Source organism: Peromyscus leucopus, chromosome 4, assembly GCF_004664715.2.
Source record: "Peromyscus leucopus breed LL Stock chromosome 4, UCI_PerLeu_2.1, whole genome shotgun sequence".
Classification (NCBI taxonomy): domain Eukaryota; kingdom Metazoa; phylum Chordata; class Mammalia; order Rodentia; family Cricetidae; genus Peromyscus; species Peromyscus leucopus.
This window is the reverse complement of record NC_051066.1, coordinates 119,754,223-120,330,938: the sequence shown is the minus strand read 5'-3', so window position 1 is coordinate 120,330,938 and position 576,716 is coordinate 119,754,223. Positions and strand designations below refer to the sequence as shown.

The window sequence follows — 576,716 nt, the reverse complement described above, 5'->3', positions numbered from 1 at the left end:
TTTCCTTTGGTATCCCAGATAGGAGCTGGTGTGAGGGGGAAGGGTTATACAGAGCATCTTGGCATCATCGGGATGAGTAGGTTTGGGGCTAGATACAATGGCAAATTGTCTCCTTGTCGATATCCCTTTGTTGTAAATGTTAGAACTCCAATTCAAACACACAGGAAATATGTTGGCTTCAGTGACGAGACTGCAAAGAGATTCAATTGGCGTAGAGCCGGCTCTAGCAGCCCTGATGAGGCACGTACCCATGCTCTGTGCTCCTTCCCTTTGCTCTGTTTCTTCCCACCTCCCTTTCTCATTCTCCGTTTTCTCTTTCTCATGTGCATAGACACACATACCTCATCTCACCTTATTTCTATTTACATTTATTCTGCTCTATTCCCATGCCATGCAAAATGGCAGCCACGCTCCTGGTTGTTTTCAAGTTTTCTTTATAGCCTTTCCCAGACCTTCTATTGGCTTCCCTGAGTCAATCACAGTGCCCAAGAGGATAGAAGATTCTGATTGGTTGCCATGGGCCAATGCCTGCAGCAGAGGATGAGCATGAGAAAGAGCTTAGGAAGGAACCATGAATGGAGGAGCTTACGGAGCAGCCAGCAGAAGGAAGATAGGGATGCATGCTGGACTGACTGACACGTGGTGTGGCTGCTGCCGCCACCGCCGCCGCCGCCGCCTGCTGCCACCACCGCCACGGTTTGAATCTCACACTCACAGCTACACATTGCAGTCAGAAGTCCCTCTGCCAAAGCAACCAGCAAGTTTAATCCTCTGACCCCTCTGTGACGTTGAGGAAAGGGACAGACATGCTCAAAAGTGATCTGGGTTGAGACTATCTCTGAGACGAGGACTGTGCACAAGCTCTTTGAGAGACACACCCAGGGCATGGGGGTGAATACATGAAACAGGGAGTGAAGGAACAGATAAAAGGGGGCGTGTTAATGAAACCAGGAAATAGGACTCAGATGCCCTTCCCCCAGACCTGAGAAGTGATACCAAGTGTTACATTCTAAACCGGGTGTGGGAGTGCACACCTGTAATTTCAAAACTCAGGGGCTGAGGCAGAAGCAGCAGGAGTTCATGGCCAACTTGGGTGGCTTGGGGGTTATCCCAGGAGCCATTTGTAGCCCATCTGGCTTGTGGCGCGCGTGTGGAGGGGTGCACAGCGAGACTATTCTCGAACAGAAAGATAGGGAGGCAGCTGTGGGTGAAGCCTGGACTGGCCTCTGAAGTTATAAAGGACCCCAGAGCCGGCTTGGGGTTCATGGCCTTCTGCAGCTACCTGTTAATTGCGACCTCTGCATTTGGCCCAACACTTACCCAGTGAGGCACACTGCAGCCCCAAAGGCTTCAGGGCTCTCACTACATGGCCTGGATTGATTGATACATTAACAAAAAAGATTTTGTTTCCAGAACTGTGGATTCTAAATGTTTCATCTGAAACTCCCACCTGAATCCTGCTGAGAATTTCTTGCTACAGTTGCTTATTTACTGGTCCTAATAAAAGAGCCTGGCAGTTATCCGGGATAGTTAAAACTTTTAGGCTCTTCAGAAATAGAGAGACGGGGGTGGGGGGTGAAGGGTGGGGGTGTGGGGGGGCTGGGAGGGTTGTAAGCCAGAGTCTGACGCACTGGAATGTTCTATGTGCCTGAGATCAGCTTTCACCTGTGGAACTCATGCTCGAGAAGCAGTTCCTGGTATAAAGGGGAGCCTGGCGGTGATGGGGCCACTTCCCAGCCCCCAGCAAATAGCAAACCACCTCCCCACAAGCCAGCTCCTTCACTTTTCAGATGTCAGAGGCAGACACTTTTCACAGGCACGAATGCTTCTAAACATCAGTTCTTGCGAATCAAGAGCTGGCGAGGGCTCTGGCGTCTTTGCTGTCAAGGCGGCAGAGCAGAAACCTTGGTACCGCCTGGCTAGGCCAACTGGTTGAGCGTCCATGTGTACTGATGAGGCAAAAAGACAAATGCAGCTTCCCACCTGCTTCGGAGGTGTCCCTGACACAGTGTGTGGTCGTGGGCAATAAACCCTCTCTGGGATGCAGCTGTTTGCTCAGAATGTGAGGGTTAGTCCAGTGGTTGACTTGAGTGAGGTCCTGATGCTGCCCCGGTCCTTTCTATGGTCAACTACACAGGGTGTTCTTCAGTGATGGCACCTTCCCTGGAATCCTTCTTAACACAGCCATCCAGGAAGTCACTTGGGGAGCAGTCTGAGTTGGCAAGAGAATTGAAATCTATGTATCGTCCTTCCACCTTAAATCGTCTTCTGTGGACATGTAAACCACAAGGCTACAAACTATTTGACCCACAAGTCAAATCGGGTCCCCTGCCTGTTCGTATCTAATAAAGTTTTATCAGAATAGTCAGATCACATGTCCATGATGCATTTAATGCTAGTTTTGAACTGTGGCGGCAGAGGTGGTTAGTGGTTGGTGGTGGAGACCCTTCTTTTTGGCCTGGAGGGGCTGGATACTCACTGCCAGATCCTTTATAAGGAAAGTTTGCCACCCTGGATATAAATCTGTCTCCTTGGCTCCAGCCTTTCCTTCAGGCCACAATGAGACTCTTCTTTGTGCCTGAGATCCTTGGAGCTGAGCAATGCCCCAGGGGCTTATGGGCTGTTGGCATTCTTGAGTTGAGAGGAGGGGAAGAGAAATGCCAGGAGAGAAAATACGAGGAATGAAAATGTTGTTGGAAAAGGGTGGGAAGAAGATGGTGGGGGGTGGGGCCTCCTCTGTGTTGCATCTGCAGGGGCATGCCAGTGTTTAGAGATCCGTTCAGCCTGGCCTGATGCCCAGGCTGGGACTCAGCCACCTTCCTCAGCTCTGTGCTCCAAGAGGCACCCATTGGCTACCACAGAACTTCGATATGGGAAGTACGGGCTCAAGCCCTTGTATTTTTTTTCCTGATGAAAATAACAGCCTTTTCCTGGCCTCTAGACAATTACAAACCCCAACACTAGCAGGTGGGTGCCTTTTCTGGCATCTGGCTGATGCTCCTGCAGCTGTTTGCCGGGAGGGGGTTATATCTGGGTTATTGCCTGTGGGGTCGAGCTCATTGTCCAAGTGAATACCAAACACCCACATCCTCTAATCCCTTTTTTTCCAGGGCCATCAGCATCCTTTCCTAAGATCTGTGTGCTCTGCTGCTAATGGCTCATACCCAGGACTTGCTGGGTCCCTGGGGCACCTGGGTAGTCCATATTCAATGACTCATGTGCAGGAGGGCAGAAGCCAGTTACCATTGTCTTAGGATGCCATCCTGCCTTGAAGGAGCACAGGCGGGGGACTTTGTCAAGTTTAGATACATACTGTGCAGAGCATCACTAAGACCTTGTCTGACTCAGATGATAGGAATTCCTTTTTTGGCTTGAGGTGGTGTGGTGCTTTGGATGAGAGTGGCCCCCATAGGCTCATAGATTTGGGTGTTTGGTTCCCAGTTGGTGGACCGTTTAGGAAGAACCAGGGGGTGTGGCCATGTTGAAGGAGCTGTGTCACTAGGGGTGGGCATTGACGTTTCAAAAGGCAACACGGAGCCCAGCTTTGTTCTCTCTGCCTGCTGCCTGCAGATCAAGAAGGAAGCTCTTAGCCACTGCTCCATTGCCACGTCTGCCTGCCTGCCTGCCGCCACGCTCCCCACCATGGTGGCGGTGGAGTAACCCTCTGAAACTGTGAGCAAGTCCCCCAGGGAAATGCTTCTTTTATAAGTTGCCTTGGTCATGGTGTGTCTTCCCAGAAACAGAATAAGACTTTTGTTTCTTTGGTTTTAGACAGACTCATTCTGTAGTTCAGGCTAGTTTCAAACATACCATCCTCCTGTCTCAGTCTTTTGAGTGCTGACATCACAGCCCTGTAACACCATTCCTGACTGGTCAGTTTTAAATGAAGACAATGTTATGGTTTGAATGTCCTGTTCTAAATTCAAGCTGAAATTAAGTTGCCCTGTAGCAATACTGACAGGTGGGACCCTAAGAAGTGATAAATTATTCATTACTGTGGAAGTAAGGTCCTGATTTAAAAAAAAAAAATCCAGTTCCCTTCTGCCCTGTTCCAATCCAATGTAGAGACCCACATCAGATGGCAGAGCCCTAGGACTTCCCAGCCTCCAGAAGCATGAGCCAAAGGAGCTGTTGTTTATAAATTCCAAAGCTGTTAGTGTTCCGTCACACCAGCAGAGCCTGGACTCGGAATCTGGGGCTGACAGGGAGTGAGAAGACAGTTAGGTCAAAGGTGCCAGCTCCCAGGTCCTGGTCCCCCACACAAGCCAAGCCAGGCACCCTGCCACGGAGGAGCCCTTCCTGAAGTGTGGCGGAGTGAAGGCAGGGTAGGAAAGCTCTGAGGACTAGCTCATGACTCATTCCCAGGGTGTCCCAGAGGTGAGGGGGGTGGGGTGAAGGCTGGAGGTTCCCGAAGTAGTCCACGGTGTGTTCAGTTCCTATTGATCACCTGACTAAAGATCCGGGAGGTGTGGCCTCTGTGCAGAAGTCCGGGGTGGGGTTCTCCAGACAGGAGTCAGGTGGATGCAGGCTGCAGTCACTCTGAAGGGTCCAGGGAGAGTTTACCTTCTAGTCTCCCCAGGCTCCCGGAGGCCAGATGAACTCCTCCTCAGGGCCCCAGGCACGGCTCAGTCATTGCATCCCTTAGCCTCTGCCTCTGCATCTGGCTACGGTCTCTGTTTCTGCTCCTCCCCTCCCTGACACACAGCCTTCAGATGACCTTGGCCAAGCCTCCATAATCCTGGATCATCGCCCCATCTGGGAGCCTCCATTTATGCACATCTGCCAGGTCCCTTTCCCCACATAAGCTGACTTAGTCACAGGTCCCAGAGATCAGGACGCAGACATGTGTGGGAGGGAGGTGTGACTCTGCCCACACATCCAGCAGAGCTGTGGATCAGACTTGGGCCTCTTTGGGTCCATGCAGATGGCCGAGGCACTGGGGGCACAGCCATTTCTAGACCGACAGCTGAAACTGTTCCCTCTCTGCCCCCTCTTCTCTGCCCAGCTTCCCCCCTGCTCTGATCCATTGCTCCCGGCACCCTGCCTCGCTAAATCTTTTGCACCAAATAGTAGGGAACATCCCCCAGGATAACGTTCTCCCCAGCCTCTTAGTACCTCAGCGCTCTTGTCTATTCCTTACCTGGAATAACAGACTGGGACTGTGGACTCTTCAGGGGAGGCTGGCTACTACCTGTGGCGGTTTATATAAGGCTGACTGTCGGGCAGGGAAGGTTGGGTAGGAGCTTTGTAGCTCCCTGAGTAGAATCACCCTAGGAGCCCTGAGACCAGCACGGCCAGAGAGCCCAGAGTCTCCTGGCTACGAGGCTGCCTTAGCACTTGCCGCATGCTTAGCTTCTGGCCCAAAGCAGAGAAGGGGAGCATGCATGTCGGCCTGCTTTTGTGGCACCAAAAAACATGCCCTGAATATGGAGGCCTCCTGTCCACTGCAGAAGGGTTTTACGATTGGGTGCAGAATTTGAACTCTTTTGCTGATGGGCTTGGAAATTCCTGGGAAGATTTCAGCCAGGAGTGACATGATCCCGTGATCTTTGGAACAGTCTTTCTGGCTGCTCTGGGAAGCACAGTGGAGGGTCTGAGGAGGCCAGGAGCCTACGGGATGGGGGTGGGGTGCAAGATTATTCCTAGTAGAGAGGGTGATGGCTGTCTGGCCCTACTCCTGCCCTCTTAAAGAATGTTCCTGGTGAACAGAGCAGGAGACCCGGGCTCGACTTCTTGCCTCACAGCCCCAAAGCTGGATACCTCACCTCTGGTAGTTAGATGTTGTGGAGTTTGCCTCTTGTGGCCCCATCACAGACTCTCCCAGCCACTCTATCTTAGAGGGTATCCTCCCCCGCCTAGGAACAGCCCCCTCTCTCCCCAGTCCCTGCTCATCCTTGAGTTTCAGAGCTTTTTCCTAGAAGAGCACGTTGACCCTGTTCTGGAGACACTCTGGCACCTCTGGGTAAAAGCGCCAGCCCAGAGCCTCCTGTGGCCCCAGTGACTCAGAAGCTTGCCTGCAGAAGGGGATCTGGATGTGGGCCCAGGTTTGATAAGCCCTGCTGTATACACATTGGTGTCACCTGGATAACTCGTTCAAAATCCCACGGTGCTTGGGGCCCCGGCCTGCACACCCGAGTAATCCAGTCAGGGTCTTTGGGTAGGACTGTTTTGCTGCCCCCTTTTAGTTTCTCAGGTCGTTCCAGTGTGCAGCCAAGACTGAAGCTATTCATGCTGGGGACGGGGCACTGTGTGTGACCGGGCACGTGACTCATTCCACTGCTCACGGAGTCCTTGCACCGTTCACATGACATTTGTGGGGCCACGAGACGCAGAGCCTGCGGTGCTTGTGGGTGACAGCAGGCAGGCTGTGCTCTCTGGGTTCCCGGGTGTGGAGGGAGGCTGCGTGCAGAAAACAAACTCTGGATAAGTTTTCAAGACAAGCCATTAGTTGAAGCTGCAGCTTCTGACCAGCGAGCATGGCCCGCCAGCCTGACCCTGGGGTTGGCGATAGCCCAGATGTGCTGGCTCCCCGAATCACCACCTACCGTCCAGCTGTCCCCTGGCCCTTGGCAGATCCAACAGCCTGAAAATGGGCAGCCTTCAAAGAGTGCTGGGGCAGGGTTGGAAGCTGGCCAGGTCTCTGGGACACACGGCCCCTCCCACGACCGGAAGTGGGGGGAGAAAGCGGGAGAAGGGGAGCGCGGTGGTGGGCACTAGGCCACCCCTGCCTCCAGGCCAAAAGAGGGTGCTGTGGGACTTTCCCAATTTCTAGAGAGGAAGTCAGTCTCCGAGCCAAGCCCGGCTGCCAGGGAAGTTCATGCTTATCTAGGAAAAAACGTGAGCCCATGAAAGCTGGGAGCAGAAACGAAGCACACTCCTTGTGCTTGCTGTCTCCCAGTCCCTTCCTGGGGACTCCCTCTCTACTGGGAGAATCCTGGTTACCAGAGCCATGATTTCATGGGGGAAGCTTAGTCAAATCTTATCTATAGAAGAAACTTAAAGAGCTTGGATAAAGGAATCAAACAAACATTTCTCCACGGAAGAAATAGAAATGGCCACCAAGCGCGTGGCGAGACATTCAGCATCAGGAACCACAAAAGAAGTGCAAGGGACAATGAGGAAGTCCCTGACACCAACCAGAGTGACTGGCATTTAAAAAAGAAGAAAGCTCAAGCCGGGCCCGGTGGTGGCGCACGCCTTTAATCCCAGCACTCGTAGGCAGAGGCAGGAGATCTCTGTGAGTTTGAGGCCAGCCTGGCCTGCAGAGCGAGATCCAGGAAAGGCGCAAAGCTACACAGAGAAACCCAGTCTCAAAAAACAAAAAAACAAAACAAAACAAAAAAAAAAAAAAAGAAAAAGAAAGAAAGAAGAAGAAAGCTGGTGTTCGAAAGAAAGACTTGGAGGGGGAGTGCTTGCCTAGCACGCATGAGGTCCCGGGTTCAACGTCCAGCACCAGAGGAAGAAGAAAGCTAAACAAAGATCACTGAGGACCCAGTGATGCACTGCCAGGTTGCACTCAAGCCATCTGGAACTGGTCGTTGGATGTGCAGCCCTGCTCAGGGCAGTTCCATGCACAGTGGCTGAAGCGGGAAACACAAATGTCTTTGGAAGGGGCTCTAACAGGCATGAGCATGGCAAACACTGCAGACACATTTTGTCTTTTCATCCCTTTCCTTTTCCCTTGCTAAAAACCCTTACATTCCTAAAGCTAGCCCCCAAGGTCTAGTCCCTTATTTGGACACCAACTCGCTCCTGAGACAAAACACCAAGGTCCAACAATCAAAATTCATTATTTGGCTTCACTGGCTAACCTGTCCAATGCAGATTTTACCAACTCACCTAGCACAGAATCCCTCTTTCCCCCCTAAGAACCCACACCTGCAGAAACACCTCTTGCATCCCTCACTTGCTTGCTGCACTTGCTTGCCGGGGTTGCCTTTGCAGTCCCCACCTCAGCCCTGCCCCCACTTGCCCTTCCTGGGTGATCAATCTCCTTTGTGCTGAGAATTTGGTGTCTGGGTGTGTCCTGCACCAATTCTGGGGCTGCAGACCTCCCTTTCATCTTCCAATGGATAAACGCAAATTGTGGCCCACCCATAGATGAAATAAAACTTGTGCAAATGAATGAGATGCTGATGCATGCTGATGGAGATGAGCCTTGAAAATGTCCAGTGGAAGAAAGCAGACACCAAAGGATGAATGTCACGTGATTTCGTTTATACAAAGTACTCAGAACAGGTAAATCCATGGAGAACATCCCGAATGAAGGTTTCAAGGCCTGGACGAGGGAGTAATTAATTGGGTGTCACGGCAGAGGATTCCAACAAGCCTGGACTCGAATAGAAGACAGGTGGGATTGCGTGTGCCCGAGGTTTGTGAGTTTCGAAGGTTAAGGAGGTGGTTCTGGAGCAGGTGGCTTTCAGAACTTAGAGCCTCAGATGGGGCGGGGGGGGACCACCACCTGCCAGGCTGGCATCACCAAGAGGAAAAGTGGCAGTGTCAGCACCTCAACGCCTCTGCGTTTTCCAGGGAGCAAGGATAGCAGAAGCTAGCAAGCAACTTTCACATTGGGTCTCTAGGGCATAAAAGATGCATTCCACAATGTACACCAGTGGGGTTTTCATGGGGAAGGGGAGAGGAACTATGCATATGTTCTTAAGCTTCTGCTGCATACTAGATACCACGTTAACCACAGTCACTGACGGTGTGTTGACTCCTGTCTTCCAGAAGTTGCTTAGGAGAGAAGGAAAGACTAACGAGAGGTATTTGGTACAGGGTGGGGTCAAGGTAAGAACACTGGATATAGAAGGAGATGGGCAAGCAGGCAGTTTACAGCAGGAGGGACGGGTGGTCCAGGGAGCCTCGGGAGGGTGGGATGTGTGGGGAGGTTACCACACGGGCAGGAGAGGCCCCCAGCCAGCTGCCACGGTGGCTGTATCTCGTGGATACTTTGGTATCTCCCGTGTCTTCTCCTGACCCCCTGACTGCAGCCACCATACAGATGGTCGCTATGCTTGGGGATGGCTTCCCACATCAAGCAACTCTGCGCTGCCGCTGCCGTGATTTATGCTCCAGGAGTTAATGCTCCTGGGAGGTGGCCCTCTGTGAACGGGAGGTGACATCATGGATGAGAAAAGTGACTTAAGGAAGGAGTTCTAGTGTCATTTCTGCTGCTGTGATAAAATATCCCGATGAAAGGCAACACGTAGGGAAAGAGTTTGTTCACCTAATCACTCCAGACTGCACTCCATCCCTGAGCGCATGTCAAGGCAGGAACTCCAGCAGCTCTTCATCCCAGAGTGCAGAGCAGACCGAAACTAGATGCATGACTGCTCGCTTGTTTTCTCCTTTCTTACACTTTCCAGCACCCCTTTGCCTAGGGAATGCTGCCCTACATCAATTAACCAAGACAATCTCCCACACACAAGCCCACAGGTCAGTTTGATCTAAATTACTCCTCAACTGAAGCTCTCAGGTGATTTTTGAGGTTGTGTCAAGTGGGCAGTTAAAACTTACCCTCAGGGGCTGGAGAGATGGCTCAGAGGTTAAGAGCACCAACTGCTCTTCCAGAGGTCCTGAGTTCAATTCCCAGCAACCACATGGTGGCTCACAACCATCTGTAATGAGATCTGGCGCCCTCCTATGTATACATAATAAATAAGTAAATCTTTTTTTTAAAAAAAAAAAAACTTACCCTCACAGAAAGGTTTTTGTTTGTTTGTTTGTTTGTTTTGTCTTTGCTTTTTCCAGACAGGGTTTCTCTGTGTAGCCTTAGCTGTTGTAGAACTCGCTTTGTAGACCAGGCTGGTCTTGAACTCACAGAGATCCGCCTGCCTCTGCCTCTTGAGTGCTGGGATTAAAGGTGTGTGCCACCACTGCTGGGCAAAAGGTTTGTTTTGACTCAGTTTGGGAATACAATCCTTCGTGTCAGGAAAACCATTGTGGTAGGAATGTGAGGCAGCTGGTTACATGCATACCCAGTCAAGAAGCAAAGAAATTAATGCCGGTGCCTAACTCACTTTCTCTGCTTTACTCAGGTTTGGACCCCAACTTATTCTACAGTTCCTCAGAAGGTCCCCGAAGTAACAAGGCCCAGGACCCCTAGCAGTACCCAGCCCAGTCACACACTTTTCCTGGATTCCGCTTTCCCTGTCTCTCACCTCTGTTTGGATCTGCTTCCATGTAAGACGCCTGCGTGCAAGCTCTTGCCTTAGGTGAACCCAAACCAAGACTGCGGCGGAAGTAGAGAGTTTGAAGCCAAAGGAAGTGGAGGTAGCCCCAAACAGGATAAGCAGATGGTGTGGTAGCCTTGAAAAGCAGTCCCTGGATTTATCAATGCTGAGCCTGCCGATGTCATGGCATATGGAATATTGCTGGAATGGAAGGGTCACGATGGCTGAGGGCTAAGGGTCGGGCAGAATGAGGTATTACTATACTATGAGCAAGCGCTGCTTTGGAGAAATCAGGAGAAGCCAGGACAGGGTCCCCTCAACTTTCAGACTCTCCCCTTCTCCATACTCGGATTCTGGTTGTATTCTGCCTCCTGTCTTCCACAAAGATCTCTGGGATCCTCTGGGAAGTGGTGTTGTTTTCTAAATTTTCTTCTGGAATTTTTCCAGAAGATGAATGTTCTAACACACAAGGGACTGTCACCCTTCAGAAGCTGGATCTGTCCTTCTCAGTGTGACAGCCCTTGTACCCGGGCTGTGCTTTCAAGTACTGTTGGCTGCTTGTAAGCTGGCCTTCCACATCCACCCAGCCGTCCTTAGCAGTGAGGTAAGCAGCAGCCAGTGGCAGGAAAGGAGACACAGACATAGCACAGGCCTGTGTCCCCAGTCAGACAGGAAGTCCACGGTGGCCCAAGTCTGGGACATAGAAATCAGATCTCCAGATGAAGCCTCGGGGGGACAAGCTAAGCTACATGCTTCCAGAAGAGAAGGAACAAAGGAATTCCTCTCTTCTGTCTCCTGGACCCATAGCTACTGGAAACACCCAGGGGCAGTAAGGAGCCAGATGCTGTCATATGAAGTAGGAAATGTCCTGTGCTTGGCCTGGGCTCCACTGCCTCAGGGCCTCTCAAAGCAGCTGAGCGTTGGCCACCCCATGCCTATCCTAGTTCCAAGGCAGGGGGCCATGGGTTAGAAGGGGTAAGAGGCAAGGGAGGAGAGAGTGGATGGGGAGGCTTTCCCTCTGCAGGGACTGAGGATACTAACCCTGTCTACAGGATACCGGGGAACGGAGGAAAAGGGGTGTGTGTGTGTGTGTGTGTGTGTGTGTGTGTGTGTGTGATATGAAGGCATAAAAGGCCCTTCAGAATCAACAACATACATCATCTTCGTGAAGCTAGGACAATACAACTGTAAATTTTTTTTTATTAAAATTTAAAGTGTGAATAAACAGGAAGCAGATCCATACATACTGATTGTAAATTTAAAAGTACAGCCAGTGCTTTTGCTGTTGCTACTTTTTAAAAGGTAGCCTAGGCAGGCCTAGAACTCATTGTGTAGCCCAGGCTGGCCTCAAACTCATGTCAGTCCTCCTACCTCAGCCTCCCAAGGTGGGAGCCACCACGCCTATCCTAGGCGCCTTCAATATTGTTATAACCATTATTTATTTATGGAGGTGTGAGCACATGCCCCTGCATGAATGTGGGAGTCGGAGGACAATGTTTGGGAGTCTGTTCTCTCCTTCCTCCACGTGGGCCCTGGGGATCAAACTCAGGTCATCAGTGTTAGTGGCAAGTACCTTTACCCACAGTGTCACCTCACTGGTCCCCGAGAAGTGCTTCAAAACTTTTTTCTTTCAAAATTATTTTAATCACATGTATGAGGTGCGTCTGAGCACATGGGTGTAGGTCCCATGGAGGCCAGAGGGGTCGGATCCCTCTGCAGCTGGAGTTACAGATGATTGCTAACTGCCTGACGTGGGTGCTAGGAACTCAAGCCAGGTCCTCTGTGAGAGCAGCAGGTGCTCTTAACCACTGAGCCATCTCGCCAGCCCCGATAGATGCTTTTAAGGACAATTCTAAGATGCTCAGGTCTAGGCCTCTAAGGGTTTGTACAAACTTTTCCCCGACACAGGAAACTTCAGCAGAAGAATGTGTGAATCAGTTCAGGCCAGTGACATGTTGGTAAGCACTAAACTAGCTCTCAAAGGAAAAGAAGTCATCCGTAGTGTTTTCCCCTGCTTGGCCAACATCCATCACCCCATGGGACACTGTTGAATCCAGGGTATTAGGAAGAGATGCTCACAACCTGCCCTCCCAGGCCAGTGTGAGCCACAAGGATCCCTCTAATGCCAGCCCAATTCCTTCCTATACCAAGAAGGACAGAGGCCCACATAGAAAAAACCGCCCACAGCCGGGCGGTGGTGGCGCACGCCTTTAATCCCAGCACTCGGGAGGCAGAGGCAGATGGATCTCTGTGAGTTCGAGGCCAGCCTGGGCTACCAAGTGAGTTCCAGGAAAGGCGCAAAGCTACACAAGAGAAACCCTGTCTCAAAAAAAAAAAAAAAAAAAAAAAAAAAAAAAAAAAGACCGCCCACGGTGACAGAGCTGAGCCCCTGACAGAACTCTCTGTTCTTTGTCCCATACTGATGCTTATTGTCACTTGCCCTGCTCAAGAATAAGGGAAGTTTATGTTAACCCGGAACCTTCCTTTTATATTTTAAAGTTATGTATGTGTGTGCATATACATGCATGTGTGTGAATGTGTATGTATATGTGTGCATGTATGTGCATACATATGTACCTATGTGTGCATGCATGTGCGTGCATGTACTCACAGCCTGTGGCGCTTTCCTTTGGCATTCCTCTGTGAAGAACACACATCTTACCTGCCCCAAACTGGCACCTTTATCAAGTTCAGTCTCAGTTCAGATGTCACCTCTTCAGAGGGCCTCCTTGTCTTTTGCACATACAGCCTTCCCTCACAGAGCCCTGCTCATTTTCTTCCCGAAACCTCCTCATTATTAGCTTATTGTGGTCTCCTCTGTAAAGAGTGATCACTGCTGATACACCAGCTTCTGGAATGAGCCTGGGAGCTGTGCCTCCACCTGCCCGGTGGATTTTTGAGCACCTACTTTGTGCCCGGTATAACTTTAGCACCTGGCATCCAGAGAAGAGCTGACTCCTGTTGCTCTAGGGTGGGATGCATGGAGTTTCCTCCAGTAGGCTGTGTGTGAAGGCTCCCCACTGCCTAAGCCAGGAGCAAGGCAGAACAAAGAGAGGCAGCTGGTCCAGAGCACAGTGAGCAGACACAGACTGCGGCCATTGCCTCAGGCTCTGTTCCCAGCGTTCTCATTATCTGTTACTGTGTAGCAAATTATTCCTCAAACTAGAGGCTCAAGACACAAGGTTTCATTATCTTATTTTTAATAGCATCTCTTGCGGTTCTGGAAACCACGACCTGGTGGAGTTTCTGGTCCTCCACTGAAGTCTAGTGAGAACTGTCTGAGTGGAAACTAGGGGGCTAGAAAAGGAGTCAAAGTCACTACCGCTGGCCCTGTGTGCAGAATGGGCGGAGTGACATCCTCTTCTCGCTCTTCACACCCGGGGCAGTTGTCTTTTGTTTCCTTTTGTCACAGCTCATAGTGACCTCAGAATGAAAGATGATTACTCAAGCAGCATCTACAAGCGTCTGGGGGAGTGGGAGGTCAAATTTATGGAGCATCCCGGGTAGGCTCAGTGGGCAGCATGGACAACAGTTCCTTTTGCAGTTGCTGGCAGCCTGCATCTGTTTTCTGTCTCCATACATTTGTTCTTTCTAGAACGTTATAGGACTGAAACCAGAATGCAGCCATTTGGGTCTGGCTTCTTAACATTTAGCACAGGGCATTCGACCTCATTTGTACCGTTGCCTGGTAGGCTCTTTATCTTGCACGGAATAGCTGTCCTGCCGTTCACCCCAGGCCTTTTTCCCAGCTCTGGAATTCTTTAGATGAAATTCAGCTAGAGCCTCAAGAGACGAAGCTGATGAGAACTGAGATCTAACAATCTGCCTGGGAATGGAGAAGGTGGTTGAAGCTGTGTCATGGCCTTGGAAGCTCCTCTGTACAGTCTAGAGGATTCTTTGGAACACAGCTCGAAGTCTGGTCTTGATGCTTAGAGACAGGCCTGTCTCCATTTCATCATCCCTTTTGTTATGTCTTGGGTTTCCTACTGTCATACCCAGGCTGTTCCCTATGCCTGGGACACTTGGCTCTGAGACATCCACGAGACTCACCCCCTCCATTCCCACATCTCTGCAGAGGCCTCAGTTTTCCTGAGGCTCCCGCCGCCTCTGTTCAATACTCCAAACTGAGCCCAGGCTCACTCACCCTTCCCTCCCCTGTTCAGTCTTCCTTCATAGCCTCTAACTCTGTCTAGCCTGCTAAGCAACGGGAACAGGATTACTCATTAGGCCGCCTCCCTGCGGGAAGGTAAACTCCTGTGGTAGGGATCTTTGCTTTCCTTTCTTTTCCTGTTGCTGTGGTAAAACACCCTGACAAGAAACAACTTCAAGAGAGAAAGGGCTTATCCGTCTTAGAATTCGGGGTTATCATCCATCATTGTGTGGAAATCAAGGCAGGAACTTGAAGCAGGCAGTCACACCCACAGTCGAGAGCAAAGAGAGCTGATGCACGTGAGCTACAACTCAGCTCACCTTCTCGTTTGTACAGTCCTGGATGCAAATCCAGAAAAGGTGTCACACCCTTTTAAGATAGCTGGGTCCTCCCACGTGAATTAATGTAATCAAGTCAGTTCCCCTAGACGCGCCCGCAGGCTAACCTGAGCTAGACAGTCCCACACAGAGACTCTTCCCAGGTGATTTGACGATGTGTCAAGCTGACATTTAAAACTAACCACCTCATTCCTCTATCTTAAATGCCCAGAGAGTGCCTGGGAAATTGCAGATCAATAACCCTGAGTGAGCTAATGACAATGAGACCTGAAGATCAGGCCTGACCCTTGTGCTGACTGCCACCTTTGTTACTTTTCCATTAACTGCCCAGACTCTCTGACCCTGGTCACCACCCACCCCACCACCCACCCCCGAAAATAGTAACAACAACAAGCTACTCCACAAAGCCCTGGTAGCTACATGAAAATAAGTATTATTGCAGGCTATAAAAATAAGGCTATATTGTATTCATGTCCTAGGAGGCTGTAACCATTACCACAACCTAGGTAGCTTTGGAAAGCAGAAATGGACCACACAGTTCCGGAGGCACAGCTTCAAATCATGATGTCAGTGAAGCCCACTCTGTCTGGTCCTTGCAGTGAGGATCCTTCCTCACCTCTTCCAGTATCTATTACACATGGGCAACCATTGGCTCTCTTGGTTTGTTAGTCAGCTTTCCATTGCTAAGTCTAACCTCAATTCCTTCTCCTTCTCCTTCTCCTTCTCCTTCTCCTCCTCCTCCTCCTCCTCCTCTTCTTCTTCTTCTTCTTCTATTTATTTATTTATTTATTTTGCTTGCTTCATACTTTCCTTTGATCCTGAAATCCTGGCTGTTTCTCTATCTGATAGGCACAACACTCTTTTTCCCTCTCTGGACTCTGTACTTAGTGATATTACCCTGTGGATTCTACAGAGAACATTCTAGTAAGTTTGGTCCAAATTCAGTTTTCTGACAGCCACTCAACCTCTTGGAAGACAGAGCCCAGGAAGTGGTCCTTTTGGCAAGGACCCAGGGGTAAGTCATTTAATTGGGAGATGACCCCAGAAGATATAGATAGAAGGTGGGAGAGGGAGACACACAGAGGGGTCCTTGGGAAGGTGTCTTGGGAAGCAGCCCATGACTACAGCCATAGCTCCATCTCAGGGGAATCGGGGAAGAGGTGTGGTTCTGCCCTCAGGATAAATCTGGAGGGAGAGAGGAAGATGGGCATCCTCCTGGGTGCCCTTCCTGGTGCCCTGTCTATGGGCTTCAGGGGAAAGTTTTACAGATGTAGAAGCAGAGGAGTGGGTGGATTTTGTGAAATGCAAGAACACGGGAGGACATCAATGTTTTAGAACAAAGGGGCACGCCATTCCATTGACGCATGCTGTGGGGTATCTCCCGATCACGTGCTGGGACCGAAGCCATGATGCTGGGCAAGACAGACCCAGCCCCTGCCCCCTGGGGTGTGGTCTGGTAGGAGAGAAGGGTACTTAAATGAGCTGTTGCTTGGCAGTGCGGTGAACACTCCCAGGGCGTTTGGAGGAGGAGAGGAAGCAGGAAGTACCAGGCCGTTGCAAAGGTTAATCCCTGTGTAGAAAAACACGGCTTTGTAGGGGGCGTGTGGAAAAGAGTGCTCATGCCTCGAGGGGCCCTGAATGGGAGTAGGCTGGGGAAATGGGGAGGGAGGGAAGCTGTAAATGTCATGTGGAGGACAAAGAAGAGATTCTCAAGTGTCCAGCATGGGCATGGCCAAAGCAGATATGTGGTAGGAAAAGCTTTATCTAGTGGCTGTGTTGACAGTGGGCTGGAAGGGGTGTGTACAAGAACGGCAGTCGGGGTCTCCCCGCTCTTATGATCCCACTGTCAACTTGGTGACTTATTTGTGTGTGTGTGTGTGTGTGTGTGTGTGTGTGTACGTATTTGTGCACGTACATGTTCCTGTGCGTGTATTTATAGGGGTATATATGGAGGCTAAAAGTCAGCATCGGGCATCTTCCTTTTTAGCTGTCTGCCTTATTTTTTTGAGACAAGGTCTGTCACTGAACCTGGAGCTCACCGGCACAGCTAGATTGGCTGGTGAGTGGACTCTAGGCGTCCATCTGTCTCTGCCCTGCTAGTGCTGGGATTGCAGACCCAGAGCGCCACACCCAGCTTTTGCTGGAGACGGGATTCATGCTTGTGTGGTGAGCACTCAATAGACCAAGGCTTCTCCCCAACCCCTCTGTCTTCTCTTTTGCTTTGCACCACTGTATGAGTGCGTTATTTATATATCCTCCCTTGGATGGGTACTTGGGCTTCATCCAGTTTGGGATCTTATGAACAGTGTTGCTGTGAATATTCTCGCAGGCGTCTTAGGAGGCTCATCTACAACACCGGCACCCCTTTCTGCTAGGCACTTGGTGACCACAAGCAGGGTTTTTCAGGAGTCAGTTTTCAGAGGTCTTCCAGTTTCTCCCCCACTCTTAGGCGAAAGGAAACAGTGTGGTGGCTTCCTTACACTAAATACATGCTCTGGGAAGCTTAGTGTTAATTGTCCATTGGACAGAAGCACCTGGGAAAGGGGCCTCTGGGCATGCCTGTGGGTGATTGTCTTGGTTGTGTGGAGGTGGGATGGCCTCCCTCTGTGGGTGTGACATTCCCTACATTGTGTAAGCAGAGGGATGGAGCTGAGCAGCTGCAGGTATTCACCTCCCTCTTTGTTCCTGACTGTGGATGTGATGTGACCAGCTCCTTTAAGTTCCTGCCTCCTTGACAGACAGTATTTTGGAACTATGAGCCAGAATAAACCCTGTTGTGGAATATTAGTTTAAGATGTGTTACATTTGTTTATGCTGTGGAATATTTGTTTAATGACGCAAAGATGTGTTGCATTCTTTTATGTTGCATTTGTTTAACTCTGTGAAGCTGTTTTAGTGTGCCTGCCTAAAACACCTAATTGGTCTAATAAAGAGCTGAATGGCCAATAGTGAGGCAGGAGAGAAAAGTAGAGGGGGTTGGTGGGCAGAGAGAATGAACAGAAGGAGAAAAAGAGAGGAAGGGGAAGCAAAAAAGGAGAAAGAGAGATTATGCCAGGGGCTAGCCACCCAGCCACCCAGCCACACAGCCATCCAGCCACACAGCCACCCAGCCACACAGCCACCCAGCCACCCAGTCACACAGCCACCCAGCCACCCAGCCACCCAGTCACACAGCCACCCAGCCACCCAGGCACCCAGCCACCCAGTCACACAGCCACACAGCCACACAGCCACCCAGTCACACAGCCACATAGCCAGCCACGAAGTAAGAAGGAAAGAAAGGCTGTAGAACAGAGAAAGATAAAAGGTAGACGAGATAATTAAAGTTAGAAAAGCTGGCTAGAAACAAGCCAAGCTAAGGCCAGGCATTCATAAGAAAGAATAAGTCTCCATGTTTTTATTTGGGAGCTGGGTGGTGGGCCCCAAAGAGGATAAGAGTTAAAAAAAAACTGGGCTGGAGAGATGGCTCAGAGGTTAAGAGCAGTGGCTGTTCTTCCAAAGGTCCTGAGTTCAATTCCCAGCAACCACATGGTGGCTGAAAACCATCTGTAATGCGATCTGGTTCCCTCTTTGGGCCTGCAGGGATACATGCAGGCAGAACACGGTATACATAATAAATAAACAAATCTTTAAAAAAAAAAAAAAAACACAAAACCTACAAAGCCCTTTCTTCTTTAAATTGCTTTTGGCAGAATATTTTACAATGGTAATAGGTAAAGAAACTAAGACATTCCCCATAGCTGCCTACCTCAGGGAAAGGATATGTCCCTTGTCTACATGCCTGCTCATCACTTCATCACTTGCAGATACACACATCCATCACCCTCAAGTGGAAACAGCCCTCTGTTCTTTAGGGTTCTAGTCCCCCCCCCCCGTGTGTGTGTGTGTGTGTGTGTGTGTGTGTGTGTGTGTGTAATGTGAACACGAGTGTGTGTACATGTGCATAATGGTCTTGACATAGACTCTTACCAGGAAAATAACAGAGAGCAACAGCAACAACTTGCTGGGATTCATAAGATAAATTCCCCAAGAATGATTCTACTGAATCCTCAAGAGGGTCCACAGACACGTGTGTCCAGCATATTAGCAACAGCAGCCTTTCTCAGGGGACTTTGGGAAACACCCAGTCGAGCAGGGGCAGGTACGTTTGCTCTCGGAGGCCTTCTAGGACCTCTGGTGAAGCTCTGAGGTGTCCCCTTAAGCCCCCTTCTCTCTGTGGAGCATTTTGCAGGTGGAGTGCTCTGAAGGCATGCAAGGCAAGTTTCCATACAGAGGTAGGCAGTCTTCACACAGGGGCAGTTAGTTGCTATAAAGGGGTAGTTAGTCTCCACACAGGAGTAGCTAGTCTCCATACAGGGGTAGTTAGTCTCCACACAAGGGTAGTTAGTCTCCATACAAGGGTAGTTAGTCTCAATACAGGCTTAGCTAGTCTCCATACAGGGGTAGTTAGGAGGCAGAACTCTTGGAACATTTATTTTTTGTGTTGGTTCCTCAGGCCTAGTTCCTCCAAATCTGAATCTGAGGTTGGAGCAAGGTCCATGGGGGCTTCTATGTCTTCGGACTGCCTTGGTGAGTAACTGGACCTGGTCTCTGGTTTGGGGCTCCACTTGGCTCATGGAATGGAGCTGACTCACTTGAGTTCATAGAAAACCAGGTTCTGGGGAGTTCCCAGGCTCCCAATCCCTTTTAAATGCACCCAGTGTGTGTAGTAGGGGGGAGGAGGTCTATCCCTGTGAAGTGGACCCTCTGGAGCCTCAGAGAGCTTGGCACCTGTGCAAACCCTGCCTTTATCTCCAGGTATTTTGCCTCCTTAGGACTTGCATGCCCACCTTAAAATGGAAGTCTATTCCCCCACCCTCCTGTTTGTGCTTCCTGCTGTGTATCCCTGTGACTATCCGTCTCAACTTACCACAATGTCAGCTGGTTAACTTATCTTCTTTCCTTCTTTCCTTCCCAACCCAGGGCAAGTCTTGAGAGGCCAGGGATTTTTCTCTGAACCCAGAGCTTCACACACACCAGGCAAACGCTCCACCACTGAGCTAATCCCCATCAAGGGCATTTTTTTTTTTTTAAAGGATCTTGCTGTTGACCCCCAGAGCTGAGAGTGTTGTGAGGCACATTCTAAATACTCAGCAAATGTTATCATTTGTCACTTAAAGGTGGGGCACAGGCCTGGGAGATGGCTAAGAGTGCTTGCTCTATAAATCTTTAGCATCTGCATCAAAAGCCAGGCAAGGTTATGGGTAACCTGCGACCTTAGAATTGAGGTTCCTGAGAGCTTGCCGGCCAGCACTGAATAAGTGGGTGTCTGCTTCAGTGAGATTCTCTGTATCAAAGCACTATTACAGACAGCAATAAAGACGTCTGATGTACATAAACCACACGTATGAGGGACCTGTACTCCGAGAAAGCATCTTCAGATATTGTAGCTTATGAGCATCATAAAATGTTCTTTCATGGTCTAGATGATGTGGATCAGCCATTTGTGATGCAATTGAGAGACGTGTAAAATGGGAAATGTCTGAGGCTGGCAAGGCAGCACACTCCCAGGGCGAACAGGATTTTTTTATACATAGAAATACACTCTAACCTACCAATGAAATACAGAACAGTGAATATGTAAATCAGTTCTGTGACATTGTTAGTGTTAATGGTCAACTTGACGGCATGAAGATCACCCCAGAGAATGGCCTCTGGGTGTACTTGTGGGGGGTTGTTGGGATTACACTAATTGATGTTGAACAATCCGTCTTAATCGTAGGTAGATAGGACTATTCTCTGGGTAGGGAATTCTGGATTGAAAAAAAACTGAGAAAAGGAGCTAAGCAATAGTTCGCATTCGTCATTTTGTTTCTTTTTACAAATACTTACTTATTGGATTTTATGTGTATGTGTGTGTGCTTAAGTTTACTATGTGCACCACATGCATGGAGTGCCTGAAGAAGAGACCAGAAGAGGACCTTTGATTCCTTGGACCTGGAGTTACAGACAGTTGTGAGCCACTGTGTGCGTTCTGGGAATCAAACTCCGGTCCTCTGCAGAAGGCAGCGAGTGCCCTTAACCACGGAGCCACCGTTACAGCCCCACTCCCTGTTCCCTGAGCATGGAAGCGATGTGACCTGCTACCTCAAGGTCCTACCACACTGACTTCTCTGCTGTGGTACACTGTACTTTGAACTATGAGCTAAGATAAACCCTTTCTCCTTTAAGTTGCTTTGGTCAGAGAGTTTTATCACAGCAACAGGGAAAGAGGCTAAGACAGTCACAGCCACATGGTTCTCTTTCCCCCTCCAAGACAGGGGTTTCTCTGTGTAGCCTTTGCTGTCCTGAAAACTAGCTCTGTAGACCAGGCTGTCCTCAAACTCACAGAGATCCCCTGCCTCTGCCTCCCGATTGCTGGGATTAAAGGTATGTGCCTCCACCACCCAGCTAGCCACATGGTTCTTAATTGGCCGTTATTGGGTGTTATATACCATATATAATTGTCTGTGCTGTAGACAGTACAAATAGGTCTGTTTGTACAGGACCACTGCAAACAGACATTGTGCTGGGGCATCTCATGTTCCAGTCAGGACGTCACTAGGCCACAGTAAACTTTCAGCTCTACTGTAATTCTATGTGACCAAAGTCACACGTGCAGTTAGTTGTGACCAAAGTGTCTCTCTACAGAGTGTGGAAGTGAGGCTCCGATGCTATTCTGACACATGGTGTTCCATTCTCCTCCAGCCCTTTCCTTTATTCTCCCTTGACCTCTCCTCCTTCTCCCCCTCCCCTCTCCCTTCTCTCTCTGTCTTGCTATGTGGCCTAGTGTAGCTTCCAATGCCTGGGCTCAGTGTCCTGGGTAACTGGTACCTGCCACTCCTCCTCCCAATCTCTTGGAATAACTTTTTGTTTCTATTGCTGTTTCTGCCCCAAGGAGGTAGGCTTGGCAGTCTGTTTTTGAAAAGGTGCAGGCTACACTCAACTTATTTAGGAGCAGTGTGTCTGTGTGTGCTCTGAACCAAGCCTGGGTGGGGAGACACACAGACTTTAAATCCTCCCGTACAAATGCACACAATGGTGAGTGCATTCATACCAGAAAATAGGTCTTGCTTTCTTTTTAGTTTTGGCACGTGTATGTGTCTGTGGTGTGCAAATGTGTTCATGCGTGTTTGTCTTAGTTAGGGTTTCTGTTACTGTGATAAAGACCATGACGAAAAGCAACTTGGGGAGGAAAGGATTATTTCATCTTACACTTCTAGTGAACAGTCCATCACTGAGGGGAAGTCATTGTCCTTGGGAACGCAATGCAGGAACCTGGAGGCAGGAACTGAAGCAGAAGCCATGGAGGAAGGTTGTTTACTGTTTGCTCAGCCTGCTTTCTTATACCTGTCCAGGGGTGGCACCATCCCGGAGAATTGGAGCCTCCCATATCAATCATTAATGAAGAAAATGCCCTACAGACTTGCCTATAGGCAATCTGATGGAGGCATTTTCTCAACTCAGGTTCCTCTTTTCAAATGACTCTAGATTGTGTCAAGTTGACAGAAGTCCAACCAGGACAGTGTTTGCATGTACTCAGGCACACATATGTACATGAGTGGAGGCCAAAGGCTGATGTCGGTGTCCTCCTCAATCACTCTTCTCCTTAAATTTTGAGGTAGGGTCTCTCTCCTGAATCCAGAGCTCACTGGTCCCACTAGTCTAGCTAGCCAGCTTCCCTCCAGGACTACCCAAGTGGTGGGATCATGGGTGGGCTGCCACACCCACCTGGCATCTGTAGGGATGTTGGGGATCTGAATTTGGCTTGCTTTGACCTCTGAACTATCTCCCCCTCCCCACCCCCAGGTCCATTTACTTTCTTTTTATCAGTGTGTATGCATCCTGTGATACATCCACATCCAGTGAACCAAGCACCCCAAACACAGTTCCCTTCTCACTGTGGGTCCCTATGCTCCACTTCCCTTCCCTGCAGGCAGACTCTGCTAAGATTCTTGTTTAAGCTTCAGACATACTCTGTGCATGTCTAACATTTTCCTGATCTCACAAGCGATGATAACACACCGCACACTCTCTTCAGCATGTTGCTTTCTTCACTTAATATGTCTCAGAGGCACTTCCATCCCAGAGCATAAAGAACAGCTTTTAAATGGTTACAGAGTGTTCCATAGGTGGGTCTAATGGACTTCACCCGCCTACATCCATCCATGGACATAGATGGCGAGTCCAGTCTCTGCCCATCACAAGCAATGATACACTTTTTTCAGAGGGGATGGGAGGGAGAGAAAGAAGAGAGAAGCAGGGAGGGGGGAGGGAAGGGAGAGAGGTTGAGTAATCCACGAATATGGGTTTGGGGTCTGACAGACATTTATTGGGCACATGTTTTGAGAAGCGGGAGTGTTGTTAAATTCCGCAGAGTTCTGGCCCCTGAAGCCAGCCTAACAATGACTCTCAAAGGTCTGTGGCTTTCCCTGCTCTGTGGGAATTCCTTGTGGCTTCTATACCAGGGCAGGGAGAAGGGAAAAGCAGAGGCAGGGCTATATGGCTTTCAATGGTGCACCAGGCAGGCGGGGCTTTATGTGAAAGCACTCATCTGCGAACACGGTGGCACCCCTCGCGCATAGGCATTCGGGCAGCCTAGGGTTATGAGTTTGCCATGATATATTTAGAAGGAGCCCTTGAGTGGTGCCCGGAGCCAGAGCGTAAATAGCTGCTTACACGGTCATTTAAACTGAACACAGAAAGCGGCTGTAATTGCAGAGCTCAGGAAATGCTGTACTTGAGAGCCATTCTGAAATGACATGCTATGTGACCCAATATTTTTCCCGAATGCAGAGGCTTCTTTGATCTCTGAGGCAAACCGCCCTTGCACAATGGTTCACAGCAGCTCTCCAGACAGACATGCCCATCGTGGAGGGGTGGGGGTTGATGGCAGGACAACCTGAGCTCAGCACCCCTAGCTTGGCGTTCTGCCTGGGTTCTCCCTAAAGATAGACATGAATGGAGTTCGTGTAGATCTCTTGGAAGGTGATTCCTGTAGGGACTGGGGGCTGGAGAGGGGAGACAAGGAAGCCTGTGTTGATAGGCAGTGTGGTAAATGGAGAATCTTTCAGAACTCCCCACCAAAAAAACATTTACTACACCAACATCTGTCCACCCATCACTGACTGGCGGCTCCTTGGGAGAGAATCATGATGGAGCCTGCAGTCTGCCTTGCCTGGTACTTTAAAGGGAAGTTGCTGATTTGGCTCTGTGGGAATTTGGTGGAACTTCCTGCCTTAGTCAGTGTTCTATTGCTGTGAAGAGACACCACGATCACAAGAACTATTACAAAGGACAGCATTGAATTGGGTTTTGCTTACAGTTTTGGAGGTCTGGTTCATTTTCATCACTGTGGGGAGCATGGTGGTACACAGGCAGACATGGTGCTGGAGCGGTAGCTGAGAGTTCTACATCTGGATCCTCAGGCAGCGGGAAGACAGAGCCACTGAGACCGGCTTGGGCTTTTGAAACCTCAAAGCCCACCCCCAGGGACACACTTCCTTCAACAAGGCCACACCTACCCCAACAAGACCACACCTCCTAATCCTTCTCAAGTAGTGCCACTCCCTGGTGACCAAGCATTCAAATATATGAGCCGATGGGGCCATTCTTATTCACACCACCACACCCCCTGACTGGTAAACTCTGGCAAATGATCCCGAAGTCTCTACTACTGCAAGAGCCAAACAGGAGAAGATGAACACCTGGACGCAGCTATGGACTTATGGTTTGCCCGTGTTGGGAAGAGTACAAGCCCCACCGTCCTGCCATCAAGGGTTGCCTCTTATGTATCTAGGTTGGGAGGAGACCCTTGGACCCAAAGTGGAATGAAGAACCTGAGAACTCTGAGTGACTACAGGTTTGTATAAAGTTCTAAGATACCCTGGAGTTTGAACCCTTCCCCCAATAAAAGGCATAACCAATGAATTTGAACTACAGCAGATGGCCCCGGACTTAACAGTGGTTCTACTTGATGATTTTTCGGCTCTCTGATGGAGTGAAGACAGAAGAAACTGTACTTTGGGTCTTCATGTTTTCTAGGTGATTGATGTGGTGTGATTCTCTCTGGTAATGCTGCCAGTGACAGAGAGACTCACAGTCACAAGGGAATACCACCAATAACTTCAGTGTGTTGGTGGCAGAGCCGGGATATTCAGTAGGTTAGGCCAAATGGTACATTTGCTTCTTACAATGGGTTTGTTGGGGTTTGGCTTTACTGTAGAGCAAGGCATTTGGAACTGGAGAGATGGGAACAAAATCAGAGCATTCTTTGAATGGGACTCAAGTATCTTTGTTCTTGCTGAAGACAATAACAGGGTTGGTTGGTGGAGAAAGTAACGGTAGTTGATAACACGTTGTGAAAGAGGCTGTATTAGCCAACTTTGACACTCTCACCTCCATCCCCAAGATGTCAGTCTCCATCTCCAAGAAACCTCACCTCAAGTAAGATGCCTCACTTCCACATACAATCTGCTTCCCTCCACCCCAAGATGCCTCGCTTCCCTGCTTTCCACTAGGGAAGTGGTGCCCCAAATGCTGCCATTGCCCTGTTCCTCAGCTTAAGACTTAATTAAGATTCCACTGAGCTAGAGAGAGCTGGCAGTTTAGACATCTTCAGTTGCTTACACCTTGGTTTAAATGAATTTTTCAGATGAAAAGAATATCATTTAAAAACAAAAACAAAAACAAAACCTTGACAGATGAAATGACTGATGGTTGGAATTGTTAGAGGATAGAGGCAATAAGACTGGCCATGAATTGATAATAATAGAATTTGGACAGGGTGATCATTTGCTGTTTGTTCAGATGTTTGACTTTCTGAGTAATGAAAATTTGGGGAAAACATTAAAAGTTACGGATTTTGTTAATGAATGGGTTTTTAAAAAAATGGGAACACAAAAAGAAACAGGACCAACAACCATGAATTAAAACTTCCAAAATTGCTGTGAGTCAAAATTAATGTTCCTCCCTTGCCCTCCCCCAGTGCTGAGAATCAAACAGTCTAGGGCTGCATACAGCCACAGGCAAGCATCTGCTGCTGGCTGAGCTGTATCCTCCACACCTTTTCTCTTTTTAAGTCGCTTTATTCCAGGTATTTGTTACAACAGCAGAAAACAGAGTCACACAAATGTTCCATTCCACGTCATTTAGCTACTCTGGTGGAGGAAATGAGACACTTTGAGGGCTACCCTTCCCTGAGAGGCTTTGAGGACCTGCTGGACCTGCTGGATCTGTCACACCTTCCCAAGACCCCTCACTCCTCCCAAAGGCCAAATGTCCAGTCATTAGTTAAGATGGCTGCGTTTTGCCTAGTAGACATGGAAAGAGATGGGTTTCCTATTATTGTAAAACAGTTTGACAATATCTCAGAAGCAGGATGTGTGGGGTGATGAGTACCCGGATCAAGAACCACTATGGTGCCAGAGGCCACCTCAGCCTCCAGCCTGTGCCTGCTGTGGCAGGCACCATCACCTCAAAGCAGATATGTGCTCCTCTTTTCAGCTTCACATCCACATGGAACCAACTGGCACATGCTCTTAGAGCAGGGCGTCCTTTGCCAACAAGGGTTCTCTGTATACAACTTTGAATAGTTTACTCTCCTTGCGCTGGCTTGTGTTTGTTCACTTATCCACTCGATATTATTGTCCGTTGTGTTTACACTGTTACTGATGGTGGGTTTTGTAAGAAATAATTATCATGGTCCATTTTCAATATGAGGTGTGTTCAGAGTTTGTCAGAGTTACGGAATCACCAGCCCCGGTCTTCCCTCTTTGGTGGTGCCCGTGTGTCTTAGGACTTTGAGAGATCAAAAGCTATCCTTGGTCTGCTGAGTGACTGAGTCTAGGATTGGGGCGGGCGGGGCGGGGGTGGGTGGGTCACTTACAAGCCCCAAATTGCTCATTGGATGAGGCTTTGTGTCCTAAGCCAATGAGATAGAGTGAGCCCTGGCCTATAGAGAAGAGGCCAGGGACTTCTCTTTTTTGTGATTTTTACGTCACTGTCTTGCGCCACACCACAATCGGCTGTTTGTGCTTCAGTTCTATGCGGGTGTGTGTGTGTGTGTGGGAGCTTTCTGCAGGGTTGTACATTAAAAGTTGCTTCATTTTCACTGGACTCTTGAATTTGTTATCTTATCTCCAGAAGTTTTGGGGTGCTTTCTAACTTGCCGTGGTCATGAGTGGCGCCCCTGAGAACCTCCCTAAATGTGTCTTTTGGCCTGAAGGGTTCCTCTCTCTGAAGCTGTGCCCAGGAGGCAGCTGAGGGTTTGGGGTGAAAGCTGTTGTTTGCTGCTCCGAGGACACACAAGCAGTCTGTTTGCTTTAGGGGAGAGATTTTGCTATCCTAAGGTTTGGGGTCCTCCTCTTTTGAGGTGCAGTGAGCTGTTTTAGGAAACACGTTGTTTGTTTTAAAGGAAGTCACCCCCTCTGATGACCTCCAACAAAGAGCCTGGGTCCTGTGGGACCACATTCCTTCTTCCCAACACCTGATGCTCCCTGAGCCACCAACACCTCCCCTGGTGCTGGAGGGCAGATGGAATCCTGATGACCTGGGGAAGGAGTGCAGGGTAGAGGCCCAGGTCCTGCTGGGCTCCCGTTTATGTCCATCTGTTATCGGGAGCATTGAGAATGTCAGCCACCCAGACCTGCTGCACCCGTGCGTGACAAAGACAGAGGGATGAGGATCAGGAGTGAGGAGATGTAATGGGGAAGGGAAGAGAGAGACAAGGGTAAGAAACAATGGCTGACAGAAACTAGACGGCGTCAAGGCAAGGTGAGGAGAGAGGAGAGGGATCTGAAGTGAGCAAAGTGGAAGGAATGGAGCCTTGGGGCACCCACACGAGACCACATAGTTCTGAGAGAAAATCTGTATCTTCAAATAGGTGACAGTTGTGTTTTGCTACCAAAGTGTTGTGAGAGGTGACTTCAGTTTGAAAGTCTCACAGGACTCAATTCAAATGGCTCCAGAGAAATGAGATAAGGAAGCCAAACCAACCGGAGATAGCAGAGGCCCCCCTCATGGCTTTAAGGTCCCACCCAGGGACAAATCAAAGCAGTGGTTCTCAACCTTCCTAATGCTGTGACCCTTTAATGCAGTTCCTCATGTTGTGGTGACCCCCAACATAAAATTATTTTTGTTGTTACTTCACAACTGTAATTTTGTAATGTCAGAATCTCCCCCCCGCCCCGCCATGGTCTTAGGCAACCCGTGTGAAAAACTCGTTTGACCCCCCCAAAGGGGTCACGCCCCACAGGTTGAGAACCAGTGAACTAGAGTCTCTCCACTTGCTGTGCAGTCTCTAAGTCCCCCCCAACCCCCCAGGGGCCGAGGGAAGTCTCTGGATGGCTCTTCTTCAGGACAAAGACAAAGGTGACAGGTTTCCCTGGAGCCCCCAGGCCAGCCCCTGCTATAGGCACCTGTCCTGGACCTGCAGCCCAGCCCCCCTGCTGCTAGAACTGTGCACATCCCCAGACACCAGGCTGTCAGAGAATGCGTGAGAGAAACTGAGGCTGGCTGCTGGTGAGGGAGATCTGAGGCCCAGAGAAGCCGGGCGAGGCGAGAGAGGCAAACGGCATACTGGCTGTAGGTGCCACGAACTTAGTAATCAAGGATCTAACACTCGGACCTCACTTCTGGGGGTGCAGGCACTGAACCCAGGATCGTGAGTATGGCAATCAGCTGCTCTACCGCTGAGCAACATCCTCAGCCCCTGATGTAATAGTTTACAAATAAACATGAATACAGACATCCCGCGATAAACCAAATGCTTAAACACAGATGGGATCCAATACCGTGCTGCCCAACCTTATCTCCTTTTGTCTACTTTGGTTCCTGACCTGGTTCCAACTAACCCTGTGTGATAAGAGGGTAGCTTGAAGGCTATAACTTGTAAACTTGGTTTCTCCCAAACTTGAGTAAGGCCTACCATTGTCGTTCACGAACCCATAGGCTTTCTGGGTCTTGCTTAGATGTAGCCAGAGACAGGACTCCGGTGTCTTACATCTTGATACTAGCAGTCAGGAAAACAGGACAATGAGGTACTTGTCTGTGGGTGACTGCAGAGGTAAGAGGAGGGTGACATAACAGTTAGCCTACGAAAGCATATGTTCCTTCTTGCACTGTGTCATGATTGGAATGTGTTTCCCCAAACTTGAAAACTTAACCCCCCCCCAAAGCATGTTATATGTTTAAGGCATTCTGATGTATGACCTTTGGGAGGCAATTAGGGTTGGAGATGATGGGGGTGGAGGCTCCGTGGTAGCATTAGTGACTTTATAAGAGGATAGAAGAAACCAGAGTTCGTATGATTGCCTGTGATATCAGCCATAGTGTGTATGGTGCAGCAGGAAGACCTCCCCCTCCCAGCTCCCAAGTGAATGTGTGTGCCTTGTTCTTTGATTTTTTTTCCAGCCTCCAGATAGATTACTCTTTATAACATACTCTTTATAAAGTTTCAAGTACTGTGGTATAGAAAAATAAACAGACTAAGACGTGATCAGATGTTGTGCCCAGGAGGTAACTGTCCATCAGAAACTACATATCCCAGTACCCTTTGCGTCTTGATTGGCAGGGAATATGACTCCAACAATGGAATGTGAATAGAAATGAAGTGGTTAAGAAAGGGTGTGCCATCTCCACTTTCTTCTCCATCTTTTTGACTTAATGCAAAGGACTCAGAGGCAGGGACAGGCAAGGCCAGAGGACTATAAGAGATTTAAAATTTTTGAATTAACATGTAGAAAGCATGCTTGTGCATTCACGTGCACATGTGAGCTTGTCTGAGCACTTTGGAAGTGTGCATGAACAAAGGAAGAATGTGAGTTTTGTGTGTCCTTAATGGCCTCATAGAAACCCTCAAGGTCACCAGTAAACTTAGGCCATCAGTGGCTAGGTCTTCATAGCTTGTCCACTTCCACTACCTTGATGTTGATGAACTATCCAAAATGGTGCTGTGGACCTAGGCCACAACTCAGCAAAGCATTGCCTTGTCTTAAGACTTGACATACTAAGTGCCAGACCCACTCTTTCTGGGTGACTCTGGGTCTTTTGACCAGGTCTCCTACATTGTAGACATTGGACAGAGACAGAATTGAGAGTCAAAAAGAGAGTCGTCACAGTGCTGGCCATAGAGGCCAGTTTCCTGAGACCCGGGCTCAACCCTTTCTTTCTCACATTAATTTGTGATCTCTCTCTCTTTTTTTTTTTTTTTTTTTTTTTTTTTTCGAGACAGTGTTTCTCTGAGTAGCTTTGCGCCTTTCCTGGAACTCACTTGGTAGTCCAGGCTGGCCTCGAACTCACCTGGCTCTGCCTCCCGAGTGCTGGGATTAAAGCCACCCCCCCACCCACCCCCCACCCCCGCTTGTGATATCTCATAAATGTTTCCTTTCAACTACTTGCCTTTCTGGTCCAGTAACTTTCTGGTCAGTGCTAACTGAATTTTTGTCCTGTGCACACCTAGAATTCCAGTTAATACTAGATATTTATGTGTATCACAGTGAAGTCAGCATTTTGGCACTTTGAGAGGGGCTGTGGGAAAGGATGCTCTGGGAAGATCTTGAAGAGACGAGGTTCTATAAGCTGGGTTAAGAGCCTCTGCTCACCCATTGGAAAGGCAGGACAGTGACAGTTCTGATTGTCAACCTGACTGGATTATGAAATCCACAGGGTGGTAAAGCACACGCCTGGGTATGTCTGTGACGGTGTTTTTCATCTGGAAGATCTGCAGGGCTCTGACTTAATTGGAGGTCTAATCCCTTGATGGATTCCTAATACCATGGCATTATTGAGGGTGGTGAAAGGCAGGAGGCAGGAGAGAGCTGGCTCGGTCTCTGGAGGGGTGTCTTTGGGCCACAGCTCTCCCTGGCTCCTTCCTGTGTCCTCTTTTTTTTTCCTCTGCTTTCTTGTCACCATCCTGTGAACCCCTCTCTGCCTCCTAGCCTTCCCACTAGGATGAACTGACACCTCTAAACTCACGAACCCAAATTAGTCTCCCTCTTCCCTAAAATTGTTTGTGTCGGGTGTTTTCATCACAACAACAACAAACAAACACGAAGATTATGGCAGAAATTAAGAGAGAAAACAAGTGACTGCTCTCTCCAGCCCTATTTAAAGAATCTGCCTGTCGTCTGCTCTCTTTCTGGCCATCATCACCCACGGACCACGGTCGTTTCCTGAACCCTGCAGCAGTGATGCTTGACCTGGCATCCTGTTGGTAGATGTGGCTCTTGCAAATGGGAAGCCTTGCAGGGAAACAGCTATCAGAATTACCTGGGTAGTTTCACTTTTCAAAAGAGGCAGCTCAGAAATGAACAGATTTAACCAAAGAGGGTTTACAGATGGCAAAGAAGTGCATGAGAAGATGCTCGCTGGCTCCAGCCACTGGGGAAATGCAAATAAAAGCTATGATGAGAGAGCATCACACACCTATCAGGGTGGCTGAGACGGAATGCCAGGGATGCTGGAGAGAAACTGGATCGCTCATCTGTGGTTAGTGGGACATATGGTGGTACAGCTACTCTGAAAAATGGCGTGGAAGTTTCTTTTAAAAGCTAAGCTACCATACAACTGGAGATTGTAGTCCTATACCCTTAACCTTTCTAATGCCGTGACCCTTTAATACATACAGTTCCTCATGTTGTGGTGACCCCCAACCATAAAATTATTTCGTTGATACTTCCTAACTGTAATTTTGCTGCTGTTATGAATCGTAATGTAATATCTGCAATATGTGAAAGGGTCAGTCAAGCCCCCAAAGCGGCCTCGACCCGCAGGTTGGAATGCCCTAAAGAAGTGAAAACATATTCGTGCAGAAGCTGCAGCCAAACATTCACTGCAGCTTTGGCGTCATGGCTGTAAGTCTCGATAAGTCCAGGTGGTCTTCAATGTCTACCTCCATGCTGAGCGACAGAGGAATGAACGGTTGTTACAGGCAACTTGAACGAGTCTCTACGAAACTAAGCTGTAAGAACATCAAGCTCCCAAATGTTTACTATATAATCCTGATTAGATGTCTCTCCTCCTTTTCTCTTCTTCATCTTCTTCTTTCTTCAAAATTTATTTTTATTGTTTTTAATAAACCTTAAAAATTTATTTATTATTATGTCTATATATGACGTGCATTTTTAATTACATGTATGTGTGTGCATGAGGACATGAGTGCAGGTGCCCACAGAGTCCAGAGGTGATGGATTCCCTGGAGCTAAAGGCTGGAGCTGAAGTCATAGGTTGGTTCTTATCCCAGCTACCTATTGTAGATGAGTTGCTAAATGGTCTTATTAAATAAAAAATATGGAGCTAGATACAGGGGTGAAAACCTGAGAGATCAGGGAAATAGGAAAAACCACAAGCTAACCTCACCTCACTGACACCTCAGTCTCCAAAGAGAGAGCTACTTCCTCCTATACCCACACCTATATGTCTTTTTGTTCTGTTCTCTCATTGGCTCTCTCAGCCCAGCTACATCAATTCCTATTCCTGCCCAGCTCTATCACTTCCTGTCTGTCTGTACAGAACTCCAGACGTCTATGGTTAGTGCTGGGATTAAAGGCGTGTGTCAGCATGTCTGGCTTTGTGGTTCCCAGTGTGACCTTGAACTCACAGAGATCCAGACAGATCCCTGCCTCCCAAGTGATAGGATTAAAGGCGTGTGCTACCATGGCCTGACTTCTATATAGTGGCTGGCTTTTTTCTCTGATCCTCAGATAAGTTTTATTGGGGGACACAGTATATTGGGGGGACACAATATATCACCGCAACCTATTCTGCATAGGGGCCTTTCTAAACACAGAGACATACCAAAACAACCATTGTATTTTGCCCACAGATACAGATGGCATAGAAGGGCTATGTGATGGCTTTTAGTGGCGCTCTTACCCTACGAGGAAAAGTCACAAAACACGACAGAATCCACTAACAAGAGTTTTATTAAAGAAAGGAGAAGGGATAGATGTAATCAGGCCTGCTGAAGGACATGTGAGGGAAGAAGGGCGGGGAGATATGGGGCCCCACTTTTTTAAGGACCACCCCACACATGCACACACAGGCCCATGTGGCTACTCCACGCAAGTGCATAGATCATGTGGTCATACCGTGTTCGATTTATGTGACCATGCAGCACATGGGTTATATAGGATGCATGATCCAGAAATGACTAGGCAGAAATGACTAAGTGTCCTGCCGGGGCATGTGTGACCATGAGGACATGACTGGAATTCCTATCACTGTGTTGCTATTTTGCCATGCCTAGGGATCTGTGATATCTGGGAAGATCGGACTAGCTGGGGGTGGCTCAAAGGGCTGGAGCTGAATCAGATGTGGCTGAGGGATCCACTCCTAAGAATGTTCCTCATCCAAAGGTCTGGGGCCTGAGCTGGCAAGGTCGGAAGGCTGGGGTCAGCTGGGAATGTTATCTGAACCTACCAGTTGGTCTCCTAACCTGGTCCTGGCTCACCATATCCCTGAGATTATGGCCTTGCCTGTCCATGAAGTCTCGGTCACAAAGGTTGGCAGCCACAGTTGCAAGAGAATAGGAAAGAATTCGTGGCTGAGGTTGGAAATGTAGCACCCACCAAGCCTTGGGGTCCATCCCTGTCCTAAGCGAAAAAAGTCAACAGCAATTCTCAACCGAAGTTCGTTGCAAAAATGAATGACTGTAGATCTATATCAGGCTATCTGGAGGCCATTGGTCTCAAATAGCGGCTACCAAGGGTCAATTCTAGGGACTCCCTGTAGATGTAAGGCCTCAATGTATTTTCTTTTCACGTAGTAGGGGGCCCTTCCTGTTGTCTTCCCTGCTTCTTGAACTTTGGCCTGTAGGGACAAACAAGTGAATGAGGACATGAGTCACTGTGTTGAATGTTCTATCCCACCCCCACCCCGTCTCTGTCCTAGGCCTTTGTAACAGCTGCAGTACTAGAAAAAACGGTGAAGAATGTGGCAGCTTCTACGTAAATTACCCATGTTGGTATAGCAGAGCCCAGGACAGAGCGCAGCATTGGCCTGCGGCTCCTATCAATTGGGTCACAGTGGTTATCTGTGGACACAGGTCGCTTAGACCACTTCGTGGGAAGTGGGAAGCTGAAAGATAAAGACCCTGCCTAGGCCCTCACCTCCCAGGAGGGTTTAAAGTCATCCTCTGACCCTAAAGGAGAATGCAATCAGGTTAAGTGTGAACACGCCCTATGAATCCTTGTGAGCCTGAGCGGATGATAAGAGAAAGAGAGACACATGCTCTCAGACTAGGGCAGGGTGGAGGCAGGTGTGGACAGAGCAATCACACACACTCATGATAGAGACCTAAGAGAGATGGCTCAGCAGATAAGACACTTCTTACCTTGCGATCGTAAGGACTAGAATGAAGAGTACTGGAACCTACCTACAAGCTGGACATACGTGTTGGTGGCAGCCTGAGATCTCAAAACTTGTGGGGGCAGGGACAGAGGATTCCTAGAGCAAGCTGGCTAGCCAAGCTTTAGAGGAAGCTCTTGCCTGAGATAAAGTGGAGATAATTGAAGAAGACACCTTTGGACTTCCATACACTTACACACACACACACACACACACACACACACACACACACACACACACGCATTAACACCACACCCACACAAACACACAAATACTCATGACTTACGTGGTGCTGTACCACAGGCCAAGAGGGCCTTGAGACAGGAACCTATCAAGACCCTGTGTGAGACTGCCATGGCCAGGAAACCCCCTGGCTCTGGTTCCTGCCTCTTTCAATCGTTAGGATATTGGACCACAGCCTCGTGACTGGTGGAGGCTCCCTGAAGCCGTCTCCAGGCCCACTAAGTCATGTTGTTCTGTGTACTGAGCTCCACTGGCCACAGCTAACCTGTCTACACCCTTACTGGGTTTTTTTTTTCCCTCCTCTCCTTTCAATCCTCCCCTTCCTAGGTCCCTAGATGCACCTCTAAAAAAATAAAAATTATAAAAATAAAAACCTACCGGAACCCACACGTCAGCTGAGGGTCTGGTTTGAGAGGGGACCACACTGCAGCCCTGGGAAGCAGCTGCTGTCACGTAGCCTGGAGTGAGAGGACCGTGGTCAGCTGGGCATGGGCATGCCTGCAAAGGTGGTAGCTGCCACTCAGCTTCCAGATGCTGGTTGCCATGGCACCCTCTCCTTCATTTTTTTTTTTTTTCAAGAATTGCTGGAGAGCTAGAATTTCACACGATGTCTCCAAAGTTTTGAATGCTGTAACAAATAAAGGAGGAGGAGGAGAGGAAACTGTACAGGTCACTGAAGCATGTCAGAGGCCGTAATCTGACAGACTGCAAATTAGAGGCTCACGGTGAGCTAAAGGCAGCAGAGGACAGAGGGAAGTGTTTAGAGAAGGTGATAGCCAGGAGATGGAGGAGGGGTGACAGAAGGGAGCGCCCTCACAGGACAGGAACCTGTGGTCAGGCTGTGGAGAGCAAAGACAGGGCCCTGAGCTTTGGGGTTGGGGTGTATCAAGGTGGAGGGTGACATCAGATCTCTTGTCCCTGACAAGTAGACATCTTCAGCCTTTACTATCATGGCTTCCCTGATTTCTGGGTCCTGGAGAACTCCTATCCAGGCCCTGTCTTCAGATCCCCATGACAACGCCAATGTGAGTGTCTGTTTCACACCTCACACACCAAGAGTTTTAAAATGAAGACAGCTGAAATGAAATGTCTAGTGTAAATGAAAACTGGGATCTATACTGCTAGGCCTCTCCCAGAATGAGTGAAACTAAAAAGACCAACCCACCAAGAATCACTGAAGACAAAGACATCCAAGATTTCTGACATGGCTGTTGAGAGGTCAACCATGTTAGGGGGTCTGTCTGGGTATCCAGTAAAGCTGAGCACACATGTGTCCTGTCACCCAGCAATCCCCCTCCAAGTACACCCAAGGGACACAAGTGTACCAAGAGACACAAAAGAATGTTCCGACTAGAGAGCTGCTGCAATGGGGTTACAGTAAGGGTGTCAATCTGTTCCCAAAGTGCAATTCTGCACAGCCACAGCAAAGGAAGAACTCGTGCGACCACGGTAACATGTTGTCTCTCAAATACATCACTGAAAGAAGCCAGGCCCAGGAGAGGGAGCCCATAAGCCTGAAGTTCAAGAGGAACCTAGCCAGCCTCAGCTGCCAGTTGTAAGCAGAGTGCAGGTGGGGACCCTAAATTGTCTCAGAAGAGTCTATGGGGAACCTGGGTGGCCAGGGATATTCTGTTGATCTGCATAGTGCTTACCTGGGTGTGCTACCTCTGGGTAGCTACACAGGGAGTGTTTGTTTGTTTCCAGAAACTCGAAACTGTTTGCTGGTGATTCCCATGCTTGCTGTGTGAATAGTATGAGTGAATGGGGTTTTACAAAGACCGTATTGCATAGCTCAGCCCCCACACACTTATCTTCAGAAACGATTCAGACAACAATTTGGGACTCTTGCAGCCATGCCCCGCCCCCCCCCTTCGACAAATAAAGAAATAAAAAGAATTCCAGAATGTTCCAGTCGGAAGTCAGGGACCTGGGTCTCTGAGGTCAGTCTCAGAGGGCACCATGCCTATGGGGCTCACGGAAAGGGTAAGGCTCTGCTGTGTGGCGGCCTGCTCCCTTCTGAGAGGAGTGTGGAGTGAGTTTGTGATTCAGTGAGCTCTGAGTTTGTCTCCTTTGGTGCAGGTTTGACCCTGAGACCATTAATTGTGGGACTCTGTTCATTGACTTGTGGGCACTTTAAAAACAAGACCATATTGGGTTTGGGAATTTCACTCCTTAGCTACAGCAAAAAGCCCAGAAGCTTGGCCGGAAGTGCGGCACAATGGGGGAGGCTCCACAGGGACTCCCTGCGCGGCCTGGCGGGCCAGGGAAGGGATTTCCCGGCTTCTGGTGGGACCTGCCTTTCCGGTCCCAGCTCCGTGTTTGCAGCACACTCTCTCAGAGGTTACTGCTTTCCAAGGACTGTGGGTGGCAGTCCTTGTCTGGCAGGAGGAGCCAGCACCTGGGAGGTCTTGGGAAGGCGGGGTGCCCTGGTGGGCACTGCTCCCTGGGATCCCCGGAAGCATTTGCACTCCTTCCAGAAACAGACCTTTGTTCTCCCGGGTGACAGGCTGGTTTATCTGACGGGGTCAGCCTAATCCAGCAGGACAATCAAGTCCGAAGGAAGCTGCCTCCCTCCTAGTGCACTCAGAGCTGAGTCAAGAGAAAAAAAAAAAGAGCTGGTCGGGAGCTGATAGAAGACAGAGCCACTCACTGTGGACGTGGGTGGCAGGGTGGGCCCCAGTTTTTAAGAGAAGCATTTAGTGCCCGCAGTGGATTAGATTCAACACTTATTTCCTGTGTGCCTACTCATGCCAGGCTCAGAGCCAGGCTCTAATGATTAATTGTCGTGGGCCAGAATAATAAAATAAGTTAAGTAAACGGTGTGGTTGATTAGAAGGTGATAAATGCTAAGGAGAAAAAGGTAGCAGCGCAGCTGCAGAGGGAGGAGATAAGGCTGGAGGTTTTTATCTGAGGGCCGCGGCAGAGGTGGGCAGAGGTGAGCGCGCAGGGCAGAGGCTGGGGAGGGCAGAGGCTGGGGAGGGCAGAGGCTGGGGAGGGGTGTTCAAGGCACAGGGAACAGCCTGTGAGGCTGGCCGGCAGGTTCAGCACCAACATCGGGTCTGGGGTGTTGAGGACAAGGAGGACCATTCTGGGCTGAAGCAGGGGTGGTGAGGAGAAAGGACCCATCCCAGGTGGTGCCAGGCCTTCCAGCCATCTAATAAATGAGGCTTTACTGTAGTGAGTGGCTCGAGGATACTGGGTCAGAACTTTCTGGAAAAAGAATCGCAGTCAGAATCAAGAACTTTACATTCCATTCTCTCTGTCTCCCCGACACGCACTCCCCGACACGCAGTCTGTTTCTAGGCGTCTTCCTAACGGAAGAACAGGGGCAGGCTACCAAAATCAACGTGAGTAGCTGCTTGTCAAAGCTTTGCTTATAATGGCACCCCCCCCCCTCCCAAAAAAAACCCTATCGGTAAGCATGGAGGGTGTGTGTCAGACCTGGAGGGTGTGAGTCAATATGGTGTGGCCGTTGTACAGTTGGCTCTCCGTGTCCACGGGTTCTGTGTGCAGAGGTTCACACACCACAGATCAAAAGCATTGCCTTCCCGATGGCATCTGGATGGAACATGGGAGACTTTTCTCTGCCCGCATTCTTCCTCTCAGGGCAGCATGGGGGCACAGCGTCTCCTTGATGGTACTGCCACTGCTGTGCCGGCTGGAGAGGATCTGGTGTGCACAGGAGGGGTGTATCCGTGTGTGCAAACACTAAAACATCTCACACAGGGCCAGGAGTGCTCGGGCTCCATCCACGGAGAGGCCCTAGAACCGATTCTCCTTGGAAACCAAGACACTAACGCACAGAACTATTAAAACTTTTCATTTCCCTCTGCCTTCTTCTTCTACTGGGGCTTGAACCTACGGCCGGGTGCGTGCCAGGCAAGGTCTTTAACCTCTTTTTCACTTTTTAATTTCTCTTAGATTTATTTACTTATTTGTATGTGGGTGTACTATGTCATGCTTGGGAAGTCAGGGGACAGTTTATGGGCAGTTAGTTGGTTCTCTATTTCCATCACGTGGGTTTTGAGGCTGGAACTCAGGGTGTCAGGTTTGGTGGCAAGTGCCCTTAGCAGAAATCCATCTCACCAGCCCCCAATTTTTATTTTTTGAGACAGGGTCTCACTCTATTGATCAGGCTGTGTTGGTTAAGCGGCAGATGTGGCCGTGGTGGAAAAATCACGAGCTATGGTTACCTTTTTAGAGCTTTATTAGGAGAGAGGGAGAGAGAGAGAGAGAGAGGGAGAGGAGAGGAGAGAGAGGAGAGAGAAAGAGACCACGCAGAGTGGGGAGAATACGGAAGGAGAGCGTACAGAAAGGGGGCACAGAGAGGGCACGTCCGCTTTTTAGGCTGGGACACCGTCGCAGGCTGGTGATGTAATGAAGGACATAATCCTTACAGGCTGGCCTTGAATGACCTCTATATCTCAGGCTGGCCTTGAACTTGTGATTCTCCTGCCTCAGCCTCCCTAGAAGCTGGGGTTTACAGGTCTGTGCCAGGCTTCATTTATTACTTTTCAAAGATTTAATGATGAAAGGAAAATGTTTAAAATATGTAAATGTTCAAAACAAGATGACACTTGCTTACTATAATCACAACTTGTTTTGTAAAAGGCACATACTCACACGCTCCAACCCAGATGGTTCTCGGAAACAGAATGCTTAGTAGAAGGAGCCAGAAGGCAGAGGCCACATAACACACGACTCCATGCATATGAAGTCTCTAGAACAGACAAGTCTATGGAGAGGGAAAGCAGATGAGTGGTTTCTGGGGGGACAGGCTGTGGGGAGGGAGTGACTATTGACAGCCTTGCTGCTGAGGTGATTAGAACATTCTGAAATCAGATCGCAGTGAAACCTGTGTGGCTCTCGGCATATATACTAACAGCACAGAGCTGCGCACCTTCAGGTGGTGACTTTAATGGTACATGAATCTTCTTCTAATAAAACCGTCCTTGAAAATGCCTAAGGTGACCAAGATGGCACAGTACATAAAGGTACTTGCTGCCAAGCCTAGCAATCAGAGTTCAATACCAGGACCCACAGAGTGGAAGGAGACAGCCATTTCCCACAGGCTGTCCTCGGACCTCCATACACATGCTGTGGCAAGCTTGTGTGACATCCCCAAATACATAAATAAGTGCAATTTAATTTTTTAAAAATGCATTTGGAAAACGTGTGGAAAGAAACATAAGCTATGTGAAGACAGGAGTGTTTTAAATTATTGATCTTTAGTGTACCCTACTTTCTAGTTTCTCCAATGAGAATGCTGTTTTTTTTTCCTTGTGCCTACATACATGCTTCCAGAATGGCATAAATCATGGCAAACACATAAAAGACTAAAGGGGCAAGTATTGTATGAAACAAAACCTTCTCATGCATGTTCTGTGACTCCTGCCCTGGCCCCCCGAGATGGAGTCATGTGGTAGTGATTTGTCACGACTATACCCCAATGCCAGAGGCGAGCAGCTTATAAAGAGAGAACATTCATTCCCACTGTTTAGAGGCTGCTAGCCCATTCTTATTGGGTGGATAACTTTTGGCCTGGGGTACGCTGGCACATCGTAGCAAGTGCATGGTGGAACTAAACTGCTCACTTGGAAGCCAGGAAGCAAAGAAAGTGGAAGAGACCAGTCAGTCCCCCTTGTAATCACACTCGCAGTAACCCAAGGGTCTTCTCTCAGGCTCCACCCCCCCACACAGTGATGCTTTGAGGCCAAGTCTTTGACACATGGAATTGTGCGGGACACTCAAGACCCAAGGGACAGAAGGACCCTTGCCTCGGTTGTCCTCACTCCCTTTCCCTTTGGGGATGGGTGAGGCCTCGTCATTAGTCTTCACATGATTTGTTAGCGATTGTGATGGGACACTTCTGAGGCAGGGCATTCAACCACCAGTGCAAACCCCCAGAGCTTTCTTCCTACCGCACCATCTGTGAATACTCAGACGGGGCCTGCTGTGTCAGCTTCATCCTAGAAGGAGAGCAGAGGGACAGACAGGATGGTCATGCAGTAGGACTAAGGGACAAAGCTTTACTGTTTTAAGACACTGGGTTCTTGGGGTTGTTGCGCAAACTTTTCCTATGAGGAAGAAACCTGTCTACTCCCCCAGATAAGGCACCAATGACAGACCAAAGTAACGCTCCCACCGGAGTTCAGCTTGATTAGCCAATGAGTCCATTGAGCTGACTTCCAGAAGTATGGGTGAAGGGTTGCTTATAGGAGTGTAGGGGACATGAATGATGACTTCCCCATAGCTGCAAAGATGGACTCCCTGCTTCTATTAACCGTCAACACTCCAGGTACTCTCATACTTCCCAAGACCTTATGTGCTGAGACAGAATAACATAAAGCTGGAGGACAGGTGCAGGAGATTATGGCTGGAATCTCAGGTGAGGGGCTGATGGCCCTCCCCACCCCAGACCAGGCCTTGTTGCAGGTCTCCATGGGTAATCCAGCTTCTCTGATTAAGATGGCGAGGCCTGTTACTGAGGAATGAAGCACCTTTCAATGGGAGTCTCTGGTGGTGGTTGTTACTACAGCAAACCCAGCCTATACTAACTAATGCCAGCAAACAGATTTGAGGAGATGCACTCCATCAGCTGGCACCTGCCATCCCCATCCCCCACAACACAAAATATCAAGAAAAAAGTACACATCTCATTGCTGTAGGGCACAGCATCTCCTTTGCTATTTAAAATGCCTTTATGTCTATTTTTGGAGCTGTCTTCAAACAGAGCCAGGAGACAGCCCAGGAAACAAATGCAGACATCTGAAATGACTTGTCCATGGTGCTGGCCCTGCTTAGTGGCATTATGTGCCACTTCCCTGTCTGGTGGCAGAGGCCTTCAGTCTGGTCCACACCAATCCAGGCACGAGGCCAGGCCCACAGCACAGCAGCCTGGTTCCTTCAGTGAGAGTTGTCCTTAAAATAAGGCAGACTTGGCAGGGAGGAAAACAGATGTAGAGCCATGAAAATCTGGTGGAAATGGAGAGAAGGAATGAGTCTGAAGAGACCACCACCCTCTTCTGTTTCTCTAAAGTGACCTTGGCCTTGGGAAAGGAAAAGCACTAGAGACCGGGGAGTGAAAAGAGATCCCCAAGTCTACAGCCCAGAGAAGGCAAGAGGAGCTTCATCTCCACTCAGAAAGGCAGAGCGGATGGTGGGGGCAGCCACATGAGGCTTCTCAGAGCAGCTGTTTGTCTAAGGACCCTGTTCATCACAGTCCTAGAACTCAAAGGCTTTGTGTCTCAAAGATGGGAATGTCTTCTATTGTCTTTTTTTCTGAGTTACACAATAACACTGTAAAAATACCCAAATGATGCAGTATTTGATATAGTACAGAAAGTAAATGTGCCTTTTAGTTCCCCCAAATAACAATTGTTGACAATTGTCTCCTTCCCCATTTTTTGTGCAAGTATCTGTCATGAGCTATCGAGAGTACACTTGACCCATCTGTAATCTGTCTGTCTGTCTGTCTATCCATCCATCTACCTTCTACATTATTTGTGCTAATGAATCTTCCTCTAGCGCCTGCCCACCCATTGTCCTTCACAGCCAGCTGGCATTATCTTTGCTTCCCTGATTCATTCCCACAGACTGAGAAAACAGGGATGATCAGATGAGAAATCCTCCTGTCCTCAGCATTACGACCTGCCCTGTCTTCCCTCCTCTGGTCTGCTATGGGTGTCCTCCAATTTCCAGGCCAGTCTCTCCTGCTGGTGCCTGGTCCCATGCTTGCTAGCTACTCAAGGGCGTGGTACCAGAGTCACACACACACACACACACACACACACACACACACACACACACATTCTCTCACATCACCAGTGTTTTCTTGGATTCCCAGGGTATGGCCCACACAGCTGCTTCCCTGGGCTCTTAAAGCTCATGCTGCGAGTTCATCTAACCTGCTGGTTGCTCTGCCTTCTCAGCAGGACCGTGACCCTCTTGCCCTTTAATCCACCTAGGAGCTCAGCCTTAAACATCCAAAATCATCTATTTCATCAGTCTGTTACGACATCCTGCTCCCCACCCTATAATCTTTCCCAGGGTCACTGAAATTTCTCACCTTTGTCCTACAGACTGTCAACACCACAGAGTGGTCCTTCTAAGACACATCAAATCATGTGACCCTCCAAGTAGATTTCTGTCGCAACCAGAGCGAAAGCCAAAGTCCCATCAATGAACAACCTGGCCCTACACAGTCTGCTTCTAATTTTCCTCCCTGCCTTGCTCATTCCTTTCCTTGGACTCACCGGCTGCGCTCTCACCCCAGGGCCTTTCCACAAGCTCTTCCCTCTGTTATAAATTGTTTTCCCCAGTTAAATGACACTCTCAGCCTCATTAGCACACTGTAGACCTCCTCATCCCTTCAAATTTCTGTCTGTTCCCATGAGTGCCACCCTAGTGTCCCTGAGAGCATCTCTAGGTCACCAAAGAAGTCCCCACCACAGAGGGGGCTTTCCAGGCAGCAGACACAGCTTTGGCATTAGGAATACTTGGAGTGAATCCGCTGGGTTGTGTTTTTGCTCCCCCTCTATTCCCACTCTGCCCCTACCCTTTTTCTTTCCCCTTTTCCCTCCCCTTCTCCCTTCCTCATCCTCAGCTTACTCAAGGGGGACCTCCCTTTTAATGCTAAGCTCAAATGTCACTTCCTTTGAGTGACAAGACACAGTGCTGTACATTGTAATATTTCGGCTGCCAGGGCCACTGTGAATAGCGCTTTGACCAGGTCCCAGGAGTCCCCATCTTCCTAGACACATTCATACCATTTTGCACCCACCCAGCCGGCCAAGGGGAGGCTTCACGAAGATAATTTGACTTGTGGCAAGGGATAGATTCTGTTTCAAAGTTAAGTAAGCCTCATTGTCTTTATAACATACCCCAGGCAGAAGCTTCAGGTGCCTCTGTGTTCCCCACTCATTTCCTGGTGGCCACCCACTGGGTTTCTTTGTCTTTCCAGTGAGGTGCATTTCCCTAGCGAGCATCTGATTCCTGGGATCAGCCACCACCAGTAACTGGTGATTGTGTGTGGCTATCCCAGGGTTGGGTCATGTTACCTGCTGCTCTCTGCTGGAATTGCCCCCTCAGAGTAAGCTTTCCCTGCTCACACTGATAAATAGTGGTACCCCCCACCCCCAGTGCGCTATTGGCTGCCTTCCCTTGTGGTTATGTTCCTGCCCTAATCTCCATTTCCTGGGGTACCCTTCATATCTACACCTCCCCACGGGACTCTTGCCTTAGGATTACTTCTGGGGCGAGGGCTCAAGTGAAACCCTTGTTGGGTTTCCCGCCTGTTTCTCATTCATCCCCTCATTGCTATATAGCTCCCCAAAACCAGAAATTCTGACCTCAGCACTTAACTATGCGTTGAACCTTGGATACTTGATAAATTCTAACCAAAATCATTGACTCCTGGCCAAACCCACGTTCAAGACCCAGGGCCAAAGCTCTCCATCTCGCAGACATCTTACTGTGGCTTCAGATGCTGGTCACAGCTCTCAGAAAACACTCTTCCCTAATCATGGACTCGCCACCCAGCCAAGAGACCCCGTTGGCTGGGTAAGGACCTGCAGGTAAGCAAGCCACTTCTGGTGTGCCCTTTAAAACTCTTTGGGGACGGGGGTGGGGGACGGGGGACGGGGGGGGGGGGGGGGGGGGGGGGACGGGGGTGGGGGACGGGGGTTATGCGACTCCACAAGTTACAGTTAAAATCTGAATATAGTTCAGACGTTCGTCTGCCGTCCTTTCTTCCGAAACATTAAAGAATGTGCATGGCCTAAGGATCATGTGATGTCCAGGGCTTAGAGGCTGGAGAAGACCTGGCCTGGAGCAAATAAACTGCTCTCTGGGCTCTCTACTAGCACACAGCTGTTCATTCTTTCCTGAGGGCCAAGAGAGAAGCAGGCTCTTAGGAGACCAGAGCTCCAAGGAGACCAGAGACAGTAATGTCTTTTATTTTATTCTTACTGCACCATGTAATTTACATATGCTATTTGCATTGATCCACTGTGTGAGGCAGCAGCAATATTAACCTTACTGTCTTGCCCTTGGCTTATGGAGGAGGAACCTGAGGCTCAGTGAGATTGAGTAGCTCTTCCCCGGGGTGCGGTGGTGGTCAGCAGAGGCAGAGCTCACAACCCTATCTGACTAGCTCTGAGAACAATATTCTTTCACCTGCCCCAGGCTCTTCAGGTAAAGGTGTGTTTGGACTTTGGCAGGGTAGAGTCAATCGTTCTGGACTAGAAGGAAGGTGTCAGTTGGATATTGCTGCAGAGCAAACTGCCCCCAAACATCAGTGGCTGTAAATTGCAAGCTTGATTCTTGTAACTCCATCCGTGAGTCAGTGGAGAGTTGGCTGGTCCCCAAAGGGCTACATGGGTAGCTGCTGCAGCCTGGCTGGTCTTTGGTCCTTGCTTACAGTTAGGGTAAGCTCAGACACACCTGAGATTCATTCTGGGGCCCAGGACAGAGAAGCAATGCTTATTTAAGGCAGTAGCTCTTCTCTGGGTGTCTGTAGGGGCACAAAAGAGTGGACATCCATGTGGGAGAATCCTCAGGCAGCCCCATATCATTGGCCAAGGCAAGTCACACAGTCAGGTGAGTAAGTCAACAGGATGGGAATCACTTTCTGCCTCTAGACCGAGGGATTGCAAGATCATGTGACAAAAGGCAGGCTTCCAATGGAACTGAAGACTGGATGGTCAGACCTGCCCACTGTGGGTGTCACAGTTCCCTGGCTGGGATCCCAGATTGTTTAAGTGGAAAAAGAAAGCTGCATGCATACATTGCTCTCTCCTTGATTTGTGAGTACAATGTAACCAGCTCAAGCTCCTGCTGCTGGTTACATTGCAAACCATCCAGATAGACTGTCACCTGGACCTGTGAGCCAAAGAAATCCTTTCTCTCTTAAGTTGCATTTTCTCAAGATACTGTATCACAGCAACCAGAAAGAACACTAAGACTGGAGGGATCCCAGGAATCACTCACTGGCAGGGGTGTGAGGTAGGGAGAGAAGGGTGTAGACACAGGGCATTAAAGAGAAAATGGCTACTTTGGATAAGTGAGGGTTTGGCCCTCCTGGGGTGCCTTCTTAGAGCTGTCCTGTCCAGATGACAAGGTGCTGTTTTCCCACCGACTTCACCCATCTACCGGCCTCCTGGTTGTTGACTGCATGGTTTCTGCTCCTACCTCTGCAGGCTGCTCCTGCTCCTGTAGCCAGAGGGACCCTCAGTGGAGGGCATCCTACGTCCTGGGAGAAACTGTTGAAACTTTCCTGGAGAGTGAATGCGAGCAGGAAAAGGCATCAACAGCACTGAGGAAAATCTTTCGGAGTTTAAAAAGCCCATGTAGTAGATTAGCATCAGCTGAATTATGCTAAATTTAAAAAGCCAATCTCAAAAGGCTACATACTGTGTTATTCCATTTGTGTGGATCTCTAGAAAAGGCAAAACTTTGACAGAAAATCATCTTGTAGCTGCCAGGAGCTGGGAGTGGGGGAGGGGATGGCTAGGAAGAGAAGCTTCACTGTGTGCAGTTGTACCTGAAAACCCCAACAGTGGTGGCCTTAAAAACATGTCTGCATTCTTTGCTGTTTGGAGGAAGAGGGACTTGTTCCCAGGATACTGAATGACTTGCTTCTAAAATCTAGACTATGGAATCAGGCAGAAGGGATGGAGCAGGACTAGGTCACAGGAAGCAGCATGGTATTTTCTCTCTCTCTGTCTCTGTGTTCTCTGTCTCTCTTCTCTCTTCACATGCTGTGCCATGAGCAGCCCTGTGGAAGTCCCAGTGATGAGGAACAGAGAGCCAACAGCCACGCAAAGGAGCCTCCTTAGAAGTGGACCCTCCACCCTAGTCCTAGAGGAAGCTACTACCCAGCTAACAGTCTATGACCTCACGAGACAGCGAGGTAAAACCAGCTGAGTTACCTTCTGAGTCTTATCCCTTAGGACCTTGTACACAGGCTGAGAAGTCCTAATCCAGAATACTTAGACCAGAGGTATTTCCAATTTTAGAGTTCAGATTTAAGACGGCTTGCATATTCTTAATTCAAAACCCCTAAATCTGAAATGTTCCAGAATGAGAAATCCAAGTTGGAAGCATTTCAGACTTTTAAAATTGGTATTGTTATATTACTGTGTGTGGTGCGTGTGTGCCTCAGCGAGCATGCCAGGTCAACTTTGGGGGATTGTTTGCCTCCTTCCACTGTTATGGGGGCTCTGGGGGCTCAAATGTTTCTAGACTTGCACAGTACAGTTGTGCCATCCTTCCACCCCATTCCAGATGCTGATCGCCAGGTCACTCACTCTACCTGTAGCAGACTTCTTTTTCAGTTCGTTTGTTTTAAGCTGTTGTGTATAGGGGTAATTTGCTATATAGCAATCAGTGACTAAGGCACTGGAACTTTAATGCTCATTTAAGAAAAACTAAGCCTAGTATCACATAAGTTTTGGAGAGTTCGATTTGGCATTATATCATCTAAAGAGAGTGATGGTGGTTTCTGGGTGTGTTTCAAGGTGAGTTTGGGTTTTCTTACATTCATAAACCCTTAAGATGCTCATGCATCATTAAGGAAAAGCCACACATGGTGGCTCATGCCTGTAATCACAACTTGGAAGTTTGAGGCCAGCTAAGGTTACATAGTGAGTTCCAATCCAGCCTGAGTTAGAAAAGAAAACTCTTGTCTCAACAAACAAACAAACAAATTAAACTGTGTGTGTGTGTGTGTCTGTGTGTGTGTGTAAAAATTGGGGAGATGGTTCAGTCAGTAAAGTATTTGTCACATGTAGTGGTTGAATAAAAATGGCCCCCATAATCCCATAGGGAGTAGCTCTATTAGGAGCTGTGGCTTTGCTGGAGGAAGTGTGTCAATGGAGGCTAGCTTTCAGGTCTCAGATGCTCAAGTCATGCCCAGTGTGACATTCTCTTCCTGATGCCTGCTGATCCAGATGTTGAACTCTCAGCTTCTTCTTTAGCACCATGCCTGCCTGTGTGCCGCCATACTTCACCATGATGATAATGGACTAAACCTCTGAAATTATAAGCCAATCCCAACTCAATATTTTCCTTTATAAAAGTTGCCATGGTCATAGTGTCTCTTCAATAGAAACCTTAACTAAGATACCACACAAATAGGAGGACCTGAATTTGGATCCCTTGCACCCACATCAAATGAAATCTGGTATGGTGGTATGTGTCTAGAGACAGGAGGATTCCTGATACTTGATGGCCAGCTAGTCTTGCCCAATTAGTGAGCTCCAAGTTCAGTGAGAGACCTTGTCTAAAAAAGGATAGCTGTGCCAACTTCTGGTGTCAATCAGCACTCCCCCCAACAGGTACACTAGTATATCACACACACACACACACACACACACACACACACACTCACACATACACACACACACACACACACACACACTCACACACTCACACATATACACACACAGACACACTCATGCACACAGACACTTAATACATAAATGATAATAAAATTAGAAACACTAGCAACAGCTGGAGCCTGGGTGTAGATGGTGATGGTATCATTTATCTGGGGTAGAGCAGCCAGGCCAGGGTGTTTACAGGAAGCAGGCACACCACTCCTTCAGGCAGGTGGAGCTCTGGCGGGCTTCGTACTCCGTGGCACCACAACAGCAGATCATCCACCTCTGGAATTCTGCCTCATTCTTGTGCATCAGAAGGAACTGTCCCAGCAGGATGTAGGCCTGCGAAGAGGGTCAGGAGGGAGGAAGACAGGGTTACCAGAATCCCACTCTGATGTGCCTGGCCTCTTCCTGCCATCAGTACTCAGCTGTCAATCAAAGGTTGGGGTGTGGGTCAGACGGGAAGAATCCCTTGTCAGGTCAACTCCTGACAAGCCCTGGGGAAAGGTGAGGTCAAGTTAATCACATGCTTCTCTTAGGCCTGGTCTAGGGACTGTCATCCTGCAGTGACAACTAGGCCTTTCCTTAAACTTGAAAAAATTCTCTGGGATCTTATAAAAGAGAAGTTTCTGACTCAGTATCTAAAACAAGGGCGGGATCCCAGAATCTCCATTTCTAATGGGCTCCCAGATGAGGTTGGGCCATGACAGTGTCTTGGGGGGATAGGGCGTAGGTGGTGAGCATACCTCTGAACTCCTTTTAGGCTGGTCATTTAATCTTTTCTCTGGTGGTGGTGGGGGGGTGGTGGTGGTGGTGATGTGTGTGTGTATGTGCACACGGTGGACTAAATCCAGGCCTTGCAATGTGCTAGGCAAGTACTCAACTACTGAGCTACTTCTGCCATCCGAGTAGTTCCTTCTTCAAAACACATCCAAAGCCGGAGCTAGAGTGTGACTCCTTAGCCCACTGCTTTCTCGACGGCCGGAATATAGGGCGCTTCAACCGCAGCGCTCCCTCCTAGCACGCTGGATGATTCTACACTGTGGGGACTGTCCTGTGGACTGCGGGACCTTTAACAGCATCTGCCACCCCCAGGTCCCAAGACAGAAGACATCATAAGGATTTCCAGATATTGCTGGAGAAATCTTTCTCGCTTGAGAACTGCAGGTGTGGCTGGTGGGGGAAGGGCACGGTAGCATGCATTTGGCCCGGCAAACTACCTGTGTGATCGTGGTATCTCAGCGGGAAAGGAGAGTCACAGAATCTGAGGCCCAGCACTGCTCTGCCCTGCCTGAGAGTGTGTCAAATGGGAAGGCAAGGGAAGACACATGCTGAGGAGAGTCATCCCCGAGGGAACAGCACAGGCGGCAAAATCATGCTTAACCTTGACCCTCTTTTTCAAGCCTCAGACTGGAGCTGTATCACTAGCCTCTCTCTCTCTTTTCTCTCTCTCTCTCTGAATGAGCTTTTCTGCTTCACAGACTGAGCGACAAGCTACCAATTTCCCTGTCTCTCCAGTCTGTGGACAGACAAGGCAGAGGCTCCAATTGTGCGAAAATAAATAATAAACAAATCTCCTCTAATAATTATATATAATCTCCTGGTCCTGTTTCTCTGGGAGCTCCTGATAATGTAATTCCCGAGAATGTCTGTGGATAAAAAAACACATGAGCAGAGTATAATGGCACAGATATATGAAAATGCCACCGCAGGAGCGGTTACTTGGAATGTTAACTCCAAAACTTAATTTAAAAAATTAGAGACTGGGGAAATGGCCAGTGAATAAGAACATTTTCTGTGCAAGCCTGAGGCCCCGAGTTCAAGTCCTGAATGCCCACATAAAAAGCTGGCTGTGGTCACACACGGACCTCGAACCCTAGCACTGTGGGGTCAGAGTTTGCTGGGGCTTGCTGGCCAGCTGCCTGGCTACAGATTCAGTGAAGACCCTCTTTCAAGAAAGTAAGACAGAGTAGAACAGGACAGCTGACGTCCTGCCCCAGCCTCTGCATGTACACCCATGTGCATGTAATACACACACACCCCAGAACAAAAAGGGAAATGTAAAACACATAGAAGGTATAGATATTAAGTGCACCCTGATTCCTGGTTCTACAGCAATTTTGTAGTCACGAGTTTTCTGCCTGCTTGCCCCCCACAGCTCTCACATCTTCACCAGACTGTTATTACCAAGGAGCAAGACAGTAGAGCCCTGGATGAGATAGCTACTACACAGCAGAGGCTAGATTTCAGGTCGCACTATCTACCCATCGCTGGGGCCTGGTTTAAAGGCTCTCTCTCTAGCTAGGAATGAAGGAGATTCAGCTTCCATCCATACCTTCAAGTTCCAAGTCCTTCCTAGGAAAACCTGCCGTTGGCTCTGTGTTGACTTTCCATTACATAAAACAAAGCAAATTTCATCTTAATCAAAGGGGCTATATAAATGTGTGTGTGTGTGTTGTGTGTGTGTGTGTGTGTGCATGAAATCGAATAAAAGCTGAATCCTAGTCACAAAAGGTGCTCGAACATTAGAGTTTGTAGGTTTTATTTTACTTTTTTGCAGTGGAGCTGGGATAAACCCAGGGCTTTGCACACACTCGACAAGTACTCTACCACTGAGCTCCCTGCTGCCCTTCAGGGCTTAATTTTAGATATTGCTCAGTTGTTGAAAAGAGAAAGGAGCCATGGACTTGCAGTGATTTTAAGGCACAACTTTATTTAAAAAAAAAAAATACAAAACCAAACCCAGTGTCTTAGCACAATCTCCTTTTTTATCAGCGTCCTCCTATTTTTGCTGAGATGGTTTTAAATCGTGATGTCGCAGCCCTGGAGCTCACTAAGTGGTCACCGAGGCCTGTGCTGCGGTTGTAGAAGTGCCTGGGTGGTACAACAGGGTATACACGGAGCTCCCCAGGAGAAGAACTGTCAGTGAGATTTGTAACAACACGCTGCAGGGCTTAGGGATTTAGTCAGTAGTAGAATTCTTCCCTCGAAGGCACAAGGTCCTCAGCACCAGGAGGAAAAAAAAAATTGACAAATAGCAAGTGATACTTTTGAGCCCTTTGGCGGGTCACCCGATGCTGGAGACCCCGACACGTATTAAATCAATCCGTTTGATTCTCATGGGTGTTCTGCCCACCCATTCTTTAGATGGTGTCCCTTGTTGAGAGGTTGAGACTCCCTCCTCTGCCCACCCTCTTCTTCCATATTCCAGCCATCTGTAGTCCAGTCTGGAGACGAAGGCATCCTCTGCCTGTTTCTGAGGCTGGCCACGGCTTCAGCTGGTGTGGTAATCAGAGCCTCTGTAGCCTGCAGCGCTCAGCGGCCAGGAAGCCCAGGAATGTGTGGCAGGCGGGACCCAGGCAAGCTTTCCAGGAACGTGGCAGGGAGAAGGGTCTCTGAGCCAAGTTGCAATCTGAGACTCCATCCTTCTGGGCTTTCCCTGGAGTCCCACGCTGGCACCTTCCAGAGAGCCCAGAGATGGAGTGCCTTCTTGCTTTATCCTTGAGGGTGTCACAAGAGTCTAGGACTCTGGTCTTGACCAACCAATGCCTTTTTGGTTCCCCTACTACCTCTAGAAAATGAACCCCTGACCAGAAACCCTGAGGCAAGGAGGGTGGTACAGAAACACAGACCCCCAGGCAGGACTTTCTACTTTCTGTCACCCTGGCCAGTGGCCATGCCACAGCCTGGGACATACATTTCTTCCTGCAGTGACAGATGGCGGCTCAAGGGCGGACTTGCTCTCAACTCCAAGTCCACCCAGGGAAACTCTGCCGGGGTCTTCCCCCAAGTTGTGTGAACTGGTCTCTTACGGCTAGAGTCCTTGTTAAACTGCAGCGATTTGAATCTGCCCAGAGGCTGATCCCTGTAGCTGCCTGGGACCCTGCACACAGAACGTTTGTCCGTAGACTCCTTTTAATGCTATGCTGTCTTGATACATTTACACTTGAGTTCTGCCCAAGGACTGGGAAGTGATAAGCCTTGATACATTTAAAAAGATCTCATCTTGTCATTCTGCATTGGGCTCTGCAAAACCAGGTAGCTGGCCCTAGTCTGCCCTCATTAAAATGCTGACCCTTCGTCATGGCACCTGGCCTTGTCAGACTGAGATGAGCTGTCGTGGCTTCTCTTATTATCAAGCTTCTAGCACATTCCCTTGCCCTTGATCAACAGTTCCCAAGCCCCCATACAGAGTGTACCTCCCATTGTTGCAAGACACTGCTGTCTGTGATTGTGTACTCTTCTGGTTTCCTTTCAACAAACATGCACGCTTTGGTCTTCAGTAGACGTATCCAGGGGTGCCCTTGCAACCCAGTGTTTCTGAGTCACTCCAAGCTTAAAGCACTGAGTCTTCAGTGTGAGCGCTCAATCCATCCAGGTTCTGGCCCTCTTGCCTCTTCTCTGTGCTCCTCAGACGTGTTCATATTATTACATTATTCATTTATTTTTACAAATTCAACTTCCACTGGATCCCTTGTATTTTATCTCACCACACTACACAGAGTAGCCTCCAAGCTTAAGTAACTGGTTCCTCGCAAGGTTCATATGTCAGGGTTAGGGTCCAATGCCAGCAGAGGACAGGAGAAACTGGATTCCTCAGCAGTTCAGCCTTTAAACCTGGGGACATGAGGAAGGCAACAACTGGCAGTCCTGGGGCCTCCTGGTCCTGAGCTCAGCCTTCTGGCCTCTCTTCACATTACAACAGAGGGACTTTGGGATGAGACTGGCCGCCGCCGCCAGGGTCCCCCTTCAAGGACCCCGGGTTGGAAGAGGGTGGGTCCACAGATGCTCATGCTTGCAGTCTGACTTTATGTGTGTGAGGCAGTGGGTAGGGAGACAGAGCTCCAGCCTGGCTGTGGCAGCTCTGACACCATGTGCATGATGGATTTTTCCGCTCACATTATCCCTTCCCACCCAGCAGCTCTCCCGCCACTGTTAAATCTTGACCACTGCTGTCCAGGAGAAACAGTAAATGAGCCAGCCACATAGGTAATTTTAATCTTCTAGAGGCCACAGAAGGAATAAGGGGGAAGGAAAAAGACGAAATCCATTCTGACGATAGACTTTATTTTCTTCCATATTTTCAAAATATTATTTCAGTATGTAATCGATAAAAAAAATGTTATGAGATGTTTCACATTCTTTTTTAGGGGAAGGCTTTAGCATCAAAGAGCATGTTTGATGTTTTTAGCCCATCTCCATGCAGACAAGGGTTTAGCAGACATAGAGCCAGTGGCTACCATTTTGCATTTAGGTCCTCAGGCAAGAGTTGATTGCCCCAGTGAACTGCAAGTGCTGAGTAACTAGCCAGACCTGTCACATGTTTTGGCCTCTGAGCCCCTGAAGAGGTTCAGGTGAGTCAATAGTTAATGTTTCCTTCTTTAAAAAATATCTTGTGTGTGAGAGAAAGGAGGAAGAGAGAGCAAGCAAGTGTAGAGGGCATGTGCATGGGCACTTATGTGCTACAGCAGCACACATATGTAGAGGTCAAAGGGCAACCTCAGGTGTCAATCATTGCCTTCCAGTTTGAGACAGTCTTGTTTGCCACTATGTGAGACAGAAGCCTCTTGTTTCTGCCTCCCAACTTGCTGTGTGCATATATGACAGACATATGCTACCACATCACGCTTTGCATGAGTTCAGGGGATCATGCTCAGGCATGGCAAATAATTTACCCCTTCAGCCATCTCCCCGGCCCATGTTTTCTTTTTGAAGCCGGGCTTCGCTGTGTTGTCCAGGCTGGTCTGGAATTTATAGGCTGAAATAACTCTCTTGTCTCAATCTCCCGGGTCACTGAGCCTACAGGCATACACTCCTGTACCCTGTGAATAATCAATAGTTTTAAAGATCATGGTTTAACCATGAGGGGTAGACCAGTAGTCTGCCTGCTGTAGTCAAGGCTCTGGGGGTAGAGGAGGAGACACACGTCCCGTTTCTTCATGCCAGCCATCTGCTGAAGCGAAGGAAGCTCAGCACAGGGGCAGGGGAGAAGGTGCTAGAAGGTCTGGTGAGTGTTAGGGAAGATGTCTGCTCAATTCAGGCCACACCCCTAGAGAGGCGATAGATGTGTGGGGGCATCCTTGCTGGCTAATTAATGATTTCTTGTTCCCTGTGCATTCAGCAGCCTGGTGGCTCTGGAGAGAGCTGGTGCCCTAGTACAGAGCCCAGGCAAGCAGGTGTGAGGGCAGCCCATGGAGCTGCATCCCGCTAGCCATTTAGCAAGGGCACAAAAGGAGCTGAGAGAGCCACTGCCCCTGGGAAAATGCCAAGAATGTTTTGCAAACAAGTGTGACCCCTGAGGCAATATTTGTTCAGGGCAAAGACGAGAACTCAGCCTGGGGAGAGAAGAGGAAGAAAATGATGGCCACACTTCAACAGAGGCTGGTAAAGACAGAGGTTGGAATGAGGCCCTGAAAGACCTCCTCCCTGTAGGTCCCCCATGGGCAGAAAATGAGTACCCCTTGGGCTGCATTTTCATTGACTAGCCCCGAGATTCCTGCCTTATGGAACCTTCTTAGATCGGATCTGTCATTCTGGCCGTGCCCACAGATCCATCAGCATCCTGATGCATTTGTTCACCTTGTAGGTGACACACCTGAGCATCCTCCTGGGTACTCTTATGGGCTCAGTCAGGGTCTGATGGGTCCCAGGTGCTGATGTAGAATATAACTATCAAATCTTTTTTTTTTTTTTTTTTTATAACTGCCAAATCTTAATCTAAGTCCCTTCCTGTTGGATATAAGTGCATGAATCTTGTGTTGTTTATGACAGTACAACCTGTGGCCATTCTCATTCCCACTGGGGATCTCACAGAGCCAACTCCCAAAGCCTCTGCACTGCATTTTTATTTTACTGGACTTTATTACTTTGTGTTGTGTTATATCTTAATGTGGTATTGGATGAGGACCCCAGATCCTCTCAGGTGCTGGGCAAGCACTACCACTGGGTCACACTGGTCATGCCTCCATTTGCACTGACCTTTAAAGGTTGAGAAACTCAAATCAAAGGACAACAATTACCAGCCCCCATCAGTGTCAGGAGTCAGTAGCTCTGGGAATGCTCAGGGCCCTGAGCGGAATGCTGGATACCGTGCTGGCCAGTTGGTCATAAGCATAAAGAGAGTTCTTGTCCATGTACTAAGACACCCCTAGGAATTCCCTAAAGTCCTGTGTATGCCAGAGTCAGGAACCTGAAACATGTCTATTTATTCACTCATTCTGTTATCTCTACCACATCTGTCTCTCTACTTATAGTCCTTACTTAGAGCAGAGTTCAGCAGGAGAAGGCAAGACTATACCACAAAACAAAGCGAAAGTTGGCAGGGAAAGAGGATGTTGTTTCACAGGGAACGACTGCAGAGTTGGGGCTGCTCTTTGTCTTGGGTAATGGCTACCTGACCATGCATTTGTAGAAAGTCATAGAACTGCTGTGTGTAGTGGCATATGTCTGTAACATACAGGACAATCAGGTAGAAGAAGCGCAAGTTTGAAGCTAGCCTAGGCTACACAATGGTGAGCAAGCCAGCCTGAATCCCCAAACCCTATCTCAAAAGAATAAACAGACAAAAGTCATAGTTCTAAGTGATTTAAAAGGGATAAAATCATTGCACACAATTATACATCGATAAGAATATTTTTTAAATGTTGAGCATAAAGGAACAACCCAATTACGGAAACATGGTAGATAATAGAACAATGGGCACCTTTGGGGATGGGATGTGCTCTGCTTGGGAGGAGGTATTGGAGGCCATCTGGAAGGAAGTTGGGAGGTATCCAGTCCCTGGACCTAGGTGGTAGGTACATGGGTATATCTATCTATGTAAAAAATGTACTGGGCCCTACACTTCACACTGTGTGTACTATACACAGTAGAGGAATGTGTTGCTTAATCTTCATTGTCAACATGTCTGGATTTGGAATCCCCTAGGAGACACACCTCTAAGCTTATCTGTAAAGTTGCTTTAAAAAAGAATGAACTGAATGCAGGACTATCCACCCTGAACATGAGTTGCATCACCCTATGGATGGAGGGTAAAGGAGGAAGCCAGATGAGCATGGGCATTCTCCTTCCTCTGCTTCCTGGTGACATTGCAGACCATGCCTTCCCTACCATAAGGATTGTATGACTTTGAACTATGAGACAAAACAAGCTTTCCTTTCTGTTAGGTATTTGGTCACAACCAGGAGAAAAATAACTATTGTAAAAAAAATAATAATAATAAAAGGAAAAGAATGATCACCTCTTTAAAGAAAAAGCTATGTAATTTAAAAATTCTCCCTTAGTCAGAATGGCCTCCTTCATTCAGCTGCTTGGGAATGGTCCTCCCCATTTATCAGAGAAGAAAGCATCAAGTCCCCTCAGCCATGTAGCTCACTCTGACAGTACCACGAAGTGGATATTCACTTGGCTGAGTAAGGGCGGTGAGATTCACAACACATAATAACAGGTACAGTGCAGCATGCCAGTCAGAAACCATGGGCCCAGATGTTAAGAGTTGGGTACAAAACAAGTATAATGTCAGTCACATATACACATGCAACAGTTCTGGGCCTTTAAATGTTTTTGTTATATTAGTGGAGGATAACTTGGTCATTAATGGCATTGCCCTTGGAAGGGAACAATATAGCTCTCATAGGACCTTGATTAGTTCTTAAGAGAGCAATTTGTATAAAAGGGGCATGAATGGGGCCTTGGGGATATAGCTTATGGCGGAGGACATGCTTAGCAAATGCTAAATTCAATACAAAGCACCAAAACAAAGGAATAAACAGAGCAGAATGGTCCTTTTGCACCCTCTGGCTTTCTATTTCACCCTATGATCTCCTTACACCAGCTCCTGCCCATGATACCATGCTGTGATGTGGCTGGGAGGGTCCTCACCAGAGGCCAAACACATAATGCCACCCAATATCAGACTTTTAACCTCCAAAACTATGAGCTAAGTAGAAATCCTTTCTTTATAAAGTCCCCAGAGTCAAGTATTTTGTTATAGCAATGGAAAGTAGACTAATTCATTCCAATCCCAATGGCTATCCCTGAGGCCATTCTCAGGCTAGGAACGAATCTTAGAATAACTCTTACCTCCTCACCTAGGTGGAGCTCCCAGACTGCTGGCTCTCAACATGCCATTGTCATGCTGGTGCCCGGACAGAGACAGGCAAGAAGACCCTGCCCTGGAAGTGGGGAGTGCACCCATGTCATCCATCCTGACAGCTCTGTCCCAGGTTTCTGTAGCAGGCCTGGCTCTGTCAAGTCCTGGGTGTTTGAGTACTGAGCTGACCCTGTCAGCCTTGGCTGCTCTGCACAGAAGCAATTCTATTTGCCATCATCTACAAGCCTTGGAGACTCCTAAGCACATGAGGTCAGTGGCGTGAAGTCCGTGGCATCCTGCCAAGAGGCAGCTTTTTTCTCTGATGGCCACTCACTGAGGCACACGGCAGGGGCTGCCATCTGGCTAGAGGAAGGCAGCTTAGAAAGAAGAGTTAGGGAAGAAAAAACAATGTACCTTGTTGAAACCTTTGGTGACCAAATTGATGGCAAGCTCCCGACTGACTCCGTCCACCCAGGCCACATCCTTCTCCCCAATGGGTTCAGAGAGGAAGGCTCTCAGCCTAGGAGACATGTGGTCCATCTGCTGCAACAGATACGGAAGGAGAAAGGGTTAGATGTCTGATTGCTCATACTACAGTGGACATTGGGGAGGTCCCTCTGTCTAAGTGACGGAGGGCAACAGATGGCAGGCTGGAGCCTATCATTCCACATTTCCTGGGGACTTTGAAATGCCAGGTGTGCTGTCCTGTGCTGGAGGCCTTTACACTTCCCTTCCTACCTGGATGGAGGAGAAGTGTGCTGATGGCTGTGGATGAGTTAGATCAGTGCAACTCCATGACAAGTGAAGTGAAGGCGAGCTAAACGCTAAGAACTCTAAGCTCCTTTCCATCTCTTTCACCCAACACACTCACAGAAACAATTGTTAGGCTGGTAAGAGGACTCTGGGTAAAGGCACTGGCCACCAGCCTGATGACCTGAGTTTAATCTTCTAAACCAGTGTGTAGTGGTTAAGTTTTAAAGATCAACTTGCCACAATTAGGAGTCACCTGGGAAGAGAGTCTGGATGAGGGATTGCCTAGATCAGGCTAGCCCATGGGCATGTATGTCTAGAGGGGAATGTATCGTTCATTGACGTAGGAGGACCTGGCCCACTGTGGGTGGCTCTGTTCCCTAGGCAAAGGCTGCTGACTGGTGTAAAACAGAAGGAAGCTAGCTGAGCAGGCAGGTAGCTTGAGTGCTGTCTTTTCTCTCTGCTCTGCTCTTGACTGTGGGCGAGGTGTGACTAGCTGCTGAGTTCCTTCCTTGACATCCCCTCATGATGGCAACCTGGAATTGTAAGCTGAAATAAATCTTTTCCTCCCCAGGTTGCTTTTTGTCCATGATTTGCCACAGTAACAGAAATGAAGTAGTCTTCCGACTTCCTTATGCCTACCGTAGCACATGTACCCACCACCACACCAATGATACATGTAAAGAAAAATGTAAAGAAAATGTCATAAGGTAACACATTTTTTTTTAAAGAACTGCTTTCGTTGGCTAACTAACCTGTCCTCTCTCTTAGCCACCTGATTTTTTTTGTCAGCCTTGTGTTTTAGCTTTTATCAAACTCTGTGATGGTTGGCAGATAAGGCATCATAAAGAGCCAAAGTCCAGGCTGAGGTTGGATGTGGTACAATCGAGGCAATCCCACTTCTTTATCAAGACTGCTGTCACAGCCCTTATCCTGAGCCCCTCCTGTGAGATGTCCACACAGGGGCTGGGAGTGGCACTCAGCGGTAAGACACTTGCCTGGTGGCCATGAGGCCCTGGGAGAGATCTCCAAACTAAAGCAAACATTCGAAACCACCCACCAGCAAACAAACAAAAAAACAACTCCTCATGCTCTGGACTCTGTCACAGTTTGAAATGTCCCCCCACCAGCTCATATTTTGAACGAATGGTCCCCAGCTTGGGGTACTATTTTGAAGGCCGTGGAGCCGTTAGGAGGAAGGGCTTTGGCTGAAGAAACTAGGTCACAAGGGGTGGGGGCCTTTGAAGGTCAGACCCTCCACTGCTTCGGGCGTGTGTTCTCAGCTTTTCAGTCTGCTACAATGTGAGGAGTCCTTGCCAGGCACTCCCACTACCAAGAGCGGCTCCCATCATGCTTTTCCGGCCTCAATGGACTGAAGTGTTTCTGAAACTGTGTCAGATATTGTTACACTCGCTCAAGAAGAGGAGAGTTACCTATGCCCCTGACTTCCTTCCCACCCAGCTTTATTCGACCCCAGCCATCAGCCAATTGAACGGGATCACCTGTATTCAGGTCAGCCCCGTCCCTGTCCTTGCCTATGTGTCCATCTTCTCCGATAACACCCCACGGACACCAGTTCTGGACACCTTCTAATCTAGTCAGATTAACACACATGATAGAACACCTTGCCTGGCATTCACAACACCCTGGGTTAAACCCTCAAAGCTAGGGAATTTGGGGAATATGCATTGCCTCCTATCACGGCTCTGTCAGCACAAGGTCTAATGTCTCAGCACAGCCAGTTTTCCAGTTGAGCAAAGATCACCACCTTCCTTGCTGCGCTGGGATGAACATCTCTTCTCAACCGATCCCACATTTGAGGCTTGTTCATTGCAGAATCCTTTTCTCGATGTCAATTTCTGTTTCAGTTTGTGATGTGAGGGGGGAAAAACCAGTTTTAAATGGCTCATACACGCTATCAAAAAGTCTAAAAGTGGTCAGACATGTTTGGATCAACATAGCTCTCTTGACTCAGCCTTTGTTCATCAGCTCAAGTCTTAGCTTAAATTCTCCTCAGAGATAAGCTGGTTGCACTAGAGCCCACCATGACTTTTGCAAGCAGGACCCCCTTCCAAAAAGAAAACAGAGTTATTTTTCCCTACAAAGCCTTAACAAATGGTTTCTGTAGTCCATATTGTCATACCCGAGGCCCTATAATAGAAGTTCTGGCCTGACGTGCATGTACTTCCTCTAGGATTGCGAAGCTCTTGAGCTGCCTGGGTCTGGGGTGCTGGGTCAAAACCTGGGATGTTTACCATGTTGCTAGGGATGATTACCCAGCATCAGAACAGGGCAAGAGAACATCTACCACAGAAATCCTCAGTAGATCATGAGGACCCAAGGGCTGCTGTTGCCTCCTCATGGCCTTCTCTCCCCACCGCAGCCTGGTGCTTAGGGTACCTTGACTGACACATGGTAGACTCTTGACAACATAAACGTGTGATCAGATACATCCAGCCTCTCCATTCCCGTCTCCACCCTCCTGACCTTTGTGCCAAGCAGTTCTCCTCTTGTAAGCCTCCTTGTCCTCCGGTTCGTTTTGGAACACCTTAAAGTTGAAAGCAAACTCTACAAGAAAAGATGGATCCGGAAGGCTCTAATTTTAGAGGGCTCTGTGTGTCAGTAGACCCTAGGAAGGAGAGAAGACAGGAGAGGCTGTGGAGGGTCATCTCACACTGCTACTCAGATCTGTAGACGCCTGAACCCTAACCATGACGCGGAGGGCTTCAACCTCTTTTTATCTGTGTGTTGTTTCCTAATACAAAAGACTGCTTAGGGCCAGCATTAGCAGATGAACTCCTCAGCACCCTTGGATCTACAAGCTAATGGTTGGAATTAGTGGTCTGCTCCGGCGCAGGCCAGGCTCAGGATTTCTGAATGAGGAATAGCTTGGAAGTCCCATGGGCCATGCTAACTTTGCTGAGGGAAAATTCCACCTACTATCCACCTTAGCCATCTGGTAAGATAAACCTCCCCCACCATACCTAACAACAAATGGAAACTACAACAATGTTATCAGTGTGCCAGCCCCATCAAAGACCCGAACAATTTCTGTGTTTGTTTTTCCCACAGCTGAACCCACTCAGCGCCTTGAAATACCTCCAAACACCTCTAAGGAGATGGCAGGAGCGTGTCTCCTCTCTAGGCCCACAGCAGGGATGGCAGTGAAAGGTCTTGGTGTTCTTTAGGGTAACTTCAGTGGATCTTGCTCAGGTGAATTGGCTCCACAGAAGTAATTCTTTTTTGTGTGCTTGTTTGTTTTAAATGCCAGTGTAAAGCAGAGGTTTTATTTTATTTTATCAATTATTTATTTATTTAATGTGCATTGGTGTTTTGCCATGGGTGTCAGATTGTCTGGAGCTGGAATTAAAGAGAGTTGTGAGCTGCCATGTGGGAGCTGGGAATTGAACCTGGGTCCTCTGGAAGAGCGGTCAGTGCTCTATAACCACTTGAGCCATCGCTCCAGCCCCCCACAGGAGTAATTCTTTTTTTTTTTTTTTTTTTTTTTGGCGACTCTGGTGGGACTTGAACCCGCAAAGGAGTAATTCTTGATTGTCAAAATGGGAGGCCAGTGGGTAGGGGGACACTACTGGCATCTAATGGGCGAGTCCACAAACACTAGAAAACTTGCTCAGGACAGTCCCCACAATCTAGAATTATCTGGGATAGTGGTGAAAGCACAGACAGATGAAGAACCAATGGTAGGTGAGAGGAAGGCAGGCTGGGGTAGACTCGGGAGATGGGGTACTGGAAGAGAGAGGAGCTGTTTGGAAAGAGGAGACTCCAGTGGCTAGGGGGTTCTTTCAGAGATTTTAGGGTACCCCAGTCAATTCTCATATGGGTACTTTCCCTTTATAAGCATGAACCTGGCCTTTAGGGGAGGAGAGAGGGAGAGAGGGAGAGAGGGAGAGAGGAGAGAGGAGAGAGAGAGAGCGCCCAGGTTCAAGTGTTACTCTACAGACCACCACACACATTTTACTTGAAGATGTAGATGAGAGTTGTTACTGGTTTGGACAAGTACTTGATTCTCCTATTACATAATGTAAAAGAGTCTGAAGGAACTACAGAAAACGAGGTGGGACCACGCTAAAAGGGCTAGAATTCTGCTACAAAGTATCTACTAGAAGCTGTAAGGACTAGAGCTGCTGTAGGAAAGGCAGCTCAACTGTTTAGAACTGGGAGAACAGTTCTAAGCCATTCCTCCCTATTACTTTAATGACCTTTATATTATTACCAGGGGACAATAAATACTGTGAGATGGTTCTGTTATTACTAATAATGATAATTGTTTGGTCCTAAGCCACTACACACGATTTGATTGGGAATGTAATCAACCCAATCACTATGAAAGTGGTTGTTTGGAAATTCCTCAAAAAATAAAAACAGAATTACCACATGACCCAAATATATCTACCACTCCTGGACAGAGACCTGAGGGAATCTAAGTCAGCAGGCCACAGAGACACCTGCTCACCCATGCTTACTCTAGCGCTATTCACAACAGCCAGGATACGGAACCAGCTTAGATGCTTACCAACAGATGAATACATAAAAAATGAGGTCTGTATACACAATGGGGTTTTGTTCAGTCATTACGTCATTTGCTGTGGGAAAATAGACACAACTGGGGATCATCCTGTTAAACAAAAAACCCAGATGCAGACAAATATTGCATGCATTCTCTCATGTGCAGTGTCAGATTGAAAAAAAAAGTAGAGGGGGGACTATGTGAGAAAAAGAAGGGAACAGGAGGAGGGGGAGGAGGTGTCAGGGAGAATGTGATCAAAGTATGTTATATACATGTGTGAAAATGTCATAATGAAACACTGCTTTGTACATATTTTAAAAACGCATTGCTTTTAAAAAGGAAGTCTTCGGCCCTAAATGTCAATAGTGATGAGGTTAGAGACCCCAGGCTATAAATAATAGAAAATATGGATTCAAACACTCTTAGACAGTAGATCCACTCCCAATCTCACATAACCAAAAAAGCTTCTGATGACAGAGATTTGGGATTTTGTCAATTGGTGTCTTAATAGTCTCATCAGGACCAGGTTTTCTGTCCTCTGGGTTCAAGATGCTGACAGAATTTTCTCTGATCCCTTCTGCCCAAAGGAAGGTGGCTCCATTTCTCCTTGAGTGTTCCTAAAGGGACATCACCTTCTCTTAGTTTCAAGACCTAGAATCAGACAATATGGCCACCTCCCTCCCCACCATGCCATTGGCCTAGAAAGAGATCATCACAGGGTGATGAGCTCAGTCTCCCTGAAGCTCAGCCAACGGCAGCTTCCTGATAGGAAGGGCAGAAGAGAAGAGCAGATGTTGAGAGTCAAACATCATCTTCTAATAGTCCAGCACAGACAGGCTTCTTTCAAAGTCTGCGCAGGGACAACCTGGAGCCTTGTTGAAAACACCACAGGCATGGGATGGACCTTGGGGTCTGTGTTTGCAACAGGCTCCACAAGGGACTAGGATTGCTGGTCTACAGGTCACACATTGAGCAAATCACCACATAATGTTACACATTCCTTTTATGCTATGTATTACATAAAACTGCTGTCTTGGCCTGATGAGATGGTTCAAAGGGGGTAAAGGCAGTTGCCACAAAGCCTGATGACCTGAGTTCTTTCTACATGGGAAGAGGAAAGAACTGACTCTCATAAATTATCCTCTGGCCTCCACATGTGTTTTCGTGACATGTATGCCCCAATCCCAATGAATGTAATAAAAAGTGTTTTTAAAATTGTCATTTAACCCTCTTTACATGTGTAGTTCAGAAGTGGTGAGTGTTTCCACGTTGATGTGCAACCCATCTCTGAACCTCTTCATTCTACAAACAGAGCCTCCATATCCATGAACAAAGACTCCCCCATCCTCCCTTGCCTACACCCTGGCCTTCAATTGTTTGCTTTCCATTCCTATGATCTAGACACCGTATATACATGGAATCTCACAGCATCCTTTTGTGAAGTTTTACTCAGCATAATGTCTTCAGGGTTCACCTATACCTGTGGCTTGTACTAGAGGGGCCATCATTTTTAAGGATGGAAAATATTTGACCTCTGTGAGGATTGCTGGCATGAACATGAGAACGTAAGTGTGCCTATGAAGTCCTGAATCTAGCTCTTTGGGGTACAGATCCAGAAGCAGAAACGCTGTATTACATAGTGACCCAATTTCATTTTTTTTTTTTTTTTTTTTTTTTGGTTTTTCGAGACAGGGTTTCTCTGTGTAGCTTTGTGCCTTTCCTAGAACTTGCTTTGGAGACCAGGCTGGCCTTGAACTCACAAGATCCACCTGCCTCTGCCTCCCGAGTGCTGGGATTAAAGGCGCGCGCTTTTGCATTAAACTTGACCGCACATTATACTCATGTGAAGATTTTTACAAATGACTTCTGTTTGATTTCCCTGCTAGGGAAGACCCTCCGATTACAGGTGTTCTCTCAGTGGCTGCATTCTGAACCACAAAGGACTGCTCGGGGAGGACACACTGGCAAGGAATGACCTCAGTCAATTCTGGTTTGAGACACTCAGCCAGTCCCCTGCTTAAATAATAAAGGAGTCAGTGGGATTTAATCACAATTCCCAAAGGAACTACCTCCCCTCGCAAACTCCATACTATTTAAAGGTCATTTTCAAAGGCTACATAATAGATTTTAAAGAAGAGACCATCACAAGCACACACCCTGATAAGTAGAGTGAGATGAGGAGACTTCAGGAATGCCATGGAAATGCTTATCTGGGGTTTGGGCTGCAAGCTCCAGTTGGGACATTCTAGCAGGTGTGTCCACTCCTTGGCCCACAGGGCCACATGTACTGAGGACAGCTATCAGTGTGGCTCAGGACCAAATTGCAGAATTACTGAAAGCAATATGAGCTATTCTTTTGTAATTTTTTTTTTCGGGGGACGGGGGGGGGGGGGAGGTGAAGGACTCATTGTATGGTTTTGAGCATGAACTTTGTGACAACATGTATCACAAGGTCAAAAGGTTGGACCTGATGTAATAGGAATTCAAGATGGAACATCTCCCAGGAACTAGAAACAAAGTTTATATTCTCTGAGAATTGTATCAGATGACACAGAACTGTCACCCATTAGAACACAATTATTGTTTTCTTAAAATGTGAATTGGCGAAGAACAGTATTTCAAAGTACTTTATATAACCTATGATTTTAAGTGCATCTAATTACATTATGAAACCAAGCAGTATATATAAAACCATCTTGTCTACGTCCCTAAAAGTTTATATATCCAAATGGCTAAAAAATCATCCTCAAGAGGACTTACTTTTCAAAAGAGTGAGAGATTATTTTATTTTCATGTTTATTATTAGGCCCCCATGGTATTACCTAAATCGGGGACTGAGATATTAAATTTTAAACTTCCTCTTTGGCCTTGTGAGAGGGCAAGAGGAAGAGTTACAAGAAATATTATGGGGTTGTGGGTCCTGAAAGCATTAGGGATGCTAGAAGTTAGCTCAGTGGCAGTGGCAGAGTGTTTGACCAGTATGCAGGTAGTCCTGGGTTCAAGTCCCCTGTAGTGACCAAAAAAGAAAGAATATTACTATAAATATTTTGTCCTATTAAATACTGTGGAGGGCTGGAGAGTTGGCTCAGTGGTTTAGAGTACTTGTTGGTCTTCCAGAGGACCTGGGCTCAATTCCTAGCACCCACACGGCAGCTGACAACTATCTGTAACTCTAATCTCAGGAGATCTGGTGCCCTCTTCTGACCTCCACAAGCACCAGGCATGAATATGGTGCATGTACATACAAGCAAAACACTCATACACATGAAATAAACATATCTAAATTTTTTTTTTTTTAATGCTGTGCATTGTCGAGGCTGGGCCATCAACACTCCATCATGAGAGGGGAATGCATAAGATCCTGCCCTCCCTGAGGAGCCGCAGACAAGTTCATGGTTGCTGCGGGGAGGGGAGGTCATATTCCTCAGAGGTATAGCCACTAGTATGTTGCTCTTACTGAAGTAAACAGTTCCCCCATCTTGCTCATGCAAGCAATGCCAATAAAATGCAGTGTGGGGGAAATAAGAAGAAATGCCAGGGGATTTGTGAGGAAGAATAATGGCTTGGGTGGGAGGGAGCAGAGCAGTGGGGAATTAAACAGTCTTACTGGGAGAATATGATCAAAATACTTTGTATATATGCTTTAAACTGTGAAGGAATAATGCAGAAATACCACAGAGTATACAAAGTATTTCTTTTTTTTTTTTTTTTTTTTTTTTTTTTGGCTTTTTCGAGACAGGGTTTCTCTGTGTAGCTTTGCACCTTTCCTGGAACTCGCTTTGGAGACCAGGCTGGCCTCGAACTCACAGAGATCCACCTGCCTCTGCCTCCCGAGTGCTGGGATTAAAGGCGTGTGCCACCACCGCCCGGCTACAAAGTATTTCTTATGGAGTTTAATGCCAAGAAAAAGTGTACCTTTCTAAGTAGGTGTATTCCATCCATGTTTATGACAAAAAGAATTTGCAAGTGCTCTGTTTCCTTTTTCATATAGGCCACTAGGAATTGGAGATCAGCCTGGTGACTGGGTACTGAAGGTAGCCCCGGTTAGCACCCCTCAACCCCTCACCCTAGTGTTCTATTTGCATTTTTTTTTTTTTTGGTTCAATGACTTCATTTTCCATCCTCCTTCTTGTAATTTAAAATTTCAAATCCACAAATCCACCTATTCAGAGCACTCATGCTCACCTCTCCCTCTTCCCTTTTCCTTTTCCCTCCTCTTCTGTTTCTTGAGACTTTCCATACTAAACAGCCTGGGCTGACATCAGACTCTCCATCCTCCAGCCTGGGCTGACATCAAACTCTCCATCCTCCAGCCTGGGCTGACATCAGACTCTCCATCCTCCAGCCTTAGTCTCTGAGTGCTGGGGTCACAGCTATGCATTGCCATGCCCAGCTACATCTTTACTGAATGCAGTGTTACTATACCGCGGGTCTCAAAGATTCAGGGCCTGATAGCTCAAGCCTGTCCATCCCAGCTACTCTGAAGACTGAGGCAGGGGATAAAAAATTCGAGGCCCACAGAGCAGCTTAATAAGGTTTTTTTATCTCAAAATAAAAAGGAGCTGGGAATGTAAGTCATAGAGTTCTTGCCTGCCTAGCTTACATGAGGCTCTGAGTTTACTCTCCAGAGAAGAGGGAGGGAGGAAGGGAGGAGGGAGGGGGGAGGAGGGGGAGGGAGAGAGAGAAAGAAAGAGAGAGAGAGCTCGAAGATGTGAAGAATACGAAACCCTCCTAGGCAAGCATATTAGGGACAACCAATATCCAGCCTATATGCACAGAACAGTGCAGGGCTTCTAGCCCCCAAGAAGAAGAGCATGGGAATGAGAGCCACAGATTGCCCCTTGCACGGGTTTGCAGTGCGACAACAACAGGTAGATTGTACTGATGCAGGTGACCTGGACGGGGTGGACACACTCCCACATCCACTGTGCCGGTCACTGCTGCTCTCCGGAGCTCTATGTCCTTCTCACCACTCCTCAGTCTATGTCCTCTTCCTTCAAGTGGCGGGTCTCTCATGAAGGAAGGATAAAAAGGGTGGTGTTTTGTTTCCTTTTGTCGCTGTGACAAAACACTCTGACCTAGAGTCACTTGGGGAAGGAAAGGGCTCCTTCGGCTGCCACTCCCAGGTCACACAGTGCACCATTGAAAGAAGTCAGAGCAGAAACTTAAGCAAGAACTCGAAAAAGAAACCACAGAGGGATGCTGCTTTCTGGCTTGTCGGCTGCCAGCTTTCTTAGGCAGCCCAGGACCATCTTGCCCAGGAAAGTGGTTCCTCACACAGCTGGCTGGGACCTGTTAGTCAATTAAAAGCAAGTCAATTAAAAATAACAATAGCCGGGCGGTGGTGGTGCACGCCTTTAATCCCAGCACACGGGAGGCAGAGCCAGGCAGATCTCTGTGAGTTCGACGCCAGCCTGGGCTACCAAGTGAGCTCCAGGAAAGGCACAAAGCTACGCAGAGAAACCCTGTCTCGAAAAAACCAAATAATAATAATAATGATAATAATAATAATAATAATAATAGTCAATTAAAAATAAGCAAGACAATTCCACACAGACATGCCCTCAGACCAACCTGATAAAGCCAGAAACTCCTTTTAAGTGATCCTAGGTTGTGCCAGTGAGCACAGGCTATGTACTGTTTCCTTGACGCTGGGGTCGGGGTCTGACTCTGAGGTGTTCAAAGTTGCAGGAGCCACGGCAAGGCTGCCCTCATACAACGGAAGGGAGCATCACGCTCACGGCCTTGGAGAGCTTCCAAAGGGCTGCGTTTTGTACAGTCAGCTCAGGAAGCATCTCCAAGGTACACACAGCTCACCTCAGTGTCCCGAGGCTGGCTACTCAGGTCCCTCTCTCTGTGGGGTTTGCTTGGCTGGAGGATGTGAGCTTGCCAGCCACTAGTGGAGGCCCCACATGACAAGGAAAGCAGCCCTGAGAGGAGGAAAAGGACAGACCCCCTAGTACTGACTGGCGTGCTGGGTTTAGCCAGGCCTGAAGGTGTCTACCCTTGGACTTCTCAATTATCTTAGGGAAAATCCAAGTGCCACCCACTTTATTTTAGTGGGGATGGCATTAGTTATAACAAAGGACCCTAAATAGTAGACCTTCGAAGTTCACTTACTAGCTCACTCATTCAATAGAGACCTGGGATGGGCATCACCAAGCCTTGGGAGCAGAGAAAGTCATTGTCAAAAACAAAGGTCATTTTTCCTGTCCTTACCCTTAGTTCCCAGTCCACAATGGAAAGCAAAATCTTTTATTTCCTCTGCTATTTTCTGGCTTGCATGTGATTCTTCTACTATAGATCTTTCTCTTGACCAGTCTGCATGTGATGACCAAGTGAACTCAATGATCCCCAGGGGTTCAGTGAGCATCATCCATACCCAAGAACTTGAATCTTTGAAAGACAAGGCCTCCAGCAGAGGCTTCTCCACAGGCCCACAGTAGGACACAGTGATCTAGGGGTAAGGATGACGTCACCAAGGCCAAGGAAGGGCTCCCATCCTTGGGGAACTGGAAAGGGAACATGAGTGAGGGTCATGAACTTCAAACTCTGCTGTAAGGTATCTGTGTCTGAAGGAGGACATGAGTGAGGTTCATGAACTTCGGACTCTGCTGTAAGGTATCTGTGTCTGAAGGTGACTGCTAACTCCTGCTGGAGTGGCCTGGCTGAAGAGAGGAGTCCTGAGTTTGGTTCAAGCTCTGCCCATAGCCAGTTCACTAAGTGTGAGCCAATCATCTGTGCTTCATCAAACCAGAATGCTAGGCGTATTGGAACTCTGCACGCTGGATCCTTGCCACGGTATGCCTCTCTGTTCATTTACAGTCTTCAGATGGCACAAAGCTCAAACAGGCTCTGTCCTACCAGTTCTAAGTCCAAATAGCTCTGAAAACCAGAGTGGTTTTTTTTTTTCTCCTTTTTTTTAATTTTTTTTTCATTTTTTGGCAAGGAGTATATACTTAGGAGCCAAACCTGGCTTGAATGGACATGAGGCTATTTATAGTCCTTATTATCCCATTTGGTGTGAGTATTTATACATTTCATCATGAGAATATTAATGGGTTTGTTTACAGGGTGCTAGGCCAGACTCCACTGGGAATGTCTGGGAGACACAGAATAGTCACCATATTATATTGCCTTCCTAATATTAAAAATGTCTGAACTCTTTAAAACTTCTACCCACCTCTCCAATGTTGAATAAGGTTCAACGAATCTCCACCAAGGCCAGTGTGTAGCCCAGACAACTGCCAAGGTTCTCAGGACACATTAATGGTCCCCAAAGCTTGTCCACACCCCATCTCATCCCATGACTAGAAGTCTCTCAGCACTTTCAGAACATCAGGTTGTACAGTTATGTACTAGATCAGCTCACTTTAGTCAACAGTGGACATTATGTATGAACAGGACCCAGGTGTAGGAGTACAATGCAGCTGAAACTCCCTGTGGCCTAGAGATGTCATAGTCGTCCTATCACTGGGCACAATGTTTGCAGCATAAACCAACACACTGATGACTGTGTAGCACATGACTCAGGTGGTAAAGAGTATGCCATGCGTGCTCAAAGACTGGGTTTGGATGCCCAGCACCTGTGTGAAGAGGTCAGGTGTGGCGACACATAATTACGACGCCATCACTGGGAAGGCTGGAACAAGAAGTTCACTGGGTCCTCACTGGCCACCCACGATAGCCAATCAGTAAGCTCCAGGTTCAGGGAGAGACCTGTGTGGCAGATGTTTTTCTTACTACTGTGATAAAATACTTGAAAAGAAACTACCTTAGAAAAGAAGGGTTAGTTTTGGCTCACGGTTCAAGAGTGAAGTCTACCATGGTGACAGGCGCTTAAGGCAGCTGGTCACACTGTACCAGTGGGCAAGAAGCAGAGAGTGATGAATGTCCCCTGCTTGGTGGGCTCCCTTGTTCCTTCCTATTCAGTCTGAGATTCCAGCCCATGGAGTCATGTTACCCATATTTAGGGTGGGTCTCCTACCTCAGTTAGCCCAGTGTAGAAAAATCTCTTGTGGATATACCCAGAGGTTTGTTTCCCCGGTGATTATAAATCTCATCAAGTTGGCAGTGTAGATTAATCATCACATTCTGCCTCAAAATTAAAGTGGAGAGCCAGAAAGATGGCTCAGCAGGTAAAGACCTGATGGCATGAGCTTGGCGATCTGGATTTGATTCCCAGAACCACATAAAGATAGAATGAGAGGATCAGCCCCAAAAGCTGCCCTCTGACCTCTACATGCATGCCATTTCTCTCTCTCTCTCTCTCACACACACACACACACACACACACACACACACACACACACACACACACATATGCATGCCCTACTCATACACACCCAAAGCTCAGCATGTACAATTAATTATCACTTATGTGTAGTGCACAGGACTTGATAACGACAATAAGCCCCTGTTACTAGCCTTTGTATTTATGATATTGTACTTTTTATCATTATTTTTGCTTACAAAAATTTAGTGTGAAAAAGTATGCCATGTACTACAGCTTGGGTGTGATTTGAGTGTCTCCCCAGGGACTGTAAGGACTGCTAGCTCCCTTCTCAGGAGGTGGCCTAATGGGTCACTGGCATATGCCCTCAGAAACTAGTTCTGACAGGACTTCTTGGTAGTTCTCTGGGAGTCTTGCTCTAAAAGTGTGAGTTTGGCTTCACCCAGATCTTTCTTCTTGGATTATCTGATGATATTCCTTCCTGTGCCCTCCATTGTGTGCCATGCACAGGGGCACCACACTAAACCAAGGGCACTGTGATTTTTGGACTTTTCAGTTTCCAAATCTGTGAGCTTCTTTTCTTTTCTTTTTTTTTTTGTGGGGAGGGGGATCCCGAGACAGGGTTTCTCCATGTAGTTTTGGTGCCTGTCCTGGATCTCGCTCTGTAGACCAGGCTGGCCTTGAACTCACAGAGATCCGCCTGGTTCTGCCTTCCGAGTGCTGGGATTAAAGGCTGTACCACTGTTACCTGGCTGTGAACTTCACAAAACCCCTTCTTCTACCAACTTAGCTGCCTCAGGCATTTTGTGGCAGTAATTCAAAGGTTCACAGCTAACCTGAAAGTCTTACACAGCCATTCTCTGGATGGCGTAGGAGGCCATGTCATGTGACTGACGAGACCTCTTAGGTGTGTCTAAGTATGCTCTCTGATGTTCACGCAGCCATGGACTCACCTCTTTCTCGGCACACCTCCCTAGCCTTAAGCAACCCATGTCTGTTACTTTTCAGCTTCTGTAAAATCCTGCCTAGGCTACAGTCCCTTTATTCTAGCTGTGACTGGTCCCAGTCATATTTTTCCTTCCTGAAAATATTCTCTTCCTTCTGGGGCCCCGTGCTCTACAAAGATTGATTGATAGATAGATAGATAGATAGATAGATAGATAGATGGATGGATGGATGGATGGATGGATGGATGGATGGATAGATAGGTAGATAGGATAGATAGAGAGATAGATAGATAGGAGCAGATTTCCTGAAGGCCGTGTGGAGAACAGATGAGGGTGGAGATGCATTCAGCACAGAGCGCCCGTCTAACGTCCAGTGTCATAAACTGTGGATTGTGACCCCATGTGAGATCACATCACTTGACGTAGTGGTCGTGCAAAATGTGGCAAGGAGCCCAAATCAAGCGTACCGCCAACCCGAGGTGCTCCTGCCAGTGTGCACTTCTGTTGCATCCCATGGTTCCTTGCAGCCGTGGATCTAAATACTCAGCACACACGGTGTGAGTGCACATGCCGACAACATGTGACACCAGCAAACACTGCCTGAAACAACATGGCTCAGGCTCGGGACTCCTGTGAGCTGTGAATTCCAGTCTCCCTACTGTGTGCATGAAAACGTTGCTGCTCTGGTGTTTAATTGTGGAAACAAAGGCTTAATTTGTTCCTAGTCCTTCCTCAGCATGTAAGCACTACATTAATACGTACTTGGATTGTACTGTAAGAGGATACTTTTTACTTCAATTTTTTTTTTTATATTTTTAAATTTAATTTTAAAATTTTTAGTTTTGAGCTGGGTAGTGGTGGCACATGGCTTTAATCTCAGCACTTGGAAGGCAGAGAGGCAGGTGGATCTCTGTGAATTCAAGGCCAGCCTGGTCTACACAGCTAGTTCCAGGACGGTCAGGGCTACACAGAGAAACCCTGTCTTAGAAATTTTGTTTTGTTTTGTTTTGTTTTTGAGAATTTCATACACATGAGTATAATATTTACGTAACTTCTGTGCTTCTTGTATGTAGTACTAACTGTGTTTAGAGCTGTCCACTTGGGAATGGATAACCTATCAGGGGCTTGTCCTTAGAGAAAGCAGATTCTTCGTCTCTTAGCAGCCAGTGATTGCTTAGAAGTAGCTCTTCATGTAGGAACTGGCCCTTGTAAGGTTTCCTCCATCCGCATTGGTATACCGCCTGGCGTTGTTAACACACGGCCTGGTTTGGGTGACTGTAGTATTGAGATGTCAAGGATGCAGCCTCCCTGTCATACATAGAAGACTGTCTCCAGCATGTGCCCTGGTCCTCTGGCTCTTACAAACTTCCTTCCCCCTTGTCCTCCATCTCCCCTGATTTTCAGGTGTAGGTCATTGGTGTGGTAGTTGTGAATCTCTGTATTAGTCTCCATTGGTTCCATAAAGAAGCTTCTTTGGTGAGGGATGAGAGCTGCACTTATCTGGGTAGAAGGGTAAGCAGAACACAGCTGGAAATTACGTTAGTTTAGGAAAATGGCAGAGCAGATTTTCCTCAGGGGCCTACGGCCTCCCTAGCTATGGGTAGTTGGCTGGGTTCACAGTGGTAGGCATGAATTCCCTCCTACTGAGAGAGCTTCAAGTCCAACTGGGCAACTGTTGGTTACCCCAGGATAGAAGTGCCACTGTTGCCCTGTTGGGGTGATTGTGCCCGGCTGGTCATTGTTGTGGTTCACAGGCTTACAGCTTTTCTCTCTTGGCAGCTTACACAGCACCTTCTGATACTATGAGAGCCAGTCCTTACGGAGGAGACCACCAGGTCAGTTCCAACCGGATTTCTCCAAGACCTGTGTCCATAGTGTGTAATAGCTTCAGGAATAGGATCTCACTTTCAAGTTCTGGAAGGTAGCCAAAGGTGATGGCAATAGTCTATACTGTTCGGAAGGGGTTATTGTTCCACCCTGGCCAATAGTTCCTGCTGGCACTGGGGTTTTTGGTAGGTAGTCTGTGGTTCTTGGGGGAAGCATTACCATCCCATATGATGCAACTCTGTATAGGAATATTTTAAGAATTGCTGTTTGAGTTGCTGAATTAACGTTCATACACATAAAACATTGGTCAATAAATTGTAGCTTGGGATTAGGACAGAATTTCCAACAATTTCTGAAATGGTCCTAAGCATACTTCTGCCATTTTATACTACATATTTATGTGAAGTGGTTGTCTTAGACTTGGTAATTATAATTAATATATAAAATCAAAATATGGGTCAACTTCGAAAAATGTTGATGTTCTACATCCTGCAGAGTCAAATCCAATTAAGACTCGATTCATTCTTTCTTTCGCCTTGGGGTGTGTGTGTGTACATGAATGTGATTTGTATGCATGCATGTGTATACATCTATGTGTTTGCGTGAGTATCTCTGTGAACATACCACAGCACACATACGGAGGTCAGAGGAAAATCTGTAATGCCAATTCTCACTTTCCCCCTCTAGACAGGGTCTCTTGTTTTATCAGACCCCCCAACCTATTTTGCTACAAGAGTGATAGCATCATACATGCCAGTACACATGCATGTTACTGTGAGCAGCTTTTACTTGGTTTTTGGGATCTGTACTCAGGGCCTCAGGCTTGCTGGAAAAGGTCTTTCCCACTAAACCACCTCTTCAGCTAAGACTTAATATAAAAATAAATGAGCACACCCAGCTTATTTGTATGCAAATTTGCTTTTTGTCTTTAATTGTAAAATTATATGGCTACAAAAGAATTGTTTTGAGATGAATTTATGATTCATTTTCGGCAAATGTTTGGTTTGCATACTTATTTTACATACTTACATATGTGCAGTCACATAAAAATTTCTTAAGCAGAAAGGGGTCAGGAGTGGAATGAGTTTAAGCCCTCCCTAGCATGCACAGGACCCTGGGTTTCATTCCCTGATGGCAAAACAAACCAGCAACAGTATTACTCCACTGTCTGTCACACAGCATCTACATTTGTACAAATGCACACTTTAATTCATTGTTCAATTTTTTTTTTGCTGCAATTTAATTCTACTGTCTCAATGCTTGCCTACTCCGGAAATATCATAAGTTGGTGGGAACAGGAAGGCTGAGGAGGAGATGCCAGCCTGCCGTCCAGGGAGCAGCATGTAAAGGCAACAGGTAAAGCCACAGAACACGTGGTGACATATAGATTAACAGAAATGGGCTGAGTTTAAATGTAAGAGTTAGTTAGTGGTAGGCCTGAGCTAATGGCTGAGCAGTTTAATTAATATGAGCTTCTGAGTGATTATTTTATAAGTGGTTGCGGGGTCTGTGGGGCTGGGCAGGACTAGAGAAAACTTCAGCTACAATAAATAGAATCATACAGTATTTGATTTTTTGTGTTTATTTCATTTAGTATAGTGTCATTAATGTTCATCCATGCTATCATATATGACAAAGATTTCTTTCCTTTTTGAGTCTGACTACTATTTCTCTATATGGATACACAATAGTACAACAGCCCCTTGGTTCAAGGCATCCTCCACCTCCATGATGATGCAACCTACAGATACTCAAGTCTCCTCGATTCCTGGCTGTAGGATTTGCTTATGACCAATGTACAGTTTCCTGTATGCTTAGTTTAAGTAACCTCTAAGTAACTTATGGTACCTAAGAAAAAGGAATGCCATGTAATTGGTGTAGTGCAATATTGTTTAAGGAGCAATGACAGCAAAAATGTCCATATATGTTTAGTACACATGCAGTTTTTCTAAGGACGATTTCCTGATTTGAGGTTGACTGGACTTTGGGATATGGAAGCACTGGTATGGAGGGCTGAACATACTTTGTTGACCAGTTCATGCATCACTGGACACTGTAGCCTCTTGGCTACTGTGAATAATGCTGCTGTGAGCGTAGGTGTACCAGAATAGGTGAGTTTTAAACCTCTTGATTTGTGGTTCCTTATGAGCTGATTCCTCCTTCCTCTGCCTTCAGTGCCAGAGAAGAGGAGGCAGTACTAGACAGGAAGGAAGACTAGGGACTGAGGAAGCAGGTCATGCTCAGGGGCTTGGCTTTCTCTTTCTAGCACAAATCAGGAAGTAGCAGGCATGAAGTTCCCAGAGGGGTAGGTCTGGTTGTCGGGTGAGCTTGAGAACTATGCATGGAGTTAGGGACTGCCTCCATGGGCTTATGGGGGAAACGACCAGAGCAGAGCCATTTCCCAAGTGTTTGGGATGGTAGTACAGCAGGAACAGTGTCTAGGTAGAGAGTCTGTGGAGTCGCAGCAAACAGCCCGCATGTCCAGGATAGGACCTAGTGAGTGTGCTTCAAGGGCTGATAAATAAGCTGAAGCCCGGTGTCAGGGTGAAGGGGACTCCTGGGGGAGAAACATACACTAAGGGTAAGTGACCAAGCCACAAGCAGCAGCCATGAGTACATCAAGATGTCTCTAGAGACTGGACGAGGTCAGACACCACAAGCCAGGACAGTGACAGTGACAAGGATCAGGTCATCATCCTGCAGACCTCACAGGTGTCCACTCTCTCTCCACTGCCATCAGAGAACTAGCACCTGTTCCCATCTATGCCCTGACAGCCATATTGCTTTAGGACCACCAAGGGGAGCAGAGTTGTCTCCAAGGACATCAAATCTCCCAGTAGACTGGATAGAAGCAGACTTCGTATTCACATGCAAGGACAAAGAAACTCAGGCACAGTGGTAAGTGCTTCTGGGGCTGTGCCCGGGTCCCCTACCCAGCCAGCAAACCATCTGAGGCTGCAGGTTCACAGCAAACCTCTCTGCTGTGGGAGGAGCGTTGCCTAGGAGACAAAGTCATCACACCTGGAGTCAGCTGGAAGGTTCCGAGGCCCAGCCCCCTGCCTTTGTGGCCTCTAGATAGATATAGAAGTGCAATGGCCCAGTCTCCCCTGGTCAAGATTGCGCTCTGGCATGCACCATGGGGCCAGGCAGGAGCTGACTGCTCTGACATTAGACCACCAGTTCCTCTCTCATCCCTTCACTGACCTCAGTGAGTGGAACCCCGATCCCCACTGCTCTGCTTCTAGGAAAGCCACCCAAGATGTAAAAGCTTCAAGGCCTAGGCTGTGTCTCCCTGGACCCACAGGGTGGAGACATCTAAGAAACAGCACAAGTAACCAGAAGAGAGTGACGATCTATCCCCTGGAGCCGAGGTCCAGGCAGTTGTAAACTGCCCCCAAGTAGGTGCTAGGAACCAACTCAGGTTCTCTGCAAGAGCAGCAAGTGCGCTTGACTGCCAAGTCATCCCGCCAGCCCCATAACTGGGCATCTTGTGCCTTTTAAAATACATTTTTAAAATTAAAACAAAACTATATCCCTCTAAGTCCTCCATGTCCCCTCCATTAGCCCCCCCCCCAATGCCTTTGCATGGCTACCCTACTTCAGTCGCCATCAGATGGATGACCTCTCGTTTCTTTGACTGTTGTAGCTCTGCTTCTCTTGCAGCCCTCCCACACAGCGTGACTCTCAGAAGCCCCTAGATCTGCCTCCGTTTTTGACTAAGTCAGCCAGGCTGCAGACCTCAGAAACCTCCCTCTGGGATTTTGCTCCTAGTCTGACCGTGAGTCTTCCTCCTCCCTCTTCTTCCTCTCCACAGACCAAGGAAGCTCGAAGTCCAAATCTTCTGGGGAATCTGGATGAAGGGTACACAGCTAAAGAGACCACGGAGGCAGAACAAGGTATGTCGCAAGTCGTCTGGGAGGCAAGCACTGTTTGGCTGTCAGCAAGTCCCTGCTCATCTGGAAAGGAGGCCTGGTGCCAGCTGGGCTCACTCCGGGAATAGAAACAGAGTAAAGACTGTGGGCAAGTGAGAGATGAGGAACCAAGTTGCACTGGCAAGTTCTGGGACCTACATGGATTGAGCAATCAAGGCATGTCTGCCTCTTCACAGCCTCTGCCACAACTGATTGATTGATTGATTGATTGATTGATTGATGATTGATTGATTGATTTAGAATAATGGAGGCCCAGAGCAGCAAGAGGGTGTCCTGTTCGCAAAAAGAGGTAAGCTAAAAGTTCAGGGCTAGGGGAGCCCCAGAGACAGGTCTGGTCTCCAAGGCAGGGACTCAGAACCAGGGCAACCTTAGCAGATGCTGCCCAGTCCTGTTTCTCATCCTCTAGGACTCAAGAGTTCCCACAAAAGCCAATGCCTGTGGCTCTTTGGCCTGTGTCTGGGAGTATTACCCAGCCAGGGAGGAATGCCAGTGGCTAACAACTCCCATCCTCTCAGGTGGGACAACTCCCATCTCCCAAATGTCCACAGGTAGCACACTGCTCAGGGAAATAGCCTGCTTTGTAAGCACCCAATCCGTCCTGTCTCCCTTTCCCACTCTCCTATTGTGTGTCATGGATCCCATCCCAAATCAACTTCTCAGCTTAGGAGAATGCACTTGATATGACTAGCTCACTGGACATCACAGCCAGTTCTTACCAAATGTGCATCACACCATCACAAAGTTGGAAACCATCCAGCCGAACCAATTGAGGTCAGGAACTGCCTGTGCTTGCACTTAGGTTAGAGTCTCAAGGGTCCGGAAGCCTAAGAAAACAGCAAATGCCTCTGCAGGTTTGATGCAAAGACCCATCCAAGATCCCTTCCTGGGTCACCAAAGCAGAAAATGAAGACCCCACCACCCCCACCGAAATAAATATCAGGAGGCTAGTTGGGTCTGGCTTCAGAAGGGGAGCCAGCATGAGAACTCTATTTTTGAAATTTGAATGGAATTCAGGGAAGTTCTCAATGATACACAGAAAAGGATTCCCCAAAGACTGGTATCACATTCTCATTGATGGCATTATCATTGGAGCTCTTTTGCAAACTGTAGGAAGCCGTGAAGTCATTTCTGGACATCTGCAGGGTTTGTAGCCATTCAGTAGGGAACATAACCTCAGAAGCTGTCACTGGTTCAAAACCAGCCTGGGCAACTTGGTTAGACCATGTCTCAAAATGAAACAAACAAACAAACAAAATCAAAAAACCTTAAAAGGAAGCTGTGGATATATCTCAGTGATTAAAATATTTGCCTAACATATGTAAGACCCTGGATTTAGTTCTTAGGGTTTAGTTTTTTAAATGTTAAAGAAGCCTGCTCATCCATGTGTTAATACACCACTTGAGAGGAAGTGAACCTGCCTTTCCTGCCCTAGGCAGAGAATATTCTGTCCCTTCCAAGTGTCAGCCTAGACTGTCAAGACTAGATTGTTAAGAGGTGGAGACTAGAAGAAGTCTTCGTCCCACGACCCTTTTGAAATGAGGAGCCTGTAAAACACCTATTAAGTGCTCAGATCAGGGGTAAGTGACAAATGCAAAAACCAGAAGGAATTGGCAAGAGAAGAGAATAAACCTGGGAGGAAAAACAGTGCAGGGGCAATGGTAAGTGGGGGCTGGAATTGCGTCTGAGAGAGAGGTCACTAAAGAGATGTAGACTCTGGCTAAACTGGGTCCCACATTCCATCTAAGGGTCATCTTCTCTCTGGAAAGTTGGTCACGCATGACCAGATTAGGGAAGGTTTTTGCCAAGGAGTCCAAAATGTTAAATTTAGATTTTATGCACAACTTTCCTTTTTATTTGTTTGTTCTTTTGTTTACTTGAGACAAAGTCTTGATATGTAGCCCAGGCTGGTTCCAAACTTCCCCAAGTCTCCCTGCCTCAGCCTTCCAAGTACCAGGATTACAAGGTACAACTATGCCTGCCTCCATTTTTTGGAGGATAAGGGGTATTTATTTTGCTTTGCTTTGAGACATGGTCTCATGTAGCCCAGGTTGGCCTCACTTGAACTTCCTATGTAGCTAAGGATGAACTTGAGTTCCTGGTCTTCTACCTCTATTTCCAAAGTGCTAGAATTACAGAATGTGTCATCACATTGCAGAACAGTAATTTTTTTTCCCCAGACAAGATCTTGTTATACAGCCACAGCTTGCCTTGAGCTGGCCTCATACTGGCAATGATCCTCTGCTTTAGTAGTCTGAGTGCTGGAATTATAGATATGTGCCACCATGCCTGCCTCAAGTTGCTAAATTTTATATGTTGGGAAAGAGCTCACATATTTGTAACACAGACCCAACAAAACAATCTAAGCCACCAGTTTTCTTCTGTTACCACAGACTTTGCTTCCATAATAAATAATGCCATTTGTACATATGAATACAATTTGATGTCATACAGTCAGGTACTGTAGGTCAGGGGCTGCAGGGTAAGAGTTCTTTCAAGCAAGTCCCATCTCTTAGGAAAGCTACACTTTGGGTCTGGTGCTTGGTTTCCTCTTAAACTTTGAGCAATGCTCCTTTGGGCTATTTCTGCCCTTCTCCATGAAGCTGTCTACAAACGGGTGGCTGCCATTCTCACCTCTCCCCCCCCCCCCCCCAGTCAGATGCTCATCTCAGTGGGCATGCCCTGAAGATGGCTGAATTTTCACACCTGACAACCTGGCTTAATATGCCTCGTTCAGGTTCCAGCTCTTTTAGAGTCCTGTGAGTTCTGGTATTATCTGGATGTCTTTTCAAGTCCCCATTGGGGCAAGAGTGCACACCTTCCCCTGCTCAGGTCTGATTCTTCTCTGCGCTGACTTTGGGTAGAGTCACTTTGGAGTGACTGAGGACACACGTATGGTACCTGTACTCCTGTGTAGGGAGGAACTGAGAGAGCCCTTTGCATGTCCCCGTGCCTCTAGGCATCTCATCTGCACCCTGAATGCTGCTCGCTTCACTCTGAGCAACAATGTGAGATGGGGGAGCCATGCAAAGACACAGACAGACATGTGACAACCCTGGTTTACTACTCACTGGCTGCGTACATATCTGCAATCTCCACTCTGGCCACCGCTGAAGAAGCCCTTATTCTACAAGGGCTAGGACTGTTGCTATTTCAGAATTAGCTTAACACCCCCATCACGAGTGCCTTCTAGCCAGCTTGGTAGATAAGGGAGTAGAGCTAAAGAGTTTAATAACATACTTAAGGTCGTGTACGTGATCAGGAGAAGTCACAGCTTGATTTCTGTGTGTTCAGAAAATTACCTGTGACTTGAGCCAACCAAACAATGACTGTTTTTCTCTTCTCTGTGGTCCACACCAAGCTTATGCCAGGTCACTGAATAGCCTGTTGGAAGGGCCCAGGCTCAGGAGGGTCTCAAAGCACCATTATCAAAACTGCCCGTATCAGCACACCACACACTGATGCCCAAGCTCTCTGGTAGAAAGCAGGAAGTGCTGTGCCCTGGAAGCACTGACCCCCACTGCCCTCCTGCCTGGCGTATTCTGTGGCCCATGGCACTGACTTGCAGCTTTGGCTAAGCGCGAGCTTGTTTAACTTCACCGTGCGTCATCTTGATGGTTGGGTGGTTGTGTTTTCATAAGACCAGACCCATGGAGCCTTCCACTTTTCACCCACTTCCTCTGGCTTGCAGTGGTGGTGGTGGGGGCGGCGAGGGGGGTTCCAGGCTAGGCTAAGGTTCTCTGAGTGCCCACTGCCCTTCACAGGGCCGGACATTGGAGCTTGTAGGCAGATCCACAAGGAAAGGTGTGAGAAAGAACAGCAGGCACTCTCCACATAGAAGAAACACATGGGGAAGGGGGGGGGGGCAGGGAGCTTCCTGATAGTACAAGGAGATGACTCTACAAAGCATGAGGCATGTCCCCCTCACAGTTCACAGGCACAATCTCAGACACAGCTCGTTACGTGACCTGGCCAAGTCACTTGCCCTCTTTTCCTTGGCCTTGCTTTCTCCATCTGTAAGATGGATAGCACACGGAGGTATTCTAACATATTCTCAGTTCTGTCCATGCTCCTGGCTTACAGCTTCTCCAAAGCGGATCCATGGAAAGTATCATCTTCTCTACCTTTACCTGTTCAAAATGATATTCTCCAGCCCACCTCCTCTGACAGCAGGGTGTAAGCCTTCCTCATTCCAGTGGTCTCTGCCCATCCCTCAAGGAAGGAATGCTGCTGAGAGAGGCCTTGGGGGATCTGAAGAGATTCTTTACTGGGTTCTTTGCCCACCCCATTAGTGTTGAGTCCGATCCTTTTTTCTCAGTCACCTCTGCACATGGTTGTGCATGCTTCAATTGTGCCCGTGTAGTGACGGCTCCAGAAGAATGCAAAACCAAAACAATATCTGGATAGGCTTCGGGATGATTCCAGACAGTTCCGCAATGGCGATTCCCAGAGGGTGGAGCTTTAGAGAGGGACAGAGACTGGGCATCCCTCACCTGCTCCAGCAGCATAACAAGCAGAGGACTTGTTTTCCTGGGTGTTCAGGGCCTCTTGGGGCTGAGCTTTAACAGGGGATGGCATTCTACTGGGTAAGCCACATCAGCAGTACCGTGGATTAGACCCCCGGTTGCTGTCCTCCGCTTCAACATTGACAGCTGTCTTGAGAAACCCTCCCACTTTTTTGGGTCATAGGTGTCTTTCTATGCTGGTTGCATTGTGAGAGCAGAGGAAAAGCAGGCAATTTGCTGAGACAGAGTTAGATGAGTAATTTTTCAACTGCCCGCCTACCTTCCCTCAACCCTTTAGGATTCAGGCTATTCCTGCTTTGTCTAAGGCTCTGATATGTCCTGTAGAACAAAAGAACTGCTGCTGAGTTGGTCTCATCCATCACCCCCTAGACTTTCTCAACAGCCTTCGAAGGAACACCAATTAACATTCCTTGAACCAATACTCTGAGTGAAGCATGCCTTGGCTAATTTTTAGTTTTCTTCTCACAACAGAGTTTAATTTAATGGTCTCTCTGAGGCTGTCCCTCAGAGAGGTTTTGGAGGTCTGGTGTGTTGTGGGCTCTCTGGAACTTACAAGGACCCTGCCTGACCTCTGATGTTTCAGCCAACACAAGACAGCCATACCAGCGCTCATAACTAACTGGGTGGATTTTTCTTTTGTTTACTTTTCAGTAACTCTCCTTCCTGTCTGGTGAGAAGAAGAGACCCTTTTCTGATTCCATTTCAGGTAGCTTGGAAGGGACCAACCCCACCATTTGGGTCCAGAGATTCACAGTGATCCAGGCTGGTCACAAGACAGCAAGCACATCCTCTTCCCCACAGTAACTGCTATACATGGATGCGTGGCTCCAGCTGGGCCAACCAGAGAACCCTGGCACCTTCGCTGCAAAGTCTGGGAGAGGAAGTGCACCCCTTTCCTACTGGGCTGGCTTAGTGCCCAGGAGCAGGGGATCTCTTCTCTGGGGTAGATCCTACCAGAGAGATCCTTGGCGGACAAAGAACTGAGGGTGTTTAACTGGTAGCCTCTTTGATATCAATACTTGAGGGTCTCTATATAGCCAGTACCAATGCCTAGTGTGCTCCAGTCAACAACCACCCCCTTCAGCACTGAGGATTGAATGCAGGGCCTCACACATGCCAGACAAACACTGTACCACTGAACTATATTCCTACCCCTTTCAGTTTTTTATTTTGAGTCAGAGTCTAAGTTGCCCAGGTTGACCTCTAACTACTCATATAGTCCAGACAGGCTTGGAATTTATGATCTTCCTGTCTCAGCCTCCCAAGCAGCTGGAGTTGCAGGACTGTATCACAACATTCAGAAAATTCTATTCTTTTAAACTACACATGATCCCTGACTTATGTGTTTACATTCTGATAAACACACTGTAAATTGAAATTGCATTTAATAACCTGACCTGCTGAATATGACACCTTAGTCTATCTTAATCATGCCCAAACATTAGCATACAGTTGGGCCAAACTAAAAGAAAATTTTCAGTAAAATGTGGAATATCTCAACTATACTATTGAGTGCAGAATCCTGTGCAATCTCTGATTTAATCTCGCGACTACATGTGAACAGATGGCTGACTGACAGCTAAAGTTCACAACCCTTGACTAGCACTCCAAGAAATGATTGGATCTCATGTTATCAGCCTAGGGGGAAAATAATCGTAATTCAAAATTCTAGGTACAGTTTCTACTGAAAGTACATTGTTTTCACATCATCATCAAGATTCACATATTAGGACTGGACAGATGGCTCCGCAGTTAAAAGCACTTGTGGCTCATGCAGAGGACCCCAGTTTGCATCCCAGCACCCACATGGTGTCTCAAGTCAGCTGTAACCCCAGTTCCAGTGGATCTGGTGCTTTCTTCTGGTCTCTGTGGGTTACCAGGCATGCGTGTGGTACACATATGTACAGGCAGGCAAAATACTTATAAAAAAAAATTTAAGTGTTTAAAAATGATTGAAATATCGTACATCAAACTGTCATATGTCAGAGACTATGTGCAGTTTGAATTTGGTTTCAAATCCTGTAACCGTGAAAGCCTTACCCACCAATTTTACAAGGGGAGCATGATGAGAACCAAATGTTGAAGGAAAGAAGGAATGTATGGCAGTATTTGGGACGTAGGATTGTGTTTCTAACAGTCCTGAGAAGACGTGAACAAAGATGTATTTACCTCAGATTGGGCACCAACAACCGAAGAAGCCATTCCACCAAAGATCAGCATGATGACCCAGTGAGTTCAGCTGATTACTTGCCAGGGCATGGGCAACTTAGAGGACGTTACACTACTACACTCTGTTTACCACCAGCCCATCCCTCGGCAAGCATAACTCCTTAAACGTCATCTCGGAGGAGCAGAGAAAGGCCCCTCATTCCTGAGGCATCTCCCTGGAGTCTCATGTGCAGCCTCATGAACTGCTCCTAGCCCTGCTTGTGAGCGGCCTTTCGAGAACCTTGTGAGTCATTCTTGCCTTCCAAGAAAAAAATGTTAGTGGGTTTAAACTTGTGAGGGTTTAAACCTGTGAAGATAATCACAGCTGCTGACCTCCAAACATCAGTGGCCACATCACACCTGGAGGATGGAATTCCACAAAAGGTAGTCATTTCGTGATATTGTGTGGGCACCTGTGCCAGTGACAGAGAAGGGCCTAACAGAGGAGGATAATGCTTACCTCAAGGGAAGGATGCCCATTGGTGGGACTGGGGACGAATCTAAGTGTAAAGTCAGCCCTGATGGGCTGTGATCGAAGAGCACCCATTGACCTGCCGTCAAGGTCTCTCTTGGAGCTGGCTAAGAATGAAGCTTTAGCTTTACCCAGACCTAGAAGATCTGGATTTAAGCTGTTCCCAAAGGTTGGAGGACAAGGGGGACTCTGCCTGTCTGTAGTAACCATGGTTGTCTGCAAAGGTGGCCGCTGTGGATTCTTTCCTCCTTCTATGTACTTTCTGCCTACTCAAGCCAAGAACTTCCCCTCCCTTTTTATCTCAGTTTGTTCCATGGTTTGGCCTGATCAACGTATGTGATAAAAACAGACTGGCATCTTCTACTTGCTCTCTCAGAAGCTACTTGTCACATAAAAAGTGAGGTCCCTGAGATAACCGTGATGCAACAAAACTCAAGTTACCTGCATGGGGAATGTTCCCTGGAGGGACTGGAAGCCCCACATGTGAGCGAGGCCTTCACGGGCCACCTAGTTGAGCTTTTGCTCAGAGCTGAATGCAGCTGAGTGAGTGATCCTCACCGACGTCACACCAAAGGTATCAAGTGACCCTCACTGATGTCAACGCCAAGTTTCTGAGCGATAGAATTGAGAGAAATAAGGTAACCTTTGCTGCACCAAGCTACTCTGCTGGGGTTATCCAGCAAGGGTGCCGAAGCCCCCGACCATCTATCTCTCTTCACTACACTGCCTGCAGCATATCCATTGGCTTAGATAAGAGGCTGGCTGAGCACCTGTCCTGTCAGGCACTGTCCCAGGCATGAGGTGGCGGGTGAGAAGACAGCACCCACGCTCTGGGGGAACTGAAACTCTAGGAGATGCCAATAAACGAGGCAAAACAGAGATGATGATTTCAGAAAGATGAGGGATGATTTGTAGTGGGGATGGGGACAATCTAACTAGAGCCTTCCTTCTGAGGAGAGACTGGATCCGAAATCCTCAGCAGTACCAGCAGGGGAAACAACACATGAGACTCTCCAGGGAAGACAGCCTGGGGAGCGGATGCAGCTAAGAGAGAGCTGGAGAGGAGGGCTGAGGCCAGAGATGACATCACAGGGTGGGCAGGAGTTAGAGCGACCCTGTCCAGCTCATTAGTTAGTTGCAGCCAAGAACGGCAATGTGATCTAACTTAAAAATTTAAATGCGGTTCTTCAGCCCCACTAGCCACATTGAAAAGGCTCCGTGGCCTCACAGGACCTAGCAGCTGCCCTCCTGGTTGGCCCAAGAACAGCCCCATCTGATGAGAGTTCTGATGACCGGTGCTGGCTATAGGACACATCAGACATAAACTCAGATTTGGGCTCAAGAGGTCAGATCACATGCTATGGGGCTCGGTCCTTCATGAATTTCCTGGAGGTTCCATTTTTCCTTGAGTTCAATGAGGCTCTTCTCGCTCAACAGTGGGCAACAGTTAAGTCTACCAACAGTCAAATGCACCAACAGTGGCCCTGAGTGCCACACACTGAACGGGCTGGAGCCTTCCTCTGGATTAGTGGCACCAGAGGTCTGTGCACGGACTCCTCTGCAGCCTCATTTCAGCTACCAATTTGGGGCTCCCTGATGTGGAAAAAAAAAAAAAAAGCCACAGGGCATGGCTACTATTTCAGGGCAACACACAGAAGGGAGATTGCCACAATTAGACAAGGCTCATTTCCATTAGCAGAGTTTCTTCCTCAGCACTGAACATCTGTGGGTGTGGAAATACTGGCTCTGCCTTGTCCCGTCAGAGGGAAATGTCCAGGCACTGAAGACTCCATCTGGGACAGAGGCTGCAAGGGCTCAAATTGTGGAATCAGGCAAGACATGGAAACTGGTCTTTGAAACAAAGGGAAGATTAAGAAAGATTAGCCTGGCATTGTGTCACTGTGATCCCAGTCTTAGGGAGTAGAGGCAGGGGAAATCACTACATTTTCTGGACTACATAAGATCCTGACTTAAAAAAAAAAAGATTAGGAAACGCTATTTGTGCAGGCTAGGAGGTAGTTGCAAGTGGAGATGTAGTGTCTCCTCGCCATTTACAAGACCCGAATGCTTGTGACAAGTACCTTAACTTTGGGCCAGCTACATAACCACCACACATCTGTGAAATGGGGACACTGGTACTCTTGACTGCAAAGCCAGCCTTAGTCACAATCTTCTGTGTCTTTTGAGACAAGGTCTCACGTAGCCCAGGCTGACCTGGAACTCTATGTTAGCTGAGGCTGACTCTGAACTCCTGATCCTCTCGCCTCTATCACTTGAGTGCTGGGCTCACAGGCATGCTCCGTTATGCCTGACAGCATAATTTAATTGGTAGTAATTTTGTAAGAAAAATGGGAGAGCTTGGGTGTTGCCCAGGGCCAGTTCTGCTCTACATGTGTTAAACCCGTATTGGTCCTGTGGCTTTGGATAACCTGGGTAGCTAGCTCATGCTGCTGTTACCACTGGGGGCCCAGCAGGTAGGTACAATCCGATCTCTAATTTTCCTTCCAGCTCTGCCCAACTAACACAGACCCCACCGCTGTCATGGAAGGCCTAGCTTGCCTGGGCTCATACAAGCAAGCTATGGGACTCAGAATTCTGCCATGTGGGATCTAGAAATGGTCTTTAAGATCTTTCAGTCTAACACTCTACTGATGTTGAGACTCCCCATCCCCAGCCATGCTGACAGAAGGCCAGCCTTGCCTATGTGTTCTCACTTCTATTTCCAGAGCAATCTTGTTGGGGACAGCCAGTACAGAACTCGTATACATTTCAGGTTACTCTCTCCCCTCAAGTGCATACCCACTACAGAACACAGTCCTCAGCAGCTCCTTGGTTCATCTGTGAGGAGTGTTGAGAATAATAACCTACTTCTCCGATCGCTGCTAGGAATGAAGAGCTGTAATGGAAGCTAATGGTCTGGCATGCTCTGGGCACCATGCTTGCCCCCTCCTTCCTCTCCATCCTTCACAAGTCCCTCCTGCTTGGTAGCCCAAAGCTACATGTGGGACAAGCGTGCTCAGCAAAGAGCTGCTTATGACCTTGGTGAGGGCTGGGGAATACACTCCAGAGGACTTGCCATCTGCAGACCTGCCACAGGGATCCCTCAAGAGCACGGTGACCTTTACCTAGGAAACAGGTGCTGGGTTGAGCCCTGCCTCCTCCAGGTGGTTAACCTGCAGGAAAAGGCTCAGAAGGAGGCAGGCAGGGCAGAGCTTTGTCAACGTTTCCGAGACGAGTCTGGGCTCATTTGTGCATATTCCTGGCTACCAGTTTGGCTCATCCTGTCCCAGTGGGACAAGGGGACTCCAAGGCATTACGCTTGCAGCTGTCGGCTGTATCCTGGCCCTGGGGGCTAGGGACAAGGTATCAGTACTCACCAGGTGCACCTGGTCAGGCAGTAGCAGGGCAGCAGGTGGTCTGTCACTGTGGATCTGGAACTGCAGGTGACTTCAACGTGGACAGTAATCAAGTGTCTTGGGCCCTTGGGATAAATCAGTCCCAAGACCCTGAGTGGGTCACATTGTGATGTCACGTTGCTGAGGTAGCCCTGCTGTGGCTTCTGGATGTCAGGCGACAGGGTGTGAGAGGAGGGCCTGAGAAGTAAGGAGATCTCTCTACACTGTGGAGAACACCAGCCTGGGGGACCAGGTATGACACCACATCTGCCACTTGCTGCTCCAACCCCTGCCCATCTTCTCCTGGGCCAACTCAACAAAACTACCCCCATCTTTGTTAAGGTGGTCCCCACGAACTGACTGACGTGTACACCCAACTTTGTCACACTTTCTGTGATTTATTTAAAAATTCCAGGGCAGCTTTTTCCTTTTTACTGACGCCCCTCCCCCAGCTCTTGCTGCCCCCACCCCCAGCCCACCCCCGCCCCCACACTGCAGTATCTCAGACTTCCCCTTTCCTGTCCACCTGGTGTGGCCTCAAAACAAGCAAAACAATTTAAATATTAGCTTAGGAAATGGACACAAATCCGCCCCGCGTCCATGGAATCCAGCACAGATGTCCTTTAGGTTATCTTCTGCTGTGGTGTCTGGCTTTGTTCCATGGGTGGCAATCAATAATTAGGAATACTTTTAATAGTAGGACTAAAAAGCAAAGAGTTCTTCAAAGGGAACGAAACGAAAGGTTTCCTGAGATCTCAACCCTCTTTTTCTGCTGGTGCTTAGGGATTCTATCCTGGGGAGCAATTCAAAACGGACTCACCAACTGACATGGGGCAAGTGCTCGTTGCTGAGCTCATAACCTGAGTTCGATTCCCTGAGTCCACATGATGAAAGGAGAGAACGAGTTTTTGCAAGTTGCCCTCTGACCTCCACATGTGCTCCATCCTCACAAATAGATATTTAAAAATGCTTCATTTTGGAAAGGGTTGGTTATTCCCAGTTTTAGAATTGAACGGTGGGTCTCCAGTGCAGTTTCCACACGAGGCGTCTTGATTCAGTCGGTCTGGGGTGGAACCCACAAAGGTACATTTCTAGCGAGTGGGCAGACAAAGCTGGCACCGTGGGTCTAGGAACTACAATGTGCTTTGAGGGCAAGCGAGGAGTGCTGGTCTCCTGGGCTTGATCTTAAAATACTCCGGCGATTGATGGTAGTGTTTTGAGCTTTCTCCAGAACAAGCAGGAGCTGTGCCTTTGAGGCCAAAGCTAACAAGGCCTATATTTTGTTGAAGATCTGTTCACTGGCCAGCCTAAGCCCTGACGGGGGCCTCCCTACTGGTGTTACGGGCCCTGCCCACAGTCTCTTGGCTGTTCCACCTCAGCAAGAAGGCAGCCTGACTTCCAGCTGCCATGCTGGATCTCTGTTCCAGAGCCTCCTACGGTAGCCCATCCCACCCACAGCAGCCAGTTGACCAATGTCACGAGCTGTCAGTCATTCCAGTGGAACACCCTCAACCAGTGGGGAACACTTAATGGAACCAGCAGAGGACCACATGGGACTGAACCCTTGTTACCCACAGCAGGAGTGACTTCATAACTCATATCTTGCTTCCTTCCTCTATCTCTGCTCGGCCAGCTCTGCCCAGTATCCCCCTAGGAACAAACCCCAGACTACTGCTCCCTAAGTCCTCATCTCAGGGGAAATCAACTAATTCACCTAAGACATGAATAAGAAAGGCTGTATGTTCTTGAGAGAGTCATAATTATTTTACTGTTGTTTTTTTTTTGAGGGTCTCATGTAATCTACTTTGGCCTTGAACTTACTTTGTAGCAGAGGATGACCTTGAACTCCTGATCCTCCTGTCTCTTCCTCCTGGGAGTGTTGGGATTATAGGTATGTACCACCACACCTGGCACAGCCCCTACCTTTGCCAGGCTTTTGTAAGTGCTGAGGAATGGAACCCAGGGTCTTACACATGCTAGGCAAATTCTACACTGACCTACATTGCAAGCCCCAAGAAGGGCACCATTAGAAAGAGAAACAGGAGTTGTCCTAGAATAACATGGAAGGTCTGGGAATAGCAGGCAAGAGTGAGGTCCCTGGGCAGATGGAGGCATTCTCCTGGTTGCCTTTTGGAGTTCAGTTAAGGTTACCTTGAGGAAACATACAGTGGGTTTGCTCAGGGGGAGGCCTGGAAACCTGGCCCAAAGGCCTTTTCTCCCACGTGGGGAGGCTTCTCGGGCTGCCCACAGGAGTTGATGATGGATTCCACACATTTCCACTGTGTTCACCTTCCCCTCTTGAAACAAGGATGTGGAGGTGGGGCTCAGCAGATGTGGCAAAGCTCTTACTCAAATGTTTGAGGAGTGTTGGAAGCTTCTTGGAGAGTGGTGGAGAAGGGCTGTTCTGGTGGACAGAATCAATATGTTCTCCTGGGTACCCTGCACAATGCTGAGTTTGTCCAGCCTTCCATGTGCATCATAATAGGATCAACCCAATTCTCCCACTGCCTTTGCAGTGGACCTCAGTTCCCATCCAAGCTCTCCCACGGTGTTCTCTCTCATTGGAGCCCCCCAAATCCATACACAACCCAACAGAAATGTGTATGGCAAGAAAATATGCCTCGAACTCCATTTCCTCCAACCAGATACTTCATATGTGGGAATTCTAGAAGTACTACTGCTGGTCACCTTTGGTGGGTCATTTTTAAGATACAAAGCTCTCCAGAGTTCCTCTTCTTCCCCATTTTCTCTTGGCTCAAGACAGCATGACACCTATGGAAGCACTATGCTGGGAGCATTGTCAACCCTTCCCCCAAAGCCAGGAATCAAAAGGAAATCAGCAGAAGTGTATGTGGTCATAGGTCTGTAACCTATGCATTCAGGAAACTGAGGCAAAAGGCTAGTAGGTTCAAGGCCAGTCTGAGAAACACAGAAGACTCTGTTGGGGTGGGGGGTGGGAGAGAGAGAGAGAGACAGAGAGAGAGAGAGAGAAGATGAAGCATGATTTTTTTTCTTTTGTGGTGTGGCAAACAGCTCCAAGACCGTATATGTGTTAGGTAAATAGTCTATCCCCCAGCTACATTCCAGCTCATGAAAATGCTTACAGCAGCAGATCATTTCATGTCTATGATTAATTTGGAGAAAATAATCCAAAGTATGAAAAACATACATATATTAGATATTTGAACACATAAATCTAAAACATAGAGGGAAGTTTATGACTAAAATGTTAACATTAGTGCTATTTAGAATTGTGAGAAATTGGAAATAATTTAAATTTTAATAGAATGGTAATTAAGTAAATTGCAAAGAATTCTCTTGTTAGACTATTAGGAGTCATTAATATAGTGATTATGAAGACTGTGGGTAACAGAAGAACACAAAGAACAGGCAAAACTGGCTTGAGGCTACAGAAATGAGTTCAGTGGTCACCTGGAATAGGGGGCTAGCCTGGAATACAGGGATGGGGAGGGTAGGTTAAAGGGTACAAGGCAAGCTTATGGATGAAAGGAATATTTTAGATCTTTTTCTGGTAATTACTTACCCAAATACATAGGTTTGTACCTTTTTTAAGGAGGGACACTGGGAATTGAATCCACACCAGAGAACTACTCTACCAAATGAGCTACACCCACAACCCTGACTTGCGCTTTCAAGACGCATGAAGTTTGTGTCAGTGAGATGGCTCAGCAGCTAAAAGCAACCACTTGCCTCTGGACCTGGTAAACTCAGTTCCATCCCTAGGATCCAGGTGGAGAAGGTTGTCCCCTGACCTCTGATTGCACAGTACGTGTGTGCACACATACACAGAAATTTTAAGAATACTACAAAAAGTTTAGTACATGAATTTAAAGCATATAATTTATACACCAAGAAGGTAAACACATATGAATAATTGTGTGCTTGTGTGTATGCAATGATGTATAATATATATATATATACATACATGATGCTTGTCTAGAGGACAATAAAAATAAATATACCCCAAATATGATAGAAATTGTGTTTCATGATAATATTTTAGGTGTTTCTTTTCTTCTTTTTTGATTTACCAAGATTCTCTCTTTTTTTTCTATGGTGTAATAAAGCACTCCCATTTTTAAACTGCAAGTTACTGGGGGCAAGCACTTAGAATGGTCTATAATACACTAGATTTTTAGTATGAGGAAATCTAGAGACCCTTTTCTTTGTGTATCTATCCCTATATATTCTCCAATCCCTCAGTGTCCTTGATTAAAAACAAATACATTATTTATTTATATCATTTACCATCTTTCTATATGCATTGTTTCTTTTATTTCTTCAGACATAATCTTATGTGACCCACACTGGCCTCTAACTCTATGTAGTAGAGGCTGGCTTTGAACTCTTGACCCTTCTGCCTGTATCCCTCAAGTGTTGGGATTACAGAAGTATCCCACCACACCCAGCTACACTATCCCTTTTTTAACTATAACATTTCATATGCTCACCAAGGAATAGGATACTCTCTATCTTTATCACCTAATACTTCCCTGCCTAACCACCCCACCTACCAGGCTGGGGCCTACTGAGCTATAATTCCAGCCCAGGGACAAATCCTTGTTCTTTACATTCCCATCAGCCCTTAACATAGGGGAAAAAAACCCACATAAATACAAAGAAAACATTTCTAAGACAGCCCAGAGCCACTAGGTCTGGGGGTCTAGGCTGTTCATTGCCTAGCCTCCAAGCCTGGATACAAACAGGCCCTCCTTTGATAACGTGAGTGGTACCCTCCAGAGTTACGCCAACAGTTCTTGACCAATGTCCTTGTCCCACTACATCCTAGCTTTGTGATCTCGGAAAAAAAAACAAACTCTCTTAAGCTTATTTCTTTATCTGTTTAATGGGATTGTTGGGATTATTAAGTTGAGATAGTGTATGTTTGAAACCCTCTATAAATTATTAAACATGCTATAGTAATAGATGAGTTATTCATATGCTAATCTAGAGCTTGACTTCCTTTATTTTTTATTTTTATTTGTGTGCATGCATCTGTGTGTACATGCCAACATGTGTGACGGTGCCTTCGGAGTCCAGAAGAGGATATCAAATCCCATGGAGCTGGACTAACAGGTAATTGGAAGCCTTCTGGCATGGATGCTGGGACCCAAACTTGGGTCCTCTGGAAGAGCAGGGAGCACTCTTAACTGCTGAGCTGTCTCTCCCGCCCCCAACTTTCTTTGTCTCTCTTTGACCCACTCCTTTTTTTTTTATTTTCTAAATGTGTTTATTTGAAACAAGAGCTGCACTGAGCAAGACCTTAGCTTCCCCACTGCGAGGCCAAACAGCATGACACGGCAAATACGTTTGGTAGCATAGTGCCAGTGTGCGGACATTATCCTACTCACCGTTTGGGGGTAATTTTATTCATGAAGTTCTTACACAAAATAATACCCCTGGATTAGTAAGTGTCACACACAAGGAAGTGGTCTTCATTCTGTGTAGGGCAGTATTTCCTATAAGTGCCTGCATGGTGGGAGAAGCACAAACATAACCCATTCTTTAAAAAAAAAAAAAAACTAATCCAAAGTAGAGTGTTCAACTTCCCATCTCCTGGAATAAAAAGTGGTGCCGGGATCTGTGGCTAAGATTTGGTTTCTATCCTGATCATTTACAAAGGGTTTCCCATAGACTTGCATCAGTAGGGTTGCTGAATAAGAAGAGATCATTTGCTCTGAAGAGAAGCCTGTCTACTCCTTCCTCCGCTTCTTGCCTTCATCTCATGTTCCTCAGGGCGACTGCTATCAGAGGGTCTTTTAGAACCACCATGCTGTTTGGCTTCTTCAGAAAAATTTGTCCAAACCAAAAGGATCTTCCTCAAACTCAACTGGTCCCTCTCGACCTCTCTGTTTACCGCCTGAACCAGAAAACTCCTTATCAGGAACAAATCTGTTGGTCTTTATCCTGGCCTCTAGGTCATCACCATACATATCCTTGTCCAGATTTTTACTTGGCCTGTAGATACTTTGAGCCATATCTTTACCGCCTCTCCAGGCCTGATCATATACTTTATAAATTTCACCTTCTCCGTCTGCACATCCAGTGTCCATACCTTGGATTGGCTGAAGAGCCTTTGGTCACACTGAACTTCATTGGAAGATCCAGGACTGGGCACACCAAGAGCAATGACTTCACTGATATCTCGATTTTCATTTCTCTGCAGTTTTGACCTCTTCTCAGGAACTGCCCTGGAAAGATTCCAGTCTTGCTGTCTCTCTTTCCGCCTGTCATGATGAATTTCATCCCTTTCATGTGCTTCTCCATCCCAGAAGATGGGATTTGATCCCAGCTCTCCTCTCTCTGGCTTTCCGGGCCATTTCTCTAGGGTTCTCTTCATGTTTTCTCTTTTTCTTTTTGAGCCACCTTTCTCTCCACTTGGGCTCGCACTTCCACAGCTTCATGAGTCTTTCAATCAGCAATGTATAGAGCTTCAGCCAGTTTGGCAAAATTTTCGCTGATGTGTACGGTCTGAAGTCCTCTTCCATCCGCAGCCAGCCATTTATCCAGAGGAATTATGTAACCCTTTGTGTTCTTCTGGTTGGGAATACAAGGGGCGGGGGTGTCTCCCACTCTCGCTGTTCCTTCACAGTCGTCTTCCGACTAGGAGAATGCATTACGGGTGCAGGAGGGGATGGTGGCCCCCGGGGAATTTTCTCATTAATCTTGAATCTTGGCAGCTCCATTGGATCATTCTGCATTTCTACCACCCGAATAACTCCCTGCTTAGCTCCAGCATTGAATGCTACTCCTTGCTGAGATGGTGTGTAGACAATATTCTGAGCAGGAGCCAGCTTGTCAGCTGCACGAACTGGCCTGGCCGCAGCAACCTTCTATGACCCAGGCTTCTCCAAGGCTACTCTTGTCTTCTCTGTTATCTCTTTAATAGCCTCTTCATCAGGCCTTTGCAGGTCTGGGTCATCTGCATTCATAACCTTTGGAACCAGGTCAGTATATTTGCTGTGAATGACCTTGTCTTTGGACTGCCTCTGTCGAGTAATTGCATCGTATTTAATTTTCCCTTCAGGATCCACCCGAATGGCCAGTGCATTCGACATTTTTTTCTTTCACCCCATATCCAGTGGATTCTGGGCCACGTGGATTTCTGGGAAAGCACCTCCATCTCCAAAATCTTCTAACAAGTGTGGAATCCAGCCTTTCCGGTATCCGTATGGGGGAGGCTCCCTTTGAGAGGAGACCAGCAAGGTCTGCCACGATCTCTGAGATCTTTCTCTTTCTTCAGCTTCAAGTTGGTCCTGAGATAGCTGAGTAGGCGCAGGTAAAAAGCATAGCATGGCCAAAGTGTTGGCCAAACCCTGGAGTTGACACATATGTTGAAGTCTAATAGTTGAAATGACCCACCTATGGGCAAGGGGGGATCAATAAGATTTGGCGTTTCATTCCTGCAGGTAGGAAGAGTATGCATATGCTCTTGAAGGAAAGAAAGTAGGAAGATGACTCCACTTTTCACATGTGAGAGCTGATGAGGCTTCCATGCTCCAAACAAAAACACCAAAGTAGAATAAAAGCTCAAGTTTTAAAACAGAAACTTTGGATAGCAAATTCAGGAAAGGTTTGCAATGGTTTCAAGGCTGTGCGACACATTCTTTTATTTGCTGTATATTTCAACTGCTCCTGATGCCATTATTTAGTTCACATTAAAGTATAGTTAAAGACGTTACAAGGTTTCTTTGAAAGGTTTCAGAGGTTCAGTCCATCATGATCATGAAGGGGAGCACGGCAGTGTGCGGGCCGATGTGGTGCTGAGCTGAGAGTGCTGCATCTTGCAGGCAACAGGAAGTCCACTGACTGTCACACTCTTACTTCTTTTACCACAGTTTCACTCAGTTCCCTGAAATTGTCGAGTATCTTCCAACCCTCGGGCCTTTGCACAAACCATGTCCTGCCTTTTACTGTACCTGTTTCTTCAGATGGCTTAGGTTCCATCTCTCATGGCACTCGAGGCTTTACCCTTAAATAGCCTCTTCCCCCACTGCCTCTTTCTGTCCCTTTAATCTGCTCTATTACCAGAGAGTTCTGCTGTATCTGGGGGAGTATGTCTCAGTTCTGAATAACAGAGACACTCCCATGTGTTACACCCAGGGATCTCCTCTTCATCACTGCTCTGGTGCTCTGGGCTGTGATTAAGTAAAGTGAGTGTTGTCTGAACACAAGCAGTACAGTACTGAGCCCAGACCCCCACTTCCCGAAGCGACTAAGTACCTAATGGGCAGATAGCATATTCGGTACAGATATGCTGGATGAAGAGGTGGTTCCTATGTGTGAGAATTCATCCTGCAACGCAGATTGGCATGTACATTAAAACTTACCTGTTGTCAATTTTTTTTTTTTTTACTCTTTCTACTCTTTGCTCTTTGGGGGCCCACCACCCAGCTCCTAAATAATCACATGAAGACTTATTGTTACTTATAAATGCCCGGCCTTAAATTGGCTTATTTCTAGCCAGCTTGTCTTAACTTAAATGATCCCATCCACTTTTTGCCTCTGGGCTTTTATCTTTCTCTATTTCTGTGTATCTTTTCTTCTTATTCCTTGTCTGGCTGTGTGGCTGTGTGGCTGGCCCCTGGTTCCTCTTCTTCTCCTTTTCTTGCTCCTCCCTTTCTCATTCTTCTTCTAGTTATTCTTTCTGCCTGGCAGCCCCGCCTATCCCTCTCTCCTGCCTAGCTATTGGCCATTCAGCTCCTTATTAGACTAGTCAGGTATTTTAGACAGGCAAAGTAACACAGCTTCACAGAGTTAAACAAATGCAACATAAAGGAATGCAACACATCTTTGCATCATTAAACGAATGTTCCACAGCATAAAGACATATAGCACATCTTAAATGAATATTCCACAACACTTACGGATGATTTATTTCTGAAAATTTTCATCACAAAGCTTTGGACCCCGGTGGAGGCGATAGAGAGGAACCTGCAGGTCAGAGGCAGCCACTGTTAGAGAAAGCCCTTACTGCCTCAGTGCTGATTCTCTTTGAGCAGAGGGCTCGTGTCTGGTAGGCTCACTGCTTCAGCCTTAGCCCTGGAGCACAGCAGATGTTCAAAAGTCACACACCGAGCCGGACACGGTGGTGCATGCTGCCAGCACTCGGGTGCACGATGCAGGAAGAGACTGAGTTTGAGGCCTGCGTGGGCTACATAGTGACCTGCTGCCTCAGCAAACAAACAAAAGTCACGCCCTGAATGAAGAAGCAAATTATTTACTGACGCTGGGCTGCACACTGTATGTATTCTGTTCTGTTTTCCAACTGCTCCTGCCTAAGGAGACTCTGAGACAAGTACTACTTGTTTCCACCCATAGCTGAAGGAGTCTGCCCGAGATGTGTCTGTCTGTCGGCCTCAGGTCTAAATGTTTGCCATGCCAACAAGGCTGGCTCCGCATTGGCGAGTGAGCAGTGAGGACTGGGGAATAAGAAGGGCATTGTCTGGCCTGCGGGGATGGCTGTGCTCTAAGAGGAGCTGGGGAAGTCCCTCCTGGGTGGACATCTCTGCCAGCCAGGTATGGAGCTGGAGGGCTCTGCCCTACCTGTGTCCTCAGACCTGTCAGACTGAGGACACAAGGCCCTGATGTGGGCACAAGTCTTGTCAAAACCATAGTGGAGTTTTCTAAAACACACCAAAGAACGACCTCATTCATTTTCACTTCTGAAGGAAAGCCAGCAAGCGCTTCTTCAGGAGCTGGTGTTTGCTTTGCTGAAGGAGTGCCAGGAAGCCCAGGTTTGTGGGTGGGTCATTCTAGAAAATGCCAGCTCACTGCCACGTGTGCTGCTCACAGTGACAGCCACCAACACTGTCTGAAGTGACTTGGGCAGAGCAGGAAGGCGCCTCCTCCAGTGACCACCCAGTACATTTCCAGAACACTCTTTGTCCCTGCCTGTTCCCTCCTTTTCTGAACCCCCAGGTTTCTGGAGGGGCTGCCCTCAAACTTCTGCTTTTCCAACTGGAAGACAGTTTGGGTCAGTTCCCTAGGCCTTGACCGATGCAAACCCAGTGTATCACATTGTGTATCAGAATCATCAGCAGAGCACATCTTTTCACAACAGTTAGGAGCATAATCTTTTCAAAACACACATTGTGTATTTAGACAAATTAGAGTCTTCATACAAAGAAAATAGTGTAGAAGGAAAAGATTAAAACATCTCACCAGAAGGTTGGATCTCATGTGTTTTTCTTTGTGTTCATGTGTATGTGTAGTTATGTATGTATATCGGTTTACTTATGTGCAAGTGTACACACACACACACACACACACACACACACACACACACACACACACGCATGTATGTGAAGGCCAGAAGTCAGCTTCAGGTGTCATTTTGTTTTAGATGCCATCATTTTTTGAGACAGGTTCTCTCAATGGAACCTGAGGCTTCAAATTAATCTGGGCTGCTTGGCCAGCAATCCCCAGGAACCCTCCTGTCTCTGTCTTCTCAGCATTGGGATTACAAGCATGTGCCTTCATGCCCAGCTTTTTACCTGGGTGCTGGGCATCGAACCCATGTCCTTGTGCTTGCCAGGTAAGAACCCACTCCTTGAGCCATCTCTCTGACTCCCTTTTGTATTTTTCTTGGTAGTTCTCCCTCTGTGGTGGTATTGTGTTCCCCAAAATATTGTGTACCCTAATAAACTTATCTGGGGTCAGAGAACAGAAAAGCCACTAGATACTTAGGCTAGAAAATGGTGGCACTTTAATCCTAGCATTCCAGAGGCAGAAATCCATCTGGGATCTCTGTGAGTTCAAGGCCACATTGGAAATAGCCAAGCATGGTGACTCACGCCTTTAATCCCAGAAAGCGAGCCTTTAATCCCAGGGAGTGGTGGTAGAAGGCAGAAAGATATCTAAGGCGTGAGGACCAGGAACTAGAAGCATTTGGCTGGTTAAGCATTTGGCCTGGTTAAGCATTTGGCCTGGTTAAGCTTTCAGGCTTTTGAGCAACAGTTCAGCTGAGATTCATTCTGGATGAGGACTCAGAGGCCTCCAGTCTGAGGAAACAAGACCAGCTGAGGATCTGGCGAGGTGAGGTGGCTGTGGCTCGTTCTGGTTCTCTGATCTTCCAGTTCACCCTAATACCTGGCTCAGGTTTGATTTTATTAATAAGAACTTTTAAGATTCATGCTACATCCCGTACTGTCTGCACTCACACGTATCAATTCTATATTAATCAAATCGAAATAAAATGGGCTGGGGAGATGGCTCGGTGGGCAAGGGAGCTTGCTGCACAGGCGTGAGGACCCCAGTGTCAACACCAGCCCTCAGGCAGAAAGTCAGACACGGCTTTGCATTCCTGCAACCCCGGCGCTATGCAGGGTGGAGACAGGAGGCTTACTGGCCATCAGCTTAGTGCCAGGCCCAGTGAGAGATCCTGCCTCAAAGGAATAACATGGAGAGTGACAAGCAGAATGCCTGACGTCCTCCTCTAGCCCCTACACACCTGCCCAGGTACAGTACCACACTCATACACGTGTGTCCAGGAGCAGCATCACACCCATACATGTGTGTCCAGGTACAGCAGCACACCCACACATGTGTGTCTAAGCACAGCATCATATCTATACTCACATACGTATAAAGTTGAAATAAAAGCTCAAGTTACAGTAAACTTTTCCAATTTGACAGTACTTGAAAGGACTTCCTGGATGTGTTTTGGAGAACCCAGAAATCACATGGGTCTTTGTGATGGTCAATAGTCATTGTCGACTGTATTCAGAGTCACCTGGGATTGAGGCACAGACAGCTCCTAGGCATGTCTGTGGGGGCGTTTCAGAGGTGGCCGACTGGGAGGGGAAACCCATCCGGAATGTAGGTGGCACTATCCCAAGGCGGGAAAAATAAAAATAAAAAGGAGAAAGTAAGTTGAATGTCAGCATTCTTTCTTCCCTGTTTCCGTCCACTGTGTCGAGCTCCACAGCCACATCGTGGGTCACTTTGCCCCCACTGCGCCTTCTGATCCTCCCTCCTCAGCCTCTTCAGTACTAGAATCACAGGCATGCACCATGCCCGGCTTTCACATCCTCCTGAAAAGGATAACTTAATGACCCAAGCCCCCCCAACCCCAGCGTTCACCTTCACTTGCCATTGGAGATATTTGGGCAAAAAATATGTGAAAGGTATTGCATAACAAGCCCCTGAAACTTCAGTATAAATGAGTCTGTCATCTTCTCCCCTTCACCCGTCACACCCATACAAAGACACACATCTGCAGACCTGCCCCCCACACCTCCCTCACCCCCGAGCTCCAGGGGGATCATAAGGAAATGGCACAAGAAGGAGGAATGAAATCTGCCTACGTGAAAGCCACTTCACCAAGTTCTGCCCAGACCTGGAGCTCTCTGATGAGAGTGACCATCAGCAGTATGAACAAGAGGGCTGAGCTGGGTGGCGGTGGCGCACGCCTTTAATCCCAGCACTCAGGAGGCAGAGCCAGGCAGATCTCTGTGAGTTCAAGGCCAGCCTGGGCTACAGAGCGAGATCCAGGACAGGTACCAAAACAACACAGAGAAACCCTGTCTCAAAAACAAAACAAAACAAAAAAACCACCACCACCACCACCACCACCAACAACAACAACAACAAAAAAAAAAAAAAAAAAAAAAAAAGAGGGCTGCTCGTGATGCAGGCTAAGCTCCCTCCCTTCCCAATCCGACTTCTCCAGTTGCAATTGCAATGGGTTGTGGGAAGGGTTGTGCTGAGCTGGGATGGGGCTGTTGTATCAGCTGGTGGTAGGGCCTGTCAGCCTGACACTCAGATGGAGCTTGGTTGCCCTGCTGGGCCCTTTTAGAATTTATTTTACTTTTTTCCCCCCTTGCTTCTGGCATAAGGATCATCTTCAAAACTCTCACTGATGATTAAAAAAAACAAAATAAGGACCGAAAAAGCTGATTAGCAGAGTTTGAGGAGAGCCACGCAGTGATGAAGTGGGGAAGAGGGGCTGAGGAGCTGCAGGTTTTAAGTCTGGAAGGATGAACCTGGAAGAGGAGATGGAATAATAAGGTTTAAGTGCCAGCCACTTATTAATCAACCACTGTCCACATCATGATCCCCTAGCCGAGGCCCAGCACTGAGCAGAGGCCTCGGCTCTGCCATAAAGCCACAAAGAACAAGATTGGAAGAAATAGGCACACAGCCAGGACAGAGTGGTTTAAGATAGACATAAGAAAGGACTTCCTGGAGGTTAAAGTGGCTTATCGCGGAACTAAAATCACAGGGAATTCAGGAGGAAAAAAGAACAAGTCCAGCCTTTTAAGTATTAAGTATTACTGCTGCTGAACCGTGGCTTCCTAGACATAGAGTCTCCAGGTTATACTCTGTGTGGCAGCCTTCAGGGGAACCAGGGCAAGGGGAAAGTATTTAGCAGTGTGTGGAAGAAAGGTCTTCATGGGCTTCTTAAGGACAGAGCACAACCCAGTTCAAATAAATGTTTCATACCTATGACAAGAGGGTGCTTGGAAAACTTAGCCATAGTTACACAGTAAATGGCCGAAGGCAGGGCTTGAAAGATGAGAAGATGGGGGTGACCTTGGAGGGGGTGGGGTGGGGGCGTCTGTGTGAGACCCTAGGCGTGCACAGGAGGGAGGATGTGGAACCTGATGGGTGGAGGTAGGCCTACAAAAGTCAGGCAAGAAACTGGCCATGGTGAGGACCATGCTAAGCTGCTGCAGGTGGGGCTAAACGAGCTGGGAGTGGAGGTTTCATGGGTCAAGTTTGCAGAAGGATGCACTGGAAAGAGAAAAGGGATGGAAACCAGCTCCACCCTTCATGGTTCCTGCGCATCTCTTGTTCTGTGCACTAACAGTGGAGGGTATCCCACAGTTGAAATTTAGTCTATTACATAAACCCATTGCTGCCGCCGCCTGCCACTAAGACTGAGCATGCTCTGTTGAAATCTTAGCAACCGGTTGAAGTCTTAGCAACTGGTAGAGACCAGTGAATTTAGGGCTCCTTACTTTTTTTTTTTTTTTTTTTTTTTGAGTGAACAAATAAGTTAATGAGCAGTGAAAGTTGGAATTATAGGACTACAGCTCTTCACTTCTGGCAACCGTGTGTGTGTGTGTGTGTGTGTGTGTGTGTGTGTGTGTATGTGTGTGTGTGTGTGTGTGTGTTGCAGAGGATTGACTCAGGACACTTGTGCATGCTAGACAAGCTTTTTACCATTGGGCCAAATCTCTTCTTCTGGTAAAATTAAAGAAGAGGTAAGATGTCTGCCTAGCTAGGCTGCTTAAGGATGCTGTCTGCTTGGGGATAGAACAATGAAGGCCCATTGTGCCTTCCAAACTGATGGCCCTTGGGTTTTGTCCATAATGTCCAGTGTGTGGCATCTACCAAGCCGGGCTGACATCAGGACCGTTATTTCTCTGGATTGGTGCTTCCCCTTATCTGAGAATACTGGTATGACTCTTCAGATCCTAGGAGATCATGGCTAAATAGCACAACTGGACAGGGTCTTTGATTCAGCTAAACTTTTTTGAGACAGGATCTCATTATGTAGCTCAGGCTTGTCTCAAACTTGGGGTCCTTCCATCTCAACTTCCTAAATTCTGGAATTACAGGTATGTGCCATCACACTCACCTTCAATTAAAACACCTTTGACAGCTTACCTCCTCCTCATTAGTATCCAAAGAATGGTCTGGAGCCTGAAAGAGATGGTAGAAATGAGAAAGGTTTCATTAGCTAATGAAGGGTCTATTATAACTGTTCCATTCTCCATTGGCAGATCCACAGAGTGGGTGGAGAGATGTACCTTGGAAACATGCTAGTTGAGAGTCTTCAAAGCTTACTTTGTCATTTGTAAGTGGGAAGGCCCAGACAAGCCATTGCACTTCCCTGAGACTGAGCTCCTTGTCTCTAAACTGAAGATAACAGTCAGGACACTTTCCTGTCATGACTGGTGAAAGATCATTTGCAAAGCATTTTAGAAACCACCAAGTACATGTTGATATGATTCACCTATTGTTTTGTTTTCTTCTGTTTACTTGGAGGACTTAGAGCCAGCCTTTGGACCAAGTATTGCCATTTACAAAAGTCTTCTTAGCTCACTTCCAGTTCTACCCACACAACAAACCAAACATTCTGACCTAAGTTACCTTTCAATACCACTAACACCACATATGTTGGTAAACTGGTTCAACTTACTATCTACTTTATGTTGCTTTATCTTTCTTTAGAAACTATAGTCTAGAGATTTTTGCCTTCTGTGTATAATATTACTCTGGTTCTGAAGAGGACAGCTGCAGAATTTAAATTATCTAAGAGATCGCACAAGTTCTCTCCTCTAGGTCTTGCAAGAGTGCAGGAGGCATGTGCTGACTGGGGAATAGAAGGATTCTCGTGTTTTGAAGCTTTTATATTCTAAATTTAGGTATAAAAGGCCCTGATTTCATTCATTGTTTGTAGTTCATTCACAAGCTGTTGGTGAGTTATGAAGCAGACCCTGCCGGTGTCCTGCCCACAGCTCCTGTGCCCATTATTACAAACACAGGCTACCTTCCTCCATAACTTTAAACAAGATGATTAACACAAGCATGCAACTGCAAACATTTAAAATGCTACTCTGAAAATAGCCCGGCCACTCCCCCCTCCCCAATACCTTACCTCCCAGAAACTAAGTGCTTTCTTTGGTATGTGGTCTGGAAATACCAGTGAGTTAGTGCTGACTGGTATAGTTTTCAACCAGGGATGGACAGACATTGGAGAATAAGGATTTCCCTCCTGGGTTGGTGAGACACCTCAGCAAGTTAAGGTACTTGGTGCCAAGCCTGAGGACTTGCAATTAATCTCAGGATTCACATGGTGGAGGAAATGACCAAATCTCAGAATGTCCTTTGACTTCCACACGTGTGCACACATATGTGTGTGGGCATACACACTAAGTAAATTTAAATTAAATTAAAAAAAAAAAACTTCACTCCTTGCATCTCAGTTTGCCTCCTCCTGAGGCACATCCCACACCACCTCTGGGGCTCCTCAGTGGGATTCTGCCTTAGCGGTCCGCGGTAGTTTCTCCGGTGCACTCTGTACTGGCTTCTCCCCGTCTCCTGTCCTGCTCTCCCCTGGATATTCCCGTTGTATACCTTCTTGTATTTATGTCTTTCTGTAGGGTCTCTTTCTAGGGGAATCTGATCTGTAGCAGTTTCTTACCAGAATCAAGGTATTGCCTGGGTCTGGGCAATGATGCATCGCATAGAGACACACTGACCTCAGTGGGTCTGGAAATGTCAACCCCCACATGCATGATATTTCATTTTTCCTCTTTTCTATATAGATTTTTTTTTTGAGATAGGGTTTCACTCTGTAGTCCATGATATCGTGGAATTCACCAAGTATTCCAGGCTGGCTTTAAATGTACAGCAACATCCTTTCTCAGCCTACTGACTACTGGAATTACAGGAATAAGCAGCAGGCTTTGCTTCATTATTTTTCTGTATTATATTTTCAGGGGAGGATTAAGGTAGTGTCTCTGTATGTCCCCTAGATGGTTACAAAGTCACAATGCCACTACCTAAGACTCCTGAGGTGGAGATTGTAGGTGTATGCTACTGCACCTGATTTAGTATTTCATTGTTTTTAATATTTTAAAACCCTGCTCCCATTCACCACACACACACACACACACACACACACACACACACACACACATTCATTCAAACCCACACTGTAGTCAGAAGTTTTCCTGTGTCTCGCCTGGCCTGTGGTCAGGACAAATCTCTTCCATTTGAGTCCCGAAGCTGCTTAGTCCCAAGTAAACACAAGAGGCTTACATTATTTACAAACTGGATAGCCTATGGCTCAAGCTTCTTGCTAGCTAGCTCTTATAACTTAACCCATTTCTATTTATCTTAAGTTGCCACATGGCTTCATGGCTTACTGGTACCTTCATACCTTGCTTCTCTTGATGGTGGTCGCAGCATCTCCTCCATCTCCCCTCTCCCTTTCTTCCCTCTCCAGTTGGAATGTACCACCTAACCCTATTCTGCCTCACCATTGGCCAAACAGCTTTATTTATCAACCAATCAGAGCAACACATATTCACAGAATACAGAAAGACATCCCACAGCACCACATAATCACATACATTCATACACACACACACACACACACACACACACACACACACACACACACACACTTGCACTCATACTCACACATACACACACTCACACATTTACACTTTCACATGTACATCCTACTGTGGTCTGGATGACTACTATGCTCAGTTGCTAAGTGATGTAATGGAATTAGCTCACTTATGAGAACTGACTGCTACATTTGGAAGAATTTTTTGAGGCATTTATTAAACACAAACATCATTAAAAATTAAATCATCTAAAACTTGCCATGTGGTAGACTTTAAAAACAAAGATAATAAATACTAAATATCATTGTTTTACTCATGTCTACATAGTCTAGATAGTTTACAGTGGCATATGACTACAGAATTCTCCCTATCTTTGACTTGAACACAAAGGGATCTGAAGCGAGTATTTACACCACAGGAATTGGCAAATGCTATAAACAAGGGAGGCCTCACCTATGAAAGCCAATGGTTAAATATTTACCAACACAACATCAACAATACCTTGCCTGGAATCTTGCCCCAGCTCCCCATGTTTCCTATCCTCGGTTACACCATACAATCTATTCTGCCTATTGCAGCATTTATAATGTGACCATTTATAATGCAGATCAGATTGCCTTCCCTTGGGTAAAGCTCCCCTGGGTCCTTCATCCCATCATACCCCTAGGCATCTCCCCCATACCTATCTACCCTGTCTTCCTTTCTTCCCTAAGCCTTAGCCAAGTGGCCAGCCTTCCTTCTGTTCCCTGAACCACTGGTTGAGCTTCCCTCTGCCCCAGGGTTTCTGTACCCCTTCTTCTCCATTCTGAGACAAGATCTATGTTTTATGCAGTCTCAACCAAACCCCTCACCTCTGATAATCTTTACACCCATAGCACTCCAATTTCCAAATCCTCACCCTTCTTTGTCCCAGGAGCCTATGGTCTTTCCTTGTGACTCATTGTTCCACTTGGACTCATCTTGTGTGTTCACGGCCTAACTTCTCTGTGGTCCCTCTCCCTACCGTACTGTGCCGATGCTCATGGAAGGGAGCCCTTTACCTTACTCAAGGCTGTGTCCCCAGAACCCAGAGAGTGATGGATACACAGTGGTACTCATGGGATACATCTGTGGCATGAAGGAATGCTCGTGGCTTCTCTGTTTATTCCTCAGCCCTCCTCAGTCTGGAGCTTGCTTCACCAGCCACCCTCTTCACTGGAACTGTTTCCCCCCTGACTGCCGAGTTGCTACAATTACTGCCTATCCCAGTCTCCCTTCTGTTGGGCTTCCAGGTTACACTGAACACTGATCATTCCTCCCCACCCCTTGAAACCTCCAGCTCTGTAAGCCCACTCTCTCCAGACTTAACAGTTCCCCTCACTGTTATAGACTATTTGTTTACACTGTTATAGAATATTTGTTTACACTGTGTGTCTTTGCCAAGGCGCCTTCTGATTGGTTTTTATAAAGAGCTAAATGGCCAATAGCTAGGCAGGAAGAGATTAGGTGGGACTTCTGAGGACAGAGAGGACTCTGGAAAGAGGAAAAGGTGGAGTTGCTAGCCAGACTTGGAGGAAGTAGGATTGGGAGTTTGAGCCTCGTGGAAGAACATTGATTAAAACTTATGGGTTGATCTAAGTTAAAAGAACTAGTTAGGAACAAGTCTAAACTAAGACTGAGCTTTTATCATTAATAATAAGTCTCTGTGAGCTGATGGCCCAAAGAAAAGTCTGACTACATCCTACCCCTTCATGGACTCAGCTGTGCATGGTGTCTGTAGTGCCAACCATTCATCTCTGCCTGTTCCTCCCTTCTCCTTGGATCCAGGCTCACTTACATGACATGATTTGGCCAAAAGAATGAGGTAGAAGCAACAGAGTTTTGAGCCTCATCTCCAGGAGACCTTGTGTATTTCCGCTTGTTTTCTTTTGCTTACATCACTAACACAATGGCAATGTTTCCTTGGCCTCACTGATCCTTGGAAGAGGGAGTGAGCCAAGAGCTTCAGAGTAAGCCTCTAGTACGTACACTCTAGTCAAGCTCAGGCTAGAGTGTGGCCAAGCCACTCAGAGACCTGTGAACAAGCCAACAAACCTCAGCCAGGCCTTAGTTAACCCACAGAAGCCAAAACTATGTAATGTAAAATTAGACTTGTTCTAAGTCTTTGGCTTTTGGAGTGTTTTGTTATGTGGCAAGAGCTGACTGATACATTCTTTTGTGGGATTTTTGCTCTTTGCTCAGGACTTTGACACTAGATTTCTCCTGTCCCCAAGTACCCACAGCTCTGTACTCTGTGTATGGCCATTGCTGTCCTTCTCAAGATCATTGACTCTCCATTTGCATGTTTAGGCTTCCAAACTCTGTCATGGACCCTGAACTTCAGCACCACAGAAACAATAGTTCAATTGGTACATATCCAATATGGTCCTGTAAAATTGTATGACCTAATGATGTTGTAGCTAAGTTTGTGCGGTACATTTTAAGCTGTTTGTGGGATAACATCATCTACATACATGTTGTATGTCTCAGGATGTGTGCTGGAGAGTAAGTGAGGTACTGCCTGCTGTATCTCGCTCAGGACTTCCTTTAGATGCCTGTAATTTCACATGATGTGTGTGTAAAGTGCATTTCCCTCAATTCCCTTCTCCAGCTACGTATCCTGTCTCAGAAGTGACACCACCATGGCCCTGTCACTCAGGCTAGAAACGCCAGCTCACAGGTGACTCCTGTCTCTCCCTGACCTGGGTTCACCCAGCTCATTTGCATCCCTTCTAAACACACTCCTACCTCCCCATCCTGCCCCTTTCAAGCTTTCACGTTACTTCTTAGTTGAATTATTGTGAGGGGTCATCTCCCAACCCATTGGGTCTCCAACCTCGCTGGGTCTCAGTTACTCTAAGAGCATGATGAAGGAATGATCCTAGATGTCATGGTCACAAACCCTTTGTTGAGTTAGCTCTAACCGCCTCTGTTCTTCCCAGAGACACAGGACACCTTCCAACATGCAGTTTTTATATGTATGGGCTCTGCAGCCAGTCACTCCTCCTCTGACTGGCCTTGGGACAGTCGGCAGGTTGCTCACCCGGCAGAGCCTCAGTTTCCTCATCTTTGAAATGCAGATAGTTACGGAACCTCCCTTATGGGCCCATTCTGAAGGTTAGATAACTTTACACATCTGCAGGGTGTTTAAAACAATGCCTGGCTCATGATAAGCCCTAAAAATGCTATATATTTTACCCTGACTTTTCTTGAATTTTAAAAAAGATTTATTTATTTTCTGTGTATGAGTGTTTTCCCCGGTGTGTATGTATGTGCACCATGTGCATGCCTGGTGCCTGCAGAGGTCAGGAGAAGGGTGCTGGGTCTCCTGGGACTGGAATTACAGATGGTTGTGAGCCACCTGTGGGTGCTGGGAACTGAACTCAGGTCCTTTGCAAGAGCAACAAGTGCTCTTAACCTCTGAGCCATCTCTCCAGTACTGTGTGTGTGTGTGTGTGTGTGTGTGTGTGTGAAATTTCATTTGTCATTCTTCTATAATTGTTGACAAAGCAAAGCCACCTTTAAAACTGTACTGTATCTTTATTTTTCTGCCTACTTTTTAAAAATAATACCCACAATTTAGTAATTGAAATCAAAGCATTATCATGATTAATAGACTATGCTTGGTAATTAATCTTATGTGTTTTATTTTTCCCTAATAAGAATGCTTCAGTTGCTTTAAATATGCAACTAAAACCTAATGTGTCTCTTTTTTGGAGTCTGGTTGACTTAAGTATATTTGCTTACAAACCAAGTTTTAGCCTTTTGAAGAGTGTAGCATTTGATGAATTTTACTACAGTCATGTAACCATCATTCTATCAAGACATGGATCACTCCTGTTCTCCTGTGACCAGCTTTGGAAACAATTTCTCCCTCCCTTTTCTCTCCCTGGTCAGTCTTGCCAGATCTCTGCCCTGGGCATCCCAGTCTCTCATCACCTAGTCTTTGACCATATTGTTCTTTGCCAGCTGCATACCTTTTGGCCTGGGTCCCTTGGACACTTCCTTCAAGCTTCTGCTCACCTCTTCTCTGTATCTGGGTTAATTCCCCATCTGGGGTCTCCTGACTACCCTTTCTGACGATACTGCCCACTTTGCGTTGAAATTTCCTATCCACACCTGAATGCTACATGTGTGGACAGCAGGACCTGTTTCCTAGGCTTCAGCCTGGAGCCTGCCACTGAGCAGATAGCACCCAGAGGCTGGACAGTGACATGGGATCGTCCTCATAAGGCCGGGGAATATGTGATTTAGCTGACTGGGGCCCATGTTGGAAGTCCTTAGCCCCAGAGTGCCTGTCACCCCCTCAAAGGCATCTTCTAGTCATTGATTCGGAGGTGACTGTTTCTCCAGCTACTCCTTGGGAGCGCTGAAGAGGCCAAGCCTGGCAAAGGGGAGCTGGGCATGGGAGTCTGCATAGCACAGCTGGAGGGTGACAGAGGATGAAGGCGCAGGGGCAGAAGGAAGGCGGAGCTCACACCGTGCCACACTATTCATCCTGAAATGAATATTGTGAGAGCGTGAGCCAAATATTGAAACAGGGGAAGGAACAGATAGAGAGCCCTTTTTGTAAACACTCCTCACTTCTGGGGACTCTGGGGTCCTATTGCCCAATGGATAATATTTACAGAACCTACATTTGCCAGGCCCTCCTCTCTCTGTGCAGGCCCTGGGCCAGGGCCAGGTCCCCAGGTAGAAGGTATAATAGGGGCCCCTGCCACACCCTCTGGCACTCCCAAGTCCACCAAGGGCTTCTGTGCTTTCTGTACTGATGGACGTGTGGGGTGAGCTAATTCTCCCCCTGCTGCAGAACCTTCTAGCCAACAAGTACTAAAACAGGTAATGAACGGCCATGTCTTCATCCCTCTCGAGGAGGCTCTGTGGGGTGTGTTCCATAGGGCTGTTCTGCATCCCCAGGGACACAAGCCTTGGCTGTTCCCACATCACAGCAGCTGCTTGCTTGATACCAGGTTTCCTCTGTTGGTTCTTTCCCTTTCCAATTCTCCATCAGTGTTTCCCAGCTCGTCTTCCAAACGGATTTCCATCGGCCCTTCCACTCACAGCTCTCTAGGCACAGGTTTAACCCACAGAGGATCAAAACTCTTTGGGAAACACTTGTCTGTATCGAGCACATGCAGATTTTTCTCCCTTGTCATGACTCTCTAAACAATACAGTATCACAACACTTCATGTAGCATTGCCTGGCCGTCAGGCATCCAGAGAGGATTTAAAGCAACTGGGAAGGTGTGCAGAGGCTATATGCAAATCCTTTTGTATGAGACTCGCCCATCCCCAGACACTGCAACCTGGTAAAGGGGGTCCTGGAACTAATCTCTATCAGATGTCGAAGAACTACTACATTTGAACCAATTCCTCCTGCCGGGGTCTGCTTCTGGGAAAATTTTTTATTTTTTATTTTTTTGTTTTTTGAGACAGGGTTTCTCTCTGTAGCTTTGCACCTTTCCTGGAACTCACTTGGTAGCCCAGGCTGGCCTCGAACTCACAGAGATCCGCCTGCCTCTGCCTCCCGAGTGCTGGGATTAAAGGCGTGCGCCACCACCGCCCGGCGCTTCTGGGACAATTTAAAGACATGCAGTGAAGAAGATAAAGGGCAACCTGCCATGGACAAGTCTTTGGGCCCTTGGTGGATCTGTGTATCGCTTTGGGCTGCATGCTCAACCTTTAGTTGCCCCAGGCACTAGTGAATGAATTCGTGAATGAATGTGCTTACTTACCCCAGAAGAGAGAGTGACCGTCTTAAAGTCCATTTATGCTCAGAGAGGTAAATGCCTTGCCCATCGTCCAGCCAGACTAGTTGGTAGCAACTGCTGGCCAGAAACTGGAATCCTTGAATTTCATTTCAAGTGAGTCTCGGTGCTGGAAAATGATTGAGTGTGGGAAGGTAATCCATGTTAATTCCTGCTGATTAATCATTAATTTGCTAAGGAACTATTGAGATTAAAACTAGAAATGAACGCTTTAGTTTCAGCCTAACCCCTGTGCATTCTCTCCCTAAAGTTTTACTTTTTACCAACAGCTTTTGGACAGTAGTGATGACCAACGGCTTGGACAGACACAGAGGCTGGGACAGTCATAGTCCTTTTGGTCTCTTAGAAAACGACATTTTAGAGGCTGGGGAGATGGCTCAGCGGTAAAGTGCTCTCTGTGAAAGCATGAAGGGCTTGCGTTCAATTCCCAGAATGAATTCAAAAAATGCAGGCGCCACCTGTAATCCAAGCACTGTGGAGATGGAGGACTTTCTGGTCGGCCAGTGTAGCCAGAGCAGTGAACTCAGGGCCAGACACAGTGTCTCAAAGAATGAGGTCCAGAGCAATAGAGGAAGATGTCTGACTGATATCAAACTCTGGCCTCTGATGGGACACACAGAGACACACACAGGGACAGAGAGACAGAGAGAGACAGACAGAGAGACAGACAGAGACAGAGAGACAGAGACAGAGAGAGAGAAACTTCATTTCAAAGAGGCTGGCTCTGGGGAAAGATGGCACTGACTGCTCTTTCAGAGGACCCGGGTCTTTTCCCAGCACCTACATGGCAGCTCACAACTGTCAGTTACTTCAGTTCCAGAGGATCTGATACCTTCACACCAAAGCACATCAAATAAAATCAAATAAATTAAAAAAAAAAGAGAGAGAGACTGGTCTTGGTGTAGGCTCAAAGGGATATATTTTTTTTTTTTTTTTTTTTGGAGATAGAGTTTTTCTGTGTAGCTTTGGAGCCTAACCTGGAACTCACTCTGTAGACCAGGCTGGCCTTGAACTCACAGAGATCCACTTTCCTCTGCCTCCTGAGTGCTGGGACTAAAGGCATGTACCACCACTGCCTGGTTCAAAGGGATAATTTTAAGAGATACTGTTAAAATGGTTATAACCCAAATTTATGCTGGCAAGGTGGTTCCTGCCTTTAATCCCAGCACTCAGAAGGCTGAAGTAGGCAGATTTCTGTGAGTTCAAGGCCAGCCTGTTATACATAAAATTTTTTTTTTTTTTTTTTTTTTTTTTTCCGAGACAGGGTTTTTTTATGTAGTTTTGCGCCTTTCCTGGAACTCACTTGGTAATCCAGGCTGGCCTCGAACTCACAGAGATCCACCTGGCTCTGCCTCCCGAGTGCTGGGATTAAAGGTGTGTGCCACCACCGCCCAGTTATACATAACAATTTATAGGACAGCTACATAGTGAGACTCTTACAAAACAAACAAACAAACAAACAAACAGCACCAAAACTTAAAATTATTTCAATTTAAGTGGGTATTGACACAGCTCAGGGTAAGAGTGTTTGCTCTGCAAGTCTGACTACCTGAGTCTGATCTCTGGAATCCACTGCGGATGGGGAGAACCACCTCTTCTGAGTGGCTGCATATGCATATGGTGGCGTATGCATCCATCCTCTAAATAGGTTTTAAATAGTTTTTTTTTTTTTTTTTTTTTAAGAGAGAATGTGTTGAAGCTAATATTTGGAATACCACTGGATCAATTTCCTGGATTGCCAGCAGATTTTCTCTCATGGTCCCCATCACTTGGAATGAAATGTCACGGGATGTAGTATGTAACTCTTTTTTTTTTTTTTTTTTTTTGAGACAGGATTTCTCTTTGTAGTTTTGATGCCTGTCCTGGATCTTGCTCTGTAGACCAGGCTGGCCTTGAACTCACAGAGACCCACCTGGCTCTGCCTCCGGAGTGCTGGGCTTAAAGGCGTGCCACCTCCCGCCACTGCCGGCTGTCCCGCTGTAACTCTCGCTGTGTGATTTGTACAAGATCTTCCCTAACGAAATGATACGCAGTCCACCTCAATTTCCTTTGTTCTTTCTGCATCTTCCACCTCAGTTCTTTCATTTATTCAAGAAAATCCCATCTAGAAAAGAATGTTTGCAGATAAAGCCCTATTCTTCCTGCTCTCACCCTTGGAGAACTTGTCTTTAGATCCAGGGGCTGGTGCTTTGTGTCAAGTTACTTGGGTTTAAATAAAGCATTTCCCCTGTTATTCACGGGTTATGCAATCCTCGGGGTTACACCCATCGCCACACACGCCCGGCAGTGTCGGGAAGAGCAGCCCGCGGCCATGGGGATTCGAACCACAATCCATCTACCTAGGCGGAGCCGACTCGAAAAAGCGGTGGCCTGGAGAGCCGCGGCCCTGAGTGGGCGGGGCCGGCAGACGACCTCCCTAGATGGGCGGGGCGTTAGAGACCCGCCCCCCGCGCAGAGCTAAGAGCTGCGCTGCGCGGCTCCGCCCCTCTTCGACCCCGCCCCCCGCGGCTCCCCGCAGCTCCTCCCCTCTCCCATTGGCTGAGACGTAGACCCTCCTTTTTACCCAATGGCCGCCGCCGCGGAGCGGCAGTCCGCGACCTGATTGGACAGCTGCCAGTAGAGTGGCGGCTAGTGGACCAATGGGAAGAGGCAGCTCGATGAATGGCTGGTCCGGGTGGGGAAGGCAGGAGGCGGCGATCCCGGCGGAGGGGGCCGTTCGCCAGCTCCGAGGCAGAAAGTGCCACGACTCCACACGCGCGCACGCAGCCAGCGAGCGGCCGGAGCGGACGGCGGACGGGGCGGACGGCACCGGGGTCGCGGTGTGTGCAGCTGCTCAGGGGCGGCTTCTCGGCGGAGGCTCGGCCGGCTCCTCTCTCGCGGTTCCGCGGCGGCGGCGGCGGCGGCGGCTGCTCTTGCCCTCTCGCTCTCCTCTCGCGTCTCCCGCTGCAGGTAAGAAACTTGGCCGGGCCCTGCAGCGGCGGCGGCGGTGGAGGCGCGCGGGCTGGGCCGTCGGTGCGCCGGGCCGGTCGCGCCGCGCCGCGAGTGACACGTCTCCTCGGCGGCCCCTCCCCCGGCGGCGCCGGCCCGCCCGCCCTGGCGGTGGCCGCGGCCCCTCGGGTGGGACGGAGCTGCGTGTGCCAGGCCGAGCCCGTGCAGAGGCGTCGGCCGAGCGCGCCCCTCGGGGTGGACCCCCCCTGGCCGGTCGGCCGGCCAGGAGCTGCGGCGGCCCCGCGGCGCGACGTGGCGACCCCTCCCTCCTGGCCCGGCCGTCGGGCCGGCCCGCGCGCTCCGAAGTTGGGCTAAGAAAGTTGGCGGCGGGGCGGGGCGGCACACAGCTGGCGGAGGAAGGGGTTAAGTTTCGGGAAGCCACCGGATGACGTTGCCGGGCCGGAGTCCGGGCCGGAGGGGGTGGGGGGGTGGCGGAAGGCGGTGGGCAGGCCTGGGACGAGGGCTGAGACTGGATGGGCGACGCGGGACCCAGAGCCCGGGGCTGCGGGCCGCGGCCACCGGACACGTCGGCGGCCCCGACGGGGCGGGCGGGGGCCACGGGGTTCGCCGCGGGTGCAGTCCGGGACTGGCCTTAGCAACTTCCCGGAGTGCGGGATGAGGCTCCCTGCTCCCCCTGGCGGCGGGGCCGCAGCACCGTTTCCCGGCGGGGCCGCGAGGAGCCCGGGCGCGAGGGTGTCAGACCCGGCCAGAGTTGGGGCCACCCTGGGTCCTGCCTGGCCTCTCCCTCCCGCAGCCACGATGAATGGACCGGTGGTGCCAGGCCCAGGCGGAAGCAGACACCTCCGGCCCGGCCGGCCAAGCACGCTGGCACTGGGCCCGTCGTCTGTCCCGGCCCGCCAGGCTTCCCGGCTGTGCCCAGGGCAGGCAGGCCAGCCGGCCCGCGCTTCCAGCGGTACGGGATGCTTCAGGGGCTTCTTCCCGTACTGTAAGCCTCCAGCTGTAGTTCTGTTAGTGTTACTCTTCGTGGACCGTAGTTAACCAGGTGGTTTCGCTCAGAGGTTTACCATTTCCCCATCTGAAAAAACAGGGTTCCTGCTTGTCTGTTTGAGAGACAGCGGTGGAGACCTAGCACATGTAGGGAGTAGCCAGCTAGTATTGATTGTTCTTGTGGGATGTGTGTTTAGGGACGTGGGAGAACCAGAGAACAAGGAGGAGCCTGGCTCACACTGTGGACCATGCAGGGCTGCAGAAGTCACACACCTGGATTCCACCCCCTTGAACACCTGAGGCTCATGTCTCCTGACCTCTGAACCTGGGTTTCCTTATCTCTGGCCTGGAGATAGTACCACCCACTCACCACTGGGGTCGGGGAACAGGGCAGGAAGTGTGGGATCTTGTGTAAAACAGAGCAGTTTGGCAATAGCTCTTGAGGTCAGAGTTCAGGACGGGGAAACACCAAGGAAATGAAACTTTGGAGGATCCTGGAGCCTCCCACATCTGTATTTGCTAAGCTAGTCGTTCATTTGCTTAAAGCCTTCTGGTGGGGGTGGCGGCCCCGGGTGGAATTTTGAGTAGAGCCTCACATTGTAGGCCGAAGAACTTCGCAGTGGACATAGACCTTTAGTGTCGACTCTTCTCTCACCATTCACCGCACTTCCTTAACATTTTCCCCAACTTTTCTTGCTTGTCTTAACTTCTTGCTCCCGGAGAAATTTCTGTGATCCAGGCACTGGGCTTCCTGACTGATAGCTGTCTTAATGTGTTAATGAACTTTGCAAGGTCAGCCCACTTTGGTCTGCCAGCTTGTTTCTCTTGAGGAGAAGCAGCTTCCTGTTCTGAGGGCCTGAGATGCCACTTCCCTTCTGTTGAAGTGCAGGAGAGGTCAGGGCAGACCTTAGGAAGTTTTCCATTTAGAGGCCAGGGCAAGCTTGGATTGCCTGGCTCCTGGACTAGTTGAGGCCTAGAGAAGGCCAAGATTGGGGGATGAAGGCAAGAAGGGATCTTGAGGGTTGGAAGCAGCAGGTTTACGTGAAGTTGTGGCATGTTATAACAGAACTCTTCAATTTCATATTTAGGACTTGAACTCTGACCATCTACTTGTTCTAAGGAGTTAGAGTGGTATTATAATGTATGGATGTTTTTTGTTGACGGAAACATTTTTCTTTCTTTCTTCCTTCCCCTTCCCTCCCCTTTTCTTCCCTTTCCTCTTCTCCTTCCTCCCATCCTTCCTCCTTCCTTCTTTCCTTCCTTCCTTTTTGCAGTGTTCAGGACAGAGTCTTAGTCCTGACTGCCGTCTGTGTAGCTTAGACTGACCTTGAACTCCTGCTCCTCTTGTCTCTACCTCCCAAATGCAGAGATTATAGGTGCGTACCCCAACACCCAGCTTGATGGGAGAGTTTTAAATAAATCCTGAATCGAGTCACATTTGAGCAATTATGCTCTTTGCTGAAATGAGCCTTAACTCTACATGCTACAATAATTATATAGCACCAAACTCAGTTGAAATGGTTGCATGCAAATGATTTAATTGGAATATTGGATTATTGTGTAGCAGGGATACCTTTTAAAAGCACAGGAGCCCAGCTCCTTACTTGGCTTTTTATCCCCAAGGCTGTAACTAATAGACACATGACAAAGGGATCGAGCCAACAGTATTTGTGATTTTCCTTGCCCAAATCTTGTTTCCAGAAGGGAAAATTTCCCTTGTGTTATCCCTTTATACATCCCAGGTCTGCAGTGGTGAAGGCCTTGTAAGTCCCTTTCCAGTTAGGAAGTAGTACAAACATGGCTCTCTGGCTCCTGGAGGCAGCCAAGATTGGGACTCATAGGTTTTGAAGCCCAGGGTTCCTATAGTTCATACTGATTAGAGAGACTACCATCTCATGGAATAAAAGTATCTGGATCCAACTTAACTTCAAAAGGCTTGCAATTTAGAATCAGATACCGCACTGCTGTGGTTTTAGACATCACAATACACCCATGTTTAGGTAGGGTAGGTGTGGTTATCACCCATTCAATAGATGAGAACCTGGAAGCCCAACGGATAAGAAGGCTTTGGGACCTGTTCCTGTTGCCAACTGCTAGGTGACATCATTCCAGCTTTCTGAACAGGCTGTGGGGCCACATATTCCATCCTGCTGGGACACTAATTACCCAAGGGAGGACACAGAACTAGAAAATTAAAATGAGTGTCAGTGGCAAGGTGTAGAGTCAGTGAGAATTTGGCAGTGCGGGAAGACACTTGGCATTTCATTCCTTTGTGAAATGTCTCTGCTCTGCGTTTTCAAACTCCATACATACAAATGCGTGACACATGAATTTGTGTGAAAAAGCTGTTATCCACAACAGCATTGTCCATACCATGTACAGCTGTGGCCACGCACAGCTATGTAAGTTTAAAGTATGTCAGTTAAAATGCAATAGCATTTTAACATTCCAGTTCTTAGCAAAGTTGCAAGTGCTGAGTAGTTGCACATAGAGTTACATCATTCCTTCTTGGCAAGTTTGAGCAGACAGCAGCAGGCCAGGCTAGCTGTTCTCTAAAGGTTCAAGTCCCTGTTCCTCCTGATCACATGGAAACAGAATAATGTTGAACCAGGTGAAGTGTCCATTTTGTCTGCCAAAATAGACTGCTGATAGCAGTTTGCATACTTAGCTCATTAAACTGTCACCTTTAGGAAACATTAGTCTTGGGGGCTGGAGAGTTGGCTCGGTGGTTTAGAGCTTTTGCTGTTACTACTAAGGACTCAGATTTGGTTCCCAGCATCAACATGGTGAATCATAATTGCTTGTTTCTCCAGCTCCAGGGGATCTGACATCTAATTCTGGTCTCTGTGGACACTAGACATGTACACGATGCACATACATACATGCAGGCACTCATACATAAAGTAAAAATAAATCTTAAAACAGAAAACCCAGTCTTAACTGTGCATATGAGGAAAAAGGGGAAGGGCAGGGAGAAAGGCACTTTACCCAAAACTAACAGCATGAAGATGGCCAAATGTACCAAACACAGAAGAAATAAGAAGGCAGTAGATGGAAAGTATGCAGCTTGTAAGGAAAGTAAATATTTAATTCTAAGTGAGAAAGCCTGGGCGATGGAGGCTGCTTAGCATTATAGAATATTAACTCGGGGACTTCCTAGGAGATTGTTTTTTTAGGCAGACGATTCTGAATGAGGCTCCTAAAACAGGCAAGCACACACCCCAGTTTAAAACCAGGCTCGCCTTCTGCTTTTCCTTTAGATGTTGGTAATACATATCTCTGAACTTTTCAAAATGAAAAGCAACTTTAAAGGATGCTATATAAATGATATGTTTCCTGGTTGTTTAGGCAAGACTGGGATACCCTCCTGGTCCCCAGCACCTTCACTTTCCAGGGTGCCAGGGTTTTCCTCCCTGGCTGGTGGAAGTTATTTCCTGAGCGCTGCAGGGACTGCTGGCAGGTCCTGTCATACTCTGTGTGGCTTTGAAAGCTCACTGGGACTTGAGAAGACTTTTTGAATTCTTGGTTGTTCTCTTGTCAGTGCTCAGTAGACTGACGGAAAGCCCAAATTTAAAGGAAACCTCCAATGATGAGCAACTAGTGGTTCTCTTGCTGGTTAGAGAGGGTCCACTGAGATGATGCCGGAAGTCATCAGCTGTTTATAGTGACAGGGAGCATCATCAGAAGTTGGATTAAACAACTGTCTTGAACCCAAACCTTTAATTCCGTACCCTAAGCCTGTGCAGCCTGGGAGCACAGAAGGCCCGTGTTAGTGTCTCCAAACTCTTAAGCCAGTGTGGATCTAGAACTTAGAACAAAAATGACATTTATTTGGCCAACCCCAGGTTACTAAACAACAAAACCAATCTTTTAATAATGGAGGGTTTTTTTTTCTCATTAAAATTTAGGTTTTTAAGTCTTTCACAAGGAAAGTGAGAATTTAGTTTGATTCTTCAGTGTTTTTGTTTGTTTGGTTTGGTTGGTTGGTTGGTTTTTCCGAGAATGGTGTTTGTGAGCCTGTGCCTGCCTTCAGCGGCAGTTCTGCCCTGGCATATGCGGTGTGCTTGGCAGTCCTTGAGGGTCTGCGGAGCTGCATAGGGCTGTACTGCAACTTAGGGTGCTATGAGCAGCTTGGGGGGGGGAGCAGCTCGTTTTAATCCCAGGGACAAGGAGCATGACCTCTTTTCCTTGGGCCTCAGTGTTCCTTTCCTGTAAAATGAAAGCAGACCAGGCGTCTCCATATCTCAGGCCATGAGCCTTGCTTTATCTTTAATCCTTGCTCTCTCATACTTGCAAATCCCACCAGCTCTGCTTTCTAAGTGGGAGTCCGAGTTGGCTCTTCTTTCTCACCATCTCTGCAGGTTCCATTCTGTCCTCCGGTCACTTTTCCTCCAGCCTGTTTGATTTCGTCTTTGGAGCGGATTCCTAGCTCTGCCTTCACCTCTGCCTTCTAGACTGTTGCTCCAGATGATAGTGTCACTGCTCTGTCCTGTCCTTGTCTGTCTGACCAGGGGTCTCCTGGGCCCACTTAGACTTGACTTCACTCCTCTGCCTGCCTGCCTGCCTTCTTCTTCTTCAGCTACACTGGCCACCTCTTCAGTCCTCAGGCTGTGTCTGCTGGAGGGCTTTGGCATGTGTCTCTTCTACCTGGGGAGCTTTTCCCAGATGCACAGTCACCCCTCCACTCGCCTCAGATCTGTTGATCATCTTGTTTAAAGTGACACACACCTTCCCATCCTGTCCAAGCTGCGCACAGCTTTCTCCTCATTCCTACCACCTGATATGTCCTGTGTTTGACCTGCCTGTCATCTCCACTGGAGGACAAGCTCTGTCAACACAGGAGAATTATCTGCTTCCTCTTCCTAGGGGATCCCAGGATCTAGAACATTGATGGCACCTGGTAGATGTCCGTGCTCACTGGGATGATGGAGAGGCTTTTCTAGTGCAAGTCTATAATCATTTAACTCAAAGTAGGCTGGATTGCTGGAGCATCAAATGTAAACGCAAACCATCCTAGGACCAATGGGAGTGAGTTTTGGATTACCCCCAGCCTGGCTGCAGTTAGAAGTTGACAAGAAGGTTGAGTAGTGCTGTCAAACTTCACCAGCCCCTTGCTGCCCTCAGAGGCCAGAGGTGTAAATGAGCCTTGGGGCAGGGGCTTGGGCTTGGATGCTGCCTCTGTCCTGGGCTCTCGGTCTGCAGGACAGTTTCATGACTCTGAACTGAGCATGTGTCTTCACTGCTGCTCTGGTCCCAGGAGGAGTATTAGCGGGAATCACCCACATTTCCCAGGGTACAGAAGGTCCTGGGTCAGGCTTGCCGAGGAACTAGTCTTTCTAGGAAACAAAACATTATTTTTGGTTCAAACAATGTGGTGGCTTTTTCTAAAAAGAGTTGAATTTTGTGCTTGGAGAATAAAAGTGTGCCATAGTGGTAGGAGGGAGAATTATTGTCTTGTAGTTGGCATGGGGTTTTCCTTTCTCTCAGTCAGACTTTTGTCAGGCTAAGGAGTGAGAGGAAGCTTTGCTTTCCCTCATGGCAGTGTCTCTGAGGAGGTTTGCATGGAGAGTAGCTGAGGTGGAGGAAACTTGGCTGAGGTCTGCTGGGTAAGATCATATTCCAGACCCTTTCCTTCATTTCTCTCCCACTTTGCTCCTTTAGACAAAGAAATGGCAGGTGCGTCCTGGAGTTTCAGTCGTTTGTGCTGAGTGAGACATGTGAATGAATTCTCTTCTGTAGAAGGGTAAAGACCCTTGTCCATATATATCTAAGTGGTATGTCTTCTGGAAGTTCTCATTCGGTGCTTAAAATTACCGTTCAACTGTATTAAAACCAGTGTTGTTTTCCATGAAGACTGTTCCTGAGTAGGAATCAGATGTAGCTTTACTTCTGTTGGCTATATTATTTCCTGTAGTTGATGTTTGTTTGTAGTTAGAAAGTCACTTCATAGTAATCACAGTGATTGAGAAAAGGAAGGAGACGAGGAGTAAATGAATTATTAAAACCCTTAATGAAAAGTCTTATTAGGGACATGTCAAGGGACTTCTCAGAGGCCCACTTTAGTTGTGGCTCTGAAGCCCAGCTACTCCTCCTCATTATAGGTCACTTCCCAGATAAGTTGGATGATCTGGGGCCGCCTGTTGTACTGTTTTCATTTTTTAAAGACAGTGAAGCAAGGTTAATGAAAAGCCCTGGCCACTCCAGGACGGGGACACCCTCCTTGGCTGAGGTCCCATTAATTTCTTTCTGGAGAGAGCAGTGTCCTATATGCTTGTTAGAAGGTAGCTGTAGTAACAGCACTCCATGACAATCCTTAAAGGTGTCCTCTTCTTCAGGGTACAAGGTGTGTGTATTTTTAATTCTTTACTGCAAAGAATGTGTATGTACTCGAGCCACGGTGAAATACACTTATTTAAACTGCACACCCTTGTGTAACTAGTTCTTTTGTGTTCCTGTGTCCCCTTAGAGCCTTTCTTCAAGGATACCTGCTTTCCTGTTTATAGCATCACAGTCTCTTTGCTGTTGTGTGAACATAATGGAAGCGGATCACGTGACATATGCTCATTTGTCTTTCCCTTGGTGTGTGTGTAAGATTCATCCATGTGGTTGAGATAGCTGTGGTCCGCTCATTTGTTCTCGTTTCGTCCAGTGTATGACTGTATCACAGTATCTGGCTAGCTTCCAGGGAGGAGCTGTTGTGGATAAATAACGCTGGCATAATTGGTCTCGCCCTGACTTTTGGTTAGCATGAGCACATATTTCTATTGGGTCTGATATCTAAATCTGGAATTGTGGGCCATAAAGAGGCATATGCTCAGCTATAGAGAAAAGTGCCAGGCTTTTCTTTCAAAGTGCATGTAGTAATTTATACTCTCACTGCAGTATTTGAGAGCTTGAGGTGTATTATAAAATGGCTGGCTTAAAAAACAAAAAACAAAAAAACTAAAGTGAGGTTTGAATCACCATTGATAATAAAAAGAGTTAATTCCCAAATGCTAGAAGTTCTGTGTTGGGGGTGGGACTGTTGGGCCAGTAGGGTTTGTTGGTGAAGGTGGGCCTTTGCAGAGGGCTGTGGAGAGAGGGCCAGAGCGCTGACATTCTTCACAGCCAAGCCAAGTGGGAAGTGAAGGCAGAAGCTGAGCAGTCCATTGTGAAAAAGCCCTCTACCTGTGGGTTTTATAAAAACAGACATTTCTAGTCAGAATGTTGATCTGTCTCCAGGGGTTGGTGCTAGGGGGCTATCTCTACAGGATTTCCTACTCCCTCACCCCCTAACCTGCTGGGGAGTATAGTGTTCGTCCATCTGTGAGGGATATTTATTTCTCTAGATTCCCATTAGATGCCTAAAACTGCAGATAATGCTGAACCCTATATATACACTTCGTTTTTTTGCCTTTAGATACTTACGATAATGTTGAATTTACAAATTAGGTAGGCACTTGTGTGAAATTAAGAAAAACAGAGTTAAAGAGTTGTAACAGTATACAGTAATAAGTTATCTGACGTCCTGCGTAACTCGCAGTCCACTGAGCTAGGTGACTAGGAAGTGAGGTCAGCCATGCCTACGTGGTGGTGAGTCAGATGGCTGTAAAGGGGTTACTGAATCCTCCAAAAGTAAAGCGTGGGTAAAGAGCCCTGGCTTGGGAGCTTGTTTCCCTGGCCCAGCTGGCCTTCTTGTCATGTAGCAGTCGTCCTTCTTTTCAATGTAAGATACAGTGAGCTGTGATTTGGCTTGGCTGTGATTAGCAGCAGTGGCAGATACCATGGAGGGGCACTGGGTTTCTGGTGGTAGAGGTTGTCTTGACCAGTCTTCTGATTTGGAAAAATTCTGAATAAAAGATTTTAAAAATGCCTCTTGAAAAGCATAGGGTGGCTCAGAAGATTCCAAGGAGCTGGTAAATAGGGTATCCAGGAGGCCAAACTGTAGTATTCCCAGGGTCAAAGGGCAGAGGTCAGTGTGGGCAACATGCTAGGAAGTGATCCTCCTAAGAGCTGGTACTACTGAGGGCGATGGAACCTCCAGGGGGAAGACAGAGTGGCATTAAATACTTCTGTGGCCAGAGTGTAGTCGAATGGTTGGTTCCTGCTTAGCATTGAGCAGGCCCTGGATTCCAGCCTCAGCCCTGCAGAAAAGAAACCAAAACAAAAACAGAGAACATTTTTTTCCTACTGTAGAGCTGCTAGGGTAGGGGGAACACAGCCTGAAAGTGAGTGTCAGAAGTTGTCCCTCATGAAGGTCATATGACAGACATGCTAGAAGTTCAAACTCATTTAAGACTCTGTGCTTGAGAGGTGACTGGACAGCACTTTGGGCCAGTCCTTCAGTATTTGAAGGACCACACCTATTTCCTGGACTTGGAGCACCCTACGGCATGATTATAACAGGAACATGGACAGTGGATGGTTATGAAACACATGGAACTAAACACAAGGTTGAAAGTGCTGTGGACGAAGAAGACCAGTAGGAACAGCTCTATGGACACGAGGTTTAAATGCTACCACTTGCTGTGCTGAAAGTAACAGGAAAGGTTTAAAGTATCTACAAGTGGTAGAAATTATAGAATGATCTAGCACATTTGGATTGGGGCAAGTACACCTTAGAGGTATGGAAAGTCCAATAATTGTAACAAAACACAACAGGTGGATCCAGTAGCAGCTTTGTTAGACAGGACTGATGAGAAGCACTGAACTGTAAGGTAGAGCAGAAGAAATACCCAGAATTCACCGTGGAGAACCACAGATAGGGGGTTTGTGGGAGCAATGGAGAATCAAGGGGGCAGGCTGAGAAGTGTGTTGAGTTTCAATTCTAGAGGAGGGGAGAAACAACCAGAGCTTAGCAGATCCTCTTACAGAATGGATGAGATACCCGTCTTTTCAAAGATCCCAAAACAACCCAAACAGAATAAAAAGAAGTCTACATGATATAACTAGAGAAGAATTCAGCATTGGGGGAGATCATTTTTTATACACTTTTATTTTATCTTTATTTTATGTACATTGGTGTTTTGCCTACATGTATGTCTGTATGAGGGTAGGGTGTTGGATCCCCTGGAACTGCAGTTATAGACTGTAATGAGCTGCCATCTGGGTGCTTGGGAATTAAACCCGGGTCCTCTGGAAGAGCAGCCAGTGCTCTTAACTACTGAGCCATTTCTCCAGCGCCCCCCCCCTTTGTGTGTGTGTGTGTGTGTGTGTGTGTGTGTGTGTGTGAGAGAGAGAGAGTGAGTGTGCGCGTGCGCATGTGTGTGGGAAGCGGGGTATTTTAAGGCAGAAGCAAGACTTACTAGTAGATCATCAGGAAACTCTAGGGTGTTCCTGGAAGGAAAGTAAGGCCAGGAGGAAAAGAATGAAAAGTGAAGAAGGTGGTTAATATTTGGACAGTTCTTAATAAATGCCCTGATGTTGGGGAGACTGAAAAACTAGAAGGTCAAACACATAAAAACAATAGTTAGGGAGAGTAAAGGAATTAGTAGGACAGAATAAAAAATTTGCTTGACTTTTATGACTGCTGAATGTTGATCTCCCCCGCCCCCCAAAGGTTACTACTAAAGAATTAAAGAGTGGGTTACTTCTGTAATACTAGAAGGGGAAACACAACATTCAAAAGCAATCAAGAAGGATAAAGACAAAAACCTGCCCAGGACAGATGGGAGACTAATGTTAGAGAAAACACAGATTCCAACCCAGTGTATTAGCATTTATATTAAATGCCAATTACCTAAATACTCCAGTTAAAGCAAAAAGACACTGCTTGTGCTGAATTTTAAAAGTACAGTTATTGCACTGTCATAGATAGGATGGAAGAATATAGCTATAGAAATATCACTAAGAGAAAGCCAGTTCACACGTGCTGGTGCTGTATGCTAGCCCAGTAGCCTGGGCTATGTAGAAAGACCTCCATCTTAAAAGAACGGAAAGGAAACCGATGTGTCATTGTTATGGGAATAGACTTTAAGGCAGAGAAAAAGCACATTGTGATCACTTAGCAGCTTTTTGGCTGTGATCAAGTGTAAAAGCAGTATAGAGGGAGGTGAATTCAACAGTTGGAGCATTTTAACTTAAAAAAGTGTGTGTGTGTGTGTGTGTGTGTGTGTGTGTGTGTGTACACAACATGGTCAGAGGACAGTGCTCTCTTCCTACTATGGTTCCAGGGATCACACTTAGGTTGTCAGCTTGTGTAGCAAGCACTTTTACCTACTGGCCCTTTCATTGGCCCCATTTTAACTTTTGAGTTAACATAGTCTCAATATATAAAGTGGAAATGGTCAGAATTTTTATGAAATGGTCTAATTCATAACCACAGTAGAGAAATTTTAGTGATCCTATAACTAATCAACAACTTACGATAAAACAGTAAAGAATATAGTCTGTATGTGACTATATATATAAAAAACCCACAGCCACCTCACACACACTTCACAGTATTCAGATGGCTGTGTCAAGGGCAAAAAGCAGTCCAGGATAGGTAGAAGACTAATGTTATACAAAATACTGATTTAAACCCAATTCAGGTAAATTAGAAATATGAATAAAAAATAATAGAAAAATCACTGTGTATTTGGAAATTTAAAAATACTTCTAATGTTTGTAGGTCATAAAGTAGAGAAATATAAAATGATTTGACAGCAATAAAGAAAATGGTACATATTAAATTTGTAGTGTGTAGCTGAAACCTTTTTTGACAGATTAATAACTTTAAACACATTGAAAAAGGGAAAAAGAAAATTATTGAGCAAAGCATCTATCTTGATGCAGTTTATGCTAACTGGGATAAAAAGCAATTTCTTTAACGTGATAAAAGTCAGAGTGAGCTCAGGTCGGCCATGAAGTTGGGGAAGGAAGAACAAAGGAGACAAAACAGCAGAGCTGAGCCACGGGGCCTCCGTAGAAGAGGTGGTGGGCACTGGAGGTCCCAAGCACAGCACAAACAAGGGACAGAGGAGCAACATGAAGTACATAGATCGGGACCTCCCTACAGACGCAGACGCAGACGCTGAAAAGACAAGTGGGGTTGGTGCAGAGCTCATGCTCAATCAGTTTTTAAAAATTAATACACCACTGGCGCGTACCTACCAGCCAGGTGCAGCGGCACACGGCTGCGTCCTGAGCACTCTGCAGGCTGAAGGGGGGGTCTCGAGGCCAGTCTAGCTAGTAGCTAGGCCAGTAGCTAGGCAGTTTTAAAAAAAATAGCAGAAAGAGGGGGAGAAAGATGTATCACTTATAATACGTAGCTTGTTTTTCACAGGTTAACATGACAAAACTTTTGCAAGTTGGGACAACCCTGATGCATTTCTAGAAAATCGAACTTAACCAGTACTAAACTTAGGGGAGAGAGAAAACTGCATGTTCCTGTAATCATAAGGAAATGGATCCATGAGTAAGCTTTACAAAGAAAATACCAGGCCAAATGCTTTCACAGGTTTGCCCTACCAGGCATGTAAAGAATACACATTCTAGTTCTTCTCAAACTTAGAAGAGAGAGAGAAAGATAAGGACATTCTGTATCTACTCATTCTAATGTCTGCTGACCTTATTCCATAGGAATAGTAGGAATGAAACACCAGTCATCTCATACCTAGGAATAAAAGCCAAACTCAGCAGCACATATAATGACAAAGTGATGTTTGTCCTAGGAATGCAAACTTCCATTAGTGTTGAAAACTAAGTGTACATTACGTTCATCTGCCGTACTGACAGGTTACGAGAGTAGAATGATATAATTATCTTATCAGATATAGAGAAAATATGTGATAAAACTTACATGCATACTATGGGTAAAAAGCAACTTCTTTAACCTGAGAAAGATGTCTACAGAAAGTCAGCAAGCATCACGGTGCAACTAGGCACTTGCATTGTCCCCTTTGATGTGAGGACAGACTGCCTGCTGTCCTTCTCTTTAGCATTGTATCAGAGGTCCTACTCAGCAAAAACCCAGGAAAAATAAAACAGGTCAAGATTGGGAAAAAAGGAACAAGCTGATTTATATGCTGACAGATACTGGAAAGTTAAAAACAAAACAAACAACAACAACAAAAAACTAAAGGCGTATGGCTAGAATTAGGCAGAGTTGCTCAGGAAAACAGTAACCACATGAGGATCACTCACTCCTTTGCATGCCAGCAACAGACAACAGAACCTTAGTGACCATTTGCAAGAGTAGAAAACTGAAGAACCAAGAAAGGCCTCTCCTCTCCAGCAACACACAAAACATTTTTCTCCATCCAGATCCTGTGGTTTTCTCTTTGGATTTATTCCTATGAGTGCCGGTTATCAAGCACTCTGATAGAATATTTAGTGGTCCGATCACAGCCAGTACCTACTGAGAACTGATGTTTGGTTGGATGCCGTGCCGACTGGCCTCTGCTTTCTGGGGATGAATATCTATTACAGTAAGAAAGCTTTGTGGACCAGTTGTCTGTTTTGAGGATCCTTTATCATGCCATATAGGCCTGTCTTCTTTAATAAAGTGGAAACTGGTGGCTTCTTGTAACCCCCCAGAGGGTTTAGTTCTATTCAGATACCTACTTTTTCAGACTTTATTTTTTTTTTTTAAAGGAAACAAAAGCTTGTTAATTCTCTACTTTTTTCCTCAGGCGTAGAAAATTGAATCTGAAATGGCTGATGATTAAGCAAGGCTTATAATAGAATATATTTCTATTTTTAGTGTCTCAACTCTTTAAAATGAATGGCATTGTTTCTTTAAAGTCGGAAGTTACTTTTAAACACATGAAATAAATTATTTCAAAATCCTACATTTAGTTGCCACATTGTCTTCAGTTACTCTGTTTTCAAAAAATGAGTTACGTTTAAAGCCTTAGAGGAGAGGCTCTGGTGCGGCTCTGGAAATATTAGTTAATGTTGGTAAGCATTGGGCTTCATAGGAAACAGAGAGGTTGCCAGAGGAAAGTGGGGGAGTGACAGGCCCAGTCTGAGCTGACTTTGGGATACTGTTGGGTGGGTGTGGGCAGCTGATGTCATCTTGGGCCTTAATGTTGAGGTGGAACAGGAATTTGAGATAGGAAGTGGGCACTAACACCTAGTATGTCCCGAACTTTTGAAGGGCTGCACCCTCCATGAAAGGGCAGGCAGGTTCCTAGTTAGTAGCAAGAAGAGACGACAGGGGACAGCTGAACCATCGGGGCGAAAGCTGGAGTTTTTCCGTCATAGGTCCCTGCCACATATAACAGTCAGCCTCTTCAAGGCCTGATTGAAGCAAAGGTAAAATGATTTTTAGGGGAAAGTCTCTAGAGAATTGCCACCAATAAAGCCTAACAGAAATGCAGTAGAAAAATTACAATTGCAGATAGAACAGAAGGCAAGGAAAGAACTGGAAAAGGGGTAAGAAGGTACCACGAAAGAAGGCAGGCAGACTTGAACAGGACAGAACAGCTCGAAGAATTCATTAAGAAGCCGTTTGGATTCAGCCTAAGAGAGAGTGGTCGAGTGGATCTTACATCTGAAGTCTTCCCTAATGGCGGCACAAAGAGAATTATTAAGGTCTAAGTAGAGGTGACACCTTGAAGGAACATGAGGAGTGAGACAATTGTCAAAGGAATTCAGTGATGAAGAGTTTTCCAGAATTGAAGTCGGTGTGATGACTCCTCAAACTTGGAAAACACAATAAAGCTAAATAAGGTTAAATCCACATATGTATTCCGTGGACTCCTCAGAACCCTGAACATAGAACTTGACAGTGATGAGAAGGGCCGGGGAGAGCACAAGGTCCTGTGTGCGGACGCTATACAAAGGTCCACCTGTAACCCTAGCGTTCAGGAGGCAGAGGCAGGATCGATGTCTGGGGCAAGCTGGCTAGCTAGACTAGCTCATCAGTAAGCTCTAGGTTCAATTGAGAGACCCTGCCTCAACAAAGTACTCAAGAATGATAGAGGAAGACACTTAAGTCAACCTGGGGCCCATCTCTGCATGTTCATTCACACCTGACATTCCACTCATGTGCACACCACACACACACACACACACACACACACACACACACACACACACACGTATGTAAAAGATGGTGAGAGATAAAAAGATAAAGGGGTTACAGTAGGTTAGCAGCATGTTTTCAGTAATAATCTTTCTACCACCAAAGAAAAGCCAGGAGATAAAAATCAAATCTTTAAGAAAGAAAGCTTTTGTATGGATTCTGTATAGTTAATTCATTCATGAAGAATGAAGGTAAAATAAAAGTCTTTTCAGAGAGTGAGGACTGTAAAAGTGGATCAGGAAGCTATACTTGGTCAGAGAACTGACCAACAGAGTTTTTGGCAAGACCCTAATGGGATGAAAGACAAGTAGCAATGATAAACAAAGGACAGACTTCCGAGTAATTAAACAAATGAGTATGAGCTGTCTGTCAGAGCAACAGTGATTGGGCAAGATGGGGCAGGGCTCCTGTCGGATGGAAGGCAACAGACTTAAAGCCTTTTAGGTTCTCCTGTTGGAACGGGGGATGGAGGAGTGAAACGGAGTCAGGTTTGTACGTTAGGAAAATGTGGGGTGAACATTACAGCTAAAAAATGTAAAGGAGCTGGGCATGCTAGTGCATCCCTCCCTTTTGTCCCAGTAGTCATGAGGCAGATTGAGTTTGAAGGCAGCTCGGTCTGCCTAGAGTGTTCCAGGACAGCCAGGGATGCATAGTAAGACAAACAAACAGACAAACATTCAAGGGGATTCATTTTCAAGGAAGTACAGTGTTTAGCACCCAAGCTATACAGCAAGAAAGTGCTTGACTAGTCAGACATTGCAAGTGAAGAGATGCCGTCATCAGTAGGCACCCCAGAATCAAGAGGATGGATGAGTGGGTTTACAGAAAAAAAATCATAGTATGTGTTGGGGGACTAAACCTAAGACAGATCGCCCCTGGGGTTAAAATAAAATCCAGCTATATGCTATTTTTAGAGTAACACTTAAAACACAAATGCAGAAAGGTTGAAAAAGAAAAAAAGCCAGGTGGTGGTGGCGCACGCCTTTAATCCCAGCACTTGGGAGGCAGAGCCAGGCAGATCTCTGAGTTTGAGGCCAACCTGATCTACAGAACGAGTTCCAGGACAGGCTCCAAAACTACACAGAGAAACCCTGTCTTGAAAAACAAAACAAAACAAAAAAACAAAACAAAACAGAAAAACAAAAAGAAAGAAAAACATTCTAATCTAATACTAATTTCACAAGAGTTGGAGAAGCTTTGAAAATAATCAGACAAGCTAGAATTTAATGGAAAAAAATCATTATTGAAGAGGGTCATTCTCAAATGGGAAGAGAAATAGCAGGTACTTAACCAGGAAGATCTATTAATTGTGATTTTATATTCTAACAAGATGGTCTCAAATAAAACACATCGATAGATTCCAAAAAAGCAAAGTATGTGAAAAGTACATGCAGGTAGCGGAAAGGTGAGAGCTTTCAATAACTGTTGGATCAGACAAAAAGGTAAGAGAGACGGGGAGGGAGTAATTGATTTTTAGATCATAGTTCAAAATATGGAAATTTATAATGCAGTTAAAAGTAGAATTTATTTGTGATAATTCAGTCCCTTCTGTATGTTAGGAAAGTTATTACATCACCATACCACAAGTCAAAGAAGAAAGACATGGGGATTTGGAAATTGAACAATAATGGAAATGTTCATTATAGCTTTAGGATGAAGCAATAGGAGTTTTTAGAGGAAATTTATTGCCTTAAGTATTTGCTACCAGGAGAAGACCAAAAATTAACATGCATTCATGCCCAAGAAGTTGGAAAACAGTGTAAACCCATGGAAGACGGAGGGATAGTGAGACTTAATCGGCTCACCAACCCAGAAGTTGGATGTACAGTCATCATCAGTGGTTAATTAAGTCAGTGCTCCCGTTACCTTCTCTCCCAAAGGAGAGGTCTCAGGCTGCCTCCTTTGACAGCTCATCTCATCCTAGAACAAGGGTCCCCGTGAACTGGAGTGAAGGGCTGATCTGAAGCCCATTCCATGAGTCTAGTGGTTCTGCCACCCGGGTGAGGACAGCGAGAGTGACCTGATTTCTCTCACTTTGAAGACAAAGGCCACCAAAAATAAATAAATAAATTAAAAAAAAAAAGGACATCAAATCTAGAGATGTTATTTAAAAAGAATTTCTGTCAAATGTTTCTGTTTCAGTTACCCACAGTTAACCATGGTCTAAAAATATTAAGTGGAAAATTCCAGAAATAATGAGTCACTTTCACATTTTCTGTCATTCTCCTACTAGAAAGTCATCCCAGGACATGAACTGTCCTGTTACACGGTGCATCCACATTGAATATACTACCTGCCCACTAGTCTGGGTTATCAGATGGAATTATATGACTAATCTTTATTTAATTGTGGCCCTTAAACAGGACAGTAGTAATGCTGTCAGTGGTATTATTATAATTGTTTTATTTGATTGTTGTTGTTTTGCCTTTTACTGTGCCTAGTTTATACCCTAAACTTTATCATAGGTATGTATATAGAGGAGACAACATAGTGTATACACACAGAGTTCAGTACTATGTGTCAGGATTCCCTTTAATCCTGAAATTTAGCCCCAGCAGATAAAAGGGAGCTACTGTATTATAATTCAATATATTTCACATTAAAGGAGAAAATGTCAGATGATGTGAAAAACAGTTGCTCACTCAGTGCTCATTTATTTATTTTGTACGGTAACCAAGAAGATAGAAGATAGTATACACTATTTAACCTGTGGAAAGGGTTCTACCAAAAATGGATATTGATTCTCTATGTGATAGTGAACCTGAGCTGTGGGAATGCAGCAACCCAGCAAGGAGGCTCCTGCTACCAGTTCTGCTCAGAAATGAGGTAATAAAGCCCAGAGAGCAAGAACCAGGACTTTCTCTTTCCCACACGGATAGTTTTTTTTTTTTTTTTTTTTTTTTTAATACCAAGAAAATCAAAGCAAATCTGTAAATGCTGCAGTTTGACAAGAGTTTAGCATAATAAAAGCTGAATGAATGATCCATATATAAACATCATGGCTTGACTGGCTGTATGTAGCTGAGAGAATAGGAAAAATAATTTACAAAATATGCTTTTTCTGTAGGACTTTACAAAAAGCAATAATCTAGGACAACATCACAAAGACATGGAAGGCTTTCACGGAGAAAAATCATGAGAATTTCTAGATGCTTGAAAGAAAACATTGACGTCAGTGTAGTGCTAGGACATAGTTGCTCGTTGAAGGGGTCCCTGTAGTCACAGTGTTGGTTCTGCCTATGCTTGTCTGTGAATTCAGCATGATTCAAATTAAAAGCTCAGTAGAAATTCTGAAGGGGATGGTAATAGGCTAAAAACCCGAAATTGATACAGGGCTTAAATAAAGACTCCAGTGGAGCAGAGTATAGAATCCATCAGAAAGAAGGGGAGGCCAGGCAGGGTGTGTGCATGACTGTTGTCTGTCACCTGCCAAAGGGAGCGCTCAGCGACCGAACCTACCTTATTGCAAAAAGCATATCTGAAGTTCGCCAGTGAGTGCGTCTGGACTCCCGGGCAGCTGAGTGTATTAACTCTGAGCTCTGCCTCTAGCTCTTGTACTAAAGTTGGTACAGGAAGGTAGCTGAACAGTGACTGTGTCACAGTGGTTACCTCTAGGAACTGACTTTGAATGGCAGGAGTCGGGAGCATGAAAGAGGTCCTTTACTCTGGTAAAGGTGTCCCTCAGTTCTGTGGGAGTAGCATAGAATTTAAAACATGTACATAAAGAGTATGGCTGTTAGCAGATCATAGGAGTTAAGGAATTAGCCAAAGCTATTTGGATCTGTATGAGTTTCAAAATTGTCAGATGTCACCCAGAATAATGCCCTTTACATAGCAGTTACAGCGTTGGCCTTTCTGGAAGAGATGTACACACACACACACACACACACACACACACACACACACACACACACACACACACAGTATCTGAAGTTAGTGTGGAAAATGTTAGTATTTGACATACCTATATGTCAAATATATGTGGTTGGGAAATAATCATACTTCTCAAACTCTGTATCTGAACAATACAATTAATACAAATAAAATAATACAAATTTACTGTTCCTTTTCCAAAGTGCTAAGACAGGAAATGTCCCAGATTTGGGGTTTTGTTTTTGACTTTGGTATGGATCTGTGAGATATTTTAGGGATGAACCCAAATCTAAACACTAACTTCATTCCTGTATCCTGTGTACATTATGTACTCTAGTAAATTTATGTAGCTTAATTTACTTTAAAAAAATCATTATATTATCATTAGTTTTATGTGTGTATGTGTGTCCCTGTATGAATTTACGTGTACTATGTGCATACAGGAGCTCATGAATGTGAGAAAAAGGTGTCACATACTCTAAAACTGAAGTTGCTGTTTTGAGTCACTGTGTACCCCTATGTGCTGGAAACTAAACCTTGGTCCTCTGTAAGCATTGGCACAGAGTCTGCTCTCCAGCTTCCAATTTTAACCACCGAACCATCTCTCTAGCCCCCAATTTTACATATTTTTAATGTGCCTGATTTTTAAAAAAGGTTTGTGTGGTTTTTTTGCTTTTGTTTTTATTTTTGTTTTTGAGATATGGTCTTGTTCTGTAGCTCAAGCTGGCCTTGAACTCAAAATCCTCCTATATGGGCCTTCTAAGTGCCCTGGGACTATGGGCATGTGTTCCCGCACCTGGCCTGTGCCAGTGTTTTGACTGAAACCATCACATAGGTTTGATAGAGACTTTTCCATCTGTATACCATCTCTTGCTCCCTTACTTTAAAAAACAGGTGAATTTCAGATTTTTGGATTGGGAGTACTCAGTCTTTATTTTAAAATATTAGGAGATGCCTATCTTGATGTGATTATAGCTATTGTTGCCTTTATTTTTTTGCTATCCACTACCTTTTTGGCAAGTCACCTTGGCTCAGGAACAGGTCTGGAGGCTAGTTATCTTTGACCATCCTCTACAAGATGGCTTCGCTGAGTGCCAGGTGTTGTCCACTGTAGAACAGCTAGCTAGTAATAAAACAAACTCCACGTTGTTGTTGAAGGTCCCTTCCTAAAATCGACCTAAATCTCAATTGCTGAATGGGACTGAACTGGCTTTATCATGCCAGTTGAGTTAGTAGATGCGGTCCACATTTGAAGAGTCGAGAGCCCCCATTTCATGTTCCCCAAATCTTAAGACCAGAAGAAGCAGCATTCTCTTGGGCCTTAAAGATGGTAGTGAATTCTAGTCAGCCAAACCTGGGAGTGGTCATGGCCTTGGTTTCCGTCCCTCCTAGGGCTTTCATCAGCTAGTCTTTAATGAGTATTTTACAATAATAGGTACGGAAAAATACTTACTTCACTGAAGTTTCTGGAGAAGACAGAATAGAGATTGCTGTCGTGAGATAGTCAAGAGTATGGGTGGGCACACATCTGGCCCGAATCTTAGCCCATGTAGGCATGGCCCAGGGGAAAGCCCTTGAAGAGATGAACTCTGTGGTCTTGGAACAGTGAGGAAGCTGCAGGCACGAGGTAGAGGCTCCTGCAAGCATAGGAGAGGGAGAGAGAGAGAGCGAGAGCGCGCGCCTCCTTCCTGCCTTTATTAGTCAGTGGATCGAGAGTCTCCCAGGATGTGTTTGTGTCTTCACCTAAATTCTCTTGGGGGGGGGACAGTATTTCAGCTTACAGTTATGGTTCATCATGAAGGTAAACTCACTTTGAAAGCAGAAGGTCATTTTTTTTTTTTTTTCATCTCTTTGCTGCTTGCAAAGATAAACTGCCTTAGCTTTAAATGTTTCAGTGTATTACTAAAGACTGGGCTTTTCATTTTCCTGTGAAAGCTTTCTTAAAAAAAAAAAAATTCTACCTCAGGAATTAATGGTAGGGATGTAATTTCTTTTTAAAGCAGCTTGTTCTGCAAAAGTTGGGAAGACACATTTAAGCTGTTATAAACATACTTTGTGTGTGCTGCAGGGAGAAAATAATCACCCAAGTTTGCTTACCTTGATTCTGAACTCCCCACAGAGAATGTAGTTTGTGTTTGCCTATGTGGAGTCAGATTAAAGGCTGCTTTTCCAGCCGTGGCTTTTCTGTCTAAGCTGAGCAGTTGGAAGGCACGAAGCTGCACAGAGCTCCACAGTCCTCAGCTGTGAACAGGCCTTGCTTTGTTGATAGCCCTTCACTGTGTCAGGGGCTGCTGACTGGTGCCAACTACAGCTCTCCGAGAGGCAACCCCTTGAGTGCATAGATGTCTGGAGGCCACTTGGTGTTTATGGAGCCGTGGCCAGGCTGAGCCAGGCCTCATGTGGGTCGACCTCTGGAAAAGGTGATGCTCTGAGAGGTTTTGTCATCTGACTAGACAGCTGATTGCACTGTAATTTGTGACATACCTGAGCATGTCTCTGTTAGCAGAGTCTGTGAGGCTCTCTCTGTAGGAGTTTCACTTGGGGGACTCCAGGGGTAGGGGTGATCAGCTGCATCACACACTTTGTCCCTGCCCTCCTGCACACAGACTAGAGCCAGGAGTGGGTAGGTGCAAGGAGTATGTTCCTGGAAAGGCTTATTTTAATAGCCTTCTTTGACTGTCACATGTGAGAGAACTCGGCCTTGGTTTGGATCAGATGCTGCTAGTGGTCCATAGCTAGAAGTCAGAATCCATTTGGAATATAAAGGCTGCCTTGCCCAGGCTTCAAAGGCTTGTGTGGGTTGGCCTCAGCCTTTTTCTGCTGCAGAAGCGATGGCAGGGATGGAGTGTTGGGCCTTGGTCATGCACAGCTCCAGATGACAGTCTCTCGAAGAGTGAGAGTCACAGCAGCCACAGTGGGAAGTAATCACCATAGAGAGTATGCTAGCAAAGGCTGTCACAAGCATTTCAGTCCTTCCTCAAGGGTGTTATTAGATGATGCAGAGAAAGGGGTGTGCACTCTGAGGAGACTGAGTGTCCCAGAATGTGATGCTGAGGTGTTTAAACAATGCCCCATCTTTTAGCTGTCCTAAGATCTCTGTTTGGAGTCCATCATTACTTTTGAATATTTCATTCCTAATCGGTTTCCTTACTTTTTCCTTGTGGAAGAGGAGCGTAGACCTCACTGCCCACGCAACCACAGTGTCTAGAGAGCCTGGCTACAGTGTCCTTGTCTTTCTCACCTTTTCCCTCTTGTCATCCCCCCTCCTCGCCTTTCCCCTCTGCACTGGAGTTCTGCGTGTTCGTTCTTTGCTAATCCTTTCAGAGGGAGTCACTGTTTCTCCTCTCTAGCTCAGGGGACTGGGAGCTGATGATGGCGTTGCATTGACAGCAGCAGTTAAAAGCTTGCTGAAGTGGAACTGAGCCTGGGCTATCAGCCAGGAAGGGCTGAGCCCAGTTGGCTCTGATCCTTTGGACTTGGGTCTGTAAGCAACAAGAATGGTGTGCTTCTTCGTCCTGTTGGTTTGGGGTATGTTGTCTGACGAAGAGCTAGTGACAGTGCCCGCTTCTCCTGTGGAGTATGCAGAAGTGAAATTCCAAGTCTAGAATCTGTTGGGCTTCGCAAGACTTACTTCTATTTCCCAGTGTGGAAATTGTAGGCTCCGTGACTGAGGTGGTGTTGCTACAGAAGGGGTGCTGTCCTAAACCAAGTTCTTGATTACTCTAGGATTACAGTACCAAGGTGTCTGTCTGTGACCCCTGAGGTTTTGTTTAGGGCACTGGCAACGAAGCAGAGTATGGTGTGCCAGGGGCCTGCTGGGAAAGCCTTCAGTTGTGTTAGGGTTGACTGGGTTTTTTGTTGGTTTGTTTAACTAAACAGCCAATTTTACATTGAAGAAAAATATAAAAAATAAACATTTCAACCCAATGTGAAAAGTGAAAGGCCCTCAGATTACTCAGAATCCCATCTTGTGTATGTGGCGCATGCAACCAACCATACTTGGCTTTGGCATCCTGGTCACATCTCCACTGACCCTGCTGTTGTTGCACTTCTAAACAGCACTTGTGTTCATGAGTGGTTTGAATCCTGTAGTTGGGAGGACTCAAGAGGTCACCTTGAACTTGGGTTGTGGCCATGGGCTTTAGAGGCCACAGTACAAACTCTGGCTGTCCCCCTGTTCTCTGCCATTTGTCTGTCTGTATCTCTGGGCACTAGAAGAACTCTTCAGACTCTAGGTAAACATTACCCCTTTCTGAAGAAGGGATGAAAGAACATGGGTTTGCTTCTTCTACTCTCAGTTAGTCTGAAGAAGCAGTAAGAAAGCTTAAGTTTGGGGAGAGGGGATGGAAATTGTCCAGTTCCTCAGTTTCTCCAGAAAGTAATCTACTTGTATGTGTTGGCAGGTGGAAAACAAGCCAGCCAAGATGGATATCTACGACACTCAGACCTTGGGGGTTGTGGTCTTTGGCGGGTTTATGGTTGTTTCTGCCATCGGCATCTTCCTGGTGTCAACCTTCTCCATGAAGGAGACGTCATATGAAGAAGCCCTTGCCAACCAGCGCAAGGAGATGGCAAAAACTCACCACCAGAAAGGAGAGAAGAAAAAGAAGGAGAAAACCGTGGAGAAGAAAGGAAAGACCAAGAAAAAGGAAGAGAAACCGAATGGGAAGATACCTGACCATGACCTGGATCCCAACGTGACCATCATCCTCAAGGAACCAGTGCGCATACCTGCAATGGCTGTGGCTCCAACTTCAGTCCATTCCTCTACGATCCATACCCCTGTAGCCACAGTCCCAGCCATGCCTCAGGAAAAGCTGGCTTCCTCCCCCAAGGACAGAAAGAAGAAGGAGAAAAAAGTAGCAAAGGTGGAGCCAGCAGTCAGTTCTATTGTGAATTCCATCCAGGTCCTTGCTTCAAAGTCTGCCATCTTGGAAGCCACACCCAAGGAGGTGCCTATGGTTGCTGTGCCCCCAGTGGGCTCTAAGACCACCAGCAGTCAGGGCAAGAAGGGAGAAGGAGCCCAGAACCAGGCCAAGAAGGGGGATGGGACCCAGAGCCAAGCTAAGAAGGGAGAGGGGGCCCAGAACCAAGCCAAGAAGGGGGACGGGGCCCAGAACCAAACTAAGAAGGGGGAGGGGGCCCAGAACCAGGCCAAGAAGGGGGAGGGGGCCCAGAACCAGGCCAAGAAGGGAGAGGGGGCCCAGAACCAAGCCAAGAAGGGGGAGGGGGCCCAGAACCAGCCAAGAAGGGAGAGGGGGCCAGAACCAAGCCAAGAAGGGGGAGGGGCCAGCCAGAAGGGGGAGGGGGCCCAGAACCAGGCCAAGAAGGGGGAGGGGGCCCAGAACCAAACTAAGAAGGGGGAGGGCGCCCAGAACCAGGCCAAGAAGGGGGGAGAAGGGGCCCAAAATCAGGGCAAAAAGGGGGAAACAAACCAAAACCAGGCCAAGAAGGGGGGAGAAGGGGCCCAAAATCAGGGCAAAAAGGGGGAAACAAACCAAAACCAGGCCAAGAAGGGGGAAGGGGCTCAGAACCAGACCAAGAAGGGGGAAGGAGCCCAGAACCAGGGCAAAAAAATGGAAGGAGTCCAGAACCAAGGCAAGAAGACAGATGGAACCCCAAACCAAGGCAAGAAAGGAGAAGGGGCCCAAAACCAGGCCAAAAAGTTAGAAGGTTCTTCTAACCAAGGAAAAAAAGCAGAGGGGGGCCAGAACCAGGGCAAGAAAGGGGAGGGGGCCCAGAACCAGGGTAAGAATGGAGAGGGGGCCCAGAACCAGGGCAAGAAAGGGGACGGGGCCCAGAACCAGGGCAAGAAAGGAGATGTGGCCCAGAACCAGGGCAAGAAAGGGGACGGAGCCCAGAACCAGGGTAAGAAGGGAGATGTGGCCCAGAACCAGGGCAAGAAGGGAGACGGAGCCCAGAACCAGGGTAAGAAGGGAGATGGAGCCCAGAACCAGGGCAAGAAAGGGGAAGGGTCTCCCAACCAGAGCACAAAAGCTGAGGGTATACAAAACCAGGGCAAAAAAGCAGAAGGAACCCCAAACCAAGGCAAGAAGATGGAGGGGGCCCAGAACCAGGGTAAAAAGGGGGAAGGGGCCCAGAATCAGACCAAGAAGGGGGAAGGGGCCCAGAACCAGGGCAAGAAAGGGGAGGGGACCCAGAATCAGGGCAAAAAGGGGGATGGAAATCCTAACCAAGGCAAGAAAGGGGAAGGGACTCCCAATCAGAATAGAAAGACAGATGCAGTTGCTAATCAAGGCACAAAGACAGAAGGTGTCTCAAGCCAGGGGAAAAAGACAGAGGGGTCCCCCAATCAGGGCAAAAAGGCAGAAGGAGCCCCAAACCAAGGCAAAAAGGTAGAAGAGTCCCCCAACCAGGGCAAAAAGGTAGACATCGGCTGCCAATCAGGGTAAAAAGTCAGAATCAGCTCCTGCCCAGGGTAAAAATACAGGAATGGTCCAGAGCCAGGAGGCACCAAAGCAAGAGGCGCCTGCAAAGAAGAAGTCTGGTTCAAAGAGAAAAGGCGAGCCTGGTGAGTGCCCTGACTGCTTTGTGAGCTTGGGGGAAGCTGTTTCTCTGAGACTGGTGGGTGTCCTTAGTGTTGTGTGTTCACTTTTCCTGGTCGCCCCAGGTTGGGAACTGGTGACAGACCAGAGAAACAGGTCCACCCAAGTCCAGCTTGATGAACCACTGAGCTTTTGGGTTTTTATACAGGAGCCAGGGGTGAGGGTTTACTTACAAGAGCATGGATGAGTCTCAGACAGCTGTATCACCATCAAAAAGCCCACCCCAGCCTGGCTGATGGTTCAGGAAAGCTGCATTCCTGGAGCTCCCTGCCCCTGCTCCACTTGGAGGCAGCTCCACTAAAGAGTCCTTTCTTACCCAGGCATTGTACTATGTCACCTTGAGGAGGGGCCTGTGAGTCTTGGGACTTCCTAAGCTTCCTGAGTTCTATGAGCCTCGACCCTCTGCAGTAGGCAATGTTTTAGTTTGGAGGGTGTAGCTACAAAACTGGGTGCCATCTGTGTCAGTCAGCTGCTACTGTAGCAAGGCTGTGTAACAAGCACCCCAGGTTTATTGCCTTACAGCAGAAGTTCTCTGTCTTTGCTCCTGTGTCTGGCTAAGGTTGGCTGATGTAGGTCTTATCTGCTGGGAGGCTCTGCCTTAACTGGGTTGGCTCAGGGAATGCATGAGTTCATCTGGGGGCCTGGCCTGAAGTGCCTGTGTCTCTAGGGCAGAGGCCCTCTCAGGCTTACAACAGAGGCATAAGTCATTTGGAGCAGGCACATTCAAGCAAGCTGCATCTCCTTCTTCAGGGCAAGTCATGTGAATGGGCCTGAGTCAAGGTACAGGGCACCCACTATGTCTCCACTGAGGGACTGCACAGGGAGGTGTGAGAACAGTCTAGACAGGATAGTCTTGGCAAATTTTCTCAAAGGTCCGGCTGTGTCTTTATCAATCTGTTTTGTGCTCATACCTCACCTAATGTTAGCTTTATTCATTTAGTGTTCTTCATATTGCTCCATCCCCTCTTCCCTAGTCATTTAATGAAGCATTATAGAACATTAATGTAGATTCCATATTATATAAACAGGAGATAATACAGAACACTGATTTGCCTTGGTATTTTTAGTGGGTGGTGAGTATACAGATTCAGTCAGGGGTTAAATAGTGGTTGAATTTGTGTGACTTGTGAAAAGCTCTTGAGCAGACTCTCACAGGGTTCTGAGGAGGTTATTCTCCCAGGTCTCTCTGGAGGAAACAATTGGGGTACACATTAGTGAACCTGATGCCCCAGACTGCTTTGGGGCGGGTGGGTGGGTGGGTAGGTGGGGCTGCATCTGCTTACACAGGCCCAGCACAGCTCCCGGCTTCAATAGTGATGGATGTTAGGACTCCAGAGAGACATACAGAGATGGCACCATGCTGACTCCTTAAGTTCAGAAAAGTAGGCTACCAAATTCTTGAAACACTGATAACGAAAGAAGACAAAGACATTAAATATGAGACAATACAAACAAAAACAACTTTAAAAAATAGCCTTTCTTCCTATTTCAGGGGATTGATTCCAAGGCATTCCCCTGCTCCTGGATTCCCAAACCTGCAAATGCTGAAGTCTCATAAATGGCATCATGTTTGCATATAAGTAACTCACTAAGTCCCATACACTTCACTTTCCTTTTTAAAAAAGAGTGTATTTATTGTCTAACCCTACAGTGCTGGGATTCAAACCCAGGGCCCTTATGTGCGTTAGGCAAGTTTTGTGCCAATGAGCTACATCTGTAGCCTGCCCCATACACTTTAAATCACCTATAGACTACTTCAGATACCTAATACAATGCAGATGCTATGTAAATAGTTATGTTATATTCTTTAAGGAATAATTACAAAGAAGAGAACTGCTTATGTTCAGTAGAGACACTTTTTCCCTCTTTTTGTTTTGTTTTGTTTTTTTTTTTTTCATGTTTTTGATCCGAGGTTGGTGGATCTGAATGGGGAACCTGTGGAGGCAGAGTGCCAGCTGTCTCACAGCGAGAGGCCAGTTGTTCTTTGACTTTTTTTTTTTATGCAGTGTGCTGATATTTTATTCTTCAAAAGTTGGAAGCAACCCTGAAGAAGGCATTGGCTCTTGTGGCTGTGACAGCGCCCCCAGAAGTTGGAAACCTGTGTGGAAGGCCTTCGATATCATTCATTCTCCTTGGTGCAAGGCCACATGGGACATGAATCCTAATGAGATGTTGCAGTAGATAATTTCCCATTAAAACTCTTCTTATTTGATGGCCTTTTTAAAATTACTTTAGGGGCATAAAATTGGGTCTTGATATATTATCTTAAATGCTGTATTCCTCATCCCCAAAATAATAAAGCAGTAATGATAACTTCCAAATGCTGAAACAATCCAGAAAGAATCCTGCAGGATGGGGGATGTGTGTGTGTGTGTGAAGGTGGGGGGTTGGAGTTCCTTTCCTTGTGTTTGGCAAGCTCTCTGGATGTAGATCAGCATGTCAGGCCTCTGCAGCGGACTGATTCCCATCAGTAACTGTTGAAATGTAGAGCAGAACAGGAACCACAGAGCTGAGGTGCTTCGTAGAAGCCCAGGGCTGTCATGAGGAAGTATGGTCTTCCAGACAGGCTAGAACTCCAGCCATGGGGAAGAGACCATGGTTTCGAGCTGTAGAAGTTCAGGACAGGTGATGGGAAGCATTTATAAACATGCAAAGGGAACTCTTGACTAGCACTTGGCTGAGCAGTAAGTCCTGAGATTCCAGGTACTGCCCAACTGACAAGTCTATTTAGTCTCCCCACCCTCTGCCCCCTCCCCCAACTTTCACTGTACAGGCTGGTCTCAAAATGATGGCCTCCTTGCCTCAGTTTCCCAAATCCTGGAATAGCCATCATGCCTGGTGTTAGCCACCTTTTTCCTAAATAATCAGGAGAGTATATTGGCGAGGCTCCCTGGTGAGCCGCAGAAAACCCTTATGTCCTTGAGGGTGTGTGAAGGTCTATGAGAGTCTGTTTCTGCTGTTCATAACTCTGTTCCCACTTAGTACCCTTAGGTAAGTGAGCCCCCACCTCATCTCTACGATGTCAAGACTCCCCTCAGCTTCCTGTTATACTCAGGATGTAGGGGACTTTGAGTACTTCCTGCTTGCAGTGATGTGGACAGGGTGAGCATGCTTTATGTGGAGGTTGTCCATTCCACTCCATGGCCATTTTTTGTGGAAGGTGATGGAGATAAAAGAATCATGTCTTCTCATTGTGTCTTTTAGTGCAGTGGCCAGACCCTGTGTGGCATTGTCAGACCAAAACTGGCAAGAACGTGTTCGTGAGTTACTGTTTTTATGGTTGCACTGTATACTTGGCTCTGCTCTGTGCTAGTGTTATCTGAGAATGACATACGTGGTATGGCCCCTGATGGCTGTGGGTATGAGGACAGCTTGGTGTTTGCATTTATATATAGTGCTTTAGCTGATTCCTTGGGGCCAGGCTGCCCTGGGCTAGACCACCCATTTGTGTTTACCTGATGGATTCTGTCACAGTCTGTTTATTTTCCAGCAAAATATATTTCCCGTTCTTTCTAGTTCATGGACTGGAAAGATATTTCTTATTCCTTTGGCCACGATTTTCCTGATTGATGATGGCTTGGGAGGGTGACCCAGCCCCAGCCATGGCTGAGCAGTGATGGGGGAGTAAGGCAGTTGTCTTACAGAGGACCTGCACTGTCTCACTGCCTGTGTGGGTGCGGGCGGCATGAGGCAGAGGCCTCAGGGTGGGCTCAGTAAGATACACACCCTTTCCTCCATTGTACTGGTATTTCTAAGTACAACATATGAATGAATGTATATATATATATATATATATATATATATATATATATATATATATACACACACACACACACACACACACACACACACACACACACACACACACATATTCAGGCCTGCTTCTCATTTATGCCTGATCACCTGGTAATACTGGCACAACTTCCAGGGAAACTTGGCAAAGTAGGGCTTCAGACTGTGGAGAATTCTGATTTTGAGTCTCATGTGTGAAGACCCAAGTATAAACAACAACAAAACCCAGTACAAAGCCAGGTATCAGTGAAGTGCTTGGGATTACTGGCCATCTTGTTTCAGAAAGCAGTGGGAACTCAGATTCACCTTGACTAGCAATTTTTTGAACTTCCTCCATGATTTTCATCACTGAACTAAAGCATGAACTGTAGTAACTGAAAGTTTGGGGCCTGAAATCTAACAGTATGGATACTTATCAGAGGGTCACGGAATCGTCTTATTAGTCTGGTACATGAAGTGTATTAGAATTCACCTGATTTAGTACCAAACCTTGCAGCTGGAACAGGGTTGCCAGGTGAGTAGGCATGAGTGAGAAGCAGACCTGAACATTTTCACAAAGCTAGACTTATGTTCTAACTCCCCCAGCTGGCCTGCCTTCAGCCATTTTGCAACCTAGCCACGAATAAGTAAGTGTCTGTTTGTCCAGAGCTGCCTGTGTTCTGGGGACCACATGTGCCCAACACAAAAGAATTAGAACTGCAGGTGGTGCTAGGTATCTGGCAGTGTAGGGCTGGGCAGATGAAGTAGCCCGAGATGATGCTGTGAGGATCCAGGAAATGCTGGAGGAGTGGGTCCCATCACTGGTATAGAGCAGGCTGGGAAGGGAACTCTTCCCACAAATACAGGAGACCTAGACTTGGGCAGGGGATGAATGAGGAAGGCCCTTGCACCACGAGGTTTTAACAACTGGCTGCAGACAATGAGAGTTGAGAGAGATGCTGTCCACTAAGAGGTTGTTTCTGATCACCTTGGCCATTTAAATTAGTCCAAGATAAGACGCAGTTCTTTGGTCATATTTTCTGTCCTTTAATACTCTAAAAAGTAGTCACATGTTGCCAGTGGCTGCCTTTTAGAACAGTGCAGAGATAAAATGTCACCATCAGAAAGTCCTTTTTGACACCCCTGCTCTAAGTAGCAGCCATTTAGGGGGAGGAGGACTCCTGGGTCACCTTGCAGGCATCCACATGAAGAAGACATGGCTTTGCAGCCATGTGTTGGCTGTTGGCATCATACACAGCCACTCCCCTACTTAGTTTTAGCTGTCCACTGTTCCTCATATCATAGAGAGGCCGTAAGAATGGCATCACAGTGCAGAAGCAGTCCATGAACTGGGCTTGCATCGCCAGTCTCACTGTCCCTGGTTGGTGCAAGGCCTTTGATGACAGGTACCCTAGAGGAGACATGGCAGATGTGGAGGCAGACCTGGGCACATTTCTGTAGGCCAGCTGGAGCTCTTCCAGAACTTCTGCTTTGATGTTACTTTAAGGGACTGATGGGGCCATGCCACAGGGTTTAACCACTTGTCTGTGGCAGTGTTTTGACAATGAACACCTGACCCCTGCTTTTAAAAATGGATTATTACATAAAAGTATGTTTCCAGCAAACAGAATTTAAATAGTAGGGAAGTATGGATAAGGTGAAAATCTAAAGTCTTTCTTCCAATTCTGTCCCTGTCACCATTCACTTCTGGGGGACCCTGGGGACCCTGGAGACATTGCTGTCACATGCAAGCCAATTAGAAACTGCTGTGTGCTTTGCAGCGTATTGGTGACATCGTTCCACATCAGGCTTGCAAAGCTGCCACACTCAGCTGTGAATGTATCGTGATTTATTTAAATGACACTTAAGTAGTGTGCAGGCTTTTTTGGGTGCTAAAATTGATGCTGCAGTGATGTACATATATTGCTGTGTGAGTGTCTCTTAAAGTAAATTCCTAGGTCTGTAATTACAAGTCAGAAGGTGGGTACATTTGTCATTTAGGAAGACTGCTCCCTCACTCTCCAAAAACAGTTGGTGATTTACAGAGGCCTGCTTGATTGTGTCAGAGCTAACCCATGTGTGGTTCTTCTGTCAGACTGAGAAGGGTTTGTGTTGCAAAAGGGTGTTATAAGCTCTTGCATGGAAAGAGGAGAAAACACTGGCCTGTGAAATAAAAAGTAGAGATTCTTTTCTGAATGTTTAGGGACTGGGAATTGGTAGAATCCTAGAGAAGTGGAAACTACCATGAATTGAAATGCCACTCTTTGGAGTTCCACCGCTGGCCTGGTGGGTAGTCCAGCAACTGTGTCCAGCATCCTTTAGGATGCACAGGAGCATGTATGTGTGTGTGTGTGTGTGTGTGTTGGTGGTGGTGGTTTTTAAATTCTATTTTTATCCTTGGATTTAGTCTGTGCCTTCTTAATTATGCCTGCCTGCTTCCCACCCTGAGCCGAGGGCCGCACTGATTACTTCAAATGACCTCGTGGTGTTGTGCTGTCAGGAGATCTGCACTAGAAGTGAGTTTGGCTAGATCCCATGTGGGTCTGGGATATGGGAAGTACACTAAATGTTCCATGACCCTGAAGATAGCATGAGTTCTAGAATGGGGGAGCTGTTAACTGGAGTGAGGCCTGTTTCCTGTTGCTGGTAGGAGGGGCTGAGACCAGGGTCCAGGTGAGAAGTCTACCATAGGGCACATGGCCTTCTTGCTCAGTGGGACAGGGGTACACCCAGGGGCTGTGGTACTTTTGTCATACTCTGTGGATTGGCTTTTTGAAGGACCCCCTTCTCCTTCCCCAGCTGGCAGGCTGGTAATTATTCTGGGGCTAGGTGACCATGATGTCGTGGCCAGGAGAATCTCACCAGCCTCATAATGTAGAAAACAGAAATAGGCTTTTATGAGTCTCTCATGGCTTTCCTGGGAGAAAGGACATCACTGGGAGATAGGATTGTGGGTAATTTTTTGTACCTTTCATTCACCCTTTTACTTTTTTCTAGTTTTTCTATTTGTATATATTTTTTTAAACTGGAAAGGAAACAAAACTCCACTCTGGAACTCCTGTCTGTGTGTTCCTGGAGCGTCCCTGGATGATGGAAGGGAGGCCTGTTAGTCCTTCGGGACAGTTGGGGTGGAGGGAGGCGGCAGCCAGTTCTCAGGCCTCCCCCAAGATGCCAGTGCCCGCCACCCACCCACCCCTGGTACCTGTTGCCTGGTAAGTGCTCGTAAGCTGAGGTAAGATGAATGTCAAAGGTGCTTCTGTACCCTGAAGCTAGTGGTGGCCTGTGGGTGCTGGTGGCGGTGTCTGAGCTCTTTGTGTGCAGAAATGCAGTGTAAGAAAGTCTGTAACTTGACAGGCATGGGACAGAAGAGGTGAGGAAGGGTTAGTCGACCTTCCAGGGATCCTATTCAGGGCGTCCAGAGCAGCTCAGCGCTTTCTTTAGACTGTTTAATGGGCCATGGTTGCGCTCTTTCCTTCCTCTGCCAACCTTCGCCTCTTCACACATGCTTCAGGTGCCCATCCTGCCTTGTCCTTGTCCTGCCATGTCCTGGTGCTGTTCCACGGTGTGGCAACCATCCTGTGTGGCCAGGGTTTGTAGAGGTGCTTGATGTTGCTTTTCCAGCGTTTACACCCCTCACAGCCCAGCTCTACCTGTTTTACACAGCCACAGCTCAGACTTGGCAGAAGTCATGTGGCCAGCAGATGGCAGTACAGGGTCTCCATAGCAGTCCTCCTGGGGCCCTTCCCATCCATACAGTTAACCCCTCACTCTGTTTACAGCTGAAGCCACCAGGTGTGCGCTCAGAACAAGTCTTGGTGACCTTTTTATCTTTTCACTTGAACTCTGTGTGATTTGAGCCATTCACTTTCTGTATGAGTTTTTCAAAACCCAGACCCCCATTCCTCCCCCTCCCCCCTTCTCTGTTCCTCTCTTCCTCTCCCTCCAAAAAGAATGTAAAGCGATCCCTCAGGGAAGTGAGTTCAGTGAGAAGCTGCTAGATGACACTCTTCTGGACATCTGCATTTGGTGACTATTGGATGTGGCAGTGCTGACTTCAGGTACTGTCCAGGCCTCTGTGGTCTTTCTGTAGGCACTAAGGAAAATCGTGACTGCCGCTGGAACTCTCTATGGTTTTCGGCCACTCTGCCCGAAAGCCCAAGCAGGGAGCTTGCCCAAGGCCTTCCCATGGTTGTCTTTAAAACTATTGTGATTGTGGATTTGTTTTCCAGGTATAAAAAATTGTTTCTATTGAAGTCTGGAGAGAAAACCCCTCACGTGTAAAGAGGAAAATAGTCATTCAGTCTGTAGGATACCACTTAATGCACACATCTTTCCAACTTGGTAATAGATTATTCTCTTCTCCAGCCAAAGGGAAACCCTTAATAAGCTGTTCTCCATAGCTTCTGTGCTTGGCCCCAGGGCATTGAAAACTCCAGATGTGAATGTTTGTGGCCATTTAGGGGTCAGGTGTAGCTGTCATCATTGGCCTATGTGCTCTGAGAAGTGCTGACCAGGGGTGAGCTGCCTGCTCTGGGAGTGGAGTCCCCACTTAACATGTTGCCCAGGGCCAGTCTTGGCTGTGGATGGAAGAGCAGCACCAAGTGGAGGTGGGAGCAGTCATGTTGTGTTTTAATGTCTTTGAAGGCCTTGACCTTCCCCACAGACTCTTGGCCACACTTTATAAATACACAGTTGAGGGGAGGTTGCAGTGATGTTGGTCTACTTTCCTTGTTATTAGAGAAAGTGTCACCTGCCAGCTTTCCTGGGCCCTGAGGAGAACTGGCCTCCTGATAGGAGAAGGGATGCCTCTAGATTTGAGATGAGCAGGATAGGGAACTTGCCTTTAGTCCCTGGACCTTTGGTTGTAAATGTAGATGACTTTGTAGAACTGGGCTTCCAAGAGGCTTAGAGGTCTGGGGCCTGACCGTTCTATATGGCTGGGGTGGTTGGGGTGGCCTGGGCATGGAATCTGCTTAAGGTTGGGATGTGACTTCCTTCCTGTGGAGATGCTGTGCTGGGGACTTGTACCATCCATGTCATTCCCTGGGAGTGTGGAGAGACAGCAGCTGTCAGGTATGGTCTTTGCATTTGAGGGGAAGACCTTCAGAATGGGTTTGGACAGTCCCTAAGGACATTCATTTGAATGTCCTTGCCATTGGATCCTCATTAGTCCTCAGGCCATGCTCCTGTCAGGCCCCACTGTGAGGGGTCCCTGGGCTATCACCTGGGCTTCTCACACTTAGTCTCTGAATACTCTTGGGCTTGAGCTCTCTGCCTTGGGCTCTTACCTGAATTGCCTGCCTTCAGCCTTGTCCCTCTTGGCATCCCAAACAATGCTCCCTTTTAGTGGCTGCACTTGCGGGATAAAAATCCAGATCTCTGGGGCCCATGAAATCTTGCACCTATTCCAGGCTTACCTCCCTCTACTCCTTGGGGAATCCAGAGTCCTGGATCCTGCAGACTCTGCCTTTCTGGGCTGCTCCCCTTCCTTCCTGCAGGCACCTGTGCTTTATTCAGCCTCTGCTTGCTTTCCTGCCAGGGTGCTTCCCTAGGCTCCAGCATGGTGCTCTGTTGCATGACATCCCTGTGCCTGCTGTGGTGCATAGCTGTGGTCTTCCTTTCTACTTATCCCTCCAAGCCTAGCCTTCTGCACACTTCTCAGAGACACAGTAAGTGCATACACTGTGTTTGGAAACAAGCTGGGTCTGCCGGTCCTGGGCAGGGATGTTGGGAACCTACAGTGATACTCAGCTCCCTTTAGCCTCTAGCTGTCCACAGGTACCCACAAAGCAAGTCCTGGAGTGGGCTGATATCCTCCCTCCGGGGGAAAAAGTGGGGCCCGGGCAGGGCAGGTATGTTCTATAGCTGGACACTGGTGGTGGCTGCTGCTAGAGCAGTAAGCTGCTGAGTCTCAAGAGTCCCCTTATGTTAACATCTTCCTCTTAACACTGAGGCTGTTCATTGGGGAGTTGGTGGTTATGCAGGCAAAGAGCAAATTTTCCTGAAGGACCCCACAGTTGACAGAGAAGAGACTCCTAAGTGCCTCTTTACAAGTTTCATTTTCTCGGTGCTAAAGTATTTCGGTAGCAAACCACATCATAGTTTTGAAGTCTGGGGTGTTAAGCACACTGACTGACTCTCTTCAGGCTTCTTGGCAGTCTTGGCAAAGTCTTCCCTCAAGCCCTTGAAGCTTAGCATCATGAGTAAGGACAGTCTGCCCTTTCATGAGTCTCTGTGTCAGCCTTGGCCTCAGAGAGTCCATCCTCAGAGCCTCCCTCTTGCCTGACTTCTTCACTGTTGGGCTGGGAAGGGACAGTTGTCCAAGGAGGGCTCTTAATGGTTGGGCCTCCAAAGTTGGCCCTGGGGTTGGTTTTCAGTGCTTTCCCTGTGCTTCGTTCCAAGCACATTGGAAGTCAGTCTCTTTGCAGCGGGGGGGGGGGGGGGGGGGGGGCGGGGGGGGGAGGAACAGTTAGTACTGACTCTACAGACAAGGAAACAAAGGCAGGAGGTAGGTAAGTCCAAGGACACAGGAGCTGAGTTGGAAATTGACATTTTTGCCTGGGCCATTGGACCTTCTAGATGCTGCACTATATATAACCAAGGCCAGAGGTGACCTGCAGGCTGGCCCTGGCCTGCATATATTTGTTTAGCCCCTTGGTAGCTTTATCCATTTATTTGTTAGGGAGTTAGCTGTCAGCACTGCCAGCCCAGTCTCTGAGTCTGCAGCTGTAAGAGTTCTAGACTGACTTCCCCGTGTAAGCTGTTATGTGGAGTGGAGTCCTGTGCCTCAGGCCCCTCTATGCAGAACAAGCCTATCCTGGTCTATGCAGGTTGCGGCATTCCTGAAGGGCCTGGCCCATGTGGAGGTTGCTATGTCTCCGGTTGATGCCAACCCGGAGTAGCTGCTCTTTGCTGTCTGTCCATCTGCCTCATTCCTCTCCAGACCCAGGCTGCCAGAGTAGCCATCCAGGGAGCTGACCTCTTCTGGAATTCCCTGACCCCTTGCTCTTTTTAAAGCCTGTGGTTAATGGAGTAGATATGGAGTCTTTGGCAGGTTTATTCTAATAGCTTAAGATTTCACAATACCAAGGATTAGGAGAATCTTCAAGCATTTGCTAGAGACATGAGTAGATTGAGTGCTGTGAGCGGGGTGCTGGGCTCCTGTGGGCATGTTGTGTGGATGTGACTCATCCAGGATCCCCCCTTTTGTGTGTCAGTTTTACTGACTCTGATTCAGAGACAATGGAGGTGCTGCCTTTTTTTCCTTTTAAATAGAACTAAAAGATTCAATGAAAAATGTTTTGTGAAGTTATAACTCTCTAAAAATAATGTAAAGGAGGGTGTATATGTGGAGAAGGCTGTGGAAGTTTCTGTGAATGGAGAAAGGGGATAGGCAGAGAAGGCTCCATTTTACTTTACACTGCTTTGGATTGTTTGACTTGTTACAACTGTTTACTTCTAATGGAAATGTTTAACAAAATTTCGTAGTTACCCTAGGAAGTTTTAATAAGGATTCATTAGAATGCTACTTTAAAAAACTTCTCAGAAAGATGTCTTCAAGATGATTTCATTTTGTTTTTTATATTTCAAATGCTTTCATTTTCTTTTTTTTTTTTAAATCTTAGTGATTATAATATAATTAAAACATTTCTCCCTTCCCTTTTCTTCCTCCAAACTCTCCCATATACCCCTCCCTGCTCTCCTTCAAATTCACGGCCTTTTTTTTCTCATTAATTGTTATTGCATGCATATATATGTGTGTGTGTGTGTGTGTGTGTGTGTGTGTGTGTGTGTGTGTATGTATATATATATCCATATATAAAAATTTTCTAAATGTAACCTACTCATCTATATAAAATTCCTTGTACGTATATGTTTTCAGGGATGACAACCAATTTGTGTCCTCTTTCCCCAGGGAAGGCCACATCCTGCTCCCAACTTTCCTCAGTTGTCTGTACCTTCTTTGTGTAGGGTTGAGCCCTTGTGGGCTTTTCCCCCCGGCTGTTTTGGCAGGGCCATTGATGTAGTCCTTGTTCAGCTTACATTTGGGCAGTCATGTAGTGAGACTTTATGGGTGTAGCTTCTGACATTACTGGTAGACAGAATCTCACCCACAGCAAACTCTTCTGGCTTTTACAGTCTTCCTGCCCCTTCTTCTACCATGTTCTCTGAGACTTAGGTGCTTTGTGGACGTGTCCATTGGGACTGAGCTCCATAGCTCTGCATTTTGATTGGTTGAGGTTTTTTTTGTAATGGTCTTTGTTTGTTGCAAGGAGAAGTTTCCTTGATGAGGGGTAAGACTGCTTATGAGGCGAGACCCTGAAGGAGGATGTGAGCAGTCTGGATATCAAGTCTAGAGTGTCACTTTCAAAGAACACCCTCATAAACCCTCTGAACCTAGGAAGGAGCTTTTAGACAGTGCTGGAAGCATCTTGAAACATCCCACAGCTGATGCCTATACCCAAGATGATGTTCAGTAGCAAGGCCTCCTCCAGCCAGATGTTTCACTCCTCGGTAAAGGGTGAGGTTCAAGGGATAGGGCCTAAAGGGCAGTGTCTTTATTGGGTTTTTCTTCCTCCCCCCTCCTCCTTTGAGACAGGGTCTCATGTAGCTCAGGCTAGCCTTAAAAACTCTTGTTCTCTACCTCTTAAGTGCTAGAATTCCAGGCATACACCGACATGCTCCATTAGAAGAATGTCTCCTGGTGGAGAATTCAAGAGAGGTTAGAGATTTCAACCACTCACGGACTTCTTGAGGATAGGGCCTTCTAAGAATTTTGGCAAGGAGCATTTTAGGAGTCCACGGGGCTGGAAGAGCATAGAACAGCCAGTCTAAGAGGAATATGGTGTGTGTGAACCACATTGGTAATTTAATAGTCCTGGCTAGCCACATTAGAATAGGTCAAGAAGAAATGGTTGGAATGAATTTTAATGTGGTTGATATATTGTGCACCCCAAAAAAACTTATCTGGGGGTCAGAGAACAGAAGAGCCACTATATTAAACATAGAGGTTAGGCAGTGGTAGCACACGCCTTTAATCCTAGCATTCTGAAGGCAGAGATCCGTTCAAAGCCACACTGGAAGCATCTAGGCATGGCGACATGCTTTTAATTCCAGGAAGTGATGGCAGGAAGCAGAAAGGTACATAAGGCGTGAGGACCAGGAACTAGATAGAGCCTTTTTAAGCTTTTAGCAGCAGTTCAGCTGAGATCCATTTGGATGAAGATTCAGAGGCTTTCAGTCTGAGGAAACAAGATTAGCTGAGGAATTGGCAAGGTGAGGTTGGATGTGGCTTGTTCTGTTTCTCTCATCATTCAGTGTTTACCCCAATACCTGGCTCCAGGTTTGTTCTTATTAATAAGACCTTTTAAGATTCATGCTACATTTTAACAGCATACTTCATTCAATTTATCTCAAGTTCTTATCCTCTCAATTTGCATCCAGTATGTCGTTCTTGTCTACACTGAGTTTTTGAAACTCTGTGTAAACTTTTTGCTTGAAGTACATCGCAGGTTGCAGGAGTCACATACAAGTTCTCAGGGAACATTGTGTCTGGACCATTCTGAATCGGGAAAGGAAATGTCTCTACAGCCTTCAGCTGCATATACGCTTAAGAGGCCAACATGCCTCGCCTGTGTCTTTTAAACCCTGGGCAGTGAATAGCCTCCCAAGGTTGGGGGTGCATGGGAAAACCAACAACAGAAAAATGTGTCCTAAGAGTGAGCTCATGGGGTGTTTTGTTTTATTTTGGCTCTGTAGCACTCAGGATTATATCTGGTATGTATAAATAAGTCCACTATTAGTTGTGTGTGCATACATATTTCACTGAAATTCAGGGGGTGCCTACACACATACTCTTCCATTTTCTTGGTAATATAAGCTCTTAGGTCTTTAATGCTCGTGTGGTTATTTTTAAATCTACTGAGCTTTCCCAAGGTAAGAAGTTATAAAATAAGGTGCTCGTAGCAACCAGCTCGCCCACATCCCACCTTCCCCTTATTACGGTATCACGCTGAGTGCTTCCACTTGTAATAAAAATATTGTGACTACAAAGTAAAACTATTGTGACAAGTCAGAATTTAAGATTGCTGTAGAAACCCTCCCCATTCCTTGTCCTCGAAAGGTAGGCTTAGCTGAATTTGCCATTGCAGGCCCGTCTGTCTGTTTTAGTGCATTTGGCCTTCTGTTTCAACTGTGGGGCAAATTTAGCTATCAGCGGAAGGAATTCCCCAGGCATTTCAGGTCATCTATCTCAGTTCACTCTTTTCTTGCCTGCAAAGCAGCATGAGTATCAACAGAGACTGGGGGTGGGGACGTTTAGGGGGTTTTGTTTGTTTTTGACAGTGATGGTGGTGAGCAAGTGGTCTGTACCTAGGGAGTGGACGGGTTCATTCTGGGACACCTGGCCTAGACATTCCGCTCCTAAAGCCAGTCACTACCTAAGCTCCACCCAGGGAGACTAGAGCTAGAGTGCTTGTCCCTGATTGTGGGGAGCAGACTCCTAGTACCCGCCAACCTTTCCCAAGGCTTTGCGTGTGTGGCTCTGCTCACTGGAGTTAGTGAAAAGTCACCGGCAGTCAGTGCCTATGGAAATGCTGAGGTAGAAAAAGGAATCTCACTGAGCCATGGAAGGTGAGAAGAACCAAAGTTTCACTAGAAAAGAAGAAAGAGAAAGAACCTCTGAGGAAAATCTGTTGTGCATAGTTTTGCCCATCATTTTTGCTGTTTGTTTATTTATTTATTTTTAGGCATGGTCTAATTTAGCTCAGATAGGCCTCAACTTCTCTATAGAGTAGAGTATGACCTTGGCCTTGCTGCCTTCCTCTCTGGAGCACCCTTGGGTTGTGCAGCGCCAAAGCTTGAACCAGGGCTTTGTGTGTGATCAGCTCTGTCAACAAAACAACTCCCTCCCTGCACAGCTTTGTCTTGATGATTTAAAAAGGAGGAGGAAGAAAGGACGAAGGCTGTCTGTAGCCCAATGGCAGAGTGCCTGCTTAGCATGGACTGAGCTGTGCATTTGATCCCTAATACCAAGAGAAAATGAGGATGTTTCTCTTAGCCTTGGCTGGGACTCTTTGGGGATGTGGCCCCATCATTTATAAAAAAGCCCACTGTACCAGCCTGCTGTTCTGAGGTGTGGAACAGTTCTGCTTGCCTCTGACCAGGGCCACCTTTTGATGGACATTGTTGTATACCCCCTGTTTTGGGGTAGAATGTAAGCCCCTGCTCCTTCCCCCTTCAGGACCCTCAGACTGCGACAGCCCCCTCTTCCTGCCCTACAAGACACTGGTCTCCACAGTTGGAAGCATGGTGTTCAGTGAAGGCGAGGCCCAGCGGCTTATTGAGATTCTGTCTGAGAAGACCGGAGTTACTCAGGACACTTGGCATAAGGTAGGCCACTGCAGGGCTGGCATGCATACCTTTCCCCTGGAGATCAGCATCTGGCTCAGTCCTGCCTCTGCCCAGGAGCTGGCTATCAAGCCATGCCCAGCTTGACAAACTGCAAAGAGAATGGCCCTGCAACAGTTTCCACTTCTTCTAGAGAATCCTGCCATTGTTGCCTGTGCTCAGGCCGCCTGGGTCAGCTGTCCGTGATCTGCCCTGCTTGCCCGCCCAGAAGGCAGAGCAGGACCTTGGGGTTGCATGTGCCTCTGGGGTTAGAACATGGGATCTGGCCCAGCTGGGTTGGGCCAAAGTACAAGGAAAGAAATCTGGACACAGTGTGTGACAGAGCCCTGTGACATGCCCCTTGTGCTATGAGAGCAAGTTCAAAGACTGCTTTCTACTCTCTAGTGCCCCTGGCCAGTGAACTGTTCTAGGAAGTGAGGTATGTGAGGGTTTGTTCCTTGACTAGTTGGGATGTAACTTTGCTGGTCAGTTCAGTGGCTGGAGATATTGGGGATAGTCCTTTCCTGGCTGTCACTTGGGGATGACATGCTCTGTATATCCTCCCTGATTCATAGAGCTCCTTAGCAAGTAAGCACTGGGGGTGTTTCCTGGACATAAGTGTTGGAGGTCAAGGTAGCTAGAGTCCTAGCTTACCTCAGACCGTGTCCTTAGAGTACAAGTTTCCTGTTCTAGCTCCCACACCGCAGCCAGTCTTTAAGGCTGGAAATACCATGCTTATGAAAACTACCCCAAGCGTCCATGTACACAAGGTCTGGGAGTTCCTTAAGGCTGGGTAGCTTAGCAGGACCGTCAGTTCCCATGGCAGTGTCTAGAGTCAGATGGAGCCACTTACCTGGAAGACCATGCTACCTACCTGCAGTTCTCTTATTTTACTGCCAGAGTGGGGGGAACTATGTATCTCTCTGTTCTCCTTTAACATGGCTTTGTCAACATTTTTAGGCCACTCAGAAGGGTGACCCTGTAGCAATTCTGAAACGCCAGCTAGAAGAGAAAGAAAAGCTACTAGCTACAGAGCAAGAAGATGCAGCTGTTGCCAAGAGCAAACTAAGGGAACTTAACAAGGTACTGTCTAAACTCAGAAGTGAGGCAGCCCCTCCTCTCTCTGTTCTCTGAGGACCCCCTGCCCCAGGGCCACAGCTGCCCTTGGTCATCAGGACAGGTGGCTTTGACAGGCTAGGCTTGTCTGCCTAGCTTATGGCTCTTACTAAGCCAAGAATATTTTGACTAAAGATTCTGTGCTGTCCACCCAGGTATGGTATGGGGATCCCTCCCATGTGGTCTAAGAATACCTGCAGCTCAGCAGAGACCAGGAAGGACCTCAGATTGTGGTGGTTCCTAGGGTGACAAGTCATCCATTGAGTTAAGTGCACTTAGGAAGGAGGAGGTGCACACTTAATCCAGGGTGGTTTTCGTGAGAACTGGGGCAGAGGTTGCTTTTCCTCCTTGTTTCTGGCATCAGTGGAGTGGTATACAGAGGAGTTCTTGGCTACCTGTGGCTGGCTGAAAGGTTTTGACTCTGAATGGCAGGTGGTTATGAGGCAGGCTTGGGCCATTGTTCAGGCTATGCCAGGTCCCCAGGCATGGATAGTCAGTCATTCACTGCTGAACTAATTGAAGCCTCTCCCTTGCCTCTCTGCTTCTGAGAGGTGGGTGTCAGAGCATCCCAAGAAGATATGGAGGGTAGGGTGAGGGGAGTCTTCATGGGCCTGGTATCCTTTAAGTTAGAAAGTTGTCTCTTGGGCCAGATGCTGTGGGTTTTCTCTTGCCCTCTCCCTGGGTTCTGCCTTCTCCGTCCCAGGCAGCAGACTCAGGGAGATGGCCTGGGTCAATAAATACCTGGCACTATCTTAGACATAGCCCTTCCCTTAGGTACTCCCATCTGGTTACTTGAGGCAAACTAGAAATGAGGCAAATTGACTTTGTCCTCAATTCAGTGGTTGCCCCTCTGAGCTAGACAGAAAAGTTGGTTGAGAAACAAGCTAGTCACCCACCAGGGACCTCTCCTAGGGTTCAGTGGCCTTCTTTCCTACCTCCCAAGGTGTCAGTCACCACATGGCCTTTCCTTGAGCTATCCGGGATTACTGGAAATTCAGCTTTTAACTACTTGTCCTGGCTTAGCACAGCTGCATGCACCGTCTCCTCCTCATTCTGTGCACACTTCATGTTAGGGTTTCGGCCTAGGCTGCAGTAAGGGTGAGTTTGTTTATACCAGGGAGTTTGGCACAGCCCTCCCACTTTGCAGATCACATGACTAGCATACCATCTGGATCAGAGTCCACCGTTCTGGGGAGCTATTCTTCTGTACCTTCTGCCTTAGTTAGAGTTTCTATTGCTCTAATTAAACACCATGACCAACTCAGGAGGAAAGGATTTATTTCATGTTAGGACTCTGAATTCACACTCCATCCCTGAGGGAAGTCAGGCTAGGAACTCAAGACAGGAACTGAAGTGAAAGCCATGGAGGCTTGCTCAGGATTCCTTGCCCAGGGGCAGCATAACTGACAGTCTTCAGATGACTCCAGAGTATGTCAAATTTGATAGCAAAACAGAACAAAACCACCCGCCCCAATACCCTCTTTGTAAATAGACAGAAGTCCCGATGGGAATCTGCCGACTCCCCAAGTCACAGACCAGAGGCTGCAGCAGTGTTGGCCCCTCTGGCGGGCTGGGTGCTGCTTGGCTAGTTAGCTGTGTCTGTGCCCTTTAATTTAGAAAGGGCTTAAGGCAGGATGGATGAGGAGGTTGCAACCTCTGATAGAATGGGCTCTTTCCCATTCTGAAATCACATTCACCAAGGACAGGATGGCAGGTATGAAGGAAGTAAGGCCTCTTAGACCTTACCTCTGTGCTGGCCACTCAGTGTCCACGCTCTCCCTCAGAGGTGGCTGTATGATATGGTTTCAAAAACCACAGTAGCACCTAATTTCCAGACAGATTCATTAGGTCTAGATTCATGTCCCATCCTCCTTTGGCTGAGGCAGTAGAATCTGTTCTTGGTGTGGGCTGCAGGTCCAGAAGCCTTGATTTTTGTTACCTACCTCATCTTCCAGAGTTTGGGCCTTGGCTCTGATCCAGATTTAATGCCAATGTCCAGCTGTGATCCTCTGTCTCCTAACTGCATCTGATTTCCTCTAAGCTCAGACCCAGGGCTGATCTCTGTTTAAACCTCTTTCATGCTTTGGCACTAGCTCCTAGTCTCCATCTCCAAGTCTGCACCCTGAGAACTAGCCCTCTGCATCTGACCTTCCCCTCTTCTCTGGATGGCTGCCTGTTTCCAGTATACCCTACTCTTTCTTGCCTCCTCTGAGGGGCTCCTGTACTTCCCTGGTGGGTTGCACATTTTCTTAATATCCTGTATGACTTTGGTTCCCAGCTGTCTTTGGTTCCCAGAAATCTTAATGGAATTCTCACATGGAGGTGATCATTATAATTGCCACAGACCTGTATTTGGCAGACTGTGAGCCTTGTAGAGCAAACACTCTGACCGTGCTTGGTCCAGCCTAGCAGGCTGTTTGTGAGCAAGTGGCCACTGAGGTCCTCAGCTGGCTTGCAGCTGAGGGAGGAGTTTTTGTTGGTACTTGTATCTTCCCTTTGTAAATAGTTAGATATTTATCATTTTGTCTGCTTTAATCTTCCTTATGCCCTTGAGATTGTGGACAATTTCAACAGAGTCAGCATGTTTATGTCATTCTTGTGTTATATCTCCTAGCCCCAACCAATGAGAAATTATATGAGAAAATGTTACTGAGCACATGGAAGTTCTCCTTACTTACCTTAATTCTCACAGGAGCCAGTGAGAGTCATAGGCTCTGTGTTTCACGTTCAGTCTCTGCCACATTTCATTTATTCATATAGGGACATTTTTATACTTGGAAAAGGGGTCTTGCTTAGTGATCTTTCTTGGAGTCATACCAGAAGGCCTGGCCTGGATGTACTGAGAATGCTAGTTATCTGCAGAGTCTGCCACTCTCATGTGGAAGGTCCTGGCAGAGTTGGGCCCATGACCAGTGTGAGCAGTGTCTAAAGGAGCTTATGTGCTTGGGCATTCTTGGGAGCTCCATCCCTAGCCCTTTTAAATGTTCAGGGCTCAGGTGAGGCTTTCAAGACTCCACGCCAAGGAAGGCAAAACTTTCTGGAAAACCATTCCAGCTGTTGTCTTGCCAGGTACCACACTCTGGACTAGACCATTGTGTGTCCACTCCAGTGCCGGAGCATGAGGCCTTGTAAGATAGGGCTCTGCTCAGCTGAGGAGCCCAAGGCCTTCAGATACCAGCTAGACACAACTGGGTACTGAGCTGGGATGGGAGGTAGTATGGTTCCAGCCTCTATCTGGCAGAAAGTCTGTGGACAACCTGCAAGTCTATGCAGGGCCTCACTAAGCCTATGGAATGGCGCCAGGTCCCAAAAGAATGTGGCAACAGAGCACCAATGGGTGCTGGTGACAATACTCATCTTCCAGGCTAGACAGAACCAAACTCCATTTAAAACATTACCCTTCCAGTGCTTTTCAGGAAAACACTCTGGCCCTGTCTCTGCCTGCCTGGTCAGCTCTCTCACTTCCACCTGCTGTTTCTTCTTAGGAGATGGCTTCAGAGAAGGCCAAAGCTGCAGCTGGGGAGGCCAAGGTGAAGAAGCAGTTGGTAGCCCGGGAGCAGGAGATGGCAGCTGTGCAGGCACGGATGCAGGCCAGCTACCGGGACCATATGAAGGAGGTGCAACAGCTGCAGGGCAAGGTAGGCGCAGGGAAGGAGTGGGCCGGGTGAGGTGGGGGCACAGGGAGTGAGTGGCGGCTGAGGAAGTCTGCCGAGCTTGAATTGCCTGGATGCTCTTGTCTGAGCTTAATAACCAGGAAGGTTTAACATATATTTTAAGGAGCACCTTTTCAAAAGAGCCTTGCATCAGGTGGTGCCTGAGGATCAGGCTTTCAGGCTCCAGGTGAGGCTGGAGTGATGCTGATTCTACTCTGTGTGGTTGGGAGGATCCCATAAAGGAGGAGACCTGAACATCCCTTTACCTGGGTCTGGAGACCAGCACTGGTGACTCCTTGTCTAGACTGGCCCTCAGTGAGTGTCAGAGCCTAACATTCATCTTCTGAAACCTATGCTTGGCTCACTCTGGTCATGACTACCTCCCTGCTGCATGTCTCCCATGTGGGTTCAGAAGGCAGGAGATGAGCCCTCCTTGAGGTAGTTGTACTTTGTGGCCATGTGCTTTTTTTTCTCTCAATAGTACACCTGTGTGACCTCAGGTCCATGTACATACATCTGCGGCATTGGGTAGAGAGAAGAGATGTGTTATGGGTGATGGTGAAGGAGGCCCACACTTACTTGTCCCTGAGACTCTGACACTAGAGTGGCTCCATGCTTGGGCCCCTTGCTTAATGCACACTCCAGACTTGCCTTGGAGCAGATGTAGCCTCCTAAACTGGGCCAGCATCAGCTTTCTGTGCGGCTAATGTTCTTGTCGATAACTTTTCAGATCCGCACACTTCAGGAGCAGCTGGAGAATGGCCCCAACACCCAGCTGGCCCGCCTACAGCAGGAGAACTCCATCTTGAGGGATGCCCTGAACCAGGCTACCAGCCAGGTGGAAAGCAAGTAAGAAACCATGGTACCATGATCCTTAGGGCTTAGAACATGGGTGGGTGCATTTAGTGGATGTATTGTGGGCTATAGCAGATACAGTCCAGTGTCTTTCTGGATGTGGGGCTGTTGTTTCCACTTTCCCCCCATCCAGCATCTATGTGGGTTCTGAGCAGTTGAGTCTTTGGGCAGCTGGCCCAGAGCCCCTCACGTCATTGATGTCTCAGAAAGAGCCGATGAGTGCCAACCTGCTGTGCATCCTTGCTGGCATACATGGTATGGAGAGGGGGTTGTCAACAGAGTATTAAAGCCAGATTTGTTCTAGAAGAGAGTATAGGTGTTACAAGGACCTGCTGTGGTCTCAGTCCTCCACTGGGAGGGCTTGGGGGCTGAGGAACTCTGGCATTCTCTGTCATGTGGAATCTGCTGTCACTCTCTGGAGAAAGTTCTGAAGTTTGGGCAATTGGCAGCTGCTGCCTCCCCTCAGTCCAGAAACTCCCCGGTAGAGGGTGGCACAGCAGCCAAGTGGCTTTTACCAACACTATCTCCATCTCCAAGTCCTAAGCGGTCCCAGGAAGGTGCCACGGCACCCTTTCCAGGTCACTTGGATTTCTGCACTGTACGGAGCTAAAGGCTCTGTCGTGTAGTCGCTGGTACAGTTAGGAAACCCTGAGTCAGAGAGGAGGGACCCCATCTGTCAATGGAGCTCAGCAGCTCTCAGCCAGGTTTTACATTTCTGTGTGTCCCCTTGTCTTATGCTTTCTCTGTGCTAGTGATAGAGGTAGACATTTGATTAGTCTCAAACTTTCCTTTCAGTAAGTTTCCTGAAATTCTAGAATGTTCTTAAGGCCTGAGACCCACTTTAAAGTGCCAAACTGAAGGCACTTCGTTTTAAGTGCCTTGATCTCTAGCTTTGAGTGACCTCCCTGGTCATCTGCTGGAACAAGGAGCCAGGAAAAGTGCCATCAGTGTCTTCAGGAGGCACTCTTCTAGCCTGGCCATTGTCTCCTCTGCCAGTGAAGTGAGACTCACAGAGTTTGTGGGCTGCTGCCCAGCACTGCAGGGGTCAGGGGAGGTGCCTTGCACCTGTCTGAGTTTCCAGTGGTGTCTGGGAGAGGTCTTTTGCTCTCTTTGGTCCACATACTATATTGGCAACCAATTTTCAGTAAAACCCACACCAAAAGCCACATGGTTGACATGCAAAAGACTCTTAGATATGGCCCTAAGACTTGGGCACTAAAATAGTAAAGGGCAGATAAGCCTGAGGGAGGGACCAGCTGCCAGTCTATCACCTTCCTCAACTGGGGCTGGGGACTGTCTTGCAGGCAGAACACGGAACTGGCAAAGCTCCGACAGGAGCTTAGCAAGGTCAGCAAGGAGCTAGTGGAAAAGTCGGAGGCCTCCCGGCAGGAGGAGCAACAGCGGAAAGCTCTGGAAGCCAAGGCAGCCACCTTTGAGAAGCAGCTCCTACAATTGCAGGTGAGTAGCAGTGGTAGCCACCTCAGCATCTAGTCACTGCCCACCAAACCTGACTGAATAGCAGGAACAGTGCCTGGTCATACTGAGTCATCCCTTTCCAGTTAGAACGAACAGCTAGAGACGTAGTCAGTGTTTAGGGCTTAACCCTTGACCTTTGCCTTGTTAAGAGCCATAGTGTACAGTAAATGCGGTGTGCTAAGCATCAGTATAAGTGCTTAGTATCAGTTAGCTCAGCTAATGTTGTAACCTACCCTATGAGGTAGGAACTGTTGGCATCTGCCATTTACTCACAGGGATGCTTGTGACCCAGAGAAGTAAAACAACTACCCAAAGTTTACATGGCCAGGACATCGCAGAGTCAGAATCTGGATCTGAGTCCGGCTCCTGCAGCTCTGGAGTGGCCAGTGAGCTAACTGGCTGGAGATGCTGTGGCTTGGAAGCTGTTTCCCAAGGATGCCTAGTCTCTTTCAGAAAGAGGGAGGGAGGTTGTCCGCATAGCATGCTGGGTAACACCCACAGGGCTTGAGTCAGCCTCCAGGCCTTATGGCTTCTGATGCTCCTAATAGCTTGTGTGAAGACAGATTGGCCTAGGCTGAGGCAGTCAGAACTGAGCCTTGCTTCCTCTCCGTTCCTGGGCCTGAGAGTAGCACCTGTTGGGCAGTGTGACTTTGAGGATGAGCCGAAGGAAAGGGCTCTTTCCATTCTGTGCTTCCTTCACCTGCAGCTCCTTCACTGTGAGTCAACTAGCTGTTCAGGGCCCTGGGCAGGGAAGGCCTACTGGGTTGGTTCCCAGAGCATGGACATCAGGAGGTGGCCCTAATCCTGACCCCAGAGCCATCTAAAATGTTTTTTGAGGGCATTAATGGTACCTGTCCTGGCTCCTTGTCCCAGGTTGGACTGAAGTTTAAAGTCCCAGCAGTGTTTATGGAAGTTCATAGCCAGTTGGCCTAGCATAGGACTAGCCTTTGGGATTCTTTGATGTGATTGGCTGTGTTGACCACCTTCTTCCGGGCTAAAAGACTTGATGTCTAAGATGTATATGTGTGCTTTCTGTTAAAGTTTTAAAGTTTTTGATTTCTGTAGATGAATGAATTTCCTGTGATTGCTTGTTGTTGAAATGAGTACTGTAGTTAATGCTGGCCACAAGAAGAAAAACATGCAGTCTCCCTGCAGTCGGGATTGGTTCTCCTCTTTAATGAAAAGAGAGACATAGACGGGCTGTGGTCTTCCTGCACAGGTGACATCTCTGTCCTGTTCCTGTCAGGACCGACACAGCAGTGAGGATAGTAGAGCCCAGGTAGGCTAGCAGGCTCCTGCTGTGACGGAAGGGCAGAGGAGAAGCAGGCCTGCTCACTAGGAGGCGCTGCTTTTGTGCCTTTTACTTGGAGCTGAGCCAGAGAAAACATTACCTACCCTAAAGCCTCGCCAACTTCGCCCTGGATAGTGCACACTTTTCTCTAGCTGAAGGGGCACATCCTTAGTAAGGGCTGCCCTATCACTGCATTCAACTACAGAGGGACGTTTCTGTCCTGCCTGGTCCCACAGCCGTTCAGTTCCAGATAATACACAGAGGCTTATATTAATTATAAACTCTTTGGCCTATTACTCAGGCTTGTAACTAAGTAGCTCTTACATTTAAATAACCCATAATTCTGGTCTGTGTTTAGCCATGTGGCTTGGTACCTTTTCTCATTGTGACATTCTCATCTTGCTTCCTCTGCATCTGGCTGGTGATGCCCTTCCTCTTCCCAGAATTTTCCTAGTTGCCTGCACTTCCTACCTGGCTGCTGGCCAATCAGTATTTTATTAAGCCAACAGGAGTGACAGATCTTTACAGTGTACAAGAGCATTATCCTACAGCAGTCAGCCCTGTCTCTGTGGCTCTTACTGAAGTGGTTGGCCTAGAACCACCCTGTGCAGACACCCTGTGCCCTAGAAGAGAAGGAAAGTGGTGTTTTCAATTCTGTCAGCCCCTTAAAAGGTTGAGGCATGACTTGGAATACCACTTTAGCTAACTAGAGTTATTTGTTGACTGTCCCCTCACCCACCCGTGCCCCAGACAGACTTGGGTTCTGCAAAGATCTATCTGGCCGTTTGTAGGATTCGGCCTGTCACTACTCCTTCCCTAGGAGCCCGGTGTATGAAAATGATTGACAGATGGCTGAGGAGGATTGAGTGAGATCACCAGAGAAAGGCCTTTCTGCCACTGAGTGGGCAACAGAGAACATCAGGCACATCAAAGTTGTGTGGCTCTGAACAAGGGTGAGGTGGCCCTGTCTGTATTGACATGGAAGTCTTTGGGATACAGACTAAAAATGGATTAGACATGGCTGAACACTTGAGTTTTGTTTGGCGGAACTTCTAAGGGAAAGAGCTGGAAGTGCCATATGCCTTAAGTGTGTGCCTGTTTGTGTTCGGCCGCTTCACGGGAGAGACCTGACACCATGGGGAAGCTAGCTCCCAAGAGAAGGGCTCTCCTCTAGCAGTTGTCCTCACTGAAGGGCTGCTAGCTGGGGAGGATGTATCCAGGCTCCATTATCTAGAAAGACTTACTCTGTCCTGTCGTTCTCTCCTATCGTGTGGCTCCCAAGGACTAACTGCAGATGATCATGCTTGGAGGCAAGCACCTTTACCTGCTGAACCATGTCAAAACTGGCCCTCCATCCAGAGACCACAGTGAATAGGATAGCCATGTAAAGAGCTTTGTTCTCTCTCTTCAGCTTCCAAGCTTACAGGAGCTAGGCCTCTTCTTCTGCTTCTCACAGCCCTCTTCCCTCTGTACCTCCTCAGGCATCCCATAAAGAGAGTGAAGAGACTCTGCAGAAGCGCCTTGAGGAGGTCACCCAGGAGCTGTGCCGGGCACAGACTAGCCATGCCAGCCTCCGGGCAGATGCTGAAAAGGCCCAGGAGCAGCAGCAGCGGGTGGCAGGTGAGTGCAGTCTTAGTGGCTCTTTGTGGTGGGGCCCAGATGAGTCTGCCCAGTGACCTTGTCTCACCGTAGGAACTAGAGCATAGAGGGCCACGAGTGTCCACTGGGTACAGAGTAGAACCTGGAAGGATCAACCATGAGCTGAGGACATAGGGCCCGGGCAGGGCCTACAAGGGCTGGATGAGACTTAGGCAGTGCTGGTGATAAGAATGTGACCATCAGTCACTTACCCACCATTCCTCCTGAACACCCTGACATGGGCACTAGGTCACAACAGTGCCTTCTGGACAGACAGTATGTGGAGGGACAGAAAGCAACAGGAAGCAACACCTAGGACTGAGCCTGAGGATCAGCCTTAGGGAGAGATGGGGAGTGTCACCCATCTCTCTGGACCATCTTAGCTGTGGGACTTCTGAAATGACCATAGGAGGAGGCTGTCCCCCACAGAGAAGGCCAGGGCAGGGCCTTGGGGACGGCACAGTCACTGGGTGTCTGACTTCGGCTCTCAGTCCCAGCTCATATGAGCCAGTGTTTTCTAGAGAATGCATCTTGTGCAGCTTGCACTGAGTGTGCTTTGCTTGCTTAGTTTTCTGTTGGTGGGTCATTTCACCTCGTGCTCACAGATGTCGCTGCCGCAGCATGCTTTTGTTTACCAGTCCACAAGAAGCTCCATGCGGAAATGGGTTTTAGCCTCTGGGCACATTGCACAGCCCAGAAGGGAGCCCCTGGTGTGCTGTGTGTGTTGGAGGAGGAGGCAATAGCTGAGGTACCCAGCCAGGCCTTTCCAGACCCTGACCTCTCTCCTTGCCCTTCTGTAACAGAACTGCACAGCAAATTACAGTCTTCTGAGGTAGAGGTAAAAAACAAGTGTGAGGAGCTGAGTAATCTCCACGGGCAGCTCAAGGAGGCCAGGGCAGAGAACTCACAGCTCACAGAGAGGATCCGTTCCATCGAGACCCTTCTGGAAGCAGGCCAGGCCCAAAACACCCAGGTCAGTCCCTTCTCAGGACAGCCCAAGGTGAGGGTGGACTCCACTGAGCAAAGAGCCTCCAACCCTGCCCAGTTACTGCATGTGTGAGCCTCGTGGAACCAAGGAGATTTGTGTGTTTCTTTCAGGCCAGCCAAGCTGAGGCGGACCAGCAGCAGACTCGGTAAGCTTCAAGGAGGCTCTAAGGAGCTGCAGGGCTTAGCCCAGGTTGGCCATGGCCCTTGGAAGCTGGAGCTTTCACTGGAATGCTTGGTTGGGTCTTGCGGGGGGAGGGGGAACCCCTTTTAGAGTCCCCCTTCTTAACCTGTCCCTTCAGTTACTTAAAAAACAGGAGACAGAGTTGGGTAGGGAACAAAGCCACCTTGCAAGAGTTTTGCATTAGTCTGCTTTCCATTGTTCCAGCAGAATATACGAGGCTGGGGCTCTTAAAAAGAAAAGGTTCTTAGCTTGCAGATTTGGTATCTGGCCTCTGGTGAGGGGCTTCCTTGGCTGTCACATCATGGTGAGTAGCACTATGGCAGGAGTCTATATTAGGAAATTGCTCGTGGTGAGGCAGGAAGACAGGGTCAGGCTTATTGTTTGTAACAGCTTGCCCTTATAGAAATCAATTCCTTTTTAGGTCAACACTCCCATGACTGAACTGCCTCCCCCTAGGCCCCACCTATTAAAGGTTCCACTCCTTAACACTTGAGGCTTCCATAGCACAAGTCCCTGGATGAACACGGCAGCGAAGGCTGCTGCCGCTCTCCAGGAGCAAATTTAGCTCTGTGAGGGAAAGACTTCCTGAGAGCTCCAGTGGTCCAGGGTTGCTCTCAGTTTCCTCAAGGCGAGGGGTTTTTAAGGCTCGAGGTCCAGAAGTCAAATGAGGAAGTGGATGCTGTACTCCCTTTCTTTTGGAGTAGTCCAGAGCACATTACAGACCTCATTTCCTTTGTGAGGTGACTTCCTTGCTGGCCAGACTACTTCCCCTCAGTGTCAGTAGCTACACAGACCCACACCAGGCCATTCTCAGGGCTGTTTATTTGCTGGTGCTAAGGCCAAACTATCTGGATGGGCCAGCTCCCATCAGGCTCAAGTCCTTTTGACCAGTGCCTCTGGGGCAGATGCCCACAGGCTTGGGAGGTGAGTGCTGGCTGCCATGCATGGTCTACGATCCCAAAGCAGCCACGTGAAGGAGGGGCATGAAGGATGGTCTTCATCTCCCTGAATACTGGCAAGTGTCCTAGGATAGCAGTCAACGAATCCCTCATTCTGGCTGTCGCTGCCCAAGAGTTGTTTCCCCATGTGCTTTGCAGCAAATGCAGCTCCCTAGCCACAGCCTGTCTGTCCCCAGGTGTCCATCAGGCTCTGAAACTGGGGGTGGGGGCGGTGTTAAGAAGGAAACTAGGAACCCACCTGAAGACCCAGAAACCAAGTCTCTCCACCTCCTTTCTCAGAATGCGTGGGTAAACATCACATCTCCTGATGGTATTTATAAGGCGGAGAGGTTGTGTTCATTCAGGGCTTTCTCTTGTGTTTTAAGATCGGATTTTTGAAACCTGGCATGATAAGACACACACCTATAATTTTAACACTTTGGAGATTGAGGCAGGAGGATTACAAGTTCAAGGACAGATTGGCCTACAAGACATTGTATCAAAACAAACCACCTCAGATATTTGTATAACACAGTACATTACTAAGATAACTAAGTCACATTCCAAACAAGACTTGTTAATGTCCTTGCCACTGATCTGCGTTCTCTGCTTCTTCGGGGTCTTGTCCTGGGCATGCTTGAGGTCTTCTGCCGGAAGATCCCAGTGGAGCTTTGAGGGTGGAATCCAGGTTCCGTGGGCCTGAAACCCTTAGCTGCAAAGCCCACCAGGGTCTTCAAAGCCAAGTCTGCTCTATTCAGACTTGAAATTCCTGAAAACAGGAAGCTGTGCTAGGCAGAGCCGTTATTAGTCAGGGTGGTTAGGATGGCCGTGTGTTCAGCCTGTGCTGACTTTATAGCTGATGTTAGTGTGAATTAGAATGGTGGTTTTCAGAAAGCTTTGACCATGGCCTCTCAGAAGAAACATGCACATGTGTGTTCTCCTCTGGCTGACATTGGCAGTCAGACCCCTGCACCCCTACACCCCTAGACTGGTGGCAGCTCTTCTGCCAGGCTTCCCAGCATCTCAGAGTTGCTCAAGCTGGTGGTTCAGACTGTCATTGATGTCTTAGGATTCTATTGCTGTGGAGATATCATGACCACAGCAAGTCTTATAAAGGAAAACTTGAATCGGGGCTGGCTCACAGTTCAGAGGTGTAGTTCATTATCATCTTGGTGGGAAGCATGGCGGCATGCAGACAGACATGGTGCTGAAGAGGTAGCTGAGAGTTCTACCTCTGGATCTGCAGGCAGCGGAAAAATGACAGTGACACACTGGCCAGGCTTGAACTTCTGAGACCTCAAAGCCCACCCCCGAGTGACATGCTTCCTTCAACAAAAGCCACACCTACTTTAGCAAAAGCCAGACCTCCTAATAGTGCCACTCCCCTATGGGCCCATGGGGGCCATTTTTATTTAAACCACCACAATTGACCACTTCTGGACTTGGAGTTTCACATATCTGGGTCTTATCATCTAGTGCAGAAGGTATCACATTAAGATGTCCATTTGAGGCTCGTTCCCAAGAGCCTTGAGTATAGCTTTTAGAGCACTGGAGAGATGGGACTTAACCATCCTACAGTGTGATGAGTTGTCTTCAGCTAATTCCTCAAACCTCAGTCCCAGAACTAAGGAGAAGGAGCTTGTGAGTCTCGGAAGAGTTAGAAGTCAGTGGGCCTTTGAGAGCTGCTAGGACAGTGGTGCCAGAGTCCAGTGAGGAAGGCACAGCACTGCCCTGAGTCCTGAGCACAGTTCTGAGGGCAGGCATGCATCAGGGAGAAGGGTCAGCTGGTGTAGTCTGTGGTGCCAAGGTAGGGCCTGGGCTAGAAGAAAGCTGATCTTAAAAACCTTACTTCTGACTCTCACTCGGGTCTGTGCCCTGACTCCTGGCTAGGCAGCGAGACAGGCTGTTCTGAAAGCTTATGCCCAGGCTGATGGAGGGACGGCAAGCTGGGCCAGGTGCCCAGGCAGAGACTGAAACCTCCCCCTCCCCGCCCCCACCCCAGTCTCAAGGAGCTGGAGTCACAGGTGTCGTGTCTGGAGAAGGAGACCAGTGAGCTCAAGGAGGCTATGGAGCAGCAGAAAGGGAAGAACAATGTGAGTAGAAGGGTGGGATGAAGTGGGAAAGAGGAGCTGTGGGCTGTGTCTTCCCGAAATCACCTGCAAACATGGGAGACCGGCCAGGCCCCCATGGGACCTGCCTTTCCCCAGCTCCTTTCCCATTGTCTGTGCTAAGTCTCTCTCCTGGCTCTCCACTCCCACACAGTCCTCGACTGCTGGGTTGTAGTGTGCTGGTTGGCCTGGCTCCGGGCTTGTGATCCCCCTGAGGAGTTCAGGGTAGGGAGGATAATGCTAGAAGACAGGAAGGAGCCATGCTGAGCAGGTGACATACCTCTCCACTGAGGCTGTGCTTGCATTTACCTTGTCACAGTGCCCCATAGAGAACGAGGCTTCCCAGGGGAGTCTCTGGGCCAGAACTGTGCCAGGGGCCATGCTTTCTCTTTGGGAGGCAGGAAAAACTCTTTCCCTCTGAAGAGAGGCTAGCTCCCCACTTCTACTTTTCCTGGAAATGGCAGGCCATTTACCCTGTGCCTTGACCATTCTGCTTCTGGCCACAGTTCCTGTCTTTGTATTGAGCACCTGCTCTGAGAGGCCATGTGTCTATATACCAAGGAAAGGATACCTCGTCCCTGGCAGGTCCTCCTAGGGGAGGTTCTGTGGGCCCTGTCTTTGCTGAGACCAACTTGAGGCAGCCAGTGGGGACCGTGCTATAATTTCTCTGGTTCCTTCTAGGACCTCCGTGAAAAGAACTGGAAGGCCATGGAGGCACTGGCCTTAGCTGAGCGGACCTGTGAAGAGAAGCTGCATTCTCTGACCCAAGCCAAGGTAGGAATACCTGTCCATCCTGAGTGCTTTGGTCAGGCCAAGACTGGAGCAGCAGTACTGGTCTGCTTTAGCAAACACCATGAAACACAAACCATGGGTGGGCTATCCTTGGCCTCAAGAGTGTCTCCTGTGCCCACCTCAGTGTCCCCCAAGCTATCTCTTCTTTCCTTCTCTTTCTCCTGCCTTCCTTTTCATTTTTCCTTAAGATGGAGAGAAGAAATCTGTGCCCTTGATGCCTTTCCTCTGTTGAGAGGAGCGCAGACCCTGAGCAAGCCCAGGGTTTGCAGCTTAGAGATTTTGTGCAGTTTTCATCCTGGCCTAAGTGAATATTCTTGCCTGTTTCTCAGGCTGTCTGAAATTACATTGCATCTCAGGGAAATGATCTTAGCAGTAAGCATCTGGGCAGCAGAGTCCTCGGGGCCCTTGGTTGGCCAGGAGCCAACATGGAGTCTCATCCCCAGCAGTAGTGACACCCAAAGCTCCCTGTGCACCTGGGCTCATCCCACGTCTCCATCCCACGTCACTTAATGGAAGGAGTGTGCGTCTCCATAGGACAAGCCTTGCAGTGACTCTCTCATGGTTCTCCCAGGAAGCCTGAGGGTTCTCCAAAGGAAGACTTGGGGAGGGCTAGCCTTGGCCACACTGCAGTCTTAGAGCTGAAGTCAGATTCCTGGAATCTTGGACTTTTAGTCCTAGAAATGACCCATGACCATCAGGCCCATGTTGTGGCAAATGTTTAAGTTGTGGCCTGAGCTGTTACCTGACTCGATTGTGTCTACCCAGGCAGATAGAGGTAAAGGGTCACCTCACATGTCATATTGTTTGCTTTCATGTACCAGGTATAGATAGACAAAGTGCTGCTCACAGGGTTGGGGTCCTTGCCACCCCAAGCCTCAAGTCATGCCCAGTGGTGTGGAACTGCCAGTGGGTTCAGTTTGTCTCAGATTTAAATGAAACTTCTTTTAGGCCAAAGTTCCCTGGAGCCATTCCACAGATTTCTGTCCTGGGGGCATGAGAGGCCCTTGTCCCGGGCTTTGGTGCATGGCTCCTATAGTTCTTCTCTGGCCTTTCCAGATGTCATGCTTTGAGGAGGGCTGCTGGCTCCCTCTGGAGGGCCAGTGAGGAGTGTCAGGCTTGGGTCACCTTCACTGCAGTTCCTTAAGTTGGTGGGAATTTGGCCCCCTTCTCCTCCTCCTTTAGTTGGAGGTGAGCCTCTTCGGCCTCTGTCCCTGTCTCCCACTGGCCCTAACCCTGGTGGCTGCTGGGGATGCCCTGTTTCCACCTTCACAGTTTCCACCTGTTAGGACACCATGCACCTTCTAGCCTCTTCCTGCCCCCACCCTGCCCTAGCTGTACATTTCAGCTTGGTCCTTATACATGTGTGTACATCTTTGCACACACAAGCTGGAAAGGGAAAGGTTAATAGACCCGAGTGTCTGCTGTTCACACAAATAATCAGGGGTATAGACCAAACAGCATAGCCTTCTCTGTCCTGCCCCTCCCTGCAGCACTGAGGGTATGCCCTTCTGGGGGCACAGACTGGCTGAGTGCTGCCCTTCTCTCTCCCACCCTCCAGGAGGAATCAGAAAAGCAGCTTCGTTTGGCTGAGGCCCAGACCAAGGAGGTCCTGCTGGCCTTGCTCCCAGACCTCTCCATTTCAGCACACCAGGTAGGAAGAAGGATGACTCCCCAGGTCCCCACTATTGTCAGGGAGCAACCTGGCCCCACCATGCCTTTTTCCTTGCAGAACTATGCTGAATGGCTGCGAGAAGTCAAAGAGAAGGGCTCGGAGCTGCTGAAGAAACCACCTGCTGCCCTAGAGCCCTCCTTGGTGAGTGACGCTGCTGGGCATGGGTCCTCCGCTGGCCCCTAGGAATCAGGAGCCCAGTGTTTTCAGTGAGTCGTCAAGAGAAAGGACTAACCAGACTCCTGATCGTCCCTCTGCCCTCAGGACATAGTCTCTAAGTTGAAGGAGGCCGAAGAGACCCAGAACTCCTTGCAGGCTGAGTGTGACCAATACCGCACCATCCTGGCGGAGACGGTAAGCAGCCAGGACCGACCTTGGTGGTGACTATGGTTGGTGTTTCTAGGGCACTGCCAGGAAGGAGAGCTTGGAGTCTTTAGGGCAGGAGATAGCATGGTTCTGTGTGACCTCAAGTAGCCCCTTGGCATCCTCTGGGCCTCATTTTTTAGCTGAATGGTAAGAGGGGATAGACAAAGCTCTTGGGTCTTTGTTTTTTTAAGTTGAGAACAAGGGTGGGTTTAAGGTTTGGGGCTAGGAGAGATGGTGACAATAGGGATGCCTGGGCAAGCAGGCAGGGAAGGACAAGGTCGGCCTGGAGTAAATGGGGTTGAGCCCTTTGATTCCAAGAACAGTAGGAATGGGGGCTATAGACCTCATTTCCTGGGAAAGCCCTGCCAGGGCCAGCTTCTTTCCCCCGTGACACCCAGTCTGCAGTCAGTGGGGCAGAGTAGTGCTGCTGGGGGTCAGGAAGATACAGTGTATGTTTCTGGGGTCAAGCTAAGGAGGGAGAGGGCCTGCCTCAGTGTCCCCTCCCCTCCAGGAGGGGATGCTCAAAGACCTGCAGAAGAGTGTGGAGGAGGAAGAGCGTGTGTGGAAGGCCAAGGTGGGGGCTGCTGAAGAGGAACTCCAGAAGGTACGGCTTCCCAGAGCCCGGCGGGCGCCACAGCATGGGTGGGCACCCGAGGATTCTTCCCCCAGATTCTCGTGCCTGATGGGTCTTCCCCTTTGTAGTCACGAGTCACAGTGAAACAGCTGGAAGACATTGTAGAGAAGCTAAAAGGAGAACTGGAAAGCTCAGATCAGGTACGTCTGCCTCTGTCCTGAGGGTTGCTTTCTGTTTTATAAATGTGCTGGTCGTGTTCTGACAGTCATGCAGAGATTGCATGGGTCCTTGTTTTTTTCCTCATGGACCTCATGCCCAAGGAGGCTGTCGCTCTCCTGAGCAAGGGCTTTGTCCTGTTTAGCCTAAGTGATAAGCTTTTACAGCCTCAGTGGCCTGAGAGCCGTGGGCTGTGCAGCTCTGGCCAGCAGTGGCTTTGATTATAGACCTTAGAATTGAGACGTGCTGACGGGGACCTGCTGCTCTTCAAGCCACTGCAGCAAGCCGTGCCTTTGGAAAGGTGCCTTCTGTCCTAAGCTTTGCCAGTCCGTCTAAGTGCTGCTCACCCACCCCTCCTGGAGCCTGAGGACTCTGGAGGACCCAGCAGGACTGGAATTTGGGTTTGATGTTCAATGGGGGGCTTTCTTGCCCCATTTCTGACCTCAGTTTACCCAGTAGCATTTTTAGCCTTACATATTTCAGGGCCAGCCAGACCTGGCACCTATCATTCCCACTTGTATAATTAGGGCCCCTGTTGGCCACTGAGAGGCTCTGACCCGTGTCCATGTCTGTCCCTGTCCAGGTGAGGGAACACACTTCATTTCTGGAAGCGGAGCTGGAGAAGCACATGGCAGCTGCCAGTGCAGAGTGCCAGAATTATGCCAAGGAGGTGGCAGGGGTGAGTGAATCCACCATTCCAAGGTCTTGGTCTTGAGTGGCCTCTGCCCCATGAAGCCTGGATTATTCCCAGGGGTCCTTCTGTACTGTTTGAGAGCTTGTCAAGAGGAGCCCTAGAAGCTCGCTTTTCTGACTTTCCCCTCAAGTCCACTGGTGCCCCTTTGGACTGACAGTCCCGAGGTGTCCAGGGGCAGAGCCTTGTTTGTGAGAATAGCACTTCCTGTTCTGGCTGGCCCTTCAGCCTGTGGCCTCTCTGCCAGGCTCGCTGCTGTCCGTTTTAGCTGGGACTGGATTCAGTCTGCTGCTGACTTCTGGTTTCAGGAGCCGAGCTCCCAAGCCTGGCGCCCGCAGTCTAGTTTGGTTACAAATTTGTGCTCTTTAACAAGAGACAGTGGGCAGGTATTTCTGAAGCCTGGGTGTGCCATCATTCCTAAGTCAGCTGACAGGAAATGGTAGCTGGAGGACACCTGCCCCTTCTGTGTCAATCCCCCGGGCTTGGGGTCTATCTCAGGGTAAGGTACAGGTTTACTGGAACCGGTTTTCTTTTTTTTTTCTCCTCTACTCCTCACCTTGCTGTTTCCCCTGAAGTTGAGGCAGCTTCTGTTAGACTCTCAGTCTCAGCTGGATGAAGCCAAGAGTGAAGCCCAGAAGCAGAGCACTGAGCTTGCCCTGGTAGGTCGGCTTATGTCCTGGGCAGAGGAGTATGACATGGGTATGTGTGTGTGCGTGTGAGATTAACTTGATGGTGGCGTCTTGACATCCATGCAGAGACCGCAGCTTAGCAGGGCATCCCATGCTTTAGTCATGTCGTGCAGGCTTGGTGGGACTCTGGCAGTATGCCTGAAACTCCAAGCTGGGCTGGTAGCTGCCAGGGGCCAGGATGTTTACATTCCGTTGCCCGTCTTTGGGAAGACCTGGCCCCTGCTCAAGACAGCGAGCTGTGGGACATACAGACCTTGTTAACCTGTTTTCTCACCTGACCAGTCCAGGACATAGGACCCTGACATCACAAGAGTGGCATTCATGCCTGTGCTTTCTGAAGGGTTTCCCGCTGCAGTGATGGCCCAGGCCCTGCCAGTCTCAGTTACACAGGGCGGCCTGCTCCCTCTGGCCCTCTGCCAGGCACTGGGAGCAGATAAACCTGCAGAGATGGGAGGGGCTGCACTGTGCAGACTGCCTGGGAGGAGGCCATCCGTTTTCCCGGTCGGCAGCTGCCGTGTCTGATCCCGTGTCCCAGCTGCTTGGCCAGTTGCACTCCCTTGTCCAGGGACTGCATCCTCCCCAGCTCTGGCTGTAACAGCAGCCTGATCAGCCACAGCCGTGCCCTGTCTGATCTGTACTGTCACTTTGAAAACCTTGAAGTAGCCGTCAGCATTGGAAATGTGGGGTTGAGCATGGAGAACTCTGGCCAGAGGAGCAGCTCTGGTGGGTTAGGCTAGCACCCTCCACACTGTCCTCTAAGACCAGCATGGCTCCCAGTTCACTGGACCCAGCTCTGAGGCCTTGCCCAGACTACCACACCAGAAGTGGGTATGGCCCAGGCCAAGCTACCCGGATCTAAGGCTGTTGTTCTCAGCTCTTTGCTAGGTTAGGTCTGGGTGAGAACACCCCACGTCCTCCAGGGGTGCAGCCCAGGCAAGGCACACACACAGAGCATGCCTGGCAGGGGTTCTTGTCATCTTTCAACTGTGCCCTTTGGTTTCGGCCTGTTGAGCCTTTTGGGAAGGCAGACCTGGGGTGGCCTGCCGAGTAAAGCTTAAGTAGAGTCTGAGGCTGCCCAGATTTCCTGAAGAACTTGTACTTGAGTTCTATCCACAGGCCTTCTGACTGGGACCTTTCTCAAGCAACCTGTGTGACCCTGCTGCCCTTCAGATGGGAGGCCTAGAGGTCTAGTGGCCTCAGGGCCACTATATTGTGAAACTTGTCCCAGCAATAGAACTCAGAGAATGGAACATTACAAGGCAATAATATCATCTTGTGTGGTCCCCCCAAAAGGCCATGAGCAGAAGACTACATCCTTGAACTGGAGTGTGGCATGTTGTCAGCTGCCTCTGTCCAGATGGACTCCTTGGCTTTGTGTGATCTACATCCACTGAAGTCATTTTGCTCCAGGGGGTGGGATAGGGGGCACCAGTTCACCCCAAAAAGCACACATAGCTCTCATTGGCCCAGAGGCCTCTGTTAGGCTCTGAGTGGAGTGTGTAGTCCTGGCATACCTTTCCTGCACAAGGGTGCGCTTGCAGTCTCTCTCTTTCCCTCCCTCCTTCCTTCCCGTCCCCCTCGTGTGTGTGTGTGTGTGTGTGTGTGTGTGTGTGTGTGCGCGTGTGTGTGTGTGCGTGCGTGCGTGGGCATGCCACCAGCTGTGTATTTGCACAAACACACCCCTCCCTGTTTCAGGTCAGGCAGCAGTTGAGTGACATGAAGAGCCACGTAGAGGATGGTGACGTGGCTGGGTCTCCAGCTGTCCCTCCAGCCGAGCAGGACCCTGTGAAGGTTAGGGTGATGAGTTGGTCCTCAGATGTGTCCCTAACTCCTCCGGTGGTACTCAGGGTGGGCAGCCTGTGTACTGACTAAACTGAGTGTAGGTGTGTCCGATCCCCACTGCTAGTCACCCTCCCACCCTGCTTGGGATGGTCTGGATGAGAGGTACCCAGAATGGAAGGTAGAGTCAAGGGCAGGTAGCCAGGGCCTTTAGCCCTCCCAAGACCAGGACAGGGCTGCAGCTTGGGTTTGGGTCTGTAGCCACAAAGGGGTTTTGTCTCTAGCTGTGGCCCTTTCTTGGGATATCTGCCTTCTAGAGTTTTGACCAAAGGAACAGCTACCAAGAGCAATTGGAGGAGGCAGGGACCTGTTGTTGGGCTCCCATTGTGGACCTGGGATCTGCCTCGCGGCTTTGGGGTCTTTCTTACCCTGTGAGTCCTTTGAACGGTCCCTGAGATTGCAGTGTTTCCCTGGCGTCTCTTTTCAACGTCTCTGCTTCTCTCGAGTCTGAGGCACTGTCTCCCCAGAAGGAAGAGTGCTAAGAGCGACTCAGCAGGGCAGCTAGAAGGTGGAGCCTGCAGGCTCAACCTGTCCCCAGAGGGTCCTGTGCCAGACTCTCCAGTCACGTTTGTTGTGTCTCTGTACAGCTGAAAACACAGCTGGAGCGGACAGAGGCCATCCTGGAGGATGAGCAGACACGGCGGCAGAAGCTCACAGCTGAGTTTGAAGAGGTTAGCCCCTGCCAAGTGCCCTCAGCCCCTACAAGCTTTCAGGCTATCCTGAGAGCTTGGCCATCGTCTCTGCCCTTCCCAGCTTTCCCACCACACACCTGGGCTAAGAAGCCCCAGAGCCCCAGTGAATGGGCACGGGTGCTGAGCCTGCGGGTATCCACATCTTTGGGGGATCCTGAAGGCCTTGGGTGCTTGTAGACTATGTCCAAGCTTCTTGCCCATGCCCATCCAGCCATATGGATTAACCTGAGCTACTGCCTTCTTAGGCTGGGGATGCCCACCCCTCTGCCCCTAGGTGAACTTAGCCAGTTTTGACTGCTAGGCTTCTTACTCAGACCTGTCCCCTCTCTGATAAGGCTCAGAGCACAGCCTGTCGGTTACAAGAAGAGCTGGAGAAGCTCCGCGCTGCTGGTCCCCTGGAGTCTGCGGGAACAGAAGAGGTCATACAGCTGAAGGTAGAGGATGGAGCTGGGCTACCAGTTAGTTGGATTTGTAGGTCTTCAAGGCTTTGGTCACCGGCTTAGTCACTGTTCTGTTGCTGTGAAGACACCATGACCAAAGCAACTTTTATAAAAGAAAGTATTTAATCGAGGACTTGTTTACAGTTTCGGTGATTTATTCCATTTATCATGGCAGCATACATGGTGCTGGAGCAATAGCTGAGAGCTACATCCTGATCCACAGGCCACAAAAGAAGTGGACTTTGCATGGGTGTTTGAAACCTCAGATCTTACCCCCAGAGACACATTTTCTCTGAGGCCTCACCTGCTCCAATAAACCACACCTCTTAATCCTTCTCAAATAGTGCTACTCCCTATGACTAAGCATTCAAATAAATGAGCCTATAGAGGCCATTCTTACTCATCTCTACAGTCATTCTTGGCCTTGGGACAGGGGCCAGAGAACCGCACAGGCACTGGCTTCCCTTGCCACGCCTAGTGAAGGGCATTTGACAGCACTAAGTCACATCTCAGTTACAAGTTAGGGTTGCCATTTAAGTGTAAGCTCTGTGTGGCTTGAAGTCATGTTTCTGGTAGTGGGCAGTGCACAGTAAACCACCAGGCCAGGAAGCTGCCCCGGCAGCAGCAGGAGGTGACAGGACACAGGCAGAATTGTCAGCACAGGCGTTCCTCCCAGCCAGCACTGTCTGCCTTGTGTCCATGGAGGTTGTAGAGCTAGCTCCTCTTCTAATGTATCACCTTTCCTCCTTCACCCCTCTGGCCCTCAGGAGAGACTAGAAAAAGAGAAGAAGCTAACAAGTGACCTAGGGCGTGCCGCCACCAAACTTCAAGAGCTTTTGAAGACGACTCAGGAGCAGCTGACAAAAGAGAAGGACACAGTGCAGAAGTTGCAAGAACAGCTGGAAAAAGCAGTAAGTACTTGGTGCAGGTTGGACCGCAGGGCTAGCCTCCAGTGCTCCCGTGGTTTGGTCCATGCTGTTTAGGGGGCACTGGGGATGGAGAACTGCGGGGGCGACCCCTGCTCTGCTAGCTCGTCCTCACTCTGAAGCCTCTGTGGCCCCTGCATGCAGGACCGCAGATCCTCAGCCACGCTCGGTGCCTCACCTTCCTCTCATCATAGGGTCCCACTAGTCCCTGCGCATGCCCCCCAGCCCCTGGAGTCAGCTCTGGACCTCTAGACTGACAGCTTTGCTTTCTCTGAAGTGCCTGGAGGTGCCTGTGGAGCTGCCCTGGGAAAGGCTTTGCGGGTCCTGGGCATGGGGCAAGTGGGGGTGCCTTGACTCCTGGCCTGGCCGTTCCTTCTTATGCTCACTTTGTTCGCAGGAGGATGGTCGCGGCTCAAAGGAGGGAACCTCTGTCTGACCTCCTCGGCAAACTGTTCAACTTACCAAAATGCCTTACACATTCCTTACAAATAACCAACCAACACAGCGTTATCCAGGCCCAACTTCCAGTGAAGCCATTGGAGACAAGTCTCAGAACCACAGAAATAAATCTTCCAGACCCCCAGTCTGTAAAAGAACCTTGGTCACATTTGATAAACACTATTCCCGGGAGCAGCCCTGGACCACCTCAAGCAGACGCCAAAGCCCTCATCAATGCTGACAGACTAGGGTGTGCTGGGAGGCCAGGCCGCTCGGGATTTATGTCAATCAGTGCAATTGTCTGTATTTCTCAGTGGGGCCGGGTCGGGAAGCAACAGGCCAGGTGGTGAGTTCTCGGAGGCTTGCTGAGCAGACTGGAGGGTCTCAGCCCAGCCCAGCCAAGCTGCAGCCCCCTCACCCCTGGAAGTTGCCAAGCAGAACTGACATGTGACTGCCTGGATGTCAATGCCATTAAAACCAACGTGTTGCCCGGCACTGGAGTCTTGTCTGATCTTCTGCTGGGCCTTCTCCATCTAGCTGCTGAGCCCAGGAGGAGGAGCCAAGAGTGGCTGTCCCCTAAGACAGATGAGTTTCTCTGAAGGCTGGGACGTTGATGCATGGGAATGCAGCCCACTGTTTCCTGCCTTGTCCCACCCACTCCAGTCACTTCCTAAGTTCCAGTGTACCTTGAGCAGGGCTGGGAGCTCAGTCCCACCAGGGACCTGGATAAATAGCCACGTTGTTCTCTGGTGCTGCCACCAACTGCCCTCAGGCAGAAGCCAAGCTATACTTCCTGTGACCTCGGAGCTGGGAGCTCTTGTTGGCCCAGTGACCTGATTTAGGGGAACTTTGTCCAAGTTTTAGATGGGCTTCCATAGAGGGAATCTGGAGTTGATGTGAGAAGTAGTCACAGTAGGGGGTGAACCACCAGGAAGGGAAAATAGCTCAGAGCAGCTCCTGGTTCCTGTGCCAGGCTTCATCCAGTCTCTTCAACCAAGCAGTAGATCACCTGCCCTAACCTGTCACCCTCTAAATCCTGAGAGATTTGACTCAATGAACTTGGCTGGGCAACCCCTGGATGCCAAGTCCTATGTGACTAAAGGGTGCAGTTCCCACACTGCACAGTGATTGCATCACGTGGTCCCCTGCAGTGGCAGGTGGCGTTCCTGCTAGCTGTCACAGGAATCCTGAGAACATCAGTATGCTTGTGTCCTTTAGCCTCCTCACACTGCAGATCATCTGCTGAGGTTTTGTTGCCATACCCTAGACAAGGCTTCTGTGTAACAGAGTCCTGGATCTCACTCTGTAGACCAGGCTGGCCTTGAACTCAAGAGATCCTCCTGCCTCTGCCTCCTGAGTGCTGGGATTAAAGGCACGAGCCACCTCCGCCTGGCTACACTCATTTTGAGAGGGAAGGAACTGAGAAAAGGTGGCAAGATACTGGAGTTACCAGGCTGTAGACCCTGGGTAACTCCTTCCTGGCTTCTGCTCATCACGGTACTCTCCTCAGGCCACCAGTGGGAGCCATGACTTCCCTGGGGAAGAGGGGTAGATAAGACAGCCACAGTGCAGGGGAAGGCCTGTAGGGGCTTGCCTGGGTACTTGGTGGACACTCCAGCGTCTCTGGCTCCAAGGGCCCACCCATCAGTTCTCCCAACAGGCCCAGCAGCACCACCTCCCAGGCCAGCAGAGGGAGCCTGAGTTTGCCAGGTGGTATACAGCAGCAGTAGTGTGCTGGATCTCAGCTAGACCTCAGCTAGACCTGGCGGTCCAGCTGTTCCTAAATAAGGTTCTATCCATGGGACTCTGGAGCAGAGAAAAGCAACTCACTGAGCAGTGGCCTTTTGCAGAGTGTGAAAGAGGTTCAACATGGTAAACACCACGGGGGCCTGGCCAGTCACAGCTGCCTGTACACCAAGACTAAATGCCCAAGCAGTCCAGGCTTCCAGTCCCTTGGCCGAGGAGGTAGGAATAACAGAAATCTCTCTGGAGACCCTGCTCTCCTGGGGTGTCACACTCCTCCAGTACCAGAGCTGCCTAAAGGATGTCCAACTTTTACAGTAGCATTCTCATTTAAACAGGAGTGAGCTGTGACCCTACCCCTTCTAATCAGAAATGTCAAAACCTGGAGGACAGGGAAAGTATGCTGGCTTGTTTTGTTTTGTGTCAACTTGACACAATCTAGGGGTATCGGAGAAGAAGGAACCACATCTGAGAAAATGCCCCCATTAGACTGCCCTGTAGGCAAGTATTTGGGGCATTTTTTTTAGTTTTTGATAGAGAAGGGCCCAGCCCACTGTGGGCAGCGCCACCCGAGCTTATGGTCTTAGGGTGTGCAGTAAACAAGCCAGTAAGCAGCGTTCCTCCATATCTGACTCCATGCTCTGACTTCCCCCAATGATGGATTCTGGGAGCTGTAAGATGAAATAAACCCTTTCCTCCTCAAGATGCTTTTGGACATGATCTTTATCATAGAAATAAAAAAAAAAAACATACAGAAGGCAAATTCATCTCTAATTCAGACAAATAATCACACAAAAGGTAAGTTACAAATGCTTCCTTTATTACATAAAGCCAGCATTGCTACTTCTAAGTTCAGCTGTTTGTGCATCTCTACTGTTCCGTGTCATGCCTGTGGTGGTAACAATCACTTCCAAGTGTTGTTGGGCAGTCTCCGGTGAGAGTCATTCGTGGTACCTGCTTCCCATTTCATACATAGCTGGTAAACTGCTAAGGATTTGCACCCTGCCAGGCCCCAGAGGAAACATACTCAACACTCTTCCACATCCTACTGTACCAGATGCAGCATGGTTCTGAAGAAGAAATTAGAGATCGACAGCACCCTGGCTCATTAATACACTGCTTTATCATTTGTCATTAATAAAGAAGATTACAATGAAGCCCTAATTTGCAATATATAATTAGTTGTTACAAGACACTGAACATTCTCCTGAGGATAAACCATGATTTCTAAGACACCAAGTCACTGTAAGCAGTTTCCCAGGCCAGGGAGCCTCTCACTGCAGGTACAGGGCTGCTTCCTGCATCCAGCACTGTGCTCTGGATGGTGCTCTGCAAGACCAGCGTGGATTTTAAGCAGACAATTCTGAAGCAGTCTTATGACACACATGATAGACTGACTGCCTGGCTTAGTCTTAACTGCTGTTATTTATATTAGTGTTGTACACATTATAAAGAAAATCATCTCATTTTGTTTAAGTCAAGGAAAAATACAGAATTTGGATGAAAATTATGCATAGATTACAATCAGTTTTCTAAGCAAAAGAAACGAAACCGCTGAGGTTAGCGAAGATGAGCAGTTCTCTTCGCATTGCCTTGGACTGTTTTCTGAACTGTGTTATTAAAAATCCTGAGCTTAACAAAATCTTTACAGGTCACCTCATGAAAATAGGTATTTGGCCAATAAGAATTTAATTCCACATCAACAAAACTTTAGAGGCTAGATTTATATAGGGTAGTAGTTTTTGCACACATCTATAGAATTTTTAGTTTACTCTAAAAGATGACAAGACAAATTCCCCTCAGTGAGACCCTGGCCTAAATCTATATGCTTTGCTTCTATAGTGAAAGGACAGTGTTAAATGGAAGCTTTGAAGTCGTGGCACTGGCTGATGATCTACACAGGGGACCCTTCAAAAGCTACAATTAAGGAGCCACCTAGCTTTTCAGCAATACTATTCCGATTGAGGTCTTCTGGCCCGTTTGCTTGATATTCATGCTTTATGCCTAGAGAGAAAAAGAAATTCTATTTAGAATTATGCAGCAGCTTACTTATTTCTCTAAGGTAGCAAACTAAAGACCCTTGCATATTACAGACCATGGAATGCTATCTAATTGTGGGAAGAAATAATGTATAAGCACATGAATCAAAATAATGACCCCTCACAAACATAATGCTGACTGAAAGCAGCCAGAAAAACAAGTGTACATCCTGTTATGGCTCTGTTTATTTAATTCTAAATCAGCCCCAGCTAATGTTTCCAGTTAGATGCCACAGTACCAGTTACCAATGGGGTTCAGGAAAAGGTAGGGGAATGGTACAAATGAAGTGAGCATCAAGAAAGACTCTGTGGGGCTGGTAATTATATAAAAACCATCATGTTCAGTCTGTGGACATTCAGAGTTCTATAATAATTTATAATACGTACTTTACTAACGTCATATTTCAATAAAGAGGCAGGCCTAGTAATTTTTTCCTGATATTTAAAATAAATAGAAATATGGGGGCTGGAGACAGAGCTCAATGGTTATGAGTGCTTCTTGCTCTTGCAGAGGACCAGAGATCAGTCCACAGCACTAGTGTGGCTTACAACCAACGGTCTGTGACTCCAGATCCATGGCATCTGGTGCCCTCTTCTTGACTGAGAGCACCTGCACTCACATGTACATGAACCCACACATTGATGCTCACATGTTCACATAATTAAAAATAACGTAGAAGCCAGGCATGGTGGCACATGCCTTTAATCCCAGGACTTGGAGGGCAGAGACAGGTGAATCCCTGAGTTTGAGGCCAGCCTGGTCTACAGATCAATTTCCCCGACATCCAGGGATACACAGAGAAACCTGGCCTCGAAAAACCAAAATAAATAAATAGAGTAAATCTTAAAAAAAAAAAAAAAAAAGAAAGAAAAAGAAAAGAAAAAAGAAAAAAAGCAAGTATGAACTAAAACACGGCTATAGAAAACAGCTCTGTGGTGGCATTACACACCACGCTTAAGGCAGTGAACACTTAAGATGTGGCACTGACAGGACACACTTAGGACAGTTCCATCAGCACCCGTAGAACTAGATCACCTGTGGGCGCGCACACAGCCGTTTCTCGGCACAGAGCTGCTGTGTTGTAAACAGTTGTCTACCATTTGAAGATCATTTCTCAAACTCTTACTCAAAGCACAACAGGTCAGTTTTCAGACATTTTTGGACTAATTTGAGAAAGCCATTGATGATTCCACTAAAAAAAGTTTCAAAGTGTCTATCATTTAATATCCCTAAATCAAGTCTTATGTAGCAATTCCCCTTAACTCTTGGGTTTCATCCAAGTATTGAAGCTGAGAAGTCATTTGAAGCCATTAGTTGACAGATTAGGGAGCACACTATGGTGGCCCGAAACCAACCTAAATGCACGAAGAACCCACTAACTTGAGCAAGCTAGGGCGAACCAGTTCTTCTCCCAGACGACAAAAGCCAGTCACAGAAAACCAACGACACCGACACGGGGTAAACCCTGGTTTCCTCAGCTCCCTCAGCTGCTGGGACATCACAGTGGGAGGGAAGCGGCAGCAGAACACTCGGAGCAAGCCTCCTGCCCCAGAGCTGAGGCCCATGATGTTACTGGTTCTAGCCAAGGTCACTCAGCCCTTGTGCCTCATGCTCCTTCCCCCATACCAATGTCTTCTGGCTGGAGCCTGGCCAAGGCCACTTCATCCAGACCCCAGCCACCCAGAAGCAAGTCAAGTACAAATGGCCAGCTCAAGGTGGGTGTATTTTCCTTTGGACCCAGATGAATCAATTACCTAAAATCACACCACTGAACGAAGAGTAAAGCTAGAGGTCAGAGAATGCTTCCCCACTTCCTAACGTTTCCTTTCTACAGCTTTGTCACCGGCTACATTCAAAAACAGCCGCAGACAATTAAATACGAATAACATAAACCAACTGATCCCCGCTGCTATGTGAGACCCTAGTTTAAACCCAGAGATACAGTGATGAACAACCAATGGGAAAGGAACAGGGTCAGGAACATGGGCACATCTCCCTTCTTTGTTGCCAAAGCTCTCCAAAGAAAAGAAGTGTTAGAGACACTGCAGTCCTGATTGTGGGCTTCACTATACCCATAAAACTTCATAAGTGAGTCTAGCCCATACCTTGAAACTTCTTTTTGATGGCATCCTTTGAGCTCGCGTAGATCATTTTGCTTTTCAGAGGTGCGTGTTCTGGTGCCCTAGACAGAGGATGCCAGAATGAAAGGACTGCTTTAGAGAAAGTACAGCCTCCATCGTATTCAACAGTCTCCAGTGGAGATGAGACAGGCCTCAGAATCTATGAGTTTTCTATTTCCCACCTCTGAAGGTAATGTTATAGATGGTCACATGTACAATAACATATACAGTAACAGTGAAGAAGAAAAAAGATACAAAAAGGAAAAAAGCAAGTAAAGAAAATACTGCCCAGTTTAAAAGCCTATTTAGCCAGCATACCTGCCACATAGCTTTGAATTCCCCAAAGGCAGGGACTTTACTGATTTTTATTCATAGAGCTGTTTCCCCAGGCCCTAACACTGTAATTAGTGTATAGGAGAAATAAAGTTTAGTGAATGCACCTCATTCAAATCCAAATTCTACTAACTTGAAGGCTTATCAATAATTACCTTTTTAAGTTTTATTTTTATTTATGTCTATGAGTGTGGCTACTTGTCTGTGTGTGTACTACATGCACGCAGGTGTCCACAAAGGCCAGAGTGAACATCAGACTCCCTGGAACTGAGCTACCTGGTGTTGGTGCTGGGGAAACAAACCTTGTCCTTTGCAAGAACACAAGTGCTTTTCCCACTGAGCCATCGCTCCAGCCCCTCAGTACTTCTTTATACACCATTCTCCATGGATGGTGAGCTGTCCGCTCCTACACGGTCCCTGACCTCATGCTTGCAGGACTCACAACGCCATGGTTTACAGAGTACTGTAGAGCCTTAGTGGAATAGAAGTGATGGGTAACCTACCATTACCTTCCCTCAAATCTCAATGTTTTTGACCTGCAGTCTCGGACCCCTTGTGTCCTGGCTGGCCTGGAACTCACAGTGATCCTTCTGCCTCTCTCTCCAAAGTGCTAGGATTAAAGGTATGTGTCACCATGCCTGGCCACAAGACTTTTGTCTAAGGCTTAATGTCAAATAATTAAAAAGACTAGAATAACTAGAAAAGACCAATAAACCACTTTAAAATGCTAACTAGAGAACACTGTTCGGCTGAGTCTTTTGCAACAATGGAAATGTTCTATGTCTGTCAGTTGTATATGGCTACAAACTGGAAACACAGATATTCCTTCAGCTAAACAGTGAATTTTAGCTGGGCATGGTAGACTACGCCTGTACTTCCAGCACTAGGAAGAGCTACTGTTGAGTTCCAGGCCAGCTTGGACTATACAGTGAGACCCTGTCTCAAAATACAGAGGTATCTTTTTAACAATTAAAATTTAAATATCCCTATGTAGGTAGTGGGGACCTAACTAGAACACATAGCAAACCACAATGAGGAAGGAATGGCATCAGCTCCGTCAAAAGAAAGAAACTACCAATACCTAAGTAAAGAATATGTACCCAGCAGGGCAGGCTGATGCTCAGCTTGACGTGCTGAAGAGGGCGAGGCTTTGCTGTACCAGTAGGAACATTTGGTAGAAGCAGGGAATTTTGGTTTAGAAACGAGTTCTAAGAATCCACAAAATAAACTACCTAAAAATGGTGTTCTTTCAAGTAGACAATGTAGCTAAACTATTAATACAACTATCACTTTATAAAAGCTGGCAAATGTTTTGACAACGAACCTGAGTAGCTTCAATACAAATCATTTTGAGGGGTCTGAGAATACCTAGCACATGCATGGTCCTGGCTCAACCCCAACACCACTAGTACCATCCTGGTCCCCACTAGTCTCCAAGAGCTCAGAGCCACAGAAGCTCGGTGTTCTAAGTGCTCACCACAAGAAGAACATCAGCTCCTCTTTTCTGGACTCCTTGGTTTCAAAGCTTGCATCATACAAAGCGTAGCGACAATCTTTTTCAGGAAGCATTCCCACAAAATGCTTGAAGGGATCAGTTATGGTATCGCCAACATCTCCAACCAAGATCTCTTTGCCTTCTTCAACAACTATGCACTTTTTGTCTGCACTGAGACAAAAAATGACAGCCTTCTTCCTTTTCTTGATTTCTTCTGGTGTGGAGCACTTCCGAACTTTCATGTCATAGAAAATACGACATACTTCATCTGCAACCTGAACTCCTGAGGCCTATAATGAGAACAGAAATGTGCCAAAAGCTTATAACAATTATAATTTCAAACATAAAATACACATTTTGGCTACAGATTGGCATATACTTAGACGACCATTACTGACTTCAGACTTACACATACTGTGTAAGTCATTTTCGCCACTACATGGGGTAAGGGGAAGTCTTGACTGCAGCAGCCTCTCAGTGTCCTAAAATCTCAAAAGGGCTTCTTCAACAGCTGAATATTGTCATCACTCCCAACCCCCCAGTCTGTCTCTGAGACAAGGTCTCGTGGATCCCAGGCTGACATCACAGGCTCTGTGTAGCCAAGTATGACTATAAACGTCTCACCTTTCTCTTCCCACCTTCCAAGTTCTGTGGTTACAGACGTCTGACACTGTCTCGTTAACGCTGTGCTGGGGACTGAATACAAGGCTTCCTGCGTGCTGGGCAAGTACTCTACTGACCCAGCTGCACACCAACCCTGAACTGTTTTTCTTACAGGTTTCTTAGAGCCTTAACTGAGATCATTTTCCTAGTCTGTATATTAATAATACCTGAAAATCTTTTACATGAAGCAGAACAGATGGTTTCAGCTTCTTAGCTGGAAAAACTGCAGTCCTATAACATTTCTTTTCTCACAAAAAAATGCATTATGTAAAGATTTCAAAGCGCTAATCAATATTCAGTAATTGCTTGCTTTTAATTTCTATTTACCACGTGGAGGGAAAAGCTTAGTCTATGAAGTGCTTCCTATGTAAGCCAAAAGGACCTGGGTTCGATACCCGACACCCACAGCAAAAGCTGGGCATGCTAGTCCGTTTGTAATCCCAATACTGGGAAGGCAGTAACCGGAAGACCTGGGCTTAGCGGCCTGCCAGCCAAGGCTAATCCATGAATGAGAGACTGTCTCAAAAACAAGATGAACAGTTTCTGAGAAACAACACGTGAGGATGACCTCTGGCCTCCCCACCCCCCACACCCCTCTCTCTCTCACAGGCATATGTACACATACATCTATTTCATTGATAAAATATTTAAATTATAAATTGAGATTAGAATGAAAAGGCTTTACTGTTAATAATGAACATAACAGTTTAACTGGAAATTATGCTAAGCAGAAAAATAACCCTTAGTCATGTTATTACTTGTTATTCTGGATCAGGGAGTTAAACAAGCTCTTGATGCCTTTCTGTCTTCTGTCCATCGTCATGTGCTATGGACACCAACTCCAACAGCCACCGTTCGGTATGCTGCTTTAACTACCTTAGCTTACGTTAGCTTTTCTAAAGCAAGGAGCACACGTTTAAAGAGTTAATAAACAGGGAGCTGGAGAGATGGCTCAGAGCACTGACTGCTCTTTCAGAGGACCCAGGTTCAATTCCCAGCACCCACAGGGCAGCTCACAACTGTCTGTATCTCCAGTTCCAGGGGACCTAACACCCTCATACAGACATACATACGGGCAAAACACCAATGCACATAAAATAAAAATAATTTAAAAATTAATTAATACCAAGTTATATTAGAGGCAAAGTGCATAAAAAGTGAAGAAAACCCTACAGAATCAGATTTGCAAATCATAAGAAATTTTAACTCAGAATTTGAGGAATTTTTTCAACTCAGTAACAAAAAAAGAACCCAATTAATGGGTGATCAATGGATCTGAGCAGACATTTCTCAAAAGAACATCCCAGGACACAAATGACCAATAAGCATGTGGGGAAAATTGCTCTCCATCAGTAGTCATTAGAGAAATGCAAATCAGAAATTACACTTACTGGGATGGCTTAAAAAGAAAGACTGAGCTGACCTGAACCCACATCCCGGGCACTCATGCAAAAGCCAGGCATGATGGCTTGTGCTAACAATCCAGGACTGACTAGGGGCACCAAGACCTGCAGATCCTGGGGGCTGGCAGATCAAACACCAAGGGACAGGTTCAGAGAGCTCTGTCTCCAAAAACATGGCAGAGAGTGATAATGACACTCAACACAGCTTCTGTCCTACACACACACACACACACACACACACACACACACACACACACACACTCTCTCTCTCTCTCTCTCTCCACTAACAAATATTACTGAGTGTGGACGAACTGTAATCTCACATAGCAGCAGCAAAATTACAAACAGGACACACACACACACACACCTGTGCAATTCTCAAAGAACTAAACATGGAGTTAATAGATGACCTAAGAATTCCAGTTCTTGGTATACATATGAAAGAAATAAAAATTAAAACATGCCCATATGAACAACCATTTGCAAATGTCCACAGAACCGCTATTCACACAGATAAAAACTGGAAACCACCCAAAGTCCATTAAGCGAAGGGATTTTTAAATGCAGTCCATCCACACAATAAAGCAAAAATGAGGAACTGACACACTACAGCATAAATGACCCTCAGGAAGCATCACACTCAGAAGAAAGAAGCCAAAGAGAAAGGGCTGCATGCAGCATCAGTCTATTTATATCACATGTCCCCCAAGGCGACTCTCTAAGTAGACTAGCGGTTTCCAGGACCAAGGGAAGAGGAAAGGGACTGACTGCAAACTGGCCGTTTTCTTTTAGGGGTGATGGGATGCTCTGCAATAAACTGCTACTTAAACACACGTGAAAGAAGCTGGCTGTGCTGGTACATGCCTCTATCCAAGCAAGCAGTTTGACAGCTACGGCGGGAAGATCACCAGTTCAAGGCCAGCCTGGACTACATCAGTGAGACCCAGTCACAAAAATACAAGAGGAAAAGATGCCTGCAAGAAGCGGAGGAGTAGACTATACTGGGAACCTAGCATTGATTATTAAGGTAGTTTGGCATTTCATCATCCAAATGTTAACATACACTGCAGTCCTATCTAATCCACATCTACTCACAAGCTCCTCCAATGTAGCCAACCAAATCCACACATTTTTCTTATAAATGCAATTCCTTTAATGAACAGCACACTTTAATACAGTGGCAGCCAGAAAATTAATACTGAATAGAAAACTAACAAAAACTATATACTATACTATATTACATTCTTATTACACATGCATACTTATTATATTTTTAAGAATCAATGCTTTGGTAGTACTTTCTAATCTTTGCAAGAAGTGGAAAATAATGTTCAAATATCATCAAGGAAGAACTAGAAAAACAGACTCCAATACCTCTCTAGTCTACAATAATGCTGACATCTAAGTTTCTTTTAACCAACAACCAAGCTTTTCTTTTTAAAATAGTTTATTTAAAGTTTACCATTCATATAACGTGTTTGAGTCCATTCATCCCCCACTGCCTCCCTCTAACTCCTCCCCATCCTCCCACAACTTTTCCTTCCCATCTTCATGTGCTCTCATTCGTTAGTATTTTTTAAATACCTACTGAGTCCATTCAGTGCTTGCCCAATTATCAGAGGGCAACACTGGAAGCTTCCTATTTATTCAACCAGTATCTGAATATACCCAACGTATCTAAGTCTCTCAAACAAAGCTGGAAACTGATTTAGAAATCAACCATGTACTGTAACTGAAAACAAATCAAACAATTCTGTAGCTGTAGTGAAGTTGCTGGCTCCAACCTGGGCAGAGTCTGAGCCTTTTCTACCAGAAACATCACCTGTGCTGGTTTTTAAGTCACAATATGTGGGGTTTGACAATATGTTGAGCAGAGCCTAAGAACCTACATTCACAAGATCCAGGAGACTTGTTAAAATTTAGCCCTAAAACTCGATGAAATATGATTACGACTTTAGTTCTCTGCTGTATTTACTTCTTCACCTGTAAGATGTGATGAAAGAGTAAAGCCCTTTACAAATTCTGGTGGCTTGAGTGCAAGGATCTGTGCCACAGACATCTGGCACAACCTATGGGCCCTTTCATGGCTTCTTAAGCCCAACTCCACAGGGTCACAGAAGAGGCCGACAGCATTACGGCAGACCTCCCCCTGCAGTCTGGACCACTGTGTGGACTCACCTGAGGCCTCTGTGCCCTGAGACACCAAGGCCAGTCTCGTCGCAGGCCAAACATTGGAGTCTGGAGAGTCACTATGCTTCCCCAACAAAAAGGCTGGTTGTCCAGGCCTACCCATCCCAGCCTGAAGGCTTTCATCTCAGAAGAAACGCCGGGCAGGGCCTGTCTGGTTCTTTTAAGAAAAGGTTGGAGAGAAAAAAAACCTCTCCTATCAGTTTCATTTTTCAGCACTCAATATTTAACTGCTCAGCAGTCAAGAGCCTGTAAATTTACTTTAAATAAAGTTAAATCAAATTCCATTTTAGACTTTAAGTCTGTAGGGCTGAAACAATACAGACCACTGAAAATCCTCTGACCCAGGGAACACTAAGTTGCTGCAAAGTTGGAAAGAATCTGAGAGCAAAAATAGACTCTGCTCCACAAGAGCTCTGACTACCTTAAAAAGCTATGGAGTTCACAGCTGAAATTTCTCCAGGTTCTGGACTGGGAACCACTGGAGAACAGGAATCCACACTCCGCCCTGTGTCAGAACAGCTGCTGCGGACCTTGCTTCAAGCTCAGTGAGTTTCTTTTGGTGGAGCATTTATAAACTCACCAACTGGGGGGGGGGGGGGGAGCTTGAGAGATGGCTCGGCAGTTAAGAGCACTGGCTGCTCTTCCAGAGGTCCTGAGTTCTATTCCCAGCAACCACATGATGGCTCACAACCAACTATAGTGGGATCCGATGCCTTCTTATAGTATAAAAGTCGTACATGCAGATAGGGTACTCATATACATAAAATAAATCTTCTCTTAAAAACTCACCAACTGAGAGATTCAATCAATATTCAAGATTCATGAAGTACATGGTCCTCAAACAGTCACTACTGATAATGCAGACACTGGGCAGAATCTTGGAAATGGCAGACTCACCTGAAAGAACAGGTCTCTCAACTCTACCATGAGGGTGAGTGGCAATCTTTGAAACTTAAGTCATCAAGTTTTGAGGCTTTACATTAACCACTGAACCAGTCCAAACTTGAACATGACTGTCACCAATGGGAGGCCACCCTAAACCCGCACATCAGAGAGGTTCATTTCTCACTGCGACACTCAAGTAGGACACCTCACCTCGGCCCCACTATTCAAATCCACCACACTTTAATCCTAATTACAGAACGCAGAATAAAAGCCAGTTAGCTACCTAAGAAAATTATTAATTTCTAAAACCTGGTTTTTCTAAGAGTCTCAAGTGTCTGAAAAGTGGACTATTGCAGAGCAGACATAGAACTGTACATTAACAAACTGACAGAACAGTCAGTGGCTCCTTCTCACAGCAGTTTCTCCAAGGAGCTAGGGAGTTTCAAACTGGGTCGAGGTCGCTTTGTTTAGACCCTGCCTTGCCCAGGACCGGCAGAGGCAGGGCTAACAGCTGGGCTGCTGGACATGATAGTGCTGCAGAGCTGAGCTGCCCGAGGGCGGACCCCTCCAACTCTGCCCCTCCTACAGCTCCCCTGCGGTTAAGAGGGGGTTGGAAAAGACCAGGGTTCCATCAGGACCAGAAAAGAAAGATAGGAATTCAGTGGGGGGCTGAGTGAAATGAGTGTGATTCCCCCCGAATGCCCCCGCCATAGAGATCCCTCTGCCCCTTGACTTTGGAATTCCAGAGCTCACTCTCTTCAGAGTCTTCTGATCTTTCCAGCTTAGTCATCCTACTGAAAAGAAGAGAGTAAGTGACCAGACAAAAAGGCAGGCAGACTCCCAGGCACCCTGAGGTCTGACCCTCCGTTACAAACTCCCTACTCCAGCTGTTCTAGGGAGACAGGGGGGCCAGTAACAGCTGGGCCAGCGGTTCTTCCCTGCCTTCTATCGTGGTCACGTCACCACGAGCTGGAGCACTGGAAATCTGAGCCAATAAGAAAATAAATTATTAATTTGATTTTTAAGAAATTTAAGAAGTCGCAGTACATAAAACTGACTTAATACTAAAATAGTATGTTTTGGGCAAACAAATTTATAAAAATATATTACATAACTTTCTGTCTTGGGAAATAGTTTTTTTTTAAATGACTCACGTCACTTGGAACTTCAGTTATTATACTATGCAAAAAACAGATTAATGCCTCTAAGGGCAAAGATTTCACATTGGGTATTTAATCTATTTATGGCTGACTATTTCTGATGGCAAGGAAGCAATTTTGAGGGAAACAAACTGCTAACACACACACACACACACACACACACACACACACACACACACACACGCAGGGTTTCATTATATAGCCCAGGCTAGCATCAAATTAATAATTATCTTGCCTCAGCATCCTAAGTGCTAGGATTACAGGTGTGCACCACCAAACCTGGCATTGTTTACTGAAAGTATATGTTATATTTGTTTCAAAGACTCAAAGCAATAAAAATGAAAAGTCAAAGTTTCATGCAAAACAGCTCAACTTAAGCAAATTAACCAAAGGCTTAATTTTTCCAGGTGGATTAAAGGAAGACATTGTATTTTACCCCTTACGGAAGCAGCACTGACTACTGGAAAAGAAGTGAAGTGAGAACTGGAGAAGCTTATGAGAGCAGGAAAAGCAATTCTGGCCCCCATCATTCTGACACATTTGCAATTAACTGAGAATATGTTCTTTAAAGAAGTTGAGAAAATGCCTTAAACAAACAAAACTGGTTACACCTGTCCCCTAAGCAGAACTGGGAATGCTTCACCTTAGATCTTTCTCTGCAGAGGAGCGACATCCCGCAGCATCCTCTAGCATCCTCCTCTAGCATCCCCCAGGGCGCTCAGAGCTGTTCATTGTCTAACTCAAGAGGATAGGTGGAACCACATACGCCAAGCACTGGAATGCAGTGCTTCGCAACGCCATTCAGTAAGTGCACACTAATTATTACAATTATTAACCAGAAGATCCAGTTACAGCATCTCCAATTCTTCAGCAAGCCACGTTGTTGGTTCTCAGTAAAGGCTTTGGTTATCGGACAAGTTAATACTTGTATTTGGGGGCTGGAGAGACAGATGGCTCAGCAGTTAAGAGCCCTGGCTGCTCTCCCACAGGACCTGTGTTCAATTCCCAGCACCCACAATGGCAGCTCAATCCTGTCTGTAACTCCAGTTCTAGGGTACCCAACACCCTCACACAGTCACACAGACATACATGCAGGCAAAACACCAATGAACGGGAATTTGTTTATTTATAGAAAAAAGGAACAAGTTTATGGAGTACACTACAAAGGGCAGAGGGCAGGGTGGTAATGAGAACAGATTATCTATCTCCTCAATCAGAGATTCCCTGTTTGCTGTTCACTACAACTGGGGCATCTGGTAAATAACTCTCTCTCTCTTCTCGTGAATATTTAGTGGTACCACCAACAGATAAACAGACATTGAAAATGTAGTATGTGTACAATGGAATTTCCATTGCCGTAAAAAATGAAAATTCAATATTTCCAAAAAAAAAAATTGATGGATCTAGAAACTACTATAATACATGAGGTAAGCTGAACTCAGAAAAACAAATACTGCAGTTCTTGCTCATATATGAATGTCTGGGTATATGTATGTACATAGGTTATGCAATTAGAAATGGGATGATAAAGCGGAAAGGGAGTGTGAGGAAGGGACAGGGCATCGGAACCTTGTGCGATGGAAACCGAAAGGACATTACCAGCAGTGGATGGCACAAAAACTGGAGAAACAATGGAAGGGTGCGAGCAAGAAAAAGAAAATTCATTTCCAACTGCCATAACGAAACCTAGTATTTTGCATGATAACTAAAATAAATAAATACTATATTAGGTGGTTAAAGAGCAAAGAAAGGGGCCAGCAAGACTGTTCAGCAGGTAAAGGTGCTGGCTACCAAGTCTGACTGACCACTTGAGTTCAATCCATGGAATTCACATGGTAGGAGGAACGAACTAATGCCTACAAGCTGTCCTCTGTCCTCCACGTGTGTACCATGGCAGGTATTCACACACACACACACACACACACCAAAGAAAGAAATAAACAAATAATTTTCAATGTCACAGGGCTGGAGAAATGTCTTAATAGTTAAGAATATTCACTGCTCTTGCAGTTTAGTTCCCAGGACCCACACTGCATGGTTCACAAGCACCTGGAACTCAGCTTCAGGGAATCTCAGCCTCTTCTAACCTCCATGAGCATCTGCACCTCTCTCTCTCTCTCTCTCTCTCTCTCTCTCTCCTCTCTCTCTCTCTCTGTCTCTCCACAACCACCTGGAACTCAGCTTCAGGGAATCTCAGCCTCTTCTAACCTCCATGAGCATCTGCACCTCTCTTCTCTCTCTCTCTCTCTCTCTCTCTCTCTCTCACACACACACACACACACACACACACACACACACCTCTTTTTAAAAATAGCAAAGAAATGCTCAAAAAAGAGATGGATGAGAGAAACATTTTAAATATACTCAGTTTAAATATACATACATAATTTTAATGAACTGTTCACATCTGGGCTGACAATGCTCCCTCTAAGAGCCAAAGATACCTAACAAAACCCTCAATACCAGACCTAAGAAGCCCTCTTTGAGTTGTTGGCCAGGCTGTCCAAAAGACTCCCAAACAGACAGCCTATTGCTGATGCCCTTGGTTGCCCCCAGAAGTGGAAGGTAAGTCCCTACTGCTAAAGGCACCATAAATCCCCTATGAACCACAACAACCAGCATGCCAGGATAACCTAAGGGTGCAGCAGTGGCATGCACACCTTGGTAGTAAGCAACAGCTCTCTAATTGGACTTAAGAACTACTCAACAAGAGGAAACCATGTCTAGAAATCCAGCTAACTACTCGGGTGCTAGTGAAGTCATGGATCTTAGAGGAGAATCTACAACCACTACTTTATTAAAACAGCACAATCTCTAACTACACTCTAAATATTTGTCCTTATACCCATAGATAAGTATAGTCCTCACCCTTCATCAAGGAAACTTCTCTTTATAACAGAGACCACGACAGAAAACCACAACCAATCAAAATACAGAGCTGTGGAGCCGAGTCCCAATGAATACATCTATAAAACACTCTCGCACATAGGGTTCAGGGAACTTTGTGGTAGAGGGATGAAAAGACTGTAAGAGTCAGAATATCAGGGGGTTTGCTGTGAGATTTGTGTCTCCTAGTCATGTCAGAAGCTACATTCAAAAGTCTCACCAACATGACTGCCCAAATGTGAGCCGAACAAGGATGATGATGCCACGTCTGATGGGCATGCCAAACTGGGTGGGGAAAAGCCCATGTGACCTCAACCCTACACAAAGAACTATAGGCAAACTGAGGGAAGCTGGGAGAGAGAAAGGTGGCCTTCCCCAGGGAAGAGCACACCAATTGGTTGTCCAGTGCCAAACAGCCCTGAAAACACACATACTAGTACCTTCACACAGACTGTGCAGGTGACATTGAAGAACATATATGTATTTGCATGCAACAACAATGAAAAGAGGCCGTGAACTTGAAGGAGAGCAGGGAGGGGTATAGGGGACGGTTGAAGGAATAAACGTAATTATATTATAATCTCAAAAATAAAAGATTCAATTACACTACTTTAGGAAGCTATCACCCACAAGGAAGAAAGTCATGGCCAGATAAGCAAGTGAGTAAGTATGTTTCACCCTAAAACCTGTCCCTTCCCATTATATCTTAGTCAAGAAACACACAGGGGCCGGGCGGTGGTGGTGCACGCCTTTAATCCCAACACTCGGGAGGCAGAGCCAGGCGGATCTCTGTGAGTTCCAGGACAGCCTGGGCTACCAAGTGAGTTCCAGGAAAGGCGCAAAGCTACACAGAGAAACCCTGTCTCGAAAAACCAGAAAAAAAAGAAAAAGAAAAAAAAAAGAAAAGAAAAGAAACACACAGGGATTCTCCAATATCCTGATGAACTGAAAATGTTCGGAGGTATTAAGTGCAGTTTTACAGATTAATGCCCTTGGTTAAAGATGCCTGGCCAAGGAGCTAAGGGCCACCACACCACACTCTAGCTGCAGTTACTGTATCAGATACCAGTGAGCCAGAAAATGTTTCAAGCTAACTCTGTTTCAATTTTAGTATATGTGCTGCCAAAGTGAGCACGCTAACTGTTTCAATACTACTTCATTCAAAAAGCCAAGCGAAGCCAGGAATGGTGGCGCATGCCTTTAATCCCAGCACTCAAGGCAGAGACAGTAGACTACTGAGTGTGACCATTCGGAGTGCTGGGACAGCTGGGGCTACACAGAGAAACCATCTTAAAAAAATAAAAATAAATGAATTAGTTAAAAAATAAAAACAGAAAAAGAGAGAGAAAGCCGAACAAACAGTATTAAATTCACCACCAATTTCCAATCACAAAAGTCCTGAGTCACTTTAGAAGAGCACAGGTGTAGCTGGGATGACCTATGCCGCAGACCAAACGGAAGTTCTCCTTGCTACTTAGGAGCTGTTTTAAAAGCTGAACTCATTAGTAAGCATCCCTGAACACCTCACATTCTCTTGTGGTGCTACATAGTTTCTCCTCTCATCTGGTTGCCCTCATTCAGGGTCAGCTCGGATCCTCCTCTGGGAAGGTAGCTCTTATTTGTTCTTCATCATCGGCTCTAACCAAAATTTGCATGATCCTCCATGTACTGATGAAGACTATAGTTTTTCTATTATTGTAGTATTAGCTATCCGATACTGTCTATCTGTTAGTTGACTCCTGCTCTGGACTTCCCCGAAAAGAACAAGAGCGGATAGTGGGTATTTTTAAATTGTTACTTTGTTTATGCAGTACCAGAATCAAAGCCCAAGGCCTTGTTACATGCTAAGCAGGCATTCTATCATCTACTTCCATTCCCATCCTGTTAGTATCTTTCTCAGTCTACTCTGACCCTACGCATCTTAATCCTCCACCCACCAGCTAGAATTTTAATGCTGCCAACTAGATGTTTACTTAACCAATAAAAGTTTAATAGCATTTTTGTCTTTAAACTTATTAACATGTTTTTTAACTGCCTAATATGTGAGCATCATATTTCACATAAATTTCAGGATAAATGCTATGTAAGAGATACAAATATATATACTAATCAATACTCAAGAGCATGACTAAGAAATCAATGCACCACAAAACAACACATTTAAAAGTTTGCGTGATCTAAGTTGTTGCCATGGGCCCATTTGATTGTGCAGCTAAAAACATTTAAAGGCATTACTTAAAATGAGGTGTCTGCTAGTTCTACCAAGTAGAGAGAAGTTTCATGGGTTTGCTAATATTTGAAAAAGTAAAAATGTCTTTACATCATCTTGAAGAGGAGAAAGCAAAAATTATTCCCTGTAAAATCAGGGATAAGACAAGGACACCCATTTACTATTCCTACCCAGAATGTGGTCTCACCCAGAGCAGCAAGGTGAGAGAAAGAGCTACGGCAGACAGGGGAGGGGAAGTGCATATTCTGTTGTAACAAAGTGATTCTCTCCATCAAAGTCTGACTACCAAACTGCCAAATGAATTCAGTTTAAAAAAACAAAACCGTATACAAAACCAGTAGCATTTTTATGTACCAATAGTGAAGCTGCAGAGCAAAAAGTGAAAAAGAAAAAACAAGAATCAAGAAAGCAATCCCCACTGCCAAAACAAAAAAGCCAGAAACAAGGACAGCAACAATAGTCCCTTCGAAGCTCATCGGGTGACAGAACCCTACCTAACAGGCACAAGGCCTCTCCCCTATCCCTGGCACTACACCATCAAAAGCAAAAGCAAAAGCAAACCCCTTAGGCCTCCATCTAGCCAAGGGAGTGGACTATTATATACAATGCTGATCACAAACCATGGAAGCCAGAACAATGGAGACTACACACCACCATGAAAAAAAGACAGCACAGAAAGGCTCATGGGTTCCAAGTGTTGGCAAAGTGTCCATACTATCAAAGCAGACTTAGAGTCAACGCAATGTCTACCCAAATAGCAAAGGTTTTCTTCACAAAACAGACAAAGGAAGATGGCGACAGTGTCACATGCCTGCTATTCCAGCACGTGGGAACTGGAAGCAGGAGGATCAGCAGTTCAAATAGAGCCTTGGCTACACACTGAGTATGAAGCCAGCCTAGGCTACACGAGAGTGAATGGAGCCAGGCAGTGGTGGTGCACGCCTTTAATCCCAGCACTTGGGAGGCAGAGCCTGGCAGATCTCTGTGAGTTCAAGGCCAGCCTGGTCTACAGAGTGAGAAACAGACACATACCTCATATCTCAAAACATACTACAAAGAAAAAATAAGCAAAACAGCATGGTGCTAACATAAGAGCACACACATGCATACCAATGGAACAGACAGAGAACCCAGAAATAATTCCATAATCTATAGCTAACTAATCACTGACAAAAGCACCCAAAACCTACATTAGAGGAAGGACAGTTTTTAATGAATAACGATGGAAAATGTGGAAATTCATACACAAAACAATAAACTAAACCCCATCTCTCATCACATAAAAATCAAGTCAAACTTCATCAAAGACCCCAAACCATGAAACTGTTAGAAAACACAGGGTGACCTTCAAGACACTGAGCAGACGTTCGGATATGCTTCCCCAGATCACAGAAAACAGGCAAATGGGGTTAACCAAACCAATTAGTTTCTGTTCAACAAAGGATACAAAGGTGAAGAGACATCCAACGGAGTATGAAAAAACATTAGCAAGCCATTCATCCAACAAGGGACGAGGATCCAAGAGACAAGTGACCCAACTGAAAAACAGCAGAAATCTGATTTAAGGGGGTTGGGTGGGGGGGCGCTAAACAGACCTTTCTCAAAGGTTAAATGGCCAATTATATGAAAAAATTACTGTATTAGTCAAAAGGGAAATGTAAACCACAACCAAACACCATCCGTCACACTCACCATCAAGAGCCTAAATACATCCATGCTGGCAAAGATGTGGAAAAAGGTGACCACCCCATATCATTGGTGGGAATGCGGATGTGTGCAGCATTATGGAAAATAATATGGAGTTTCCTCAGAACAGTAAAAATAGAACTCCCACAATGTAGCTATCCCACTAGTTATACATACAAAAGAAATCAAACCAGCCTGTCAAAGAGATGTCTGGTAAACACGCATGTTTACCGCAACACTAGTCACAAAAACGACATGAAATCAACTAATATCTAATTACTATATTTGATATCACTCCGCCACTACCTTTTTTAGACCTGCCTGGGACTCACAATCTTCCCTCTTAGCCTCCCAAATGAGGGAATTATAGATGTGTGCCACCACACCTGACACCATTTGCTCCTTGTAATCAGATCATTTGGGACTTTGCTCCCGAGTTAATATATTCTGGACACTACTCCCTTGTTGGGTGACTAGTTGGCAAGTAATCCCTCCTGGTTTTCAGGTTATCAATTCACCCTGTTGTTTCTGCTGTACAGAACACTCCAATTGGTTTTGACTTGGCAATTTCACAAATCACACTATTTTGAAGAAATGGTGCAAATGTATTAAAGTTTAAGCACAAGATAACATTTCTTTTAAAAAAATGAACTTAAATTTAACATGAATCAATGTCATCAGGCAGAGCATTAACAACTAAGTAGGTGTGAAATAGCTGAGGTATGAGTAGGCCCCAAATTTAATTTTTAAAGACCAGAGAAACTGAAGGGACTGTCCATCTATGCATACGTCAGTGTATCTTAGGAGGTGGGGTCAGCAGGAGGAAGCAGGTTAGACACAGGCCACGCCTCTTTAATCCCTGCTTCCTGGCAGCCCCCACCCCCACCCCGTACATTTCTATCATGATGCTTTTGTGCTAGCATGGACCTAAGTGCTATGGGCCCCACAATCATGGACAGACACCATTAGCCAAAATCGAACTTTCTTCCTTTAAACGACTAACTCTGCTAGTCTGTCACAGTGACCAAAGCTGATGCACTACTTTTTCTCCCTCGTCTGTAGGATTTCAGCCCAACAAGCCTTTTTGTCCAAGCACAGACCAAGCTCAAGGTCCCTTGAAGAGGTCCCCTGCCTGAAACATGGTCTGCACTTGGCTGTGCTGGGGGATGGTCTGTATGTCAAGTTGCTCTGATTGGTCAATAAATAAAACCTGATTGGTCGTGGCTAGGCAGGATGTATAGGCGGGACTAACAGAGAGGAGAAATAAAAGAACAGGAAAGCAGAAGGCTGAGGCGGAGAGACACTGCAGCCGCCGCCATGACCAGCAGCATGTGAAGATGCCGGTAAGCCACCAGTCACGTGGCAAGGCATAGATTTATGGAAATGGATTAATTTAAGATAAAAGGACAGTTAGCAAAGAAGCCTGCCACGGCCATACAGTTTGTAAGCAATATAAGTCTCTGTGTTTACTTGGTTGGGTCTGAGCGGCTGTGGGACTGGCAGGTGACAGAGATTTGTCCTAACTGTGGGCAAGGCAGGAAAACTGTAGCTACAGCTCACTCTTTCTTACCATGAAGGATTAGCTTGCCTGAGACCAGCTAGGCAAAAATCCTTTTATTTATTTATTTTTTCAAATAAAGTAAGTGGTTTTGGCTTTTTCCATTCATTCAGCAAAAAAAATGAAAAGTGATAAAACTGAGGAACAAATCAGCAACTAACCAAAGGCCATAGAGAAGAGGCAAAACCAGACTCCAAAACCACGCCTCCAACAGCCTGGCAGTATGGCTCAGGAGAAGTGGTAGCACCTGAACTGCTTCAAGGATGGCATGGGACACGGGAACACAACGCTTGACACTCAGTTAACACTCCTAAGTTACCTTGTTCCTTCGTGTGTTGGGCCTTTAAGCTATTTCAAGATCTCCAATAAGCAAATACCATCCAATTTCATTCACAAAAGAGGAGTTTCTGTATGCCAGAATCATTTCAAGTGTTACCACAGCAATAATTGCCTCCTCTCTAAGGATTTACATGAAAAGACTCAAATTGAATTGTAATGTGTATACAAAGGTGGGGTGCTGTTCAATTGTTCCAATGCTTAAGCCTCAATTTCCAATGCATTGTTTACAAGTGAGAACAGGAGGTGTAAAAATTAAAATAATCCATCTCTATAGGAACTTGTCTGTCAAAATTAAGAAAATCCTCTTCATCACAAATTCATTATAATTCAGTAACACTATGTGAGCTACTATGAGAAAGGGACTACATTATTGATGCGTACAGCCACATCTTAAAGAGTGGTACAATCTGGCTTTAAAAAGCATCTTAGTATTACAAAAGAAACTGGAGAGATGGGTCATCAACTAAGAGTACTGCTCTTACAGAGGACTTGATTGAACCCACATGGGGGCTTATAATTGTAATTTCAATTCCGGGGGATCCAACACTCTTTTTTGGTCTTCCTGGGCTCCTGCATGCATGTGGTAACATATAAACTCAATCAGGTATAGGCACACGTGTGCGCACACACCACACCCACACCCACACACACACACACACACACACACACAAAATAATAATAATAATAATAAAAAGAAATTGGCATTCTTAGCACTGCTTCTTAGATTATGTGCAGAAGTGCAAAGAATTAAAGTGTCAGCTTAGTATTCAAGTTAACTTCCCACCACAAACTGAATAAAACATTCATAACGTATATGGCTGGTCCAATACGGCCACCACTAACCACATACAGTTTAGTGACTCCTTTAAATATGGCTAAAAAATTGTATTTTAAATTCTATTTCATTTTAATTAACAACTTTAAAATTCTACATTCCATTGCTAATAAATCTATTAAATGTATTAGGGAAACGGGTATGAGAACCTACTTTTTAAACCACAGTCATGGTATCTAAGTACAAGTCAAATATGCCCAATGAATATTTAAGCACTTACACTGAGACAATCTTATTTAGTATCCAGGCAGGCCTAGAATTCAAGACCCTCCTGCCTCTGTCTCCACCTCCAGAGTGCTAGGATGAATGGGGAACACCACCAAGCCTGACTGAGTTGTGCTTTAGGTGTAAAATATATACAGAATTTCCAACAATGAAAATATGTAAAGCTTACTAATTTTTCTGTCAGTCAAATGTTGATATGATATTTTAGATAGGGCTAGGGATGGCTTAGTAGAGTGATTCCAGGCATACACAAGTCCTGGGTTGGTACCTAGTGCCACAAATAAGTGATTATTATACTGGTTTAACTAAATTTCACCTTTGCTGGCTATTTTTCTTAAGGGGCAATGAGAAAAGAATTAGATATACACATTCCTGAAACAAAATTTCACAATGAGAATCCTCAAAGCTCAATGGTTTAAGGACAGGCTCAAAAGTAAGATGGCACCATCTTATCTGTGCCAACTTCAGCTCTATAACCACTGGAGAATGCACCAAATGTATATGGAAAATGCTAACTACATTGATAAGCCAACAGAAGAACCAGGATAGAAAATTCATTTTTTCTTTTTCTGTGATCAAGTTAAAAGAGGTACAACCTACAGCATAATACATAAACACTGGAAGAATGGTCTTCCTTCGATGGGGTACCTGCTGCAGGAGGTACTGAGGTCTCCATCTCTCAGGTGCTCATTCATGTCTTACTGGAGCAGAGACTTCTCGACTTTTACCAGCCTGCAACTAGACACTAAATTCTTTTCACTTGTTTTTAAAATTACTAAAATTTAATCCTTAAATTTTAACATAACACAGAAAACTAAGGAATTGAGTAAGCAACATGTAAGCATGTTTAGTGACAATGTCAGCCACTGGAAGAATAGTTCAGGATGAGAGTTATGAATCACTCCAGATTAAAAGCTGAATTCAATGGCATCCTTGTCTAGCAGACTCTAAGGCACATAACTAGATTTGTTTGAAGTATTACTGGGCTGAATAAACCTGATATAGTTTTCTAACTCTACACTTTTCACAGCAAAACGTTAAGACAAGTAAAATGTTCAGAAGCATAACTCCCAGTGAAAACTTGTCACTTATAACAGCACTACAAGGAAGCAAGAACAGAAGGAAACTTAAAATATTCCTGGTGTTAGATATAAGCCTTTTGATAGATAGGATTTCATGAACAATCTAAAAGGGAAGAGGCTCATAGTATTTTAATAATCTCATGTTTTATGTTCTGTGGTTCGCACATAAGTCAGCAAATTGTACTCTGAGATCAGACTGAATCACTCAGAACAGGGCCTGGAGTATGCTTTGCAGACAAAACAATGCATTTATATACACAAGTTAGTTTTCCAAGGCTCAGAGCCTTTCAAATGTCAAGAATAATATGCTCCATCTCAAGACACTTGGTTATTACTGAAAGGAGGTAAGTTTCAATAGCATGAAAATACAAACATTTGAGATCCTTTACACTGTTAAGCACTACTTCACTGAAACTAATTATATTTATAGAAAACTGTTGTGATATGCCTGGTGGAGTGGCATATGCAAGTAATCCCCACACTCAGGAGGATGGAGTGCTAAAGACCAGCCTGGGCTGGCTACACAGGGTGGAGATCCTGTCAGACAGAGAATGAGAATGAGTTTGTTTTGCATAGATGTTTTTAATTGGGCTTTGTTTGTTTGTTTAGTTCACAACAATTTTAAGTAGGAAGTAGAGTTCCCACACATTCTTTGGTTATTTGGTTTATTTTATAATTATGTGTATGGTGTGTGCTTGCTTGTCTGTATGTGCCTTCATGTGTGTGCAGTACCTGCAGGGGCCAGAAGAGGGAGTGGGGTCCTTTGGAATTGGAGTTATAGGTGGTTGTATGCCACCTAGTTGGGGGGGGGGGGGCTGGGAACTGAACCTGGGTCCTCGGCAAGCATAGCAAGTGCTCTTCATTATGGCACCATCTCTCCATTTGTTTTTAATATTCTGGCTAAATGAACTGCCCAGGAAAAAGGGACAAGTATAGAATGGAGGAGATAAATCTCTGCAGCCCCCAACTAAGAAGGAACTATCTAGTCTACAGTCCATCACCCCAGAAGCCTGAAAATGGCAGGTGAAATAAAGAGGAAGCATTTGTCCTCTGTGATTTAGCAGCTTAAGATGCCTGGAAAGACACACAGGGAGGAATACCAGTCCATGGTATGAGGACCCAGCACTGACAATCATGTTCTTGGGTTTTTTGTTTGTGTTTTGGTCAGTGATTGAGTGTGTAGCTCTAAAGCCAGCTGAGATGAAGTCAGGTTCACAGGTATATCAGACATATAAAAACATAAGATGCAAGCTGATGTGGAGCAGAGTGGTACCTTGCTTACCTAGCATTATGTGGTGAGGCTTTGGGATCCATGCCCAGCATCAATTTAAAAAAAAGTACAATATATACAAAAAGTAGCACTAATTGTCAAACATAGAAACCATTTTCTACACATCAGATAGGCAAGAAATTTAAGGCTCAAATTAGGTGAAAAGAAATAGAAAGGAGGCATGTATCACTTATTTCCACCAACTGGGAGTCGAGTGTACAAAAACATGAGCTTACAAGGGACATTTCTTATTCAAGCCACCAAAAGGCTATAGATAATGGGATGCAAAGTAAAACATACCAAGAGGAATATAAAATTCATATGCATGCTCTCCACTCAAGGGTCTCTTAGGTGTCTCAAGAGAGACACACAGGGACTGGACAAGTAACATTAATTAATTAATTAAGTAAGTAATGTTATATGGAAACCAACTATGGTAAAAAGTTTAAATGGATGAATTAACTGGAGAAATGTCCAAATGTCCACTAATAGAAGGATGAATGAACTTGTACAGTTTTATAGTGGACTAATATCCAGTAGTTCAACCCAACACCCTGGGCTGGTGAGATGGCTCAGAGTAAAGGCATTTGCCCACAAATCTGACAAGCTGAATTCAATGCCCAGGACCCATGGAAGAAGGAGAGAACCAATTCCAGCAAGTTGTCCTCTAACTTCTACATATAGACCTAAGCAAGCATGTGTAAACAACACAACAAATTACGTAAATGTAATAAAAAACCAATGCCCTCCCCAAAAGAACACAAAAAATGAAGAAAAAAAAAAAAGCTGACAGGGGCTGGGCAAGGTATAGCATATATATAAAATTGAACACATTAATGCAGCGTGAATGTGTTTATGTCTACTTAAGAGCATGGAAAGTGAAGGGGCTGGAGAGATGGCTCAACAGTTTCTGCTCTTGCAGAAAACCTGGGGTCAATTCCGACATGACAACTCACAACCATTTGTTAACTCCAGCTCCAAGGGATCTGACGCTCTCTTCTGACCTGTATGGGACACTGCACCCACATGGCACACAGACATATAGGTATCCACACACATGAATGATTTTTTTTTTAATGCATAAAAGTGTCAAAGAATGAAATCTATCAACTTCAGGTGGCTGTGGTGAAATGGACCTGAACCTTGCACCCAAGGACCGGCCTTTTAATCCCAGCACTCGAGAGGCAGAGGCAGGCTTATCTCTATAGGTTTGAGGCCAGCCTGGGCTACACAGTGAGACCATCTCAATTATTAAAAAATAAAGAAAAGAGGAAAGGAAAGGCCTATTGTATATTCTTTGTCAAGATCTGTTCATATCCTTCCTCAAGACTCTCTGGGTTACCTGCCCAGGTTCAAAATCTTTTTCTTGGAGAAGTTTCTCTATCATGAACGTTCTTTGAATTTGCAACATTCTGAGTGAAATCATTTCCTATTGGGCCAGTACCTTAAGATCTTTGACACAGGAATGGTACCTTTTAGGGAGGAAAGAGACTAACTAGGAAGATGTACATTTAGCTGCAGTGATAACAAATACACAAAATATGACCCCCCCCAAATCATGATTTTTCTTTTGATAAAAGAGATCTTTATTCTGCACCGCTTAAAATGCTTCAAAATTAATCATTTTAAAGATGGATGTAAAATAAGAAAAAGTGATTTGTAGGAGATAATTGATCTGTTACAATCTGCTTTCTCATGTTAAATGGGCACACAAATGGTCAAGTCTGGTGGTCCTTGGGAGTCAGAGGCAGACTGATCTAAGTTTGAGGCCAACCTGGTTCACAGAGAGTTCCCCAAGACAGCCAGCACTACACAGAAAAACCCTGCCTTGAAAAGCCAAGAAGGGGGGAGGGGATTTCGCAGAGCACACAAATGTATATCCAACCTATTTAGCTGAGTCGTTAAAAGTATTTTTCCGAATCACCAAGTGCAGAATAAGTTGGTAATTCCGTCCAAGTCAACTAGCTCAGTTTGTTGGAGAATTCTGTGTAAAGTTATGGGTTACATTAGCACATATTCTGTAACTCTATTTCAAGGCAAGACTACACCCTACTTTCCAGAGAGCCACAAAACTATGCTGCAAACGCATTCCTTGATTAAAGAAAAGGCTAGTCAAATCTACATGTGATGTGTCAAGCTGTACCCAAAAGAACTGAGCAAATAAAGCTAGGAATTTACTGGTGAGCTGGCAAGTAATCTTTGCACATACGAGGAAGCTGACACACCCAGTACACACACACACACACAGAAATTTTATTTGGCATGTGCAAACAGGGTACATTTTCCCCCTGTGGGGAGGGGATTTTAGAGACATTTATGGTGATATTTTGTAGTGAGACATCTGAAAACATGACATCTCACTTTTCTAATTTCAACTTCCTTTATTCCAACTGCTTCTAGAAGACTTAATGAGTACCAGGAAGTAATTCTTCTAATTTAAAACAAACCCATCTACAGTTAAACTTTAATCTCTCCACTATTATCCCAAAAAAAGGAAAAGGAGGAGCCAGGTAATGGTGACCCACACCTTTAATGCCAGCACTCGGGAGGCAGAGGCAGGTGGATCTCTGCTGAGTTCAAGACCAGCCTGGTCTACAAAGCGAGTTTCAGGACAGCCAGAGCTACACAGAGAAACCCTGTCTCGAAAAACCAAAGGAAAGAGGGGAGAAGCTAAGCATATTAGCTGACACCTATAATCCCAGCACTCAGGAGGCTAAGAGAGCAGGATGCTATTGCAAGCCCAGGTTCAAGTCTAGCCTGGGCTTTTCACAGTGAGTTCCATGTCATTCTGGATCACAGAGTGAGATCCTGCCTCAGAAAAAGACACCAAACAGCTCACCAACAAAACCTAAAGGTTTCAAATATAGAGAGGGCTAGAATCTGGGATAATAAAGGAGAAACTGTCTCTCTCTAGTATTCTCTAGTGGCTGGACTGAATGGAGATGTTCTATGCTTATAAATGCAAACATAGAGTCTGTGTTCTGAAATCTTCATGCTGAAAACACACCCAGAACTGGTGAAATGGCTGAGCAGGTGAAGGCACTTGCCAGGCGAGTCTGACAAGCTGAGTTCAATACCCAGAGTCCACAGTGAAAGGAGAACTGACTCCACAAAACGCCATGGCATTCCTGCACCCACGTCCTCAGACCATAATAACTATATTAGCACTTGGATGTAAGAATGAATCCACCTTTAGTTTTTCTCTCTCCCTCTAGTACCAGGAAATACAACTCACTCCTTTCATTTTGTTTGAATGTACACTGGAAAGTTAAGCTTTTACTAAGCATTTACACTTTTAAAATGTTTGGCCCTATTGTAAATATGAAGTTTGCATTCTCAACTAAAAGAAAAGATGTTACATCAGCAGACTGGAGAGCAGGCACCAGTTCACTTCGCAGCACTTCATTACACTGAGTGCTCAAACTTATCAGAACTCAAAGCCTTTAGATCAAGTCTTTACTATAAACCACTACATACAGATACATTTAAAATCTTGAAAAGGTTCAAAGTCTTCAGGGCCTGATCTATTTGTAGCTGATACAGCATTAAACCCAAAGAAGAACAAGACTTACTATCACGACACTATTAAGCATGGTCAGTTATCAAGAAAACTACCCATTTAATCTAATGAGCCAGCCTGCACCTGCAAGCCAGTTGCTACATCCTCAGGAAAATCAAAGTTGTTATTCAGTGAAAACATTCTGTAGACAGATAAGTGGGCACTAACTGCTTCCAAGCGCACAGATGCAGCAACAGGATAATATTTCTAGCAGTGTGGCGAGGCCTTGCCAGCAAATCATTGACCAAAAATGGTAACAGTGTATGCAGACTACAACGACAAAATGGTCTACCTGATTGCCCAGTTGAGATACTGTTTTACAGCAGATTAGAGTAACAGTTTAGAAGTAGAGAAGTTTGTAAATTACACAAAATCTCCACCATCTCAATACAACGAATGTTTCTCTTATTAAAGGGCTGGAGTAATTAAATGGACCTTTTGAAAGCTTTTAAATTTGCATCAGGAAAGCAACATCACGTTCACCCCTTGCACCCAGAATTGTGGTAAAGCCATGTTCTCAAGCGAAGGCAAATTTCTAGCTACAGATGGACGGACCCGGTAGGGAAGGGTTAAAAGAGACACTGCCAAGCTTGACAAGCCCAACGAGAGTGCCACTGAAGCTGATTGCCAGATACGACAAACAATGCCACGGCAAGGCCACCCTGTTCTTAATCACGCTCGCTAGCCATCACCCCGCCCTCTAGGGTGTTCAATAAAATCCTTCTTTTCCTTCTCGGTGGAAAGGGCTGGAAAGGTTCATGGGTCACTGAGCTGGCCTTGGGGAATACCGCGCTCACACGGACGGTCCCCGGGTTCCGCGGCCCATCCCGGGGACCTACAGACCTCGGGATCCAAGGCAGCGAGGCCGGGCCGAAGACGATCCCGGGCGGCGGCCCGGGAGCTGCCTTGGAGCCGCAGGACGCGGTCCCTCCCTCGTCGGACGCCCGAGCTGCGGGTCACTCACCATGTTCGCCGCGGCGGACTTCTGAGACGAGAGCTAGGAGCCTGGCGGCAAAGTCTGTGCAGCGTCCTCCTCGCCGTAGCAAGACTAGGAGAGCGAGCGCAAGGCGGATGGGACAGCTCGAGCCTATTAAGGGGCAGGCTGCACGGGTTCCAGAGAGACTGCGCCTGCGCGCGCTGCGCTCCGCCCGCCGTTGCTATGCAACAGCCCTTCCCCCGCCCCCCCTCCCGCCAGGCCCCACCCAGGAGGCCCGGCAGTCTGCAGACGGCTGGAAATCTCGTTCCGCCGATTGAGTCAGGGGAGTGCATGGCTCCCCCGCCCTGGGGAGCGCCCGGCAGTTCCTGAGTGAAGGGCGGGCAAAGGACGCTCCAGGGAGGATGGCCCTGCCCTGGAGGCGGGACTACGCGATGCCCCGCCCACCGCGCGGCTGTTGCCCATACATGGAAGTCTCCACCTGGCCAGGTGTGCGCGCCGCCGGGGGCGGGGCCGGAGCGCGGAGTGGGCGGGGCGAGCGCCGGTGGGCGGGAGCTCGCTCGGCTTGCAGCATGGCCGGGGGAGGGGATGCCGGGGAGGCGGGGAGGGCTCGCTGAACAGCGCTCCGGGCCCGCATCTCGAATTTTTTTACCTACTTTGGTGCTGTTCCCACCATCCTGTGCTGATTGGTCAGCCCGGCACGTCGGGCCGTCGCGTGAGAGGAAAAATCTGCACATTTTTCCTCCTTCCTGAGGCGACAGTGGCTGTTCAAAGTGCTGTGTGAGTCAGCGCTAATTTCAGGGCTGGAAAACAGGAGTGATTTGTTTATCTTCCGAGCAGGCTGGGAGGAGGCCCAGTGGCCCGCGGGGATGCGTGGGGGACGCCGCGTGGCCTGGGGCTGTGGATCCGGCCCCTCCGCTGCGCTGGGGGGGGCTTCTCTCTAGGGAATTGTGTTTTCCTAAAGGGTGGTTGCACGGAAACACAGCTTCCACAGGGCCACCAAGAATCCTAGCGTTGTTTGGGTTTTTTTTTTTTTTTTTTTTTTTTTTTGTAGCTAATAAAAGGAACTCGTAAGACGATGGATGATTACCTAACTTTTGGACTTAATTTAGGCGACGATCACGATCTCTAACAAAACTTTTAATTCTCTAGATAAAAGGCTTTTGGACAAGATGGTCATTGTGTTTCTTTGTTTCTACTTTCTGGGCGCTATTTGAAATCTACCCGAAGTAGCTTTTGTTCCGCGTACGTAGCAGACGTGGTTCCCAGTAGGTTTTATTCCCCCTCAAGACAAAGGGCAAGTTGTGGCAATTCTAAGCCTTTACGGCTTTGCCACAGGGTGTTTAGCAGGCTCCAGCAGTGGCGTCAGAATCACCTGGAGAGCGTGTTTAAAAGATTTCTTAGTTCTGGCTTCTGCACCTCTAGAATGTAACCGAAGAATTTGCATTTTAAACAATTCTCTGGTCTTACTAGTTGGGGACCACACTAATGAGACAGAACCTACATTCAGCTGTAGCTGGAACCCTTCTGGAATTTTTTATTTATTTATTTTTATTTTTATTTATTTTTTTCCTGCCCAGGACTCTGGTCCCCACTGAATGAGACTCCCTCTCTAGTGCAGAATTGAATCCGCTCCTTTAAGGACTTATATCTGCGGATCCCGACATCTCCTTTGTGTGTTTCATCCTCCATGGTTGAATGTAATCCTACCGCGTACTTCAGATTTTCTATGTCTTCTTACAGAATCTTAAGTCTCCCTGTCCCCTCTGCCTTTGGCCTCACTTTCTCTTCTTAGGGGTCTGCCCAATAATTGAGCCCCCAGCCTGCCAGCCTGAAAGAAAATTTCTTGGACAGCTTTCCAGGGAATGAGTTTGGTGTCATTCCATAATCTTACACTGCATCCTTGCTCTAGCCTTTATAAGCATCTAAGTCACCCCGGGAACTATTTAAAACGCAGATTTTAGAATGTAGGGTCTCTGATGCCATCACATCACGTGATGTTGCAACCAAAGAAGTGGTGATGCTGCTGGTTTGGGGGGACACCATTCCTGGGCTTTCACTGATGTTTTGTGGCTATGAACTGTTTTTTATACATTTACCATTACTTCCAGACTAGACTGGGAGTCCCAAAAGGAAAACAAATTTGGGGTGCATTCTACATGAAGTGGCTCAACTTCTCAACATGCCACATGCTTAATAACCATTTTCCTAAGTGAGCCAGAATCTAAAGATGGTTTAGGATTTATCAGACAAATTAATGTAGCTGTTCACTGTAGCCTTGGATGAATTCTCATTGAACTTTAACCCCCCACATCTACATCCAGTTGTTCCAGAGGTTTTATTCCTCCTCACCTCAGAAGGATCGAGGTTTTGTTTGTTTGTTTTAAGATTTATTTATTATGTATAGTGTTCTGCCTTTATGTATGCATGCAGGCCAGAAGAGGGCACCAGATTGAATCACCACCATGTGGTTTCTGGGAATTGAACTCAGAACCTCTAGAAGAGGAGCCAGTGCTCCTAACCTCTGAGCTGTCTCTCCAGCCCCCAGAAAGATCAAGTTGTAATAGAACGTAATGACCAAACGTTGAAAGCTGGTTCCCGGTGCAGTGTAATGATACCTGGAGGTGGGTCTTCAGAAGGTAACGGGTTGTCAAGGCAGAACTGGCACAAATGGGAGAAGACAGCAATCAAGAGACTTCCTCATCAGACACTAAGTCTGCTGGTGCCTTGATCTTGGACTTCTCAAGCCTACAGAATCCTGGGAAATTTCTCTTGTTAAACCATCCAGTTTATGGTATATCAATCTATCACAACCACTCAGAAAGATTGCAACACATAAGGGCGCCCTGAATAGAAGACAGGTGTGTTCCATTTGTCTCACTTAGAACATGCTTTGGGTACTGTATCTATGAACATCTATGTGATATCATTTGACACTACTAACATGAGTAACAGGGAAGAATAAGTTATACATTAGTGAGGCCTCAGCAAGCTGTAGGTTAATGGTCTGGAGAAAACTCCTTTGTCAGGGGTCATAACCCTATCAGAACCTGAGAGAGAAAACTATTTGATCTCTCCATTACTTTTCCATCACAAATTCATCTCTCTATTCCCTGCTTATGTATACCTGTAGTCTTTAAGAAGAATATTAGTCACATGGGTAAGATATATTGTTGATGTAACCAACCGTCTTATTAAATAAGAAACACAGAAACAATGTAAAAGAGAAAGCCAAGAGGTCAGAGCTGAGAGCTAAAATCTCACCCTTCCTCCTCTGTGTCCCAGCTTCTCGAAAGAGAGCTATATCCTGTCTGTTCGTTTTTTTATAGTATGTTGTTCTGCCTTCTCATTGGTTGTAAACCCAAACACGTGACTGCCTCGTCACTGTCTGTATGTACAGCCCCCCAGGTCTTAAAGGCATATGTCTCCAATGCTGGCTGTATCCCTGAGCACACAGAGATCTATGGGATTAAAGGCGTGCGCCGCCACTGCCACACTCTTGCTATGGCTCTAATAGCTCTGACCCCCGGGCAACTTTATTTATTAACATACAATCAAAATCACATTTCAGTACAATTACAATACCACCACAATATATGTCCTCACTAGGGATGATTCAAACTGCAACAAGAGGCACCGTGGACACCGTCTGTCCTGTACTGTCAGTGCGCTCAGAGTACCACTAGTGTGAATATAGCCTCTGCCTTATATGGGAACGCACCCTGTGTATATTTAATTTGCATTGGTGTTCTGAGTAATAGTTTCATTCTGGATGTCCTATAGCTTGCTTTATTCAACTAATGATCACCTTGGTGACCTTTCCTTATCACTACCTGTGACTGTCATAAGCTTGACTGCCCATTTATTGAATCGTTCCTCACTGACGGTCATCCAGATGGTTCCCTGTGTATAATCATCAACCAGCAGTGTTTAGTGAGCAGTGCCCAGCCTATGACTGACCCTTGCATACATAAGTTAGCACACATCTCCGAAAGAACCAAATAAGGGAATCTAATATTTGGTTTATGGCTAGACTAAGTCCAAACTCACAAAGTGTATATGGAAGTAATTGTACCATTACTGGTTTTGTTTTTCAATATAAGATAACTTGGGTAGATTCTTAATATACAGTAATGAGTGAATGAATGAATGTATATTGCTTGTATTTTTTTCAAAGGCTAATGATGTGGCTTAGTGGTAGGACACGTATTTAACATTCTTGAGACCCTGGATTCAATTCCTAGCATCTGAAAAAGTAGTGGTTTAAGCTACTATTGAATTTTGATATGTGAAGCTTACTTCACATGTCAAAGAAGCACAGAGACAACAATTCCTATTTGGTATATTAATTTGTTTTCATGAGTATGTAGAAAGCTTTCCCAGAGTCACTCAATGATCTAAAAATGGCTAGAGCATCAGCTTTCACTTCCCTTTTCTTGGTGGAAAGAAGGAAGAAAATACCGTGAAAAGGTCACTTCTTTCTTTTTAACGAAATTTCCCAGAATTTCTGCTTGTATCACCTTCACCAGCATTTCACCAATGAGATGTCACCCATTCCCTAGCCAGCATGGTGCTCAGCTTAAAAACAGGTTTCTTGATAAAGGCATAAAGGAAAAATGGATGTTGGGAGACAAGCGGAAGTGACTGCCACAGGTAGATACTATGTAGGTCTACAGAGAAGGTAAGGCGAAGAGGTAGTCCTTAAAAGCCCAAAGCCCCAACCATCAGGTGACATGATTGATCACAAATTGACTAAAGTCACCAGGAAGTTTCTTAACATGACAAAGGTAATTGCCAGAAAAACAGATAGAAGGAAGTTGTAGAAAATACATTGTGGGTGTTGTTTATTAAGCATGGATGGATTGATAGACAGACAGATAGGAAGAATGAATTGCCTGTCCTAATGATTAGCAGTCCTAAGGCTCTGGCATCTCTTGGTCTTACAGTAAAAGTTATTCTTTGGATGTTAAATACTCAACAGATCTGTGTCTTTAGGTAGCAGGTTTTTAGGTTACTCAAGGTAAGCCAGGAGAAAATGGAGTGGAAAACAGTGCAGCAGCTGTGACGGCTGCTTCGTAATCCCTCTCTGTCCAGGAAGTCCTCTGTGGGTGTTTGTCTGTTTGTCTTTGCAGTTTTCGGAGTTTATTTGATCACTCAGCTGTTATTTTTCCCCCATATTGACTGTCTATACATTCTGAATGTGGTAGCAGGGACATGAGTTACCAACGCCCAAAGCTTGTTTGGTGACCCCTCAGCTTCATTACATCTTCTGGACAAATGCACGTGGATATGGACCATTTCTTACTTCTTTGGCCCAGACAGTTTTGTTGAACCTGGTATCAGTGCACACATCTGGGATCCCCATCTCCTTCATGGAAAATGTGTGCATTTCATGGAGTGCCAGAGGTACATGCTTCCTGAAGCCCACTCTGACAGATGTGCACGTGAACATTGATGGTGTCGTCTCAAGTCTCCACCTCCTTGATGGCTAAACACTCCCCTTTTTTCCTAATCACCCTTCTTTGTGGGGCCATTAAAATGCAAGCAGTAGGGAAGCTTCTGCCTGGCCCAAGTTGGAAAGGAAGGATATAAGGGATTGTCACTACTATGATTTTTATAAAAATTATTAAACTCCTCCCTCCCCTCTAGAAAGATTAATTTTTGTGCCAACTCTCGAAGCTTGCTTACAGTCTCCAGGAGCCAGTGTGCTCACTGCCCTGCATCTCAGGAAAACTTAGGGGAGGTGTTCTGAAAAGGAAGCTCCGTGTAGGCATATATGAACAATCCCACAGTTCTTAGACCTAGATCCACCAAAATTAGCAGTGTCACATTGTCCTACTTACCAATTTCAAAACCTCCCAGAGCTGGGGACCGTATGTCAGTTGACAGAAGGCCTGCCTAGCATACAGGAAGTCCTGAGTTTGATCCCCAGCAGCACATAAACAGGACATGGTAGGACACACCTGTAATCTTAGTACTAAGGAGGTAAAGACAGGAGGATCAGAAGCTGAAGGCCATCCTTAGCTAGCGAGTCTGAGGCCAACCTAGGCTACATGAATAAAAGTAAAATGAATCAAAAACAAAACAGAAAACAAGACAACACTTCTAGACCTTTATGGAGTATTTAAAAAGTATGATTGTTCTCCATAATACCCACAGGACTGTAGCTTGCATTCGTTCATGCAGCAGTATATCTTGAGCTGCAGGGAAGCATCCTTTGTTGTTATATTCCTGTTTTTCTGAAGCATGCTGTGTTTATTCTATAGTTCTCATCCAGTGGTTGCCTTTCTGAAGACAGGCCAGCCAGGAAAGGTTCATAAAGGGACAAATAAAGAAGTTACGTATTTGGTTTCGGAATAAACTGTCCAAAATGCAGAAGAGGTCATATAATCACAAATTATAAAGTCAGGGATAGGAATGAAGGAATAGAATTTTTGTAGGAAATTGTAACACATAAAAGCATAAATGCTGCTAGGCAGTGGCGGCACACACATTTAATCCCAGCACTGGGGAGGCAGAGCCAGGCAGATCTCTGTGAGTTCAAGGCCAGCCTGGTCTACAGAGTGAGATCCAGGACAGCCAGGGCTACACAGAGAAACACTTTCTTGGAAAACAAAAACAAACAAACAAACAAAAAGCATATGAATGCTTTCCTGAAAGCTCAGAAGTAATTTTAGGGAAAGTAGGGCTATTTTATATGGCAGATAAGTGATGGATAAGATAGAGGAGAATGAAATGATAAGTGGAGAGAAGAAAGGATTATCACAGCAACAGGCGAGGCATGCTGGACTCTCTGGTGGAAACCCAATTTTCCTAGTCCCACTGTTCCTTGTCAATCTAGCTTCTCCCACTAGGACTTTAGGGCAGGAATCCCTCAGAACCTGCAAAAATATTCATCCTCCCAGCTGCCACAAGGGATCTCTGCTGGCCTGTAGAGAGTTCATGTCAACACCTGCAGGTGGGCTGCATTGGCCCAGGGCTTTCCTTCTACCTCAGAGAACTCAATGGTTACATCCTGAGGCAGAAGATTGCAGGAGAACCAGAAGTCATCTGGAAGGGACAGGGCCTCCAGTTGAAGTGAGTGGTTGAGGCTAGACTCCAACATCAGTATCTCCCCAGCCTGCAACATCCCCACTTGTCTTCCCGAAGAGAGCCCCGTTCTCACAAGCCCGAGTGGGTGAAGATCCTAAGACACATGTGACTCCACTGGTCAAGAGGAAGATGGAAAAAAAGTTCAGGCACTATGATTAAACAGCAAGCTAAATAAGCTCAAGCAGAAGCAAAATGTGAGCATAGGCAGACATTCCCAGAGAGGCCGGGACAGCCGTAAGAGGCAGAAGACATTAGAAATGCTGTAAGACCAACCGAGTTGGTCAGTAGGTGGGCTGACAGGGCTATGCCCTGAAACAAAGAGGTGAGTAAAAAAGATGAGGTCAAGGAGTTAACTTGGAAGATAGCAGAAAGGATAAAGACACTCAAAGAGTGAGAGAAAGGTTAAGACATGAAGGACAGAGAGAAACCAGCCAATCTGTGTAAAGGAATCCAGCATAGTGACATTAAAAAGGAGGAAGCAAGTGCTGGAAGAAATGCTGCCGGCGAGGATGACTGGTTTCAACTATAAACTACTGCTTTCATTATTTCCACGTTTGGGTTGTGCCGGCAATGCGCCTGCTCTGTTTAGAGGCTGGAATGAGACAAGATTCCTTCCACCTGGACTTTTAGTGTATCAAGGTTGGACAAATAACTGCACAGGGTTGCGGGTGGAAAATGCACCATTGATAAAACTGGGTCCACGAGAGATGGGGTGAGGTCCAAAAAGAGTGAGACTTAAATGCCACAGAGGACCCCGCCATGGAAAGGTCTTGGGGGATGGGGCATCCTAGATGGAGGAAGAAGCTCGCTTGGCCTGCCAAGGAGAGAAGGAAGAGAGTGGCTGGGGCCTGATAAGTTAGGGTGTGTGGACCCCAGTGAGGCCAAAAGGTGATCATGTAGGGCTGGGTAGATGTGGTGAGGGAGCAGGAAGATGAATGGAAAATACACAGTTATAGCCTCAGTGATAGACTGTATTTATAGCTGTAGTATTTTCTATAGCTCTTTTTAAACTCCTTTTAGTTAGCATGCACTATGGTGCATTTCCATACATAGATTTCATGTCCCTTGTTCCTATTTTCCCATCCCCCTCCCTTGTCACCCATTTCCTAAGTCTTGCTTGTCTCCTTTCTTCCCCTAAATTGTCTCCTTTCTGCTTTGATGTCACATGTATATATGTATGTATATGTACGGACACACACATACAGAGAGGGGGGGGTTGAATCTGTGTTCTGCATGTAAGAGAAAGCATACACATTTTATCTACTCACATTATTTTCTATTGTGTTGGGCTGAACAACTTTCTCATAGTCTTCAGCTATCTGTGGGGTGGGGTGGGGTAGTGTATGCTTATTATCCCAGCACTCAGAAGACTAAGACAGGAGGATTGCAAGTTTCAGGCCAGCCCGGTAGCAACATCCTGTCTCAAAAAAAAAAAAAAAGAAAAATTACAAACAAAACTATTTTTGACCTCCCAAAACAAGGATTTCTTGTGTTCAGTCTCATAACATACTAACCACGTAGGAGTCTGAGTAGCCTGGGCTGATTTTTTTTTAAGTCTGTTTTCATCTTTCTAGTGTCTGTTATTACTAAATGTTTCCCCCATGAAGGAGAGAAGCCAAATGCTTTGTATTTGGAGGCGAAACAAGGACTTTGTTCCCATCCCAATGGCATATCCCTTTGGAACTTTGAGTTTGACCTGAAAGATGTTTGCTGGGTTCCCACTGTGTGCCAGCTGTGGAACTTTGACTTTGACCTGAAAGATGTTTCCTGGGTTCCCACTCTGTGCCAGCTGTGGAACTTTGACTTTGACCTGAAAGATGTTTCCTGGGTTCCCACTCTGTGCCAGCTGTGGCTGCATTAGTCAGAAACACAAAGATGAGTCAGTCCTGAGCCGGGCCACAAGGAGATGCAGGCAGCAGCAGATGAAAGGCCGCAGAGGCTGGGCTCCCTTGGGAGTTTTCCAGATCCAAACCAGTGGGGCAGATTACATCAGGGAAATGTTACCAGGTCCTAAGACAGCAAGCCATCCACAAAGGGAAACCACAAAGGTGGCCCATGTGGCTTCTCCTTTATAGTGGCCAATGTGACTATAAGAGAGACAGCTGCAGGGGTCACTGAGAAGTGGAAGTTTGGAGGAAGAGAGCACAAATGAACTCCTATCAAGACATGAATGTAGAAACGGAAGTGGCTGATTACCTATCTAGGCATAGAAGGAATGATACCATCTAATGACTCAGTCAAGGAAACTCAGGTCTTCCCAATGAGGAATCAATGGTTATGGTCAGAAACAGAGGGCAGGGGCTGCCTAGGAGATCTGAGTGTCTTCTGCTGCCAGGGACTTGCTTTAATCACAAGGACTCCAATATTTTATCTCCAGACACCCGTCCTGTGAGTTTGGATGTCACAGGTTTTGGTCTTGGCTCTACCCTGCTAGCCTGGCCATGATGGCGTTCTGTGGGAGCGGCACTCAAAGCCTCCTTGCCCTCTGCTGGAAAAACTGAAGGTGTTACTGATACTAAACGACCTCTTTGGCTATAAGATGAAATGCTGGCCCTCTTAGAGCAACGGCTCTCAACCTTCCTCATATTGCGACCTTCTAGTGCAATTCTTCCTGTTGTGGTGACCCCCACCATAAAATTATTTTGTTGCTACTTCATAACTGTAATTTTGCTACTGTTAAGAAGCACAATGTAAAATATCTATGTTTCCTGATGGACTTAGGTGACCCCTGTGAAAGGGTCATTCGACCTCCAAGATTTCGACCCACAGGTTGAGAACTACTGCTGTAGAAGGTTTGTTGAGAATGGGGGTGGAACTCAGTAGAAGAGTTCATGTTTTTAGCTTATGTGAGACAGACCCTGAGTTCAGTCACCAGCACCAAAACAGTTAATTAGAATAAATGTTTTTAAAATTATTGAGAGCTTAACATGGTCTTGGTAATTTGTATTTTATGCTAGCCATATGAAGACAGGATTTTTGTTTATGAACTCCAAGACTTGGGCACTAGACATAGTGACTGTTGTTTGATTGATTTGTGGTTATTGTTGTTTTGTTTTGGTTTTGAGATAAGGCCTTCTGTAGCCTAACTTGCCCTGAACTCACTGTGTAGCTGAGGGTGACTTTGATCTTGAATTTCGGATCCCTCTGCCTCCACCTGCTGAGTACTGGAATTGCAGGCAAGTACGTGCTGGGAATTGAACCTCCCTCCCTCCCCGTCATGCTACCAACTGAGCCACATCTCCAGTTCTTCCCTTAAAAAAAAAAAATAAAACCAACCACTTACCATACTAAATATTCATGGGGCTCCCTCAGCATGTGCCAAGGGCCCAAACAGTGTTAGCCTCACACATTTTCACGATATGCAAATTAGGCCACAGGCTGCAACCTGCGGTCAGGCTGACCGCATTTATCATTATTTTTTAAATCGCTGGGGAGGGAGGTGCCTGGTTATTGATGCAGGCCCAGTCTCTCAGAGATGAGCCCCTCCTGAGATTTTTCTGCGCTGGAGTTGGGAGAATCACTTGCTCATTTTGTTCTGCATCCTGTGGGAAACTGTCTCGCCTGCCCCTTGAGCCAGTGAGTCACTTCCTGTCTGCCAAGCTCCAAAGTTTCCTTCATTGCCCAGGCCGGTTCAGAAGCTTCGGACCGCAGGGCGGGAAGGTACTCCTGGCAGCGAGCACCCGGCCTTTGACTGTTCTGAGGTGGGTCCTCCAGGCAGGATAGTGTGCTGGTGTGCTCTAGCAGAGGCCGGCCGAGGGCTGGATTCTAGGCTTGCCATTTCTTCCTTTCCATTTTAAACAACTCTAGGAAAGAAACGCCCGTAAAAGGTACTGCGGGCGCAGGTTTCATTTATGACTCATGGAAATTTCTAAAATGATAAATATTGGCTCAGCAGCAGCCTGACCTAAGAAGCACTCCACTAAACCAGATGCCATGGTTACAATGCTCTTCTTTGAGCATATTCAACAAATAAACTGTGGTCCACTTCCTGATTGTCAGAGAAGAAAGAGCCGAAAGCTGGGCCTGGATTCCCAGCCATCCTAGCAGGCCAGCATTCTGCTGGATTTTCCTGAGACCAAAAACTTCCCTCTGGGTTGGTTGCAGTGTCTTTCTGGCCAGGAAGATATTTCAAATAGTTTGGATTCTTTACTTAGTTTAGATTCTTTTTGCCTAATATAATGAAAATATTTTACCAATCATAAAAATTAATGAGGGTGATAATAAAAAATACGTTCCCTTCAGGAAAGGAAAAAAGTATTTCCTTGTGTGAAAACATCTGTGTGGAGGGAACTTGGCTACAGAGAAGCTCAGAATCTGGAATAGTGACTGCATCCAGAAAGCCCAGCCCAGCTCCTCCTGAGCTGAGTGTTTCTGGTAATAAAGGAAGCCTTGCTTTACCATCCCATCAACTGATTGTGTTTTCTAGAGAAAATATCATATGGAAATTTTACACCCAGTGAAAGGCTGATGAAACACCCAGGAAAACTGTAACAAATGGCTTGAATCTGCTTTTCAGCTGACGTGTCCTGTGTGATAGGTTTATTAATAGAACAGCCTTGCTGGTCAGCGATGTTCCTTAAAATTGGATGCCAAGTGTGTATGTGTGCACATACATACACAAATATCCACTCACACCCACATACCACTCACATGCACACATAAACACACACATAAACAGACACACACACCACTCCACATGCACATATAAATACACACACACACAAACACATACCACACACATAAACACATATTTACTCACACCCATATATCACACACAGGTACACATAAATACACATACACACCCACAAAGTACACATATGCACACATAAACACACATATCACACATACTCACATGCTACATACATGCACACATAAACACGTATATACCCACATATCACACACATGCACACATGAACATACATATACCCACATGCCCTATGCACATACACTCATATAAACATACACAGTCTAGAGTCATGATAAACATAGGTTAAGGAGGATTAATGGCAAAGCAGGTAAAGACCCAGGCCTTAAACGCTAATTTTCTTTTAAGTTTTACTTATGCACAATTATGTTTTTTCTTTTATTGAAAATAATTTTTTTTCATTTACTATATCCTGATTATGGTTTCCTCTCTCTCTACTCCCAGCTCCTCCTCACCCCCTCCCATCCAGATTCATCCTTTTTCTGTCTCTCATTAGAAAATAAAGAAGATATATGATTATGTATGGTGTAATTATGAAACCAGCATATTTGGCTTACCCACCATCCATAGTTTCATTTTTTTTCTTTTTCTTTTTAAAATGTATGAAGACTCTGCATGTACACCTGCATGCCAGAAGAGGGCATCATATCCCATTATAGACAGTTGTGAGCCGCTATGTGGTTGCTGGGAATTTAACTCAGGTCCTCTGGAAGAGCAGCCAGTGCTCCTAACTACTGAACCATCTCTCCAGTCCCAATCCATCCAAAGTTTCTTTAATTGTGAGAATATTTCCAGTTCTTCTAGGTATTTTGAAATGCACCATTGAACACTGTCAATTCTAATCAGCCTTCTGTACAACAGAAAACTTGAGAACTTATTCCTCATCTCTAGCTGTGGCTTACCTGTAGAACTGGTCTCTCTGCATTCACACTCCCTCTCACCCCCTCCCCTGCCTCTGGCAGCCACTATTCTATCTTCTACTTCTATTAAATCAGAGGGTTTTTTTAGAATTTGCACATGAAAGACATTATGAGGTATTTGTCTTTCTATGTTAGGCTACAAAAGTAGCTAACAGACACTAGAGCGATTGAGATAGAATGATCACCAGCTCCACCAGACCAGCCTGGGCTACATGGCAAGACCTTTCTAAATAAACAACAGCCTGGATGGCCACTGGGATAGCTCAGTGCTTACAGGCATTTGTAGCCTAAATTCAATTCCCAAAAGAACTGTCTCCACAAAGTTGTCCTGTGACCTCCATACACCCACTCCCACACACATATAAGAATACATTTTTTAGAAACTTGGCATAATGTCATGACACACACCTGCAACCTCTCACCAGGACAGCTATGAGAGGAGGATCGTGAATTCCAGAACACTCTGGGCCACCTAGTGAGATCTTAAAACCAGTCCACTCCTTCCCCTACAGCATGCTTACAAAATATTCAAACAACCCAACAACAACAACAACAAAAATAGATAAGGGAGCTGTGAAGCAGGTAAGGATTCTAGGACTTTAAGGAAGGTGCCCAAGGCACTGAAGGTTAAGCCTCCCAGATCTTTTGGATCACCTCCCACAGCTCCTCAAGGATGAGTGGACTTCCCTCCAGCAATACAGAAGCCATGTTGGGACAGAGGTAGGGCTGCAGAGCGAAAATTCTAGAATACTCTGAAGGGAGGTTGGAGAGCAGCAACACAGACAATGGGGCGTGTCTTCCTTCACAGAAGTCCCCGAGGTGGCAAAGCCCCGGGTGCTATGTGGTCTGGAGGACAGTGTGGGCTGGGAAGGGAGAAGCACTGACTGCCTTTTGACCCAGCAGCTGGGACGCTTATCTCAAGTTCCATTTAGGAGAGAAATGGAGCCAAACTTGTCGGTGGCCTGTGGCAGGGGCCTGGCACTGATGCCGAGCAGCGCTTCTCCTTTAGGCTAGCCCCTTCCTTTACTGTCCTTGGCCTCTCATCTTAGATTCATCAGCATTTCAGCCTGATGGGAATAGAGCGCTCCCCACCCTCCAGGCAGTGACAGGCGTGTCCCCACAGGTAGCCAAGGTGATGTTGGCAGTCACATCCACAGCCGTTGGGATGGTACTGGCAGAAATGGCTTGCTGTCTGCCAAGGGAGAGGGTTGGGCCCTGGGCCAGGACACAAACGGGCCTGGGAAATTCTGCAGGTTCAACCAAATGACATTAACAATAAATTCAGAGTGGAAATCATTTTGCTCTATTTTTTTCTGTTTCTAAAAAAAAAAAAAAAATGTTTTAGCCAAGTGATGGTGTTGCACGTCTTTAGTCCCAGCACTCGAGAGGCAGAGGCACAAGGATCTCTGTGAGTTCAAGCCAGCCTGGCCTACGGTGTGCATTCCAGGACAGCCAGGACTACATAGAGAGACCCTGTCTTGATAAACTCTGTGTGTGTGTGTGTGTGTGTGTGTGTGTGTGTGTGTGTGTGTGTGTGTGTTTATTGAATGGTTAATCTCATCCATTTAGGGTTTTCATTAATACATGATCATGTAAACTTATGCCAGGGATAAGAATAATGCAGACTCTGACCCATCAGTCCCCAACAGCAACAGGTAACAAAGCTATGGTATATGTCTGAGTACAGAGCACACAAGAAGGCCTCATGGTGGCTTTCATGTGTGTGTGCGCGCGGGCGTGCGTGTGCATGCATGCATGCGCACTTGCTACGATACAATGTGGATGTCAGAGAACAACTCACAGCAGTTGGTTCTCCCCTTCCACCACGTGGATTCCAAGGTTTGAACTCAGGTCACCAGCCTTGGCAGGGAGCACTTTTACCTGCAGAACCGTTTTGGTGGCTCTCATGGTGCCTTTCTTTAGCCACGCCTATGTCCTTCCTCACCTGACCTCCATTTGTTCCATTCTGTCACTTCAAGAACGTTGTGTAAATGGAGCTTAAGCTTTGTGATTCAGCTAGTGTGATTCTTTGGAGGATTTCTTAGTTATATTCTAGTCTTTGACAATACATCTTGATCATATCCAACCCAAACTCCCGTCTCACTCTCTGAAACCCCTGATACTTCTCCCTCCCACCTCACAACAGCTTCTTCCTCTTCTGCTCTTTCTTCTATAATCTACTGAGTGCAGCTCGTATGAGCATGGGCGTGAAACAATCCTTCAGAGCAGGAGCAACCTCCCAGAAGAAAAATGGCTCCTCCTACCCCAGCAGCCACCAATTGCTAATAGCATCACAGGGATGGAGCCTCGTGGGCCCCTCTCCCATCCATACTGGAATGCTGACTGGCTTGACCTCCTGTAGGAAACCACAGCCATTCTGAGTTCACAAGGACGTGTCATGTACAGAAGACAGCATTTCATATTGGAGGGACACTCGGGTTGTTGAGTATATCAATAGTTTGTTCTGTTTTATTGCCAGGTCATATTCCATAGGATGAATGTGCCATAGTTTAACCATCCATTGAAGAATATTTGACCTGCACTGGACCTGCACAAGACTGGGCATATCAACATTTAGTCAGGGATTGGAGAGTGGCTCATGGGACCCTATCCCTATCATCCTAAAATATTGGCTACTGATGAATTCTGGAGGGAATACAGTCTTTCTTCAGTTGAACTATCAAACTCCAAGTCTGTGGTCTCACGGGCAGCCTTGTTAAAATCAGTGGGTCACAAACCAAAACAACATGAATGTGGGAAGGGGCGGTGGGGGGGAGATATGAGAGAGTGGGTGGGAGTCATTGGAATGCATTTTTACACATCTGAAATTGCCCAAGAGCAAATTAAATTACTAAAAAAGAATATCTGACTTATTTCCACTTATCACCCATTACAAATAAAACTAGAATTTAAAATTAGGGCAAAAATGCAAGTTTAATTTGCCTACAATCTCAGCACTAGGAAGGTGAGCCTGTTTGATTATGAATTTGAGGCCAGCATAGGCTGTGGAGAGAGGCCCTGTCTCAAAAAAACAAAAACAAAACTCCCAAACCAAAGGAAAACAAACACATAAAAATTGTTTCTACAGAAGAATCTAAAATAATGAATGATAAAGAGTATCTCTTATTAATCATCTTACCATCTTTTTAATCTAATAATTTGAAAAATGATTTTTCAAAACATCTAATTATGTGCATTATTGGAGGATATCTTCTTTTTCAGCAAATAATACTTATTTTATATGTATACTCCTGTGCATATGGATGCAAACTGCTTTACTGTTAGTGACTAAAAACTGCATTAGAGAATATATGCAAATTTAGCTTCTAAAACTTCCATTTTATTTGTGTGTATATTTGATGCAGGGGTTCATATGTACCACAGCACATGTGGTACATCAGGTAGGAATTAGTCCTGTCCCTGTGGGTCCCAGGGCTCAAGGTCCAGCTATCAGGATTGGCAGCAGGTGCCTTTACCCAGTGAGTCCTCTTACTGGCCCCAAATTTAATTTTGAAACCTGAGATAAACCACCATTACGAAAGCTTACCTATATATCCTCTCTTAGGCAGCATATGTGAGTCACCTGTCCACATCTGGCTGCCACTGGACCTCAGCTTTACACATTTGGTCCATCTGATGTGTGAAGAACGCTGCTCTCTGAGGACGAGTGATGCTGAACATCTTTAGAGATGTTTGCTTTGTGCTTCCTCTTCTGTGAAAGGGAAATTCACAAAATAACTTTTGTTTTGTTTGTCTTTCTCGTCCTGACCTTAGAAGTCATGTACATGTTCTGATTACCAACCCTCTGCTTTGTATATAAAGACATATTTCCTGCTTGTTTATTGTCATTTAAAATTTTGTTTGTCCTGTCTTTTATGTTTTAATAATGCTAAATGGTATAATAAGATAAGCATATCCATCCTTTTTGATAGCTATTGTATTTTTTAACCTAATAGTCTTTAAAAATTATTAGTATATATTAGTTGTACAAAACAGTGGATATCATAATGGTCTTTGTTCAAGTGGATTATATACTTTGACCATATTCACTCTCCACTATGCCTCTGTCTCACCCACCTCCCATGTTGCTAATACTTTTCTCTTCCCAAATAGTCTCCCTTCTGTTTTCGTGGAGGGTGTGTGTATGTATGTATATGTGTGTATATATGTGCATATGTGTATGTTATATAGGTTCCACATATGAAAGAACAAGTGATATTTGCCATTTTGAATCTAGCTTATTTCACTTGCTATCATCATCTTTAATTCCATTCTTTTCTGAAAATGACATCATTTCTTCTTAAAGAAAAAATCATTGTGTATATGTGTCACATTTTCTTTATTCATTCACCTGTGGCTAGGAATCTAGGTTGATTCTAATTTGCCTATTGTGACTAGAGCCACACTAAGCGTGAATGAGCAGGTGTGCTAGATAACATGATAATTCTATCTTCATTTTTAATAGAACTCCCATTCTCAGCTTCACAGTTACGCTAATTAATATTCTCAGCTTCAGTATCCTTGCCAACATTGTTGTCGTTTGTTTTTTAATGATGGCCATTTTCACCATGGTGAGATGGAATTTACATATTCTGGTGGCTGAGGGGGCTGACAGTTTTCATGCATCCTTTGGCCACCTGTACTGCGTCTTTTGAAAAGTGTGTTCATTTCATTTGCCGATTTATTTGTTGGGCTGTTTGTTTTTGGATGTTTAAAGTTTTTGTGTTTTATCTATTTTAGGTAATAATTTCCCATAAGAGATATGGTTGGGAATAATTCCCCCTCATCCTGTAGACTACTTCTTCACCCTGTTTATTGTTTCCTCAACGCAATCCCATTTTCCAGTTTTTGGAATGATTTCCTGAGCTACTGGAGTCCTTTTCAGAAAGTCCTTGTCTGGGCCTATATGTTGACATTTCCCCCTAGCAGTTTCATACATTTTACATTACGGTTTATGATCTATTTGAACTAATTCTTATACAGAGTGAAAGGTAGAGATCTAGTTTCATCCTTCTACATATGGGTACCCAGTTCCCAGCACAGTTGGTTGAAGAGGGTGTCTTTCCTCCAATTCTTTGACACCTTTGTAAAAACTGATTGGCTGTAGCTGCGTGGGCTGAGTTCTGCTTGTGCTGGTGTATTCTGCTCACCCGTGTGTCTTCCCTCACCCAGTTCCATGCTTTTTTTTTTTGTTACTATGGCTTAAGATTCATCTTTTTGCTGGAGACTGCTTTGACTATTTAGGGTATTTTGTGTTTCCATGTGAATATGGAATTTTGTTGGGGATTGAATTGAATTTGTAGAATGCTTTCAGTATTACAGACGTTTTTATTCGTCCTAACAATGCATGAGCATGGGAGGTCATTGCATACTCCAGTGCCATCTTCTGTTTCTTTCTTGCTGTTCTAAAGTTTTTATTACAGTGGTCTTTCACTTCCTTCAGTTTCTTCCTTTCTTCCCCCTTCCTTCCTTATTTTCCTTCCTTCTTTCATTTCCTTCCTTCCTTCCCTCTTTCTTTCTTTTCTTTTTTTGTCTATTGTGAATGGCATAGTTCCCCTTATTTTTCTTAGTTTTCTATGCATGTTTGTTATTAACACATAGGAAAGTTATCTGTTATTTTAAAGTTGATTTTGTTTCCTCCTACTTTGCTCAGGTGTTTCTCAGGTTTGTCACCATATCTAGCCTTCATTATGTTGAGGTATGTCCCTTCTAGCCCTTGTTTCCTCAAGGCTTTTATTATGAAGGATGTTGCACTTTGTCAAAAGCCTTTGCTACATCTCTTGAAATGAACATGTGTTTTCTGTCCTTGTGTCTATTTATGTGTTATATTACACTTATTGATTCATATGTGTTGAATCACTCTTGTATCCCTGGAATTAATCCAATTTGGTCATGGTATATGATTATTTCAGTATGTAGTTGAATTTAGTTTTCAAGTATTTTATTGAGAATTTTGTGCTCCTATGTATCAAGGATGCTAGCCTATAATTATTCTCTCTATGTCTCTATGTCTTTGTGTCTGTTTCTGTCTGTCTGTCTATCTCTCTCTCTTGTGGTGATATTGTGTTCCCTAAATATTGTGCACTCTAATAAACTTATCTGGGGTCAGAGAACAGAACAGCCACTAGATATAGAGGCCAGAAAATGGTGACACACATGCCTTTAATCCTAGCATTCCAGAGGCAGAGATGCGCCTGGATCTCTGTGAGTTCAAGGCCACACTGGAAACAACCAGGCATGGTAATAAGAACCTTTAATCCCAGCAAGTGAGCCTTTAATCCCAGAAAGTGATGGCAAGAAGCAGAAAGGTATAAAAGGCAGTGAAAACCAGGAACTAGGCTGGTTATGCTTTTAGGCTTTTGAGCAACAGTTCAGCTGAGATCTATTTGGATGAGGACTCAGAGTCTTCCAGTCCGAGGAAACAGTATCAGCTGAGGAACTGGTGAGGTGAGGAAGCTGTGGCTTGTTCTGCTTCTCTGATCTTCCAGCATTCACCCCAATACCTGTCATCAGGTTTTTCTTTATTAATAAGACCTGTTAAGATTCGTGCTACTCTCTCTCTCTCTCTCTCTCTCTCTCTCTCTCTCTCTCTCTCTCTCTCTGTGCGTGTGTGAAGGGGTGGGATGGAGAGAGCTGGCTGAGATAGGTAAACTCTGGGAGCACATTGGCTCCAGTCTTGCCAGATTAATGAGTTCCAGATTTAATGACAGACCTTGTCTCAAAATATAAAGTGGAGAGTGATTTGTCAAGACATCAACATCAACCTCTGAGCTATATACACACTTACTTACAACCCCCAACTGCATACATACTTACAGGAGCACAAACATATAGCACGCACACATTTTTAAAAAGAATATATTGTTCAATCTCCATACATTTGTCTAGATTCTATAATTTCTCTTGTTATTGATGTCTAGTTTTATTCCATTATGATCGTTTGTATTTGTTAAGACTTGACTTTGGCCCAGAATTTTGGAGAACATTTCAATGAGCTGCTGAGTAGAAGGTGTTTGTTTCAGCTGTTGGGTAGATTATTCTGTAGATGTCTGTCAAGTTCATTTGATCTATGAAATTAGATTCACCAACATTTGGTACATGTATACTTATAACTTATGTTGGTATGGGAGAGCTGACTCTGCCCCTCTCCTGAGGAGGGTGGTCCCAGTAGCCTGGACTAAGCAAATGAGCTGCCACCCAGGCCCATATCCAGGGCTTTGAGTTGGCACTCTCCAACATCTACCCCATCTATGACCACCTAGAGTGCATGAGGGGACTGATCTGCTGAAACATAGCTGCAGGATCTCCATGACTCCAGGCAAAAGCAAGATATCCAGGAAGAGATTTGGTGAGGGTCTAGTATTGACGGTGTACCCTAAGCCAGAGGCCTTGAACCTGATCAACAGCACACTACACAATGAACATTTGTAAGTAAAGCTGTTTGGACAAAAGAATATAATTTGTGGGGCTAAAGAGACTGCTCAGAGGTTAAGAGCACTGGTTGCTCTTCCAGAGGTCCTGAGTTCAATTCCTAGCAACCACATGGTGGCTCCCAACCGTTTGTGATTCAATCTGGCGCCCTCTTCTGGCATGTAGGCAGAACACTGTACATATAACAAGTAAATAAATCTTAAAAAAAGAAAAAGTATAATTTGTGATACACCACAGCCCCCAATGCCAGTAAGACAAACGAAGAGGCAATGGAGAGACAGGAAAGATGGAGGAGCGAAGCGTTTGTTGTTGTTTTGTTGATTTGTTTTTCTTTGTTTTTAATTAATATTTTTATTTTTATTATTTTTAAGTTTTCCTTGAGGGAGGTTGCTACAAAGGTGAAAGATGGACTGGGAGGGACTGGGAAATGTGTGGGATTGGGGTGCATGAGAAACTCCCAAAGAATCAATAAAAAATTATGTTTACAAAAATAAAATCTAGGTCTTGATTTCTTTCATTCACCTGCTTGTTCGAATCCTCTTTGACGTCGCTGAATCTTTTACTTTTAGTGTTTTGAGCTGTTTTTCTTACATTTCAGTTATTTCATTGTCTTTGGCCGCAGTTATGGGGGAGTTCTGGGCTGTGGGAGGCACCGCACTGACTTTTTCAGGTTTTGAGTTTCGGTGATGTAATTGGAGCATCAGTTGGAATGGATGTGTCTTCCCCCACCCCATTCTTTTTGTTACTTTTATCTTACATATAGTATAGGTCTTCTGAGGAGCAGTTGCCGCTTAGACTGTACGGTCCTCACCGCCAGTCAGAGGGGCCACACAGACAGCAGGAACAGGAACAAACACAGTATTAAAATGCAGCGCACAAGGCAAGAGAGAGCATTTCAGCTAGATGCCCAATAGGGTTGATGTGATGGCTAATTCTCAATTACCAACTTAGTAGGGTTTAAAATGCCCATGAACACAAACTTGTGGGCATGTGTCTGAAAGATTAAGATTTTCTAAACGTGGACTGGGGTCTTTGCTGGTGTAAGGAGGAGAAAGCAAGTTGACCACCAGCATTTATCACTCTCTGCTTTTTGACTGTGGGTGAAATGCACCTCACCCACTTGACGACAATGTCCCTGCCACAGTGGACTGAACCCTCAAACTGTGAGCCAAAGAAACGCCTCCCGACCCTCAGTTGTTCGGACAGGTATTTTGTTACAGCCACAAGGAAAATTAATAAATTATTAATAAGTAATTAATAAAGTTAGGAAGCACAAAAGTCAGAATACTTTTTATTATAAGTGGAGTTTAAAGGTTAGTAAAGCTAAGGAAATTAACTGAATGAAAAGAAGGAGTGGGGGAGGAAAGAAGAAGTAAGAACAAGGAGGTGAAAAACACGGGTTGAAGGGAAAGGTTCACAACAGAATGAGTGCAGTAAAAGAATAATCATAAAACACGAGCTAGGGAGATAAAAACCGGACCAAGACAGTTAGGAAGTAATAACACAAATGTGAAGATAAAACAGGGCTAAAGTGAAATAAAGATAAAACATATAAAATTAGTCAATACTTTCCCCGTTGGGTGTGATAGTTTTCTGGTCCCCTGTGTTCACTTTCTAAGCTTCCTGTGCTGAGAACAGCTAATTGTGTCTCTGGCGTTCAAACAGGTTGGACTGGAATGGGCCGTGTGTGGTGTCCTGCTGGAGTCCAGACTGGTCCTGTTTGTCTCTCCTGCAGCTGAATTCCTGTGTAGGAGTTAGCATGTTTTTGTTTGTTTGTCTGTTTCAGATCTAATTTTCATGTTTAACTGTCTATGTGTGGGTATCTGCATGTTCATGCAGTGCCTGTGGAGTCCAGAAGAAATCATTAGATCCTCTGGAGCTGGAGTAACAAGGCAGTTATGAGCCTTGGGCATGGGTGCTGAGAACCATACTCAGGTCCTCTGGGAGAGCAGTGCACTCTCATAATTGTTGAGCCATCCTTCCAGACCCCAGGAGTCTGCATTTCTGTGAGAGTTTCCTAGCCCTAAGCAAGGGTTGCCCCATGAAGAGAGTTCTTTCCTGCCAGCCACTGCCTTCTTTGTGTCCTGAACGGTCACATTTTCCTTGCCTAGATTTCAATTTTCTTGTCTCTCAGGGGTAGCAATTATGCTGTATTTATCTTTGCAGTTGGATCTTATCCCCACACCAGAGTCCAGGCTGCTTTCTTAAGTGTCCCTCAGAATTTTCTGTAAGTTTATTTGTGGACACTGAGTTTATGTTCAGGTCAGCTTCCATTAGAAATTCTCGTAGTTCTCCAGGTCGTTACTTAGTCAGTGGTGGGGGTAGCTTTGGGGTTTGGGATATAATTGCATCATGTTTTCTCTTCTCCCCACCAGAGTAGGCTGTCTCACCTCTTCATCTCAGCCTACAGCAGCAGTGAAATAACCTTCTCTAGTGTTTGCCTCCAGCAGCTTGTGGAAGTTTTATTTCTGTTGTAGTTGCTTCTGGAGATTTTCCTTCTCCGTTTGCAGATCCTGAGTTGGGGAGGGAAGATTTTGTCCCTTCCTCACCACTTCATTCAGTGTTCCAAGTTGGGATCTGTTGTTTCCTTTGCAAATCTAATGTTACCCAAAACTTGGGCGAGTCCCTCATTGCATGACATGTTACCAGGGAAGTTAGGATTCCTTCTTTGGGTTCTTAGTCTTGTTAATAAAATAATTTATAAACAAAATTTGAAAGGAAGCATGAGGACAAGTTTATTAAAATTTGAGAGAGAGAAAAAAAAAAAACTACAGGGTATGTAACCTATAAGTTTGGGCAGCTGCCCAATGGAGAAAGATAGAAAAATGCAGAGAGAAATCCATGTTGTTTGTAAACAGCCACAGGGCAGAAAATGTGTATGGAGAGCAGCATCAGAGAAAGAATTAGAAAGCTCAGTGCACCCAAAAAAGCATGCCCAAGCTTTGGACAAAGAGACAGAAAGAAGAAAAAATTATGCCTTTCTGAGTCAGTTATGCTTAACAATGTTACATGAAGGAGGCTCTGCAAATGTCTGTATAGACTTTACCTCACTAAGGGGATAATTATTCCTCCCCTCTCTTTAGCAGGGTATTAGGGGCTGCATATCAACCTTCCTGAGTAATAATCTTTTGGGCAGGTGATTGAGAAGCTAAGCTGGATTAAGTTTCAAGGGAGAAGAAAATAGTCTACAATGTTCTAATCTTAGGAGCAGATCAGAATGTCATGCCCATTCCCTGGGCCAGAGGTAGATTTTATTCTTTAGATCCAAGGAAATAGCATTTCCTTCAAGTTCCTCAACAGAGCCATGATATCCATCCCCAGTGGCCTCCAGTATTTCTATAACACCAAACTTGAGTATTTCTGGATTTTTATCTAGTCTCTTGATGTCTACTATTTATTTGAGGCATTTCTTGGCCTTGTCATGCTTCTCACTTTCTTTCTGCATTCATAGATTAGGTGTTTTCTTTCAGATTTGGGGATATGTAGGGGAGTTTTTGTTTGTTTTTGTCTCTGCTCTACCATCTTTCTCATTCCCTTATATTCTTTGCACTTTTACTTTAAAATTTGATTAAGGAAGTCTTCTTGGAGGCTGGAGATGGTTCATTGGTTAAGATATCATGCTATGCAATTATGAGGACCAGAGTTTGGATCCCAGAACCTACTGAGTGATCCCATGAACACTTGTAACCCTAGCACCAAGGAGGGCAGAGGAAAGAGGATCCTTGGGGTTGGTTGGCTACCAACTTAGCTGCAAAAATGCAAGCCCCAGGTTCAGCTACAGACCTTGCCTCAATCAAAGGAATAAGGCAGAGAATGATAAAGGAGGACACCTGGCCCCTCTCCTGGCCTCTGCACACATGAGCAGATGCGCTGACCCACACGCTCATGAGCATATACCACATACATCACACACACACACACACACACACACACACACACACACACACACTCGCACTAAATAAGGCCTTCTCTGCCACCAAGACTTCTTTTAGAATTAGTTTATGAGGTATGTTTACTTTTAAATATTATGAGGTGTATCTAATTATTTCTATGTATGTTTAATTTTCTCTGAATTATTTACTTAGTCTTCCCCGTTGGTGTAAATTTCATTTTTATTATGCTTTCATCACTATGTAGAAACACATGTTGTTATTGGTTACTCTATTTTTCTACTGACTTGTTCATTCTTAAAAAGATACCACCTTTAAAACTATTTTTTCTGGTGGTGGTGGTGCATGCCTTAATCCCAACACTTGGGAGGCAGAGACAGGCAGATCTCTGTGAGTTGGAGGACAGCCTGGTCTACAGAGTGAGTTCCAAGACAGCCAGGGCTACACAGAGAAATCCTGTCTCAGAAAAACAAACAAAACAAAACACAGCCCCCCTCCAACAAACCAAAACATATAACAATAACAAAAACTATTCTAGCATATCTATACTGTCATAGTCAGTGTTCTATTGCTGTGAAGAGACACCATGACCTCCGCAACTCTTACAAAGGAAAGCATTTAATTGGGACTTGCTTACAGTTTCAGAGGTTTAGTCCATTATCAGCAGGGTGGGAAGCATGGCAGCAAGTAGGTAGAGGAGGTGAGGAGCTGAGAGTTTTATATCTGTACCCGGCAGCAGGAAGAGAGAGTCAGTGGGTGTGGTTTGGGCTTCTGAAATCCCAGAGCCCACTCCCACTTCCTCCAAGAAGGCCACACCTCCTAATCCCTCTAAGTAGTGCCACTCCTTAATGACTTAATGACTCCTTAATGACTAAGCATTCAAATATATATTCAAATATATGAGCTTGGGGGCCGGCATTCTTTTTCAAACCACCACACATACATACATATATACATACATACATACATACATACATACATACACACACACATATATATCTTCACATGCTGGGTAAGCATTATACCACCAGCTACATCTTCTGCTCAATAGTATATTTTAAATATTTGAAAGGTCATGTTTAAAATTAAGTTCTTATTTATTTTCTCTTCTGTATGAATTTCAGAAGCACTTGTCAAGTTCTATTTTAAAAATCCTGATGAAATTTTGACGAAGACAGGAGGAGATGGTCTGGTAGTTTAGTGCAAGGATCTGAAAGTGAATAGTTCTTATCCTTGTCCAGAAATGAGAAATACCCTTGACTCTGTCCTAGCCATAGGCCAGGAATGCCAGAGGGAGCTCTGGTTTCTCATTGCTCTTCTCCTAGATGAGGACCCCAATGTGGAGGCTGCACATTAGAGTGTGAATAAAATGCTAGCCCAGACAGCAATCCATTTTGGTGAATAGCTTTGGAGCTGGAGTTCTGGATCTTCATGCTTTAATATCTATATTTAAAGGCCAATTTCAGCCCATCTCCTAAACAATTTCACAGTCTCAATTCTTAAAGAGGGGTGCTGCAGAAATCTTAGAGGCTGCTGAGGATGAGTATCAGAGTTTTGTTGAGGCCCATAAAGAGAAAGCTATTTTCTCGTGGTCTAAGCAATGAAATCTACCTCTGACCCTGAATGGAGTCATTTTAACCTGCCCTAAAGATTAGAATATTACATACATTCTTCTTCTCCCTTAAAAGTTAACCCAGCTGTGCCTCTCAATCACCTGACCAAGAGATTACCACTCAGGAAAGCTTGATAGGCCTAAAGCCATGCTAAGGGGAGGGAAGAATAATTATCCCCTTAATGAGGTAATGTCTTTATCATGCCCAGAAAACCCACCTCCATGCGTTTACTCCCAAAGCCACTACCGCATAGCTCTGCTAAGCCTGTCTGCTTTTCTAAATTACTCAGAAAAGCACAGCTTTTTTCTCTTCTTTCCATATCCTTGTCCAAACACTAGCCATGCTTTCCCAGATGCTCTGAGCTTTCTCACTCTTCCTTTGAAGTTATTCCCTGAAACACACACACACACACACACACACACACACACACACACACACACATTGCTATGTGACTGCTTACAAACAACATTGTTTTTTTCTCTTCCTTTTCTCTGTCTTCCTTCTTTGGGAAACTGCCAAAATGTATAGCTTTCTTGACCTGTTGTTTTTTCTCCTCAAACTCTAATAAAATTGTTGCCAAGCTTCCTTTTGAGTCCATTTTGAGATTCTTCTATTAATGATACTAAGAACTCATGAAAGGGGATCCCAGTTTCCCTAGTAACACATGATATTCTGTGTGGGGAATTCCCAAGGTTTTCAGTAACAATTTGATTAGTATTTCATATGTTTTAAAAATATTTATTTTAAATTACAAGTATGTGTGCGGTGGTGGTGGTGTGTGTGTGTGAGTGGGGTATGTGCATATTAGTTAGTACAGATGCCTGAAGATGCCACAGGCATCTGATGCCCTGAAACTAGAATTATAGGTAGTTGTGAGCGGCCCAACATGGGTGCTGGAAACAGAACTTTGGTCCTCTGCAAGATTGGTCCACATGCTTTACCACTAGGCCATCCCTCCAGCCCCAGCGTTTCCTATTTGTAAGTAACCAGCTTGGTAAAGGATGTGTGACTCTAGCTGAGCATTGCATGTTTATGATGTGTTCAGGTCTTGCTTTTAGCATCCTAATAAAACTTTATAGTTTTCTCCTTGTAGACCTATGTATGACTTAACTGAAGTATTAGAAAAGCATTTTATGATTTGCTGATTATATTTGAAATTAATTATTGTTTGAGTAAAGGCAAGCCATGGTTAACTTTGATAATTTTTGTACTTTTCCCTCTGGATTTTCTTAGATGCTTGAGAATAATGTCATGCAAGCCACAAACAATGACAATTCTGTTTCTCAGCTTCTAGTTCTGATAACTAAACACTGAATCTTGTAACTTCATGGGTTAAGTTGAAGGTGTAATACTGACTGGTGTAGTGGCAGCCATTTCTGCCATGTTTTTATTTTTGATGGAAAAGCTTCCAATACTCCACCAGCCCTTACGTCTTTTGTGCCAGGTTTCTGGCAGACATATGTTAACAAGTCAAGCAAAATTCTAATCTTATTTTGCTAGGTTTTATTTTTCATCAGTACTGCATGCCTGTCTACTCTTACTAAATGTTTTGGAGAGACCTAATAGGCTTTCTGTATCTCAATAATAGGTTTCTCTGCTGATGCAGTAAGCCAGATCAAGCCGAATTGAAAAAGTAAAAGAACAGGTTTATTTGAGCAAAGCACATCTGGGGTGAGTTCTCCAGTCTGAGAGATCAAGGCAGGAGAAGTCACATGCTGGAACTAAAGCAGGGAGCTTATACAGCCTGTAGACGAGGGGGTGATGATGTGTCCACTACAAGTTGGGTTTATGCCCAAGTATGGTCAAAAGCTGAGCACTATAGGCAGGGGACTTGGGCTGCTGGCAACTTCAGGGGGGAGCTGCCGCAGGTGCCAAGATTATGGGACTACTTTTTGATGCATTTTCTTTCTTGGAGATTCTCTGAGAGGGTGGGGTTTGGAGAGAGAGGAATGGGGCTTTCCAGATCAAACAGGAGTTGAGCAGGAGGTTCCAGTCAAACAAGACCATAGGAGTTTTACTCACTAATTTAACAGAAAAAATGATACTGATGGATTTTCTAATGTTCAACAATTCTTGACCTCTATGATGCAGTGTACACGGCTGTGACTTTTGTTTTCTTGTGTATGTGGGGATGTAGAGGGGAAGGAGCTGATATTAATTTATGTGTGTGTGTGTGTGTGTGTGTGTGTAGTGTGTGCACGCATGTGTACATGCAGAGGCCAGAGGAGAATGTCACTCTCTGCCTTATTCCCTTGAGGCAGGGTCCCTCATTGAACCTGGAGCTATGCTGGTAGCAGAAATTCCCAGGGGACTCTCCTGTCTCTGTGCCCCACAGTGCTGGGTTACAGGTACATATGGCCATGAACAGCCCCTAACATGGATTCTGGGGATTTAAACTCAGCTCCTCATGCTCCGGCAGCAAGCACTCTTACCTTCTGAGTTATCTCTGGACCCCTAAGGCTTGCTCTCAGTTCATCATTGTGTTGGTTTATTAGTCATTTATTTAGAATCTATTTTCATAAATAGGATAAGTGTATGCCTTTTTGACCTTGTGCTTGCAATATCCTGGGTCAGTTTAGGCCCCAAGACAGACGGTAAGTTAGAAAGATTCCTGCTCTGCTTTTATCCTGAACAAATTCTCTGAGGTGGACCAAACGAGACCATTGCTGATGGCATCAGCCTGAGAAACTGCTGGGGCCTTTGATCTGCTCTTCAACATACATTTAACTTAAATTTAGGTTTGAACCAACTTTCTCTAGTTATTTTACTTTTTGAGTCCATTTTGGTAGTTTGTCCTTTTTTCTTAGAAAAAGAAATGGTGTCTCGTGTGAATTTTAAACTTAAAGGAAGTAACACTGAACTTAGTATACTTTGTCCCCTTATGTTAAAAGTCTGTCACCTGTAACTATAGTTTCTATTAATTTTTTTGTATCAAAAATAAATTTTGGCTTCTCTTGTTTTGTTCAGTTTTACCACCATAAATATTTATTTACTTGATTTTATTTATTTATTTATTTATTTATTTATTTATTTTTTAAGCCAATCTTTTCAAAGACCCCAGTCCTGACTGGTAAGGTCTCTACTCTGGTCTAAGAGACATCACTGGTTATCCTATCTGAAAGCTTCCCCTCTTGCCCACACTGCATTCTCTTTCTATTATGCATGTTTTGAAGTGCTTGCCAGCAACTGACACAATGCATTTTTAATTGTTTAGTTGTTCATTGATTCTTTACCCTTGAATAAATGCATGCTGTGTGATTGGAGGGGCTTCGATAGAGGAATCAATATCATTTATTCTGCTAAATTAGGGGATACATGAGTAGAGGAACTAATGAGTTGTCAGCTGGGTTCTAGAAACCAGCTAGAACATGAAAGACAAACATCTACACATCTGTCGAAGTCGTTGATTGATGTGAATGTTCTTTTGTCTTCCCTATCAATTTTATGCTCCAGGTGTTATTTCGGCTTGTGGAGTTCAGCATCCCATCCTCACTGTTCCTTCCCCACGGTATCCTTGCTCTCACCAAAGAGTCCCGGGAGCTTCTTTGTGGTTGAATCTGAAATGTCTCTCAAAGGCCTATATGCCAAAGCTGAGGGTCAACAGTCTATGATGCTGTTCAGAGATGGTCCAGCCTGTAGGAGATGGAGCTTAATGGGAGGGCTCAGGTTATTGGGTGTGTGTCCTTGCCTCAGACTTCTTCCCTTTACTTGCTCAACTTAGTTTCCTTGGTACTGAGATCCAGTTTCAGGACTTTAAATATCATTTCTCTGCTGGTGGTTTCTGAATTCTGAATCCCTATCTTTGCCTTATTTCTAGAGCTTCAAGCAGGGAGACACAGCTGTTTATTTGCTATTTGTCTGTGGATGCCTGATGATTAGAACGGGACTCCTGAGATCTGGCTGCAAATTTGTGTTACTTCCAGTTACCCACAACTTGTGAATGGTGGTTTTGTGCTTCTCATTATGCCAACATCTTCAACTCTCTCCTGACTCCTCTCTTTCTTTCCTATCTCTCACCAGCAAATTCTATTGGTTTAACTGTCAAAACACATCACTTCTCACCACCTTCGTTACTGTCACCCTGGACCAACTCATCATCACGTCTATATGTTCCTACAGTGACCTCTTAACTGGTCTCTTTGCCTCTGGCATCCTCAATACAGCTATCAAGGTGGTCCTATTAAATTAAATGTTGGTTTATACCACTTCTTTGCTAAAACCATCAATGGTTTTCTTTTACTTTCATGGCAAAACTAAATTCTTATGAAGGATTCTATAGAAATGCTGTAGTCTCCAGCCTCTAGTTCTGGGCCAACTCATCTGGCCTGTGGTCTTTCTTGTCTGTTCTACCTTCTCCATGCTGGTTATACCGACCTCATCATTGGTTCCTTGCACAAATCTGGCATATCCTGCCACACTAATCTTCCCTGAGTCTAGAATACACCTTCTTCAGGCGTCCATATGACTTGTCCATTACATACTCCAATTCCCTGCCCAGATATTACGACCTTCCGAAAGTCCTTTCTTACTGTACTGTCTGAAATGCCTCCATCTCTTCAGTTTCCTTCAGCATTTACTTTTTCTCTGTATCGCTGTCGCCATTAACCTAATGTAGCTCTTACTTGTTTGCTTATTTACTTAAAGTGGCTTTTGTTTGGTTTTAGATCGGTTTTGTTTGGTTTGCTGTGTCAGAAAGGCTGGTCTTGAGTTCATGGGCTCGAGTGAACCTCCAATCTAAGCCTTCCTGACTGATCAGTCTAAAGGCTTGTTCCACCGAAAATGGGCATAAACTTTTTACTGATATGCTAATTGTATGTATTGATGGGTTACAGTGTGGTAACTCAATATATGTATATGTAATGTATAGTGATCAAACCAGGGTAATTACTACTTGTGTTTCTTTAAATATATCATTGCTCTATATCGATAGCCTCAAGCCCCTCCCTTCTGGTTCTTTATAAAATACATATCAAATGGTTGTGTAGTCTCCCTTCTGTGTAGAACATTAGAATTCATCCCCCTCTATAACTGTATTTTGGTGCCTTTTGTCCAGCCTTCTCTGTCCCAGCTTATCTCTTCTTAACCTCTAGTGACCTCTGCTCTTTCTTCCTAACTTGGTTCATCCCTGTTCTCCTCTTTTGAATATAAGCTCCACAAGAACAGGGATTTTTTTATCTTTTTTTTTTTTCTACCTTTCTACTGCCAGGGCCCACAAGACCATTGACACACAGTAGGTTGTCAGCAGAGAGCTGCCGGATAAATAGCTGAGTAGATTCCAAAGAGTTGCTAGGAAGGCACTGAGGCCATTGAAGTGAGACCTACTGGAAACAGTTCCCTGTGAACACGGGACCCCGTCCACATACTGAAGACGGCAAGGTGAAGCGTGGGGATGAACCCGGGTCCAGTGGCTAGGCCACACCAGCTCTGCACTGCTCTCCTCTGGGCTCCGTGTCACCACAGAGAAGGTCGGTCTCATCTGTTGGTGTCTATTGTGTGCATCAGAAGGACCCTGGGTGACGGCTGTTAGTGACAGCCGAAGGCCAAGCATCGTGTGACCTCTGAACAGAAAAGAGAAGAGAGCTTTCTATAGGTCTGTGAGGAATCTCAGTAATTCCAACACAGTGAGCGGCAGCTGATCCCTGAAAGATGCTAAGAAGGAGTGAGAAGGGAGGAAGCGCAGAAGCCAGTGGAACCATGGAGCTGAAAGTGCCACAGGAAGGGAACTGTCGGACTCCGATGTTAATGACACACTCGGGCGGGGGGCAAGGAGAGGAGCCATTGACCCAGGAGGAAGGAAAGTGATGGTCTTTTTGATAACTCCTGTTTCTCTGAGGTAACACCATGACCATGTGTGGTAATTCTGGGTGTCGCCTTGCTGGGTAGGTGCTGCTGTGAAGGTAGGCTATGGATCTGATTAGCATTAATAATCAACTGTTTCAAGTAAAGCCGATTGGCTTTAAATGGCTGGCCTCACCCAACTGGTTGGAAGCTCAAACAGCGGATATTATTTTCTGAAAGAGAAACTTACCTCCAGGCTAAAACACAGAATTCAACCGAGTTTCCATCCTACTAGCCTGCCTGATGTTGCCAAGCTGCTCTATAAGTTTCAAACGTGCCAGCCCTACAGTCATGTGAGCCAGTCTCCTAAAGTATAAGCCCCACCCCCACTTGGTTCACAATCCATTGATGGAATCCATTGACAGTTTAAAAATTTCCCCAATTATATCTTTTAGCTAAATTCCTGGAGGTAGAACAACCAGGTCAACATTCACTTAAAGAACTGCGATGCTATTGTTTGTTGACTTACCTTCTAGAAAAGCTATTTGAAGGCATACCTGTGGCTGTCTCGGCTCCCGGACTCACAGCATGACATGGGTATTTATGGGTTCTTTCATCTCTACTGTTCACTCACTTTGTATTTGCAGTGCTTTTGATGAATGGTGAGTTTGGATGCTTTTTGTTTTGGGACAACATGCCTTCTTAAGACCTAGTGCCTTATGTAGACCTCTACAGAAATAACTTGTATTTGAAACATTAGCCTCTTTGTGTGGCTAATTTTCTTCCCATTTGAAAAGACTGCAGACGCTTAGGCTCACACAAACTTCTCAATGGCTTGGATTTTGCCCACTTTTCTACGGAACGTTTATCTTTTTCTTTTCAATTTGTAATTCTTTTAAAAATTGTGTGTTGATTTAGTGTGTGTGTGTGTGTGTGTGTGTGTGTGTGTGTGTGTGTGCTTGCATGCACATGTAGAGGTGTGTCAGAGAACGGTTTGTAGGAGTTGTTTCTTGCCTTCCACCATGTGAATTCCAAGCATGGTCACTGGGCTTCTCAGCAAGCATCTTCATCCACTGAGCCTTCTCCTCTGGCCCTAATTTTTCTTTATGTAGCACCTTATCTTTCTCTCACATATTCACATTCTCGAACTTCCCCTCATATTTTGACTAGTGCATAGGTTGGGGTTTTGTTTCTTTTCAGGTAATGAATACACAAAACGATTGTAACAATGAGGTAGGGCCTACCAGTCTTCTCCTTATCAAGCTCTGCGGCAGTCATTCATTTTAGAAATGGTGACCAGACCTGTGAATTCCCTTCTTCTCACGTGAAAAGGACACAAACAACCTCAGAAGTAATAGGTAGACTTCTCAGTTTTGGATGGAACTTACTGTGTTAATAATGGTGTTAGCATTTGAGTCTCTTTCTGGATGCATGGGAAAGAAAGTCTTAACATGCTATTTGTCTTAAAACCTTGCCTGGTTTCAGTTGCTGGGGAAACCTATTATTCAGCTGCTAAAAGCTTAGAGATTTTGGAGAAAAGAGGGGTGTTTTCTTTTTTTCATGAATGCTTGGCTGAAACAGCACTGTGAAAAATCATGAGTACAGCTTTCGCTTCAAGTGGTAAGTATTGAAGAGGAGATGAAAGGCTCAAAGATTTAGCATTTAAACTCCACATGTTGTTCCCAACTCTGTGTTGGTTTGATGAGAACTTATGAAAATGGTTTTTAAAGTTGCATAATTTATTTCTTGTCTTATTCCCTCCATCCAAAGCAGTATAGAGGAACTGGAGTTGGAACTCAATGGTAGGGCATTTGCCTGGTATGTGCAAAAGCCCTGGCTTCCATCCTCAGCCGACAAAAATAAGGTCAAATAAAAAACAATGTAAAGTGAACACTGGCTTGTTAGTGTTGTTGACTTCGTGTTCTGGAAGGCTGACCATTAAAACAACACAGTACCCATCATTAAAGAATACAAAGCTATTCTTTGGCACAGGCTCCTTCACACCTAGAGTAGGCTGTCTGTCTGTATTACCTCTGAGCTGTGATAAAATACCATGACCAAAAACAACTTATGGAAGAATTTATTTTGGCTTATGGTTCCAGAGGGATAAGTGTCCATCACAGCAGGGAGGTGATAGCTCACTTCTTCAAACAGAAGCACACAGCACAGAGAAGAAATGCGAAGTATTAAGAGGTTTTGAATCTCAAAGCCCGCTTCCATCGATGTACTTCCTCCAGCGAGGTTGCACCACCAAAATCTCTCCAAACACTTCTACGGAGAACCACGTGTTCAAAATGGAAGCCTGTGAGGGGAGTTTCTCATTCAAACCATATATGTATCTATATCTATCTAATATCTGATTGCTCTAGGTTCATGTTGAACAAAACATGAGATTGAGCAAATATAAGGAAATTACATAGTCTGCTACCAGCCTAGCATACTGATTCACAGTAAGTAAACTTACTTTTTTTCCCTAAAAATTTTACATTTATTTATTTTATTTTATGTATATGGGTGTTTTGCCCACATGTATACATGTGTGCCATGTGTGTGCCTGGTGTACACAGAGATCAGAAGAGTATGTTGGATCCCCTGGACCTGGAGTTACAGACTGTTGTGAGTCACCGTGTGGCTGCTGGGAATTGAACCTGGGTCCTCTGCAAGAGCAACTAGTGCTCTAAACCACTGAGCCATCTTGCTAGCCCCTACTTTTGCCCCAGTCTCCAGAGTGCCAGGATTATAGGCAAGTACTGCCATACCTAGCTAAAATGTCTTTCAATTATGTGTGTGCGTGTGAGCATGCTCGTGTGTGTGTGTGTGTGTGTGTGTGTGTGTGATAGAACTCAGGGCTGTGAGCATGCTCAGCAAGAACTCTATCACTAAACTACATCTCTAGCTTCATCCCTCCCCACCCCCCTAGTACGATGCAGTTTCATTATTGGAATATTTTAACAATAGTGTTTTTATTTATTCCTTGAAAATTTCATATAATCATCAGTGTATTTTCAACATATACATCTACTACTACTTCCCCCAGCTCACTCTACTGCTCCCCACCCATCCCAATTATTGTGTATGAGTAAGAGTATACCGTAAATTTAAATTAATAACAAAAAGTAAAATATAGTTGTGTTAGTTAGCATTCCATTACTGTGACAAAATACCAGATAGTCAACTTATAGGAGGAAATATTTATTCTTCTCATAGTTTTAGAGGTTTCTCTCCATGGTCAGTTGGCCCACTGGGCTCACAGTAGGCAGCATCTTACGGTGGGTACACAGTAAGGCAGCATTTTATGGGGGGACACACAGTAAGGCAGCATCTTATGGCAGGGCACACAGTAGGCAGCATCTTATGGTGGGGCACACAGTAAGGCAGCATCTTATGGTGGGGCACACAGCAGAGGCAACTGTTCTCTTAGTGTCCAGGAAGTCTAAATAAAGGGGAGGGGTTGGGGTTCCCATTTGAGGGAATGCCCCCAATGACCTCACTTCCTCCTAATTACTCCACCACTGCCCAATAGTTCTGCGGACGAAATGAGCCTTTAACACTCGGGCCTTTGGGGACACCTAGCAGACAAACTCTATTGAGAGTGAATACATAAGCCGGCAACACAGTCATTCATTATTGTTATCAAATATTCGAGACTGTCTGGAATTATGGCGCCATACACAACTGGCAAAGCTGGAAGTATGCTCACACCTGTGTCACACAGACACAGAAGGAATTTATTACCATGTAACTTTACAGTTACCATGTAACCTTTACAGTTGTGATGGCACTAGGTGATGGGACTCCTCTGGCTCCATTACGATCTCTCCACACCATTGTGATTTGGTCCATTGTTTTGCTCTGCATGGCATTGTGTACAGAAACTTGGTTAATTTAAGTACCTGAAAGCAATGATGCAGGATGCCTGCATCCCTTCAGCAGTTGACACACACACACACACACACACACACACACACACACACAACACACACGGAAGGCTGCCTCCTCAGCACCACCTGCCATTTCCTGTGCTACGGGTGTTACACCTTCACAAGCATCTCTCTCCATCCACGACAGATACGGGGGTTGCCTAAGTATTCGCATCCATAGCCCTTTCCTGGGCTAGCTCTGCTGTGTGTCTTTCTTTCTCTGTCTCCTAGAGCCTGGTGGAGCTCCAGGTGCCCACAGTAGCCCTGTAGCTACAGTCCATTACTGCCTACTTTCCCTTTTAGGCCTCACTTTCCGTTCCTCTTCTGGACCTTGTGCCAAATACATGACCTGTATTTGAATTCTTGCCTCAAGGTCAGCTTCTGGGGAACTCCAAACTAAGACCGATGTTAAAATAAATCAGGCTACTTGTAAACATAATGGCTGATGTCTAGTAAGCGCTCACCACGTGCCGGACACCATTCTAAGTACACCATTTAGCCCTCACAGCCACTCCTTTAGACACTACTGTGATTTCCAATTTCCAGCAGTGGCACATAAGGCTTAGAGAGCTTAAGCGTTAGTAACGAATCATGAAGGATTTAAACCTTGATGCGTTAGCCCAAGGGCTTGTGGCTTTAATTACATATGCCTTTTGATACAGCACATGCATCAAGTTATTTCAAATATCTTCACTGGTCCGCGCTCAACAGGCTTTCAGAGAGCATTTGGCTAATGGATTTTGCATAATGTGGCTGGCCTGCCACCATCCCACTGAAATTGGAGTCACGCGCAAGAAGCTTTCCTATTTCTCCCCACTCCAAACAGCTCAGCTGTGTTTGTTGCCTCTGAGCTGTTCTTCAATAGGAGGCTATCTTTGCAGGCGAGGGTGGCCCCTTAGCCCTGCTGATTAGAGCATGTGGAGCTATTTTGCAGATTTACGCTCTTGTTGATTTTGTCAAAACTAGTTGCTCAGTTTAAAAATTGTTACAGGACAAGTAAAGCACCCCCATTTCTGCTGTAGTAACTGGTTGGGCGGATGTGTGTTTCTAGCTGGGTGTAGCATGTTCATTTTTAATTTGCAAGAAAACATTTCATGGACATGGATGACCCTTATTTGAACTGGAATATTCTCCTGTCTGCTGACCTTGTCAAGTTTCTTTCTTCTTTTTCTTTGTTACAGTGCAAAATATTATCCTCCTCTCTTTTACCTCCTCTGTTGGTCTGAAAACAGTACAACAAATGTTTTGTGGTTCCTAGAAAATGTTATAAAGTTGTTTCCCAAGTTAGGTCATTGCAGCTGCAAAATTTTTGTTTTGAGAGAAGACTTGGCCAAAAACAACAGAGCCTGGGGTCAGTTATTATTTCAGGGGAAAAAAAATCTTGAGGCTAGCCAGAGGTTGTGTCTCCCTTTGCACTAAAATACAGGCAGAATTCTTCCAGCTGGGCCTCGACTAATTTGAAACCAATCTCCTTTTCTCTGTATAGAGATAGGCTTAGTTTACTGGCTGGCTCCTCCAGGTTTTGAATTTGCCCCATAAAATTTTGGAAGGCATTTTAACTTTATAAGGCAATTTATCATAAATTAATTTTCAGAAACTTTTGAGTCAATGTAAAATAAAAACCAAACTCTAGAGTCAGAGACCCTAATTTTAGTTTAAGATTTTTAAAGACATTTTTGCTTATTAGCGATGTGTGTGTGTGTGTGTGTGTGTGTGTGTGTGTGTGTGTGTGTGTGCATGTGTGAGCGTGTGTGAAGTTGGGGTTTAGAAGTGCCACAGTGCACATGCAGATGTCAAAGGACAGCTTTCAGGAGTCAGTTCTCTCCTACTCTGCTGAGGCAGGGCCTTTTGTGTTGTTTCCGCTGCTCTGCATATTCCAAACTGGCTGGCTTGTTAGCTTACAGGAGATTCTCTGCTCTCCACCTCCCGTCTCACAGTAGGAGGGCTGGGATTCCAGCTGTGCGCCACTGGACCTGGCTTTTTTTTTCTTAACATGGATTTCCGTGCTCTAACTCTAGTAGTTAAGACTTGCATGGCAAGAACCCTTACCCACCAGACATCTCACGACTTCCACATCTAATTTTTAAAACTGGGGTTTTACATTTCCAGCATCAGTTAAGACAATATGTGCAGGAAGATGGAGTTCTTTCCTTGAGAGCTCACAGAGGCAGAGGATGCCAGCAATGTCTCAGCCGTCAGGATTTCTTAGGTAAGGTGAAACCTGTAGATGGTCAATTTGAACAATTCACTCCCCAAGATGGAAACAACTTCACCTGCCGGCTTGTCAGTTCCTATGGTGTAAATACTCTCACTAGCACTGATTTCGAGCTGCTGATGCCAGGCCAACCACATGGCAGGTCCCCTGAAAGTTTAAGGGCGGGCTCTCATGAGATGCTCAGAAGCAGCTCTAGACAGTACTGTGGCATGACTCAGCCAAATCATGTCCCCCAAGCAGACGTGGGCTCCTTGGTTTGTCATCTTGGTGATATCCTGGAATGTACCATGGAGTTTACTAGGGCAGCACACAGCAGCAACCCTGGTGGGAGTGACATGTTCAGATCCAGTGTGCGATATCGTCTTCATTTTCTGTTGCTGGAACAGAATACCTAAAAATGGATAATTTATGAAGAATAGAGGTTTGTTTTGGCTTCTGACTCTGTTTTTGTTGTGTTTGCTTTGACACTTAAGCACTGGAGCCAGGGCCTTACTCATGTTAAGCACATGCTTTACCTAACCGAACTATCACTCTGGTTTCTAGCTTACAGGCTAAAAAAAAAAAAAAAATCTGTTGTTACTGTTTTTGCATGGTAGCTCAGATTTATTTTCTTTAATAACATACATTTGATAACCAAACAAAACAAGTAGATCATGCAATGCAAAGGCTGACATAGGAAAATGATTGGGTCCTCACAGCAGCCAGAGGAATACTTGCTGCAGGAACTACTGGCCAAGCTTCCTGAGAAAGGACCCAAGGTTGGGAAGAGTCCACCCACTTTTCTCTCATAAGGCTTAGGGGGACATGGTGCAACACATGGAAAAGCCGGTCAGGACAGCAGAAATGGAAGTTTGAAGCTGGTTGGGAGCTACAGTAGCCGATCCTAACATCTACACGACCCTGGTGTGTAAAGGAGAATTACAGCAGTTGCTTTTTTTGTGATGCTGGGGCTCCAGGATTGCCAGGGCCGATGGGATCACCAGAGTCACTGTGGTCACCAGGAAACAAGATACGGCCTAATGTGGCTGACAGTACCAACCTCTGCAACCCCTAGCTCTCACCCTTATCATTTTCTGCAGCTTGCATGGCTCCTTGTTCATCAGCCTCAGGTCGCACCTTGAATAATCCTGCCTTCACTGGAAATCTTCCAGCCTACTCTTCTCCTCGGCTTATGGTTCTTAAAGCTGGGAAGTCTCAGGTCATGGTGCTGGCATCAGTTTAGCCTCTGGTGAAGGTCTCCTGCTGCTTCATCATGCAGAGGAGAGCTGGGGAACAAGTGGGCACACAGAGAAGGCAGGAGAGTGGTGCCAGGCTCCAGCACTGTTAGCCCATTCCGGGAGATGGGCATTACTCTGTTCTGTTCATGAGGGTCTTGTCTTGGGATGCAACATCTGCTGATGCACCCCACTCTCAAACACTACCACATGTAGAAATTACTATGCCAACTACTGGCTAAGGAGTAGTTCTGTGGCAGAGCATGTGTTTAGCATGAGCAGGATCCTGGGTTTCATCCCAGCACTTCAGAAAGAAATAAAACAAACAAAACACAAAGCAATGCCCCTAAATATTCCAATATGACTTTGGAGGACACAATTGTACCTTTGTACTCTACCCTGGGAGAAAACACTCTTTAATTATCATCTCCAAGTCATGCAGTCAGGGTCACTAAGGACAGCCCAGGAGCATTTTAGACACAAGGGCCACTTACAGCTCTGTGGCTGGGGTGAAGACCGCTGTGTTCAGCAAAGGCTCACCACAGAACAAAATAAGCAGCAGAGTCGGCCTGGACGCCGACTTTGCAATGGGTTTTGTTTTAGGCTCATCTCTGAGAAGCCACAGCCTTTGAGACGGCCTGGGAAGTGTCCTCATTATCCATCACTTACAGATCTCTTTCTCTCTCCCTCTCAGTCCCTCTCCCATGTCTTAGGATGACAGTTATTCTGCTGACAGGTGTGTTGTTTTCTTTCTCAATGAATGTATGGGTGTTCTGTCCCTGTATATGTCTTCTAATGATGAAAGATGACATAAATCTAGCTATCAACGTAGAGAGAAGTGGAGAGCAAAGTAAATTTCAATTTGAGGCTGCTACTAAATTTGCCTCTGCCCTTTGAAATAGTCCAGTCAGCGAATCTGGAGTGCAAGGCCAGGCCTTCCTCAAAGCTGTTGATAAGAGCCGGTGCAAGGCTTTATCTTTGGTCACATGGTATCTAGCTTTCCAGTGAAAGTTTCAAGATGACCCTCCCAACATCCAACAATTTGATCTTTCCTTTTGAGTTTCTATCTAAGGTTAACTCACTCCCACCCAAACCCACCTTTTTTTAAACCAGGCTCCTAGTTCGTGTATAAAGTTTTTACTAGTTGATCAATGAGATACCAGGTTGCTCTGAGTTCCTGTGTAGCTAATGGGAAATAGATGGGATAAAGAGAAGGTTTAATGGAAAAAAGATTAAGGTAAGGATAGTGTCTGAGGCTATGGGCAATGTCAAAGAAATCAATATAATACAGCCAGGTGCCCAGAGAAGAAAGAGTAACAGTGGGAAGCCATTATTAATTTTAAGCCTAATAGTGCAAGAGAGAAATTTGGAGGGTATGCTTGTGGCAGAGGGGTCAGGATGGTCTTCTAGTGACCCCCCCCCCATGCCACACTATACAGGAAACCGGTGTGTGTGGTGGTGGGTGGTGGTGGTGGGGTGAGGCAGATGATGTGGCCTGGGAGGGCCAAGCTTTAGGATTTAAAGATGTGTGTGTGTGTGTGTGTGTGTGTGTGTGTGTGTGTGTGTGTGTGTGTACACATGAATGAAATGCTCTCTAAAGTCAGAACGGGGCTTTGGATTCCCTGGAGCTGGAGTTATAGGTGGCTGTGAGCTTCCCGATGTGGATGCTAGGAACTAATACTGGTCCTCTGCCAGAGCAGTGCACACATTTAACCACGATCTTAGTCCCTGAGCCATCTCTAACCCCACATCTAGGGTTTAAATTGTCATGGAGAAGGATGGAGGGCAGAGCTCTGAGGATCCATAGGTAGAAGATGGCTGATTGGAACTGATCAGATTAATGTTGGTCCCATCTTCATGAAGCTATAGTCTAGGAAGAACAACCCAATGGACAGTTCTACCAGATGGTGGACACCTGAAGCCCGAGTCAAAAGTGTGACTTAGCCCTTAAGGACGTGAGTGTATATATAAGACAGAAGACTTCTTGAGGTCTATTTGCAACATTAATATGTGTAAGTGGTTGAGTGGGAGGTCAGATGGCTAGAACAGGTAGTTCTCCGAGTGTTGTTTTAAGTCCTGCCAACCAATGGGAATTTTGGTAGAAAATTTAGGGGCTGGTGAGATGGCTCTGTAAAGAAAGACATTTGCTGCCAAGACTGACGACTCGAGTTCTGTCCCTGGACCCACGTGGTGGGGGCAGAGAACTGGCTCCTACAATTGTTTTCTGATTCTCTCCTCATGCGCTCTGCCTGCCTGCCTCTGCCTTCCAAGTCCTGTGATTTAAGACATGCACACACAGCCTAGAGTAACCACTTAAATTTTCCTCCCCTTTTTATTTTATATGTGTGAGTGTTTTGCCTGCATGTATATCTGTGTACCGTGTGCATGCAGTGGCCATGGAGGCCAGGAATTCTGATCCTCTGGAAGAACAGCTAGTGAGTGATCTTAAGTGCTGTGCTATCTCCCCAGCTTCAGAGTATCTTCTCCTTCTTCTAAGATTTATTTATTTATTATGTATACAGTGTTCTGCCTGCATGCCAGAAGAGGGCGCCAGATCTCATTACAGACGGTTAGGAGCCACCATGTTGTTGCTGGGAATTGAATTCAGGACCTCTGAAAGAATAGCCAGTGCTCTTAACTGCTGAGCCATCTCTCCAGCCCCCAGAGTATCCTCTTCTTAAGGCGGTATGGGCATGCCAGTTGGCCAGCAGTGGCTTGATATACATCAAACCAATTAATTTCCGGAAGCAAAGAGGTTGTGGTCCCAAAGTAGGCTGACTCACTTGAGAGAGTGGTAGTACATCTGTTTAATGGTGTTACAACTTAAAAAAATATGTTTATGTATATGTTTTCCTTTTCCTGCATGAATGTATGTGCACCATGTATATTCCTGGTGCTTGCAGAGGTCAGAAGAGGGCATCAGATCCTCTAGAACTGGAGTTATAGACAGTTGTAAGCTACCAAGGGGGTGCTGGGAACTGAACCTGGGTCTTCTGCAAGGGCAGCAAGTGCTCTTAACTGCTGAGCCATCTTTTCAGCCCCCGATATTACACCTTAAAGAGATGCACAGAGCAAAACTATGGCTATCAGGGTGAGGTTGCTTGCCACAGAAACTTTAGCTGTGAAAGCGGCTTCTCTACACTCAGGCAGGATTGTGGTGCCTGCAGAGACAATGACATGTTTCTATTTTGAAACAGAAGGTCTTGAGTATGGTTCCTTTTCATTCACAGCCAGAGTGAAGATGAGCTGGTGTGAACATCAGTAACATCCCAACATTGTGTCCCATTGTCTTATGTGTAAGAAAGTCAGGTCTAGTTACATCGTAAAATCCCCAGCATGTGGAAGTCACATGGCAGGAGGTAAACTCTGCTCATAGCGGTCAACCACATTATGGTTGCCGAGACCACTCCATCTTGTGCATCAGCGATAATTTCTTGCATTTCCTTCTTGCCATGAAAAAGTATCTGCTGATGGCTGCTATGGGAGGGAGTGCGGTGGTATTCTAATTGTACTGAAATATGATTTTGATTGTATGTTAATAAATAAAGTTGCCCGGGGGTCAGAGCTATTAGAGCCATAGACAGAGTGTGGCGGTGGTGGCTCACGCCTTTAATCCCATAGATCTCTGTGTGTTCAGGGATACAGCCAGCATCGGAGACATATGCCTTTAAGACCTGGGGGGCTGTACATACAGACAGTGACGAGGCAGTCACGTGTTTGGGTTTACAACCAATGAGAAGGCAGAACAAAAGACTATGAAAAGACTTACACACAGGAAATAGGTCTCTTTCGGGAAGCTAGGACCACCGCAGGAGGAAGGGTGAGATTTTAGCTCTGAGCTCTGACCTCTCGGCTTTCTCTTTTACATTGGTTCTGTGTTTCTTATTTAATAAGACAGTTGGTTACATCTACAAGGGAGAGTAAGCTTTATTTAAGGATGGGGCTCCTGGTCAGTTTATTTTGTTCCAGTGGTTGGCTCCACACTCATGTTCGTATGAGAAGAACTAATGAGATTCAATGGATTATTATTTTCTTAAGGAAGAAAAAAGGGAGCTGGAGATATGACTCAGCAGTTAAGAGCACTTGTAGTTCCTGCAGGGGACCTGGATTTGGTTCCCAGCCACTACACGGTGGTTCACAACTCCCCATAACTCCAATTCCAGGGGATCTGACATCCTTTTCTGATTTTCATGTGCACCAGACATGTACATGGTGCACGTACATACATGCAGGCAAAACACCTATATACATAAAATTTAAAAAATATTTTAAAAAGTAAAAAGAAGACATAAAATTGGGAGGGACCTGTGAGGAGTTGGAGGAGGCATGGGGGTTATATAAATCAAAATACATTGTATACATGTGTGAAATTCTCAAAGAGTATATATGTTATCTAACATAATACTTTTCCTAAAGTGCTTGGGATTTGGGGTGTAACTTTTTCTTTTTCTTTTATAATGTCAAACTTACAGAAAACATGAAGGAAGAGCTGAGGAAAGTCCTCTGTACCCCTGACCAAACCCATCAGTTCTTCACATTTTGGTTTACTTGCTTCATTAGTCCATGAATTTATTTGTATGTGTATAAACTACATTTTTGCCTCTTTATCCCTCACCCAGTGTGTTTCTAAAGAACAGTTTTCACATGATCAGGAAGTTTAAATCTGTTGTGATATATTAGCTAATCCATATTCTATATTCAAGTTCCAACAGTGATTGTACCAACACTCCCTTCAGTATTTCTTGTTTCTTTTTAAAAAATTTTCAAAACTCCATGTAGTTTTGGTGCCTGTCCTGGATCTTGCTGTTAGACCAGGCTGGCTTCTAACTCACAGAGATCCGCCTGGCTCCGCCTCCCGAGTGAGTGCTGGGATTAAAGGCGTGTGCCACCGCTGCCGGGCCTATTTCTTGTTTCTAGTATCATACATTGCTACTATTTCCTGCTTTTGTGCGTGGTGGTGCATGTGTCAGCTGTCCTGACATAAATCTGTTTGTAAGAGGGTGGGAGGCTTAGCACCCTCTTAAGTCTGTAGTGCTTGACTATCAAGTTTCACTTTCCAGAAGTTTCTCGGAGTCAACTGTGTGCAGTTGGAGCCACTTCTGAGAACTGTGTGTGCAGTTGGAGCCACTTCTGAGAACTGTGTGTGCAGTTGGAGCCACTTCTGAGTGTGTCGTCACCCTTCACATTAACTTACCACTCCTGGCAACACCAAGCAGTACTGCTGTATGTCTTTAGAGATGGGGCCTGGTTGGACCACATTAAGCAGGGATCCTTGAGCAGAGAGTCTGCCCCATCTTTCCAGGGTCGATAGATACCTTACTCAGAAGGAGGCTTTCCCTGGCTGTCTTGCCTTTTGGACAGGGGCAGTTAGCCAGGAAGGCTACCGGGCAACTCCCTGCTGCCCCTGCTCTCTGCAATGACCCTGAGACTTTCTGGCAGGGTGCTCAACTTCAGTACAGTGTGGCCCTCTGGTGGCAGACATCTTTACATGGTGGGAAAGGATGAGAGCAAGTGTCACAGGCCAGTGAGTTTCAACATGAGTTTACTTTTCCTGGTTTAGGGGTTGGAGGTCTGAGATCAAGACATGACAGGTCATCTCTGGCTTCCGGATGCCATGGAAAGGCACACCCCACAGGCATCAGTCCTTCTTGACTGCCCTTTTAAAGGTCCGGTTTCCAAGTGAAATCACATTCTTACAGGGTCAGGGGTTAAGCATGTGAGGCTTGTTGGTGTGTGAGCGGGCCAGGGGAGGCACAAGTTAGCCTATAGCAAGCAAGGAGGAAATATGAGGGATTTTTTTTTAGATCAAATTGATCATTTAAAAAAAACAAAAAGGGCTAATAAACATTTTAAAAGTGTTCAACATCTGACAGGTGGTGGTGGCACACACCTTTAATCCCAGCACTCGGGAGGCGGAGGCAGGCCGATCTCTGTGAGTTCGAGGCCAGCCTGGTCTACTGAGCAAGTCCCAGGACAAGTTCCAAAGGTACACAGAGAAACCCTGTCTCATAAAACAACAACAACAAAAAGGTGTTCAACATCATTAGCCATCAGAGAAAAACAAATTAAGGCTGTTTTGAGGGCTGGAGAGATGGCTCAGACAGAGGTTAAGAGGAGCACTGGCAATTATTCCAGAGGTCCTGAGTTCAATTCCCAGTAACCACATGGTAGTTTACAACCATCTATAATGAGATCTGATGCCTACTTCTGGAGTTCAGGCATACATGCAGATAGAATACTGTATACATAATAAATAAATAAATCTAAAAAAAACAACAACCCTGTTTTGAGATGCTATCCCATGTCAGGCATATTGGTATTATCAAAAAGTCAAATTTACATTTTAAAGACGACCACCCCTTTCTGTTTGTTAATAGGACGTTTCTTATCTAGGGTTTCCTGGCTGCTTTCTCATGATTACGCCCAGGGCATACCTGAGTTATACTAACCAGAATGCAAGCATGGAAGAGGGTGCTTCCTGTAACTATTCTGGGATAGGGAATGTGAATGTGCACAAGAGAAGTGTGGTGACCCAGCATCTGTAAGTGGTTATTTTCATTTTTTCACTGCTCATACTGTGACCAGGTTGGTTAAATCACTTACTAAAGTGATGGGTCCAGGATTTAACCTTGTGCCTTTTTTATCCTAATAGCATTCATTTTCTACCTTCACCCAAAACTAGTGTTAACTTTTAATTCTATTTAGCAAATCTACGTAGCATCCTATGGTCTGTGGAAATTCTCTCCTAACATGTCTCTAGAACCAACTAGTTCATTCATGATTTCTTCATATCTAGGGGCTCTGTTCCTACTGACCAATCGCTCATCAGCGCTGTCTTTGGGTTGCTGATGAGTAGGACCAGCTCTTGTTCCTTCTGTGAACTTAGCAGTGGACTTGGAGTTAAATGGGGTCATACAGTTTGCTTTGGCCAGTTCAATAATATTGTCTGGAAATGTTCAAATGTATCATTCTTTCTTTAAGATGAACAGCAGGACTCAAAAACAGTAGCTACTGGGTGTCGAGTGAATAAGAACACAGGGCAAAGGTTATAGCTAACCTCAGATAGATGTGTATCACGAGTGGTAAACAAACCTTTGTCGTCTTGTTACAGCATAAAACAGCCCACAGGGGTTGATTCACTCTTCTAGTTTACATTCTGTTGCTGTGATGATACATTCTGACTAAAAGCAACTTGGGAGGAAGATTGCAATCCATCCTAGGTCTTGTATCTTGACAGGAAGGACTTACCTTGCTCAATTATTAACCGAGTAGAGGTACACACCACCATATCTGGCTTATTAGTAGATAGTTTTAAAAAATACTTGTTGCACTGTAGTTAACAGAAACAATGCTTTCTCTTGTTCTATTTCTGGGATGTGTTTATCTTCAATGGGACTGTTCTGTGGGATGGAATTGGTGTTGATTGTTTTCTCTAGTGTGATGGGGTACTACACCCAAATCCTTGTCAGGGTCCGAGTGAGCCACCTCCTTCATTCATCTGTGTGTGTGCATGTAAGGGGACAAGAGTTCAATCCCAGGTGTCTCCCTCTCTCATTCTGCTCCTTAGTTTTTGAGACAGGGTCTCTCACTGAGCCTGCAGCTCGCTGGTTCAGTAAGCTGGCTGGCTGGAGAGGCCCCTAGCATTGGGTTTCGTAGACTTAGAACACCACATTTTACTTTTACACGGCCACTGGGGGAAAAACCTCAGGCACTCATTCCTAGCAGAGAGCACTTTATCTACTGAGCCATCTCTCCAGACCCCTGCTGCTCCCCCCTCCCCCCCCCAGCTCCTGACTCTGGCTGGCTGGGATCCTGTCATTTGACTGAACAACAGGATATGAGTGGACTTGCTGCAAAGGAAGCCTGGATGAGCCTGTTTGGCAGGGCTTCTGACAGTGCTAATTCAGAAGGGCAAGAGGGCTCTAGATGGTGCTGTCTCAGCCGATCAAAAGACTTGCAGCTAGAAGAAGCGTTCAGCTGGGAGCTGGAGAGTAGTGTCATTGCATGACACTTAGTTTGGGGTGGTTTGTTCTGTAGCAAGGACTGATTATCACATGAGGTCAAAGGCCATGGATGATTTACAGTACTCATTACATGTGGGTTTTGCTCTCTGAGAAGCCGGAAATCAACACACCATGCTACCAGCACTGTGTGGGACACCTACAAAAATACTCATATACCCTCCTCCAGTTGATCATGAAAATTTAAATGTCTTAGGAGGGAGGAAGGAAGGAAGGGAAGGAGGGAGGGAGGAAAGGAAGGAGAGAGAGAGTGAGAATGAATAACCACAGCACCACACATACAGATCTTACATTGCTTTGTTCCAGACTGCATCCTTACTATACAGGCTTGAAGTGGTAATAAACTCAAGAAAGATCTAAGTGATCTCTATTTTTAATAGCTGACTTTATTTGTAGCATAGTTATGTGCAATCCATGTGGCTGGTAATACATGGTATCACTAATCCTTATTTTAGAAAAGACCTGTCCTTTTGATAATGATTTTTTAAAAAAATAGTGTGTGATGTACATGCACTGTTAAGTATGTGGTTATTCAAATGTAAGCATGAGTGCGCATATGTGCTGTGGCCAGAGGACATTCAGTGTCTTCTTCTACGGTCCTCTGTTTATATCTTGAGACTGAGTCTCTCACAGCCCGGGATGTTTGCTGTTTCTCCGTCAGTCTGTCTCCCTTTCTAATGCTGGAGTTACAGGCATGCTCAGACATGACCAGCTTTCCATGGGTGCTGAGGATTTGAACTCAGGTCTTCATGATTGTACAGCAGGCACTCTTACCCACTGAGTTATTTCCCTAGCCTCTGATAATGATTTTTAAATATTTCAATATGACAAATATTTATATTCAGGATATTCCTGTCACATAGTTAATTATTTTCAACATCACATTTTACTTCAGATATTTTCAAAACCTAGCTATCAAATTGTGAATGTACATATTTTAAAGCTTGTTATCAAGTATAACTGCTATTTATATAATGAAAGTTTAAATGGAGCATAATGATACTATTTGAGAGCTGGGCAGCTTATTAAATCCCCATACTGTAAGGACTTCTGTTCAGTTCAAAGCGCCTATATGAACTCCTTGGTGAAAGTGCAAGGGTTCAGTATTTTCAGTCTTGTTTCCTAAGGTTCACAAATATACACAAAAGTGTTAGTAAGAAATTACTAGAAACACATCTCAACACTTACGTGATAACCATTTTGTCTTCCTGCACAGTTAGGAACCCTTATGCGAGACAGCCTCAACATGTTATAATTACAATGGCTTAAATAACCCGAAAACAACAGCAAACAAAGCCAGTATTAATTAACGAAAGCCGGAAGGCACAAAAGTGCCAAGCACTCTGCTGCAGGACACATTAGCGTTTAGCAAGCTGGCCTTGGGTCGCCTACCCAGTGTCCAGGGAAACCAGTCAAAAGAGCATCATGCATCTTTTGTCTCCCTGACCCCTCCATCCAGACACACAGCAACAGGCCTCCACAATGGCTGAACAAAGCCGATGCCCCTTCCACCCGGCAGCTGTATGGGCCGCTAATCCTGCGCACAAAGCGGCCGCGGCTCGCCATTGTTGGGCGCCCGCCCCGAGGGCACACTGCTGACGGGCTCTGGAAGGTCCCAGCGCGGCTGATGCTTATTTAGCCGGCACCGTGAGGGCCGCGGCCTCCCGGGAGCCATGTACCGCCGCAGCTACGTTTTCCAGGCCCGCCAGGAGCGCTACGAGCGCGCCCAGCCCGCGGGTCCCGCCGCGCAGCCCGGAGGAACGGCCCCCGGTCTGGCGGCGCTGCAGGCTCTGGGCGAGCGCGTGGCCGCCCAGGTCCAGCGGGCCCGTGCGCTCCAGCAGCGCCACGCCGGCCTGCGGCGGCAGCTCGACGCCTTCCAGCGCCTGGGCGAGCAGCCGGGGCCCGAGGACGCCCTTGCCCGCCACGTCGAGGCCAATCTGCAGCGTGCCCGCGACCTGGCAGCCGAGCGCGCGCGGCTGGAGAGGCAGGAGGCCGAGGCGCAGCGAGCGCTCGACGAGTTCCGGAGCAAGTAAGAGGCGCTGTCGGGGAAACTGAGGCAGGGTGCGGGGTGGGGGTGGGGGGATGGGGGGCAGGTGCAGACTGTCCTGCGGAAAGGGGCGTGCGGATGCACAGGTCCTGAAGATACCCAACTTCCAATTAAATGGCACTTTCCGGTTCCCAGGGTATAGTTTCATTTACTTTTAATGTGTTTTGGGATGTAGGTGTAATATGCAATGAAACACACTGATTTTAATTGCGTAGTTTGAGTTTTTAGCGCTTACTTTGAGCCAACACTCAAATAAGCAAGGTGGTTTGCACTACCCTAGAGGTGCCTCCTCCGAGTTCCCAGCGCGCCCCGTCTTGATTTAATGTCAGCAGACATTGCTTCCATCGGTTCTAGAATTTCAGAATATGCACTCTCACATGACCGATTTCTTTGACTTCATAATTTATTTTTTCAATTTAATTTTCTTACAGATATATATTGTACATTAACCATATTGCTCCCTGGACCCTTCTACCTTCCCTTTTCTTATCTCTCCCTCTTCCCATTTATCTCCTTTTCCCCCTAGACAATTTCATTTCTTTCACTTCATATATATGTGTATATGATTTTATGTGACTATATAAAATCTAGGAACCACAAATGAGAGAAAACATATTCGCCTCTGAAACTGACTTAATTGGTTTAATATGATCATCTCTAGTCGGAGTTGCACCCATTTTCCTGCAAACAGCGTAACTTTCTTCTTTATGGCTGAAAGATTCCCACATGCACACACACACACACACACACACACACACCCCTGTCATCTGTTCATCTTTATCACATTTTCTTCATCCATTCCTCTGTTGTTGGATACATATATTGGTTTCATAATTTAGCCTTTGTAACTAGAGATTCGGTAATCATTGGTGCAGTACTATGTTTTGATATGTTCCCATGTGATATAACCCTCAAAGCCAGATCCATACTGGATTGTTTTATAGAGAGACTGAGTGAGGTACAGAATGTGAAGCGATCTGGGGCAAGATCCATGAATGGCTGTGCCAGACATGGAATTCAAACCTACATGTGCAAAGTTTAATTGTCTTCATGGTGTGGTAGGTGACATCTGGGAGTTACATTTAAATGTGTGATCTCTAGGGTCCAGATATACAAGATGTGGTCCCTGGCCCTGCTGCAGCATCTGAAACAACCTCAGTATCAGTGGGAGAGTTGCTGGAGTGTAGCTTGTTGGGCCTGGGGCCATCACACCTCCTAAATCAGAACCAGTGTTCTAGCAGAGATGTCAATGACAATAGTTTAAGAAGTTTTAGAAGGCTTGATCTAGGGAATGGTGTCTCCTCCCCTACAGATGGAATTGTGTATTAACATCACCTAGCAGATGTTAAGAAAGAACAATTTATCACCTTTCTAAGTTAGAGAAAGAGGTGGCTTTTTGCGTCAGTAGGCCACTCCAAGGAGTTTCTCCAGGATATGCTCTGGCTGGTGTGAAATGGCGTGCTCACACAGCTACCTGCTGCAGCTCATCGTCACTAGAGAAAGCCTGAAATCAACCAGGATGACCACCGGTCGAAGGCAGGATGTAAAGCTCAGCTTCATCTATTCAGTGGAATATTATGCAGTGCTAAAAAGAGTAGTGTGTTATTTTCATTAATTAAAAATTTTTTTTCATGCATAAGTAAAAAAAGTCCCCACCCATACTGATTGCTTGTGGGGGATGAGGAAGAACGAAAAGGGCAAATGGAGACTTTTTTTTTTTTAAAATTGAAAATAGATCTTTTTAAAATGCACTATATATTCCCTCCCTCAGTTCCTCCCAGATCCTCTCCACTTTCCCACCCCCCCCCAAACCACACCCTTTCTTCCTCTTTCTCATTAGAAAATAAGCAGGCATCTAAAAATGATAAAATAAAATGAGATTTAAAAAAAACAAACAAAACAAGTAAGCAAATGGGGAAAAAATGCCAAAGAAAAAGCACAAGAAACACATACAGATGCTGAGACATATAATTTGTATACACAGAAAACCCATAAAGACAAATTTGGAAACCATAATATGTAAGCAAAAGATGTAAAGTTAAAAAAAAAAAACCCAGACAAAGCATTATGAGTTTAAAAACCTCCAAAACCAAAACAAAACAAACCAAACAAACAAAAAAACCCATTGAGTTGGTTTTGTGTTGGCCATTTTTCCCTTAAGTGTGGTTTGTATATACCCAGTGAGACTCTGATGGAGGAAACTGATTTCCAGGAGGGAGACTTCTATTGAAATAACTTTAAAACATTTTAAATTTTAAGCTTGTGAGAAATTTATCCATTGGAAAATTATATGAATTTCTGGGCATCATGGCTCACATCTACAGTCCCAGCACTTGGGAAGCTGAGGCAGGAGGGTTGCCATTAGTTTAAGGCAAGCTTGGGTTTGACTAGTTTGGTTTACAGAGTTAAACAGATCCGCTGTTTTTGTTAAATCAAAAATTTTTTTAATCAAAAAATTTTTAAAAAGATTATTTATTTATTTACTATATATACAGTGTTCTATCTGCATGCATGCCTGCATGCCAGAAGAAGGCACCAGATCTCATTATAGATGATTGTGAGCCACCATGTGGTTGCTGGGAATTGAACTCGGGACCTCTGGAAGAGCAACCAGTGCTCTTAACCTCTGAGCCATCTCTCCAGCCCCAAAACCTGTTTTTTTTTTTTTTTTTAACCTGAAAAATAAATAACAAAATTTATATAAATCAACTTAAAATGCATATACCCAGGCTCTACTCTAGACTTCAGAGAGGCCAAGAATTTTCTTTGAGTCAGGGTCTCACTATATAGTTCTGGCTGGCCTGGAACTCTATGTAAAGCAAATTGGCCTTGAACTCACAGAGCTCTTCCTGCCTCTGCCTCCTGAGTTCTGGAATTACAAGTGTTTACCCGGACATTCAGCAAGAACTTTCATTTTTTCATGGGCTCCACTGGTCACTCTAGCAACAGCTGCATTCTGGAGTCTTTGCTGTGGGGTAATAGAAGGTTTTCCTCTAACATGTTCTTTGAATTCTTTTGTAACCTGCATTTGAGCATGTCTATCAAAGCATAGTCATTGGTTCATTTCCCATCAACCTTTCTGGTTTCAAGTTGTATAGCCACCATGGAGCAGTTAGTTCATGGAGCAGTTCCGCACACGCTGAGGTTGATTTAAATGTCTCATTGACTTAATCACTACCATTGCCCAGAAGTTTTAATCTTTTGCCTTAGATAGTGGGATTTGAAAGTCATTATAAAACACACACACACACACACACACACACACACACACACGCACACACACACACTTCCACCTCATATAATGCTTTTGCATTCTCAAGGTGAACTGGCAAGTAGCCAAAGCCAGATGAGAGCATGCAGGAAGTGGAAAGCAGGAGCCTCAAGGTCCACAACATGTTAGACACGACACACTCTACACCTGAAACATGGATAATTTCACAGTTGAATTTTCAGTGCACCCAAGACTACATAAAACAGTAAACAACAAGAATCATAAAAACAAGGAAAATACCAGAACACAATAATAAATACAGTCAATTATCCAAATTGCTGGAAACAAAACAATATTACATAAACAACTATATAATGAAAAACAAAGCATGTTTTTACTTTTTGAACTCACTGATATGAATACGGGAATCCTTATCCCATTAATTTTGTATAATGAAATCGCTTATCTTTAATATATCTAGACAGATCTTTATAGCATGAAAATTACCCATGAGACTGTGTTGCTGTGCTTATTATCAAACATGTTGTTAAGCTGCAGAGCCTCTTAGATGTTTTTAGCAGGAAAAAGGCCATGAGAAAATTAGATTTTTGTTAACAATGTTATTCTCAAAGATAATAACCCATTTAAAAAACAAGTTTTGACCCCATTAGAGCCACACAAAGAAATGACTGCCTGCGACCTCTTGGTGTGAAATGTAGAACTAGTTCAGAGATGCTTAACTCGTTTGGAACTGGAATGCAATTTTGATTGGGTCTGGTTGTCCCAGCCTTTTTAATTCTGAGAACACAGAGGTTGCACATAGCACTTTCCATGGCTGTGAACACTTGACTTTGACTCACAGGCCAAGATGTCCAGGCCATGGAAAGTTGTGCTTCCCGGGTTGGGCTCAGTGTTAACTAGAATTAGTTTCATGCATCCACTAGCCTGGAATAGGATTTGCTAGGCAGGGGTGATGCTGCAAGGGTAGGGGCATGGTGCTGGCAGCTTCTGGTGAAAACGGGGCAAATTATATCTTCTTCTCTCTCCTCCTCTTCTCTCTCTTCCTCCTCCTTTTCCTCCTTCTCATCCTCTCCTATTCCTTTTCTAGCTCATGTGTGTGCGGGCTGGTAGGTGGCTTATGTGTAAGCATGTGTGTGTGTGACGGTGTGTCCCTGTGCATGGACTAGAATGCCAGGGGATGGTAGCGAGTGTCCTTCTTTATCACCCCCCCCCCCCCCCCCTTATTCCTTTGAGGCGGGATCTCTTCCTGAACCTGGAATTTGAATTACTTTCACCTAGGCTGACAGCATTGACAATTCCCCTGTCTCTGCCTCCTACAATGCTGGTTTTTCAGGCATGCACAAGACTGTGACTGGTGTTCTGTTGGTCCTGGGATCTGAACTCGGGTCCTCATGGTTGTGCAGTAACTACTTTACTACTGAATCAAATCCCTAGCCTGGGGCAAGGTTCTCAACCATGTTCTTCATCTTTCCCCCAGAGGTAACAGCAGCCACTTTCTTTGGTTGTGAGGATAAATGACATAACAGAGAAACATTGATGTGTTGCACATGTGAATGAGTACATCAGTGTAGGAGGTCTGTCATTTGTTTTATGAATGGGGCAGCCTTCCTGTCTCTATTCGGAGGCTGTGCTTGGGTTACAGCTATGCGAAGATGTAATTCCCCCATGCTCAGGTGCTGGGTGGGAGGCAGCTGAGATGCTTTGAGGATCCAGGGTGGAGGACTTCTGTTTCATTTATCTTTTTTGGTTATCTTCATTTTCTATGTACTTGATGGTATGAAAATTATTGGGAAGCAGTGGGCAAGGAAATATGGTATTAGCTATTTCTTTAAAATTGAAATTACCTTCTTAAAGAAAAGGGCATTATTATCTGAGGTTGAACTTGACACTGGTAATGTGATCTGTAACTGTGAAAGTCTAGAAGCTGCCCTAATTCTTCTTGCCTGTGTGTCCGATTTGCAGATATGAAAATGAATGTGAATGTCAATCAGTGCTAAAAGAAATGCTGGAGCGCCTTAACAAGGTGAGTGGAACACAGCCTTGGGTTTACACAGCTCCCTTACAGCACTGAATTGGATGGTAGGAGCAATTGTTTCCCATAACCCTCTTCCCATTATGTTAGGATTTGTCTGTTTCTTGTTGCCATTTTCTTTCTTGACTTCTTAATTTCAACTGAGTCTCTTTGTGAGTGAACTGATGTACAAACCCACCTTATGACACAAAATGTGTGGTCTCATGAGAGAAACGTAGATCACGAAGCTGATATGTTATGCTTGGTGTGTTAATCTGTTTTCCATTAATATAATGAAATACCCGAGGATGGGCAATTTGTAAAGAAAAGAGTTTTTATCTCACAGTTTTGGAAGTTGCAAATACAAACACATGCCACCGAATCTGGTGAAGGGGCCTATGACTTAGTTCTCTGATGATAAAAGACATCACTCTCACAGCATGTGAGGTGGGCTTGCATGGCAAGCCATCACTGGGGTGGGGATGTAATGCCTTCCCACTATGCGCGCCCCCTTGAAGGTCCTATTATTTCTCAGCACCTCTGCACTGGGGACCAAGCTCCCAACACATGGACTATAGTTCTAGGCTACACGATATGCCAGCATTACAATGCCCACTTATGGTTTATCTAGGTAGACTGATCACAAATGACAATGTTTATTGTGTAAACTGATACCTCTATTCTGTTGGCTAATAGCCTTGAGTTGCTGTTTTGAAGCAAAAGACTCAGGGAAGAGAGGAAGAAACACCTATTTCCCTTGAAGCATTCTCTCTCTCTCTCTCTCTCTCTCTCTCTCTCTCTCTCTCTCTCTCTCTCTCTCTCTCTCTCTCTCACATGAGAAACAGTCACAGGGGAGGTGCCAGGGATTCTGGAACATTCCTGTAATGGTTATATGGAGCTGTTCCTAGCTGGGACAGTTTCCTTCTTCGATTGTCCATCAATCAGCCTGATTGGGTTTTCTGTTGTAGCTGGCAGAATTCTGCTCTGAGTAGTAAATTCTATTGTGGACAGAAGGGTTGGACAGACACAGGCATGGCTAATGGCTACAAGAACCACCTTTTCTGATCATGCCAGAGTTCACCCCTTGGGTTGGAAGGAGTCATGGAGATGACTTAGTTGAAGGGTGCTGTTGAGGGCACATGGGCTGCTCCCCCCCCCAATGCTCCTATGCTTATAGCCTCATTCTGATAAGACACTAAACTTGTCTTGTTTATTTTGTCAACTTGACACAAGTTAGAGTCATCTGGGAACAGGGAATGTCAGTTGAGAAATTGCCCCCACGAGATTGCCTATAGGCAAGTCTGTAGGGCATTTTCTTGATGAGTGATTGGTGTGAGCACCCCTGGGCTGGTGGTCCTGGATGGTGTAAGACATCAGACTGAGCAAGCCACGAGGAACAAACCAGTAAGTAGCATTCTTCTCGTGATCTCTGCTTCAGTTCTGGCCTCCAGATGCCGCTTTGAGTTCTTGCCTTGCCTTTATTCAGTGACAGAGAGTGTCCCGAGAGTTGTAAGCTGAAATAAATCCTTTCCTCCCCACGTTGTTTTTGGTCATGGTATTATCACAGCAATAGAAACCCTAATTTAGACAAAGCTCTTCCTTCTTGAGCTCCGATTGCCCTTACAATTCTCTCCGTATAACTGGTAGCCACTTGGGACAGGAGGGATTACTCAGGGCATCTGCCACTTCCTAGCTTTGTCTAACCTCTGTTGTCAAAGCGGCATTAAAACCGGAACTAAAAATTTGGGAAGCCTGATTTTATTTTATCAACATTATCTGCATCTGGTGCCCATTCTCTCAGTGATGACCCTGGGAGTGGGGTGCCGCTGATAATTAGTGGGCAGGTCAGCAGTTAGCATTTGGGACTGTCTCAGGTCTGACAGAGGACATGTGAACATCCTAGATGTGGGAGACCTGCTCCTACTTTTCCCCCAGGGTACTCTTGAGTAGGGAGAAGTGAGAACTATTTAGATAGAAATAGAGAGGGGAGGGAGACAGATAGAAATACTAGATAGCCTCGGGAGGGCCTGGGTCAAAACCCATCAGCCCCTTCTGTCACCGCTAAAGGGCTTTTAAAGGAATGCCAAGGGGTGGAGCAAAAGACCTCCCCCTTGCTAGATCCAAGCATACTGCACAGCCCAGCCAAGTGCAGACCCTTCCAAACACGGGGGTAACCATGCATGTGGTCACTCAATCCCCTAATGCAGCCCTGCTGTATAAAGCAAGCTCAGATCTCACTAGGAAACCTCTGTGGACCCCCACAGCTAGGCGGAACAGAAAGGTGGTGGTAAAGATATGCTGTAGCGGCGCTCCAAGGACGCAGGCTCTAGGCTGGTGGGGATGGGGTGTGGGGATGTGGCTCCAAGCCTGTTGTAGCAGAGCTGGGAGTTTCTTTTATGAGCACTCAGTAGCTCCCAGCTGTTCTGCTCACACTTTTAATTCATCCCAGTTTTGGCTGTGGTTACAGTCCAAAGTTGCAAGAGGAGGGTCCCCTGTCTTCTTCACAGGCCCAGGCTTTCAAGGACATCCTTCACCTGGGTGGGAATTTAGGCCCTCTATGGTGTCCCTCTCAACCCCACCACAGTGGCGGCCTTCTCTTTACCTTCAATGGAAACTGACAGTGGCTTTTCAAACCCTTTGTCCTTTCTCTCTTACTACAAAAGCAATTCATCTTCTCAGCAGAAAAATAAGGCGATGTAGGAACTGAACACCAAGGAAAATAAATCTCACCCTTTCTCCACCCAGAGAAAACAGCCACATGACCTTCATGTACATTGTAACAGAGGGACAGTGGGCGTTTGAACTGCCAGCCCCACAAGAATAACCCTCAGGACATGGCCACCAAGAATGTAGGTGAGGGCTATAACAGAGAATGGATTGGTGTGGTTGTCTCCTGGGCCAGGCTAGGACCCTCCTGCCCACAAGTGAGCTGCGCTGCTCACAAGAGGAAGGTAGCCTGTGAATGGAATCAGACCACACTGCTGAGTATCTGTGAAACTGGGGGTGGATTCGCTTACCTCTCTGAGCTTCAACTTTCTTATCTGTGGGAGTAATCACAGTCCACTGGCGTGAGAGAATGTCTCCATGCCCACTGAGCATGAAATGACTTAGCAGTACACATGACTTACCTGTCAAATGGCAGCGCACGGTCTTTGTCTGTGGTCGGTGGTAGAACATTTGATGTGACAGATACCAGCTTAGTTTCCCCAACTGTGAATGAAGCGCATGGCCTGATGGAACAGGAAGTGACTTTAGCTGGCTCGTGGAGGTGTAAATTTTTCATAGCTGTGAATTATATATACTTTCAGACTTATTTTATTATGTGTATGGGTGTTTGGGTGTTTTGCTCTCATGTGTGTCTATGCATCATGAGTGTGGCCTGGTGCTTGCAGAGGTTAGAAGAGGAAGTTGGACCCCCCTAGAACTGGAGTTATTAATGGTTATGAGTTGCCTTGTGGGTGCTGAGAATTGAACCCAGGTCCTCTGTAAGAGTAATAAGTGTTCTTAACTGCTGACTTCTCTCTCCAGCCCCAGTTATAATTTTTTTAAAAAAGTTTTATTTATGTGTATATGTGTGTGACTGTGTGAGACTATGCCGAGTGTGTGCAGGTACCTTTGGAAGTCAGAAGAGGGTATCAGATCCCCCTGGAGATGGAGTTACAGGCGGTTGTGAGCCACAAGACATGGGTGCTCTCAACTGCTTAGCCATCTCTCTAGCCCCCCAAATCATGACTTTTTTTTTCTTTTTCTTTTTTGGTTTTTTGAGACAGGGTTTCTCTGTGTTGCTTTGGAGCCTTTCCTAGAACTCACTTTGTAACCCAGGCTGGCCTTGAACTCACAGAGATCCACCTGCCTCTGCCTCCCGAGTGCTGGGATTAAAGGCATGCACCACCATCGCCAGGCTAAATCATGAATTTTTATGATTGCTTTTTATTTATAGCATATTACATAAAAAGTTCATTTTAAATAAACCTAAGGAAAAAAGTGAATCAGTGTAAAGAAAACACAGAGTGAAAAGTTCCTGGGTTTAGTGAAGTTGTGTAAACACTGGATTGAGAGGGTCCTTGAATCAGCTTGTGGGAGCCCCAGATCAGCCTGTGGTTACTGCTGGGGCTCATTTCACTCCGAGAAAGAAGTCATCCCAGGGCCTTCCTTTTCCAGTCAAATGGCTCACCCACGGGCTTAAATAGCTTCAGAACTCTTCATCCCATGCATGGCATGCATAGGCTGGAGTGTTTGTATTCCTGGCTCATTCTCTACTTCCCAAGGACAAGCAGAGAAACCGCGTCCCTCAGAAGCTAGACACAAAGTCAAGGGCTGTAGGCTAAAGATGCCTCGTGGTCTAGATAGTGGATCCTTCTCCTGTGTCATGTCACTTGTCACCAGACATGTAGGGCCCACAGAAGACTTCCTGAACCTCCTGCTGTGGGAACGTGACTCACTCATCTCAGACCTACTAGGCATGCGCACCCCAGGAAATGAATCTTAGTCATCCAAGATCACAGTGAGTGTGGCTAAGTTCCCCAGTTGTTCCCCCTCAGCACAGAGAGTTCCACAAGTCTCCAGGGTTCCCAGCAGGATCAAGGCTTGTTGTTCACAATGGTGACCTGTCTGCCTGTCTACCCTTCTGGGCTTTACCACTCTGTATCCCGGTGTGCATCATCAGCTGAGGAAGAGGAGGCTAGAAGAGTGGAATTCTCATCCTGTTGATGGTCAGAAAAGTGATTAAATTTTTTCTTTACATTTACTTATTTACTTATTTATTTACTATTTAGTGTGTGTGTGTGTGTGTGTGTGTGTGTGTGTGTGTGTGTGTGTGTGTTCACACGTGCCATTGCATGTGGTCAGAGGACAGCTTGCAGGGGTGGGTTCTCTCCTTCTACCATGTGGGTCCTGGGGATTGAACTTATGCCATCAGCCTTGGCAGCAAGTATCCTGACCTGCTCGGCTATCTTGCCAGCCTTGGATCAGAGATTTTGCTTAACAAGTCCGGAGACGTTTGCTGAGTCAAATCAACTTTTGCCTCTCCGCTTAGTCTCAGGGCCAGTTCTGATAGTGTCACTTGCAGGAGGGATTCACCCTTGGGTGTGGCTGTGGGAAGACATTGATTCCCACACCTGCCAGATTGTCACGTGGCTCGTGCAGTAGACATCCAGAACAGGTCATTTTGGGTTCTTAAGCACATATGCCAAGGCAAGCCACTCTTTGTTACCCTCTTTGAAGGGAGCTAAACCCCTCAACATAACAGCTGAACAGTACGGCCAGAGTTAGTCACATGCTCAGCCTTTTGATGGAGTGAGACCCATAGGTGGCTCTTAAATAAACATTCAAGCTTGTACAGCCTCTGTAACTCATTGCCACACATATGTACTTAGAAGATGACTGGCTGCCAGTAATTCCCGAGTTTGCTTATCAGCTGGACGGCTGGCTCTTAGGAGTGAACTTTAAAGCTTAACACTCCCCTTTCTTTAAAATTAACAACAATTTAGACCGATGTAGCTTCTAGGTACACGTGTTTACCTAAAGACAATGAAAAACATTCAAAGGGGCTCATGTGCATGCAGTTCACGTGTTTCTGAAGTCCCCGGTGGGAAAGAGCAAGACATCCCGGGGTCCGGGGCAGAAAAGATGGAACATGAAGCGGCCACCTTCAGGGGTACCAACTGCTACATGACCAAGAATTCCTCACTCCAGAGAAGAGGAGAGGAGGGCCTGGGAAGGGAGGCATTAGGGAGGAGGTTGGAGTGTGGAGAGGCTTGCAGGAAAGGAGAGCAGAGGGAGAGAGCAGAGTCTAGAAAATACGCCAAGGAGAGAGCAGAGTCTCAGCTCACCCAGAGCTTCCTTCAGGCAGATGCACAGTTTTGGAAAGATGTTTTGATACCCAGGGTTGGAAGAAAAGTGTTTTTAAAATTAAATCCCAGCTTGCCAGTGGTTTTAATGAACTTGGATCTCCATTCTTTAGCAGCTGGGTTTGACGGGAGCCTAGAATTCCTGGAGGGAAAGTTGTCAAGGATGATTGTCAAGGGTGCCTTGAACTTGAATGATGTCTCCGGTTCCTTTCTCAAAAATGGCTGTGAGGGCTGGGATGTGTCTGAGTAGTAAAGGGCTTCCATAGCATGTACAAACTCCTGACTTCCATCCCCAGCACAGTGTGGGGTGGGACTGTAAATATCCTGGACCACGCAGACCTCGCGGACGGGTGGCTCTGGAACTTCACCCTGTGTCCTCAGCACCTGGCAGGGGTGTTGGAATCCTCAAGAGTATTTGCATTTCTAGCTAGCTCTCAGGTACTGTGATCTGTTTTGTGAACCATCTACTCTGTTTCGAGCACACACACTATCAGGGTTGGATTATTTTCTCAAATTAGACAGTTGACACAGGCAGTTGATTCTGAAACATCTAGATGCTTCTGTTGCTGCAGCGTTTGGAAATTCAGCTGACAGCATCTCAGGCATAATGAAAACACAAGCGTCTACACATTTCTGCTCTCTGGCACAAATAAAAGAACATGCTTCCAAAACAAATTCTCATCATATCAGCAACTGCGCAGTTCCAAAGCGCCGACTCACCTCTGGGATTTTCGGGGCAGTATACAACATGATTGTCTTCCAAGCAAGACATGTGCTTACAGAACCATCTGACTAACTCCCATTTTAAAGACAAGAATTGCATTTTTTATTATCACCACAGGTAGCTTTGAGATAGTGCTTTGTGGGAGCCAGTGCTGGTCCTGGCATGATCCCCAGGGGGAGATGTGGAAGGATGGTAGGTGTCTGGTAGGATGGGCTTTCCACTCGGCAGGTTCCAGTCTTGTTATCATCTCTTAGTTTCCATTAACAATGGAAGGACCCATTGATCAGCCTGGTCCATGGATTTGGTTGAAGGGCCACTAAGGGACTAGAGCTGCTGGACAGATGGGCTGTCTGTGTCTGTGTCCTTTTATGATCTGCAGGAAGATGATCCAATGTGCTTAGCATGTATAAGGTCCGTCTCCACCCCCATCCAAAATAAGCAAGCTTCTTTGCTTTGATCTTATACAGTGGCTTCTGTGGTATATTTTACTTGAAGGAAGGTACCGGTGACTTTAAAAATAAATGTGAGCAGACCAATGTTCTCCAAGGTCTTGTCCATCTATAAGATTCTTGTTGCATGAATCCTAAATGGTCTTATAATAAAAAACTCAGACCCAGATATTGAGATAAATGCTGAAAGATCAGAGAGACAAAGGAACAAGTCACTAGAGAAACTTTTCACCACTACCGAATCCTCAGGCCAAATGGAAGATGAGATCCTATCACCAGGAATCCTCTGAGTGAAAGCCTCTGAGTTCTCAGCTGAAAGGGGGCCTTTGTCCTCAGCCAAAAAAGCTAGTTCCTGTCTCCTCATGCCTTATAGGCCTTTCTCTGCTCAGCCTTTTCTCTTCCTTCCTGGTGCTGGGATTAAAGGTGTGTGTGCTTCCCAAATACTGGTAGCAAAGCATGAGATCTCAAGTGCTGGCATTAAAGGTGTGTGCCACCACTACCTGGCTCTGTTTCTCTCCTAGACTGAATCAATCTCATGTAGTCCAGGGTGGCTTTGAACTCACAGAGAGCCAGACAGATCTCTGCCTCCCGAGTACTAGGATTAAAGGTGTGTGCCACCACTGCCTGGCCTCTATGTTTAATCTAGTGGCTGACTCGGTCCTCTGATCCTCAGGCAAATTTTATTTGATACACAATATATCACCAGAGATTCTGAGTGTTTGATCTCTCTTAGCAATAACACAAAGAACAAGGGGCGCTTGGAATCCCATATCTAATTCTCCCTCAGCTCCAGTAATTATGGATCAAATATAGGGTCATGTTTGGATAAAGTGAACATCAGTAAATGTTGTCCACCCCACCCTATCCTTATAGGCTGAAAAGGGACAGAGAGAAGGTAGAAAACATCCAAGAAATTGGCTCTGTGTCTTTGTATGACACTCCTTTGTGAGTGTGTGTGTGTGTGTGTGTGTGTGTGTGTGTTTGTGTGTTTGTGTGTGTGTATGATGTGAGGTGGGGGTAGCATGGTGTGTATGTGTGTGTGTGTGTGTGTGTGTATGATGTGAGGTGGGGGGGGGGTACATCCCATGGTGTATGTGTGTGTGTGTGTGTGTGTGTGTGTGTGTGTATGATGTGAGGTGGGGGTGGGGGTATATCCCATGGTGTGTGTGTGTGTGTGTATGATGTGAGGTGGGGGTGAGGGTATATGCCATGGTGTGTGTGTGTAGCTTAGAGGATAACTTTGAGGAGTCAATTCTCTCTTTCTACTTTTATATAATATAGGTTTGGTCTTAAAACTCAAGTTACTGATGGCAAGATACAGAATGAATATAGATATTCTGTAAATTTTAAAGGTTATTTGTTATGTGACTAGTTATAAACTCTTGGCTTTTTCTAGATAAGATTCCTCAAGCCTGGCACTGTGGATGCTTAGGTTATAATATTCTTTGTTGTATGAGTGTGGTGGGGAGCGGAGGGCTGTTTGTGTATTTATAGGATACTTACAGCGGTCTTCTGGCCTCTACCATTCAAATACTGACAGTAATAACTATCTCTAGATGTCAAATGTCCTGTTGGATGCAAAATCACTGAGTCATGAGAACTGTTGTTTTCAACGAGGCCCAACGACTAGTGTGGTGCATTATTCAGAATGCAGCCTCTAGGGCTGGCAAGATGGCTCAGTGGGTAGAAACACTTGCTGTATGTGACTGATGACCTGAGTGGGGAGGGAGAGAATCAACTCCTGAGAGTTGTCTTCTGACCTTGCACGTGTGCACCCCTCAAACCTGCACACACACACACACACACACACACACACACACACACACACACGAACAAGACTGTCGTCCCTGTGTTCGCACGTTGGCTCACGGTACACCTAAGGGCTCCTGCGACCCTGACGCAGCTCTTTTCGTTGCAGAAAGCCGATGAAGCCTTACTGCGGAACCTGCACCTTCAGTTGGAAGCCCAGTTTCTGCAGGCAGACATCAGTGTGGCCAAGGACAGGTACAAAAAGGTGAGCAGCGCGTGTGGGAAGGAAGCCCTCCCTCTCTCCTGGAAAACCCAGTCTGGGTTTGGCTGAACAGGAGACTGCCAGACTGAGCAACCTGTGATTGCATTCCCCTGAACGGGCATGAGCCGGCCACTGGACAGCACTCACCCCGCCGGCCGGAGCTGTATAGAGGGCATCAGTGGGCGATGCCAAGTTATGTGGGGATTGTGATGTTAGGTTTCGGTGTCTGTACTTCACATTGTAATCTACAAAATTATTTAGACAGCTTATCTTGAGCTGTAAGCAGTCAACTTTTATCTCAGAAAAATGCAGAAAGGGAGAGTTTTTTTTTTTTTTTAAGGTATTGTGTTACAGCCCTTAACTCTGCCTTCGAGGTAACTAGCTGACACCTTTGTTTAGGAGCCCCCTCTTTCAGAGTGTCCTGACCTTTCCTCTTCCTGATCAGACTCTCACGGGTGTGATGCTGGAGGCCTTGGCACACCGGAAAATCAAATCCTAGCACTGTGTAGTCGTGAGTGAGCAGCCTGGCCTTTCTAGGCTGCTTGCTATTTTCAAAATTCGAGTGGCATCCCGGTGCCACTGTGTGGGTTAACCGTGGGTTCATGGACAGGGAATGCCAACTCTCCCTGGGCTTTGGGCTCCTTCTGATGGCCCACATTGTAACCCGAATCTTAGGTCTGTTGTCCCCTGACTTAGCCAGAAGAAACCTGGAGACGGGAGGGGGTTATTTACAGTTGAGGCCAGAATTCATAGTTTCCTTCCATCTTCCTTGTTACTTTGTAGAAAAGAGGAAACAAAACCCAGGAAATGGACCTGTGTAGATTTAGCTGCATGATGCTATGACTGTGAGGACCCTTTTCCTAGGGTAGATGGGGAATTTCTTAATTGGCCTTAGGACCCCTACCTGTTCTCACCAGGCTGGAATTTCTTGGAGAAACTTCTGTGGGGTTCATTTATTTTAGGGTCCTCGTTTCACTGATACGGTGTGGTGTCTGTACCTCTTTGCTGAGGACCTTACTGTAGCAGTTGAAAGCTGCTCTGCCTATAGGAAATATTGGGGGACCCCCATACCCCTGGAGCGGCCTCATCCAGGGGCTGACGGGCATCTGTATGAAAACTCCCTGGGCTCCTCTTGTCTGGGTAGCAGGACTTGGATGACAGTCATGAGCTCCATGCCTACAGGAATGCAATAGATGACATGCCCCGCTTGGCCAGTCTTCTGCCCCTGTCACTTCCCTGTCCTGTTAGCCACACGGCCCTGTTTCATTAATTCAGCTGCCCACACCCAGATCTTTCTCTGGGAAGCACTTCTAGGGCCCAGCAAGCCCGTGTTCCCTCCTCCTCCTCCTCCCCTCCACCCCGCCGCAGTGTGTGCTTTGCACTGGGCACAGAAAGAGATTCTTCCAGCCTCTCACCTGGCCCTCACCTGCTTCCTCCTTCACACCTTGCAGCTTCCTTGTACTTAGCTTCCTTGTATTTATCCTGACAGCAAGGCCTGGGGGCAGTCCCAAAGCAGCCCAGAGTACTCTGACAGCATTCAGGGCAATAATCAGGAGGGTGGGAAGCTCCCGTTTATTTATTTTTTCTTTTTCTTTTTATTATTATTTTTTTATTTGAAGCTCCCGTTTATTATCTGTTGGACCCCAGCCTGGCTTGGAGGGACTCAAGTCAGCTCCTATGAGCAGAGCCTGAGATGGTGACCCAGGGACCTCAGTTAAATTCACTCATGGGGCCCATGTAGCTTTCCGGACAAGTGGAGCAGTGGTTGGTCAAGGCTGCTTTCTGGAGGGGGGCTGTGTGATCAGTCATTGGTCATAGCTGTGGAAGGTGCATTGGCTGGTGGGGGTCACCAGGCCTCCCTGCGGACAGTTAGCCCTGTTTCATAAAGGGACTCCCGTTCTAGGGGACCTCAAAGCCAGCCCGAGAACACACACATTCATTTAGTCTCAGCATGGCTGGCTAAAGCTGCCCCCCTCAATGAAACACTGTCCTGTGCTGTCCGAGTCCTCTGTAGCTGCCATCCTTGTTTGGTCCCTGCCCTTCTGGTGCACTTAACATCCAGGGCTCGGTGAAGCCAGTGGCAATGTGTGAAGGTAACTGAAGGGAAATGGCAAAATAAAGCAAGCCTCAGTTTGCTCTTCTGCCCTTTGCTCTCCTGAAGCTGTGGAATGCCCACTCCATGGTGCCCTCCCTGGCAGCTGCAGTTGATCTTTGGGTCGTTCCCAGCATGACCACAGCTGTGAAGGTGCTCATTCCTGGGCTCGCTTAGGACGGGAGGGAAGGATTCAGGCAGCCCGACTTGTAATGAAAATTCTTTCCCTCTGCAACAGAATCTTCTGGAAATTCAGACCTACATCAGCATCCTGCAGCAGATCATCCAGACTGCTCCTCAAGTGTCCCTGGTTACTAGTGGGATGCGGGAGGTAAGAATTGGAGCCATGGCTGCAAGGAAAGCTGTCCGGTCCTGGGGGAGTCTTTACTCACATACTTGTGGACCGAGTTGACCTTCTCAGAGGTCCAGGGACAAACACTGGGTCAGACTGCTAGGGCTACAGTAAGTTATCCCCTGCCTACTTTGAGTGATGTTTAGGTTTGAGCGTTATTCTTACATTCTTTGTTCCAACTGTAAATGCTGATAGATTTCAGAGGACACAAGCTATGTCCCTTAACATTATGTTAGGTATTTTCTTCTAGGAAGTGTGGTCTATTTTCTCTTGCATACTTTAAAGATGGTATTCAAAATTGTGTGCTGTATTAGTCTCTTCTCTCTTGCCGATGACACAGTAGTAGACTGAGCAAGCTAGAAAGAAGAGGGGATTGCTTTGACGGATGGTTCTGGAGATTCAGGGTCAAGGGGCTTTCATCTACTTACAGTGTTTTTGCTGGCAGTGTCCAGAGGTAGTGCAGAGCTCTACAAGGCAACAGGTCCTGTGTCTGTGTGTCTGTGTGTCTGTGTGTCCTTTGAATTTTCTCTTCTCATAAAGCTAGCAGGATTCATCAAGGGAACTGGACCCCGATGAACTTATCCAACCCTAATTACTTTCTAACGGCCCCTTCATAGTCTTGACGAACTTTCCCTTTTTTCCTATTAGACACTCTTGCTCTGTAATTCCAGCTGTCCTGAAACTTGCCATCTTCTTGCCTCGGCCTCCTGAGTGTTGGGATTATAGGCATGTGCTTCCATCTTCTCAAGGCTTCTCAGAAGAGATTAAAATCCAGTATGAATGCTCAGAGGGCACAGACCACATTCCTGTTGTACCAGGCCATTGTTACACTCCCTCTAGTTATGAATGAATTCCTGTTTTGTGTTCCTGCCGGTGCTAGCTGTCAACCATCGCTTTGGTCCTTGTTTTATTTCTCTGCTAGGTATGTAGCAAGTCTGGATGTGGTTTAAATTTGCATCCTCCGGTAACCAATGATATTAAGCATCATCGTATGTGCTAATTTACTATTCATGGATCTTCTTTGTTGAGGTATCTGTTTACCTCTTTTGCCCATTCCTAAAGTAGGGATGTGTGAAAGCCTGTTTGTGTTGCTATAGTACAATGCCACAGGCTGAATAATTTATAAAGTACAGAAATTAGTTTTTTACAGTCTGGAGTCTGGGAAATCCAAGATCAAAGCACCAGCTTCTGGTTAGGGGCTATCTCAGGCTACCTTAGTTGATGGCAGGTGGAAAGGAAAAAAAAAGGGACAGGTTCCTAGTCCTCAATGTCAGAAGAACAGAAGAGGGAGAAGCCACTCCTATTAGCTTGTTCTCAGAGGCTCACGTCCATTCCTGAGGACAGAGAACCTTCAACTAGGCCCCAGCTCTCAACTCTGCTTTGTTGGGGATCCATTCGGGGGACATACAAACAGTAGTAGGCTGTTTGTTTTCTTATTCCCTTTAACAGTTTGGTCATAGAACAAACTTCAGGACATTAATGAATACACTTGCAAAGGTCATCTCTGTTCCTGAGTGTGAGCCTATGGCATGTGCGAGATGTGAAATCCTGTTGCCAGTCTAAAACTCGCATTTCCTTTTTAGTGGTTCTCCAGCTGCTTGGCAGGATGGTGGGCATTTTTTATATGGAAGCATAGACAAAGGGATGCAAATTAAAATTAAAACGTGGGTTGGATGTGCAGCTCAGGGGTTGAAGATATGCCTTGGATGTTCAAGGCCTGGGTTTGGTCCTTGGCACTAAATATGATGAAAGAAATAAAATGCCACCATGTCCTTTCCTCGGTGGTTAGGGTAGGCTGGCAGAAGTTTGGTGGACTGATTGATCAGATTCTGATAGGGATTCTTGTTGTTTGTTTTGTTTTTCAAGGATGACCTAAGGCAGTGAATCTTAGCCCTGGTGGCTTTGTAGTTTCCCAGAAGTGTGCTCAAGCCGTGTCCCAAGCCAATGAATGACTGGACTCCTCAGACTATGCTCTTTGGGGCACACAGAGGCCAGACAGACTGCAGACCCAGAGGGATAGGCTTGCCATATGCTTTAAGTGGTTTAATTTTAACTTATTATTATTTTTTTTTTTTTGGTTTTTCGAGACAGGGTTTCTCTGTGTAGCTTTGCACCTTTCCTGGAGCTCACTTGGTAGCCCAGGCTGGCCTCGAACTCACAGAGATCCGCCTGCCTCTGCCTCCCGAGTGCTGGGATTAAAGGCGTGCGCCACCACCGCCCGGCTAATTTTAACTTATTAAAACAAAACAAACAAACCAAAAACCTCCAGGCTGGAAGACCCCCTACCCCCAATGCCTTTAATAATGGCTGTCGCACTCATGAGCTTACAACATCCCTCATTGCCTCCATAGGGTCTGCACATGACTGTGCTGGTCAACATAGACATGGGTGGGGTGGAGCTCATGGGGTCTAACCATTCCCTAAGAGCTATTGGCGTTGATGTTAGTGGAGGGGATACTTACTGTCATCAGTGGTATCCACCTATGCACAGGAAAGACAGGGAGGCAGATTCAGAAAGCATCTTCTTCTTTGTGACTCTTAAGAGTTCTGCACACTGGTTAGTTAGTTAGGTAGACACTGGCTAGTTAGGTAGACACTGGTTAGTTAGGTAGACTGGCTAGTTAGGTAGACACTGGCTAGTTAGGTAGACACTGGTTAGTTAGGTAGACTGGCTAGTTAGGTAGACACTGGTTAGTTAGGTAGACTGGCTAGTTAAGTAGACACTGGCTAGTTAGGTAGATACTGGTTAGTTAGGTAGACTGGCTAGTTAGGGAGACACTGGTTAGTTAGGTAGACTGGCTAGTTAGGGAGACACTTGTTAGTTAGGTAGATACTTGCAGGTTTGTTTCACTGACTCTTCCTTTTTTTTCCTGGAAATTTGTGGAGGTTACCTTTGCACAAATGAACATTGTCAGTGTTTGAACATGAAATGTCTCTTATAGACTCATGTGTTTGAATGCTTGGTCCTAGTTGGTGGCTTTCTTTTGGGAGCTGTGGTAGTTTGAATGTAATTTGCCTTCATAATCTCACAGGGAGTGGCACTATTAGGAGGTGTGGCCTTGTTGAAGTAGGTGTGGCCTTGTTGGAGGAAATGTGTCATTGTGGGGGTTGGCTTTGAGGTCTCTTATGCTCAAGCTACTCAGAGTGAGACAGATCACTTCCTTTTGCTTGCAAGATGTAGAAATCTCAGCTACTTCTCCAGCACCATGTCTGCCCGCACACTGCTATGTCCCACCACGATGATAATGGACTGAACCTCTGAACTGTAAGCGAGTCCCAATTAAATGTTTTCCTTTATAATTGTTGCTGTGGTCATGGTGTCTCTTCACAGCAATAGAAACCCTCACTATGACAGGAGCTTATGGAACCTTTAGGAGGTGGAACTAGGGAGCTAGGGAAAGTGGGCCAGGCCTTAAGGGTTTCAGTCTGTGGTTAGTGGGCCCTCTTGCTTTGAGCCTGTGGCAATACAGTACTTCATGGCAGGAGCAGAAGGAGAAGAGAGAAAGGGGACCTGGGACCCAGTATCTCTTTCAAGGGTATAATGCCCTCCACCTAAATTCTTCCCACTAGGGCTCCTTCTATAGGTTTCACCGCTCTCCATAGCTCCATAGGATAATAAACAAGTCTTCAACATGTGAACCTTTGATTTCTACACCCTCGCAGCCCCTTGTGAGGTGTCTGTGATCAGGGGCTGCCTTCTAGATGTGGCTTGAACACTTAGTATAGACTCAGCTTTGAGTTTATGGGGTGTTGAGGAAGTGTCCTCTGTGTTGAAGGCAGGGTTCCTGAAAAGTTAGCCTTTGTGAATCACTGGTATTTTTGAATAAGTAGAGAAGCAAGTCAGGACAGATTGTGGACAGGTTGGAAGGGGGTTCCTCCTGGACTCTGCCCCATTGATCATCCATAGGTCAGTGCAGTGGCCTCAGCAGGGTCCTACTTCCCTATCACCTTTTGGGGTCAGGTGACTCCTGCCTGGTACTGGTGCATAGTTCATGGCTCAGAGCACAAAATGATTTTCACCTTCATAGACACAGAACCCAGAGCCAAATGAGCATCTGCATTCCACAGTTTTCTTTTCACAAACAGGAAAATGGAGGCTTTGAAAGTCAAATGTCTGTCTGGCTAGCCAGTCTGTGGCACAAAGAGGTCTACACTTGGGTCTCCAGATCTTTGTTGTCTGAGCTTTACTCTTGAGTAGTTAATGGTTCAGATAGTGGCCACCATGGGCCTGTTTGGGTCAGCTTGGGCTGTTGTTACAGGACCCCTTAGTTTATTGCCACAGCTCTGGAGGCTGGAACTCCAAGTTGCCAGCAGAGTTGGCACCTGTCACAGGCTCTCTCTCACTGTGTGCCTACATGGTGGTGGGTGGGAGGGTGAGCCTCCTGTTAACTCCTCCTTTTCTTATGAGTATACACTATCCACTGTGGTGATATATTGTGTACCCTAGTAGACTTTGCCTGAAGATCAGAGAACAAGCCACTAGATTAAACATAGAGGCCAGGCTATGGTGGCACACACCTTTAATCCTAGCACTTGGGAGGCAGAGATCTGCCTGGCTCTCTGTGAGTTCAAAGCCACCCTGGACTACAAGAGGTCGACTCAGTCTAGGAAAGAAACAGAGCCAGGTAGTGGTGGCACACACCTTTAATCCCAGCACTTGAGATCTCATGTCTTTGCTATCAGTATTTGGGAAGCACACATGCCATTAATCCCAGCACTAGGAAGAAAGTGATGGCTGGGCAGAAAAAGGTATATAAGGTGTGGGGAAACAGGAACTAAAACCTTTCCAGATGAAGCTTTTTGGCTGGAGAGCTTTTGGCTGAGGACTCAGGGCATTCAGTCAGAGGATTTGTGGAGTTGGCGAGGTGAGTCGTGGCTGTGGCTTGTTCCTTTGTCTCTCTGATCTTTCAGCATTTACCCCAATATATGACTCCGTTTATTATTATTATCATTATTATTATTATTATTATTATTATTATTATTATTATTATAAGACCATTTAGCAATTTGAAGTACACTCCACATTCATGACTTCATCTGACCCTAATCACCTTCCAAAGGTTCCCACTGACTAACGCCTTGTCAAATTGGGCATTGGCACGTGAACTTGGGGGACACAAAGAAGGGGCCCAACTCTGCCCTTTTCATCTTTGCATGTCTTCTTGTATGAATCTGAATCTGAGCTCCTCATGCAGGAGAAGCTGCTGACAGAGCGGGAGGTGACTGCCCTGCGGAGCCAGTTGGAGGAGGGCAAGGAGGCGCTCACCCATCTGCAGGCGCAGAAAGCTGAGCTGCAGGCCCAGGTACGCTCCACATCCTTATCAGGATCTTCTGCACATTTTATTGAAACGGAACATGCAGGCATAGGTATCCATTTCTGCGACTGTTACAGACTCAACCCACCCGGGTGTAGCCAGGTTTTCTCCAGTCCAGCCTGACGCTCCCCACCCCCCACCCCCCATCCTGCGGCCACTTATCAAATAATCACTCAGAGATTTATATTAATTACAGACTGTATGGCCTATGGCTCAAGCTTCCTGCTAGCTAGCTTGACCCATTTCTATTAATCTGTATGTTGCCACGTGGCCGTAGTGTTACTGGTCTGCTGACATCTTGCTGCTCCTTGGGCAGCGGCTGTGACTCCTCCCCTTCCTCCTTTCCATATCTCTGCTCGGATTTCCTGCCTGCCTCTAAACTGCCTTGCCATAAGTCAAGACAGCTTTATTTATTAGCCAGTGGGAGCAACACATAATCACAGCACACAGAGAGACACCCCCCAGCACCTGTGTGTCCTCACTGTCACATTCTGAGCAGATGACCAAACGCTTTGCTTTGCCCTGGGCGGAGACTTCCCGGGATGCGTGTTTTAGGCTTAGCTAAGAAGAGTCCTGGGAAAATGGAGATAGGAACATATGGACACCTAGTCTCACGGTAGTTCCCTCTTGTTTCCATCGAGTCATACCCTTCCCTACCAAGGGCAATAACCCATTTCATGGGGATCGTTTTGCCTATGTCAAGCCTCTTAGAGACAGACACATATGAGGGGTTTAATTCCACATTCACTCAAATCTGGGCTTTCCTCTTTCTTCTCTCCGGATGGTCTCTCCTTTGACATTGGTGATGTTTCAAGAGGAATGCCCACGGGGTGGTAGGTGGGTGGGTTGTAGCAGTGTTTGCCTCTCATTAGCTATCTGCTAGCATGAGGCTCACAAGTCTGTTTCTTTTTACTTGTGGCTTTCATGGTTCACAGTCTTGATTCCTTCATGCTTCTTTCTTGTTTCCATGCGGATGGGCACAGTGGTGGGGAATGTTGGGTTTAAATGCTGCACTTCCTGCTGGGGAGGAAGTGGGGAACCACATGTCTCAAACCAATCAATTAACATTTAGTAGGCAAGTACGCCCAAGGAACAAAAGAGAATAAGATCTAAAATTCTGACTGCAAAACCTGGGACATCTGGATTGACATGTCACTCAGACCCTGCCTTTCTGCTCATGGCATCAGGAAAAATGGAAAACATTTCCTGGATTCCCATTGCATCTCAGTCTCCGACATCCTGTTTCCCATCCCTGCAGGGCTTCTCACAAAGCTCTCATGGAGCAGCATTTCCAGGGGCCACTGGAAAGCAGTCAGGGACAGTGGTGGTCCCGGAGCTGAAGATCACAGGGGAGAAGTTGAGTCATGACCTAAAATACATTCTTCTCAGGACATAACCACGGCTCAGGGACTAGATACTTCTTGGTGACTGTGATTTCCTCTGAGGACCTGAAAGGAGGAGAGAAAGGGGAGGAGAGAAGCGGGGAGGGGAGAAGGGAGAGACAAATGTTTATGTAGAGAACAGGTGTATTGTGTGTGGGTATGTGTGGGATGTACATATGCTATGTGTGGTATATGTATGTATATAGGGTCTGCGTGTAATGTGTGAGTATGTGTGATGTGAATGTATTTGCTGTGTAAGTGTGTACAGTATATTGTAAAGCGTGTGTGGTATGTGTATTGCATATGTGTGGAATGTGAAGGGTGTGTGTTCATGTGGCATGGTGTTTGACGTTTGTATATATGTGTATGTGAGATGTCAGGTATATGGGTGGCGTGTGCATTTTTTTTATGAAGTGTGTGATATATCTATATAGGGCATATGTACATGCATGTGGGATGTGTGTATTGTGTGTGCTTTATATGTGACTGAGGAAGTGGGTATAGGCTCAATCATAGTTCTGGAGACTGTGGTTTTCAAACTGTTAGTTGCAACTCGTTGGGTATAAAATGAATTCAGTAAAATTGACTGGTGTAAAGAGGGAAGAAAGCAGCAACATGGAACTGAGAATAAGAAGGAACAGAATGTATGGGGGTTAAAAGTGTAGAGTTTATTTAGGGAAACCGTTGTCTTAAATGTATCTATATATATTTGACTACATATGCATTTGCTCAAATACACACATGTGATGTGTCTTATGGTGTGAACTATGTCCCTCTCCATGGCCAGGGTGACAGAGTTGAAAACCACAGCCCTAGATACCACCAAGATGAAAAGCCTAGCCTGATATGGAAAAATCCTAGTTCTGGGGCAAAAAGAATGTTTTTCTTTCTTTGTATATATATAATGTTTTTGTTGACTACAAAAATATGATATGTAGGGCTGGGCGGTGGTGGCACACGCCTTTAATCCCAGCACTCGGGAGGCAGAGGCAGGCGGATCTCTGTGAGTTCAAGGCCAGCCTAGGCTACCAAGTGAGTCCCAGGAAAGGCGCAAAGCTACACAGAGAAACCCTGTCTCGAAAAACAAAACAAACAAAATATGATATGTATGTGGAGTCTGTGATGTATCTATGTAGGGTATATGTGCATGCATGTGGAATAAATGTATTGTATATGTGTGGTATATATGACTCAGGAAGCAGGTGTGGGCCTGACATAGCCCCAGAAACCCATTGTTTCCAAACTGTTAGTTACAGTTCATTGGGTTTGAAATAACAGGATTAGCCTGGTTTCTTGAACATGAGGTAGAACTTCCAGATCACACCCTGTTCTCATCTTCTGCCACTACCGAGACTCCCAGGTTTATCTCTGTGTCTAAGATAGGCTCTCACATTCTCATTTAGGTCCTCCTCTCTCCCTGTGGACTTCGGTAGTCTGGTGAGACTTGTGGACCCCTACTCAGAAAATTAATACATATATTAATTGTTAAAAGCAAGCCACTTATTTGAAGATAGTTGTCAAAAATTACCAAATAATTCCATGTGCTATACACCTATCATTGACTTGAGGGGTCATGTTTTGGTGACTCCATGGCGAGTTGAAATAGCCTGAGGTGAAAATGGGTTTCCTATGGCCCACCTATCTATTGCACATCCTGGGCTAACAGCACAGCATCCTATAGATGTCTGCTGTGTCCTCTCATAGTGACTCAGCTCTGGTTTGCTGTCACCACTCTGCAAGAGGGCAGAGTGCAGATCGAGAAGCATGGCCTTGCACACCGCTTTCACACTGCAGTAAAGTGGACCAACACAGGCCTGAGACAGTCTGCAAGTGCTTGTACGTTCGCTTGGCGGTATCCAAGGGGATTAATCTTCACATCCCCACAGAGCCTGAAACTCATGCATGCTCAAGTCTCTGAAGTGGTTTGGTATTTGTATATAACCTGTGCAGTTCTCCCATATGCTTGAACTCAACTCTAGAAACTTACAACACCCAATATAGTGTGAGTGGGGTATAAGTGGTTTTATCTTTTGCCATTTAGGGAATAACGACAAAAAATGGCTGTATATATTCAGCAGGGACACAATTAAAAATATTTTCAATCTCTAATTGGTCAAGTCTGTGGATGTGAACTCCTCGGATACGAGGGCTGACTGTATTCAGTATCAGAATACAGCCGTGGGTCTAATGAAACCCAGGTTTGCTGCCTTTACAAGTTGCCACAACCCAGGTGCATGAAGGGACTTTGCGGTTCTTCTCACTGTTCTGGAAGGCAGGCGGAGAGGCAAGCGTGGTTGGCCTCTCTGGTCTGGGTCTCCCAGGATGAAGTAAAGGAGTGGGTCCCTTGGGTCCCAGCTGGAGGATCTCATGGGAGAACTTGCTTCCAGTGTGGTTCATCATTCATGTTGTTGGTAGACGTCGCTCCTGCCAGGCTGTAGGAGGGAGGACCCTGTTTCCTTGCTGGTTTGGTTGTAGAGGCTGTGCGTTCCTTGGCCCAAGGCTGTGCCGTCTTCAAAGCCAGCAGCTGTGCACAAAAGTCCTCCAGTATCTGATCCTCTGGCTCCAACTTCCCTAATCTGCCTCCTTCCTCTTGTGTGGGCTTATGTGGTTAGGATTCACTAAATACCTTACTTTTTAAGAAAGATTAATTAAGAACCTTAACACTGACAAAGTCTGTTGCCATGTAGCATATTCGTGGTTTAACACTAGGGGACAAAGTTCACGGAGACCATGAGCTTGTCTAATTAGATCTAATTGAAAACAATAGTTTCTGATAGACACCAGGTGGGTGTGTATCATGAATTTGCAAGTTTCAGGTGATGTTGATGGTCCTGGTTCAGGAGCCATGTTTTGAGAACCGAGGGCGTAAATTTGAGTCACTGGAGGTGTGAGGGGTGTGCTGGGTGTGGGGTAGAGCAGAACATTCTGTGACTGATCTTCTGAGTTCTAGGCTGCGCCCTCTACAGTGTCATTAAAAATGGTCACTGTGAGTTCTGCTAATTTAAGGGCCTTTGTACTTCCACAGAAGCTGACCTCTAAGGGAGATTTGATTGCATAGCCTTTTAGCCAAGCCAAGGCTAGGACTGGGGACAGGGCATTTGGCAGAGCTGCGGCAGATAGTTAGGGTTTTTGATGCTTCCAGAATGTTCCACAATTGGGGTGTTCAGGGTAAGGTCCCTGGCCCAGCAGTATCAGAAGTATCTGGGAACTTGTCAGAAATGCAAGCTCATGAGTACATCCAGACCAGCCATGGCCTAGCAATCCCTGTTTTAACAAGTCCTCCAGTCGACTCCACAGGCTTTGAGAGACTCCACAGCCAGCATCAAAGAACAGAGCCTGAGATCAGAGCTGGGGAGACCCCTCCTTCAAGATGTCCAAGTTCCTGGAGATGTCACTTCTTCCAGGCAGAGGAGAAATGACAGGCAATTCGGTGTCTTGAGGGAACCTGAAAACAAGTTTTAATGATTGCCAAGCGGGACACACCCAGGCCTCTGTTTTCATTAAGGTTCTCATCACCATCTAGTGGTGAGAATCGGAAGTCAGTGCTCAATCAATGCAGAACACAGGTTTCTGCTCTTCCGAACAAAACGAAATGAAACACTACATTTATTTGCTGGTTTTGTGCATGTGTGCGTGTGTGCGTGTGTGTGTGTGTGTGTGTGTGTGTGTGTGTGTGTGTGCGCGTGTGCGTGTGTTCATTCATGCATGTGTGGAATTCAAAGGACAACTCTCAGAAGTTGATTCTCTTCCTTCCTTCCTTCCTTCCTTCCTTCCTTCCTTCCTTCCTTCCTTCCTTCCTTCCTTCTTCCTTCTTCCTTCCTTCCTCTCCTCCTCCCTCCTCCTCCCTCCTCCTCCTTTCCTTTCTTCTTTGTTTTTGGTTTTTTGAGACAGAGTTTCTCTGTGTAGTTTTGGTGCCTGTCCTAGATCTCGCTCTGTAGACCATGCTGGCTTTAAACTCACAGAGATTCACCTGGCTCTGCCTCCCGAGTGCTGGGATTAAAGGCGTGCGCCACTGTCGCCCGGCTGATTTTCTTTTATCGTATGGGTCCTGGGGCTCAAACTCAGGTTGTCAGGCTTGGTAACAAGCACATTTACCCACAAAGCCACCTTACTGGCTGTATTATTAATATCATTATTACACAAACTAGCCCATTTATTGTTAGATGTCTCAAAGAGTAATGCTGCTTTTGGTTCCCTCTGTCCTCTGATGGCTGACTTGACTCTGACAGCTGAGTGGTGTTGTAGGTCCAGGCCCTGCCTGTCATTGTTTTCCCCCAGCGCCAGGTGCCTGTGGCCCATCTCTTCATCTTAGTTTGGTTGCAGAAGGAACATGTGTACTTGGTGTGCTGCTTGATTTCATTTTTTTTTCACCCTTTTCTAGAGGGAGGCACCATAGCTGGCCCCTCATTTACGACAATTGTGACCTTCTTGGTGCATTAAGCCATGCCATCGTGATCTAGGGCTGATCCTCCTTTTAAATAAAAGGTCTTACACCCAACGGCATTCTGGTCCTAAGAGGGCTGAGGCTGGAGTTCACTGTGCAGATGGGGCGTGTTGTCCGGCTCCTGCATGGGTTGCTGCTTGCTGCTCTATGAAGAGATAGAAAGAGACAGACCATCTAACGCAGCAAGCAGAAAAAGCATTCACCTCGCTCCCAGCGTAAAGCACAGGCTTGCATGCGGCTCATGCTCTCCACCCGCCCCTCCCTCTGGGCCTTTGATGTGCCCCTCCAGGTAACCCTGGCCACTCCTCCTTTCTTCCGACTCCTCCCGTGGCACCTGCCTTTTAGGAATAATTTCTTCCTGGCAGTCTTTCCTTTTTCAGTGCCAGGGACAGGCGTTTGACATGCAGCTGGTCATTCCATGCCAGACATCGAATCACCTGCCTGATTCCGGGTCTCATTCTCTGATAGCTGGATGAGTGATGACTATTCCCGGCATAGTGCAGAGATGTGCATGCTAAGCGGCTCCCCTCAGCCACAGCCATTCTGATGCATTGTTTATGTTATTGAGTTATAAAAGCCACATCGGTATAGACAGAAATCTAGATTCATAAACAGATGTCACCTTGGACACCAGGGAAGCTGGATGCAGGAGTCGGAAGAATCCCATGGAGTCTTAGCTGCCTGTTAAGACTGGAAGGTGGCTTAGACACGTGGCATGGACATCATGCCATCTGAGGACATAGCCTCTAAAACATGTGTACTCTTCAAATGAACAACCAACCAGCAAACTATCCACCACCAAAACAAAAATAGCAAACCATCAAATCATAAATTATAAAGAGAGATCATACTCGTTCTATAGGGTAGGAGACTGTGGAGGATTTTCCAAGTCTCTAACGTCATTCTTGTGACAACCCTTTGCTATGGGGCTTATAGTTTAGAAATTTTCTAAATGAAAACAAAGAGACTTCTAAAGGAAATCTCTGCATGTGGTCACACTGAGTCCAGTGTGTATTCTGTGGCTGGTGATAGATGGCAATGTACCAGGCCCTGGACGGGAAACTCTCTTTCTGTGCACACCCGCTGCCCACTGCTCACCTGTAGCCTGGAGGAGGATGGAATAGGGAGACCAGTTTCAGGACATGTCTCACACCCTACCCGGTGGGGTTTGCATCTTGCTGTACTGTTGATGGGAAAGTCACTTCGCTGGTATGCGTCAGTTTCCACATCTGTAGCAAAGGACATGAAAGCAGCTCTTCCCTGATGAGGCTGCAGTTAACTTGGTGAGCTGATCCATTACTATGAACTTCCTTACAAACCAGGATTCCCACTCTAGACAGGGAAGCCATACCCAAAGAGGTCTCCACCCCCTCCAAGGAACTGATTGTAACAGGAAGCTTACAGGTATGCAGGTATGAGAACAGGTATGCAGCAGGGACCAGGAACCGGGATCCAAGGCACAGGCTCCCCATCTCCCTCCTTCCTCTTCTTGTGGTACAGGCTCCTACATCTCTGCTTATCTTCCCTCTTCGGTTTCATTTCTCTGTCTGAAGACAGGCCTCTCTCAGCTTCTCCATGTACATTCCAAAAGGTCACTGCTTCAGCGTGGCAGCCCCAGGCCCCCACTGGCATGTCCTCTTAGTAGTCTGGAGCCTGCCTCCACTTCGCTGTTTTGGAGATATCCCTCTTTGAAGTCCCAGGGGACAAGGCACATGGTGGGCTCTCCTGAGCTGGCTTCAGTTCTGGTTCCACGCTCTCTATATTGCAGGGTGGAGGCAGGCAGGTCTCAAGAGCTTGCTAGCTAGCTGCCTCGCCAAATGATGAGCTTCTGGTTTAGTGAGACATTTTTCAAGATAATAAGGTAGAGAGTGATGGAGGAAGACATCTGCCATTCTGTTTTGGCCTCAGCATATGTCCATGGGTCCACACAGCCACACACTCAGTACATACACCACACCCCATACCACCCCCCACATATACACATACAACATACATACCCCCCCACATACACACATCACATACCATACATACACACCACACATATTACACAGATCACACATGAACACACACACCATATACCCACATACATCACACACCAAACACATACATATAGACACATGTACATACTCCTCACATATACACCCATACACACATACAAATGTCACACACAGTACACCACACACATCAAACATCTTCACACCACACATACATATACACACACGCCTCACAACACCATATATACAAATATCCTTCCTGAGCCACACCTACACATTCATAAAATGTATGAATTTTAAATCATACATTTAATTCATAAAATGTATGAATGTACCTGCTCCCTTATCCATCCATCCTTCTGATGCAATGAATATTTTCCCAGACACCTTTCTAAGTTAAGTTTCCAAATATTGCCCCTGATGGAAGAGTCCCGTTGTCTTGGCAATGATTATCACCAGGCTGTCCAGGGTGCACACTTATGCTTGGACGCAGGGAACACCTTGAAGTGCACAAGCCTGGAGTTGGATATAGATGTCTGTCTAGTCCTCTGTAACGTCAAGCATGATCCATGAACCATGGCCCTGAGCATCCCATGGGAGCCAGTTATCGATGTAGTTTGTTAGCTCCACCCTAGAGTCAGAATCCCTGTCTGCCCAGGCCTGGCAGCTCTGACACACGGAGCAGTGTGAGAAGTATCGCTCTTGGTAGAGGCAGGAGTCCTGTTTCATTTTTTTTAAGGCCCATGCATGCTAAATCTTTTTCTTCTTGACATGAGATTTTAAGAGTCTTATCGCATATAGTAAGTTTATCATTAAGTTCATATGCAGGCTGTTCACACCACCAGAAGCTCTTGAAAGTAATGTAAAATGACCTTCTCTGGTATTCCTACTGCATCTTTAAAAACTCAATTTACATTTGTGGTGTGTGTGTGTGTGTGTGTGTGTGTGTGTGTGTGTGTGTGTGTGATGCATGTGCCTGTGGGAATGCACAGAGAAGCCAGGAAAGGATGTCAAGTATCTTTCTCTATCACTCTTAATCTTATTTTTTGAGACAGGGTCTCCCACTGACCCTGAAACTAACCGCTTCAAGTAGGCTGGCTAGCCAGTGAGCTCTCTGCTAGGATCTTCCTGTGTCTCATCCTCTGACACTGAGCTTTCCAGCATGTGGGGCCATGCCTGGCTTTTGCATGGATGCTGGAGATCTGAACTCAGGTCCTCTTGCTGGCCCAGCAAGCACTTGTACTCACTGAGCCATCTTGCCAGCCTCCACGCTAACTTTTATCTGTCTTGGGGAGACGATGTGACGAGTTTCATGCAGTTTGTGTTTGCTCACAGACAACAGCCCTCGAACAAGCCATTAAACACTCTCACGAGTGTTACGATGACGAGATACAGCTTTACAACGAGCAGATCGAAAACCTAAGAAAAGAGATAGAGGAGGCCGAGCGGTCTCTGGAGAGGTCGTCCTATGACTGCAGGCAGCTGGCTGTGGCCCAGCAGACCCTGAGGAATGAGCTAGACCGGTATCATCGGATCATTGAGATCGAAGGCAACAGGTATGCTCATGTATCTTGTATGTCTGGCTCCCTGGCCTGTCTACATCCTTGTTCTACAGATTTCTGTGGAGTTCACAGTTGGAGGAGCTGATGATGTGGCGGACAAGGAAACTCAAACACCCCTGACTTGAAGATGCATGACTCTGGAGCAGAGGGGTGTGACAGAGCACTGGAGGAGATTAGGGCAGGGAGCACGGAGGGATGGTGGGGGTGGTTGCAGGGATGCCTGATATTTTGAGTAGATTGACCAGAAACAGCCACATTTAGGGGGCTGCTTTGTGGCCCTGGGAGCTGATGGTCTAGCGGGTGAGATCGTGGGTTTGTGCCTCCTCCGCTGCATGGCACTGAGAAGAGGTTAGAGCTGCTGCTATTGCTGATAACTGCTATCCTTGTGATTACTGTTTGGGAGGACCAGTGCAGGTCTCCTCCATAACAGAACTGTGATAACCCCCACTTGATGCTGGAGATTTCCTCTCTCTCTATCGAGGCGCTGCTGATAGCCATCTATAGATAAGCTCCGGAGAACAGGTCAGGCATCGAGCTGTGGCTCTTCAACGTCAGTCCTCCCAGTTTGTTTGGATTTAGGTTGAATGAGACTAGAAGTCATTTTCCAAGCACCTCACAGCAGAGCTCTCCTCCTGCTCCCGGTGCGCTAGTTTGGCTGTGTGTGCCGGGCACAGACACTTGGCAGGAAAAGCAAGCTTTTGTCTATTCTCTCTCGAGCAAGAGCCATGTGTCCTGGGGTCGCTCCATGTTACACTTCCGTTTCTGTGAATGCTTTTAGCACACCCGTGAAAAGAATTGGAGAACTGCACTTAGTGTCCTTTTCATAGTTTTTTTTTTTTTTTAGATTTTTTTTTACTATGTTAATAGGGCGCCGATCTCATTACAATGTTGTAGCATGTGTTGTGGAATTGAACTCAGACTCTGAAGAGCAGTCGTCTTTAACTTGAGCATCTTCCTTTTCATAGTTTTTGTGTTAGGGAAAGGGCATCCCAAAAAGTCAATGGTGTACTCCTTTGGTTGCATTGTTAATATCAATTTTGAAGTAGATTAAAAAAAGATAAACATGTTACAGTATGGAATAAGCAGCTACTGAGCACTCCACCTAGATCCAGTAATTTCTTACATCTTCCTCAATTTTAAGACAGTTTTATATTTATGTATAATATGTTACTTAGAAATGTTAGGTATTATTTATCCTAGCTATTACTTTTGGTCTTATATTCTATGTATTATGGCCTATCTATCACATATACTATATATGTGTGATACAATATCCTAAATATATATCTATCCTGTATATTGTGCATCCTATATAGAATATCTTGTTGGCCCTAAATATCTTAGTCTGGATTGGCTACTCTTTAATTGAAAAATGAAAGCCCACAGACTCCATCTGATGAAGAAATGGTGCTTTAGAGTCTAAGTAGTCACTGTACAGTGCCCTTGGCCTTTTCACAGTTTATGGCTCGAGCTTAAAGAAATGAGAACATCTTCGGTGTCCTTGGCCAGTGTGTAAATGTCTATGTGGTTAACAATTTGTGATGTTCAATTCACACACACTTTCTTCTAGAGAAAGCTCTCTCTCTCTCTCTCTCTCTCTCTCTCTCTCTCTCTCTCTCTCTCTCTCTCTCTCTCCTTTCTCATTCTCCTCTCTTTCTCTCTCTTTATATTTTTCCACTTTTGCTCAGGATTCAAGACTTCATTTTGTCCCTCACTCTGTTTGTTTTGATGACTTAAAGATGGCGCCACATTCTTTTTTTTTTTTTTTTTTTCCTGCCAGGTTGAGCTCTGTTTTCATGGAGACACCCATCTCTCTGATTGGCCCGAGCCATGGGGCCTCTCTCAGCCTTGGATCCAGTGTGAAAGGTAACGCTCCTCAAGCCTGGCCTCCTCCTTCCAACCATGGCTTCCTCTGCTTTCTTCTTCTGTTTGGGCAAAAGCAAGTGATTTTCGTGCTGCTTGCCATTCATGCTCCCTTCCAACTGGTCTGGCAATTCTGCATGTGCATGTGTGTGTGCAGGTGCACATGGCTGTGCATGTGTGTGTGCAGGTGCACATGGCTGTGCATGTGTGTCCTTAGGTGACACTCACTCTGTTTTGTTTCACTTTGTTTTGTTTGTTTGTTTTTGTGACACACATAGCTCACTCTGTAGCTCTGGCTGACCTGGAACTTGCAATGTAGACCAGGTTGGCGTCAAACTCTATGGACATCTGCTTGCCTCTGCCTTCTAAGTGCTGGAATTAATGGCACACACCACCTTTATTTACTTAGATATTGTCTCTTATTGGCCTGGAACTTGCCTACTCAACCATCTGCCCACCCCTCATTCTCCTGTCTGTCTCCTAGCACTGGATCACACCACCACACCTCTCTCTCTCTTTTTTTTTCTCCTCTCATGGATTCTGGGAATCAAACTCGGGTCCTTATGCATGTGCAACAAGTATTTTATAGACTGAGTTACCTCCCGAGTCCAGAAATAGCTTTCATGTGAGGGAGATTGTCTCCCCTTTCTCTTCGATATGCTCCCTTGAATAGAATATGTAACTGAGCCAAGAAGTTATAAAGAGAAAAGTTCGTGGGGGATAGCCCACCCAGGAGTGCCAGCCTCAACGCGAGACATTCAGCTACAGAAGAAAGGCAGATATGTATCCATTTTTGAATTTGATAGCATCGATTCTCCTCTCAGCCTCAAATGAAGGGAATGGCAATCAAGGCATTCAATGGCAAACTAATTCACAGTTAGGTTGTTGGGACACTGTAGGTAGATGCTGTCTCTAAGCCCAAAGCCACCTGAACCTGACATAGGCCCAGCAGCCTTGCCATGGGCTTCTTTTGAGAGAGTTAGTGAGTTGACTGTGTGGAGTGAGTTCCCACTGTGTACTCTGAATCCAGGTACCCCACTGTAAGTCCAGGAGGGGGATGGAACTGAGGCTGGAGTTGTTCCAGCTTGGTGTCTCTCTGTGTTATTCCAGCTGAGGGTGAACAGTGAGTGCCAGGAAAAGTGGCACCTTTCCTCCCCTTTGGGGAAACCCAGAGGGATCATATGACTCATGCCAAGGTTCCCAACTGGTTGAGCTGGGACCTCAGCATGAATGAGAGATCCACGGCTCTTGCCCATCATTTTTGTTTCAGCCTATGGCTGGACACTCCCCTTCAGTTCAGCTGTCATGTTTTTCAATGAATGTTGTCATTCCCTCTCATTGACACATGTGTTGGCTTACTGCCTGTGTGCTTTTCGTTAGATCTCACCAGGGCTGTGCAGGACATCACAGCAGCTAAACCAAGACAAAAGGTCCTCCCCAAGAGCCTTCCAAAAAGGAAGGAGATTATAGCTCAAGACAAGGTGGACGAAACTCTGGAAGATGCTCAATTAAAAACTCTGCAAGAGCCAAACCCAGCGCAGGTGGAGCTTCAAGCAGACAGTGATTCTCAGCTGGGACCAAGGGGTGGACAGGAAGTAAGTCCAACACAAGAAGGGGGTCCCGAGGACGTACCAGATGGGGGCCAGATAAGCAAAGCCTTTGGGAAGCTGTGTAAAGTGATCAAAGAGAGAGTGAGTGGCCCCAAAGAGCCTGTGCCAGAGCCTCCCGCTGACCTCTTCACCAAAGGACGACATATACTGGTCACAGGGGATGCCAGTTTTGTGGACCCTGAGTTCTACTCCTCCTCCATCCCAGCTAGAGGTGGGGTGGTGGTTTCCATTGAGGAAGACTCTATGCATCATGATGGCCACATGGAGCCCTCTCCTGGGCAGCCCATGCCACCTGTGGAGAATGGACAGGGGGCTCCCCAGGGCAGGGAAGGTGACCATTCAAACCACCAGCAGGTTACAGATAAGAATGGGATAGGGGCCAAGGAACCAAAAGACCTGGAAGAAAAAGATGATGATGGCCAGAAGGAAGATGAGGGGCCTAGGAGACCCTGTCCCATGATCATACCTGGTCCTAATGGACCATCTACATCCCATTCACAAACATCTGGGTCCAATCAGGATGGACCAGAGGGGCCCAGTAGTAAGAGCAGTAGCCTGCCAGCAAAAAGCCCTTCTAAGGCTTTAGCTTTTAAGAAGGTAGAGGTGGTAGAATCTATTGAGAAGATTTCAACAGAGAGTATTCAGACGTACGAAGAAACCTCTGTAATTGTGGAGACTGTGATTGGGAAGACAAAGGCCGACAAGAAACTGGGAGAGAAGGGCTCTTAAAAAGCCAGGGCTCGAAGGAAGGAAGTGTCTGGGACCAGTGTAGGAGAAGTGCCTTGAGATGGGTTCCCGTTTGGATTAGATCATAGTTGACCTGTCTGGCATTGCCAATGACCTCCATTAAAATGCTTTTATTTTGCTTGCACCATATTCCTTGTCTAATTAATAGGGCTGTGGGTCAGCCGTGCTGAGAACAAGGATGCTCTCTCTTTTTAAATATTTATTTTTATTTTATTTTCATTGGTGTTTTGCCTGCATGTGTGTCTGTATGAGAGCATTGGATTCCCTGGAACTAGAGTTACAGACAGTTGTGAGCTGCCATACGGGTGCTGGGAATTGAACCTGGGTCCTCTGGCAGAACAGTCAGTGCTCTTAACCACTGAGCCATCTCTCCAGCCCCCAAGGATGCTCCCTTAATGGTCACCACAACACCCTCTTTTAGGAAGGGACATGCTCTTCAGCATGCTTCATTATTTGTTTGTTTTTGAGACAGGATCTTTGCAGCACAGTCTGTGTTTCAGCTTTTGATCCTCCTGCCTCAGCCTCCTAAGTGTGGGGATTAGAGTCATGGTCCTCCGTACTAGACTCAGCATGGTGTCTGGGTTTCATACGGAAAACAAAGCTTGTTGATGACATTGGGTCATTCATTCCATTCCTAGCACACGTGTGTGCTTGTGTGGCTGAGGGTTTTGTTAGACATGAATTGATGAGAAATTGTAAGTTTGGGGTCCCTCAAAAGCTGGTCCTGAAGTAAGTGTGTGTGTGTGTGTGTGTGTGTGTGTGTGTGTGTGTGTGTATTTAGTCAATAAGTGCCTGTTGGACTACTTCACTAGTTTCTTACATGTGTGTATGCATGTTTGTATACATTTGTATTGGTGTACATGCATGTATGAGGGTAGAGTAGAAAATGGGTGACCTCTTCAAATGCATCTCTACAATATTCTGGAGACAGGGTCTCTCACTGAACCCTCTTACCACCTGGCTAGACTGCCTGGCCAATGAGCTCCAGAAGTCAGGCTGCATCACCCCCACACTCCTTCCCAGCACCGGGATTACAGGAGTGTGCCCCTGTGCCCAGCTTCGTGCATGGTGCTGTGCATCTAAACTCAGATCCTCAGGCTGGCATAACTGCTCCCCTAGCCTGGGCTCACTGACTTCTAAACCAGAGTTTACAAAGTAGCATGAAAATTAGCTTTTGGCAGCTTGATGGAAAATTGCACTTCCTGGGTGAAAAAGTTTTGGGGCGTCTTACACAAATGAACACTTGGTGCATACACTGTGGCAGACAGCATCATTGCTCTGCCTGTATCCTCTTTACCCTGGACATTTCCATGTATTTCTGTGACTGACTTCCAAATGCCACATGGACTTCTTTTCCTGAGGACATCCTTGGCCTCCAAAGTGAACCCTTGGAGTAGCCACCTCCCATTGACTGACAGCAGTGGGTGAGTCAACACCAGTAGGGCCGGGCTAACTCAGGCATGGGCTCTATTCTCACCCCTAAAGTTGCCCAGTGGAATTCAGCTCTGCTAGCCCTGCCTGGAAACAGATAGAAGAGCACCCTTCCCATTGGCAGCCTTAACTTCAAGGCTCCCTTTCCACTTCCCACCTGGTTATTTGTGACGTCCTATTACAAGGAAACTGTCTACACTGGGATGTTTGCATGATGGGAGTGGGGCTGCAAGGATGACTTGATTTTGCAAGCACAAGCTTCAGTTTAATTACCCAGACTTCACAGAAAGCCAGGCATGTGCATGCTGGGGAGGCAGACACAGGGGGATCCCTAGGACTTGCTGGCCAGGTAAACTCTAATCCAGTGAGAGGCCCTGTCTAAAAACAAGGTAGGCCATACCTGAACAACAACATTGTCCTCTAGTCTCCACATACATAGCCAAGCACATGTTTGTGAAACTGCACACACATGAACACTCACACACATGCTCATGCACACAGACACACACATACACACACACACACTCCAAATTCTATAAAACAGAAATTATATCAGCCATGGAAGTTTACAAAAAGTGTGTGTGTGGCTAGGGGAACCTGTTGAACCCAGGACTTTATACCTCATTAACTATACCCTTAGCTCACAGAAATTTCTAAGCTATCCGTATGTATCCAGTATTCTATTAACAGTCCAGAAATAGGTTTTACCTTAACAGTGATTAGAAAGTTGTTTCTTGACATGGATGCCCCAAACTACATGAGGGACCAAGTAAATGTGCTGAAGTGGATTGTTGTGTTGGCCTAAAAAGGGGGAACAGGCGCCTGGCAAGACAGCCGCACACTGTGTGAGAAAACGGCCAGGGTCACGAATGCCACTGTGGCCCTGCTTTGTTGGGAACAACAGACAGCTGAAGAGCCACCTTTCATCCCGAGGTGGAGCCTTAAACAGTCTTGTTCGGAATTCATTTGAGGCTTTGGTTTCAAGAAAGAAATATGCTTTTGTTGTTCTTTCTAAAAGATGAATGGAGAAACCAGTCCATTCTGCAGTTTGAAATATTTATAACTTAAAAGCGTAAGAGAGAATGATGTGAGCCACTGGCTGGACCCTGGGATGCAGGCCTGTGGGCCCATGTGGCTATTATATTAGACGTTAACAGCCACCGAAAAGCCTTTCTTTTCCCCAGTAAGCTTTTTTTTTTTTTTTTTTTTTTTATTGTCTAGGCTGTGTGTTCAGTGAATATTCTTATACAAAAAGGCAGGGGGTATCATTTTGGAATGAAAGGGCATTTTTATATTGTATTTAATCAGCCAGGAAAAGTAGACTGGGCATCTGTCCTGACAGGCTTTGTAAAGACTCTAGAGAGGGGACCAGATGTGGCCCTGCTCCCCAACCCCGTTGTTCTGGTGTGGGGACGAAGAGGGTGCAGAAGCAGACAGTACTTGGGAGAAGCAGACACAGTGTGACGAGGGAGGTCATTAGGGCGGGCTGCTGGAGAGACTGGTGGCATCTACTTGGGATGGAAGAGTAAAGAGAAGACCCTGTGGGGAATATGACCCGTGACCTGAATGATAAAATGGGGGCATCCTGTGCAGATCTGAGGGAAGAGCATTCCAGGCAGAGAGAATTTGAAGTAGAAAGGCCCCGGGGCAGGAGGGGACTTGGCCTGTTTGAAGAGGCAGGCTTCAGGGATATAATGGAAGGAGAAGCGGTCAGGGTTGGGGGCAGAGACCAGAGAAGCACCATTTCCTGCCAGGCTGCCTTGGCCTGAAAGCAGGGACCGTGGTGTGCAAAGTGGAGTTGGTATCAGTGGGCGCTTTGGTGCATAACTGAGCTCTTGGTCTAACACCCTGTGACCAGCCTTACTTGCCCATCTTGTTGGGCCAGCTGCCCGCTGCTCACTGCCCGCTGCCCGCTGCCCACTGCCTTTGTTCTACTTTTCCCTGGAAAGCTGCAGAACTGGTTTAACTCTCGGCCCTTCTCCTCCAGATCTCCAAACCTTTTGTTTCCGTTTCTCACTAGTAAGAATGGACACTCAGAGGCAGCCTCCCCATTGTGTCCTCACAGGGCCTTCTTCTTCTCTTCTCTCCAAAATTGCCTCTTCCCCAAGGAAGCTGCATGGCAGTTCCCATCCCTGTCAGGCTTCAAGCATCCCAGGCGACCCCCATCATGGCTATTGCCCTGGTATATGCATGCCTGGTTTACATTCCCTGTGGTACTGGTTCATGTCTGCACCCAAAGGTCTCAGATCTGGCTACAAGCTCATAGGACTCTCCACTTTAGGGTATCCTAAGGCTGTTGGAGAGTGTTTGATTCATACACTGAGCATGCTGGGAGTTTTATGGAGTTTATGCTCTGGGTCAGCCTCAACCAAGGATGGATAGGACCTAGAGTGGAAAACCCCAACCCTCTTCTCCTCTTCTGGAACAACTGAGGTATATGCAACATACTCTCTTGGAGGTCCATGATGGGTCCCAATGCCCAGGAGGTCCATGATGGGTTCCAATGTCCAGGAGGAAACCCACCTGTCAGCTGTCCCATATTGTCCTCCTTCTTTCCCCTTTTTACTTTTCTTCTCAACATAGATGCTTCTCTTCAACTAAACCACTTGTTCTTGACCCCTGTTCTTAGGGTTAGCTTCTGGGAAAATCCCATCTCAGATGCTGATTGTCATTGGCTGTCCTTCCTTTCCCAGCCATATTGGCTATCCATAACCTGGGTTTGTAATGAGCTGCTCTTCTCACTCTGGCTACAGCCCCAGTCATACAGTCAGTCAAGATATTCTGCCTTCGCTGGCCTAGGGCTGAGTCTAGACCCGTAAGACACTCTCTCATTGAGACCAGGCCAGCGAACTCAAGACTGAACATGCTACAGCCTTCCTCTAATGGATGTGGTCTCATGAAATCACTCCCTGATTCCAGCTCTGTATCCAGGTTCCCAGACTCTCTGTGATCTCTGCCCCTTTGCTGGGATGGTTTTGGCCAAGTTCTCTTAGCTTTACTTCTGAGATTTACTCCACATCCTTTTTTTTGTTTCACGAGCTAGAGTTGGTTTCTGTTGTGCAACCCAAAGGTCCTAAAACTAACTGCTAGTTAGCGAGATTGTGGGCCAAAAGAGAACCAGAGAGGTTTGAATTCTGTTGGCTTTCAACAAAGTGGATCCTAAACAAGATCCGGGCGCTGGTGGCTGGCGAGAGCCGTGAAGGCAGCTCAGTGTGCTGGCTCATGGACTCCTACCTCTTATTCCCAATTCTCTCTTCTCTGGGATCACCAGGCTGGGACTCTCCAAAACAAACTTGTTCCGGCATTGCCAGCTGTGCTCTGGGAAGCACTGTTGGAGAGGATCTTAGGGTTTCTATTGCTGTGAAGAGACACCATGGCCACGGCAACTCTTATAAAGGAAAACATTTAACTGGTACTGGCTTACAGTTTCAGAGGTTCAGTCCATTGTCATCATGGTGGGAAGCATGGCAGCATGCAGGCAGACATGGTGCTGGAGGAGGAGCTGAGAGTTCTACATCTTGATCCTCAGACAGCAGCAGGAGACTGTGTGCTGCATTGGGAGTAGCTTGAGCACATAAGACCTCAAAGCCCACCTCCACAGTGACACACTTCCTCCAACAAGGCCACTCTTCCTAATAGTGCCACTCCCTATGGACATTCAGACACTGAGTCTGTGGGGGCCATTCACATTCAAACCACCACAGAGAGGAATGGGAAAGGGTACGGGGCTGCAAGAGGAGAAACACTCACTCCTTGCTGTTTGCTGACGGTTTCTGTCCACGCCACCCTGGCAATGCTTCTGCTACCATCTGAGTGTCCCAGTGCCCCCAGATTCATACCTCTAAAGTGACGGGAGGAGCAACAGCCATGAATGGGCTTAATACTCTTAAAAACTTGAGAGTCACCAGGGATGCCCCACCCATCAGGTATGGTTAAATTAGAAGGTGCTGTCTAAAAACTGGGTTACATTGGACCCCCAAATCTGCCATCATCTCCACCTTGGACTCCCTATCTCCAGAAGTGTCGGGGAGCAGTTGCTGTTCTCCAGAAGCACCCTGGTCTGTGGTGTTCTGTTCCGGCCGCCTGAACAGAAGCATTCTCCCTCAGCCTACTCTCTCATGAGCAGCTGCTGAGTCTGGTTTTCAGTCGCTTCAGCATTTGCATAAATCTGCCTCATTTCAGTGGCCTTCGAGATCATACTAAGCTGTTTAGGCTTCCTTAGAGATCTGGGAGTCTTAAGTGATACTAATTCCACCCTCTCCTTATATATATCTTAATTCCTTATCTAGCACCACCCTGGCTACCTGGGCTTTTCATGTACCCAGAGTTTGAGAACAGGCTAAAAGCACTGAGTCCTCAAACGGCCTCTAAGCATTGCTTTCCCTCTGTGTTTAGTGGGGATCCACACTCAGGGACTCAGGGATGCTGGGCAAACACTCTACTAGTGAGCAATAGGCCCAGTTAGTGGGGATCCACATTCAGGACTCAGGGATGCTGGGTAAACACTCTACTAGTGAGCAATAGGGCCAGCTCCTAGGCATTGCTTTTGCAAGGTAAAATGGTACGGGTTCATGTTCAAGAAACATCAGCTATCCCGAGGGAGAACTGAAGCCCCTACCCCAACTCAGATGACCAGTTGTCATGTCCACACCCATAGGTGTGTACCTCCACCAGAGCTGATTCTGGCTTTATCCTGCTCAGGCATAGGTTCCCATCTTTAAGGTCCCTTTCCTGGCACCACAGATGAGACAGGCCCAGGTACCCCCTTAGAGGCTGGATGGCTGAGACTCCCACGTATCTCACAGACCTGGAGCCGTGTGCTACTTAATGTTCTCTTTTGTCTTTTGAGTCAGCTAACAGTTCTTTCACCCAGTTTGTGGTGCTATGCTACTAAGTTCTCTCTGTTACATTCACTGTTCTGGTTTCTACTTCCTGAGTGGTGAAGGCATGGGACATGTGAGAGGGAAGGGATGTGTCGAACAGGATGCACTGCTAGGCAAGCGCTCCCTGAGGGCAAGTTTGACTCCCTGCTGTTGGGGACCTCTTAAGAGACTGGCTAGAAAATCTTTCCGTAGTTCCAACAAGAGGTGAGGAGGCTAAGCACCACCTGTTTCCGCTCTTTGCAAGTTAAGGTTGACCCTGGGGCATTTCTGCTCCTCTGGCCTGCTCCGAGCAGGCCTGCTGGGTCTCCGAGGTTGGTGGATACTGCAGGCAGATGGACACAACAATCGGCTTTTGGTATTTATGGAAACCACACAAGTGGCTTCCTAACGGGAAGTAACCAAGGAGGTGCATGCAAGGGGCTGGCAGCCTGCTCCTCTAAAGGGCTTCGAGGATGGCGTCGTCAGTCCAGTATCTGCTGCACAAGCAGGAGGACCTGAGAGCTCTCTTTAGCACCTGCTTAGAAAATCCAGGTGTGGTGGGACACACCTGTGACCCTGGAGCTGGGGAGGTGGACACAGGAGGATCCCTGGGACTTGCTGACCAGCCAGTCGAACTCCAGGTTCAAGTGAGAGACCACGTCTCAAAAAAACCAAGGTGGAGAGCAACTTGAGAAAGATGCCTGTCATCAACCTCTGACCTCCAAACACGCACATGTACCCATGAATATGAATACACACACACACACACACACACACAATAGATAGATAAATATCACATAGTGCTTTCCGTTATAATTACTCAACCCTGCTGTTGTAATACAGCACAGACAAAACAAAGATAAGCAGGCATGTGTTTCCAACAAGGCTGTGCTTACAAACACAGGCTGTGCCTGGATTCATTCCATGGCTGTAGCTGCCTACCTTCCTGACAGCAGGAAGGCACCTATAAGGCCTCCCACAACCTCAGCTTAGAACACCAGAAGGTGATTCTGACCAGCGTCCCCACCTTCATGTTGGAAAATTCCATGCAGTTGCTTCCTTGGCGACTTGCAGCTTTTATGGAAGTGTTGGAAGACATGCTGGCTGGTCAGGGACTTGCAGCCTCCCCATGGCCTAGCAGCTTGTCTCGATAGCTCAGCGACATAGAGCTCCCTTCCTCCAGCAAAGCTTCCTGCCCTCTACCTGCCCTTATCTGGAGAATGTCCCAGGACCTGGAGGATTGACTTTATCTAAAAGCTGTTTCTAAACCAGATGCCTAATTCATCTTTAGTTTGACCTTTGGCATAGATCCCTGCTGAGAAATCTTGTGCTAAGGGCTCTGCTATAGGACTCTGCTGCCACATACCAAGTCCAAGATAGGACCATGCCACTTAATGCAAATTAGGTTTGTCCCCAGGCTGCCCAATCCTATATATACCTTATACTCTGGAATAAAATTGAGCTGATTCACTGAAATCTGTCTCCCAGAGGGCTGTCTCCATTCATGCTCATGGGCTGCCAAAGCTTTCTGTTACCCCATCTGCCTCTTTCCCCTCTCGACCTGGTGGCTAATGGGCCCAGAGGGAGAGAGGACCCCCATAGGGGAGGATCTGAAGTAACCATTACAATCATGTTTATCCTAAAAAATTTTCTGTCACAGATTTGTGGTTGGGGCATTTTGGTGAATGAAGTGACCCCAAAACTCATACAGTATTTGGTACACTAATGACCAAGAGCATCATCAGATACAAATGCCTACACTTTCTCAGGTTTGGATGTTAGCAAATAAATGCTACAAAAAGCCACACTGATACGAGAGAGAGAGAGAGAGAGAGAGAGAGAGAGAGAGAGAGAGAGAGAGAGAGAGAGAGAGAGAGAGACTTTTGAGTTGGCATTCATTCCTGGGGTAATAGCTCCGTGGTGCTGGTGCCCTCAGCAGCCACACTCACCTCTTTACTTGCATCCTGTGACTATGGTGCCTGCCTGTCACCTGTGGCCAGTCAGTGGTCTGAGGCCTGGGATCTCAAGGGAAAATGGTAAGTTCTAGTCTCCAGCTGGGAATAGATCATGGGATGTTCTCTTGGGTGCAGGATTTTGCTAAGGCAGTGGGTGAGACACTCCATGCTAGGATCGGAAGGCCAATGGGTCAGGAGATTCCTTGATATAAATAGGTTGACAGTTGACATTAGATTTAGGGGATCTGAAGCTTCTTCATTGGACTGCGGACTGCTCTGGCCTCTGAACTCTGTGGGCTGAGATTTCTAACTGCCTTCTCACCCTGCCCCTGCCCCAGTTCGCTCAGGCTGAGAATTCGGAGTTCAGTAACACAGAGCCCTCACCTTCCTGGCTCAGTTAGCACTGTGGCCTAGAGAATTTACCTCCAGATCAGATTTTGCTTCTTGATTTCTTAGAAATCTGAAATCAAATCTGATCAGCTTTTTAAATGAAAGGAAAGGGTTTAACTGAAAATAAGAGACTAAAGGAAAAACTCAATTGGTCAGTGACTAATTTACAATAGAAAGAGCTCTTCTGGATCTAGGTGTGTGTGTCCATCCCTTAAGATGCAGTTAATATTCCTGGCAAGTTGAAGGAGACTCCAGAAGGACATGGACTGGGGCCATTGGCAGGGGGTGGTATTCAGGGCACTGCCTCTGGGTGTGGCTTACCCACTGCACTGGTCTCTGTTCTCAATAGACTCCCATTCTTCAGAGACTGGGATTCTCCTGTGTGCTAGTCTCTCTATGCCAACTCCCGCCAGCCTGTCCCTCCATGTGTTTAATCCCCCATAGGCTGAGTGTCCTTTCCCCATCCTTTCTATCAACTCATTCCTTTTTCAGAGGCAGAGAACAACTTTACTAGACACAAGCACATCATTTGCACTGGCCCAGGAGACATGTGCTGATTCATTGATTTCAAGCTTATATCCACTTTTCCTAAAATCTTTGTAGTTTTATTTTTATTATTTCTAAAAAGCAAATTAGATTCTTGCATCTGTAAGCACTGTGGCTATGAAGTATTTCAACACATAAAAAAAAACCCCAAAACAACAGCAACAAAAGAATTCAACACATCTCCTAATATAGTATTTCTCTTTCCATCTAATTATAAAGTACTTGATTACACGGTTTTGCACTCTGTGGTTTCCATATAATCACTTGAATCAATGAATGCATTCGTCACATGGAAACCCATGTTTAATTTATAATGACAAGGGTAATGATGACACAGAGTAATAACTCCGTAAGAATTTTTAAAAAATGGGGCTGAGAGATGGCTCAGCTGTTAAGAGCACTTGTTGCTCTTGCAGAGGACCCAGGTTCAATTCCCAGCATCCACACGGTGGCTTACAACCATCTGTAACCCCAGTTCCAAGGGATCCAACAGACACCCAGGTAAAATGTGCATACACATAAAACAAATTAAGAAAAAGAGTGAACAAAGAGAACACACACACACACACACACACACACACACACACACACAATCAAACCTTAATATTTAGGGTATCAATGCATGAACAAAAGTATTGGCTTGTAGTGTTTCAATGTCACAAGACCAAACTTTGGGCGTTATATCTTTCCATATCTGTTTTTAGTCATAGGCTCACTTGAAGTTTTAATAATTGAGTTTAATAAATATAGGACCAGAGAACATTATAAATGGTTTACAATGAATTGCTTTAAAACAATGTTTAGAATTAACATATGGTCACATGGTGGTGAGGTACAATTAGTTTGCAATAATGCACAGTACCACCCATGAGGAGAGGTTACTGTGTAAATTAGAATTAAGAACTTGTTTTACAGATCAGGCACCATGGTAGGGGATCCCATGTCCACTGAGTAGCTCATTAATTGTCCTACATTTCCCAGTTTCCCAGTGTTCATGGAAGTTCATTGATGAGAACTGGCTGGTGCTGTGGGTGAGAGTGTATGCACATCCTCCTGAGCAGAGAAGGAGGATGAGAAGCTGCCTGGTGATTTTAGCAACCCCATGTTCAGACAGGAAAACATGAGACTGAAACGGCCTAGATCCCTTCTCAGGGTATGGGGATCTAGAGCTTTGGAGTTACCTAAACCCTCATGTGAACTTACGGGAATGATAAATAAACCTTTGCATTAAGCCACTGAGATTCTGTGTCTGTTTGTTATTATAGTATAACTTCATCTAGCTTAGTGTATTCTAGAATCATCTCTCTAAAAGATTTTTTTTTGAGACAATGTCTCTCTCTATAGTCCCAGATATCCTGGAACTCACTATGTAGACCAGGCTGGCCTCTGATTCACAGAGGTCTGCCTGTCTCTGCTTTGCAAATGTTGGGATTAAAGATGGGTGCTACCATGCTCAGCTCTAAAAGAGTTCTTATCGTGGCCTACATTAAGACATACATTTTACATCATGGGCCAGTACACATGCTCAGGCAGGCAGAAAGACAGATGCTTACCTGTACACACACACTCTCTCTCTCTCTCTCTCTCTTCTCTCTCTCTCTCTCTCTCCTTCTTAGTCTCCCCTCCCCAACACACACACACACACACACACACACACACACACACACACACACACACACACACTGGGAGCAGGTGCCTCAAGAAACAGTACTTAATATACATGATTGACTTACTCTCTTCTGTTAGAAGGTCTGGTATTGATTACCTACACTGAATTTGCAGCCCACTACCAAATGTAACTGGAGTCTCAGAAATGCTGCTGTTGATCATAATTTGCACGTGACTTATCTGCTAGTTACACATCTGTCATGCATATTTGCTAAAGCAGGCTTTTAAGATCTAGCTTTGGCTCCTACAATGGGTGGAAGTGTTTTGTATAAGACACAGCACATCCCACATATTTTCTGGAAGGTATATTTTATTGTTGAGCCTAATTTACAACATATTTTTTAAAATTTCCTTAAAAATTTTTGTCACGGAGTAACAATATTAACCTGATTGTTATTTGCTTATTTTCAGTTTTTAAAATAAATAACTATCTCTTGCATTAGAATCAGGGGCATCATAAAAACATCGCTATCTAGACATATTTTTGTGGTAATACTGATGCCGAAAATGAAAAAGAGACCAAATATTTATATTTAGCATTATATACCTTTATATACTATATACTCATATCAAAACTTGCCATTTCTATTAAGAAGCTGATAAGTTACTCTCTAATTTTGTAAATTATACCACAAATGTGAAAATATGGACAACTATTTCATATTTCTGCTACTTATATAAGACAATGTTTATACAGAAAGCTTCAAAATTACAGAGGTGTTATAGTGGGAAGAGATGAACAGATATTTTACCTGAATCTCCACTGGCTTTTTATTCAGCCAGAATCATTATGATATTTTCTGAATACTCTTTTAGAGATGTATATGGTGTCTGTTTCTTCAATACATACAGAATACACACATATTTAGGTATATGTGTGTATGTACATTTATACAAGTATATATATACACATATACACATGTATATAGTCTACATATGTATATATGTTTCTGTGTGCACTTATACATACATGCACACATAATGTCCTTTGGTTTATTTCCAGACTGTTAATGTGAAATGAATTTTCAATGATTACTATTTTTTTCTTTAAATCTAAGGTGGTTTAAAAAGACCTTTGCAACAAGTAATAAATTTCTTTTAAAAATCATAAATATTATTACACTCAAAAAAACCATGATACAGGGCAAGTTACAAGGTGTCAGAGAAGACAAAAATTCTTGTTAATGTGGTGGAAAAATGGAATGCAACAAGCTTCCAGAATTCTCTCTTAAATTTGCCCCCCTCAGGGAATGGAACCCCAGTGCTTCTGAGTTGCTGGCTTCAGTAAAGTAATTCCAGACTATGTGCATACTTCAAGGGAAGGGAGGGTGAGAGCCTGGGGTGGCTGGGGGTGGGGGATGGGATGACTGAATACTGAGATTTGAGCAAGAAGCCAATCCATGGGTGGGGACACCAAGTGACAATGGGTTACTTTGGTAAAAAACTGTTCGGGAATGAAATGGTGTCTTTCAAGGTTGACAACTGTCCCCTTTGGGGTGCTTGTTAGATATTCTCATGAATTTGAGTTGCCAAGATCATATCTGCTTTTCTAAAAGAGGTTGTCTCTTGCTCCCTTCTGGCCCCCAGTTATGGGGAATGAGGTGGCACACGTCCCTCTCAATGGAACAGGCTCCTTGCAACCACAGTCCACTTGAATGTGGTCACTTGGGACTTCTGATGTACCTCTTTCATCTACTGGCCTCTTCTGGAACAGAGGCCCATTTCCCAGTACGTCACTGAAATCACAACTTGAGGGAGGGAGATATTGCACTCCAGTGAGGCTTTTGGGAAATCAAAGCGCAGGTGGGTGTGGGCAAAGTTTTCAACAGTAAACCCAAACCCAAAACAAAACCAAAAAAACTTCTGCCTCTTGGTTGTGTCACATCACGGAGGTCTAAAACTCGGGAAAACGAATGTTGCTGTTTCTAAAACTAGTAAACTGCCCCATGTCAGACAGCTGCTAGAAACGCCTGGTAGTTTTCTCTCTTGGATGGCTGTGTAAAGAGTACCAGAAAACTGAAGGTGTGTGAATGAACTCTGTGTAAGAGAGGCATGTTGGTTGCTCCAGTTAATTCTATCCCAACTCAGAGCAGCCGCTGCTGACAGAAGACCCACATGTTTCAGTCTTACGTCATCCTGGCAGAACAGAAGGAACATGGGCTGGGTATTGGTGGTAAATTTTCAATGCTCGTGTCTTTTAAATTTCCTCACCCTGTCCAGTATTTAGGGTTCCCTGGGGACAGCATCTTCTTCATCATGCACCTCAATTTACAGCCCTGAATAGTCTTGCTTAGTTCAAGCCATCACCCACCCCTGTGCTAGAGTTGGGTCACCCTCTGTCACCTGTCATTCCCATGCTATGTAGCAACACCTCAGCTGAGACCACGGTTGTTCTCGAGTCACCAAGTGTGGCTTTTTAGGTGCATTCTTTTTCCTTCTCAGATATGAAAAAAACTGAGGGAAAAGCTGTCCTTGTTTTGTTTACAGCGTATCACCCATTTACGTGGCAGAAATAAAGGTCGAGTCACACATAGGACATAGATGTTGGTAGGAACGCTATATTTGGACTACAGAATAAAAACGATTGCTTCCATTGTAGTGAAAAGAATCATTGACACTGAACAAAGCTGCAGACCAGGCTGGGGTCGCTTGTGTGGGGGTAACAGGAATTGCTGGGTGGCTGGTGGCTGCCAGGACGCTGGAGCAAGGACAGAGGCAGAGGCAGGGAGGAGGGGGTGGCGGAGATGGAAGCATGGCCTTAGTTCTTCCTCAGGATACTTTGCAGACTCCTCTCCACAGCTTCATCCAGCTCCTCCTCCAGCTCTTGTTTCTTGGACATGGCCAGCTTAGACTGGTAATCCCTCACCACCTGATCGATGTATGGGGCACTTTGTGTGCCATGTAACATCAGGGTCCATTCCTTCAGCAATCCCTTCTGTGGTGCACTGCCCACAAACCCCAGCTCCAGGGTCCAGGTCCCTCGGGCATCCTCCCCCCAGGTGTGGGTGGTCATGAAAGGCCACTTGTCAAAGCCCACCTTGGAGTCGTCGTCTCTTGGACGCCGGCTCAGCAAAATGGACTTGGTGCCCATGGGGGAGGTCATGTTGATGTTCAGGTCTCCTCTCCTGGTCGCATTGACTGTGATGACAGCTTGGACATGCTCAAGGTAGCGTACGAAGTTTTCTTTCCCCTCACATGCATTTGTTTGGAGGGTCAGTACCAACTTGCCAGTGGGTGGTATTTTCCTGAGGGCAGAGAGACAGAAGAGATTTGGTAAGAAAAGGTATGCACACCATGAGAAGGGCTTTCAAGACACCATCTGTAGCAGGAAGAGAAAGTGCTTTGAGATTAACTATTGAGACTGACTTGGGTTCTGATTTTCACATCAGCTGTGAATCTGAGCATGGAACCTTCCCTGAAAGGGAAGGTAGCCGCTGTTGGTGTCCTTACATCTAAGCCCTCTCTGAGTCACCTGCAACTACAGCTCTCACGTAGCCTGCCCACCTTCCACTTCAGCTGTCTCCCAGCTCCTTCCCTGCTGACATCGTGGGCATCTGCTCAGTCTGTGTGAAGGACAACTAAAAGTGTCAGGGATTTAGCTCCTCAGGGCCAGTCCTCTACCAATGACTGACAAGATGTGTTCCATAAATGTTCTCTGGCGTCCCTGTTTCTTAGTGGAATGACTCAGTGTCCCAAACTGGCAAGGTCTTGTCCTAGGGTTAACTTTAGGAGTGACTCAGATGGAGGCAAAAGTTCATAATGACTTTCTTTTCTTTTTTAAAGTACATTTAAAATTTGTTCTTTGACAATTTCCTACATGATTATAATGTATCTTTATCGTATCTATCCCCCTCATTCCCCCTCCACTCCCCCAACATGTCCCCCTTTTTACTTTTATGTATTAAAAAAAACAGGCCAGCCCACTAAGTCTGCTTAATGCTGCCTGTACATACATGGATGTGGGGCTGTCCACTAGAGCATGGGTGACCTACAGGTGGCCACATCCTGAATAAAAATGACTTTCCTTCCCAGAGCAGCTATCAGTTGCCAGAAGCTCCTTAGGAAGGGGTGGAGGCCCACGGGCCCCTCTCTTATTTTGGCTGTGATGTTAAGGGCTCCAGCTTGTGCAGATTGTGTGCAGGTGAGCACAGCTGCTGTGCATTTAGGAATGCAACGGCCATGTCAAGGCCAGAGAACAGCATTTCACAGCTCTCTCCCTTATCCTCTGGTTCTTACATTCTGTCCTCTCTTCCCCGTGTTTTCTGAGTCTTGGGGATTTGGTACAAATGTTCCATTTAGGGCTGAGCACTCAATATCACTTATTCTCAGTACTTTGTCCAGTTATGAGCCTCTGCATTGACAGATAACTGCATTGATACTGCAAAAAGAAGTCTCCATCGTGCCTTTAGTTTAAAGTGCTATAGACCTTGCTGAGTGGGAGCTGCTGCTGGTTTAATGGTTCCTACAGACTGAATACTCCCTATTGCAGAGGAACTACTGGGACTAGAAATACTTTATATTTGGAATATTGGAATTTGGAATGTGCTTATGCATTGTGGAGATGAAAGCCGAGGCTAAATAGAGAACTCATGTATGTTTCATATCCTTATATGCCATCTTGAAGGTAATCATAAATAATATTTTTATCTATGCAGTGATGCTTTGACCAGAATCTGTCACATGAGAGCCAGTGTGAGATTTTCCACTTACGGTATCATGTAGAATCTTGGAGCATTTTTGATTCTTAGACTAGGGACGCTCAACTGTTCTACCACTAAAAATGCCGAAGTTGGTTTAATTCATTCTAGTGAAAGATCTGGCCACTCTGGGAGTGTGTTTGACCAGAGTTGGAGACCCTGGGAGGCCAGCCCAGGCATTCTCCATGCCACCTCTCTTTACAGCGCACCTCCTCCTTGAAGAATGTCTTTGAATGTGTAAAACTCTAAGCTTCCTGTACTAGACACAGACTACTTGGGACCACATGGTGCAGTGGGAAGACTACAGAGTCTGGGGACACACTTATTTGAATTAGGATACAGCTTCTACACTTACTGGTCATGAGAGATTGGAAAATTATGCGTTTGAAGTGTGACTATTGTGGGTGGACTTGTGAGGTTAATGACTGTGTAAAAGCACCAACCACAGTGCCTGCCACATAGTATGTGTTAGGGCTCTTCCTGACTCCTTGTCTATGGAATATCCCCTCTCTACATGGCTTTGCATTTAGAGCTCCAACTAATACATATTTGTTTGTTTTTAAGGAATGATAGGTATTTTAAAACATGCATCTTGTAGAACACGTCTACAAAAAGATGCTCATCACACAGAACCAACTTGGTGCCAAGTCTGATTCTGTAGTACCCTTGGAGCCGAGATCACATGCCCGAGAGGGTTTTTAGAAGCACATGCTGTGTTTGATTAATCAAGGCATACTCTCCTGAGCCACTTGAAAATTGTGGTGGTTAACATCGGATGTCACTTGTCAATTAACACTGGCTCCAGAACCAGCTAGGCCAGACACAAGGCTCCTCCAGGCACATCTGGGAGGGACCGTTTAGACTCAGGTTAGCCTCTGACAATATTTCTGAGGAATTATATTGATTAGGCTAGTTTCTGTCTGTTACCATTCTCTGGATGGGGACCCTGGGCTGTATGATAAGCTGGGTCCTGGCATTCACCATTCTCTGCTTCTTGACTGTGGATGCAACTTGACCAGTTGCCTCAAGCTTCCACTGTTGCGACTTCCCTGCCACAATGGTCTGTGACCTTGAATGGTAGCCTGATGAGTTGCTTTGGGTAGGGTACTTTATCATGGCAACTGTCCAAGTAACTCAGGTAGAAAATACGTGTTTCCATGAGCAAGGAAGCATCAAAGCTCCTTAATACAGGAAGCAGCCACTGGCTATGGAGAGCCAGGGGTGGTGGGGGAAATGGCCTTTTGGTCCTAGGCTCTTGAGAATTTGTTGGCAAGCAGTCATAAAACCAGCCTTGGGAGTCAGGTTATATTCACATGTGTGTACAGAGTGTATTTTTAAATGACTGGGTTGGCACTTGCCTATAGACCTTCCTACTGTGGAGGAAGTGTTCTGTACCTGTGCACTCCAGTACAGTAGGCACTGGTGACATGTGGCAACAGAACACTTAAAATGCAGCTAGCATGAGTGAAGAGCTGAAATTCTACTTTAAAAATTTAATTTAATTAACTTTTTATTCATTGATTTTGATAGTTACTCCCACACATGAGAGGTGGAAACTGTTTTTTTTTGTTGTTGTTGTTGTTGAATTTGAACCTGATAAGGAGAACAAGATGCGAGAGAGTTTCTGGGCTTCTGTTTTTATGGTCGTCAGTTTTCTTCCTGGCTCACAGGTTCTGGGAAAGTGTAGATTTGGCAGTGCAGGATTTCTGGCCATCCTTTTGGTGGTCTCTAGAATGGCTGGCCCCTTATGGTATTAGGGAAATTCTATAGTCTGCCATGGGGTTTCTGTGAAGATAGGAGCAGGTCTAGAAGAAGGACTCTAGAAGGTAGACTCTGAGGGATCTGGGATTTGCAAAGAATGATGCCAGGAAGATAGGTGGCAGGAGTCTGAATGTTATATTCTATTCCTACCCTGTATTATGGGCTCCTTGGAAAGTTCAATAAGGAAACTCACAAGCCAACAACTAGGATGCTCCCTGTAATAACTGCCCTTGATGCCACAGAACTCACTTGTTATCTGCTGAATGCAAGTCATTATTAGTTGGGTACAGAGGTGCACATCTGTGATTCTAGCACACAGGGCGCTAACAGGAGGAGCATGAGTTTCAGGCTAGCCTGGGCTACATAACAAGTTTGAGTTGATGCTGGGCTACATAGAAAGGCCTTGTCGCAAAACAAACAATGAACAAGACAAGACAAAACAAAACACCACCACCCACCTCCAGTACTCTATTATCTTAATGATTCAGTCCACATAGGAGATGAATCTCTGGTCACAGAGAAGTCGTTTTTCAGTTCCAATAGTATCCAGGATACTTAGGGACTGGAGTAACTCAGGGATGTTCACTTTTCAAGTGAGTTTGCAGAAATTTTGGCAGAAAAGTGGCATTACTTCCTTTTTAGAAAATGGAACATATTTCTTTGATTGTCTAAGAATTAGAGGTAGGACCCACAGGCAGAACTCGGGAAATCCTTCAGAAGAGGGGGAGGAAGAATTGTAGGATCCAGAGGGGTCAAAGACACCATGAGAACACAGTCCACAGAATCAACTAACCAGGGCTCACTGGGGCTCAGAGACTGAACGGACAAACAGGGAACCTCCTTGGGTCTGATCTAGGTCCTTTGTATATATGTTATGGTTGTGTAGCTTGGTGTTCTTATGGGGCTTTTAACAGTTGGAGTAGGGGCTGTCTCTGACTCTTTTGCCTGCTTTTGGGACCCTTTTCTTCCTACTGAGTTACCTTGTCTGGCCTTGATATGAGGGTATGTACTTTGTCTTATTGTAACTTGTTATGCCTTGTTAGGTTGATATCCCTGAAGGCCTGCCCTTTACTGAAGGGAAACAGAGGAGGAGTGGATTTGGAGGAGAGGGATGTGTGTGTGTGTGGGACTAGGAGGAGAGGAGAGGAGGGGATATATGAATGAATTAAAAGAAAGAAAGGGAAAAAGAGAATCATAAGATAGGAGAGCACCTTAGCTCGTAGTCATTGTTACCTAAACAGTACGGTATAAGAACTGTAACATCTACTTTATTTTATATACATATCTAGAGATGAGGTATAGCATACAGGGAGTGTGTCACAGGTTATGGTAGGACACTGTTTTACAGGAGGAGTATTCATTGATGTCCCAAGCCTCTGTGGTCCTGGAGCAAAGCCTCCATACTGTGAGATAACTGTATTTTTCAGGGGTTTCTTATTTATTTAGTTTTTTTTCTCCTCACTTGTATTTTGGTCTTACTACAGTGGCAGTATTTTGTTTTTATAAAAAAAAAATAGGAACAAATGAAATGAAAAAATAAGATCTGTGCTTAGGAAGAGTTAGCTCAGGAGAAGTTAAAATAGGAGGTGGCTGTGGAGTAGATATTTTTGAATAGTCATAGAGTGCCTGTTCTTAGGCCATGTTCTGGAACATTTTCAATGCAGACACTCACCAAGACACTTCAGAACAGCTGACCTTACAGGAGGAGATGCACAAAAGCCTGGTGCTCAAGTCCTCTAAAGAAAACCCTGGGGGTTTGGGGGTGGCTCATACCTTTATCTTGTTGTATATTGCTTTAAGCAAGCAGTCAGTTGACTCCTGCCTAGAAGCAGCATTTCTCAGTGTGCCCCATGGAACGCCTGTGCCATGGATACCCTCAGCTGTTTAATTGTGATTCTTTCATTAGCCATGGACAACAGCCACTCTTTTTCAAGTACATAAAATGCCTACAGTCTTGCATTTGTGAGCACTCCCAGTGGGATGTTCATTTGGGGGCTCCTTTTCTGCACACGATAGGGTCAGGGGCCCAATGACCCCCACAGGAAGACCCTGTGTGTCAGAAGTGCTGTGCAGGGCTGCACAGGTGTTATGGGGCAAGGCACACTTTTTTCCTCTCTCCTCCATGCCTCTTCTGGCATTCACATCAGGTTTTAATACATTTCCCCAGATTTGTCTGGAATTCAGTTGGAACACACACTCAGCTAGAGGAGCTGCAGCCACGTTTCCCTAGAGGGTGGGAGGTGGGAGTGGCCTGAGCTCAGTAACCCCTCTGCACAGGTGACCGGGCAGCCGAGTTCATTCTGTTCTTTGCACATGGCTGGCACAGCTGGTCACAGCCAGTTTCTTTTCCCTTTGATCCTCCTTGAGCACCCTTCACTGAGTCTCTTGATAAAAGTTCTTTAGAAAATTGCTTTTCAAATTGACTCCTTCTCTGGGAAGATAAATGCTGAGGAAACCCGTATACCTGACAATCACTGCTCTTAGCACTCTCTCTGCCTTATGAGCTGTTTCTGTGCAGCCTGAGTGTCGTGGAAAGTGGCAGTTGTGGAGGCTGTTCATTCCTCCATCAAAGCTCCTTGCAAGTGTGAGTCCAGGTCATCAGGGTCATCTCTGTCAAGAGGGCACAGTCAACCCTATGCTGCCCACCAAGCTCTCCTGTCCAGCCTCTGAGTTCTCTGAGACCATAATGCTGTGCTGTCTGTGGGTGAGGACTGGATAGTGGCTCTCCAGTAACAGAAGCACAAGTCCAAGGCTGTAACATGGACTGGCCAGTTCTAGCCTCGAATTCTTGACACTCTGCGTGGAGCTGATCTTATTAAATTGCCATTTCCCATTCTGCTTGCCCTGTTCAGCAATCCTCCTGCCAAGGAGGACTGTAGATGAGTCCTGGTGCGGACACTAGCCACTAGCTACTGGGGGCTACTTCTGCATAAACTACTTGGAATCAAATCAAATAGAAACTGTAGTCACTCAGCTCTCCCAGTCCAGTGCTCTGCAGCCGCACTATTAATAGTGCACTAAAAATCCACTATTATTTTGGATGGTGCAGCTAGAAAACATGTCACTACCCGTAAAGCCTCACAGTCTCCAAATTTCTTAAGAAATTCTTTTAAACTCTGCCAAGAGACACACTAGTCAAGGCTTCTCTAACTGTCTTCAGGTACAGGTAGTTCCGCTGAGTCGGGTTGAGCCCTAAGTGCCCCAGGCAGCCACGTGTCCTAGTAGTCTCTGTTCAGTTACTTCCAGAGCACACTGGATGAGCCACAGTGACAAAGTATCAACAATGGCGGTTACGGCTTTTTTGGGGGTGTGAGTGCAGGGAGGAACCACTCCATAGGTAGGTTTTCAAAGTCTTCAGGAGACGTATTGGAAACCCCCTCCCCCCAGGAATCACCCCCTTCAGTGCAGACTCCCGGAGACACAGAAGGGACCATATGGCCTCCATTCAAATCCAGTCTTGGCCACTGAGCAGCTAGGTGACCATCAGCATGCCCTCAACCTTCGCCAGTCCCTGACCCATAAAGACACCGCTGAGCTCCCAGCAGGGCTGCCACAGAGCCGGATATAGGGTCCGAGAACATGGCAGGCCATTTGGTCAATGAATTAAGGTCAGAGTCATATAGTGAAAAGAACCTGGGTCTTGCCCTTTCCTTTAGTCCTGGTTTGGTCTCCCTTGACCTTGACCATATTTCTCCTGCCTTCTGCATCTCAGCCGCCTCATCTGTAAAAGGTAACAGTGATAGAACACATCTCCTAGGCTAATATTGGCTACATACAATATATGTAAAAGCTTCCAGAAACTCTTTAGAGTAGTCATTTTTATCTCTTATATTCTAAGAGACTGGATTTTTTTTTAAAACTGGACCTTACAGCCAAGTTAAGAATACAACTTGAGGTCACTTAAGATTTAGCCTGATATTTTGGTGTGTACTCAGCCTGTTTAATTTACTTTTAAGAGAACAGTATAACAACCAATCTTACTTGTCTCAGATTTCCCATGTAATCTGCTTTTACAGCTTAAGCTAATGGATAGCTTCAATTATCCATCTTAAATTATCTTAAATCTTAAATTATCTGGTCCAGAGAGCAATGTACATATGTTATGATAATCATTTGTTGAAAACAGCAAACAGGCCAAAAGCAACCTTATACAACAAATGTCTGCAATAAATGTTGGAAGCAGCCTAGAGATATTTGATAGAGGCATGCTTGCAGTATTGAATGCTTTAGGGTCAGTTGAAGCAAATAACTTAATCCCCTGCAAAGCTGTTAAAGATTTCTATAAAGCATTCCTTATCCCTTCCTCATGTGATGCTTATTAATGAATACAGACCAAAGCCCTTTGCTAGGGACACTTAGGCAGCACACAGGAATAGGTACACACACAGCAATAGTGACTGTCACAGACACAGGACACAGACACAAACACAGACAGGCTAGTAACTGTATTGGCAGACAGATGAAAGACACAGGGAGAGAAGTGGAGAATTCAAACTTGGGCTTGCTCTTGGTCAAATCAATCCAAGGGGGAAGTGCTAACCTTTCTTCCTTTAAACACTGATGCATTTTGGTGCCTCTGAAGCTGTCTTTAATGCATTTACCTGATACATGTATTTATAAAAATCACTTGGAGCTTGTGCTTTTAGATGACCATGGGTCCTGGTCTGAGTCTTTGCTTTCCTATTCAGTATGGGCTGAAGTGATGCTTTATGAGATAATGGAATGGGTCATGGGGAAAGTGTGGGGGTTCTGCAAGGATGTGTTTTATGCCACTTTCTTGGACTCAGTGAGTAGACAGTGAGGATGCGCATCCAGGGAGGATGTTGATCTATGGGAGGATGTTGATCTATGGGAGGATGTTCATCCATGGGAGGATGTTCAACCAAGGAGGGTGCTCAATCAAGGAGGATGCTTATTCAGGGAGGATGCTCAATCAGGGAAGATGTTCATCCATGGAGGATGTTCACCAATGACTGTTCATCTAGGGGGAATGTTCACCCATGGGGGAATGCTCATTTACAGAGAATGCTCATCAGTGGAAGGATGCTCACCTATGGGAGGATGCCTACTCACAGGTGAATTATCCCCCATGAGACTATGCTAGTTCACTGGAGAATGAACATCCAAACCTTTCCATCGAAGGATGCTTTAAACATAGAGCACAAATTGGAATTCACACAAGAACCAGACAATTATTTCTTCCTGAGTCTTAAGAGATTATTATCTTACTTTTCCCTAAAGTGTGAAGTAGGAGTGTTTGAAATGATGGAAGAAAGGAAGAGACAAAGTTACATTGACTAGGTGCCCACCATGTGCCAGCTTTATACCATGTGTCACTAATACCCCTCAGAGAGAGGCACCAGTTCCATTGTGCTGGTAAGGATAAAAGAAGATGCCCTCCTGGAGCCCAAAGAACTCAAGAAGCGTATTCGTTCCCATGGGAAAAAAGCCTGCATCTTAACTTTCACTAAAGTACAAGAAAGACTTTGCTTCTGTTTTGTTCACGAATGTGGGACCCGATACAGAATGGCTTTAGCCCTTTCTTACACCCTGTTGTGAGAGCTTTTTCACATCTTATATTGCATACATCTTGCAGTAACCTTTTAAAAAGACAGTCTTGCTATGTAACCTAGGCTTTGTAATTCTCCGGTCTCAGTTTCTCCAGTGCTCAGATCACAGGTGTGTGGAACTATGCCTGGCTTTGCAGTGGCATTTCCCCAGTCACAACTCTGAATTTATCATGTATATTATATACATACAATAAATTAGATGTCCACTAGAACTTCTTGTTTAAAGGAGAGAACATGCACTGCTTTGTCACAAATCGACTTAAAAACACTGTAATGTTGTCCATCAAATTGACTTTCTTTGTAGTCATATTTTCTCTAATGAGTTCAAAAACATTATGTTGAGATGGAGTTTGTAGATTCCATACTGCCAAAGGGTCATGTCACAAAGACTGGAAACTGGTAAAATAGGGGGTCAGAAAGGTCAAGAGCTTGGTGGAGAGGTCTAAATTGGTATGGTTCAAATTTGAATTCAGGTCTGGGTAACTGAGTAGAGCAGCTGCAGAGCATCCAAGACCGAAGGGAAACAGAGGAGGGGATGCCATCTTGGTACGATTAAGTCTCATTAAGCTCAGAGGTGAAGTCTCACAACGGAAAACTCAGCAGTGGGAGAGAATGAGAGATTACTACATGCAACATCGTAGCTGCATCTCACAAACTCAATGTTGAGCAAAATAAATCAGAAACAGAAGCCCCTTTATCGTCTGATTCCAGCTAAATTCAAGAACTGGTAGAGCTAATCTCCAATGAGAGGAATAAGAGCAGTGGCTGTTGGTGGGATGTGTGTCCTGTTTGGAAGGAACACAAGGGACATTTCCAGGTGGATGGGATATGCCATCTTTCTAATGGGTGATCGTTTCCCAGTTGCATATATTTATCAAAACTGAAATAATAGTGGTGAACACATTCTGCAATCCCAGCACTCTGGAGGCAGGAGAATTGTGAGCTCAAGTCAGCTTATATTACACTGTCATATCTTATTTTAACCCTGCCCCCACAAACAATACTTACATTCTGTGATTTTCATGGTATATATGTAATAAGAATAGAGAGAAATGAAATGAAGTGGTCTCTTTGCTGACCAATTCTCTTGTCACACAGGGAGATGGGATGGAGAGTAGCTATGCTTGACACAATCAGTGGCTTCTGTGTGGAGAATTCACTCAGACCCCTCTAAATCACAGCCCACTGCATGCAGAATAAAATCAAGTCTTTCCCTTGTCCCACAGATGAGAGTGAGCAGTCGCGGTAGTCCCACAATGGATCACTCTCAACAGTCAAGATAAACTATAGACCTCGAATGTGGTCAAATCTCATAAATACAATTTTCCCCATAAGAATAGAGATATAAAAGAGAACATAATATAGGTTCCATTTATATTAAATATAGATTAGGCAAATCAGTCTATGGAGTTAGAATAGTGATTGCTCTTGGGGAGATAATGAAGGATTACAGGGTGCCTCTGGGACATTAGTCATATTTATTACTGGTCAACATGCTTGCTGTATTGGCTGATCAACCCGTGTACCTAAAAATAATGCTATAAACTATGGGAATGGTTACAACACAGGCTCCAAGTTGCACAACTGTGTTCCGGGTCGTGGTCCATCTGCAGTTGTGTATCTCTATAGCTTCTCCCAGAAGCTGGTTGTCCCAGATGAAACCCAGGGTGGTTCCTGTCATGGAGAGGGACCCTGGGATTATCACCAATGGGGTTACCTTCCCACATGTGGCAGGAGAAGTACCGCCCCTACTTACTCAGGGTTCTGCACGGAGCCTCCCACACAATGGAATCTCTCAGGGACCGTTTTCCAGTCTTTAGCCATTTTCACCATGGCACCTGCATCCAGGACGCCGTAGCCAAAGAGGTGATTAAATTCCAGGCCAACCCCATTCCGTCGCCACTGATGGACCTCATCGTGAAGCTGGTTCCGCTTGGAGGTGAGCACAGTCAGATGTTGCATGTCTCTCCAGGTCAGATCCAGGCTGGTTGCAGGAGGCAGAGTGCAGGGCAGAGATAAGAGTGAGAAAGGAAGACCACAACGACTAAGGTGAGTAACACTCAGGACATGTCCTCTCAGGAGAGTTTGGAACATCTGTGAACTCTGAACTCACGGAAAGTGTCCATGCACTCTCTAGAACCATGGTATATGTGGTGACGAAGGAGCAAGCCCAGCCCTTCTCCATTCTCTGGCTTCCTGTCTAGTCATGTGATTCCTTCCTCAACCACTTGCTCCTGCCATGACCAGAATGGCCTTCACAAGAGGCTAAACAAAAGGGCCACTTGACCTTGGGCTTCCAGTTCCAAATTGTGAGCTAAATAAGCCTCTTTTCTTCATTAAGTACCTAGCGCCAGGGATTTTATTATAGTAAGGGAAAATGAACTCCTATAGGGGAAATACTATAGGATTCCATTTGTTTAAAGTGTAAAAACAGAAACAACTCATTTATGCTGTTGGGAATTGGGTTAGCGTTAGTTTTGCGAGTCACAGCTGAAAGGGAATGGGGGGGGGCATTTTCTAGTGCTTGCAGTGTGTGAATTCTTAATCTGGGTGCTCACTACCTGGTGCACTCCATGTCTGAAATGAGGCTGTCAGTTTGAGGCAGGAACAATACCTTCAACATATTTGTATCCCCCAAGGCACAAGGCAGCCAGTCCCTTGACGATGTTCACTATGGTCTTTGGAAACCTGTGTCCATTACCGCTCAGTGTTAGTTTTTAAAAGTGCAAGTCATGACTTATTGGTGAGCTAGGGGAGACAACTCACTGTACAGGCAATCTACCTGGGCTGCAGGCTAAAAAATCTCTCTGGGGATGTATGCAATTCCTTTACTCAGTCCACATCACAGACAAATTAAATCATAGTTGCTGGGTGTAAGAAGTAGCTGCTGGGGATTGTTAGCAATCCCAGAGTGTTCCAGTAGACAAGACTGAGATGAGCGAGAGGATATCTAATGAGACTGTCTCAAAAATGAATAATCATTAATTGATAAGATAGATTAGAATAGAAAAGGAAGATGGTGGACAGATGCAAAAGGATATTAGTATTTCCATGAAACATTTGGGGTTGGTGTGTTGGGTTGTAATGCAGAATTACTTTTTTACTGAGAGTCGTGGGGGGAGGGGGAGGCAGGGAGGCCCCCTGTGAACTACTGTTCTCTTCACAAGCCAATCAATCAAAAGGACGAGGATTCTATTCAGGAGCCAAACAATTGAAAGGACAAGGAATGATACAATTCATTTGGCAAAATTTCAACACATCCAAAGGTCATTGGTTTGGAACTCAGAATCAGAGCCAAAGTGCTCCAGTAAGCCACATGCTCCCCCAACACTGAACCACAGCTTCAAGGGAGAAGGTTCAAAGGCAGGTCAATGCCTTTGGGAAGCTTCTGAACACATTGGGCTCATCCAGAAGCTGGTTGTGGCTAACTTGCCAGGTTTTTCTAGCATGGGATTCTGAGTTTTTAAATGCCAGAAGTGTTGACAAATGAGAATCCGAGGGACCCAGAGGCTGGCCAGCAGGTGGAGGGGCTTTCATGTCCACCATACAGAGGTTTTGTGCCTCCCCAGACACCCTGGGGAGGATCGCCTCACTCGCTCCTCTGGAGTTTTCCTCATGAGTGGGTTGGTGGGGGTGGGGCAGAACAGAGATCTTGTCACTTCTGAGATAAATGAGAAGAGTCTAGACTCATTTAACTCTGTGTGTGGCATTATCTGGGCTAGCTGTTTATGTGCATGTGTGAAATAAAGTTGGGTTCCTCCAAATTGCCTCTCTGAGAAGTTCCAGGATGGATAGAATACCCTGTTCTACAAAATAGATATTTCACTAACTTGCCCCAAGCTTTAACCCTACTATATCAGCTCAAGATGCACAGGCAACAGCTATTAAATAATGGCAAAATGAAAATGCAGAATATCTACAGTATTAAAGGCTGTTGTGTTGGAGGCTAGAGATAGCCAACATGTCACATTCTTCACGGTTCTGTGAAGCGGTTGGGCTACTAGGTCACATGAATGTGAAAAGGTACAGCACATGACATATTCCATCCATGTCTATTGAGTATCTACCACATCCAGGCACTGGGCTAATTATTTATAGCCTTGTCAAAGGAAATTCCTTGCCTTCACAGAGTGTATGGCTTAGGGGGCAGGTGGGTAACTCAGTATTGAAACGGTGCAAGTTGTTGTGATACAGGAGCTCAGGCTGCTTCCGGAGCCATCAGTGTAGGCCCTGAGATGCCCCAGACAGAGAGCTTCATTGTGGTCCTCAGGCCTCCCAAAGCAGAACCATCTGGGTACTAGTGTCAAAGGTAGCTTCCCAGAGCTTTTGAATCAGCATCCGTGAAGTTATGAACATGAGAATTAGGAGTAAGACGATATCCCAGATATCTCCTGCACACACTGATAATAGAGACCATGGGCTTGAGATGGTGTTTTTGATCTTGGCAACATCTTTTAATCATCAAGGGATGGTAAACAATATGTCAGGGCAGATAGGTTTGAATTCCATGGGATTGCTACTGATTCTATGCTGGCACTGCCTCTGCTAGGCCCAGTAGTCAGGCTGAGAAAAACTCCAGCTTTAGACTCAAGCAGCCAAGAGAGTAAATCCCATTGTGTGAATTTGGATAAATTACCTCAACATCTGAGTCCCAGCTATATCGGTTAGCTGTGGGGAAGAGGTCTCGAAGGTTTGGTGAGGAGTAAATGTAGATTACATGTGTAACCCAGATCATGTGTGTAAAGTATCTCATGCAGTATGGGCACTCAAGAAAGAGCTTGCTATCAGTAACCAAAGCAAGCTAGGAAAAAAAAAAACAGTTACAGCATTGATAATGATATTTAGCAAGTCATTTGAACCTTGGGGATGGCCTGATTTTGAATATTTTGCAGATAATGTAACAGAAATCAGGACAAGATAATGCCCACATGGACACTGGACAATACCAGGAATTGTCTTTTTCTTTTCATTTCTTCTTTTATTCCTCTTTGCAACAGATGGAGACCACTACAGGAAAACACAGCCAATCAAAATTCAGAGTTGTGGAGCTCAGTCCTGATGGATACATCTACAAAACCCTCCCACATCTAAGGCTCAGGGAACATTGTGGAAAAGGGGATGAAAAGGCTGTAAAGGCCAGAGGATCAGGGCATTTGCTGTGAGATTCTGTCTCCTAACAAGGTCAGAAGCTACCCCCATAAAGTCTCACCAACATGACAGACCAAACATGAGCTGAACAAGGATGCCAAACTGGACAGGGAAAAGCCCATGGGGCCTCAACCCTACACTAAGAACTATAGGCAACCGAGGGAAGCTGGGAGTGGGAGAGGTGCCAGGGAAGAGCACACCAATTGGTTATCCAATACCAAATGGTCAGTCCTGAAATCGCGCATACAAATACCATTATACGGACTGAATAGTTTATATTTAGGGATACATGTGTATATATGCATGCAATAATAATGAAAAAAGAGGTTATGTGTTTGGAGGAGAATTGGGAGGGGTGTATGAAAAGGTTTGGAGGGAGGGAAAGGAGGGGGGAGAGACAGTGTGATTATATTATAAACCTCAAAAATTAAAAAAAAATGAAAAGAAAAAATAGAATGTCAATTTTATTCAGAACAACAACATTCTTGGCAACACTACACTTATCAGCCTTCTTTGAAGCATGGGGTGCTCTTGTGACTATTTCTGGCCAATGAGAAATAAGGAGAAGCTCTGGGTGGGGTTTCTTGGAAAGCTCATTTGATAAGCATGTGTGCTGAAAGGATGGTGACTGGTCCGTGCAGAACCGAGAATCTATTTAGGATTTCAGTAGGCTCATCCTGCCCCACGCCAACTTACTGAGGTTGCCCATTTTGTGTGTGTCAGGCCCAGGCAAGTGACATTTTGCTTGCCCAAATCCCAAGGAACTGAGTTAAGCCTTGTCCACTGAGGTTGAAAGGCTGAAGAGAGACTCTTATTTGGGCTTGCAGCTGAGTGAGCAAAGCAGATTAGATCCCAGGGTCTGTGCAGACCGTGTGACGAATGGTTTCAGCTTCTGATAATGCCTGTCATACATGGATGAGTTTTGGTTTTTGCGCTTAGGAGGGCAGAGGTATCTGTCCTTCATAGTCAAGTTTGAACAGTGTTCCTCTCATGGTGTCCTGAAATTTCCACCTGACTTTTGTTGGAAGAATCAACTGGTAGAATCAACGTCTAGACCAGTACAGAGAGGGGAGAATGAATGCTTGCCTCTTTCGTCTGTTTTTTTTTTTTTTTTTTTTTTGAGACAGGGTCTCTCTAGGTAGCCCAGGCTGTCCTCAAATTTCCCTGCTTCAGTTTCCTGAGAACTGAGAGTTCAAGCCTGCACTGTGCCTGGTCTTTCGCAGGTCAGAGAATGTACTGAATATGCGGAGACAGACAGGGCAAGTCTGCTAGAAACTGTGGTTACCTAGCAACTGCAGATAAGATGGGAACTTCTCTACCTGGGAAGCCTGAATCTAACTTCTCACGAGTTGCTGGGTGAACCAATCTCTAAACCCCCATATAACCCATGTGCATAGTAGCATGATTTCTGGGGCCAAAGTGTATTCCTTGAATTTAAGTCCAGGCTCTGCTTCCTCAGAGGAGGTAAGCAGCACCCTGGCAGGTATTGTCATTGATGCTTAAATCTGAGCCACACCCAGGAGGAGCCACATATGGTCTCTCCTAGGAAATGATGTCTTATCTGCCCCCTAGAGGGCTTCCTAGTAGAACCCATTTCTTGGTCTATTCGGCACAACTTCACCTGCTTTGTTTTGGTGTAGAGAAGTGGATTCTTCTCGTACAAGAACAATCTCAATAGTTCTTCATTCAGCTGACTAAGAGTATGAGTGGAGTAAACCAGCTGTGTAACCGACAGAAGATAAAGGAGGGTTTCATAGAGGAAGTCATATTTGTGCACTGTATTTTGGTGTGTAAATAAGTTGCTGATTCATATTGTGGGTGTTGGAGCCTTCTGCTCTTTCAGGTATATATTTTTTTTTTTTACAATGTATGTGTATGGATGGCTGTGTGTCATTTAAGAACCATGAGCCTTATGACTTTTATGTCTAGCAGAATTCATTAGCCCTGACTTTCTAGACTCTCACATCCATTCCTGTCTCTGTGGACACCTGGCATGTGAATGGAGAGGCACACACTAGTCCACCCTTCAGGGATGGCCTCCAGTTCAGGGGTGAAACATACTTAGCCTCTAATGCCAGTGCAAACACGCCAGCTGCCTCAGGAGCAGCTGCAGATGTCCCAGAATGTCTCAGAGTACAGTTGCCATACAAGTCTGATGGTTGGTTTTGCGCTTAGGAGGGCAGAGGTATCTGTCCTTCATAGTCAAGTTTGAACAGTGTTCCTCTCATGGTGTCCTGAAATTTCCACCTGACTTTTGTTGGAAGAATCAACTGGTAGAATCAACGTCTAGACCAGTACAGAGAGGGGAGAATGAATGCTTGCCTCTTTCGTCTGTTTTTTTTTTTTTTTTTTTTGAGAAAGGGGCTCTCTAGGTAGCCCAGGCTGTCCTCAAATTTCCCTGCTTCAGTTTCCTGAGAACTGAGAGTTCAAGCCTGCACTGTGCCTGGTCTTTCGCAGGTCAGAGAATGTACTGAATATGCGGAGACAGACAGGGCAAGTCTGCTAGAAACTGTGGTTACCTAGCAACTGCAGATAAGATGGGAACTTCTCTACCTGGGAAGCCTGAATCTAACTTCTCACGAGTTGCTGGGTGAACCAATCTCTAAACCCCCCATATAACCCATGTGCATAGTAGCATGATTTCTGGGGGCCAAAGTGTATTCCTTGAATTTAAGTCCAGGCTCTGCTTCCTCAGAGGAGGTAAGCAGCACCCTGGCAGGTATTGTCATTGATGCTTAAATCTGAGCCACACCCAGGAGGAGCCACATATGGTCTCTCCTAGGAAATGATGTCTTATCTGCCCCCTAGAGGGCTTCCTAGTAGAACCCATTTCTTGGTCTATTCGGCACAACTTCACCTGCTTTGTTTTGGTGTAGAGAAGTGGATTCTTCTCGTACAAGAACAATCTCAATAGTTCTTCATTCAGCTGACTAAGAGTATGAGTGGAGTAAACCAGCTGTGTAACCGACAGAAGATAAAGGAGGGTTTCATAGAGGAAGTCATATTTGTGCACTGTATTTTGGTGTGTAAATAAGTTGCTGATTCATATTGTGGGTGTTGGAGCCTTCTGCTCTTTCAGGTATATATTTTTTTTTTTTTACAATGTATGTGTATGGATGGCTGTGTGTCATTTAAGAACCATGAGCCTTATGACTTTTATGTCTAGCAGAATTCATTAGCCCTGACTTTCTAGATCTCACATCATTCCTGTCTCTGTACACCTGCATGTAATGAAGCACACACAGTCACCCTCAGAGCCAGCAGTGAAACATACTTAGCCTCTAATGCCAGTGTAAACACGCCAGCTGCCTCAGAGCAGCTGCAGATGTCCCAGAATGTCTCAGAGTACAGTTGCCATACAAGTCTGTGGTGGCCTGGAAGAGAAGACATCGAGTAATGAATGAACAAGCCACACTGAACCCTAGACAATGAGGATCAGGGTGGTATCTATTAATCTCATCTGAACTTTTCTGAGTAGTCAACAGTCGATGGTGGGTTGAGTTGCACTGGGCTTGGCTTCTGGACTCATCATCATGAGTCCATCATGAGATAATCATGACTTGTATCAGCATTTCTTTTCTCTTCCAGAAGGAAAAGGCGGTATTCCCAAAGTGGGAAGACTAAATGTCCAAAGAAAGGGCAGGTTATTCTACCTAGAAAGGACAGGTTATTAAAAACAAATATTCCTCTCCATCTAAAACTTTGAAAAGATTCCAAGACATGCCAAGAAACCCTGGTGTGTGCTGGTTATCTCCCCTACTTTATTTAGGGGATACATGGATAACTGGATGTTAAAGGACTTTTCAATGAGAATGATTTCATTTTCAATATTTGTGAGAGCTGAGTTTTCATTGAGATCATGTATAAACCACAGAAATTCTTCTCCCTCTACAGGGTTCTCAGGGGAGCTTATTTTGAGGAACAAAGAATTAGGAAGGTTTAAAGGTGGTCTACTGAGAAAATTACAATATTCAAAAGAGGGGCCCTTCCCAAGCCAAGTAGAGCAAGTGTCATAGATAAGGGCTGAAGGCAAAAATCTCACCCCTTGGGGCCTCTGGGAAAGGGCCTGGACTCCCAGAGGGTAGAGTGAGGTACCATAAACAACAGGGTGGAGGCTGCTGTCCCTTGCTTCTTTCTGCTAGGCTCTGGATGGCTCAGAAGTCCCATTCTGCTTAGGAGCTAGCATGTCCTCTTCTCTAATCTCAGAAGGCCACCCAGGAGGGCCACAGAGGGATGAGTAGCTGTTAAGGGCTGTGTCTCTTGTAGGCAAAAGTCCCCCTCCCCTTGCTCATTTGCAAGGCTGACTGTGTAGCCAAGGATGAGAATCCAGAGGAGGATGTGGAGTTCAAACCTTACATGGTAAGAATGATTTTGTTTCATTCTTACCAGAGCTCCTGTCCTCTTGTCTGGGGAAGTCCCAATGGCAGCAGGTGACCCAGTCAAGATGTAGCCTATCCATGACTTTAAATCCTATGCCAAATGTCCGGCTTGGAGGACCAGAATGTGAGCAAAGTAACCAGAGAGGAAGAGATCCTCGAAGTGTTACTGTGCTCTGCAGAGGAGGGAAAGTTGGCTATTGCACCTGGTTGCCCAGGAAGGAAGATGGTTTCCTGGGCAGGGTGTGGGGGTGTGGGGGGAGAGAGACAGAGAGAGACAGACAGAGACAGAGACACACAGAGACACACTACCACTTGCAGCCTCATTTCTAGCCTGGTGGTGTTTCTAACTGCTGTAACGCATGGGTGCTTTCTTGGGGCTTGTGGTGTGATGTGATGCCTCAGTTCTTACAGTTATTCCTCTTCTTGTAAGTGACATGTTGGGAAATATTGATAAACCAGAGCACATCATTACTTGTATGCAAGATGATACACAAGAAATCTATGGAAAATAAACTAGAAAAGGTTCACCATGGCCCTGGTAGAGCAAGGAAGATGTAGTTTCATGTCCATCTTGCTTCCCATCTGCAAAGTGTCCATCTCCACCTTAATTAAGCACAATTCAACATGGAGAAATTGGATTTTCTTCTCAGAAGGTGTGCTAACTTATAAAAGGAATAGGGTGCAGTTGAGAGACTTGTCTGCCACAGAGGGGCCCCTGGCTGTAAGGAACTGGACAGGAAGTAGCTCGCACATACCACACCAGCCTCGGGATTCCTCTTCCTTCCATTGCTGAAGGTGGATGCCAATGTGGAAGAACAGCTCTCATCATATAAGGCAGTCCTGCCATCGTTGATGGCTGAGTTGATGGAGATCGTCCACATACTTGAAGCATAACCATCACAATTGCAGTCATCGTAGCTGCCGCCATCCCCGGAGGCCCACACATAGATGCTGCCTTTGCCCCCACGGCCCTGGTAGAGCAAGGAAGATGTAGTTTCAAGTCCAACATTGAGGAACCAGGAGCCGCAGGGTTCTGGCCTGGGGTTGGGGGAGGGTTTCCTGCCCAGGTAAGGTCTTGGCCTAGGGAGGGTCAGGATTTGAGCTAATGCCACTACGCAATCAAGTAACTGAATTTTCATTTTATCTGGGATGGAAACTACATTCATCCAATGGAAGATAGTGGAAATGACCCTTCTCCAAGAATGATATAATATACTCACCAGAATTTGTAATTTTAGCTGAGAATAGCAGGCTAACAGAGGCTAGAACATTGCTTTAAAACTTACCAATAAATTGATTTTTAAAAAGTCTTAAAATTTACTAATGAATTGGTTTTCAAAATGCTGTAAAGGTAGTATATGCTCATTATAAAAAGTATCAAAGTATACAGAAAAGAAAAGTTAAAACTCCCTGGGGCAATCATTGTGATCTTATTTTTACATGCAAGTATTCAGTGAAATTTAATTGTACATGGCTATGATTATATTAAACTACGTAAGATGTAAATGTAGATATAGAAACAAAGTTTATCTTTAACCAGTATGATATACAAATCTTACATGTGTGTATATATCCTAGTGGAAATGCTACATGCCATTTGACCTGTGCAAGGGACCAGCTCTAGGAATAAAGCTTAATGTGGAGAAGTAACAAATAGCCAATGACATCTGAACTCAAGAGGATGGCATGGTAGTTATCCCATTTGGTCATTAGTTACAGAAGACAAGCTGCATTATACATGACTCGAGTCAGTAATGCTCCTGTTCGATCCATGCTCCTAGTGTTTTTATCTTTCCTTGCCCTCTGTGAGTATTCCCTTGTCTGCCTTTCTCAGGATTAGGCCATTTGCTTCTTACTTTTTTCTCTGCTATCCTTAATGAAGTGAGGCTAGGGCTGGGTGGGAAAGTGGAGTGAAGGGTAGCCATGCTGTGTAGGAAGTGAGGGTCAGGGGTACAAGCTCCCCTTTCTCCATAACTTGGTGTAGGGTGTCTAGATGACCCTCTGAAAGAGTGGTTCTCAACCTGTGGGTCTCAGCCTCTTTGGGGGTGTGTGTCACATATCAAATATCCTACATATCAGATATTTACATTGCAATTCATAACGGTAGCAAAATTACAGTTATGAAGTAGCAATGAAAATAATTTTATGGTTGGGGGTCACCACAACATGAGGAACTGTGTTAAAGGGTCACAGCTTTAGGAAGGTTGAGAACCACTGCTCTAAAGGGAGGAGTGGAAGAGAGGAGGGAAACAGGAGGAAGATGGAGGAAGGGGGAGAGAGGGAGAGAGAAAGAAAAAGAGGAGTGTGTGTAGGGGAGACAGAGAAAAGCCCCGTGTGGCCACCAGGGGTCTGTGGTTCTGACTCAGTGGTTTAAGGTGGAGAGGTCATTAGGAAACAAGGGACTGGTTAACCTCCAAGCTCTGTCTGCCTCTTGACAAGGAGAAGTGGCATTCTGAATTTCTTCTAATAGGACTGGGAATTGATTAGCTTGTGACTGAGTGAGTCAGTAAGTCCACAGATAATTGACCACAAACTGGTAATTGTCTTCAGATTCTTGATAAATCTATACAACTGAAAGACTCCCTCAAAATAAGCAACTGCTCTTGGAAACCAGGACAAAGAGGGAAACAGATGGTTTCTGATGTTGGCATGGAGGGTCACAGACTCAGATTCAGGTTGGGCTTAATACTGGGATAACTCTCCCTTACAAGTCCCTGAGCAGGCTGCCAGTGGGGGAAGCAACCTTGATAGAAGGAAGCACCTTGGCGTAGGGGGTGTCATTGTGACCTCTGCTTGCATAATCCCATGTATCAACACCCTTTGTAATGTGACTTTGCAGTTTTGCTCAAGAGGAGAAGGGGGTCTCTTTCCTATTCCTTGGATCCTGACTGGCTTCATGTCTTGATCCGACCATCAAAATGTGAACGACATTAAGTGGGCAAAGATTCTAAGCCCAAGACTTAAAGAACCGTGTACTACTCTGTGCTATGTCTCAGAACTTGCTTATACAGGGCAATGAATCTGACTTAGCCTGTCAAGAGCCCAGCCAAATTCACTGTCCCAGCTGATAGCCAAGAGCTCCCAGACCATGCAAGAGCTTCCTTGTGCCAGCCAGCCTCTAGTTTACCTTCCAGTTCATCACAAATGCATGAATGAGGCTGTGGGCAGGCACTGAGCTGCAGAGCAGCTGACACTGAATGAAAGGGAAGGCCTTACTTTGTAGCCTACCCTGGTCTTGTGGCCTTGAACTCACAGAAATCCTCCTGCCCCAGCCTCTCAAATGCTGGGATTACAAGGGTGTACTACCACCTCTGGTTTTTACCTTAACATCTTAGTACATTAACATGCTTTAAAAAATTATTTAACTTTTTTATTGTGAAAATTGCATGCAATGTAGAATAATTGAAATACATATAGAGAGGAAAATAGAAATTCTTTATAACCTGTGAATAAATGATTCCTAGTGTGATTTTGTGGATTCCTGACAGTTTTATATAGAGAGGCAAAGTATTAGAATAGCTTCCGAAATGAACCTGGGATAAAATAGATTCATTTTACTTGGCCTACTTAAAAATGAGTTTTGGCCGGGCGGTGGTGGCGCACGCCTTTAATCCCAGCACTCGGGAGGCAGAGCCAGGCGGATCTCTGTGAGTTCGAGGCCAGCCTGGGCTACCAAGTGAGCTCCAGGAAAGGCGCAAAACTACGCAGAGAAACCCTGTCTCAAAAAACAAAAAAAAAAAAAAAAAAAAAAAAAGCAAAAAAATGAGTTTTACTATTTTTTTTTTTTTTTTTTTTGGTTTTTCGAGACAGGGTTTCTCTGTGTAGCTTTGCGCCTTTCCTGGAACTCACTTTGGAGACCAGGCTGGCCTCGAACTCACAGAGATCCGCCTGCCTCTGCCTCCCGAGTGCTGGGATTAAAGGCGTGCGCCACCACTGCCCAGCCCGAGTTTTACTATTATATAATTAACATTTACTCATGTGATTAATAGTATTCTATATTATGTTTTATTAGTCTTATTGAATAAGCATTTAGCAGTTTATTCTCTCCTTTTTAGTCATACATAGAGAATTATTTCTAGTTTTTAAAAACTCCAATTTTTAAAATGAATGCAATTTTATATGTTTTGTTATCTTTGTTTACTTAGGTGGAGCTACTAAAAGAAGGAATTTCTGAGGAGAAGAAAGGCATGTTTGAAGATTCTTCATCTACATAACCATATTATTGCTCTTTATAATGACTATAGTGTTAACATCTATAAATAATAAATGCCAATATAAAATATTTTTGTTTTTATGGTGCCGAGGATTGATTGGGGTCTTGCACACGATAGGCAGACCTACCCTTTCTGACAGGGGTTCATGTGGCCCAGGCTGGCCTTGAACTCCTTATGTTGCTGAAAATGACTGTGAACTCCTCGACCCTACAGCCTATGCCTTCTTCCATTTCTTTTTGTCCCAGAAACAAAGGGAAGAATTGTAATAGTATGTGAACCACTGCAGAGGCTGAGTTGCTGGCCTCATGCCAAGCAGCCCTTGCTCCAATGTGAGCCTTCACTGGCCCAGTGCCTCTGAGTGCTCTGTGGCAGGAGGCATCCATCGCCCGCTGAGGCCCTGGCACTGCTGCCGCTGTATCTGACCCACACTCTGATTAAATTTCAGCAAGCAGCACCAGGGCTTTGCCTGACCCACACCTGATTAATCACTTTCTCCCCAGCCAGCTACTCCATACTCCGGGATGGTGGCGTTTGAGCCACTCTCTTGACAAGTGGCTCATCATCTTCATATATTCTAGTGCAGAAAGCTGACACTTGTGCCCTGCCCCCCAATCCTCCACCTGCCCCAAGGATGATCTATCAGCATTCAGTCTCATCAGCACCACAGAGAATTCCTGCAGCGGGTCTTTAACTACTCATAACTTATTTGCTCTCTTTAGTATAAGTCCTGAGGAGAGATTAATAAGGGGCTAAGATACAGTCGTTAGAGCCAGTCAAAATGTTCCAGGCTGTCCTGGGTGGCTGTTTTCCCTTCATGTGGGAGAAGAGCCTCATGAGTCCTCTGTTATCATCAAGGTTCTCTCATGCTGTCTGGATTCTTCTTCTGGTTGTCAGAGGAAAAGAAGATGCTGGAAGACATGATGCTGTGTTCTCTGGTGGCTTGTCTGCTGCCTCATCCATTTCCTTGGAGGGACCACATCTGTCCATCCACATAGTGAACATATGCTCTCCAGTGCTCTACTGGAGAGTGATGACTCCAAGTCTCTGATTAGATTTTGCTCCTGTGACTATAACAGATGGCAGATGGTGTCATCCCAGATCCCTTGGATCTCAGAACCTCATGCTTTGGAATTTCCAAATGTCAATGTGGGCATCTCTTTGTCTTAGGGCTATTTCCCAAGAGGCTGAAGGCTTCTCCATGTACCTGCCCTCTGGCTTTGACCAGTAGAGCACTGCCACCCTGGGAGTAAATCTCATTCAGTGGTTTCTGTCTTAGCTCCTTTACACTCCAACAGAATACCTTTACTGTGTGTCTACATGTATTTCTAGTATCCTATGATCTCAATTGCTCATAGGGTGGCTGGCTTGAGTACACAACCTGAGTTGACCCTCTCTGGTTCTCATCACACCTCCCTTCTCATGCCTGGTACTCCCTTTGCCTCCCAATAATATCAGCTCAAATCCTGAACTTGAGTTGAACTCAAGTTCAGCTCAGATCTTAAACTCAAGCCTTGTCTCAGGGTTTGCTTTTGGGAGATCTCAAGCTAAGGCTGTGTCGCATTTAGGTTCCTATTGCTGTGATAAAACACCATGACCAAAAGTGACCAGGGAGCTCACAGGGGTTTCTCTTGCTTACAGTTTGTAGTCCAGCCTCCAGAGAAGCCAGGACAGGAACTCAAGGCAGGAACCTGGAGGCCATGGAGGAGTGCTGCTTATTGGCTTGCTCTCCACGGCTTGCTCAGCCTGCTTTTGTATAGCACCTATAATGGGCTTGGTCCTCCCATATCAGTTACTAATTAAGAAAATGCAGCACAGGCTTGCTCACAGGCCAGTCTAGGGGTGTGTGCATTTTCTTGATTGACATTCTCTCTTCCCAAATGACTCTAGCTCATGTCAAGGTGACAAAACTGGCCAGCACAGGTAGAGATTAATTATTGGCCACTTCATCATTCAGGACCTTGGTTACCAACTTCCCAGGAATACTGTGAAAAAATGCTTTAAATATAAACCCAACATGCATACTACCAAGTTAAAGAGGCAAGGCTGCAACAAGGCACAGGGAAACAATTTGTTCTTTTCCTTTAATGTGGGGGATCAACCCAGAGAGCACTATGCATGCCAGGAAAGCCCTTGACCACCAACACAGGTCACTAGCCCCCTTTCCTTCTGTCCTGCCTGTTCTCTGATGCCTAGTCAAGAGTGTATTGAAAAAATGTAGAAGAGGCAAACTGACATTTCTATAGATCCAGATAAATGATGTGTATGTGTGAAGCAGGTGCGAGGCACCTGGGAATGGTAAAATCTATGGCAAACAGTGTGTGCACTGTTAAGGGTCTCTTGCCCACTTCTTTATACTACTTGTCATTTTTATGGTTATTACATTTGTCAAACAAAACCTATATGCAGGATGTTCATATTAAAAGACAAATGTAAGAATTGCCTCTGTGTGCCTAACAGTCAGACTTCTGTGTGTGGATGGATGCCATCTTTCCTAGGTGGGGTTTTCTTTGGAGTAAATCAGATAACTGAACTAATGAGAAGGAGCCCTTTGCTTCTGTATAATACGCTGTCACTTTCACAATTCTCCGAACTGTCTAAAAAGTGTTATCTTGAAACAAAGCCTTGTTCCCACAGGCTGGGGAAAAGCCAAATGAGAAGACACCTATTTCCCACCACATCGTGCACTTTCCTCTTCAAAATATTTGCATGCTGTTGTCTGAAGGTAAGTCGTGAAGATTTGTCTCTTGCTTCTCAGCAATCTTGGCACGTTTTGCAGAAGCATTGCATTTGAAAAGGCCTTTCAGGTGGAGTCGGGGAAGTTACAGATACAGGAGCAGAGAGAGCGACCCAGCTCTGAGATGTGACATTCGGAAGCACATCACTGACAGGAGCCACCCAGGGATGCCTTGTTTCCAGTGCATCTGCATTGCAAATGTGGACAGAGGGTACTTGTCACATACTGGCCTGATTCTTCCAGCTTTAGGTGCCAAAACGTACCATGTCTGCTGGAGAAATGGACACCTGCCGGATGCTCCTCTAGGCTCCTGCTGTCTGGCCCTGGGCTGGGTGCCTGCTTTTTTTCAACCATGCAGTGAATCACTTGTCAAGAAAGCAAGCTGCTGATGTGTCAAGAGTTCCAGCCTCGGGTATGTGAAACAGGGCATCGACACCACCTTCTGAAACCAGTTCCCATCGGCCGGCCTTTGCCTTGTGCCATTCTAATGTCAAGGTCCTCCACATTGATTTGGATTGGCTCAATTTCAACAGCAGATTGCCACAGCCTTGTTACAGGACATTTTGTGAGTCCCACCAGGCTCCATCCAAGTGTAGGAACTGATGTTTAGTGGATGGCATGAAGCTATTCACTTCCAGGACTCTATGTCTCTTGAAACTTGTACTGAATGTAAGGGAGACAGCTCTCCTATGGAGTGAGGTCACGGCTTACTTAGCAAAGCTGTCCTCCATGGTCACAGGATAAGCAGTGACTCAGGTTGAAAAACTTGTCATTTTGTATGAACACATGATTCAGGGTTTCAGGTGCTTTTATTCCAGTTTTACCCTCCCAAAGGGAACTTTCAGCCTCACTAGGGCAAGGCTGTCTCTGCTTACAGGAGACTATGGGGTATGCACATTTTAAGACAGAAGGAAAACCAAGTATGTGTTGGTGAACAACAAGCTCTCTGCAGGGGGTGTAAATGCTCTGTTTGCCAACTTCCATCCCTGATTTCAAGTTATCAGTGTGATGTCATCAGGAGCAGCTCCGTCACGGCACTGGCCATACAGGAACATTTCTGTCGTTAAGATTAAATTACAACAATCCCCTATCCACATTGACAGTTCTATTGGTGTCATTTTTGTTCAGCTCATGTTTAGGCAGTATGTTGGTGAGACTTTATGGGTAGCGGTTCTGATGTTACTAGGAGACAGTCTCACAACAAACTTCCCAATCCTCTCTATCCCTTACAGTCTTTCCACCCTCTCTTCTACAGTGATCTCTGAACTGTAGATGTGGGAGTGTTTTGTCGATGTGTCCATCAGGACTAGGCTCCACAACTCTGTATTTTGGTTGGTTGTAGTTTTCTGTGGAATTTTTGAATGCTTACTCTTTAACTATGATGCAGAATGAAGGAAGATGGTCTTTTGAGTTTGTGAAAGAGAAGAAAAAAAATACTGTCATTGGACCAGTGGTCAACCATCTTGCCTATAAAAGAGACAGCCAGGAGATATCAAGATTACCTGGAATAGTGACCAGGTCTTTCCACAATTATAGAGTCTGGCTTAATCCTCTTTCTGATGGCCTGCTCTAAGATTGGAAAGGTGCATTAATTTTATCGGACTACTGTAACAAAATAACACAAACAGGGTGTTCTAAACACCAGAAATTAATTGCCTAGCTGCTCTGGAATCCCCTGGAATCTAGTTATCTGAGACTAAAGTGTCAGCTGAATTGCTTCCTCTCCAGACCTTGGAGGAAGGCCCTTCCAAACCCTTCCATAGTCTCTGGTGATTTCCTAGCATCTTGATAATTACTTAGCTTGCACATGGTCCGGGGATCTCTGTCTTCATTTTTGTGCAACATTCTCCCTTGGAGCATGTCTGTGGGCAAACACTACCATTTTGCTAATCACTAAGGATTTTTATTCTTATCATACTGGCTTAGGGGCCTGACCCACTCAACATACCTTCATCTTAACTAATTATTTCTGCAATGACCAGAATTTCAAATTAGGCTATATTCTGAGACACCTAGGGTTAAGACTTCAAGAGGAGGAATTGGGCACATGATTTAACCCTGTAACAGAGAGGGACATATGGTCTTATATTTCTGTTTAGATCTTTTGCAGAATTCAGCAGTACCCAAGAGACTCCTCCTTTAGAGGGCATGGAAGGCCGAATATCCACCATTGTGAGTTGTCCCAAGCAGAAGAGAAAATGGTGTTAGAAATGTCATTGTCCTTGGTCCCTTCAGATTCTGAGCCTTTCAGACAGAACCACATTATTTTTGAAGCTTGGGCTTGGGGAAGTTGTGTCTCCTAATTTGGGGCCAAGTTTCCCTGGAAGCAGTGTGGATAAGTAGAACAGAAGCTGCAGGTTGTGACAAGCAAGGATGGGAAGGGGATGTCTCCACAACCTTAACACATGCCCCAAGAAAGAAGAAAGGACTGAAGAGAATGAGTTCTGAAGCCAAGGAAAACAGGTATGAGGTGGCCAAGCATCTGGTCTGAAGAGTGCTAGTGTGGGTTTCTATACATCTTGTAGCTATCTGGGACCCAGGAGGCCCAACTCTCCCTCAGCGATGTGAGGGCCTGCTTGAATTACCCCATTGCTCCAGTCACTCCTGCCTCCTCAAAGGATGTCCTTCAGCTGAGCTACCGGGAAGTCTGCTCCTGCTACACTGAGATTAAGCAGGACATACAGTTTGGTCACCAGACATCCATGTGACCCTGTTGCTCCCAGAATGTAAGCGGCTGCCATACCCTTTCTGTTTACTGTGCTTGTTTAAAGTGCTATTTTGGGGTCTTAGTATCTCAGGGTTATGAGACATGGATTCCCAAGTCATTGACAGCAACGCCCCTCAGCCCTTGTTAGAATCTTGTTCAAATGAAGCATTGGCTACAGCAGGCAGGCTGGGCTGATCCATGGCACTTCCCACCACCTCCCTCTCCAAGGCTCGCCAGTGGCCATGCTCTGAGTTCAGCAATTCAAAAACAGCTGGTGAAGACAGTTTGGGAACTGATGTTCAAACCACAAGTGCTATGGAATTTTGGGCCCCAGGAATCTGGAGAAAAGCCAGGGCACCCCCAATATACCCTCTCTGAATTCCTGGTTGATGTAACCCACAACATCTCCAGAGGCTGTGTTCATGCCATGAGGTCTTAGGGTAGTTGACTGAGGGTCAGCAGTTCATGGAACTGTGGGCATCTCTCAGTGCTATGACCATATTTTACCAAATTTACATCTCATAATGATCCCAACCCCTTGAAGGATTCCACATATGACTATTTTTTAGCCAACAAAGCAGGCTAGGCTGGGTGAAATCATTTGTTGACAGGTTCTTGGGTACTAGGGATTGGAATGGGGTCTTGGCCCAGGAATGCTGTGCTCTCTAAACCTGGTTTGTGTTCTGTCTAGGTGACCCCTGCCCTGTAATATGATGGAGCATCCCTTCTTTAAATATGAAGCTGTGTCTCCTGGTTCCTCTCCTTTTGGAGGCTCCAGCTTGGTGCCTTCTCTTTGGTACTGTCCATTGCTGAGCTACTATCAGAAATCAATGGCCACAAAATTCATTGCTCAGACCTCCTCCCATAGAAGCACTGGGGCTTTGCTTGGAAGCTGCTGTCCCTGGATCCACCATCCAGTGTGGGCAGAGACCCCACTGCTTATAGACTGCTTCTGGCTTTTCACTGAGCATGTCATGAGGATGCCAGTGCTGGCCCATTTCTGCCCTGCATGGGTAACTTCACATGAAGACAACCTGCCAACTCAGCAGAAACTTCTTCAGAGTGGGACTACAGTCTCAGAGCCTTCTGCAAACTTTCTCCTCTGTCCCTATCATGAAGGTCAGGTCTCATTCTTGACTAACCTTCTATGACTCCATTGCCTCTCATTCACATTACGATTGCTTGGAATTCCCTCCCATGCACATCTTGCACCACTAAACCCAACTCTGTGCCTACCTTCCACGGGATCTAAATTAACATTTGACCCGTTCCTGACACTTTGTCCACTGTATTGTCACCACCACTTCACCTTCCATGTCCTACCTTATGGGTGGACTGGGGCCTTGTGGTGACCGGGATGTCTTTACCTTGTTCACGCCATCAGCCATGGCCTGGAGCGTGAGCTCTCGGGGCCCATCAACTGTCTTCCCGTTGTCGGTGGGGCCCCAGCTTGCACTGTAGATGTCTATCATTTGAGGCATGTGACTGATGGAGGAGGCCTCGATGATGTCTGTCATAAAGGGTTGGTCCAGCATCCGGATACCTGTGCACAGGCGTAAACAGAAACAAGACTGAGAAAAGCTTGGGTCCTGGGAGGAGCTGGGGACCTTCAGTGCCCTCAGAACATTGTGGAGTCTGAGGGTCAAAAATGGTGCTCAGATCACCCTACCCACTCCTTTTCAGACCTCACTCATGTCTTTCCTTGAGTAACTATTTGAAGAAAAAAAATTACTCTCTAAACAAAATATATTTGAATTCTTAATAGGGAGATATGGTATGGAAGGTCATCCTTACTAAGCCTCTAAGTGGGAACCCAGCCTCCAGAGATGCAGAATTGTTGACAGGGGCCAAGGTTTCTAGGGTGAATGCAGTTGTGAGTGAAAGGAAGCAACTTAGTAAGCAGCTCCAGGGTGCAGAGAGAAGAGGACAGGGATGATGCAAGAGGTGAGACTTAAAAAAAGAGGCACTGTCAGTTCATCACAGCTTAGAAGGAATGTGCGGGAGGACAGAGCTGGAGCAGGTGAGCATAAATGGTCAGGAATGGGTGCACGGCACACTCCTTTCCTTCTGATTATGGTATCTCTGCAAGCCTGTTATTCTTTGATGCCTTTTGGGCATCGTCTTGCCAGGAAGGAGAAGAGCCTGATGTTCAGGACTGAACTGGGCAAATCAGAGCTGCACACAGGGACACAAGGAGAAAGGTCAAAAAGACTGTTGTCTTCTCTGCTTCTGACAGACTCACTGGTCATATGACCCTCTGGCTGACCACAAGGTCTCTTCAGTGTTAACTCACCAACAGCCAGTGAGATGAGCCAGCTGAATCCTCTAGATGTTTCTGATTGGTCTATACTGCCCTCTACAAGGCTTTGTCATTGTGTTGGCAAGCTGAACTGACTTTACCCATGGGGACTACTGTGGTTTGAATGTGTCTCCTAAAGATTTGTGCTGGGTCCTGGGTACTCAGCAGCAATATGAGAACTGAGGTAATTAGGTCATTGTGGGAACATTGCTCTTGGAAGAGATTAATGTAGTACACATGGGACCATGACCGGGTCCCATGAGAATGAGTTGTTAAAACATAAGCAAAACTGAACTTGCCTATTCTCTGCCTTTCTGTCACCAGATAATCACTCTTGTGTGTATTTCTGCCGTATCCTTACTAGAGACTGAACCAATGAGGTCCCCTGTTCTTGGCCTTTCATCCTTCAAAACTATGAGCCAAATGACCTTTATACACAACTCAGCCTCAAGTATTTTGTTACAGCAACAGAAGTGATTATGAAGTGAAGGGCCTATGCTGTGTTCAGACAAAATCTGAATACAAACACTCCATTCTTAGTCCCTATGAAGCCATAGGAAAAGACTTGTGGTCAAAGGACATCCTTATGTAAGGATATTATTTCTTAAAAATCATTTTCTATTGTGATATGCAAATTAATTTAAATAAAGGCCACCCAGGTTCTTCTAGAGCAGGAGGAGCTGACAAGATATTCTTTTCTTTCTTAAGGCCTATCCTTACCTCAAGAGGCTGGGCATGCTCTCTTCCCTCTTTAGTGATGTGAAAGCCACTCCCCATGCTTGGGTCAAAGTTTTTCCCAGAACTCTGTTGGTCAATCGCATGGGTAGCAGTGCTTCATGTCTTACCAGACAGCAAGGCGTCTGGGTGCATTACTGTGTTTACCTCTGTCCTTGGGCTCAGCATGATGCTGGACATGGGCATTTACCTCCAGATTGATGGATTCCTAATAATGAATGTCTGTGTCTGATGTTATCACTTCCTTTAGTTGATTTTCTTCTCCAACATAAATAACAGGTTCAGAAGAACAAGCAATAAAGGCCATAGATGGCCATTAATCCCTCTGCCTCTGCCTTAACCCCTAAGCCAGGTCACCCGTTTATGCCAACCAACATTCAATTATGAATTGATAGCTTTTCTTTTGGACAAAGCTCATTTAGATTAAGAACTGGCCTGAACTTATTAGAAGTTGCATTTTTAAGAAAGTTTAAAAGTACATTTTGCCATGGAGCTATGTCTGTTCTATTTACTTAAGAAATGTAGCCGGGCATAGTGGTGCATGCCTGTAATTTTTTTGCTTTAAGGAGAAAGCTCGAGTGCTTTCAGATTCCCTTAGTGTTAGATGCTCAGGCCTGAGCAGCTCACCTCCAAGAGAAGCAACTCAGGAGGCTAAGGTAGGAAGACTGTAGTTCAAGGCCAGAACGGGCTCCTAATTGAGATCTTGTTCCAAAACAAAGGTTAAAAAACAGCAGATGTAGCTCAGTGATAGAGTCCTTGCTTAGCATGCACGATCCTCGGCTCGATCCCTAGCAAGCCAGCAGCAGCATAACAGAGACCACTGAGCTACAGAATAGACTGAACAGAAAAAAATTTTTAAGTGAAATTGTTTGTGCTTTGTGGGTGGCAAATACACCGAGAGGCCAATGTTCTCTTGTTTTAAGGAGAAAGCTCATATGCTTTTGAATTTGTCTGGTACTAATGACCCAGGCTTGAGCAGGTAACTTCAAAAAGAAGGAAGTCGAGGGATACTTAACGCTGGCCAAAGTAGGCCTTGCCTGTCCCACCAGCTGTCTGATGGCAGCCCTGGGTTGTCAGAGTCAGTGTGGGGCAGATGGCTGCCCCTCCAACCCTCTTCCTCTTTGCGTCTCTGGCTCCTTCTTTATCCTATCACGAGTCTCTGTGCTGAACAGGAACCCAAGCGCTGAGGCGCATTCATTCACCTGACTGCTTTAACACTGAGGGAGGGAGAGGTGGTCACAGACTGAGAGCTGGACTCATCCATAGTCCTGGGGCCAGGCTCCTGGCATTTCTTTTCATCATGTTAACCTCAGGAGGACTGAGGCATGCGTTAATTGAATGAGATACATTATTAATTTTGCAAATGACAGCACGATTAGTGGCCAAGACACAGGCTCAGGGTGATCTGAAGGTTTTTAGGGAGGATGCCCCCCTCCTGTGCTCCCAAATGCCCTGGGAGCTGTGGACAGGTAGTGGGAGACCGGAAGAGAGAAGTGTTGTAGGAGCTCTGAGTCAGCTCTACTGGTTGACATGACCCCATTGGTGAGGACGGCTACAGCCGGCATAGCTGGCATTTCCACCCCCGCTATCTCCACCACCCCCCAGGCCTGTATACCTCATTAACAGTCACAGTACTCCTTCTTTCCCCCCATTTCCATGCATTTAGAGGCTATAGCTGCCTCCCGGCTTAGTTTGCACCATGATGGGCCTGGTTCCCTGGGGCTGCGAGGGTGCAATGGATTTATTTCAGCAGCACCCTTTCGATTCTTCTGTCACCGGAAGTGTTCTCTCATCTGACACCAGTGCATGCTGGTACAGATCACCCTGGTGCCTCCAGACCAATGATTGGCACCTTCTGTGCTCAGGAATATCAGCCTCGGAGGCTAAGGAGTAAGTTCATGCTCACCCAGGTTTTAGGGTCTGAACACTCATCAGTCATGATGCTTATGGTGATTTTAGCTGGTTTGCTTAAGGAAAAAAAAACAAAACTAACCCAGATATGAAATACATAAACTGACTGGTGTTTCATGTTACCGGCCAATAACAATGATGATCATAAGGAAGTGATTCATTTGCTGACGGAGAGATTCCATGTTATGTGATCAGCAGTATGGTTTTCATAGTCTTTGAAAAATCTTTGTTAAAATTATCTTTTGTTGTACCTCCCCATGCGAGGCCTCACCTTCTTGTAGGAGGGAATGGGGGGTGGGTTGGGAGGGGGAGGCTGCAGGGGTGGGAGGAGGGGGATCTTTGATTGATATGAAAATTTTTCTTAATAAAAAAAATTACCTTTTGTTTTTAATTAACACTAAAATCGAACACCATCGTGGCCTGCCATGAGATGTTTTGATAAGCATGTCCGTCTCCTCGTTTATTTATTTATTTTTTTTTATGGTGGAAACATCAGATAAAGGCGATCTCATCTCCTGTTCTCCTGTGCAAACCCATCTGCTCTGATTCGAAAAGGAAAGCAGCTATGGCTGAATCCACCTGGGCCTGCTCTGCTTTGGGTCGCCCTGGGAAGCCTAAGATGGCGTGGAAGTAACCGGAGAGCCCGAGCGTGCATTGCTCTCTCTGCCGACTTGCTTTACTCTGCTCAGAGTGAAAATGATTATGTCATGTTGTCTTCTCCTCCACCCCTGTGTTGGAGCTGCTATGAGGGGGGTGGCTCACTGTGGTCCCCTCCTGTACATCCACCACGGACCACACAAGTGGACTGAAGGCAGGAGGCAGCATTTCCCCAAGGCTGTGCATGACCTTGACTGTTCAGCAGGGTTAGGCTGACAAACCAGCAGGGAATGTTATTGGGAAGGTTTTTATTTTTATTTTTTTCTTATTTTTGCGCATTTGCTTACTTAGGACTGATAGATTTTAAATTTCAGTTTTTCTCAATCTTCTTTTTTCAGTGTGTACATGCTGTGGATATCGCTCTGTATAAATAAAACAGTGATTGGCCAGTGACCAGGCAGGAAGTATAGGCGGGACAAGGAGAGAGGAGAATTGGGGGAACAGGAAGAAGGAGGGGGAGACACTGCAGCCACCGCCAGGAGAAGCAGCATGTAAAAATGCCGGTAAGCCACGAGCCACATGGCAAGGTATAGATTTATAGAAATGGATTAATTTAAGATATAAGAACAGTTAGCAAGAAGCCTGCCACGGCCATACAGTTTATAAGTAATATAAACATCTGAGTGATTATTTTATACTTGGGTTGTGGGACTGCGGGGCTTGGTGGGACCTGGAGAGAAGCTCCCCAGCAACATGTACATGTGTGCGTACACGTGTGTATGATGTCTGCACATGTGATGTATGTATGTGTGTACACACATGCCATGACATGGATGTGGAGGTCAGAGGGCAACTTTCAGGACTCAGTTACCCTCTTCCCCTCTGGGTTCTGGGGATTGAACTCAGGTTAATAGGATTGTGTGACAAACATTTTCATCTTCTGAACCGTCTCTCAAGTCTGACCCATATGGTTTAAGAGAGAAAATTAAAAATAAGAAAAGAATTGTGTTTTTTTCTTACATAATCACTCCTAAGAAAGACATTTACAAAATAAATAAAATTGGTCTTTCTTTTCCAAATTCATCCAATTAAAGAAATGGTTAAGGGAATATCAATAATCAAATCATCAGATATCTTTTGAAATGATTAAAACTTTCAGACTATAATAATAAGCCTGGGACACCAGTCTTCATGTTAGACAATTACTGTTAAGGAGCTAGCCTGGTTGGAATTCTTCCTCCCTCCCTCCTTGGCTATGTAAAGAAGAAGTAGCAACAACTGTGTCCTTAAAAACAGATGTCAGGAACCGGAGAGTGCCCAGCTTTGAAGGTCTCCCTTTAAGGGGATTTCTAAGGGTCATATGTGTCCCTGAGTGGAACAAACCAAGAAGAGGGAGTTGGTTTCCAGTCACAGAGGCTTGCAATTCCATCCTGATTCAGCTACATCAGTAGAGCTGGAGTTTCCTAAGCAGGGACACCAGGTGCAAACTGATCTCACAGTTTACCAAGATGTGGTCCCTGTATTAAATTTTGCCAGCTACGTGTGTCATATAGAGATATAATAATGTGATAGAACTGCAGGGGGCATTAAATGAGTCAAGAGTTTTGCACTGTGCCTGACAGAGAGGCAATATGTTGATTTGTATGATTAGCTTTATAATTGCCATTATGCAAGTATCCATGGATACTTACACTTTTAGAGTCTTTTTGGGTCCCAATATTTTGAGATTTTGAAAAAGTCACACACTGTATTTTCAACACCTGAACACCAGGGGATGTTGGTGGGTGGTCTTGCACTCTGTTCTGCCTGGAGGGTGCCAGGGCACTGTGCAAAGGGCTCACTAGACTGGTGTCTCTGTTGCACCCTGGGCAGTTCCTACTGATGTCTGGTCCCCAGACGTCCCTATATCGTATTTGAGAAGCAATGAGCTGGGAGTGTCTGGAGAATGCTCTTGGTTGTTGGTAACTGATCTGATGCAGGCAAAGTAGCAAAGATTGGTGGGTCTGGTAGGTTGGATCTTTTACTTCCTTGGTTGACATTCCACCGGCTTTGTGCCTTTATGTCCCAGTCTCAACTCTACTGATCTACCCATTCTTTCATTAAGTGATCATTGGTATCTTAGTGAGCTTATCCATTGAATCCCTCCCTCTTCCTTCCCTCCCTTTCTTATTCATTCTTTCCTGTATTCAGAAGATAGAATTTGCACATAGACTGTGAACTAGAGTCTGGTCTGGATTCTTCAGTGCTAATGTGAGATCAAATAGACAGATACTGCCTTTGTTAAGACTGTGGTCGCCAAGGGAGAAACATCGATCAAATGGCCGTGCAGGACACAGACGACTTTAGGTGTCAACTTGCCTGATGAAGGAATACCTTGGGAATTGTTGAAGCATCATTTTGGATGTGTCTGTGAGACTGATTCCAGAAGAGACTGGTTGAGCCTGAGTGGCCTGAGTGGGGAAGATATGTCCTCAAGGGTAAGCATCCAATCCTAGCCATACTTTCTAATTCATATTTTATGAGGTTTTTACCTAGTTGCATTTACCCAGAGATTGATTCATATATGTATGGGAAGTTAATATACAACACACCATACGCATATGACTGTAAGTGGGGGTTTGTTATTACACAGATGGTGTTGGGAACACTGGCTTCTGTTTGGAGAAAAAACAGAACGGCTAGTTGACTTAGCACTACATCTACAAAAGTAGATTCTAGATGGACTGGTGGCTTTGTGTCAAAGTTTGCACTGATTTAAACAAACGCAGGTCAATTATTTATGACCTACCAAGAGTGCTTGAACACCAACAGGAAACGTGAGCAAAGTCTATAAACTGAAGAGCTCGACAGGCAGGAAGCAAATGAAGAGGTGGTGCTTAACGGTCACTTTTCTCCCCGTTAGAAGATTAGTTTTCTATTTCACAATTCCATTAAGTAGTGTAAGTTGGGCTCTTTTTCAAGATGCTTCTGATTCAGCCTCTCGTGTTCTGGGATTATAGGTCTGTGCCACTAAACCGTGACAAGCATTTTTCTTTCTTCTTTTCAAGATGGCCTGAATCAACCCACCAAGTGTTTCAACCAGTGCCTCCCTAACCTGGCACTGAACATCTCCAGAATGCCACAGACTGGCAATTACCACAGCTGATCACCAGGTGGTGCTTTAGCCCTCCATAGCACAGAAAGTTCCTTAAGGAAAATTCTCTGCAAGAGTTTGGTTCATTTTCAGTGAAACACACACACACACACACACAACACACACACACACACACACAAGCTTTCAGAGTTGTCAGCCTGAATAAGTACAATATTTTCCCCTCTCAAATTTGTGCTCTTAGGATTATCATGGCATGCTGGTTGTTGCTGTGGTTCATAATGCTTGCTAATTTTTTGTAGGTTCTGAAAATCAAGCTCAGGTCCTTGTACTTAAAAGGCAAGCACTTTATCAATGGAGCCAGCCTCCACCCCTCCAGGCATATTCTTTTGTGAAATCCTATACCCAGCTCAGGCAGGTGTTTCTGCAAGCACTCTGAAAATAAGGGTGGGTTTGTAGAGTGTCCATTTGCTTTATTTAGGCCTCTAGAAATGTGTCAATGCAAAGTAGGCTTACAGTTCAATAAATTGCTAGGAAAGAAATTATCAAGAAAATTGTTAAAAAGAAAGAAAAACAAGATTAGGTGACTAAGCTTGAATGAATTCAGAACCAGTTTGACCCAAAACTGAGAACAACCAGAAAACATTCCATTCTCAGGCATCTTGTTGAAAACTTCTGAGTTTGCCTGTCTTTCTCTCTAAGTCTCATAAAGAGAAAAGTATAAAATATTGGATCCAGTGGGGCTTCATAAGAGAGGCCAGGTGGATCATGTCTCCTTAAAGAAGTGATGGATTATACAAAACAGTTTCAAGGCCACCCAGCAACTTTGAAAGCAATCCTCACACACCTCCTTATGTTCTAGAGAATATATTTGATTCTCATTAAAATGCTACCGACACTGACATGATAAAGTAGCAACTTTGCGATGTGTTATATTTGCTTATGCTTTACTTTACTTTAACTGTGGAAAGGTGTGTTGCTTTTGTTTATGCTGCATCTGTTTAATGATGTAAGGATGTGTATTTAATTATGTAAAGATATGTTGTACGTGTTTCCACTCTGCCTGCCTAAGACATCTAATTGGTCTAATAAAAAGCTGAATGACCAATAGCTAGGCAGAGAAAGGATAGGCGGGGCTGGCAGACAGAGTAAATAGGAGGAGAAATCTAGGCTCAGAAAGGGGGAGAGAAATGAGAGAAGGAGGAGAGAGTAAGGAACGTGCCTGGGGCAGGAAGCCAGGCAGCTGGCAGCCAGCCAGACATAGAGAAGCAGTGAAAGTAAGATATACAGAGTAAGAAAGGTAATAAGCCCTGAGGCAAAAGGTAGATAAAGAGAAACAGGTTAATTTAAGTTAAAAGAGCTAGCCAGAAATATGCTAGGCCAAGCATTAAAATCTTAAAAAAAGAAACATAAACAACAACAACAACAAACAAGTAACGACTTTGCATTAATATGAAGTTAAATACCAGAAATGATCATTTTTTTTTTTGCTGTCAGAAAACAAGATTGTGGTTACACTTGGGTAAGTATGGGTAATACCTCGGGAAAGGGTCATGAGGAGGAGGGCTTTGGGGTCTGGGTGGATTTTGTTGGTTACATGGGTGTTTACAATTACGAAAATCCATTCACATTTGAGCTATGGGCTTGTGATCTGCCTATTTTTCAGCATCTTGTGGGTTAAGAATATTGAAAGTATATTGAGTGCAGGTTAAAATTAAATGTCTTCGCCATGCTTGCTCCACTTGTGGGTCTCAGAGTTCCTGCCCAGTGGGATAATTTTGCTGGACCTTGTAAGATTGGAGATCAGAATGTGACAGCTCCGGGTGCAGGCTGCCTAGCATGGTGCCTTTCTCTGGCAGGGCTGGCTCACCTGCCACCTTGGAGTTGTATGCTACGCCGACTCCACAGATATTGTTGCTGGCTGCAGCAGAAACTTCTCCTGCACACCTAGTTCCATGGCTGTGGGGAAAACAGAGGCAAGTCAGACAAATGGTCAAAAGCATTTGTAGGGGATTTCTTCAGTTCTGTCTGCTCCTGGTTGTTGGTAACTGATCTGATGCAGGCAAAGTAGCAAAGATTGATGGCTCTGGTAGGCTGGATCTTTTACTTCCTCAGTTGACATTCCACTGGCTTTGTGCCTTTATGCCCCCAGTCTCTCAATTCTACTGATCTACCCATTCTTTCATTAAGTGAAGGACTAGGATCCATGGGTGGTAGTTACTTCCAAGGGTGTTTTAGCATACAGGGGTGAGATGTTGCCTACCAATGATGATGGTCACTCACCTTCATTGAATTAGCTTTCCACTTTGGCACAGAAACAAGAAAGCACTTTCTGGCAGTATTTTGGAAGAGAAGAAGTTAAAGGGCCCCTGTTTTCAGGTTAACCATGACTCTAGACATAAAAGACCCTAAAGATGCTACCAGAAAACTCTGAACCAATATATAAAAATCCAGCAAAGTAGCAGGCTACAAAATTGGCAATCCAAAATCCAATAGCTTTTTTTTAGACACCAATGACAAACAGGTAGAGAGAGAAAATAGGGAACAATCCTAATAACCAAGACAACAGCAACAGCAGCAGCAACAACAGCAACAGCAGCAACAACAGTAGCAACAATAGCAACAGCAACAACAGCAGCAACAGCAGCAACAACAATAGCAACAGCAACAGCAGCAGCAACAACAGTAGCAACAATAGCAACAGCAACAACAGCAGCAACAGCAGCAACAACAATAGCAACAATGGCAACAACAGCAGCAGCAACAACATCAACAACAACAGCAACAACGGCAACAGTAGCAACAAACCAAACTCTAATTTAACCTAACCAAGAAGGTAGGATTCTATATGGAAAAACCTTAAAAGTCCAAAAAAGCAGGGTCTTACTTGTCAAATTCTGGAGGTAACCAATAGGATTGGCAATAACCTATAATTTTTTGGGAGGGTTTATGTGACCCACTGGCCAACAACTCAAAAAGAGGTAGCCCATTCCTGGTACTGGGGTTTTATTTGGTAGCATATGGTATCTAGTTGAGGCACTGTACCCCCATCATAAGTAAATCCCATTTAAACTTTTTATACATGTACATATTAGGAAGCTTCTGCAGTAGTATGTTTCTATATGATTTTTTCAAAAGGCCTTTATTATTAGTTATCCCTCCCTACGTTTCCTACCCTGACTTCCAGTTCCTCACCCCTTTTAATCTTTCCTGTTCCATTTTTCCACTTTGATCTTTACAAACACTATAGTGTATATACTTGAGTCATAGAGCATGGACAAATCTAGCTGGTATTCAGCTGAAAGCTTTGTCCATACTGGCTAGCTTTCAGAGTACTAGAAGGTGCTATACATGCCACCAGAGGAGAAAAGACATCATCAGACTCATCCAGCTGCAAACCCTGAAAACTATAATAACGACTTGCCTGGCAAGATATGCCCATTGGTGTAATAGTGGCATGAATGTTATGGGAGTAACCAACTACTTTTTGATTGGATTTGAGTATTGCTTCATAAGATGGAACCCATACTTGACCCTGTAAATGAGGCTGAAAACTCGTGGCTAGATAGGTCATGGGAAAATAGTAGTAGGAGAAAACCTACTATGATTTGTGGTATTTTGAATGAGAATGGCTTTCATAGGCTCATGAATACTTGGTCTCCAGTTGGTGGGACTATTTGGGAAGGATTAGGAGGTGTGGACTTGTTGGAGGAGGTGTGTCACTGGGGATGTGCTTAGAGGTTTTAAAAACCCAACCATTTCCATTCTCTCTCTCTCTCTCTCTCTCTCTCTCTCTCTCTCTCTCTCTCTCTCTCTCTCTCTCTTCTCTCTCCCTCTCCCCTCTCTCTCTGCCTCTTGCTTGTGAATTAAATGTAAGCTCTCATCCACTGCCCCAGCACCATGCCTGCTTACTTGTTGCCATGCTTCCCACCATGGTGGTCATGGACTCACCCTCTGAACTGTAAGCCCCCAATAAACTCTTTCTTCTATAAGTTGCCTTAGTCATGGTGTCTCATAGCAGTAATAGGAAAGTCACTAAGACACAATGGATGTAGCAATTAATCAATTCCTAATGATCTATTGCTACTCATAGATCAGTGCATCACTCAACCTTCATTAGAGAAGCTTCTTGCAGTAGATAGCAATCTGCACAGAACCCACAATTGACCAATGTGCAGATGTGATCATCCCCAAATGAGAAGTAGATATCACATCTTTCTCCTCAAAGTTCAATGATCTACATGAAAAGGTACTAAGATCCATGTAGAAAGATAGTAGGAGCCAGAGATAGCAGGCAGCTTTAAGAAAGCAATGCTTTGGGGCTAGAGAGATGGCTCAGTGGTTAAGAGCACTGACTGCTCTTCCAGAGATCCTGAGTTCAATCCCAGCAACAACATGGTGGCTCACAACCATCCATAATGAGATCTGGTGCCCTTTTCTGGCATGCAGGCACATATGCAGACAGAACACTGTATACATAATAAATAAATAAATCTTAAAAAAGAAAAACAAAAAGAAAGCAGTGCTTCCTAGATGCAACAGGAAGATACATATATGAACTCACAAAGATTGTGACAGCTAGCTCAAACCAGAAAACAATCTCAGCATAGAGTGGAGGGGGCGGCGTGAAGTTCTACCCCTAGCTGAGGATCTATTGGCAGTTGATGACTTCTGAGAGAGAGAAAGTCCATTTCTTAAGGAAGCAGTCTCCGAGAGGCTACCCATGCTCTAGAAGATGGCCCCATGCATATACTGGCAGCACCAGATGGACTCAAATAATAATCAAATAATAATAAAATAATAATAATAATAATAATAATAATAATAATAATAACTCGTGGCATTGGGACTGAATAGAGACAGGGTACTTGGGGAAGGAATTGGAGTGGAAGGATTTTGAATATTATATACATATATAAAATTCTCAATAAAAAAGAAGTGTTCAGTATTATTAGCTATCAGGGAGATGCAGTTTAAAACAACTTTGAGATTCTATCTCATCCCTGTCAGAATGGCAATCATCAGGAAATCAAATAATAACAAATGCTGGTCAGACTGTCAGGAAAGGATAACCCTTGTTGACTGTTAGTGGTAATACCAACTGATGAGGCCACTGCAGAAAAACAGTGTGGGGAGTCCTCAAAAAGCTCTACGTAGAACTAACCTGTGACCACACAAGTCAACTCCATATACCCAAAGGACTGTACATATTGTTGCAGAGGCACTGGCTTGTTCATGTTATCTGCTGCTTAGTTCATAGTAGCCAAGAAATGAAATCAGTCTATATGTCCATCAGCTGATAGATGGAGAATGAAAATGTGCTACTATGGGATTCTATGTACCATTCTACATGTTCTATACACTATGGGATTCTATTAAGCTGTGAGGAGAAAATAAAATTATGAAAATTTCAGGTAAATGGATGGATCTGGAAACCATTATATCGAGAGAGTTAACTCAGATACAGAAAGACAAACACTGCATGTTCTTCTCTATACGTGGACCCTGGCTTCTAACTTGTAATTTTGTATGCTTAACTTGGAGTACCTTTAGAAACCAGGACATTAGAAAGAGGTTCCTGAGAGGGGCTGCCTGAAGAGAGAGGTTAGTAGAAAATAGGTAATATAAAAGTAGAGATGGGGGAATACTTGGGGTAGGAAGGTTTAAAGGGTTGGAGGATAGGGGAGACAGGAGGATGGAAATTAGCCAAAATGAAGGGGATATGAAAATAATATATGGACATATAATATCTTGTAACTAAATTAAAAATGTGATTTATATTAAAAAAGAATTTAAAGGAGACACCTTGCATGGCTGTTCCCAGAAGCCATAGGCTGTTAAACACAAATTCCTGTGCCAGGAGTCAGAGAGCTCCTTAGGAGCTGATGGTCACAGAGAATCCGAAAGGCCACTCCCCCAACAGTATAGGCTCTTGATAGTCCTCTTAGTTCCCCGCTATAACCAGATGATAAGACCTTATTGCTGAAGATACCATACACCTTGGCTGCTCAATATAGAGAAGGCAAGGTGGAAGTGAGCTAGAAGCTTCCTCCTCCACGCGGGCTAGCTTTCACAGTCCTGAAAGATACTATTCAGGATGCTGGAGGAGAAAAGGCATCAATGGCCTTTCCTGCATGTGAATCCTCTGATCTATGAGACCAACCCACCACGCAAGATGTGCTAACTTGTGCAATGGTGCCATTACTGTTCTGGGGTAACCAGTTGCTCTTGGATTGGATTTGAAGCCCTCTCTGCAGGAAGGAATCAATACCCAATACTAGAAACCTGGACAAAACTCCATACTGGGAGAGACCATAGACCCTGAGGATAGGAGTGGAAAACTGAATACTGTTGTTTAGCCAAACTGCCATAGTATCAGACTGCCTTTTAAATCACCCTAATCAGAGAAACCTCTTTTCAGTGAATGGTGTTTAATGTGGAGACTTATGGCTGTAGAAGGTGATGAGAAAAACAAGATATTTACTCTCTCCCCTCTAAAGTTCAGGGAAGATTGCAGAGGAGGGATGGAGATAAGGTACGAGCTGAAAGATGGGGAGAAGGGCTACGAAATACCATCTTCAGGACAAGACACAGCCCTTGAAATCCTGAACTCATAGCAGATGGGGATGCCTGCACTGGGCTTATCAGTAGCCAGGCACAGATTGAGGAGGGGCTAAGGGGCTCTAACCCCATCTAGAACTATTTGCTATGGATAGAGTCTGGAAGGGGAGGGGTCACTGCCTTCAGTTATACACCCATTGGTGGCCCCGCTAAGTGCCAATGGGTAATTCCGATCCAATGGTCATAGAGATGGCCCTGGTTAAACCAGGGTCATAAAAGAAAACTAAAAGCCAAGAATTTGGTAAAGGGACTAGTAGAGTTGAAGGGGAGTTGTTGATAGAGATCAGAGGGAGAAAAGTTGTGGGGACAGAGTCATCAGAGTATGTCATATCTATGTGTGGACTCTGTCATGTACATTTCCTGAGTGGCTTCCTTGGTTCTACACCTCACCTTTACAGCTTGACTTAACCCCAGGGCTCAACAATGCGTTGCATCTGCAATTTCCCCAAAAGCTCTGGTACCTAACTCCCACAGAGACTCTGCATCTATCAGCCTCCTCCCTCTGTTTCCAGTTACATCTCTTTGAGCTCCTTTAAGTCTGCTTTTGCCCTTTGATTCTGGATCCATCATCTGTCAGTCTATCTATCTATCTATCTATCTATCTATCTATCTATCTATCTACTACCTACCTATCATCTATCTATCTATCTATCTATCTATCTATCTATCTATCTATCATCTATCTATCTATCTATCTATCTATCTATCTATCTATCACTATCCATCTGTCTATCTATCTATAGTGTGATGTATACTATGTGATCTGAAAATTAATATTAGTGATTAAGATGGTAATAAAAGAATCTGGGGCTGGAGAGATGGCTCAGCAGTTAAGAGCACTGGCTTTTCTTCCAGAGGACCCAGCTTCAATTCCCAGCACCCACATGACAGTGCACAACTCTCTATAACTTCAGTTCCAGGAGACCAGACACCCTTACACAGACACACATGCATGCAAAACACCAATGCACATGAAATGAAAATAAATAAAATTACAAAAAGAGGAAAAGAATCTGTAGGCTGGTGGTGATGGTGCACACTTTTAATCCTAGTGTTCAGGAGGTAAAGGCAGGAGGATCTCAATGCATTCCAGGCTAGCCTGGTCTACAGAATGAGTTCCAGGACAGCCAGAGGTACACAGAGAAACCCTTTTTTTTTTTTTTTTTTTTTTTTGTTTGTTAAACACTGGGTCCTCAGCTGGTGGCACTGTTTGGGAAGGCTGTGGAACTCTTGGAGGAAGTAGGTTATGGGGCACCATAGCTGACCACACTTCTGGTTCACTCTCTGCTTTATCAGTGTAGATGCAACATGGCCAGCCAGCCTCCTGTGCCTGCCACCACGCCCTGCCTACCTGCTGCCATGATGGACTACATCTTTCTGGAACTGTGAGCCAGAATAATCCCTTCTTCCTTAAGTTGCTCTTGCCAGGGTATTTTTATCACAGCAAACACTTGCTTGCCCATTTTTGCAAAACCGATTAATGTGAGTATTATCTTATTGTTTAATTTGCACTTTCCTTTTTTACTAGTGAGGTAATGCTAGAAATATTTTCTGCATTTCCCAAAAATTAAGTTAATGAATCAATTTTAAAATGACAGATAGAACTGTATGAATTCACTGAGAGCAATGTGATATACTGAAATCTGTGTATACTGTAGAATGAATGAGTACAGACAAATGCATGCCTTGTGTAGAACAATGGTGCTTATTATTTTAAGCTGAAGGTGACTTGCTACACAACATTACTGTAGTAATACACAAACAAAAAATGCATAAAACAGGCTAGAGGGGCAAGTTAGGGTTCACTTAGGGGAACTAGCAAGGGGAGGGGCAAAAGACCTCCCCCTTTCAAGATCAAAGCACAATGTATAACCAAGTGTAGACCCTTCAAAACACCTGATAAGCATGCCCCCTGGCAAAGCATCTTGTATAAGACACCTGGTAACCATGCCTTTAGACCCTATCATGCAGCCTTGGGGAGCAACATAAACTCTGACTCTCTGACCTTGAGTGAAACCACCACAAATTAGAATCTTTGTGGGCTCCCACAGAAACTCACTTTGTAGCCCAGATTGGCATTAATTCTAGGCCTCCCAAATGCAAGACTACAGATATAAGTCATCATGCACAGCATCAAACATCTGTCTCTAAACACACTATACTGAAGGCATAATGTAACATAAACTAGGCTGGATGCCAGCAGTGACTCTTTTCCCCAACATTGGTGCAGACTATGGGCTTGGGACTATGGCAAAACTCTATATAAGTTATCATATTTAGCCCTCAAAAAGATCTGTTATTTTCTCCATTTTAAACAGAGAGGAATAGAACCATTGGGTCACTTCTCAATTAAGAGGCACAACCACAATTCAACTCAAGTCTCTACTTCCAAACTTCTGATTTTATTCTTGTCATTACTATTATCTATTCCCAACTATCAGAACTGTGCAGACAAAAGTGAGTTGCTTAATTTTATTTATCAACTTGGCTGGGCCACAAAGCATGTAGATATTTTAATTTATGAAATATTTTAAGCATTATAACAGTTTTGATGAACAATGTCTCTTATAAGACCACCATATAAGCCTAACAGCTAAATATTTTCCAGACTTCAGAGTTTTTAAGTCTTCGTACATGTGATGGAAGCCTTTCCACCATCATTCCTTCTTTGCCTCCTTGGAAATTCATGATTTGACTATTTTTAATACTGAGCAGTAGTCCACTAATAATATGTTGTAAATTATTTACCCATAATCTAATGGTAGGTGTGGTGATATATTGTGTCCTTTAATATGTTGTGCACCCTAATAAAGCTTATCTGAAGAGCAGAGGAAAAAGCCAGTCACTATATTAAACATAGAAGTCAGACAATGATAGCACACACCTTTAATCCTAGCATTTGGGAGGCAGAGATCCATCCAGATCTCTGTGAGTTCAAGGACACACTGGGAACAGAGTCAGGCATGGTGGCACACACCTTTAATCCCAGCACTAACCATAGAGGTCTGGAGGTCTGTACAGACAGACAGGAAGTGATGTAGCTGGGCAGAGAGAGGAAGTGAGATGCAGAACAGAAAGGCATATAGGCATGGGTATACAGGAAGTAGATCTCTTTGGAAGCTGAGGAGTTGGTGAGGTGAGGTTGTCTGTGGCTTGTCCTGATTCCCTGATCTCTCAGCTTTCACCCCAATATCTGGTTCTGGGTTTTTGTTAATAAGACTATTTAGCAATTTGTCTTACAAATAGTTATTTTATTCATGATTTTCTTGACTATCACACATCATTTGAAAAAGAAAAGTCTTGTATATTACTTTTTTATGCCAACGTGGGAGAGTTTTTCTGGGGTACTCATATAGAAATGAACATGGATGGCTGTGGTTATAAATTATCTTGTGCATGGTGGGGGAGTGTTAACACTTAATGTTGTCAAATTTTACCATATGCCCATCTTGTTAGTGTGAAATGGTATCTTATTGCTTCCTTTTACATTTTCATCATTATGAGCAAGGCTGTATTTTCATATGCTTAGTTTTCTCAGGGTTTCTCTTCTGTTGCCTGTTCACAGCCTTGATACCATTTTCCCCTATCAAGACATTCATCTTCTGTTAAACTTATTTATAGCTGTTCTTTATGAATATTGAGTATTACTCCTTTTTTAGACAATTTGTTGCATATGCCTTTTAGTTTGTGGCTTGGCTTCCAACTTTACTTACTATCACTTTTATTAAACAAATTTTTGAAAATTTGATAATTTAGGTTTATCAGGTTTTTTTTCCCCTGTATGGCTTAGAGTTTTGTTTAAGAAGACCATCTGATGTCAGGATATAGAGATATTTCCTACATCTAATTCTAAAGGCTCATACATATTTAAGACTCTATTTGTGCTCAGGATGTAGGAGGGATGCCTAGTTTTCCTCGAGTAGCAACAATGGCAAACTCGTTTCCTCGAGTAACAACGAGTAGCAATTATTGAATGCCGCCATGCTATCATTCATTTTTTATTGCAGTCTCAATCATGTCATAAATTTATTTTTATATGGGTTCTGTCTCTATATTCTGCTTTCTTACCTCTTAAAATATACATGTGTGCCTAAGTGTGTTTATTAGATGTGCAGAAACCTATGGATGCCAAATTCCCTGAAACTTATAGGTGGTTGTAAGCCTGTAATTTTGATATTATTCTTAATGGCCATGGGGATGTCTGGGGTCTGTCCTGCCTCCTGAGGTCATGTTGGTGTCCAAGAGCCATGCTGCAGCTGTGTCATGCTGATCTGGATGGCCTGTGCTGCCACCTGGGGTCATTGTAACCTCCTGGCCCAGGCTGCTGTCGATGGCCATGTCTGGGACCATGGTCCTACCTCAGCTGGAGTCTGTGTTAATGCCCATGGCCCATGTTGCCACCAAAGGCCACAGGGATGTCTTGGTCTGGGCCGCCATCTGTGGCTGTGTTGGTGTCCAAGGGCTCTGCCACCACTGGGGCCAAGCCTACCTGGGTGGCTTGTGTTGCCACCTGGGGCCATGATGATGTCCAGGCCTGAGCTGCAGCTGAGGGCCATGTATGGTTTTGAATTCTGTTGTCTGGGTCCGTGGCTGTGCAGCAGCCAGGGTCTGTGTTGACGTCCATGGCTTCAGTTACCACTGAAGTCTGTATAGATGACCGGAGTCAGGTCAGCTACCTGTGTCCAAGTTGGTGTCTAAGGGCCGTGCTGCTGCTGGGACCATGCTGGTCTGGGTGATATGTGCTGCCACCCGGGGCCATGGTTACATCTGCAGCTGAGGGCCAGGTCTGGCTTTAATTTTGTTGGGTGTGTGTGGGTGTGGGTTTCCCCAGGCATTTGGAATTTTGGACTGCAGAATTTTGATCTGATCCTTCCCATTTTATTTCCTTTCCCCTGCATTGGCTCTATTTCCTAGTTACTGGTCCTATGGTTTGCTTTAGTTGATTCTTTGGTTGTGAGTATCACATCCAGGCCCTAGATTCACAGACTATGGAGGAGAAGGCAGATTTATTCATCAAGGCAGCATGGGTAGTTTCTATGCAACCTTTTTGTCCTATACTCTCCTTTTGTTCCAACAGCCAGAGTTCCAGGACAGCCAGCTGCAGGCTTTTCATCCATGTCACTGGAGATGGAAATTCCAGGATCAGGCATATAATAGCTTCAATGTAGAGAATGTCCAACTAGCTTGGCATGAGCCATGCTTGCTGGTTTAGTCCACTGAGCTGTAAGGTCAGGCTTATTAGAATAGATGGGCATGAATACACTAGATGGACTGGTGACTCGTGGGGCCTGCCAAGTTGCTTTTGGTTGCCTGGCTCTGTTTTATTTTGTAGAAGTGAGGGAACATCTTCATCTTTCTAAGGCTGTATTTTCTAAGACTTTTCAGTTTTGCAATCAATCATCTGTCTCACACATAAGGAAAGTTTTTATTGAACTCCCCTTTCCACCAATAACAGAAATACAGAAAGCTTAAACTTGTGTTGTGTGTGATCTCCTTTTTTTTCTAGAACTTCAAGTGAGAGAGTGGATGTCTGGGTAAATGAGCAGGGAGGCTCTCCATTTGCAGCTTTGGTAGCCATTCTCCTACTTTGGACCCAAATGGAAGGATTTTGCCTTCACTTCTGTGGTGATATATTGTGTCCCCCAATATATTGTGCACCCTAATAAACTTATCTGGTGTCAGAGGACAGAACAGCCACTAGATATAGAGGCCAGAAAATGGTGGCACACACGCCTTTAATCCTATCACTTGGGAGGCAGAGATCCATCCCGATCTCTGTGAGTTTAAAGCCACACTGGAAACAGCCAGGCATGGTGACTCACGCCTTTAATCCCAGGAAGTGATGGCAGAAAGCAGAAAGGTATATAAGCTTGAGGACCAGGAACTAGATAGAGCCTGGTTACGCTTTTAGGCTTTTGAGCAGCAGTTTGGCTAAGATTCATTTGGATGAGGACTTAGAGGCTTCCAGTCTGAGGAAACAGGATCAGCTGAGGTATTGGTGAGGTGAGGAAGCTGTGGCTTGTTCTGTTTCTGTGATCTTCCAGCATTCACCCTAATACCTGGCCCTGGGTTTGATTTTTATTAATAAGAACTTTTAAGATTCCTGCTACACACTTCTGTAGAAATCCCTTTATTGAAATTCACAACAACATGTACCTCCCCTGAGGGAATGCTTTCAGGCTCTGTGTCAAGTACACTACATTACATGTTTCCATTGCCCAAGGCAAACCTTCAAGGCAAGAGCATTAATTTATTCTATACCACAGAAACTGATCTGGGCATCACCAACCCCCCACCAAACATTTTGTAGAATATTGTATTTGTCTGTCATAGCTGGGTACATTTCTTCTCTCTTGAGAAAAGGATTACTGTCACTTGAAGACCATAAAAACCCTGTGTGAACATGCACAAAATTAGCTTTCAAAGCATAGATGATTATACCAATGCACAGGTATTTTACAATCTTTATAATCTTCTGCCTAACCCATAGAGACATTTGTCTTATGTCTATCTATTTTTTTTTAGCTGAAGGGGAAGCATAAATGATGGACATTTATGAAGTCTAGGTAGAGGACCAGAGACTGTGATATTATGGCTTAAGGACTGCAAATGACTGAGAAAATGGTACTCAGCTGGGCCTTGCCAAGCTCTGGCTTGGATATAAAGTGGATGCTAAGCTAACAGCCACCTGCTAGGTTGCCTCAGTGCTCACGTGAACACAAGAGTTTGATTACATCTTTGAAAATGGTTTGAATGCTATTATCCAGGAGATGACTTGAAGATGAGTCCATAAAGACATAAGAAAAAGATGTTCATCTCTTCCTAAGCCATTAAGCATCACCAGGGTAAAGTCTAAGTTTACCTCAGTGTGGCAGGAGCAAGCCAGAGAGGGATATTTTCCTCACATGTTCATCCATGACCTGTTGCATAGAGTTCTTTAAAATGAAATACAACGACATCTAATAAGGAAAAAACCCAACACACTGAAAAATCTCTCATGTTTGAAGTTTTAACTATATTATCAATCAGAGTAGCTCCCGTAGATATGAATGGTTCTCAGCCTACATCTGTCTTCCCTTGACTTTGGCTATCTGAGTAATAAACGTCTTCTTCTTCTTGAATTTATAGTAAACTTTTCATGGCCAAGAATTGTATCTAGTCCAGAATCTCTTCCTCTCTAGGGCTTAATAGAATGTGCAGCATCCTCCCTGCCCCATAAATATCGCCACTGGCAGGGATGACATTTCCGTGGTCAGCGCCTGTCAAAGATATGCTATGCAAGAGGGGTTTTTATGGACAACTGCACAGTAATGGAATACAGATCCACAGCACATCACCAGACACTCTCTTAAAGCTGAGTGAGGCGCAAGAGTGCTGACCAAATGTGTGCTGCAAACCTTGTGAATAACAGGCAGCTCTAAAAATGGACAGATGTCAAGGCCACTCAACAGCGTGCCTGAAAAGGTAGGCTACCCATCCATCAACCAGCTAATCAGTGTTGACTGAGTGCCAGCCAGGAAAAGAACTGTTGTTAGATCCTGAGGTCTCCCAGAAAATCAGTTATATCTGCACATTATTGATGCCCATTAAATGTGTAATATTTCTACCTTTTTTTTTTTTGTAATTTGGGTTATTGTTTTGTTGGGTCAAATGTCATTCTCTGATTGCAAGCTAGAAGAAAAGTAACACTTTGCAAAATTTTCGACTATGTTTCAGATATATCTCTGGAGCTCAAATACTGCATGTAGTGACTGAATGGTCCACAACAGGATGAATATACTACAAAATGCAGTCAAGCATAGGGCAGGATATTCTCACATATTGAAAGTAGTGCTGCATACGTATGAACCTTGTTTTCATAAACAGTCCTTGGCTTGGAGTTTTAAATATATTCTATTAGAAATGTACACTGGAAGAAAAACAGATTAATCAGTAAGAACAGAGGCTGGGATAGCATGCGTTAAAATGGTTGGGAAAACCCACGGGGCACATGCTGCTTTGAATGTGGTTTTTCATCCAAGGAATACATTTCAGTTGCTTGCTTGAGGGTCCTTTGTTGTGTTTTCTTCTTTCCCCAGTAATGGGTTCTTGGGATAGATGGCTCCTGCCACTGCTGATTCCTGTGCAGCAATTGCTCCTGGGATCTAACTAGCCTCTGTGGCAGGTAGCCTTGCTGGAATCAATAGCAGCACGCTCCTTCTGGGCCAGCAGCAGGCAGCTTTATTGGAGACTTAATGCATGCTGTGATGAGAATTGCTTAAGAGACCATAGAGCCTGAATGGAGGTGGCGTGCCAGATTTTATGACCGTGTCCAGAAAAATACACCCAGAGAGGCCGTGGCATGTCCCTTTGATGGTACAGGTACAAAGCTGGCATGAGGCTTTGGGGAGACAACACAGATCTTGTACTGGCCAAGGGCAGGTGCTGAGCTCAAGGCTCCTGTGTCTCTGGGTGACAACGTTCTTTGGGTTCAATGGCATAGGGACCCTCATCTGTGACCCTGGCTCAGTTTTTCACCCATCCGCAAAGTCTGTCCTCTTTTTTCTCTTAGCAGCCAGCTCTCTCCCTCCATCCACCCTTCCTAGGATACTGCTCCCTGCACTGTCTCTTACTTCTGGACCAGATGTCCAGGGCATCCCTTGAATGAATTCTATATCTCTCTTTCTTTCATCTTCTTTGCTCCCACTTCCAACTCTACCTATGATCTTCATTCAAGTCTTGGACCAATGAGCCCCTCTCTGGCATCAAAATTCTCTCCTACCACCTATTAACTGTGCAATCTTGTACAAATGGTATAAGCTATATGCTTAGGAATCATTCTGGTAATTCAGAGATTTATGATAATTCATTAAATTAACACATACAAAGCATTATGACTGTGCCTTAGAGATAGTAAGTTTAGTTCAGTGCATGTTAGCTTGTTGTGTTATGTTAGCTTTGGATTCAGTTGGGGTTGTGGGGATTCAAGCATGCGCTTCCTCCCTCATATAATGTGGCAAGTTCCTCAGAAGTTTGCCTAACAAAACCAATGCTTTCAAGAGTACCAAACTCAACCCCCAGGTCTATTCATTGCCTCTGTCTAGGCCTCCTGCATTTGAAGTTTCTCTCTCATTGTAATGTTATGGCTGGGACAGGAAATGTTCCCAACAGGCTTATGTGTTGAAGGCTTATTTGACAGCTGGCATCATTTTGTTTTGGGGGTGATGAAAGAAACAGGGAGGTGAGGTCTAGCTGGAGAAGTTAGGACTTACACTTGGGGGCTAGATGTGCCCTGGCCTTTTCTTGTCTCTGCTTCCTGTCAGCCATGAGGTAAGCTGCTTTTGCTCAGCTAAACTCCTGTCACAATGATATTCTGCCCCTCCTGGGGCTCATGGATCGAAGTCTCCACACCTGTGAGCCCAAATAAAACTTTCCTACTTTTAAATTATTTCACTTAGATATTTGACATAAGGACAAAAGTCCGACAAATACCAGGATAGAGAAGGTGTATACAGATCGAGCAGACTCTCACGTTTCCAGCTCTCAGCTTTGACAACAATTAACTCATGGCCAGTCTCATTTCCTCAGCACCCCCACCCATTCTCCACCTCCTGCCTTAAGTTATTGTAAGTAGTACTGAAGATGATACCAGGTACAGTGTTCATTCATTCTGCAGGGAACTTTTAGTGATATATCCTACGCATGGGGATATGTTATTTATCTTATTTAAATTCTCTTCATGCCAAGCAGGTGCCGACTTTTTGGGCCAAGGTTCTCCTGATGGGGTGGGCTTGAACTTTATCTTACCATCCTCATACAATCAGTTCCAATCCCTGTTATGTTTGAGAGGCCACAAGTCTGACTGACCTGGCATCACCCAATCTTTTCAGTACAAGCTGTAGTGGATGAAAGTCTTTCAGAATGACTTGATGATTGGGGGAAAGTTATTTATTGGTCAGAGAGGAGGGACACTCTGTCTTGAGTCATTGGCTTCCTAGGACACAGGCAGTATGCTTGCCTGACTCACTAGGACTGTGACTCTGGTAAACTTGTCATTTGGGAATTCTTATTGCTGACAGTGATGGATTTTTATTACATTAAACACTAATTAGTTCTAATTAGAGGTTGTTAGCCTGTTAAAAATGGAACTTTCAAGAACAAACTTATAAATGAAAATATTTAGGAGATAAGGCATTTTTGTAGAGTTTTTTTTTTTTTTATATATTCCTAGAAATATCACACAAGAAGGTTTAGCTTGGAGGAGACTGCGTTTATATTCAGGAAAAACTCCCCTATCTGCTTGGGTCAGTTTATCAGCACTTAATACCTATTAGCTACAGAGAGATAGCATGCTCTGGTTCATGTGATGCTACAGCTCTATTATGCTCATGAGAGGGCCAGGAATCATCCAATGCTGAGGCCAGATCCAGCTGATCCCAGCCTTCTAGATTCACTGTTAGTTATTTATAAACTCTTGCTTAGGAACATTTTTTTTGGCAACTTCATATCCTTGTGTCTAAAAATGATTTATGTGGTAAGGTACTAGGATGCAGGGTTATAAGTCATGGGAATAAGAAACACTTCTTTGTGGCCAAAATTCTCAGATCTTATTAGATACATTTCCACCTTACAAAGACACCCTTCCAAGCACTGCATGGTTATATCATATTCTGGCTGCAAGAACTTAGTAGAGATTGAATTATGCTACTGCACATCAGTAACCATCCCTTAAAACTATTGTATGCCTGACTTTATTTCTCATCTTCATTCTCTCTGCATATCTGAAATTGTTGAGCCTCCACACCCATGTTCCCTGGCTTGATAGGAAGCTAGCCTAAGCCACCTGCTTCACTGAGGATCTATGCTGGCCACTTCTGGATATCACACTTCTTGAATAAAATAAATAGTGATATGTATAAAAATGTTACATATTTGATCTGGGCATGGTGGTGCACACTGGGAATCCCAGCACTCAGGAGACTGAGGCAGGAGAACTGTTGAAAGTTCAAGACCAGCCTGGGATACATAGTAAGTTTCAGGTCAACCTAGATTACAAATTATGACCCTACTTCAAACAAAAACTGAAAGGAAAATTAAAAAAAAGCAAGAATTTGGATTTTAAAACACTGTAAAACATGACCTATTATCGGCTTTGACTGAACCTGATTTGGTTGATCAGGGAAGCCACTCAGCCTTTCTCAACCTTTCCCCTGTCACTAAACTGAAGGAGGTAACTTCTGCTTGATCTAGAGCTTAGGTTGTTCACAAGAAGCAAGAGCAATGGGAAAATGCTCTGTGCATGGTGTGCTTCCATGCTGTGAATTGAAATTCATATACTTTTATGGTCTTCACCCAAAGGCAGGGATAATACAGAAGCAGCAGCTTTATTTATGATTTAATTTACTTTAAAATTTAAAACAGTTTATCTTAACTGATACATAAAATATAACATATTAATGTTACTATGTGACATATCAATATATCATATTTACATTGGGTTTAATATCCCTGACTTCTCAAACATTTAACTGTTTCATTTTGAAACTTTAAGTCCTATTTAGCTTTTTGAAATACATAGACACCATTGTCATCTATAGCCACCCTTCCCTTCAGTAACCAGAACCCTTACTCATCTATGTGACTTTTGAACTTAAAAACATTTTTTGAGTAAGCCAAACACCTAAATTTCTGAATATTTCTCATACATAGCTAACCATTTAAGCAAGATATTTACTTGAAGAAAGAAGAAGCCACATTATGTGGTCAGTAGCAAAATAGGATGGAGAAAAATGATACCCTCAGATGGACCATATGGTCCATATTTCAAACCTCTGTCAATTACACTTTTGTGGAAAGGTCTACCTGAGATGTTATGAGGTTGTAACAGAAATATTTTTAAAAATATGTAAACATTGAACCACTGACAAAATTTTTATTGGAATAGAGCCAGAATGATGGCGCATGCCTTTAATCCCAGCACTAGGGAGGCAGAGGCAGGCAGATCTCAGTGAGTTTGAGGCTAGCCTGGTCTACATAGTGAGTTCTAGGCTAGCCAAAGTTACATAGTAATACTCTGTTTCAAAACAGAACAAAAAAAGTTTCTCTGAAATAGCTTTAATAGAACAAGTGAAATCTTTTAAATCACTGTAGTGAACTGAGAAAACTTTCTTGTTTCTGTTTTTTCTTATCCATAATAGGTTAGATTGGCAAACCATTTCTAGTTTACCAGAACAAGATGATAGTCAAACAATAATTCTTGAGGGCCACTGTATAATACTAAAACTCCAAAGATTCAGAAATATAGCCACTATGAAGAAGAACATACATAACACAGTGCAATGTCGGTATGATGTTGCTGGTGACACTCAAGCCCTAAACAAAACAGACTGAAATCAACCCCAAGGGCTAACAATAAAGATGCTTTCAAGGCTCAATTTACCTGTTGAACCAGTCATCTGTGTATCGTGGGTAGGGATAGGGGTCATTGCTGCTGAAGTCGTAACTTGCATCAGAGTTCTGAAAAACACAAGGGGTCTCAGGTCAGTAAAGCTGCAAACACATAAAGGGAGCTGGGGCTTTCAACACCCTGTGATCTTATATTTGTAACTCCTCCTTGGAGGTTGTGCTAAGGCTCTGCATTATTGCATTTTGCATATACTTTATTTATTATGTTTATATATAGTAGTATATCCTTGCATATATTGCAATTTGTGAGGGCCAGCCCTTGCAAAATCGTGACAGACCTACATGTGTCCTTAGAACCTGTGTCCCCTATTTCAAGCCTTCAAAGACTTAGCAAATGTGAGCCCAGTGTTCTCCAGGAAGAGCTTCATTTTAAGTCGGGGTACCTCTTGTGTGTTAGCAGACTCCACCTAGAACCCAGCTTGTGTTGAGCTCCATTGGTACTTCTGTTCACTGATGGCCACAATGCTCTAGTTCTCATGTCGTAAGTGAGACAGCCTTTAGCATTTAATTCCTGCTTTATGTTGAAGACTCACTTCCATAAGGCTACTTCACATTGGCCTGCTTAAAGCTTGTCTCCTTTCCCCTCATATGTGCTGGCTTTTTTCCCATGTCTCCTCCCATGTGTACAGTTAATCTCATTGGTTGTCTTTATAAATCCTATGAAGAGTTTATGTATGTCAGAGACTTAGATAAGGACAGCACAGTGCTGGCATCCATGCTCTTACACATCTTAGAGCCTAGTTGGAGGGAAAATCAACCAAATGACTGAATAAATAAACATGTCATTGTAAATTTTCATAATTGTGTACTCTTACAGCCTACAATAGTTAGGAGTGTGAAACTCTGTCATCCTGTAACTTCCTTTCTCCATTGTGAGACTTTTGGCAAATAAATCAATCGTGTATTCTGTTCAACCATCTTTAAATGATTTTATACATGTACTTAGGTTTCCATTTGGTTTGTCTTTTATTCTTTGCCCATGTGCTGCAATGCCTACTGTTATTGAGTGAATAATCCACTCCTGTTGCCTTGCCTTCTCTGCCTCCCCAGGAAGACTGGTCTGTGGAAAGTCTTTTCTCCATTGTTTCTTCACTTTTGGGTTTTGCAAGGAAGACTCCAGATGGCTTCTCGATTCACTTTGGGTTCAGAAAGATATTTTCATTCCTTCTTTAGTGTTCCTTGATTTCATGGTTCTGAGACATTTTTAGAAATTGTGTGTGCTCCTTCATTAGGTAAAAATACTTTAGTATGTGACACACTTTAATTTGAAAAGCTAGTGTTTCAGTGTTGTCCTGTTTTGGGCAGGATATTGACTAATTCCAATTATTTTTGTTTTGACTTGTTGGATGACAAAGAGCTGCTAGATGCCACTGGTTGCAGTGATCAGAACTGTAGTACAGGCTGAGTAACCAGAATCTCCAGCTGTGGAATATATAATTCTAACATACATATTCTCAACATTTTTCAGAACAATGAGATGTCAAAAGTAGAAATAAATTCTACACCTGACCTCACTTTCATGGAAAAATGTAAATGTGCTAAGAATATTGTATCAACAGTGGAGGAGTGTTCCCCTTTCTATACATCCTCTCCAGCATAGGCTGTCTTTAGTGTTTTTGATCTTAGCCATTCTGACAGGTGTAAGATGATATCTCAGAGTCATTTTGATTTGCATTTCCCTGATGGCTATGGATGTTGAACAATTCTTTAAGTGTATCTCTATCATTTGAGATTCTTCTGTTGAGAATTCTCTGTTTAAATCTGTACCCCACTTTTAAATTGGATTATTTGGTATTTTGATGTCTAGTTTCTTGAGTTCTTTATGTATTTTGGAGATCAGCCCTCTGTCAGATGTAGGGCTGGTGAAGATATTTTCCCCTTCTGTAGGCTGCCACTTTTTCTTATTGACAGTATCTTTTGCCTTACAGAAGCTTTTCAGCTTCAGGAAGTCCCATTTATTAATTGTCGATCTCAGTGTCTATGCTATTGGTGTTGTATTCAGGGCAGTCACTTTGGAAATTGGTATGGCAGTCTCTCAGAAAATTGGGACTCAATCTACCTCAAGACCCAGCTATAGCAATCTTGGGCATATACTCAAAGGATGTTCAGTTATACCACAAGGACACTTGCTCAACTATGTTCATAGCTGCATTATTCATAATAGCCAGAACCTGGAAACAACCTAGATGCCCCTCAACCAAAGAATGGCTAAAGAAAATGTGGTCCATTTACATAATGGAGTATTACTCAGTGGTAAAAATAATGACATCCTGAAATTTGCAGGCAAATGAATGGAACTAGAAAAAAATCATCCTGAGTAGGTAACCCAGACCCAGAAGGATAAATATGATATGTATTCACTCATAAGTGGATGTTAGCTGTAAAGTAAAGGATAACCAGGCTACAATCCACAACCTCAGAAAAGCTAGGCAGCAAGGAGGGCCCAAAGAGAGATGCATGGATTTCCCTGGGAAGGGGAAATTAGAAGAGATCTCCTGGGTAAATTGGGGGTAAAGAGGGGGATATGGAAACATGAGGGATCCAGTTGTTCGGGTTGGGGGCAGGAGGACAGGAGAATAATAAAAGAGATATCTTGATGGCAGAGTGGGGGGTATTTGGGGCTAGGGAGAAACCTGGTGCCGGGGAAACTTTTAGGAATCCACAACGATGACCCTAGCTAAGGCTACTAGCAATAGTGGAGAGGGTGCCTGAACTGGCCTTCCTCTGTAATCAGATTGGCGACTACCCTAATTGCCATTGAAGAACATTCATCCAGTAACTGATGGAAGCAGATTCAGAGATCCACAGCAAGCTCTGGGAATCCAGTTGAAGAGTGGGAGGATGGATTATATGAGCTATGGAGGAGGGTCAAGGTCATGACAGAGAATCCCACAGAGACAGCTGACCTGATCTTGTGGGAGCTCATAGACTCTGGACTGAAAGGTAGGTACCAACCTGGGTCCTCTGCATGTGTGTGACAGTTATGTAGTTTGGTCTGTTTGTGGGGCCCCTAGCAGTGGGATGAGGACCTGTCCCTGGTGCTTGAGTTGGCTTTTGAGAACCCAATCCCCAAGTTGGTTTGCCTCACTCAACCTTGATTCGTGAGGAAGAGTTTGGTCCTGTTTCAACTTGATATGCCATGCTGTGTTGACTCCTATGGAAGGCTGCCCCTTTTTGAATGGAGATGCTTGAAGAGTGGATGGGGGCTGGGTAGGAAGGAGGTGGGGAGAGGGAACAGTAGGAAAGGAGGGAGGAGAAACTGTGGTCAGTATGTAAAATAAATGAAAAAATTAATAAAAAAGAATTTTGTATCAAATTAATCTTATGGTAAATTCTCAAGGTGTATATAAAACATAAGTGACTTTCATGTGTAGATTTGGATCTCACCTCCAAAGCATCCTATATGTAGTAACTATTCTCAGCTAAAAAAAAATCTCAGTCCTAAATACTGTGGTCCCATGCATTTCAGATGAGTGATACTCTACTTGTATTAATTTATTTAAATAATATTAGTCTGAGCCGTGTTCTTGGAATGGGGTGGGTACATGCTGAAATGGCAACTTGATACAGATCTGGGCTTGTTCTATGACAGGGTCATGGGTTATCAATCAGAAAAGTTCTGTGAGGCACCTCATCTTTTAATCCTGTGGTGGTCCTGCCCTGTACCTCACTGACCCCCATCTCAGGGAAAGGAATAGCAGAATACTCTTGAGGTTGGTGAGAACCAGCTAGCCAGGAAGTTCTGGCGATCAGGACAACGAGGACCCAGGGTTTGGGCAGGAGCTTCATGAACCGATAGCTGATGTCCAGGGAAAAGACAACAATGAGGAAGACTTGAGGATAATGATGGAGAGCTGGCACCATGATTCCCACCTCTTCCTCCTTAACACTGAGCTAGTGTCTGAAGCTAGAGACGGGGGAGAGGGAGGGCTGGGGCACAGCTGAGCTGACCAAGACCAGAATTTAAGTTCAGTTAGAGGGAAACAGATTTTCTTCACTTAAAAAAGATTTATCTTTTACTTTTATTGATATGTTTATGCCTGAGTGAGTTTATGGGCACAATTTATGTGCAGGTACCCACTGAAGCCAGAGGGCATCAGATCTCCTGGACCTGGAATTACAGGCAGTTGTGAGCCTGGTGTGGGTACTGGGAACCAAGTCCCATTTTCTGTAAGAGCCATAGTCACTCACAACCGTGAAGCCACCTCGCCAGCCCCTTCTGTGCCTGCTACCTAAAGGATGTAAACTCCCCACTCTATCTTTTCTGGCATGTATGTTCCATCTAGGTTTCGGGTTGAGGTCTTTTTGGCTCCCATTCCAGGCTATGGAGAAGATGCTGACCTGAGAAAGGTATGAATTAGAAGGAGGGCCTGAGAAATTCTGAAAAACTTGAAATTAAAAAACCTTGAACCCCTTGGCCACTTTTATAAAAAGAAGAAAGACCCTGTATCATCTGGGGTCAGATTTTTCTCCCTGCTTCAAAACAGATGGCGGGTTAGCAAACCTAATTTTTTTTTTATAATGAATTTGATGACTAAGCCTTAGTTCCTTGGGTGAGAGTCTACACTGAACATTAAAGAAGGCAAATACTTGTTCTGCTTGGGCTGTATGTTTCCTGGCCCCAAATCTAATGGTTTTAGCAAGAAAGGACAAAAAGCAATACTTTCAAAGGTTCTGTTTATGCTTTTATAAGCAAACTGAATCATTGATCGACTTGAACGACAATGTGCCTGCTATAAAATTATCTGTGTACGAGAAGTTAAACTGGCCTTGAATTATATTGAACTTTCCTACAGCAGCCATAAAAAAATATTCGAGAGGACGTGATGTTGTAGTCAATTGGACGCTCTGGTTATTTCAGGTCTAGCTAGACACTTGTTTAGAGTTTTGTGACTTCTTTGTAAAATACATCATTATATTTTCTTGCTTCAGAAAATATGAGCTGTTTGGCAAATATAACTTAATCTTCTGTGATTCAGGATCGTGGTGATTCAACTGTCGTTAAGAACTTGAAGTATCATTGTGCCATCACACAGGCAGGGAAAGATTGGGCTGAATCCAGGGTGACCTCAGGGGTTCCCTAGAAGTCATTCTGGGAGAAACTTCAGAATACAGCTCTTTTTCTCTTCTTAAAGTTCTTCATAGGGAGTGGGGGACAAACATCTCTGGTGTTTCCAGTAATTCAATAAACAAAAACTGAGTTTCTGAATGTCTGAATATATAGAAAGTGAGACTTACTTTGCTCTGTATAGTTATATAGTTCAATAATTAGAGTTCTAGCTCGTGTCAGCCTCATACAGTCATCACACAGAGGGTCAACATGTGTGCGGAGCTATGAACGGTCAAGAGAGGTACTGATTTCCACAGCCTTCTGTTTCTCAGACCCAGAGGCTATGCTTGTGTGGCCATCCAAGATGCAGGCTGACCAAAGGGACACTTTAGACACTGGGGTCAGTGTCACTGTGAAGCCTGGGAGGAAGATGGGGGCTCTTGAGTTCAGGGGCAACCACACTTACAGTGAAGCTCCTGAAGCTCTTAAGGTTGAAGGTAGATTGGACATTGTCGTCCTGCCCTCAAAGCTAGACTTGAATGCCTCAGGACCCAGGGGGCCCTTCTGGTCAGGCTGCCTGAGACTCCTCAGTCTTCAGGCAGCAACCTAGTGTGGAAGGGAGAAATGTTAAAGTCTTGAATCTAGACTAGGGTTGTCCCAGAAGGATACAATGCAAGGACAGATGGATTGTAGCTTGTTCAATAACCTCTTTCTGCTCCCCGGACTCCACAGAAGAATGTAGTTTGTTACTTATTTAGTATGAAAGAATCTTGCACAATGTAACAAATAGCTTTTACATATCCATTTGAAAAGGTGATGAGCGTTTATTTGGGTTTCATTTTCTTAATTACTTCAGTCATTAGCTCTTTAACTTCTTGGTGTCTGGACTCATGCTGTTCTGAGGTGTGTCTCCATTCAGTCTGCTTCTGCCTGCTTTGTGAGGACAACAGAGCCTGCCTTCTCCACCCGTTACTGTTGTTAAGGTTCCTGTTGCCAGATGCTCCTTCACTCCAGAAGGTGGTCCATCAGCTGTCAATGCAGCAAAAGACATTGCAGCCGGACAAGCACTAACATTCAAATACCGTTTCCTTTAAACTGAACTTCTGTTAAAGCCCTTTCTTCACTGACAGTAACAGACAACTGCACACTTTTAAGCACCTCCAATAAAGCAAGTGTGCGGGCATCAAAAATGTTTCCATCCTGGCTGAGATCACAGTGCAGCACACACAGCTCCCGAGGAAGCGCATGTCTTTCTGGGTGAACTTTCAGTGACACACGCAATGAACTGGAACCCACTTAAGCTTTTTCTTCCAGAGTCCAGACAAACATCTGGACAAACCCAGGGCTAGTGGATTAGGGACAACATGACCTCTAACAGCAGCATCTGATGGCTCCACAAATTACTGTAGCATTTCTCAGTAGCGGTGCTAACTGCTAACTCACCTGCGGCAACAATTACGGTTCTTTCCCATCAGGATAGCAGTTTCTTCTAGAAATCTCATGCATTACGCCCAGGGTCCCGTGCTGTTGAAGTTGCTCTCTTCCTGTCTGTGCAATGCTTCATAATTTTAAGTCCTTTCTTTTTTTGATTACAAAAATATGGCCCACAGCTCATTCGGTTTTTGTAAATAACAGTTTTATTGCAATAGTTAGCTCCCCTTCTTCCTAGTTGCCCGTGGTTATTTTCATAATTAAACAGAATTAACCAGTAGTGTACAGGCTTGCAAAGCCTCTTTTGGAAAGAGTTTGTGGGACCTTGACTCATGTTCTATGCTACTTGTGTTCCCAGGCTCTGGTCCTACAGGCTAAAGTCTCCCATGGATCTTGTCTTCCTGGGTAACCCCTTTTGCTCCTGGACCTCTGGCCAGTATCTGTGCTGTCTAGGTGGGGCACAGTTGCTGAAGGCAACTGAGTCAAACAATCTGACTACATTGTGAGGCATTTATTGCTTCCTCCTCTCATGTCTGGTAACCACCGAGGAGGCTGTTAAGGCAAGTTGCCGAGACCACAAACTGAGGCCAGCTTACTACTGGCTGAAGGATCTCTGGGGTGGGCTAGGAGGCACCAATTCTGTAGCCTCTAGCTCTTCTTTTTTTTCACAAATACCTTGCTTGCTCTCAAGGTCAGAACACTGCTGTAGACAGAAGGCATGCTGAAACCACTGCTAAGGGGAGATGGGTACATGGTACTCATAGTGTCTGTATACAGTTCTCAGCCATCTTATAAAATTTTTTTTTAGATTTTGGGAGTGTCACACATGTATATAATAAAATATGATAATATCTACCCCCACTTCTTCCCTAAAAAGTGGTAACATATTAGCACTTTGACCATACTAGGCTTGTGTATTCGTTGACATATGTAATGCTGGCACCTGATGGAATGATGGCACAGATCATTTTTTTTTGAATACCAAATCTGAGTTTGGTATTTTTTTGAATACCAAATTTTGACCCCCAAACTGAGAAAGTGGTTATTGAAATTAAGGCTGCAATGTGCAGTTGGGCCAGACATGCCCACGGGGTGCAGCTGGGGCCACAGCTAGGCTTGGCGGCGCTTTAGGAAGAGGGTCTGCCATTGTGTCACCCACCTGCCCAGATGAACACCTTTTCAGATTCATTTGCTATCTTGCAATTCTCCAGCAGTTAGGGAGTTTGTGCTTCCATCTCATTATGTATGCACTGGGGCATCAGCCACAACAAGAAAAAGGTCTACAGTGTTGTAGTTACACGAGTCTGGACCTCAGAGAAGTCAGACAGGGAGATAAGATGTCTCCAGTGAAATATAGTATGAGACTTAAATAATGTCTCAAGCAATAGGTATGCATGGCTTGGGTACGGGGTGGCATGTGATGAATTGCCAGTGCAATGCCAAGCTAGAGGAATTCACAAGAAACATCACTTTTGTCCCTTTGTTCTAGATTGCTGCTCTCCCTGAAGGCATTTAACCGAGTCGCCCAGCTAGGAGCTATGGAACAGTATTAGCTGAAATTGCACTGAGCTCATGGGCTAATGAAAGAGAAATGAGCTTCCCCAGATAGACTTTAAACCACAACCATATTGCCCCAGCACAAAGCTCATCTATATGGAAACTGAGCAACAAAATAGCCCAGCCCATCAGTGCCTAAAGAATTTTGCTACTGCGCCTACTTGCATCTAATATGGTCATGGCTGAACGTTCCCAACTGTGCCTATTTTGATTTTCCTCAAATAATTCTCCCACATGCACTGGTTTAACGATAATGTTCAGCTCACTTTTGACTGAAACCAACATTAAAGGGATTTATGTCTATATTAAGCCCGGTTGTAAAACTTAATGAAATTTAACATTTCTCTAGCACTCCAAAAATTAAAAAAAAAAAAAAAAAAAAAGGGACACGCTGTCAGAAGTTTGTTTGTGATTCTCCTTCTCTGTGTTTCAGGTTTCCAAGGGCATTTACTTTCTCTCTCTCACAGTGCTCTCTGGTGGCAGGTTTGACATCTCCTCTCATTATGTCTTGTTCTTGGAAATTCTAGCTACTTCTCTAGTTACTGACACAGAATCTAGATACTAGGAATGATGGAGCCTAACAGCGAGGACACACAAGTATCAGCATGCCTCAAGCCACAGAGTTCTGGCTGGACTGCTTGCATTTCACAAAGCTCAGCAGATCCTTGCTGTGGTACTGGATGCCACCCTTATCAGCAGGATTGGGAGAAGCATCAAGCTCTAAGTCTAAGAGGAGATAGAGATAATAATAATAATAATACCACAACAACAATAACGATGATAATTTCTAAAGGTTGACACACGCTGCTCAAAACTAACAGTGTCTTAATTGGTTTTAGAAGAATAGAACTTTTTTTTCTTATGTATTTCTCCGAAGCCTATGGAGTACATATAGAGGGAAGGGTGGGCAGTTGCTCAAAGAAATAGGCAAGGTAGCTCTTTGGAGTCCCCTTTATGATGACTATTGCCTGTCAATGTCTCCTTGGCTTGTCTTCAGATCTCAGATGGCCTGTGATGCATTTATTAGGTTAGACTGAAGCGGATTCCCTCACACACATTTGTGTATGTGTATGTGTGTTCATGTTTATGTATGCATGTGGGAAAGCCAGAGAACAAGCTTGGATTGTGCTCCATGGGTGTTGCCTATTTTTTTTTTTTTTTTTTTTTTGGGTGGTGATGATGTTGTTGTGTGGAGGGTGGTGAGGCAGGGTCTCTCTCGCTGACCTGGAACTCACAAGTAGCCTAAATTGGTTGGCCCAATAAGCCCCAGAGTTCCGTTTGCTTCTGCCTCCTCAGCACTGGGATTACAGGCATACTCCACTGCACTGTTTTTCTTTTACATGAGTTCTGGGGATCGAACTCAGGTTTAATGCTTGCTTGGCAGTACTCTACACCACCTGAGCTCGCCCGGTTCTGCACACAGGTGTGAGTTCCTGGGGCTGACCTTTGGAAGCTGCTACTCATTGGAATTCATCTTCCAAAGTCCACTCCAAGACAGGCTTTCAAACCTGGGTGGGAAAAAGCATGCAACTTTATTTTCACTACTCACCGCTTCAAATCCAGCTTGTCCTACTTAATATATCTATATTAGGCCTGGCTGTAAAACTTAATGAGATTTAGCTTTTCTCTAGCACTACAAAAATATTGCAGTCAGAAATTTGGTTGAAAGCTTTCTTCTTCTGTATGTGGAGTGAAAGTTATGGTGGTAAAAGCAGCCTTGATGATCGCGTCACTCAGGTAATTTTAATACCTGGCAACTATGACCGACTTACTGGTCTTCCTTGGTGTTCCTTCAGCAATCATATATTGAAAAGAAATCTCCAAGGTGTTGGTAAGAATGGTTTTTTGAGTGACTGGGGTCATGAGGGTGAGGCCCTTGCAAGTGGGGTTAGTGTCTTTAGGAGAGCTTGTTTGTGCCTCACCACGAAAGGATGGTATAAGAAATCGCTATCATGAGGACCAGGTCCTCACAGACACTGGATGTCCTGGTCCCATGATCTTGGACTTGCACCTTCCTAAACTATGAATAATTAGCTTTTGTGGCTTATAAATTACCCACTCTGAGCTATTTTGTTATAGCAGCCAAAATAAACAAAGAAACTCGGTCACTTTATGTGTTTTAGGTATTTAAAATAAGACCTTGAAGATGAAGGTCATGAGCATTTTGTTGGTTGTACAACTTGGTTCAGTTCCTTTGAAGAGAAAATTGGCAACATCTATCAAAATAAAAAATGAACTATTTGACCTAATGATTCATCCCCAAGACTCTGAAAGTACACTTGCATATTTACATATATTCATGTAAATTACATATTTAATTATACACTACATATTTAACATAAATTTAAACATATTCAAGACATTTGAGAGTATAATGTTAAAAGACTGAAAGTATCCCAAATAACCAATACTGTGGATGAGTTAAATAAATTATAGTTCACTAAGATGCAAAGCTCTGTACCTCTGGCAAAGGATGAAGTACAAGGCTTGTAACAAACTCATTCCCAAGAAATGTCATTCAGTAAAGATGGCAATGTGCAGCGCAGAATGCATAATGAGCTTTCATTTATATGGAAGAGAGGCATAGACGGTAAACCCATAGACTAAGAATACAGAGAATGCAAAGGAGCACAAAGGCCTATTTATAGTTCTTTGCCTCTGCAGAGAGGCATGGTGTCTGGGATGGAAGACATGGCTTTCGTTGTATAACCTTCCAAGTGTAAATGTTTGCCATAACAGTAACAAATGATGCACAGTGCTACATTATCATTCCATGCAAGAGGCTCGTTCAGGTGTTCTGTGTGCATTGGTTTCTCTTCAGGATGTTCTTATGTGTGCAGCACTCATCCCCCCCCCCCCATGCCGTGAGCATAGACCCTGGGGCCCAGAGGAGCTGCACGATTGCCAGAGGTCATGCAGAGGAGAAGGGGGAAAGCAAGGGCTGGGAGGGTGCAGTCTGGCTCCAAGCCTCTTCCCCTTCCTCCACAATCTTAGTGTCTGCACACTGGAATCATAACTATTACATTCCACTGCAATGCTTGAAAGAGAAGACCAAATCTCCACCAAATGAAAAAGAAAGATGTAGTGCTCTCCGGAGCAGCGACAGAGCGTTCTGCTTAAATCCAAGTGTGCAAATTGAGCAGGTAAGTTGACTTCCCCACTTGCACTAATCCCACTTTCAAGGGCTTCACATTCATGACCCCAGTTACTCAAATGACCTCAAGACAGGCTTTACGAGAACTGGAGACATGAATCTCTTCCTTTGCAAGATCCATTCACTGTTCTTTACCAGCATGGTTTTATTTAGTGAATTCCTTCATCGGAGGTTGGTAGAATACCTTTTAGGCCTAACAGGGCAAGGAGGCTTCCAACAAGGAAGCTCCCTTGCTTTCCAAACTCATTTCTTTTTTCTCTGTTGGTTATACCATTTTGTATGGAAGTAGGATTTTTTTTAAATTACATTTTTGGAGTGGAGAGGTGGCTGAGCATTTAAGAGCAGGTAGTTTTCTTGCAGAGGACCTGAGGAAGATTCCCAGCACTCATGTTGGTCAGCTCATTACCAACTGTGACTCCAGCTTCAGGGCATCTGAGAACCTCTTCTAGCCTCTGTGGCCAATCACACTCATCTGTGTAAAGTCTCACACAAGACATGTATGCATACACACAATTAAACAAAAAAAATGAAAGCTAAAGTCTAGATAAGACAAATAACACTGGCAACTGGATGTCTCAAAAGGTGAAATCTTGGACTTCCTCCCCACTTTTTTTTCTTTCCCAAAAGTTCTTCCGCATCATAGATGGCTCCTGAGTTCTTAAGCAGAGTTTAAAACTTATTTGCTAGGAATGGCATTTCCTCAGATGCGGCTGCGGTATCTCCAGAATGTCCACTAGGGGCCCTATGTGGCAAAGGCTTGATCCTCGGCTTGTGGTGCTATCAGAAGGTAGTGGAAATCCTTAAGAGGTGGGGCTGCATGGAAGCCTGGAGCATGCCCCCACGAGCACTCTAGGACCCAGCTCTCCTCTTTCTCTTTCACTTCCAATTCACCAGGTGAACAGTTTAGATGTCCATCCTCAAAAGAGGCTCCAAAGCAATAGTCAGGAACCTCCAAAACCATGTGCCCACACGGGCTTTTCCTCTTTTTAAGTTGATTGTGTCAGGTATCAGCTACAGTAACAGGAAGCTAACTGACTCAGATGCTCAACTGTGGGCTCACCCCCACTTTAGATAATCTGGCATTGTAGGGAGGGACTGTCACTCCTTTAAAGAACACCCTTTCATCCTTATTATGGTGACAAAGTCTCTGTTAAGTGCTTGCTTGCTCTGCACCTCCCCAAAGGTAATCCTTCTTGTCTAACAGAGGCGAGCATTGGCGAGAAGAAACATCCCGCTTCGGTTGCTTGGGTGGCGTTTACTGTGACAGTCAGCTCCACAGTGCCGGGGTGGCTTTCCTATTTGAGATAGTGATTTGTAGTTTCCCTTTAAATTACACCTGGCTTAATGTTAAAAAGTGAGTCAGTGTGAGGAAACACGCCAGGATAATGTTATCACCAGTCACAGAACTTGTGGTGATGGCTGATAGCCGACTGGGAAGCATTGGAAGAAAGTAACAGGGAAATGCAGAGCTCTGACTCCTCCAGTCATCAGTGGAGTCAGCTTTAAATGTGGCCCTGAAATTACCCATCTACACGAGAGATTTAGGAAGCAACAGAAAAGATATTTTGTCCTCAGCTCTCAACACGGTGCCTTGCTAGTTTGACACAGTGACGTCAATCTTTTCCATCCTGTAGCCTGTTGGTCTTCAGGGGTTCCCTACCCATTCATACATGCATTCAGTCCATTGCTTATGTGACAGACATTCATGAACTACCTGATGCTTTTCAGACATTGCGCAATGGCAAGTCACTACTAACCAATAATAGGCCCTCAGCTAGGCTGTTTACTAATCCTCAGGATGTCAACACTAGTTGCAGAATTTTTAATTGAGTCTGTGGTTGCCAGTTGGCAGTGATTCCTAGTTCAGGCTACATGAGTAAAATCACCCAGAGCTGGAGAGATGGTTCAGCCATTAAAGGATAACAAAACATCAACAAAATCACCTAGAGGACTTTTAGAAACATAAATACTGGGGGATGGAAAGATGGCTCAGTGGTTAAGAGTAGTTATCGATGCCCTGGTTAATGTGAGGTTGATGTGGGTTTTTGAAAGGCAGTATCTGGCCTTGGTAACTTAATGAGGGAGTTAGAAGAAGGTTACTTAGGGTGACCTCAGGGATGCCCTGGGGCTTTGGGACAGGAGAGAGGACAGGAGCTGAGCTGAGCATCCCTGCTGCTATGGAGCTGGCAGGCTGCAAGGTGCAGAGGCAGTGAGGAGCTGCTCACAAGGCAGTTCTTGGCTGGTTCTCACAGGCCCACAAAGCCTTACATCAGCAACCACGTAAATTAACACCAAGACAGCAGAGATTCAGCTTAGGGAGAAGTGCAAGGTGATGTCGCAGCCATGGCCTCAATTTGTCTTGTCAAGGTGGTGAGATATGAGTCAATTTGTGTTCCCTTCTTTCTAACTGGGGTTTCTTCCATGCTGTAGGTATCTCAGCTTGGTCCCTTGGTGGGGCTTCTGTCTGCTTTGAGTGGCAAGGGAGGTCAAGGACACTGCTTCTGAATCTAGATGTCCCAGGAGACATGGAGTGACTAGTTTTTGCTTTCCCCACCTCAATGGTTATACAACTTCAATGTCGCCTGCCTATCCTTCTTTTTGGCCCTAAAAATAGTGAAGATGAGTTCACCGATAGCTGAGTCACCTCTTCCCGGGGGCTGTCCTGGACAAGTACCATTTATTAGGGATTTCATCTCAAACACATTGTATAGAATGTTTTTATTCACCTGTCAAAAGCACAGCTATGTGGATATAAATATATCAGTCAGGGATCTGTTCCTGTGAGATGCGCACACGTATGTTTCAGATGTGAATATCTGTGTATATATTTCTGACCAAATCTGCCCCACTTGGGCCTCAGAATAGGTTTGAAACTTGAACATTGTAGCCCCCATTTCACAGGTCAGAAAACAGAGGCTCAGTGAGGCTATGGGGTTTGCTGAAGGCTTTTCAGCTGGAAGTAGCTGCAGAGTGATTCAGACACATTCATTCTCCAGTGTGCTGAGTGACATTTACAGTGCATTTTGATGATAAAGGGGAGAGAAAAAAATGCTCCAGTCAACAAGACCTCACTTAGTCTTACTATCCCAGTGTGGGGAACAGGAACATCAAAGCCTAAAATGTGTAAATGACAGCAAGATGATGACTAACCATGGGGGGCAGGGGGGGTCAGACCTCAGAGCTTTGGGTTCTACCAACTTTCATATCCATAATAAATTGTGTTCCAAGATGTGCCCACAGTCTTCTCTCATCTGTCTTTGTATTTTTCACAGTTAATCTCAGCTTTCATGATTCTTTAGGCAGGACAACCTTCCTAAGCGGACATGAAAATAGAGAGCTATGACCTTGGGAAGTGAGTAGAAAGTAAACACAGCAGTGTTTACAACGGAGAAAAAGCTAAGGGGATCAGTTCCCTTTGATGAAGAAGTTGAGATTTACCTTTGAGTGAGACCAATTTTATGCTCCCTGCTAATGTGAAATGTGGTCAAAAAAGAGAAAAGTGATCCCCGACTGTTCTAGAAAAAGATTAAATGTGTTCCCAATTCCTTTCACAGCGATTCATCATTTTAATTGGTTTTGATGCCAAAAACTTTGACAGCATTTGCTGATGGAAATCCAACTTCATAATTCATAAACTATGGAAAAGTGATTACAGCCTTTGTTTGGAGGCTGTGCACATACTTTATTAAGTTGCTACAAGATGGAACATCAGATCCACATTAATCACACCATCTCCTCTTGCTCTGGGTTCTAGCAGGTGAATTATGTACCACAGTCTTCTGGGAGGGGAGTATTCAGGCCTATGCTCTTTGAAGATGACAGGCATCTCCGTGACCATTGGTGTTCTCAGCATTTTTAAGAACCAGGAGGAGGGAGAGCCCTCCAGGTCCTCAACAACTCTCATTCAAGTTCATCTCGGCATCTTCCTATGCCTTCTAGAACCCAAGACCCTGTTCAAACCACAGAGGCCAATGACTCACTCACTGCCCTGTTTCTTTGATTGTCTAACATGAGTACCTTTTCTTGTGGCCTGCAAAAACCTTCTACGCATCCCATGCTGTGTGTGTGTGTGTGTGTGTGTGTGTGTTTGTGTGTGTGTGTGTGTGTGTTTGTGTGTGTGTGTATTCATTTCCATTTTGCATTTCTTCTCAGTGTCAAATTTCATCCCCCTGATTGATCTTCGTCCCTAGAGCTCTCATGGTCAAGTACAAGCACTGGCTTCTAAATTTCACCAAGGTTGTTCATGGTCTGCTGACTTTCAGTTTCTCTCTAGCTTGGTGGTTGCCTTGTTTTAAGGGCCATATGGTAAATGTTTTAGACTTCAAGGGCCTGAAGGTCCTGTCTCACACATGCCTTTATTGTGGGAAAAGAATCACCAGTGATACAGAAGTGGATGTGGCTCCATTACTACCCAGCTCACTCTCTCTCTCTTCCTTCCTTCCTTCCTTCCTTCCTTCCTTCCTTCCTTCCTTCCTTCCTTCCTTCCTTCCCTCCCTCCCCTTTCTCCCTTCCCTCCCTCCCTCCCCACCTCTCTCTTTCTTTTAAAAGGAAGGACTATAGGAGACAGAGATGTCAAGGACACTACAAGAAAACCCACAGAATCAACTAACCTGGTCTCACAGGGGCTCACAGAAGACTGAACTGACAAGCAGGAAGGCTGCATGGGACTGACCTACCCTCTACATACATGTGACAGTTGTGTGGCTTGGTCATCTTCTGGGACTCCTAACAGTGGGAGCAGGAGCTGTCTCTGACTCTTTTGCCAGCTTTTGGGACCCATTCCTCCCACCAGCCTTAAAATGACGGAAGGTGCCTAGTCTCACTGAAACTTGACATGCCATATTTTGTTGATATCTATGGGAGGTCTGCCCTTTTCTGAGTAGCAATGTAGGAGGAGTGGATGGGGGAGGGACAAAGGGAAGGTGTTGGGCAGAGAAAAGGAGGTGAAACTGTCGTCGGGATATAAAAGAAAGAAAGAAAAAAAAAAGAAAGAAAGGAAGAAAGAAAAAAAGAAAGAAAGAAAGAAAGAAGAAAGAGTGGTTAGGTTGCTGTTCATAGAACTTGGCCTGGAGGGGCTGAGTCTCCTCCACAGGAAGACTGAGGCTATAATTCTGACATAGAAGCCCAGGCCCTTCCCACCACCAATGAAAATGATATCAGTAATAGTGTCTTTGTAGATATAAATAAGTAAGACCAGCTCACACTGGTTCAACGGGAACCCTAGTTCCGATGGCTGCTATTCTCCTGAGGCCATGTGAAGAGACAGGTACAGAGACATCAGGAGGGAATGGACAGATGGGGTCTGTGACAGGAAGGGGGAATGGTACAGGCCAAGTGGTGCCAAGGGTGGCCAGCAGCTCCAGAAGCCAGGAAAAACATGGCTCAGGCTCACTGTCTAGAGTGACCACACTGATCACAGCTTGGTTTGGGATCTATGGCCCTCCGGACAGAGGGAATACAGTTATGGTACTTTGAGCCGGCCAGGTTGTGATCACAGCAGCCCCAGGAAACAAATGCGTGGCCCTAGTGCCCCTTCCCTACAATGCTGCAGGATGTCCTCTGGTGCCTGGCCTTGCACTGCTTTTATTCATCTGGAACTCTCTTCTTCCTCAGTGTGCTAAGTGGAAGTGAGCTTACACATGTCTGTTTAGAAGGGATCCCCCACCTCCAACAGTCTGCCTCTGTGTGTGTCCACAGCACTTGTTTACTTTGCCAGTCTCTGTGGCTGGTCCGTGGGTGTGGACTAGGACTTTGACTTGAAACCACTGACTACACAGGAGCTTCTCAAATCAAAACAAAACACCAGCACCAGCACCACCATCACCAGCACCACCAGCACCACCATCACCAGCACCACCAGCACCAGCACCAGCACCACCAAAACGAAAAAACAAACAAACATGCTGAATGAATGAATGGACAAATTACAGGAATTGTCTGTTTTGTTGATTTGAATATATTCAACATTTTGAGAGCCATCAGGTAGAGCTTGCTCACATTCTATACATTAAAAAATATTAAAATATAGTGATTTGCTTTTGGAGTTAGGACAATATAAGCATGCTTCCCAGAGATTTCAAATATTTAACTTTTCATTACTTGCACTTTTATACAATTAAAATGTTGATACCAAATTTGCAAAGCCACATTGCTAGACCAGCATAATTCCTTACTGTTTTCTAAATCTCTGTCTAGTAGCTACAGATAAGTGTAGCTACTGCCTCTCTTTAAAGAAGCCTCTTTGTGGCAAATGGAGACCATTACAGAAAAACACAACTAGACACAATGCAGAGATCAAAAATTGTGTGTGTGTGTGTGTGTGTGTGTGTATGTGTGTGTGTGTGTGTGTGTGTTGGTGGGGGGGAAGCACATCCCCATTGGAAACATCAACATCACAACTCCTGCATCTACGGCTCATGGAATATTGCAGAAGAGGAGGCAGAAAGATTATAAGAGCCTGAACATTGGGGAATCCCCCGTGAAAGTCTCTTCTAGAAATGACTGCATAAACAAGACCGGAATAACAGCAATATCAATGGACATGTTTATGTGGAAGGGAGAAAATTTCATGGTGAATCACCCATAGACAAGGAACTGCAGGCAATTAATGTCTGCTGGGAGGAGAATTAACCTCTCTCAGGGACAAAGCCCCTTACTGGTTGTCCAACAGAGTGGTCAGCCTTGACACCACACACCCACACTCACACCCACACACATCACACACAGACTCAGCAGGATGTATTTATATAGTAAAGCATGCTGTGCTGTAAGCCTTGTGCTGTATGTAGTCTGTCTTACAACTGCAAGGTAAGTTTATGGTCCTACTTAGTGTTTGCCTCTATGCAGCTTGACACATAGCCCAGGCTAGACCATATGGTCTGAAGATTGCTCAGCCCCCCTAAATCCCGTAAGAGTCAGGAGTCTGCTTTGTTCTCAGGAACTGAAGGGTTTGTTCTTCCTTCAGGCTTCCATTATGCTTATGGTGCTGGCAGCTCTCCTAATGAAGCTTATCTTCAGATCCGAAGACCTGCCTACCCCTTCAGGACCCATCTCTTAATGCAGGTCTTTTGAAGAGTGGGGTCACACCAGCTCCTTTGCCCGAACCCACCTTTAAGTTACAAAATCTAGGAATATAATCTTACAGTCTAAATGCACATTTAACATCCAAATGCATAAACTATATATATATTTTCAAAACTCAAATAGAAAAATAACCATAATTTCATTTAACCATATTTCTGTTTTTTTTAAATCTCAAGAATGACTTGCTTAGAAATATTTATGAAGCTTTTAAGATAGAGTTGACAGGAGAACATGAAAGGAAAATGAAGCATCTTGGCTTAGATTGGTAAGACACAGGGGGAAATGTACAAGGACGCATTAACTGGAAGCGTCAGGGCACACAGTCCCAGTTCCTTATCCGACATGGGAGACACAGCTGGATGGGTGCCAGTGCGGCACAAAGGAGATGGGTTATCTCAGAGATGAGCTTTCTTGACCTCTAGAAAATCACGAGGCTCTGTCGGTCTCCATGCACTCTAGGGATGGTTGGTGCCATTTTCTAAAAGTTGAGTAGTGGCTGGGTTACCCTAAGAAATCTTAGTTTCCTATAAAAGTCAAGAGGTTTCATTTCTAATTGCGCAAGCTGGATGTTGTCCAAATGTCCCAGAATGGAGATGGGGGAAGCAAATAATGGCACAGCATACAGTGGAACATCAAACAGCAACCAAAAAGATGAAGTGGCTGATATATCCAACCACATGGAATAATTACACATGTAACAGGCCTTGTGACCTTCTGGAAAAGACAACATTGTAGAGAACGCAAATGGATCTGTGCTTGTCAGTGATGGGGGCAAGGAGTTGACTAGGAGGGGAGCATCCGGGCATTTGGGGGACACAGCTCGAAAGGGACATTTGTTTTTTTTTTGATTGTGGTGGTCTTTGCATGATTTTATGTTTTCAAAAGTCAGAGAACAGTGCACCCAAACCAAATTTTACCTTTTGAAAATAAAGTAAAAAATGAATTGCAACGTAGTGATTGGCAACCAGACTGGTTTTATACAATTTAAAGTAAAATGCTCATTCATAAATTTGGAGACTCTCTCTTAGAACTACTTGCCCCAAAAAACTTGGCCTGGTTGCTGATGGTGGAGTGGGTGAGGAAGGCTCAATGAGGTGGTGGTCCACAAGATGCTGAAGAACTCCTTAGGTCTTCAGGGCATTTATTATGGGGACAGATACCCTCACTTTTTCCAGAGTCAGGGTCTCTCAGGTTGAGAAAGAGCTTAACTCCCTTTAAGGAAAAAAGCCTTGGAGCTCTAGCCACATTTTAGTTGGAAAGTGTCCAGGAAGGTCAGTTAAGTGAGCTGGGCGCTCTCCAGTGTGGAGCCTCTGGTTCTGAGAGCCAACATGCATTCTGGGCCTTCAGAACTGTGTGGGTTTCCCAGCTCAGCTCTTGTCTCTGTCCCTCCCTCGTAGCTCTTGAGCCAGCATTGAAGTTGAGGCTTGGCTGGCAAAGGAGGGCCCCTTCATTCATCTTCATTTCTGGCTAATTACAGCAGCTGACACGAAACTGTTCCTGTCCTTAAATCTATCAACTAACACATGTTCAAATCATATCCTCTCAGCTCTCATCAATGGTACTGTTTGAGAGGCTTAATACAAATCCCATGTTTTATTTTTCATTATGGAAATTTCAAGTTGGCATCCAGAAAATAAGGCCCCACTGGTCGTAGAGCTGCCGCTTTTTCAAGGAGGCTGGACAGTTCCCTCACCAGCACTGCTTCTCTGGACTTCTTTCTGTTCTCTGTGAGATGTCTCTCTCTTGAGATGAATATCCAAAGAATATTTTGAGGAGGGAGTTAAAATAAAAATTGTGTAATTGCATAATTAAAATTGCACATGCTCCTTGACCCAGCCATTTCACTTCCAGGAATTTTATTTTAGTGGGATAGTCACACAAGTTTGTGAAGATCTCTCTATTCAAGGCATACAGCCATTCTCTTTTGTAACAGTAAAGTTTTAGAGGAAAACCAAGATGTCAGTCATTATGGGCTGGTTAAGTAAACTATAGTGTAGCCATACTGTTGGAGAGAATATGTTGTTTTATAGAAGAGAAAGTTGCATGATGATATGATGTTCTGTAGGACTCTGGTTTTAGAAGGAGAAAAATCTAGAAGGATTTACACAGAGCTGCCTCAGTACTGAAACTGGAAAGTGAGTGCGATTTATAGAGGAGGAAGAAGTAAAGAAGAGAAGAGGGAAATTGTCGATCTTTGTCTATTATTGTTTTGTGAGTATGAATCACAATGAACAAGCATTAAATTCTATGTTAAAAGGCAAATACAGAAAAAAAAAAGGCAAGAAAGATACTTTTCTAAGAATTCAGTAATGGTGTTCAGACCTCAGCAGTGTGCAAAGTGACAGGGGTCTAAGGTCTCTCATTTCTAGGCTTATAGTGACTTGGGGAAAGGGAAGAGTTGACATCTCACTGGTGCTCAGGGGAAAAGCTGAGACTTGAGGTTCCTGGGGCTGGAACAGGTTCTCTCTTCCATCCTTAACACATTCACGAGGCATTTTCAGTAGATACTGATTTCTGAATTGGCGATATTACTAATAATGACTTTGAAAGTCACTTTTCTGCAGGTTTAGTTTCTGCATAGTAAACTGTATGATCTGAAGGGCAGCTGGATGCATAGGAAGTGGATGTATTCATACAATCACAAGCCAAGCAAGACTTTCCAAGAGACCTTGGAAAATTCTCTCACCATGTGATACACTTTTGGTCCATCTCTAGATGTCTCAGGCAACCACCACATCAGTCCCTACAGTGTCTAATCCTGCCTGTTTAGGACACCTTGTGGATGGCAGTAAGTATGTATGTGTTCCTTTGGGGTTTGCCTTCTTTAGCTAATATAATGCATTGCCATTTGCCTATTCTGTTGTTTTCATTAGTTTTTATTTTGTTGTGAGATAGTATTCTGATGTATGAACTCATCATATACCAGTTTTATTTACCTATTCAGTTCCTGATGGACATTGCAATTCTCTCCTTTTTGTTAATACAAATGCAACTGTTGTGTGGATGCCTGCCTATGGGTATGTGTTTCTGTTATTGGTGGGTGCATGTCTGGGAGTTGTGTGTGTGAGTTTGAGTTGGTAGGAAGCTGCTAAACCTTTTCCCTGGGGGACACTGCAGTATGGGCATTTGCATTATTGAGGTTTGAGGTAGCAGACGGGTTTGGCTGCCTTAAATACCCACCCCTAATAAGCCTGTGGGGTGTTTGGCTTTGCAGGAGAGATCATGGGAAACTTTCATCAGTAGTAAAGCTTAGTTGAGCCCTTACTTACTCTAGTCCCCAGGTCCCCTTAAATTGTAGAGGTAAAAGATACATCCCCACAAGTTGAGTCCAGAAGACAGGTCTCTAGCTGCTTGTGGTCCCTGGAGCTGCAAAGTCTGAGAAGGCCTCTGTCTTACTTTTCTATGACAAAACACCATGACCAAGGCAAACTTATAAAAAAAAAAAAAGCATTCAATCTGGGAGTTTATGGTTCCAGAAAGTTAGAGTCCATGATCAGCATGGGGCGAGTATGGCAGCAGGCAGAACGACATGGTGCTGGAGCAGTAGCTGAGAGATTGCATGTTGAAAGGACAACCATGGAGCAGAGAGAGCTAACTGGGAAGGGCAAGGGCTTTTGAAACCTCAAAGCCCACCTCTGGTGACACAACTCCCCAGACAAAACCACTAATCCTTCCTGTGGTGAGACATTGTGTACCCCAATATATTATGTACCCTAATAGAGCTTATCTGAGGATCAGATGAAAAAGCCAGCCACTATAGTAAACAGAGGTCAGGCAATGGTAGCACATGCCTTTAATTCTATCACTTGGGAGGCAAAGATCCATCTGGATTTCTGTGAGTTTAAGGCCACACTGGGAACAGAATCAGGAGTGGTGGCACACACCTTTAATTCCGGCACTTGAGACCTCATGTCTTTGCTTGGGAAGGACACACAGTCTTTAATCCCAGGAAATAATATGGCAGGACACAGAAAGGTATATAAGGCATGAGGAACCAGGAACTCATGCTCTTGAGGCTGAGGATTTCAATCAGAGGATTCGTGGAGTTGGTGAGGTAAGAGCTGGTGGCTGTGGCTTGTTCTGTTTCTCTGATCTTTCAAATTAACCCCAATATCTAGTTCCTGGTTTTTTTTTTTTATTAATAAAACCATTTAGCAATTCGTGTTACACCTTCCCAAGTAATTCTACCAGCTGGGGACCAAGCATTCAAATAAATGAGTCGATAGGGTCCATTGTTATTCAAACTATATCCCTAAACCTGAGAATACATTGTTGTCTTTTCCATGTGCTGAGGAGCATTTATTTCTTCAGGTTCAGCAGGTTTGCTGCTCATTTGAGTGGTCACCCTCAGCTTTCTCCATTTTTTCCCAGTATCAACCACTGTGTGTGAACTCATGGCCCTGATCCTTGCTATTCCTTCCAAGATCTTTTTTGGCTATTGGCCCTCCCAAGAAAGCATTCTCCAGGATGGAGTGTGCTATACCCACCATGGGTGGCACATAAAAGACTTCAGGCACAGGGTGAATCTATTTTTATCATCCTACTCATATGGCAAGTGAGGTTGTCAACTATGGAGGTAAAATACAGTTAGCTTTCAAATGACCCATTAAGGTAAAATAGAATGCCAAGTGAAAATGGTTAAATGAATAAAAGCTCAGTGGGTTACAAAGTCCAGGTTTGATTTCCTGTTTAGAAAAACCTCAACTCTGGTACAATTCCTCATTAGCCATTAAAGATACTCCAAGTGACTTGGTTGATGAACACAATCAAAAGAGATTTGCTAAGCGCCTGCTGTCACTCTGAGTATAATGAGCCTCCAAGCAGACAGGGGTCCCTGCTTGGGATCCAACATCAATGTCACTGTTGCTAAATATACTCCCACCAAAATCTTTGTAATATCCAACACGTCACCATGTGTGGAGGATTTTAGCATCCAATTAGTTTCCAGATGAGCGCTGCATGCTTTCTGATTAAGGTCATAAATGCTACCCAGAGCTCTCGGTGGACTAGCTCAGGTCCTATTGATGGTGAGGGAAGGATTCAGTGTGCTGCCCATCCTGAGTTTGTTTTCTGTTGAGGAGACCCCCCCTCCCAGGATCTAGTGCCTGGCTGACCAGGTTCCTAAGGACACCTGTACTATTGGACAGCATCTTCATCTGCTCTATTTGGAGATACTTCTATTGTCTCATTTTAGTGCTGAGTATTCCTGAGGATTTTTTCTTAAGAGGAGGAGGTCTGTGATTGACTACATAACCCCCCTGCCCCCGCCACATTTATTTAAGTCAGAACAGCTCTTTGGCAAAGAAACTTTCTCCTTACTGGCCACACTGAGAACAGGGCCATACAGTGCTCTGTTAGTCCAAGGTACTACCCCTTAATGCTGAGGGGAAAATGTTAGAACTTATTTCGAGTTTGGTTACAATTTTTAGGTACTTTATTTAGAGCATTGTAAAAACATGATGTATAATTTACCTTCTTAACTATTTTTAATGCTGAGTTCAGTCATGTTTAAATACATCAGTGTGGGGCTGTCGAGATGGTTCAGTGGCTGAGAGCACTGGCTGCTCTTCCAGAGGAACTGGGTTCTAATCCCAGCACCCACATGGGAGTTTATAACTGTTGTAACTAATTCCAGGGGATCTGATGCCCTCTTCTGGACTCCAAAGGTACTGTGTACACTTGATGCACAGGCATACAAGCAGGCAAAACACCCATACACATAAATTAAAAAGGAAAAAAAATGTAAACTACATTAGTGTATAAGCAATCTCCAGAACATTTGATCTTGCAAACCTGAAACTGTCAGCCTATTATACAAGCTTCTCCAACTCCACTTCCTGACTCTAAGAATCTGGGTAAGTGGGGGCGGGGTATGCCTTTTGTGATTGGCTTATCTCACTGAGCATCATGTCCCCAGGTTCATCCATACTGCAGCCTCACAGGGTTCCTTCCCCTTAAAGCTCTGTGGTGTTGCATCTTACTCCTCTGTTTCCATGTCCATCAACCCTTTGGTTGATTCTTTGTCTTGTTTCTGGTGAGGAATGCTCTTATGGACATAGGTGTGTATTTTAACCTTTTGAATATTTATGTTACATCATCTTTTAGGATTGTTTTTCTTTTATAATATGTACAGTAAGTGATTACTGTAGCACATACATATTCTGTATGTGTTGAAAAAAAAAAGCCATGCAGTTACTGAGAGAGCTCACAGATAGGTATGTGTGAATAGAACCTTTAGAGACTGTTGACTTTGTAAGTTTGGCAGATGCTGTTGGACAATCATTCAGAACCTCTTGCTTTTAGCATTCCAGTGCCCATTGACTCAACTTGCATGAGACTGCATTTTCTCTGGACAACTGGAATCCCATCTGCTTGTGATTGTAGCAGCCCAGAGGACAGGCCATTGCCCCTCTTGCATCCTATTACTTGACTGTTACTTGATGGCTAGTGGCAGTGGATATATCAATGCCCACAACATCACCTCATCCATTCTAACCTGTATCCTAGGAACGTCGGATGCTAGTGAGCTGCAGCTGCCCACAGTGAGACTCTTGTGTTACCCAGGGCAGCCCCATCTTCCCTAGTCATTCCTATATCCCTCTACCCATGCTTCCTGGGACCAAGTCCTAAAGAAAATGCTGCCCTATGACTCTGTCCCTCAGTGCCAGCTTCAGGGGACTAGAAATGACAATGGCATGTGAACACAAAACTTTTTGAAGTCATTTAGCTACTATGGTGAGTGCAAAGACATATTTGCCATCATCAAGAGCAGATTTAAATAGATTCAAGGTACTTGGGGATTATTTCCTTACACAAGCAATCCAGCTTTTGCTTCTTAATCTGGGATTTTATTGGAGAGGATGAGTTTTGTACAGTTTTGGAGTTACAACAGACAAGAGCCCTGTCCTCCAGCTTACAAATGAGCAAGTTATGTCCCTGAGACGTGGATGGCATCGCACCAGATGCCACCCAGCTTGAGAATGGTCCAGCCAGGACTGGACTCCCACTGTACTCTTGGACTTAGGTTTTCAGCAAAACCCGTTTCTGTGTTTTGATCTGTGACGAGTCAGATCAACAGGTTTCAGCTGACCTTTTCTTAAAGGGTCAAGTAGCAAAAGTCTCAAGCTCTGCAGGCCCCATGGTCTCTGTCACAATTTCCCTTTATGGCACAAAGGCGCATCACCAATAAGTAAACAGGCTGGCCGGTCATATAGCTCAGTGGTAGAATACTTGCTTAGCATGTGCAAGGCCCTGGGCTTGATGCTCAGCTCTAAAAAACAAAGGAAGTGAATGTGGCTGCTTTAAGCATAGTTTTATTTATTTATTTTTTTTATAAAACCAGTGGACAGTGTTTGGATGGGGTTTGTCAACCCCCAGACTAGATTATAGAGCATAAAAAAAGTCTCCTTTTCTCTGTCTAATGGTACTACTTCATGCTGTGTAAATAGGAAATCATTTATTTTTAAGTGCTATTTTGTCAGTTAAATACAGGTTTCAGATTTTTTCTTTAGACCCAAAGGACAGCTTGCTGGGCCCTGGGATGTCGCCTGCCATTTGTCTTCTTTTTCAAGTTAATCAACATGATATGCTGCCATGCATGGAGGACACTGATCGTGACACACAGTGACACACACAGACAAGACTTTCCCCCCAATACTAAAATGAAACCCTACATTTTAAATTGTGTCAATATTAATTATTTGCAATTTAGCATTCAATATTATTTTCTATATTAATTTCAACACAATGGAGCGAGTCTAATTTGGAATGATAAAATTCATTTGCATTTAAATTGATATTTTAAGCACTCCCTCTGAGGAACTGATAGCATCCATGATTGTAATTATAAACATTGTTTCCAAGGCAGGTTTGTTTTCCCTTGGAAAGATTTGTAAATATGGTGCATGGATTTTCATATTAATAGTGAGGACACTCTAATGCCCTGTTTCTGCCAAGTCCTGTGAGTTGAGTTCCTATATTTGGGAATTCCTTTCTACTAGAAATAGCGAATAAAGGAAGCCTATTAACTAAGAAGAAACCCACATGTATCTTTTTCAAAATCTTTTGAATACTGACCCTACAATGGAAGAAACCCTGGTTATTTTTCAGCCTGAGAAGGCGTGTCTTGGAAGTCAAGCTGGAATTGCACATAACTCGAGTTGAGGGCACTGAGAAAGTCACTGCTACCCCTTTCTCTAGTTCCTTCTGGTTTGTTCCCTTGGGGCTGAACAAGGCAGTCCCGCATAGAGGGGTCATCTGTTCCTCAGCTGCAGGCCATGGAGAAACACAGCTGTTCTGCCCCAACCAGGAAACAAAAATACGTTCATTTCTGGATTGGACGATTCTGGGTGGGGCAGACAACAGCTTTTCTTTTAGAGTGAGATGCTGGCATTGATTCAGGTATAAATAAATAATTGCTGCTGTCAGCACAACCAAGGAGGAGTGGTGGGAAAGAAAGCATGGTGGCTTAATTACCTTTCTGTCGTTGTGATGAGACACCATGACCAAGGCAACTTACAGAAGTTGTTTATTCTGGCCTTACAGGTCCAGGGGGATAAGAGTACAGGATGGCAGAGGAGAGGTAGCAGGTGTCAGGTGGCTGCAGCAACTGAGTGCTCATGTCTTGAATCAAAACTGGAAGCTACTGAAATCTCAAAACCTGTCCTCAGTGACACACCTCCTCCCACAAGGCCACACCTCTTAATCCTTCCCAAACAGTTCCATCAACTGAGGACCAAGCATTCAAATCTATGAAGCTAGGGGGCCCATTATCATTCAAAGTACCACACATGTCCAACAGAAAGGGTACAGGCTAAAGTGTTTTTTAAGCAAAGCATTCATGCCCCAGCCATGTGGTGAGTACTTATTCACCGCTTACTCTGCTCTGGCCACCTGCTATGTGGAGGATAACAAGGTGAATCTGACAGCTAAGATGGCCGGTGCTACAACTGGTAGGCATCCCCCGACCCCAAAGCACACACATAACTATAGACTATATTAAGAACTGGGAAGTGACTAAACAGGGCATGGTGCTTAAATTGAGATGGACCTAACAGTGGAGGAAACTGAGGAAGAGTTAAGTATGTCTCAGAGGTTGCAGCAGAAAAATGGTTCAAAAGGCCATGGAAGTCAGGTCATCCTTTGTCTCATAGGAAAGGAGAAAGAGGCAATTTTAAGGGCAGGGGAGCCATCAGGTGGGTTGAAGTAGGGAAGTGACAAGGCTTTATTTAGTTTCTGGTTGTTTGGGATAGAATGTGTTCCAAGAGTGGAAGCAAGATGCTTTTGTGGATGTGCGTGATGTGGGCTTGGTCCAGGATACTCTTCACAGGGCCAGAGAAGTGACCATGGAGGAGAGAGTGGGTTGGTAGGCGGGGGGAAGGGAGGAAGAAAAGAGTGAGTGTTTGGGAGGCTTGCCACTGTGTTTTTGGCAGTAGCATTTGTGAAAGTGGGATGACTGAAGGAGGATCAGGCCGAAGGAAGGCAGTGACAGATGGTGAACTTCACATTTTTCTGTTCACTGGCTGTGTAAGCAGAGCAGATCACTAGCCTCTCTGATCTTCAATTTTCAGTTTGGGACAGATGAACAAGAAAGTAGCCGAACTTTTGACCGCGCAAACCACATAAGTATTTGGTATAAGTTGCAGAGTGAATGTGATAATGCATGTATCGCACAGGGCCAGGAACACTGTCAATAACCATGCTGTGTGTCCTTGTTGGTCAGGAGGAAGCAGCAGAAGTAAAGGAGACGAAGCCACAGGGGCTAAAATACCAGAAGCCAAAGGCAGGGAGCAGAGATGCAAACACCATGTGGACCTCAGATTTTGTGAAGTCACAATCAGCTCCACATGAAGGGAGATGGATTTGTGAGTTAGAGAACTTGCCAACCAAACTATCACGTGGTGCTGGATAATCGTGCCTGCTTGTGAGGGATTAGCTGGTCTGCTCCTGAACCATGTTGTTATCTATGCACAAGAGAACATGCTCTCTGTAAGGGGCCTGGTAAAAATCCCATCAAGGTACTTCCTGGGTCAAATGGCTCAGTATCTGTCTGGTCAATATTGCAGACACTTAGGCGGGATGGTGTGGCCTTTGCCCTGAGCCTCTAAAGGAGGAAAGGAAAGATGGAGAGAAGGAGGGAGGGAGGAAGAGAGAGATAGGGAGAAGATGATGAAGAGGAAGAGGCAGTGGTGGAGGAGAAGATGGTACAAAGTGGGTCCGGCATTTTGTACCAGAACAGCTTAGCAGCTTTAACACTCTGGGGAGCCAACTGATTCATCCTCCATTCCCCACACCTGAAAGTAAAAGGAGCCATGTCCCCTCCCTTAAGCCCACCTGATTGTTCCTCTGCCCCTAAAATTACATTTTCCTCCTTCCCTATGAGGCCAAGGATGGTCCCTAACTTTTGTGGGATTTTCAACTGTTTTCTTGCTCTATAATCTATGATCTGTTAGATTCTTCCATTAGTTTTCCCATTGTTTTCTTGAGATAGGCTTTTACTATGTAGCTTAGGCTGGCCTTGAACTCATGGCAATTCTCTTGGTGCTGAGATTACAGGTGTGAGCCGCCATGCTTAGCTTCAACTGATTACACACACACACACACACACACACACACACACACACACACACACATATACATATACATATATATATATATACATGTATATATATAATCAACAAAAACCTAATTTCCATATCTGCAATATGTATAATTATTCCCTTACTTTGATGCTGAAGGTAGTCATAGTCTTCTTGGGAAAGACAACCTTCACTGTTTTAGCGATGGGACAACTGAGGACCGTTAAACGGTGCTTTCTTTTTCTTCTTATAGCAATTCAACAGGAGACTTCGAACATTCAGAATGTCTTAGATGTATACCAAACTACCTATTTAAAAACTTGGCAGTGTTAGCTCTATAAAACACAAGCCCTCTCTCTTCATAGCTTAATGAAAACACCTTCCACACACTGTAACACATCTTATTCTTCCAGCCGGCAGATCCTGTATTGTGGAGAGGGTATGTAAAGGCTACATGGAAAGCAGAGACCTCACCATGATTCCCAAGACTATGTTAAAGAACACTGCTAAGAGCCCAGCTCTGGCTTCCTGTACTTGACTTCAGGTTTTAATTATTGGTTGGTAATTAAGGGTTCTTTTTCTTACAGGAAAATAATTTCCTGTTGGTTGGGAGGTAGCAAGGTTACCATGGCAGAAAAGCTAATCTTATTTTTTCTTTTTTTTGCGTCAGAGATTTTTTTTTTGGCTTGGATACATATGATGGAAAATTTTGCTTAGCCCAAATCTCCAGACTGCTCAGTTGTAAAATCAGCATCCTCCAGTTCCTCAGGAGCTGCCCCTGAGACATTGATTAAGAAGTTAGGGCAGGGAAGCAAGTCAAGTCTAGATGTAATTTCAGGCAAAGTCCTGAAGGGGGCGCAGGAAGATATACACATTCCTGTTTGCTCGCCGAACACAGGGAATCACAGTTTAATGGAAGTCAAGAGGGGATGGGGAGTCCTAAGAGGCTCTAATATCCCTGCGGCAATCCCCCCCCCAAAAAAAAAGAGCAAGTGCTGGAACTGGAGTCAAAACCAGTCCAAAGCAAGGGAGAGGGCACAGAAAATGGCCCAAGGGCACATCAAAAATATCTGAATGCATACCTCACTTGTAAGAGTGGCACATGCAGCCACTTGGACACACTGGAGATCTGAGTTCCAGGATTAGCTTTGCTCTAACTTGACCCCTGACCTCGCATAATTCACTGGCCACCCAGGCCTTAGTTTTGCTCTCTGTAGAGTAAGAGTCTGGGCTAGGACATCTCGAAAATTACGACTTATTACGACCTTGGCTTCAGCACAGGGAGGCTCATCTCTGCGTTTGCAGGACCTTTGCTCTAACCATGTAGACTGAGGGCGTTGAAAGGAGACAAGATTCTGCTGTGTACTGTTGGTGTATCCTTAGAACACTGGCACCCAGGAGTAGGAGGCAGGAGCACCTAAGTTCAAGGCCAGCCCTGAAACTCAGCCTTCTAAGCAAAACCAGTTCCCCCCAATACCCCTAAACTCACAACCAAGCCAGCCTTAGTCTGAAGCAGTTTCCGCTTTGAGAGCACTCAGACTGGAGAAATGGGAAGGGCATAGACTCTGCCTAGCTATAGAATGAGGCCCAAGAGGCCCCTGGAGTGGACTTTGGTCACACAAGAACTGTCATAGGGTGATTACAATCTTGCTCTCCCATCAATCTGTGTCCCCCAAGGACTGAGATTTCCATGGGGAAGAGTTTGGGCTCAGGCGGGTCACTATTAGCCTCAGAACTGCCTTACCTGTGTCCTTGTGAGCTGCTGGGGTAGCAATTAGATAGTAATGCTCCACTGTCTAGCACTGGTGAGATCTGAGTGCTCACGCCTCCTCCCGGGGAGGGAAGACAGTGTTTCCGGTTAAGATGGCCTCTCTCCATTTCCTGGCGTGTGTGAGTGTATGTGTGTATGTGTGCCATAGCAATGGTATGGAGGTCAGAAAGCAGTCTTTGGTGTTGGTCCTTCGGCCTTGTTTGAGAAAGGGTCTCTTCTTGCTGCTCACTGCTGTGTATGCCAGGGGAGCTGGCCCACAGGCTTCCAGGGAGTCCCCTGTCCCTCCCTGCTTCCCGTCTCTTGGTAAGGGGGCTGCAGTACAGATGCTTGGGCCCCTGCATTCCATTTTTACGTGGTTCTGGGGATCAGAACTCAGGTTGTCGACCTTATGTGGCGAGCCCGTTCGTTACCCCCTGAGCCACCTCCTCAGCCCCTGTATTCATTTTCTATTGTTGCTGTAACAGACTAATGCAAGCTTAAGTAGGGGCAAATAACTCACATCTATTATCTTAGAATTCCACAGGTTCCGAATCTCACTGGGCTAAAATCGAGGTGCTGTCTGGGCTGTGCCCCTGCAGTGGGACCCTAGGGTAAAGCCTGGTTGCTTGCTAGTTCAGGTTGTCAGTGGAATCCAGGCCCTTGTTCCTTTGCTGCTGCCAACCTAGGGCCACTGTCAGTTTCCAGAGGCTGCACACACCTTGACTTATGTCCCTTCTTTCTAGGTTTAGGGCCAGAAAAATGGATTGAGTCCTTGGATTCTGAATCTCCTCTGCCCCTTCACTAACCTTCATGCCTCTTTTAAATCTGGTGTCTGCTTTCATCTCCTGCTTTTAAAGTGTGTGTGTGGTTGCATTTGGCACACCTGGTGTCTTGGTTAACAGTAGATGTAGCACCCAGGACAGGCTCATGAGTTGAATGCTTGTCTCTCAGATAATGGCACTGTGGGAGGTTGTAGAGACTTTAGGAGACAAGACCTGGCTGGAGGAAGTGGGTCATTGGGAGCAGGATCTTGGGGCTCCCTGGCTACTTCCTGTTCTGGTCATACATCTGTTTGTTGCTCATCTGTGAAGTGAGTTCTTCTCCACTTAATGTTCCCACTGTTGTGATGTTCTTCTATTCAAGCTTTTGGGGCCATGTGATGATGCACTGAACTCTCAGAATATGTGAGCCAAAATAAATCTTTCTTCCATTAATTGTGTCTGTCAAACATTTTGGCCACATCACCACCAACAGACTAACCACTGAATGGTCTCTCTGTTCTGAATTGACCTTAAGTCCACTGGCAAAGTGCCCCTTCATATGCCACATAATCTCACACAGTCTCAGGTGGCAGGGATCAGGACATGGGCATCTTGAGACCATTCTTCTGTAGAGAGCACAGCCATCCTCCTCTTTTTCCTCGCTTTAGGTGGACCTTTTTTCCTTAGCCAAGTCTCTTGACTCCATTTAGCCATGTAGAAAGCAAACTGTTATTGCATATCTGCTAAGTTTCAAGTCACGTGCAGAGCTTTGAGGATGTGGAGACAGACATGGCGCCCGCTCTCCCTCAAGATGATCACAGAGATGAACACAGATGACTATGTACATGTATGAAATTGTCAAAGAAGACAAATAAACAAAAAAAAAATTAAAAGGTACACATATTTTTGAGATAAAGACAGATAAAGACAAATGTATTAAAACATGTAAAAATTGAAAGGTGATTTGCTCTTACTAACTTGAAAAACAGTTAAGTCAGTTAACAGAAATGTCAGAGGCTCTGGAGAAACAAGCTATGGTATGCTCTTTTGCCCATAGAACTAGATGTGCCGGGGTCTGTGAGTTCGAGCAGCCTGCTACCAGTGAGCTCCAGGAAGGCGCAAGCTACACAGAGAACCCTGTCTCGAAAAACCAAAAAAAAAAAAAAAAAAAAAAAAAAAAAACATGTAAAAATTGAAGGGTGATTTGCTCTTACTAACTCGAAAAACAGTTAAGTCAGTTCACGCTCAGAAATGTCTCATAGCCTCTGAAAAAAACAAATAGATTGCTTTTGCCATAAGAACTAGATGGTAAGAGCTGATAGCCAAGGACAGCTCACATATGGGTTACAGGACACTGAGAAATCAAGGTGGAACTGAACTGCAAACTGGCTTCCTGCTGGCTACCATGCATGGTATGGAAGGTGCTATGAGGCTGCTGGGGGAGACACGTCAGTCATCTCACCCATCTGTAGAGTATGTGTGCCATAATACTGATCCACCAGGCAATATATGCCCACTGGCACAACAGTAGCGCAACACTTTTGGTGATAACAAACTGCTTTATTATTGGATTTGAGGCCGTGCTATGGGAGGGAACAACACCCTGAGACTAGCAACCAGGTCAAAAGCTTTATGCCTGGGGAGAGCATGAACCCAAGGGAAGACCCCCAATGCCATTGTTTTCCCATGTGAACATGTTTTCTAGCTGATTTCTAAATATTTATAACATTTATGTTTACACCCATAGACAGATGTGGCTTTCCATCTGGGGTAGTGAAGCTCCTTTTTGTAGAGGGTGGTGGTTAATGAGGTGACTCATGTGTGGTCCAAGTGTGGATAATAAATGGCCAATGATCACTGATCTTTAAGTGGGACATCTGTATGTACAACCTCCAAAGTCAGAGTGCATCATGAAAGAGACAACAGAAGTAACTTGAGACAAGGAGGACTGGGAAAACTGTCACAGAATGCTGTCATCGGGATATGGCATAGCCATTGCAACCATGAGCATGCAGCACTCATGGCCACCTTCAACTTTCCACCAAGAATGGAGGGGGTGTCTATGAAGCCCCACCCTTCCCGAGGAGCTGATGGCAGCTAATGCCTACTGGAGGATAGGATGTCATTTCTTATAATGACTTAGTCACTGGAGAACTAGTCAGGAAGAAGAAGGGACAAAAGAAAGGAAGGGGGATATCTGAGGGCAATGGGGAGTATGAATATGATGACAACACAGTGTATGTATAAAACTGCCAAGAAATAAAAAGATAAATCAGTTTAGGCTCAGATATCCCCTAAAATGGAACATATATTAATTTCTATTGCTATATCTGCCTAAAATCAAGCAGAGGCTGAGATCTTATCTAAGACTTGGGGGGTATTCTCCAAAATTACTGACTGTTGACAGAATTTAGTGGTTCATGGTTATAAGATTGATGCCCTTAGTTCCTAGACAGGCCATTATTTTCTTCTAAGTGCTCTGATGGCAAAATAATAACCCTGGGGCATAAAGTACATTGTAGGCCATCATCTTTATGTGATGGTTGGTGGCTCTTCAAAGCCTGTAGGTGAACCACGATGCTTAAAATCCTTTTGACTTGTTCCTTGTCTGGCCTTCAGTTCTTCTTTCAAAGTGCTCACCTGTTTAGTTCTGGCCTATATGGGAACATCTTCTGTTTGATTATCTAAAACTCAACTGATTAGGAATCTTCATGGGATTTTGAAATGCAAGCTAATTATGGGAATGATACCAGGTCACATTTATAGCTCCTGCCTCAATTCAAGGGGAAACAGAGAGTGATTCACCAGGAAAGGAAGCATGGGGATCATTCTAGAATTCTGCATAACCCAGACACTTGTCTTCAACAGAAAATGATGGAGAGATTTTTAAAGGAAAGAACAGATACTGGGTTGCAGTGGAAACTGAACTGTGGTTCTTATGGTTCATCCATTTCTATCCACCCATCTATCCATTCTTCCTTCCATAATTTAATATTTGTTTATAGAAGAAGGCTCTGTACATGTACACCAACATATACATGTGTGCCTGGGGACTCTCTCTTTCTCTCTGCTAATGATCTCCCTGGGGAATGAGACTCCAGGCGAGTTTTTCATGAGTGAAAGACAGCACCGTGGTTTGTAAGTCACTTAAAGTTAGAGTATGAAATTAAATTGTGTCGAAGGCTTTTAGGGAATTTTGGAGCAAGGAAGTGATTTTTGAGGGTCACTTTCAGTCTAGACTTCTGAGTGCAAGCACATCTCCGATGAACTTGGAACTACCCATATGGCAGGAATTGCACCAAAAGGATGTCTAGGCAAGTTGCCATATGCCCTCTCAAGAAAGCAAGTCTCTTCCTAGTGTGCAAGTTGCTACTCTTTAAATACATCTCTCACTCTAGCTTTTTTGCTCTGAGTGTCTTCTTGATTTCTCTGCATTTTCAAGTGTATGATGTTTTATTTTCTAAGAGAGTATTAAGTACATTGCAGCAATGGAAACCATCCAAAGGCAGGAAGGGTATTTTACCCCACATTTTTACAACCCTGGCCCTTAGAGTAGTACCTCACATACTTGAGCACACAGATCTCTTGAAAATTGACTAGGTTCAGTGGAGTGAAATCTAGTCCCGTGAGCAATATGTGGAAGTTCACTAACTAGATTTCTTTCCATTGCTTTTAGCTGTAATTGTGCTACAAACAAGCAGTCCAAGAAAGGAGCTCCATTTAATCCAACTAGGTTTATTTTGTCTACTTTCATACCAAATGTGTCCTTGTAAAAATGGACCATTTCCTCTAATCCATTAATTGAATAAGATTATAGTTATTTGTCCTAGGATCTCTCCAAGGGATCATCCAGACAGTTCTAAGACAGTTCTATTTATTCAGTCTGGCTTTCTAGTGATGAAGTTCACTGTTAACTGGTCAACATGCACACACACACACACACACACACACACACACACACACACACACGGCTGAAAATAGCCCGATTCCCTTTCAATAAGACACAAAGGGTATTTAAGCTTCAATTTCACATGCATTATTAATGTACTTTTTAAAATATTAATAGGCCTAAAAGCCTGGAGCAATGTATGTGATCAATACTGTATGACATCTGAGTCACCCAGGGATGAGGACAGGGCCTGTCTCCAGCCGTCACTCTTTCATCAGGGCAGCCCTGTGCCACCTGGAGCCCTGGTGCACACTGCTGCCAAGCCTGAGGCACTTCCTTTCAGCTCAGCCCTGGCAGTACTTCAGAGCTCTCCACAGGTTCCTCCTCAGAAACAGTGATCTGTCAGGACTCCTCAGAGGAAGGAGGAAGTGCAGGTCCTCAGGGCTGACCTTGTTTTCTCTTTTAAGCACTTCTGTCACTTGAATAACAACACTGTGCAATCCATACTAATCTGACATTTGGACTGAAGCAAAGTCTAATTTATCATCCTCCAACCTGGGAACCAAATTGTATCCTCATGTAATAGTTTCACCAACCCAGGCCAGGGGAAAGGTGTTAAAGCTACCATAGAAAATAAATGACTTGAGGCTACCCGAGTGTGGACTACCTACCTTGAGAATCTTTTCTTCAGGCCTGTGAGTATTTGGCTTCTCTGTGTAGTTTTGGTCCTGTCCTGAAGCTTGCCCTGTAGACCAGACTGGCCTCGAACTCACAGAGATCTGACTGCCTCTGCCTCCCGGGTGCTGGGATTAAAGGCATGCGCCACTGCTGCCTGGCTTCCATGGTTCTCTCTTTCTGACATTGGTGTCACGCACTACAGGGAATCCAAAGGTGGTATCCACCTATGAGGTGGCTGGGAGCTGGGAATTAGAGGGTTCTGTCTGCCAGATTTTCCAATCATGAACAGAGGGGCATTGTTTGATTTCATTCACAATAGTAAATATTCAGCACTATGTAAATATTTATTAGATACCTGATAACTACAATTCTAAGTATTAAGTAAGCTACAAATATGTGCAAACTACATGCACAGAAAGCTGACAATCTAACTGAGATGTAGTCATACATTTTAGGTAAATGGCATTGTTGGAAGGATGAGTGAATGCCAAAATAAATGACTAGGCTAGTGACCAGAGTCTTGGGGAGTGTCTAAAGAAACATACACTGTGAGACCCAAACCTTAATTGCTTTGGTCTAGAGTTGCCAAGAAATCTGTTAGATAGCCCCTGACTTATGATCGTTTGATTAACATTTTCAACCCTGTGAGTGAGTAAGGCAATATGCAATGACTGGGCATTTTTTGGGGGGGTGGGTGGGTGAGCTAGTAATATGCAGTGGGTTCCCCTCTGATGATGCCAGACTCAAGGTCACAAGAGGAAACCATGGACACTCAGCAGTGTACGGTTTAAAGATTTAATTTTTTTTATATTAAAATGTTCTCATTTCTTTTCAGGTACATGGATGTTTTACTTGCATGCATGTCTATGCACCATGTATGTACCTGGTGTCCACAAAGGGTAAAAGAGAGCACTGGATCCTCTAGGACTGGACTTACAGATGGGATCGTAGGACTGGACTTACATCCAGTGTGTCTGGGCCCCAGTTCCAGCTGTGCTCCGCTTCCTGGTCAGCCCTGTAATAAGCAGCTGCCCGATGCTTCCAGGGTTCTGGCCGGGAGCTGCTTCTATGGCAGTGCTCTGTTTACTGTGGTAGACCACATTCCCTGGAACTTACTGGACTGCCAAGTAAGTCTTTCCTCCCCTAAGTAGCTTCTCACACCAATGAGAAATTGACCAATAGAAGGCTGTGAGCCTTTCATAAGCCAGAAGAACTTGTATGTTCTCTTTATGTTGGATGGGCATCATGTAATATGTGAGGCTTGAGGAGTCTTGCATGGGTAACTGTAACAGTTACTATATACAAACAGTGATGTGTCATTAACATATACCTTTACACATTTATGCAGCTCAGGAGTTTGCAGGTTGGGGGGTGGGGGAATACCAGCAGTCTAGCCTGGGCATCTTTACTGTTCCTGGGTGGCCTTGTATGATTATGCTCAGCTGGCATTTGACGGGTGTTGGGTTCCTGTGTGCAGCTCTGTTTCTTACTGTGGTGCAGGGGACAATTTGGGTGTTGGAGCTTCTGACCATGGCAACAGAGGCAGCTCTTCTTCCAGTGTCTCTCATCTTCTTCCCAGTTCAGTGGGCTAGCCTGGGCAAACTCTTTTAAGGGTGATATCAGAAGAATAGGAATGTGGGAGCTCATAGAGCCACATTAGGCAGTTCTGAGCCAGCACATTGATACTTCTGCATTATTGTATGGTGTGTATTTTTTCTATTAATACAGACATATGATAAACTCTAATTTCTAATTAGGCACAGTAAAAGATTGATGGCAATAGCTGATATTAACATAAATGGAATGATGATAAAATAAAATAGCTGGAGTAACACTATAACAAAATTTGATTTTTTTTTTCTCTTTTCAAATGTACTGTTCTTACCTTATGATGACTGGAGATGTCACAATGTCTGTGCAGTGAGGAAAAGTGGAAGAATGATATAGACATTGTGGCACAGCATTAAATAATTACATGAGAGTTACTTCCCCATAAGCAGTGTGGCTCTGCTACAATCAATCTGATAGACTGCTAAATGTGACTAATGGGTGGTAGTGTATATGGTGTGGATGCACTGAGCAATGGGATGCTTTATGTCCTGGGTAAGATGGTACCAAATTTCACAAGACTATTTGAAAGTTGTGTATTTTTGAAATATTTCTTTTAGTAGTTTCAGATTGCTGTTGGCCATGGGTTACTGAAACCATGGAGAGTAAAATCATAAACACATATGTAGATCATGTGTAATGTTGCTCTAAACAAATCACAAGGCTCAATCCAAAGTCAGGGGTCAGGGAGTATATTTCACCCTCTTTAAAGGGGGTTTTGAGTTAGGGGTCTCAGGAAGAAGATGGAATTGCAGTCAACTGAATCTTCCCCTTGGCTTCACTCAACAGTTCCTGTGTGTGCTAGCACATAGCTTATTGGCAGAGGACTTTTCTAACACGTACAAGGCATTGGATTTGATTCCTACCACCAAAAGGAAGTCAAAACAAATTTTAAAAAGACAATAAAATAAATAAAAAGAATTCAAGAAAAGTTCAAGGAAGAATACATGCATCTTGACAGATCTTTACATACGATCATGGATCTACCCAAAGGCTGAATCCCATTTGCAGGGTGAATGATGGAGACCGGAGTGCAAGAAGCAGCCGACATTCCTGTGTGCTTTCTGTGGTCACTTAAGACTAGGAGGCATGCTTTCCCTGCCTAGAGGAAACCTCTTTGTTGTAGAATATTATTTTAAGGTGTGTTACTTTTGTTTATGTTGCATTCGTTAACACTGTGAAGCTGTGTTATTGCGCCTGTGTAAAACACCTGATGGTCTAGTAAAAAACTGAATGCTAACAGCAAGGCAGAAGAAAGGATAGGAGGGGCTGGCAGGCAGAGAGAATATATAGAAGGAGAAATCTGTGAGACAAAAAGAAGTAGCTAGAGAAGGAGGAGGACTCCAGGGGCCAGCCATCCAGCTATACAAACAGCAACAGAGTAAAAAAATAAAGTTATTCAGAAATAAAGAAAGGTAAAATCCCAGAGGCAAAAGGTAAATGGGATAATTTTAAGTTAAGAAAAGCTGGTGAGAAACAAGCCAAGCTAAGGCCAGGCATTCATAATCAAGAATAAGCCTCTGTGTGTGATTTATTTGGGAGCTGGGTGGTGGGCCCCCAAAAGATTAAAAAAAAAAAACACCAACAACACCTCTTTTGGAGAAGAGGATTGCTTTACAGTCCCTTTGCCTGTCTTAGGGACCAGCCCAACTCTCCAATGACCCATGCATATCTTCCTAGTTGAAAGATCTGCAGCAGAGAAGTGATCAGGAATTCTCCTTCCGGGGTCACCCTTCTTCATTCCGTCCTTGGCCATAGACAGTGGTGCTTCCCTTTCTCCTTCCTTTCACTTTGCTTGGATGGGAATTCTAAGAATCTTTGAGATTATTTTTGGTCTCCTCCACTCTTCGCTCTTAACTTTCCTAACCTTACAATCTTAAACTTAGCTGGGGTCAGCTGACCTTTTCTTTCCTTCGGATAACTCCGAGCTCATTAGGAATCGGGCTGAGCAATTGCACTTGTTTCCTGAGTCCCTCCTGAACCGCTTCTCCATCAGCATAACCTGACTTGCTTGGAGCTATAGCCTCAGCTCTTTTGAGAAGAAAACGGAAGATTACTGAGTGTCTAGTATGTGTCAGTCCTGATACACATATTATCTCAATAATGCCTGGCTGTGTCAGCAACCTCGGTTGGACTCCTGCTGTGCCCCTTTTCACTAACAAAGAAACGAAGATTCCAAGTCTAAGGTTACACAATTAGGAAGTAGGGACTCAGAATGATGCGCAGGTTTGACTCAGTTCCTACAATCACCACACTCTTAGAACCCACCTTTGCATGCTGGTTGAAACACAATTATCTGAACACTCAGGTTTTGGAAAACCCTCATTTGTTGGACCTCATTCTGCTTGACTGGAGGGCAGGCCAGAAGATCCAGGAACAAAGCCCTTTCCTCTCCTCTCCAGTGCTGTTCTTGGGTAGTCGCTCTCGTCAGTGATTGACAGGTACCGCTGTAGCCAGTGATTGACAGGTACTGCTGGGTAAAGGCTAAGGCGGGCTCTGCCTGAAGTGCTTCTTAGAACTCCTTAGTGGCATTCGTGGCCCTTGCCTTCTGGCAATTCTTTCTATAGAAGCCTTCCTTGGCTGCGCGTTCTTTTTGCTATCTCTTCACCTTACCCTTCTAGGGCTCCTTGGGATGTCCTCCTAGATGAAGTCTAGCCTGGTATTCCTAGGGGGCAGAGCCCCACTCCAAGACAGGGAAGCCATCTACTGATGTGCCAGCCCCTTACATACCAGTGTGGTATTTACATCCAACCTAGATCCACCCTCCTGCCATGTGTGGCCAACTTTTTTACCTTTAGATATGATATTATCCTTTACTAAGTTCAAGCTTGAGAATTTACCATTGAGTTGCAAAAAAGAATGAAAGAGATCTCTTAATATTTTAAGTAAGTTTACTATTTTGTATTGAGTCACATTCATAACCGTCCGGGGCCACATACAGATGAGAGATCATAGATGGGACACACCTGAGCCCATTTCTACATGTTTTATAGTAATTAATACAATATGAATGCTGCAGTTGTTATCTACAGTTTGTTGTTTAGGGAATAATGAAAAGTTAAAAAAAAAAATAAGTCTGTGCATCCTCATTTGGAATTCACAGATAGCGTCAAATCTTTGTCTCAACACAAGTCCTCAAGAAAACTCTGACACAGCCGAATAGCCTCTTTGAATTTTACAGGCCCACCAGCCATGTGTGACTCGTGGCTTCAACAAAGGAGGCCTATGAAGCAAAGATGAGATTTTGCCCTACCTGCTCCCAAGCTCTGCAAACTGCCACCTCTTCCACACACCACACATTCCTAAAGAAGTACTCCTTCAGCCACAGACTTAGCACAGCTTCAGTTTTGGACCGTGCTGCAGATACAAGTCTGGAATTGCCATGGTCGAAGAGCTACAGAACAGAGTCACTTCCCCATCTGCTTGTTCCTAAGCCTTGCTGTGAGACACTCCCTGACTGCACCCTTCCTAGGCAAGTGCCTGCTCCCTCCTGGCCTCTCTTCCCCCATCCTGAGCTAGAGGAACTGTTCAGACTGTGGCATCGGGGAGGCAGGGAAACGAAGCTCTGACTTGGCCGAAAGTAGTCTCTTGGCCAGTACTCATTTCATGGTTATTGCGATTGGGATGGAAAAAAAGAATTTTAATTATTTGGAATAGTGAGCACTTGCAAATGGGACCAGACCCTGAGATTCAATTCAACCTTTAAACAATAGAATAATCACAGAAGTAGCTGTTATTATCCTTTGCTCTCCACTCAACAGACTCAGTGTGGATTTGTTGAATTCAATTAACACTAAAGACTTACATTTATATATTGATTTGCAGTTTTCAAAGTATTTTAATTCTTAGTTCAGTGGAAAGAGCCCTGAACTACCAGCACACTCTCTCTCTTTTTTGACTATTCGGAATAACCAAGCTATGAAAAGAGCTTTGTTTGGGAAACATTTTTGCCTGGTTTGAGTATGAGGAAACTTTGCTGAACAGCTTCAGGTAGAATTCTCACTTCTTATTGAAAATAAATTAATAATGAGGAGGAGTTTGCTCCCACAGTACAGAACATTTCTGTTTAACCTTTAAGAGATTTCCAAGTGTACACTGGTAGCAGGTGCTGTCACATGTCTCTTGGGCCTGACACCCACATGTCCCTGGAAAGGGACTGTCTATACACAGGTGAGGCTGTCCTCCAGCCTGGGGAGGCAGCCTAACTATCTCCTGGGACCAGCCCCTAAGCCAATAACTGCTGGAGTTGTGTGGAATCCTGCCCTTCCTCCCCCCAGTCCCCAGAGGTCCTATGCCAGGTGAGATGCCTCTGGTACTCAGTCTCATTTAGTCTATATCATCTCTCAGATTGTCCTAGTGGGGTTAAGTCCCAGCTGCCTCAGTGGTCACTTGCTCGAAAATGCACCTATCCATCATGGCTGCCTTCTCTTCATCTCTACTTTCTGGCATTGCGCAGAAGGAAAGAATTTTTTTTGCTGAAACTCTTGTTTTAGGGGTCTGTTTCTGGGGAAACCCAAACAAGTACCTCCCCAAAGTACCTTTTCCTAGAAGGGCACTGGGTGAGCTTGTCACATCTAAGCCATCCAATCACTTAGTAATGTGGAAATGTGGCCCTGTAAATTCTTTTCTCACACGGCTTTTGAGACTATCATGATCTGCTGACCTCACTGCTCTCCTCAGCAGGTTGACTCTGCTTGCACTTAACGATCATGGAAATATTTAGTCAAAAATAAGACAAATGATACTGTTAGGTTTTGTCTCAACTCTACATAGATTGAGAGAGACATTGTGATTTCAGAGAACTGGTCTTGAGTTTATGGGGAAAGTGTAACTCGGCGGGGCAACTTTAAATGAACACGCCGATGCCTGCATGTTGCATCTCCCGAGGTTGGAATGAAGACATCGGTTGTGTTTAAAGAGCTTGTAGGTTTATTGGGAAGATAGGATATGACTGGCTGGGTGCAAAAGTAAGTGTGAAGTTCAAACCTAGGGTTGTGCTGTGAGTCTCTGCTGATGGTACTTGCTTGTAGAGGGGCCTTAAAAGCGAGGCTCAGTGAAATGTTTAAAACAGCAAAAATTGTCAAAAATGATACTGTTTATTCTTCCTCTCATGGAGTGATGGTTGCAATGTGAGTTACTGCTGTTTCTGGCCTTGGTCTTCAGTGTTGGCCAATCAACACCCAGTAGTCTGATTATCCCTTTCCCTTGAGGATTGCAACTGGCATGGATTCAAGCCTTGCCATGCTGCTCTCCTCTCTGCCTCTCCCTTTATTTACTTTCTTGGCAGTCTGTTCCTCCAAACTTCAGCTTGTTATCCGCTCTTCTCGAAAAGCCACCCACTGACATTCGGCCAGCTCCCATATCTGAGCAACGGCTCTAACAAGGTGGGTTGATGGAGTGTGCACACACACAAGTGTGCACACTGGAGAATGTGGGTGTGATTCTGTCTTCACATGAATATCTGAGTTGCGTGTGTATGTGTGTGTGTGTGTGTGTGTGTGTGTGTGTGTGTGTGTGTGTGTATGTGACTGTTCCTGCATTGGGCATGCATGTGCTTCTGTATGTGGATATCAATCCTCTGCATGCATGTATATTGCATATACTTGAGTGTGTTTCTGAAAATCAGATGCAGCAGGTTGCTTAGAAGCACACATTCCCCACACCTAAAAATCAGCTTGTACTTACATAGTTGTAGGCCAGGTCTGGGTGGAGATAGTCGATTCCTGAGAAAAGATAACACAGGAGTGGAAGGTTAATGCCTGCCTTTGTGTTCCCAAGAAAGCTGCCCAGAAATGGATGCTCCTTGCAGGGATGATGGTGCAGGAGACTTGGGGGAGTCAGAGGTGGGGAAGAGGATACCTATCCTGAACCCTCTGCTTTGCCTTCCCTTTCTGTGTTGGGGAGGGCTGCATCACTTCCTTGGCGGAGAGATGGTGGCCCCCAGACACACTGCAGAGCAGTGAAACCAATTAGAGCTCTGGGCCCACGGATAACGCTTCCGGATAAATGTCAGCAGTCAGGGGCTTAGTGACCGTGAGATGGATGGCTCATCACAGCAGCGATGTAAAAGAGATTTGTAGAAATCCTGACATTTCTAAAGCATCAACTAGCTTCTCCTCTGAAATGAAGCTGGCCCCAGGGAGGAAAGGGATGATTATTTAACGGGGCACGGAGAACCATGGATTAGAGCACACTCCAGCATGGAAATAAGAGGCGTATGGCTGGGCGAGAAAAGCCATTAGGAGAAAGCTAGTGGTTTCTGGTGAGGTGTTGCCAGTTGGGAGCTGACACTAGTCTCTCCAGAATGTGCCTTTCTGGTAAGGCAGAGGCTTCAATCCCCTCAGCTGGAGTTCTGTGCCTGCTCTTGAGCTAGAGCCTGTTCTGGGCCCAGGAGTCATTCCTGGGGTAGAATTATGGCCTATTTACGCTGTTGAGGTACATCAGACACTTTGACCTCAGAACTCACTGTAGAAAGAAACCCAGGGGCAACTGAAAAGCTTTCATTCAGGTCTGCAGGACTGTAGAGTCTCAGCATATGCCGTACCTGTACGAATGGCCCTTGGGGAAAAAGCAACAGAGCAGGGCCCTGCAACTATAGCCGATCATGGTTATGAATGGAGGTGTTTGGAGTCAAAGAGCGGAGTTTGATCCTAACTGCTGTGATAACCAGCAGGATGACTTCAGGGAGGTTATTCGGCCTCGCTGTGATTCCTTCCTTCTCTGAACAACTGGAGGAGAGATGAGGGCAGGACCCAAACAAGCTCATGCACAGGGTAGCTTTAGCCTAGCAGGAAGTGCATTTGATAACTATCCTGGGATGCTAGATTTATAAGCTAGAAGTACCATTAAGCACCTTCTGCTGGCATCTTGGCCCCATACATACTAAGGCTGGGCCGCTGTTATTGGAGCTGTGCCAGCCATCCTAAGGCTTTGTGGTGGAAAAAAAAACCAAAACAAAACAGAAAACCTAACCAAATCTTTTGAATTAGGATGTATCTATTCCAAAAGGAAATTTTCATATTTTTTTCTAGGTCACGCTAATAATTTCTGGGCTGAGAGTCACTGAACAACAATGTGAGAGTAGACAGTATTTCTGAGCTTTGACTGTATCATCTTTGAAAATGAGGCTATAATTGATCTTGCTGGAGACCTTTTAAAGATTAGAAACAATCCATGGAAATGTTTGAGTTTTTCTATCATGGCCCACTTCCTGTTCTTTCTCTCTGCCTCCTGTGTGAGGTCAGATGTGCTCAGTCTGTTTCCTGACTGGCACGCTGGCCTCACGCTTCTCCGACCATGCCTTCACCTTGATATCCTCTGGAACTGTAAGCCCACACAACCCCACCCCCTTCCCAAATTACTTTTTGTGAGAGCATTTTATTACAGCGACAGAAAATAACTAATACAAAAATTGCTTTCAGAGAAGTGGGTTTGTTGCTGTGATAGACCTGATTATGTTGCTTTCTGAAGGAGCGTGGAAGACTTTGGAACTTCAGGCTAGAAAAGTTACGCGCTGTAGATAGAGCTTAACGGGCCATTCTTTTTGGAGCTTGGAAGACGGAACTACTGAGAGTGCAGTAGACAGTAGTAGAGATCCAGCTCATGAAGTTTTAGAGGGAACACAGATTTTATTAGCAACTGGGTTAGATGCCATTCATGTGATAGTTCCTCAAAGAATCTGGCTGCATTCTGCCCGTGCCCTGAGAATTTGCATGAAGCAGAATTAAAAAGTAATGGACTAATTTCTCTGATGGAGAAAATTTCAAGACAGAATAACATTGAGTCTGTGGAATGTTTATTCCTGATTAAACATACACAATGGGGAGGAAGGGAGCACCAGGAAGCTTAAGGTTGTAGCCCAGGCATATGCTGAAAAAGACTGTGCTGTTAAAAGGCTTTGGGCCATTGTCAAAGCCTCCTGCTCCAGCTGAAACAACAGGAAAGATGCCCTGAGGGCAAGGCCCATCTTCTGAAAGGAGGGAGACTCAGGGGTTTCCTGGTCTTAGAAAGCAAATGCCCAGGGAAAATTTCACTGGGATCAGTGTGAGTATAGAAGTGCTACAAGCTTGGTTCAGAGGAGCTAGGCTCCATCCCACACTGGTAGCAGAACATTGTAGTGTTCTCATGTGGTCCTGGTTCTGGAAGCATGAAAGATAGGAGACTGAAGAGTGGGGTCATAATTTTTTCTCTGTGGCTTCAGAGAGCTACTGTGGCTAGGCAATGTGTGTTAAGCTTAGAGTCCCTGAGAAGCTATTCTGTGAAGCCGTGAAGATGAAGCCTGGGTAGTGATGGAGATTCCAAGATGTTGAACATGCCAGAGCTGTGGGATAGCTGCTAAGGAGGGCTGCATTCAGGGAGTAGAACTAGCCTGAAAGAGAGATACATGACAGGCAGCAGAGTTGGAAGGGTGGAGCTGCTTAAGCTCTTTGAAATTGAAGCCCCAGATGTCAGACATAAAGCTACAGGTTTTGGTGTTTATCTTGCTGGTTTCAGTCTAGTTTTTGTTCAGTATTTCCTCACCACATCCCCATTCCTCCTTTTTGGATTGGGAATGTATATTCTGTATATTGGAAGAATATAATTTATGTTTTGATTTTATAGGGGGTTACAGTAAGAATTTACCTTTTGGTATTGGACTAAATGCATTTTGTATTATGAGATAGTTTTGAAACTATGGGGCCCAGAGGTAGGAATTTGTGGTTTGAATATAAAATTATCCCCACAGGCTCATACATGTCAACTCTTATTCTGTAGCTGGTGGTGCTATTGGGGAAGGTTGTGGAACCTTTACAGGGTGGAACCTCACTGAAGAAAGTATGTAACTGAAGGTGGACTTTGATGTTCATATTGTAGACCCATTTCCTATTCTCTCTTTCTGCTTCCTGTGTGGGGGTGAAATGTGTTCAGTCCTCTTCCTGGCTGAGGGGTAGGCCCCTCCCTCTTGTTGTGACTTCCCTGCTGTGGTATACTGTCACGCGCCCCCCCCTCAACCAGGTCTGTAAACACAGTAAACACTTTTTTCTCTGTCTTGCTTTTTGTCAGGGCCTTTGATGTAATAATAGAGAAATAACTAATACAATCTATCACATCACTGGAATAATTTTAGCAGAAGAACAAAAACATCTTTAGAAATTGGCCTGATATTAAAATCTGTGTTGAGATGAAATTGTATATATTTGTTGAAATTATTTAACATTGGTAGGCAAAAAGTTCTGTAACAAATGGTAAGCTAAACACTGCCACCCCCACCCTACTACACACAAAGAGCATGCCTTTAAAATTGGAAGTCAATTTTAAAAACACAATTCCATGTTCTGACAGTGGACTTTGTTTAAGAGAAGAATTGGTAATCTCTTCTCTGTGAAGGGAAATACAAGAGCAAGAACATGATATAAGACCAGGAAGGAATTAGGTTTCAAATGATATATTTATATAATTATAATAAAGAATCTTTAAGTAGGTTAAGAGAAAGAATGTCGTTAGAATGGTTGCAGACTTGGGCCTGATAAAGAAAATACTATTGATTGAATTGTGAAGGATGAAAGACATTTTTCTACCAATAAAAGAATGATTTAAGTGAAAGTAACAACTTGGTAGATAGTACTTTAATGCTCATGTATATTTGATTATTCTTAAAGTAGAATATACTGAACACATGTTTATTGTGTGTGTGTGTACTTATGCATGTAGAGGCCAGAGTTAGATGTCAGATGTCTTCCTCATTTGCTCTCCACCTTATTCTTTGCAGCAGGGTCTCTCACTGAACCCCAAGCTCACTGACTCAGGTAGGCTGATGCACCAGTGAGCTCCAGGGATCTTCTAGTCTCTGCACCTGACCTTGATCCCTAGTGATGGGGTAAGAGATGTGCACAGCTTCACTCAGCTTTTACATAGATGCAAGGGATTGCAACTCAGGTCCCCAGGCCTTACTGACTGAGCCACCTTCCCTGATGGGACACATATTCTTTTATTTCTTTAGAGACGGCAACAAAACTACCCAGCAAAGCCCATCATCTCACAGAACTATGAGGCATAGTAGCTTAAAAAAATTATCTAGGTGGTTTTTTCTGTAGCAGATGTGACCAAAACAATAGAGAAATCAGGAATTTTATTTGAGAGATGATGAGTTCAACTTAGGGGAAATTTCAAAGACCACTAACCTACAGAACTAAGGTCAAACAGGAAATCCTTCTGGGGCTTTCTAAAGGGTTTTGCCTCTCAGTCTGGGGCAGAGTGAGGCACCTTCTCATTTTCCGACTTTGGAAGGGATGGCTTGAGTGTTGTTCAAAGAGGCTATGGACAGAAACTGCACTGGCATTTATATGCTGTTGGGAAGTTGATCAGGGCAGTGTGTCTGCTGTCACTGCTGTGCCACGCTTAGGACGGCCTCTTTATTGACAGTAGATGACACACACAGGCTGTTAACCCTGGCTCTCACAGTACATCCTAGGTGGTTTCTTCCAAATTTAGATGCCTCTTTTTCTGAGTGATCTGGCCCCAGCAGCTCTGGAAAGGAGTCTAAGACAAAGTGTTCAGAAGGAAAAAAAAATATGTTCATAAGCTCCGACCATCTCTCCACACAGTTCCTTTCTTCTAGGGAAAGCTCTCAGCACCGGAGAAGGCTTTTACATCCACTTCAAAACATCTCACACATCAGAGGCTTACAGAGCCATTGTTTCCCATTGTTGTTTAATGAGCTCCCACAAAGACAGAACAGATTTGGAGCAGCCTGGCTTCCCTTGTTTTCTCCATCAATTCTGCTTCAAAGGCTTGCTTTTAGTCAACAGTGTTCTTTGAGGAGGTTCGGAAGGGAGAGGCTCCACTGTTTCATGGCTATGTAGGCTTTGTAGGTAATTAAACCGATAATGTAATGCACAGTGGGACTTTTAGTGGAAGAGCCAGTGAGCTGACCAAGGGGAAAGGGACATCCCAGCAAAATGACTGCAGGGTAGTGGTGGTGTTGCAGGATCTCACCAGAGGCAAGGCCACGCACAGTTAAGAAAACACGAATTCACAAAAACTCTGAAATCTCTAGCCTGCATAGCAGAGTAACATATGGAGCTGTCAATGATATAACCATTATCAAAGACTGCCTGACAGGGGCTTATTTTGAAAGTAACATTAAAGCCAAATTGTCTAAACCTCAATCTTGTCATGGACTCAAAGCCACACTGTCAGAATGCTCTGTGATTATTGAAATGGATTTTTGATTTCAGCAGTTGAAATAGTCCATGTGCCTACCTAAAACAAGGAAGCTGAGGATGTAGCTGAGTGGTAGAGCAACTGCCTAGCAAGGGTACAAGGCCCTGGGTTTAATTCCCCATAGTGTGAAAAAACAAAATGCTAAAATGTGAAATGGAGCTGTTGTGAAGAATTGGATTTTAAATTGCTGTTAGCTTCAATTATTAACTCTGAGTGGCCATGCATAATCAGCAGCCATAACACTGTACAGTGTGGATCTAGGGGAAGAGAAGGCAAACATATATGGGTTTTTAAAGACATTTTAGGTAAGCTGTAAGGATCGGATCAGTAAGAAAGCAAGTCAAGGACAGACTGGTTTTTAGTCTCTTATTTATCACTTCAAGCAATACTTGTGGAGAGCATCACCAAGTATCATGATTACTGATCTGGATAAAGGGGAGGATTTTGTCAAAGTATGGTGAAGCGAGCATTAGGTGAAGCATCAAAATTGCTAATTGCCTGATTAGCCTCTATCAAACACCAATCTTTCATGTCTGGAGGTGTGAAAGACACTCTCTTGCAAATGACTGGAGGGCTATGAGATACTCACCATCGTCCATAATTCCAATGGTCACTCCTTTCCCCGTGTATCCCAGCTCCCAGGCTTCGGCCACGTTCAAGTCTAGCCCGGGAGTGCCATCAGCTTGCCCAGTGTTGAACTGATAGAGGAAGTCAAAGCAGAGAATGGGATTGGTTTGGGGCTGTGACATATGCTGGTATTTGGTTGCTAGACATGGTCTGCCTGGCCAGCGTAAGGCTATACCCTTCATGAAACATGCTTTAGGGTGGCCTACTTCAACCCTTAGAGGCTTCATCTTCTGTTTGTTTCATATAAACAGCTGATTTTTCTGCTTTATGTAAAGATTGAAATTGCTCTAATGTCCTTATCTCAAAACTCCATTGCCATCTTTAAACTAGTTTTATAGGAATAGACATATAGCTCAGTGGTAAAGTTTTTGCCTAGCACACACAAAGCCCTAGGTTCAATTCCTGGTTCCACATAGAAACTTATAATCACCTTATATAATGATCTTGGAGAAGCCATTACAACAAACTTTCCAAATGGGGAATAAAACATTTACTGTCAAAGCTTGGTTTAGCTCATGTTTTGTAGCACATAATATCTTGAGTTTTTACTGAATAAAGTTCCTTTACTAAATGACAATAACCTTTCTTTTTGGAGGAAAGTTTTTACCTTGGGAATTTTAGTACACTATACTAAATCTTATTCTAAAATATTTGTTGAACTAAATTCAAGATAGGTAACTATTCTTCAGTATATGTTTTCATACAGAAAAATAAATTCCTCCTCGGTTTTTGTGTGTATTCATGTGTATATTTGTGTGGATGCATGTGTGCGCACAGTCCAGTTGTGTGTATGTGCATGTGTGGAAGGGAACAGTCATCTTTGGGCATCGTTCCTTAATGACCATTTTGTGTTTTGAGACAGTTGAGGGCTTGCCTTGCCAAGTGGCTGGGATGGCTAGTCAAGGAGCCCAAAGGGTTCCTGTCTCTGACAAACAACTCAGCTCTGGAATTCCAAGTGCATGCCACCATGGATAAGCACCATTACAAGTGTTTTTCACATGGTTTCGGGGAATTCAACTCTGATCCTCATGTTTACATACCAAGTACTCTATGGACTGACCTATCATTCCAGCCCCTCCTTCATTTTTATAAAACGAAAGATGAAGGAATGCCTCACATTAATACATCCACTAGCCTCTTTCCAAGCATATATGGTCTGTACAGATTTTCTCAATGATGGTTGAAGAAATAGTGAAGTCGGAGATGTGCTGACAAAGGCCCACTGTGACCAGAGGCTGTTCCGGCATTACTAAGACTTTGTTGGAAGGTCATTAGTGTCATTAATAAGCTTCACAAGAGCTACTGTTCTTTCCTTCCAGGCTCACATTAAAGATTACACTCTTCTCCCCACTGACCCCTGCCCCGCCGTGCCTTCTCATTCAGAGTGCTCATGGTTTTGGCCAGTACAATGTGAGCTCATGTGCTATTTGTCACACCTAGGCAGAGGTTTCAAGACCGTGTATAGTTCATCTCTTTTCCTTGCTGAGGTGTTGTAGAAGCATTTAGGATGGAGCTCAGAAAAAAAACAGGCATTGATTTTAAGAAACTACTGTGATTTGGGTGTTATTTGTTATTGCAACAAACCTACCCCATCCAGATTAACAGACATAAGTTCATTCAGGTAACCAAACCTTCAGAATTCTATGTCTAAAGGCATAAGGCATAGCCAAACACTGAAGCATCAGGAGGGAAACAGGGATGCATCCCTATGGTGTAGTAGTCTATATCATTTCATTTTCTACCTTGCTTATCATCTTCTAACCCTCCATAAAGTAAGACATCACTGACATTTATGAATCAGTCATTTATAATGTGTTCTGCCACTTAGGTTAGTTTGGAGTCATTGATCTCCTTTAAAAAAGATTCATTTTTATTATTTTTAATTATGTGTAATGTGTGGGTTTATGGAGGTGAGTGTGGGTTGCCTAAGAGGACAGTGGTGTGGCATCCACTGAAGCTGAGGTTCTAGACAGTTGTAGGCTGCTTGACACAGGTGTCAGGAACTGAACTTGGGTCATCTGGAAGAACAGAACATGCTCTTAATCACTGAGCCTTCCCTCTTGCCCCTATTAATCTTTTTCTAAACATAGCTCCATCAACCCACATGGGTCCTGAGGGACTGTGTCTCCAGAAAGTATTTGCCATGAGACAGCCTAGGTTTCAGCGCTGTGAAGTCTGGTTCACTGTTACTGTTTTAGGCAGTGTTAAATGCCACCTTTGACAATCCCTCAGTTCTCTTGCACATAGAAACACTGGATTCTAACTCTTGGGGCTATGACTCCAATATGCCCCTCCCGCCTTTCTATGCCTATTGACACTTCTGGATTACTTCTCCTAAGTATTTGATTTGACTTTCAGGTGGTTCAAAAGTCTTCACTGGCATACAGGTAGACCTGTTCAGAATCCAGGACAATGTGATCATGACCAGCTCCTGGTAGAAGTGTAGGGAGTAAGATGTATGGGAGGTAATAGATAGAAAATCAAGCATATTGGGCAGAGGCGGTCATTGACTTGGGTGCTGGTTATCATTCTGCCAAATAACAAAGAAATAGTTCATCTTTCAAAGTGAGGGCCATTTTAAACAGTAGAGAAACTTACCAGGTACCATTGCTTGGTAAAAAGAGGATCATTCATGTTGATGTCAATCTCATTGATGTCCCTGTACCCTCTCTTTTTACGGGCAAATCCTTCTTGTTGCAGGGCCATCTTTACCTGAATTACAATACCAATAGATTACCCAAGTACAAACTTTCATACCCTTCTGGAATTCGTTGTCATGAACTCAGATTTTATTTGTAAACGATGTTTGTGTTCGAGCACATGCTGTTTTCCTCAGCAAAAGTAAGATTATCCTATGTAGGATCTCATTGTATAAACATTTATTGTCTGAGCATGTTTACAGAACAACCGGACATTGGGGATAGTATCACTGATTGGAGTCAGTTCACAGGTTGGTGAGTGCAAAGCCAAAATAGGCAGAGCCAACACATAAAGAATGGAGGTAGTGGAGATATCGTTACCTGCCATAGTTAAGGAGCGTATGAGAGTTGTTTTCACTGGGGTTTTATTTAGGTGGCCTGTGCGTTTTCATACAGGGGTGGGTCCAATTCTTGAGCATACACGCAGTTAAGTAGTCATTCCTGAGCATGCTCAGTTTAAGTTCATAATTTAGGAGGGAAAGATAGTAGACACACGTGCTTAGTGCACAGTCCTAAAACACACGTTTAAAAGATCAAACCCAAAGACAGGATACCTCTGGCCATGCTCAGCTTGTGACATCAAGGTTTTTATCTGAAAGTAAGGGAAAAGACACTTTGAAGGTACATTAATACAGGCATTTGCCCCTGCAGGTGCCTGCCTCTGTCAGTGGTTAACAACAGCCCAAAGAAAATTCCTTTAAAATAAGAACTGGATGGAGAAAGTATTCTTGAGGAAGATGAGGTGTCGGGAATCATTAAGTGAAATACAAGAAGCCATAGAACATTTCTGTTAGGAAAAGGAAGCTGCTGAGGATTGAGGGACAGTCCGGGGTAAAATCTGAATAGCTCACCTTGCTGAAGGCTTTCAGCCTTTGCATTTGCTATAAGTGCTGCATCTCACATTTGAGAACCAGCTAAACAGGATTCCAGCAGACACAAAGCCACCACTGCGAGGTAAGAGCAAGGCTCCAGAGGCAAAGGCTGGGAAAGAGGTGGGAGGTCTGCACTGTTTTCCTTGTTCCCATGGTTCAGTTTGGGGCAGCCAGGCAGAATCCCAAGCTCTTGGATAGAAATGAAATTCGGGAGCTGTTAGTTCAAGCAAGCTCCAGGCTATAACCAGACTTCCTTCTCATCAGGGAATTTCTTTTCATTTATGCATTCTTTCCTTTATCACTCAATTGCTGTGGCTGGTCTGACATCTATAAACTCAAGGATGAGAGACCAGCAAGAAAGGGTGTGTACTGGCTATTTATTATTATTTCTATTAGATTTTGTGACCCAGCACTCTATTTACTTCTTCCCAATTCTCCTTAGAACATTCGGGGGCACTTTCTTCCTGTCCCCGGAGTTCCACGTTAGTAGGAGTGAAATTCTGGCACTTCCACTCTCTCAACAGCGAGGCTTCCTCACTCTCAGGATGCCTCTTTTGGTGCCTTCTCTCTTAGCAGTTGATTCTTAGGAAGTTGAGGCAAGGACAAGGAATACTTGGAGCCCATTCACCTCAGAGTCCGCTTACTGGACTCTTTCTCTAAACTTTAGAGTTTAAAGGATCTTGGCTAGAGCTTCTACAGGCAGGCACTGTAGGCCATTAAAGCTGACTCTTCAAGCTCCCGTTGATGGTGAGCCCCTGGCAGCTTCCTGATAGCTCTTCTGTGGAAGTGCTCCAGAATCTACTTCTTCTGTACAGTCAGAAATTCTCATTGGTGTGGATGAGAGCAGGCCAGTAGGTCCAAGTCCTGAGTGATGCCATAGGGCCAAGGGGAGAGTGGAAAGATTCTAAATTTTACTTGACCCTTCCTTTTCTATAGGGGAGCTTAGTTCTCACTTCAGCATTCTCCACACTACCCACAAAGGCTAGCCTCATTTGACAGAAAAATTCAAACTTGACTTTATACAGAAGGAACTCTATACAGAAGTCTTTGTACAATGTTGCTCTGAGTTCTTGGATATTTTCCCAAAAAGTGACAGATGCTATGGTATAGCTAATAGCAAAGTACTTGGAAAAGTAGGGTTGACTGGTATTTTTTTTTTAAATGGCAAAAGTATTGACATTGCTCATGGCTACCAAAAAAGATAAATTACAGCTCAACTATACACACACCTATAGACATATGCATGTATATGAATATTCATGTGTGCATTCTTATATGCATACCCATATCCCCTCTAAGATACAGATTCCCCAAATGGGATAAAACATGCGTAGATTTTATTGAGAGAGAAAATATAGGAAACTGTGCGGCAAGTAAAGGGCAGGTGAACAAAGTTGACCAAATCTATTCTTGACTGTTCTGTTGACTAAGAAAGCACTGGCAAGCTGTTGAGGACCCAAATCTGGTCATTGCTGGAACCCTGTAACTTTCCAGGGCAATGGGCCTGCCTCAGTCCCCCAGTCCTGGCCTGGAGTAGCTGTGGGGGAAGTGTGACCTCACTGCTACAGGTTTGCAGCCTTCAGAATGCCACAGCTGGGGTCTTTGGCCAGTTACATTGCATAGAGTCTATGGTTCAGGACATTACGTTCTCAAATCCCCACCCCCACGAGTGTGTGTGTGTGTGTGTGTGTGTGTGTGTGTGTGTGTGTGTGTGTTGGAATTCATTAATACAAAAAACATTTAAAAGGTCCAAGCAAATGTGTGGTTCTCAGTTTGGAGGGCAGTCACTATGTGTCTTTTTTTCCAGACCTTTTACTTTGAAACAAATTTAAGCTAAGAATCCCTTCAGCTTAGGAAGGAAGAAGTCTGACCTCAGTAGCTCCTCTCCCCCAATGTGGTCTCACAGGGAGGCCTTTCTCCCCAGTGCTCACCACAGGGACACCTTTATTGACTTCTGTTGAAGGATTCTTGTGTTGGACTCATTGTCATGAATAACTTCTGTGAAATAGTAACTTTTCTTGCTAGGATCATTGGGAGGCAAGTACAACTACCAGCCGCCATGGGGAAGTTCGAAGACTCTTATCTACATGGTGTTTCTAGCAGTCTAGGAACAAAAGGCCCACAGCAGACTTGAGGTTAAGAGCCTCAGTACAGGAATGACTTCACCAGTCACTCCAAACTCAATTAGACCAGGAGCACACTAATGAAAAGACTGCTTAATCCATTTCCATGAAATTAATTTTAATTTCATAAATGAGGTTTTAATGGAAACCAGTGATGCTTTAGGGTGCCATAGTCCCTGGACATCACCCTCTTTTGCAACTCAGGAGTCTTAAGTCTGAAGCAGGCTTTCTGCATCTATATCTTCCTATCCTCCACAAACATCATAGGTGCACTTCAGCAAAATGTCTTAGCAAATACATGTTGTGAAAAACTCCAGAAGTGTTTTTTCTTTCTCCATGCAAGTCTATTGATTTTATTTTCTTGGTTCTTGTTCATTTATAATTCATAATTATACTTAATTTTACATAATTAGTAATAATATTGTAGATGCGTTCTTTCTTTCCTGAGTGCCTTACTATAAAATTTTTAATGCTACTACATAGCTATGGTATTTTAATTTCTACATCTCTGTAGAGTCATGTACCAGCTATTTCTCTCCTATTAGCTGTTTAGGTTGTTTTCTGTTGCAACTGAAATAAACATGACAAGAGAGATGAGGTTGCAAGCCATTTTTAAAGAGCTCTGGGGAAGATTTCAATGCTACAATTCTATGTGTGATAAATCCCTTAATGTCAGGGCAACATTTTCCTAGTGCCTAAACAATATCCCTCACAATAACTAAAAGACCACCTGACTCACTGTCCCTTCTCTAGCCTTTGAATTTTAGCCTATTTCATGTAAAGCACCATTTGGATGCAATCCCAGTGACATTTGTATGACTTAATCATAACTTCCCCCTCTACTAAAATACAAAGCACAATTAACTTAGATGCATAGGTTTAGAATGCCTCCCCAAAGTGCGCCATTGACCATATGTACAAATGTCCAAGCAAAAACATGGGAAAGCAGGAGTGCTTGTGACTCCTTCTTAAAAAGAAAGGGGACTGACGGGTACCCCACAGTTCTGACTCAAGTTTTACACTTATTTTGTCATGTGTGCACATATGGGACACAAATAACTCCACCCACCCCCTACTTCTTCTGGTTCTCAACTGAGAATTTCTCAGTCAACAGATGTTTTTTGTGTGCCTACAGTGCGTCAGTAAGGACAGTCCAATGACAGAACAGGAAGTAACCCAACACATTTACTTACTATTTTATGGTTGACAAGGTATGTTCTCTATCCTTTACCTTTTCAATAAAACTGGGGAGTATTGTTACAGCTGACCAAATGGGGGTTCAGAAGCCATGCCCAACAGTGTGAAAGGTGGCAGAGTCACTCAGGTTGATGGATTGATTCCAAACACCCTGAACTTTCCATGCAGCCACACTGCTTTTCCCTAAGGCATTTAGCATAGTCAGCCTTCCAGAAATCTGGGACAGCTTAAGTGGGGGAAATAACTGGTTAAGGACTGGGCTATGATTGCTTCCCTGCTGAGCTGATAATTAAACAGCTGTTAATTAGCATGGAATGTTCTGGGTTGGGAGGAGCCAGGAGGAAGGGGACTAAAAGAGACACCTGCCTCTGACAGGGTAAGAAAGGTTTCGGCTTGAAGTGAATGCAAGAAAAGAAGCTAAAATGTACTCGTCCAGGTTATTTTAGGTACTGGGGCTTGACAATCATGCTGTGAACTTAGGACATAAGATGGTGGCTGGCACTTTGGTTCTGAGCCACCAGAATAGGTCATGGAAGTCACTGAAGGAGCAGATGCATACATATCTCAGCTCAAACCGCAGGTACCACAATATCCTGGGCCATCACTTACTCTTGCAGGATTTGCAGCTAAACAGCAATCACCAGCAGACATTTGGGCTCCAAATCTGACCATTTGCTTCCATCAGTCATAACGTGTACACAATTACTTGCATACTTGCGGATTTTTCTCTTTAAAACTCTACCCCTCGGTTGGAGAGATGGCTCTGCGGTTAAGAGCACTTGCTGTCGTTCCACAGGACCCAAGTTCAGTTCCTAGCTCCCAAGTGAGCAGCTCCCAACCATCTGCAACTCCAGCTCCAGGGAATCCAATACCCTCTTCTGGCCTCTGTGGGTACCCACAGGTATGTGGACACACACACACACACACACACACACACACACACACACACACACACATTCATGCCCCAGATTTAAAACAAAACAAAACTCTGAAAACAACAAATAACAAACAATAACAAAAACCTACCATTTTCTCTGTCCCTCAGAATATTATCCAGTGGCCAAGGGACCCTATGTCTCTTGTAGTTCCTTAAAACATCCCTGAATAAATGACTTTTCCTTTAACTGGGACTTTGATTTGTTGGTCATGACATTGACTGTGTTACACTGTCATTTTATGTACTGTAAAGAATTATGTTACTTCCAATTGCTATGGGTTAAATTGTGTCCTGAAAGATATAATAAAGCCCTATCCTCCCATACCTGGAGGAACAAAAATTAAAATGGCTTCACCGTGGACAAGATCATCCTTAGATGTGCAGTTATCTCCATTCTTTACCCTTCCTCATGCTTTGCCTCTCTGGCAGTGTGTCCTGAACTTTTCCAAACCATCAACAAGGTTGTTGTGTGATAAGTCTGCACAATGCCGTGCTGAATATCCCCATACACAGAGTGTATACTTGGCATGCTCACACATGTTGGTGATGTCTTTCAACACTTGGTCAATGAATAGGTGATTTTTAAATTTTTTTGTAAGGCAATTATTGCTAAATGCTGTCCAGAATATTTGTGTCAAATGGCACTCCCAATAAGCGTGTCTAAGAGTGTGAGAACTTCAGAAATGTGTGGATCTCAGAGACCTTGTAGTCTGGAAACCACAGAGGAACTTGGGCCTTTTGTGAAATCCTGAGTCCTATGCTTCCTGTCCTGGGTGGAAACCCTCTGAGTAGCCAAGCTCCTTTGTTGCTATGACCCTTGACTTGTCTTCAGTTATGCAGCAAAGGCCCCCAGCTCTGGTTGCATGGTCTTGGAATTTGGTGAGATCCAAAGGCTCAAACCACATACCAGAGGGCTGGAGTGAGACCGGAAGCTTACTCACTACGGTAGTTGTTTCCTGGGTGATTCGCGAGGGCAGCTGGGGTTGAGGCCTGTGTCTTTCAGCCCTTGCCTGTTCTCTCTTGACCATATCTGACAAAACAAAGGCTAAAAACTGAAATCAAATTCAACCAAAGAGGATGGCTGGGAAATGAGCACCTTGGAAGACCTCAGAGGACTTCCTTTAGACTGAGAGGCAGTTGTACTCTATTTATCCAGATAAACAGATATCTATGCTCACCTCCCAGATGGGGATCGAGGCAATGCAGAACTAGGGTAGGGGATGAGAACAGTGCAAGGTCTCCAAAGAACACATGGATCTTAATTGCAAAAACCCTCTTGATTTATACCGTCCACTTTCTAGCCTTTATTTTGGGTGGTGGCTTGTTCCTTCCTAGTAAGTTAAAACCAAACTAAAAGGACAGTGCCAAGTCTCTCACCCAGCCCTGTAGTGAGAACACCCAGGGGAGGCATGAATGCACACCTTTATGAGATGCAGGATTACAGATGGAGTCAGAAGACATGCCCCATCACTGATATCCTTTTGGGGAAGAGAAAGGGTATGTCATTTCTGGAATGTTTTTACAGCAGTAGGTGGCATAGAGACAGGGAGAAGGCCAGTGTTTCCTACTAGGAGATGGCAGAGGCATGGTGGGGGACTTTAATTCACAGTTTTAAGCAGCTGGGGACACTGAAGGAAGTGGGGCCAGGGACCATTTATTTTGAGGCCGGATACCTTAGCTTACTTCTTTGGGATTTCATATTAATATCTAACTAGCCACAGTTACCACTTGTTACAGACTGGTGTCCATCTCTAAACCCAAATGTTAAAGTCATGACCAGTTCCTCAGAATGAGATTATATCTGGGATTTTGTCCTTGAGGGGGCCCAGGTAAAATGCAGTCATTAGACTGTAGTCTAATCAGATAACACTGGTGTGTTCATTTAAGAGAAATTGGGGAAACCCATGCAAACAGAGAGACTGTTGAAAGGTTATCTAGAGAAGGCTGCCTACAAGCCAAGAAAAAAGAGCAGATCCCCCAAGCCAGCCACATGGCTCCCCAAAACATCCCTGCCAACAGCATTATCTTTGACTTAAACTTAAACCATTTCTGTGACTTAAACTTCCCTGGCTGTAGATTAGGAAGACTACAGCCCACAAATGCAATACCTGGCAATGTGGCGACAGGAGTTCCAGTTTATCTGCTTGGGTGTCAAAATCCAAAGAGATTTAGAGAGTAGAGAGGGTCAGGAAGGGAAGATGTGGCTGAGAGAGGTCAGATTTGGGAGGGGGGGAGCAGGTGGCCAAGACTGTTAATTTCTTCCTTGAGCAGGCAGGTGTGACTTTTGGAGAGCCCAATTATGTACAAATCACATGGCTTAACTTTTGAAAGAACACGGAGTTAAGCCACAATTATGGCTGAGTGCACAGCATTGGTTAGCCTCATTTAGAGAGGTCTGCCCGTCTTGCAAGAATGAAGGCAATCGATTGAGGGAACAAACTCTGGCTTTGGGCCTCTGACCACAGTTCTAGCCACTGCATCTCAGTGACAAGATATTAACAAACTGCTATCCATCATCCGGAGCTCTGTGCACAAGGTATGCCATGACATAAATCAATGCAATTAGAGAGGAAACGAAAGGGATTTCCAGTGGCGCAAAGAAACAATGAGAATGCCATTGAAGGATAAAATCCTAGCTCCCATGTCTGCAGGAACATGTGGATTATGCTTAGCATGAGCTTGCACACTCTCTTGTCCCCATTACTAGGGTTGTGGGTGCATGTTAGGAGCTGGGCTTATGGAAGTGAAGATATTAGGAGAGGGTAGAGTTTCTGCCAAATGTTAAGCCAGAGCTGGCTAGACTGGCATATGCTGTGGAGCAGACCATGGAAGCTAGATGCCCCTAAATGTTGTCCTTGGTCAAAATGATGTTGATCTCTCTACGGGACTCTCCTGAGAGCTGAGTGTAAAAAAGAGGCTAAAAAAGTCAAGCCGCTATAACATAAAACGTTTTGATCACACACACAATGGATCACTCCAAAGAGCCTACCTGAGCTACACAGACCACTCTGTTTTCCATTACGGTGGGCAGAAGGACTCTAGTGCAACAGGAGAAGGATCTTGGGAAAATAATTGTGAGGAAAAGTCTGAGGATAAGGATGGGAAAAATAGGATGTAGGAAAAGGCTCTGCCACCCTTCTTCATCCTAGCTGTGACCAGCTAGCATCCTCACATCTGACAGTCTGCCGAGGGCGCCTCTTCCTCAGGGATACACCAGTGTTAGGGAGAGGGACAGATGAAGTTAGGCCAGCAGGGCCCTTGAGAAGGTGCTCAGAGCAGTCCATGGAGGATCTGGCACGACACAGGAGTACAGCCTCTAACACTGCATCGCACAGCCCCATAATGTTGTATCTTCCTGTTTTGTTGGTGAGCTAGGAGATGGAAGATGCTAGGTGCGGTGTCTGAGGTGTCAAAGCCCTATTCTTGACAGAAGAGAAGGATGACATCCTAGGTCCAGGTGATGCCATGCTTGCAGTGTTAAGGCATGGCTAGGTGAAGATGGTGGTCTTTTTGTCTGAAGTCACGATTCTCCAGAGTGCTAAAGACTGCGTTATAGGCTCAGTGATTGATCACTAGATAGAGAATCAGACAAACCTGGGCTCAGGCCCTGGTGTAGTAGCTCCATATTTGTACATATTCTCAGGTAGGTTCCTCCAATTCTTTGAGTCATGTTTCCATCTAGAGCAGAGATTTGAACTTACTTCTGTAAATAGAGATGGTTGGAAGCCAGCCAGTCCTCTTTGTTTACATGTCTTCTCTGGCTGCTTCTATGCTGCATAATACAGTTGGGGGTGTTTGAAGGAGGCCATACAGCCTTAGAGCCTGCAGTATTTGTTCTCAAGTCCTTCATAGAAATCTGTTGACTGATGCATAGCACAGACATGATGCGATTCCTGACCTCCTGAGCTTATTGGTAAGGAGCAGGTGGAAGAAACACTCTTGCTGAGAACTGGGAAACCGTCTATAAATGTTCCTGAGATAATTATGCTGAACAATATATCCACAAAATCTATATCATCAAGAAGGAATGAGGAGCCAGGCATGGTGGTGCATGCCTTTAATCCCAGAACTTGGAAGGCAGACGCAGGCGGATTTCTGTGAGTTCAAAACTAGTCTGATCTACAGAGTGAGTTCTAGGACAGCCAGGGCTGTTACACAGAGAAACCCTATCTCAAAAACAAACAAACAAACAAACAAACAAACCCAAAAACCAAAAAACAAACAAACAAAAAGGAAGGAATGAGGGACAGGGATTAGGCTAATGGAGCCTATGGTGTGACCTGATGTGTAAGAAGGCAGCCTCCTGTGACCTGAATCACCTGCCCCGGGCACATGCACCTGGACTGCATTCAGCCAGGAAGGGTTAAGCCTTAATTTGAAACATTCATTATCCAGATTGATTGCAACTCTATTTAAATGATTTAGAAAACAAGTCCTCTGGGAAGGAGGTACCTCCAGGTGTTCTCACTTACCACGCTTGTGCAGAACTTATTAATGAGACAGCTTTCTCAAAGGCAATGCTAGAGATCGGCACAAGGGGGGGTGGGGACTTGTGGAAAAGACAATTTCAAGAGCCTGGGGCAGTTTCTGTGAGCTAGGGAGAAGAGGTGCTGTCATCAACCACAGGGGATCAGGCTTGGACTGGGCACCTCACAGGAGGAAGAACTGAGGACTGGAGGAAAGCGTGGGAGGAAGCATCCTTTGAGTTTTTGGTTTCTCTGGACACAGTCTTTCTGTGTGGGATGCGTTTACTGTGGGAAAGACCTACCATTCACATGTTCTTACAGAGGTTGTGGTTTTGTTTCATCCTAAGAATGAAAAAAACCACTGACCACTATAGAAAGAAAATGAATTATGGAAAATTTAGCTTCCTCTTCTTTCTTTCCTTCCTTCCTTCCTTTTTTTTTAAGCAGGGCTCTTTTTTTTTTTAATTAATTTTTTTCATTTATTTTGCATACCAACCACAGCTTTCCCTCCCTCCTCTTTTGCCAGTCCCTCCCCCCATCCACTCCTCTTCCATTCAGAAAGGGTAAAGCCTTCCATGGGAGTCAACAAAGCATGGCATATCACTTTGAAGCAGGACCAAGTTCCTCCCCTTACATCAAGGCTGGGTGAGGTATCCCTGCACGGGGAATAGGTTCCAAAAAAGCCAGCTCATATGCCAGGGACAGGTCCTGATCCCACCGCTAAGGGTTCCACAGACAGACCAAGCTATACAACTGTCACTCCCATACAGAGGGCCTACCTTGGTCCCATGCAGGCTCCCCAGCTGTCAATCTAGAGTCTGTGAGCTCCCATTAGCTCAGGTCACCGGTCTCTGTGGGTTTCCCTGACATGGTCTTGACCCCCCCTTGCTCATACATTCCCTCCTCCCTCTTGTCAATTGGACTACTGGAGCTTGGCCCAGTGCTTGGCTGTGGATCTCTGCATCTGCTTCCATCAGGTACTGGATGAAAGCTCTCTGATGACAATTAGGGTAATCACCAATCTGATTACAGGAGGTCAGTTCAGGCACCCTCTCTACTATTGCTAGGAGTCTTAGCTGGGGTCATCCTTGTGGATTCTTGGGACTTTCTCTGGCACCAAGTTTCTCCCTAACCCTGAAATGTAGCCTCCTTTTCTTAAATAAGGCACTGAACATCAGTTTTTCCTACTAACAGATGGACTGAAGACTTCAAGGGAAGGATAGGGGCCCTTCCTCTGCTTTTTCTTCCACAAGGAGATGTGCTGGTGGTCTCCCTCAAAGGCCAGCGTCTTATTCAGCAGCAAACTCTTATCAGTTTTTTTCCTTCTATTGTTATTTTATTAGTTGCCAATGGCACAGAGATGTGGGTTGAAGCTGCCATCGGCATGTGTCTGAGGTTGTGGGTGGCGGATGGTAGTGAATAGCTAACAGCGGCATAAGGAGTAATTCATGTCAAGCTGAGCAGCCCAAGATGATAGAACATCAACAAGGAATAAAGGTCAGAGCTATTGATTCTTAACACACTCCTGCATAGACCGGGAGCGCCCAGTGGCGGGAGCATTAATAAGCACCCGCATGGCAGTGCAGAACAAGTGAAGAGTATAATGGATCGGCTTTGCCATGGTGCTCGTTGGAAGACCTGGAACCATTCATTCCCTTAGGTCTGTCCTTTAAGGAAGACCAGAGAAAACAGATTTCACTCTGTGGTGTCTTAGCTGTCTATGGCTGCAGTAACAAACTGCCACAAATTTCATGGCTTAAAACACTAACTTACGCCCTTGGAGTTCTGGAGGTTGGAGGTCTAATACTGAAGTGTTTTTCTGAGGCTGTGTTCTTTCTGGGTCCTCCAAGGGTAGGTCTTTTTTGTTTTTGCCTTTTATTCCTCCACTGGATTTCCTGCATTCCTAGGCTCATGGTCTCCTTTTTCTCCATGCATCCCTAGGTGCATGGTCTCCTTTTTCTCCATTTTCAAGGACCTGCAATCCAAGATGTTTGGGAGGGCCAGACAAAAAGACTGAAAGTTCAGGAGTTGCTTGGGCTATGGAGTGAATTCTAGGTTATACTGGGCAACTTACATACTGTCTCAAAAAAAAAAAAAAAAAAAAAAAAAAAAAGGAAATAAAAGGCTGGGAGAACATGCAAGGAACTAGATTCAACCCCTGGAACTGCAGAAAGGGAGAAAGAAAACAAAACTAAAGTCTGTGATTTTTTTTTCAACTTTCATTCTTGTCTACATCTTCTAAAATCTCAATGATAAATCTGGTCTTCTTATGTAATTAAACACTTTTCCTTATACACATTGTAAAAAGATGACTTCTATTGATCTGGCTTTTGTGCTGGATGGGGAGGAGTCACCTCACAGCCTTGTCATTAAAGCCCTGGGTCCTTGTTGCAACAAATGACTTGGCTTTGGAATAGTGCTAAGAGCAATCTCATGTTCTGAGCATAACAAGCTCCCTCCCCCACACTCAGGGAGTGACCCATTCTTCTGGGGTGGACACATTCATGGGTTTCTGAAAATTGAGCCTGTGTGAGGGATGCTCTTCTGTCTTCTGCAGAGGGTGGGGCTGGTCAGATGCTTGAGAGACTGTGGTGCTGATTTCAAGGACATGCAAATTGGGGTCAGAGATGAACTGTTTCTAATTCTAGACTATATTTTGATGTGGGAAGACAAGGCGATCCATAAAACGTGGCAGTTATTTGATAGCTGGTAGCTGAAGAGAGATTTTTGTGAGGAGAATACATAAATCTAATGGGACTTTTATTAAACTATTTGGCATGATATAAACTAATTCCTTCCTTCCATAAAGCACATTTTAACAAACCCATGCCACTCAAAACTTTATTGTGTGGATTTGCATTTTAAGGGATGGCAACAAAAATCCTGTTTCATGGCTAGTAGAAGGTGAAAGTGAAGTCTCTTGGGGAGACAGCTGTGGTTTACACTATTGTCTTATGTGAGTCAAACTGCTAAAATTGCTGCATCCCATTTGGTTCCACAAACAGCATCCAGCAGCCTCTTGAGTACCAGATACCCTGGTGGCCACTGGAAATTCACAAATAAATAGATCTGCCTCCTGACTGTAAGATGTGATCTGTGCTAACTAATTTGCAGGGAATATTAGCAATATTAGTCATTTTTTCAATATGTATGAAGAACTTTTAGATAATATTAACTTTGCATATGTGCATGTGTATGTATGTGTGTGCCTGTGTGTATGCATGTGTGTGCATATGTGTGTAAGTAGGCATGCAGTTTGCTGGTGCTGGGTGTGTAGATGTTCACACTTTAATACTCAAGACATCTGTAGTAGTACACAGACCCCTCTTCTAGTTTTTTTTTTTTTTTTTTTTTTTTTTTTTTTTACTCTCCACTCCCTTTTTCCTTCCTGTAAGATAGAACTAGATGGTGCTTTCTACAAATTTATCAGAAAAAATAAAGTGTTCTTACAGCTTGGACTAATCTTGGGCTCATGGGCACACACTTGGCCCCCACTGAACAGTAGCTAAAGGGGGATGATTAGGAATACAGAGATACAAACACATATGTTGCACTTGCTGGTGTTTAGAGGTGACAAGGGGTCATTTTGCATGGGAGACCAGGAGAAACAAGACCCATAGACAAATTTCTCAGTAGGTATAGCCTAGCTTCTGAGGGCCATTTGTGATCCTGAGTATGGTTAGTGACCCCTGGCCTAGTACCCTTGAGTTTTTTACAGAAATACTCAAGGCATGTTCAAACAAGCTGAAAGCTCCTGGAGAGGTCCAACTATGTACATCCAGAACCAGGATTCGAAGGCACTGCTGCTTAGTGCTAGGTCAGTGCCGCTGAACAAAGGCATTTGATGATGTCATGTCCTGGACAGAAGAGGACTTTTTAGCAAAAATTCTCTCGCCAGCTGGTATGCTAGCACAGCCCTTTAATCCCAGCACCAGGGAGGCAGCGCTAGGCTGTGGTCTATGAGTTGCATGATGCTTGAGTGACTCTGTTTGCAAGCAGAGTGTGTGTTCACCTCAGGAGTTCCTTATCTCCTTACTGAAAATGACACTGGGTAAGCAGGGAGCTAGATATGAGTGACTGAGGATGCTGCAGCTGTTTCTTGGTAGCTGTGTCTCCTGGTGGTCAGGGTGCCCTTTGTGACCAAGCACCCCTGAAGCCACAGTTTAGTGGTTCCTGCTGTATCAGAAATTAAGCCCTCAGGGCAGTGGTTCTCAACCTGTGGGGTCACACAAACCACTTTTTCATGGGAATTGCATATCAGATACCCAGCATATCAGATATTTACATTACAATTCATAACAGTGGCCAAGTTACAGTTATGAAGTAGCAATGAAATAATTTTATGGTTGGAGGTCACCATGACATGAGTGTGGCAAGCCACAAAAATATACTATGGAGATTCAGCTGTGTATTAAAGCTATACTTTGATAGCCAAGGGTCTGTCAAAAGGCAAGCCATTTATTATGAATATTTGGTGCTATTCAGCTCTTAATATCTCAGCTGTCTTCTACTATGAAATTCTTGCACGCCCAATTATTTCTAGACCTGTTGAACTAACTCCCCCTGAGCCTAAGAGAAAGCTGACCATAGCTTTGCTTCTTGTGCAAATGAAGCTCAGACCTTACCTCTGCCTCAGGGCCTAGCAGCTCTCCAGAGCAATTGACTGAGGACAAAAGAGATTTTTACATATCAAGGTGGAAGGTAGAACAACATTCCTGAGGAGGCAGAGAACTGAGTGGCCAGGGATAGAAAGGGCAGACATTTTCTGTAGAGCCGACAGAATGACTTGGCTAGAGAGAAGAGAGGAAGGCAGAGGCTTTGTAGGCAGTAATGCAGAACTCTTGTAGAGTCCATTAGTGCCAGGAGTAGAGTGTAGTAGAGATGGAGAATGAGGATATAAAGGACAAAGATGAGGCTAGAAGCCTAAGAGCTTAGTTGTTAGCAGGACTATGAGAGGAAACCAGATGGAACTGAAGCTATGTAGACAGGATTTCAGACCAGAGAAATAAAGTAGATGGATAAAGAGCTTGGTGTGTCTAGAGTTATTCCTGCTCTGAATGCCTGATGGTGCTATAGCTGTATTGATAGAATTTTTGTCTTAGAGGAATAAAGTTAACAGACATAAAAGCATAGTATATGTAGATTTTTTTTCCCCTCAGATATCCCATGCTGGACATAGCAAAATCCCTGGGATCCCTGGGTATTCAATACATGAGGAACTGTATTAAAGGACTGCAGCATTAGGAAAGTTGAGAACCACTGCTCGAGGGTATTCTCTGACATATATGCACCAATGAAGGGGCTGCATGCTCTAAAGAGCTCATATTACTTTAATTACCTGTGGTTTTGACACTCCCTCTTTGGTGGAGATCATAGGGAAGAAATACCCCAAAAGAGAGATCTAGTCCACCATTATTGGGAGGGAAACAAGGTCATCTATCTCATAAATATTCATTAGAGACTTTATACTGCACAACATAGAACCTACTGGTATGTTTCTGTTTTAGGGCAGTCCACCCCGTCTCTCTTCTGGGCTGTTTGCTTTGCTAAATAAAATTCCACTCAAACTTCTCTTTTCTGAATTTTTTTCTCTTAACAAACAGTAACTGAAGAATGCTTCCATGACAAAAAGCCTTAGGAGGGGGAGCTGGGAGAGGTGTGGGAGCCCAGGTGAGAGACTGGCTCCCCCATTTTACTCGAGGGTACTCTTGAGGAGTGAGGGATAAGAGATTTAGATAGAAGGATAGAGGGGCGAGAAACAGAAACACAGGACAGCCTCAGGAGGCCTGGACCTTTATCCATTGGCCTGTCCTATCTCTTCTAAAGGGCTATTTATAGAAATGCCAAGGGGTGGAGCAAAAGACTTCTCCCTATATCAACCAAGTGTAGACCCTTCCAATCATCTAGAAACCATGCACATGGTCAAGCAATCCCATAATGCAGCCCTTCTGGGTAAAGCAAGCTCAGATCTCACTAGGAAAACATGGGCCTCCACAATTCCCTTTTCTTGATATAAAAAAGGACCCCCCAGGCTTCTCAGATAGACTGTGCCTGTCTTAGGTCATCCTTCTTGATTAATTTTACATATATACATTCAGGAAGTTATCATGAAGAAAGTTGCCCGTCTTTGGCCACCAGCCTCTGGCAAGAGGGGGTACAGAGCTTAACTCAGCTTTAACCCAGGTCCCTACTAAGAACTTGCAAACATCCACAATGATCTCTATAGCTGTCACACTTCCCAGTAAAGGAGTAGAGGATAATAAAGATAGAATATCCTTATTGGAATGGGTCTAAGGTGATTGCAGCAGTCTTAGCTGCGCCAAGCCCTTTTCGTGGATCAAAATTCTCTCCTAACAGATGTTCAATAAAATTTTTGAGAGACTATTTTGATTCACTGGAGAAAACAGTCATTTCAAATCATTTCAAAGTATTCACTCAAGTAAACAAAAACCTGTGCTAACTATAAAAACACTTTTAGCTGTTTAGGTAGCTCATCTATACCAGTGTTACAAACTAACTTGACAGTGTTACAAACTAACTCTTTGTGGGATGCCTATCCTTTCCAAACAGAAATAGAAGAGTGGAAACTTAGAAAGAAGGCAGAAAAGCTCCCCTAATTATGACATCTTCACTTAAGTGTTCCAAGGGCTACTGAGATCATAAAATTATGTTTTAAGCTATCATAAAAATATTCAAATATATATGAAGGTAAAAGAACAATAAAAACTTCAAGATGCTTCTAATGTGATTGATTTGGTTATCCTTTAAAAATTAATGTTATCTAATTTGTCTGGACTAGACAGATATTGATGGAGTAATAAAAACAATTCTAGTATAAACTTACATTTAAAATTTACACTTTTTACAAACTTACATTCAACATTTAAACTTACATTCAACATTTACACCTTTTACAAACTTATATTCAAAAGGAAACTCTATAGGAATATTTTACAAACTTTAGCACATATCTAGAAGAGATTTCTTAGAAGAACTATTTACCAAATTTATATTCAAGAAGAAACTTTATTAGCAAACATCCAGAAAGAATCTCTTAGCAGAACTAACTTATTTTCTTTCAACAAGACAGAGAGTACACAAATCCTGAGTTACCATAGTAAAAATTATAAGTGAAATCAACACTGCTTTATTTCTGAAAGTTCAGAGTTAGTGGTCAGCTTTAATATCATTCTGAAAGTTACTTCAGTTCTTCTGGAGCTGACATTTCTCTGTTTAACACATTGTACCAAACTCAGGTAGCCAGCAAGCTTCTGAAGGTACAGTTTCCCCCTTCCTAATTTTTAAAAGCTGTTTCTTAAGATTGCCATTGTCCTTGAGGAGTATAAAGAATGCCTATTTTATGTTCAATTCACCATCTTGCTTTTTCATAGCAAATAATTCCCACCTGACAGGCAAGCTGTTTGCCTGTTTCTCATTCCCTGGAGGCAAGCTAACAAAGCTTGTGAAAAAATTAGCATCTTGAGCTGAAAAAAAAAAAACCCAGAGTTTTTGGGCAGAGCAGTACTGGTATCTCTTTTACAGACTACATTTCCCAAAATGCCTTTCTCTATATCATCATGCCATTATGAACCAACTACATTTTCCATGCTGCCTTTCTGGGTCTAGGAGAAAACTTCAATTCACACTGTCTGTATTCAAGCATTTGCTTTTACCACAGGAGGTTTTTTGAGTCAAGATTTTGCTCTTTTAACAAAGGGAAAATTTGTTCTCCCTGAGCTGGTATTGATAGGTGTATTTCCTTCATCTGACATTTTCCGAGAGTGGGCCATGTGTAGCTAGAGTTTTTCTCTTTGAGTCCTGCCAAGCCTTGGCAGTCCTGTAGCCCACTTATAAAATGAACATACAGATGCTTATATTATTTAAACTGCTCAACCATTAGCTCAGTCCTACCATTGTCTAGCTCTTACTCTTATACTCAGCCCATCTCTGTTAATCTATATGTTTTCACATGTTTCATGGCTTTACCTGCTGCCTTTACATGATGCTCCCTGGATGGCAGGCTGGCATCTCCTCCTCTCCGCCTCTCTACCTTCCTGTTCTCTCAATTCTCCTCTCTGCTAGTCCTGCCTATACTTCCTGCCTGGCTACTGGCCAATCAGTGTTTTATTTATCAATCAATCATCCACAGCAACCATGTCTATTTGCCCATACACATTTGGACAGGTGCTTTGGTGCCAGAAGCAAAAACTCCCAGGGGCTTGCTCCCCCATCTTTCTGGGTCAGTGAAAGAAAATGAAAGTACTTGAAATAAAGCTTTTTCAGTAAGATTTTTTTTTCTAGGATTGATCCTCTGCTTGCCCCCACTTGTCCCCTCCCCTGATGCCTTAGCTGAGGCTCAGTTTCTCTGCTAACTTCTTCCACACCAGCAGCTCCTCCCTGGGTCCTGCACTGCTTTTGCTATGGCTCCACCTTGGGGGATTCTGCCCCTGCTTAGCTTTCTGCCTGCACTTTCTTGGGCATAGGCTTTGACTGTAGGAGATTCTGGCTGCTGTTTTTACTGGCTTGAAGGAGAGACAGGACTAGCAAAGAGGATTTGTCATATTCCAAGATATTTTTGTTTTTTTCTTAGAGTAATTACAGGTGATTTCCCCATACTGATAGATGTTATTTCTAGGTGAATCTAATTTTGTCCTTACAGGAAGAAAAGAGATCTGAGAATGAAAAATCTGAAAAGCTTTCACTTTTTTTAGGGAAAGATTACTAGCTTTTCTCCAAGACTTCTGTTCCCTAAACTTGGCTTCATGGCCAAGAGGAAATTAATTCTGATGGTACAATGTTTTCATACAGTGGCAATGCCAGCAGTATGGTGATATTTTATTTGTACTGAAATGTGATTTTAATTTTATGTTAATAAATAAAGTTGCCCTGGGGTCAGAGCTATTAGAGCCATAGCAAGAGCGTGGTGGTTAGAAGAGCTAGGTAGATTTCTGTGTGTTCAGGGATACAGCCAGTATTGGAGACATACGCCTTTAAGACCTGGAGGGCGGTACTTACAGGCAGTGACAAGGCAGTCATGTGGTTGGGTTTACAACCAATGAGAAGGCAGAACAGAAAGACTATTTAAAGACAGACAAACAGGAAGAAGCGCTCTCTCGGGGAAGCTAGGAGCACTGCAGGAGGTAAGATTTTATCTCTGAGCTCTGACCTCTCAGCTTTCTCTTTTACATTGGCTCTGTGTTTCTTATTTTAATAAGACGATTGGTTACATCTACACAGCAGAGTAAAGAGGTTTATTTCACCCCCACTGCCTGAGGGGAAATTCTTTCCCTGTAGCTCAGGGCTTAGATCTAAGCTATCCACAGGCCAAAAGCTTCCATAGGAATCGTTTTCTGCCCATTTTCTTTCATAGTATTTTTTCATGACTCTGATTCTTCTCAGGAATTTGCATTCATAGCCCCATAGTTGGAAATCAAGGAACATAGTCCTCTGTCTTGTTGCTTATCTTATTCTACCTTACCCTAAGTTTCCTTTTACCCAATATCCCTAATTCTACTCTTACTCTAAATGTCTTCTTACACTATATTCCTATATTCTACCTTACATTTTTTTTTCTTAATTTTTATAGATAGAAATTAAGAGAGAGAGAAAAAGAAAAAACCTAGATAGCAAGATATATGCTGCAACTTCACTTTTCAACTTCGGCATTCTGTCACATAACTTTCACTCCTGAGAATAAAACACCATTGCCTTTATATTTTAATTCCTTATCAGGCATGCCTTCTTATACCCATGATGCCCCCTGACACTTCTTTCACCAAGGCCCTTGTCCCTGTTCCTGGCACCATCTGTGGAAGGCCAGCTGGAAAACCAGCTCCCACATTTTACACTAGGATACTCTTGAGGAGTGAGGGATAAGAGATTTAGATAGAAGGATAGAGGGGCGAGAAACAGAAACACAGCATAGCTTCTGGAGGGTTGGATCCTTATCCACTGGCCCCTTCTGTCTCTTCTAAAGGGCTATTTATAGAAACGCTAAGGGGTGGAGCAAGAGACCTCCCCCTAGTTCAGCCAAGTGTATACTCTTCCAGTTACCTAGAGACCATGCACATGGTCAAGCAATCCTTTAATGCAGCTCTGCTGGGTAAAGCAAGCTCAGATCTCACTAGGAAACCTTTGTGGGCCTCCACAGAGAGGTGATTGTTTATTTGTGTTTATGGGTGCTGCTGTTTCAGTTAGACATCTTGCTGGGGGATTTATATTTAAAGAGCCATCAATTTCTGAGGCTGAGAGGAGTTGTGTGCCACACCACAGACAACCAAGCATGGCTAGGTGTCATGGATACTATGGAAGCTAATGCTGAGCCTTAGGTTTTAAGACCCAAAGTATCACTGAAGTCATGCCCATTGTTAGCATTTACTATTATGTAGAATAAACTGAGTCCATAGTTAGAGGCTATTTGGCTCTTTTATTGATTGTCCTTGGATCTGAGATAGCAAGAGCTAAGCAGTAGAGGGAATGGTTTGAACTCTTCAGATTTACTGGTGGGGAGCCACTCTTGCACTTAAGAATAATTCTAACAGTGTTCTAGGAAAACAAACATACAAAGCACTCAAATAGACACAGAACAAAACGCCTGTGTATGTAGACTGACAGGCTCAACACATTCCAAGAAAGATAAAGGGTGTGGGAGTCAATATTCCAGGGAATATTTGCATGAAGAGATAGAGACAGAATCCCAGGAGCATCTGAGCAGAAAAAAAGAAACATGTTAATGGAGAGGGAGTGAAATACAAAATTAGACCTCATCACTAAGTGGCAAAAGCAATTAGTAAATCATTCAGGGTCAACAATTATATCCACCTACTACTATTGCTGCATAACAAATTGACCCAGCATTTGGCTTAATGCCAATATTTTATCATATGGATTCCATGGGTCAGGAATTTGGAGATTGCACAGAAAGATTTAATTAATTAATTAGTTAATTAATTGAAATACTGATCTACGGGAACAGTGCTGTCTGGATCCACAGGAAACAGTGCTGTCTGGATCTATAGGAGGGAACAGTGCTGTCTGGATCCACAGGAAACAGTGCTGTCTGGATCCACAGGGAACAGTGCTGTCTGGATCTACAGGGAACAACAGTACTGTCTGGATCTATGGGAACAGTGCTGTCTGGATCTACAGGGAACAACAGTAATGGAACAGTGCTGTCTGGATCCACAGGAAACAGTGCTGTCTGGATCCACAGGAACAGTGCTGTCTGGATCTACGGGAACAGTGCTGTTTTTGCTCTAGGCATTTGCTGCTCTGCTCTTTCTTCTGTACAGAAATGGGTTTTCCAGGCCAGGAAGGGAAGCTATTTTCCATACTTTAAATGTCTCAGTTTTGAATTCTTCTTAGAGTCCCAAGCACTTTTTTTTTTTTTGCCATAGGATGTAGCACTACCTTAGCCTGGGTTTCATGACACCAGATTACTGCTTGCCCCTTCCCTCCATATTGCTTCTTCCCAAATGGTCTACCTGGGGGGTCGCTCTATTGAGACCTCACATGGACAAACTTGGTTCCTGCCTAGAGCACATTCACTCATATCTTAATGACCCAGTGCACCATTCTTCACACCTTCCCTACCCTGGGATACTTGCTATATTTCCGGATGACAGTCAGAACTAGTTTTGAGGAAAAACTGTCCCCTTGCAAACAAGTTGACCGAAACAATCACTTTCCTGTGCCTTGCTGCTGTATCGTTATTAAATTGTAAGTTCCTCAGGGAAAACCAAATCAAGTTTGAAAAAATAGTTTTCAGAAAGGTGAGGAAATGAATATTTAAGGCCAGGGCTAAAGGAGAGTCCCTCCACACTACCATGTCTCCCACATATGACAAAGCCTACTATTATTCTCTATAGAGCATGATTTCTGTTCACCTGCTCCCACTTCTACACCTGAAGTTTATCCTATGGTTAAACAAATGAAAGCCACTAGCCTGTGTATACCTCACTAGCATTTATTTATTTGTCTTTTTTTTTTTTTTTTTTTTTTTAATTTCTCTGTGTAAGCACCCTGGTTGTCCTGGAACTCTCTCTGTAGATCAGGCTGGCCTCAAACTCACAGAGATATACCTACCTCTGCCTTCTGAGTAGTGGGATTAAAGGTGTGTACCACCAATGCCAGCATTTTAAAAGGAAGCATCAAGTTTCATTTTGCACTGAAATTCTATCCCTTTTCCAATTGTTTTATGGAATCTAGCAAGTGCTGGATATTCCTAAGAATCCAAGAGTCCTATTATACTAATTGTTAAAACGTCTCTTCCTAGAATGGTATGCTGTTCTTAATGAAGAAACAGAGGCCTGTCTTGATGAGACTAGCAGAACTGCATTGAAAGCAAGATGATGTCATGAGACCACACCACTCTCAAGTCCTTTCTTGGAGCAACATTTGAAGTTGGAGAAGGCATGATTTGCTCAAAGCTCAGCCATTGATTAGGATACACCTGTCATACTAGAGTTTGGAGTTCATTTCCCCTTTGGGTCACAGCAAGCAGCACCCGCCAATCATCCTTTGAATGAGATGGGTTTACCCTCTCAGTTTCTCCTGTAGGTCCTTGTAGATATGGGAGTTGTGCCCTAGTACTGGCCTTTTTCCTGGGAAGGAGCCTTTTCTCTCCTGGTTTCTGCCAAGTGTGTGTAGGAGGTCACTAAATATAGTCATGTCAGATTACCAAAAGTAGACTACAGAAATGACTATGGTTCCATAAAATTACAGTATTTTAATGTTCATATTAGTCTGTGTACAAACACTGGTGCTCACACAATGAGAAAATTAGGAAGAGATGTATGGCAGTATTTGTTGGATTTTAAGAGAAATATATAGTGAAGAGAGTCTTCTTAGAATTGTTATTCTCCTGAAATGATCTCACCAGAACAAGCAAAAATATCCTCCTTAAAACAAAACCGGCAACAACAACAGAAAAGAATCAACTTTCTTCTTAGAAGAAAGAGTCAAAATCCAGCATGACCACTCCAGAGGGCCAGTGAGAATGCTGGGCTGTGTCCTGTGCTTGCCTGTCCATGCCAGGTTCAGGTGAGGGCACTTCGACCTTCCCCTCCTCTTCCTCCAATGATTAAGCACTTGATTGATTGTAGAGGTGAAACCATTGGATGGGAAAGCCATCTATGAATTTTGGTTTTTAATGAAAAAGTGCATCATATTTTGAGTTAAAGGTGAGGGTGAAGTGACTGTCCTTCAAAACAACTGCTGAAACTGTGTTCTAAAGACAGAGCTTGGCAAACTTATTCCACTGAAGCAATTTCCTCAAGGATATTACAAAGACCTAGCACTGTAGCAGGAATCTTAAATGGTCTTATTAATAAGACAAACCCAGAGCCAGGTATTGGGGTAAATGCTGGAAGATCAGAGAAGCAGAACAAGCCATAGTCACCTCACCTCACCAGTTCCTCAGCTGATCTTGTTTCCTCAGACTGGAAGCCTCTGTGTCCTCATTCAAATGGATCTCAGATGAACTGCTGCTCAAAAGCCTGAAAGCTTAACCAGCTCTAGTTCCTGGTCCTCACACCTTATATACCTTTCTGCTTTCTGCTATTACTTTCTGGGGTTAAAGTCATGAGTCACCATGCCTGGCTATTTCCAGTGTGGCCTTGAACTCACAGAGATCCATGCCTCCAGAAGGCTAGGGTTAAATGTGTGAGTGCCACCATTTTCTAGCCTCTGTATCCAGTGGCTGTTCTGTTCTCTGACCCCAGATAAGTTTATTAGGGTGCACAATATTTTGGGGAACACAATACCACCACATAGCACCAAACCCCAGAATGCCCTACTATACTTTTGCTTGGATTCTGCTAATATCAGCAGCCCACTTAAATCAGAAAATTGGACAAAATTACAGAAAGCTTTCTTCTCTGGGGATTCTCCTGGCTGTTCTCAGGGACCATATTGACCCTCTGGGCTATGTATTGGAAGTGAGCCAACCTGAGTTCTGGGCCTCTACTTCACACCCTATCAGTGACTTTCTTGTAAGGTGTGGTTACAGGTGGCGTCAGTGTGCTTCCATTTGGCTACCCGAGGGAACCTCTGGCTTTTATTCTGAGCAAACAGCACCTCTGTTTCTCGAGTGTTAGCAGCAACACAATGCTGACAAGTGGTTTCCTGTCTTTGGTTTTTGTTTCCTTGAGACACAGGCTTGTTAAGTTGGCTACACTGCCCTTGAACTTGAGATCTACTTGCTTCAATTTCCTAAGAGCTGGGATTATAGGTATATATTACTATGCCCAGCTAAACCAATTCTTAAATATCCTCTATATCAAAGACACCTAGAAATCTCTAAACCCCTGTTTATCAATCGCCACTGAGGCAGACTAACACCTTTGTTTTTCCCTTTGCTAAAGGCACAATCAATTTTGTCCTTAAACACCCGGCTGCATACTCTATCCTGGGAGATGTGGCCCTACCATGACATGGACACTCAGTTCATCCCAGCCTTCAGTCAGCTCTCTTCAGACAGAGCTTAAGTTTCAGATTGATTGGAAACATTTTCTACAGTGCTACCCAGTACCATCTGGGCCAGCTGCACTATCAATTGGCAAATAATGATGTTTGAACAAATTGAGCACTTTGCAATCGTGTGTGTGTGTGTGAGTGTGTGTGTGTGTGTGTGTGTGTGTGTATGCTTGATGGTTAACCAGCTCCGTGTTAAGAAAGCCAGAACTGCCTGTGCTTCCCTTCACTTGATCTATTTCAGTGCAGTCCACCATTTGCCTGATGTTTGCTCAGCACTTGGTAAACAAGGAGCTTTCAAAAAAAGGTAGAAAAGTAAATCAATATCTCTGCCCATTTAGATAGACTCTCACCATTCAGGGACGTTTGCCCAGTGCCGGGGAGGAAAGCAAGATGTCAGCGTATCTTACAGACCAGAGGAGGAGCCTTGTAATTTCATCTAAGCAACCAATGGCATCCAATGAGCTGCTAGCCTGGATTCAGATGACCAGGGTTTTAAGCTGTGGGTTGAAGGAGTAACACCACATACCCATGTTCCCTTCTGATGATAGGCATCTTTTCAATTGATAAGATCACCAGCTTATCTATCTTGTTGTGGGAAAAAACTCTCAGTAGCACCAGAGTCTAAATGTCATTATTAAATATACAATCTCTTCATGGCTTTATTTCCCTCCATTGAGAGGTAGGACCCATGTCCTTGCTCTTGACTAGAGCAACTATCTACCCAGCATGGCATAAGAGATGCCACTTGGGCTGGGGATTTAGCTCAGTGATAGAGCACTTGAGCACTTGCCTAGCAAGCGCAAGGCCCTGGGTTTGGTCGAGAGAGAGAGAGAGAGAGAGAGAGAGAGAGAGAGAGAGAGAGAGAGAGAGAGAGAGAGAGGCCACCTGACTGCCATGACAGGGCAGTGAAAGGCTGTCTATTTTGAAAAATCTAGAGGAAGAAAGGCACCATGTAAGGAGGTCCAACTGTCCTGAGATTGACTTGCCGGAAAACCTAGTATCCTCATAGGAGCTCCCATCTTGTGATCCTATGAGTGGTTGTCTTGGACATCCAACACTGATGAATCTCACTGCCACCTGCCCCAACCTATGTGGGATAAGCGGGAGTTCCCAGGCTCATTCCAAATTCTGGACCAACAAAATGACAATCAAATAGAATTTATGTTGCTTCTGGTCTCTGGGTTTAGAACAATTTGTTCTACCTTAGTATCACCAAGAACTGCTAATTACCATTGTGTGTGTAAAGAGACTGGAATTTCTGAAACTTGTAGTTGCACTATTTCCAAGTTGGTTGCTTTATATCAGCCGTTTCCTTGTTTGAAACCAGTGATTCATGTTTATACCATAAGACTTTTCTAATTAATCAGTCAATTGTAAGTGAACCCCAAATGACTGAGAACAGGTGGCTAAGAAGTGAAATAGTGCTATTTTACATGTTTCCTTGAAGAGCTATTGGGGTAAGGATGGACATCCCAGGCTTACAGTTTGTGAACAAGGAAGTGATGACTATGTGTTGTTAGGTTGCCATTGTGTCACTTAGGAGGCTCCTTGGAGGCGTTTCCTCCAGGCTTGGCTCCTCTTCATGCCCTCTTCTTACTGACTTGCCCAGTCTCCAATTCACCATCAGGTTTTCTGCCCAAATTCAGCCATTGGGGAGAAAAGAACAAATACTCGTGTGTGGGGGGGTATTGTGTCCCCCAAAATATTGTGTATTCTAATAAATTTATCTGGGGTCAGAGAACAGACAGCCACTAGATACAAAGGCTAGAAAATGGTGGCACTCACACCTTTAATTCTAGCATTCCAGAGATAGAAATCCCTCTGGATCTCAGTGAGTTCAAGGCCACATTGGAAACAGCCAAGCATGGTGACACGCCTTTAATCCCAGAAAGCCAGCCTTTAATCCCAGGGAGTGGTGGTAGAAAGTAGAAAGATATATAAGGCGGTTGAGGACCAGAAACTAGGGCATTTGGCTGGCTAGGCATTTGGCTGGTTAAGATTTGGCTGGTTAAGCATTTGGCTGGTTAAGCTTCAGGCTTTCCAGCAGCAGTTCAGCTGAGAGCCATCGGGATGAGGACACAGAGGCTTCCAGTCTGAGGAAACAGGACCAGCTGAGGAATTGGCGAGGTGAGATAGCTGTGGCTTGTCCTGTCTCTCTGATCTACCAGCATGGACCCCAATAACTCGCCTCGGGTTTGATTTTATTAATAAGAACTTTGAAGATTCCTGCTACACTCGTGGATCATCAATCACCCAGCTGCCATCTGACATTATAAGGGGATAGAAGTTTCTGCATTGTTTACTGTGTTTCCTAGTTAGTATTGGCTGTCAAGTTGACATAGCCCAGAATCACCTGAAAAGAGCCTCGATTGAGTACTTGCCTGTATCTGTGGATACATATGTGGGGCATTGTTTTGATGGTCTGAATTGATGTGGAAGGTCCCAGCCTACTATGGGTGGCACCATTCCCTGGGCAGGTGGTCCTGGGCTGCATAAGAAAGCTCACTGAGCATGAACATGGGAGTGAACCAGTAAGCAAGCCAGCAACTGAACAATCCTCTATGGTTTCTGTCAAGCTCCTGAGTGAGACCCTACCTTGACTTCCTCAGTGATGGACTGTGTAAGCTAAACCATTTCTTCCTCAAGTTGCTTTTGGTTACAGTGTTTTCTCACAGCAGTAGACAGAAAGTAGGACACGGTGCTTCATGGATGCAGAGATGGGAGCGACCCAAGAGTCAGCCACCTGCTCTGTTTGATTGGCACATTTAGGCCCACAATTTTCTGAGTCTCATTATATGGTGGTACTTTCCTTTCTCTTAAAAATGCTTAACATTTGAAGAAGAAATTGTGGTCGAGTACTCTGGACCCTGGAAATTCTTACTCTGATACTTGGTGGTAGATATTAATCCTAGGTCCAGAGGACCTGGTACCTCAAGACCAAACTGGGTCCCATTGAAAGTCCATCTCTGGAACATGAGAGGGCCCCTTGCCACTGCTTTTCTGCACCTCAGTCTTGAGACCACGCTGGCAGGAACTCTTTCAGACGCAAAGGACTTGAACTGGTAAGCAATAAACTGTAATACTTGGGGAAGTAGTAAGCCCTCTGAGTCTATTTCTTTTGGTGAAAAGGGAGAGGACCAAGTGAAGTCGACTGTATTATGAACATACAGATATCTGAATTTGAAGGTGTATACATACGAAATGACATCTAATAAAAATAGTAGAGAAATAATAGCACTGATATGAATTTACTGATTAGTGTGTCGTGCGTTTACTGTATTTGTGAGCACATTAGTCTAATTTAATCCTCATTACTTCTATCACCCCCATTTTACAAATAAGGATGGGGAAGGTTTGGCAAAAATGACTTTGGTAGAAAATATACAAGGTAGGATTTAAATCTGGCTGTTGAGCTCAGAAGATGTGCTCTTCTTTTTTCATTTTTGTAAAAATGTATTTTATTCTAAAATGAGTCTATAAAAGCAGAAATCACATACAAAAATACAGATTACTGCAACATGTTGGCAAAATAGCTCCCAGCTGGACTTGAGTAAGGAAGAACAGGATCTGTATGTCTGGGGCAGCTGGAGGCCAGAGTCCAACCAGAGGCCACTGTCAGCCCATCACTAATCTGTAAACAATAGTTTCAAGTGGTAGTTAGCACTTTAACTAACTCTTAAACCACCTTAAAAAATGACACTTTGCAGTTGTCCAAGTTTATGGGGACAGTGAGATGCTTTGAAATATGTATACCATGGGTGATAATCCAGTCAGGTCACTTGTCATTTACACGTCCATGCTACGGCAAATAAACATCATTGCCCTTGGAGAAACAGTAATGGCACAGGGCTGTGGAGAAAAGGGGAGGATGCTTCTGGCTGGCCTCAGTGATCACTAAGTGGGGAGGCCCAAGAAGCCTTTGTTCTTCACTTTCATCCCCAGCTACTGGCCTTCTTCACAAACATCACTATGAGCATCTCCTGCTCCCTCTGCAGGGAGGAATGTGATGACCACAGATGAGATAGAGCACGGAACATAATATTTTGTGATATTAGTCACATTCAGAGTGGAAGTCATAACATCACCATTTCCTTTTCCTTTGTCAATTTTTACTTTGAAGTAAGAAACATGGAAAAAGTGGGTTGGGGAGACGGCTCAGTGGATAAAGTACTCACTATGTAAGTTTGAGGTTGCATCCTCAGCACCCACATAAAAGTCAGGAGCAGTGGTGTAGTCCCTACTTCTGACTTTAATAACTCATCCTAGCCCACAAGTGTCATCTTGACCCACTTGCTGTACTTTTCTGAACCTTAAAATTGTTAAATAAATTTGGAGATTTAGTGTATTTTCTTTTCAAATCACAAGGGATGGTGGGCATAAAAATGCTTCGAAGCCTATGAATCAGCATGCTGTCAATATTTTTACTGTCTCTTTAAGAATATCTGCTGTTCTCACACTTTACAGCGTGGTTCTCAACCTTTCTAATGCTGTGACCCTTCAATGCAGTTCCTCATGTTGTGGTCTCCTGACCATAAAATTATTTTGTTGCTACTTTTAACTGTAATTTTGCTACTGTTATGAATCCTAATGTATGCAGAATAAGGGTTTTGACCCACAGGTTGAGAACTGTTGGTCTATAGGTAGATCATTCAGTTCTGAGATCTGCCTTTCAGGCTTGGCTAGAGTGCCTGTGAACTTTTACAAAAACCAGAGCTTATATTGGGAAGGATTGGCTCTGAAATTGGACTTTCGAATTGGACACACACACAAACCCACATGTATGGGACACAAATGAATAAATAATCTTAACTCTAAGGTTTGGGGGTCATCCCCTCACATACTGCTTCCTCTCAACCTTTGAGAGGACACTGCTTTGAGGCTCTTTAATTACCCTTTCAATTTTCATGAACTGTTTTTTTTTTTTTTTTTTTTTTCCATGTCAGGTGGGTTGCACTTGAGGGTAAAAAAAGTGGCCAGTTTGCACTGTAGGATGGTTCACGGCTCAACCTCCTTTTTATAATCTGGGTAAATGACTTCACTGCTAGATAAAATTAATGTGATATTTATAAGAGTGTAGACAGCACATATTTGCTGGAGAATCCAGTAGTGCCTGGTATTCCTACAGAGGCAACGAGACACATTTTCTTACACAGCATTGGAGGAAGTGTCACAGGTCATGTGCTGAGTCCACCCGGCTGCTGCTGTGACCTTCCTTCCACAGAATTTGTTCTGGCAAGGAGATAAAGAGGGACTTCTGGGAAAAACTTTTTCTTTCCACCTCCTCATCCTCTTCCTCCTCCTCCCCTTCTCTCTTCTTCCCCTCCTCCTTTCTTCTTCCACTCCACGAATAAAGGAAGATCTCTGTTTCATTTTCTCAGCCATCCTTCTGCTTCCTGTCTTTGGAGGTAGGGGTAGGAACTTGCACTACTTGGACACACAGGAACTATTTTGAAACCATGAAGAAACTGGAGAAAATGCAGACAGCAACTTGGACAGGTTATTGGATGTTAGTCTAGCCTTGGGATTATCTACACTGATTAAGGCTTCCTTGGTTCCTTCTTCCTCTCTCCCTTTTCCTTTTCCCTTCTTCTCTCCTTCCCTCACCTTCCTCCCTTTCTTTCATTTTTTCCCAGGCTGGAAATAGCTTCTTCCTCATCTCCCTCCTAAAAGCTGTGATCACAGACACATTGTTAAAGCCACCTGTGATGGTTAATCTTGGTGGTTAACTTAGCCAGATGTGGAATCAACTAACAGACAGGCAGTTCAGCACACCTATGAGGGATTTTCTTGATCAGTTTAATTGAAGTGGGAAGATACCCTAAATGTGGAGGGACCTTCTGGTAGCAGCTCAGGTGAGAGAGAAGCCTGAGAAGAAAAGAGTTTGCTTTTTGCCATCAAGTTCTTCTAGTAAGGTCCTCTACCCTGTGGGCACCATGTGGCCACTGCTACCTTTCTTCACTGATGTTAGGACCCAGCCTCTTGGCCTTCCATAGTGGATTTAAGACCACTGGCTCTTCAGGAATCCTCCAAGCCTTTAGTTTCAGACTGGAACCACTGAGACATCTGGTCTTGTGCACTGGGTGGCTACCGGGTTCTCAGCCTCTTGAGTGTGAAGTCAGCCATTGTTGAAGTACATAGGGGCATCATGAAAGCCAACTGAATCAATATCCTTCCATATATATCCATGCTGTTGGTTCTGTTCCTCTAGAGAACCCAGACTAATTAGTTCTATTACTGTAAGCCAAAGATTATGAACGGATACATGAGCCTACTGTCTGTGTGACTGACAGAAAGATTTAAAATTGGATTGTTTCACGAGTCCCTGTTCTGTGTGGCCGCTAAGCATGTGAAATCTGACTGGAAATAATTGAGATGTCTGAGAACTAAACCGCGTATGTAAAATACCTCACTTTAATTTTATGCTGGTTACATGTTGAGACAGAAATACTGTGGGTAGTAAGTAAAGTGCTATGGAGATTAATTCCAACTTCTTTCCTCTTTCCAGTGTGGCAGCTTAACATCATGCACTCAGTTGTGGTTCACTTTTCACTCCCAATGCACAGCTCTGCGACAGAAGGACAGACACTGAAATAGTGCTAATGGCTACTTTTATGGTACATGGGGAAATATGTCCTTCCTCTATAAGCTTTGGCATTCCCCACACTGAACACATATCCTTAGGCCACTTCTGTGAGCTTTAGAACTATAAGCTCATAATCAATAAATTAACACATACACAAACATACCCTGGCAATGTGAAGGTAGACAAACGTTAGCTGTAAGGAAGATTTCAAATTTAATAACCCTGTTCTGGAACATTATGCGCACCAAATCTGTGTAGTAGGTGACATTCCCGTTCTCTACAGTTTTCACTCCTGTACAGAGAGCCCACAGAGATGCTGATAGAGTTGTGACATTGAGACGGGTTGTCTGTTTTGAACAGCAAATCCTGCCTATAAAGCTACCCTGCTTTTGAATAATCGGGGCATACTTATGAGTTCAACACAAATAAAAGCTGGCTTGTAAAGGCATTAAGATATATTATCTGGCTCCCGTGTAAGTAGCCATATTTATGGTGATGCTCTTTTCACTGAGAATACAGCGACTTGTAGAATAACCGAGAGATCTCCTGACTCTTGCTTTTTTATCATTCAGGGATGAGTTTATTTTTTCCTCCCAAACCTACAAGTCATTAAAGTTCAGGTTTACCATTGATTTATCTCTTTTGAGGACTTGCCAAGCACAAAGATAAATTACTGGGCCTCAGTGGTTAAGGAAGAATAATGGTTTGTTTGTTTTCAACACTAATTAGTATGTTAATTATTATTAATTTCAATTAAAAAGGCATCCCATGATTCCTAACCTGCTAGTACAGCTGGTGAGAAAGCAGCTAACAGAGTTCTGGGAACCAGTGGTGCATCAATCATGGACCAGGTTGTGGGGAAGTAAGGGGGCCCAGGGTGCGCCTCTGTCCCGTGCTAGCTCTCCCTGCGTTCCTGCCGTCTAGGTCCCCTGGTACTCAGGTGTGTACACTGGAGTCTCCCAGCGGTGTTTCGTGATTGCTCGCCATTCAATGGAAAGCCAAGTGACTTGCTTTGATTTCATCATTTTACTCCCAGCTTAGGTGGCTTGAGGTTGCTGGCCAGGTCAGCTTTCCTCCAAGACTCCAAGATTTCTCTTTCTTTCTTTCTTTTTTTTTTTTTTTTTTTTTTTTTTTTTTTTTTTTTTTCTTTCTTTTTCTTTCTTTTTTTTTTTTTTTTTTTTTTTCGAGACAGGGTTTCTCTGTGTAGCTTTGCGCCTTTCCTGGAGCTCACTTGGTAGCCCAGGCTGGCCTCAAACTCACAGAGATCCGCCTGCCTCTGCCTCCCGAGTGCTGGGACTAAAGGCGTGCGCCACCAACGCCCGGCCAAGATTTCACTTTCTAGGCCAATGAAACAGGTGTTTGACCCAGATGCCGTTTTTTAGCTTTGAGTTTGCCTCCCCCTTCCTTCTCTCTCTGTGGCAGCCTCTCTTACCTCATGCTTAGTGTGTCCATAAAACACATAGATTGACATTTAAAGCCTCAGTTAGTTACACCTCAAATATTCCTACTGTCAATACATATTATTTATTAAATGATGTATGTGTGTTGTAGTATGTATAATTAATAATGCATAAAATTACACTTAATTATGATTATGTACAGCTTCAAACAAAAATTATGTATACTTTTATAATTGTCTATAATCATCTATAATAATGTAGAATACATAAAATTATATATAATTTATGTATTATATACTCATATGCAAATACCATACAATTATGTTACATATGATTATACATAAGAAAACACACATACACATGCACACACACACACACACACACACACGCACACACACTCACACTCATATGAGGGATTCTCTAATTTGATAACTATATACACAAGCTTCCAGAGATCAAAACCTTCTCTGGATGAGAATAGAGAAAGAAAAATTGGTAGTTTCAAAACTGTAATAGAATGTTGCCTCTATTCTATTAAAAGTGCTTTCTAACAGCAGTGAAAATATAACATTGGGGGATGGATGGTAGATTTTTTTTTTCTTTTTATTCTCCTCACTTTTTCACTTAGGGTTGTCATCCCTAAACCGGGCTCCTTCAGAGATAAAGTAGGAATTCCTCGCTAGCTCCCATGTTTTTACCACCTAGCATTTCAGTACCACTGCACACCCAGACTCAGGACACGGCAAACAGCTCATTAGCAAGTCTTGCCTCAGCGTGGGCATGGCACGCAGGCATACAGGCATGATTTACTCAGCCATATTAAGGCAACAGTAAATAAATTTGGCAGCAGTGAATTATATTAGAAAAAACATGACTGAGCAGTTAAAGGTCTTTTTCAGTGAAATCAATGGTAAGTTTGTAGACAGTCTCTTTCCTGTGCGCTAATACGAAAAAAAGTGATTAACTAAAACCTAGTAATAGAAACTAGAAGATATCTTAATTTGTGTTATTATCCCAGGCACTGCAAAATCCAGGGCAGCAGAAGTGGCACCGGTGGAGACACAGTGCCAGCAGCTGCTCCAAGACATCATGGAGTGAAGTCTACTTGAGGGATGCCTCGTTGCCATGACAGCAAGCTTTGCCTTGGAACTGCCCAAACTCTAGGCTCTAGAGCCTCAGAGAGCCAGCTGCACCTCAGAGAAGGGGTGCAGAATATCATTGTGCCTTGGATATTGAGTAGAATGGGGAAATAGCGGTGATATAGCATTTTGTTAAATTTTTGAAGTATGTAGGATGTATTCACTTGGTCCCTGTCTTCAGGAAGCTTGTAGTTAGGTTGGGAAACAGCTATAGGGAAAAGCTTATATGATGTAAGGACTTCCTGTGCCCAGAGGAAGTGCTGCTGTTGCAGGTGCCGTAGCCTAAGAACTTCCTTTGGAAGGAGGCAGGGCTATGCTACAGAGTACCACCCTGTACCTGTTCTGTCTATGGACTTTGAAGTTGGTTTACTTTCATAATGTGTCTGCCCAACTTGGCAGAAGTTTGGTGTTGAGTCTGAGTTTCTGTACAGTTGAGGAAGACAGAAGAGAAGTGAGTAGAGGCACATATCTTGCTAGGAATAAGAGCAGAGCAGAATGAGGCTGGAAGGAGCCCAGATGGAAGGCATACAGGGGATGAAGCCAGAGGTCCTTTCTGGGGCTCTCTCTCTCCAAGCACTTCCAGCTTTTGCAAAGAGATAGCTCATCACTTCAATTTGAGCCTAGCATGCAGGTGTATAGCCATAGTCTACCTGGATTCACTGGGGAAGCAGTTGAACAGCCTGAGAAGATATCTGCCCTCTCTCCAGGCAGAATCTGATTTTTGCAAAACAGACCAAGAAGTTAATGAGCCTAGGTGAGAAATGATTGGAATAAAAAAACCGTGTTTCATCTCTGACTGATTGTTTAAATAAACTTACTTTGGGATAGTTTCAGATTTACACAGAAGTTGAAACTACAAATTTCCATATATCCTTGTGATGGTGTAAACGAGAACGGCCTCCACAGGCACATATATTGGAATACTTGGTCCCAGTTGGTGGAGGTGGAGGTGGAGGTGTGGCCTCCTTGGAAGAGGCGTGTCAGTGGGATTGAGCACTGGGATTTCAGAAGCCGTACCATTCCCAGTCTCTCTCTCTCCATAGTGCTTGTGGACCAGGGTGTATTCTGTCAACTTCTGCTTCAGCACTGTGTCTGCCTACCTCCTACCATGCCCCCATCATGCTAGTCACAGACTCTAACACTCTGAAGCTGTGAGCCCCGATAAACTCTTTTTTCCATACTTTGCCTTGGTCGCAGTCTCTTCACAGCAACAGAAAGGTAACTAAGACAATGCCTTACTCAATCTCCCTTGTTAATATTTAAAACCACTGTCATGAGCATGCTGTGCCAGAAACATAGATGGGCATGCTTGTGCCTTTTCACAATGCCAGAATTTATTGAAAAACAATAAGTTTCATTGGTTTTGATGACTATGATTCACCAGGTACCTCCAGTTTCTTTTGATAGCTGGCTGGCTGGGGCAAACAAGTTATTTTATCCCAATCTTAACTATTAATGTAAACTGATCACATATCAGACATTGCACAATAAACACACACACACACACTATATATATATATATATATACACACACATATATAGTATACATATATATATGTATGATGGGTGCAAAGGGTTGAAAGGCCTCTGCAGGGTTCACTGAGTCCAAGGCTTGCTAAAAGACAGAAGCAGACGGTTGCTGGAGAAGAGAATCTTTGCAGCAGGCAGATAAGGAATCCTGTTGGAGGTCTGCTGGAGGCCTCATCATGGAGTCGAGCTGCAGCATCAGAACTGAGCTGAACCTCAGGGCTAAGTCAAGCTTCCAGGGAAGATGAAGAATTGTGGCTGCTGAAGAGGTGAAGTGAAGTCCGAGGTCTAAATGGATGGATGGGTTGATGGACAGATGTAGTAGGCTGCATGAGCAGTGGAGACTGGGCCAAACTGAAGTCCCTGGGGGCAGTCAGGAGTTCTCTGCCTGTCAGTCCCTTGACGTACACACTGGGTCATCATATGACAGCCAGTGGGGCCGTCATTGTCACAGAGTTAGGTGTCCTCTTTTCTATGGGAACCAAGTGAGGATGTACTCTGGCCTCAATTTGATGCGTTTGGTAAGATTTGGGGCCTGTTTCCTTGACATTATTTTAATATGCTCATGTACTAACATGCCCCAATCTTCTTTGATAAATTACAGAACAGCACCTTTTTTTTTACTTTTAGGCATAAATGATTTTTCAGTCTGTGCTTTGTGGGTGGCATAAGACAGATGGTGTTGTTTACATGTCCACCAAGGTGCAGAGTCAGCCTGCCTCTGCATTCGCACTCAAAATGGAATCAAATGCTGCTTGTAAAATGGAGTCACCCAGGGCAAAGCACTTCCTGGAAAGCTTCTGTACACTACAGAGTAGCTTTGAGCAGGCTCGACTCATCAATTAGTATGGAACATTTCTCACAACTGATAGTCTGATATTAATGTAATGATAACTAGAGCCTGTACTTTATTCAGATTTTTTTAGTTTTAACTCAGTGCCCTTAATTCCTATCCCATAAGCCCATCTTATTACTTAAAAAAACATTTATTTATTTATTTTTGTGCAAGTGTGCATGCACACACACACACACACACACACACACACACACACACACACACCAGTGCAATGACACACTTGTGGAAATCAGAGAACAGCTTGCAGGAGTGTAGCATTTTCCTTCCATGATGTGGCTTCTGAAGCCCAAACTCAGACTGTCATTTTTGGCAGCAAGTGTTTTAACCCACTGAACCTTCTTGTGGGCCCCCTTATCATTTTTATTTGCCATTTTTCTTTAGGTTATTCTTGACTGCGGCAATTCCCCAATTTTTTGTGTCTTTGATGATCTGGGCATGTCTAAAGATTATTGACTCTGACTTTTCCTCAAAGGGTTTTGAACCTGTATGCTGGATGAGTAACTGTTTGCTCCTAGCTTTCTAAATACTTATCATTTACTTGACCTTTCCTCTTAAGGTAGATCACATGTTTTTAACCCTCTCTGCATCCATGTGCTTGCTGTGGACTTTGTGGGTAAACTGCGTCTCTATCTGTTGCCTGTAGGCCTGATCATGTGTGGGTCTGCTGGTCAAGACCACATGGACAAAGATAGCAATGGGACAGGGACAGCTTGGGTGCCACTAGGGCTCCTGTGACTCTTTTTGTCGTCCTTTGCTTCTGTCACTGTGGTGAGAAGGATATGACTGAGCTAGCCCTCTGGTAGCATGAGAAGGATGAAGTCACATAAAGCAGAGCCACCTCAAAGGAGCAAGGCCACTGTCCCCATTACCAGCTAATCACCAAGGATGAATACTAGTCACTGATGTTGTTTTCTGCCTCTGAGCTTTGAAAATATTTATTATGTAGTCTTTTCAAAACATATTTTGGGAACATGTAATGAATGGCCATATATTTTGTTGACTTATTTTCATTAGAGGACACATTTCTCAGAGAAAAATCTGATATAAATATCTTATGACTTCAGATATTAGAAAATTATGTAATGATTTGGGAAAAAATTGAAAGTGGGCTGCTTAATTGTGTGTTCATTCATTCTCTTTAAATCCCTTCAATGGCTATTTCTTTGGTGTCTGATGGGTGCTGAGCCTTCTGACTGGTGTTGAGCACACAGAAATAAGTAAAAATGAATGCAGACCCAGCCCTTGGGGAGCTGACTTCTTGGAGGGATGCAGATAAAAAGCAATTACTAGGGGAGTGCCTTTCTCAAAGGAACGCTATTGTGTGAATATTTCCAGGAGAGCTGACCTGGTTGTGGTCTCAGGAAATCTTCCGTTAGGAAAACCTATGTGGATTCTGAAGAGGAAGAGAACATACTGCCCAGAGGAGGGGCATAGAGGGAAGAGTTCACTCTGTAGCCAGAGGAAGCATGGTGGCTCACAGGACTGTAAAAAGCCTGCTGTGGCTCAACTGAGGACAAGGAGAAGTCTGAGAGGTAGAAGGCTTTGAGCTCACTGTGTATTTGGGTTGTTATCCAACTTGCTCCTGCAGATGCACAATAAGGGGACGTGATTTCTCTCTTGCACACTGGTAGCATGTCAAGCCTATAGCCCTATCTCAGTTTTTAATTTTTATTGATATGACAGGAAGGCACTTGACATATTTTCTCACTGGGCTGCTGGTAGTTGAGTATCCATTTGCAAGGAGGATGTCTGGGTAGTGGATTATGGCAACAGAAAGCTGGTGATAAAGGCCAAGATGCATTAAACCCTGTCTTCAGGAATATCCCAAACATAAGGTTCTTATGGCAGGCCCTTGCTTACCTCAGCCTGATTCTTGGCCTTCTAACCTTAGCTAAGTGCCACATCATGCCAGTTTTTCCAGAGCCAATTAAAGACAGTTGCATTTCTCCTGGACTGCTAGTAGTCTCTGGAGGTACTAGAGACAGGAGAAGGAGCTGCTTGGAGCCTCTAGTAATGGCCTGGTGTCTTCATTTGGGTGCCTCCAGAAGACTCTAAGGCAAGGAGTTGAAGAAAATTTAATTGAGTGATGTTCCAGGAAGTGGAACTGCAGGGGGATGGGCAGCCAGTGAGGGTGTGTGAGCAAGCCAGTCGTGACAGGAGCAGCCAGGGTTAGTGCTGTTCTGAGGAGCTCTGGACACAGCCTTCACCCATGAGAGGAAGGAGAGGAGGTATTTATCCAGCAACCCCTCTTCATTATTGCTTTGGGCCTCTTCAGGGGGATGTTCAGGATTAGAAACTTCTAGTCTGGCTTGAGCCGGAGTCAAACAGAGACTCCGTCAGGTGATGGGTGGCTGGCATTGGGTACCAAAAAATCATGACTTCTCTGGCCTGAAATAGTCAGTCATGATAGGAAGCTGAATGTGTGTTTATGTGGTAAAAACAAACAAACAAACAAACAATCCACCAGCTGGCCTTTGTACTAGACAGTGTAAAACATTATCTTAGGCGGGAGGCTGGATACAAACCTGTGTTAAGTGTCCCGTGTTGCCTCTTGCCCTAGAGAAAATTGATCGGTCACTAAAATGAGTAAGAAAGGCCTCATTACTTTCTATTCAATCTGTATTTGTAATTAGTTTCTGTTTTAGAGGAACATTCAAACGGCAGGGGAGAAGTCGGTAAGTAGCACAGCTGACTTCTTCCCCCTCCCGTGCTTAATCTCCACTCTTGGAAGTGCCTTCTTGAAGAACAGTGTGGCCTAACTCTATTAGTTTCATAGGGCTGTCGTAACAAAACAGTACAGATTCATGGGCTTAAACAAAAGCAATGTATTTGCCCACAGCCCCAGGGGCTTAAACTCCAAGATCAGGTCCAAAGTCTAGGTTCTCCTGTGGCTTTTCTCTTTGACTTTTAAGTTTCTGCTTTTCCCCTGTGTCTTTACAGCTTCTTCCTTCTGTGTACCTCAGTCTCCTAATCCTGTCTTTAAAAAAACTTAAAAGATTTACTTATTTTTATTTTATGTGCATGAGTGTTCCATCTTAATGTATGTTTGTGCACTGTGTATGTGCCTGATGCTCATGGAGGTCAGAAGAAGGTGCTGGATCTCCTGAAGCTGGAGTTGAGGTTTGTTGTAAGGATGCTGGGGATCAAACCCTGGTCCTCTGCAAGAACAGCAAGTGTTCTTGACTGTTGAATCTTCTCTCTAGGCCCTTTTACTCTCTTAAAAGAGTAGATTGCTATGGTCTGAATGGTCCCACAAATCTATGTATTGAAATTTATTCACATTGTGGTTATAGTAAAAAGTCGAGCCTTGGGAAGTGATTGAGAAACAGAAGAGTCACCCTTGAAGCTGCATTTAGCCTTCTTTAGAGATATGTGAGAATTCTTCTCACTTGCTTTTCTGTCCTTTCTGCCATCCAAGGACCCAGCATTCCTCCCTTCCAGAGGATGCAGAAGGAAAGTACTATCTTAGGAGAAGAGACCAGGCCCTTCCTTAGACACCATATTTGTTGCTTCCATCTTGGATTTCCTAGTTTATAGGACTTTGAGAATTAAATATAAATTAATAAATTACATGTTTAGGTATTTTATTATAGCAGCCCAAACTGATTGCAATACCAGTCATATTGGATTAAGACTCACCTGTGTAACCTCATGCAACCTTAACCTCTTGGTCTAGTTTCATTTTTGTTACTGTGATAAAAATACTTTGACCGAAAGTAAATACTACGGAGAAAGAATTTATTCCAAGTCACAGCCCATCACTGAGTGTCGCAGTTAGGGTTTCTATTGCTGTGAGAGACACTGTGACCACAGCAACTCTTATAAAGGAAAACATTTCATTGGGGCTGGCTTACAGTCTCAGAGGTTTATTCCATTATCATCATGGTGGGAAGCAAGGCAACATGGCAGGCAGACATGGTGCTGGAGAAGGAGCTGAGAGTTCTACATCTTGATCTGAAGGTGACAGATCAAGTAGACTGAGACACTGGCCATGACTTGAATATATATGAGACCTCAAAGCCTGCCTCCATAGAAACAGACTTCCTTCAACAAGACCACACCTATTCCAACAAAGTCTTAATAGTGCCACTCCTTATGAGCTTATGGGGGGGGCAATTACATTCAAACTACCACACTGAGGTAAGTTAAAGCACACACTCAAGGCAGGAACTTGAAAGCAGGCCTGCTTGGCACTATACACAGCATTACCTCTGACCAAGGAACTCACTTCAAAACCAAAGTAGACTGGTAAGGATCACGGAAGATGCTGCTTGCTGACTGGCAGTCAGGCTTATACTTAGCTTTCGTGCACATTCCAGGACTATCTATCTGCCTTGGGAATAGTGCTGCCCAGAGTGCTAGGCCCTCTTATATCAATTAACAAAGAAGACAATACCCTACAGACATGCCCATAAGCCTATTTCTTATCTCAGGTTCTCTAACCAGATAATTCTAGGATGGGTCAAGTTGATAATTAAAACTAACCAAGACACTCCTTTAAAAGCCCATCTTCAAATGTGCTCCATTTTGAGGTGGGATGAGTTAAGAATTCAACATATGGATTGTAAAGGGACTTAATTATTTCTGTAACACCAATGAACTAGGTTAGTTACCAAGATTGACAAACTTAAAAGTCAAAACTCCATTAAGGCCCTAATACCAGCACAAAGTAAATAATAATATCATAAACTTTAGTCCCAACAAGCCACCCCTTTTGGGGACAGAGTCTAGCTTAATTCAGAAATCATTCTCCACCAAAGCACTGTTCTCTGTTACCACATTAAGTCTGATAAATAGCTTTACTTGGTCAATGAGTTTCTTTGATGGTCTTTGGGGGAAAGACCAGGATCAAACAAATGACAAATGAAGACTCTGTCACAGTATCTGGCACTCAGAAGGGCTTAGCCAGTGTTCATTTTCTTCCTGATGCCAATATCTTCACAAGGGAAAAGATTTTCAAAGCTTGAGCAGTAATTTTTGTTTTCTTCCTTTGTCATGTCCAAATTGACAAAATAATCTCACACCAGAAAGCATCCTGTCTCCCTGTTTTGTCTGAATAAATCTAGGCCTGATATAAGTCAGCAGTTTTTAAATTATATTCAACTCTTTCACATAGTCCTTGATATGTCAGAGTCAATTGGAGGTTAGTCAAAAGTGTGGAGCGATTCTGTTGAACATGGCAGTTGGTGGGGAGTGTGCAGACTCTAGCAGTTGACTCTGAATTATAGAATCAACTATTGTTAAGTAAATTACAGGAAAACAGAGGATAATTCCTCTCTCAGTGAAAGATCAGAACATGGCATTGTTTCTGTTGAAAGTACTTATTACTACTTCATTTTCTTAGAGTCGCTTCTTAAGTGTCTGTCTTTCTCCAGAGCAAGATGTGACTAGAGGAAACTAGTTAATTCTCCTAGTATGCCTAAGGCAGAAGGACTCCAGCCTCCTCTGAATGCTTTTGGCATCTGTCTTTATGAGTAGAAGACTCTGCTAGGATACACCAAAGACTCTTCCAGAAAGCCGTTTTCTGGCATGTTTTTTTCCTATGCCCAAACAACTCACAAGTGGGTCATAACTAAATCTATTGGAGCACTCTCAAGGATCTGCTAAATGAATTTCAACTTACTCCCAGCTGAGGGGGAGAACACCGATTCACGTTCTCGTTTCCCAGAAATCCTCAGGAGGTTGAGCCCCAGGTGCTGTGGTGGCAGTTTGCTTGAAATCATAGGCTGCTAGTGTCTTCATTTTCTTCCCTGTCACGTTCCTACCCTTCTACTGCTGCTTTCTGAGGACCTTGCTGAAGGTTCAAAGCCCTTTCAGACAAAGTGGCCTGGTCAGGCAGTGGGAGAAAATTCATCCCTTTTCTGCCTCAGTGAGAGAGGACTGCAGTCATAAGAAGACTGTTTTTAGGAGGAAGAGATCAAGGCAAGAAGTCTCCCTGGGGAACACCTTCAGGGGCAGAAGCCTAGGTTTCAGAAGATGTTTTATGAATTCCATATTGTTCCTAGCAATAACATGGGTGAGGACTGTCTCAAGGCATCCAGCCCCGATGAAGGAGTGCTCTCCCTGGACATTCCTGAACATCAGTCATATTCCTACTTGCCACTGTGAGGACGGATGATGTCAGGGAGGAGAGATTCATGCAGAGGCTGGACAGAGATAAAGAGGAGGCTGGACAGAGATGAAGATGAGGCATTATATAGGCAAGACTAACTCCCAGAAGAACTAATTACTCAGTTCGACTCTTCCACATGCGGTATTAGCCTCATCTGGGAGTGTGTTATAACTGTAGCACCAGGCCCGCCCCTGAGTCAGATGCAGTGTGTTATAACTGCAGTGCCAGGCCCCGCCCCTGAGTCAGATGCAGTGTGTTATAACTGTAGCACCAGGCCCCGCCCCTGAGTCAGATGCAGTGTGTTATAACTGCAGTGCCAGGCCCCGCCCCTGAGTCAGATGCAGTGTGTTATAACTGTAGCACCAGGCCCCGCCCCTGAGTCAGATGCAGTGTGTTATAACTGTAGCACCAGGCCCTGCCCCTGAGTCAGATGCAGTGTGTTATAACTACAGCACCAGGCCCCGCCCCTGAGTCAGATGCAGTGTGTTATAACTACAGCACCAGGCCCCGCCCCTGAGTCAGATGCAGTGTGTTATAACTGTAGCACCAGGCCCCGCCCCTGAGTCAGATGCAGTGTGTTATAACTACAGCACCAGGCCCTGCCCCTGAGTCAGATGCAGTGTGTTATAACTACAGCGCCAGGCCCCGCCCCTGAGTCAGATGCAGTGTGTTATAACTGCAGGGCCAGGCCCCGCCCCTGAGTCAGGTCCAGTGTGTTATAACTACAGCACCAGGCCCCGCCCCTGAGTCAGATGCAGTGTGTCATAACTACAGCACCAGGCCCTGCCCCTGAGTCAGATGCAGTGTGTTATAACTGCAGGGCCAGGCCCTGCTCCCCAAATCAGATGGGGTGTGTTTGTCTCAGATCCCACTTCCTAAATCAGAATCTTTCCAAATCTATTGATGATTCAGAGGCACACCAAAGTCTGGGAAGTGCTTCCTCCCATAGCTAAAATAATGGGGATGGTGGCACACGTCTGCAGTCTTTGCTCTCAAGAAGCTGAAGCTGGGGAATCATGATGAATTCAAGGGCAGCTCTGGTGAGTAGGAAGTTTGAATCCAGCATGTGCGACACAGGGAGATGGGGTCTCAAAAACAAACAAAACTTCTTCATACCAGCAACCTCCAGAAAAGCCTGAGGAAAGCGTGACACCATGGGCATCAGGTGACTTTCCCTTGTGACAGCTCTTCGTTACTTACCCACCTGAGCTCTGTCTTTTCATTTCATTTCATTGCTAAAATATGTTTCTGACTCTAAAGCTCCAGCATATTTTTTTTTCCCTATCCTAAACATGGCCAGTGATTCCAAATGCTTTCCAGTACCTACATACTGAATTATCAAGGTAGTCACATGGGGCAAATAAAAAAATCCACTTCTTTGAGTTGAATTTGCCTCATCTATTAAAGGAAGGGTTTGAATACATCTGAGCTTCATTCAGTCATGTGATTGCATGACTCCAAGTCCCCAGAGCTTTGATCTCATGAGACATGAAACTATTTCTAAGGATACTTCTCTGGTAGGTTGTTGGAGTTATGGGCCTGTTTGGCTTCTGCCCCCTATTTTATTTCTTGGAATTTCCTATCCACACTGACCCTGGGTTTGGTTGGCCCTGGACTTGCTTTGTCCAATGGAGCATAGCAAACATGTCATAAACAGTGGCTTGATCAGTTTTAGTGTACTGGGGCTCACCCTTTCTTACTGTATCTCAGAACACTGTGACCACCAGTGGGTTAAAAAGCCTGGGCTCATCTGCTAGAGACATGCAGCTTACTCCCATAACTTCCCCAGACAACAGCCACCACTGAAACAGGAAACATTAGTAAGGCAACCAAGGGTCATCCAAGTCCCAGCCACTTCACCTGCTGATTGTATGTACACGAATGCTCCAAATGAGACAAGCAGATATGCCCAACTGAACCCACCCTCCCTGCTGACCTAGAGGACCAAAAGCTTGAGTTCTAATCCATTCCACCTTGATGGCTTGTGAAGTAGTCAAGAGTGACTTGCTCAAAGTTATTTTCATTCTGTTTCTTATGGAAGCAGAGCACAGTAGCTGCCTATGAGGAAATTATAAAATAGCATAAAAATAACAAGCATTTTTTTAATTATCAGAAATTGGTGTTCTCTTTCTCAGAGTTGATATTTGTATTGATTACTTCTGATTAATTCTTGCTTGTCCACATCCTATTAGATGAAAAAAATGCTTCTTCGTCAAGCACAGGCTTAGAAATGAGTCTTGTAATAATGAAATACAGCATTCTCCTCCCTCCATTCAGTTGAGCAGAACGACCATGACTTTTGTTTTGATTGTGTGTGTGTGTATGTGCTCATCTCCTGAGCTTCTCATCTAAGCCAGCAGATGCATTCTTTTCTGTCCCTGCAGAAATGACAATAGAAGCCAAATATGGCTTGGTAGGCCATTCAGCACGGCTGAAAGCAGAGGCAGGCTTTGAAGAACCCTGGAGACCTTTGACATTTGTAGGCATTCTGGCAGATGGCAGCTGCTGGCTGGAATACTCTGTGGTGTTGGGACACTACCGGCCACAAGTGGCTTGGGACCCCATTGTGTTGAGGAAAGGACAAACATATTCATTGTCTCCTGACTTAAGTCAAATTGAACCAGAACAACTTCCACACTGCTGTTCGAGGCACTTGACATTACCCAGCTCATATACAACCCAGAATGCATTTTGCCTTTCTGCCAGAGGCTCCTACTGTTTTCCAGCTATATGGGATTTGGGCAAACGAGAAACATGATGACAGACAAGTAGACCTCAGTCTGTTCTGGATCTCAAACATCCATTCATCAGAAGCCGCTCACATCCCGCGTCTCTTACAGAGTCTATGTAGAACTGCAAAGTGGCCGAGAACAAACGAGTGTGAGTTCAAGGGCTGGGGTTTGCTTCGACCCCATTATGGATGGAAATGGGGTTGGACCTGCTGTTCTGTCCTCCGTTTCTCTTGGTATTTGGAACTGTGTCCCAGCCAGGAGTCCATTGTAAGTACATAATACAGCATTGTGACCATAACAGCACATCTTAAAACATATCCTGTCATCCAACTAAGTGACATCTAAAGCCCAGGATGGATACAGGAGATGCCAGACACATCCAAACAAGTTTGAATGACATGTAGTGTTTGAAAGGCCTGTCTGTGTGACAGTGTCAGACAGGCTTGAGTTTTCTCTTCTGATTTATGCCCTTCATCCTTGCCGCAGGCTAGCCTCTGGCAATTTCATTTTCATTCTTTTCTGCATCTAAATCTTTTTCTAAAAAACAAATTGTTTCCCAATCTTTCATTTGTCGTTTCTATGTTCTTTTTTTTTTTTTTTTTTTTTTTTTAAAAGCGTCTTTCCACACCTATTTGGGAGTGAAATTTTATTTTATCATTTCGACTTTGAGTTACTTCTCTTTTCTCTTCTTTCAAAGAAAGTCTTAGAATTGAATGTGACAATACATAAAGGATACCTGGAATGAAAACCTCTCAGAGGGTTTGAGAGGGATGGTGGGCATTGTATAGAGCCGAGAGGAACAGGTGATGGCTGCCAGTAAAAGAAAAAAAAAGGACCTGTAATAAATGAAGATGTTTTACCTACCCTCAAATCCCAGTTTGTCAAGGAGGAGCAGAACCAGCCAGGCAACAGCCCGGACCGTTTTGAGAAATTACATCTCTCCCAGCAAGAAAATAAAGGGGGAAATAGCTCGACTGTGGGAGGATTTCGGGTGATTCCAGCCAGCGCTGGATGTCTGTTTGCAGAGTTCACAGGATGCTACCGTGAGGAGATGTGTATGCATATGTATGCACAATCATCTTCGTCACACCTCACTGTTTCGTGCTGGGAATCATTGAGTCAGGTCCTCAGTTTCATAATGGAGGCTGAACATGAAAAGTTAAAGATAGGCCAAGCTTTACCTAACTAAGCTTAGGTAGAGACAGAAAGGAAGAGGAGGAAAAAGGAGCAGGGGGAAGAGGAGAGGGAGGAAGAGGAGGAAGTTCTACAGAGAGAGTGTCCAGAAGTCATGAAGACGACAAGGCTAGAAGGGAGGATGTGACACTGTCAGCCACCTGGGGCGCGAGAGAGTCGGTGAGACATCAGACTTCAAGAAATGTTTTGGCTAGTGTTCTTTGAGAAGATTAAGAAATGCTAGGCTAATTTTTAATAACTTTTGTCTGCTGGGCCAGATGATGAAGAAAACCAGGAATGACTTAAAAGAAAATCTCTACACATTTCACTCTCACAATCCAGATGCCATACCATAACACCAGGTATCACACCTGCAACACCTCACCACGTCACAATGTAGGGCACGTAAGGGTGTGGAGGAAAGTCGACACCACTGGTTTACAGATCAAGCACATCTTGATGGTGTTTTGGGATTCTAACTCAGTTGGGGAATGCATGTTCTCTGTGGGTAAGACCATTCTGACGTCCAGGAAGCATGCCAAGGTACTACTGTTACTCTCTATGGTCTTATCAAATTATACCATTAATAGAATTTGAGAACAAGTAGTGTGTGTGTGTGTGTGTGTGTGTGTGTGTGTGTGTTACAGAAAACTCTGGTAAGCAAGAAAGAAAGGGAGCCAGAGACAGGGCATTCAGGTATGTTTTTAAACTTGTTACCTGAAGAAAATGTACAAGTGCAAGCTGATGCGGGATTCCACAGGCATCACTGAATGAACCCTTGCAGGGACTGCAGAAGTTACCAAACCTGTGGCTGTGGATGAGGCTGGTTAGATGCACAAAAGGGGCTGCATAAACCTCCAGGGAGACTCAAAGAGCAGCCTAGTGGCTTACTTCATTGGCTCATTTCAGAAAGGGCTGGGAGAGTGTAGTCTATCTCTGTAAGGAAGTCTTCTCTGACACCTTTTCTGATCTCTGCTGGTGCACTTTGACAATCCATATGCTCCAAAGAGTGACCCCAGGAACCCACTGGAACATTAGACACAGTAAGTATAAAAGGAGTCACTCTTGCCTTAGTAAACATTTAAGAAGCATGATTACATTAAGAGGCAAAGATAACATTGTGAAAATCTAATTTTTAAGGTCAGTGACTAGCAGACACTGCAAAATTGGAAAGGCTCTTTAAAAAAATCAATAGAACAGATCAATATTCTTACTAGAGATGTAATTTAAAAAAAAATAACTCAGAAGTAACATTCATTATCGATGGGTTTATCCAGCTTAATGTGCAACTAAAAGAACAAACAAACCCACCTTCCTGACCAAGCCAGAAACTAACCACTTTGGCTACTTGCACATACCCAAGTCTCACTTTGGGCCTCCTGGAGCACAAGCCAGGCAATGGCTGTTTAACTCACAATTTCCAAACCAATGAGGTCAGTCCCACAGTGTCTGGCAAGGGAGTGTTTTCTTTCCCATAGGTTTGGAGAATCTGACTGGCTTAGTGGTCCCCACATGGATTCTGAATTTGAGTCTAGATGCCCAGCATCATTTTTCAAACCTGGCTCAGTGCTTCCCTTGATATACAAAGTCCAGGCCCAACAGAACTCCAACAGGATGCTCAAAGCAGCTCTGTCATCCCATGAATTGCTAACTGAGTGGTTCTGTGCCTTTTCAGCTGAAGCGCTTTTTTTTTGGGACAGAGTTCAAAGGTAACACTGCTATTTGTGATCTTTTGCAAGTTTTTCTGGGACCTATATGTTAGTACTTGCAGTAATTCAGTCTCTTTGGAGGGTGGGGGTGAGCTAGGGTGTGAGGCTTGGGTCTGTTTCTCTCTGGAAAGAACCACTTAGTCTTAGGTGGAAACATGAGCATGTCAATAGTCACTGCTAGCTCGCAGAAAAATGGAGATTTCAGAGTTTGCCTTATGCAAGCAAGCTATTCATTTGCAGTCAGGTACACATGATTTGTGTCTCATTTATCTGTGCGGAAATGCTCTGCAAATGGGCTCAGGCCTGGAGTTTTCAATGGGCTGACCAAACAAACATCCACCCTTTTATCTTTCGTCTGCGGGCATCAGCATTAATGTGAGGCTGCTATTAGCAGAAGTTGACTTGCTGGGAGAAACCTTAAAAATTATGGCCCATTGTTGCCTGAATTACCCAGCAGTGACCCAGAAAGCAACTTGGGAGGCGTCTCTTCTCCCCAGGATGCAAATGGACTGGAGAGGAGGTTGACCAGGAGGAGGGGGTGGTCTCATGGTACCCAGTTTGCCAGCCTCTCTGTCTCTGGTACAATGTCAGCCTCTGTAAGATCTATGTCTGGGTTTCCCCTCTGGCTTTCATGTGGATAGCGGGATCTCTTGGAAGAGGAAATTTGAGTTGCATTTGGGGTCCCCTTGGGGGTCGAAGTTAGGGGCAGTAAGGCTGGGAGGAGGAAGATGAACACATCTCTGAGGGGGCAGCGTTACAGAATCTGAGGAACAGCTTGTGCTTTCCGGTAGCTCTGGGCTAGCTACTAGCTGCCCAGGGCTCTGAGTCATTGACACACAGTCACCTAAACTGAGGTGTTCTCTCAGTAGAACATACGTGCTGGTTCTGAAGACCAAGGATGTAAACATCTTACTAACTTAATTTTAGGTGGGTATTGTGTTGAAATAAAATGTTCTGAAGTTCTGTGTCAAAAATAATAGTTTGGAGATGCTGGGGTAAATGAAATACATTATCAAAATTACATTTTAATTACTTTGTCTTTCAAAATACAGAAAATATAAGATCATCCATGTAGTTCCCTTTGCAGTTTATCTTATGAGTTCAGAGAGGAAAACAACTTTCACTATGCTAGTGACCTCAGATCTCCTCTTAGGAAATACAGTCAGTATTTACGGGAAGAGTCCAAAATGAGAGTGGGCAGAGTTGGGTTTGGAACATAGAAATATTATGATTTTTTAATTTTTGTATCTTTTTATGTATGGGTGTTTTGTCTGCATGTGTGTGTCTGTGCACCATTTGTGTGCCTGGTGCCCGTGGAGGCCAGAAGAAGACATCAGCATCGGATCCCCTGGGACTAGAGTTACAGATGGTTGTGAGCTCCCATGTGGATGCTGGGAACCAAGCCTGGGCCTTTGGACGAACAGCAAGTGCTCTTTCCTACTGAGCTGTCTCTCGAGCCCCTGAATCCAATCGTTTTAATTTCTAGACACGGAGCTGTGCTTGTTCCACTTCCCACTTCAATTGCAGTCTCTTTGAGGCCAACTTGGTGGCTGTTGCAAAAATATTTTGGATCACACTGCACAGGAGCCTGGTGCACCGTGATGCGCGCGTCCCCCCTCCCCCCCCCAGTCTCAGAGAAGTCTCATGCAGGAGAGTGGAAAATTTCATTTATGGCCAGTCTGATGACTTTTTTGTTGTCTTGGTAATGTCCAGGCTTTCTGTTTGCCCTTGAGTTAGCTATTTGCACACTGTGTGCCTCCCGTTCTCATTTATTAAATGTCCTGACTGGATAGCATTGATATATGGATCAAATGAGTAATGGAGCTAGGAGTATATTTAGAAATTATTAAATGGTTTTAAATGAACAAGTTGTTAATGGCCCTCAGACAAAGAGTGCTGGTCCAGAAGAAGGGAGGATTTCCTTCTCAGGAGACTACAGAGAACATAAGTGGTCCATATCTTAACCTCTATGCTTCCATCCCTGTCGTAGCTGCTCTCACACTTACCTCAGGAATTGCACTTGGCAGCAGGATGGGGAAAGAAAAAAGAAGTCACTTCTCAGTTCTGCACCGTGTGTGCAGGTGCCAGCAGAAGCCAGAGGGAGGTGTCTGATTTGGAGTTAGTGGTGATTGTGAGCCACCTGATGTGGGTGCTGGGACCTGAACCCAGGTCCTCTCAAGAGCATCATGTGCTCTTGACTGCTGAGCCGCTTTTCCAGCGCCAATTTCTGAGTTTCAAAGTCCTTAAAATCTAGTCCTTTAATCTGAAAAGTGAGAGGCTGCCTTTCAGTGCCCCCGATTTTTAAGGAACCCTTGATAAACTGACACATTTACAGCCACAGGAGAGACTTCTTAACAATAGAGACTGCACACCACAGCAGTTGAGTCATAAAAATGGAATGAAATATCTTTTATTGATCTGGTGCACCTGTTTAGTAAGTCTTGCTCTGGTCACCTACTGCATGAAGAAAAGGAGAAATGCTGTCCCCGCAGAGCTGAGGAATGAGCCAGCTCTAAAATCTTTTAGGGTGTGTGCCAGTTATAGAAGAGAGAAAGGAAAAATCAGTGTCTCTAAGGCCACCTGATCTGGGTTGGAGCTGCTGTTTTATGTGTAGTAAAAAGCCCCATTCTCTTATTTCTCTCAGGTCTGGCATGCTTTTGAAAACAAAATACCAGGACCAGAAGATGTAGATTGTTATCCCAGACCCACGTGTCCATTTTAAACTGCATGACAAAGGACTATCCATCACTGTCAATGTGCCTGAGATACATCCTAACAGTGGAGAACTTCTTCAGATCCTCCCAGAATGAAATGATAAATCACCCACTTTGGACTTGGTCATTTACATGTTGGGTCACCTTGGAAGACCAGCAGCTTACAATGCCTGTCAGACCCCCTCCACTAACCCTAATGAGATAGCAAGTTCTAGACATTTAAACTCCCTGATAAATACTCATCCCTGAGACATTCATGCTGTATTTATCAGGAATTTAATTATTACATGAACATGTATTTTTTCCCAGGAATTGGAACTTACCTATTCAGCACTTATTCGATTAGAAAATTAGGTATTTCCATAGAACAGTTTCCAAAGCCATTAGATTATGTAATAGAAATCAACCTAGTTTTTCTTTCTTTCTTTTTTTTTTTTTTTTTTTTTTTTTTTTTTTTTTTTTTTTTTTTTTTTTTTTTGACAGGGTTTCTCTGTGTGGTTTCTCTCTGGATCTCACTCTGTAGAGCAGACTGGCCTCAAACTCATAGAGATCCACCTAGCTCTGCCTCCTAAGTGCTGGGATTAAAGGTGTATGCCACTGCTGCCCGGCTTCAACCTACTTTTCTTAAAGGCTGAGAGCTTTCATTGTGATGTTCAATTAACAGGCAGTTTGAAATTGGAGAGTCTCAAAGGACACAAAGACCTCAAGCTACTATAGTTGATGAATCTTTCTGATGGATTGTATTTATATCTTCTTCCTAAGGAAGATTTTATTCATTTCTTCCATGAGTATTTCTTCATGGCCTACTTGGTGCAGGTGTGTGTGTGTGAGCCTCTAGCTACACGAAGATGAACGAAGCAAGTTCTTGGTCTCAAGAAAGTTACTATGTGATAAGGGAACAGACCACTTTTGATGTTTATACTTCAGTAGAAGAAAACAGTTTGAATATGCATAGTTTGTAAATGCACAGATTGGCAACATTTGTTTATGGCAAGTTGGCAATCAAGATAATACAAAAAAAAGGCAAATTTTCAACAGTGTCATCATGATGTTATTAGTAATATTTCAATAAATTATTAAGTGGTTCGGAATTGCAGACAATAAAAATCTCTATATAAAGGAAATATCTTCATGTTCATTTATCAACAACTGTTTTCTTTAGTAAAATCCAAGCCTCTAGTTATAGCATACGAGGTCTGTGTTTGTTGTCTCACGGTGATGGCAAATGTCTCAGAGAATCTGTCACCAACGGGTCAGTGTTGATGATGGAAAGACCCCTGTATGGAAATCAGGTGACTGACTACACAATTTCAGCTTCCTGTTAACTCTTCTGAATAGGAAAAGGAGACTGCCATTGGCTGAAGGAAGTCTTGCCCTGCTCATCAGCTGCACATATTCAACTTTGCAGATTTTACTTCCTCCTTGATCCCACGGCTATTATTTCATGGTCATATCAACAGAGAACCTTCCCACTGACCCAGTTCACTTCTGGCTTTTGGTTAGGCAGCAGAGGTTGCCAAACACATAGACAGGATACGTCACTCCTTTATATATATATAATCTGCCTTTGCAATGTGACCTTTCAGCTTCTTTATTGAGAGACAGAATTCAATCTCCTTTCCTATAATTTGATCTGAACCTATCACCTGCTTTAATATTAATTTAATTATAGAATCTAGAAGTGATGATGTACCTGTTATGGCATTAGGCATGAAGAGATTTATTTTTTTCCTCTCTGGGATCCTATACTGTCACTGGGTTGGGCTAGCCTACTGGAAGATGAAGGACCACAAGCAGCAGACTTGAGATCACTGAAATGCTGCATCTAAGGTCCCAGAGCTGTTGAGTCTTGGCTAATATCAGCAACAAAATTGCCTAAATGACCCAGAACTGCCCACAGAATACATGAGGGAGCTACTCCCCTAAATTCACTTTAAATTAGTGATGTGTAGAAGAGTTAGCTGAAGAAATCATTGGTTGGAGTCATTATGTTCTGGAATACAGCAGTAACTATCTGATATAGGAGCAAGACTCCGGGCACTGAGCTCCCTGGCCTTCTTTCTACTCCTCAAACAGCACTGAGTTGTTCTCTCCAAGGGGCTTTGCGATTTCTGTCTGCACTGGTCTTCCCTTGGAGCTTTGTATGTTTAGCTCCTTTTGTGTAATTCAGATCTTAGTTTAAATGTCAGCTCTCTGGAAAGGCCCTTCCTGGCCAGCTTCCAAGTTAAACTCCCTGGTCATTGTCTACCACATTACCCAGCTCTAGCACTCTGTGTAGTTTTATTATTTCTTGACATATTCTCTTTTTTACTTATTGCTTTTCTTTTCTTTTCCTTTCTTTCTTTCCTTCCTTCTTTCTTTCTTTCTTTCCTTCCTTCCTTCCTTTTCTTCTTCTTCTTCTTCTTCTTCTTCTTCTTCTTCTTCTTCTTCTTCTTCTTCTTCTTCTTCTTCTTCTTCTTCTTCTCCTTCTCCTTCTCCTTCTCCTTCTCCTTCTCCTTCTCCTTCTCCTTCTCCTTCTCCTTCTCCTTCTCCTTCTCCTTCTCCTTCTTCTTCTTCTTCTTCTTCTTCTTTCTTCTTCTTCTGGATACTGTCTATCTTGCCTGATTAGAATATTGGCACCATGAAATCAGGGAGTTGGCTGCATCCTGGGCCTGGACAACTGCTGGGACATGGCAGGGAACTCAATGAATGGCAAGGAGATAAGAGGTCTTTTTCAACTTGATGCCATTCAGCAGAAGCCACATGTAACATAGGGGTAGTTTTCACTCCTGCATTAACAAAGATTTTAGGGTTCCAGCCCTAGCTATCTCTCAGGCTGCTCCTACTATAGCTACCATCACAGTTTGGGTATACTAGAACTAGGCTGCTTACAATATTCCTGACTGGTTAATGACCTCCAACTCTGCTATTCACTTGAGAATGGCCATGAACATATTCCCCTTCATTCCTTGGGCTTCTTAGCTCCACTTTATCTCGTCACTCTAATTTTCTGGTCACCAGGGAGAATTAGTTATTCTTCCCCTATATTTTCAGAGCTCATAACAAATGTTCCTGGAATAGTCTTGTCCATTGTCCTCAAAAGCTATTAGCCAGAGATTATTCCTTTCATTCATCGTATTCTCAGTACTTAGCAAGTCTACCCAAACTTGCCGAGTGAAGTAAGTTAAAGTCACTGGAATTAGTCTGCATGATATTGGGAATTATAATTTAAAAGATGGAGTAACTTTGCAACTTAACATGGCTGGCCTCGTCATTTCTAAAATGCCCTAGTAGAGAGCACATTAAAATAAATTTGCTGCTCACACCATGTCTAGTGAGAAGATGATTATATCAACCACATTCAGACTGTTCTCCCCCCAAAAAATTAAATACTTATATAGAGAGATACATAACATTTGGATTTCAAAGCTTTTTAAAAAATGCCAATATAATTTCAAGAGTTTTTTTTTCTTTTTTCCTTCCACTTTATGACTTAAGGTAAAAGAGTAACACATGGGTCTGGCATTAATTGCTTTAAGGAGAACTGTCAATTCTGAAAGAGTTTCTACACACTTCATTACATATTATCCTTAGCTCGTTATATAGGGCATAAAGAAGGTTCTGGACCCTCGAAAACATATTTTTATTAATTAACCCAAATGGTTAAACCAGATGGAGTAGGAAGTGGAGGGAGAGGGAGTTCACTGAGCCACACTGTTCCTGGGGAATAGTGAGTGCCCTTCTCCCATTTCTCCTTAGCACAGCACCTGAGTTAAGCCCTGCCCCAAATATAATCCATTACCCATTCAAACTCAAAGCATAGATACACCAAGTTACCTCCTGCTTGGATTATCTATTGCTAGAGGATTAGGATGGTTCTCTTGGGCAGCTTCAGCACTTGCTCACAGCCAGCTCACAGGCTCACTTGCCAAAGGCCTTATTTGTATGAATTTTCTTTCCACACTCACATGCTCAGTGTCAGTGCTGAACCAGAAACAAATCATCTTAGCATAACAACTTCCTTAAAAACCAGCACACAACCAAGGAACTGAAGCTGTTCTTATAACCCTTATACAGATTGCACGGCCAGTCCTCTGGCTGGAGGGAGGTAGGACTGCATTGTCCATACGATTGTGCTAGAAAGCCCTATTCAGTCTGTCTGAATACATTCAGTACTTAGTACCAAAACATCGTTCTGGCAAATTCTGCCCTCATTCTGGGAGTAACACAGTTGCAGAAAAGTGTGTAGCTAAGAAAAGACAGTGGCATTTACAGTGAGAATGCCCAGCAGTGACAAAATGCATTGTGTTCAACTTAATCATAGTGCTGTTCTTCCCAGTGTTTGCATACATGGCCCATTGCTGCCCTGCTATGGTTTGATTAATTACCCCTTTAGCAATTTAATAAAGCTTCTTGTTTATTTATTTATTTAACAGAGCTTTAATGATGGTCTACCTTTAGAGATGTCATGTTAAATGGCATAAAGAAATAAAATGAGATAACAGAAATAAAATAGGCAAAAATACATTAGTGGCTTGTGTTCACTTGATGTTTAACCTTTATTGCCTGAAAACATACTGACTGAACTATGTGCTTCTGATTTTTCTAATTAGATTTTCACAATGACGCTTGGAAGGAGCTAGTATTATCCTCATTTTAAAGCTGAAGAAACTGTGTGTTTTCTTATATGTGGGAGCTAAACATCAATCTGAATGTGGAGTAGTAATGTCTACAGGTTGGACTTTGGAGATTGGGATAAGGCCAAAGTTCTAGAGGGGTCTAGTGATGTAGGTCCATAATTCCAGCTGTTCTGTAATTTCAGCAGCTAAGGAGGCATTTGCAGAAAGGTCACACTTTCAAGGCCTCCCTTAGCTACAGCATGAATGCGAGACCAGCCTGGGCACCACGATGAGACCCATCTCAAAATAAAAGAGTCAAAAGAGAGCTGGAGATACAGGTCAGTGGTGGAGTGCTTTCCCACAATATGTGAGGTGGGTTCCAGCCCGGTATTGTGGTGGTGCCCGTAATGGTGGTGGTAGTGGTAGTGGTAGTGGTGTTGACAGTAGTGATGGTGGTGGTGATGGTGTTGTTGTTGTTGGTGGTGATGTTTTGTGGTTGTTGTTGATGGTGGTGATGGTGTTGTTGATGGTGGTAGTGGTATTGTTGTTGCTATTGATGGTGGTGATGGTGGTGGTGGGGGATATGTTCTAATGTTTATGGAGAAGCAGAAGAGTGGAGCTCAGAGGCTCTGTGTGTAAAGAAATGAGACGATGGAGATTCCTTGATTTGACCAGTACACTTTGTACACATGTGTACAACAATGTGTGTAAGTATATACAGTTATTACATGTGAGTCAGAATTTAAAGCGAAGAATTTAAAGACCAATTAAGTCCCATGGCTGGGACGTGGCCAACATGGTGTTGGGAGGTCAAAACCATGGACCCAATGTTATCCTGTCACAGGTACATGCCTGCAAGTCCTCTCTTATCCCAGAAGCCATTTTCTTACCCTATGCATTCCACCCCTTTCCAAGCTTAGCCTAAGAGAATATTTATCAGCACTTGTCCTCTCAGAAAACTTATTTAGAGGCCCCAGGAAAAAACATTTTTTTTTAAAATTGCAAACAGCTCACCTTATTCTATTTTCTTTCAGAAATGCAACACAACCATTTGTGCTTACAATGCCAAATAGTCTTAGGATATAGACATCTGCTTAGTGTTGTTTATGAAAACTGTCCCTAAACTCCTGGACCTTAGGGACATTTTCTTAACTAACATGCATTAATAGGAACATCTCGGAGAGTGCTGGTTTGATATAATTATTTTTCAACGGAGCAGAAACTGTACTCCCTCTTCGGAACTTCTGGATATCTACCAACAAGAAGCCCAAAACAATACCAGGAATAAGCAGGGAGAGGATGACTGGGCTTGTGAAAGGAGACGGAGTTCTAGGGGGCTGAGTGGAGCTGTGGCACGTTCAGGTGGGCTGAGTTAGGACACTTCACTCAGGCGAAAGCAGACACAGCGGAACACAGCACAGCAGGTAAGAGGGGAATGAATTTTTACTGCTCAGAGCTTTGCTCTAATTCTGGGCACCACAGCTTCTGTTTTTAGCATTTTCTTTGTACAGAATATTTGCTATTTGTGATCGGTAAAGTGGGTGATACTGATCATAACAGCTACATCCTGTTGAATGCTTTGCACCAGGCTCTATTTCAACACACATCTCACTTAGTGCTCACTTGGCCCTCTGATTGGGCACTACTGTCATCTATATTTTGTGAATGGAGAAACTGAGTCATGGAGGGTCTTGGTGGTATATGGTCCTTCAACAAAGGGTTGAATTGCCTAAGAACTCAGAAGCAGGCGAAGTCTGCACAACCCCTATTTCACAGCCTTCTTAGTAAAAAGACATGTAAATTGACTGAAATACACAAACACACAGTAGAGCTTCCAAGTAGACTATGTAAATTAGACAAAGCTAGTCCACTGTTCCTATCCCTGTGTATACAATCAGATAATTCTACTGCTTATTAACTAGTACCTGTTTTCCCTGTTCACTAAACAGGTGTTTATTGAGTGCTCAGCCCATGCCGGGATGTTATATTACAGGGACATACCAGAAAGGAAACCCAGTATCATCCTCATCACTGTGGATGTGGGTAAAATCTACACTGACCAAATACTTATGCAAATAAATGTACAATTATAAAAATGACAGCCTAATTAATATATAAACTTTGAGGATAGTTTATTACCATTGTCAATTGCCAATGGCTGTGCTGCCCCCAGGCCTTTCTATTTCCTTTTATCCTCTAGGCCATGCATGCTGGGAGCCCTGCTTTTTACATTGATTCTTTTTAAAGGCTTGTTTACAAACATATTCCTTACACGAGAGGAGGTCTTGATCAGAGCAATACTGATGATGCTTTTGTTAACTTTCCTGGCATCCTTTACTTACTTCACTGGGTCACTTCTACAGCTCCAAAGTGGCATTAATGAAGGCTGTTCAAGGACCTTGTGGCTCTCCCAAACAGAACTCCACTCCAGATACAATCTTGGGAGCACACGGCATTCTAAGAGGCTCCTGGGAGACCTCCTTCTGAGGTGACTTATTCCTTTCTCAGAATAATTCTGGTAGAGACTTAACTTGCATTTAGACAAATTCAGTTTTTTGTTGTATTATTGTGAATTTTGTTTAAAAATCCTGTATTAGTTTTTAACTGAAATAACATAGAAGTGAAAAAAAAAAATGAGAAATGAGGAAAGATGAAAATTATATGTAACAAATGAGACACAAAGTTCTCCTTTCTTCTAACACCTCAGGCATGGGTGTCTGCTGTTAAGACCTCAGCCTCTGAATGTTTGTGGAAATGACTATAAGTGACAGAGAAGGAGAATCCTGCTCCTCACCCGGAAGAGAGCCACGTGTCCTACTTAAACTCAAGTTTCCTCCACACTCTGCAGGTAACCAGGGACCTCCACAGAGCCTGGGCATGCCCTGTCACTCAGCTCGCAAGGCCTTGGGGTGATTCATCTTAATCTCCCCAATGTCACTTAGAAGCGGGTGCCCGCTGCTGCACAGACACTGGTCTGTGCCAGACACACGTGGCTGTGCTGGGAAGATGGGGCCGTGGACATCTAATGAGGGCGGGTGTAGATGGTGGGCCACGAGGACCCTGATGGGCTAATCCAGGAGGAAGGGAGGAGGCACGGCATTTTCGCTGGCTTTTGTACAGGTGAGATCAAATGAGAACCCGTCAGATTCCCACCCCTCTCCCTTCTCTGGGCCTGAAGTATGGAAGAATCATCCTCGCTGGATGGCTCACGAGGGGAAAACAGAGGCAGCCTAGACACTGAGAAGGTCAGGTTGTTGTTCCACAGTCAGGGAGCTGATGCTATACACAAAAACAACAGAGCGAGGAACAGGAGGAGGAGGAGTGAACGTTTGTCTCGTCTCCAGTGAAATCTGTGAGTAGGGCTGAGATTCCCCAGAGAAAACGCTCTGTGGTGAATGAGGGCTGCAGAAAGAACATAGAACTATGAAGCTTAAAATGACCACTTCAGAAGAATGCTAAATTACGAGGAAAACTGGATTAGTGAAGGAGAGGTGGGTCTGAGAAACCCTTCCGAATGTGAGGATGAGAGGCTACGGGTGTTGTAGAAGGAAAGAAACGTGGAAGACTGCTTAGTGGCGCCTAGCGTCATAGTAACTTGTTCCGTGTCTGGAAATGTGGTGCAGTTCCAAGCAAAAGCCCCAAGGGATGGAGTTGTGAACCAGGATAATGCTGCTCCAGAGCTCTGCTGAGAGAATAAATGCACAAGGAAAGGCAGCAAGGTGGCTGTTGAACACAACCGTAATAAAGGAATATGCTGGGCATGAACGCATACTACACAGTCAAAACGTATTGAGAGACCAGTGAAGCAAAAGATTACTAGGACATGAACTCCAGAAACCTCCCTTATGTTGAGAAAAGGGTGGGTTGTTTATCAAGTGGAGGATATTTTATAACAAACACCAAAACAAACCCTCATGGGTTAAAATGATTATGTGTTAAAATATAACTTGAGGTAATTAAGAAACTATCTGACCTCAGGGTGGAGAGGTAAAAATGATATAAGACATGACAAAGATTATATAAAAAGGAAAACGGGCATTGTAAATTAGCTGAGGCATTAACACTATCTTAAATAGTATAGATTGTCTGTAGGATGTGTATTAGATGTGAAGCTAGTACACATAACCCATTACATTTTAAACAGAGGAACAAGCATGATAAGGACAGGGAGTTAGCAAACAGAGGCTCAAATGTGCAAACCGACAGAGATAAACATCCATCAGGGAAGTCTCCTGAAGAGAGGGGTGGATGATTGACTGAAGCTATCTGCTTCCAGGGAGCTGTCCACAAGGGCATTAAGAAGATATGTGTTAACATCAGGAGCTTAGAAAGCACGGTTCATCTTCTCCATAGACTCTGATTAAAGGAAAATTATTTTAAATCATTTTCTAGCCAGTCTAAGAATACATGACAGTTAAAAACCTGAAGACTGAGGCTGTGGGAGCTGGAGAGACGACTCAGTGGAAAATGGTTTGCTGTGTAAGCATGAAGACCCAAGTTTGGGTCCCTACACCTACACAGAAGGCCTGGCATGGTCATGTGTGCCTGTAACCCCATCTCTGGGTATGCGTAAGGGGTGCTGGAAGATTGCTAGAGCTTGCTGACTGACCAACCTATCCAGGAAAACCAAAAATAAGCCAAAACAACAACAACAACAAAATGATGAACGTTAGATTCTGCAAGAGAACCAATCTCAAAGGAAGGACAGAAACTGATGGAATGGACATGTGACATCTGACGTCCTCTTCTGGCCTCATGTGCATGAGGGGACATGCACACCCACATATGTTGCATACACTGCACACATACACACACAAAAGAGCAAAGGTAGACATGTTAATATTGGATAAAACACACTTAAAGGTGAATAAAGAAAATGTGACACATACAAACAATGGGCTTTTATTCAACCATGAAATAGAAATAAAATAGGTCCTGGGCAGGAAAATGGTTGGAACTGGAGATCCTTATGTTAGGTGGATAAGCCAGACTCAGGAAGACTGAGACTCATGTTTTATCCTATATGAAAAAAACATCTAGATTTTTACACATATGCATGTGCATGCATGCATATACACTATGGAAGAAGAAGGGACACAATCTGGGGTGAGGAAGAGTAATTAGTGAGAGGGAACTGGGGATAAGAGAGCATATTGAGCACTCTGGCATCCTTGATGAAAATATCTTAATGAAGGCAGGACAAACAAATATTGAATGACATCATTTCATATTAAGAGATGATATTCATAATACTGTAGTAATGGTGCTAGTTCTTCAACAAATAATACATGAAAACCCATAGCCCAGACGTGTAGTTTCTACATGAAGGGTTATGGCCAATTTGGATCCACCCCTGGAGAGTCTCTCACTCCCCAGATGATGCTCAAAAATGATGCTGAAACCCAACTACAGCTCCAGACACTCAATGACATTAGCACCTCTTTTTGAGGCTCAGTAGAGTCACCCAATGACCCTTCTAAATCTCTAGTCTTTTCATGGGCCTTTACAAAGGAAATCCAAGCTCCCTGCTGTGGCTTCCAAGGCCCACCATGTAACTTGGCCTCTCTGAATCTGCCTGGCACTCAGCCCCTTACCCTAACTCCCCACCACCCTGAGGAACTCTTTGCTATGTCTTTAATGTAAAATAGCCCCATTTAAACATTTGGACTTGATTCTTCAGACTATATACACAATATATACACAATACTCAGTCTACTAAAATTTCTGTTCAAACATCAACTCAATCAATGTAGCTTATGTAATTGTATAAATTCTCATGCCATGTTAGTCATTTAAAGTACATAAATAAATATATAACTACAAAGGGGCCCAATTTGGTCTCATCTAAGCCTCTCTTACCCTCCCTGTTTGCTGATTCTTGGTCAACAATAGATCAGACATTACAAAGCAAATGCAGAGTCTCTGGAAGCAGGGAGTGGAATATCGGGGGAAAAAACCACCACATATTAGCTTGTTAGGAACCATCAGAGATGGCTCTGGTGCTGACCTTTGAAGGCAGAACTGAAGAAACATCACCAAAAAATCCTTCCTACATTTTCTGTTGATGATTAAAAAATATGGTAACACATTTAAAAATATTCAATACCTAAAATCTAGTCTTAGCAACCCGAGGGCACAATCTGTTGTCATTAACAACAGTTACTTTGTACAGGAGGTCTGTTGAATAGATTTCTTCTGACTGAAAACTTTTCATTGTTCACGAACATCTCCCTAACTTCCTCCTGCCAAGGTTCAAACCCTGGGAATTATCACATGCCATGAATGCACGCTTACCCCCATATAGCAAGTTGCAAATGAAAAACATACATGATTATATCTACCAATTAAAAACAGCAGCAGTGCAAGGCTCCTTTTCAAGGTGATGGCGTGAGTTCAGGTGCCCTCTCCTCTCTCTACCCCAAACAGCATTGAAAATAACAAAGGCATGCACATTTAAGATAAAATCTGCAGCGATGCTAGAAAACCCCAAATCCACCCTTGACGGGCTAGGCTGGGAGCACTTTTGGAAGATATGAACAGATGGTATCGTGATGAGCAAGATGTGGGCAGCTCAGCCGCCACATCAGTGTCAGGAGTGGGTCAAAGGTCACCTGTGGGCGCTCTGTTCTTAGTCTCCATTTCCCATGTCATTTGTTTTTCTGCAGTTTTATATAAAAAGGAGCCTGAGGTCTGTGTTTGATTATCTCACTCTTGAGAGGTGTCTGAGCTTTCTGAGAGGTTTTGTTTCCTTCTCATGGCCTCTGGAACTTGCTTTGGTTGTGCGAAGTCTCTGTCCCAGGGAGCCTGCTTCACTCAGGTGGCCTGTGGTGGTTTGAAGGCGAATGGTCCCTACAGACTCATATATTTGGATGCTTGCCCCCCTCCCCCATTTGGGACTGTTTGGGAAGGATTAGGAGGTGCGAACTTGTTGGGGGAGGTATGTTCCTGGGGCTGGACTTTGAGATTTCCAAAGCTCACACCATTTCACTTAGCTCGCTCTCTCTCTCTCTCTCTCTCTCTCTCTCTCTCTCTCTCTCTCTCTCTCTCTGCCTGATGCCTGTGGATCAGATGTGAGCTCTCAGTTACGGATCCAGCTCCATGCCTGACTTCCTGTTTTCATGCTCATCACCATGATGGTCACGGAATCATCCTCTGAAACTGTAGGCCCCATAAAGAGCTTTCTTTCTTCTACATGTTGCTTTGGTCATGGTGCTTTATCACAACAGTAGAAAAGTAACAAGACACAGTCTTTCTGCTGTTTCTTGGCAGGCACACCTCCGTCCACCAGGCTCCATGGCTGGAGAGTGAACTAGACAGTTACCAGGTCCTGAGGGACCAGCATAGCTTGTAGCCTGTGCCTGTGTCATCTGGGACAGCTCTTGGACTTATTAGGGAGGGGCAAGCATGTAGCCACATCTCTTATCATTATGGATGGATTTTCATTTTGATTTATGAAAATTAGGCAGATGCCAGAAAAATTACGGATATAGTTGCAGACAGCAGACATAGCTTGGAACAGAACACTCACTGAGGACAAGAACAAATGGTGGCTATGTGTGGTAGTAGAATGCTCTGGGCTCTGGAGTCAGCAGCCCAGGTCTGTCCATATTCTTTGTGTGTCAACCATTGGTAGTAATAGCCTGAGTGTCTAAGACTCATAGAGTGGCTTTGGCTTCACCATGAGAACTCGCGTACCACATTGAAGGCAGTGTCTGGCCTCTTGAACTCCCTGCTGGCACCTGAATATACAAGTGTGAATCTCACAGAAGCCACTGAAAAATCAAGAGAAGATTTTGATGACTCTGGATAGTATCGGTGAAGTTTGAGGGGTGTCTTTCTATCACTGTGATGGCAACAGTTTACTACGAGGAAAGAAACAGATGGGGAGAAGGTTCACAGTGAGTATTTCAGAGTTTGGATAGTCAACGGCTCTCAAAAGTCCCGTGTCACAGGCTTGGTCTCCAGCCCGCTGCACAACTGGGGCATGGTAGAAACTGTGTGTGGGGGTCATGTAAGAGGAAATTAGGTTATGGAAGGAATACTCTTGAAGGGGAGATTGGGACCCTAGTTTCTTTCTGTACCTCTTTTTGCTTCCTAGACACCAAGGGTGACAGGTTTTCTCTGTTAGCCACCATCTCATCACAGGCCCAAAGCAGCACAACCAAGAGACTATGGACTAAATCCTCGACAAAATAAACCTCTCTTCATTTTAAATTATTATCTCAATATTTCGTTGAAGTAATCAAAAGCTGACAAACACAAATATCCTAAATTTAATTTTGTAATAAAACACATTGTTAAAAGCCAGACTGATAAGTAAGAAGATGAATTTAATGAATTCTGACAGGGTGAGGAGAGAGAAAGACAAAGAGAAAAGACAAGCCTGAAGCATGGAGATGAGACCCGGAGTGTGTTGTAGCTTTATAATAAGAGCTTAAGGAGGAGGAGCGGACACAGAAGATGGAGAAAGATACGCATGACATTTTTAATTTGTTGGAAAGTTAGATTTTAGGTTGAGAATTCTCACTGATTGACAGTCAAGATTATTAGAAAAATGCAATATCATGGAATTTCTGAAATTTTAGGAGAAAGAAAAAATGCTACAAGAATTAAGAGAAGGAAAAATCCAGTGTACAGGAAGGAAGAGTCAGACCTGGGTCACAGGGCCATAATATCAGGCTGAGGCAGCAGGATCCCAAGTTCAAGGACAGTCTGGGAAACTTAGAGTTTGTTTCCAAACAAAAGGAAAAGGAAGACTAGGGATATAGTTATGGGGAAGGGTGCTTGCCCAGAATGCACGAGACCCTAGGCAGAGCCCTCAGTATTGTTATAAAGAGGACAATGGAGGAGGAATCAAATGGGATGTCTCCAGGGCTGGCCTTTTCCCTCAGATACACGGTGTCACGAGAAAATGGAATGCCATTTGCAGTTTGAGAGGGAAACAGACGGTTGCCCTTAAATTCAATCTGAAGTCATGTAGGCTTTGTATGTGAGGGGAGGTGAAATAACATCAACTATTCCAGCGAAGGAACCAGAAACGGAAAAGAGGACACCAAAAGAGCATGAAATCATAAGACTAAAACAAAGGGAGATGCCAGGTGCCCACAGTGAGTGGAAAGAAGTCACAGAAAGGCCTGAGTTGCCCCCACAAAAAATGTTGTCCACCTGGATAAACGAAAGCAAATATTGTCCATCAAAGGACAGAGCAATAAGAGAAAGGATCGGGTGAACAAATGGAAAACAATCTCAACCACTTCTGGTGATGTGGGCGTTAGGAGAGACAGCGGAAAGAGACCCGGGGAGAAATAGGAATATTTCATATTGTTTAAAGGTCTATCCACTGAAAAGAGTTGGCTCCTACAAACCTGTAAGTATCCATCATATTTACAAGTAACCACTTCAGAATACATAAAGCAACGTCTCTTAGAGATGAAAGGAGAAATGGCCAGGGCAGCAAGAAGACTGGACTGTTCTTTGAGTAAGAGTCTAGGGCAGGCAATGCACAGGCACATGGATGACGCAAGGGTTAATAACTCTCTGGAAACATTGCAACTGGGGAGCAGATGTGGCGCACTTTCTTTGGAAATTTGTTTAAAGCAGTAATTACAGACTACTTGGGAATGAACATAGAAGCTGACTTCAAAGCCTGTGACATGAATCCAAATCTTGATTCAAAGAAGACTTTTTAATCAAATGCCATATGTTAATCAAATATAAGTAGTTTCTATTACCCGTGAAATAACATAGTGTTAGCCCAAGAAACAAAAAACAATTTCAAAGGCAGCAAGGAAACAATATTGCTCTGATAAAAAAAAGGAGAGAAAACCCACATTGTCCCACTCCAAAGTGCAGCATCAATGACGGAACTGACGTTTGGTTCTCTGAATGAGCCAGTTTGATAGACAAGTCAAGTTGATAGACATCAGCCATAAAAGTGTGTAGTTACAGGTAAAGAAGGGATTTTTAAATAATGAACGTCACTGTATACAAACCTAGAGCAATACATTTGATCGGAGAGATGAACATGTGTTCTGCAGAGGCTCTGGAGAAAACGAGCAGAGTCACCTAGGAAGGGAGGGGAGCTTGAGTAGGCAGAATGCTTGAAAGACACCAAGATGCCAAGGCCAGCTTCCAAAAGAGAACCCAAGAGTCTCAGTTATTTGTTAGTTTGTTTGTTTTGGTGCTGGAAGATTGAGCCCAGAGCCTCCAGTCTGCTAGGTAAATAACCGACCAGTGAGGCACACTCCCTGCCCTTGCCCAGCCCGTTTAAAGATGTTTCTGTAGGCCTCTGAACGGTCTGTTGTCTCCTTAGTGTGGAAGATGCTGAGAGGCATCAGAATCTGCAGGATGTTTCCAGTCCTGTTTCAATTCCTGAGATAAATTCTGACAAACAGGAGACTAAGGCAAAAAACAAACAAACAAACAAACAAACAAACAAACCCAAACCCAAACCCAAACCAACCAACCAACCAAACAAACAAACAAACAAACAAAAAACACAAACAAATAAACAAAAAAAACCCTCCAAAACAAACAAACAAAAAAAAAACTCTCTGGAATATATGTTTCTTAAAAAAGCTTTATTTTAAAATCATGCAAATAATAATAATAATAAAAAACCCCATGCACTGGAATTAACCAGACCCAAAGTCTTAAATTTCTAAATAAAAATATGAATAAACTGAATTTAAGGATAACAAAAGATAATCTCACAAATATAAAATTTAACCCAGTAATTTGGGGACCACTTTCATATAGGGACACCTAACAATGTAATGTGCTTCACTACATTAATAGGGTAAAAACAAAACCAGATGTGATCATGTAGATAGATACACTTTCAAGCATTGATGATGTATGTGAGAATGTTTCCATTTTTGATAAATAGACAAAGATAAAATCCTTTCAAAACATGATAAATGGTATTTATTAGAAACAAAATAGCATAAAAACAAAACAGAGGTACTCCTAATAAAATCATGCACAAAATAAGGCTACTTCCTCTGATGGATATTATCCATTTCTCTGGAGGTGGTAGCCAAAACTATAGCAACAAAAACACATGTGATATAAATGTTGCAGAATATGTCAAGTGATCATTATATGAGTTTCTTCCTTGAAAATGCAGAAGTGTTTAATTGTCTATCATAATTAATGGGAGTTCAGCAGGATATAAAAAATAATCCACATTTAAAATTCTATGGTTGGGCTGGGGAGAGGACTCTGGGTAGAGTGCTTGCACAAGCGTGAGGACGGGGTTCGGGATCCCAACCAGCCCTGTGAAACAGCCAAGACTGGCAGCAGGCATCTGTCTTCCTAGTGATGGCAGACAGAGACAGAAGGATCCAGGCTCCAAGGCCAGCCTAGGCAATGGGGAGCTTCAGGTTCAGTGAGAGACCCTGTCTCAAAAGGTCAGTGGAGAGGTGGAGGAGGGAATGCAATGTCAACCTCTCTCTCTCTCTCTCTCTCTCTCTCTCTCTCTCTCTCTCTCTCTCTCTCTCTCTCACACACACACACACACACACACACACAAACACAAACACACAAAACATAGAACAAATTGCATAGCTTTCCCATGCATTAGCAAGAGTCTTAGAAAAAAAAAAGTCATGAGAAAAACAGTATCTGCAATAGCAACTCCACTATGAGAGCTCTGGGAATAGAGTCCCAGGGATTATGTAAGACACTAACAGAGAGAAATCTAAAAGTCTACTGCAGGCCCAGGTAAGTCAGGACTCAGTGTGATTCAAAGAGACTGCCCAGCATCACAGGTGGGCCTGCTTTGGCCCTTGCAATATATCTATAAGCTTAATGAAAACTATAGCCAAATATGGGTTTAAAACCCTTTCTTTGTACATGATAAATTCAAATGATCAGGGCAAGATAAGTCAATTAATGTATGCCTCTGAGGCAGTAAGCTAACCAAAAAAGAAACTCTTTAATCACACCACACAGAGAAATAAACACCAAAGAGAGAGATTAACCTCGTAAATGTGTATTTACAATCAACCCGGGTGATGCTTCTTTTTTTTTTTTTTTTTTTTTTTTTTTTTTTTTTGGTTTTTTCGAGACAGTGTTTCTCTGTGTAGCTTTGCGCCTTTTCCTGGAACTCATTTGGTAGCCCAGGCTGGCCTCGAACTCACAGAGATCCACCTGGCTCTGCCTCCCGAGTGCTGGGATTAAAGGCGTGCGCCACCACCGCCCGGCTCGGGTGATGCTTTTTAATTGATGTTTTGTATAGATAGAGGAAAACTTAGAACTCTCTCTCTCTCTCTCTCTCTCTCTCTCTCTCTCTCTCTCTCTCTCTCTGTGTGTGTGTGTGTGTGTGTGTGTGTGTGTGTGTGTGTGTTTCTTTTTGAAGGACTGAATGGGAGAGGTCTTTGTATAATAATAAAAAAAAGAATTAATGAAAAATGTTCTTCACTTCAAAATAAATTTAAAATAAGTCAGATACAAAACTGAGGGCACAAAAGGATAAAAGAAAGTACAGGCAGACACTTGTTTGGTTTTGGAAAGAGGAGAGGAGAGAGAAATAGCATGGGACAGGACAGGGCAGGACAGGGCATTCTAGGTAAGGACATTCACTTGCAGTACATTCACCCTCTGCCCAGGGTGGGTGATGCTTGTGGGTGCTGAATTCTACTGATAGAGATTTAAATGACACAGGGACCAACTCTGTTCTGTAGGAAGTATATTTATATGGGAAAAGCTAATTGTCTTGGTATGAAATGGGAATATACAGACCCTTAAGGAAAAGAGAGTGCTCTGTCAAAAGATAGAAAAGGCACAAAGAGGCAAATCCCCTACGCTGACTGAAGGTCTACTATGTGCCAAGTAATGATGGATACTGCAGACCCAGTGTGAGCCACACAAGGTCATTGCTTTCTCACTCAAGAAGAAAACCTAATAATGGGGACATATGTGGACACAATTCACTTTCAGTAAAATCAATTATATGTAAAGAAAATTAAACTAAACTATGAAGCCATCTTTGGCCTGCCATGTGGGAGAAGATGAAATACTGTATTACCTTGATAGCAATATGTTCAAAACCCTAGAAATGGGAAACATCAACACAGCAATTCATTTCAAGAATTTATCTTGCCCAAATAATCAGAAGGGCTTCAAAGAGTAGTAACGAGAACTTATTTATAGCAGTGTTCCAAAAGGTTCGTTCACTAGAGAGAAGTTAGAAGTGACCATCATTCTGAAATAGGGAAATCTGTTAGGTAAGTGACACTGTGGCCATGCAGTGGTACGTCACACAGCTTCAAAACGTGCCATAGAGAAAACCAAGACAGGCATGGGGTTCATGGGGGGTTGCCAGTTTTTAAAGTTTTTTCAAAAAGCAGTGAAAGAACACCAGAAGGTTAACTAGCAATGCTGGCTTAGCTTGGAATAATTATTATTGTCCCCCCCCCCAATTTAGTGAGTTACAACTGATAAACAAGACACTATATATATTCTTGATGCACTCTGTGGCATTTTCATATCTTTACCTATTATTAAATGACGATTAAGATCAAGTAAAACTAATGAAGAGTCACGCTAATTCCCTTAAATGGTTGTCTTTTATTTATTTATTTTTTTTGAGACAGGGTTTCTCTGTGTAGCTTTGGAGTCTGTCCTGGAACTCACTCTGTAGCCCAGGCTGGCCTTGAACTCACAGAGATCTGCCTGCCTCTGCCTCCTGAGTGCTGGGATTAAAGGCGTGCGCCACCACCACCTGGCTAAATGATAGTGGAGACACTTCAGTTGTGTTTTTTTTTCTTTTTGGTGTGTGTGTGTGTGTGTGTGTGTGTGTGTGTGTGTGTGTGCGCGCGCGCGCGCGCCAGAGATTGTGCTAGAGCCTCCCACATGCCACAGCTTCCTCATTCCAGTATCCTTAACCGCAATCCTATGTTGTATATCCATTCTCCATTCTCTCTATTCCTGATGCCCAACCCCACCTCCTAGAGGCTCCATTCTTTTTTTTTTGGCCTATGAGTCTGGCTTTTTTAGATTCTACATGAGATCATTCACTGTATTTTGTTGGTTGGCTTATTTCTCTTAGCACAATGTCCTTTGTCTCTTAGCACAATGTCCTTTGAGTGCAATGAACCTCAATTCATCCACATCATAGTATTTAATAGTACTTTCTGTTTTTAAAGATGAAATAAGATGTCCTTGTGTGTATGTACATATATATATGGAGCATTCCACAGATCCTCAAATGTGTATCTGTGACTTACTGGCTTAGAATTCAGCTTGTTTTAAGCACAGGCCTAGTTTTTTGAAAGATCAAATCTGTCCCCATTTCATTTTCATCTTGGTACTGGCTAATCAATTGGGCCTGAGCAGCTAAGCAGTCGTAGATATTATGGTAAGTTCATGAGTTTATTTCCAAAATGATAGGGGATTTGTTAGCTATTCCTGGGACTCTGCTTTTGGCACTCTGTGGGATGAAAGGAAATGCTTTCCTGCCTGCATGAGGTGGGTTGCAGTGGTATCTTTCATCCATATTTCCTTTTGGGATCCAATCCTATAGAATGAGAACTCAGATTTTCTCTCCCATGGCTCTTGAGGCTAGTTTTGTGCAGTCCTTCTGAATCACCAACTAAACCACAGTGTGACTCGGAGGGAGACTAGTGTGGAAGTTTGCCGAGGCTGAAGTCCTAAATACCAGGTGGCTTAAATGACAGCATTTCTTTTCTCATGATGCTCAAACCACAAGGCATGGTGTCAGGCGGCCGGTTTCTGCTCTGAGCTCTTCTGTGGATGTTTCTGTTCCCTGTTCACATGGTCTTCCTCTTGTGTAGGTCTACATTTTCTCTTCTTATAAGGTCACTGGTCACATTGGACTAGAGACTTATCCTTATGACCTATTTTTTTTTTTTTTTGCTAAATTATCGCTTTTAAGGTCCTTATTCAAAATACACTCATCTTCAGAGTTATTGGGGGTTGTGACTTCAACACATGCATTTTGTGGCAACAAAATTTACCCCATTATACTAAGCATAATGTTGCTACAGTCATTGGTGATGAAGTGGGTAGTTTAGCCTGTGTTTTGCTGCTGTAACAGAATGGCACAGACTGAGATAAATAATAGAAATTTGCCTGATTCAAAGTTCTGCAAGCTAGGAGGTCCAAGAAGATGGCACAGGCAAAGAGGATGATGGTGCTCTGTCTAAATACTGTGGAAGTAAGTTAAGTATTCTCTCCAAGGGAGAAAGAAGCAGGCTGAACTCATCTCTTTACCAGGAACTTATTTCCTGGCAAGTAACCTGTTCCTGTATTTAGTCCATTTTACCCTCATGATCTGATTATTCATATCACTGATGCAATGACCATTGACTTTCAACAGGAGTTTTGGAGGGGCGACTTGAACCATGGCAGCTGGGGAATGGAGATGCTTTGTGGCTGCCTTTCCTGAGCATCCAGAGAGTAAGCACTCCATGAAACAGCATCCTCCCAGGCTCTGAAGTTTCTGCTGTTTCTCTCCCAAAGTCATCCTTCTCTGAGTCAGATCATGTTGCAAAGCCCTTTGCTCTTCTTCTTCCGGAAATGTGGCGCGGGATTTCCACCACTCCAACAGTGTTCTCCCATTACTGATTGGAGCAGGGTCACTGCTAAGGTGGAGGATGGATGGAGTCCGCATTGAAGGACAAGCTTGAAATCCTCACCAGAGTCATCTTGCACAAGAAGAATATCCTGGGGGCAGAGCTGTTAGTTCCTGGAAGGTCTATCTATGAGGTTTCTGACTTGGTAAAGTAGCTTTAGCACAGGAAGGGGAAACTTACATGCAACCTCAAGGTGCAGGCTGTGGGGTTTGCTGGGGTTGGGAGCTACAGCACTTCACATGAGCAATGCAATAAATCATCGCAGAGAAGGAAAACCACCCAAAAGTCAGACTCGCAGTCCGGTTGCTCTATTGGGTAGTTATATATTATAGACAAGGTAAAGGCAAATAAGGCTACCAAAATAGCCACATGAGAGGAAAGGCAGGCAACCCTTAGGGCCAGGTACTCTACAAGGCCCAGGATCTGAAGGAAGTGCCACATATCTCTGTTCCTTCATAGGTCAGGCTGACCTAGAGTGGCAATTTCCAGGGGAGGAATTGAGGGTTTGGTGCTCGATTGAAAAGTGACATCGCCATCTGTGTGCTGCTGGTGGTACTGCAGTCTCTGGAATCAGTGTTCTTGGAGAAATGCCTCCTGTCTGCTAGAAAGGTTTGAGGGTCCTTGAGGGACTGGATAAAAAAAAAAAATCTGAGCACATTTGATCTTGCTTTTGAATGACAAATCATTTGGGCATAAAAGAATAAACCCTTCTAACTTTTCTTTGGGTCCATCTGTCCCTTCCCTATTTGTGCACATTTGTGGGAGTGTGCTTGCTTGCAAGACTGCTGAAACGCCTCATGTTCTCATGGGCGAGTATCTCTCATGTTTTTAATTTTTTTCCTCTCCATTATCCTTAAAAGCGCCTCGCCAATCATTCCCAACAGCCTTGTCCATCAATTGCTATCTGATTTGCTTGCCTTGATTGTTATACTGAGTGAAGATTAACTACGAGTGTCAACCAGTTTAGATGTTGCCCTGAAGGGAATTGTTGGAAGTGATTAATGTTCAGATTGGTAGACTGAAGCAAAAGTAGGCAATTCTCAGAATGTAGGGGGCTCTCTGTATTAGTCAGGCTTTTGCCTCTCTGTGACTTAAATTGGGGAGGAATTGTTTTAGCTCACTGTTTCCAAGAGGTCAGTCCGTGGTCACTCAGAGGTAACCATCTTGGAGGTGGGAGTGTGTGGTGGAGCCTACTGGTCCTTTCTTGACCTTTATTTTCAGTGCTCAGGCTAGAACCCAAGACGTTGAGCATGTAGGCTAGTGCTCTAACATGGAGCTACATGCCCAGTTTCATATTTTGCTTCTTGGTAGATGGGAAGAAAGATGGTAGATGGGAAGATAGAGTGAAAGCAGCATATAAGATGAGGTCAAGGCAAGTTAAAGTCTCCAAGGAAGTGTCCTCTACCAACCCCCACCTTCTATTTTTTATCGCCTCCTAATGATATCATCAAATTGTGACTCCAAAAGGGGTGAATCCATTCATTCCAGTTCCTGGAAATATCCTTGCAGACACACCAGGAAGCATCCTCACAGACACACCCAAAGGAGTGCTTCACTAATCTCCTACTCAATTATTAACCCAATTAAGTTGATGATCAACATTAGCCATCATAGATATGGCTCACTAATCTCCTAGGTGTTTATTCATCTAATCAAGTTGATAATCACCATTGACCATTATGGTGTTGGCCAGTCAGTTGCAGGCTTTAGTTCAGATAGAAGTTTCCAGAGCAGGGAAAATTTTGCTTCCAAAATGGGAACAGATTCTTGCTGTCATTTCTACCCTGACTTGTTAGCTCCCATGATTACATAAAGCAATTCTTGAGAGTACACACGACTCCCCTCCTCCACGCCTCCTCCAGGTGCTGTTTCCCTGGGGAACCTTGACTAATGCAGGCTGTGAACATGACCCAGTCCTCAAGGGGGAGATGAGGGCTGAAGGTGCTGGGATGTGAGGCACAGGCTGACTTGTAATTCATGAAGCAAAGCCAGTGGGATAAAAAAAAAAAAAAAAAAATTGCAAACCCACTGAATCCCTGACAGAATCAGGACTGATATATAAACATCTAATGAAATATGACCAAAGGGTAAAATCTAAGGCATTGTTGTATTTCTCTCTAAGTATAACAGAAGTCTTGACTTTTATTGGGATCTTAGTCTCCTGGAATGGTATTTAGTACTTTTCTTATAAAACACCTAGCACATTTTAGGTGTTAAAGAAAAGGTTAATTTCCTTTATAAAAAAATTCTGTGCAGAGAGCTTTCTCTTCCAACTCATATGGAGGCTGCACATAATTTCCCCATTTATCTCCAACATCCTTTCTCCTGCCTTTAAAACTCTTTCATTTAGCATTAGCATTCGATTAACCTTTTATTCAAGAGACATCTGGGTTTTGTTATACACTGTATGCTGATTCTGTCTTGTTTTCGTTCCAGATGATGTTCAAATAGCCACATGTGTGAGGTACTGTGGTCTTTTATGTCATTTTTCATCAATGAGGTTCCAAGAAAAGTCTCTACCTCATTACCCAAAGTCTGTTTGGGAAAAACAGGAACAAGAGAGCAATGGCAGCTTCATGTTCTATCTGGAATCACTTTGAGAGATAGCTTAGCCATCTTTGACCTGCATTTATGTATTTCCTGCAGGCTTTGAAAATTGTATATTATCAATTAAAATTCACACAAGAAGCAATGTACGAGTAAAGATTGAAAGTTGTGACTGTGGAGTATTCTAGCAGTAGTATTCTTAGCAGTTCCTCCAGGTAGTAAGAAGCTTTTTCAAGTGCTCCCATGATGCATCAGCACTGACCCACATGTGTGTCTGTGATGTGCTAAGTTATAGATAATCAACTTCCGAAGGAAAATTCCACTTCAGAGTCTTTACCATAGCAGCAATGGATCACAGGACTGAGGACAGAATTCATCCAGATTTGCCCACAGTTGAGTATTTCCTCAGAGCTTTAGCCCAAATGTTACTACTTTCCTTGAGATCCTCTGTCTACTTTTGTAGGAGGAACTCAAAATACAGCCTCCTCAAGAACCATGGACTCACAACTCATATACACATGTTCCTCCAAACAAGGAATGACAGAGGACACATAGAAGATAACTGCTGGGAGAGCCGGATGGCCACAACAGTGATTAAGACGTGGCCTAGGGGAAATCAAGGTTGAAACTCAGGAAAGGCATTGCTAGTTGTATACAGTGTATCACAGTTAGCTCAAAACAGGGTAGGTGCAGATTAAGTGAGCCTTGTGGTTCAGAAGTAGTCAGCAGTTGTGTGAATGGGAATATGTGTGGAGCTGCTAAAGACCTCGTTGGCTGTTAGCTGCATGTCCTCATTTCTGTTGGAAGTGGGAGCCATGGAGGGTGATCCTTTCTGACACTCTCATATAGCACACAGGACAATGGCAGAGATAACTCCCCACCCCTGAGAGCTGGTGATGGAAAGGGTAGAGATGACATAATGGCGTTTTTGAGGGAACCAGGATGGGATGGCTGCCTGTCAAAGATCTGAGTAGCAAAGGAGAATGTGGTTGAAACAGCACACGTAAGATGTGGCATATGGGGATTCATTACCCAAAGTCTGTTCACCACACTGGTCAGCTAAGCAGTCAGGAACCCTCTTGCTGGCCTGCTTTGCTTCTCTGTGTACATAGACGGGTATAGATAGAAGTTAAAATAGGTAAGCAATGTCTTTTTCAGCTGATCCAGAGCTAAGCTACACTGCTAGTCGGATTTAGGTGGAGCAAACAACTGGGAGTGCCTATACCTTGGGTGGAATTACTCCTTGCACGGCAAGATTGATAATTATGTAGCTCTTCAGTACCCCAAACTGAAGCTTTAAGCATCTTTCAGAATATGCCCATCCTCAGGGGTTAAAAATGTAACTCAGTGGTACAGTGGTTACTTTGCATTCATGAGGTCATAGATTCAATCTCAGCACCATTAAATAAATAAATGAAAGCTTATCTTTAAGATCATATAGTGGTCATACTCTGATTGGAGAGAGGAAATGCTTAAAGTTGGAACTGGCTTTGGTAATCTTCTAGTCACTCACAGGATTTGGTCCACAAAAATTAGGTATGTTGTGTGTGAAGGTTCAGCCTCAGGAGGCCTTGCACTCTATTGAGATATGAATAGAGATGCTTAGTTGTCCAGTTTCTTAGGGAGATTCTGAGGCTGTTTCTGCCACCACAATGAAGGGGGTGTGGCCATGTGTGCCCTGAAGAAGATTTTGGTGTGCTATAAAAACTCTATGTACCATTCCATGCTTCCTTGAAATACATTAAGGATCCAACTTCACCCTCAGTGCTCTTACTTTGAAAACAACTGCCACCCCACCCCACCCTTATTTAGGGCACTCATATGCCAGGTTCAACCAACTAGATGGAAAACGTTTTTTTTTTGTTTGTTTTTGTTTTTTGTTTTTTTTTTTAAATTGCATCTGTGCTGAACATGTACAGACTTTTTTTTCATCATTATTCCCTAACTGACATCCCATAATAATGATTCCTGCAGCATTATCTTTACAATGTATAAAGTATGAGAAGGAAGCCAGCATGTTTTCATAGTTCCTAGGACAATGGGCATATGTTATATTCAAGTACTACATGGTTTGTGTAAGGGAGTTGAACTGCTGTAGATTTTGGTATCTTTGGGGGTCCTGAAAACAATTCCCCATGGATCTGAGAGCTGTCTAGATTTTTCTTTATCATAGATATATCTACAGAGTTTAGCTTTCAGTGATTCACTGGTTTCTATATCATGTGTCTATGTATCTGCACATCTATCTTTTTGTCTATCAGCTGTCAATATACCAATCATTTATTTGTTTATACCACTCCCCTTCCATCTTCTTACTATGTCATCTTTTGTCTTTTATATTTGAATATTGTACCTTGGGTGAAATTGTCAGCTTCTCCATCCAGTTGCTGTGCAGGCCAGTGTTTCATTGGTTAGCTGGATTAATGGGATCTAAGTCACCACATTAGGTTTAATTCTCTGAAAGAGTCCTAGTCCTTACCTCTTCTCTGGTCATGGCAAAAAGCAACAAGGAAAAGTCTTACCCTAGAAGAGAGAGAAATAAGGAACCCAAGATCTGGTAATTCTCCTGTTATGTGGCATATTTATGAAACTCTCTTAGATTCATTCTCTTCAGCCTGTGTTATTAATAGCAAAAAGACAAAAGGTCTCACTTTATTAAAAAAAGAACCAGCCATAACACTCTTATTCACAGCATGCATGCCCTTTCAGAGGAAATATTCCCATTAATGAGGCTCCTTTGCGTGTCCATTAGTTATTATAAAAAAAAAAAACCCTTTCCTTTAATTAATGTGGCTGTTCTTCAGGCCTCCTTCGGAGATGTTCTTTTCATCCTCAGCTACAGAAATAAGATGAGAGGGAAACATTACATCGGATGAACTTTTCTGTGTTTGATGCAACAATGGGAGCTTTCTTTTTTCTTTCCTTGAGTCTTTGAAAGGGACAGCTCAAGGGATAAGGAGAATATTTAGGTAAAAAGTAAGCACGGCCAATGAAAGAAATGGGTATTTGTACTTGAAGTTACACAGGAATTGGCACAAATGGCAGGCTGAAAACTACCTCCTATTTCTCTTTCAAATCTTTATGTATAACAGAATGGGTTTTCTGACTTCATCCTTCGTTGGCAAGGGGAAAGCAGAGTTCCAGGAGGGCATGTACTAGGGAGGGCCACTGCAGATAAAACAGAAATCTAATTCCATTTATGGTTAGCAGGACAAAGGTTTGTCCCCAAGATCTGCTACTAGATGGGTAGTCAGTATGTGTATACTGAGGAGTGTCATATGTCCAACTAGAATCCAAAGGCTGGGTCCTAATGGCAGACTTCTGGGACACTACGTATTCAAGTAGAAGCACCTTTTTTTCAAAGGAAGGAGGAAGCAAAGAAGGAGAAGGTCAAGTTGTCAGGGTGGGGCTGCAATCTAATCTCTGTAAGACCCACCAGGCAGACTGAAGGGCAGAGGGCACAAAGGAGGAACCCAGTGAGGATACTGAAAAGCATGAACTGGTTCTTCAGAGGAGAGATATGCTGTCATGCTTGACTCTGGCGCTTATCATTTGCTGTGTTTTACTTCCAGATATACTCAGGTGGCCACCAGGAGAGAGACTGCTGGTACACGGAAAGAGCCAATAAATTATTCAGATACCATTTAGACATTAATGCCCTAACACAAAGCGCGCCTCATTGTTACTTCCTGATCAGAAGAAGAGTTTTCTACTTATCTTAGGTAGGGCTAATAGATTCTGGAGCATTTTCATAACTTGAGAGTTCTGGGATAATATACCTTGTTATTATACATTACCTACTATGTCCATAATGTGTTACTGTGCTGTGCTAGGCTGCCCTGAGTGTAGGACCCAGTATTCAGGCAGCTACTGATAAGGGAACTCCAGGGAACAAATATCTCAACAACAAATAAACCAGGGAGGAGAACAAAGGGTAATTGGCAATGGTGCCAGGGAATTTGCTCTGAGTGATTCTGTGTTGAGGGGAAGGCTCCATACCACACTTTTTGGAACATAAGGACTTGTATCTGATTTCTGTGTGATATTATTTTGGGATGAGTCAAGATCATCTAGGCCCAAAACACAAGTTTGATTCGCAATTCAGTTTCTGATCTTTAGCTCAAAGAAACAAACATGTTTATAAAGAACCATGATACGTTTATGAAATTCAAAGTTTGAAACCATGTAACATCCCACCAATAAGTTAGCAGTCATGTAACATCCCATCAATAAGTTAGCAGTTAAGTAAATGACACACATACATTTGGAAACACCATGTAGTAGTAGTTCATTAAATAACAACAACAAACAACTACAGTTTGGGTTTGAACTCCCAGTCCCGCCTCAGTCTTCTAAGTGCTAGGACTGTAGGTGTGGTCCACAATGCTCAGTGGTCTGAGATACACTACTAAATGGAAAAACAAAGGGGGGGGGGCTTGAAAGTTAGTATATACAATATGGCCCCATTTGGGATTAACTATTTTCCAAGTACATATACACATACACTCTGTTTCCATATGTAACATATCTAAGTTGACATAATAAAATGCTGGATGGATTAATGAAACCTACAACTCTTTCCTTCTAAGGAGGGCACTGAGATTGAAGGGTGTTAGGGACAACTTAAAAAGATTCTACGATTATCTGGATTTTTAGCATATATGTGTTCGTGTGATTCTTGTGTAATTAGAAATGAATTAAAATGTATTTTCTACTTCCAGGGGAGGGGAAATGCAGCACAGTGCTCTAAAGAGAAAAAGGAGAAAGTAGAGTAGGAGGATTAAAGTGGAGGAGGGTTAGGAGAGGAGAGTAGGGTGGAGGATGGATATGGGGGGGACAACTAACATTTAAGGCCCATTGCAAAGCCATGTAGACCCCACGACTTTGGAAGCTTCCTACAATATAAACACATAGAAAAGAGTATGTGTATATATTTTTATATTATATATATATTATATATTTATATAAAAGAATATACAAAAACACATATAAAATGCTGATTTAAATGGAATTATCATATAATAGGGGAGAGAATGTCTCAACTAGACATCTGACATCCAGTGCCATGAATGGGTCACATTTTATTGAGTCATTGGCCAAAGGGGTCCTACAGACCCCCACCTCCAAAAACCACAGGCTATTGCCAAGTCTATTGGTTCCTCTTTACAACCTTATGGTAAATTCTTATTGACAGTTAACTTACTTATGTCATCGAACATGCAGAAATCGAACCTGTGCCAATCTAGAAGCTTCACCCAGGAACACCCAGAGAAACACGTATTTTCTAAAGCAATTTGAACCAAGACCTCGGGAATAGACTTAACAGTTTTGTCAGAGAAGCAGATATGTGTATATGACTGACCCACTGAGACACACCCTGAGACACTTAGAACTTATGTATTAGAGCTTAGCAAGTGATATTCAGGTATAGCTAAAAACACCCAGCCTCATGGGAAAGAACAAAAGGAAAGAAAAAGAGAAGGAAGACCAGGAAGGTGGGAGACAGGGGGTGGGGGGGTGGGGGGGGTGGGGCGCGGGGGCTCGGAAGAAATTAATGTAGAGAACTAATTGCTGAAGCAGTCCCGGGGGATAAGATGAACACGTGGAGACAGCCAGAATGATTTCTGACCTCCCAACAGCACCACTGGGGCAGAGATAACAGGGTGACACTCCATTTTAAGAGGTGTTTATTTACAACTCACAGTCACTAACCTATCAAGTTATCAATTAAATTGGCTACAGAATGAGAGTCTGAAGGTTATTCTCTGATAGGAGTCCCCTGAGATAGACAGATGTAGGGAATCTGGAAGAAAGGGACCAAACACTGAGCAGCCAAAGGGGAAGACTAGGATGAGACTGAAATGGAGGAGTTATGAGCTGGTCCAGAGAGCAGCCATGCAGAGCACAGCCAATGGATGACTTCTCCCTGAGGGACGCAATTAAATAAAACTGTGGGTAGTTTATCAGATGTGTTGACCACACAGAGAGGAGATTTAAAAAGTTATTAGACCATCTAAGGGAAAATTAGACATAGAAACATAAGAAATTGAGAAATGAAAATAAAACCATTATTACCAAGGGAAACACAAAAGCTGTTTGAGAAAAGAGAAGAAGCTATTGGATCAGCTGTGGATGACACTTGACTGCCTTTTTCCTTTCTTCTTCTTCTTCTTCTTCTTCTTCTTCTTCTTCTTCTTCTTCTTCTTCTTCTTCTTCTTCTTCTTCTTCTTCTTCTTCTTCTCCTTCTCCTTCTCCTTCTCCTTCTCCTTCTCCTTCTCCTTCTCCTTCTCCTTCTCCTTCTCCTTCTCCTTCTCCTTCTCCTTCTCCTTCTTCTTCTTCTTTTGTTTGTTTGTTTTTCAAGACAAGGTTTCTCTTTGTAGTTTTGGAGCCTGTCCTGGCACTGGCTTTGTGGACGAGGCTGGCCTGGAACTCACAGAGATCCACCTACCTCTGCTGCTCAAGTGCTGGGATTAAAGGTGTGCACCACCACCACCACCACCACCACCGCCTGGCTGATACTTTAATTATATAAACACTGAATATTGATTTAGCCTCATACTCAAAAACTGGAAGAAATGTGTGTGTGTGTGTGTGTGTGTGTGTGTGTGTGTGTGTGTGTGTGTGTTGCATTTAAAAAGGTGAAATTCTCAAGGAAGTCAAGTTGATTATCACCCCAATTTCCTAATAGCAACTAGGGTCACCTCTTGGGGGAGGGTGGTAATGAGGAGAGAAGAAAAAACTCAGGGCAGGGACCTCAGAAGCAGGAATGTCCTTGGTTCTCTGGCTAGAAATGCCAGCAGGTAGTGTGGCTTCTTATCTACTTCCTCACTGAGAACTGTGCCTGGAGGCTGCCCATGAGGTGGGAACTAAACTCCAGCCCAGACATTAGTAATCCATCTCATGAACAGTTTCGGCAATGGACCCCTAGGCTTCATAGTGAGAATGGGCTCTATCTATCCCCAAGCTTCAGCCCGCCTTCTAAGTGATTTCAGGACCATCTCTTCAGAGAAGTAGGAGGTGACACAGCTCTAGGCTAGTAAAGGCCCCTTAAGGGAAAACGAGTTTCTTCTGGTCAAAGTGACGAATTTGCTAGACTAGGTGGAAACTTAACATTCCAAACTACCCAAATGATAAAACAGTTAATCCATTCTGACTGGTCAATTACCCAGCTGAGGGATCCCATTCAGGAGGGCAGGCTCACCCCCTAGGGAAGGCAGGCTAACCCCTAGGAAGGCAGGCTAACCCCTAGGAAGGCAGGCTAACCCCTAGGAAGGTAGGCTCACCTCTAGGAAGGCAGGCTCGGGTTGAGCCATGCTGAAGAGATAGATGGAATAATTAATTATACCTACAGTGAGATCATACACTCTTCCTTCCCAGAATTCCCGTCCCCAGCAGAGTCCCTCCAAGCAGCCCTGAGCTACATACTTTCTTTTCTTTTTCCTTTTTGCTGTCTCTTTCAGACACTGGCTGAACCTGGGAATGCTTTTGCTGCTTCTCTGGGTTTCCTTGATCTTTCTCTGGAGCCCATTTCTGGGCTGTGTGCCTGTTTGTGTGCCATGGGACTGACCTCCACGCTGCCTTCTTTCCCATCACTTCCCCGTCCTCTCAGTAGCTGCTGAGAGTTATAGCTTGCCTGCCCTGGGGTTTTTCTTTTAAAGTCGAGCAAAAAATTGTCCTCTTTGAGTAAATTTTGACTTGGCTTGACAAAAAAAAAAAAGTTAAATTCTCAATACAATAGAAGAAAGTTCATATGCAAGGTCTGAAATGGAACGAATTGACACCTTTTTAAAATGTGGAACTGCAGAGCACAGGAGTTGAATCAGTGAGCTGAGAGGTGAGTTAGGAATGCTGGGGCAAAATGCAGCTGTCATTAATGCTGAGAGGCTGCATTTGACTTTTCAAACTGTAAACTATTATTTTGATAAAATCACAGTGAAAATAAAGTCACTCATTCATAACTCAGTATGCTCTTTATGACACTTAAAGTTATTAAAAGGAGAACCATGAATAAAAGTGCTCATTCAGAGATAAGTTTCAGAACTCAGTGTCAGTCACTGTAGAGTTAAGCACTAGATGGCAAAAGCATCACCAATCATGGCTGTCATCTTTTGAATACATAACATAGCATCATCTCACTTAATGCCCGCATTCATCCTTAACATGGATCCTGCAGTTATTAAGTACATGGTGCAGATGACAGGGTGAAAAATGGAGTAGTTGGAAAGTGGAGTGATGAATCTGTGATTAAGGTCAGAATTTAGGGGCATACTCTCACCACTCTACCTGGACAGACAAAAGCTACCCTCATTCTTAGTCAGAGAGATTTCTCTTTGCAGGGAGTGGTGGTGAATACGGAGAGTCACGTTCTTCTCAAGGTGCTGAGACTAAGCGATGGGTGAGTAAGTGTTCTGCCTTAAGTAGGACATTGCTGCCACCCCTTCTAAGACTCACAGAACATCATAGAAGAGGAATCAGAAAGAATGTAAGAGCCGCCGCCGCCGGGTAACAGCAAGAAGGGTTATGGAATGCTATCTTCTTCAGTCAATGAAACATACTCTGCAAACACGATTTCGCAGTAGTTGTAGCAGCCTGCCCTGGGCTTGCACAAGACTGGGCCTGTCAACTGGCAATCACAGATCAGGGAGTTTGATCAGGACAACAGGGTTGGAGGGTTTACCATGACAAATTTTAAGATAGATTATAGAGACATACTAATAAAAACAACATGGTATTGACACAAAAACAAGCATGTAGACCAATGGAACAAAATCCAAGACCCCAACATAAGTACATGCAACTTCAGACATTTAATATTTGACAAAGTTGCAAAAAAGCATACACTGGAGTAAAGAAAGGATCTTCAACAAATGGTTCTGGGAAAACTGGATGTTCATATGTGGAAGGATGAAATTCAACCTGTATCTACTGCCTTGTACAAAACTAGCTCCAAATGGATCGAAGAGCTAGATGTGAAAGCCAGAACTGCCAGAAGAAAGCACAGGCAGCATTCCTCATGACACAGGCGTAGGAAAGGGCATCTTGATTGGATAGGACGCCATTTGCCCAAGAAGTAAGGCTGACAATTGACTTCACAAAACTAAAAAGTTTCTGCAGAGATAAACAAATAGTCAACCAGGTGAAGAGGAAACCCACAGAATGGAAGAGAATCTTTGCCAACTATATGTCTGATAGAGGATTAATATCTAGATTATATAAGGGGCTGGAGAGATGGCTCAGAGGTTAAGAGCACTGACTGCTCTTCCAGAGGTCCTGAGTTCAATTCCCAGCAACCACATGGGGCTCACAACCATCTGTGATGAGATCTGGTGCCCTCTTCTGGTCATACATGCTGTATACAAAATACATAAATAAATCTTAAAAAAAAATAGTGGAGCCAAATGTCTCACTATAATATAATATCTGGATTATATAAAGAACTCAAAAAAAACAAAGAGTCCAAAAAACAAGCAACCCATTCAAAAAATGGACCTGGGACCTGAACAGAGAGCTATCAAAAGAAGAAAAAGGTGACTAAGAAACATCTCAAAAAGCATTCATTGCCCCTAGCAATTATCTAAATACAAATAAAAACCACTTTCAGATTTCATCTTACTCCAGTCAGAATGGTGAAGAACAATAAAACAACCAATAACAAATGCTGGGGGGGGGGGCGCATGTAAGGAGAGGAGCACCCTCATTCATCGGTAGTGGGATCACAAACTTGTTCAGCCACTCTGGAAATCAGTGCAGAGAATTCCCAAAAAGCTAAAAAGAAATTTATCATATGACCCAGCTGTAACACTCCTTGACATATACCCAAGGGACTCGACATCCTGCTTTCCAGATACTGCTCAGTCATGTTCATTGCTGCTCTATTCATAATAGCTAAGAAATGGGAATAACCTAAATGTCCTTCAACTGATGAATAGATAATAAAAATGTGGTGCACACACACACATAATACATAGAATGCTATTCAGGTGTAAAATAAATAAAATCATGAACTGTACAGGTCAACGGATAGAACTACAAAAGAACATCACATTTGAGTGAAATAATCTGGACCCAGAAAGACAAATATTACATGTTCTCTCTTATTTGGAGGCTCCTAGCTCCCAATCTTCAGATATGAGTACTTATCCTGGATTAACTGCAGAAACCAGGGAAGTTCCATTGCCAGAGTAGGGATGTGGGAGAGCAGCAGAGAGAGGAACAGACATGTACAAACGAAACTGGGGAAATGAGGAAGGCTCTAATTAGGGAGGGAGATAAATACAGAATAAGAGATGAGGGTAAAACAAAATTAAGGATGTTTGAAAGAGTCATAAGGAATCATACTATTAACTATCTGCCTAAAACAACTTATAACACTTAACAGTCTGATTATAAATTTACATACATAGTTTAAATGAAAATTTCCCATTTAGGCTGATGTTACTTCCCCAAAGATCTACAGACCATCTAACAAAAACACCAATATCAGGATGAGAAGCACTCTTCTGAGTTGTTCATCAGGGTTATCCAAGAGACTCCCAAAACATTATAGTCTATTGCTGTTGTCCTTGATTACCCACCAGAGGTGGAAGGCAAGTCCCTATTGTTGCTGACATCATGCACTTCAGATGCAGGGCCCAGAGGAGTCTGAGCTGGAATTGATTTGAAAGCCTCCCCTCCGAGGCTTACCAGATGGTGCCATATAAGCTTAAAAAGGAGGGAAGCAACCACCAGTTCTACCCAGCTGTGAACTCTATGAACTATAACAATGACCAGCATGGCACGATAACCCTAATGGTACAGTGGTGGTACACATACCTTGTCGGTAACTATCAGCTCTTTAATTGGACTGGCTCAACAAGAGGGAAACCATGCCTGGTACTGGAAACCTATCCAACTACCCAGGACTAGTGAAGTTGAGATGTTGGTGAAGAGCTTACAACCACCATTTTACCAAACTAGCATAATCCCTCGGTACATTTTAAATACTTGTTTGTATACCCACAGATAAACGTAGTCAAGGGAAACTCCTCTTTGCAACAGACAGAGACCAAAGCAGCAAACCACAACCAATCAAAATGCAGAGTTGTGGAGCCCAGTCCCAGCGGATACATCTACAAAACAACTACTTCTAAGGCTCAGGATCATCACACAAGAGGAGGCAGAAAGAGTGTAATAGCAGGAGGGTCAGGGAGTTTGCAGTGAGGTTGTGTCTCCTAGGACTGTCAGAAGCTACATCCCTAAAGTCTCACCAACATGACTGCCTAAACTTGAACTGAACAAGGACAACAACAATACACATGCTAAAGTGGATAGCAGAGAGCCCATGAGGCTTCAATCCCACATGAAGAGCTAGAGGCAACTAAGGAATGCTGAGAGCATGAGGAGTAGTCGTTCCCAGGCAAGAGCACATCAGTTGATTATTCAATACCAAATGGTCAGCCCTGAGAACATCCATACCAGCAACATTATACAGACTGAGCAGGCTATATTTATGTATTTTGGAATATATATGTATATACAAATATATATATACATATATATGTATACATATATTATATATATATATGTATTTAACAGCAATCAATGAAAAAAGGCTATGAATTTGAGAGAGACCAAAGAGGGGGAGACCAGAGGATTTGGATGGAGGAAAGGGAAGGGAGAAATGATATAATTATACTATAATCTTAAAAAATAATGAAAAACAAATAAATGAACAAACAAACAACAGCAAATGAGTAGGTCACAGAACAAGACAAGAAGCCATGAATATGGGAAAGGACCCTGTAGGGAGAGGGGTGATGATATGGATGGGACTGAGATAAGAGATTGTGGGAGTGATAGTAATCAGAGTGCACTACATCCGTGTAAAAACTGTCTAAGAAAACATGTAAACAATTACAAAGGAAAAATAGGAATTTATGCAATACTCATAATCTTTGCCACAAGTCTTCCACTCCAGAGAGATCTGGAGGCTGCAGAATTTCAGAGATGAATTAGAGGGCTCTGGATGTACTCTTTCCTCATAGATGAAGTAGTGTGAGAGAGCCAGCAGACTTCAAGTTTCCCCTGTACTTCAAAGAAAATCCAAGTCCCATGTAATTTGCTACTTGATAAGGCACCGGTTTAAATTAAAAAAAAATATTGAAAGTTCTTTTTATATTCATTTCCTACACTTCAGTGAGGTATTTTTAGATTTGTTAGCACACAACTTAAAATGTTGTCCTGAATCTGTGCACAGCAGTGACAACAGTTATCAGTGACTCTTCCTGTCTATTGTATTTGATGGCCACAGTAGGACCATGAAACAAGCTCAGTTGGTGTCATTCATTATTTGATAAGTAGGGACACTGAGGACTGTGAAAGTGCAATGGTTTTCTGGAGCTCACACAGGTCTGTTCCCTTCACATAGCATACATTGTCCTTCACCCACTGACTGTGATGTTACATCTGAGTAAAGAGCCCACTTTCTCCAGATCTTTTCCAAATCTATCAACTTCTAGAACAGGATTAAGAATGGATGTTTTGAGGGGGAAATAAACTTTTTATGGGTTCCTCCCATGTTGGTAAGTTCATTGAAAAAAAAATGCACACAATGAAATATGGCAACACCTTCCTCGGATCAGCCATCTGCCACTATAACACAGTACTTGAGGTAATATAATTACAGAGAGAAAAGGGTTATTTTTGTTCACAGTTTTGTGGGTTTTAGTCCATGATCAATTGGTCCCAGAGTATGGGCTCTGCGTTGGGGAGCCTAGAGTGTGTGGTACAGCAAAACCACATACATTATGAGACAGGAAGCAGAGAGAGGGAGAGGAGGGAGAGAGAGCCTTACTATCTCCTTAGAGACTCAGCTCCAGTGACCTCAGGACTGGTCCCTAGGCCTCATCTTTTAAAGTTCCCATTATCTCCTAATAGTGCTGTCCTGAGGACAATCCTTGAACGCATGGGCATTTGGGGACCATTTAAAGTTCAATGGTTCCCCCTAATTCTTCTTCTTCTTCTTTTTTTTTTTTAAGATTTATTTATTTATTATGTATACAGCATGTATGACTGCAGGCCAGAAGAGGGCACCAGATCTCATTATGGATGGTTGTGAGCCACCATGTGGTTGCTGGGAATTGAACTCAGGACCTCTGGAAGAGCAGCCAGTGCTCTTAACCTCTGAGCCATCTCTCCAGCCTGGTACCCCCTAATTCTTATAATTCCTATACTATACAAGCTAAAACAAGTTATAGGTTAAATAGAAACACTACCACAGAAACCTTAATAACCAAACAAAATGCCAACATAAAGACAGTGAAAGTCTGTGGACAACTGGAGTACAGTGTTCTGTGCTCCTCACTTGGGCTTGTTCCAGCTATGACTCATTTTTTCTTATCCACCTGGGCAGAAAATTCATTTATTATTGTTTATTATTGCATTGAGTAAATATGTCAAAAATCAGCGACTTAACCACTTTATTTGGCTTTAGGGGCTTTTAGGTCCAGAACTCAGAAGAGATGTAACTGACAGGTTGGTCTCCGAATAGCAGCAGCTGGGATCATTGGGGCCAACAGTTTCTCTTGCAAAATGGCTTCTGCACACATATATCTTCTTTCTGGGTGTTTCCTCCCCATTCTCTTCCCTTGGCATATCAGCATCTTTACCTGATTTGCCTTCTTCCAGTACTATATTCTCAGTGTGGCCCAGCACTTCCAATATAGCCCCATGCCAGAGGAAGGATGAGATGCTCCTAGGTCAGGTAGTGGGTGGATCCATAATTGACAAAGCATCTCACATTCTAGTCAGTCATTGTGGGTAGAGCAATAAACTTCACTATTCTTTCAATGCTGTGACTAAAACCAAGAACCTTTCACATGTTGGACAAGCACTCTATCAACTGAGCTACATTTCTAGCCGTATAGTTTATGATTATTAGAGAAGGGACGAGGTCACATTGTGAAAGAGAATTATGTCCTAGGAGTGTGGTTCTAGCTATCTTAGGGAAATACAAGAATATAACTGCTGTATTTAATGCAAAGGCCATTTAGTTTCTCACTAACCACAGACTACACAGTAGTAATAGTTGCCAATATAGTTATAATGCAAGGGCTGAGTTTATAGAAAAGTTTTAATCCCAAGGAATCACCAATGTTCTGACTCACATTCTTATTATTTTGAATTAAAAAAACACTGCGTGAGAGACTTATACTGCCTCCAGTATTTAGTTTACTTGCCCTTTCTGATCACAAGGGAGATCTACATGTCTCATCTCTTTCTCATTAAGAGGTGCATACTATCTACTCATGACCATGTGGAGAAGAGTGATATGTGTTGTTTCCAAACTAAGGTGGGTTGAGGTTATCATGCTTCACACGATAAGCATCACAATCTTCTCCTCCCATCCTAATACCCTGGAAGCCATAAGTTAGTATGGGGGCATGTCATAATGATCATACATTCAACAACACCAGTCACTGAAAGATTATGCTAACTAGGATCTCTACCAACTCAATAGAGCCTGTACCACGAATGAGGGGGTTAATCTTCACTGTTGTGGTTTGAATGTAATTGGCCCCCATAATCTCATAGGGAGTGGCATTATGAGGAAGTGCGACTTTCTTGGAGTGGCTATGGTCTTGTTGGATGAAGTGTGTCACCATGGGGATGGGCTTTGAGGTTTCCTAGGCTCAGGATGTCACCCAATGTGTCAGTTGACTTCCTGTTGCCTGCAAGATGTATCACTTCAGCTCTAACACTGAATCTGCCTGCATGCTGCCATGTTCCTCCTCATGATCTCAATGGTCTGAACCTCTGAAACTGTAAGTGAGCCACCCTCAATTAAATGCATTCTTATAAGAGTTGCTGTGGTCATGGTATCTCTTCACAGCTGTAAAATCCCTAAGACAATTGTTAACTTGACTGGATTTAGAGTCACCTAGGAGAAACATCTCTGAGTGTATCTATGTGGATGTTTCTATAGGAATAATGACTCACTTCAAAGTCAGGAGCTTTCACACCATGGACAGAGGCTCTGGACTAAGCAAAAAGGATAGAAAGGGAGAAGGTGAGCTGAGCACTAGCATCCATTTTTCTCTTTCTCTTTATAGTGAACACACTATGAACCAGTGCCTCACAATCCCATTGCCATGTCTTCCCTCCCATGATGGACTACACTTTAAACCACGTGCCCAAATCGCTTCCCCCTTCCTGTAAGTGGTTTTGCTGGCATTCTGGCACAATGAGTGAGAAGGAAATATTTATATATTAAACTGATGGTATGTGAGGGTTAATTTGTTATTGAAGAATAATTTCATTTACTATGACAATAATTTTTTATCATTCATATACTCTGGCTGGAAGTTCAAGGACTCTATTGCAGTTTAATGCAAGGAACCCTGTTTTAAGTTTGTACTAAAAGATTTCCTGAGGCAGAGGCAGGCCAGCAGAATAAGTAGTGAATTAGATGGAGGACATGCAAAAGAAATAGCTGACAGTATCACCTTTCCCCTCTTGACAAAATTGAAAACAACCATGCTCTAACTTAATGAGTACTTTCAGAATGAAGTCACTCTTCTAACTTTGAAGTCTTGGACACTCATTTTCAGATATCATTGTGATGCCATGATCAGACTTGGAAATTAAGGCAATTTATTTCTAGACATTCTGTCTTTCATTGTAATGAAATGTTAGGGATGGCAAGATGGAGATAATTAGTGAAGGCTAAGTAACTTGCTCATGTCACATGAATAAATGTTGGAATAATTTTTTGAGTACACTGATTTAAGTCAAATCACAGGTTACATTTTAGTCACAGAATATGATTCTCAGTTGAATTAGTCTATTTCTGAGATGTCTTGACTTACTCATTTAAAAGGAATCTCTTTATTAAGTTTTATAAAAAAATTTTTTTGGCTCAAATTTAAGAGCCACCTGGCACTCTCATGATTAGCAATTACCCATTGCTATAGGGCCTCTGATTAAAAATTTTCATGATTCAACACCAGACAGTTGCAGGTGGGTGAGAAAGTTATTAACTAAATTCAAAGTGCCTCAAAGAACCAGATTGAAAACTGGTTGGTCTGGTGATTTCTGTCATGTGAATGACTGAATTAGATGGTTCCAGAGCAAACAAACTGATTTCTCAGAGAGCAATACACACACAAATCAACCAGATTCAAAGTGCAGTTAACACACACACACACACACACACACACACACACACACACACACACACACTCCTCAAATAGCCGCCTTGGTGAGACTGTTCCTTGCTTTCCTTGTATGGTGTTTTTGGGACTTTGAGTGTTTTTAATTTCCCTTTTATATGGTGTCAGCTTTGAGTTTATATTAACAGATTTATATCATCCCGGACAAGAGGCTCTTAGCTTTGTCATATTTTTCTGTCCTCTTCCAGCTTTTCTTAAGTAGTTGAGGTCATTATTGTTGATCAAAATCACAGGTGCCAGGAAATGAGGAGATTGAATTGGGATCCAGTGAAATTTCAACAGAATGGAATGAATTCTCACAAGATGAAAAATTCAAGTCAATCTAAGTCCCATGTTTTAGGACAAACATGCCAATCCCCCAAGAGTGGACTGATTATTAGACAATGTGAGAAAGACCTAGAATGTCACTCTAGGTTCAGTGTTAATCAATAATAAGCATTATGACTTCCATGAAAGGCTAAAATGATCCTAGTATGTATTAAGAGGAACATAGTTTTGAAAATACGGGAAGATATGGGCAGTGACAGTTATCAGAGCATGACTAGATGATTCATGTAGCTCTCAAAAAAGGTTCTGAGAGGTGTGCCTGGGAATGCTGGGGAAACAGGCCCCCAGGTCAGTTATAAGACATCTGGAAGGAGTTAAGAATGTTTGTACTAGGAAGGCCCAAGGTGTATATCAATTTTCAAAAGTTGAAAGGGTGTTCAGGTAGAATATGAAATCATTGGCTCCAGAAAGTGGACCCTAGATTGTGGATAAAGATTACAAGGTAGCTTTGTGGTTATTTTGGTTGTGAGCCTAGCCTTTAATGGCTGAGCCATCTCTCCAGCCCCTTTGTGGTTATTTTAAGGAAGAAATTTTCTTTATCTATTTGTGTGTCCTTTCTCTTTTCTTTATTTTTTTTCTCTTGATTTCTACACTTTCCCTTTGGGGATTTATTTGTTATTTCATTTAATCAATTATTTTTGCCAAGCAGTGGTGGTGGTGCATGCTTTTAATTCCAGCACTTAGGAGTAAGAGGTAGGCAGATCTCTGAGTTTGAGGCCAGCCTGGTCTCCAGAGCAAGTTCCAGAATGGCCAAGGCTACACAGAGAAGCCTGTCTCAAACAAAAGAAAACAAAACAAAAAACCCCAAATAATTAGTTTCAAATTTTCTCATTTTTATTAGTTCTTTGAGAATTTTGTTCAATCTGTTTTGATTAGCATCACTTTTTTCTCCTACTCCACCCAGATCCACCCCTCCTCCCTACATACCCAAGTTGTATCCTTTTGTCTATCATCTGCCCATCCATCCATCCATCCATCCATCCATCCATCCATCCATCGTCTATCTATCTGAAACATTAAGTACAGTTGGTGCTGCACATATACACTTGGATGTGTGGCCTTCCATTGGAGTATGGTCAGTTCACTAGGAACTATAAAGAACACTGACTCATCTTCTATCAGCTAACAACTGTCAATAGCTCCTTAGATGAGGTGGGGAATGACTTCACGATCACCTCTTCCTTCCATGTGGGGACTTTATCTGTCTTGAGCTTGTGTAGGTCCTGTGCATATTGTCATAACTTTCATGAATTAATAGGTGGAACTGCCATGCCCTGTTCAGAAAATAGTTTGTTTTTGTAGTTACCCACTACCTCTGGCTTTTATAATCTTTGTGTTCCCTCTTCTACAATGATCCCAAGCCTTGGGAGGAACAAGCATAATATAGATGTCCTGTTTAGGGTTGAGCATCCCACAATTCTTATTCTTTGCATCTTGACATGTTGTAGGTCTTTTGTTAATTTCCATTTACTGCAAAAAGGAGCTTGTCTGATGAAGGTTGAGAGGTGCCCTAATCTACAGGCATATCAGTAAGTCACTGAGTCAGTCAAATACTATTCCTGTTTAGCAGAAATAGTTGTATAGGCTCTCCCCGAGGGCATTTGATCTGTCTAACAACAGAGGTTTGGCCATGATATTGATGCCAGATATGAGTTTCATCTTGTGGAGTGGACTTTAGATCCAACCACAAATTGATTAGTTGCTTCCATGACATTTATACAGTTATTGCGCCAGTAGTCATGTCTTGCCAAGGCTAGTCAATAGTTTAACTTATAGACTTAACCTCTGGTTAAGATTCAGGATTACTTTTCTCCTCTTTAAGCATGCATAGCACTTTCCAGTACCATGAAACATAGCCGGTAGCAATGAAGCTTCCAGGTGAGTACCAGCTTGATTTATTTGTGTTCTATGACTCACTATGTAGCCCAGGCTGACCTTAAACTTGTCATCCTCCAGTCTGCACTTTCTTGGTTCTGTAATTATAGGAATGCTTTATTACACTTGGATATATTTCAAAGTTGATTTTTTTTTTTTTTAGACAGGGTTTCTCTGTAAAACAGTCCTGGCTGTCCTGGAACACACTCTATAGATCAATCAGGTTGACCTTGAACTCACAAAGATCCAGCTACCTCTGCCTCCCAAGTGCTGGGATTAAAGGCCTGGAAAGTTTTTTTTTTGTTTTTTTTTTTAATTTTTTTAGAGAAGAGGTTTCTGTGTGGACCATCTTAGCAAATGATGAAGTCTCAGATTAGCGATAAGATATCTTAGTGGCTATTGGTCCACAGGGCCCTGGAAAGTTAAGAGTGGGATTTGCAAAATAGTGGTCAATAGGTTTATCATCAGATTTTTTTCTCCCAATAGCTTAGTGTCATGAGCATATTGTGTAAGAAACATAAATGGACATGCTAGTCTTTCTCTGCATAGCTGACTGTGAGTAAGTGCAGGTTTTTTTCATTCTGATTTTAATTACTGACATTAATTATCAGATCACACATTGCATATCACATAGTTGATATGTTAATATGTTGGTATAATGAGACTCTCTCTCAGTATGTGTGTGACTATATCAACTTTTCTAAACATAATGTTGATGTTGTGTAAAAGTGGTTTTTTTTTTTTTTTTGGTTTTTCGAGACAGGGTTTCTCTGTGTAGCTTTGTGCCTTTCCTGGATCTCGCTTGTAACCAGCTGGCCTCGAACTCACAGAGATCCACCTTGCTCTGCCCCGAGTGCTGGGATTAAAGGCGTGCGCCACCACCGCCCGGCTAAAAGTGGTTTTTAGGTCATGCCTTGCCTCCATTTTCCAAAGAATATTTAACTCCATTTTGAATACAAACACAGAGACAGGGTGACTCTGCACATTGTTGTGAATATACCCTACACTCCCTGTCCATCACCACCCATGAGTCCCAGACTCGAAGTAAACATGAATAATTCCTAAGATGAGCAGGTGCCTCCCTATAAACTTATCAAAGTTGATTGGGATCATCTGAGCTCATGAACATATTAAAGCTATATCAGACAAATGAGGCCAGAGGACTTATCAAGCACACCAGACCCTCACACCCTCACCCATAAAGAGAAGACACTTCACTGGGAGGTTGATGGTCCCCACCAACATGTCCCCCATAGGACCACCCATGTGTGTGTCAAAGGATCCACAGAGAATATGGTGAGGTCAAAACAAAGTGGGGGTTGGTTCTGTCCTCCCATGAGGAGAGATGAAGGAGCAAGCTCAGGTGTCAGGTCTGACTGCAGGTGCCTTCACTTACTAAGCCACGTCACCAGTCTTCAGACATTAGTGTTCAGTAGAGGAAACCCCATTCCCATGCACCTACCATACCAAATAAAACCTCACACTGAATCCCAATTTGTAAAGTGCAGCTGAGCAGATATTTTATTTGAATAAATGAATAACTTTAATCTCACCATCTAAGGTTTCCCCTGGGAGGAGAGATGAATGTCAAGGGCTTTGCTAACCTCAGGTTTGAAATTCTCTTCTGAAAGACAAGAGTACTAACATATAAATGGTAGGTCTTCCAATCATGTTTCAGTATCAGTTTGAGGAAAATCTGCATTCCTCAGTGGGGAATAAAGAAACGCAAAGGAAGGATTGTGAGACGATCTGGGTTTCTGCCCCAGCTTTGGGTTCAACCAGTTGGAGAAGCTTCAGGTTTTTGGTGGAATCAAAGCCTTAAAGACCTAAGGGGAGGTTTAGAGACCTGCTGGTCCATGGTCCTCACAGAGATGGGACTGAAGGTATGAGCTAGTGGCACTTGTTTAAAGAAACAACAGCTGTTCCAACTGGTGTTAGAAGTAGCATCAGACCCCAGGACAACTTCGGGTCAGGTCCCTCATGCTCCTTTTCTCCCAAATAGACAATTATTTGGGTTTTCTTTCCTCACAGTAGGCTGTGATTGTTTTTCTCTGATTCCATTTTCTGATGGGCTTTCTCATGTGGATTCTCCAAGGTGTCCTCACAACTAACACCCATTAAGAATTTCTTTAATACCTGGAGATGGGTTGTTCTTCTCTTTCAGGGAACAGAAAATTGTTTTGTCTTACCTGTTTTCTCTCAGGCAATATGTTTTTTTTTAATTGCTAAATGAGACATACTTACCATAGAGAAGATGGAAAATACAACCTTTTCAATACAGATAATGGCAAACCAATTAGATAAACCCCGGCAGTGGGGCTGTTATTCAGACGTGAATACCATTGTCTAGCTACTGTTTGCTCATTTCTAGGTCTGGATTCATCCCCTTATTCTTTTCTGAACCCACAAGACTTGCATGTGCTTGGGAATGGCAGGGATTCAATTTCACTCACTTAAAAATATTTCCCTGACTGGGACTTCACAGCATCAAGCCCTTTTACAGATGGGAAATAGGATTGCAAAAATGTCATGGGCTAAACCAACTTAGAAACAATGGATGGGAGCTCTGAAGACTAAAAAAACCCTTTATGAGGAACCACAAAACAAAGTCTATATTTGCCACCCAAAATGTTATTTTAGGAATATTTAGTAGTGAGATCGACTTTTATATACTTGTTCATGTCACCAGTGAGGAATATTTACAGTTCTCTTCAGCTAAGTAAGTATTGACTAAAATCCATTCCATTTGGAGCAATGACTCCAGTGAGAAGTTACTTTCTAGTTAGGGGTTTGAATCTCAACAAAGAAATTATTTTAAGAACCTTGTTTTTCTGAAATCCATGAAGATATGTTGAAGATTCATCAGTATAAGCTGGATTTTTATTTTCCTTAGCTGCAAGTTAGCACTTTTCTCCTGTTGGTTTCCAGTAACATTTATCTTTTTTTCTTGGCTTTTTCAGTTTCTTAAAATTAAAAGGAGTTATGGGATGTCAATTCCTCCACCTCATCAAACAGAGGCTTTTTCTCAGTAACTTCACCATATAACTGTGGAAGCAGGTCTTCTTACTGAGATATTTCTTTGTCCAACTTGAATTCTCTGTGTGTGAGGGCAGGCACATCTCTCTCTCTCTCTCTCTCTCTCTCTCTCTCTCTCTCTCTCTCTCTCTCTCTCTCTCTCTCTCTCTGTCTGTGTATGGTGTGTGTTTTGTATGTAAGTGTACATGTATGTGCAGGTGTGTGTTTTTGTGTATGTGTGTGAAAGTCACAGAACAACTTCAAGAGTCATTTCTCACTTATTATCTGCCTTGTTTTTTGAGACAACCTTTCATTGGGCTGGGGATCACCATTAGAGCATGCTGACTGTCCAGCAAACTTAAGGATCCTTGTGTATTCACCTCTCCAGTACTCAAATTGTAACCAGGAATTCTACTCTCAGTTTTTTCTCCTCCACATGGGTTCTAGGGATGCACCATGGGTCAGAATGCCCACATAGTAAATACTTACTGACTGGACAATCTCCTCAGCCCTGGGCTCGAAATCCTAAGAGCTTGGTCCTCATCCTTCTCAGTCAAACTTGACTCTATGTCTTACTGTCCACTGTCCATCACAGTCATAGCAGTGTCCAGCAAAATTCATGCCACCTATTTTATTTCATAAGTTTATTTATGCACCATGGATTTTAGTATCATCTGAGATGATTGAAAAACAGACAAGAGTGGAAAGTGAGACAATACCAACATCTCCAATAACAAATAATTGTAGGAAAGATCAGTTTAGTCTTTCAAATATGGATGCATTAGGAAATACTGACTGTATTGTTCTTCTTTGAACAATCTGATTCTATGGTTTCCCATGTTGTTGTCTCTTCTGCTGGTCCCCAGTCATCTTCCCTGGGACCCTACATTTTGTGATTTTCTAGGTCTCATTCTTATTCATCTTTTTTTTAGGCTACTACTAAAATTTCTTAGGTAATTTCAACTGGTACTCTCATGGCATCTAATTCTACCAATAAGTGAGTGAATCCCAGTGGATGCTCCAACTTTGACCTCTCTCCTAGATCCCTGTGGCCATTTGTTCATGTTACCTCTCTATTCATGTACTTGATGGACGTTAACATGCTTAATTCTAAATTCACATTGCCTACCCGTTGCCCATCAGGAGCTGCTCCTGTCCCCATCTTCCTCAACTGAGTACTATTTCCACGCTGTAGTAAAGCAGGTCGCCACCTTTGGAGTCTCATTGCTCTCGCATTCTCTTCCTGTCTAACCCATCAGCAAAGGCACCAGAAACCTTGAAGACTCCCTCCACAGAATGTGCCTGTTTGGCCTCCTTCTCACCAACTCTACCACTTCTACAAAGCTGAAGCTGCCTTCATTTCTCTCCTAAAACATTGTCATTAGTTTGCCTTGATCTTCTCTTCCTCTGCTCCACTTTGTAGCCTTTCTTTGCCCACAGGCTGAGACACCCTTGAGCTTCCAGAGTTCCTGAACTGACCACTTAGCACTGCCCAAGATCTTGCCCCTGTCACCTCTCTGATCACTTCTCTTCCTTTCTCTTCGGCTCTTTCCTTTGCAGCCTTCCTACCATTCCCAGAGCACATCTTGCTGTTCTAGAACACACTATGTGTCTTTGGACTCCAGGCCTTTTCTTCTTGCTTCTTCTTCTTCTGCCTGGATCCTCTGTCTCCAGATACACACATGGATCTCCTCCTATTTTCTTCGATTCTATTTTGAATGTAACCTTAGCACAGTAGCTAGCCCTAGATGCTTTTTATAAGCTAGGAGCGCCCCTCCCATGGTGTGCTCGCTTCCTCCCACTCCGCTCTATTCATCCTTATAATACTTTTTTTTTTTTTTTTTTTTTTTTTTTTTTTTTTTTTTAACAACCAGTCTTGGAGTTTTATGCCTTTCTCTTTCACCCTCATTAGTACTCAAGCTTTGTGGGGGGAGGGCTTTATTTTATTCACTGTTGTATCTTGGGACCCAGAACAGTGCCCAGCATGCAGGTAGGGTCCAGTAAATACATGGCTCATTAGCAAGCATCCAGATAAAGGAATTGCATGGAGAGTTTAATAACATACACAAAATACTCACTTTTACAACATTTAATAGGGATATTTTTCTGCCCATAAAGACCTTTCTTTTTGTGTCTTGGGGACAGACTGGGAGAGAACTTGGTAAGGCAAGTCAGGAGAAAGTTGCTTGACATTCATTTATGCATTTCCTCGGGTAATCCTAAGTTTGCTAGCTCATCTCTGGTTATCTGTTTTGTGATTTAGAAAGATGATGCATGTGGCCCAAGCATACTAATGCACCCCTGTATCCCTAGCACTTGGGAAGCTGAGGCAGAAGGGTAGAGTTTGAGGCTAGCCTGGGGGCACATAGTGAGTTTGAGGCTAGCTTAAGCTCTATGTTACACACCCTTAGATTCCTCCCGGTGAAACTTCTAGCTGCTGAGAGCTGTCTGGGTTTGCTCACAGCATCCCCCAGAGTGTTCCCGCCCCTTCCTTACGATGGATAGCAGCAAGAATAGCAGCCATCATTTAAAAATGTGCTCACGTCTAGGGAAATAACCAGGCTTACTCACTGGCAGCTTTCCCCTGCCTTCCCTAAGCTGTAGTAAACACTTCTCCCCAGTTCCCCACAAATAGTTAATTATAGTATCAATAGCAGAGCACTGAGGCAGGAAGCCAGGCACATCTGCAATGCCCAGAGGAGAGACTGGAAGTTGCTCCCTGTTTTAAAATAAAACCAGTGGATTTAGGCAGAAGAGCTTTTCCCACAAATATGGGCACTCATGTAGGTATCTCCCTTTGATCTCCCCCATCAAGTTCATCTCTGGATGCTGCCAAGTGACCCTGAAAATACATCACTTATAAACACCTGCTGGACCTTGACACTGTGTCTAGAAAATGAATTTGGCTGCCAGATGGGAGGCGAAGCCAGGAGCTGCTCCCCTTGGATCTCACAGCTTCAGCATCTGGGCTCAAAATGTGGTCAAGGTCATTAGCCACAGATCCAGGCTTTTCCCCTGGGTTTAAAGTGAGCTCTGGAGGAGACTGGTGGGGGTGAGGTGAGGAGCTGGGTTGAGTAGGGAAGGCTGGACTCTGGAAGGCATGCTACCTCTGAGTAAAAGACCTTTCTTTGTGGTGCTAGCTGGGCCATCAACCCTAGGTCATCCCAAGGGCATCACTTAGCCGCCCCTGACCTGTCACATATCGAGATGGGAGTGGGACAGAATAGGAAGTCTTGGATGGCAGTGGATCTGAACATGTTTCCTAAAGGGAAGGTGAGTGTTTCGTGTGTTTCTCAATTGCACACCATTTCTTATGAGTCAAATGTGAGTTTCTTCCCTTTTCAGAAGACAATTTGAGCTAATTGGGTATGCCAGCTGTGGTGGGCACTGTGGGATGTTCCTGGGTCACTTCACAGAGCCATCCTACATTCCCAGTTGCTGAAGATGGTCCAGATTTTGCCTTAGACTCTAAATTGTCTTTGGCAGTAGGATGTGATTCGTCTAAGAGTCTTTAAGGAATACCAATCATCCGGTCAACACAGGAGCACACAGGCCTGCTTCCTTGTCTTGAGTTGGTGTCCCTCTGAAAGGACATAGCTGTAGGATTGGCTGAGGTAGCCTGTTATTAGCCACATTCCAAGGTCAGTGTCTTCCTCTGCTGACCTCTACCTGCCTCATTCCCCAAGAAAACTACACATAAGTCTACTTCTCAGGATATGTTTCTAGGAAATCCAAGTGACGATACCATCTTTGTTTACTTTTTCAGCGAGAAATCACACCTCAAGGATTGAATTCTAAAGCATGTAAAGTGGAAATTATGCATGGTTAAAATTAACTTCAAAAATTCCTTGGGGGAAGTTAGACATAAATATTGAGACAATATTCTACAAGTGTGGAAGTTTGGAACCTGGTCATGTCCCATTGCCCCCACAGCAGATGAAGTCAGTTTGTATTCAGAAAATATTTTGTATCTAAAGTATTATCTTAAAATGCTATAATCTCTCATCCAGAAACTGTGAGAACTACTAGAGAACTGAGGCCAACTCCCTGCTTCGTTTTCCCATTGTTCAGTTCCCAGCCATGTTAGGGCACAGAATAACCCAGCTGTGGAGTGAGACAAGCCCTGGCGCTTACCAGTCCCCTCTTCCTCTCCCCATTTCTTCAAAGCTCAACCTATTCAGTTAACATAAACTATAGAAGTCTATTTTATATCTTAATATTTTAATACTACTTTTAATTTAAAGTTCAACTAGTGATGAAAACATTGTTTTAAAGAACTACAAGCTCAGAAGCCATACCCATATTCACTTAGCTTTTTACTCTGTAGACCAAGCTGGCCTTGAACTCACAGAGATCTACCTGCGTCTGCCTCCGCAGTGCTGGGATTAAAGGTGTGTGCCACACTCACTTAGCTTTTTAATTAAATACATCATACTATTGGGAAGAGTACTGAACTTTATTTACTTCCCTATAAATTATGGCTATGTGACTCCAGAAGCCATTTACCCTTTCAGAATTTATTTTGTCTAAATGATAATACTATAAAGCTTTAAGGCAAAAGGCTCATCCATGTTTCCTTAGGACTCTTTCTTTCCTTAATATTTTGTGCATAGGAGCAGGGGAAGTTCATTTATGTCATAAGAACCTGCGACAGAGGAACACTGGAGCAGTTAAGGCCCTCTGTAAGCCTTACAACTTTTGTTAAGTCATGAACCACTCTGCTCCAATTGATGCTACAAGGAAATAGGAATTTGAAGAGACAGCAGTTGACAACAGCCTCTAGAATAGAGGTTTCATACAAATACAAATGCTGGTAGGACTCTTGCACTTGTACAAATGTGATCTATAACCTATCATGCCCCTAGTTATGTCTCCTAACAAGTAAACATACAGGCAAGCCTATGTTTCCCGTTTCCCTAAAGAAGGTATTCCAGAAAGCCCAGAGACCTAGGATAGAACCAAGGAAGATTGTTCTTGAAGACTTAGGATAGAAAAGGGGAAGGAAAAAGTCTTGAAACGATTCCTAATGATATTCTGCTATACTCATAGATTGTGCTTAGTCCAATCTTCATCAGAGAGGCTTCCTCCCATAGCTGGTGGGAGCAGATGCAAAGACTCACAGCCTAATGGAGCTCAGGGAATCCCTCAGAAGAGGGGAAGAAGGATTATAGGAGCAGAGGGGTCAAGGACACCACAAGAACATGGCCCACAGAATCAACTAAGCAGAGCTCACTGGGGTTCACAGAGACTGAAGCGGTAACCACTGAAGACTGCATGGGTCTGTGCTGGGTTCTCTGCATGTATGTTATGGTTGTTTAGCTTGGAACTTTTGTGGGACTCCTACATGAGAGTGGGGGTGTCTCTGATTCTTTTGCCTGCTCTTGGGACCTTTTCCTCCCACTGGGTTACCTCCTCCAGCCTTGATATGAGGGTTTGTGCCTAGTCTTATTGCATTTTGTCATGCCGTGTTCGGTTGATTGTAGTGGGTAGCCATTCCAGCTTGGATCTGGAAGTTCCAACCCCCATTGAGACTCTGGCAACTGTCACGCCTATGAGGCGTGGCCAGGGGAGGCGCTAGGAGACCCGAGAGCTGGATGGCTACCCATTACAGTTGATATCCCTGAGAGGCCTGCTCTTTTGTGAAGGGAAATGGAGGATCCATGGATCTGGGGAGAGGAGAGGTGGGGGGGTCAACTGGGAGGAGTGGAGGGCAGGGAAACTGCAGTTGGGATGTATGTGTAAGAGAAGAATTTAAAAACAAGAAGATATTCAGAAGACAGAGGGTGCAGTTCCTAAACATTTCTTTGAGTAGAATCTCAAGCTAGGAAACCTCACCATTTTAGAGGCAAGACTATGAGGGAAAATAGCCTATTTGTGAAAACATCTTTTGAAATAGACTCTGTACTCTATGTGTTCTCCTTTCACTCAGTGCCCAGACTGAAAGACTGTCACACATTCTATGTGATAGTAGGTAGAGTGGCCTCAAATTTTGTTAGGCATCCTCAGGAAGAGAGTTTGGCTAGGACAAAAGTGGGAAAGGGCACTGTTTTTGGTAGCATTAGTTTCATATGAAGTGGAAGGAAATGGTATTTCCTCTTTTCTACAATTTTTAATCCAAGTAATGAAATATTTTATTAATATAAATCCAAGGACTGATTGTGGCCAGACTGCAGCACTTACCAATGATCTATCCTTATTTTAAAAAACTGATGATGAATTTGAAAAGAATTGGGAGCCAAAAGCTTAGCAGTTGCGACAAAATTTTATGTAACTCCTATGAGAAGGAGGCACATGAATTTGTCAGCTTGCTTTGAACTGCTGAGATTACATTTTCTCCCCAGAAGATGTGTGTGAACTATGGCACAATTGCTATATCATGGCTCCGTTATTTTCCTGGGTTCCTTCATAGCTCACTTTTATTTTTTCTGATCTGAGTCTACACATAGCTGAGTAAGATGTTCACTAATTATGGATAAATCACTGCATTCAATTAGTCTTCAGTGCATTAGTGTGTCAAGTCAGGAAAGAACTTGCAGCAATTACAAGGCATTCTCAATTTTTGTCTGTCACCCAACTGTCAATTGTGACAATAAACCTATCTTTAAAAACAATATCAATTATGCTATTGTTTAAATCACATGAACAAAGAAAGTCTGGTCTACTCATTAGCTCAGACTTTTACAAGCAAGTCACATGAATCATGTCTAGCTTCTTTCTTTTTTTCTGTTTTTTCAAGACAGAGTTTCTCTGTAGTTTTGGAGCCTGTCCTGGAACTCACTCTGTAGACCAGGCTGGCCTCGAACTCATAGAAATCCACCTGTTTCTGCCTCCCTAGTGCTGGGATTAAAGGTGTGTAACATGATTGCTTGGCTAGCTTGTTTTAAAGAATAGGAAAATTCTCTCTTGCTTTGTGATAAGGCTGTGAAAGTTTGAAGTGATTCTATTATCAATTGAAACAAACTTTTATGCATTACTGGAGTACCAGAAAAACTTTACAAACATGTTCAAAAACATTGTTTTTAAAAAAAAAAATAGCTCAAATCATGTGACTGAATGCAAGGCATGGAAGAGGAAGAATCTAGGAAATTGCACTATCCATTTCTTGGGATATGAGATGTTTTCAGTGGACTGGCAGACCTCTCCTCTCCTCTCCTCTCCTCTCCTCTCCTCTCCTCTCCTCTCCTCTCCTCTCCTCTCCTCTCCTCTCCTCCCTCCTCCCCTCCCTCCCCTCCCTCCCCCTCCCCTCCCTCCCCCCCCTCCCCTCCCCTCCCCTCCCCTCCCCCCCTCTCCCCTCCCTTCCCCTCCCCTCTCCCCTCCCCTCCCCCTCCCCTCCCCTCCCCTCCCTCCTGTCTTCTCCTCTCCTTTCCTCTCCACTCCCCTACTCTCCTCTCCCTCCCCTCCCTCTCCCCTCCTCTCTTCTCCTCTCCTCTTCTTTCCTCTCCTCTCCTTCTCCCCTCCCCTCCCCTCCCCTCCCTCTCCTCTCCTTTCCTCTCCTCTCCCTCTCCCCTCCCCTCCTCTCTCCTCTCCTTTCCTCTCCTCTCCCCCTCTCCTCCCCTCCCCCTCCTCTCCCCCTCCCCTCTCCTCCCCTCTCCTCTCCTTTCCTCTCCTCTCCTCGCCTCTCCCCTACTCTCCTCTTCTCTCCTCCCCTCCTCTCCCCTCTCCTCTCCTCTCCTCTCCTCTTCCCTCCTCTCCTCTCCTCCCCTCCCCTCCTCTCCTCTTCCCTCCTCTCCTCTCCTCCCCTCTCCTCCCCTCCCCTCTCCTCCCCTCCCCTCCCCTCCCCTCTCCTCTCCTCTCCTCTCCTCTCCTCTCCTCTCCTCTCCTCTCCTCTCCCCCCTCTCTTTTTCTGAAGATCCAGCCCAAGGCTTCATATATTAGGTTAAGTGCTTAAATGCTGTGCTCCATTTCTAGTCCTTTCTAGAAGTTTCTGAAGTACAAAACTGAAACAAGTTTAAAAATGAGTTTTTGGGGATAATAGTATGATCTAGTAGATTGCTTAGAAAATAAAATGCACATTATAATCTTAAGCCAAATATGACTTCTTTCAATAAATAAAGCACAGATTGTTTCTTTATCAAGCCTCTCAGCTTCCATTTGTTGAGTGTCTTTTGCTCATAAAGTAGTATGAGTTCCTCATGCGTTTCAGCTATATTTTCTTTAAAAATCTATGTACAAGCTAGATGAGAAAGAACTGTGAAACAAGCATCATCTTAAATAAGTCTGTTCTCCAATAGCTTTTTGAGGTCTTGCAGAATTTATGGGGCTTTGATATGTTGACTGGGGACCACAATTAGGTTGACTTTGAGATTTTCTGATGCTGCTCTGAACAAGTTAGACAAATCTCAGAGAAGTTTAATATGGCAGAGAATTTTTTTAAAGCATGGTATTGAAAATGTATTTTTATTGTTTCATCCCAGATTTTGAGTTATCACATCTTCAAATCCTGTTTACTGCCTAAACTTTCCAGGTGCTTATGTCCATGGTTTTGTCATGAGTATCAATATGCTTAGGAAAAAATATATGATATTCTAGAAAATAAAAAATGGTTCATCATGTAAGTCATTAAGAGCAAGCTTGGAAGAAATGAAATAGCAACTGTTCTCCTTTACCCATGATCATGAATGCATCAAAAGGCATACTAGACAGAGGACTATGCTCCTGTTACCTAGAAATGTATTTTATAATAATGATAAAAAACAAGTGGAGAAAAGTGATACTATTTTATGATTTAAAGAAGAGAATTGGTAATCATTCAATCATTCAGCCATCACTTGTTGAAAGTCTACAGTATATTCAGATACACACTGCATAAAGCCATGGCAGAAATTAGCAACACACAAGCTTAAGTCACGCTATTCAATAGTACGCCAATATTTTGACACAGCAAAAGCTGGAAAAGAGAAGATTTTTGAAATAATATACATGTCTGCATATTGATGGCATATTAAAGGTAGCACTTTAGATCCCCCTTTAGCATTTTTATCCAGCTTCCACTGGCATTAAGTGGAATGGGCACTGTTGAAGTTTCTATCCTAAAAGCAAACCAAACCAAAACAGAAACCTGCTGCACTCATCCACCTTTCTCTTTATTAGCTGCTTGTCTTTCTTTTGTGTACTTCTTGGGTTAGTAATGGATCCTGGTTTTCTTAGGCCAAAAAGCTGCTTGGCTGAATGCAACCCCAAGAACTTGTAGTAGCTCGGCCTATCTTTTGCATGCATGTGGTTCCTTAGGCTTTCTATTACCTTTTATAAGTCACAGACAGTGAGTAAAGGGGCCAGAAAGGATGATGCCGAGGCAGCATGCATAGTTGGCATTGGTTGGTATAAGATGGGACTTTTTTACTTTTTCAACTCATGACCACTTTATATTCAATATTTCTTTTTACATGACCCCGAGTATCAAGAAATATGAATAGCTACACAAAGCAAACACTTAATGATAAAAAATCATAAAATATTTATTTTAAGATAGTTTTTCTGGTACATCTATAATTTTAGCATTTAGTAAAGATGAGGGCAAATTTGCATATTAAGATAGATATTTGCATACTGAGATATATTTGTTTCTGCTTAAAGTATTACATCTTGGCTAAATATTTGATTAAATATTTTTAATGTTCCCAGAGTTGATGGATGCTTTTATTTTATAATTGGCCTCATTTCATAAACATGCAATATAAAAGTGGTGTTTCAAGCTATTATAGAAATTGTTGGAAATTCTGCCCCAGCCAAAATTAATTCAATGATTTGTTTTGAAACTCAAGTCATCAGCTCAAACAGCAATTTTTAAAGTCAAACATTATAATACAATACAATCTAATGATATACTAATTTGATACATGCTGAGGGATGCTGGTAGGAAAATACTGAAAGTCTTTGTATTCCATCATTAAACCATTATATTTCTGTATGAGAAGAAAACTTTGAGAAAAACAGTGAGTAAAACACTGTAATTCATATGATGAAATGTGCTTGAATTTGAATGCAATGAAATGTGTGGTGATTTGAATGCAATTAGACTCCATAGGCATAAAAATATTTTAATGCTTGGTCTTCAGTTGGTGGAACTGTTTGGGAAGGATTAGGAGGTATAACCATGTTTTAGGAAGTGTGTTACTGTGGGTTAGCTAGCTTTGAGGTTTTGGAAGACTCTTGTTCTTTCTTTATCTCTGCCTCATGGCTGGATATCAAGATATGAGATCTCTGTTGTTTCTTCACTAAGCCATCATGGACTCAAACCCTCTGAAACTGTAAGTCAATTAAACTCTTTCTTTTATAAGTTGCCTTGGTAATGGTGTTTGATCACAACAATAGAAAAGTAACTAAGACAGTGTGTCAGGCAGTATTGGTTGGCATTGCATTCTGTGTAACAAAGTGTTAATGTATGTCAGAGCCAGGCTGTAGTGAAATTATATGGCATAATATGGGAATAGGCTGCCTGAAATAACTTGAATTCATTGTTCATTTCCTGTTATATGGTCAGAAACCTTTTCAGTTGCCAATTATTTTGTAATTCCAGTATTTATTTATATAAGCCCATGTTGTTTGCAGCACACAATTTGAGAGGCTATGGTCTAGAAGATATTTTCAGAGAAGGAAGAAACAACTTACTCTCAAATTCTGGCTCATGAATCACGATTTGCAACATCTATGCAAGAGATGAAAGCCTATACCAACTATTCTTCAGGTTCCCATATCATTCCCCTTTTATTTCTCTACTTTCATTTTGCAATTTGTTGGTATATGCTTAGAAACCTTGTTTTAGTTAGAGTTACTGTTGCTGGGATAAAAACGTCATGACCAAAACAACCCAGGGAGGAAAGGTTTATTTCCTTGGGGCTTCCATATCATTGTTCAGAATAGTGCCTGCCAATTCTGACCTCTGCAGGTGCCTAACATTATATGACCATAAGGATATCACACAGAAAAGATTGAAGACTTAATGTAACAATTTGAAATGAAGCAGTTAGTTGTAAGTCAACTTTTCTTTTTAAAACAACAACAACAACAACAACAACAACAAAAACAAAAACTTTATTTTGGTTAAAGATATATGAGAACTTCATGCTCTATTTATTCTCCTAAAATGAATTTATTATTGACAACATTCAGGCTATTTAATCTTGACTAAGTTCCCTGATTACTTCTGTGGGCCTTTATGGGCAGGGCAGATGTTGACTTCTACTAGGTCCAGGCAGTTGACTACTTGGACACTTAAAATGCATGACAGAAGGGAACAGATGCCCCTGTGTGATAATGGGTAACATTTTGAGAAGAAAGACAAATGAATAGAATTACCAAGATGCGAACTCCTTCTTTATTACCAACCCATCTCATTATCTCCCTTTTGTAAACATCACAGGACACCAAGAATCACCATGCCAGGGATCATTTCCAGTGAAATAATCTCAGCTTAGTGGCTTCATATAGTCTCCCTGATCCAAACAATAGCCTTTTAGATAGCCTGCTCTTCAATTCTCCTTTCAGCCTCCCTGGGCTTAAAAGTATCTCTCTGTTTTTGCCTCATTCCTTTTATGTATTTTTGAGTATGTGGGAGGGCAATAACAGGGCTTCTATAGAATTATATAAGTAAAATGAAACTGATTGCCCATCACAGGTAAGCTGGGGCATGGTTGACATGAGGGAGAACCAGCAACATAGTGTACCTGGGTGGTCCTTGCCCTGTGGTACTCACATTGGATTAAAAAAATGATATTAATAAGATCCCTTCCAATAGTGCCTAAAGGTGTCCTTGGGCAATTAGCTAGTAGGGACAAGGCCAAGGCTATGAAAGAGAGCTCTTCATTTGTGTCGTGGTGATGACTTACACAACAGACACAGCATTAGACACTTGGCCTTTATTGCAAAGGCAATGATAAAATGCCTTCTCAGAATCAAAATTCCCCCCAGGCCATGTGAAAAGACCTGCGTTAAGGAGTAAGACAAAATTGCCTATGTCCTGTCATCTGGTAGCTTGCTTGGCAGTCTTTACTTTCTAATTAAAGCCCTAATTAAAACTCATGGAATGTTCATCAGTTTTAGAAAAAGAAATTTCCAGGTCTACTTACTAAAAAAGGATCTTGTACAAATCTCTAACTCAAACATCTCACCTATTTGCTGTCTATTCCTCAAGATTTATATGAAAGAGGTTGCACTGCCTTCAAAGCATAGACACAAACTTGACCTTGGTGGTACTTTGCCTCTTAGAACTTGGCTAAGAGAAACCAGAATATTCCCAATGGGATGAGTGTATAGGTACATGAGGTAATTGGAGACTAGAGGAGAAAGAATGACATGATGGTAAGGTTCCTGCTCTGAAGAGAAGGAACAGGAACACTGTAGAGGAACTCCTCATGGCTAAGGTCTCACATTTGGTTGGAAAAATGAATTTTAGCTGTCCAAGGGAATTGAAAATAAAATCTGGAGTCCAAGAGTAAAATAAAAATTTGAGGTAAAAGATAGAGATCATGAGCACTAAGAAGACAGCCAAGTTCTCTTTGTAGCTGATGGAAATTCATAACTGTCACAACACAGAGAACAACTGATTGTGGGGTGCCTCACCCTAGTGGACACATCTACTGTACAATCCTGTACTCAAGACTCAGGGAACATCAAGGAAGAAGGGGGCAGAAAGATTGTAAGAGCCAGAGGACCAGGAAGTCTTCTGTGAGATTGTATCTCCTAGAAATGACATGGAAGATGTACCTAAGAAATCTTAACAATATGGTTGCCTAAGCAAGACCAGAACAAAGACAATACCAATAAACATCCCAACATGGAGGTTCATGGGGTTGAGCCTCTAGACATAGACCTACAGGCAGCTAAGGACTGCTGATGGAGGGAGAATCAATCTTTTCCAGGAATCTATAACAGGTTATCCAACATCAAGTGGCCATTTGTAAAATTATGTATATATATGAGGCACTAAGTGGACTCAGCAGAATAAAAACATAGCAATAATTCAAAAAAAGGTCATAAATTTGAGAAAGAACAAAGGGGAGGGGTAGATTGAAAGCAGGAAAAGGAAGGGGGAAATGTTATGTCTATATTTTAATTAAAAAATTAAAAAAGAAGACAGCTGAGGAGTGAGGAACAGATGGGTCAGTAGAAGAAGATACAAGGGGATGAAGACTGACTGAGGTCTGTGGCTGCAGCCATATGTGAATACTGAGACACCCACTGAGGAGAGCTGATCATCATCTACTGGTCTTCATATTGTTCCATTCATAATATGAAACACAGAAACCTTTTCAAAGCATGAATTTGCCAGTAGAAACCTTCCATAAACAACTCACTAAACCATTGTGTGTCTTTCCATTCACCACAGGCCAAAGCATGCTTCCAGGCAATCTGCAATCTTCATGCAATAATTAAAGAAGGCAATGATGCACCGGAGTCCCCCCCACCCCACCCCATCCCTGTCCATGTGGCCTAGAGATTTTTACTATGCACTAAACGGGAGCAGGGAGTCTATGGTGTCTTTCAATGATCCATTTTATCTATTAAAGTATATAAAATCCCAGCATTTCAACATCTCCTGTCTGCCCTCTGTATCTACCAGGTGAGTTCTGGTGTGGCAGTAGAGATCAAGATTCAGGTTTCTGGACAGAACTCACCCTGGGGTCTCTCTCCAGCTGCTGCTTGTGGGGTAGGCTCCGTCTTCTTTTGGCCTTTGCAAGGCCATTGTGATAAAAGTGATACAGTCCTTCTGCAAAGGGGAGCTGTGGAAAGTCAAAGACAGGAGGATGGTTAGTTTCTGGATTGGCACCAGGATAGGGACATGTAAGCAGGGACTGTGAGGACACAGTTAAAATCTCCTGTTAGACCCCTAACCTCTGTGCTCTCACTTTCCTCACTGCCTATCTGGCACCCATTTCCTCCCCTTTCTTCCAGGTTGTACCTTTTATAACCCTGTCTTTATTCATACACCAAATTCTCCAACCTCTTTTCTTGGAAAGTGTTTATACATCACTCTGCATCCAGTTGCCCCAGGGCTGTGTTGTAACAAAGTACTCTGTTACAGACTCATTCCCTAATCTCTCTTGGGGTTTCCCTGTGACTCTTTGGTATCTCTTATCTGGTTGGGAACACTGTGGTCACAAATCTGACAAGTGCCTGCTAGGTGCTAGGCCAGGTTCCACACTATCTTCCTACATTCCAAGGATGCCTGGAATCAAGTGTGAGTGCCAAGACCAGAGAAAAAGTCATGGCAATGAGAGCTTGTTTTTCTCTAAGAGTCACAGAAGATCTAGTGTGTACTGCCATTTGTTCTATGGTCCCAGCTAACTTGAGGGAAGAACCTTGATCTAAAAGCTTGGACTCTTGGATATAGCCCATGTTTGTTATCATCTTACAGGATGGTCTTGGGCAAGTTACACCCTTCCCCTTCTAGGACCCTCTCTCTTTCTCTTTCGCATATAGGCAAGCATATATAAAATTTACACACACACACACACACACACACACACACACACATACGTATAAAGACCCAAGGTCTCCAGATCTCTGTACCTCTTCCACATGCCTTCATATTGATGAAAATATATTGTTTGTAGTACTTGCCATGAACAATTAATTTAACTGAATGCTTCACAATGAAGAAAATAATGTGCACATGTACATTTTCACTGGACAGAGGACACATGGTTTTCATGAGATTTTCAAAGGGGTTCCTGAATTGAAGTGTTCCACCATTCAAAGTATTTGATCGCAAAATATAGGTATGTGTTGCAACCAAGTGCTGCTATGAGCCACAGGTATCAAGCTATACCTGGAAGAATCAAGGAATTCTTACAGAGGAACCCAAATCTCAGGGAGTATTTGGTGTTATTTGGCTTTTAATATATCAGCTGTTTCCTGCTATGAATTTCATGTACACTATCATACTATGTATTTATCTGAAATATCTCTCAAGTATTCTAAATCAAAATGGCAGGCAGAATAAGCTTTTCAGACCAACCACTGATCTGAATTAAGGTAAACACTCTTATGGAGACACTGCCTGTCCCCTAGGCCTAGGAGACAGGTGGAAGTTAGGTGCATAGCTTTGTTTCTTGTGCAAATGAAGCTCAGATCCTCCTTTCTCTCACAGCCCAAGTGGCATTCCAGAGCAATTGACTCAGAACAAAAGGGATTTTTGGCATACCAGGTGCAGTGTAGCTAAGGGGCAGGTTTCCTAGCTCTGAGCAGAGTTACCCTGCCCTGCCAGTAAATGGCAACATAGAAAAATAGAGGTAGTTTTATTTTTAGGGACACACAGAGCTTGCAAGGGGATAGACCATTTCTGGGAGAGGAACAGGAAGAAACCAAGATGGAGAGAAATGAAGGTGAAGATGAGAATGGAGATGGAAAAGAACTTAGAATTATGAGAGGACAGGAGGAGAAGGGACAGAGAACTAGATTGGAGGAGAATTAGATTGGAGGATGAGAAGGATGATGAGGAAGAGCCAGATGGGGAAGAACTAGGTGGGTAAGAATGAGATGAGAAAGACCAAAATGGGGCAGAACGAAGATGAAGGAATTAAGATAGCACTTAGAGGAAACAGCAGAAAGAGATAGAGAGAATCAGGCAAGAAAAGAGATAAGTAAGAAAACAGAATAGAAGCCATGTAGAGAGACTCAGAAGAATAAAATGAATGAACTAAAAAGTTTTGTGTATGTAGATTCATTTAATATCATCAAAGATTAGAATATCAGCTAGTTGTAGATTTCTTCCATGGACCCTGGGAGAGGGCTATCGAGGGGTTGGACCCCAATAGTCTTGGATAAAGTGCTTGGAAGAAAAGGGAACAGGAAGTGAATGCTTTGAAGGAAGTTTTTCAAAATTAAATGGGGCCTATTTGAGAAATTTTAGATCAAGTAGTGCCTCAGTGTGGCACAAATATTTCTTAAGTAACTATCATCATTTAAAAGGAACATATAGTAGATTTAGAAAACTCAGGAAAACACAAACATAATACACAAAAAGAACCAAAATTTAAAAAAAAATCACCTTTTCTTTATGAGTAGTATTTGGCATAAAGGGCAATCTTTTTTTCTTCTTCTAAGCTAACCCATTCTCAGGAACAAATCATTATTTTCTTAAGTAAATGAGTTTGTAGATGTAACCATCTTATTAAATAAGAAACACAGAGCCAATTGCAGAGTTAAAAGCTCAAGAGGTCAGAGCAATAGCTAAGAGCTAAAAACCCTTTCTTACCTTACTGTTGCTGCTGTCCTTCCTCTCAGCAAGAGGCTTACTTCCTGTGTGTCTGTCCTTTTATTGACTTTATGTTCTGCCTTCTCATTGGTTGTAAATCCAACCACATGACCTCCTTGTCACTGCCTGTCTATACAGACCTCCAGGCCATCTATGGTTGGTATTGTGATTAAAGGCGTGTATCTCCATGCTGGCTGTATCCTTGAACACACAGAGATCTGCCTGTCATGTGATTGGGATTAAGGGTGTGTGCTACGACTGCCAGACTTCTGCTATGGCTTGCTATTAGCTCTGACCCCCAGGCAACTATACTTATTAACATATTAATAAAATCACATTTCAGTACATATAAAAAATCACCATATTTCCCCTTTTCTATTTTAATGTTAGTTAATTTTGGTTGCATACATCACATCTATTACATATTATCATATAAAGTGATTTTTCATCTTCCACTCACGTTATCACACACTCTACTTTTACTTCTCTGTTGGTAGCAGTTGCTATGACATGAGATATACCATGATGTATCTAGACTTTCCACTGTTGTGGAGTATTAGTTGAAGATGTGTTACATTCGTTTATGCTGTGGAATATTTGTTTAATGATGCAAAGATATGTTGCATTCTTTTATGTTGCATTTGTTTAACTTTATAAAGCTATGTTACTGTGCCTGTCTAAAACACTCAATTGGTCTAATAAAGAGCTGAATGGCCAATAGGCAGGAGAAAGGATAGGTGGGGCTGGCAGGCAGAGAGAATAAATAGAAGTAAAGGGAGGAATGAGAAAAGGAGGAGAGGAGGACACTAGGAGCCAGCAACCCAGCCACAGTGTCAGCAACAGAAGTAAAGAAAGACATATAGAATAGAGAAAGTTCCAGAGGCAAAAAGTAGACAGGATAATAAAGTTAAGAAAAGCTAGCTAGAAATAAGCCCAGCTAAGGCCGGGCATTCATAAGTAAGAATAAGTCTCTGTATATTTATTTGGGAGTTGTGTGGCAGGGCCTCCCAAAGAGCAAAGAGTAAAAATAACGAGCTATGTTTCATTGCTGATGTATGCTGAGACATTTCTTTCTCTCTTTCTTGTTTAATAATTAAAGATACTGCTATGTTTCAAGAATAATGAGTCCAGGAGCTCTAAAAGTCACTTTCAAAAGAGCAACTGAAATACTGCAAACAATTGCCAAACAATGATTTCAGAATTCTGAAAATTAACAAGAAGCTTGCAGTCCCCCACCCCCCTAGAAGCATTTAATCAAACAAGTACTCTGCCAATAATAACCAAAAGATTTGTGAGGTTTATAACACATCCTGTCTGTCCACAGATGTCAAATTCTGAAGTTTCTTAGATAGCAGGTAGCTTCAAAGTCATCTCAACAAGATCTGTGTAAAATGGCAGCTTAGCAGACACTGGAGGATGCGCCCAGGCTTGGAGTCATTCAAGAAGCCCCATTCCCAGATAACTGGAAGATAGCCAGAAAGTGCCATTTACAGGGACAAGGTTTGGTATATGACTCAGATGTTGTTCACTGAGAAAGGCTTTGTTTTTGGAGCATTTGTTGAAGACAGTCCATGGCAAATGCCTAACAATGCAGCTGCTGTTGCTTCCTCTTCCTCTTCCCCTTCCCTGTCCTCCTTCTCCTCCTCCTCCCCCTCCTCCTTCTCCTCCTCCTCCTCCTCCCCTCTCCTCCTTCTCCTTCTCCTCCCCCTCCTCCTCTCCCCCTCCTCTTCTTCCTCTTCCTCCTCCTCCTCCTCCTCCCCCTCCTCCTCTTCTTCTTCTTCCTTCTAGTTTTCTGAGACAGGGTTTCTCTGTTAGCTTTGGAGCCTGTCCTGGAACTTGCTCTGGAAACCAGGCTGGTCTCAAACTTACAGAATTCCTCCTGCCTCTGCCTCCTGAGTGCTAGGATTAAAGGTGTGCACCACCACTGCCTTTAATCCTCACAGAGTTCAGAGAATTGGTCTAGGAAATACACTAAACAAACAAACAAATAAATCAACACAGCAACAATAAAGTCTAGAACATTCAGGGAGTGGAGAGAAATTTTACTTCCAGATTTGCTGTGGTGTTCCTTAAGATGTCAGTCTTTAGTAAAAGTGTCATGAGGCATATAAAGAGACAAGAACACGTGGTCCATGCCTAGGAAGAGGGGAGGATAAATAAAGAGCCTCTGAGCAAGTCCAGGTGTTGCACTTACTAGATGAAGACTTTAAATATGTTCAAACAGCTAAAAGGAACATCTTGTCTATAAAATGACATCAAAACATGAAAATGATGAATCATCACATAGACAAAATTAACAGAAATAAAAAAGATAAATTATGGAGTGGAAAGGATAATAACTGAATGAAAAAAATATCCTTAGAGGACCTTAATAGCAGATTTAAGCTGACAGAACTTAATCAATAAATACAAATATAGTCCATTTGAGATGATCTAACAGATAAGAAATGAAGTAAAATGAAGAAAACACTACCAAGCATACCATTTATACACAGAAGAAGTCTCACAAGAAGAGGGGAGAAATAGACAGGAAGAAACAATGTCTGAAAATTTCTGTAGTTTTATGAACAGCATTAATATTCCTATCTAAGAAGTGCAATAAGATCAGAATAGGATAAAGTCAGAGATTTGCATATTATACATACAATGGTCAACCTGTTGAGAGGCAAACATGAGAATCATCTGAGCATTGAGCTAAAAATGCATGTGAGATGCTTAGTAAGATTCAAAACTGACTTTCTGCCAGGGATGGACCTCAGTAGTAGCGTGCTTGAATTAGAATGCACAAAGCCTTGAGTTTATTTCCAGTGTTGAATACAACCCAACACAGAACACGCAAAACCACCTGACTGTCTATTGGAAGTCATGGAGATTACATGACTATTGGATAGCATATTCCTGATGCCAAAAGAAAATCCATTTACCAATCTAATAATTCTGGTCTAACAAAACTAATCTTGAAAAATAAAGAAACTCATACAGCCCCAGATAAACAAAATTCTCACTAAGAATTACTAACTTCAGGTAAAATGGAAGGCTTCTAGACATTTCTGGGAATCCACGGGGAGAAATGAACAATTGCAGTGCCGGCAAACATAAAGTATAAAGGGCACTGCTATAGTCTGGATCTGAGTTGTCTCCCAGATGCTCCTGTCTCGAAGGTTCCCATCTGGTGACATTGAAGAGGTGGTAGGAATGATAGCTTGTGGAGCCTAGTTGGAGGAACTAGCTCAAAGCAAGGCAGTGGGGGTGGGTGTCTTTCTTTGGAGGGCACACTCCATCTCTGCCCTGTCCTCTGTCTCTCACATCTGGCCTCCTCCTTTACATATTCCCTCACTGTGATGTTAATCTCCACATCTGGCACAAAGGGAAGGAGTCTGTAGGTCATGGGTGGAAGCTTCTGAAGAGAAGAGCCAAGATAAGGCTTTGCTCCTGTGTGCTGATGTCTCATGGATTTGTTCCTGTGTGCTGATGTTCTCATGGATTTGCTCCTGTGTGCTGATGTTCTCATATTTGCTCCTGTGTGCTGATGCCTCATACCTTTCCTACTGTGTGCTGATGTCTCATGGATTTGCTCCTGTGTGCTGATGTCTCATGGTATTGCATCACTGGTAAAAAGCTGACTAACACTGAGATTATAAATGAATTTTTGCTTGTAACAGTCTTTTTTCTCTACTTTATTTAAAAGGTGAGTATAAAGCAATAATTATAAAGGTGTGTTTACTGGCCAATAATGTATACAATAAATTTGTATAACAGCCATAGCATAAAAATGGAGGAAGGGAATATAGCAACAATAGAGCCACATTTTTATATATTCATCATTGTGGCTTTAAATCTGAGACAAGTTATTTAATATATTAATTGTAATCTCCAAAGCAACCAATAAAAATAAACAATAAATCATGAAATAAACATGGTACCTTATGATGATACACTAGATAATATTTTTTATTTTAATTCTCTTTTACTATCAACTACCTATTTTGTCACTTTATATAATAGTCTATAATTATCAAATAATCACAGTACTTAAAATGGTACCCTGGATAACATTTAACACAAAAGGGAAGTTATGAAAGAACAGAGAAATAAAAGTTATATGAGATTGTTTGAATGGGTGTGTCCTAATGATTCCCAGGCTAGCTTTATTGGGAAGCGATGGATACTTTGGGGTCAGGGATTTGTAGAGGGTCCTTAGGTTATTTGGGGTGTCCCCTGAAAGGGGTCTATAGTGCATTATTTGTCTCTTAGGGTTGAGATGTGGCCACTGGCTCTGATGTGGGCTTTCACCACAGCAATATAGAGGTCTTTTTCAGAGTTCCAAATTAATGGGATCACTTGATCTAGGACTTTGAGCCTGAAGGTCCATGGGCCAAAGCAAACCTCTTTTTACCTCATAAGTAGCCTGTTTCAAGTACTTAATCAGGGATGGAAAACTGAATACATAGATATGCAGAAGAGAAATAGAAAAAATGACATATGTAAATTTTATCAATATAAAGTAAAAAAGTTTCAAAATTTCAGTCAAAAGTTAAACTGCCAGAATTGATAAGAAAAGCATTCAGTTTGTGACTGCACCATGTGCTGTTCACTAGAAGCATATTTCAGATCCAAATACACAGGTTGAAAATGAAAGAATGTGAAAAAATACATTATCTACACAATAGTAAAATAATAGGTGTTGTTATATAAGTATCAAACTAAACCAATTTAAGACAAAATTTCTTCATAGAAACAAGGAATAACATTTTATAATGATAAAAATAAATCCCTCAAATGGCATGAAACTATAAAAATATGCAATTCACCTACTAACAAAGTCTCTAAAAGACGAAACAAAACCTGGTAGAATTGCAGGGAGAAATGAAATAATTTGTCAGTCACTGTTGTTGCTCCAGTTTGGATTTGAATATCTCCTAAAGGCCTGTGTGCTGAAGACTTCATTTCCAGGGTAGTGCTGTTTGAAGGCAGTGGAAACTTTAGGAGGTGGGGTCCAGTGATGGTTCTTCAGTCATTGAGGGGCCCTTTCTTCTCCTTTTCCTTAGTTTATGATGTAAGTGGATTTTCTCTGTCACCCTTTACACTATGGTATGGGGACAAATGTCCACAGACTAGAGACTCTGAAAATATGAGCCAAAATATGCCTTTTCTTTTTGTGCTATAACTATCTCGGGTGTTTTGTTCCAGTGATAGAAAGGTAGTGACCACAGTTGGAGACTTGAAAGACCTGCTTGCGTTAGGACTGAAATGCTAGGCTGAAGATCAAAGAGTAAACTGAAGACATGAACAAATCTATAAACCAAGAAGGCTTAGCAGATGCACACACTGTCAAGAAGTAGAAGAAAATATGTCTTCTCAAATACATGTGAAATGATACACCATATGCTGGGATACTGAATGGGTGTCAATAAATTTAGAGAGTGAAAACATAGAATATGCTTTCTGATCACACTTTATAATGACATTAAAAAGAAAATCATGCAGTTCAGGAATATGTGAAAATTAACAATACATTACTAAATTATTAATAAGTGAAAGAAAAATTACAAGAGGAATTAGAAAATATTTTGAGTCAAATAAAACAAAAGCAAGAATACCAAAACTTATGGATTCAGGCAAAGCAATGCTTAAAGGAATATTTGTAGCTATAAAATGCCCAATAGAAAAGAAGGGGATTAGAGATATAGCTCTAATATGGTAGCATGGTTTCTTACAATCTCAGTCCCTTGGACATAAGGAGGAAGGGGAGGAGGAGGATGGGGAAGAAGGGTGAGAAGGAGAGCGAGGAAGAGTATGATGATAAGAAGGAAGAGGAGAAGAAAGATCAGTAGCCTAATTTTACATCTGATGAAACTTGAAAAACCAAGTTGCATCCAAACTGTCATAGAACTGTAATCCTAGCAGGAGGGAAGTGGAGGCAGGAGGATCATGAGTTCCAGGCCACAGTGAAATCCTTCCCTCCCACCCCCGCCCTAATCCCAAGAATAACAAAAGTAAAATATTTGTGTTAAAATAAATGAAACAGAATACAGAAAAACATAAAGTTCAACAAGTTATTCTTTAAAATATATAACAAGAATGACAAATCTGACATTATTGTTAAGAACAAAAATAAGAGAAAATGCTCAAATAAATAAAACTGGCAGTGAAAGAAGGGACTTTTCTACTAGTTTACAGAAATAAAGTGAGTGTGAGAGGGTGGCAGGGCCATAGTTAAGATCTACAATGTCTTCCAGAAGCCGCAAGTTAACGTCTTGGCTCTCACTTTTCACTGTGGAGAGGTGGTGGAAAACTGTAAGAGGCAGGGCCTCCTGAGAGGTCTTCAGGTCATTGGATCCATGTCACAAAAGGAGCTATTTGCTTCCTCTTTCTCCCCCTTTCTAGTGACGATGTGAGCAGCTTTAATATACTACTTTGTCACAGACCCCAAAACAAAGCCTCCCAAACTGGAAAACCCTAAATCCCTTTTCTCCTAATAAGTTGACTGTGTTGGGTAATTTTTTTTTTTTTTACAATAACAGACAATGGACACTATGCATAGATGAAATTTTCCTATATCCCAGGATTGTTCAGTGAGATAACAGTATGCTTCTCCAAGTTTCTCCTAAGGTTGTATATTCCAAAATTTACTAAAACCAGAGTAAGAGTACAAATATCCATTTTGCTATATTCTCAACAACATGAAAGCAGTAGCTACGGATTGATGTTTAAATATTTGCCAACTTGATAGATAAATATACCACCTTATTTGGGTTTCTTTGTTCTAAATGTTTGAGTATTTTCATATGCTTATTTGCCATTAAGATTTCTTCTCTTTGAATTGTCTGAATTTCTAACCCTCAAATACAGCCACAATGAAATAGTTATTGCTTTATACTACTACATTTAGTAATTTTCCCTTAGCTGTAGATAACAGGAAAGAAATAGCTAAATAAAAAAAATGCTTTATTTCCTTGGCTTTTAGGGCAACTTGGAAGTTTGTAATAAGATTAGTTATCTGTCCATTTATGACATCAGTCACAGCAGCTCAGATAGAGGCTCTGCTGGAACATTCTTGGCTTGGGAGGAGAGGGCTAGGATCAGGTCTGTGGCTTTAGGGTGGGTTTCAAGAGCACAGCCAACTCTGCCAGGGGACTGGCGTGCAGGAGAAGGTCTTTAGAACACTGTAGCTTTTGTAATTTGGTTTCTGTTCATTAAAAACCATGCTCACTAGGGCATATTTAACATAAATATTTCAGGTGCATTTTCCAGGCTCAATGGTTCTTGAATACATTTTCTACTTAACCCTACTCATGTGCTTGGGGTAATGTTAAGATTTTAGTATTAAAAAGTGGACTGAGGGAAAGAGAACTCTGCCATAAAGCCACTGGCTACCCAAAATCATATGCCTTTGACCACTGCTCATTGTACCAGATTTAGATTTTCACTTCCTATTAAATAGGACACTATAAATCTGAGAATTTTAACACTAGAAAAGAACTTGGGGTTAAGTACCAGTGAGTTTTGGAAGAATATTTTTTATTTTTCTTCTGGCTTTGTTTATTGAGTTTTAGAAACTGAATTCGAATGGAGGCAAAGGGAATTTTTCCTTCCAGTGGACTTATGGAGGTGATGGTAGAAGTTGAACACCATTATTTAGGAAGCAGCACATCAAGAAGTGTGGCCGGTGAACATCATCAATGGGCGACAAAGTTAATGGGGGAAAAACACAACAGGTGACTAAAGGGAGCCTGGAAGACCCTGCCTTAACCAAGTGAACTAAGTGAATGGCCCCATGATGAGATGCTGCAGCCACATGCCTAGGCATCCATAGGACGGACATACGCTCCCTGTGTATAAAGCTCTAGGGACAAATACATAATGTGTATTCTGTCAGGGGGAAATGTCAGACACACCCATAACTGGCCAAGTGTCTTTGAAGTCATGTTCATGAAAGACTGAGAACTTTTCAAAATTGGAGGAGACAAGGAAGACAGGGACGTTCAATACACACACCCTGGGTTAGAGCCTGCATCAGAGAAAAGGACATTTGTGGGGCCACTGGAAAATTTTGTACAGATCTTAATAATTAGTGTCAATGCTTCCCTGCTGCTTTTGCTAATTGTACTATGATTATGTAAGATGTCAGCTTAGGAAAGGCTAGGTTAAAGGCAGGACTAAGGGAACAAATTCTCCGTGCTCTTGTTTATTACTTGTCTTTTAAAAGAATTCTGGTAAAGGTAAGTAGTCTCAAAGTTTCCATTTCAACCGCTTTAACTTATGCAGACTAGTGCTATCAAGTACATTTCACTGTGTACCCATTGTCAACCTCCCATTGTCAGAAGCAGTTCACCACCCCCAAATAAAACTCTCAGCCAAGTGTGGTGGCAGAGGCCTGTATTCCCAGCAGTCTGAGAGACGGAGGCAGCAGTGAGGCCAGCCTGGGCTACAGTGTGAGACCCTACTGCAATGACCAAGCACACACAGCTGAAGGTGCAGCTCAGTGGCAGACCACTTGACTAGCATGTGTGAGTCTTTGGGTTGGATAATCTGTATCTTGAACACACACACTCAGAGGAAACATTATCCTCCACTGTGCACCCCTGAAATGTGGACTAAAGCATTAAAACCAATCTATAACCGTGTGATGGTTAGTACCATTTATCAGTGTGGTAGAATCAGGATCAATTGGGAGATGGGGCCCCTGGGCATGCCTACGTGAGAAAACTTTGATATCCTTAGCTGATGTGAGAAGAAGACTGTCTTGATTCTGGATGGGTCCATTCTTGGCTGAGAGGATCCCAGAGTGCATAAAACCAAGTGGAAAATACCATGCATCATTCCTCATTCTCTGCTCCTTGACTACAGCAACATGTTGTGACCAGCTGCCTCAAGCTCCTGATGCCTTGTAACTCCTCTGCCCTGATGAACGATACTCCTGAAGAGTGAGCCAGAAAACAAAAACCAAAAACTTTCTTCCCTAAGTTGCTTTTGCTAGAATATTTTAACACAGCAGCAGGGAAAAAAACTATGACGACCCATTAAGCAACCTCCCTTCTCCTTTCAGGCTGGCAACTGTATACCTTCTGTCTCTGTGATGTCTCTGGTCAGTGGAAGCATACAACACTTGACCTTTTATGCCTGCCTTGTTTCACTTAAGTATAATGTCCTTAAGGCTCTTATGTCCTGAGCATGTCTCAGAGTTCCTTCCCTGTTAGCATGAAGCAATAATTCACTCTGTGCACTCACATTCTACGTTTTGTTTTCCATTCAAGCGTCGGTGGGCACTTGGGTTGCTTCTCATATTGGCGCTTGCAAAAAGCACAGCCATGAACACGAGTACACCCCAACATTTAAAAGTCGAAGATCATTTCTAAAGTGCGAGTTAAATGTAAATGTATTTTTAATATTTAAATGTAAATGTCTTGGGGAGGGTCATAGGCCCTATCACTTCTGAGAGTCATATATGGAGGTAGCTTTCCACGGCTGTGTTACCAGAGCTAATTGAGTTATGCCCTGTGGCTTGGTCTAGTTGCTTCATTTCGTAAGAACAGACACTGGGGGTGAGGGAGATGGCCTGGTCGGGTACAATGCTTGCTGTGTAAGCCTGAGGGCATGAGTTTAGGTCCACAGCATCTACATAAAAGCCAAGAGCAGTGATGTGTGCTTGTAACTCCAGTGCTGGTGGGTTGGGAAAGCAGAATCTCCAGGGCTCGCCAATCAGACAGCTGAGTTAACCAGTGAGCTCCAGAGTCACTGGGAGGCCCTGTCTCAAAAAATCAGGTGAAGGCAATAGAGGAACACTAGAGTTACAGCCCTCATACATACAGTAATGCGCATATAACACACAGAGAGAAACACGCATAAATGCATGGATAGCCCGGCGGTGGTGGTGCACACCTTTAATCCCAGCACTCGGGAGGCAGAGGCAGGCGGATCTCTGAGTTTGAGGCCAGCCTGGTCTACAGAGTGAGATCCAGGAAAGGCACAAAGCTACATAGAGAAACCCTGTCTCAAAAAAAAAAAAAAATGCATGCATGGATGGACGCATCTGTGCAAAAGCACAAAAGAACAGAAGTCCCAGTCACTGAGAGGGTGAAGGCTCAGGTCTCCCAAGAATCCCTTCATCTTTCCTAATTCTATGTTCCCACCCATCTTTGTAAACATGGCTATGAATCAGTGAGACCTTGGACTGGAATTCATGGCCAAGTGAGTGGAACTCACTTGCAGCCATACTGTGAGTGATATCCCCACCCCTGGACCCTTGGGAACCATGATGGTGACTTCTTTGTTAAGAGCTCTCTGGCTGTGGAAGCAAATGGAGCTAATTGATCTGATGAGGCTAAATTCAGAAACTCTCATGAGCTTCTTCTTGGGCAATGTATAAACAGATACATTGACCAATTACAAATTAATGCGATATATATCTGCACATCGGTTATTTTGAGTCTTATTTTGGAGCGCAGACTCCAGTTCTACTGTCCTCTGCCACAGTCCGCTGTTTGAGAACACTGTGCAAGCAGGAGCCCCATCAGGAAGGGAAGAGAGATGCTGTGTGCCTCCCTGTAGGGGAAGGCACTTTCCACCTGAACCTCTCAGTGATGCGATACTGATAGTTGCATTCCTCCATTTCTAAGAATAATTCTAGTATTACAAATAGTTGAGACATTAAAAACAGTGGTAGGTCCCCAACACTCGGTTGAATGCCGCAGTAAAAAAACTTCTCATATTATAGTCATTTCATACATGTTTAAATGACTTTCTTCCTAGAAACATACACACTCACATACCTGCACACACAGTCATGTACACATGTGTGCACACATACATGTGAACATACACACTCTCACAAACACATTCACACATGCTCACAAACACTCACACACACACTCACACACACACTCACACACACTCTTTTTCACATACACATGTGCATGCACACACATTGTTTTGGTGCTATTACTTTATTCCTTTAAGGTAAAATGTGCATGGTTCCTGAAAGGAGAAAATGAGAGGGAGGAGGATTCACAGCCAACTGTCAGCTTGCAGACTCAGGCTGGGTAGCAGTATACTAATGCTGCTAACTCAGACTTGCAGAGAGCTGAATTCTCATTATGTTACAAAATTGTATGAATCCCAGCATGGCTTCCCAATACTTCTCTCATTTCCCTCTTGCTTCATTTCCCACCCATGTATGGCTCCAAGCTGAAGCACTTATTCAAACCCACACACTTGTGTGGTGATATTGTGTTCCCTAATATATTGTGCACCCTAATAAACTTATCTGGGGTCAGAGAACAGAATAGCCACTAGATATAGAGGCTAGAAAATGGTGGCACATACACCTTCATCCTGAAGGCAGAGATCCATCCAGATCTCTGTGAGTTCAAAGCCACACTGGAAACAGTCAGACATGGTGACACATGCCTTTAATCCCAGGAAGTGATGGCAGGAAGCAGAAAGTATATAAGGTGTGAGGACCAGGAACTAGAGCTCTTTTAAGCTTTTAGCTTTTAGCAACAGTAGAGCTGAGATCCATTTGGGTGAGGACTCAGAGGCTTCCAGTCTGAGGAAATGAGATCAGCTGAGGAACTGGCGAGGTGAGGTTAGTTGTGGCCTGTTGTGTCTCTCTAATCGTTCAGCATTCACCCCAATACCTGGCTCCTGGTTTGTTTTTATTAATAAGACCTGTTAAGAATCGTGTTACACACTTGCTTCTCCCAGCACCAGGGAAGCCCAGACGAAAAGGCATGGCATTCAGATGCAGCTTGTGCCTGCCTGCCTTGAGGCTGGGGTTCCCTGGATTAGACAATGCAGTGGTGCTCCAAAAAGGTTGTGTTCACAGCCTCCATCCTAGATGCTATACTAATGTGCATTTCTTCTTAGAAGTAATGCTGTCATGGATTCTGGGATCCAGCACTCTCCAAGCAAAAGCCTCCCTTTTGACCAGAAGCTGCTCCTCCTGGCTGCTTACTTGCATTTGCCCACCTTGCTTGCTTTCATGACCTTCAGCTGGGCTTCCCTGGGAGTCTAGTTTGGGGGAAGCTCAGGAGTCATTCTACATCTGAATATTCTTACAACCTTGCTCTCTAGTAGCTACTGTCAAGATGTTTCAGGAATAAAACTGGAAGATGAAACAATACAGCCAAGATTGCAAACTGCTTGGCAATTACTTGACGATTATATTTGGGGGCTTGCATTTAGAAAACAGGAATGGGACCTGCGTTTTCCTGATGTTTCCCAGAGACTGCACTAGATTTTCTTTAATTGTACATAATGGTAAGGCAAACCATGATGCCCTTGGGAGAATAGAGAAAGAACTGGTGGAGATTATCTACCCAACACCCTCCCACTGTCTGTCTATGCTGTGTCATTTATCATCTGTCTATCTATCTATCTATCTATCTATCTATCTATCTATCTATCTATCTATCTATCTACCTATCAGTAACACTTATCTACTATAATCTATTATCTACCAATCATCTATATATCTATCATCTACCTACTATTTATAATTTATCTATTTATTTAGCTATAATCTGTCATCATTCTATCTATCTATCTATCTATCTATCTATCTATCTATCTATCTATCTACTATCTACCATCTATCTATCATGATCATCTACCCTCAAAACTTTATATTTTTGAAAAATATCAGGACAAATTAAGTATTAAGATATCAACATTAGTCTCAATGGGACAGAACAACAGAAAGCGTAGCAGTGGTGGTGAAGAATGGTACAAAGAAAAAGAAGTTTATTGCATTTTAGAAGATGAGAACTGGAATGCCATACAGCTTTGAAAGCTCTGCTGCCTTTCTCGTTGACATGGACTGACCCTTGCAATGTACCTTCTGAGAAAAACAAAGTGGCATGTGTAAATAAGGTACCCAGGTAAAAAGATGCACATTAAATGTTCACCTGCTAGTGAAAATTGACCAGGTATAATATTTCAGTTGATTTAATTGTCCTGTGTTCACTTCTCTGTATTATTTCTGGCAGTGCTATTTGTGTGCTTTAGAAAGTTGACGTGTACAATAAAAAATATTTTTATTATGAAAAGTAAAAGCAAGTGGAGTCCATAGCATCTCAGCACCAGGTCTTACTTCACAGAGACCCAGAGAGTAAAGCATCTTAGCTGCTATCTGAGGGGAGAGAACGGTTTCCATTTGGGAGAATCCTGTGATTCTGGGAGGCCATAGTTGCTTAGGTAAGAGAAAGATCTGCTGTGCCTAGGCAGATGTGAGTGCAGCCAGGCCAGAGGAGGAGGGGGTGCCAAAGCAGCGAAGATGCAGAGCACAGAGGGTGAGGAGCCAGGAGGTAAGACGCTGGACTGAAGGAGCCACTAATCTCATTTCTGAGAGTTCTTTTCAATTCTCATGGCCCAGTGGTGACTGAAGACTTCCAGGGATGCATATTTCAGTTCTGTCTGCACCCTTGATATCATCAGGAAAATGCCTTGGGTGCATGGTGAAGGTTTTACTGGGCAGGCACCGTCAAGGCTGTGGCCAAGTTTCATGGTTAAGCCACTATTCTGGAGTGTAGACTGTGGATATGGGACAGAGATGTGATTTGCTGATAGGAAAGTTTTTGTGGAAGCTTGATCCAGAAATGAAATTAAAACCTAGCCCCTAGAGTTTGTGTGAATATTGGAGAAAGCATAGGGCTTTTACAGGAATGTAATGGGAGTCTGTGTGGGTGTTATTTAGATCCCAAGGTTTCTAGTTTACCTCTGGCTTATACAGTTAAGAAAAGTGAGGTTCAGACCGTTACCAGTTACAAAACTTTCTGCTATGGCAGAGGAGGGCAAAGCCTCACTGTGGCAGAGGAAGTTGAAGTAAGTTCACATTCACAGAGGGAGATAACAGTGTTGCCTTTGAGTCAGTCCAAACATCTTTGTGAGTAATTTAAATTTTAAATATAATTTTACACTTAATACATTTGTAGAAATAGACTCTTAAGAGAAGTGTGCATTTTGTCTCTGTGTGTATATGTATATATATATGTATATTTACATATGTGTATGTAATGTATACACACATATACAACACATATTTTCTATTATGTTTGAAGGCAAGGACTTACTCAGTCATCCAGCCTACCCTAGGGTTTATGATCCTTCTACCTCATATTCTTGAATGCTGGGAATTCCAGGTGTGTGCTGCCATGCTGAGCATATATATATATATATGCTTATTTAGTGGAGTAACATGTGAGTACCTTGTAGATGGTGTGTGTGTCTCCTAAGAACATATATCACATTAAAATAAGAATATTAATAGTGAAGCCAGGTGTAGTGGTAATTCTAGCACTCAGCAAGCTGAGGCAGGAAGATTGTCATGGCTTTGAGGCCAATCTTAGTTGCACAGTAGGACCCTCTCTTGTCACTCCCCCAAGTAAAAAAAGAAAATTACTGATATTTTATAATATATAGATATCATCAACATGTTGCCAATTGTTTTAATAATATTTGTCAGAAAACATAAAAAAAATTGGAACTAGAGTTCAGACCAGGATCATTTACTGCATAGAGTTACTATTTTTTTCTTTTCCCATCTCGAGGAGTTCCTTAGAGTACCTGTCTTTACTTTTATCACTTTCTCAGATTTGAAGAGGCCAGAGGGCAGGCAATGACTTTATACTGCTCCTTAGTGGGAGTTTGTCTGCCATGTTCTCATGAGTAAGCTGACGCACGGTGGTTTAGCATTGGTATTAGGTGTGCTTCTTGGTGCAGTCTACAGTCTTTTAAGTGTGGCAACCACAAGTTCACAGCAGTAGTTGTGATCATGCCCTCCTAACAGTGAACTTGCAAAACAAGGACAGGATACACCTGTGGACATGCACCATGCTTTTTGCTCACTTATTTCTGGACATCCACATACAAAGGTCTATATACCTAACACCCTATTTCAGTAGACTCCAGTTGCTATAACTATCCAGAGAGCAAGTCGTTAGGAGTGGAATTCAGAACAAGTTATTCTGTTTATTTATTTTTACTTTTTCTTTCCTTTTAATTTAGGAAGGGAGCATAGCTGGGCAATGGAAAGAAAATGGGAGGGGTGAAGAAATGGATATTTTGAGTTCATCCATGATGCTAGAACTATAAAAGGGATATAGTAATTGAAACCACTCAACAAGAGGACATTCCACTCTCAGCAGAGTAGCATATGGATGCACATAAAATCATATGCTGTCTCATAAAACTCAATCAATGAGAAGCAGCATGAGATAATTTCATACAGAAGACAAGCATGCTACATTATTTAGATGAATAAAGTAAATATGATTTTTGCTAGGGGAAGGCTCGACAGCTTCTTTAAACAGATGTCTTTCATACAGTAAAGCAGCCTCATTACTTGTGGTGTCTCTAGCTCTTATGTCAACATGAGGCCAGTGGAAGCAGGCTATCATTGCTTTAAGTAAGTAGCTACCATAGAAGACAGCATTCAGCTGCATCTGGTTAGGGTGTTACATAAGGTTAGTGTGGTCTAATAAGTTTATTTGCTGTAGAACTTGAGACCGAGTGCTATGAGTTTTTTACTCCCCAAGTCATAAAGCTGGTGTTTTAAAAAGCTAAATGGAGACACCAGATTAGGTGAATTCACCAACCTACCCAAAGAACTAATAATAAGCTTTGCATATAAAGTTGAATCTATCATCATTCAGTCTGTAGGATCTATCACTTTGAGCGTTCCTCATCTCCACAGAGCTTAACAAAGACTTATCAATAAAATAATAATGGTCTCCCAAAATTAGCAGGTTTTTTATGGTCAATGTATAAGGAACTTAAAAGTAATGGAAAGTCATTGGGCTAACCCTTGGGACACATGATTCTAGTCAACCTTGGCCACTTCTGGACTACACCTAAGCAATTGCTCTCCATGAATGACAGTTCACACTGTCTGTGAGTCTAAGAACCACACTTCCCTCTAACAGGGACCACAGCAGGATGAAACAGCTGAGTTGCTCTTTGTTTCAATACTGAGTACACAGCCTACATGGTGTTCAAACTGTGATTTTTGCCTAAGAACTGAACATGGACATATCAAGTCTAGGATGATGTCAATCAGGTAGTGACACAAATAGAGGGTATCTGACTAAAGCCCCACTCACTAGCCTTTCTTTCCATCCACCTAGCATCCCAGAAGGGAGCTTACAACAAACATTATCTCCCTTATGTATCAGGGAGCCTCCTGCCTCTAAGGTAGGTTGGCATCCCAGTGAAGCTTTTTGGTTCCCCAGTTCTTTAAAAAATTTGGCTTCCATGTGACAGTCTGTCTTCTAAAATGTACTTACATATATTTTGTTTTTAGCTGGATTAAACTTTATAGATATAACTGGCTGCTTCCAACAGCTATTCATTGAGACTCGAGGACAATAATTAATCAAAGCATTAGCATCATTGATGTCATCGGCCAGTGGCAATGAGATAAAAGATGCATAACCCGACTTCCCAGTAACCCCATCTATCAAAAGAGAAGTGCTGTTTGCTGTTGAGATGTGGCAGATTCTGTTGGACAAACGGTACAGGCTGAGATCTACCCCTCCTCCTTTTCTCTCTTAGCTCATCCATCATTCTAGGATTTCCTGTATGTGGCCACTCTTTTAAACTTTCTAAGTATCTTTGAGTGCCTCCCTCTATCTAGCTGTGAAATGAAAACACCTCAGCTTATAGTGGGAAGCTTCTCTTGAGTTGGCCCGGCCCACTTTGTTGTCCTTATCTCCTAGTCGCTTAGCATTCTAGTCAAAGAGAACAACTATTGTAGTCTCTTTAAGACCCCTGGATGCTTTCTTACATATCCTGTATCCTCATCTATAAATTTCCTTTCATTTTAATCTATACAAATTACAGACCCCCACATAACTCATATGATTTTGACATGCCTGCTCCAGGAAGTCTTCCGTTCTGCTGACAGTCATTGCCTCACAGGCAAGGAGACTCACCAGCGCTCTACTTGCTTGGAAAAGAACTTCTCTTTGGAATTCCTTAAAGAAACGGCCTGTATTTTATCTAGCTTTATGTCCTCTCTGTAACAGATGATGTTGACTCCCCACCTGCATTCTCCTGGCCCATGCTGGAGTTGTCCTTACAACATCACCTGTACATGCCAATGCTTTTCATGTTCCTCTGCCTTGTGAGTGTTCTCTTAGGTTCATGATTCATCCACATGGCGCTGGAAGAAGGGCTAGTGTTCTCCAAGAGAACAACCAACCCCCAACCAACGAGAAATGGTGTTGTTGGTTAAATTTTGTAACTTTCTCACCATTTAATGGAATAATCCAGAGACACGGTGACCATCAGAGGGTCCTGTATTAGAATGCCATGGTAATTATCCTCATTTTGTTTTGTCTCCCTAAATCCATTCTCCGAGTTAGTTTCCTCCCACACTGACTCTGAGGTTGACTATGTAGCTTCTTTGGTCAATGAAACTTAGTCACTGACACAAGCAAAGGCTCAAAAAGTGGTACCTGAACTTGATTTTTTTTCTCCCATTTTTCAGAACCTTTGTTATACCCAAGGGACTGAACCATGTTTTATTTTTTTTCCAGTCTCAGAGTCCATGTTTCTGTGGCCTACATTATACCTGCTTATGGGATATACTCAGTACACACTTAGCACATGAACTGAACATTCTACCCCTTTCTCCTGGTGTGACTGTGGCCCTTGTTTACTTTGTTGCTAACTGATTCAAATATCCCATAATCATTCTTTGGTTCTTTCCTTTTTTTCCAGTTAACTGTCTGATGTGATTTATTTCTAGCTTCCACTGCTGGCTTCAAATTAGGGCTCATGCCAAACCTCCCTGAAGATACAACCATCCAAGATACCTTTCAGCTGTACCTATCTTCCCTCTTCATCCCATCCTTCCTCTTCATCCTATCCTTCCTCTTCATCCCATCCTCCTCTTCATCCTATCTTGCCTCTTCATCTTATCCTCCTCTTCATCCTGTCCTCCCTCTTCATCCTATCTTCCTCTTCATCCTATCCTCCTCTTCATCCTGTCCTCCCTCTTCATCCTATCTTCCTCTTCATCCTATCCTCCTCTTCATCCCATCCTCCCTCTTCCTCCTATCCTCCTCTTCATCCTATCTTCCCCTTCATCCCATCCTTCCTCTTCATCCTATCCTCCCTCTTCATCCTATCCTCCTCTTCATCCTATCCCTCTCTTCATCCTATCCTCCTCTTCATCCTATCTTCCTCTTCATCCTATCCTTCCTCTTCATCCTATTTTCCTCTTCATCCTATCCTCCTCTTCACCCCATCCTTCCTCTTTATCCCATCCTCCTCTTCATCCTATCCTATCTCTTCATCCTATTCTTCCTCTTCATCCTATCCTTCCTCTTCATCTTAGCCTTCCTCTTCATCCTAGCCTTCCTCTTCTCCTATCCTTCTCTTCATTCTATCTTCCTCTCCATCCTATCCTTCCTTTGACCACAAAGTGATGCTTTCAGACTTCAAATGATCACAGATGGTTTTGTTTCTCACCTTTGCTCTATATATTGGGCTCTGCCAGATCTTTTTTGCCTCCTCCTAGTCTTGTCTGATGGTGCATGGAAATGTAGTCATCAGAAATAAACTAGAGTTGACTTTTGAATGTCAACCATGTTCTTGTGCCTGAACCTCTATTACAATGAAAGATAATGGCTGATATCTGGTGAAGCTATGTTTTTCCTTACAGAAGCCAAGAACATGCTAAAAAACAAAGATAGTGTTCGTGCATCACCTTTTACCCATCTGTCACTAAGTTCTTAATTAACAATCAAGTTATAGAATGTTAGGCTATTAAGAGCAATCAATCAACTGGAAGCCATTTAATACAGTCACAAAATAGGGTCATCAGATTACCATTTATTGTATGCCTAGTTCTCTTTATTTTCTGTGAATGAGTGTGTATATGAGTGTACACACACACACACACACACACACACACACACACACACACACACACACAGATTGGCTTGCTTGTGTTTGCATGTGTGGCGGCCAGAGGTCAGCTTCAACTATCTTCTCCTATCACTCTCTACTTTATGTTTTGAGACAGTCTCTCACTGAACCTAGAACCCACCAAGTCAGCTAGACTGGCTGTAGCTGAGCCCAGGAATCTGTCTGTCTCTGTTTTCCAGAACTCCAGCTACAAGCATGCCAACCACCTTCTGCTTCTCCTACATGGTTGTGGGATCTGATGTCATTCCTCACGCTTGTGCAGCAAATATTTTGCTCACTTAGCTTTCTTTACTGCAACAGCATCTCATGGCATACCTGCATATTCCAAAGAGAGCATCAAATGGCGATGCTAAGCTTTCAGGTCTCTCTCATCATTTATTTGGATATTTATTGAGTGCTTCCTGAATGCACAGCACTGTGTTAGTTACTATGGTGGTTTGAATGAGAATATTTCCAATAGGTTCATATGTTTGAGTATTTGGTCCCCTGTTGATGGAACTGTTTGGAAAGAATTAAGAGGTGTGGCCTTGTTGGAGGAGGTGTGTAACTGGAGGTGGGCTTTGAGAGTATAAAAGCTCATACCATGTACAGTTCCTTTTTTGTGTGTGCTTACAGTAAAGGGTGTGAGTTCTCAGCATCCCGCTCCAGTCATCCTTCCTGCTATAATAGTGATGAACTCTTATCTTCCTGGAACTGTAAGTTCAAATAAACTCTTCTTTTCATGTTGTTTTGGGTCATGATATTTTAGCACAGCAACAGAAAAATAATTAATAAACTTACCTCACCAAGAGCATACTCAGAGAAATATAGACTCCTATGCTGTCTTTCACCAAAGGCAAATCCAACAGGCTGTTGCTGGAATCCCTGAATCTATGAGCAGCTTTGTTTAGAAAGCCAGAATTCATAAATATTTCAGGAGTAAAATCACAAAAAGCAGATTGGGGAGGTCTGAAGTGAATTGATGTGATCAGCTTAATGAATTGAAATGGCTAGTAGCCCTTAAGTCCCATCATTCCCAGGAATATCACTTGGTCTAGTTTGTTGTCTCCATCCTGCAAAGCTGGCTTGGTGTCTCCAAAGCACAGCTGATAAGCAACATGATTCAATGGTCACTGAAAGCTGTCTCAGTTACTTTTCTACCACTGTGATGAAACACCATGACCATGGTAACTTAGAAAAGAAAGCACTTAATTGGGCTTACAGTTTCAGAGGATTAGAGTCCATGATAGGTGGAGTAAAGGCATGGTGGCAAGAACAGCTAAGAGTTCACATCTGGATCCATAAGCAGGAGGTGAGAGAACACTGGGAATGGTGAATGTCTTGTAACTTCAAGCATGCCCCATTCAAGTGACATACTTCTTTCATAAGGACACACCTCCTAATCCTTCTCAAGAGTTCCACTGGGGACTAAATATTCAAACATATGAGTCTATGGGGGCCATTTTCATTCAAACTACCACACAGGTACTCAATAACACAACTATTGCAATAGGCATGGTAGCTCATGCCTAGAATCTCAGAAGGCCAAGGTAGGAGGGTTATCATGAATTTGAGGCCACTCTGAGATACATAATGAGTTAGCCAGCCTGGACTATATAGGGAACTCTTAAATTAAAAATGAAACAAAGCAAAAACACAACAAAAAACCAAAACAAAACAAAAATTCGAACAGAAACAAATGAATGAAAAACCCTAGCAAAATAAACCAGCAAACAACAAATAAAACATCATAAATATCATATTTAATTTCCTTTCCCTCATGTGTAAAATGAAGGGTAAAACCAATACTTTTCTAAAAATCTCTTCCTTCTCCGACAGGCTGTAATTCTATAATTGCAGTTATTATTTGTGAAAATGTAAATGACTCTGGATAAACCAGTTGGAATAATACAGACTCAATTAGTGAGGAATGTCACAATATTTTGGTAGAGTAGCAATCTGCCAGTGGTGTGACAAGCGTTTAGAAATCATTGTTCATAAGAGTCATTCTAATCATACCCAACCACACTGCTTCCTCCCTCCCTTCACCACCACCATATTTCTGGAAGGAATCATTGGCATTTGGTATTCCCATTTGTTTGACCATCCACAGCTGACCTTCGTTATGAAGGATCCTGCTCAGAATCCTGTGGGTCTTACAGTTTAGTGCACATCAACCTCTGCATTTTTACAATCTACTCCAAGAATATGCCAGTCCCAGGTCAGAGAAACTACCAAAGATTAATTAGTGTGTAAGTGAAATTGTCATATAAATACCTTCATAGACAGGACAACATTGAGGTCCACCCACCGCACATTAGAGAGCTCTAGTTATCTCCAGTGTCAATATTTCCTTTTTCTTCACACCCAATCTGAGTGTTTCTTTAGAAAATGACTCTATGGTGTTAATTCTTTCTCCCAAATTATCCACATATCCCAGCACTACTCACAAATCATTATAAGTCTTCCTCAGTTGTCTCTCCAATTCCCATGAGCAGTGTCCAAAATTTTGTTTCCCTTTGAGCCCCATCTTCTCTTCCCTTACTCTAAAGGTTGACTTTGATTTCCCGCCCTTTAAAATAATGATAACTCCTAAATGGATGTTTGTATTGATTACTTTTCTTGCCACTGTGTCAAAATACTAGGGGAGGGAGGGTTCCTTTTGGCTTATGGTTTCAGGCAATACTGGCAGCAGGGGAGTCTGTCTGCAATGGTAGGAACATGAGGCAGCTGCTCTTCATGTCATAGTAAATCAGGAATCAGAGAATAGAAGCAAGAATGGGTTAAAATCCTCTAAGGCCCACCCAGTGGCCTATGTCTACTAGCTAGGCACTATGCCCCAAGGGTTCCACAGCCTTTCAAAACAGTGCCACCATCTAGGGACCAAGTGCTCAAAACACAAGTGTGTGGGGACATCATATATCCAAACCAGAACAATACCATTACCACATCTCCTTCTGCAGCTTTATTTGATCATGCCTTAATCACAGACTTTATTTTTGTGTGTGTGCAAAGATCTCTTCCTTTTTACTACTATTAATCCCTACATTGGGAATTGTAGGGAAACAGAAGTGTGTCAATGGCCCACTTGATGGTTGCCAATTGCTTAACAAATAGAACTCCACTGTCTATTTTCCCCCTTTAAATTTTTAATCTCAAATTGAGGACATTTGTCCTTTTATGTTTATGCTGCCCTCATTGTTTTTAATAAAACTAAAAATTTTAATGAGAATGAATAATTTCAGCTTGAAGAAGCATGGCAAAATGATTTGTAGTAGAATTAGAAGTGAATTTCAGCTTGAATAAATGTAAGAAATACTATGAATTATGGCTTTATGTACACTAGAAAGTTAACAATTACATATGACGTGATACAGAAATGACATATCTAACAAACACTGATCAGTATAAGCAGCAAGGCAAGGGAAAGTCCTAGGATCCTAATTTTCCCATTTGGCAAATCAAATGAGTCTATACTCATTACAATTTGAAATATGCAATTAAATAATTAAATGTGTAATTAAACAGATACTTACATATTCTCTCTCCTCAATATGTAATGACAAACTCATAAATCTTATATGTGTATTTTTCTTAAATTCTGGGAAATTTATTTGAAAATATACTTTATATAGCAAATTTATTTGAAGCATAATAATTTTAGTTTCCTCTTATTCTTCTCTGTTGTTATTGTCTATAGTGATTAAATCAGATGGTTTAAAACTTAAAGTATGTATGATGTGACTCTACTTCTGTAAGTGGGTTGCTCATCTCTCTTTTCTCTCTACATATTCATACATAGATATCTGCATTGAAATGGTTGGTGATGGTCACCTCTGAGTAATGATACCTAAGATAATGTTTTTAAATGCTTCTTGTACTTGGCATATTTAAAGATAATAAAATTAGGAAAATAAATGAATGTTTATGGAATTTAATGTCAATTTGAAAGTTATAAAAGAAGAGAGACCCGAATCTTGCCATTTTCTTTCTGTCCTTGTCAACCTACTATCAGTATCTTGTGAAGTTCTGTCTCGCTCCATGTCACAGTTTGTGCCAATTATTTCGCACACAATGTAAGGGCCTATTTTATTTGGCTACACTCTCCTGAAGATCTTCACATATCACACTCCTCACAACATTGTAGTCAAATTAGCTTGGAGACAAGAACAATCTGCCAAGCCAGTGTAATTTTTTATATTAGTTTCACCAGTTCATACCCAGTAGGGTAGCAGCATTAACTCAGTTGTGCTTTTTTGATGCCTTAGCCATTTGTGATCTTGAAGACCAGTGAGCAGTATACATAACCAATACACTTTGACAAAGAAAGTCAAACATAACTCCTGTTCTTGACTGTCACATTATTTAGATAGCAAATGAAAATGAAAATATACAAGTTCAGTAAAGGCTTTTTTTTTCTTTCAAATGACGGATCTGAGTGCAAATGTGAGATGAAACAGGAGAAAATTTTAAACCTTACTTTTTTTTTTTTTTTTTTTTTTTTTTTTTTTTTTTTTTTTTTTGGTTTTTTCGAGGCAGGGTTTCTCTGTGTAGCTTTGTGCCTTTTCTGGAGTTCGCTCTGTGGACCAGGCTGTACTTTTTTTTTGTTGTTGTTGTTTTAAGTAAAGCTTGGCTTCTTTGAGAAGTTATAGCTGAAAGTATGATTATAGCATACTCAACTGTAGCCTCACTCAGCACCATGTTGAACATGATCTATAGCTGTAAGATGCCCTGAACTAGATCTAGATTCCCAGTTTCATTTACTTAAGAAGCACCATCCTCTCTCCTTTTGTATTTGATCATGCCTTAATCACAGACTTTATTTTTTCTGTGCAAAGATCTCCTCCATTCCACTACTGTTAATTCCTAAGTTGGGAATTGTAGGGAAACATAAGTGTGCCAATGGCTCACTTGATGATTGTCAATTGCTTTCACTTCCTGAATCAACTTTGTCTTACAGATAAAAACATCCTACAGGGGTAGTTTTTGGAATCACACTTCTTCCAGCACATTGTTTTTGTGCTTATGGCCAAATTATCATCAGTTGTCCAAGAGTTTTGTCACCGAAGAAGTACATATTATGCATCTATTATGAGTAGCTTTATTGGCTGCAGTAGGCAGATGGAGCTTTGAAAGACTTTTATGTTCTTTCTAGAAAAAAACAAATTAAAAATCTTTAAAGAGTTCACTGACAGCATGAGATAACATAGGGGCTCTCAAAGGCGTTGGAAGATTATTTTTGTTGTGATTTGTCTTGGCTTAGTTGGAAGGTTAGAGACTGACTCTAGCAACATAAAAAGGGGATATTTATTGATGGCCTATTAGCTTGGTAATGCTTACTGCTCTAAAGATAAACCCACAAATCTCAGTGCCCTACTTTAACAGTTTTTTCTCACTCATGGAATGTCTTCAGGGTCAGCAATTGGAAATCTGGACTCCTTTCATTTTGTGACTATGTTAACTGTCATGATTTGGCTCTCAAAGTGGCTCTTCTCAATATCACTCAGCCTCAGAAGAAATAGAATGTGAAGAATCATTTGTTAGGGATTTTTCTTTTAGTGCATCAGGCATGGACCAAGAACACATTTTTTTTTTCCTATTTGCATGAGATGGATTAGAAATGTTGCATGGTCAGGGTTGTCTATAACGCGGGCTAAGAAATGTGTATTACCACAGGTTAAGGAAAAGGGATTGTGAGTTTGATGCTAAGGTTTTAGCTGCTTCTATAGGTGACTTTCTGGAGACTGGATCTCCGGTGGCTTGGATTAGCTTCATGGAAATTTTTCTCTTCTCTAAGGCAGCTAGTCAGTCAAAATCTAAGGAAGACAGAATGGCTAGCTGCAACAATTACCATGGTCTATAATGAACCAACTTCATGGAAATCTAGGATCTGGGCCATTTCATGGACTATTGTTAATCCACAGATGGGTTGTTAATAGGCTGGGGTCTATTAGTTCCATTATATACTGCAAGTCAACACATGACTGCTTCCTTATGTAAAAGGGTGTTACTAGGCCACTGTATGATTATTGCCACTACCAACAAAAGATATCTGATTCTATGCACCCAGAACTGTTCTTAGCTCCCACACATAGTACATGAGCTTTTTGCAACCCTAATATTTTTTACTTTTTCAAATTTAGAATATTATAAATGTACACAGTGAAATATGATCATATCTACCTTCCACTTGTCCCCTTAAAACTCTCTGAATGTCCTCTGCAAGTCTCCTCTCATTATCATGCCTTTTTTTGTTTATGTGTAATGACTCACTAAATCCAGTTAGTATTGTTCATATGTGCATGTGTGTGGGGCCATCCATTAGAAACCTACCAGAGGTTGCATCTTCAAAAAAGAGTGATTCTCTCAGTCCCAGCAACTATCCACTACAACAGTTCCTGAATAAGGAACAGAGGTCTGGAGATCATCTGTCTCATCTGTGATGAAATTTGGGCTGGCTTGATCTTTTATAGGTCTTATACAAGTAATCACAACCATTGTGAGTTCATGATTGTGACAGCATTTCAGAGCACTGCTTCCCATTATTTGGCTTTTACATTCTTCCTACCTCCTCTTCCATGATATTCTTTGAGCCTTGGTGAGGGTAGGGTTAAAGTAGATGTCCCATTTAGGGTTGATCACTTAGTCTCTTATTCTCTGCACTCTGACCAGTTATGAATAAATGCTGAATAAAAGAGTGTGCAAAACACAACATATTGTGAGACATTTTACTCTAGTTATTCATCAGACAAAGCTTCAATGAAAACTGGAAGGTGGTATGACCACACCCTATCAGAATGGCTAAGAGCAAAGAGGTGTGAAATATCAAATATGAGTGAGAGTGTGGAGTATCTGGAGCCCTCAGGAATTACTGGTGGACATGTACAATGTTATAATTGCTTTGAGAGACCTTGTGGCTGCTTGTCTGTAGTAGGCAGAATTCTGAGAAGATTTCTGTTTCCCACTGTTGATGTCCTTTATAATCTCCTCCCTCAAGTGAGGCAATGTGGGATGGGACTGTAAATTGGATGGATTTCACTTCTGAAATTAGATTATAAAAGTTGGAGGTAAAAATCAAACATATTTAGGCTACCAAATCTTTTTTTTTTCCAGAAAAAAAAATGAGAAGAGGAATTATCTTGGTGGGCCTGACCCAATCAGGTTGATTGACCTAAGAAAGGGACAGGGCCTTTACAGAAGGAAGATATTTGAATGGTAACAGAATGTAAAGGCCTGCGGAAAGAGGCTAGCTGTGAGTCAGTGAAGGTGGCCTCTAGGAGCTGAGCCTTGCTCTAAACAGTGGCCAATGAGGAAATGAAGATTCCCCAGTCTATCTCCATGAAGAACAAAATGCTTCTGAAAATCCATATGCACCTGGAAGCTGTTTATTCATTATCATGCTTCTAGATGAGGACACTGCTGGCTGATGTTTTGATTTTATCTTTTTAGGCCTTTATAGCAAAGTACTCGACTGAGACCTACCAGATTCAATGCAGTTCTATGGGATGCATATTGTAGTGATTTGTCACATAGTGTTCTCTCTGGTGCTGTGATAAACATCATGACCAAAAGCAACTCAGGGAAGGAAATGGTTAATTTTGCCTACAATTCCAGGTCACAGCTCATCATTGAAGGGAGTTGAGGAAGGAGCTCAAGCAGGAACTGGAGTAAAACTCATTGAGAAACACTGCTCCTGTGCTCATACTCAGCAAGGTTTCTTGTATAACTTAGTAACACCTTGGGGGTTGGCACCTTCCACCAGGGGCTGGGTCTTCCCACATCAATCAACAAGTCAAGACAATTCCCCACAGACTTGGCCATAGGTCTATTCAATTTAAGCAGTTCCCTCATTTGAGACTCATTCTTCCCAGGTAACTCTTAGTTGTGTCAAGTTGGCAGTAAGTCACCAGGACACATAGCAATAAAAAAAATACTACTTCCTAACCTCAAATGTATGCACGACTCATGGAATCCATTCTAGTAATTTCCAACAGAAAGACACATGCATGCCTAGCCAAAAACATGCACTGTTGCCTACTAGCATCTACTGGGAGCTGGTGTCAGCATCTCTGGTGTTTACCTAAGTCCCAAATACTTGATCCCTTATATAAAATTGTATATGATTTGCATGTGGTCTGCATGCATGCTTCTGCAAATACTATAAATAATTTCTACTTACTTGTAGCACCTAATGCAGTGTCAATGCTATGTAAATACTAAACAAATTGTTTTGGGAAACATAATAAGGTAAGAAACATCTGTTCAGTACAGATGTACCTTTGGTTTTAAAACATTTTCCACCCATCTCTGGTTGAATGCAGACATGAAGCCACTTGGATATGGGGTGCCAGCTGGACTTGGCGTCCCCCAAAGCAGTGTTTATATTTGCCCAACCTCAGAGGCACCCCGTGAAGCAAGAGCGGGCCTTGGGGTCTCTGATAGTAACTCTTTCTTGACTTCAGTGCTCTTGACACAAGTGTGCTCATTTTGTGAAAATATCAAATTATGTCCTCTCATAAGTTAAATTATATGTCCATAAAATACAATCATCCAAAATTTATTTTTATGACCTACCAGCACAATTATTAGTAGATTACTTTTAGAAATGAAAAATATTCATACACATATGAAAATGGTCATATAGTGTTACCTAGGCAAGCACCCAGCGTTAGTCCTCCATGGGTAAAAACCCAAACATATTACAATAAAACAAAAGTACCTAACAGTGTTTAAAATGTTAACTCTTTTTTTTTTATGGTTTTTCAAGACAGGGTTTCTCTGTGTAGCTTTGCACCTTTCCTGGAACACGCTTTGTAGGTCAGGCTGGCCTCGAACTCATAGAGATCTGCCTGACTCTGCCTCCCAAGTGCTGGGATTAAAGGCGTGCACCACCCCTGCCCAGCTAAAATGTTAACTCTTATAAAAACTTGACCCTTTCCTTATTTTGCTTATTTTCCAATATTTCCCACCCCTCAAAATTGGCTGAAACTGTTTGGTGTGGGATGTTATTATTTTGATAAGTAATTTTACTTTTCATATCAGAAGAATAAAAAAACCACCCAGTGTTCTAAGAAGTGGAGGTGTTGTTTGAAGTCAGTTTCATCACTACCTAATTTTTTAGACATAGCATCTCAGATGGATATGTTTTGGGGTGAAGACCAGGTCAAAATAAAACAGAAAGAAATTAGACATGTACTTTACTCAATTTACTGGAGGGAATGTAAGTAGTTACTAATGGTCTTCTAGTGATGAAATCATTAAATCATGATCAAAACCTTTCCCAGAATTTAATGCCCAGCACAGCATGTGGCACCAGGGGTAGGAAAGGGCAGGTTATTTAAGCTTTTATCTTCTGAAGAAGCATACAGATGTGCTCAGCAGTCAATGGCACATGTTTACATATCAACAGCAAACAAATGGTAACTAGAGTAAAGGTAAAAAGGGAAGAAAATGGAAGGGAAAATTTTCATGTTTACAAAATGGTACCTTCAAAGCAAAGTTCTTGACAGTCAGGGCTTCCTGAAGGTTGTTTCTAGTCAAGTGAGTTTGGATTTATATTTGGGTTATTCCCTTTGTCAACATTAGGCAGTTACTTAGTACCTTAGAGCTTTGAATTTCATCTGAGAACTAGGGTTGATGCTATTTCTATTTCTTTTGCAAGGTTAGGATGAGATAACACAGAAGGCTACCCCCATCTGCATTGCTGCCCCTTCCTATGTATGAATAACCAACTACTGAGAATCTTTCATCCTTAATGTTGAGCAGGAAAAAGTTAGGAGGCTGCTAGAGCTTAGAACAATCACAGAAAAGGATGTCTTGGGGTTCCAAATGCAAAACAAATGACAAAAGTTGGGACAAGCACAGAGCAGTGCAATGAGACCAAAGAGCACAGTATCTGGGATGCAGAGTAAATAAACCAGGCTAATAAGTTCTCTAAGGGTTGTGGAGCACATCAGTGTGCTAGTTAAGGTGAGGAAGCCAGGCATACAGATGATGTCAGCTCCGAATACTTAACTGCCCAGTGGAAAAACAAACCTGCCTCACTTTCACTTATTTACATGAGTGACTGAGGATGGAACAGAGGGTACCAGCTGTCCCTGCCTTGTGGACATTTGGGAGAGGAAAATCTCTTTATGATTGTAGCATTTGGCGAGATTTAGGTCTAGGTCTTGACAGATCAGCAGCACATGGATTCAAAGGAGGGAAAGAGGGCTCCTTGGGAGCAGACACAACACCATGAAGCTTCTTCAGGCAGATGAACCTTGCCATACACTGATTAGTTCCTGAATATCCATCAGGGCACAAGTCACAGGATTTGGTTAGGAGGTACTGTCGGAGAGGATAAGGAAATAGAATGAAAGAGACAGTAAAATGAAAGCCTGCTTTTCACAGATGGGAATTTACATTGCAACAAACAAACAAACAAAATCAGTGGACTCCTCTCCAAGAAGTAATGGGGAGAAAGTACGTCTATACTTTGCCTAGCGTCAATTTCACCATCATGACTGTTAAGTTCTCCTTGAACTTATGTATGTAAGCAGACTGGAGGGAGAGCTCAAAGCTAAGGGTGCATACAGTTCCCAGAACCCATATGAAACAATTCACAACCTTCTGTAACTCCAGCTCCAGGGGGATCTGATGCCTCTGTCCTCTGCTAGGCTGCACACACACAGTTGATAATAAAAGAAATCTTTTTTTTTTTCCAAAAGGGAAAGTATGCAAGTACGATGACATATGAAAGTTCTCACTGTCAGCTTATCAGCTAACCATAATCGATCATATCCAATGGCGCTAGGACCCTGGCTCTTGCTAATTATTTTGGGGGGAGGGGAGCGAGGTGGGGAGGGTCCCAGGGTTGGATGTCTTTGGAAACAGCCTCCGTGGGCCCCAGTTAGGAAGGCCAGCCGACTGCTCCATCAGCAGGAGTCTGGTCTACCCCCCTTCACCTACACTTCTTTGGAGCAACTAGTTCTCTGTGTGTGAGACCCGCCCGCGCGCCACCCGCCACCCGCAGACCCGCGCCTCCTCCAGGACCTCTGTCAAACTCGCTGCCAAACCCAGCTGTGGTGGAAAGGCGCTGCTGCGCAGGTGAGTGGAGGCGGGAGAGCCCTGCGCTCCTGAAGGAGTCTTCGTGGTGGCTGGGAGCCCAGTGAGAGGCATACGAAGTCCAGACAGAAGAGACCCAGCCTGTGCTGCCTGCCCTTCCAAGAAGAGAGCCTACTGCTCTCTCACAACGATTTCCTTGTGAGACTAGAAGGGAGGGGATGGGGCCTAAAACCCCACTGACGTCCTCCTGGTCCACGGGTACCAAGCTACATCCTTTGACCTTCCAATCCCCTCCCTCTCGCTTCTCCTCAAATCCCCACTCTCCCCCAGCAGTGCCAGGTCCCCTAAGGACACTCCAGACCTCGGACACAGATATTTTGCAGGAAGAACAACTGGGTCACGCATGCCCCCCGCAAGCGCATTCTTCTCCTCTGTTCCCCCTAGGACAAGTATCCTAACTTCTCCAGAGGTGGCCAGCGGCACCCGAAGACCGAAACCCTATCCAAGTGCCTGAACAGTTCAGCTCGGACAACTTCTTGGAATGGGGATCCCCGTGCTCTCCCGGGAAAACCATGCTGGCTGCCCACATATCAGGAGAGGACACCTCGACTTCTCCGTGGGGAATCTCCCTCAGAATCCATCTCTTTTGGCGGCGAGGTGTCCTACAGCAGGGAATTAAGAACTCTCTAAACAGGAGTGCGCTTTGAGGGTGGGAGGTCGTGGGCAGGGGCCAGAGCGTAGAAGTTTTGGACAGAGAACCCCATCCATGTTTCCAAGTCAGAAAGCTCTTGTCCGCTGAAAAAAGCAGGGACCAAAGTCGTTGGGAGGGAAGTCCTCTAGGCGTGGGTCGGAAAACTGGGGTCAACTGCAACGCTCAATCTTTGAGCCATGTCGGTGGGAAACTATTCTTCCTCCAGGGCGTGGGGGCGGGGAGAGTTCCCTGGCAAAGCAGTCGACGTCAAGCCCAGCTGCTCTGGACTCCATCCCTCTGTCCCCAGGCAGCCTGGAAAACTTGGTACCTCGGACAGTAGCCCGGGCGCACAGCATCCTTTGCAAGGTGCGGTCCTATTTCCCACCCCCCACCAAGTCAAACACCAACAAATTATTTCGCTGACCTTTCTAATACAGATGAAGGACATTTTAATTACATAACCCACGAAAGATCACCGGAGGCAATGTCGTGTTTGAGAGCCGATGGCAGAATAGCTGCATAGCATGAAAAAAGACAGAAAACTTGCAAATCTGCAACGAGATTGCGCAAGGCTGTCCCTCCTCTGGAAACAACATGTGAAATGCATGGGAGAAATCTTACCTTTCGGACTCCAAAGCCGTGTTCTGCTGCAACTTGGCGAGCCTCTTCCTCTCCGTCTTTATGCAACTCCACAAGAAAATGATTCGTGAAGACGGGTCTCTCAGCAGACGCAAAAACCATGACACAGAAGAGGAGCCCAGCCGCTTTCCACTGGGATCCACAACCGCCCTCCATCCTTCTTTGGGAGTGAAAAGTGGGGCTGCGAGGCACGCAGGCGGGTGGAGCAGGGGACGAGGAGGGAAGATGCAAATAAAAAATAGGTAATGTAGTTTTTGTTTCTGTTTTTCTTTTAAAAAAATCTTTTTATAGCAAACGAGGCAAAAAGAGAAGCTTGGCAAACAGCAAATCTGTGCGCTGTCCACCAGCAGCTGGCTGCCAGGCAAGCCGTGGAGTCGCGCAGCCTGGCTGGCTGGAAGGGGTGCGAATGTGCGGAGCTATGTGTACCCGAGAGAAAGAGCTAGTGTATGTCTGTGCTTGATGCTAAATCTGCATTTTCAGCTCCTCCTCGGATCCAATTCCACAGGGCTGGAGGCGAGCGCCAGCCCGAGTGACGCGCGCCCGCCAGCGGCCAATGGAGGCTAGAGGAACAGCGGGCTCCGCCCCGGGCCGCCCCGGGCCCGCCCCCGCCCGCCCCAGCCCTCCCTCGCCCAGCTGGCTGCCTGGGTCCCCGGGGGTGCCGCTTGCCCGCGCCCCCGCCAGCCCAGAGCGCCTTTGCTCCGCCTGGCCGCCTCGCGCCTAGGAAAATCCCCCCGCTACCACCCGCCGGCGGCGCCCGGTGATGTCATTGTTTGTGGAAATCTGCACAGCTCCGGGAAGGGAATTACGGTGCGTGCGGCTGTCAGAAGCCCCGAGGGGAGCGGGCCCCGGCCGCTCCCTGTTGCTCTTCCTTACTAGTCTTCAGCTGCAAAACAACTCTCCTCTCTTTTCTCTTCTCTCTTCCCGTCTCCTCTCTTACCTCTTCTCACTTCTTTATTCCCTCCTTTCCCCTCCCACCTTTCTCTCAATAACAAAGCGAATTTGATCCTTCCCGCCCCCGCCACTTTGGGCAAATCCTAAGCTGGAAAGAGCATCTTTCCAGGGGTGACTCATGGGGGCGGGAAGGAGCTTTTCTCCAGGTTCTTTTCCCCATGCTCCAAGCAGGCCAGAAACTAAACATCTGGCAGTCCAGCGGGAGTCCGGGCTGCCCCCTCCCCCAACACACACACCTGTGATGGCTAATAGAAGAGACTCTTCTGGAGTCAGCGATGCATCTGCATCCCAAGACTGCCGAGAGGGGGAAAGGCATGGTCCTCATGTTGGGAGACAGAGTTTTAGACCCTGACTTGTAGCTACATCAGGACCAAGAGTGAGGGTTTAACGAGGTGTAGTCACCCATTCCAGGAGCTGGGTCAGAATTCCTGCTATGTGTCTTTGCCTGAAGGATAATAATTCAGGCTGAGTAGGCAGGGGGACACCTATGTTGTCCAGGTCCTGTACACTGCTGAGATCTGAATTCCCCTTCTTGCTCGAGTAGGAGGAAGTAGACCTGTTCTGCTGTAAGGAAACGAAGATCATTGCTCTAAGTAGCTTAAATATTTAGTTGTTATAGAGTATATTTACATTGTTTACGTTTCAACGCTGAAGTTCAAAATCCTGCCATAAATTGGATAATCAGGAAGATGCATTTTCTTAGGAACGAGAGAGAAAAGGGAGGGAGGAGGGAGGAAGGAGAGTGGGGGGGACTGAGTTTGTAACATTGCCGCAGCATATCGTATCCAACCACACCCACTCCACCCCCCTTTTTAGCACAAAATCACAATCTAGACAAGAAACACAAGATTGATAGATATGAACATATGCTTAGCACACAAGGCACACTGTCTTCACTGACATAGCTGTTCCCCAACATTGCCAGATAAGTGTAAGCAGGCATTGAAAGATGGTTTTCATCAAACTGCAGTCTTCAGCATACCACATTAATAATTTTGTTGAATTCGTTTAAGAAAACCAAGTGAGACATCAAGAGGGTTGCAGAGAGGAATCCAGAAGGGAAACAAGGGTTTTGGAACATTTTTAATGAAATGACAGATCAACCTGGGAGCCTCAGTCTGGAGTTGCACACACCAGCTCATTTCTGCCAAGAATGTTTTCTTTTATCATTACACTGTGCCACATGACCCATTGGACAAGATTTCCTTACCCAGAGGCCGCCAACTCTTCCTCTCCTCTTGTCTTCCTTACAGTTCATCCATATTTTGAACCAAAGTCCTGATTTAGTGTGAAGCAATAACCACATGATTCCTCCTGTCCTGTATCATTTGAGAAAGATGGCATCCAATGTGAAAATTACATTAGATAAATTCACCATTGGGGGAGAACGTTTTGAAAGCAGCAACTGAGATACAAAAGCCTTTAGAAAACAATCTGAAGAGCATCAAATAAGTCAATTTAGAAGATTATAGGTGCTGGGAAATAGTAGTGCTAATGTAGCTAAATCTCTCTGAAATTAGCATGATTTAGATTATGCATTAATTTTTCTGGAACCACTGAGCTAGGCTTCATTTCCTAAATAAACTCCAAAGATGAAATGCCAGTGTGTGCTCAATCTACTACCATGGTTAGTGCCCCCTGGAACTCCTAGTGAAATCTGATTCCCTTGGTGGTGCTGGCAGGGGGTGGTAGGGCTGTTGAAATGTGGTTGGATCATGAGGAATCTGCCCTCATGAGTGGTTTAATCCATTTATAGATTAATGAGCTATTGAATAACAGTGGAAGTACCATAAAGGTAAACTTTTCTTGGGTAGCTTTTATTATCTTGTCACGTGACATCCTCCATCATGTTGTGATGAAGCAAGAAGCACTTTCCAGATATCAATGTCATACTTGTAGATTTCTTGACATGGTAAACTAGAAGCTCAAGGAATCTCTCTAAGAAACCAGTTTCAGGTAGTTTGTTTTAGCAACAGCAAGGCTAAGGTTCAAGTCTACATTTTAAATAATTAAAGCTTTATAAACCAGATGCAGTCTGAGTAAAACTTGCATAACTGACTGAAGTCTGTTGGCTTTGTGTAATTTTTTTTTTTATGTATTTGAGTGTCTTGTCTGCATGTATGTATGCATATCTCGTGTGTGTCTGCTGCCTGTTGAGGTCAGGAAGAGGGCATTAGACCCCTTGAAATAGGAGTTATAGACAGTTGTGAGCCACCATGTGGGTGCTGGGAATGGAGCCCAGGTCCTCTGGAAGAGCCGTCAGTTCTCTTAGCTGCTGAGCTAGCTCTCCAACCTCCTGAAGTCTGCAGTGGTTTATGTAGTGTATAATTTATCACAATATTGTCAGCACAGCAGAATGAAAACAGAATTTTTGTGATGCAAATGCTAAATTTTTAATGCATTATGGTACGGTAAGCCAGTGGAGGAAATGCACTGAAATATTTGATTGGTATTTGAAATGTAAATACACATTCAAGTGTGCATAAATTGCTCTTCGAGAGAAGTATTATTGCCCAAACTCTTTTCTAATATCAACAGATTTAGACAGAGAAAGCCAACAGGAGAGAGAGGGGTGGGGTGGGCAGCAGCAAAGTGACCCAGAAACCATGGTAAGGTCTGCTGTGGTTGTCAATGGAGGCCACTTGGACCAAACCACTGAATCTTTCTAAGCCAGTATCTCTCCATTTGCAGAAACTGAGTTCAAGCGTCTTCTAGATCCCAAACTGTGCTTTCAGAGATGCTAAAGCCCATAGTGTGGTGTAAAGCATCACCAGCTCCAGGGGTGTTGAGGATAGACATGCTTATTTCATGCGTGGCAATGGCTAAGAGGTTGCTCTCCACAAACCTCCCCCAACCTTCCTCACATGTACCTTAGTTTGTGGACTTGAGAAAATAGCTAACAAGTGTTGACAGTTAGAATCAGATATGAAAACCATCAAGCTCTCTGAGTTTTTTTCCATTTATTTTCTCTTGTAGCTGAAGCAACAACAGGGCTAATATGTGCCATTAGTCCCCACCTTCTCATTAAGGATATCTTACAAAGAGCAGAATATTCCCATTTTATAACTCTCCTCCCCTCTCCCCCACTGCACACACATGCCATACCCAGACACATACATATACATGGCTACAAGAACAAAAACTACCTGAGACAAGACTGGAATTTTTTCATCCACGTGTATTCAGATTCTTCTAGGGAGAAGACTTTGGATCCACAGACTATCAGGTCAAGGAAAACCTTGCTGCTGTGCTGGGGATGGGGAAGAGGGCAAACCAGAGTCATCCTGACAAAGGACTGCTGGACCTGTGCATATTGTTTGGACCACTGGCAAAGATATCCAGTTTTGCTATTGATTTTTTTCACACAGGATGGGATGTAAACATGTATGTACAACTTAAGGTGATGATTTAAATATAGCTATGATTGAGTCTAGACAGATGGTGCATGTCATCGATCTCAGCATTTGGGATCAGAAGCAGGACAACTGTGAGTCTGAAGGCTAATCTGGTTTACAAAATACCTATCTCAAAAAAAAAAATACACAATCTTATTTAAACCAATTTGTGTTACCATTTTTTTTATGGTATCCATCTTGACACTTCAAATGCAGCACTGACACTTTCACTTGGCAGCACAGATTTTCTATTATCATTCTGTGCTGCGGTGTCTTGCTGGTAGGTTCTTCCAGCCTTCTCTGCCCTTCCTGTTTTCAACAGACCTATCCACACTCAAGATTCCTCAAATGTTATTTCCTCTCTATGATTCTGCCACATTCCTATCTCAACACTGAGTCCCCTAACCCAGTTATTCCATATATTTCAAGGCCATGCCACCTTTTCTGGTGGTGTGAATCCTTTTCACTTGCTGTGATGTAAGATTCAGGTGCTGGACACATTTAAATCACATCCTCAGGTTACACTTACTCCTTCACAGTTATTGGGACTTGGTTGCTCTTATCCCAAATTCCTATATCTTTTACCAATTTAATGCTTTTTTCCCCCTAAAGGATCTGTTTTTTTTTTTTTTTTCCGCAGAAGTGGAGAATCTTCAGGTAACTTTTGTTTTGTAAATCATCTTAACTTAATACCGTGGGGAGAATTCCTGGAGATTTGTCAAGTGTTTTACTGTTATGAAAGCAGCCAGTCTAGACAGTGTTAGGTGGTGTTCACTTTGAAACTTCCAACAAATTGTCAGATTTATTCATGCTAATCAACTCTTCATAAACAAAAATTATTTCTTGCTTTCTTATTTTCCAGGATGTTGAAAATTTGTTTCTTCTGCTAATTTACCTTCTATTATTTTGATAGGATTTGAAGTAGCTAAACAATGAAGACCAAGGGTCCTTTTAATCTTCTTTGGCAAATTAGAAACACATTGCTATTCACTGTCTTTAGATTCCTCCCCAGGTCTAGAGGACTACAAAATAATGTTTGCTCACTCAGAAAATTAATTAGTTATTTCTTAGGGCTCATTGGAACATTGCTATTGTCTGTAGAAAGTGATTATCTATTCATGAATTCTCCACCTGTGTTTGTTTCCTTTTTTTGATCTTTAAAGAAATATAGGAAGCCTTCCACAATCCACATTTTTGAAGGGTTATGGAAATTGTCTTTAAGAGGGAGTCTTTGCTTGTGAGTCTCAAAGTATCTATAACAGATAAATAATTCACAGCGAAGTTGCTTGTTAGAAAATTTAAACTGGGATAATAAAAGAAAATTTTAGATAAAAATAAAAACTCCAACATAGTTTTCTTTAAGATCAACTCTAACATAATACTCTTGACTTTGGCATGAATATTTTAAATGCTCATACTCTGTCCAGAATCAATATGTATGATCAGTTGGAACACACAATTGACACCTAATGTCATTTAACATGTTGAAAGAACACTTTCAACCTTCTGGCTGTATGCTCAGGCATATCATTTTTATTCTTTTGAAAATATTGTATCCTGTCATGATTTGAAGGAACATGGCACAGTCTATTTTGGAGGAAACAATATCTATTCCATCTTAGGATACTGAAGAGAATGAAGCAAAACCACATCTTTATAAACAGGTATTTCTAGAACTAACCATCTGACACAATCTATAATAACTTTGTATGTTTCTCTTCTCCTTCATAGTTATATTTGGGAGGAGGAGGGACATAGCTCAGTGGTAGAGCAACTGCCTACTCTGCATAAGGTCCTAGGTTCACTGCAAGAAAAACAAACATTTGTACTCAGAGTGTAGTTTCTCCTATACAACTTCTTATCAAAGCCTAAACCTGCTTAGTTTCCAAGATTGGACAAAATAAGGCATGTTCAAGGTGGTATGGACATGGAGAAAATATACTTCATTTCTAACAGCACACCCCAACACACATGCATTTTTTTTGTTGGAAATTACACATATGAGTGGTTTCCTTGTGGAGAAGTTCTATGTGGATAACAATGATAATCAAAATAGTCACAACCCCTCAAAAATTGGTTATTTCCTGTAAAAATTCAGGGATGAGGTTCTTTTGGTGGAGGCAAAGATTTGTCTGTGCTTGCAGTCAGCTAGTTAGTGGCTCTTGATCCCCCAATTCCATGAAACAGGTCTGAGTTGCCCTGTTACATCACTGATACTTAGCCCCCAATTTGTGTGGTTTACATTCCTCACCTGGCTCTTAAGGTCACTTAAGTTTGTGACTTCTAGTCTGAACAATCTATAAAGTCTTACTTCATTCTGCCCCAGGGATATTTTTATAATGTGTTTAACCAAACATATTCAAATGACATACATGTACATAAAGGCACATTCTCTAAATTATTAGAAAAGATATAAACACATTAAACTCAGACTTCCAGAACACAAACTTTCAAAGAAAGGCACATTGTCCATATCTGATAACACAAAGTAGTCAGGTTGGTAGTGTCTTCTTGGTTGGTAAAAATGTTTGCAAATGTCTAGCATTTTGCTGAAAGGCCATCCACAGTGGAATTCCGGAGATAAAATCAGGAGGTATGAGCAGAGTGAGATATTCATGCAGAGGAAAAATCTGTCTGCATCCAAGAGATATTAGAGTGCCAGAGAGGGAAGAACCTGAGGTTAGATGTGAAGGCTTGCTTGACCTTAGCAATGTATCGTTTTAGTTGTTAGACAGAAGTAAGTCACCTCACCTCATGTTAATTGGGACAAAGATTACTTACTTAGACTAACTGTGCCTAAGACCATGTTTAGAGCTAATAGTCACCTCCATACGTATCTCATACCTTTCAAGGTACACCGACTACAGGATCATGAATCATAGACGTGTGGTAGAGCTACACTGACTGGGTCAGTCTTAGCTGGATCAAGAGAGTTCTTCATTTTTTTTTTAGAGTCTTTCACTTTCTTTTTAGTATAATCTTAGAGGAAACAGCTTCTTTTGTCCAGGAACTTTTACACAGTTTTGTATTTGGCAGCTCGTTGGCTTGACTTACAGCACGTAATCAACTTTTCCCTGACTACAGGATCCAAGGATTAGAATCAGTTATTTAGACAAGCCTACATTTGGTGCCTTTTCTTGGAGTAGTTTCCTGACTCCAGCCTATCCTGAACCACAAGAAGTGAGAACATAAAATGTTTGCTTATACCAAGGAAAATAAGGGAATTTTCACTGAGGAGAATCAAAGATATTAGGACAACAGAAACCATGGGTGTCATTACATCTGTTCTCCAGACATAGGTAAAGCTTTGGTGTAAGAGATAATTTATGGTACAGAACTACACTAAAAGGTGGTAACTAAAATCAAGCTCAAGCTGTAGAAATGGTCTAGTCTTCCACCTCCCACATCCTCTACTTGCTGGCCAGAGGGAGCAGCATTTGATATAGTGGTTCTTGTGGATGTTAAGAAGGGTCATTCTATCCTGTGGACTCAACAGCCATTTTAGTGCCTAGTCAGCAGCATGCCACTAACTTGCCTTGGTGATGGGAGGTTTGTTAAGTTGATTAGAGTATTAGCCATACCCAAATCCAGGTTTAATTTTCATGATAGGAAGCCATTACTCATTTACTCCATGACAGTATATGAATTCCAGAATTCAAATGATGATAAAAATAACTGCTAGAATGTGTCTTCACATTTTTTTTCCACTGGCAAAGAAAGGAGGAAGGACTCCTGTTCCAAGTTCCACATGAGATGGCAAAGTCATCTTGGTTCTTGCCACTGCCCACAGTACTTTCTGTATAATTACATTGTCTTTTCAAGGTGCCCTTATTATTTTTCCTCTCATTTTCCAGGGAGACATGTACAAGGAGGAGCTGGCAACTTTCCTCAGCAAGAACAGATGAATAAATAAGGAGCATGAGCGTGCGTCTTTTAGCCGAGGTGATTTGTCAAAAGCCATAGCACTGTGGCAGTTCTCTGATTTTAAGGATCATGCTCAACCTCAATCAAGGATATTTTTAAAAGCCAAATCATAGAATGGATTGAAAAAGAGATTTTGGTAGAATGTGAAGTGACCTGTTTACATATGGGGCTGAATATATTGGTCTGAAGGCATTTTATTTTTGCCAAAGCATTAAATAATGTAGAAATTATATTGTTTAATTTGTGGTGTGAGTGGTGTTGAGTGAGGGAATCCCACAGAATATAATTGTCTTTGATGCTAGAAAGAGGGCACCATGTCTGAGCAAGAGACTGGAGAGTCAACTACTTGCTAGATGTACAAGCTAGTGAAGATTGGACCAATTGGATTCTATAGTACAATCCAAGTTTACACTCTTTCAATGATTTTTTGACATGTATTATTATGCAGACCCCAACAATACTATGTATGTGTAGGTATTTCTGGGTTCTTATTCTATTTTGTGCTATGCCTGGAGATTGACTGTTACGGACCACATAAATTATACTCCTTTTTCTATGGCTTCCCATTGAATTCAGACAACAGGAGGAACCATTTCAAAATTAGAGACCGGGGAAGAGTGATTCAGGGTTCTCTTATTCCACATTTGCTCCTTAGTGGCTCATCACATGTTTCTTTACCAAATGTTACAGGATTTTTGTCTAGGATTCTTCAGATCTTACTAACCACTATCTTATTTCTTTAAGCCTGTAAGGACGATGGAACCAGTGTATTGCTAGTCTCTGGGGATTTGCAATGCTTCAGTGGATTTTTTTGATCCCCTCAATGCTTTTGTCAGTGACTTTATCTACATACATCATTTCTTATATTTTTGGTTGTGAGCCTAGCCTTTAACGGCTGAGCCATCTCTCCAGCCCTACATACATCATTTCTAACTTGCTGGCAGCCAGGCTAGGAAATTTCCTGTAAAATGTAAAATATGCTATACATGTTGAGGATGTAAAATACATATACATTAAATCTATTATGTTTTAAAAAAGAGATCTTATTATGAATATAGTTACAACTTTCCAGCCCTTCTAGAGATTGGCTAGAAGACTGCAGTTATCAATATAAACATAATAGGGAAAATAACACAGCATGGGAGAATAAATATAGTAGATATATTTATATAATCTTATTAAGAAGCACGGGGAAACAGGACAGTCAGAATTTTTAGACATTTCCAGAATCAAACAACTAGAAATCAAATTGAGCAAATTCAGATAATCAGGGCAGGGGGGAGGGGGGTAGACATGATTACCAGAAAAATAAAAACAAAACAAAAGCCCCAAATGAAACCAAACAAACTGGAAACACCACCACTACAAGCCAGGAAGAGAGGGCTTAAGGAGGTGGTTAAGCTTCTTGGGGAGAGCAGTAGGCTCTGTCCATGGTGCTGACTATCCACAGCCTGGGTTTTGAGCCCTCTGCAGAGCAAGAGCTCAGCCTTAGTGACTGATTCAGCCTTTAGACTGGTCTGGAAATTCCTTTATATTAAGGGCAGTTTCCAGGGAAGGCAACTATGCAAGGCTGAAGATGATGGGGAGGCATCCATTTGTCTTTCAGCTCTCACATGCTTGTAAATGATTGATAGCAGCATCAGTGCCATTGGCAATTGAGCTGAGCACATTACCATGCTAAAGCAATCTGCTGCAGAGATAGGCACAAATGTGAGAACCCAGAGAAGCAGTGTCAAAGCAAGAGGTCAGGGCGAATTAACCCTTATGTCCACAAGATGGAACAACAGTCTAAATATCTGAATAAATATGTATTAGTAGAATTGAGGTTTCTTTTTCCCATTTCTTCAATTACATTATCCTGGACCAAAGAGGGCTATTGCTCATTTCAAAAATGAAGAAAATTGTTATAAAAGATAGAATGAAAACAAGTTGGTTGGTACAATAAATTGTATTTGGAGAGTTTTGGAAGAAATAACAACTTAATCTAAGGCTTTCCTTTGTTCTATCATCATTCTTTATATCAACAACAACCAAGAGCAACACATAGCCCTTTTCTTCAAAATTATCTTCAATCTGTTCATTCTTAATAGAAACAAAACATGATTTCTAGAAAATATCAAATACATAATCATTGAGAAATCTTAACCCTCTGGAAGTTTTGTAGTGCATTGCAACTCTGGTATGAAAGATCTAAAATTTAAAATGTAGGCTCTAATACAATGAGATCATTGTGGTGACTTGGAAGACTTCTCACTGAATTTGGGTGAACTCATGTAAAGATAGGGACAGGAACCTAGAATGGATTACAGTAATGTGGGGAATATTATTATTATGAGACCATTGCCTTGCTAGGTTGGTTTGTGATCAAGTTCTTAAAAGGCCACACACACACACACACACACACACACACACACACACACACACACCTAACCCCCCAGTATGAACTTAGACTCATGTGCCCAACAACATCACTGGGAAATGCAAGCACTTGAAAGTCACCTCGTGTTCCATTTCTTGCTTTTCATTTTGTGACTTTGAAAAGTCTCTGGGTATGGTGACAAAACATTAAAGGATCCAGGACACGAATCTCAGCTTGTCAGATGATATTGCACAAGGACTTGGTGGTACTCATTTCCCGCTAAATTAATATAATATCTTCCTCCTAAGGCTGTCTTAGCTTTTAAGTGTGTGTGTGTGTGTGTGTGTGTGTGTGTGTGTGTGTGTGTGTGTTTGTGTGAGAGAGAAAGAGATAGATAGATAGATAGATAGATAGATAGATAGATAGATAGTGTCTTTTCAGTATCTGCAACCTGAATTTAATTGTCCCAATCTTCATTTGGATGGACTGATGGACTAGGGGATCCTAACATTTCTCATTATATCTGAAAATCTTGGCTATTGCTCACCCATAACCTCCTTTCCTGCTGGGCTACTGTACCAATTAGAAATGAAGTGAATACTTCTACTATTATATTACATAATGGACCCTGATAAACAATATCATAAATTCACATAATCTTCCTCAAAATGACAGAAAAATAAATACTTACTAAACACAGAACGGTACTGTGTAAATACCAACTGTGAAGCTCAAAGAAACACTAATGGTAGAAAATATTGAACCCTGGTGAAAAACTCATCCCCTGTCTACAGTGTATGTTCATCTTAATAGAGGAGAAATGAATGGAACAGAGGGAACAATGGGTAAGATGGTGGATTAGAAGCTGATTGTGTGATCCAGTGAAGGAGAGACATTAAAGATAAGCAAAAAGGATTCTTTCCAAAGAGAGGAGCTCCAGAAATCCACACCAGTAGTGGTAGAGTACCTGAACTGTAGAGAAAATGATGGAAAAACACAGCAAGGAAATCAAACCACACACAGCTCTAGCCATGAGGTTCCCCAACATAGAGATAGAAAAGAAGACTGTGTCTCCAAAAGTCAAGCCTGGAAGCTCTAGTGAAGGAAACTAAAGTCCTAGCCTTAGGAAAAGCCCACATCCCTCAGGAACCTCAAAACCCATTGCAGGTTTTAGTGAGGTGGGAACTACTCTAACAGGTGAGCCAGTATGACACGCTATATGACATGGAGGGCAGGAGTCAGGTGCCATTTTGAGAGAAAATCTATTGTTTAAAACAGAGCTACTTTGAAGTCTGATAATGGGGAAAGACCAACTAGAAGAAAGGCACCTTTTGTAGCAAGAATTGTTAGAAGGTCTTATTAATAAAAATAAACCCAGTATCAGTTATTGGGGTGAATGATGGAAGATCAGAGAAGCAGAACCAGCCACAGCTAACCTCACCTCACCAATTCCTCAGATGATCCCGTCTCCTCAGACTGGAAGCCTCTGAGTCCTCATCCAGAATGAATCTCAGCTGAATTGCTGCTCAAAAGCCTAAAAGCTTAACAAGGCTCTAGTTCCTGGTCCTCATGCCTTATATACCTTTCTGCTTCCTGCCATCACTTCCTGTGATTAAAGGCATGTGTTACCATGCCTGGCTATTTCCAGTGTGACATTGAATTCACAGAGATCCAAATGGATCTCTGCCTTCGGAATGTTAGGATTAAAGGTGTGTGTACCACCCTTTTCTGGCCTCTATATCTAGTGGCTGTTCTGTTCTCTGACCCCAGGTAAGTTTATTAGGTAATATATTGGGGACCACAATATCACCATAATCTTTCACTTAATTTGCCGAAGCTCCAGGGTGGGAGGCAGCCCTGTGAGGCGGTGTGCAAAGCCAGAAGGCTAGACTTTGACAAACAAGACGTGCAGGCACCAGGATCCTCTGCTCAGGCTATGAAGTGCAGAGGGAGAATGTATAGGCTGGAGCAGCACCATAGCCTCACATTGGTAGGAGGATCAACTTCTGGATCCAGCCACCTGCCAGACGTCACTGTGGAGACTGAGGACTTTGAAACTCCAGAGGCCTATAGGACAACTACAGTTTCATGCCCCTAGCAGCCTGATTAATAACTAGGAGGTCTTGAAAGTATGAAGGTGTTTCCTCTGCCTCTGCAGACCTCAGTGTTGTAGCTGCCTTCTCCCAACATATTTGGGAGATCCTCTCTCACCCCTCTGGTACTTAGAACATTAGCCACACGAGAGAGTACTGGAGTCTTGGGTGGGTGTGCAAACTTGCTTAGCCCACAGACTGTGAAGCCAAGGTCCCTAGGAACCAACAAGGTCCCTAGAATTCAGAGAAGGGAAACTCCCAAAATGAAGACAAAATGAAAAGCTATACATAGTGGTGTAGCAGGTGGGAGGCAGAGGCAGGTGGAAACTGAGTTTGAGGCCAGCATACTCTACAGAGCTAGTTCCAGGACAGCAAGGACTACACGGAGAAACCATGTTTCAAAAAGCCAAAATGCAACTCCAAAAAGACAATCTGGCAGACATCAGACATTTGTCCAGTACAGGCTCAACACGGGAATAAAACACAAGAAAGACAAGGGCCCACACATTCCACTGAACATCCTCACTCTGCCTATAATCAGCAATGTACCATTTTCAAGGACATAGAAAGTCTTGTTTTTCTTTTTTCCTCTGTTGTGTATTCTCTTTCCTTTTTAATTACATGACTACTCCTTTTAGCAGCACTCTTACTTTATTGTATTTAAGTCAGGTAAAGAGTGTGTGTGGTGGTATTTTCTTGGAATCCCAGTGGCAAAGCAGCTAAAGACAAACAGATCCCTGGGGCTCACTAGCCAACTAAGCTAGTCTGGTAGTGAGCCCCATGTCCCAGTGAGAGAACCTGTCTAGAAAACAGGATAGAGAGCTGCTGAGGAATGACATCCAGGTTGACTTCTGGCCACATGCACCCCCATACATGTTCACACCCACTTAGACTAGCATAGTTGGCTATTGAGCCCCAGGAATCTGTCTCTACCTCCTTTGTACTGGGATTGCAAGAAGAGCTGGAACAATAATTGTAAGTTCTCACAATAAATAACTGCTAACCAACATTTCTATATTAGGCAAAGCTATCTTTTAAAATTGATATAGAAATAACACTATTTCAAAGCAATCACAAATTAATGTGGTTCAGGACAAACAAGATAGAACTGTGGAAAATATTTAGAGAGACACTATATTCCAAAGCAGAAGAAGGAATTAATCACAAGGACATAGAAAATAATGAGTTTCATGAGAAAAGATGTAGATGAATTTCTAAATGGTCTTATTAAACATGGAGCCAGATATAGAGGTGAGAGCTTGGGAGAAATTAGAGAAACAGAGAAAGACACAGCTAACGTTACCTCACCAACTCAGCAGTTTCCAAATTCGGGTTACTTCCTGTCTACCTTCGCCTATATGCCGTGCTGTTCTGCCATCTGATTGTCTCTCTCCCTGTTCAGCTGCATCACTTCCTCTTCCTACCCAGCTCTGTCACTTCCTGTCTGTCTGTACAGACCTCCATACCTGTGTGGTTAACTAGTGTTGGAATTTAAGGTGTGTGCCACTACACCTGACTCTGTTTCCAGTGTGGCCTTGAACTCACAGAGATCCAGATAGACCCCTGTCTGCCAAGTGATAGGATTAAGGGTGTGTGCTACCATTGCCTAACTTCTTTGTTTACTTAAAATGGCTTGCTTTTTCCTCTGATCTCCAGGAAAGCTTTATTTATTAAAGTACAAATAAAATATCACCACAAAAATGGATGAACAAGAAACAGTAATGAAAAGAGGCATCACATCTAACATAGTAAACTGCAAAAACCCTGATACTAATAGAGGAGAAGAAAAAGAACAAAAAATAATCAATTCTACCAGAAAACAACCAACAAAAATATACAGTTCTAGTATACATATCTCAATTACAACATGAAATGCAAATGGCCTCAACTTATAAGTAAAAAGACTCAGGTTGGATGACTGTATTAGAAAAAAAACTAAATCTAATTATTATAAAACACATCTCATTGGTAAAGATAGCCACAAACTTATAGTCAAAGAATGGAAGACTATCTATTGAGTACATGGAAATTGATAAAGTACATCCCAAGATAAACCTACTTAGAAGAAAACAAGAAGGTCACTACATGTCAGCTAAGGGAATAGTTCACTAAGATAATGTAACAGTAGTATACTTGAGATGTTGGGACTCTAAATTTCATAAAGCAAACAATAATGTGTGTAAGATAGTCTGATGTCCTGATATAATAGTCATTGATGACTTCAAAACCTCAGTCTTATCTTTAAATAGGTCATCCAAACTAACATAAGCAAAGAAACTTCAGGTTTGACATAAGCTATAGATCAGAGATGGATGTGACATACATCTACAGAATATTTCATCTGAGATCCAGAATATACATTCTTCTCAGCAGCCCATGGAACCTACTTTAAACTAGAACATATTCTAGGTCACAAAGCAAGTCTTTACAAATATGAAATAGCCAAAATAGTTCCTTTTATCTTGCTAGATCATAGTGGAATAAAACTAGAAACGCATAGTTTAGAAAAACTACAAAGATACCTGTAGACTTAGCAATTCTTTCTTGAATGATCAATGGGTCATTGACAAAACCAGGGAAGAAATTAAAATTTTTTTTTCTAGAATTAAATGAAAATGAAAGTCCAATTTACCAGAACTTTGGATATAACAATTCTTAGAGGAAAGAACTGTTATAAAAGAGTTCTTATAGCTATAAAACTAGAGCTAAAAAGAGGGTGTTACAACAGGCTCCAATAAATCCTGAGGATCACTAGGGAATATTTTGAAGACTTTTATCCCCAAAATGGAAAATTTTAAAGATCTATTAAAATTAAATTAGGAAGATACAAACTTAAATAGATCTATAACAAGCAATGAGATTGAAGCAGTAATAAAAACTCTCCCCATAAAGAAAAGTCCAGGACTGGATGGCTTCACCTCTGAATTCTACCAAACACTTAAAGAAGAATGAACATCAATTCTCCTGAAAATATTCCACAAAATAGAAAGGGAAGGAACACCGCCAAATTCCTTTTAAGAAGCCAGTATTATGCTAATACTAAAACTAGATAAGAACACAATAAAAAAAAAAACTATGGAGAGGGTGCCTGAACTGAACTGGCTTGCCCCAGAGATCAGACCAGTGAATACCCTAACTGTCATCACAGAACTTTTCTCCAATGACTGATGGAAGCAGATGCAGAGATCCACACAGCCAATCACTAGACAGAGCTCCAGGAGTCCAGTCAAAGAGAGAGAAGAGGGATTCTATGAGCAAGTGCATCAAAATCATGATGGGGAAACATGGAGGGACGACCAAACCAATCTAGAGGAAACTCATGAAAGTTGGATCAATGGCTGTGGAGTCTACATGGGACTGGACTAGGCCCTTTGCATGGTGAGACAGTTGTATAGCTTGATATGCTTGGGAGGCCTCCTGGAGGTAGGATCAGAATTCATCTCTGGTGCATGAGTGGGCTTTGTGGACCCCACTGCCTATGATGGGACACCCGTGCAGCCTTGAGGAAGGGGGAAGGGCTTGAACTTGCCTCTACTGAATGTGCTTCCACATGGGAGGCCTTGCCTTCTTGTGGGAGGGAATGGAGGATGGGTTGGGAGGGGAGGCTGGGGTGGTGGAAGGAGGGAAGAGGGGGATTTTTGATTGGTGTGTAAAATGAATGAAAAAAATTTCTTTAAAAAAAGAAATGTACGTGTTTACCAAAAGAAAGAAAACTATAGGCCAATTTCTGTGATAAACATATACACAGAAATATATAAGTATATACATATACTCAATAAAATTCTTGCAAATCATATCCAAGAATGCATTAAGATCATACACCATAACCAATTTCAATTTATTCCAGAGATGCAAGGCTGATTCAAAATTCAAAACAAATAAATGCTATACAAAATGTAAATAGACAACTTTAGAAATCACATGAAGAGATGAAGAAAAGGTCTTTATCAAAGTTCAGCACCCTTTCCTGGTAAAAGCCCTGCAGCTTGACTTAATAAAGGCTGCATACCACAAAATGATAGCCAACACTATACTAAATGAGGAAAAACTACAGCCATCTCTTCTAAAATCAGGATGAGGCAAGAGTGCTCACTTGAATGATGATGCAATAAAGTGCTTGAGGTGTTGAACTACAGCAATAAGACAAAAGAAAGAAAGTGGATACAAAGGGAAGATGTCAAACTACCTTTGTTTGAAGATGATACATCCTATTCTTAAAAGACAGCAAAGCACACAACAGAAAACTCTGAGAACTGATAAACACTTTCAGTAGTATAGGAGAACAGAATATAGCACACAGAAATCAGTAACCTATATATATGAACTCCCCTAGGAAGAAATTAGGAAAATAATCCTATTCACAATACTCAAAAAATATTTCAGAATAAACTTTATGAAGGATAAAAAAGACCTCTGCAGTGAAACATTTCAGACCCTGAAGAAAGATATTGTAGAAGATAATAGAAGATGAAAGCAATTCCTCTGTTCATGGATTAGAAGAATCAATATTGTAAAAATGCTTATGTTACTAAAAGTGATCTATAGATTGGATGCAACCCCATCAAAATTCCAATGACATTCTCATATAACCAGAAAAAAATTACTAAAATATGGAAGCTCAAATAACTTTGAATAGCTAAAGCAATCTTAAGCAGGAACAGCTTCATCTCAAATCGTGTGGCAGTGCCATAGTGGCAACCATCAGCATGGTACTGACACGCAAGGGCTGAATGGAATACAACAGAAGTGAACTCACACATTTTCAGCTATGTGAATTTTGATTGAGATGCTGAAAATATGCACTGGGGAATATATGTTGAGACAGCCTCCTCAATAAAATAGTACTGGGGAAACCATATATTCACTCATAGAAGAATAAATTTGATCCAGGTCTTTCATCCTGCACAAAATTTAATTTGAATGGACCAAAAGGCTTAAGTTATAACCTGAAACATTGAAACTTCTTGAAGAAAACTTACGTAAAAGACTTGAAAGATATGGGCATAGACAATAACTTTTATGAAAAGGATGCTGATAGCACAGGAAGCAATCCCTAAAAATGACAAAAGAATTATACCAAATTAAAAGGTTTCCACATAGAAAGGGAAAAAAAAATCACCAGGGTGACAAGAACCTGCAGAGTGTGGGAAAAAAATCTCAGCCAAGTTCACATCTGATAGGGTATTAATATCTAAAATACATAAAGAATGGATAACACAACCCAAGCCCTAAATCCTTCAATCAACAAATGGGCTAGTGAGCTGAAAAAAAAAATAATTCTCAGAAGAAGAAGTAAAAAATAAATAATATTTGAATAAGTGTTCAATATCTTTAGTCATTAGGGTAGTGCAAATTAAAACCACTTTGAGATTTCATCTCACCCTTGATGATGGCTATCATCAAGAAAACAAAAAAATGCTAGCAAGGATATGGGAAAAGAAAAATCCTTTCATATTTACTGCTGGTGGGAATGTAAACTGGTATATCCACTATGGCAATCAGTACAGAGGCTCTTCCAACACTAAAGGTCAAACTGCCATAGGAGCCAACCACACCATTCTTGAATATACACCAGAAGGACCCTAATTCAGTGCACCACAGAGATACTTGCACATCCATGTTTATTGCAACAATTTTTGAATAGTCACAGAATGGAATCAGCCTACATGAACCTCAGAAGATGAATAAAGAAAATGTGGTCCATATACAAAATGGAATTTTATGTAGCCATGTTTTTTTTTTTTTTTTTTTTTTTTTACTCTTTTGGCTCTTTGGCTTTTTTGGGGGGCCTGCCACCCAGCTACCAAATAAACACATGCAAGCTTATTATTACTTATGAATGCCCAAGCTTAGCTTGGCTTGTTTCTAGTCAGCTTTTATTAAATGAAATTATCCAGTCTACCTTTTGCCTCTGGGCTCTTACCTTTCTCTTTTTCTGTATGTCTTTCTTTACTTCTTACTCTGTGGCTTGCTGTGTAGCTGGGTGGCTGGACCCTGGTGTCCTCCTTCTTTTCTTGCTCCTTGATCTTTTCTCACTTCCCCAATCCTCTCCTCTTTCTCTGACTTCTTATTCCTCCTATTTATTCTCTCTGCCTGCCAGTCCAGCCTATCCTTTCTCCTGCCTCACTACTGGCCATTCAGCTCTTTATTAGACCAATCAGGTATTTTAGATAGGCACAGTAACACAGCTTCACAGAGTTAAGCAAATGCAATATAAAAGAATACAACACATCTTTGCATTATTAAACAAATATTCCACAGCATAAACAAACATAACAATCTTAAAATAATATTCTATAACATAGCCACAAAGGAAAAATGAAAGCATGACATTTGTAGGAAAATGGATGTACCTGGATATTATATTAAGTGAAACAGCAATACCCACAAAGATGAATTTTACATGTCCTCTCACATTCAAACTCTAGATTTAAATGTGGTCGTGTGTGTGTGTGTGTGTGTGTGTGTGTGTGTGTGTGTGTGTGTGTGATGGAAGTAGAAAAGAGAGTGTGATATAGGAGAAAGAATTCAAGAGAAGGGAAGAGAGGGAAAAGGAGAGACTAACAGAATGTATGTGACATAAAGAAAGGAAGCACCATTTGGGGGAAGGGAGAGAACCCACAAGAGAGGAACAAGGAGACTGGGGAGGGGAGATGAATAAGAACCATGTGTAATGACATATGTATGAAAATGCCAGTCTAATGTTCATAATTAGAAATTAATAAAGCCACTAACATACTTTATTACTTAGGAAACAGATTTGCAAAAATGAAAAAAAACATTTTAAGCTTATGGAGCTCATATTTATTTATTTTTATTCAATCTTCTAGGACCATGAGAATTAAATAAGATAAAATACATGCAAGGCTTTGCCTAGTTAAAGCCACAGTTAAACTTTACACTATTATACGTGTGATTATTGTCACTAAACAGAATAGTCATTCAGCTCAACTTGGTGCTATCACTTTCTCATTAGAGGTCTCATGGGACAGTATGACCTTGTATTAGTCACTGTTCCTCTAGGACATTGTTAGACTCAGCTTGAGCCCCACAGACCAGGGAAGTTGATTAGACATCATTGTAGTCCACAGGCTCTGGGTAGGTCAAACATTAACACAAGTACTGTGTGGACATTCTGGGCCTTCTGGAATTTTATCTCAACAGCTAGAGGTGGAATAATTTGGCCAAGAAAACAAACTAACTGTTGTCTATCACGTCAGATACAGAAATACTGGGAGCATCTTGCAAAACTAGTCCTTAGGAGTCCCCAGTGCATGTCTTTTTTCCCATGTATGTTTTCCTTGTTTCTGGCTGGAGATAAGACCTGTGTAGGTTTTTTTTCAGTTCACAAATCACTTGGCTAAAATGACCAATGTGTTTATTCACAAAACTTTTCATTGTGGTTCTAGACTGGAGGGTCCAGACAAGAGCTTATAAGAGGAGTTAGGTGAATGGAAGCAGTAAGCATTCCTGCTCTGAAGGTCACTGTGGCCACATCAGAGAGCAGACACACAGGTGAGATTTGGTTTATCCCCAACTCAGCTCTTCTTGATATCTCCCAGCTCCACTGACACCAGCAACTAGACTCTTGGCTACCAATCCAAACACCATGGATTCCAATGGTGGTTGGATACTTCTCCCAGGGACTCCAGTTCCCTAGTCAGACTCTTTTTCCCAAGTACCTCCAAAAACTGTGCAAGATGAGTTCCTGCAGCAAGTTGCTTAGTCCACAGACATTGGAGCAGTTTTGTGTTTCTGACTTTGCTCTTCTGTCATATTTGGTTACTATCAGGCATCATGCTTAAGCCATATCAGCTTAATTCCTCC

General features: G+C 44.4%; 5 protein-coding genes, 2 long non-coding RNA genes and 1 pseudogene across 11 annotated transcripts; 3 read left to right on the top strand and 5 right to left on the bottom strand.

Moving 5' to 3' along the window:
- Positions 1 to 47,792: 47,792 nt before the first annotated feature.
- Positions 47,793 to 87,666, bottom strand: Banf2 (BANF family member 2). 3 transcript variants are annotated; one of them, XM_028893277.2, is made up of 4 exons: positions 87,539 to 87,666; positions 59,979 to 60,120; positions 57,156 to 57,284; positions 47,793 to 47,992 (listed from the first exon to the last, which is right to left on the bottom strand). In XM_028893277.2, exons 3-4 carry the CDS (start codon positions 57,279 to 57,281, stop codon positions 47,846 to 47,848), a joined length of 273 nt encoding a protein of 90 aa, XP_028749110.1. In that variant the 5' UTR covers positions 57,282 to 57,284; positions 59,979 to 60,120; positions 87,539 to 87,666; the 3' UTR covers positions 47,793 to 47,845. The 3 variants fall into 3 exon arrangements, with proteins under 3 accessions (XP_028749110.1, XP_037061158.1, XP_028749111.1); XM_037205263.1 differs by having other exon boundaries at positions 57,156 to 57,281; XM_028893278.2 differs by lacking the exon at positions 59,979 to 60,120.
- Positions 87,667 to 93,270: 5,604 nt separating this feature from the next.
- LOC114709415 lies at positions 93,271 to 94,908 on the bottom strand (annotated as a pseudogene).
- A 5,442-nt stretch (positions 94,909 to 100,350) lies between these two features.
- On the bottom strand, positions 100,351 to 111,235 carry LOC119087793. The gene is made up of 3 exons (XR_005091271.1): positions 110,424 to 111,235; positions 102,194 to 102,229; positions 100,351 to 100,563 (listed from the first exon to the last, which is right to left on the bottom strand). It is a non-coding gene; the product is annotated as an uncharacterized LOC119087793 (long non-coding RNA).
- A 1,945-nt stretch (positions 111,236 to 113,180) lies between these two features.
- Positions 113,181 to 178,050, top strand: Rrbp1 (ribosome binding protein 1). The gene is given in 25 exon segments (XM_028893272.2): positions 113,181 to 113,405; positions 136,659 to 138,647; positions 138,649 to 138,787; positions 153,835 to 153,983; positions 154,941 to 155,063; positions 158,582 to 158,734; positions 159,480 to 159,598; positions 160,909 to 161,062; positions 163,853 to 163,991; positions 164,813 to 164,982; positions 165,108 to 165,142; positions 168,118 to 168,208; positions 168,905 to 168,997; positions 170,574 to 170,666; positions 170,745 to 170,828; positions 170,949 to 171,038; positions 171,562 to 171,654; positions 171,753 to 171,824; positions 172,424 to 172,519; positions 173,107 to 173,190; positions 174,916 to 175,011; positions 175,647 to 175,730; positions 176,087 to 176,185; positions 176,959 to 177,102; positions 177,515 to 178,050. Coding segments are annotated over 24 exon segments (4,407 nt in total). The 5' UTR covers positions 113,181 to 113,405; positions 136,659 to 136,679; the 3' UTR covers positions 177,554 to 178,050.
- A 2,049-nt stretch (positions 178,051 to 180,099) lies between these two features.
- Dstn (destrin, actin depolymerizing factor) lies at positions 180,100 to 208,381 on the bottom strand. The gene is made up of 4 exons (XM_028893273.2): positions 208,222 to 208,381; positions 185,269 to 185,576; positions 183,444 to 183,520; positions 180,100 to 181,302 (listed from the first exon to the last, which is right to left on the bottom strand). The coding sequence occupies exons 1-4, from the start codon at positions 208,222 to 208,224 to the stop codon at positions 181,193 to 181,195; spliced, it is 498 nt and encodes a 165-aa protein (XP_028749106.1). The 5' UTR covers positions 208,225 to 208,381; the 3' UTR covers positions 180,100 to 181,192.
- An 84-nt stretch (positions 208,382 to 208,465) lies between these two features.
- On the top strand, positions 208,466 to 292,803 carry Bfsp1 (beaded filament structural protein 1). 3 transcript variants are annotated; one of them, XM_028893257.2, is made up of 8 exons: positions 208,466 to 208,680; positions 262,232 to 262,292; positions 271,221 to 271,316; positions 273,644 to 273,736; positions 278,953 to 279,060; positions 288,228 to 288,448; positions 290,235 to 290,320; positions 291,698 to 292,803. In XM_028893257.2, the coding sequence occupies exons 2-8, from the start codon at positions 262,272 to 262,274 to the stop codon at positions 292,654 to 292,656; spliced, it is 1,584 nt and encodes a 527-aa protein (XP_028749090.1). In that variant the 5' UTR covers positions 208,466 to 208,680; positions 262,232 to 262,271; the 3' UTR covers positions 292,657 to 292,803. The 3 variants fall into 3 exon arrangements, with proteins under 3 accessions (XP_028749090.1, XP_028749089.1, XP_037061157.1); XM_028893256.2 differs by lacking the exon at positions 208,466 to 208,680 and adding an exon at positions 256,388 to 257,019; XM_037205262.1 differs by lacking the exon at positions 208,466 to 208,680 and adding an exon at positions 261,493 to 261,748.
- Positions 292,804 to 303,816: 11,013 nt separating this feature from the next.
- Pcsk2 (proprotein convertase subtilisin/kexin type 2) lies at positions 303,817 to 556,698 on the bottom strand. The gene is made up of 13 exons (XM_028893276.2): positions 556,150 to 556,698; positions 522,298 to 522,402; positions 414,400 to 414,513; positions 411,764 to 411,872; positions 405,658 to 405,695; positions 362,409 to 362,485; positions 345,240 to 345,328; positions 336,104 to 336,279; positions 325,837 to 326,052; positions 325,391 to 325,400; positions 322,764 to 322,854; positions 317,311 to 317,538; positions 303,817 to 306,771 (listed from the first exon to the last, which is right to left on the bottom strand). The coding sequence occupies exons 1-13, from the start codon at positions 556,321 to 556,323 to the stop codon at positions 306,285 to 306,287; spliced, it is 1,914 nt and encodes a 637-aa protein (XP_028749109.1). The 5' UTR covers positions 556,324 to 556,698; the 3' UTR covers positions 303,817 to 306,284.
- On the top strand, positions 317,525 to 329,363 carry LOC114709435. The gene is made up of 2 exons (XR_003736927.2): positions 317,525 to 317,603; positions 329,227 to 329,363. It is a non-coding gene; the product is annotated as an uncharacterized LOC114709435 (long non-coding RNA).
- Positions 556,699 to 576,716: the final 20,018 nt, after the last annotated feature.

Bases quoted from the DNA above. Each gene is read 5' to 3' on its own strand.
- Banf2 (XM_028893277.2), bottom strand. From the start codon at position 57,281: ATGGACCACATGTCTCCTAGGCTGAGAGCCTTCCTCTCTGAACCCATT. The intron at 47,993-57,155 runs GTACATTGTTTT...CCCTCTTCGCAG, and splicing joins TCACCAAAGGTTTCAACAAG to GCCTACATCCTGCTGGGACA.
- Pcsk2 (XM_028893276.2), bottom strand. From the start codon at position 556,323: ATGGAGGGCGGTTGTGGATCCCAGTGGAAAGCGGCTGGGCTCCTCTTC. The intron at 522,403-556,149 runs GTAAGATTTCTC...GACTTTCCACAG, and splicing joins ACGGCTTTGGAGTCCGAAAG to CTCCCCTTTGCAGAAGGACT. The intron at 317,539-322,763 runs GTATGTTTCACC...TCCTGCAACCAG, and splicing joins GCACTGGCATTAGAGGCTAA to CCTGGATCTGACCTGGAGAG.
- Dstn (XM_028893273.2), bottom strand. The intron at 183,521-185,268 runs GTGAGCACTTAG...TCCTCTGTCTAG, and splicing joins GAGCTGATGTTCTTCTTGTG to GGCACCAGAACACGCACCTC. The intron at 181,303-183,443 runs GTATGGGCTAGA...TTTTCTCTCTAG, and splicing joins CATCAAAAAGAAGTTTCAAG to GCATAAAGCATGAATATCAA.
- Bfsp1 (XM_028893256.2), top strand. From the start codon at position 256,664: ATGTACCGCCGCAGCTACGTTTTCCAGGCCCGCCAGGAGCGCTACGAG. The intron at 257,020-262,231 runs GTAAGAGGCGCT...TCCGATTTGCAG, and splicing joins CTCGACGAGTTCCGGAGCAA to ATATGAAAATGAATGTGAAT. The intron at 290,321-291,697 runs GTAACGCTCCTC...GCTTTTCGTTAG, and splicing joins CCTTGGATCCAGTGTGAAAG to ATCTCACCAGGGCTGTGCAG.